General features: G+C 41.1%; 4 protein-coding genes, 3 long non-coding RNA genes and 1 pseudogene across 26 annotated transcripts; 4 read left to right on the top strand and 4 right to left on the bottom strand.

Annotated features, from left to right (window-relative positions):
• Positions 1-18,027: 18,027 nt before the first annotated feature.
• On the bottom strand, positions 18,028-83,958 carry COLQ (collagen like tail subunit of asymmetric acetylcholinesterase). The gene is made up of 17 exons (XM_038388271.2): positions 83,563-83,958; positions 58,144-58,256; positions 56,051-56,155; positions 51,011-51,055; positions 50,037-50,063; positions 48,028-48,099; positions 44,577-44,639; positions 39,369-39,395; positions 38,671-38,715; positions 37,832-37,867; positions 36,722-36,802; positions 30,937-31,033; positions 28,161-28,300; positions 26,026-26,145; positions 24,385-24,505; positions 21,854-21,956; positions 18,028-19,958 (listed from the first exon to the last, which is right to left on the bottom strand). The coding sequence occupies exons 1-17, from the start codon at positions 83,666-83,668 to the stop codon at positions 19,889-19,891; spliced, it is 1,371 nt and encodes a 456-aa protein (XP_038244199.1). The 5' UTR covers positions 83,669-83,958; the 3' UTR covers positions 18,028-19,888.
• Positions 83,959-86,492: 2,534 nt separating this feature from the next.
• HACL1 (2-hydroxyacyl-CoA lyase 1) lies at positions 86,493-134,339 on the bottom strand. 7 transcript variants are annotated; one of them, XR_005290828.2, is made up of 18 exons: positions 133,999-134,134; positions 130,797-130,901; positions 124,133-124,173; positions 120,214-120,294; positions 116,268-116,340; positions 115,707-115,784; positions 114,665-114,759; positions 113,449-113,561; positions 109,639-109,774; positions 108,157-108,262; positions 107,049-107,132; positions 106,686-106,787; positions 105,525-105,679; positions 103,820-103,978; positions 102,522-102,629; positions 101,995-102,181; positions 90,055-90,176; positions 86,493-87,706 (listed from the first exon to the last, which is right to left on the bottom strand). XR_005290828.2 is itself a non-coding variant. In XM_043509105.1 (17 exons), exons 2-17 carry the CDS (start codon positions 130,887-130,889, stop codon positions 101,544-101,546), a joined length of 1,644 nt encoding a protein of 547 aa, XP_043365040.1. In that variant the 5' UTR covers positions 130,890-130,901; positions 134,215-134,339; the 3' UTR covers positions 100,772-101,543. The 7 variants fall into 7 exon arrangements, 6 of the variants coding, with proteins under 6 accessions (XP_043365040.1, XP_038244176.1, XP_038244177.2 ...); XM_043509105.1 differs by lacking the exons at positions 86,493-87,706; positions 90,055-90,176; positions 133,999-134,134 and adding exons at positions 100,772-101,576; positions 134,215-134,339; XM_038388248.2 differs by lacking the exons at positions 86,493-87,706; positions 90,055-90,176 and adding an exon at positions 100,772-101,576.
• BTD (biotinidase) lies at positions 134,107-145,624 on the top strand. Of its 7 annotated transcripts, none has more exons than XM_038388263.2 (5): positions 134,254-134,390; positions 135,346-135,609; positions 137,855-138,090; positions 141,123-141,272; positions 143,857-145,624. In XM_038388263.2, exons 3-5 carry the CDS (start codon positions 137,872-137,874, stop codon positions 145,039-145,041), a joined length of 1,554 nt encoding a protein of 517 aa, XP_038244191.1. In that variant the 5' UTR covers positions 134,254-134,390; positions 135,346-135,609; positions 137,855-137,871; the 3' UTR covers positions 145,042-145,624. The 7 variants fall into 7 exon arrangements, with proteins under 7 accessions (XP_043365043.1, XP_038244191.1, XP_038244193.1 ...); XM_038388262.2 differs by lacking the exon at positions 134,254-134,390 and adding an exon at positions 134,596-134,848; XM_043509108.1 differs by lacking the exons at positions 134,254-134,390; positions 135,346-135,609 and adding an exon at positions 134,107-134,246.
• Positions 145,625-151,808: 6,184 nt separating this feature from the next.
• On the bottom strand, positions 151,809-390,746 carry ANKRD28 (ankyrin repeat domain 28). Of its 5 annotated transcripts, none has more exons than XM_043509102.1 (29): positions 390,503-390,728; positions 318,339-318,422; positions 275,773-275,851; positions 254,348-254,418; positions 249,310-249,510; positions 248,469-248,556; positions 240,112-240,254; positions 236,380-236,592; positions 230,448-230,526; positions 228,566-228,680; positions 228,016-228,098; positions 217,626-217,689; positions 214,560-214,628; positions 211,461-211,601; positions 207,171-207,282; positions 206,432-206,458; positions 205,194-205,268; positions 200,732-200,933; positions 198,735-198,822; positions 194,204-194,321; positions 193,356-193,575; positions 187,726-187,813; positions 187,546-187,629; positions 186,828-186,973; positions 186,526-186,608; positions 186,261-186,343; positions 176,505-176,596; positions 162,379-162,710; positions 159,205-159,828 (listed from the first exon to the last, which is right to left on the bottom strand). In XM_043509102.1, exons 1-28 carry the CDS (start codon positions 390,527-390,529, stop codon positions 162,424-162,426), a joined length of 3,162 nt encoding a protein of 1,053 aa, XP_043365037.1. In that variant the 5' UTR covers positions 390,530-390,728; the 3' UTR covers positions 159,205-159,828; positions 162,379-162,423. The 5 variants fall into 5 exon arrangements, with proteins under 5 accessions (XP_038244171.2, XP_043365037.1, XP_038244169.1 ...); XM_038388241.2 differs by lacking the exon at positions 390,503-390,728 and adding an exon at positions 319,582-321,050; XM_038388243.2 differs by lacking the exons at positions 159,205-159,828; positions 162,379-162,710; positions 390,503-390,728 and adding exons at positions 151,809-152,892; positions 319,582-321,053.
• Positions 335,967-336,916, top strand: LOC119852133 (annotated as a pseudogene).
• A 192-nt stretch (positions 390,747-390,938) lies between the features above and the next one.
• Positions 390,939-393,744, top strand: LOC122458960. The gene is made up of 2 exons (XR_006279335.1): positions 390,939-391,888; positions 391,997-393,744. It is a non-coding gene; the product is annotated as an uncharacterized LOC122458960 (long non-coding RNA).
• A 5,216-nt stretch (positions 393,745-398,960) lies between these two features.
• LOC119852142 lies at positions 398,961-435,902 on the bottom strand. 3 transcript variants are annotated; one of them, XR_006279336.1, is made up of 4 exons: positions 435,819-435,902; positions 413,473-413,567; positions 407,066-407,203; positions 398,961-399,194 (listed from the first exon to the last, which is right to left on the bottom strand). It is a non-coding gene; the product is annotated as an uncharacterized LOC119852142 (long non-coding RNA). The 3 variants fall into 3 exon arrangements; XR_006279337.1 differs by lacking the exon at positions 435,819-435,902 and adding an exon at positions 416,196-416,300; XR_006279338.1 differs by lacking the exon at positions 407,066-407,203.
• Positions 435,903-447,088: 11,186 nt separating this feature from the next.
• LOC122458959 lies at positions 447,089-462,266 on the top strand. 2 transcript variants are annotated; one of them, XR_006279334.1, is made up of 4 exons: positions 447,089-447,308; positions 456,320-456,618; positions 459,294-459,432; positions 461,864-462,266. It is a non-coding gene; the product is annotated as an uncharacterized LOC122458959 (long non-coding RNA). The 2 variants fall into 2 exon arrangements; XR_006279333.1 differs by having other exon boundaries at positions 459,294-459,446.
• The last annotated feature ends 25,863 nt before the right edge of the window (positions 462,267-488,129 follow it).

Raw genomic sequence — 488,129 nt, 5'->3', positions numbered from 1 at the left:
TTTCACTCCCTTGTACTGGATGCACATTTGTGTTTGGCAAATGGAAACTCTTCATTAGCTGCCTAGAAGAAAGTCAATTTGCTTTTGAGATGCAATCAGAAACAGTTTAATTGTAACGTAGAAAACTACATAGGAACCACTCCTTGCAGGTGCTTCCTAGCAAATTCTGTAAGACTGAAATGGATTCCACCAAACTTTAGAGAAATGCTGCATTATTCATGATTGTTTATCCTGTCACTGGAAAGCCATGACCAATCAGTCGACTGTTGCACAAGAGCTTTTCTACTGAGCCAGTGCACAACAGCTTCCTAAGCCTTTTAAGGATTCCTTATTCTTTATGGGTGGTTAACCCACGTGTCAAAATTAGTGACTTAGTATAATCTTTATATTCACTGCTATCTCTCTGTGCAGCTTATTCATTATCTGCAGCCTTGACTCTGCTGTATCACAAGATTCCAAACAGGCTATTAATGTAGGAAACACTGGAGATGTTTCTAACAAAATCACACTCAACTGATTGCCACCAGCAGCAAGAGCAGCTAAGTGTTTACTCCTCAATTGACATACTTCAGTGTTGCTTCATTGAAGACGGTGGCATTATGTCAGTTTTCATCTGCTGAGAATCTAGTCCTGCATGGTTTATCCAATAGATAGAATGAATCCATGTGATTTGGTTGTCTGATCCAGACTTTGCAGCCAATGCAATTATTGTTTGACATTAAGATAGGCCTATGATACTCTGTGCCCCAAAGCAACACTCTGGAACCCCCATATTCACCACTGTCATATAATTAGGATATGTTTGTACAAAGTATGCCATAGTATCATTCTGAAAGTCTTGATCTGCTAGACATTAATATCTCATTGGATTGTATGTGATATCATTGTATGTGAAGTTATGAAGTTTTGCTTCATATGTATGTGTTACTGAAAGATGTTGGAAACTCCCACAGCTAGCCTTTCAGATACAACAATGAAGAAGCTAGATTGCTAATGGCCCATCAGCAAAGACAATGGACCATGGAAAAGGTTTGTCCTCAACTGGGAACACTTCAGGCAGCCTATGCATAATAGCTGCTATGGGTATGTAACCAAACCACATGACACTGAACTCCATTTTGGTACCTGTATTTTTCCACAGACTGGGCTGGGAACTTAGCTTGGAACAAAGGGTTCCCGCCATATGGAAAAACTATATAATTTGGGGAGTGACATCATGATTTGTCTTCACTCCCCACAACTCACCATCTGAAAGAACCTATGGAAGGCGAAGGACTTGGAACAGGGGAGAGGAGCCCATGCCTCAAGGGATTTCTAGCCCATGCCTCAAGAATCGGCAAGCCTGCTTGTATCATCAGTCAGGGTGAGATATTGCTGATTCAAATCCTATCTAGTATATTAGGGTTAGTTTGCATTTTTGTTTCATTTCCTAGGTAATTTGCTTTTATCTGTTTATTATCACTTAGAACCACTTAGAATCTATCTTTCTGTGTTAATAAACTTGTTTTATGTTTTATCTTAACCAGTGTGTTTTGTGTGAAGTGGTTGGGAAAATCTCAGCTCAGCTAGCAAAGGCTTGGTACATATCTTTCCCACATTGAGGGGGAAACAAACTATATTAATGAGCTTGCATTGTACAGATCCCTATGCAGTGCAAGATGGTATAATACTGTGTTTATAATCCAGTATGGGTGCAAGGCTGGGGGCCTGGGAAATTGGCTGGTGCTTCCATTGTTGATCTATGAGTGGCTTAGCTAACTCAGTTGGGTGTGTGACACCACCTGCTGTCATGTTGAGTGATAGGGGTTGCAGAGGCTGGTCTGAGTCACCAGCAGAGCAGTGTGAGAGAGGTCAACCCAGCTGAATGGTTGGGGGGGGACAGCGGTTCCAACGGCTCCCAGACTGCACCCCGGGGGTACAATCTGTCACAAGGCTGTTAGTATTATATAGTCTCCAGCTATACAAAGTAGCTTGTACCATGACTACCATATGACAACAAACTTCTTCTCTCATTAGATTGCTTTTGTTAAGCCATGGATTTTTCAGTTAATTTTTCACCACTGCACTTTCAATGTTGGATTTTTTTCATTCAGTTTTTAAGATATTTTGGACTAAGAGAAGGCTAGTAATAAATTCAGTCAAACACATTCATGATGATAAAAAAGAAAGGAGATTCCACCACTTATGCCTGAATGGAACACAGCTAATTAGTGCCAAAAAAAAATCAAATAGTAAAGACTAATAAACGGTTACACATTGGCATTAGGTATCCAACTGTACAAGAATCATTTAAGCCATATTACCAATACAACCTGTCATCCTTTTTTAACCATATGTAGTGTGGGAAGAAGGGGGAATCTTAAAATTGTCACATATCTGTCTACTTCCTCATCCTAGAATAACATTACATTATGCTACATGATATCACCAACCTTTATGCCAGATCTAGTGGACACTGAAGTTAGTGATAAAACTTAGACATCGTTTGATTGGGTAAGTACATTATGCCCAACAATGTGTGTTTATTAGTGTGTTCATTAGTTCAGCAGCATATGTAACAATGTATCACTTAGTTTCAAGCACCCAAAATGTGCAAGGCGCTCATAAAGACAAATAAAAACAAAGGCCCAGATTTTTAAAGAGACAATATCTTTTATTGGACCAACTTCTGTTGGTGAACAAGACAAGCTTTCAAGTTTACACCAAGCTCAAAAGCTTGTCTCTTTCAACAACAAAATGTGGGCCAATAAAAGAGAGAAGCTCACCTACCTTGACATGCTAATATCCTGTGATCCAACATGGCTACAACACCCTTGCAAACAACATTTTTTTAAAGGAATTGCTTTGCTCAGTGTTGCAAAGCTATGGCCCAGATCAGCAGGGGTTCAGTGCCTAAATCCTTTGAGAATTTGGTCTTCATTGACTTAAATAGCTAAGGGCCATTCAGCATTGACCTATAGGGCAGGCAATCCGGCACCAACAACTTCCAACAAATCAGGGAGTTGGTTTTCTTTTTTTTTGGCTTGACTGTTCAGGGTCACCGAAAGTATTTTCCGCCTTGGGCAGCAAAGTAACTAGGGCCAGCCCTGGTTCCATTTAGGCACTTAGGAGCCAGTCTTACTGAAAGTCAATGTGTCATAGCATCCTAAGGCACTTTTGAAAACCACCTAAGTCACTTAGGCCTTGCAGCACTGAATGGAGCAACACCTTTGCCCACGAAAAATACATTATTTAAATTCAGCATGGCTAAGCAAGTCATGCAACAGCCAAAAGAGAGGGGAGAGGCAAAGGGTGGGAGAAGACAAAAGTTCAGGTCATCCCTGCACATGCCCCTTTTACTTGCTTTCCAAACATTCACGTGAATGGGATTTTATTCTTCAGATGTTAGAGGGATGAGTATTCTTTGCACAGATACCATAGTCACTGGCAAACAAAACATTCTTATGTGAACATAAGTATTCATAATTCATTGATTATGTTCCTGTTTAAAAACTTTCAATCCTCCAATCAGGGAGGCTAGAAATTAGGCTAGAAATATCTTGCAGGTATGGGGTACCAGAGCGTACCACCTTTCTTGCATTCCTGGAGATAGCATTCACTGACACTGATAAGGTGCTCAGCAGCCATTACAATAGGTACCATTGTAAACCCCATAGTACCACTTTCTCATAGCAGGTGAGAAGCAGTAGATCCTGAAAAATAAGAAGGGATACTGACATAAATGAGACCTAGAAATGCTCATTCCTTGATCCAATATTTGGTAGGCAGTTATTATTATTATGTGTAGAGTGGTAGAGCCTTGGTGCCCCAGTCATGGACCAGAGCCCCATTGTGCTAGGCACTATAGCAACACAGAACAAAACACCAGTCCCTGCCCCCAAGGGTTTGCAATCTAAGTACGTGTTAGTGCACTATGCTTTCAATTAAGAGGGTTTCCAGAAGAGGTCACCATTCCCACCCAGAGTCAGAAAAGTTCTTTCAAAAACCATTAATGCAAGTACATGGGGCCGTAGAGGTAACCAAGGCATGGATTTGTCTCTCAGCTTATTTGTCTCATCCAAACAATATTTCATTCCAACAGGTAAATGTTGAATAAATGAGGAACAAGTGTGTTATTTATGCACCCTGAGAGCCCAATTCCATGCTGGCCTACATTCAGAGCAAACTAATTGAAGTCTGTGGGTTTGCATGAAGTGGAAGTCATAGCAGAATGTGTCCCTAAGTGGTTATCTCTCTGAAAATCTATATGCAGGTAACTCCTTGTCAGACAATGTGGGGGTGTCTCATGGAACAGGGAAACAAAGAGCTTTTTGTGCCTTCTAAACCAGCACAGCACAGTGGTCTACAGATCTCAAATGGCTCAAACCAAACTCCACAAGGGATCATGAGACTCCTAGTCATGTGCAGAGCCAGGCGAGGTGCCTTTATCTTTATTTAGAAGCTACAAGGCTTTGCACCTTATGTTGTCCTACTAGAACAAAATCCTGGTGCATAAAGAGCATTTTTCCCCCCTTCACTACACTTGGGAAGAGAGAAGAGGGCAGTGGCAGCAGCAGCAGTAGCAGCAGATTTATCACACGGTTTGCAACCATGTTTTTAAAACTAATTGCTTGGAGCCAGTAGAACGGAAGTGAAACACTGACTATCATTGCTGCCAGCAGATGGTTCATGGTTCTTTAGTCTAATGCATTAATGCAATGCAGCTGAAGTCCAGCTTTTAATTATACTTCACATATTATAAATCAAAAAGCATAGAGAAGCTGGCTGTATTCTATTTACAGGAAATCTTCCCTGTGATGCTCATCTGCTCTGAACTACCTCTCTTCAACTCCAACTTATATTCCCCCTCCTTTTGATGTGCCTGAAAGCACCCCTGTATTCACAGCTCACACAGCATTGTAATAATCTTGATACAAAATGTGCCTTGTGAGGTATCATTTGAAAACTAATAACTTGCTGTTCAATAATAACATAGGGAAATGTATGTATCAGTATTGTATGTATAGTTATTAATGCCCCCGGTATGATATCATTAGCACATGTTCAAAGCCACACAGGCAAAAGTTATTAAGGAGGCCTATCCTAAACAGAGGAATGTGTGTTTATCTCTATTTACTTACAAGCAGTAAACAGGGTCCTTGAGGCAGCAAAAGGGGAAAATGGCAGGGGATGAGGTAAAGCTGCATTTCAGCACACTCAGGGGAAAAGGAAGAGCATGGAGCCACCTTCACCACCAGACTCCCCATTGCCTTTTTTACTCTTTGAATAAACTTTGCTTGGAGGGGTGATCCTCAGAAGAATCCACTTCAAAGGATGACTTGACTCTAAAAGGGGCATTTCTCCTGAGCGCTCCAGCTCACTCTCTTTCACGTAAGAAGACAAAAGAACCAGCCTTTTGACTCTGGGGAAGTCCCTGACCTGAGACTTTGGCCAGTAATGTTGTTGGGAACATGTGGTAAGGATTTTATCTTGAACCAAGTTTAGCTTGTTAAGTTTTAGCTGTTAGAAAGCGTTTTATCTTTCTTTCTCCTGTACTCACTTAAAATCTCTCTCTCTTTGTAGTTAAACAATCTTGTTCTATTTTTTAAATCAAAACTACTCCAGAGTTGTGTTGAAACTGAGCCATTGGGTAACTCCAGTGAGAGTAGCAAACTGTTGGATATTGACCCCTTACAGGGGCAATAGGCCTCTCAGACCTAACCTGCCTAGGAGAAGGCTGGACAGTGCAGAACCCACACTTTGGGGAAAATTCAGGACTGGGAGTGTGTGGGGGCCACACTGCAAGTAGTAACCCAGGCTGGTGGAAGCCAGAATGTGGCTGGAGAGTTGCTGACAGGATGGTGGGTCATAGCTGCAGGACACAGATACTCAGGGTGGTGCATGCTGGTAGGCTGTTTCTGAGATGCCCAGGTTGGGAGCACCAACACCAAAGCATTGTGAAGCACTCAGGGTTACAGGGCAGGTGGTGACAACCTCTCACTTGACTGGACTGCACCCTGAAATGTGACATTTGATAATAACTTCAAAATCTGAATAGTCCTAGAGACTTAAAATCCTCATTTGCAGGGGATTTCCTGCCCTGTATAGCAAATTCCATTGAATAACAATCAGTTGTTGTTTAAAAATATGTATATTCCCTTCTTCAGGACAGATAGAAATAAGCAAGGTTCCAGAATGCACTGGTGCCTGGGGTTGAGACTCAAAGCGGCAGTTGTATCAGGAGGCTGCTCCCTCCCCCGGCTTAGAGACATGCTGGCTGGGATGTAAAATTTATTCTGATTTATAGTATAGCTGCCTCTCTAAATCTTAAGGAAGAATCAGTTAGAGGTTAAATTAGAAATGTCATTGAGCTGGATCAGGCAGAAGCTGTCCAGAGGGAGAATTTATCATCTCATTGACTTATGGGGTGTCCTGCATATTCAGGAAAGGCTGGGGACCACAAAGCAAGAAAATTAAGCTGAGTAAAGACAAAGAATTCTGTTTTCATTGTTTTCAGAAGTCATTGTTAGTGGGGATCCTGTTCACTCTCTTCTACCAATTGTGTGATTTTTGTTCTTCTTTTCCAATTCCGCCCCATTCTCTTGTTTCTCGTTTAATTGCTCATGCATCTCTCTCCCTTCTGACTATCTTCCTCCCTTTCAGAACTCACGTCTGCCTATGGCAGGGTTCAGAGATGCTGACTTCCCCAGTTCCCAGGAGGTGCTTGACCCCCACTCCACCCCTTCCCACAAGACACCACCCCCACTCTGTCCTGCCTCTTCCCACCCTGCTTCTCTCCTTCCCCCTAGAGCCTCCTGAACACCGCTGAACAGGTGATCGCGGCGGGCAGGAGGCACTGGGGCGGGGGATGGGGAGGAGCTGATCCATGGGGCTGCCGGTGGGTGCTGAGCACCCACTATTTTTTTTCCATCAGTTCTCCAGCCCCAGAGCACCCACAGAGTCAGCAGGTATGGCAGGGTTTCTTACCCCTTCCTCTGTAGCATCAGGTACTGACCACCATTGCATTCAGGACACTGGCTTAAATGGACCTCAGATCTGATCCAGTATGGCAATTCTCATGTTCCTATGTTCATCCTTTTCTGCCCCTCTTTCCCCCACCCTCAATACTTCCACCCCTTAAAAATTATCTAATTTGGTGTACCTACCCCCTTCCATCCTTTACCGAAATCCCCAAGTGTCAGGGTCATTAACAGAGCGGGACCATCTCAGGCATAGACCTATGTTCAGGACACATGCCAATAGAATGGGCATCTCCTGCCATCGGTTTGTTTTCATTACTATAGTTGATTTGTTAAAAAGTGACATTGCATGCTTGTTTTAAAGGGAGACTGCCAATTGCTCCACTTTTACACTCAGCTGAATTCCCCATCAAAAAAACAAGTAAGGCTGACTCTGAGTCATAGAATCATAGAATCATAGAATATCAGGGTTGGAAGGGACCTCAGGAGGTCATCTAGTCCAACCCCCTGCCCAAAGCAGGACCAATCCCCAACTACATCATCCCAGCCAGGGCTTTGTCAATCCTGAGTTTAAAAACTTCAAAGGAAGGAGATTCCACCACCTCCCTAGGTAACGCGTTTCACTACCCTCCTAGTGAAAAAGCTTTTCCTAATATCCAACCTAAACCTCCTCCATTGCAACTTGAGACCATTACTCCTTGTTCTGTCATCTGCTACCACTGAGAACAGTCTAGATCCATCCTCTTTGGAACCCCCTTTTAGGTAGTTGAAAGCAGCTATCAAATCCCCCCTCATTCTTCTCTTCTGCAGACTAAACAATCCCAGTTCCCTCAGCCTCTCCTCATAAGCCATGTGTTCCAGTCCCCTAATCATTTTTGTTGCCCTCCGTGGGACGTTTTCCAGTTTTTCCACATCCTTCTTGTAGTGTGGGGCCCAAAACTGGACACAGTACTCCAGATGAGGTCTCCCCAATGTCGAATAGAGGGGAACAATCACATCCCTCGATCTGCAGGCAATGCCCCTACTTATACATCCAAAATGCCATTGGCCTTCTTGGCAACAACAGCACACTGTTGACTCATATCCAGCTTCTTGTCCACTGTAACCCCTAGGTCCTTTTCTGCAGAACTGCTGCCTAGCCATTCGGTCCCTAGTCTGTAGCGGTGCATGGGATTCTTCCGTCCTAAGTGCAGAACTCTGCACTTGTCCTTGCTGAACCTCATCAGATTTATTTGGCCCAATCCTCTAATTTGTCTAGGGCCTTCTGTATCCTATCCCTACCCTCCAGTGTATCTACCTCTCATCCCAGTTTACTGTAATCTGCAAACGTGCTGAGGGTACAATCCACACCATCCTCCAGATCATAAATGAAGATATTGAACAAAACCGGCCCGAGGACCGACTCTTGGGGCACTCCACTTGATACTGGCTGCCAACTAGACATGGAGCCATTGATCACTATAGTTGAGCCCAACAATCTAGCCAGCTTTCTATCCACCTTATCGTCCATTCATCCAGCCCATACTTCTTTAACTTACTGGCAAGAATTCTATGGGAGACCGTATCAAAAGCTTTGCTAAAGTCAAGGAACAACACATCCACTGCTTTCCCCTCATCCACTGAGCCAGTTATCTCATCATAGAAGGCAATTAGATTAGTCAGGCATGACTTGCCATTGGTGAATCCATGCTGACTGTTTCTGATCACTTTCCTCTCCTCTTAAGTGCTTCAGAATTGATTCCTTGAGGACCTGCTCCATGATTTTTCCAGGGACTGAGGTGAGGCTGACTGGCCTGTAGTTCCCAGGATCCTCCTTCTTCCCTTTTTTAAAGATGGGCACTACATTAGCCTTTTTCTAGTCGTCCAGGATCTCCCCCGATCGCCATGAGTTTTCAAAGATAATGGCCAATGGCTCTGCAATCGCATTCGCCAACTCCTTTAGCACTCTCGGATGCAGCACATCTGGCCCCATGGACTTGTGCTCATCCAGCTTTTCTAAATAGTTCTGAACCACTTCTTTCTCCACAGAGGGCTGGTCACCTCCTCCCCATGCTGTGCTGCCCAGTGCAGCAGTCTGGGAGCTGACCTTGTTTGTGAAGACAGAGGCAAAAAAAGCATTGAGTACATTAGCTTTTTCCACATCCTCTGTCACTAGGTTGCCTCCCTAATTCAGTAAGGGGCCCACACTTTCCTTGACTTTCTTCTTGTTGCTAACATACCTGAAGAAACCCTTCTTGTTACTCTTAACGTCTCTTGCTAGCTGCCTCCAGGTGTGATTTGGCCTTCCTGATTTCACTCCTGCATGCCCAAGCAATTTTTTATACTCTTCCCTGGTCATTTGTCCAATCTTCCAGTTCTTGTAAGCTTCTTTTTTGTGTTTAAGATCAGCAATGATTTCACTGTTAAGCCAAGCTGATCGCCTGCCATATTTACTATTCTTTCTACACATCGGGATGGTTTGTCCCTGTAACCTCAATAAGGATTCTTTAAAATCCTGAGTCTGTTGTTCTCAGGTCAATGGGCTTCCTGTTTTGTAACGTAATGCAGCAGCAGTGCAACAGGTGCCCTTTCACTCCCTTTGCCATCTGCCCTTTCACTCCCTTAGCATGATCAGTACTAGCAGCAGGAACACTCACAGCGCTACAGGGTGGGATTCTGTTCATTTAACTGGCATTGGAAGAACTGACAAAAATGACATACTTGGGAAGCCCTGGATGGGTGTTTTACCCAATGTCCTGAGCACTGCTTTACACACTGATCAAATGGATAATGGACTCCCTGACAAATAACAGGCCTATTTATGTGGGAAGGTTCTAAGGGATCTGATTTAGTGCAGTGTACTGGAGTGACTCTGAACCACTAATGCTCTAACTAGGTGACTATCCTCCTTGAGAGTATATAACCTTTCTCAGGGGACATGCAAGCAAACCCCCAAAAACGGGAGGGGGAAGGCCGGGAGAGCTTACATGCTTTTTCTTTCTTGCAGTATTATTTTCACCTAGAAACCCAGAACCATCTATTCTATGCTGAATAACCATTAGAGGCCTGCATCAAGCGATCTAGAGTGGCTCACTATCATGAGTGCCAACCTTCAGGCAGACTGTTAAGAACCAGGGCACAAATCCCAAAGTGGTTGTGGAGTTCGATACTTAGATTTCACCAACCATGTGTCATCTATGAACTCCTCAAGCACTGTAACAGCCTTAATATGGAGTCATACAGTCCCCTTGGGTACTCTGGTCTATCTTGCCTCTCCACACTAGTCTGCCTTTGTGATAGATGTTCTCTTACACTGAAAATCACAATAATATTCAGGTTACTCCCAGTCCCAAAGGCCCAGTCACTTACTCCAGGTCAATTGTACCTCAGAGCTCTCACCAAAGACAATGCTTGTAGCCATTCCTGTAATAAACTATCTAAAGATTTATTAACTAAGAAGCAAAACTAGAGTTATTTACAAGGTTAAAGCAGGTAAACATACACACACAAAGGAGTTACAGTCTTAGGTTTCAAGAAGTAATAGAAGCTGCTGTAATGTGCAAGCTCTATATGTCCATTAGGGCTAACCCAAGCTAAATAGCTGAGGCTCCCTTGCTCCTGCTTAGAAGTCTTGCCCTCTCTCTGAAGTCCAAACAGTGTAGGGATAACAATTTCTCTTGAATGGGATTTTTCCCTGTCTCCAAGAACTCAAGCTGAGGGGATGATTGATTGTGTGTGTCTCCTCATCATGCGGGGAGGGAGGATCAATCAACCAAATCTTATGTCCACTGATGTTCCACACTGGCTTGTCTGGTGTGCATGGACCTTCTTTTGTTGGAGAGCAGATGACACCTCTTGTGGTAAAATTGTATTTCACACTTGGTAATGCTTCTCTCCAGACTGTGAGGATTTATCGTTATAGAGCAAACAAATATTACTTGATAACATGGCGTATAGATGTTATAAATAAGATTGGTACGTGGTTAATCCTACAAACATTTCATAAACTCTAAATACATTCTTATAACTCTAATATCTGTGTTAACAATACTAACACACAGGCAACCCAGACTGGTTTCCAGATAAGCACCGGTCAGTGTTCCATGAGGCGTAGGGGCCATGACATAAGCTGGCACCTGGTCTGCCAGTGTCACAGACTGGTCTTGGCTTCAATAGGAGTAAGACCACATTCTAACCATCCTCTTGAATCCTAAAAACTCATCAGTATTTTAGTCTGTGTTTGTACAGTGCCCAGAACATTTGGGATCCTGGTCCATGATGGGGGCTCCCAGGTGCTATAGTACTATAAATAATACATGATAATATTTAAAACAAATAATTTTGTAACAAAAAATCCACAACACAGTTATAATTAGAACAGCCCATAATAACTGTGTCCATCACAATAACTCCATCTGAAACCCTTCAATATACTTCCCCTTCCACCTCACCAACCCTTCAGTCCATCTCCTCCGCAAATTTCCAAGAGACATTATGAGCTCTACTCAATGTGCAGAAAGCTAGCAAATCCAGTTTCTTGAAAAATGCAGCCTGACCCCAGTGAGGCTGTGGTAAAAGCTAACTGATGGAACCCCATTCTGCCTTTAACTAAATGAAAAAGAGACAGCTGTGTCAATGGGCACTTAAGTGAAAAGCATACTAAAAGACATCTTAACTGACCCTTACACAAAACATACAGGAGACTGGCAAATCAAAAGCACTAGAAGGAGCAGGGTATAACAACTCTTTCTTAGTCCAGATTCTTTGCCAGAAAAAAAATCCTAATGTAATTTCCAGCAGGAGTACATTCCTGTAATATAATTTGGATTGGCTGCCCCATTCAGACACATCTCCTATGCTGAACTGGCTTAGGTCCATTCTCTTAACTCTCTCAGTAATTACAAATGCAATCAAAATATACCACCAGACTTTCACTCTGGCCTATTAGAACCTGGAATGATGCCAACATTCATTATATAAATGAGAAGAGCTCTAGTTCACAGCATATAGCACAGCTCTGAAGGTATAAATGAATGAATTAATTAACCTTGGAAAGGGAAAGAACAAAAGCCACACAGAAAATGGCTTATTTGTGGAGAAGGGGGGAGATCCTTTTCCTGACTTTAAGCTATCTGGTCTGTCCGTGCTCAGTCTGTTTGTAAATTGTATAGTCCCTAATGGATTTAGTAGACAACAGCTCTTCGACACTGAATTATTGACACTAGATTTACATTCACCATTTTGTCTGATTCGCTTCAACTTCCTGCCAGCACCATACATTAACCATAGCAGAGTTCACTAACCGGTTACTCAGTATCTTCCACTTAACAGAATGGTTTCTAGGGACTGGACAATTGCTTTGCAATATATGATGGTTGAAGAAGGGAATGTCAAAGTTCACATGTTACAGAAGGAGCTTTGAATCAGTTAAAAATGTACTTCTACCTTTACTAACTAGAATGCCCTCTACTTGGAGTAACCTCTTCAAGACATGCACACCACATACAATTGAGAAATGTCTGTAGGTTAACAATACACATCTAAGTAATACCACAAAGTATAGGTCTCTGTCTCTCTCTCTCTCTCTCTCTTCATAGCATGTCCATCATCATAGTATCTGCATGTCTGTGGTACTGTGTGGCTATATGTAGTGAGGCGGAGTGGCCTCCCTCTGGACTTGAGAGCGAGGGACCACTACCCTCCGCCTGGTGTGGGGAGCCAGACCTGCCCTGCCCCCATCACTGGGGTAGCAAAGCAGGACAGGAAATATAAAGGGAGGGCCCTGCACAGTGAAGTAGGAGCCACGGGAAGGAGATAGACCTCTCCAGTCTGCTGCTGACCACTGCAGGCAAGCCCATGCTGCACCACACCCTGCCTCTGGAGAAGACCAGCCCTAGGAAGGAGTTGCCAGGACCACCGTCCGCAATATACCCTTAGGAAACAGAGGTCCCTTGGACTACAGACTCCTCTCTCCAGACTGTGGTAGGAAGTAGTCCAAGGAAACCAGATTTTAGTCCGGCTTTGTTGCCGGAGCAGGGGTTAGTGTGTTGTGGCTGGATTCCCCACTGACCCAGTGGCAGAACACTCCGCCACTGTTAGGGCCCTGGGCTGGGACCTGATGGAGTTGGGTGGGCCCGGGTCCTCCTGCCCTACCTGCCACCAATGCCACCCCTGGTGTGGTGACCTTTGCACCCAGAGGCCAGAAGTCTGTGCTTGGCTTGTGGCTCCCCCACCCTCACTCACCCCGTTAGGAAACAGTGAGCATGGAGAAAAGGAGTGCTTGTGGCACCTTAGAGACTAACAAATTTATTAGAGCATAAGCTTTCGTGAGCTACAGCTCACCACGAAAGCTTATGCTCTAATAAATTTGTTAGTCTCTAAGGTGCCACAAGTACTCCTTTTCTTTTTGCAAATACAGACTAACACGGCTGCTACTCTGAAAAGTGAGCATAGAGTGTGTGTTTGCTGGCTAAAGCCTGCACCCTGCTCTGTCCTGCCCAAAGGGCCAGAGCCCCAGACTGTGTTTGCAGGCTGCCTTAGCCAGGAGGCTTAGACTAAAGCCTGCTTTCTGCTTTGAGAGGGGGCGTGAGCACCAGGCTGTTACTGCTTGTTTGCCTCTGCTAGGCGGCTACAGAGCTGTAGAACTTTATGGCTCAGCGCTGCCAGAGAGACCTGAGCCCAAGTGCTATTGCCTGATACAGCGAGGCGACGTGTCCACCCTCCCCACTTGAGAGTGAGGGACCACTACAACATAATTACTGCTTTCCTCTTAGTAGGTGCTAAGGGACTTTCATCATTTGTATCATTATTAATTACTAATATAATAATTATTAATGTATTTATGGTAGCACCACTGAATGCTAGGTGCTCTCCAAATGCTCAAGAAAGACAATTCCTGCTGCCTCCCCACTCTAAGGACAGAGACATAGAAAGGGGTCAGAGGAAAACTGAATAGGAACAACATTAGGCAAACTATATACAATTTTTATACGTCAACTTAATTCTCTGTGAGCAGCAGAGCAGAAATGGGTCTTTAAACATGGGTACCGTAGAGGCTTTGCAGATGAGCTCACAGGTGTTCTTCTATACATATGGTACCATGTGGAAGAATGCACAAAGGTAATTGCATTGAGCGGCTGACAGGCAGATGAGTGGGGAGGCAGAGTTATATAGAGCTTTCAACGTGATGATAAGCTCAAATCTGATGCAAGGGTGGATGGGCGCATCTGAAAGTTGTCAAAGAGGGGAACTAGATGGTCAATTCAATGAGAAAAGAAGACTCTGGTAGTTGCATTTTGTATGGATTGAAGGGAGAGGTGAGGCAATGTGTGTGTTTGGGACGCCAGAGAGGCAGCTGTTGCAGTAGACATGATTCTAAAAAGTACCGGGAGCAGATATATTGGTGGAGAAGATATTGTTTATACAGCATCCATTTTATGATCAAAAGCACACTTGTTTTTCATCTGATGGCTGTCAGAGCAGTACAACAGGACTGTACCACTACTTTACTATGTTCCACTATAGCTGGGATGGCTAGGAGAATAGGTTTATTGTTCACTTTAGCCAATCAGAAACCATCTTATCAATAAGCACATTTCTAAAATCATTACAAGACCATCTTTTCAATTGTTTATAACTATGAAAAACAGTAACCATTTGGACTGAAATTTCCTGTGCTGGGTGTCTGCCTCAAGCTGATTTTTTTTTTTTTAAAGTTTCAGCTAAGGCAGTTCCACTCTTTCCGAGAATAATAGTCAAGAAAAATATATCGCTGGGCTCATGTTTAAAACATTTGCATGCCCATTTCTGTAAGAAGGTTCAGTGTCTCCATCCTTTGGCATAAGTGCTTGGCATTTGGCAGGGAGTTGTCCAGGTGTCAGGCATAAGTATTTTGCAGTCCCTGTGAAAATTCATCTAAATATGGCCAAGATACTATCTTCTGGAAAACCTCAGATTGCACATGTTTAGTAGTGATGTGTTACAGTTTGACAGAGCCAGAAGAGTACCCAGAAGTCACCTACTACAGGACAGGCCCAACAAAGAAAATAACAGAACGCCACTAGCCATCACCTTCAGCCCCCAACTAAAACCTCTCCAACGCATCATCAAGGATCTACAACCTATCCTGAAGGACGACCCATCATTCTCACAGATCTTGGGAGACAGGCCAGTCCTTGCTTACAGACAGCCCCCCAATCTGAAGCAAATACTCACCAGCAACCACACACCACACAACAGAACCACTAACCCAGGACCTATCCTTGCAACAAAGCCCGTTGCCAACTCTGTCCACATATCTATTCAGGGGACACCATCATAGGGCCTAATCACATCAGCCACACTATCAGAGGCTCGTTCACCTGCGCATCTACCAATGTGATATATGCCATCATGTGCCAGCAATGCCCCTCTGCCATGTACATTGGCCAGACTGGACAGTCTCTACATAAAAGAATGAATGGACACAAATCAGACGTCAAGAATTATAACATTCAAAAACCAGTTGGAGAATACTTCAATCTCTCTGGTCACTTGATTACAGACCTAAGAATGGCTATCCTTCAACAAAAAAGCTTCAAAAACAGACTCCAACGAGAGACTGCTGAATTGGAATTAATTTGCAAACTGGATACAATTAACGTAGGCTTGAATAGAGACTGGGAATGGATGAGTCATTACACAAAGTAAAACTATTTCCCCATGTTATTTCTCCCCCCTCTCCACCCCCCCCCACTGTTCCTCAGATATTGTTGTTAACTGCTGGAATTAGCTTACCTTGCTTGTCACCATGAAAGGTTTTCCTCCTTTCCCCCCCCCTGCTGCTGGTGATGGCTTATCTTAAGTGATCAGTCTCCTTACAGTGTGTATGATAAAACCCATTGTTTCATGTTCTCTGTTTGTGTATATCAATCTCCCCTCTGTATTTTCCACCAAATGCATCCGATGAAGTAAGCTGTAGCTCATGAAAACTTATGCTCAAATAAATGTGTTAGTCTCTAAGGTGCCACAAGTACTCCTTTTCTTTTTGCGAATACAGACTAACACGGCTGCTACTCTGAAACCAGTTTGACAGCTAGGTGCTCTGAAGATTCCATCTATACTGAGCATGCACAAACCCAGGGCTGTAGCAGTTGAACAAGACTTTCACTGCAAATGCTGCTCATGGCTGCTGCGATGCCAGGCCCAGGAAATGAGAAGGAGACTGGTTTTCCTGTGCGCTCAATGCTGGCACCCAAGTTTTGAGGTGGAAGTGGCCTGATTTGACAGGGACAGGGAGGAAAGGCAAGGAAAGAACTGGGACGTTGCAGGAGCCAATCAATGAAGGTGAGCTGTGGAAGAGAGTTATATAGGTGCAGACGGGCTGGGAGGCAGAAGCTGGGGTGAGGGTGGGATTGGTTACAGACAGGGGGAAGGAAAGCACTTTTCAAAGTGCCGGGGGGTGGGGCTTGACCCCTGGCTCCCTCCCAGGCCCTGCCCCCACTCCACCCCTTTCCCTAAGGCCCCACCCATGCCCCACCTCTTCCTGCCCATTTCCGCTCTCTCCCCCAAGTGTGCCGCATCCTCGCTGCTTCCCTTTTCCCCCAGAGCCTCCTGCATGCCGCGAAACAGCTGATTGCAGCGGGCAGGAGGCAGAGGGGGGGGAAGGAGGTGCTGACCTGTGGGGCCCACCGGTGGCTGGGGGTGGTGAGGAAGCGCCGATGGCTGCGGGGTGAATAGGAGCAGATAGAAGCAGAGGTGAAGGGGACAGGAGCTGGGTCAAAGGGAGGGGTTTGATCGGAGCTGAGGGGGAGGAGAGCTGTAGTGGAGGTTAGGAGTAGAGGAGTTGATAGGAGAGAGAGGGAGGAGGCAGGCTGAAGGGTCTATAACCATTACAGTACACATCCCTCTAGGACCTGGAATTGAACCCAGGAGTCCAGAATCTCTATGCAGTGCTCTGCTGTCAGCAACTATCTTCAAAACCCATTGGCAAAATGTGTGTCTCATCCCCTTTTAGTGACTGGTCCATATATAACAACCTGCTATTGCCACCAGTTACTAAAGTTGTAGAGGTCTGTGCTGTGGCACTAAGATCCAGACCCTGCTGATCACCTGAGTTGGGGTCATGAAAAAGTGAGTTTTTTTTAATTAGGAAATTATATATTTTTTTAAAACTACATTCCAATAACATTAAGTTTATGAAGTCAACCACTTAAAAATTAGAAAATGCCAGAATTAAGGCTGTGTAACCTTAATTTGGCCCTCTTGTGAGTATGCATTATGATACAGTCTTTAATTACACGATCACATACTACCTGATCACATCATGGGCAACCTTAATTCTGGTGTTGCTTAACTTTGGAGTGCTTGACTTTGCAACCATAACATTCTTTTAACATAGGGTTTTTTGTGTGTTATATATTGCAGAAAAACTAAAGGAGAAGAGCCATTGGGATTTATAGAATATCTCAGAGGTTGCAGCTGCATGGAGCAGTTAGAGATGAATTCATTGGAGAAAGCAAGGTGAGTGTGCAGGAGAAAAGAACATGACTGACGTATAAAGGAACGAGGAGTCCTTGTCGCAAAAGACTAACAAATTTATTTGGGCATAAACTTTTGTGGGCTAGAACTCACTTCATCAGATGCATGGAGTGGAAAATACAGGAGCAGGCATAAATACTCTCTGGTGCTCTCTGAGGAACAGAGAGAAGGTGGATGTCATACAATTGTTCAAAAGGCACAACAGGGCCAAAAACAAAAAGGCACAAACTTAGATAAAAGAAGGGCCTGCCATTATAGATGTTTAGAAGACGTCGCTTTAAGCAGAAGATAGTTAATATGGACCAAAGGCTGCTACAGATGTTTCAACTGTGAAATTCTATAAAGGAGTAGGTCCTATCAGAACCCCCAGTCCTGCGTTGGGGATAATGTCTAGCGCTGCACTCTTTCTGCAGCATGCCTCCCCATAGGAACATATGGCCAGCATTACTATGGCACTACTGAAGCTTACACCTTCAGCTTGTACCAACATAAAGCTTGCTTACATGAAGGTTAAATAGCTGTTCTTCCACAGGATATAAGATGTTAAGGAAATGTACACAAACCACACAAATCTAACTAAACAATGATAATTTATTAATACCTCTGCTTAAAAAAATTGAAAGAAGAAAAGAAAAGAAAGACTGATCATAAGATCAATGAGCTGGACCTCAAACAATATTGGCCTTGCCTCATAACAGCATAAATAATACAGGTAAGAGAGAGCCACAGAGAGTGAATTAACTGCCTTTATTTTTATACCAGTGAATTCCAATATTACTATGGGCATGCAGAATTAAAGCCAAGTCTTCTACACATGTGGTAAAAGATGTATATATTGGTTGGTTGTTTTAATGTATTATCATTGTAACCTAACATTCACCTTTAGTTAACCTTTACAGAAGTAACTGCATATATGACAATTGTTGCAGTGCTGTCACTGGTACATGTAACTCATGCATTTCAAACATTCACATACAGGATTTATCACAAAGCAGAAACAAATGGCCCATATAAAAATGAGACCTGAGTGTGAGGCTTATAACCTTAAATTCCTTTGATTGCAAACTTGTTACATTTGCATGTAGCATATTCAATATTCTTCCCACATAAAATTTGCTCTTTAAACACCTACTAATAAACAAATACATCAATTACCCTGAATGCTATTGGAGCTCACATACCATTTGACCAACTTTTCTGAAAAATAAAAACTATATATAATCTATACAGCATATAGACTGAAGGAGAATCCATTAACACACTATTATGATATTAGTCCTATAGAGATATGAAAATAAGGATATATATTTAATAGTACTGAATGCTAGACGAGAGTAGAAACAGACAGCAATGGATAGGACAGGAAATCTGGAGTGTAGAACTTGACCAAATAACTGATTAAGATCAGGTGGATGAGGAAAAGAAAGGGGAAAGTAATGACCTCTGGTGTAGAAACCAAAGTGAAAGTGAATGACTAAATGTCCACATTTTAATTTTCACAATAATTTTTATGCTATCCTGGAAAGATCTAAACTAAACCATCCTGGTCCCCGTGGGATCAGTAATAATGCAGAATACAGCTAGCTTGACAAAGGATAAGAAAATGAATAGTGTTAAATTTTTGCCTTCTTTTATAGTCTGATCTCCTAGAAGACCATATTCCCTGGCCATTCTACAGTTTGTCCATCCAGTTTGGCCTTTGTGTTCAACAGCTGTGGGCCCTGTATGAATCACTTGTATATGCATACATACACGCACACATACACACACACACATATCTACATATCTCAACTTCTTATCTACTGTATAAACTGTCAGTAAAGTCAATCAGTTCCTTTCCCTGATTTGCTGTCCTTAAAAACACTTACTGGACTGAATCCACCTGTAAGGGTTTTGGTTAATTTGTAGTCATTGAAACTATAATATATGCAGCTACAACGCATACAAAGTTCACATTGTAGTAAAAGAGTATATAGTCTCTATAAACACCGCATCCGGGATATGCCTTGTGTTTATGCTGAGAAAGTCTAAAAACAAAAACCCTGAAGAGTTTGTATTTAGGTCTAACAGTACTAAGTTGAGGTATTGTTGTCTTGTTACACAATATTCCTGTTTAGTGAAATTCAGTTTTCCAGTGGTTTAGTCTGGTGGTTCTGACAAAGAGCAGTTCCCATAAGCAGCCAGGTGAAACACAAGTCTTACTGGCAAACACTGTTTGACATTTTTCTGTTAAGACAGGATGCAGTGGTCCTATTTTCTTCCAGTCGGACTTATTAAAAAAAAACACATCTCAAAGAGCCATCAGCAGCATGATATTTGTTTTTTCCCCCACACAGAGGTTTTGTAGATTTCCCAGTCCTTCTCAGATTGATGATAGTGTAGCACCTGGTGTTTCTGTTACATGTGGGATGCTACCCACCTCCATTTTTCCTTCATGTGAAATACCGACACTGTGTAGAGTCAATATAACAATAAGAAGTACACCACAATTTTCCATAAGACCTAAGACAAAAAAGAATGTGCATCAGTTGCAATGTATGAAATATTTGACCATTAATGCATTTTTTCTCCTTTATAAATTACAAATATTGTATATAGATTGGCTGTGCCTAATTTGCTAGAACACTTTAGTATTCAAATTGCCAACACATTGTACATAGGCTCTGGCAGTAGCTTTCTGGAGGAATCAAGTCCATTCACATAAATATAAAGACAAGAAACACCAACTACCAATACATCTGACAGCAAAACAGTGGTACAATTTCCAGCTATACTCTATGTCATTCACCACTGCCAGTGAAGTTGATCCAGTAAAGTCCAATATACACTAGGGGTAAAATTCAGACCCTATTGAAGTCAATGGGAATTTTTCTAATCCTACTTCCTCCACAAATTCATTGTATAATCTTAGGTAAATCACATAGGGCCTAATCCAAAACCCAATGAGTCAATGAATGTCTTTCTGTTGATTTCAGTAGACATTAGATTGCGTCCATAAATTCCATGCCTCAATTGTCCATTTCTGTGAAATAGGGATAACGATACATACACATCATGATGAAGCACTTTGAGATACCTGGTGAAAAACACTATATAGGTGCCAATTTTGGTATCGTGTGTACGTGTGTAGGAGGCAGGAGAAATTGTCTTAGATTCATTGATTTCAATTGAGCTGAGATGATTTATGCAAGCTAAAGCTCTGACCCCAAGATTTTTATACAAATGCAATTTTGATGAGGGTTTTTAAAAAAGACGACTTAAATGATCTTTCACAATCTAGGAATAGTTGAGTTTTCTCATAAGTCACTAGTGGTTTTCAGTGTCTCCATTTTTATGGTACCCAGCTTAAGACAATGAAGGGGAGACTGATTTTTCAGAAGGGAGTTGCCCACCACATTCTGAAAGCCAGACCCCTGGAAGACATATCAAGTTGTCACCTAAAATTCAGACACCCCAATAACTAGACACTTTTGTAAATCTTGGCCTAAGCAATCGATCCTATCGAGCTGTGCAACCTCTTAGTCTGTGACTGTTCCAGCAATTGCACTATGAGGATTAACATAACAGGCAGTTTGCAGAAATGTCCTGTGGTTTCTTATCCCTGTCAATTAGCACATTATAGTTTCACAAACTATGAGCACTCTGCAGATAATTTCATTTACAAATTAAATGTTTCCTGCTAGATAGTAATGATACCTGACAGTGAGATAGAGGTATGACTATTGGAGGTAAAATGCTGACCAGAGGAAGCCACTTACACAAATGCAGACCAGCCAAATCAACAATAAGCAGATGTTGCAATGAAGGATGCTGCCAAGCAGAATTACAATTTTGCTTTTGTTTAATATTTTTTGCAGATAGTTCTGGTCTTTGAAAATGCCTGCACTAATTTACGACTGACTGGTTCAGAATCAAAGGAATTCCAGGTGGTAGACCCACAAGCTGGGCTCTTTCCCAGTAAAGGTGACATGCAAAGGATGAAATTGGCTTTGTGCCTTTTTTCCTTTCTTACCATGTAAATAACATGTCCTTATTTTTACAGCAGAAATTCTGGACTTGCCTACTCTTGAAAATGTTATGAAAACTAGTCTATTGAGAACATCAGAAAAGCAAGAAAGCTGAGATTCTCCAAGATATATTAACACATTAAGGGCAATTATGCCCATATATGCAACATGTGCGTACAATTCTCATTAACCACAATAGGAATCACATGCATGTAGCTGAGAGTTGAATTTAGCCCTAAAAGTCAATACAATACAGTTAGACTATATATGAACATCATTTCCAATTCATGCTTTAATAACCACACATGCTTTAGTGAAATACATTCTTGCAGTATTCTTTTATTTTTAGTGCTCAGCCAAAAAATAAAATGAAAATAGGTTTGTCCATACCCAGGGAGATATGTTTTACATGTCAAATATCCAAAATCTTTTCCATCACAATCTTCTACTCCCTCATGTCGGTAGCCATCTCCACAGTAAGCATGGTGGCATCCTAATGAATATGCAAGAAAAGGGCACCTTCACAACTGAGACAACCAAGTCAAGGATGCAGGAAAGACAAGCAGGACCATATTATTAAGGGCACAACATGAAACAGGGAACCAACTGGCATCACAGTAAGACTGCCCACTCAGAAATGGCTGGTTGCTCTTCATTATAAAGAATGTTCTTTGACTCAAATTGAAGTGATTAGGAAAAGGGAACGATTTAGGTTAGACAGAGCTCTAGGAATTAACCAAAGGAAGCATAAAATATGCTTAGGATAGACTTTGGGAGTTGGATTTTCAAAAGCACCTATGTGACTTAGGAGCACAAATTCCATTGAAAGCTGTGGGACTAGTGCTCCTAAATCATATAGGTGTTTTTGAAAATCCCAACCTGACTCTCTCCTTGGCATCCCATAATATCCAAGTATATCTACTGAAAGTAGGTTCCCCTACACAAGGATGTGTTATGTAGATCTATTGTTTCTCCATTAAAAAAAATCCCATGTATCTGTGTACAGTGACTGCCAATGCAATGTCAATAGGCATGCAAGGTTACCCCAGGATGGGAGAGCAGAATTATTTCCTGTTCCAAGCAGCAGGAAGTAAGCTATCCAAGTCAGTAGCAAAACTCCCATTGACTTAAGTGGGAATAGGCCTTGGCTAGATCCAAACTGTGGTATTCAGAGAGACTTTGGATTGGTAATCGTGAACCAACCTTGACTTTTTATAGCAATTGCTGTCTGTATCACTGTAATCATTTTTGGCTGGTCAATAACTGGCATTTGATTTTAAAGTCTGTGATTTTTCTAAGCATAACTTTAAAAGTTGACAGGTTTCAGAGTAGCAGCCGTGTTAGTCTGTATTCGCAAAAAGAAAAGGAGTACTTGTGGTACCTTAGAGACTAACAAATTTATTAGAGCATAAGCTTTCGTGAAGTGAGCTGTAGCTCACGAAAGCTTATGTTCTAATAAATTTGTTAGTCTCTAAGGTGCCACAAGTACTCCTTTTCTTTTTTTAAAAGTTGAGACCACTTTCATTTAGCTCTGAAGCAAAAGTTAAAGGGAATTTAATCATTGTTAAGCAAACTACATTGATTAAACAAGCATGCAGAAGGAGTGGGGGAGTTGAGGATAATTATGAAAATTTGGTAATTTACTAATTGTTTATTTGTTAGAAGGAAGGGTGGTCTCCCCTGGAAATAACTCACTTATTCACCAGCGATTTGTCAGAAATTGTTGCTTCTATATAAAGAACAATTAATCTGTTATACAATTAAATCAATCCAAAAGTTAGCTGTTTTCTTTTGATTCAGTCATAAGAGAATCACTGGCAGAAGTACATAGGTCCATGTATGAATGTTTGTTTAGTTTTTATGGATGCTTAGTTTTCAGCTTTTTTGTCACATCAGTGTCATAACTGCATAGCTCCCAAGGGTTCTAGTCACTGGAAACTATGCTCAGTTAATAGCACTCTATAGTAATGTGATGGGTTTTCTGGGACAGAGTGTGCTCACAAAGAAAGGGGGTGGATAGAAAAGGGACAAAAGAAGCTTTCATTTTTCAGAGTCAACAAACTCATTCTGCATTGTGAAAAAGGCTCATCTCTCCTATGTTCTTCTACTAAAAGTGACTAGAAAGTAGTGAAGAGCTGCTGTATGTCTGGGGAAGGGATGAGGTGATGAATGCCAGAGGTAGCTCTAAAGTTATTCTCCATGTTTTTATGCTATCATTTGGCCTCTGCTTTCAGTGACCAGCTAAATGAAAGCTAAGTTTACTTAGCATGAAGCAGTCTTGGGTAGACCTAGAAGTGCACATATTGAGTCAAAATCTGATTCCACTGAAGTCAATGGAAAAACTGCAGATAATCTCAATGGGACCAGGATCTGGCCCATTATTAATTCCTTCTAGCAGAAATAGGAACATTTGTGTCCCAATATCCTGGACAAATTCCTAGCTGGGAAATTAGATCTTGCCTACCTAAAATCCTCACCTGTAGCCTCAACTGGTTAGAGCAGTCATCTCCACTTCCTGTCCTAAATGTTTGTACGATGCACTAACAAGGCACAGTCTTGCACTCAAAATCCCAATGATTTCCATGGAAGTTCTGCATATAAATCAATTGCAGATCAGGCCCTTTAAAATACATTTGTCATGTTCTAACTCAGAGGGGATTCCTGTTTGTGAAGTGTGAAAAGCATATTTGGGATCCTTTGAGATAAAAGGCTACATACAAGTTATTATTTTGCCTAGAGTTTATAGCAACTTGCATGCCTGATCTACTCAAAATGCAGCTGTCGTACCTTCCTTTTCAACATCGGTGTTCAGTTTGCAAACAGTCGCCTAAAGGTCCCACATAAGACATCACGGACTGCACATGTGATTGACATTATGGTTTGTTTAAAGAAAGAAATAACACTTCCTACATGTGACTTACTTATACAGTCATCTGTCACAATAGTATTGCCATCATCACATTCTTCCCCATCCTGGATGATGCCATCTCCACAGGTGCTGCCATCCTCTACAGGGTAATCCACGGGATAGAAAGGGGTAAGCTATCCAAATAAACACATGACAATTACCAGAACTGAACTATCAGAGTGTTGTTATCATTAAAAAGGTAAAGTGGGTGACAGAGATGGGTACAAGCCACATAGTTTGGATCCAAATGAGATCTTTGCCAAAGTTTGGGGTTTTCCAGGATTTGGTGTGGCCTACTACTGAGCCAGTTGGGAACCTGGAATCTGGATCTAAACTTCTTCAGGGTTTAGTGAATGTCTGAAGGTTTGATTTGAGCCCGCTTCCAAAGAGACATTTTTCAGGAAGTGTCAGTACAGCGGAACCTCTGGGAACTGCTTTATATTGTAACCAGGTATTCAGATCATGTTATTTCAAGGTGTGTACTAAAAGGGTCTCACACAGGGCCTGATTCAAAGTCCACAGAAGTCAACTTCAGTGAGCTTTAGATCAAACCCTTACAGCTGTGTGTAACTCAGTGGTTTTGGTTTGCAGGCGTTTGTACAAAACTTGTTTTTTCCACAACTTCTCATGAGTTATGGTTTTGTACAGGGTCCAAATACTCTGGCAAACCTGTTACATTTTGTCTTATTAGTCAAATACCAAAGCCTCTCTGCTACTTGTAGCGGGGTAGTCACCTTTTCCGGCCTTAAAGGGCTTAAAACAGCCCAGGAGAGGGCTGTGACTAGGAGCAAGCAGTTCCCAGGCTGATTGGGTGAAGCAGGCTCAGCTGTGGCCATGCCCCAATCAGGGCTCAGCTGGCCCTTATAAGAGGGCAGTGGGCCAGGAGCACACACTCTCTCTGCCTTTAGAGGGAGAAAGACCTGGTTGCTGGGGAGCTTGAGATAGTACCTGGAGTAGAGCAGGGCTGGGCTGGGGAAGGCCAGAGGAGCTGGGAGGCTCCAAACTGGAAAAGCCTCAGGCTGCAGGCCTGGCAGATGGCCTAAAAAAGGGTACTGGCATTGCAGGGGGCAGCCAAAGACTGAGGCAAGGTGGGGATAGTGGGTGGGGGGTTCCCTGGGGAGGGGAGACCCAGATCTGTGTGGGGTACTGCCAGGGGGCAGCACCCCAGGGAAAGGGGCACTGGGGTCTGGGAGAGACATGGGGCAAATGGGACACCAGCCTGTAGAGGGCGCTCCAGAGGCTGGAAGAGCTAATTCCCTGAGAGACCAGCAGGAGGTGCTGCAGGGGTGAGTCCCACCCCGTGACACCACTCTAATACACAAAATTCAACCCCAGTTTGTTCACCAATTGAGCCAGCCTCACAGGGAGGTTTCCAAAATCTGAAACTATTAACAAGTTAATACTGCCAATAGCTAAGACTCCAGTAAACAAGAATTCCAGAATTTTAATCAGTTCTGGCAGTGCTTCACTTTTTTAGGAGAAATTTCCACAGAAAATAATTAGGTGCTCAAACACTGGGGAAAAATGAGCATTTTCTTTTATTTTAACTTTTCTTTATGCAATCCAAAGTTCAAAAGCACAAATCTTGTTTTTAAAATGGAACATAAATCTTCATGAAATCATCTGCCTTCTGAGAAATTCATCCTGTTTTTACCTGGATTGGAAGCCATCCGATGGTATCCTTGAAATACAGAGATCTCTGATCTCTTCGAAAGGCTAAAGCATTTTCAGTATTCAGCCGGTCCAACTCTTCCTGATTGTTCACCACAAAAATCTGGGACACAAAACAAAATCACTGAGGATCCTTTCAAACAGTTTTTCAGTCATGGGGTCTAGTTTGCAGGGTTGACAAACAGCTTATGTATGTTGATAATCAAACAAAAAAATTATTTAATAGATTGATTCCAAAAGCAGCACTATATTAATAATACCATGCTGAAATGTAAACCTGTGCGTTTCCAGGTTACCAAAGGACAACTAGTAATAGTTAAGAGAGATGAGTTTTAAAGAGCTAGTGTCTCAGTTTCCTAGGACCAAATTTTTTGAACTCAGCACAACAGCTATTCCCACAATAATGCTTGTGCCAGTCAATGCCCATGCAGAAGCTCCTATACAAATGAGTATTTGGAGGAGCAGTTACAAAACACATGCTTACAAAAGGGTTTTTGGGGATACATTGTGTGCCACCATTTCTTCGTGCACATTCACTGCAAAATAAACAATTAATTGCATTGCTAGAGCCCCTACTTAGCTTTTATTACTTTGTTCAGACTTCACTGGCATGGAAATTTGTACTTCTCTATATGTGTCTGTTTCTATCCAAAGCAAATTTTTTAATTGAATAGAAAAATTAGTTCAAAACTAGGAGAAATAGAATGAGCTTCTCCCTTCCCAAATTCTTTTATGTCTCAGCTATTGAAATTTGGTAGCAAGAGGCATTAAGCTGTAATCTCTTCCTTTAGCAGTTTAATCAAATTAATTTTAGCAGGATTCAAAACATTTTTAAATTAAGAAAAAGTAAATGGAACGCATCTGAAGAAAATGGATTTAGTAACATAATGTCTGAGCCTGATTTCCACTAAGATAAACAGAATTAGTTCTTTTTAAAAAATCAAGGGTAATTTATTTTTACATAGCATGACATTATCCCAGGGCCCCTAATAAAACTCAGCACCATTAAGAGCAGCATTGAATAAAAATGCCTTCAGTTCAAATGAAGGAAGACAGGGAAGACTAGAGTCTCCCTCCCCCACCAAAAGTTGAATCTGCAACTGTAAAGCATTCGTGGTTAAAAGAAGAAGGCCCAATACGGTAGCTCTAACTTCAGTTGAAATCAAATGGCAGTTTTGTCTTCTCAACTGCTACAGGTTTGAACTCTTTGTATCCTTAACATTACAAAAAATCTAAACATTAAAATGAGCCACAGTTACAGAGAACAAGACTAAACTGGGTTAATGACATGTAAACCTGAGCTGATACTTTACACAAAGCCAACAAAGAGCTCCCAGAATGGAGAAGGCACTGGGATTGTGACTTGCTGTGAAAGGAATGATGAGTTGTAAATGTGAGTAGGTGTCTACTGAATTATTCAGCTCTGGTTGGAATCCTGCTCATAATGAAACCTAGCAAGCCAGGCCAGGAGATATCTCTCCTGATCTTTTACGGGTGCATCTGTCTCAGCATGTCAATTTTCTTTAGGTGATATAAGGGGACTCCAATGCTGCACACAAAGATGGCTTTGAAGAGGAGACATATAAGTGCAAACTTAAATCCAAATTCTTAACACTCAAGCGAGTAAGGACAAATGGAGTAAGCCAGTAAAATTGTCAAGAAGGGAGCATTGCTCAGCAGGTGGTGGGATGCAACCAATGACAACTCAGTTTTATTAGGATATGGCTTCCAAGATTGCCTCCTTTATCCAGTACCCATTAACATATTCAAACTGAGTGTCAATAATAAAAGCAACCTCAAAATATACTGAGGTCAAAGCAAATGTCTGCAATCCCAAAATAGGGACTGCTAGAAATGGGCTAAACCACATATCCAAGACGGTGTCATTTCAAGACAGTCAATAGTATCAAAACACATCAAATCTTGGGGCATGTTATAGGATATAGGTCCCTCACCTAGACTGACTCTCAAGGTTTATATACTAGAAATAAAACTCTGAAGAACACTTATGATATTTAGACAAGTTCTCCCTTTGATCCAGAATTTTGGCCAACACAGTGCCTTTAAAATCAAAGCACTTAAAAATCATTTACTTAACCTCCTAACAAGCTGCCTTACCGCAGGGACTTTTGGATAGCTGTGTCCAATCACGGATTCCTCATATGGTGGGATATTCATATTTTGTGGGGGTTTGCAGAGACATCTCCCTGGAGGCCCTGGAAGCCCTCTTTCCCCTTTTGGTCCTATTGCTAATTGTCCTAGGAAGCAAAATACCAGGCTGCCATGTTATGTCATTACTGTACAGAACATAAACCCAGCCTCAGAGGAGAACAACTGAATGTGGACTACATAATACCATTAAGTTGAATTCATATCTGTCTAAGGTCTGGGCACTGTGAGGTGCTGAGTGCTGTTATCTCCCATAGACTTCACTGAGAGTTCATGGAACCCATTGCTATGTGGGAGCAGGTCTTAAGAGTGCCTATATTAACAATATGGGGAGGGACATCATCACAGGGTGGGGTTTTAGGATAATAACTCAAATTATTGGACCAAAAAGGTTTGGAATTAGCAAATCTGATATGTGCAGCTTTCTGTGGGTAGTGTGGAACCTTTAAAATTAAATCTCTAGATCTTGGTTGCCCTCCCAGCAGTATGGAGAAAACATTGCTTTGGAATTTTCCAGCTGATTTAGTCTATGTCTAGGTGTTTCTTATTGAGGGACATCATCTGTATGAAGATCCATTCCCAAGCAGCCACCAGCACCATAAGTGTACTGTTTCCAAGCCACTGCAGAGAAAGTAACTCTCACCCACTGAATAAGCCAAGAGGCAGCAAAAGAAAAGAGAAAACTGAGCAGATGAGCAGCAGCACAACCAGCTGGTGCCCATCTGAGACACACTTGGTTTCCAGCCATTTGTTTTAGTAAAAAAACAAACACCCTTTTTTATGCTTCATTATAAAATCATTAGGGAAAAAAACCTGACTGTTAATATCAACTATTGCTGCCTCAGTATCAGATTCTGTGTTGTCCCACATGTCTAGATTTTGTCATCTCCAAAGAGAGAGAAATCTGCCTAGGGTTTGAGTGAATTCATATGTTTGAATTTGTATATTTTTCAATAATATGGTTCTTCTTTCCTCCCTTCCTCCCTCCCCCACCCTCTGCCTTTATCTCTGCAATACACACAAAATGCAGAGACTGCAGGGGCATTTGCATCACACATGAGGAGAAAGAGACTCCTTTTCATCTCTCTCATTTTTCCTTCCCCCTTCCCCCCCCCCCCCCCCCGCTGCCTCTTCTCAGCTGTTATTGTGGCATCAGTTATATCTGACATGTTTCTCTTTTGCAGAGCAGTGCAGGGTGGGGCTGCACCAGGTGATTAGAAGGATCAATCTTGCTTTGTAAGCTGGAACATTTTGAGGAGGAAGGCTCCTGTCTCCCAGGATCTAATAATTTTATTAAGATAATGTTGAAGTAAAAAGAAAACGGTACAGGTATAGAAGTTTGTGGTTATCAGGGAATAAGGTACAGATTATCAAGGGGTGCGAAATTCAGTTTAGGACCGGGTGGCGTAAGGAATATATAATCTGCAATCTCCCTGATTGGGGGTAAAAGTTTAACGGGTCAAAGTACAGACATTGAGATATGGGGGTATGTTGTCCATATAATAGCTATGTTCAGGTGTGGAGTATAATGAGCGGGTACGATGATGAGGCTGGATCTACCCTCATTTGGTGGGATTTAATGTTCAGTGAGTTTATGGTTCCAGTTCATATGGTCCAATGAAAAAAAAAAAAGTCTCTCAGTCCCTTTCCCATGGTTGATGCACGATGTTGTACTGGCTCACACCTCCTGGTACTGTCGATGGCTGGTGATGTGTTCGATGTAGATGTCCCTGGACCATCGGATTGTGTCCGAGACCATGAGGCGCCGCATGAGCCGTGCGTACCATCGACCAATCCTGCAGGTCCGCGGCACACGCTCGTTGCAGGAGTCCAAAGCGCCCAGGGCTCCGACAATCAGGGCATCCATCTGCACCTCGTAGCCCTTTGCTCTCAGGGTATCGGCCAGGGGGGTGTATTTTTCCATCTTACAAGCTCAGGATTCGCGGAAGGCCAGGGTCCTGTTCTCAAAGACTGTGATGTCGATGAGGATGATCTTTTTCTGGTCCTCTTCGGTGACTACCATGTCAGGTCGCAACTGGCTGTCCGTCCCGGGGATGCTGGAGTTCATGGCGACCTCACCCAGGCACGGTGCGATGGCTTTCATCAGGCGATTCTGGATGGTGTTGTGGTGCAGCTGCCAGGCTCTGGAGTGGGGCTTGCACTAATCCTCCAAGGCTGCCATAGCTTTTCCTCTTCCTCAAGACCATCACCACAGAATGGGGTTTTAGGATAAGAACTTTCTCTCTCATGTGTGCTGCAAATGCCTCTGTGTTCGTGTATATGGCAGAGATTGGGGGAGGGAGGAAGAGTCTTATTACTGAACATTATACAAATTCACACAAATCCTAGGCAGTTTTGTTTCTCTTTGGAGATGAAGAAAGCTAGACATGTGCCACAACATAAAAGCTGATACCGAAGTTGAAATAGTTGATATTAACAGTTAAGGGTCTTTAGGGAATCTTATGGGCCAGATTATCTGTTTTTATTTAAATATTAGCAACCATAACTGATGCTTTAGAGGAAATAGAACCAGCATAATGGACAATCATGGAACAACCTGCCCACAGGGGAAGTCTCTTCCTCAACCCAGGCAGCTTGCGGCTGAACAACCAAAACGTCATGGAAGTTTCTGTACTGTTACCTGTTTAACAACATGATACAGGCTAGAAGAGGGGGTGAGGGAGGGAAGATGGGGAAGATGACTGCTAAGAGTGGCCTCTCTTACCTGATACTGAAGGTCCTGGTGGACCTGGTTGACCTAAAGGACCAGGCCTGCCAGGTGGACCCATAATTCCAGCAGGTCCAATATCTCCCTTTTGTCCCTAGCATATGAAAAACAGTCATTAATGACACAGCAAATTAGTGTCTACTACATTTAACATAAACAAAGCCGATTCACCAGTGGAAACACGTACATCGTACACTTCAGACCTGCCATGCATGGGGACACTGGAAGGGGAAACCTACCTTATTCTCATACATGAATGAGGAGGAAAGTCCTACTGTGATTCTGCTCTGAGATTAGACTATGTAAAAGTGGCGCCATCTTTCTAACTAGATCTGTTCTCTTTGTGTAGTCAAAGTCGTATCTGCTGATGTGAGCGATTGAAATTAGGGTTCACTCCTGCTAGCCATGCAGGAAGCAACACAGAGTGAACTACTGCTACTTGTGCATCATCTACAGAATTGTTTACCGAATTCCAATCTATACTTGGTGCAAACCCTTTGATGGTTGGACTTGTGCTGAGGTGACGGAGGAGGATATAATTTGCTGACATGACAGTGGTGTTGTCCTACAGAACTTTTACAACTGGTTATAATGCACAAGGAGGGAAGCTTGATTTTTGTTGCCTAGGCTGAGTTTTCAGGGCTGGCAGAAAAAAATTCTTTTCACCTGTAAATGGAGCAAATCTGATCTGGAATCAGTGAGACACAATAAACGTAGAACCCCAGGGTGCCATTTTTATTGTCACTTTTTGGGCTAGGGTTAATTTTTTCAAAAGCCACTTAGGAACCTAAGTCCTATTTATACAACTAATTTGGAGCTTGAGTCCTGCTGACTTTCACTTAGGTCCATTTGAAAATTTTGCCATAGGACCTCACAGCTTCTGCCAGTTCTTTGCCTGTCTCTAGCCAGTACTGTCTCTTTCATACGCTTTAAAAGCACCCATGCAGATGTTAATAAAAAAGAAATGCCAGTTAGAAAAATAGATCAAATCCAAATTGCTCAGAGACCCAGTTTCTTATTAGAAATATTTCTGAATTTAATATGATGGTACTTATTTAAGATAGTTATATTTATCTTATCTGTACAGTACCTGAGGTTTACGTTTCTCTCTCTCTCTTTTTTTTAAAAAATGGATCCAGAATTCTGTAGTGCATCACTTAGTCCATGGTTTACATAACTGGTATGACCTTGATACAACAAGACACACCATTTTGCATGGTAAAAACTATATATATTGTATTAACTTTCCTTTAATCCCAAAGGTAATGAATTCCAATGAGATGGTGTAATTTTAGGGTAACATGCGTTCAGAGAATAAAGACAGGCCACTGCACGTCTTGTTTCAGAGTAACAGAGAGTACACATAGCCATGTATACTAAAATAATTTTGTGTTATATAATACTCTGTATCCCAGGGATAACTTTAAATGTCATCTGCAGTATCTGTAGCCAGGGCCCATCCAGAATTAATGCAATATTTCACTGTGTTTTAAATAATCGCTTTTTCACCAATGAACCTTAGTGTCCATGTGAATATTCATGTTGATGGGCAATAATTGCTCACATTATGCAATGGGTGTACAAAACTCGCAGAGCACAAGAATAAAAAATTGAGTAGCAACCAAGAAACTTCCTAGGAAACCTCCCTTCCCCTCAAAATGAATATATGGTAGAGGAAATAAACTGTCATATACTGGGCTGTCTGAGAGGTGCTTGATTTCCATGTGCAATATACTGGATGAACAATCAACTAATGCTCCTTGCTCGATGCAGATAGAGCAAACCAGGACAATAATTTACACTTGAATGTCTTTTGCCTTGTTTCTTTTCACGAATCCCTACAGCACTCGGGAAAGCTCTTCTCAAAGACAAAATTTAATCTTCCCAGATGCAGGGAACTAGCCCTCTAGAAGGGCCTTTTTCCAAGTAATACTATTCGCTCATGACCGATATAAGACATTCTACCTTATCAACATTGAAATCCTGGACTGGCTACTTAGTGTCAATTTCCATGCTGTAAAACTGAGCGAATGATCCTTTTTATGTCAGTTTGTGCGCAGCAAGGCTGTGACTTCTGAGCTCCACAGTCTGCCTGTCTTTTCAGAATGGATATGCCCCTGAAGACTCAGCACACAACTGAAGAAGCCAATGAGATAATCAAGATGGATCTCAGAATGGAACTGGAAGTAACACTTTCTTAATTTAGCTGCTATGCAGACATTTATACAGGGATGTCAGCTGTTTCTGGAGACAGGAAACAGCTCTGTGTGGGCGAAAGCTATCTTCTCTGTTTAACAAATAGCCATTTAAATACAGATTTTCCATTTAACACAAGCAACACATGTAACAGGCCAGCAAAGCCTTAAAATAACATTGTAAAGTTTTTTTTAGAAAGAGAAAATAAAAATATCAGCTTAGTTGATCAACAGCAAAGAGGGAAACCCAATTTTCAACCTAAGCACAACTAAGGTTAGTGCTCAGATTGACATTTAGACACCCAGAGAGTACTCAGATGCTAATGTCCAAACATGGGATTTTGACTTCTAGTTTAGGACCAGATTAAAGTACCCTTAATCATGTGGAATGGTACTTTACACCACAAGTACTCCTATAAATCAATGGGATTACTTATTGAGTAAAATACTACTTAATGTGACAAAGCTCCCAAGCTCAAAAACTTGTAAGATCAAAAGTTACTGCAACTCCAAGTATTAAAGCAGAACTGTGAGCACTGTGCCTTCTCTCTATTTAGGCATCAGAGGCTGACATCTGTGCCCGTTCCTTCTGATGGGACAAATTAACACAGTATAAGAAAGATGTCAGAGGGTACATAGCAACTTTTAAAAATTCACATCTGAAAGGGCAAAATTCTTCTTTCCATATCATGCGACAGACCTATTTTGCATAGTCTACATTTAGTTTGTATTCTATTTTTAGGATTAACCCTGCAAAAAACTGGTATTTAAAAATTTCCCACATGGTAAGGCATTATCTCACATGGACTTATTCCTACTGACACTGCACCACCAGCAAATCAGACCAATGATTCAGATTTTCAGTGCTGGGTGTAACCATCTTGCAAATAAAATACCTTCAACTGGCCATTGAACATAAGCATCTACAAAGGAACTGCTGGAGCTCCTGCAGATGTATGCAAATATTATTGTTTAAAATTGGTACAGGCTGTAAAGGAAGCAATATGAGGAAACGTACTAAAAATGCAACTAATGATGCATATTAGCTCTTCTGAGTTCATAATTAATGTAATACTTCTAATTACTTGGAGAAATGTATGCAACTTGTATTGGAGAAGCTTGCATCAACTTCTATATACAATTATCAGCTTTTAGAATTTGAGGATGTTAGTTCTATACATATAATTATTTTGAACACCCTTCCCCCCAAAAAAGAACAAGTTACTATAATATTATTTCATCTGGTTAATCTTGTACCAGATTTCAATTATTTTTATTTTAAAAGTTGCTACGTGACCTCTGTCACCATTTTAAGAGTGCATGGATTTATTCTTTGTATGCAGTACTTTGATGATTGGTTCCATACATGTAACCAGGATGATTACTCAATGTGATCTCATGATCTACTCCCTAAAGGGGAAGAGACTGTAAGAATGTTTTGTAACAGCTTCCTTTCTTTACACTGAGGTGCGGTAACCCCAAAGGTCCCAGCAGTCTGATCTGTGTGGACAGAGACCCATGCAAAGACCATTTGAACTCAAGGGGGCCATGCCGAGGCACAGGGGGCTCTCTATGTGGATCCAATTGCAGGATTGGAATTTAAAATGGCACTGGAGGCATACTTAGTGCTTACACAGTAACATTACTGTGTTTTTGAAGTACAAACCAATGGTTCTTGTGAGTCCAGAATGTATTAATCTAGTCCATTAGAGTGCCAAGTGGCTCTTTTCCAATGCACACAAGCAGTTTCTCTCTGAGTCTGGTCACTGTTTAGCCAAGATGAATATATTTAATCTTCCCTCATAAATCAATTCCTCCGGGCTCTAATTGTTTTTCTTGCTCTTCGTTGAACTCCTCTAATTGATATATTTCTGGCATGTGGTGCCCAGGGCTGAACGCAGTATCGTAGGCATGGCGGTCTTGCCAGAACCATATGGAGATGGATTATAACCTGCTCCCTGATGTGACACCTTTGGATACACAACCCAGAGCCCCCATTTACTTCAGCATTACTGCCTTCCAGCTTTCTACCTCTTACTAATTATTTGTATTTTATATTTATTCATAGATTAGAAGGCCAGAAGGGACCACTGCAATCATCATCTATTCTGCCTTCAAAAACTGCAGTTTCCCATCAGGAAATAAAACTCTGGCTTCCAACATGACAGGCAGGGATACTCACCACTGGACTAACAAGGAAGGGTCTAGAAGTGCAATTCTGGTGGGATTCAAACCCACAATCTTTGAATGCCCTCCCAGCTCTAGAAGTCTAATGCACAACAGAGCCACTAAACGTGCATTTAAGTGCCACTGAGATTTGAACGCAGTTTGCTGGATTCAGAGTGTAGCGTGCCAATTATTACATTGTGGAACCACTAGCATTACCCCCTCGACGTATTTGTTTCAGGTTGAGAGTAACGTTACTATTTCCTACACATATTTCTAATTTTGCACCACTGGATAGTTTGTTTTCATCTCAGATGACACATTGTGGTGACTGCTGGTAAATGATGACAGTGGAATGTTTCTGATTCCAAACCAAACTTGGAAAGCAGACTATAAAGGCTTCCTCAAATTGGTTACTTCCAAAACCTTTCCTTAGAGTGGAAATGGGATACCGTGCAGTGTTTACACCAGGGCCAATGAACTCTGCCCCACTCTGCTGCTGAGGGCAGATGTTAGGGATGCTCTGATCATGTACAGTGGCTTCCCAACTCCATGTAGGTGAGAAAGTTAGTTGGGGAGACTAAGTACCAGATGCTGGCCTTCACTATAGCCTTGCCAGTGCCCCAACAGGTCCATAAAGCCAGCTTACCTGGCTGGCTAAGAATTCTCTTAGCCTGAAGAATCTAGTGCCACCCCTTCTCACAGCCCCCAATGGCAACAGCATGGCTGGAGTATCACTACATGCTGGGTATCCCTGGTTGCCATAACCATCCCTTGGGCTATTGACATCTGGGGGGAAATTAGAGCAGCCAGCCTCAGTACTGGGGAGCTACAAAGGTTTTGTGAAACCACTGTTGCTTCCAACACTTTGGGTCCTGTCCTGTGCTGACTGTACCTCAGTGGGACCAGAGAAACAGGCCCTCAATTGAGTCGAGAGTCAGAACGGGGATACCCTCGCTGCCAGCTCTGACAGGGAAATGTCAACAAGGGTAGGGGTGTGGAGCCTATCAGCTGTAAGAACTACAACCCTGCCATGCAGCTTGGCACTCAGAGAGAAGATCACAGCCCTGTCTGAAGTTACACTCAACCAAAATCTTATCAATCTAGGAAAAATTACATTTCAGATAACATACAGCCTGACCTTCGACTTTCAAATTCTGACTGTATGACTGGCCAGGCTTGAACTCCTACACAAGTAGAACACTTACATTATATACTGTATGCATGCACACACACATGTGCGTGCTCAATCACCCCCCCACACACCTATATATATTCAATATCATTCAGTTTCTATGCAGAAAAAGTGGAGAGAATCAATGTAACAAAATATTGGTGCATGAAATGATGGAGGATCTAGTCACTCATCACAACCACACAAATCCCAGAAAACTTGTAAAGAGTAAACGTAGGGTTCCTACTTGTTTGCCTCGTTTTCCTGGTCTTCCAATAGGTCCTCTGTGCCCAGGCACTCCAGGTTCTCCCTTTGGACCCATTTCTCCCTTTGGGAGTTGGAGGTGAGAGGGAAAAGAAGCAGGACTTAAGTATATAAATATGTATTAAATTGGTAATATGTGTCTTATACAACACAGCAGGTAATTCAGTACGTTCAATGTACACTATTACTCTATGTGCACAGTTTGGCCCAAGAGAATACCACTGTTGTTGTAAAATATTTTGCCAGTTTGTGGTTATAACTAAACACTTTAAAAAAAATACTTTAAAATTTTAACTTATTTTTTTACTCCAAATCCCTCAGAAACATCCCTCATCTAAAGAAGAAGCCAGCTGGTGAAATTAGAAACAGGTTAGCAGACATAGGGTTATCCAGGCAACTTGGCTAACAACCCTCTTTCTGACACATTTAGAAGTATCTAGGTTTGCTGCAAGGATCCATAAGTAATAAAATCACCCGTAAGAAAGGTGATTAGCTCTTTCCTCTACTATCCCTCTCAGAAATAGTCATTATTTTCTTAACCTTATTTCCCAGACAAAATGGGATTATGATTGTTACTTATAGACCTTCCTTTAAGGATTCTGCCCATAAAACAATCTTTAAATCTGAATTATAATTATTTGTCTAGTTCTTGATAAATGGAGGTACCAAAGCCAGTCAGGGTAAGCCCAGCTATTTAGAAGCAGGGCATTCTAAATCAGAATACTATTTAATAGAGATGTTTAATAACACCATGCAATTGGATTGGCTATGAAGTCACAAACAAGAGTTTGGAAACTTAAAGTGGGGCCAAGTTTCTGATCAAATAAATATTCTTGAAAAGAGAAATGAAAAAAAAAACTCACCTAAGCCAAAACCTGCAGTCTTCACCTAAAATAAAAAGACTGCAGGGTTTGGTTCAAGGGATGCAAAATACTGGTCAACTGATTAAAATGAAACTCTCAATTTTTTGACACCCTATGACCAAGATCCATGGTTCTGGAACTTAGATGCTGCTGAAACCACCCAATGAACCAAGTGTCTATGTGGATGCTTACACAAATTTCTAAGCAGACCCTATATCATGTTTACTTACTTTCTGTCCCAGCATTCCAGGGAAACCTATATACCCCTGTAAAGCAAAAGATGAGAGTAATCAAAAACATGCTGAGTGATCTTTGACAGCATAGCATCAGTTTTTGTTTTGATATACTCCAAAAGAGACAACATATTGGGATTTTGTAGCCAGACAATTTGTCCAGACACATTTTCATTATCAATGGGCAGTAGCCTCTTTATGCCACAGTAGCTTGAAGATGAAAAATCCCTGGTGGCCAGGGCTGTGTGTGGCTCTTTTAATTAGCCAGAATGGGCTACCAGAGATCTCAAGGGTCTTAACACAATGCAATATGCTCAACATGTCCCAGCACCCTAACATGGGAGAATATTCTTCATTCACTGGCTGAAATTTAAAGGTCCCTGAAACTCCTCCTCCTAGCTGACTGATGAAGGGGCCATATAACCCAAGAATTACTTTAGTGTCAGTGATGGAGGCATTTCTGTGAACTCTCCTTCTTAGCAGCAGTTCCACAAATGCCTGGCACAAGAAGGAGATGACTACTGTTAGGCCATGTATAGCTAACAAATATTTTTTGTGACTACTATGTAGAACCTCATTTACCCCAAAAGACCACTGATATTTTGATCTGGACAAGGCCCAAAGCATTAATCAGATTCCTGTACTTACATCAAGAGTGATCCACATTCTATGTGGTTGGGAATTTAATTTTATGGTAAAAAATCAACATCATCAAATCTCAGTTTATTTTCAGAACAATGTGATATTATCAGCTAAAACCATTTGAAAAGGATTTTTTGGCTGGCTTATGTTTGCTCAGGTTTAATTTAAAGCCACTGTGAAACCAAAATAGGTACCTTGTCTCCTTTGAGGCCTTTGTCACCCCTCTCTCCTCTGGCTCCCTGGGGAGGAAAATGGTAAAAATAAAGACAATTGTTACCATTTCATAGGGGATTTTTTTCTTGTCTGTGTGAAGCATTAAGCAGGCGAAGGCAGTTTAGTAACATATAGTAACATTCACAGTGTGTGGCAGACAGAAGATTACAAATTCACTTAAAAACTTTCCTTATTATTAATATTTATATTACAGCAGTATCTAGATTAGAACTCATTGGAAAAAAGGACACATTTGCTAAACTTGAATTTTTTCAACCGGCTCTAGTCTGGAGGCTGCAAACATTGTGCTATACACCATCTTCACACATGGTAAGGGATTTTCTCTGTCCCCCGGAGCCTATGATCTAAACAGATGATAGACAAAGGAGGGATTACTATGCTCATTTTACAGATGAGGAATAGAGAGAGAAAATGATTCACAAGTTCAAATAGGGAGTCTGAAGAAGAGCTAGGAATTGAATCCAGTGCTTTGGGAGCTCAGCCCAGTGCTTACACCACACGCCCATCTTTGTTCTCAGTACAAGTCTTAATACCGTTCTCCTTTCATAGGACCTTCTGATTTCGCATCCTCAGCATCTCAACCTGTTCATGGTGTATAGTATATTTCTACAATAGTTTCCATTATTGCTTTCAATTTTTAAGTTATTGCAACACTGACCTTTTCTCCTCTACTTCCAGGATAACCCTAAAAGGGAAAGAGAGACATTTTACTGCTTCACATTTTCTAGATCTTTCGAGAAGTGAATTCACATCTTGCAAATTTAAAAGCCGGGGGGGGGGAGGGAGGAGTTTAAATAATTAGTTGCCTCAACTTCTAAACCCAAATGTTTTCTTTGTAGATTGTAAGAGAGCAGAGAAAAAGTATAGCTATGAAGATACAAGACAAAGGCAAGATATTCCAGACCAAAAGACAGCATGAAAAAGCCAGCAGGTAAAGCAAGCATGCTAATCATGTTTGAAATTGCTTTAAAAACTAAAAGAGCAGAAAGCAAATGCAATTACTGGTTTAATTAAATCTTATTCAGTCTCTGCAATTAATAACCCCAAGCAATTTTAGAAATAATTTCCTAATCACCTTTTTTTTTCTTCTAAGTGGCAAATATATAAAGTGAAGTCCCTAAAATATGTTTTAGTTGGCTTCCAATGTGAAGATTACGATGACTTTTAGTTTTTCCTTCTTAAGAAATACCCAACAAATAGTGTGGGAGCATGTATAATTCCGTGCTAAGTTAGGGATAGAAAGATAAGGGAGGTCTCATTTTATTCATAAAAATCTACACAATCATAATTTCAATGGTGTCACCCTCTGCAACATGGCAGGGGGACTTGCCCTTTCTCATCCCCATCACCCAGCACCAGGTTCTTAGGTTCTGATAATACAGTATCATCAGAAATGGGTTGAATTGTGCATCATTTGAAACCGCTTTCTACTGTGAACACAATGGTACCACATATGGTCTGGAATAATTATGTAAATATGTATTTGAGAAAATATTTAAAAATTCATTTAAAAAAATTATACTTTAACACGGGTGTATCAAATATGAGGCCCTAACACAGTTAAATTGTGGCCCTTGACTGACAGTACTGTGCTATCAGTTGTTGCTCAGGACATGATACCTGATTTATTTATTTTTAATGTTGCAGGGTACTATAAAATGGAAGGCCAACCAAGCTGATTTGCCATGACTGGCAAAAAAAGAGGCAGTTCACAGTGATATTGACGATCAGCTTTGTTAATTATGCCAAAAAAGTTCTAATGAGACACTAGTTTGGACGTCAGCATTCAGCCAGACATTACTGGAATTCATCTGCAAATGGTTTGCATATAGTTTCACAACATACATTACATAACATAATGAATTACAATCCCAACATATTTTATTACACAACTCTTGTTTTTACCTTGGTCTTGCTCATTTTTAGGTATCAATGTGGAGATGAAGAGTAGTGACTAGTAGCTCAATCTTGGAGGAGCTGGTTAAACACAATGTTCAGTGGCACCTTACACACTAAAAGTGTATACGTACATTGAATTTGGCAAGGCAGGAGAGGAAATACATCGAGTACCAGGAAAAAGTTGAAGATGTTGGTACAAATACCAGCTGTGGGCAAATCTTTGCTGCTCTTTATTTGATCTGTCAGGACTGCTAATTGGAATTTGCACCTCGCAGCCTTGGAAGACTTTGCGAAATACTTTTTTGCTTTAGATTTAACCAGCTATTCTGCATTGATAGCACCTCAATATCATGACGAAAGCAGTCTTCAGTGATTAGCTAGCTAGAGATGTCAGTTGAAGGGACATTTTGGGTCATGTCTTGTCTGAAGCCTTCAAAACCCAACAGATTATCCAAGGCCCCATCAATCTAAGGGCTCCCGTCAAGAAGAACAGATTAAAGCTGTGGTTTAATGCAAAGAAGAAAGTCAGAGTGAAGGTGGCAGGGACTACTACAGAGCGAACCACAGACAAGTCATTGTTTGCTCATCTCCTGATCATGTCCAGATCTCTTCGGGATGTTGATCTACACGAGACTTTGGGAACGTACAAGTTTTCCATGGTATCACGATCCATGTTCAAATGAAATAGAATAATATATTTGTGTGAACAGCAAACTAATGCACATCGTGCATGCTCTTCCTAAGCCAGAACCTACTAACAGTGTGACTAGTACCTTATGCCAACAGAGGCCTTCAGCATAGCAATCATAGATGGCATGGCTGAGGTACAAGCTCTCATCAAACCAGAAACAGTTAATATCTGCCAAGATTTGGCTGAATACTTCATCAAGAGGCTACAAAGTAAATACTGGACTTTTGACAAAGTTCTCCTTGTGTTTGATGTGTATGCAGAGGATTCAATTAAAACTATGACCAAAAAGAAGAGACTTCATGGTATTGAACCTATCCAATACAAAATCACTGACTTCATGAACACCTCCTATGTCACAATGAAGAAGCTACTGTCTCATATTTGCATTAAGTACAAGTTAACCTCATACCTTGCAGGCAAAATGCTCCAGCATGTGAAGAATTGCTCAAAGAATTTCATCATCACATGGCATAATGAAGCTGCTGCCTTGCACTGTTCAGTGGAGTTTCTTCATAGTGCCATGAGGAGGCTGATGCTAAAATTATCTTGCATGTCGTCAATGCCACAGAGAGGAATGCTACTAAACTTTGGATTTTTGCACAAGACACAGATGTTCTAATGCTCTCTGTGAGACACTACCCCAGGCTTCAGCAAGATTCTGTTTTTGTGCCTGCTGGTGGAGAACAGAATCACTGTCTGCCCTCAGAGATGTGTCCCTATCACTCAGACCTTAAAAGCCACAGGATGTGACACTCCTGCAAGGTTAGCTGGAGTTCTCAAATTATTTTACTGGAATGCATTTGATTCAGCCTCCATAGACTCTCTCTTCACTGTGAAGGTGTTCAGCTGGGCTGAGACAGTTACTGATGAGGTCAAATGCACTTGGAATCATTTGCATGCTGAGTTTATCATTTGGTGGCCAACATAATGACACTTGCACAGCTAGGTTGGTGGATGTTTTCCAAGAAGCAATGGAGAAAAATTGCCACTGACAAGGGGTGTGTTTATACCTGCTATCAAGAGGGTAAAATATCAAGAAATGGAAGGACTCCAGGATGATCAAGCACATCCAAAACTGCCCTCCTCTGTTGGGATGGGTCTATAAGGATGTACTGATCACATCAGTTATGTGTGAAATACCATGCATTCCTGAATCAATCATTCAGCTAATCAAATGCTTGCGTGCAAAGACCAGATGCTCACCAGCCCGCAAATGTTTGGCCAGCAGCCTGCCTTGTACAATGATGTGTGAGTGCGGTGCAGATGAGGACAACTTATGTGATAATGTGTCTAGCAGAGGTGCCTTAGACAAAGACAACGCTGCTGACTTTGATGAATAAATGTTTCCAGTCCTACATGTCAAGGCTAATTTCCCTAGGATTACCAATGATCAATGTCTTTTTTAGGTAAGCAATGCAGCCCTGTGTTAAAGCATAATTTAAAAAAGTTGATTTTTAAATATTTTCTTCAATATACATCTACATACTTGTTCCAGGTTTGTCATTGTATTTGTCGTAGAAAGGGCATTCAAATAATACCCAACTTGACTCATTTCCAATGACATTGTACTATCAAAATTTCCATAACTTGAGGAACTGGTGCGGAAAGACCATGGGAAGGGGTGGGCAGAGGGCCTGCCATGCTGCAGAGGGTGACACCATTGAAATGATGCCTCTGTAGATTTTTACAGATCAAATGACACTCACCTTCCCTTTCTATCACTAACTTGTCCAGGTAATGAAATTTTACTATACTATGCTCCCAGACTAAAACGACTGCATCTATTTCTTCTTTCCTGCTCTGTTTTTGAGTAAGGTAGTGATGTAAAGAGCAGGATGAAATAACACACTCTCTGCATTGGTCAGCGTACAATTGACATTTGAGTTCAGGTCATATTTGGAAACCCTTGTTGGTTGCATGAGAGAGATTGTGCTATTCCTGTCATGTTATTAGTTCAACTCTAACATTGAACACAAGGCCTATCCTCGGTATGTACATGTCGTGGGAGGGCATGGGAGCATTTACGCAGTTTACTGCATTGCTTTCTTTGTTTTTTATTTCTTTAACTGTTGCAAATTTACACTCTACAAAAAATATAGATACTAAGGCCATATATTTGTTCTCCTGTCCCCTTCTCTCTTCAGAGCCAAGTGGGCAGCACAGTCTTCATATCCTGCACCACATGCTGAACAGTTTGCAGACTTGTACACAGAGGAAATGCCCTGAGAAGTATTACAGCACAAATGTTAACTGGCTGCTCTTGTACACAGTGTTCTATTTCCAACATGGTATCACAAATGTAAAGCAAATAAGTGACCCAAAGTTTTGCTCAGAAAGAAAGTTATGACTCTTCATATAATTAGCATCCCAGGCAAGTCTGAAAATTCCTGGAATCTAGGTACTGAGACTCCATAGTGAACAGAATAACTGTGACTGATTCACAAAAAGAAAAGGAGGACTTGTGGCACCTTAGAGACTAACACATTTATTAGAGCATAAGCTTTCTGAGCTACAGCTCTCTTCATAATTACTGGGGTATTCACACACCTGCCACTAAGCCCACATAGTCTTGATGGCAATCTACTCTTCGGTTGTTCCAACATCCAGTCCAGGAATCTGAACGAGCTAGCCTCAGAACATTGTACTGCATGTTCTGTGCAGCCACCAGGGTACCCCCATTAGAGCCTTCCTCTCCCACAAGAGAAACAGGTTTCAGCACCTTTGAGGGAAGGATTAAGTCATCAGAGAAGAGACCTCATATTTTACCTTTTCCCGTTCCCTCCTATTTTGTGTCATACACATATACATTCAGAAGCCATAATCTAATCTAATCTAATCTAATCTAATCTAATCTCCAGAGACACCATCATCTACATGGGCCAAATTCTTCCCACTATTAAACACAGCAACGAGAGTGCATGGTTATAACAGAGGATGAATTTGTCCACATAATCTTATGGGACTGGAGGGAAAATAATGGGATGGGTTACATGTGCTTTGCTCTTAAAACGAATCTCTTCCCAATTACACTGATTTACACCAAAACATTTCAGTAAGAAGCTAGGAAAGTAGCCACAGCATGCCATATTGCACAACCTTTTTTAGCTTCAAGAAGAAAATCTTGTGGTTTCAATTGTATTTAAAAGAAAACCCAAAAGCCCACTGTTATTTGAAACAGAACCAAAATCTCCACAAGTGCTTTCTAACCCGTTCATGAGGGAAGCAATACAGTGTTAGAAACCGATGTCTGAATATATAGCAGCTGCATTAACAAACCTTTGAGCCAATTGGTCCTCTTGTACCTGGCAATCCCATCACACCCAAATCCCCCTTTTCACCCTAAAGGAGTTAAAAAAAAAAAAAGAGAGAGAGAGAGTTAACAACTGTGGCTCTTGAAAGGTGTCTTATTGGAACAACTGATGATTCAGTTTTTGTGTCAAATGTATGATACATGCCTGACTTTAACAACTCACAGTGTAGTTTTATAGTGTAAATCCAAACTGTATACTGCCAACTGACTTAGCCTGAGTCATCAGGCATTTTCTCATTCCTTCCACTCTCAGCTCTTTGGGTATGATTTTCTTTCTACGTAACATATGCTTTAGTTTTCATAGACCCTGCACAAGGACATGTGGGCAAATTATCCCCGGTAGCATTTTCCCCTATGCCAAGGTGTATAAACTCAACCTGGTGTGCCTTAATGATACCACCTCCCTGGGTAATAGTGACCAAATGCTGTAGTCTGCTGGGATCCTCTTAGTATGGAGGGATACAACCTAGCTGATTTTATTCTAACAGTGATTTCATTTGGTATCAATCAAGGCCTCAGACATCTACCACTCTGCAGTGCTGCCTGGCAACCGTTGTGTCCACACATGGCTTTGCAGGTTCTTCTCTGGCTGTTGTCAGCCAATGTAATGACTGCCTGTCAGATGAGCACCTGAGAAGGGTCTGGAGTTACTGCAGAAGCAGAAGCCCTAGCAGGGAGGACAACTTGGACTCTTTGTGCTCCCTGCAGAAGGAAGTGCATTTGACTTTTCCAGCCTCAGTGGTGAGCAAGATCTTCATGTCAGATGCAGCCTAGGCAAGGGGAGAGTTAATGGAGCAGAAGAGAAGGCTTGGAGAAGCAATGTGGGAGAAAGGAGACCTGGAGGAAGGTTATGTCTAAGGGAGACTAGAAACCAGAAAGAGAACTAATGAAGAAGGAAAGAGAAAGGAGACCTGGAGATGGGGAAAGAGGGAGAAAACAGCCAATAGGAGGTTTGTAGAAAGAAAAAGGTCTGGAAGAATAACTAAGGGAAAGGAAGGCCTCTGGAGGCTGGAAAATGGGAGACAGAAAACCTGGATGTGGAAAAGGGAGAGAAAGAGGAATGTACTTTAGGGAAACAAGCACAGGCACCTATAGAAATCTATTTAGGCCAAGCCAACCTTACCATAGATTGGCGGGAAACAGAAATAAGTGAAGAGTAGAAGACACAAACAAAGGAAACAAGACACAAATCTAAAGAACAGAAGAAGCAGAAGAACAGAGGAGGTGGATAGAAGCAAAAGAACAAGAAATAAGGTAGGACTTGGAGCCAAGTTATGAGGAAGAGAGAAAGATGAGAAGGAGTGGAGTCTGTAAGGGGTACAGTAAAAGCTACACTAATAGATGAAACAGGAGAAAATTGTCTGAATACAGAAAGGTGCCCTTCACTAAAGGGTTAGATTCATGGATGGAAATGGCCAACTGAACCAGTTTTTCATTTTTAAAATACGGTTAATCTGCTCTCAGAGCTCAAAGTGTTGAGGTGCTAGATGGTTGTGCAATCCTCCCATTCTCATTGCTGACATTGGGGGAAAATACTGGTGCATATCGTGACTTTTGAGAGGGATCACTTCCCCACTCCCACCATAAATGGAGCACTGAGCCCTTTAATGCCAATGACCATTGTGCAGATTAAGTTCAAGAAAGCCTCAAAATTCAGATGCTACCATGTACAGTAGCAAGATATTCCTTACCTAACTTTTATCAGTAACCAATTGGAGGAAGCCTTTATAGTCTGCTTTCCAAGTTTGGTTTGGAATCAGAAACATTCCACTGTCATCATTTACCAACAGTCACCACAACGTGGCATCTGAGATGCTGCAGCATCTCCCTACACAAAAAGCAAGACATAACTGGAGACTCTGAGATGCTGGTTATACAGTTTGACTTTTTAATGGCAACCACTGTATGTGTTCCTTTTGCCTAATGGTTTATTGAACTGAAGAGATACAGGGTAATCTTGGAATGGAGAAGCCCAGTTACCAGCACATATATCTCAGCTATTTTGACAGCTGTGCATCTTGTATATAAGATGGTGTTCAGTGAAGGAGTATACTACAGCTTCTGTACAATGAGAACTCATCACTGACCACTCCATTAAAGCAAACACAAAGCTTGTCCCATGATTTTCTATGCAGTTTACTATGAACCGTCACTATAATTAACACCTTGTTGATACTGAACTGAAGTCATGGCCCCACCAGTAGTGCTAGCAAAAGTACAAAGACAATATAACAAGTGAAACTTTTATCATGACTGACTGAAAAAAACCATGAACCTGTATTTCAAATATCTGATCAGTGTACACCCAGAGCTTGGTCCCTTCCATTGATATCAGTTAAGTTTGTTACCTGGAGGTACCCAAATAAAAAGCTATGCAGTCAACAAGTGTATGCAGTATGTCCAAAGAAGGGGATAACTGAATAGCCATGGAGGAAAATGACCAATCTTGTGCATGCTAGAGGGACCTATAATTAATGCTGCATGTCTGTCACAGAGGTCACGGAAATCATGGATTCTGTGACTTTTTGTGATCTCGGTGACTTCTGCGGTGGCCAGTGCATCTGATCCAGGGGTTGCCCGAGCCAGGCAGCCCCTGGGCCAGCGGCAGCAGTTTGGATGTGTGGGAGGAGTCTCCGCGCCAAGCGTTTGGGGTGTAGGACAGTGCTTACCTGGGCGGGGGGGCTTCCCGGCTCCCACCAGCATGTCCCTGCAGCTCCTAGGCAGAGGGACCATGGGGCTCTGCGCCCGCAGGCACGGCTCCCGTAGCACCCAATGGCTGTAGTGTGGTGGGAGAAGTTGGCAGAGCCCCCCTGGCTGCCTCTCCTGTTAGGAGCTGCAGAGACATGCCAGTTGGAGCTGGGTAGGGAGCCTGCCAGCCCCACCCCTCAGCACCAGCAGGGGTCCCAGGTCACACACCGCCACCCACCCACCCCCTGCATGGGTCCTGGTCCACATGCCGCTGCCCACCTGCCCCCCCCAGCATCAGCAAGGATCCTGGGCCCCACCCCTCAGCACCCGCGGGCACCCCTGGACCACCCTCCGCCACCCCCAAGCACCGGCCCAAGTTTTAGTTGGGGTATATAGTAAAAGTTATGGACAGGTCAAGGGCCATACATTTTTTTTACTGCCCATGACCTGTCCATGACTTTTACTAAAAATATCCATGACTAAAACGTCGCTATCTCACCCCTGACTTGAAGTTGTTTCCATTATATAAAGAGTTTAAAGTTTGGTTCAATGGCTTTCAGGAATCCCACTGTACAAATTGTTCCAGCACCCCTGATTATTAGCAAGTCTCCGTTAGACTTGATTTGGCAATTTTCATTGGACATATTTTAATTCCTGAAGGGCAAGAAAAAAATACCCATTCTGCTCAATATATACAAATTCAATGTAGTAAAAGTGTTTAAATGTTACCTTAGGTCCCATTGGTCCAGGCCATCCAATTGGTCCTGGCATTCCCGGGACACCTGGAGGGCCTGGTCTACCCTTAAAAGGAAACAATCAAATATTATGAAAATGGGTTTAATATCATTACAGCACATGGGTTTCTATCACAGATGAGATGCAAATTAGAGAAGAAGTATTTTAATATCTTCAGTACAGTATCTTCAAGAAAAAAATTGCAACTGAGACATTATTTTGGCTTTTTTTTTTTAATCCCAAGGAATCCATAGTATGCTTTCTGTTGAGTCTAAGAAGGGAAGTTTGGGCTGTCAGAAACAAATATTTTCTAACGCATAGTATATATATCAGTGCTGGAAGTATATATAGATCAGTGATGGGAGAATCTACATTCAATTTAAGATATTCATCCTTAAAAACAGGATCAGTAAACCAAATTCTGCTCTCACGTATGTCAATTTAAATCAGGAGTAACCCCTTGTAGTTACACCAATGCAAACCAGATATACAGTAAGGGAGAACAGAACTAGACCACAGTTGCCAACTTTCACACGGTAAATAAGCACCCCAACTTTCACAATAATTCAAAAATCAAGCTAATTCCATTTCAAAATAAGGCCAAAACAAGCCAATCTCTAAGAACCCAACACTCTATGAGACTAGGTCCCCCCCGTCTTGCAGTCTGGGATTGTGGTGGGCCCACTGTGCACCCCTGACTCTCTCCCCTCCTTGCCCCTGCTCGTCCCCCCTTGCCCCTGCTTGCCAGGAGTTGATCAAAAAAAAGAAGCAACAAGCTACAAGAAGCAACAAGCTACAAGCCAAAAACAAGCCCAATATCTGCGTTTTTTTGAGGGTTTGGCATCTCTAAACTAGATCCATCGCATTTACTAACACTGCATTTCTATAGATTCATTTTACTTTCTTTTTCAAATGTTAATCAATAATATTGATATACTTTATTAATTATGACTATGTTACTCGTAAAACACCTCTAGGACCAGATCCTGGAGCTACATCTATTTACACCGGCTGTGGAGCTGGCCTTAGGACTCCAATCAAGACCACTAGGGCTAAAAGTATGCCTTAGAATAAGCCAGCCAGCTTTCACTCAGTAGTTGTGCTCACTTACTCTAGGACTGAATTTGGCCCCACTTCTCTTTAGTGATCTGTTGATTTTAATGAGAAAAGCAAGTATTCCAGTGTCTAAGATATGCCGTTTCATTACCATGTTTGATGACACTCTCCGAAATATTACTATTTGGGAAACTCAGAGTTATACAGGTCATTTATTTTTTTTCTATCTGGCATTTGAAATCTAAATAAATAAATACTATATACATAGTTCTTATATTTACATGCTTTGTATTAATTTGAATTAATTGATTTGTGCCTATTGTTAAAATATTCGGTGTATTATTTAAAAGAATGGCTCTTTTCTTGGTGGAATGACCTAATCTCTGCATATCTCTGATTTCATCCTGCAGAGGATTTTTTGGCTTCTTTTGAAAATTAATTACTTTAAAAGGAAGCACTTAGCCAGTGAGATGAAATATTTTGTGACATTTAGGGGCACATACTGTTGACAATCTAGCTTGGCTCATATGTCAGCAAATGCAAGGTTGTAGTCAGCATATTGTGCTGGTGCCAGAACCCCTCAAGTATAATCACTAACAGTTATTTGTCTTTTGGCACAAAGGTCATTTAATTGAATCCTATTTTCAATGGGTGTCCAACTTAGGCTTGTGTTTTTCTGTGGATCAGTTGGGATTTTAATTTTGACTTTTTTTTTTTTTTACAGCTTTTATAACTGTTCCCAAAGTCTACTCCCTTGGGCACAAATATCTAGCTCAGGTTATTCTCTACTCTCTTTTAATTGTGTGGTTAGGAACATATCTTGTCATCCATTTTCACACAGAATTCAAATAGACTCCAATTAGACATTGGGGTCAACCCCTAATAACTGCCACATGTCAACTATGAGGCTGGTGCATGACCCAGATTCTGTAAACCTTGATTCGTACCTTTCTTCCTGGTCTGCCAATTTCCCCCTGCCACAGGGGAAAAAAACGTATTAGTCATGGAGATACCAAGTGAAGAACAGCAGGTCATAAGTTAATGTACTTAAAAACGGAATTGGGAAGATCTGTGTATCTTGGACTTCACTCTATGACCTAAAGTGGACAGTACTCACGTAACAGAATAAATGGCATCTTCAGTTATATTTGGATCCCAATTCAGCAATCCCCCCCTATTCAGCAAAGCACTTAAACATATACTTAGCGTTCGGTATATGCTTAAAATTAAGCTTCTGCTTAAGTCCTTTGCTGAATGTGTGTGGACTTAAGCATGTGCTTAAATATTTGGCTGAATTGAAGTCAAAAGAATTAATGTGAAAACTATTGTATCTGCATGGACCCATATATTAGATATTGCATGGGATGGCGCTGCTTCCTGTTTCTTCAAATAGGGTACGATTTTCAAAAGTTACTATGCAACTTGGGACCATTGACTTCCAATGCAACTTGTGCTCCTTAAGTGCTTTTGGAAATCCCATCCATAGGGTATCAACAATCAGCCTTTCCTACAGCATTTTGTAGATATATAAGGTGTCATTATGAAAAGCTATACAATAGGCCAACAATGAGACTGAACAGTTATAGTTGAAGCTTTAAATTACAGCCTGAAACTGATCTACAGAATCCAGCTGGCATTAAAGCAAACTCCCACTAGGTGACCAGATAGCAAGTGTGAAAAATCGGGTCCAGGGGGGTGAGGGGGAATAGGTGCCTATATAAGACAAAGCCCCAAATATCGGGATTGTCCCTGTAAATTTGGGACATCCGGTCACTCTAACCCCCACCCACCCAAAGAACACACCACCACCAAAAAAAACCCAAAAACCTGAAAGCAAAACAAAATCCCAGCCACCTGCTCTCTCTCTCTTTCCCCTGCCCTACAAACAAACAAACAAAATGCCAAAAGAGTTGGTACTTACTTTTTCCCCTTTTGGTCCCATCACACCAGGAATTCCTTGTGGGCCCTATGAAGAAAAGTGAAGGAAATTGTAAACTTACTTTAAAAAAAATACCCATTCGTTGTTTTCCTTCCCCTGAACTCTGTCCACCTGTCTGTCCTGAGAACTGAGAGTTCCTCTGGGAAGTGACTGCCCCCAAGTTCACAGGTGTTTGTTGTGCCAGTCAGGCTCCTCTTTAATTGTAAGTGCTGTTGCATCACTGAATGGCAGGAAATGGAGAGGCCTGGTACGGTGAATGCAGAAAGGGCAGTTTTGAGGTGAGGCAGAAATAGAAAAAAAAAAAAGGGGCTGAAGCAGAGCAAAGGGGCCAAACATCAAGGAAGCTGATGGAACTCTGGAGAGCAAGAGATGGAAAGAATGCTGAAACTGGTGTGGAGTGCTAAAGGATCAAAAATTGAGGAGATCCGTTCAACCAAAGTGACTGTAAATGGAATAGTCTAAAATATCTTCATTATGCTTTGCAAAAAACCTCGTAATGGGAAGCTGTGACACTCTACAAACCTTTTTTCAGAATGAAACCACTGAAATAAGTTATTTTCCCTGCCATTGCAAGAGCCTTTTGCATGGGTGCACCTCAGTCCCTCTTATCTCTCTATGTGGGATAGAGGAATAGCCTATTCTTCTGTGGGCTGTAATACTTGGGTCTATTTTGGTTGTTGGCTTTAGTGAGTGGGTGCTGGCTGGTATTGGTGGCCTGTGATATGCACAAAGTCAGACAAGGTGATCTAGTGGTGTCTTCTGGCCTTAATCTTTATGACTCATTATCTTAGACAGGACTTCTTAGCCTTTTCAGGGCTGCAGCTCCCTTTTCTTTATGAAGATCTCTTCACCTCCTGCAACTTCCTTCCATGTAGCCAGGACCTTCCTTCCATTTAACAATAAGAGAAGGGAAAGATAGTTGCAAACTGTAGAGATCAAAACCTCCAGGTTGAAAACCCCTGATCATGGAAATTTTGCTGTGATTTTAAGAACTTCTTATTTTAGTGAACTGATATGATTTTTTGTTTGTTTTGTTTTTGCCCCCAAACAAAAAGGGCTTCCAACAGCAAAATCCACCTTTCTTTTTTTTAAAAAATAGCTGTGAAACAAATTATATTTACTTCCTCATAAATGTGACACAAAGGACAAATATTTGCTGGTTACATTTATAGGGTGAAATTTTTCACACCATTCACGTTGTGAAAATGAAATGCCATGCTCTGAAATATAATTTTCATAATTGCTGTTGTTATAGCATTTTTAAACAAAGAGGTCCAAAAGATCTTGAGTTTCTCAAAAAAATTCTAACTGTTTTAAATTAAATCTCAAACTAAGTTATAGGTCTCACTATCTCTGGTATAAATTTCTCTCATGCTGTCTGATGTCTAATTCAGTCTAAAGCTGTATTTTAGCTCATTGGGATCTGAGGGGACTCTTTTCAATGAGTTGAGCAATGGAGGGGACTCTACACCTCACTGGGGGTGCTGGCCCGACCTCTTCAAGTATCAGGCCATAAAACTGTATCAAACTATTTAATTTCTAATTTCCCTGAAGTGACACTTGAAATCATTACTGTGGCTTTGGTCAACAGGTCATAGGTCATGGGCAATGATGATACAATCCAGAAGTCATTATTCAGGAAGGCTCTGAAGAAGGCACTTTTGAAACTCCATTCCCTCAAACACTACAAGTCGGTTTAGTGTTTTAACAGAAGGAGGTGGAAGGATTTTGCCATTTCAGGTGAAGGAATCTCTACCATTAAACCAGGGGAGACTTTGAGCCTCAGCTCAGAAAGATTATGAAAAACAACTGTTTTGGTTTTAGAATGCACCAGAGGGCAGATATTTTTTAAAAATTGTCCAGGGGAGGATTTCCTCTGAGCCTTGATAGTGAGGGACTTTGACCCCACCACACAAATTACTTGGTTTAATTCTGAATACTGCCTGTTCGTCTCGTAGCAATTATACCATCCAAAATACAATGTAAACTAATCATCACACTGTATGAATAGGGCCAGATTCTATCCTCAGTTACACTCAACTATAGCTACTTGGAAGTCAGTGGAGTTGTTTTAGATTTACAGTGGTGTAACTCAGAGTAGAATTTGGCCTGCTATGTATATATATGAGGTAAAATGAAAACGTAAAATTCATCTCAGATTCTGTAGAGAATATTCAGTGTGACTCACATCAGGGACATTCAAGTTACAAAAAAAAGGAGTTTGGAGCTATTATTTTAGATTATTTGTTTATTTTAGTACCAATATTTCCATTCCATGTGCCAAGAGCTGAAATGATACTGTCCAGAGGATTTTCTGCTCTAAGCTTTGGAACCATGAATCCTTTATAAAGCACATTCCCACAGTTTATAATTAAAAATTCCCAGACATGCTACTCCATGATTGTAGTACGACCTGACAGCCAATTGTTTTCAAGTTGTCATAAATATAAAGGGAAGGGTAAATACCTTTAAATCCCTCCCGGCCAGAGGAAAAACCTTTTTACCTGTAAAGGGTTAAGAAGCTAGGATAACCTCGCTGGCACCTGACCAAAAGGACCAATGAGGAAACAAGATACTTTCAAAGCTGGGGCGGGGGGGGGGGAGGGGACACACAAAGGGCTCTCTGTCTGTGTTGTTGCTTTTGCTGGGACCAGAGCAGGAATGCAGGTCAGAACTCCTGTAAAGGGTTGATAAGCAACCCTTAGATTCTGTTAGATTCTGTTTTGTTTAAATGGCTGATAAAATAAGTTGTGCTGAATGGGATGTATATTCCTGTTTTTGTGTCTTTTTGTAACTTAAGGTTTTGCCTAGAGGGATTCTCTGTGTTTTGAATCTGACTACTCTGTAAGGTATTTACCCTCCTGATTTTACAGAGGTGATTCTTTTTTTTACAGAGGTCCCGGCAAAAGCATCACACAGACAGAGAAAGCCCTTTGTTCCCCCCCTCCCCAGCTTTGAAAGTATCTTGTTTCCTCATTGGTCCTTTTGGTCAGGTGCCAGTGAGTTTATCCTAGCTTCTTAACCCTTTACAGATGAAAGGGTTTTTCCTCTGGCCAGGAGGGATTTAAAGGTGTTTACCCTTCCCTTTATATTTATGACACAAGTGCTCTAAGAAAATAAATTTCATAAATTCTTTAGCCACTTTATTAATACTATTTGTGTCAATGGTCTTTGTAGACCATCACACTCAGCATTATTGCTCTTTTAGTTAAAGGAAGAATTGATGTATTCAGTTTTTCAGTTCTATTTTTAGACTCAAATAACTATTGTCATCTTTCCCACATATCGTAGTTTCATAAATCCTTTGGAACATCACTGAGTACATTGTGGGACTGTATAATAATATACATAAGACACTGTTCAATATAGTACAAGAGATTCATGATCATATGAACGTCACTAATCTACACACACCCCATATGCAAAATAGTCTGCCTCACCCCATGTTTCAGCAAAGATATAATGACAAGGCGCTATAATGAGATTTCCGAAAATAAGACATTATTATTTTTACAAAATACACTACAGAATAGTTACTAGTCTACTATGAAGTATTATTGTGTAAATAATTAAAACTAAATTCCATTTGAACAAAGCCCATTAGCGTTACTTTTTAAAATTGTGTTTGTGCACTTATTAATTTGTAAAATACAGTGATTCCAAAAAGATCTCCTAGTCATAAACATGCATTAGTGAGATTCTACTGTAGCATAGTACATATTTTTGGTATTATTTGTATTGCAGCAGTGTCTAGAGGCCCCAACCTAGATCAAGGCCCCATTGTGCTAGGCACTGTACATTTCATAATACGGGACAGTCCCTGACCCAAAGAGCTTACAATTAGAGCTGAGTGGAAACTAGAATTTCTCACCCATGACAAACTCCCACATTTAGAACAAAATGCCATTCTGAATTGCAATGAAAAATTGAAAATTTCCCTGGGAGGAACATTTTAAAGTAATTTCATTTCAAAAGGACCAAAACGTTCTGGCATAAAATTCCTGATCCTCTTCTTTACAAGCTAATTTGACAAAGAATGGGAGGGGAAACAGTGGCACAGATAGATAAAGTTACTTGTCTAAGGTTGCAGAGCAGGTCAGTAGCAGAGTTGGAAATAGAAACCAGGTCTCCCGAGTCCCAGCCCAGTACCCTAGCCACTGCACCATATTGCCTTTAATGTATAGACATGTATGCATTTAATTTATGACACAGGTATTTCACTAAGATAAAACTGCACAGGTTTTAATCAGTGCTGTGGACCTTTCCTCATAATATGGCATTTATCGGTGTCTGTGTAAAATCCACCTTTGCAAATCATACCATTTTGTGAGGGCTCTGAGGCTTTATGGTCTTCTGAGCTGACATGTGTGAAACACTGTTCAACTCTTGGATCCAGCCTTTCATTTTCTGGTCTTCAACAGCCCACCTTGCAGAAATGTTGCACTCAGCATTGAGGGAGAGCTTTGTGCCACTCACCAGTCAATACTGGATCTGCACTGTAGTGCTCTGGCAAGAGTCTTATCCAATCCTCCATGCCTAGAAAGATGGACTCCCTAGTGGAAATTCCTGCAGAAAATTTTCAGCTGGTTCCTACTGTTTCCAGTTGGCAAGTAGGTTTCTAAACAGAGCAATGGATATTCTGCTAGTAGAGTACTCATTTCTAGAGCTCTTGATTCTCCAGTAGAAAACAACAGAGACCAATATTAAAAGAAAACTAGTAGAGACTAGTTGAAGGCTTGAAATGATGGTTCCTGAAATTTCCATGGAGGTTAAATGATTCAAGACTTTAGGCTGGTTTAAAGTAGATGAAAATGAAGTGCAACCTCAAGTCTTTGCCTGGAAGGCATTAGGCAGAGAGAAGAAATAGACAAATATATTATTTATGCCAACTTTTTAAAAAGTCCAACCTTAGTTTAAAATATTGTGAAAAATTAAATACCATTTTCAAAACTGCAGCAGCTTTGTAAGGAGCTTAGAACAGATCAGAACATGGAAGGGTATTGTCTAAGATACAGTACTAACCTGGGGGCCAGGAGGCCCTGAAGGGCAATTGAATTCTGGTTCACGTGAAGCTTGTGTTATCTGAAGCTCTTGACATAAATGTTTCATATCAAGGGTAAGCAGCTTCTAAACAAAAAGAAATGTGTATATATATATATATATATATATATATATATATATATATATACATACACACACGTACAAACACATCAAAACACATAATACAGGGAGGCATGAACAATCAATCAGCAACAGTACAGATCTGTAGGGCATTTAATTCCACCCACTTACAAGGGTCCAGTGCAGGCTTGTGGTTTATCATGCATTTCTCTTAATGGAAATTTAATTATCATCACATCAGTTATCATCTTAATTATCATCACCCATCCCACGTTTCATCCTCCCTTCTAACAGCACTATTATAACAGTGTGCCAGCACCATAGCATGCCCTCTCAGCTAATGTGGGGCCCAAATCTATTCTTAAACTTGACTCTGCTCCTTACAGGCACAATTTATGAGTAACAGCACAGCCCAGAAATAGCCTCTTTGCTCTAATAATACAAACTACATTAACCTGTGCTCTGGACTGAGTAAACTTCACTCTAGTGATATTTAACTGGGTGGATATTCATTCATTACAGGCCAGATCCAACTCCTTTGAAAGTCAGGGGAAAATCTCCCATTGACTCCCAATCTCCCACTGGATAAAGCCCTACATGAGCATAGATTGTAATCAGGTTACAGCATGGACCAGGGCCCAGCATAGTGTCTTATTGTTAAGACAGAGAGAGGAAACCTAGAGTCAGTCAGTCAAAAAATCTTAAACACAGTACTAGAGCTGGTTCCCTCAACCACAGTACTTGACTATCAGTAACTGGCTTGCATTAGCAAACCACCTTGCTTATGCCTGATAGCATAAGAATACTAATACTGAAATAAATAAGAATAATGATATGGAGTAACTGGGATTAACAAAACTTGTCTTCACTCGCAAAAGCAAAGATCCATTCCTCAAGCAAGAGTTTAGAACTAAAGCAACATGCTGCTGCTGAAAAACCCCTCAGCAGAGAATATTGGGCCTCAGTTCGTGAGGATCCTAGAGACACAGAGATTAATTTGTTTTATATACATTTTTAATAAGAAGATAACAATAAGGTACGCTTTCAGGAAAAATGTCTCTACTTGTGATTATACAGTTGGATTTAAACAGTAGCTTTTAAGTACTGTAGCTGACTAAGAGATTAAACAAAAAACAAGGTACTCATTCTAAACACTAGCCAGAACTTCAGAATATTAGAAAGTTCTGGTTTCTTCAGTTTGGTGGGAGTAGTGCTATAAACCTAATCCAAAACCCATTGAAGTTAATGGGCATTTTAGCATTGACTTCAAAGGGTTTAGATCACACCCTCTATACATTCTTGACAAAATGTCCAAGGTATACTTAATCCTGCTTCAATGTAAGGGGATGGACTAGATGATCTCTTGAAGGCCTACATTTCTATGATTCTAAAATATTAGTATAATATGATAACTTATGTAGTATTGGAAATCATCAGAGTCATGGATCTCAAAGAAAAATATCTCACAATAGTTGTGGGACATTAACAAAGAGAAATTAACAAGAGACCAATGAGAAAATTCTCCCTCCTGGGGAGAAAATGTGTGGGAGCCAGTGTAGGCTGGTGACACATATAAGTGAGCAGACCACACTGCTATGATAAGATAGGCAAAGAGCCAATTCATAGCACTGAGTAATAATCATAGCTATACAGATCTGACTAAAGCAGGGATTCCATACACAGTGAGTACACAGACTGGATGCTGAGGAAAAGCTGATGGAAATGCAGTAGGGAGTCTGTTTTGTTGGCTGACCTATTTGTCCAAAGCAAACAAAGATGGAGGTGTTGAGTCAATATCAGATTACTTAAAGACGGGCGCCGGCCCACAAATAATTGGAGACTGAAAACAATAAAGTGTTTCCTGTTGCTGCACTGTATGGCGAGATGGGATTGCTGGAATACAACAACCAGAAAGTGCTAAGAAAGGATACACGCGTGTATTTAAAAAAACAAAAATAGGAGAGGCAAGAAAAATGCTCCCAGGCAATACTTACAGAATCCCAGCCCTGTTTGAAATACGGTGGTGGAAATAACGGCGGTGGAGGAGGGGCAAGGAGACAGCATGCTCTGTTATTAATTCGTTTCTTCTGTTCCAAGCAAGGGAGGTCTGTGCAAAAGAAACACTCAGCGATTACTAAGGGGCAAACGCTGCTAGATTCAAATGGCTTGAAAAATGTAGGTGCATTAATCTCTCTTATGACATCTGTAGCCCATATTGTAAAGTAATGTTTGAGTAGTTGTAAAGTGAGCCTCTGTGACTGCGTAAATCACCAGACAGAAGAGCAATATTAATTAGTGTGAAGGGCAGATCTTCAACAGAAGGTGCTAAGCCCTTCGCAGAAGGAAAGGTCCATTGATATTGTTGGTCGTCGTAACTGGAATTTCCCTACATACCATCTACTGGAGGACAAAAGACTTTTGTTGTTCTGCTCTCCTCCCCGTGAAGATGAGTCATTCAAGTGGATTCCTCCCATCAGCTGAGTTTTCAGCTCAAAGCACATTGCAGGAAGGGGATAAAAACCCCACACAAAAGGAACTAGGTATCTCTATGCCTCTAGAGGAAGGCATAAGCAAGAGATCCCCAGCTGCTTAGCCTGGGTTAGCCCTAAAGGACATAGAGTTTGCTGATTATAGAAATTTTTCAAACTTAAGATTGTAACTCATTTGTGTATCTATATTTAGCAGCTTTAAACTTGTACATAACTCGCTTTTTCCTTTTCCTTTTTAATAGATCTTCACATAGCTTATTATAGGATTGGCTATAAGTGTGGTCTTTGGTATGAGATCTAAGGTACAACTGACCTGGGGTAAGTAACTGGTCCTTTGGGATTGGGAGTAACCTGGATATTGCTGTGATACTTGGTGTAAGGGACCATCGATCACAAAAGTAGGCTCACCTGGGTGGCGAGATAGATCAGAGTACCTAACGGGACTGTCTCTGACTCCATGTTAAGGAAGTGATAGTGCCTGAGGCGTTTCCACTTGATAGTTGGTTGATGCAATCTACATATAAAACTCACAGCAATTTGGAGTTTGTGTCCTGGTTCCTAACCATTGGCCCTGAGGTTGGTATTCACGCTCTTGAGTCACTGTAGGCAGCATTACAATAGTTATGGCCATGAATTATAGAATTAAGAGTTTTTCCTTTAACATTTCCAAGTAACATTCTAAAGTGGTTATGAAGTGAAAGGGGCGGGGAAAAAAACCTTATCAATTTGCCACCTAAGATGAATAATTTTCACTCAGCTGAGGTGCAACCAATCATAACCTATTACTTGCATATATCATTTCATTGGTGGCCATTACTCCTGTTCTCAGTGTTGTTCAATTCTGAGGAAACAAAACCTAGTGACTTGCCATGTAGCTGTTTTCAGCCAGAATACTATACTAGACAATACTAAATGCTGGGACACTGTACAGCTGGAGTTTCTGTCTTTTGTATGAGACTTAGAACTGAGAACTTGACCTCTCAAAGTCCTTTAAAATACCAAAGCACTATTGGCAAGAGTCCAGGGTCCCAGCGCAGGCACTGTGGCTGTTAGGTCATGACAGAGGCTGCATTGGTGCAGAAAGTAACATGCACCTGAAGGCCTTCAGTATACTGTTGATGCAGTAGTTCATCTCACAGTCTCTCTGAGTGCTTTCAGATATATATGCTGAAGAGAAAGGATGACAACGCTGAGCCCAACAGGACTCCATCTGGAGGAGGAGCATCATGACGTTCTGCAAGGAATGATTAGAGCCCACAGATGGCTGTTCCACCCATTCCTGCTATGTGCTGTGTATACGTCAGAGGTATCGTCGCTTTCAGAGGAAACATGCAGAATAAGTATGGAGGCCTGGTTTCTGCAAGGTCAGGAACTGTTTTCCCATCTGAGCCAGGCTACTGTTGCTATCACCTTTGCGCTCACTTTGCTCAGGAAGGAGCGTCTGGTAATGGGGGCAGCAGTGAATACTTTGCAAGGTCATTGACGTCAAGCGTAAGGTTTTGTCAGAACTGGCAGGAGTATTGCATTGCCTTGGATGGCTGATGGAATACTTTCTTTGAAGAAGTCAGTGATGATTTCAGATATTCTTTAATTGCTTTCACCAGCCATAAAGCAGGACAGCCAGCCATGCCCGGGTGCTCCCAGGGTTATATTGTCTGAAGTCCAGAATCCCCAAAGCACTGAGCTCTACAAGCTTGATCCCTCAGGCCCCATTCCAACCCCATCCCCACGGCCAGGGAAGGCAGCATAATGCCACTTACATCAACCCTACACTCCTCCTTTGCTTGGGGAATTCTCCTCTGACCCACCTTAGCCTCTTTATCAGCCCCGCAGGCCAGTGTTGAGTGGCATATAGGAGCTAGAGTAGGGGCCAGAATCTATCCCTAGATTTCTATGGCTGCCAAATTAACTCTAATTTTTAGTGGTTAAATTAATCGTGGCTGAAAGTGTCTCCCCGGATTCTTCTGTAACAGTGAGTGCCATGTGCAGATATGCTCACATTAGATTCTATTCCATACCTTTTGCATTTTAGTGTTAGTTCAAGCACTGCATTTGCCATGGACAAGGAGACAGATTATTTAAATAAATCGTAATAAAATTGAACAGCAATATACTAACCCAGGACAGGAGTATTAAACCAGGTTTGAAAGAATAACAACATACAAAGAAATTATTAAAAGAACTAACATCTAAAAAAAATACCAAATTAAAATTAATTGGACTTAGTAAACATAGCCCTGTCTAAAAACATTACCTTGGTTCTCATACACTCAGTCTCTCTCTTAGAGAACTGAACAACCTTCAGCCACCCATTAGAGGGACAACCACACCTTTTGTTAAAGCACCTAGGGCCAAATCCCCGAAGGTGCTTAGGCACCTAACTCCCATTGATTTCAGTGGGGGTTAGGCACACAATGCCTTTGAGAAGTTCGGCCCTAGCCCTTAGATCCACTCACCGAATACTCAAGGTTTTCTACATGGAAAGTTTAGTGAACAGCAAACTATGTTGTGAATGTAAAATGCACTACCTACTCCGTACTAATACCCTGTGTGGATACCCTTACTGCACATCCAGTGCCCTTGGGTGGTTTAGCTTAATGCACTCCCTTAATGCACAAAGGCACTCTTAGGGTGCAGTAAACGCATTAACATGGGGAGTTTTAGTGGAGTAGCTAGTTCAGAGTACTTAGTGCACACTAGCTACTGCAACCTTTTTCCCCATGTAGCCAGGCCCTGAGACTTTGCTTTCATTCTAAGGAAAGGTACCACCCAGGTTACTTCAAATGACATTTCTTCTCTTCCAGGAAAACTTCTTGAATCTGCATCTTACCAGTTCCCTTTGCCACTGGCATTCAGACAGGAAACATTTTTTGCCACTCGTCCACTAAACTTCTCAAAGTTTACAGTCCGGTCAGGGAAGCTGTATGCCTTTCCTCAATGGCTTCCAGATCACATGTGCTCAGATTAACCTAAATCAGCCTTGGAACTGAAAATCAAGTTGTGTTATTTCTGATTCATACATCATCACTAGTAACAAGAAGCTCCATGGAAACTTTAAAAAAAAGCATCATAAGAGAGACACAAACTATATATATATATATATATATATATATATATATATATATATATATATATATATATACACATTTTTTTCTTAAAAAAAAAAAAAGGTCAAAAATGCCACCATGGCTAAACAACAGAGTAAAAGAGGCAACAAAAAGAAATCATTTAAAAATTAGAGAGACAAGGTGGATGAGGTAATATCTTGTATTGGGCCAACGTCTGTTATCTCACCCAGCTTATGTCTCTAATATCCTGGGACTGACACAGCTACAACTACACTGCATATCATTTAGAAATTGGAAGTCAAATCCCACTGAGGAAAATAGAAAGGTACATAAGTTCTAGCAAGTCAAGTATAATTAGGCAGGCCAAAAAAGAATTTGAAGAGCAACCAGCAAAAGACCCAAAAATCAACAGCAATTTTTTTTTAATTACATCAGAAGCAGAAAGCCTGTCAAACAATCAGAATGGCCACTGGACGATCGAGGTGCTAAAGGATCACTCAAGAAAGACAAGGCCATTGCAGAGGAGCAAAAGGAATTCTTTGCATCGGTCTTCACTACAAAGAGAGATTCCCATACCTGAGCCATTCTTTTTAGGTGACAAATCTGAGGAACTGTCCCAGATTGAGGTGTCAATAGAGGAGTTGTTGGAGCAAATTGACAAGCAGTAAAAAGTCACCAGGATCAGTTGCTATGCACCCAATTGTTCTAAAGGAACTCAAATATGAACTTGCAGAACTACTAACTGTGGTATGTAACCATCACTTCCATCAGCCTCTGCACCAGAAGTCTGAAGAATAGCTAATGTAATCTGATTTTTTAAAGAGGCTCTGGAGTTGATCCTAACTTCAAACTATAGTAAAGAATATATGAATATTTTGGGGAAGAGTCAATACAGCTTTTGTAAAGGGAAATCATGACTCACCAATCTATTAGAATTCTTTCAGAGTGTCAACAAACATGTGGACAAGGGAGATCCAGTGGATACTGTATACTTGGACTTTCAGAAAGCCTTTGTAAGGTCCCTCATCAAAAGCTCTTAAGCAAAGTAGGCAGTCATGGGATAAGAGGGAAGGTCCTCTCATGGATCAGTCATGGGTTAAAAGACAAGAAACAAAGGGTAGGACTAAATGGTCCATTTTCACATTGGAGAGAGGTAACTCGGAGGGTACCTCAAGAATCTGTACTGGGACCAGTGCCATTCAACATATTCGTAAATGATCTGGAAAAGGGGGGAAACAGTGAGGCAGAAAAGTTTGCAGACAACACAAAATTACTGAAGAGAGTTAAGTCCAAAGCTGACTGTGAAGAGTTACAAAGGGATCTCACAAAACTGGGTGACTGGGCAACAAAATAGCCCATGAAAGTCAATGTTGATAATGCAACGTAATGCACATTGGAAAATGTAATCCCAACGATACATACAAAATGACAGGATCTAAATTAGCTGTTGCCATTCAAGAAAGAGATCTTGGAGTCATCATGGATCATTCTCTGAAAACATCTGCTCAATGTGCAGTGTCAGTCAAAAAAAGCTAACAGAATGCTAGGAACCATTAGCAAAAAGAAAAGGAGTACTTGTGGAACCTTAGAGACTAACAAATTTATTTGAGCATAAGCTTTCGTGAGTTACAGCTCACTTCATCGCTTCATTCATTGTGAATACAGACTAACACGGCTGCTACTCTAAGGAACCATTAGGAAAGGAATAGATAATAAGATGGAAAATATTATAATGCCACTATATAAACCCAGTGTATTCCCCACAACTTGAATACTACATACAGTTCTGATAGCCCCATCTCAAAAAAAGATATATTACAATTGGAAAAAGTACAGAGAAGGGCAACAAAAATGATTAAGGTCATGGAACAGTTTCCATATGAGGCGAGATTCAAAAGACAGGGACTATTCAGCTTAGAAAAGAGACAACTAAGGGGGGACAAGACAGAGATCTGTAATATCATGACTGGTGAGGAGAAAGTGAATAAGGAACTGTTATTTATTCCTTCATATAACACATCCAATGAAATGAATAGGCAGCAGATTTAAAACTAACATAAAGAAGTATTTATTCACACAATGCACAGTCAACCTGTGGAACTCATTACCAGGGGGTGTTGTGAGGGCCAAAAGTACAAGTGGGCTCAAAAAAGCATTGGGTAAGTCCATGGGGGATAGGTCTATTAATGGTTATTAGCCAAGATGGTCAGGGATGCAACAGAATGCTCTGGGTGTCCCTAAACTTCTGGCTGCCAGAAGCTGGACCTAGATAACACGGAATGGATCACTTGATAAATTGCCCTGTTTCATTCATTCTCATTGAAGCATCTGGCACCATCCAATATTAGAAGAGAGGGATTAATATAAAATTTCCAAATTAAATTCCTATGAAAACAAATCTGACGGAAGTGTTGTAGATTAATTGCACCCCTAGCTGATGCAAATAGCTGAGGCGTTACATTCTAGTACGTATTCACTGGATTGGGGACTGTGTCTGTCTCTTTATTCACATAACATACCATTTAATGCAATTCCATACTCTTCACAAGGACTGGAATTTCATCATAACATCACAACACACAAAAATTACATTTAAGAGTATGTCTTAAATCAATCAAAATCAGGACATTTTGATTCCAGATTGAAACTTGTTACATAATTCAGCTAAAAGCTGTTCCTAAAATAGCATGTAACTCACCTGGCACAGAAGAATTTGGAAAGCCTCTAATACTTACTGGGATAATATTAATAATTTGATTATTTAAATCTAAAGGGCTCGATTCTTCATTCGGATTGAGCTATGCAATGCACCTCACACATATTTTGAGGCTGTTTGGGGGCCTGACACAAGCTATGGCTGCTTTAATTTATGTCCAACTGCCCATGTCTCTTAATGGTTGTTTCAGCAGCCATGAAGAGCCAGAATACAACTGGGTTACAGGCATGCCACTTTTCTTTGGCTACACCCTTGGCACACCCCCCACATTGAGGGCTGTGACGGGTTGGGGAGCACGGCCTAGAGTCAGTATATAGTAGAATTCCCCGGTGGGTATATCTACTGCCTTTACATCCCTTTTTCACCACCAGAGTAGTGTTGTCTTTGGGCAATGGCGAATGAGATCCTATATCTAAATTACCATGGATATCTTTGTTTTTGTCATTTAAATCTAGGCTTTTACTTACTGTGCCATTTTCAAAGCTTTGCACAGGATTTTCGCCACATGACTCCTATTCAGAATCAGTTTGCTAATTCTTAAGGACCATTATTTAAGAAAACATGCACAAATTTCCTTCATCTTTATTTATTTAACCTTAGCTTTACAGGCAAATTAGAAAAGGTCTCCCCATAAAAAGTGTTAGTGCAAATAATTAAGAATGATAGGCAGGAAAGTATTCTAGTACAGTTCTATAGCACTTCTACTAGCAACTCCATTTACATTGTAACCTCTGGGTTCCATAGAGAGTCATCGACTTAAGGATTTGTCTGCACTGGGTTTTCCTGTATCTGTATAGCTACACCAATGTAGCTGCACTGGTGCAAACCACTAGACTATGTACATGCTGCATTGGTATAAAAAGTGATTTTCCCCAGTGGGTCTTAGTCAGATTTATAATGCTGTAGCATGTCTATACTGGGAATTTCCACCAGTGTAAAAAACACTTAAAGAGGCAATGTGGTTCAGTGGATTGTGCTCTGGGCTTGGAACCAGGGGACCTGAGTTCTATTCCTGACTTAGCCCCTACCCTGCAGAGAGATCTTGTGCAAGTCACTGCCCTACCTTGAGCGGGTGTCTGCATGCCATATTTGGGGGTCAGGAAGGAAATTTTTCTCTGCATCAGACTGGCAGAGACCTTGCGGGGTTTTCACCTTCCTCTGCAGCATGGGGCACTTGCAGGTTTAAACTAGTGTAAATGGTGGATTCTCTGTAACTTGAAGTCTTTAAACAATGATTTTAGGACTTTAATAACTCAGCCAGAGGTTTGGGGTCTGTTACAGGAGTGGGATGGGTGGGTGAGGTTCTGTGGCCTGCAATGTGCAGTCTGACTAGATGATCATGATGGTCCCTTCTGACCTATGAGTCTGTCTTGCCTATTTAGACTGTAAGCTCTTTGGTGCAGGAACTGCCCCCTGACTCTAGCTACATCTATACTTGGCACAGCAGGTGTGATTCCCAGCTTACGTAGGCATGCTCAAACTAGGTCCCACAATGTCAGCATGCTAACACTAGTAGTGTAGCATGGGTAGCAGAGATCAGTCATATTGAGTACATACTCATGGAGTTCAGGCGGGTTCATAGCTAGCCCACATCACCTTGTATGGAAAAGCAGTTGAACATACAAGCACAGTCAAAACCTGCAGTTTTCAAAACCAGCACCTCTAGGAAATAGCTTGAGCTGGAAGTGCATTCTGGGTACTGCCATGTAAATAATACTGAGTATTCTACTTTGCAGCAGGTGTGGAAATATGAGAAAAATATCCTACATATTGAGAAGTGTAGAATAAAAAGAACATTAAACTGCCTCCACACAGCCCAATCTCCTCAAATTGGGTTTCTTTTTTAGATTCTTTCCAAGACTATTTGTTACACTAAAATATTGTAAATCAAGCTATTTGTACTCGGCATGCCAAGTGTACTGAATAATAAATAAAACCACAGTGTTGCTACACCCAGCTCTGTGCATGCCACAAGTACTAAACTTGACACAAATGTGTCAACAAAAGCCTTTATTTCCCATGAAGCAGAAGCACCCCAGTTGCTTACAGCCAACAATGGCCGCAGTGGCTTGATTTGCAGATTCAAGGTTGAATTTAAGTTGCTGGCAGTTGGAAATATTGCTTTTTTACTTTCAAATGGAGCAATTTTGAATAGGAGTTTATTGGGGGGGGGGAACATATGAGCAAAGCAATTTAGCACATGCTGAAGTTTAAGCTTGTGTGTATAATCCCATTGACTTTGTTTCTCCCCTCCTCCACACCAACCCATCGGAGCAGGACCTCATGAAAGGGTATAACAGATGCGTATTCCCCTGTGGTCCAGGAGAGCTCTCAGTGATTCTCCTGTGGTGGGATGGCAGCACTGTGCTGTCCCCAACAGCACACTCTAGCCCATATTGTTTTGTTATCACAGAAGGATTCTTCTGCTCATAATTTATTTATCCTAGTACTTTAGAACTATAGTATGGATTTTTGCAATTTGGAAATACTCTACAAATGGACAAGCCCTGAACCATTTGAAGCTGATAGTGAAATTCCCATTGGTTTCAAATCCTGGCAGCCTGGGCACTTTTTTTCACCCAGTCAAAATACATCATCCAGATTTTCCTCTCTCTGCTGTTTTTCATCCTACCAGTTTAGGACCTGATCCAATTCCCACTGACATTAATGGGATTGGATCAGTCCCTTAGCCTCACTACTGCAATGCACAAAGAGGTTGTCTGCAGCAATGTGATTCCGAAAATGTTTTCAGTAGCTACCCAACAAGCGAGTCAGCAGGTGTTTTACTTATTCCACTTCGTTTCAATCACAGGTCTGGATTTGTCAGTTAAGCTAGAGAATATAGTTATCCAAGGATGGAATCCAGTTACTGTTTGACTCGACTGATGCCAGATTATATCCCACACTTAGGCTGTAAAGACACTCTGGGCACAAGATCCAAAATAAAACCCACTTTTCACTAATCTTGCTTCCAAACACTTTTCTTAACAAGGCTATTTTTACCAGGTGGGACCTGTTCACTTTCACCAGCAAGAGCTGCAGAAGGTTTTTATTTACTTAAGAGATTTGAATATTTATTACATTGCACCTGTAGATAAATAGAGTTAATTTATGTTATTCAGAGTTCCTACCAAAACATTGTTTCAGCTGAGTTTAGAGACGGGTAATTTAACCTCAGAAAGAATCCGTCATTAAGAATCTTTTTGAATTTCTTAGGTTTTGGTATTTGAATCTCAGCAGAAGATTTTATTCTATTGGGAGAAGGAAAAATATTTTTATCTTTGAGCAAAAGAAACAAAAAACAGCGTTGTATTAAAAAGTTTGAAGTGCTTCTTGTAGACTTTAGATCTCAAAGTACTAAAGGCTTGGTGGTTCTGTACATTCTTCTGAATTCTCCTGTCTCTAGCTTAGTCACGACACAACAAAATATAAACATATTCTGTCATAGGTTACTCTGAATACAGCCTATCTTGCATATGTTTCAGAGTAGCAGCCGTGTTAGTCTGTATTCGCAAAAAGAAAAGGAGTACTTGTGGCACCTTAGAGATTAGTCTCTAAGGTGCCACAAGTACTCCTTTTCTTATCTTGCATATGTGTAACAAATGGTAGAATCTGGATCTTTAATATTTCATACTGTCAGAGTGTCCCTAATTCCAGGATTGTGGCACATCTGGTATAAGTATGCAAAAGCATCACTAATATTACTCCTGAATAAAGAGTTCCCATTGACTTGTCTTCAGTGACAGTTGGATCAGGCTTTAAGGCCATATACCGTATTGCTGCACAAGAGGCTGATTCAAAGCTCCTTGAAATCAGCAAAATAGAGCAAATTGCATAATACTACAGGCACCTTATAACCATACATAATAAGGTCGTAATGCTAAATATCATTATAGGCTACATTCTGACCCCGTTATTCTTGCTTAATAGTAACTTGTTCCATGATTGATCCCACGGATTTCAGTGGGACTGCTCATGTTATATAATACCTTTTAGACTTTGCCTGTGTAGATAGGTACAGCATGTGCTGGTCAGCCAAACAGTGTTATAAACACAGGTTACTGTGAAGCACTTTGGGAAAGCTTTGATTTGATTGTGCAAAAACACCATGCACTGCCGAGTTCAGTCGAAAAACTCCCACTGGTTTGTTTCAGTGGAACAGGATCAGTCTTGAATTAGAAAGCGTTTATCATTTTTCACCTAAATTGTTGCTAGGGTCTGGGTTATTCTTATATCCAAATCAAGGACATGAACACTATTTAGTCCTATGCATGTATTTTGTGTCTAGTAGTTGCTTCAAAATAAAAAATATGCTAAAACTAAACTGCTGCAGCATTTAATTTTCTTTTGGCATGTTGCTTATTTCAGCTAGGGGTTGGAAAATCCCCATCTGAGACAGGGTCCAAACTATAGCCTGAGTTCTGCCCATATGCCCACACAGAGTCCCTCTGAAGTAGGATCATTTTGCAGGCTCACGATCCATATGGACCTACACATGGATAACTATTGAAAATCCACTGAAGTCAATGGAGCTACATTAGCATAACACTGGTTTGAGATCAGAATCAGGCTCTCAGTTTTTCACTGCTCAAAATTATCTGATTTATAAAAAACAATTATAGTCTACGTTAAAAAAAGGGTAGGCTAGCTTGTTTAACCAGATTTCCAGACAAAGAGATACCATGGAAAAAATATTTAACATGTTTCTCTTCCACTACGTGCAACCACTGTTCTCACCTTCATCCCGGACTAGAATCACAGCAGCTGTCTAAAGGCTAGTCTTCCCAATATCTTACTTGATGGCTTGCCCAAATTCTGACTGACAGACTCTGCCAAGCGGAGAGAGGCCTCTAGTCACTGACACTCCATCACAGGTGCGTTTCCCACTTGGCTGTTGATCAAAACTAACCATAAACAACAAGCTGGGCAGGCCAGTTTCTTAATGATTATGTGCTCACTCTCCAGAAAGTGAAACTTTCACCTGCTTTGCTTTCATTCATTCAGCCTCCTCTGACTCTCCGCACAAGGACACCACCACTCTGAATGTAAACAGCCTTCAGGTATATATTTATGATTTTTCGAGTGAAAACATCTGTGGCCAAGACACTAGCCCCTTTTTAAATGATGATTTAATGCTCATGAAGGGGGCCTTTTGATAGCTCTAGCAACAGCTCTATTGACAGAACATTCACAAGATTTAACTGAAGAACCATGCGGTCTTGTTGCTAGAGTCCCAGTCCCCTCCCAACCATTTTATTGCTCTCTGCATTGCATCACATCTGAAATTAAACTGTAAATTCTCTAGAGCTGGTTGGAAATTGATTTTTTTTCAGCCCAGACTGGAAAGTTTTCAGCCAAATTTTCTTCAGTGATCATTTGAAATTTTCCACGGGAAACAGGCATTTTCTATATAAACATTTAGTTTTGTCGAAAACCCAATTTGCCATCAAAAACAGTTTTGACAAAAAATAATTCAGTCAGCCCTAGCAGAAACATTGGGTTTTCTCTGTCCTGTAATGCAGCAAAAACACTTTCAGAAACTATAAGAAAACTAAAAGAAATAAAATATTTATAACTAATAAAAGTTCAGCAGTCAGTAGCAGCATGGGCTTCCTCATGGTGCCCAGTCAATGAACCTCAGTCCCCTTCATTTGGAGGATGAGAATTTGTCTCTGTAGTCCAGTGGTTCTCAATCCACAGACCATTTGCAGCCCAATCAGCGCACAGCTGCAGCCCATCTGACATCCTCAGGGAAGGGCCATACAGGTAGTATTTATATATTGTGTAGATGTGGCCCACTAACACATAGAGAGCTGCATATGTGGCCCGCACTGATAAATAGGTTGAGAACCACTGTTCTAGTCCCATTCAATACTTGGCTCAGAACTGCCAAAAGAGTTCCAAGGTCTGCCAATTGTGTAGGTAGGTCACTTGATGTGGACTTGCATTCGCTGGGAACTGGTGGTTAACCAAGAATGTGTTTGCATAGACTATCAAACAACCATCAGATGGAAATGATTTTGGGGCTATTTCTTTTAGCCCTATAGCGTAAAAGGTGGGCAAACACTCCCTACAACAACGCCCCAGTCCTAACCTTAGGGAGACTGGAAATGGAAGGAGAAACTGTCTGCCTGCTAAATTTCTCAGGGAAGGAAAGATCATCTACACTCAAAGGCAACAGAGCTGTATGTCAGAGAGAGAAGTGTTGTTTACTGTCCCCTCAAATTCCATGTATAAGGAAGGCTCTGAGATGAGGGACCAAAGGAAGAGAGTATTTGCATGGATTGACTCAGAGTTCATGTGAACATGAAACTCCAAGCAAAGTTGAAGGCATGGAACAACTCTGACCATGGATGTGCAGCACCCATCTTTTTAGGTTCACAAAACATGAAAACCAAAACAGGTCAGTCATGCACAATTTTGCTTCTATAGCACCTTTCATCTGAAGAGCAGTAGGCACTTAACAGACATTGACGAATTAAGTCACACAGGTGGTAACTATTATCCCCAGTTTACCGAATGGGAAACTGAGGTACAAAGAGGCTAAACAATTTGCCCCCAAATCACAAAATGAATCAGTTACAAAATCAGGACTAGAACCAGGCCTCCTGAGTCACCATCCCCTGCTTTAATAGCTTTATAAAGCAGGCTCTAAAATTCAGCAGCTTGACATCACAATACAAAGTTATAGAGAGTGTGATTGTTAAAACCAATATTCAACACAATCCCTGCTACAACCTGCAGTCCTAAATGCATTAAGGCTGCTGTATCAGCCCCAAAAGAGCTCGGTATGCAATGCTGTATTATACAATCCCATAGTATTTTATCTGTGAGGTTAGTAACAATAACACAGTGGAACACCAGCACTGCACTTCTGCAATTGCAAGAGCAAGATGAGTCAAAATGTACCTGACTTTCATGTTATTCCCCCAGTATGTTCAAACAATCCCAAGCAATCTCCATGTGAATCCAGGTGCTCCTGTACTCTCAAAAAGCTTTCTGAGACTAATTTGAATTCCAGTTTCATTCCTGGTGTGTCTCCACTGACTTCAATAGAATCACAGCAGGGATAATTTTGTCCCCCTGGCTCTAACAGAAAATAAAACCCATATCAATGTAGTGCATAAACCTGTATTTCTGAAATTTCTGGAACTTTATCATTAGAAATCCGGTCCTCTATTTGAAGAAAACTGAAACTGAATCCATGGCTTCTTTAGGTCAATCAGCCCTCTCTGCATATGGGGATACCCTCCCATATGCATGTGCATGCACACACACACACACTGGATATGTCTATACTTCACATTCCTTTCAGCAGCATATAGAATATGTACACTACTTACCCCTCAGTAAGGGTATAAATAGCAGTGCAGACACTGCTTAGGTGAGTAAAGACACACCTAAACCCTTTGGGTGTGTGCTTGGGAATGTACCCTACGCAGTGCTCTACTTGCCCAAACGGTGCCTCCCATGTCTAAACTGATATTTTAAGAGGTCTAGTGGCCTGCTGCCTCCCCATGGCTGGAGTCTTTCCTCTGTGGCAGTGGAGAGTCTTCCCCCACCACAGGGAAAGGCTCCACCAGGTAGGGAACAGAGGGAAGGGCTCCAACAGCTCCTTGCTGCCAAATCTTTCTTCACTGCTCTCCATGCCAGAGCCTTTCACTGACACAGGTAGCTATACACTAAGTGTGGATGCAGCCTGCTTTTCACTGTGGCATGTAGCAACACATAAGCTACATGCCACCACAAGAGGTGTGCAGTGTAAATGTAGCCACCATATGCATGCAGTTTTTCACATGCTTGTTGCCCACTCCATTTCTCTCCTGCTAGCCTCCAGGTTGAGGAAAATAATAAGCAGGCCCCCCCTCCCCCTCCCACTCATCAGGAATGCCAGAAGCACCCTAAAAGTGTGGGGGGCCACCACAGGCCTCCAAATTAGGGCTCTGCCCCACCGTGCCATGCAGCGCCCGTGAGGCTCTGCCCTCTCACCGCTCATTCCACCGATATTCGCACTCCCCCACTGCCCTTTCCCCCAAGACTCCACCCCACGCCGCTCCTTCCCCCAAGACTTGCCCTCAGACCTGCCCCTTCCCCCACCTCTTCCCCCCAAGACCCCGCCCCCTCGCTTACTCTTCTTCACCCCCACATCGCTCACCCTCACGGCCAGTAAAAAGCGAAAGGGCTATGGCCTCTCCTGTTCTGGCACCCCTGCTACTCATCTCTTTCTCCATCTTCTCAGCCCCTTTTCATGTCCTTCTGACCATTATGCTCTCATTCACCCAAAGTTCATCTGTTTTGGCCTCTTTTGGGTGAGGGAAGATGATCCCTGGGAGGTGGGGGAAGAGTGGTGATATCTCCCTCAAGAAAAAGAGAAGTGGGGTTCTAGCTCGAGTTTGTTTTCTTTCCCTCCCCAACACCATGATTAAAGCTCTTCCCCACTCCTCTCCTGCCCACAGAGAGAGGTCTTAGTGGGTTAGTAAAATAGCTCATGTTACAACACTGTAAAATGCTGCAAGTTGGCACTGGTGCCTCTACATATTTCTCTCTCTTCCAAGTTTGATCCCATGGGGCTCACTCACATGTAGGGGGTAGCTCCTGGTTAGTAGGGAGCAGCATAAGAGAAGGTGTACTCATCTGGAGTACTGTGTCCAGTTTTGGGCCCCACACTACAAAAAGGATGTGGAAAAATTGGAAAATGTCCCGCGGAGGGCAACAAAAATGATTAGGGGATTGGAACACATGACTTATAAAGAGAGGCTGAGGGAACTGGGATTGTTTAGTCTGCGGAAGAGAAGAATAAGGGGGGATTTGATAGCTGCTTTCAACTACCTGAAAGGGGGTTCTAAAAAGGATGGACTAGATTGTTCTCAGTGGTAGTGGATGACAGAACAAGGAGTAATGGTCTCAAGTTGCAGTGGGGGATGTTTAGGTTGGATGTTAGGAAAAACTTTTTCACTAGGAGGGTGACGAAGCACTGGATTGCGTTACCTAGGGAGGTGGTGGAATCTCCTTCCTTTGAAGTTTTTAAGGTCAGGCTTGACAAAGCCCTGGCTGGGATGATTTAGTTGGGGATTGGTCCTGCTTTGAGCAGGGGGTTGGACTAGATGACCTCCCGAGGTCCCTTCCAACCCTGATATTCTATGATTCTATGATTCAAAGCAGCATTAATGCCAGCAGGGAATTGTGTGCTCCCTGCTTAACTCAAGCCTGGGATAACATCACCATCTGCACCCCAGCAGCGGCCCAGGCTCTCACAATTTGTTGTAGTACTGCTACAAAGAGAGATCATTGCCTTCTCTGTGCCTGTGACCTGCTAGACAAACAAAATTACCTTTAGATTCCTCTTCTGAGGCCAGAGTTCAGTTCCTGCCGAGCGCACCTGCCAGGAGCTGCCCCAGATAACAGTCAGCCACCAGTTCAGTTTGACTAAAATCAAAGGAGTTTGCATTTGAAACCTTACAAAAAGGGAGCAGAAGTCCTAAAATACACATCATGCTAAATTCAGAGGTGACCTTCATGGGGGTGTAAATTAGACTGCACTAGGTGGAGTTAAGTGGCTGCAAATTGGTCTATGTTGGTGCTAAGGAGCTAGAAGACGGCACAAGAAGGGAGTGACCTACTTTAACTTAAACCTTCTTACATCCTCCTGGTAGCTGCTTTTCCTGATGCTCCCTTCTTTTCCAGCTCATTCACATGGAATTACACGTTAGGCTCCCTAAGACTAATGGGCCAAAACCACAGTGATGTGTATGAGGGTGCACATTGGTAAGTGTTGGGAGTCTAAGGCTTAGTTTGTCTGCACTACAAAGTTTTGCTGGCATAGCTATGTCAGTTAGGAGAGTGGGGGGAAAATTACACACCTGAAATTTATACAGCAATGTTGGCAAAACCCCTCATGTGCAAAACCTCTGTCGGCATCTGCTGCATCTGCACTGAAGGTTCTGCCAGCACAGCTATACTAGTATTAGCTAGGATGACAGAGCATTTGTAGTGTAGATAAGCCCTAAGATGACACAACATACTTGCTGAAGAACCCCCACCTGCTTAGACTGACCTGTACTGACCTGAGAATTGGGCCTTTCCATACTACATGAATACTACACAGTGCATTGCTAGCACTAGCTTGCAAGAGCTCTTTAGAAACCATGTCAGGCATTTAATAATATTTGTATTTTCTGTTTTCACTGTTACAATTCCCAGTGCACATTGTTGGGTGTTTTGTTTTGCTTTTAATCCAAGATGGACCGGATCCATTTGTTGCTAGAGACTGAGTTGGTAGGTGACTAATAGCTGGGACTTTTGAAGGGAAGATTCTCTCTGTCCTCTCAAGAGTAGCAGGAAAAATACACCCAACAGACTACAGTAAGTACTGGTTGATAGTGGTTCCAACTCAAAAAATTCCAGTCCTCCACCCTCCCAGCAGGGACCCTGGGTCTCCTTTGGCCAGGGAGTCTCCCCTCTCTCTTACCCAAAGTGTGCATGAGATGGTGCCGCCAGATGTCGAGTTCTTGGCAGACTCCCCTGCACGTTACCATACAGGAACAGACTTCCCATGCTCAGGTTGTGACCCACTTGGTCTGGCCACCCCTCTGTCTGGATAGACAGGTCAAATTTGAGTGCCACTGAGCCCCGGCGTGCTTGTTTGCAATGCTTGAATGCCATTCACTGAAATTTGGTTCAATCCCCCTCCATCTATACAGGTATGTGTGTCAAATTTCAGTGATGTTGGGACCACTCCCCAGACCCACAGCTATGGAACTTACAACCAGTACAAAAAACTGTGGGTGGCTGTGGGCATTTGTGCCCCCTCACCCCCAAATGGGGATACCACATTACAAATACCCTTGGAGAATGATGTGTCTCTATCTCCTAATCAGAGAGCTGGACCCAGTGGCACTAAGAAAGGAAAGGGGCTCTCACAACCTTCAGTACTGATAGCTCTGTGATTGTTATTTAGGCATTGCTCTATATCACAATTGTGTGTTTTGTATTCCTGTGTATCTAATCTAGAGACAAAAGGGGAGGAGTCTGTATTTGGTACTGCTAATAAAGTTTTGGATTATGCCAACATTATTTCACATCCATGCCTGGGTGTAAATTGTGTGGAATTAAGTCTGACCTAAAGGAAAGCATTATTCAGAGAACTGTAGAAGTTAGAGATGGAAAAGATTTATTTAGTCATCTAAACAACCCTCTTGCCAGGATGGATAGACAGATACTGCATACTTCAGTGTTCTGACCAAGCTGGTTTTACCCTTTGAGACAAAGGACAAAACCTATGTCCTCAAGGCTTGGTCCCAATTTTCATGTTAAAAAAAGAAGAAGTGAATAACTGAGAAAAGTTCAGTATAGCATTAGCACAAGAAATATACACCATTGGCAACAATCTTGCATTGGTAAAGGTCGCATGCGGGGCAGGAGGGGCGGAGACCCACAATGCCTTTTTTAATATAGTAATTCTATGATTACTTCATATACCTAAATATTTCCATCTGAGGAAAGAGTGCCTTGTCACTGAAGTTGTGGCCCAGAGACATGGGTTCCATTCCTGCTTTGTCACAAGCTTCCTGTCTGACCATTGGCAAGTCAATTTGCCTATTTAGGCCCCAGTTGTAAACTGGGGATAAGAATACTTCCTTACCTTACAAGGATGTTGTGAGGTTAAATGCATTAAAGGTTATGAGGTGTTTAGATGTTATGGCGATGAAGATAGATAGACAAGGGAACTTTCCCTCCCTGCAGGTTGAATAATATTAAACAACACTGAGTTTCTGTAAAAAACAAAACAAAAACAAAAACACAAAAAAACTCCCAAAACCCATCCCCTTTCTACAAGGGAGATGGCATTTTAAAGCCCATAGAAAGGAAACATTTATATAAATGCAGCTCACTTGGCCATTAGGATCCATGACTATTACTTTCATGAGGTGTTTGAACAGGAGCTTTCTCCCTCATCTTCTATTCCTTTATTTGCGATGTCAGAAATTGTTACTGTGTGATTACTGTGGAAATTCAGAATGATGTCTTCACTGTTTCATCCAGCAAGAGAAGAGATGCTGGGAGGGGAAATTCCTTATTTAAATAAAATATCTCTGCTAATCAGCAAATATGGCATGAATTTATGAAACACAACGGGAATTGAGTTCATGCCTTAACTCTCTCCTATCATGGATGTACCTCTTTAAATATTTTCCCTTTTGTGTTCAGTAGTCTTTAGCAAACTGATTTTTATCGACAGAAAAAAATACTTTGTAGTCTAAAGAATAAAGCGAAGGTAAGGGGGCAGAGGATGTTACCCCTTTTGACCTGAGTGGTTAGCCAATATTCTTACAGGTTGTTTCCAGTTGGAAGAAGAAACTGAGATAGAGTCAGCTATTTCTTTGATGCAATCCCATTAATTTCTAAAGAATGTACACAGTGCTGTTTCCCTGAACAATCAAACAGCAGGAGGCAGTTTCTTTGCTCAGAGCTCCAAGCCTTTTTCTAGACAGAATGCTGCCCAAAAGCGCGCTCTCTCTCTCTCTCTCTCTCAAGCGTTTCTCTGGTTGTTTCTGGTGCTTCTGTGCCACCTTCTGTGGTGTTTCTGCTGCCTCTTTCAACACATATGCAATTCCCTCAAACAATGCCCAGCCCCCTACATTTACACTGAACCTCTAGTAAAACCTTTCTGCCTACATAGCTCAGTTTCAGACCAACCTTGCATGTGGTCTGTGTTTTGGGTGGTGGCTCCTATTGTTTAGCTATCTAGTCCATAAAGAAGCTTAATTGCTTTTTACATTTGTCCTGAATTAAGGGCAACTGTTACACTCACCAGTTTCAATGAGGTTTCACCCAACCCCTAGCATAACACTTTGTTCCTTTTCATTGAAAAATACATCATCTGAAAGCATTCATTTGTCATTACTGTAATTCGGAGCAAGCAAAAATAATGGTAGCAATAACATCAATAATGCTGCATTTTATAATCTTTTTGTATCCTTTTAAATCAGCATAATCTGCCATGTTCATTTTACAGGACTGGGCATCAATATTCTTAGAAGCCCACAGAAGAAAATTAAATCATACTACAAATTTGTGTTGGGCATAAAGGGAGGTTTTGGTTAGATTAACTATCCAAATATTTTGTCTCCACCTCTTTTCCCCCCACTTTGTGACTCTCCAGTATTCTATGTGGCTTCCCTTCTTGCGATACAATCCTTGGGAACCTTCAGGCTGGGTCCCTAGGAGAGGGAGGGAGGGAGGACTTAGTGTGTAAGTTCCTTGGAGCAGGAACTGTCTTTTTGTTTTGTGTGTGTACAATGCATAGCACAATGGGGTTCTTTTCCATGACTGGGGCTTCTAGTGACTTTGGTAACACAAATAATAAACAACCAATAATAATAAGGATCTTTAATTGATCTGAACCTGGAAAGAGGTTTGCTTCACTGCGGTTCTTACAACACTTAACCCTACTAAAAATGAGTGTAAAATTTGTTCTTAGAATTCATTAATAGATTTATTTCATTCCTCTATTATACAGCAGAGTCACTCAGATGCCATGGTGATGGGCACAGTGCAAGGACCTAAACAGAATAAAACTTTGAAAAAAAATGATAAAACAACTCAGCCAAACTATATATTTAGAAGGTGATGCTACAGGACCCTCTGACAATATTAAATAGCCCTGCTGCCTCCAGTAGGGTTTAATTACCTGCCCTTCTCCCCCATGGTTTTATTGCCATGTTGCTACACTGACACGTGGAACCATGGTCTCATGTCTGAGCATGCTGTAATATTATTCTCTGAAGCATTTCCTCTAGAAATGATGTTTGAGCACCAGGAAAACAGACTGGCTGGTATTGACATGACATTTCCAGTACTTCTAGGAACTGCGATGCACTGTTGTGCCAGATTGTTGGGGATCTGTGGGGCAGCAGAGTGGAAAGGGGAGAGGATTTTCCTTTTTAATCTCCATCTTTTTAAAAAAATTGATCCAAGTTGTCATTCCTTCCCAAAATATTTTGCATAATCAAGAATGTTTTTTCCTATGTTGTTTATTTCTGCTTCCTAGTTACCACCTCGTGACCTGATAACCTCTTTATTTGTGACCTGTTGCCATGGAAAGATATGTGAGGACATAAATAAAAGACCACAAGTTTTCAAACATATCTGGAAAATAGCCAGATGTATTTTTACAACTATAGGAAAGACTCATCACTCAAGAATGGGCTCACTATTAAATGATTAGTTTTATCCTTTGCAAGGCTGGTATTGAAGCCTGTTCTTTAAACAAGAAGTCACCTCTTGTTGTCAGATACAGATAACTAGCTTGGGATGAAGGTAGGGTGACCAGATGTCCCTATATTATAGGGACAGCCTTGATATTCAGAGATTTTTCTTATATAGGTGCCTATTATCTTCCACTCTCTGTCCCGATTTTTCATACTTGCTTTCTGGTCTCCCTAGATGCAGGCTTATAGTGACTGAATGCAATGGCAAGTGCAAGACCATTACAATATTTGGGAATTCAAATTGTGAAATGTTCGGTTTCCACTTTCTCCTCAGCTGTGAGATTTCTACTGTCAAATACAGAACTTTGCTTTCCCTTTGAAGATTATTGTCTCAAATGCAGATATAGTCAGAGCATCTCTTCTTGTTATTTCATTTCCTATTGATAAACTTTTTCCTACTGTTGGACCCCTTAGTAAGCAATTACCAACACATGGGTAAACAACTGCTCACCAGTTGACATGACAATCTGATCCTATATTAGGGAACAGGAGAACAATTTCCTCCATTAAGGCCCCAGTCTTACACTGAGCTTTGTGTGAATGAGCCCCTGCCCCTTGCACAGGGTTATTTTGACTTCAAGGGTATCTGCCAATACAGAGCTCCTTGCAAGATCAGGGCCTACAATAGCACCTCACTTGAAAATGGTAACTTGTAGATTTAGAACAGAATTTGAAAATGCTTAACTTAAAGTTACATTTGACTTTGGGAAAATGTGAGTTCTGCTCCAATGCATAAATGCATTTGTATATATATTTTTCCAATTAAGCCTAGATGCAGGAGTAGAATTACTTCCAATAACGAACATGTAATGACTGGGAGATACAAACATCCATCTAATTGGAAACATATTTTAAATTAATTTAAATCACTGTTTTTTCCAAAGGAAAATTAACTAGAGTAAGGTCATCACCAGGATCTTTTAGCTGAACTTTCCCCACTGAATTTTTAGATTAAAAGGAAACTCAGATCTGAACCACCTCTCAGTTAAGTTTTCTAAAACCAAACCCCAGCCTACATGGGCCACCTTTAGTTTAAAATAAGGATAGAAATTATATGACATCCAAAACAAGCTTGTGAAACCCAAACCACCACTGTGTTCCCCACCCTTACTCCTAGATGTTCATTTTCCTTTAAGGCTGTGGATCAGCCTCTTTGTTTTCAGTATACAATTCACTGACTTTATAGATAATTTAAAAAAAAAAAAAATTAAGGATGAAATCCTGACCCTATTGAAGTCAATGCGAGTTTTGCCAATGACTTCAGTAAGGCAGGATTTCACCCAAAGAGCTTTTAAACAATTATTTGGAGGAATTCTGACATCATCATCCATTAGGAGCTTTTTTCTACACAGTATCAAACAAGTATTTGTAGTTATGGCAACAACTTAGTGAAAGAGGGCCTGGTGAGGTTTATATGAAATATTTCATATCCAGTAAAGTAGTTGTGAGGGTTGCCATGGAGAGTTCACATTTTCAATATATTACAGTGGGATTATTTTTGTAATCCCTCTGGGCTAGGAACTGTCTTGTCATTATTTAGGTGTACAGTGCCTAACACAGTGGCATCTGGATCCTTGATTGGGACCTTCACATTCTATCATAATAATGTCAGTTTTTAAAAACAGACCAACTTCATTCACCCTGAGCAGAGGTTCACTGGAGCTAGCATTGCAATTTGGTACCTTGCAATCATGGACATTAGAGATTGGCCCAAGATGTGACATTTGGATCTGTTGTGATGGGCTATTCCACCTATCACTCCCTTTGTGGGTCCTTAAAGAAAGACTTAGGGGTGAAAAAATGGCTACTGGAGTGAGCTTCACCATCATGATTGCCATGCCCACCACCACCTGCGACACCAGGTCTGCTCCTGAGAAATGTCCTGACCAGACCTTGCCAGAAAGAGGCCCCAGATGACATTGCTACTTCTGCCAGCTCCAGCTGAATCCCAAACACCAACTGGGATGAAATGGGATTGGACTTTTAACTACAGCAACAGCTCCAGCCCATCTCAGCTAACTGCTTCTCTTTTCCCCAGATTTACTACCAGCTTTGGTACCATCTCAGAGACTGTCAAACAAGGGATCTTTCTTTCAAAAACTCTTTCCAGCTAAAGGGAAAGGGAACAAGGGCTGTGGTTAAAAATCTTATTTAATACTTTACATTTCAAATGCTTTAACTGTTTCTCCTTCTTTTCTGTATCTTTAATGAAAGGTTGAAAGGATGTTTAATGATGTGTTTGCCATGGCACTAAGCAGGTTGAGGTTGCTGTATGCCAAACCCCGAACCTTGTTTAATGCTGTTTGATGCTGGACAGTGACTAAGTTATCACTGGGCCCCTATATTCCATTTAAATGTATGCAGCAGAACATACCCTTTTCTGAGATTTTTACTAGAAGACCCAGGCTGGATGGTGCAGGGAAGGGGAGCACTGCCTGATATAGCCTCTGCTTTGGGAATCCTGTTGGCCAGGATTCCTCGTAGGCAAGCCAGAGGGGATGCACCATGGAAAATATTTTGCTGCTCCTCTGAACTCCTAGGAGCAAAGCTTGTCTCCACCTGTGAACAGCCAGTACTCTCTGTTGACAGCTAGCCCAGTTTCAGAGCTACAGGGGGCTTCTCTTAGGACATGATGTTAGGGCCGGCAGATTAGTCTGTCACTCTCAAGCGCTATATGCTATCCCCATAGCCATATGCTCCATGGGCAGGGCTCAGCCCTATATGTGTGGCAATGTTTACGTAAAACAGGTGAATAGCACTTATGACTGAATTTTCTTGTGAATGCTGATTTTCCATCTCAGACTTCACGCTGTTGCAGTTTTACAAACTCAGCAGTTTCAGTGTCCCCATTGTTGGCACAAACTCACCCCTCCTGCACCAAAGGAACAATGTGAGATTTTAAGCATTTAGGTTAACAAAATAATTTCTCAGGGCTAATAACATGTATACTATATAACAGTCCAATATGATTTGGCCTACATAAGATATAAATACGGGGCTTTATGATATAAAAAGTAGCTCAACATTAACATTTCCCTTATGGAAAAATCAATTGAATAGAAATAACATTTCTATAGGTTTATAAACCATCCCATAGAATTCAATGGAAAATTATTTGCCTCCCTACAGAATTCTATAGGATGGTTTTTAAAAAAAAAAACAAAAACAAAAACAAAAAAAACACACTACACAAAGGATATAAATTCTCTTTTAAGAGTAATTCACCATAGAAGCCGGTTACATTTCTATAGAAGCTTATTGGTTCTATCCCTGTCAAGTGCTACAGGACTTTCCCAAAGGATTCCCTCCATTATATTTGTTGCCAGCAAAATATTAATACATGAATGATGATATGATTTTATGAATGAGGAGTTCAAATCATAGGAGCTAAATGGGTGCTGTGGACTGACAGGATAGTTCTGCATTTAAATCTGGCTGACAAAGAAAGAAAGAAAGAAATTGGATCCCAAGTGAAAAAATGAATGTGGTGGTTTTAGTCTGATCCCTAAAGGGACATTTATTCAAATCTCAGCACCTCCCACCTCTGAGCAGCAGTTCCTGCCAAAGGAGAGATTTCCATGTGGAATATCCAAACAGATCAAGACTTAAGTGCACGGATATTGACAGAGCTATGAGAAGAAGCTTGTACAGTGCCTGCCTCAAGCAAATGCAATTAGTTTCTCATTGAAACTAACAGCAGATTTTTAAAGAATAAAAAAACCTAAAGGAAATCTCCCAGGCAGTTAATATTGTATGGCTAAGAAGTCTATCACCATGCACTTCCTTCTTAGTAACTTTTCCCTCTTAAATGTTTTGACTATAATCTATATGTTCTTTTATTTCACCAGTGAGATTTAAATAAATAGGAGACAGTACATCTTCAAAAGTGATTTTATCTGCAGGTTTTAAATTTGCACCTTTTGGGTAACTTACATTGTGTTAGGAACAGAGATGGAATCTTGGGATCCAGCCAAGCTCAAGCTGCAAAACCGGGATCCAGTTTTAAACAGACCCAAATGTAGGCTGGCTGAATCCAAGCTTTTAGTGTGTGGGGGGGTCATCTCTGTTTACACATTCATAAGAGCGGAAAAGAGAGAAAAAAAGATAGACACTTGCCATATAAAGATGAAGCTAAAGTAACTCAAAGAAGAGCCATAATCATAGTTCTCCTCAACTTTCCTCTCACCTTCTAATGGGCAAAGGAAAGCCTAGCTGATTATAACTGTAAAACCGATTAAATGGGATTTCCAGTGACCTGACTCAGCTGACAATTAATCTGTTTTGCCTTTTGCCTGTCAGGGTTTTTCCATGTAGTGGGCTCTTGTTTGCTATGAAAGTCATCTGAGTATTTATTAGGGTCATAGCCAGAGCCAGATGATGTTTATTCTGCTAACATCCAGTTGGAGTCCAGCAGCATTGGACGAGGTCAGGGATATATTTATAGAAGCGGCTATACATCAGGACTCATTTTCTTTCCCTTGCACTAAACTACCTAAGCTCATCCAAAATAGAAAGAAACATGCAGACATGCAACTAATATATTCATTGGGTTGGATCCTCATGTGGTGTAAATTGGTGTAACACTGTAGAAGTCAATGGAGCCACATTGATTTATACCAGCTGAGGTGCTGGTCTGTTATTATGAACAGGGAAAGCAATAATAACAATTTAAAAACAAATCACAGTGTGTAGCAAAACAAGTTTTCAGTGAAAAAGTACCAGCCACCTATTCTGGGAACTGCTAAATGCGCAATCAAGTACTGTTCCTCCCACCCCCTCAATTGCTAGAACATGTGAAAGTTGGGCTGGATAGGAAAGATCCAGTCAATAAAAGTAACAAAAAAAGAGTTAAAGCAACATCATCATTTACCTGAGGAAACGGGGAAGACGCTGTCGATGAACGAAGTGTGAGATAAAACAAAGCAGAAAAAAAGCTGAAGATAAAATCCCAAAGCTATTAAACTGAGGACGACCATGCTGGCTGCACTCTGTAAAATTCCAACTTAGAGATGCAGGTCTGCTCTGGGGATCTCTCTCTCTACACTGTCTTCTCTATATCTGTCTTGCTTGCTCTCTCTTCCCCTTTCTCTGGGTGTGTGAGAGTGTGTGTTTGTATGTCTCTCTCTCGCTCGCTCTCCTTCTGTCTCTCTGTGCCTTTAGGAAGAAAGAATGCCAACCATTTCCCATTAAATCTTCTCCTTACACTAGACAGGGTTATATTTAACTCAAGCAGTGGATCAGTTCCCCCTACCATGCATATTAGCTATTAAAACCATGGTGTTGGGGATTCTGTTTTTGTTAGCAGAAACCAAAAGGCATTTTAGATGATGACAACACGGAGGAGGAAAGGGAGAAATTGTAAACTGAACCATAAACAGCATCCCTCATTACTGACAACCAGACACGGCCATCAAGATAGGGAAACTCCCAGTCTAGTTTACTTATCACCATTTTGCAGTTCAGTTTTTGCATTACACTAATTTTGGACTGGGCCATTTCACCTTTGGCTGATATGATTATGTGGTTAGTTAATTATTGTTAACTTTCTCAGCACCGTGCAAGTCACAGAGAAAGACATGGTTCATGCCAGAAGGGATACGTCTACACAGCAAAGGGAAGGTGTGACTGTAGCACAGGCAGGCATACCCAGGTTAGCTTTATTCTAACATGGGTAACAATAGCAGTGTAGCACAGTCTTCAGCATGGGCTAACAACCAGAGTACAAGCCCCTAACTGGTCCTGGTTATTTACTATAGTACTAGCCAGTGCTGAAGCCCCCGCCACCACATCTACGCTGCTATTGCTACCCATAGATTAAAGCTAACATGGGCATGACTATCCATGCTACAATTGTACCTTCATTTTGCAGTGTAGACATACCCAAGGAGTTTATCATTTAAGATCCTGATTCTGCAGAAGAATCCTTGTACTAGGACTCCTGATGAGCATAAGGGTCTGCAGTGGCAGATCCCTTTATAAGATCAGGGTCCAAATTAGGTAGCTGGTCGAAAGCCACCGTGGGAGTTTCCCACGCCGCAGAGGAAATGTTTAAAGAATAATACACTTTTTAAAAAAAAAAAAAAAAAACCCTTGCAAACATTTTTATTAATAGGCCATATCATGTCATCTGACCCACTGCGATATAGGTGGAACCGGGAGCACATGGTGCCAACAGCGGCAATTACTTTATTGAAGATAGCATAGCTCAGAAGTAATACAGCAAGTGAGGCTATAGCTGTGCCACTGTAGCGCCATAGCGTAGATGCTTCCTACATTGATGGAAGGGGGTTTTCCATCTATGGAGTTAAGCCACCTCTCCAAGAGGTAGTAATTAGGTCGAGGGGAAAAAATTCTGTTGACCTAGCTACATCTACCCTGGGGGTTAGGTTGACCTAACTACAGCGCTCCGAGTGTGAAATTTTTCACAGCCCTGAGCAACTGTAGCTATGTCAATATAATTTTTAAGTGTAGACCAGGCCTCGGTGCAACCTACAGTTAACTCTTTCAATGCCTCCCATCAGTTTTCTCCCAATTTCTTTTAATGGGGAATTCTGCTTAAAAATTAATGTTACAATATGACCCCACACCTCAAGATAGTTTTGTGAACAACCCCCTTCCCTTTTATGGAGCAATCAGTTTGAGCCTATCCTGCCTGAGCTAGGTAAACTATTCCTGAGCTAAACCTGGTGCCAAAGGGACATTCTAATGTGTCAAAGAGAGCAAAAACGAATCAGGCAAAATACTGCTACAGAAAACATGTCCACCCCCATAAATAAGGTGAAAACAGGAGATGTTTGCATTTAAACTCAAAGGGGCCTTTTCATTACTACATGGCTTAGGTGGATTTAGTTCATCATCATCACTAGTTATTACTGAAGTGGTCACTGGAAACTCAAAGGTAACGTCTGACCTTCAGCCTGCCTAACAGCTCCCAGCCAAAGTCAGCCAGGCCCCGTCAAGGCACAAGTGGTGAGATTTTGCTTTATTTTCATTAATGGCCCAGTCCTACTGAAATTCATGGCAAAACTCCCCCTAGTTACAGTGGGAGAAGGATCAGGCCTTATGAAAATGAAATGGTGAAGTTATTTGAGTGGTTAATAAAAAAACAGCACTAGGTTTGCCTAAAGTCTTTCCCCAGCTCTTGCATTACATTCAGTGAAGCTCCTCAGTCAAATGGTTTACTTCCCCAGCCACTCTGTTTGGGCTTGATCCAAACCCTGCAGAAGTCAATGGAAAGCTTCCAATCATGCTTAATGGGCTTTAGATCAGCCCCTTGATACAGTGCTTTGGCAAGGTTTGGGGGTTTCATACAGTTAAGCCCCCTATCTATCACCCAAAGGGCAATGAATGCTAAACAGAGATCTTTCCCCTTTATCTTATTGCATCTGCTGTTCACTGGTATGGCTAAAATGCATATTAAAAGTGATTCATAGACCCAGCCACCACAGTTATCCCATAACCTTTTTCACAAGCCAGTTTTTTCCATGCAATGATGTTACAGAAGAGACTGAACTGGATGTGTTTTACATGATCCATATTTATATCTTGCCTGACATTTCTGTTCCAACAGCAGAACTGCTGTGCATAGACTAGAAAGTATATTTATTTTAGGGGTATTTCTATTTTTAATTCCATTAGCTTCAGGCAAACACAACAGAACCCCCAATCTTGCAGACCCTTACTTATGTGAGGTACCCCAGTGGGACTAGAAGATTTGCAGGATCTGGCCCAAATAAATTGTTCCACAACCATGACCCTGAACACCACTGCAAGTTTCAGTCTTTTGATACGTTATGGTGGGGTATATCAGTATTTTTATTTCAGGGAATAAACTGGCACTTCAAAAAAATCCACATTTGATGCTATATTAATTAAGTAAATGTCAAAAATCCAACTAATCATTACAGGCAAAAAACAACACAGCCACTACGTTACCTGCTCCAATAGCTGTCTATTGCCTTTTTCAGCCCAGAGTTGAACTCTTGAAGGGAGAGGATGGTGGAGCCCTATCGATCAGTCCTCCCATGTAAACTGAATTTATGAACCTGTCCTTTCTGTGCAAGAATTAATGACAATTCAATTAAAGAGAAGGCTTCTTCCCAGTCCCATCTACTTTCAGCTGGCAGTTCCTTCATCTGTGGCCAAAGGAGAATGAATGCATCTAAAATAAACCATCAGTAATCTCAAAGCCCTGTGCAATCACAAGTTTAATTAAAGAACAAAGCCAATCAAGCCTTTTCAGTTCAGACAAATGAAAGATCTTCAACGGTGTGACTGGGTAAAATGAGAACAAGGCAGAGTGTTAATGCAATAATTTAATATGCCTTTATGTCTGCAAAGTAAGCAGTACAGAAAAAACCTATTCATTTAATTAGAGGAGAGCTGGAAAAGATAATTTATAATTATGTTTTCTTTGCAAAATTTGCAGAATATTCACATAGCATTAATTTAATGCTAGCCATTTTTAACAACAAGAACCCGGTTTTTGTTTGTGTGCACGCACAAATCAGGTTCATTTACCAACATGGGTGCTCACAGTTCTATGATGAAGTCAAAATTTCCTTGGGAAGATATTACCTGCAGGTACAGCCCATCAAAACCAGCTTCTGAAGTAAACAAGGTAACAAATGTGAAAAGCAAAGAATGGTCTCAACACTTCCCTGCTGTTGTGTTTGGAATTAAGGTCTCTGGAGACAAGGCAGAAAAAACAGCTAACTTTGTGATGAGCTAAATCCAACTATATTGACAAGAAAGTTCTGGTTTATTCTACATCTCTATCCACACTGTTCATCAACTGACAATACAGTCAGCCAATTAAATACGAGATAGCACTATTAAGTCTTCAGAATACTCATTGGGTGAACACAACTTGAGGGCAGGGCACTGTTGCCTAATAACTTCTGAAAGCCACAAGCTTTAAAAATTAACTGCTTCATGGGCGTCACATACTTCAGAGCAGCCATGTCCTCAGGTGTAGATGTTGCCAACCTCTCTCTTCTCAGCTCTCAACTGTCCTAAAACAAAACAGTAAACATTGGTAGAAAAAAAGATATTTTATTGTCAAGCTTTCCTGGGGTTATCTGACTACAGATGGGCACACCTAGCCCTCTCGCATCCAGACTTCCCTAGCCTGTGAGGAAGTTCAGATCTAGACCTAGAGGTTGCAGCTCCAATCAATCTCTAGGGCCCAATCCTGCAACTCTTTTACCCATGAGAAATCCTTATGCACACATGTTGTGGGTATTTTTTTTCCAGCTTCTTCAGCTGTTGCTTTATTACTGAAAAGGGGATTCAGGGTCTCCTCCCACTATCCTGGTTCTGGCTGCCTGTTTAGTCCCTATTTTTATTTATTAATTTATGTTTAACATTTATAATTTTACTTTAAAAAAATGTTAAACTTTGTAAAAGCACTGAGACATTCAAAGCGTTATCTAACACAGTTAAGACTACCAGGAGACGTTGGCTGAGCCTAAGGAGCATCTGTGTCAGTTCTGCAACCTTGAATGAAAGATTTGGATGGATTTTCAGTGGATTTTTTTAAAAGCCAATATATTTTACACATTTTTTACAGTTTTTAAAATAGCTTTTTTAAATGTTGCAGTCCCTTCCTATGCTGTAAATAGGTTATTAAAAGAGACCAAATAAAAATTATAAACTTCTTTGGTTTAGACATGCCAGCTGAACCTTTGAACTTATTTTGAAATGGTTTTATACTTTAGAAACTTTTTTTTTTGCAATAATGAGCCAATGACATATTTAAGCTGCCTACTTTTTAAATTACAATTTGTATTTTTTTTATACTTAAGCTTTGAAAAAGGTTTTTACAGGCAATATCATTTTTTTTGGCCTGGGCTTTGATAATTGTTTTTTTTTTTTTAAAGCAATGTTTTGTTTTACTGCCATTTTTTTTTTTGTATTTTAGTGATTTGAGACTTCAGTAGGCTTATTCTTATACTTAACTTTTTTGACAGGCAATGTTAGCTGCTGTTTTATTTATTTATCACTATAATTTATATAATATAATAGGTTACTATGATAGGTCACGTTTTACTAGTGCATTTGGAAGCAGTTAAGCCATACAGAAACTATTTTTTGGTCAGTGATTTTAATTAAATTATTCATAGTCAAACCATTTAAATGAGATTGTCGCTGTACTTGCAGCAGCCAGCACAATTGATTATTTACAAACACATGTATTAGGAATGGCACATTTCCTTCAGAATGGCTGTCAAGGCATCTCAGGGAAAAGAGCAGAGTGGTAGTAGATGTCACCATCTGATCTCTCCTTTGCATAGTTTGTTTGATTATTAAGGATTTTACCAGGTATGTTATACTGCCATAACTGGGTTTGATATTAAACCAAGAATTCTTTATAAAAAAACCTACACTTTTATATACTTTTTAACACTTTATTACTTCCACTGCCCCAGTCCATACAGTCCCCTCCAAGCTCTGCTGTGTTAATTTGTGCAAAAGCTCCTTTTAACTACACATACCTTTTCCTAAATATTCACTTAGGTTTTTCATTCTTTCAGAAGACACTTCCAAAGACCTCACACAAGCTACTAAATTTTGGGGCCATAACTCTGACTCCCGAAGTATCTCAACTGATTTTTTTCTTGGTGGTCCTAAGCTTATCTTTGATGGGTTTTGCAATTATTTCTTAACTTAGTTCACTTTGCCTGCAAAGCTGTAGTCTCTAAATACAGTCCTTGAAGGACAGCTGGTTTTTACTTTGGATTTAAGAAGATAGGCAACAGACATTGTGCTCTACCTGCCCTTTCGGGAAACTCTTCTATTTAGTGTCTTTCCCCCTCTACAACTTTGATTTGCTCTTCATGCTTTTTGCATCCATCCCTCAAGGTGGCATGTTTTGTTTGTAAAGTTTTAGCCACCAGAAATAATCCTGGTGAAACTGCTGCCTTGATTTGGGCTTTCTTTGCCTTTGGATTAAAAAAAACCTCAATACTATTTTTTCCATGGCTGCCAATGGGTCCTATTTTTTGAGAATTTCAGTCACATTCAACAGATGTTGCTGAGCTCTGCTAATCATTTATGCATTCAACAGATCTCTGCTGTGCGCCGCAAGCATTCTTTTCTTTTTTAAATCTAATACACTCTCTGGAGTTCCTTTTACACTCAGTCTCGGTCTCCCCCCAATACTTCTCAGAGGGGCCGCCCTCAGATTTAACCCATTTCTCCAGGACAGTACTAACTTCCTCATATTTAAACCCTTAAACCCTTCCAATGCTATTTCCCTTATTCTTAGGTAGCAACCCTCAGACTAAGGGGTGTATACTTAACCTCCTCCAGACAGGTGAAACCTTGGTTTGCTCTGGGCTCATCACTGAAGTTACTTTACCTGCTCCAGACAAATGGCAGCCGAGTCATGGCACCACTATTTTGGCGTTTCCTTGAGACTTCTTCCACTCGGTTCTTCAGGAATTCAGTCTGAGTCCAGTTTCCTCACTCGGGTTCCTTTATCTGGCATACAGCAAAGTTGTGCTGAGTTGATCAGACTCAAATACAGGGGGTGGCTATAGGGCATACCACACACCTAATGTCACACAGCAACTTCTTTTCTATACATTTACACATTACATTATTTTTACTATATATTGCATTATACATTTTGGGATTGGCTTTCTTACTTTGTAGGAACCAATCCCTGCACAGCATCCATTGTCCATGCATGACATACTCTCTATCTCATTTAATGTTCTAGGCTTATCTTATCCATTGGGATCTTGTTCATTATAAATGGTTCCCTGGGTGTTCCCTCTTATCCGAGCTAGTACAGACAGTCTGTTTCCAGCCTGCTGATCCATTTACCTCCCTAATCCTGTCTCCCAAGAAACAAGGCCTCACCCATGACCAGTTACTCATGTCAAGCCTGGCCTACAAATACCAGGTGCTGAAATGAAGAATAATTTTACAGTCATACGTCAAACACTGAAACTCCCTATTATTGTTGTTCCCCCTCCTCCCCACACCTGCTTGTTTGTCTCATCGACTTGCTACTGTGCCTCTTTCCCACTCCAAGCTCTGTACCATTTACAGGTTTGTACAGTACTTAGTGCAACATGACCCCCAAGCTTAGCTGAGGTCTCTAGGTGCTACCACACAAAAACGATAAATCATTGTTTTCAGAGGAAGGGGAATGTAAATAAATCTCAGCTATGAGCTGGGCTCTTGTTGATATTTACAGCCACTCCGGGCAATATACTGTCAGAGGAGAGGGTCTCTGGTAACGTTTTCATCTCCTTTTCATTTAGAGCTTACTCTAAATCGCTTCTGCACTGCTGCCCAGTGCAAAACTTACCAGCTATCCTAATATCACTGCAGTGCTGCTGTAGGTACGAGGCCAAAGAATATCTGCCTGGAGCTGGCTGTGATGGCTGCTAATTTAAATGATTTACAGTTTACCCCTGCCAAGAAGTACCAGCAATTAAATACCTCAAAGCACAAAACTCTTCTACATGAGCATTCCTGTTGAAAAAGTATTAATGACATTGCTTTCACATTTATTCCAGCCTCATGTTGTCTGCACCAAAGGATATTATGGAGGATGGCAATACAGCTGCACTAGGCCTGATTCTCCCATTGCTCAATGGCCTCTTTACCATGTACAGGGCTCATAAAGGCAGTGCATCTGTGCAGTGGAGGATACCGTAGTGCTGCTTGCTGTTTGTCACCCTCCTTTACATCCCCCAGCATATGCATGTGTTGGAGGAGTGGCCAGAACACCACTAATTCAGCAAAGGACTAAAGCAAGTGTCAGCAAAGTTCTTAACCATCTGCTTAACTTTACATGAATACTTCCAGTGATGATTGCTTAAGTGTCGTACTGAATCAGAGCCTAAAATCTGTATTAATGCTATCTTTTTTTAAAATTGCTATACCATTTTCAGTTTACTCTGACTCTCTCAACCATCTTTCCAAGGGTTCCTCCTGCTTTTGGATTACACAAGAGCTATCCACAGAGCTGAAAAGCACGTGTGATCTGTGGCGGTGACGCAGTTTATCAAAGAGCAGGATTGATCCTGAAACAGGGAGCAGAGCTATGTGTTTGAGTCAAATGTCCCTCCATACCTGCCAGACTGGAGGAATGGAACAGGGGGGAAGTGGAAAGGGTGTTGCGACTGGTTGTTAACTTCACAGATGTTCTAGTAAATGAAAGCATTGAGATATGAGAGAAAAATGACAGTGAGCATAAGTCTCACTGGAGCTTGGTTTGGGCTTTTCTGGCACAGTGAATTTTCCACTGTCTTTTCCTTGTTAACTATGCATCCCACACTTGGCCTTTAAGGCTTCACACTACTCCCATTAAAGTCGATGGCAAATTTTTCACTGACTTCAAAGAGTGCAGGATCAGGACATTAGTAGATTGAGAGGTACTGAATATTTATTTTTTGTTAGGAATTAAGAAACCCAGCAGCACCCTGCAACTATTGTGGCCAGACACTTACCATTGTCTAATCATTCTGGTATGCCAGTGTTGTTGTCTTCTAAATAGAGGACAACAGCTGTACCTAATCAAACTAGACAAATGCATTTTCCAAGCTCCTCTTGCAGAATTATGGAGCTATAATTAAGGCTGTGTCAGTATTTCCATTATTAACCCCTATTTTTGAGGGTTCAGTAACTTGGCTTTCAAATGTCCCTCTGAATAGCAACTTGACACACAGGGACTTAACCTTAGAGCTAATTTATTGTGGCAAACTGAAGAAGGAAAAACAACAGTGCAGCACTTTCCCGATTATACAATGAAGAAAAGGTTTAAAAACCCCTAAATTGATCTGTTTCAGATATATTTTTGGAGTTTATATATAAAAGCAATGTGCTGGGTAACAAGTGGGATCAAATAAAACATGAGCAAAGGGACAGATCTTGCTCACGCTGATATCAATGGTAAAATTTCTATTGATTTCAATGGTGCAGGATTGGGCCTGATATGATCAATTACTTGTAGTATTTTAAACATCTTGTAAATGCCCAAAATATTAATCTTTAAAACATGTTTAGCAGCTCACAGGATGTGGAGTAACGATCCTCACATCCTACTTAACTCAGGGTGAGCATAGAGTACTCAGCACCCTGCTGTGTCAAGCCCTACTGAGCATAATAATACTTTTTTACATAAACTACAGCAGTGCCTTAATGCAGTAGCAAAGAGGGGCTAGAATTCATATAACTGGAGGTTACCAGTAGCATCACCTCAATCACCACCTCTCCGAGTCATGGCCTATAAAATGCTGGGAGCATGTGCACATTATCTTAATGACACTGTCAAGGACCCTGATGACAAATCTGTCAAAAATCAGAAATGCCCAACTTTTGGTTTTAGTTTAGATGTGCGGATTCCTGCAAAGAGAGAATTTTCTGCAACCACTGTGGGGCTTAGTTGGATGAGAGCCTGAAGCAGAACACAGATGGAAAGCAATGGCTACCAAATATGTGTTTTTGTGCCTCATTAGCATATTAGAAATGCGTGGCTGTCTTTTCCATTTCTCTCAGCCTATGACTGCACAAGTGACACTCATAACCACAGGCAAAGCTCCTGTAAATACAGATGAACACATTAGAAACTTCCCTTGACTTTTTCATGGCTCTTTTTACTTACAAAACACTGTGGGGGCTACTCAACACATTACTTTAGGCCAAAAACTGGATGGGGGCAAATTCTGCCTTCAATTGCATCCCTGCAACTCAGACTTCATTGCATCCATTTTGACGGGGCAGAACTTGACCCAAAATATTGTATAGTTGTTTTGCTGTTTTTAAATAGTGGGACAGACACATATGGAAAGCACTAAAACACTGGATCAAACTGCTGGCTTTTTGTGGCTTTTTTAAGAGCACATTTCTATATAGTGCTTCCACCTTGCAGGCGAGACCATGATAAGACAGGAAAACTTCTTGGATTATTGACTCAAGCAAGCAGATTGCCTTCTAAATTAATTCCCCTCATTTCTTTCTGCACTATTTCAGTCAGCCTACTAGATTCCTGGAAAGAACAGACACTGAAAGCATTTTCATCTATATTAGTACGTGCCATAAATAGCTGAAATGGTCTGCTTTACTCAGGATATCTCTCAGCCCTGTCCATCTGGCTTGAGTCATGCCATCAAAAGAAACAGCAAACGTCTGCTTTAGAATAGCTATTACTTGCTAATCATAATATTCTGTTACTAATAAATGTGTAGGAAAATACTGATACTAGATGGTGTATTACTGAAAGGTGCTAATAGCTGGTTGGTCTTGGATTCAGAGATAATCACAGACCTCATTACACCCAATGGGTAACAAGCACTCTCTTTCAGGATCAACAAAATGAGCAGTCAAGCCCCTTTATATAGTAAAAGCAGCTGCAGACATTGGGGGTTATGACCTAAGGCACTAGGCCACATGACCAGGGCAGCGATAAACCACGTTGGGTTAACTGGGGTTTCCCTAATTGCAAATGCTAGGATATTTGTTGTAGGCTGTGCGTACTGGAGTTGTGAGTGTGACTAGAACAAGGTTGCTTGGATGAAGTTTTATTTGAACAGCCTAAGAGGGGAAACTGAGGCAGGCTACCTGCATAGCGATCCCAGGCCATGAGGAGGAGGAGGGGAAGCTATTGGCCCAGTGACAGTGACTGTAAGAGAAAGCAGAAGGACAGAACTTCTCGGGCATAGAGTGCGCTGGAGCAGCAGACTTCGGGATTTCAGTGCAAGGAAACTGCCTGCTGTTTTTTTCTACTATGTTCAGGGAAACAGGATTTTCTGTAGGTTTTCCCTAAACACAATAAGGCCAAGAATATACCTCACTTTTACCTTCCAATTTTCATCCAAATGGAAACAAGCCTGCAAGGTCCTTAACCTAGGCTAACAGCTTGGACCAACAATGTATTCTACACACACACAACCATTTATACAGCAAACAGTTTGCTTGCAAAATCCTTTACAACAAACAGTAAAGCAAACTCTTATGAAATACCACCACCACCACCACCACGCAGCCAGCAAGCTGAGAATGCCAACAGGAACAAAGGTGCCTGTATGCATAGATGCACACTGGACTAACCTCTGCACGGTGCTTAAAACTCTATGATGATTGAGCAGAAATATTACAGCATATGTTTTGTTGGACTGATTTAAGAACTGTGCATTACTGGGCCCCCAGCACAGGTACTTTATATCTTCTGACCGGGTTGAACAATGAAAGCCAAATCTTAACAGCCCTCTGGAAGCAGAATACAAAAGCAGCAGAAATGCCACCTTCTTCCTCTTCCTGAGGGTGATGATTTGTATAACCCTTTCCTGGCTAGAGGGTTAGATGATTGGCCTATTTACCATTTTATTTCCTAATTTGGCCATTTTCTGGACAAGATACCTATACGATTCAAACCCTTTTGAATCGGATGATACTGTTGCTTATTTGCTCTCTCTGGTTATTCCACAATTGGATGATCAAGGTGCTACAAGGGCACCCAAGGAAGGCAATGGTGTTGCGGAGAACCTAAATGAATTCTTTGTATTGGTCTTCACTGTAGACAATGTGAGGGAAATTGCCATATGTGAGCCTTTCTTTTTAGGTGACAAATATGAGGAACTGTCCCACATTGGGAGGGCAGTAGAGGAGGATTTGGAACAAATTGATAAATTAAACATTAATAAGTCACCAGGACCAGATGGTAAACAGTGAGGTGGCAAAATCTGCAGAGCATACAAAATTACTAAAGACAGATAAGTCCAGATTTGACTGCACAGGGATCTCACAAAACTGGGTGACTGGGCAACAAAATGGAAGATGAAATTCAATGTTGATAAATGCAAAGTAAGGCACATTGCTAAACATAATCCCAGCTGTACATATAAAATGATGGGATCTAGCTATTACCACTCAAGAAAGATCTTGGAGTCATCATGGACAGTTGTCTGAAAACATCTGCTCAACGTGTAGGGCCCTTTGTTTTCATTTTTTATTTTATTTAATTTTTCCTAGGAATTTATCAGTGTTTATTACCACCACAACAAAAACAGGTGAAAAATCAGTACAACAACTTAACTTTTTTGGTAAATATTGGAGTTTATTGTGGTGGACGGGAAGACGGGGGGAAAAAGTATTCTGTAGATTAATACTTTGAATTCCATTCATCCATGTGGCTTGCTGCAGAACTAAAACAGAACTCAAAACACAATGCCACCCCTGAGTTTTAGAGAACAATATATCTCTAATCCCCAAATAAAACTTTTCATTTGAATAAAGAGTTTACTGTTGTAGACTTAGAACTATTAGCCTAAATACTTACATTTAATAATTACACCATTGCATACACTCAACTTCATCCTTTTCTTCAAAAGTTTTTAAAAAAACAAAAACCGAATACTTCCTTGTGTTTTGAAATGTATTTTGATACAGATTTTCATTTTCCTCCCATTTTAGTGTGTCAAATCTTTAAACCGTGATCTAACAGCTTGAAATGTGCACGTGGTAGACTTGAGATTCATCAGTATGTTCAGATGTGCATGCACTTCAGAGCTTGTGTGCATGCCTGTTTGTTTATTGAGTGTATCTTCTAGACTAATACATAGTCTGACTTCAACAGGCAACTTTGCAATATACACACAGACTAATGTATTATCATAATACATATAGCTCATGCAATGTATTATATTTTCCAAATACACATTACTTTTTATACATTTGAATGATACAAAAATAGGGTGAAAAAAATCAGAAAAAAATAATACTTTTTGTAAAACCCAGGAATTTTTCAGTAAAAATGAGGGGGCTGATCTATGTGCAGTGGCAATCAAAAAAGCACTGAGAGGAACCATTAGGAAAGGGATAGATAATAAAGAAAATATCATAATGCCACTATATAAATCCACGGTATGCCCACACCTTGAACACTGTGTACCGTTCTGGTTTCTCCCAGCTGAAAAAAGATACATTAGAATTGGAGGAAATACATAGAAGGGCAATCAAAATGATTAGGGGAATGGAACAGCTTCCACCTGTGGGGATATTAAAAAGACGGGGACTAGTCATCTTAGAAAAGAGACAACTAAGGGGTATATGAAAGAGGGCTACAAAATCATGACTGGTGTGGAGAAAGTGAAAGTGTTATTTACTCGTTCCCATAACACAAGAACCAATAAAATTAATAGGCAGTAGATTTGAAACAAACATAAGGAAGTACTTCACACGGTGCATAATCAACCTGTGAAACTCATGCCCGGGGATGCTATGAAAGCCCAAAATATAACAGGGTTCAAAAAAGAATTAGACAAGTTTACAGGGTATAGGTCCATCAATGGCTATTAGCCAAAATGGTCAGGGACACAACTCCTTGCTGGATGGATCACTTGATAATTGCCCTGGTTCTGTCTAGCATTGGCCACTGTCTGCAGACAGGACACTGGGCTAGACTGACCATTGGTCTGACCCAGTATGGTCATTCTTATGTTCTAACTTTATTTTTCATAGTATACAGAACCAGAACTTTGGCTGGCCCCATCCTTCACCCTCGCCCTGGGCCATCTGTTGGCCCCATCCCCAACCCTCAACTGGGGACCTTGGTTGCCCCGAGACGAACCCTAGCTTGGTGCCCCATCCCTAACACTTGCATGCAGTTCCCATGCCAGCCACATCCCTAACCCCAACCGGCTTTAAACATCATCCTAGCCTAGGGCCTCCAGCCATAATATTAAACCTAATCTAGGGCCCCATGCCAGCCCTGGGCCCCGCAGTTGGCCCCATCCCCAATGAATGGTCTCAGAAGGCCCCAAACCTAACCCAACCCAGGGCCCTATGCTGGCCCCACCCCTGACCAAGGGACCCCACTCTGACACTTGTCCCCAGCCAGCCCCAAACCTAACCCTACCAGTCACTAGGCCTCCTGGTGACTGCTAATTTACCCTAATTGTGAATTTGAATGTAAAAAGTCAATGCAAGTTCATAAGATGTTCACAATAACCTAGAACAACCAATGTTGATGGGAAAAGTACAAAAGGGAGACTAAACTAGTCCAAACAAAAAGGCCCTATGGCCATAGCTCAAGGCATGCGTTAAGATCATGCTGGTAAACAACAGAAATGTGGAACCAGAAATTAGTGAACCAAAATTGGTGTGCTGGAAACTAGCCCTAACTGGTGGACAAAATACTGAGGGGATGGGCTATTCCACACATCACTTCCTTTTGGGGGTCCTTAAAGACTTTGGGGAAAAACACTGGCTACTGGAGTGAGCTTCACCATCATGACTGCTATCCACGCCATCTCCTGGGACCCCAGGCCTTTGCCATCCTGATCCTGACAGATGTCCTGACCAGGCTGGGCCAGGGAGGGACCCAGATGATATCACCATCTCCACCAGCTCTGGCTGAATCCCAAACACAATCTGGGATGTGAGGTTTTGTCTCTCTCCCTGCTGTGACTAGGAAGAGACAACCAAAAGCAAGGCCCTAAACAGCCCAGTGGTGGTACAAGTTTGCCAGGACTCAGCGTGGCTGATAAGATTGTACGCTATCCCTGTGTTTCTCCAGCTGTGAGGTAGCAAGTGAGAGTCAACACCAGAAACAGAAGCTGCATTTTCTATCTTTGCTGTTCTTTTCTCTCCCTGTTTGTGCGGATTTGTTTTATACTGCCTTCTAAGAAGCTGGATTGGACTTTAACAACAGCTCCAGATCATCTCAACTAACTTCGTCCCTTTTCCGCTAAAGGACAGTTATTAACATCTCTACTGCCATCTAAGATTGTCAAACAATGGGATTTTTCCTTCTAAAAACTCTCTCCAGATATAAGGAAAGGGAACAAGAAATGCTGTTAAAATGAAAACCTTATTCAGTACTTTATATTTCAAAAGCTTTAATTAGTTTTCCTTCTTTCCTGTATCTTTAATAAGAGTTACAAGGACTTTTAATGGTGTTTGCCATGGTAATAAGCAGGCTGAGGTCTTTATGACAAACCCCAAACCTTGTTTAACACTGTTTAATGTTGAACAACTGAGTTACATTAACACTTTTGTCCCATTTATTCAATCTAAATTAATACAACATGACCCAAACCCCAACCCTTGTTTGGGGACCCCAGTTGGCCCTAATCCTCAAGCTAGCCAAGAGACCCTGCTCAGCTCCATCCCTCACCTGGCTGACCTAGCCACCCTCAACCCTCATCTTAACCAGGTCCCCATTCCAGCCTCTACCCTCATCTTAGCCCAGGTATTCCTTACCCTATCTCAGGGACCCCTGCCAACCCCATCCTATCAATAACCCAAGACCCTCAGTCATTCCCACTCCTAACCCTAGCCCTCTGAGAGCCCCAATCCTAAACTTATACTGAGGCCCTGGCCATTCCCAACCTTCACCCTAACCCTACTGGTCCAAATCCCCACTGTAGCTTTGGACCCCCATCCTAGCCCCAACACTCATCCTTGCCCAGGTGCCCCTGCTGGCTCCTACTTTGAGGAAGGCCCTAGGAGACCCCAAATTTACCCTGGGTCAAGACCCCCAGCCAGCCCAAATCTAGTCCTAAGTGCCTTGCTGGCGCTAACCCTGGGTCCCCTACTGGTTCTGACCCCAAATCTAGCCTGGGGCTGATGGTAATGTGGGAATTTTTAAAACGATTTTTATGACTATATGTGTGTGTCTGTATCTGTGTACTATTTATCCATATCCAATATGGCATGAAAAGTTTATTTTCTCCCTGATATAAGGAAGAGGTCTGCATTATGAATGTTCCCTGGATTAGAACCAGACAGTTTAGCAAGAATCTGCTGGAATCTACACACATGTATGCAAAACCCTGCAGCCATAATGGAAAAGCCACAGACCCGGCTATTAACGCTCCTATTCTGTGCAAGGAAGGAAAGCAAAAAGACCACAGCTGGAAACAAAGAAAGTTCAGATGTGAACTTCTGTCTGAAGCTGATCTTTTGCCAGACTAACCTAGGAACTCTTCCATGCGGCATGCCAGATGATTAATAAATGCTACTTTGTTTTGACAAGGCTGTCCTGCATCTGCCCCAAATACTTACTGGATTACTCCCCAAGAAGGAAAAGTCTCAGCAAAAGTCTGAACTAAGGGTATGTCTACAGCAGCACTGCTACATTTGTGCCACTTTAGCGCTTTAGTGTAGACACTCACTACCATGGCAGGAGGAGTTCTCCCATTGCTGTAGTTAATCCACCTCACCGAGAGGCAGTAACTGGGTCGATGGAAGAATTCCAGCACTGTCAACAGTGGAGAGTTTACACCTAAGTTACATCTCTCAGGGTGTGGATTTTTCACCCAAGAGATGAAGCTATGCCGATATAAGTTTTCAGCATACACCAGCCCTGAGTTGGACTCACAGTAGGAGCTCATGATGAGAAATAGGGGTTCTGGAGCCCAAAGGCCCAGTCCAGCAGTTGTTGAGGCCATGTAGCCTGTCTTTGTGGAAAAGTGTGGGCTCTTGGGGTCAGCCACTGGCTCTTGGGAGTCATACACTTACTCCCAGGAGATCATTTAAAGGCCGGGGCATAGCACAGACCTCTGTGGAACCATGAGGGCTCAGAGAGCCAGTTCACCCTGTTGATCCTGGCCCAACCCTAGCCCAGGTCACCCGTAGATGACTTCTACTCTAACCCTGCCTTGATTTCAGGGGCCCACTCAGCCAACCCCTACCCTGACATTAGTTTTGGGCAGTCTCAGCTGGCCACAAACATAACCGAACCCAAATCAGGGGGCAACCCTCAGCCAGCTGGCGCTGGCCCCATCTCTAGCCCAGAGGCTCCCCTCGGCTGGGCCCAACCCTAACCCCAGCCATAGCCTGTGCATCCCCTCAGCTGGCTGGCACTGGCCCAGTTTTAACCCAGGTGACCCCCATAGCCAACCCCAAGCTCACGGGTCCCCTCAACTGGTCCCAACTTTGAACACTTTGCAATTTCTTGATCCTGGAATGTTTATTTCTGAATTCTTGTGCACTACTGATTTCAGCGTGATAGGTGTGTGGGGGAACAAGTGAATAAGGCAGGAATTTAAGATTTTTTCTGCAAGTACAACAGGTTCCAGTTAACAGGCTGTAGAAATTAATCCAACAAACAAATTCAGTATTGCAGTGAAATCTGGCATTTTTTTAATACACTTTAGAAGTTTCTGAAGTGATTCTAGGATACAAAACTGTCAGTTCAAAGCCTGCATCTCTGTACAGAAAAATACAGTGCAAGAAATTACGGGCTTAGTCCTTTTCTGACAAGACTCCCATTGAAATTAGTGGATATTTTGCTGGAATAGAGGCTGAGCACCAACCCTGAAAGGGGCTGAGGACTGTCAACCCCAATGGACTGTGGGAATGGAAAGTGACGATATTCAGCACCTCTAGCAGATGATTGAACCACGAGTAAGGAACTCAAATTTGGGCTCTATAAAACAAGCTCTCTATTAAGCAGCATGTTGGTCAAGAGGGGGAAAAAAAAACAACCCAAAAAACAAAAGGACAGAAAGACTATGTTTGCAAAGATTTTTCCATAAACAAAATTCCCTTTCCCCTCCCAGGCCCCCCAAGGACTAAGGATTTAATTGACAAGTCTGATCTGTTACATTTGTAAAAAGAAAAAAATGATTATTAAAGTGTTTCTATATGATCTGGTTCATAGCCATAAAAGGAAGATTTCCACTGAGTGGACACTGATGTACATTTAGGTGTCTCTTGTGCAATTATGATTTTTTTTTTTTTTTTAAAAAAGAAGTGAAACAAAACTAGGATTTTACACACTTATGTAAATAATTATAAAATATAGCTTTAGCGGTTTTACTCCTGGAAAATGATTTAGTTTGGCTGAAGCAGATGTATTGGCTAGGACATTGCGCTCTGTATCTCTTGTTACATATTCGAACGAGTCAGCCAGTGAAAATCCTGGAAGCAAAAAAAAAAAAAAACAAAAACAAAAACAAAAAAAACAGACAGGTGGAGTAGAATGCAAATATGTATTTACTAACATACAGTCCTGCCCTTGTGGAATTGTGTAAGACTGCTTATGAAAATATCATTTTATTCTCAATTTCTTTGGTAGGAGCACAGAGAAAGGATTTTTGATACTGTGACAACAGTCATAACAAAATTGTCAATAAATAAGGACAATTAGGAAAATGTAAGTAAGGAAGATGGTGAAGTCAAAGGCCCTGATACAGGAAAGAGCTGAGCATGTGGGGATCTCTGCATCTCCATAGAACCTCACTGCTGACCAGCAACCCCCCCCCAGGTCTCAACAGAGGTTCAGGAGGATACAGGGGGTCTCTGTCCAGCAGACCGTGAGAAAAATGAAAACACATACCTGCTGTTTTCTGTCAGATTGTGGGTTGATCATTATATTGATAAGGGAAGACACTTGCTTCTCTGCCAGGCTTGCTTTCAGGGCATTTTGCAGTTCCTCTGGTGTTTTTACAAAGTATCCTTTACCCCCAAATGCAGACATAATTTGCTCATAGTGAGAATTTGGCAGGAGACAAACAGGCGGTGCACTGAAAGAAGCAAAGAGGTTTATGGTACATAGAGTTAAAATTGCAAGAATGACCAACTAGGATTATGCCAATTTTAGTACTTTTAAATGGTCGTTATGCTGGCCAGCCAAGTTTCTCCTATGCTTGTGGACACGTAATTCAGTTCCTATGAACTTAGTTGCATGTAACTGGGCATGGTGATTGTGTAAAGGTAGACTTGTTGCCATTTAGTTACTGATCTGACACCACAAAGCTTTTCACTTCCGCTTTTAGACTAGAACAGAAAATACTAGCCATGAATAAAAAGACCCTCTTGGTTGCTTCTCAGTTAATTAAAAGCACATAGGTTAGAGGTACTCACCACGCAGTTGGTTCTCCAGACTTTAACATCTCCTTCCAGGTATCTGCATCCAAACCACTGTATATCCCATTGTTGTTTACTACGATAATTACAACTGACAAGTTATACCTGCAACCATTCATTTATAAAATAATGATTGTGTGAAAAATTCTAAAGAATTGCATCTTTTTGTGAAGCGATAAAGAGACACTCTACCAAATGCATCCGATGAAGTGAACTGTAGCTCACGAAAGCTTATGCTCAAATAAATTTGTTAGTCTCTAAAGTGTCACAAGTACTCCTTTTCTTTTTGCGAATAAAGAGTAACATGGCTGCTACTCTGAAATCTACCAAAAAGAATCACTTCTGTATGGAAGTTCTTATACCTACAATTGTTAAAAGTGTCATAGATTCACAGGGTCTGGTCTATGCTCTGGCCTCTAACCAGTATCCTGGGAATGACCCCTTTCGCGTGCTGGACCCAGAGTGATCCTCAGGGTCAGGCCTGTGGCCACCATAACTCGCAAACTAGCCCTTTGGGCTCCAACAATCCCCCCCCTCCCCCTCCATGGCTCTCTATGGTGAGTTCAGATGAACTACACGTCTGAGAGAGACAGTCACCTCACTCCCATTCGGGGCGCAATGCTTTTCATTAATTATCTACAGCCTACACCAGGCAGCCTTTGGATAACAAGGGGATCTTTATTATCACCTGGAATCTGTAAATCTTTAGGTTAGCATGACAATGGTAGGCTTAGTACAGAGTTCATATTGGTGGAAGCCATGGCTTTGCCATGCCCTCCTTCTCTCACTCCATCTTCGCTTGCCCCATTGTCCGTCTACCTCCTCTCCCTTTGCTTTCCTGCTAGGGCTTTTGCCCTGCTTCCCTGCGGTGATGGTGCTGGGAAATAACTTGCTCTAAAGAGTTAATGTTCAGTCATTAAGGCTTCCATTCAAATGTGTTGATCCCAGCCCAGACAATCCTAGTGGCTATACTTCTCAAATACCTAGGCTGATCTCCCATGTCCCAGGGAGAAAATAAGTTCTCTCCCCTTCCGTTCACAAGAGGAAGCAATGCCAAAGGGATAGACACAGAGTCAGACAGATCGTTTATAAACATATTACAAAAATTCCCCCATTTGTCACAACAAGTAGCACCTAATAGTAGGACAAAATATTTTTCTGTATTTTTTCAGTTTGTTTTCTTTGTGCATTTAACTGCACTTTGTGTACAGTGAGTTTCCCTGATCTGGATAGTCTGTCATTTAGACAGGGATAATAAATTAAAATGGTTTACTTAATCAAATACTATTTTTTACCTGCAAATAGTTTCCACTTCCATGCCAGAAAATCCAAAAGCACTGTCTCCTTCTATACAGACCACTCGACGTTTGGGTGTCTGATCTTTAGCCACCATTGCAGCTGCTATAGCAAATCCTAGCCCAACTCCCATTGCTCCAAATGTACCAGCATCGAGTCTACAGATAGAAAGTAGAATTATTGCCTCTTTCTTCACTGCATTATTTTTCCTGTCCATGACAGTTTGTTCTTGGTTTGTAGTAATTTTGATACAACACAACTACTTACAAAACAATATCTGGATAGTAAAAAAGCATTTGACACTTGTATTGCTATATTACACAACAACATGTGTCTAAATAGGCATGGTTTTCATATAAGAATCTGATCAAGATTTCATAATACTCTAATGAACACACATATAATGAAACTTTTAAAAAAATTAATTGACTGGAATAAGAGATGCTTACATACTACCAATTACAATGTACTATATTCCTGATTGCCTTCAGTCTGCATTGTACTGGTATTTCAAGACATCTAATTAATATGTGATCAGATGTTTCAAGTGGTAGTAAAATAATTATTCTATTGAGTCTTGCATCCCAAAGGTCAAATTAATAGGGTACATGAAATCTTTTCTACATTTAACTCCCTGGAAATCCAACTAGAAGCTTGAAAAATTTCAGGCAAATAATGCTATTCAAATTCCAGTCTTCAGGTTCAACTTCTGAAATCAAATTGCAAGCTGTAATTAAATAAGACCATTTCAACCAGGCAAATGCAAAATACATTTTTAAAAAAAAAAGCACAATTATAGGCCTAACTTTTCAGATTTGCCCTCTTATGTGCATAAGGCTATGTGCAAAGAAAAAAAGCGTCAGTTACCGTGCCAGCCTTTTAAAAATAAATAAATATACTCCCACAGTTAATTTTAAATTAACTTTATTTCATCTCAAATATGTTAGGTTCATTTGTGACATATTGTACTGTTTTCAAAAGGAGATTCTAGACTCCACAATCAGATCTGAAGGGTCACCTCAGCAAAGATTGTCCAGTTCTCTCTCATACAATCTAATAAATACAGACTAGCTCTAATTTACAGTCATTCTGTAATAGCTGGCTTTAATAGAGTCACAAATCAGAACTTCAGAATTTGTATGTCTACATTTAGGCACCTGAACTCCTATGTAGAGGCCCAATATATGGTCTGTTTTCCAAATATGCTGAACGTGTGTGGCTCCCATTGATTTTAAGGGGATTCTGCATTACAGCAACTTTGCGTGTGTGAATCTGCTTGCAGGATAGGACCCTAGCCTATTTACTTTAAAAAATTTAAATAAGTCCTAACATTTTTAGGTACAGATTCACACACCAAGTATGGGACTCAATATACTTCCATCCCAAAAAGAACTGAGATCTCTGCTAAACAACTTTCACCTGTTTGAAATATGACCATTTATTACCATTGTACTATGTGCTGAAGTCACACACAAATCAACGTGTATTTGGTATAAAAATCAATGACCGGGTATGACCAAAAGGGATAAAGATAAGTTGCCTTAACAACAAACAACCCATCCCAAAGAAACATTATACATTTACTTTACTTAAATAACTTTTTTATTTAAAAAAGACACAGCACCAGTGACTTATAACCCAACTATGTGGAAACAAACATATGCACATAATTGTTGCATCATGGCAACATAGAAAATACTTTACCTGTGGCGAGGATAATAGTTTGGAAGCATAGTACGTCCAATGTCCATAGTATTAGCTCCCTCACTAACCAGAATGCAGTCCCTGGGTAACAGTTCTCTGACATGATGGAATACTGTATAATAATTCATAGGCAGGGATTTTTTAAATGCCAATGCCTTTAAAAAAATAAGATACTATAAATCATTTCTATACGTACTGCTTAGCATAAGGACAATGTGCAATGCCATGTGTGAATATTACCACTGAAGTCAGGGACTATTCTCCTGAGAAAGGGTTGCAGAACTAGACTTCCTCCCAATGGCTGAGATCATCAGAGTCACTTTTGCTGACAGTGCCTTTGTAATTCTGAAGAGAGGCCATTTTCAGCAGAGGTTCCCTCAGGTGTGCAACCTGCTCCCTCTGGTGGTGTGCCATCATCAACAGTTTATTGACATTCAGAGCAACGAGTAAGGCACCTCAGTTCACCATTATTATTACTATTTATTATCTGTATTGCCATGCACCTACTCATGGGCCAGAACCCCATCATGCTAGCTGCTGTTCAAACAGAGTAAAAATGTTTGACTATTTCCAATCGCAGGTGAGCTGTGTCCTTTGCGTATTGGGATGGTTCAGGAACAGCCCCTATTTGTGCTGTCACTGAGAGGAGTCTAATTTAGGCTCCAATCCTGCAGACACATATGGGTTTAACCTTCCAGACCTGAACAGTCCAATTCATATGCAGAAATTTAAGCACATCCATAAGTATTTGTAAGATAAGGGCCTTAATGTGTTACAATAACTGGCACATACAAATCCATAAAATAAAATAATAAAGGATCTACCTTAGCAAAACTGAGCTGTCATATACTAAGAGTACCACCACATCATCTGCTACACAAGGGCTTCCCTCTGGCACTATGGTCCTGATCCAAAGCCCAATGACTTCTATGGGGTTTGGATGACAATTAGCTCTTAAACCCAGTTTGTCCATACAGTAGATAAATCTGAACACAGTAAGTCTACAGGAGTCTTCTGAAACATTTTGATACCATTCAGAATTTAGCAACCTGAAAGTTCCGATTAGTAAGGGAGACTTAACTACAATACTGACAGGGATATGATTGATACTCTGTGTCCAGAAAAGGATCAAAAGCAACTTTTACTGAGCCATAGTATTACCTGGGATGTTTCTTCATTGATCTTCATTTTCTCTCTTAATCCCTTCCACCACTCTGAATAAGAAGGATATTTCCATTCCATTAGAACAAGTTGTTCTAAAAGCTAAAAAACACACACAGACAAAATTTATCCTCTTTCAAAACATAAACCTCAGAATAATTTCTTCAAGAAAATCTAACAATCATAAACCAAGATCCCAGCACAATACAACATCTACTTTTAAATTTTAATTTTGGATTAGATACTGAATGCATAGCATAAATATACTGCATGAAAAAAATGCTTTTCCTAGAACTATTTTTTTTAGAATTTACTCTCTTTCTACAAGTCAAAGAAAGTTATAAACACCTTGCATTACATTACCTGCTCAGTCACAGCATTTATGTCACCTAATAAATTTGCAGCAGGTCTCACATTATTCCCCAGCTCTTCTGCACAAATATCAACCTATTTTAAAAAAAAATAGTTTTTAGACAAAAGAACACTGAATCAACCAGGAATATTTTTAAGTCAATACGACTTACACTGTAAAATAGAAGAGTATTTTCTAACAACCTCATTAGTCCTCACTTTGGCTTTAAGAGTAATTTCCTCTAATCTTCCTGGAAGTGCTATTCAAAAGTTGATTTACTCCAAGTAAAAACCTATTGTACATACCCATTTTGAGACATTCATTTGTACCCTTAGCACCGACTTACTGCTTCTGTTATACCTCAGACACACAGTACTATATATAACTGTTATTACTATGTGAAGAGCCCAAGCTGGACACCTTTGGAGGAGACCAGATGAGGACTAATTATGTTTCAGACTACTGAAAGCCTGCAATCAGAGAGCAGAACTGACTGTTGCCCTTGGACACATGGTTTACAATATTTTGAAATGGGGGATGGGTAAAATTGTGTTTATATCCTACCCTTCCTAATACAGACAGCTTGCCAGAAGTATTCATTTGTTAAGTAGCCTTTCCTCCTCTACTTTCATTGTTTCTAAGTGGTCAGGCTCTGATAGTGAGCAGCAAGATCTTGCTTGCTTTCACTGTAAATACAAGATAATGTTTTTAAAAGGATCCGGCTGAGAGAGGGATCCGTTATTATGAACAATTCCACAAGTTCAAAAAACTTTGTTTCTGATCAAGGAAACTATAGTCCTATACATAATACATGTGCATTATGGGCCCAATCCCTGTGCTATTGCACTTAATAGGAGCTTTGCCATTAATTCAGTGGGAGCAGCATCAAGTCCCATATGCTCGGAATAACATTATACTGATTTTGAAAATATCAAGGGAATTAAAAACAAATAAAAATAGTTATTTTGGAGAACTATAGTGATCACATGCATTGCACTGCACTGTCAATATGACAAAGATCATCACATGAAAGAGCAGGTTATTACAGAGAGAGAGAGAGAGAGAGAGCGCGCGCGCTAACCTACAGAGGGTGCGGTTCAAATTATTTTCCTAGATTACCTGGATAATCTTTACATCTGGTCGAAATCTTGGTGGAAGTCCAAAGTGCAAAATCCAGTTCAACCTGGCACCAAACAATATTATTACATCAGCATGTTGCAATGCCCTAATAATGGAAAACAAGAGAAAAACATGAAATGTAAATATTTTTTATATTTAATTGCTTTTCAAAAATGGCAATAGTTCCAGATGGCACAGCAGCCCTATCATTTAGGAGAATAAAATAACACCTCTTGCTTCCCTCCAGTCTATATTTGTTTAACTCAGCAAGCTAAAAATCTTTTATACTGACAACTGTCTCTTCAGTTTATATAAGCAGAAGATTTTCTGAATTTCTAAATAAAGCACTAAGTTCTTTCTAAAACAGCGTTCATTTTGTGAAAGTAAATATTATTAGAGCAAAAAACAAATGAACAAAAACCTTATTTTAAAAGAACGTTGAGGTAGCAAAGTCAAGCACTCAAAAATTAGAAAATACCAGAATGAAGGTTGACCATGCAACTAGGGTGACCAGATGTCCCGATTTTATAGGGACAGTCCTGATATTTGAGGCTGTGTCTTATATAGGCGCCTATTACCGCCCACCCTCTGTCCTGATTTTTCATACTTGCTGTCTTGTCAGCCTACACACAACCTTAATTCAGCCCTCAGGTGTGTATAACCAAGGTGTCCCAGCTGCTGAGCAAAATACCTAAGGTGTAGTTTTTAAGTTCTCAGATTTATTAACAACATACTCCATAATGATGAAGGTATTTTGCTCAACACACAACTTTGTTTACGTTTAAGTATATAGGAGTTTCTGCTGCAAAGTAAACCCACTGTACACACATACCTATAAGCGCTCTATAAGCAAGCTCACACTAATTTGTTGGTGACTACCATTATTTTTTTAAAACACAATCTTCAATATATGTCTCTTCAATCCAATTAAAGGATTTACAGAGACCCTAGTTCAATTAAACTGGAATGTACTACAAATGATATAAAAGCGAGGCTGCATAAAGCAAAATTTGAAATGTGATACTCCATTTTATATACACCTTTATAGCCTTAAAGGTCAGAACACTGAATATGCCAGTAGTTTTCTGCTACATGTAATGTAACTTGTTTACATACTTCATTTTGTGCTATAAACTACATGTTAAAAATACTACGTGGTCTGATATAGGCTTAATATTTATACAACAAAATGTAACTCAAAAGAATTCAGACTAGCTTTTGCCAAAAATTACTAGCGACTCCCAAGCTTTCACCCTGGATTCAGTTCTAAGCAGCATTTGACACAAGCTGTGTAAAGCTACTGGCTTTATCCACTGCCATAAAGCAGGGCACGAAATGCGGCTGCACTTAAACTTTTTTTTGCTTTTTGTGTTAGGCCTTCCACAGTATTTGTAACATTACAATTTGCTGCATCTTTAATGGTATGTTCCTATTAGTTTCCCAGAAGATAGGATTGGAAGCAAAGCCTTGGTTTATACTGACCTGGATCTGGCTGCAGCTACACAGTTTGGATGGTTGTCAGGAACAACTCCTTTTCCCATTGGGGTAGGCAAAAACGGCAGCCCGCACTGGTCCACCAACTTTCTAATGCTGTTTTCAGCACGTGAATAAGCAGCACCTACAGGAAACAAAGTATAAAGCAGGGTTTAATGTGATCTCTAATTATGTCTTTTCATGGCCTCATTTAAACAAGGTGCTTAAGTAAGGGCTTAACTTCAAGCATGTGAGTGAATAGTCCCTCTGACTTAGAAATACTCATATGCTTAAAATTACAAATATGCTTAAATGTTTCTCTAAAACAGGAGGAGAACAGTGTGATCTCTGAAACATGTACTCTTCAACTAACCTAAATAATCATATTATATAGATGGGGCTGGTAGCGCTGCCTATTATTAAGACAGCCTGACACTTCCCATTACAAAACCCTGTTTTCAGTTGCTTGTAACTTGCCAAACTTTGTTTGGCTGAGACTTTCCATGGCAGGTGTCTGCCACATGCAGAATGTGTTCAGAAAAATTTCTACCAAAATGGATTAGCTGTTTCTGAGAAAGAGGTTGGGGAAAAATACATTGTTTTGCTTATGGTATAAAATTCTGGCAATCCTTTCTCTGAGAAGTTCTAGCACCCCTGTGATTTGGCACAGGGAAGAGATAGGACTGGGACATGGTCACATTGTACGGAATGGGGCAGAAGGGGTCAAAAACTTGGGGTGTATAAGCAGAAGAATCTGTTCCCATTAGAGCACACTCCTCTCCAGAGCCTGGAATGGAACCTAAGATTCATGAGTCTCATCATTCCTCTGCTGCCAACAAGCATCTGTGAAATCCATTGCAAATTGTGTCTCTCATCTGGTCCACACAGAGAATGATAATCTACTACTGCTATATAGTTATCCCATTAGCTCAAGTGGAGGAAGTCTCTGCTGAAGATTTAAAGGTTTTAACCTGCTCATGAACCACATGCATGTCAACAGGATACCACATGATGGAATTTCTGTTTTTCAATTTGTTTTTTTAAATACTCAGGAAATTATGCACACAAAAACTATGTTAAAAGAAAATTACGGTTGCAAGGTCAAGCACTGGAAAGTTAGGAAATACCAGAATTAATGTCTGTACAGCCTTAATCCAGCCCCCCCCCGAATGTGTATGCATTACAATGAAGTATTTAACTATATGATCACATGCTATTTTTTCACCACACCGATCTCAGTCTGTGCACAAAATTAATAGTGCATAGTTGCTCATTAAGTGAGCACCATTTTATTTTCTCCTCACTGTTCAATATGTGGTCCTACTCCTTATTTACTGTACACTATTCAAACCAGGCTCTGAAAACAGATTACTTTCCCAATGGGTTTTTCTATGGTGCTTGTTTATCTGGTGTTTTACAAACACTACTTTATTTTCACAGTGAGATGAAAGGGTTTTATTTTCATTTTAAAGACTGGTATCTGAGATCACAGACATTAAAAGGTCAATAGAATCCACTAATTTTGGGTGCCCACTTTGAAGCACCTGGGACTTGATTTTTTCAGAGTATATAGCACTTCATACATTCAAAGCACAGCTCCCATTGACTTCAGTTGCAGCTGTAAATGCTCAGCACTTCTCAAATCAGATTTCAGAATCTGAAGGCAGGAGTCCAGAAAATGAGGGACACATAGTTATTGACCATCTGTGAAAAGTTTTCTTTAAGTGACCTGCATAGGATCATGTAGGAACTCTGTGGCAGAGGCAGGGATAGAATACAGTTCCCCAGGGTAGCATTCAACTGCCTTAATCATGAGACCATCCTTTCTCTTCCTGCAATCCCCTGCCTCAGTCACCACACACCTTCCAACTTCTGCAACAAAAGAGGCAGGGGTCCTATAGATAACGGCACTGTTCTTCACTCCACAACCCTGATTCATTCCCAGGTCTGTCCTATGCACTGAATGAGCGTTAAAAAAAAAAAAGTACACGATCATGTAATTAACAACTGTATCATAATACATACACACAAGGGGCCTGAATTAAGGATGCACAGGTAATCTTAATTCTGGCATATCTTTCAAGTACTTGATTTTTCAACCTTAATAATGGCCTTTTAACATTGTGTTTTTGTGGGTAACATAGTAATTTGTGTGTCATGCTTTACACTGAAGCAGCTAAAGACACCTTTACCTAACAGGAATTATGAGGTCTCCCAACGGCCGAAGCTTGGAAATTAGGGCGCTAGACATTTAGCATACGCAGTAGAAAGCACTGCAATTAAAATATTTGATAAGTGACTTTAGGGTCTCTCTTGGGTTTTAATCACCGACCATCTCCTAAGCACTTGAATGAACGTGCCAACAAAAGCACTCTGATTATTTAGTCATCTGCAAGATCTTGACTACTAGAAAACAAGTCCAATTTTAGAGGACTGGAGAACTCTGGTGTTTGGCAGGAAGAACATAAAAATTGTTCTAGTGGATCAGATTCGTGGTCCCTCTAGTCTAATACCTTGTTTCTAACAAAGGCGATCATCAGGTGCTTCAGAGAAAGGTGCAAGAAATCCCATAATAAGCAGATGTGGGATAATTTGACCTCAAAAAGGGTAACTGGTTTAAAACCTGAAGAATGAGGTTTTATAACCTTAGCAAAATTTTTTTCTAGCATTAAACTACAACTCTGGATATGTGCGTTATCCATACAAATGTCCAATTTCTCTTTGAATTTTGCTGTACTTTTGACTTCAGCAACATCCTGTGGCAATGAGTTCTGTGGTCTAATTACGCATTGTGTGGAAAAAAGTATTTCCTTACATCAGTTTCAAATGTCCCACTATTCAATTTCATTGAGTGTCCCTTTGGTCTTATTTATAGACCAGGGAGAAGAGATGCTCCTAATTTACCTTCTCTATACAATTCATTATTTTATATATACTCTTATGTCACATATTTGTCCCCATTCTATGAGTAAACAATCCAAAATTTTTCAATTTCTCTTTATGTGAGAATATAGAACCTCTCTCTCCGATATCAGAGCCTTCCATCTCTCATTCACCTGTTCATATTCAGCCAGCTCTCTAGTAACTGCCTAGGAATTCAGTGGCCTTTATGAAATAAATTGGTGGATTCAGTTCCAGGTGGATGTGTGTCTTCATCACAAAAAGCATCAGAACTGCCCCCCTTAGAAGAGAGGCAAAATGACTGAATGGGCATGGAGTCTGAACTACCCTCTGATCCATAGAGGGACCACCTCTAGATCAGAAATGAAATGCACTGGCAGAGTGTAGTGGAAAGTTTGTAATATAGCAATGACAGCAGCAGCTGTTGTATGGTTACAGAGTGGGCTTCATGATCCAGCTCTGGCACATTCAGTGAGTACAAATCAAATAATAAAGATCACTTTGGTTCGGTGTTCTGATTCTCACAGTAGAATGCAAGGGTATTAGACAGGTATATGTCAGAGAAGGGACTTTTACATTTTGACAAACAGGGTTTGTTTAAGCTTTGGTTGGAACAGGCTTTACACTTAGGACAATATTTACCCATTTGTTTTCCATATCAATTCAGTGTATTGTATTGACTTGACTTTCTCTAGAAGAAAAAAAATAAAGGGAAAATCTAGAGCAAGCCAGTGTATGTACAAGATAGAGGAAAAAAATATTCCAGTAGAAAAACAGATTTTTAGTTCCAAGTTTAAAGATGTTATTTTATAAACAGTGAAAGGAAAAAAAGATGCTTTAAATTTATGAGAAATATTACTTTGGTCACTATTTTTTCCAACACGTGGCAAAGTTCAAAGCTACATCAAATCATGTTACCTTTGCCAATGATTAGGAGAGGCTGTCTGGAATGTGCAAGGATAGATGCTGCTACAGATACAGCAGAGTGTTCTGCTGTGCAGACAGGAGGCGGCAAACAGCATTTAACATATCTGAAAGACAGACAGGCCAGCATCTTCAAAGGAAATGCAATGAAAAGCAAGCAATTCTCAAAAGGTAAAATCAGTCACTCGTAAAATAACAGTTTATTTTACACTTTCTATGGTATTTGTCAGAACAGCAACTTTATTTTACAAACAAAATTTAAATTGCTCATCATATTCAAACCAAATTTTTCTGAGAATAAGCCACTCCATAGAACAAACAAAATATTTAGCATGCTACAAAAATAACCCCCCTAATTTTAATATCTCCTTATTTTATATGTGCATCACACTGTGAACTAATAACCTATGCACATTTCTATTAACACATATATAGTCATTTTAAATCAAATTATTTGTCTTGGCAAAGTCTGGCATTCTGAACCTTTCCTTTCCTCTCTCTCATATGTGGGCAGCTACCTCCCTGTATAAACCCTCTCTTCTCATTATGGCAATAAAACAGCTGCAAAGGCTGCCCACTCTAGTTTCCTCCTCACCACTTTTGACGGTGTCCCCATAAAAGCCTGCAAAACCCACCACTTGATATCACAGGAGTACCTCAATTAACATACTACCTGCCATTCAAATGCCACCCCCTTAAGTCAATGGGACTTCAACATGTACTTAAGTGCTTTCCTGAATAGGAATGGGGCCAAGTACATGCTTAAGTGCTTTCCTCCCCAATGTAAACAGTCCTTGTATTCTCAATCTCTCATCATTATATATATTTTTTTTCAATGTCTCCTAGTAATTCATTGCCGATCATTGAACTCATCTCTTTCTCCTATATATTCCTAGTATTCTAGGTGAGAATGTACCACTGCTTTACATAATGGTATAACAATACTGTCATAATATTTCACTTCTTATAAATTCACCGCTGCATAACATAATAGAATACTACATCCATAAGCTGGACTGCAAGTAATATAATTTCAATGTGTTCAAGCCCCAATGGTAGGTTATGCAACCTTTCTTTAAAAAGAAAAAAATTATATATATATTACTTCAAATAGATTTTTTTGCTAAATGCAATGACCAATGGATTAAAAGATTATGTAGGTAAAACTCAGTATCTAACAACATCACCCATCCAAGTAACTTGTACTCACTTGACAGAGCTCTTGTTCACCTGTAGATTTACAAAGTCTCCTGGCATGTCAACATAACAGGCACCTGGACGACCATAGGTACTGCACCTCACTGCCTAGATTTATTGAAAGAAGAGAAGAGCACCATTTTAATCACTGTTTAAGAGAATTTTTAAAAATCTTGATACTTTAAAAAAAAAAATCAGTGTAATGAAGGAAGTGCGCTGTTTTATTCCCTATGCACCTGCAGGAAAACCCTCCTGGACACAATTTATAATGGGCTATTTTAACCTAACTTTTTAAATTCCCTCCTACCCCATTTAAGCCAGTTGATGTGAGCCAGTGGACAGAAGCTCTAGGATTGTAAATGCTTTGCCTCATTTACACTGAGACAGCAACAGTATCAGCTGTTATATCTGCAGTTACTAAGTCAAAATTTCCTGCTGAATTTCTGTTTAAAGTAGCATGATCCTTGAAGCCGCCATCTTCTATTACTTAGGATACCAGTGCTCCTGTTCCATAGATGCTGTGCTGAACTGGCACTTCTGGAAACAGTATTGCTTGTGACAGGATTTAAGTTGACAGGGTTATTGTGGTGCTGAAGTAGTGGCATGAGACTTTTCAAACCCAATCCTGGAGAGCTAAAATAAGGATCTCTCTGTGGAAAACCTAAATCTCACAAAATGAGCATCTAGCAATACTCCTTCATGGCCAAAATTGAAGAGATGAAGCTGTACATACTGCAGTCTTAACTCCTGCACCTCTGTCACACAGAATGTTTTTTTTAAAAGGCTTTATCCAACTCCCATTGAAGTCAACTAAAAGATTCTTGTGGACTTCAGTGAGAGTCAGATTGAGCCCATATGCTGTTTGTAACCTTATTCCATGAACTAACATATGGGAAAGATCGCCCAAGTGTTTACAGCGACCTTACTACCGGCTTGTTGATTAGTTAATTTGTAGGATTAGGGAATTAAATGATAAACAATTATTTCCAAAACTTGAGGAATTAAAGAGAAGCTGTCTAAATGCTAAACATGTGTTGCTATGTACTGTTTTGTACCTTTTCAATAACAGCAGGAATAGCTTCTAGGCTGCTGGGTCTGACAGAAAATTTGCTGTATAGCCTACAAGCTTCAACCTGCAAAAGTAAAAGGAAACATTACAAGAATCACATACTTTTTTCTTTATAAAAGTGTTGTGGTGATTAATTCACATTTATTGTTTACAAAAGAAATAAATTCCACAGAATATCAAGGCCTACAACAGCTTGTAATGAAACATGCTACAAAGAAGCACTTGACATGACAAACTCTACCTTTCTTATCATAGAAAAAACAGAATCTTTATCATGAAAAGAAATTATTTTAGTCACCAAAACAGATTCAATGAAGCGTTTTGCCTCTTTCTATCTTATTCAGCATGAATGGGTGTTCTACGTGCTGTGATAAAAAAACAAAACAAACCCAGCCTTCCAGAAAGCAAAAAGTTACATATTCCCACAAACTCAGAAGGGCAGATCCACAGCTGATTTCAGTGGAGCAATGACAATTTACACTAGCGGCGGATCTGCCTCCATTTATTTACCTGAAGCCTTTATGCAGAAAGTTATATATCTGTGTACCTGTGGGAATTCTTGGAAAGCTCCCATGATTTCCTGATTCCTGTCAGAGGAGCCTCCAATAACAATCAAAGGCCTGAAACAAGCACACAAAATATTTTATTTTTAAAAGCAAATTTTAAAAAAGCCCCAAAACAACAAAAAACACATCAAAAATCTGATTCTTAAAATATATATTTTAGGACCCAATCCTGCCCATCACTTAATGCTTCTTACAGAGATACTATGCACCTTCAGTTTCCATTGACCTCAATAGGAGAAGAGGGTGATCAGCACTTTACATCAGACTCTAAACAGCATTCATTTGCTAAAGAGTAAACTTTTTAGTATCCTTTAAGATATTACAATTACATTTCTTCCACAGTGCACAGTCATTAGAATAAGGAATCTAGGTAAGCCTCTTTCTCAAAGAGAGGTTAGAGATCTGCACTGAGCGTAGAGCCCTCTTCTGCACTGCAGATAAGTCATGCAGCAACAATTGGCCATACATTCTTCAATGATGGCTATGCTTCTATCACATCAAATTTTTACAATGCACCTGAACAGAGAGATGAGCAACATTTTAACATGACCATAGATGCCTATGTTATTAGTTTAGTTCTATATAGAGTGAAAGAGAGACAGAGCGTGTACAAGAGAACGTTGATATGGCACATGGAATATATCTTCATGTGGGACAGACTCTTAAAACCAGCGCTGTAAGTTATAAATGCCTTCCTCCCAGGATGAACGAAAACTAGTTCATTCAACTTCTAGGTCAGTATGATACTTTATAAGCTGTGAAATGATGAGTCAATACGAGACGGCCACTTGATCTGCTTATTTGAGTAACGTTAACTCCAGCATAGCACTCCATTAGCTTTTCAGGATTTTTCTCCAAAAACATTTTCCTCTGTAAATCCTTTTTATTGATTAGAGTATGCATAATAGGAGTACTTTAAAAGGCAAAACTAGAGATCCCCCAGTACATAAATCCAATCCTGGACACCACTGGGGACATTTGGATCTAAACCTTAATTTCACAAGCAGGCCACTTCTCTATAGTGAGCCAAAATTAAAACTTCTGATCCAAAAGTTTTGGAATACTGAGATTGGAACACTGTAGCTTGGTCTCATCTTGAACAAAAATCCCCATGGAAAACACATCTGAAGCATAAAAAACACCCACTTTTACCATTCTGGATGTTTTATTTTGTTGGGTAGTGGTACTTTACTTTCCTCTGAGATGTTAGATATAGGCTGACATCAGAACCTAGTTACGTCCACTTCAGGATGACAAGTCCTATGCCAATTCCATTTAGCTTTTCCAAATTTCATCTATGAAGAGGACTTTTGCAAAACCAAACAGCTCTGAGAAACATTCCCCACGCCCCCGATAAATTCATTGTACATTACTACAGGCATAATCCCATAAATGTTACTAATAGTAGCACTTACTACTGTGAGCAGCCTAGCTGCAGTCAAGAGCAGGTTAGGTAGAGAGAATATTGAAGTTAATGGAACTATTCACATTATTGAGTATTTTGCTCAGCAGTAAGTGTCTGTAGGATGAGACCTTTAGCTAAGCTGAAGAAACACTGATGCAACCACAGGTTACAATAGCATTATAAAGTGCTGCTCTTATCTGTAGTTTAATCTTATAATTGTCATGAGCAATAATACAATCTTTCATGGCAGCTACACCATGATAAAACTATATGCACTCAAAATGATTCTGACAAAAGCAGGGAATACTGTAGATCATTTTTAATAATGGATTATATTTTTTCTGAATGGAAGAAGAATTAAAAGTTTTCCCTCTTACAAGCATAATTTACAAGAGCTTATTAAGTGTCTACTTTAATTGAGCTCACATAGCAATTAGTAACAGGGTAGCAGACTCTCAGAGGGTACATCTACACTGCAAAGAAACAAAAGCCCCATGGCAGCGAGTCTCAGTGCTTGGATCAACTGACTCAGGCTCGTACTACAGGACTAAAGACAGCAGGGTAAATGTTCCTGCTTTGGCTGGAGCCCAGGCTCCAAAACTCAGTGAGGGGCGGGGGGTTCTCAAAGCCTGGTCTCCAGCCTGAGAAAGAACATCTACACTTCTCTTTTTATCCTCTTAGCACAAGCCCAACTCAGTTGACCCATGTCCAAGACTGGCTGGCTTTTTTTTTTGGGCAGAGTAGACGTACCCAGAGTGAAATCCTGGCCCACTGAAGTCAATGGGATTTCAGTGGGGCCAGGATTTCACCTTCAGATGTTAAAACCTTGCAAGGTAAATACTGGCAAGTTGTGCTGGCAGATGGGTCCAGTTAATTCCAACCAGAGCATTAAAGGTATAGAAGAGTCACTGCTTGTTACAGGAAATTAGGACAGAGAGGACCCTGGAGAGAAACCATAGAAACAGCCAAGCTCAATGAGAAAAGCTTAGGCTGAGGTTTAAGGTGTGTTATTTCTGAGTTACTAACATTAAATAAATAAATAAATAAAATGGTGGGTGAGAGGCAGTTTGGACAATAATTCAGGGTCTGTATCTCTGCTGGAAAAGGGGATAGAGACTCAGGCCATGTCTACACGTTGGGCAATATAGTGCCATTGCTATGCTGCTATAATCCCATAGTGTGAACACAGACTACAGTGAAGGGTTTCCCCCCCATCTCTCTAAGAACTCCACCTCCCAAGTCGACAGTAGCTTTCTTCTATTGACCTACCTGTGTCTACATCAGGGGTTAGGTCGGCATAGCTAAGGCACTCAGGGATGTGGATTTTTCACCACTGAATGAATGCATCTATTTCCATGACACCTACTATATGTAAGGGACAAAAACATAAGCATCTTGGACTAATGGTTAGACAATTAGCGTGTAGATTGATCTGATTCTCACTATACTATCAAATCTTCTGTCAAGCTAGAGGATAATCCACTTTCCTCATCTTCTGCCAAGATTGGAGATTTGTGCAAGATTAAATCAGGCATGCACAACCAGTCTCAGCCAAATTGGATTTTCAGGGGGAAAGTGCAAACATCAGCCAAACATATCTTACAAATTAACCAAAGTGATATGAAAGCTTCTTCCTAGTGACCAAACTCATCAATTATTTAAAAACAAAAAGTCACACCAGGATTTCTTTTGGTCAGGCAGTTTCATACATAACCAAGTATTTGTAACCAATTCTTGTGTAAAAAGCAGTTTGGATCCTATCCGATAAACTACAGTTCTCTATCAAGTGATTCTGTCAGCATATGCAAACACTGCTTCCTACATATGGAAATCTTCTAAAACCATCACTTTTGCTCTTTGCTAGCCAACTGTTTATTAACCTTATGGTCTGATGCACGTGTACCTAGTGCTATGCAATCTTCTACCGAAAATGTTTCACGTAACTCACTCAGCAACTTTATTTTTATTCACAAGCCAATTAAAGTTGCCATATTGGTGTGAAGACTTGTGGGAGTAAACACTATTGCTACTGCACTTTCATCTTCATTTAATTCAACATTTAACTGTTAAACAACATGCACCAAAAACCAAACATTTCATTATTACATAGGCCAATAATGAGAGGCAGTCATTAACCCAAAAGCATTTGTAAGCTTCTTTTTGGATTCAGAGCTGCTTCTACCCACTGCACTCATCAACAGAATATTAGAAGACTGGTTACCACCTTGATTTTCACATGTATCCGGGTACATTACACAGTAAATAACTGGATTTTACAGAACATATGATGTAGCAAGGCAGGAGGATTTTTATCTCTGAAAATGAGAAAAATTAAACTAGATCAGTTGTACTGAAGAAAAATGAATTCACTTCTCATTTCCAATGACAAAACTTTTTATCAAATATCAAAAAGGTAGAAATATCTGCAATGAAGAGCAATAAACCAAAAAAATCCGAATACAAGTTTGGACAACGATTGTGCTAATACTTAGAATTAGTAAGAGGAAATGTAGCTACATTACCAGCAATTCATGTTCGCATTTGCCATTCCGCCCAGAGCATGTATGAGACCTGGACCAGAAACAACAAGACATACTCCTGGCCTAGAGGCAAAATAGATCAGAAGGAAAATGAAAAATACAGAACAACAAGAATTAGACAAATGCTCAACTTCAAGAATATTAAACTTTTAGAGAGCGACAGTCAAATTGCATCATATGGATGGATGCGCTTGGAGCCAGAGAGGCAGATTAGGAATCAAGGGCTATATCTACACTAGAAATGCTGCAGCTGTAGCGTAGACACTACAGCAACAGAAGGAGTTCTGTCGCAGTAGTAAATCCCCCTCCCCGAGAGGTGGTAGCTAGGAAGAATTCTTACATCGACCTTGCACTCTCTATACTGGAGCTTAGGTCAGGTTAACTACATCTCTCAGGGGTGTGAATTTTTCACACCCCCAAGTGATGTAGCTGTGTTGACATAACTTTCTTGTGTAGACCAGCCCTAGGATTACCCAGATCCTCTTTATGAAAAAACAAAACAAAACACGTGGACAAGGTATGAAAGTAGTTTTCTTCAGCTTTGCAACTTGTGAATGCTGCACTTGTAGTTAGCTCAGGACCGCATAACCTATGCCAGGGGTGGGCAAACTATGGCCCACGGGCCAAAACCGGCCCCTCAGGGCTTTGGATCCGGCCCGTGGGATTGCCCCGCCATGGTGTGGCAGGCTCCGCACCGCTCTCAGAAGCTGCCGGCACCACGTCCCTGCGGCCTGGGTGGGGGGCGGCAAAGGGCTTCGTGCATTGCCCTTGCCTTCAGGCACTACCCCCTGCAGCTCCCATTGGCCGGGAACGGGGAACTGCGGCCAATGGGAGCTTCAACCTGGAGGCATGGCAAGGGCAGTGCGTGGAGCCCTGTCCCCACCAGGGGCCGCACAGGGACGTGGTTCCAGCAGCTTCCTGGAGCTGTGTGGCGTGGGGCCAGGGCAGGCACGCAGTGAGCCTGCCCTGGCCCCGGTGTGCACTGCTGCCACCCCGGAGCCACTTTAGATAAGCGGCGCCAGGCTGGAGCCTGCACCCGAACCCCTCCTGAACCCCATCTCCCTGCATCTCGCACCCCTCCTGCACCCCAGCTCCACGCCCTGAGCCCCCTGCTGCACCCCAACTCCCTGCCCTAAGCCCTCGCTGCACCCCACACCCCTCCTGCACCCCAGCCCCCTGCCCTGCGCTCCCTCCCGCAGTCCGCACTCCTGCCCTGAGCCCCCTCCTGCAGTCTGCACCCCTCCTGCAGTCCACACCCCCCTGAACCCCAACCCCCTTCCCTGAGCCCTCTCATACACCCCACACCCCTCCTCTGCCCCAATCCCTTGCCCTAAGCCCGTTCCTGCACACTGCACCCTGCACTCCCACACCCTGCACTCCCTCCCACGCCCCAACCCCCTGACCCGGCCCTGCATACAATTTCCCCACCCAGATGTGGCCCTCAGCCCAAAAAGTTTGCCCACCTCTGACCTATGCCCTGGTGATCAAAAAGCTCCATTTCTGTAACTGCCTTTAACCACATCTACTCCATCACTGGCAGCCTATTATTTGGAAGACAGTGGGAAGTTTAGTCCCTGGCTTGAGCTACCATGATCATACTGTGCTCACCCAGGGTTTCCTGCATTGGTTGCCTCTAAAGGGTTGATTTAAACTGACATTGCTGATACTTAATGATGTAGATCCAGGGAGTATTCGAAACATCCCCTTGAATCTCAGCCTGATGGGTTTGTGTGTTCAAGCCACCCTCTTTTTAAGATTCTCCATCATAGAACACTGAAATGTAAGTGAAGGATCTTAGGGTGAGAAATTTGCTGTCCCTGAAATCTGTCTCATTTCTTTTCACTTTTAAAATCCTAAACATTTTGTATTCTAGAAGATGTTTTGTTTAATTTCACCACTACTATATATTCTCTCTCTCTCTCTAGAATGACTTTTCCCTCTCCATTTTGCCTTCTCTCCCCATCTCTGTCAGATGTCCATGATTAAATTATATTTATTTTAAGATTTTAGGAGTTTTAAATGCATTTTAAATTGTTTATTAAAATATACAGCACCCAAAGGACTTAATAGAGTGAGTAGGGTAGGATGTGTACAGAGTACTGGGCCCTTTATAGAATAATTCATAATACATAAAGCTACATGAAGACGGTATTAATACTGAACAGTTAAAGGGACAGCGTCAACCTAAAAACATTATTTTGTCTGATTTTTTTTTAAAGCCTACAGTTATTAAAAGTAACAGACACTATAACTGGAAAAAGGAGTGTGTTTAATTTCTGCATTTTACAGCACTGTCTAGTTGGTTTCACTTTTTCCCCTCTTATAATCAGTCCTCTAACTTTATACATGGGGGGGGGGGGGAATTGACAACAGGGGACAGATTTTTATTTTTTTTTTTACATAAGGAAACAATTATAAAAAAAACAGTGCAGAGGGATTCAGGAGCATCAACAGAACATGAAAGCTACTTTTAATTCATAGTTGACAGTGACCCCTTAAACACTTTGACCACATTTTCCATTCCATCCGAATCCTGCTCAACGAGGAGGGGCGGATCAAGGGAAAGTAGCATAAAGATATCTTTGTACTTCCCCTATTCTCAGCCCATCCTCAACATTAGTAAGAGCAGCCTCTAACTATAGTTGGCTAAAAGTTAACAGCCCTTAAGGGGCCATTCTTGTAGCACAGAATAGCTAGAGTATGGTAGCAATCTGGCCCTGCCCCCTACACCAGTGGCTATGGGGTTGTGGTGGGAAAGAGTCATCACAGAACCATTATGCTGGCATTATGCTAAATTGGAACACTTTTTATGGCAGCGGTAGAGTGGCCAGTTCCACTAGCTTTACAGACCCTTTACATGGAAAAACAGAAAACTGGGCTCTTTATTAAACATTTATTCAGAGAAGAAAAATCAAATTATCAATATTTTATGTCTTATGTCCAACTCTGAAATGGACAAAGGTGTAGCAGATCTCCCATCCTAGAACAAAGACATAGCACATCTCCCATACTGCAATAAACCGTGGTAGCTTTAGTTTTGACTATTTTTATATGAGTGTATTGGGCTTAAGGTGTTGCATTAGTATTTGGAGGTTAAAAAAAAGAAGAAGTAGTAAAACTGAAGAAAAAGTTTGAGAGGCGCAATGTTGTCCCTCTCCTAGTGAGACTTAACCACTCAATTTGTGCAGGTCACTGTTCCTGCGTTGTGAGTTACGTCGACAGCAAAGCTGATACAGCAGTGAAGTGCTACCTGTAACTCTAGATTTATGTTCCAACTATCACAACAGCATCTCCATGCAATAACGTGCAGCTTGTGTAAGTGCTAACCTTACACAGTTTTGGGTATAGAGCTTAATCATTCACTTAATATTTATTAATACAGCAGGGCTACGTGCCATACATGTTCTAAATACTAGTTATGTTATTGTGCCCCTCTCCCAAATGGAAAAAAAATTTATTTGGCCATTTTTAACTTAGATGCAAGTTTTAAGAAACAAAATTTTGGTGGGTTTCTGTACATGAAAATAGCTGATTTAGTTACCTCAAATAAGACTAACAGAGATGGTGCATTTTTGAGCATATGGTTCATTTATCTGAAAATGTAAACTAATCTCACTTCCATTCCTCAATGGATAATTCAACTTCCTGAAGTCACTAGTGGCTAAATCTCAACTTAGATTAAGGAAGTTAATAGATGCAGAATGATATACAGATATTTACACTCAATCTGTGTAAATATAGATATACCTATGCAGTTCTTGTGTCATTTCAAAGAGGCACCCTTTAGCTTTACAGTCTTACTCCATTTGCTTTAACTCATACATCATTTCCAAAAATGGAACTGACAGTGCTCTAGCTCAAACAATTCCCATGTTTTATATAAAATAAATATGCAGCTTACCTTCCCGTCAGGTACCCAACAGCAGAGGCAGCATAGCAAGCCTATTGAAGAGCACACAAGGTTACTTACACATATCCACATTTCAGCCTCTCCACATGCCAAAACTTTTAATCATAAAATTTAAACTAAATTAGCATCTTAAACATAAGAATTGTTCTGATTAATGGATCTTACGCTAAGGAGGTAACATTCCACAGCCATCCCTTCCAAAGGTTATGAGTAAGGGTGCGTTATATACACTATTAAACCGGACACTCCCAAGGACCTGCAAATATCCTTTAGCTAGGAGTCTGTAGGCAAAGGCTGAGTGACCACACACTTTTATGGAAACACAAAAACAAGCATCCTCCTTTTCCCTCCAGGCTCTTCTTCTGCATGCTCATTCATGTCATGAAGGTTGATGACATTTACTTTTTTCATCTTTTTTTTTTTGTGTGCGTTCCCGCTTGCTATTGCACAAGGATATTGCATCAATTGAATCTGTAAGATGGGTTTTAAAATAGGAGACTGAATGTGCTTCGGTCATTAAAATGATCACTTTTACCTAAAGGCTTAATCAGCTGAAAATGTGGGAAAACTGGTCTTCCCAACTAAACTTCTACTGTCTTAGAGGCTAAGTGGTTGGCAGTGGGATATAAATAGGAGGGTATGAGTCATACTAACTAGATATCCTTAGACTCAGTGAGCCAAATTCAGAAATTATGTGTAAGGAGATTTAAATTACACATTGTGTAATTTACACTCCCTTGGATTTGTATCTGCTTACCAGAGAGGGCTAGAAGAGGGTGTAGGTTTCACAACTTAGACTCTGATGAATTTGGCCCAGTCTTTTGTGTACAGCATTGCTTCCCTGGGACAAAGAGCCCAGAAAATTGTCAAACTGTCCCTCCTTACCCTCAGACTTTTTTTTGATGCCAGGATAAATCTGGGCTCCTTTTGTATTTTTTTAAGTTGCTTTTCTGGCCACCGATGACCTGGTCATATGGTAAACATCTGGGATCTACTATAACAGCAATAAGAAATTACATCTTGTTTTCCTCAATGAGTATTCGGGGAACTTGACAGAAAATAACTGTAGAATATGTTCTACTGTTTGTACACTTTCAAACATCTTTTACAAGGAGATGAGAAAAACATAACTGAACTGTCATCTATTTCTTGAGTATTAATGTGACAAATTTCTTCCCCCTCCTGCTGAAAACATGTCAATGTACAAATGTTTACAGATGACAGTTGGAGGGGGTGGTCGATTAACAAAGTTCTTTGTACCTCAGAAGCCAGGCGTCATGGCAACAACACATTTTCTAAGTGAGTGGCAAAATAAAACAGCATGTAAAATACCTCTTCAGATACAGCGATTGCCTTTAAAATCTTCACAGTTTTGCTTTTTCAAGTGGATAACGTTGCAGTGCTACCTGTACTAAGTACAGGGTAATACCGTGAACATCATTGTGATGGAAATTGTAAAGATTTTATGGTGAACGCTGTACCCAACTTAGTACAGGCCAAGGCACTTTCTCTTTCACAAAAACAACAACAAGAAAAAACAGTGCCTGCACTCCTGTTATATATTAACTTAAATATTAGAGCTGAACAAAATTTTTGCAACAAATAGTAAATTCGCAGAAAAATGCACTTTTGGGGTAACAAAACTATTCACAATTTGGGCCACATTCAGCAAATGGTTTCAGCTGAAAAAAATGGTCAAAAAAAAAAAACAAAACAAAAAAAATCCATGTTGAAACAAAACATTTTTGACATTTAGTTATTTTTTAAAAGTGAAAAATTCCCCAAAATGATGGAGAGGCAGCAGGGCCAAATTTGAGTGGAATTGTGACCCCATGTGGCAGCTCGCAACACCCAGAGCAGGGAGGCACTGATGCAGGTGAATGTGGGGTAGGGTCACTCTCCAACACCCCCTTCCCCACTACCGGGGCTACCCCTCTGCCTAGGCTCAGACAAGTTACTCCTGGGGGAGTTCTGTCTCACTGCACATGCGCAGAATTTATGTCCCCCGCAGATTTCCTTGTTTCCCCACAGAAAAATGACTTCTGCCAGGGAAGCCGCAAAAGCGGTCACATGCCCCTTCCTGGCAGCGTAGGCAGGTTGGTTCGGGTGCCCGGAGCAGCCAGTAGAGATGTAAATCATTGGGGGGGGGGGGGAGGGGAAGGGGGAGCTGGGCAGTCCTTTATGCGACACACACACACACACACACACACACACACACACTTCCTCTCGCTCGCTATTGCAGTACGTTTGGTGTGGAGGGGCAGGGCTTTGGGGTGTTTCTGAGGAGGTAGGTGTGGGACAGGTTCCATCCCCTCAGGCAGAGCAGAATATAGCAGCCTGCCTGCTTAGTGAATTATTCCCATTGTCTTTGTGAATTCCCCCAGGAGTATAAAACAGGTGTAAAAGTTTTACGGCTCCTTTACATTGTCAGAGTGCTGTAAGGACAGTATGGCCTTATAAATGCTTATGGTGCTTCAATGATTATAACTGGTTTAACTTTTTGAACTGAAAAAATTTCTTATCAAAGTGTGCTCCAGGAACTGTTTGCCAATTCCTTTTCTGGAGACGGTCAGTCGCCAATATAAATTGAGAGTTTGATTCCCTGGTCCTCACTTGCTCTTCAGTTGCCTGTGTTGTAACACTCAGCATACAGCTACATGTATTTGTTGACTAATAACTAGAAATAAAGGGTGAAACCTAGCTACGTTACTATTAGACACGGGGGGTTGGGGATTTCCTCCTATGCTCCCCACTTTCATTCTCCCACCATTGTATTGTAGTTTAAACAGATTACCAAATTAACTGGAACCAGAGTGATTACACTGCATTATTTGGATAAATAAAATATGCAGAATTTTAAAATAGTGTGTGCAGAATTTAATTTTTTGGTGCAGAATCCCCCAGGAGTAGAGAAGTGTCTGTTAGCCTAGGGCTCAATGATGGGTTAATCCAGTCCTGCTGATTGCTCTCTATAAACAGATTGTGGAGTAAACACAAGGCACAAGAACAAAAAGGTATAAACTGACCGTAAATAAATTCAGGCTTGAAATTAGAAAAAGGTTTCTAACCATCACAGAAGTGAGGTTTTGGAACAGCCTTGCAAGTAGAGTTGCTAGGGAAAACATCTTAATTAGTTTTAAGAGAAAGATGGATAATTAATTCCAATTAATAGTCTGGATTAATAGAGAATCCCTGAAATGGAAAAAAAAAAAAAAACAAAAAAAACAAAAAAAAAAACCATAAAAAGCCTCCAATAAGAAAAGGATCAAATAAATTTTATACACTGAGGCCATCTACAGAAACAGCAGAGAAACAGAAATCTGAGTGCCCATATGACAAGGGTCCGATAGAAATAAGAGGGTCAGCCCTCTTCAATAATTACTGAAAACAAGGTATAAAACTGAGGTCAGTGGGTGGGACCTCAGAGTTTTCTGAGCCCACCAGAGAAGGTGTTGAACCTATAAAGAGCTACCAGACACTTAGACCAGCCATGTGACCAGCTCTCCCCTATCCCAAGCATAACTAGGATTGAGCAGAAGTTGGGAGATTTCATTTTAGAGACCGTATGTCACTTCATGTTCTTTAATATATAAGTAACTGAAAAGTACCTTGTTGAATCTGCACTCTTTCTAATGAGATCTGAAGGAACCATATTTTGTATTTCAACTAAGTGAAACTATACAATTGTTATTCCTTTGCAAAACAAAGTAAATTGGCCTCAGAGTGCCTCAAACAATAACTTTAGTCCATTACTTTTGATGTATTCAACTAGTCTCTTTCAAATTAAATACCAGAAATAGCAGGGAGCATATTCATAAGAGTTCCTTAAATCAAGGTGCATCCTCATTCCCTGGAGAATCATTTAAACTGCAATAAATTTTAGAGATAAAGGACTGATAAGTGATGATTATAAGTAAATGTAATAAGAAATCTTGGTGATTTATGGTCTTCTATGATATAGCTGCTGGGCCCCAACACTGGTCTATATTAATCACTTGCAAGACTGCATGTATATTTTGTGTTCAGTAAATGATCGGAACATTTGGTGTATCTATAAAACTATGAATATACTTGTTGATTGGCTAAGAATAATTAAGTCCCCTGATTTGAGAAATACTGTCCAAGTTTCAAGTTGACCTGAGAAGAACCCAGTTTTAAAATTAGTAAGTTATCACTCTGAGCTTAATAAAAAGCAGTTATCCTAATTAAATACTATTCACATGTTGGCTTTAATATTTATTAAATTGGCCATTTTTTTTTTTTTTTTTTTTTTAAGATTTTATCTTAAAATCTAACTGGCACCTCGGCAAAATCATTAAACTGACTCCCGCTTACATGATACAGTTGCAATAAGCAAACAGGAATGTTTTGATGTGCTCCATTAATGTGGCTGGTGCAGGTCACTGGGACAGAACAAATATGCTAGCAATGGAAAGAGAAAAGTGACCCACCACTTAGTCATTTTTCTTAATCACATTGAAAACAAGGCCAAACTTAACATAGGATCAGATGTTCATCTATCGCCACCTCTACTAGAAAGGTAGAGCAAGAGCTCAGAGAAGAGGACATTTGAAATGATGGACATAACACTTCACAAACATTTGAAACAATGAGGAATTAATGATAATGGGGTGGGGGCAGATAAAGAACAATGAATGAAGTTAAGAAAAAGGAACATTTAGGTAAGTGTGAGAATAAACTGACAGTGAAATATGTAAGACTGCGGAAAGGTCTCCCAAAGGAAGTGGCTGAAGTCATCACCTGGTATGTTTAAAACAGTGCACAGAACACTAGAAAATGTATTAGAGAGAGAACTGTGCACGTACAGGGAGATGGAGTAAATGACCTAATAAGTCTTTTCTATTTCTAATTTCTATTGATGGGACCCTGGAACACAAACTCCAGGAACACTCACCAATTTTATTGAAACTCCCAGTAAAACAAAGATCACTTATGACTAAGGCTAAGATTTTTAGTAAGAATCACGAACAGGGCACAGGCAATAATGAAAAATTCACGGAAGCCCATGACCGCTTGTGACATCCCCTCTAGTGTTATCTGGATTGGTGATCTGCTAGGTCACTTCAATCCTTGACTCTGGGAGCCAGCCTTACCCTACTCTGCTGTGAGAGCCCCCATTCCCGGGCTGTTCACGCACAGTCTCTGGCATGTAAGCTGCTCCTTGGATTGTGCAACCGAATGACACTAGCCAATATCTCTTGCTGGACCCTGCAAGCTTATACGAGTTCGTCAATTTAACAAAGAAATTGATATGTACCAGGCTTGTTATCCCAAGGGGAATCTCCGACACGCTTCAAACCAAACACACTGCTTCAGATGGAACAAACAGATTTATTAGCTACAAAGATAGATTTTTAAGTGCTATTAAGTGATATGCAGAAAGTCCGAGTGGTTACCGAAAAGAAAATACAAGTATGCAGTCTAAACTCTCAACCCTATTAGATTGGGCAACATCTAGATTAAGCATTTTTTTCTCACCCCACGAGATATTACAGTCCTTAATATACAGGTTTGTTCCTTAAACCAGGGCCAATCTCCTCTGTTGGAGTCTTGTCTTCTTCTTAGTGTCTTATTCGCATGTAGCGAAGGTGGAGGGCAGGAGAAGGGCCCAGTATGCATCCATTCTGTCTGTTTTATACCCTCAGTCCATGTGCTTGGGGAGCACAAGTCGAGGCATGTCTGGGGGACATAGTGTCTCTCCAGGCAAAGTTCAGCAATTTCACCTGCATGAGGCCACACCAGGGTATCATTGCATTGTAGCTCCCTTGCTGGACAATGGCAGTTGGTGGGTTGTTTGACACCCTGCCTTGGTGTTGGTTACTTTCCTTGCTGTTGCTTTTGGGGAGCCAATATCTGGATGATTTCCCAACTTACAGCATGTTTTAGTGACCACCATACAATACAATTCTCATAACTTCATATGCATTAATGATACACATATATGGATAGAGAAATGACTTTCAGCAGATCATAACCTTTCCCCCGATACCTTACAAGGCATGCTTTATATGCAAGATCACGACTATATGAAAATGAGGAATATGGAGGTTACAATATGCTCCTCCAAGGTATAGAATGTCATACCAGTCTCTGACTTTTACTAAAAATATCCATGACAAAATGGGGAGTCTGGGCATCCGCTGGTGGGCTGGGAGCTCCAGGGTCCCCCTCCGCTGGTGGCTCCAAGCTGTGGGGATCTCCCTGGCTGCCTGTGGTGGTGGGGGTTCCCCACAGCTCTCTGCCTCAGCAGGCGACCCTGCAGCTTCCAGCCAGTGCTGGCTTTGGAAGTCAGATTCCTTAACTTCTGTGACTAAATCACAGCCTTACTTATGACCCCTACCTTAGCACTGATTAAAACTGCTGCAGGAGTTGGGAACTCCAACAAGTACAGAGCCTCAGGTTCCAGTCCTGCAGAACTCCTGAGTTCCAAAAGCATGAAGCTAAGCTTCTGTGCTACTGCACTCCTGTTGAGTTTGGGTACTCTACCGCAAGCTCTTGATTACCAAAATCATAGATTTTATGAGCATTTCATGGACACCTGAAAGGCATTTATAAAGCAGAGATTCAACTGTAAAACATATAGCTAATATGAAAATAAAAGGAAGGATGACTAGTCCACAAGATATTTACTTACAGCTTGTTCATTTCTCATTCCTATATATTTTATTCCAATTGCTTGGGCTGCAATTGCAATTTCAGTCACTGGAATACCAACAATACCAAACATATATTCAATGTTCTGAAATGAGAATTAAAAAAAAAATCTGAATTATTTCCAAAATTGATGCACAATGATCAGATTTCTAATGTTTCTTCTGTGTAGTGTGCCTATCTTAAATCCTAATAAAGTACACAATCACATAAAAACAAAGCAGAAGTTGAAGTGCAATAATACCACATCAAGATCTCAAGAAAAAGATAGATATCACTTATGCATATTGCTTGTTCTCCAGTAGCATGTAATTACAATAGATCCTTACACTTTGGTCTCAAAAACCAAGGTTTCTATTATAAATAAATATTTTCCTTTTAAACAATTAACTTTTCCCCCCACCAAACTATATTTTAATTGGCATTTCAATAGTGATTCAAATATAAGATTACTAGCATGTTCTTAATAAATACAGAGGTCAATTGTGAATAAAAGAATAACAATAAAATTTATGGGGGAAAATCACCACCCCAGGCAAACAGTAATACACAATCCAACCCTTGTGTATCCATACAGTCTAGGGTGGGAGAACAGTTTCAAGAGATTCCAGGTCTTGTACCAAATTGGTTATGTGTTTCCTCGGTAATAGATAAGAAAGTTCTTCTATCCTGTTATGTTTAGTCTAAAATTTAAAATGATTGCGTAGTCAGGCACAGATTTCCTTACTATAGAACTGAAGCCAAACACTGTGTTCTGGTTGGTTGACAAAGTCTCTCCCCTCCCCTAAGTGGGAAAATGCATTTAGTAGGCTCTTAACAAAAAGGTATCCAAGACTCTTTTATCCAAGGGCCCAGGCCAAGTGCTTGTGTCGCAGTCAAACTACAGCAAGCAAAGGATTCATAACAAAATCAAAATTAAAAATTGTAAGTGAACTGAGAAGAGAGGAGGATGGGGGTGCTAAACTGATAAAGATTGAACAGATGGGGTGCGGGTAGCAGGGCTGAACTGATGGAGTGTTGCACTGATGGGGGATGAGGGCAGCTGAAATGATGGGGGGAGCAAAGGCTGTGTGGGGGTAAAATTAATTGCTGGTCAAGGGATGGGTAGGTGTGTGGTTGAGAGCTCCTTCAGAAGGGACCAAAATCAACTTACTCAATGAATCTGGGCGAGTAAATAACACTACTTGTTCAAAAACCAAAAGAAAGACCAACATTCCCCCCCGCCCCGAGCCTTTTTTTTTTTTTTAAAATAACCTCATGATTTTGCATCTCTTCAGAGGGTTTGACTCATTATTTTTGATCTCTTGCAGCTGGCAATACTGGCATCTCTCTGCTCCATCTCATTTGGGCTTCCAGTATGTTAGGGAAGTATGATGGCTTTGCTGCAGTTAGCAGGATACTTTACCTGGGATAAACTGATAACCAATGAACTAGGGGTATGCTCCTTTCCTGTAACCATTTATTTAATAATTAACTTAAGAGTGCCATAGTACAAATGACTCTAAAGATTTTTAGACAAACTGTCCCAACTTTGAGCTGTTTCAAATCAGGAAAGGATATGCAAGTTTGAAAACTATTATAAAATAATAGTTAGCATGATGACGAGGTAGGAGTTTAAACCAAGACCTGGTCTACACTACAGGGTGATGTGGTAACCTGCCTTGTTTCAACCTATCTGAGGAAGCATCTTCACTTAAATTTGGCTCCTGCTGATGTACATGCCTCACTAGTATGACTTAATAACGCCACCTTCTCCAGCAGCATGGTCATGATAGATGTAATTAAGTCGATGCAGAGTTAGCATGGACCCTGTGTTACTTATGTCAACTGTTACTGGCTTTTGGGAGCCATCCCACAATGCCCCACACGGAGAATGCAACTGATACAAGTGTTCCAGTGAGAACACGCCCCACTGACAAAAGGAGCCAAGTGTGCACATACAAGCGATTCAATAACAACAGTGACTGTATGTTGATGTAAGTTAGGTCAACATCATTTTGTACTGTAGACATGACCCAAGAGGCAAGGAGTGGGCAGGCCTATAATTCAGGAAAGCTGTATAACTGGCAGTAAAGGTCGCTCTGCATGAGAGCGAAAGAGCATTTCCAAGTTACATTAGTCTCTGGACAATGACCCAACCAGCTCAGATTATTTTAAACTGTGTATATACACAAACACTGAGAGGTTTCAGAGTAGCAGCCATGTTAGTTTGTATTCGCAAAAAGAAAAGGAGGACTTGTGGCACCTTAGAGACTAACAAATTTATCTGAGCATAAGCTTTTGTGAGCTACAGCTCACTTTATCGGATGCATTCAGTGGAAAATGCATCCGATGAAGTGAGCTGTAGCTCACGAAAGCTTATGCTCAGATAAATGTTAGACACTGAGAGGTTTTCAATCTAAAATAGATCAGAGGAAAGGAGCACGCCCCTAGTTTGCTGGTTATGAGTTTAGCACTGGGTAAAGTATCGGGCTAACAGCAGCAAAGGATGATACTTCCCTATTGTACTGTGAACTGGGAAGCCCAAATGAGACTGAGCAGAGCGATGCCAGTATTGCCAACTGCAAAAGATCTAAGCTGACCAACGCCACACAAAACCTGCCTACCTGAACAACTCGGTTAAGGCACCGGACTGCTGCAGCCCCAGGGCGAGTTGCTCAATCTTTTTGCACCTCCATTACCCCGAGTTCACCAATGGTAAAATTATTTCCCTCCCACCCTTTGCTCCTCTCTCTGGACTGTCTGACTGCACTGGCGATGCACACACTGCCTCACTGTAATGCTAACACAACCTAGCTCCCTTGGTTACCTTCCATGCGGCCCCCTGGATGTCTTCACGCCAGGACGACGCACCTAGGCGAGGGTCTCAGCACGTAACTGGCTCCCAGGAGCTGGGCTGCTGGGAACAGCTCTGCTACCGTTCAAGCTTTTAGAGCACAGGGGTCTTCCCCAGCATCTGCCACTGTCTGCTGCCTGGGAGGTAGGTGATGCACAACACATATCCCTCCCACAGGGCCACCCGCTTGGGAGCGGAGAGCCAGTGGCTGGTTTCGAACCCATATCAGCCAGGTACCAGCGCGAAGCGCTAATTATTACACCACGCGATATGACCCTTCCCACGTTCCGTAGGAGACTTATTTCCGGTTACTGTCGGGGGCTCGAGACTCAGCCTGGAGCACTCTTACTTGTGTCTTTAGGGCCTCGGCGATGAGCTGAGCCCCGCTGACATGTTCTTCCTCCGCAGCGCCGTGGAGAGCCATTGCCGTCATCCCGCTCGCTCAGAAGCGGTCGGTATTTAACACCAGCCAGCAAGCGCCCAGCAGCGCAAGGTCGCCCCCCGGGACGAAGGTGCTGTAGCTTCCAACCAATCAGCAAAGTCTTTCGTTCTGATTGACACTTACGTGCAGTCAAGTGTGCACCGCCCAATGTGACGGTAAAAGGAAGCGGGAGAACACCTGTTGGCTGGGGAGGATACGCTCCCGTGCACGAGGCGGAGGCTTGAACCAAAGGCTGTCGATTGGATCGCTGCTGTATCGGAGCTGGCCAATCAGAGGCAGGGAAATTCTTGCTGCTAGGTGTAAGCGAGGGTATGGGAAGGGACCCTCCCCTCCGCTCCCGTTCTGTCCCGTCCCACGTTGCTGCGCGCGGAGCGGCGGTGGAGGGCGCGTGAAGAATTAAAGGTCATAGGCGCGTGCGTGAGAACGTGGGCGGCTCGAGCTCCGTGAAGCCGACCAATGAGAGGCGCGGCGTGCCGCGCCAGAGCGGACGCCGTGAGGGGGCTGCTCCTGAGGCGGGCTGGAGGGGAGGGGGCTGCTCCTGAGGCGGAGGAGGGATTGGGCCGGGGTGAGTGCCCGGGACAGACCGGTCCTGAGCGACCGCCCGCCCCCGGCTCTCGCAGCGCCCAGGTCCGCGCTGCGGAGCCGAGTTTCCCGTGTGAAGAGGGCCCGGCCGACCCGCCCTACGTCACTGGTCGCAGCCGTGAGCGGGAAGCGATCTGGCCTGGGGCTGAGGGGCCGCGCTGAGAACCAGCCTGAGGTGAAGAGCTCCCTGCCCTCCTCCCCCGAGTGGTTCCCTGGAGGGAGTGTCCACACTGCAATAACTGAGGGGCCGTGGCTGGCTCCAGGGCTCTAATAGTGCCCTGTGAGGAAGGTCTCGGAGCACTGCACTTCTCGCGTTAGGCTCATGGGGCTCTACCGGCCCTGGCTCCACTTACAGATGTACAGCGCTGGGCGTTAAACCCGCCTTCGTGCAGCTGCGGAGGGGAAGCGCTGCAGTCTGTCCACACTGACAGCTGCCAGCACACTGTCCTGGCCCCATTTGCAGCCGCGTGGGGAGCGGTGCATTATGGGCAGCTATCCTAGCGTTCAAGTGGCTGCAACGTGCTTTTCAAGTGGGCGGGGGTGGAGCTTGAGGGGAGAGGGAGTGAGGTTTTTTTTGGGGGGGGTGAGGGTGTCAGCATGCTGTCTTGTAAGTACAGACCCCCTCTCTCACTCACTGAAAGCAAACGGCAGCTGTTTCTTTTTTTCTCATAGATGAGAGAAGCAGCTGCTTGCCAAAATGGATCCCAACCCCCTCTACCTCCCCGCCCCTGCACTGCCTCTCTCTTCAAGCAAACATTAGCTGTCGGCACTCCAAACAGAACCCCCTGCCTGTCTCTCACTCATTCAAAGCAAACAGTAGCTGTGTTTGTTGTTTTGATAAGCAGCCCCTGAAACAGAGCTTTGAATGGCATCCGCGGTTCACAACAAAACAAGAGAGGATGCTTCACTTAAAAGGATTATCGGGAGTTTCCTGAGGTCAGTCAGTGCATAATATACTCCCCATTTACATTGGAGCTGGAGCATCTCAGCCAATGCGCATCAGCTGTTAATCCTCTCAGAGTGGTGGAGTACCAGCAGCCCTGTAGCCGCGGAGACACAGCGCTGTGCGTGCCTTGCCAGTGTTGAGGGGGAGTGAGGTACAGTGCTCTGGGCTGCTTTATTGCGCTGTAACTTGCAAGTGTAGGGTTTTTTTTTTTTTTTATTGCAGTGTATACATACTCTTAGTGAGCAGGAATGGCTAGGCCAATGTCAAGCCCCAGAGCCATAGTCTAAGTTTGCACTGCCCACTAAGCCTGGTCTTTGATTCAGATTTGAACCCTAGCCCCTCTTCTGTCCACATACAAATCAATCTGGCTTGGGTTAGGAAGCACTCAGGACCCAGCACCCTGCTAGAGGGGAGGGTCAGAGCCCAGGTCCCAAGACCTGTCATTTTCAATCTGGATACAGCTGCAGGCGCAATTCAGGTCGAGTGGAGTATGCATGTGTTAGCATGACTGAGACCCCCTAGGGCCAGCAACTATAAACCCAGCTTTATAGTGCAATGTGGCTGCTTAAGCCTGGGCATGGAAACAAGCCTGAGTCCCACAGACCCAGGCTTAGTGTGAACCGTAGCCATATATACCCTTAGTGCCAGGATTCTGAAATTTCATAGCCCCACGCCCCCCTTCTGACAACAAAAATTGCTATACAACCCCAAAAGGGGTCACTGAAGCCTAAATGAGGGGGAGGGATAGCTCAGTGGTTTGAGTATTGGCATGGTAAACCCAGGGTTGTGAGTTCAATCCTTGAAGGGGCCATTTAGGGATCTGGGGCAGATATTGGGGAGCAGTCCTGCTTTGAGCAGGAGGTTGAACTAGATGATCTCCTGAGGTTCCTTCCACCCCTGATATTCTATGATCATAAGTCCACCCGAGCCCCATGGGCCTGTGGTAGGGGCCAAAACTGAGGCTCAAGGGCTCCAAGCCTAGGGAGGGGGCCTATAACCTAAGCCCTGCCTCACCGTCTGAAGCCCTCAGGTTTCAGCTGCAGGTGGTGGGGCTTGGACTTTGGGCTCAGCAAGTCTAAACTAGCCCTGGCAACTGCACTAAAATGGAGTCATGACCCACTTACTCATATACTGCTTCTCATGTTATTTACGCTCCTGCCTCACAGGGGTGCTGTAAAGATTAAGTATTTTCCTTACATTATAGATGAGAAGATAGCCAGAAAGGGGAAATGGCTTGCCCAAGGCCATCCAGCAAGTCAGTGCCAGATTCAAATTAGAACTCAGCTCTGCCAGAGTCCTAGTTCCTGTGTACATTTCTCCAGGCTATGGTGCCTGCCAGTCTTGGGGGCAGTAGGTGTGATAGACACACTGGACAACATATAGTACTGAGAGAACTCAGACTATAAGTATACGTGGGTTGCATTCCACTTCTACCAGAGGTTGCGATTGTAGGGATGGTGGAAGAGTTTGACAGGAAGAGAAAGATGTCATAAGAGAAAGATGTCATAAAAGAAAAGAAGGGGCTCATTGATTCACAGTCACAAGTTACTAATTTGGGTTTTACTTACCTTGCTGCAATACCTTCAAATTGCTACTAGCAAATATTCTAGCACCTAGAACATCAAAATTGTATTTTCCCCTTGGAGGAAGCAGGAGGAAGGATAATCTATTTGAGAATACCAAGTATAGAGAGAAAAAAAAATGTATAGTGTTTTTATGGGCAGCATATTTCTTTTTATGCCTAAAATAAGAAAGCAGAAATATCAGTCTGAGCTACAGTCAGCATTTTTCCTAGCAGTTTATGAAAGTTCACTAAATCAAATGAGATTTAGTCTACATATATGTAGTACTTTTAAAAAAAAATCATGCAGGGTGATTATACAAGTCCTCAGTCTGATTCTTCAGGAATTATCTGTTCCTTTGTTCATGAACCCAGCCCTGTAAATGCAATGATAGTTGCACTGAGAGTTGGGTTGGACACCAAGCAAGGAAATTACTGCAGACATAAATGCAGTGGAAATGAACACGGTACATTTGAACTGTCACCTGAAATAGATTAATGTGAATTTTAGAAGTAACACATTTATCTAGGAACATGGCAGGGGAAACCCGTTAGGTCCAGTATTGGTGAGTCTGAATTTAGCTGTCACTGTTAAATCGGAGCTAAGAGTGTGAAAGTTTTAAACTGGGATGATTTGTTATTCAAATGTTTTGGTCTTGTCTGTTTCACTCTAGCTTTATGGACAAAGGTCATGTTGGAAGCCTGCTGTACAGTTTTTCTTTTCCTTTTCTGCTATCAAGATGCCTCAGCAGAAGTTCACAGAGAAGGACGTTATGTTGCTGCTGTATACGAACATCAACCCATATTGAGTCCTAACCCAGCAACCCTAACTGATCGACGCTCTGCATTAGAGTTGATGAGCAGAAACCTATATGTATATGAAGAGCAAGTAATAGCTGCAGCCAAACAGGTCAGAAAATATGTCCACAGCTTAGTGGCCATTTTAAGTTCTAATTATTGAGAACAGTCTTTTCAAATTTGGATGCCTAAAGTTAGACAACTAAACCTATATTTAGGCACATAAACAAGTGGCCTGGTGTTTAGAGATCCTAAACAGCCAGCAACTCTTATTAACTTAAGCACCTCTGAAAATCAGGCCACTTATGAAGGTGCTTAACTTCAGGTACTCAAGTTTTGGGGAAAAAAAGACTAATTATTATAGAAAAAGTCTCTTCCTTTTTTATTTAAGAATCCAGCACCAACCTGATCCCTTAATCAAAGAATCTTCTTAATGGAGGAGTGTCATGACAACAACTCTTCTCTTTCCTAGATCTTCATTCAAACACCCCACAGAACATTACTTACTTTTGTGGGGCACTGCACCCCTATTTTTAGGTTTGATTGTATAAATTGTACAGCTATCCACAAATCCAGTACAAACTTTTAGTAAAATAGGAACAAGCACAGTGAACAGCATTGTGTATTGCTGGGTGAGATGCATTTGAGATTGGTTTTTTTGCTCCTAGGGGAGAGGAGGGAGTGATGGAGTAGGTCTACTGCTTGATGGGCAGGAACAAAATAAGCCAAGTGTCTTTCTGACAATGCTTCCTTTATATACTGCTACTTAGTTTTCAGAATGATCTGTAAAGCAGCATTGGACAGCAGCCTGAAGGAGAATCATCTGTACCTAGTATAGGACAGAAGGGGAAAGGGAAGGAAACCTTAGGTCACAGAAAAAACGGTTACTTACCTTTTGTAACTGTTGTTCTTTGAGAGGTTTTGCTCATGTCCATTCCATTCTAGTTGTGTGAGCGCCCAGGTGCACAGTTGTCGGAGATTTCTGCCTTAGCGGTATCCATAGGGTCGGCTGTGGTGCCCCCTTGAATGCTGCGCTCATGCGCCTGTACCCCTAAGCACTGGGGAACAGTGCGCTGCCCCTGCAACGGATTCGGCACCATGCTCCGACTGCGGTGCTGTGGCCAGTTTATCCAAGGTGGCCAGGGAAGGCTGGTGGGAGTAGGGGACCAGCGTCACAGGCACTCCCCATGGATTCCAGTCCAGCCACTGTGAGCGCCACTGCCCTTGCTGTGATGTAACCATGGCGGGTGCTGCACCGCTCTCCAGCACCAATCCTCCCTTCGAGGTGAAGGGCTGAACTCTTGGTCCGACCACTGTCCTTCCGGCGACTACGGTGGAGCCGTCAAGGTCCGAGTTTGCCTGCTGACTCTGGTCGGTGCCTGGAGAGGTGAGGCGAGGGTGAGTAATGATGCCTGCTGGAGGGACTGGGACCAGTACCATGATAGTGAATGGCCACTCCTGGTGGTATGGAGGCTCACACCTCGACTCTGGAGTCCCATGTCTAGTAGGCGGGGAGCGTGTCAAGGGCCTGGGTCTTCTAGCTGGAGAGCCAGGATATGGGGTCAAGGGCCTGGGGGTGCTGCGCCATCCTCTGAGGCTGTACCACAAACGGCATGCCCTTAGGTGCCGGGGTCTTAGCCAAGTCCGCCACCTGATGTGGCACCTATAGTACCAGTCGGCTCATTTGGTCTTTGGCTTCCCAGGGCCGCCTCAGGCACTGATAGCTCTAGGAGAGGCCTGGGAACTCTGCCGCTTCCTGGGGTTGGGGGCAGATCCCTGACTGGGCTGGGTGTTCTGACCTCTGCTGAACCACCTTGAAGCGGGCGCAAGGCCTGACATAGGTCCTTTGCCTGAAGTCACCTTGTCCTTTGGTGCCGAGGGGCTCCTCCTCTTTTGCTGCTTCTTCAGCACTGGCGAAAGAGAACTGTGCTGGGCAGAGCCCAGTGCCGGGGGTGTGCGCCGCACCAAAGCAGAAGTACTCTGCATGGGGTCTACAGCGGAGGGCTCCAACATGGGCGAAGTGCAGCCTCCATGAGGAGCACTCTCAAGCGGATATCCCGCACCTGCATTCGAAGTCAGAAGTTTTTACAAATCTGACAGTTGCCTTTTCTGTGGAATTCCCCCAGGCTCTTCAGGCAACTCTCATGGGGATCACTGATAGGCATTGGCTTGCTGCATGTCAAGCATAACTTGAAGCTGGGAGAGTGGGGCATGTCCCCGCTCAGGGACGAAGTTCCATCCGGGACTCTAAGTACAATAACCTAACTCTACTAAAGGCTAGCTCACTACTTACAAACTACATACAGATAAGAGAACAAAAGGCTATAAGGAATCCCTAATGCTCTTGCAATCTGCAAGACAAGGTGCTCCAACCAACAGTCACTAGTAGTAAAAAGGAACTGAGAGGATGTGGGGTCGGTGGCACCTAATATACCGACGCATGAGCATGGCACCCAAGGGGGCACCACAGCCAACCCTATGGAAACTGCTAAGGCAGAAATCTCTGACACGTGTGCACACACACAACTAGAATGGAATAGATATGAGCAAGCACTTGAAAAAGAATGGAAGTTACCAACAGTTTGTTTTGTTAGATAGAAACAGAGGCCCAGGCTCTTGTACTAAAAGGGGTATGTTCCTAGAAAGATTGCATAAAGGTCCTCTCTGGCACACCCTGTGGAGCCATGACACAACCATCCTGAGTGTAAGCCAAGTTCAAGGAGCCAAGAGAACATACACACAATCACCTTTTAATCACACAGTGCACTATCTACTGTGAATGGTGTCTTATTTTGGTAACTTATGGGTGGAGCATACTTTATGGGCAGAGTTTGAGTGAGTACTGCCTTTTTTCCCCCCCCACTTAATTTGACCTGTTTCCGCAGTGTAAGTTGGCTGCTGACGTATAGGTTAATGTGCATTTTAAAGTAAATAGTTTAAAATACTTTCTACAATGCTACCTAAAAAGGCAAGAAAGGCTCCCTCTATATTATGGGCAGCCCAACACACTCAAGCAACCCTTACTTTTGTTTGTATGGAACCTCATCACCAAAAGAGATCCCATTTTGCTTTCCTTGTTAGCACTGGAACATTTTTCCCACATGTAACTTTTGGCTACAAGGTATGTGTTTGTTTTGCTTACAGGGTGCACAGATCATTGTATTTCCTGAAGATGGAATCCATGGCTTCAACTTCACCAGAGAGACCATTTACCCTTATTTGGAGTTTGTTCCATGTCCCCAGTCTGTGAAATGGAATCCATGCAGAGAGCCACATCTGTTCAGCGATACAGAGGTATAGGTTTTAAAATTGCCTACTGTGGAAGTGTAGCGAACAACAGAGGATATAGGTTCCAGGTAGAGAACAAACAGCAGGAGCCAAGGAGCTCTTTAAAATGTAATTAGCCCTAGTTTAAAGAAGTAACCAAGAAAATATTTCATAAGGACCAGACTGTGTTCCCAGTCACTCTCCATTTACCCTGGAGTAGCTCTGTTACCTTAAAGAATTATTCTGAATTTATACCAGCATAACTGAGATCAATATCTGGCCTTAAGTAAGCAAAACGGATTCCACATAGACAGTTTGTGAAAATTGTTACTTGGCCTCTGGGTTTCTAAAGCAGCAAACTGTGAAACTTTGGTATCAATGTTTAATAGGATACATTGCTATTATTAATGGTTTGATTTTTATTCCGACTAAAACAATAGTCATATGTAAGAGATGCATCGAGAGTTTCCCTCTAGACATTTTCATTATTTATGGTTTTAATGAAGGCAATTAAGACACTAGATTAAACATTCCAATTCAGTGGTAGCATCAAGTGTTCCCTCACCCCTGTTTTTTAAAACTAAAGATCATCAGAATCACAAGAAATAGCTCAAATACTCAGATTTGTGTACAACAGATGGTTTGATTAACATGACTGGTTGCATAACCACATACGAAGTTGAAACCTGCTGATCATATTCACACAAGTAACCACAATGGGCCACAATCCTTGGTATAACGCCACTGAAATTAATGGGGTTAGACCAAAGATAAAACTGACCAGTGACTTCAGTGGGACTACTCTGTTGGTAAAGGGAGCAGGATTTGGCCCACAGTTTACATTGGTAAATGGATTTTTCTGACTCACAAGAATCTCAAATTGTTTTGAAACTGGTTCTATGAATAAACAAAGATCAATTTAAAACTAATATAAAAATAGTATCTTCCCACTCAAGTAGTCCATTTCTTGTATGAATACAGAGTTGTATCTGCCAACTTGAGTAACTCAAATATGTTTTAGCTGCTTTTGACTCCCATTAGCCCTGAAAGAATCAGCACTACAGAGCGAACGCATGTGCGCTGGATTCTATTCTGGCACGTGCAACAGAATTACTAATTATGCTCCAATTGCACTACCAAATTCTGCCTTCAGTTACGCTGTGCAACCACAGAGAACTAATGGGGTTGCACAGGTGTTAATGAGGCAGAATTTGAAGACATGGCAAATTACAGGTATAAGCGAGGACATAATTTGCCCCACAGAATCTATTACTGGTGATGCACGCAAGATGGAAAAGCATGATTTGAGGATTTCAATAGCTCAGACATAGGTGAGAGCAATATTTGTTGCTGGAGTGGGTGGGTGGGAGAGATTCTGTGGCCTGCATTATGCAGGAGGTCAGACTAGATGATCATAATGGTCCCTTCTGACCTTAATATCTATAAACCCAGCTTGACTTTCAGATCCCATGTAGAGTTTGCAGGGCTGGCAGCTAGAACACTCTTTTTTAAAACACACTTACAGACTTGGCAAACTTGAGATGAAGTCATTGAAATACACATACGAGAGCAAAAGATGTTTTTCTTTAAATATAAAATATTTAAAGATAATGCCTAATAGGGCCTATTGTCTTCGAGGAGAGGAACAAAGCAAGCCAAAAACCTAGCTCATTCTATTCACAGCCATTACGTTACTCATGTCATCCAACACAACTTTAGTGCAATAGATGAGCTTTTTACTGGTATTTTACTGAAGTTTAGTGTTCAGAAAAAATAATAATATAAATAATCCAAACATAACTAAGCTGTAAGGATACATCTACAGGTATTTACCCCCAAACCGCCAATAAAAGACTTACAGACGAGAAGGAAACCTTTTCCTACAAGCATCACTACCAAGTATTTCCTTGGAACAAACTGAATGAAATTAAGGGCATTTATTTAAAGCTTTTCATGGCTGAAATAAAAGTCTCAGTAATAGTTTGTCTTTATTGCTTTGTCATTTTCCCATAATTAAAAACTAAGAACTACCAGTTCATTCCACTGCTGCCCTAAGTTCAGATTTGTTTTCTTCAGTTGCTTACAGTATTCGGTTATTTTGGGCCTGATGAGCCACAACACAACCTCCAATTGTATCAGCAAGCAATTGCAGGCGCAGATCCTCATAATTATGCTTTTCATAGCTGAGTGTACCTGCAGATCAGTTAGACTGTCACGGAAGTGCTTTCATTTGGCCCTCATTATTTGCAGACATAATTGCACCCACAAAACTTGAGGCCATTTCTGAAAAATCAGGCCCTTAAAGTATAAGGGAATGTTTTTTTCTTTTCAATGACTAAAACACTATTTAAGTGTTTCTAAATTGTTTTGGACATCATGAGACATTCAAGTCAGAAATAATGTGCCTTTTGTATAGAAAGGACCTGCCCCAATCAATCAACAATTTCACCAAACACTTATATTTAATTTTTCCACAAACGCTGAAATTTTTAACGTTTCTGCAAATGCAGAGTGAATAATCTCGAGGTTTGAAATACACCATGTTTTGATAAAATAATAAATATCCACGCACATTATAAAATGCTTACGTATTCCTAAACTGTTTCTCCAGGTTCTTCAGCGACTGAGCTGCATGGCACTGAGCAGCAAAATGTTCCTAGTGGCAAACATAGGAGCTAAGCAGCCCTGCCAGTATAAGGATCCTCTCTGCCCACCTGATGGGAGATACCAGTTTAATACTGATGTGGTATTCAACGCCAATGGTACTCTGGTAGCCAGATACCGCAAACAAAACCTGTATTTTGAATCTGCTTTCAATACACCTCCAGAGGTTGATCATGTGCTTTTTGATACACCTTTTGCTGGCAAGTTTGGCATGTTCACTTGCTTTGATATACTCTTCTATGAGCCTGCTGTAAGCCTGGTCAAGGAATACAATGTGAAGCAGGTTGTGTATCCAACTGCATGGATGAACCAGCTCCCACTCTTGTCTGCTGTAGAATTTCAACAAGCTTTTGCAACTGCTTTTAATATAAATGTTTTGGCAGCTAATATCCACCACCCTGCACTGGGTATGACAGGTAGTGGCATATACACTCCATTAAAGTCTTTCATCTACCATGACATGGAAAGTCATGATGGGAAACTTATTGTAGCAGAGATCTCTGTGATGACACCAGAGCATGAATCCCATCTGGAGAGCAATGCAAAACCTGGAAAGAGAATTGAATACCCCCACAACAATTTTGCAAGCCTTCACATCGATGATCAGGTTTGCAAGAAGAAAGAACAAGAGGCCCACTGCTGGGTAGCAGAAAAAGACAAAGAAGCAACCCCTCTGATATTTTACAGGGAGATGATGTATGACAATTTCACTTTGGTTCCTGTAAGGGGAACTAAAGGGGAGCTCCAGGTTTGTGCTAATACCCTCTGTTGTTATTTAAGTTACCAGAGACCTACTATATCTGATGAATTGTACGCTTTGGGCGTCTTTGATGGGCTTCATACAGTCCATGGCACATACTATGTTCAGGTTTGTGCCTTAGTGAAGTGTGGTGGCCTCAGTTATAGCACCTGTGGGCAGGAGGTCATAGATGCCACTGCTTTGATAGATTTTCAGCTGGGGGGAAATTTTAGTACTTCCTATATCTTTCCTCTACTGCTGATGTCTGGTATTAACCTAGACATCATTGATCACTTGGGTTGGAAAAACAACTACTATTTCATGAGTAAAAGTGGACCATCCTCTGGTTTAGTGACAGCTGCTTTGTATGGACGATGGTACGAGAGAGACTAGTGCAGATTTGACCAGAAATCAAGCTAGGCTACTAAAATAAATGGCCTTCTTTTCAGAGGTGCTGAACACCCACACCTTTTAGGACTTCAATTATGTATGCTTAGAACATGACTATTATTAGACTTCCAAGTTTGAAAATATTGACCAAAATGCTTTATCCAACAAGTAGGTCACAATCCATGGTCTGTACCTTGCTAATATTTCAACTACCAGCAGCAATAAGACCACCTTATCCCTCAGGAAAAAAGAATTAGTGTAAAGTGTGACAAGATGTTTTATATTATAGTACTTAGTTGGACTCCATGCTCTATTTTTAATCTTAAAAGGTGATAGAGGCAACTGTAAGTACTTCTTTGGGTCCCCTTTTTGTGCATCTTAATCTGAATATTCAGTTATAAAATAGCTTCCCACTTAGACTTTTGCTTTTGTCATTAATATTGATCATTCTACCTCTGGATTAAAAAAAACTGCTATTCCTATTTTAACTTCTGCATAGATTATTGATGAGATCTATCTAGATGAAGATGACTAATAAAAATATGTCTTAAGCGTGATGCATACAAAGTAAACCCGGTTATAAAAAGCAACTGCTCTAGATTTCTTAATGTTTGCTGATGGATACTGCAGCATTTAAGTTGTATTGTCTATCAAATATAAAAAGTAATGGCTGTCACTCATATTCAAGTACGACTACGACTGAAAATCGGTTTCCACATGTAGGGTTCAGGAAACATACCAGGGCACTTAGTGTCTACGTTCCCTCCTATGTCGGCCGAGTTGGCACAACGATAGTCCGTTGTACGCTCTGCTTCCTTTATAGGTGACTGCCAAACTCGCCTGTTATGGGTCATATCCTCTCAGGTCATTAAGTTCAGTCTGGCAGACTATGTGCCACTTGATGCAATCCTTGTAGTGGAGTTTGGGACAGCCAACCTTCCTACTGCAATTTTAAATTCACAGTACAGAACTCTTTTAGGCAGTCAGTTTGCTTCCATGCTAGCGTAGTGCTTCATTGTTGGTGATTTTGTCAGACCATTTGATTCCCATTATGCTGCATAGGGGACATTGTTGCAGGCAGTTATGTTTTTGGATATGACGACGAGTCTCTAACTAGTATAGAAGACAAAGGAGCACAACAGCACTGTAAACTTGGCACTTTGTGGACACTTTGGACAAGATGGGGGCGGGAAGGGGGCGTGCGGGGCAGAAAGGGTCAAAGTCTTTTTTGTAGATGATTGAAAGCTGAGGCAGTTGATTTTAAGTGTGCTGAAAGTTCTTTATCAATGCTGGTGTCATTGGTAACTGTGCTACGTAGGTAGCTGAAGGACTTGATGTTGTTTAATTGGCAGCCATTCAATTTTATGTCTGTTAGTGATGGAAGTAATGGGGTTCTGCTAGGAGATGGTTGATACAGGATTTCTGTTTTCTTTACATTAATACAAAGGCCATAAAGGGATAAAACATGGGCAAAGGAATTCAGCAAATGTTGTAGGTCATTTTCAGAAAGGGCAACAAATGCTGAGTCATCTGCATACAGTAGATCTTTTATTTCACTTTGCTGGGATTTGCTTTTAGCCCTGATTCGGTGGAGGTTTAGAAGTCTGCCACTGAATCATGTTGTTAAAGTGACACCTGTAGTGGTAAGTACGTGCAGCAACTTCTAGTACTCCAACCAAGAACAAAGTAAATAATGTAGGGGAAAGATCACAGCCCTGTTTAACCCAGAAAGGGATCAGATTAGTCAGCACCCACTGATACATAGGCCAGCATATTGTCATGGAAGCAGCATATAAGGTTGATTAGTTTGTCCGGTCAGCCAAACTTTGTGAGAAGGCACCAGACAGCAGAGGTCGACAAAGGCAGCATACAGGGGCATTATTTGTTCAGCAGCTTTCTCCTGTAACTGGTGTAGGGTAAATATCACATTGGCAGTACTGCGTGATGAAGGAAAATCACACTGGGATTCAGGGAGTACATCATCTGCAAGAACCTGAAGCCTTTTCAGCAACAACTTATCGAGGATCTTACCAGCAATGGAGAGGAGTGAAGTGCCACAATAATTGCTGCAATGTCTGTCTGTCCCCTTTACGCTTGTAGATTGTAACTATTTTGGCATCTTAGAAATCCTGGGTTAAAACCACTTTTTCCCCAGCAGAAAGTAAATAAGTCTAGGAAAGCTTTGTGGAGTGTAGGACCAACTTGTTTCAGCATGCCAGCTGGGATTTCACCAGCTCCAACTGCCTTTGCTATTTCCATAAGTGCATTTTTAGTCTCCTCCAAAGTTGGTGGATATTCCAATTCAAATCAAACTGGTCTTTGCTTGATTTAGCATACTATTTGATCATTTGCACTCTACTCACAATTGGAGAGTCGCAAAATGTTCTTTACATCTTTTTAGTACCATACTGTGCCCAGTCAAGAGGGTACATTTTAAAAGCAAAAACTGTTAACTACAGCGTCCAGCACAAACCACTATGTCCTATTTTAGTTTAGACGCTCCAGGATTAGGGAGGAAGGAAAAAAGTAAAGCAGCTTGTGGGGAGAAAGATGTTACAGAAGAGAAAAACAGAGAAAACTGAATAGAGGAAAAACAGGAAAGATATATGTGAAGCAATAAAATTGTATATATGAGCCTGTGACTTTCATCAAGTGTCTGGTGACATTAGTTAAACCCTAGTTTCATATCAACAAGAACTCCCTTATTGGAATTATACCGTTATTTTGTAGTAAACTGGCAGTACATAATTCCAAATGGAATAATAATTCCCCTGCTGAATTCACACCTCATTTTCCCAGGTCTGCTGTGTCAAATAGCAGTTGCAACTGATCATTACACAGTTTCAACTGGCTAAAGCTCCTGCAGCATTATGAACATTTATAGAAGGATTTTAGTAGTTTAGAAATTAAAAAACATAAATCAAGAAACCAGTGTGAAAAAATTAGGCTACATTGTGAGACATTTGGTTTACATCCTATTATGCAAGCAATTGTGCTCAAAAGGCTTAAGTTAAATCTGCATTTGATATTAATAACTGCATTACACACATTACCCTGTCTCAGTTTGTTCCTATTTCAGGACATTTCTCCGAGAGGGTTGTGATATTTAGGCAATTTATATATAGTTCATAAAATCATTTAATGGGAGCTGTGAAAAGCACATAATTGATTGTGGGAGAAAGATTTTTTTACATAAAAATTGCATGCGCCAGATGGCAGAATCCTAGTGATTACTCTGAGTGTTAAATGATTAACAGAGTTTCTGGAGCAGTAGATATGATTAACTGCTATAATACCGTACCACACGGAAACTATTATACTGTAATGTAGTAAATGAAGGGTGATCAGGCTGAGGCCACAGGATCGTTAGGGGAGGAGATGATGGAGCACACCAGGGGTCTAAGTTTTAAAGCTTTATTGATAACAAAACAGCAGCAGAGAGCCCTGGGGGGTTCCCCACATCACTCAGAGGAAGGTAGAAAGCATTAGTGCCCCAAGCCCTAACCCACTTTCATACTCACACTACCCGAGGCTGGCCAAGCCTGGGTGTAACGCAAGAAGAAGAGGGGGAGGGATGGACAGGAGTTCTTTTCCCTTGCACGGGTTGTCCAGGGTCTGCTAGTGTTCTCTGATTTGCCTCAGCTCCCGGGAAGGTTTTTAAGTCCTGGGGTCTCTTGGGGGCAGTCCTTCAGGGACCTTTGTTCCCCGTGCTCTCTGTACCAGTACAAACCGGCCTTCTGAGGCTTCCTTGGTTTCCCCAAAACTCCTTGGCTTCAGGGTCACGAGACTGTTATGTTCCCATTTGCTGACCTTCGCATTCTGACTAATTTTGCACCTTCCCCCCCCCCCCCCTCCCTTCAGGTCTGTTTGGTTCAGTTCCTCTCCCACAGGCTTTTGACTGTTTAGCAGCAGGGAGTTTTTTTGTCTGCAGGTTGGTCTTGAGTGGCAGTTTCGCCCCTTATCTTCAAGCCTAGCTGAAGCCTAGAGATAACCCGTTCCTTTCTTTCTCCCTCCCTCCCTCTTCGGCCTTTTGCAACCTGCAAAGGAATCTTCCATTCCACACTCACCTTTCACGCTTCCCAAAATGCTTTGCGATGCCTGCAACAGCATTAGCAACATACAATGCTGATCTGCCTCCCCAGGGGACCCCCTGAGGAAGGGGGCCATTGCGTTGTGATAACTTCATTTCTGTTATAGTGAAATGGTTGACCTGCAGATTTGGTCTGATGGATGCTGGTGCAGTAGCGTGACAGTTGCTCACTTTATCTTTATTAAATAATTGCATACTGAGTGGCTAAGGAGATGGATGGCACACACAAGTCTAACAAGAGACTAGTGATTCCCAGACTTGAATTGGTCATATCAAGGAAGTACTGAGAGGTGTGTGCTCACTCGAGTTGAATACCTTGTGCCACTTGATTCTCATTTTATTAGCGAGCATAGGACAAGCCATCTGGATTTTGGCTAGATATATGCTAGCACGGCAAGTAAAGAGTGTACATGTATTGGAGGAATTAGAGAGGATGAATGAGGATCCTACACTTCGAAAGACTCCATGTCAGGGTTTCAAAAAAGGGTAATGGTCTCAAGAAAAATGTGAGTTTGCATCTCACTCTTTGCACATCTCTGTGGTAATTATGTGGAATCCTTTACTCCCCAATCTCTTGCAGTCTCCTTCAGGCTATACACATAGAGATCCAGTACAGTATAGATGACAGCTACACAACAGAATTGTAACTATTTATTTCCTGTAACGTCTATTTGTCATGAAAGTGTCTACCTCATTAGACATAACATGGGTTATTTAAAAAAAGCTCTTACACCAAGGATTTGTTTGACATGCTCAGAAATGAGAAATAAGATAAAAGCCACATCCTTTGTGCTTCCTAAACCATAGCCAGATGCTGAGTATGCACAGTTGTTTGTGTAGAACACAGGAACAGTTTGTGCTGTAAGGATGAAATCTAAAATGAGAATGAATGTTTGGAGAATCCCAGCCTTAAGGGCTAAAAAATGAGTTAATTTGAATCAAGTCTTCTTTTTGGCCTGAGATAAAGTGTTTCCTCAAATCACACATTTCATCTCTAATTTCATCTGATACAGTCAAGTATCAGCACAAACATACTACTGTTTTAGCTCAGTTAATAGTAGTGTTGCACACTTAGTGTCTTTCTAGCCAATAATTTCAGAACACTTTACAAACACTGAATTAAGTCTCAGCACCCATGTTAGGTAGGTAAGTAGCATTATACCCAATTGAGAAACTTGAGATAAGATATTACATAAGTTGTCTTAAGGCCTTGGCTTTGCTGCTTAAAAAGGGTACTTTTTTACCTCAGGATAACATACACACCTGAGGCATCCCAAGGTTAAAAAAAAATTACAGTGAAGACCAGGCACTTTTAGTTTCATTGGAAGATAAACAGCCCTATGCGCCCTACAGGCATTGACCTTTGTGAGTTTACCTCATAGTAAAATTCAAGTGCCTGGTCTTCACTGTGTTTTAAACTCAGGGTTACTTACATATGTTAGCTACCATGAGATAAAGAATGTACCTTTTTAGTAATGAAGACAAGGCAGAAGATCATACAGCATTGTAAGTGATAGACATGGGAAGAACCAGTAGTCCACTTGGAACTCTCCCAGTCCCAGTGTTCTAATCACTAAAAGATTCATCTCCCTCTCAGTAAGTTTCTATTGTCACCTAACCTGAACTGGGCAGACAATAGACACTAGTCCCAGCTGCATGCAGATGAGACACAGCTCTACTATCCTTTACCGCATATGAGAATACCACTACCATCAAGATGGCCCAGTGCTTGGACTGGATCAACTCACAGGATGAAGAACAGCCGGTTGAAGCTGAACCCAAGCATAACAGAGGCTATGCTGGTGGACACAGGAAAGTATTCTGAAGAGTCTGCAGCCTTGGTTTAATCTCCTTTGGTTGAAGATACACACTCATGATGGGGAATTCAATCCATAATTTAGGAGTGCTCCCAGATTCCTCCCTGATGTTAAGCTCTCACATATAGCAGCATCCTCAAACAACACTTTCTACGATCTCTGGTTGGCTGAGACACTCCATCCCATCCTGGCAGTTGATGACCTGGCTTCAGTTATTCATGCCTCTGTCACTTCTTGCTTTGATTACAGCAGTGCAATATATCTAGCCATGAAGCCTTCAGTGCTTAGGAAACACCAACTAGAATAGGAAGCTGCAGTGCATCCCCCCAGCAACATGGGTATAAACATATCAAATCTATCCTCCCCTCCGTATTCTGACTTCTTATATAATATTGCATCAAGTTCAATGTCTCGATCCTTCAAGTATCAGAGGAGTAGCCGTGTTGCATCCAACAAAGTGGATATTCACCCAGGAAAGCTTATGCTCCAATATGTTTGTTAGTCTATAAGGTGCCACAGGACTCTTTCCCGCTTTTATTGATCCTTCAGGGCAGACTATGTCCTGGGCCCAGGGTATCTAAAAGACAGACCAAATCCCTAGGATGAAGACCATGGTCAGCAGCTCTGTGCTTCTGGCTCAATGGAACTCTCTATGGTGCAGGTAAAGCTCAGTTGTACAGGAGATGGAACTTTCTCAGGGGTCAGCACAAGACTGTAATGAACTCCCCCAGGAACTAAGGACTATCAAAAATCTCACCACCTTCTGCTCCAAGTGGAAGTCCCATTTCTTTCGCCTTGCCTTCTCTAACAAACATATAGCAATTTGTGGGCATTTGTGTGTATTTTATATTAATTTATTACCATTATAAATTCCAAAATAAAACACTCCATCTATATGCACACAAATCCCCATGGGAGAGGATGAGACAGATGTTAGTCATGATGCTTCATATACTACAGTGATGAGCACAGCATAGGAACTTTTATAGAAAAGAACCAAATCTGTAACATTCCTTAGTATAATGGAAAATAAACTCTGATATGCTGTACAATGAACCATGCTAAAAGAAAAGTCTTCTTGTATTTTCTCAAACATGTGGGACTGTACCAACATCAATTTGGAAACATTTGCCAATTTTTCCAAGCTTCTCTGGGAATGTTCACTACTTTTTAAAAAAAAGATTTTATATTTAGGAATTAAACTAAACATTATTTATGAATATCTCAATCAGTTTTCATCACCTTTAACAGCGAGAAAAGCCACATTGTGTGTGTCAAGCCACTAAGAATACTGAGCAGTTTTAAAACGTAATAAAAAAATCTAATTGAAGTATCCCCAGTGAGCCTGCTCAGCCCTGCCAAATTTCCCAAGATAACTACACCTCTGGCCCCTTCATAGCCTCTTTGAGAGCACCCCACTCTTAGGTTTCAGGCCTTTAGCCATCATCTTTCTCAGAGCAAAACCCAGCAATGCTCTCCCTCCTGACCAGGGAGTCAGGCTGCAGACTCTTGCAATTCACTGTGATTAGCTCAATAAGTCTGACTAATTCAGCACCTGCACTCTTGTTCTCTCAGGGTCAATGTCAGGGTTAACCAGCGATCAGCCAACTTTCATAAAACAAGTCTTGTTTATTCAAAACAAAAGCACTAAGGAGAAACAAAAACAATAAGCAACTTGTATGCAGGTGTAGCTAATGAGGCAGTCATCAGGGTTTCCATGTGAAAGATGGATAGAATTGAATAGTCCAGGCCCTTTCCACTGGGCCTGTCTCTCCTGGTCACAGTTTCATGTCAATTCTTGGCTTGAATGCCAGTTACCTGTCTCCTTGGGTCAGGGTGTTTACTTTATACTTTCTCAAAAGTCCTTTATGTTCTTAGGCTTCTTGAACTAGGCCAAACCAGAGAATGTGATTTCCCCAGGGGATGAAACTGCCACAGACTTGTTACCTGCATTAGAGATGTGCATTAATTACCCTCAGTGGTTTTAGTCCCTGTCAGAAGAATCATTTAGCTTGCCTGCTGAGCCAGAAATTCAATAATTAGCCAGCCCATAAAGATTCACTTAACATTTATAAAACAAGTCTTTGAATAGTCCCAGTGTCCATAGCACATCAAATGCTCACGACAGGGACGCTTGTTAAAACCATTATGAAGATGTTGCCCTTCGGAGATTGATGTTTCAGAGCCCTAGCATATCTCGTTTGTTTGTTTAAACTGTTAATAGATATAAAAGGTAACTTCACTCTCAGACTTCACTCTGTCATGTTTGTTGTCCAGGAATAAATAAGATTTGCCTGTCTCTTGCACCTGACCAATAAGGGAAATTCACTTAGTTGTCCTTATTGGCTTGAATCTTGAGATAATTAGGAAATCTTGTTTAACTAATACAATTCATTCTCAGTTGCCTAGAGAATAAAACTCCACACACTTCACTATTTGAGAGCTGACTTCTGATTTTTTTTTTTTATTGCACTTGCTTAAATCTGCACAGCAACTCATTTGGTACTTTGATTCAAGCTTTAAGGGAGAAAAATGACTAGTTAATGACACTGCAGTGATACTAATATAGCGGGAAGAGCCCATGAGGCTGCATATTGTTAAGACTACTGTCTTTATAATGATATATCCAAATGCTTCAAGGATTTCTCTTTCAACTAGGGTTTGAAATTGCTAAGAAATAAAAGCAAGCTTAGACTGTCAGCAGCTCCCTTCTGCATCACATAAAATGAACCAGAAAACACAAAAAGCTTGAATCACTTCAATTTAGTCGATGTCAGACCCATAATGCTGGGTCTGCACTCTCATCCCAAGGTAGTTAATTCATATCTTCTTGAAGGTACAGTCTTTAATCTTCTTCCCTCTCACTCTACAGTAATATTTTAAAGGTAAATTCTGAAGCCAAAAATACCCCAGTGGAAGGATTTGTCCTTTACTACTCCTGTCACATACAGAAAGGCAGCTTCAAATTTGCTTTAAAAATTTGACTTTCTGAATTGTTTTCTAAATCATCATCAGCAACATCAGGCCCTTACATAAACTGCAAGGGAAGGGAATGCTCTTTCCTAGACTGAAATATTAAACTAGTAATTGTCATCTTCCTCTCCCACTCAGGCATGGAGAGAGCTGTAGTTCATTTGACCGGCCTGGGTGTTATTACTATTCAGTTCCTCCAGCCAAAGGAGAGAACCTGATAGTACCCCCAAGCAATGGAAAAAAACATTTGGTCCCATAGTAGAGTTCAAGATTAGGAAAGCCCATCTCATCATCATCATATTATTTACAGAGTTAAATTTAGAATAACTAACTTTTCAAAATAAATACGGTATCTTGTGTTTAAATGTTTGAATGTTGATTGCTCTTACAGTTGAGATCTGCTGTCAATTTGTTTAATAATTGGCTTTATATTTTTTATCTGAAAAAGAATTATTCCATGATATTTAAGACCTTTGTTGTAAAAGAGCTTGTAAAAGACAGCCCTGTTGAATGAATTCCTTTTCTATCTAATTTTGCACAAAATCATGGCTGTAGATTAACATTATTTTTGAATCCTGACTTGAGATCATTATTGCCCAACTGTAGCATGCATTTCTGAAACAACTTATGGGATCAGACAGTTAAAACATATCAGCAAGAGGAATACAAGAGAGGAAGTATCACCAGTTGGAATGGCTATGATTTAGGAATTTAAATGAATCATGTAAGGCAAACGTTTCAAAAACTAGAATAAAATAGATAGATAGCAGTTAGGCTTAGTGGTGCTTAGTCATTCAAAGGTGCAGAGTCATCCTCATTAATCAAGCAAGGCACAAGCATAGAAAAAATGTATCCAGTTTTGAACTCACTTTCTATTTTAATATTTATTAGCTTGTGTCTTTTGATATTAAAATAGATATTCCTCAACTTAAACCCAGACCTTTGGGACAGGGACAGAGTGGGATGACAGAAAGGTTGGATAGCTAATTAAATATATATGAGAGACTCTCTTCTGGGTTACTGGTTCAAATCCAGCCAAAACAGATAGCGGGTAAAAGTTGTTGCCATCCATGTCTGTGTGATGACAATATGTTAGACTTGTCCTTTAAATGTAATAATGGCAGATGTCCACATCACAAAAACCACTACACCACCATCACGCTTGTAGCCAGTGACAGCAGAGACCAATGGCAGAAAAAGTGGTTCTTACACGTAAGTACCTTCTCCGCTCTTAAATAAATAAAAGTAGTCCTGGTAGTTCAGGGTTAAGGCAGACTAGTGGGAATGCTTGCACAGCCATTCCCAGTATTGTACCAGTTCTACAGAGAAAAAGAGCACACAAGTCTCTAGGTCTGTCAGATTTTCATAGATCTAAGACTCACTTCATGCAGGATTGCAGGTTTAGACTAACGTAACTCACCAAGCCAACCAAGGAATCTGATAGTGTAGGAAACCATGACCTCCAGCATTGTCAAAAACTATCTATGCATAGAAAGTTAGACTTACCACAGCTGCACACACGAGCAATCTTTGTGCACTCTCCATTTCAACTACAATGTTATCCCCCTTCCACTTGCCCATTGATTGATAGGTCAAACCCAGGAAAAGAAATCCTCTCCCAGTAAAGAAACTCTGATAACAGAATGCTACCACTATTCTATCAAAAATGCTAGTTCTAAAGAACAGTTTCAATATAATTTTTTCTATGACTGGAACAAGAAATTTGTGTTTTGCTGGGTTATTGCATTATACATTCCATCCAAACTGCTAGAGTTTCTGGGATAAGACAAGCAGGGTATTTAAAACAATTGAATAATTGAAAACAATTATTGTTTATACACATTTTATATACATTTGAAAACAATGATGAATTTGAGAACAAGAGAACTATCTGAAAAGCTGGTATTTCGTTGTTTTTGACCAACTGCTTTTGCAACAGCTTCATGACTACTTTGGAAAGCAATATTTTCTCATTATTAACGTGATCAGAATATCAAAGTAATATGGCAACACTGTTCACCTTCTTCCCACAAGTTCACAGCTTCACCCTGCACAGCTACTTAGGAGCTGGCATAAAGGAAAAGACCACTGGGCCATTAAGATCCATAGCCAGCCTGACAGTATGGATTGGCCATTCTTTTGTGCCTACCTATGCAGTGCTATCCCATTACTTATATTACAGTAGCACCCAAAAATGTGTTTAGTGTTGTATGAACAAAAGGCAAGTCCCTATTCTGAAAAGCTTACAGGTTAACCCCTCCCTCCCCCATTCCACAGACAAAAGGGAACAATAAAAAGCAAAGTGGTCAAGGCTGTGTTTGGACATATTTTGATAGTTTCATGTCTATACCGATGTGTGTGTTTTATAAACTATTCCCAGTTACTTAGCCATTAATTGATTAATTTCTGAAGTTGATCTTGTAGAGGATTTGAAGGCAGGGAAGGTAATGAGCTTGATGGACCTGTTAAGGAAGAATCTTCCAGGCTACACATTAGGCACAGAACAAAGTGCAGAGGTAGTTATATGAGACAGAGACCGAGGGCATCCTGGGTGGCATCTGTGACAGAGCAGTGTTTGTATTTGTGTACTGGGGGCACAATAAGAGCCTAGAGTTCTGGTTGGGTAGACAGAGAGAAAAGGTTGGAACTTAGCAATGTTGTGGTGTAAGCAGCAGCAAGATTTGGAAACAGCCTAGTTGTGAAGAGGAAAGGAAAAGGAGTCTGCCAAGACACCATGTTACTTGGGTTTCTATACTGCCAAAGTCATTCATAAGTCTCCAATTTGGCCAGGCCATCGCTACCCATGACAAAGGACAAAAGTCAAAAGGAGGAGAGCCAAGATTTTTCAAAAGTGACTTGATTTTGGGTTCTGAACATGACACTTTGTAAGAGCCTAATTTTCAGAAAAAGCATCCATCCTCTGGAGATCAAGGCCTGATCTAAAATTGGGGACCCAAAAATGGTAGCATCTACCACATCAAGTCAGTCTTGAAAAGCTTAGACAGAATAAACTTCACCAAAAATCACAGTGTTTTGTATTTTGGGTGAAAATTCCACATATGGTGTAACAGCAAAGAGGCTTTGATCTTGGCAAACAAAGCTCAAGCCAGAGACAACTACTGTAAACCCATCCTGGTTCCCCACCTTTTATTTTTTATTTATTTTTTTACACAAGAAAAAAAGGAACCCTCATGACTTCTTGGGGAATGAAAACTCTCACCAAGAGTTCAGCCTCTGATCATTTATGTTGCTGCATTGTAGTTAAACTTTGTGATTCTTGGTAATTTTTGTTTAGCAGTTATCAGAGGTGGGTGTACAGTTGTAGGCAAAAGTCTCAAGTCATGAATTTTAAAAATGATGGTGCTTAAGACAAAAATCTAGCTTCATAATTTTAATGAAGGGATCATAAGAGTTAGGGAGATAATCTGCACAAGCGGAATTCTCAGAGGTACAACGTTACCAGGAAATAAATCTTTGTTACACGGTGTCAGAGTGTGAGAGAGAATTCCAATTCTATTTATACAATTCTGAGTTTTGAAGTAAAAACTTTTGGGTGGAGGGAAGCAGAAGACAGAGAAAAAGTAACAAATAAAGGGCCAGATCTTGCTAAGCCATACCTATGGGAACAGCTTTATTGATTTTAATGTGATTATGCATGTAAGGATTCCTTTGTACAGTCCACACACACCGGTCTGTGGGTGACAATTTCGTTTGTCAAATGCAGCATCACTCTAAAGTCAAAGTTCCCCTGAGCCAACAGCTCATTGGGCTCTGTGGTTAAGGCATGTCATTCAGTTCCTTCTTCTTAGCAAGGCAAATGTATTTGAGCAGCTGCAGTTTCCAATGGTCCACTGATAAAACAGAATGCAGACTAGCCTTGGTGATAATCCCAAAAGGCTTCTTGGATAAAGCGTGCTATAATAATCATGTACCAGTAATACGTACATTGAGAAATTATACTATCAAGACAGTTGCAATGTTCTCTTCTGGAAAGAATTGCTTAATTTGTGGCAGAGTGTGCCAGGGCTGAGCCCCATCACCTCTAGGCTTGGCAGTTCATAGCCCTGGCACCTCTGAGCTTGCCACATCAGTTATGAAGTAAAAAAATTGCTTAAACCCATGCACATCATTCATTACAAATTAAGCACTTAAAGTCTCCATTCAGACTATGAACTTTGGAAATAAGTTTGACCCAAACATAATTTAGTCTTGAGAAAAAGAGCACTGAGGCGGGGACCTGATAAAAAGAGTCTTCAAATATGTTAAGGGCTGTTAGAGAGAGGCCTGTGATCAACTGTCCACTGAAGGTAGGACAAGAAGTAATTATCTTAATCTGCAACTAAGGAGATTTAGGTTAGATATCAGGAAAAACTTTCCAACTATATGGGTAGTTAAGGGGTAGAGAATTCCCGCACCTGCCAGTGTGGGTCTAGGTTTACTTGGTCCTGCCTCATCACAGGTGGCTGGACTTGATGACTTCTCAAGGTCCCTTTCAGCCCTACATTTCTGTGATTCTAGAAGTTTGAAAAAGAGCATTCACAGGCAGGCTTGTTTAATCGGTTATATATAAATGTGGAACTTTCTATTTCATGCCATTTCAATGGCAACCTATTCTTTAAACACATTTGCATGCTTTATTTTTTTAAACAAACTTTTTGGAATAAGACCATATTCTTGTAAACAGTGGGCCTGATTTGATGCTCATGTATACTAATGTACCTGTAAAGCCCTTTTACATGATCAGAGTGGTGAAAAGGGTCCTTTATGAAAATGAGAATTAGACCAGATGGGTACACAACTCAAAAAAAAAATCTGTGGACACTAACAGCTGGCTACAGCAGTTCAAGATATACTGAGAGTTTGACATTGGAAAACATAATTGCAACTATACATACAAAATAATGGAGTCTAAATTAATTCTTACTATTCAAGAAAGTTTGGCATCATCATGGACAGTTCTCTGAAAATATCTGCTCAATGGGAAACAATTGTCAAAAAAGCTCACAGACTTAGGAGCCATTAGGAAAGGGATAGATAAGACAGAAAATATGACACTATATACATACACGGTATGTCCAAACCATGAATACTGCATATAGTTTTGATAGCTCCATCTCAAAACGATATATTAGAATTTTAAAAAGTACAGAGAAGTGTAACAGAAATTATTAGGGGGAATGGAACAGCTTTTATACGAGGAGAGATTTAAAAAACAGGGACTGTTCATCTTAGAAAAGGGACAGCTGAGGGGAGATATGGTAAAAGTGTATACAATTATGAAAGGTGTAGAGAAAGTGTATAAGGAAATTTTATTTACCCATCACATAACACAAGAAACAGGGGTCACCCACTGAAATTAATAGGCAGCAGGCTTAAAAACAAACAAAAGGAAATATTTCTTCACACAGTGCACAGTCAACCTGTGGGACTCATTGCCAAGGGATGTTGTGAAGGCCAAAAAATCACTGGATTCAAAAAAGAATTGGATAAGTTAATGGAGGATAAGTCCATCAATGGCTATTAGCCAAGATGGTCAGGGACACAACCCATGCGCTCTGGGTGTCCCAAAACCTCTGACTGCCAGAAGTGAGACTAGATGACACAGGATGGATCACTCGATAATTGCCCTAGCTGTTCGTTCCCACAAGCATCTGGGACCAGCCACTGTCAGAAAAACAGGATACTGGGCTAGGTGGACCTTTGGTCTGACCCCAGGATAGCCACTCTTATGTTCATATTGGTGGCTCACTGCAATTCTAAACTCAGATCATTTTTTTAAATCTTTATATAACAGCATTAAGGGCAGAGGCAGCTTAGACACAGAAATGGCAAGCTCACAAAGAACATTAATTAAAAAGAATACCATTCTAAGGAACAAAACAGACACAGGCTGCTTCCTTCAACTGTGAGCTGCAATGGAACAGGAGAAGAGGTTGGTGAGGGTTGTATTGATATTTTTTCCATTTCTCTTTAGTGCCTTTTTAAAAAGAGAACAAAGTTAGCAATGCATTTAAACCAGTAGGCTTCTTTGGGGGACCGATGACCTGCCCTAAGAGACCTAGTGTTCAACCTCGGAGCATTTCAAACTAGATAATTGTCAGCCATCCTATAAATTACTGTCCTTTTTATCTGGGGGGTGGGATGGAGGACCCACACAGGCCAAGGTGACAGACCATCTTGAGATAAAATTATCACATCTTGAAGAGTTAAGAGCAGAAACATTTGCTAGTACAGATTGCAGCTGCATTCAGTATGACCTCACTGTTCTTTTGGAGCAGCAAAAACTGAAAAGCACCAGTAACTAAATATCACAGACGTTAGCTTTTAGACAACAGGCATGTAATGTAAATCAATTCTCCTCTTTGCAGTGTGGGGAAAACCTTGTCCCAACTGGTTCAAATCATATCATCATAGAAATTACCAGGTTACTGATAAGATGTACTGAATCAAAAAGTATGGCTAAACAATAAAGAACTCCAAAGAAGATTCAGAGGACAGTGTGGTATAGAAAAAGCATGAACTCCCCAACTTTTTCTATAGTATGCTGTTTCAGCCATTAATCAATATTTATGAACTCCTAACAAGAAAGTGATGCTTACAAGACAATCTAGAGTCTAAACAGTAATTAAATATCACTTAAGTCTTCCTTGTAAAGTGATTGTAAATCTGAATTATTTACATGCACTTTGGAATTAAAAGGACAGCAAAGCCTTTGTAAAATAAATTTTATAAATTCTAATAGTTATTCAACAAAAGAATCTTTGTAATTGCTGCTTAAGTATGATACACAGATACAAATAAATTATTCATTAAATACAACTCACATCTGGGTTTTATTATACTCTGTAAAATATACAGGAATCTTGATGTACTGAAAGAGTGCAGGTAAATACAGTATTCAAGCAATCACTATTTCTATGTACATGCTCATTAATTCTTCAAAAAACCCACAAAATTATCAAATAGATCAAAATACTGTCTGTGTGTTTCCACACTTTATGTTCAGAAAACCAGCTGATAATTTACAATGGCATTAAGGTTTCCAGTTTCACAATACAAAAAAGGATAAAAGGTAAGTGGGATTCAGTTTATTTGTATTTTACCTGGCCATGCAAGAATCCCTTGCATGTACGCAAGCAATGTCACTTTAAAAGTAATAGTTATAGTTAAAGCAGAATCCAATAAACTAAATACTCATTTAACAGACAAACTTTGAAGTCTTCCATTTTTCAGGCACCTTTTTTTATTTATTTTTTTTAAACAGTAGTCTGTTATAAATAAAAAGACTGAGGGCAAGTTTGTAGCACTCTACAGGGGCCTGCATCTTCTATTGATTTTTTAAATGGAGAACACCACAGATATTTCTTCCTGAAGATCCAACATTCTACCTTTTGATAACAGGGAAACTTTCTTTTAAATTCATCTTCCTCCCACCCCCACTCAGAATTCCAAGTTTTAAAAGAAATACAATATGGAGGCACAGACTTCATCTCACTTACAAACTTTATGATGTAAATAAGTGGGTGAATTGTTGATAAATCCATTCCCTAAGAACTTTCAGCCACAATAGGGTGTCAGGAAATTCCATTTAAATTTTTATGTAGTTTCATTTTCTCAGTAAATTACCCTTCATGTATTTAAATAAAAATATCTCAATTTAAAACCCAGAAGTTAAAAATCTAAAACTGTGCAACAATTACTGTTTCCATCCCACTCCTCCCCTTGTTTATTACGCTGCACACGTTTCACCCTGACTGCACCTTGTTAGCTGTTTTTTTTTTTTAAGCTTTATAAAAGTATGACAAGTTCATTTTTGTTTAATCTCAAAGAAAAAACAAAACTGAAAGATACATCTCCTTTCTTTCGTGGTACATTTAATAGTGTCGGAAGGCTTTTAGATTATAAAAAACTCAATATTTAAAACCAAATCTAAGCTTCACTCTCAGAAATAATTAAGGTTTGGTTAAGACAACATCTCATTTAACCTATTCCAGTTTCCACAAAAGGTATTTAATTAAAAAAATCTTTAAGTTATTTGGTCCTTTGGCAATTTGCTGCACACACAATGCCTACTGTACCAAACTCATTTATTGCCTTCAAAATGGTTTTAGTTTTATTGATTATAGTTAAATCTAGTGTCCTTTTTGTTGTACAATAGTGTTGTTCACTTAGACTAGGGTGCAGAGTCTGGAGAAGTTACTCCTGGCACCACAAACAAAATGGTAATGTACAATTAAATAAAACAGTTTTGACATTCTTAATTTTTTTTTTGCTGTAGATTCCAAGTATTTTTAGAATTTATGCTTCTTTTGCAAAACCTGCTCTTTAAAATCCTCCTAGTGTCACACACAGATCTTTCATATGCACCCACAATTAAAAAAATACCCAAAATCTTCTCGTAGGTCTGTCCTCTTTTGTAATTGAAGACTGACTGCTTTTTTCCAAAAGCACAATTCTGACCTTCAGATGACTGGGTTCACTCTTCAGACCTCCAGATGAAGCTTCTTAATAGGTCTCAGAATCTGAGTCATTAAGCTCATCCTCTTCTGTATATGGGTAGCCATCTTCCCTGCCAATGTTGTTGAAACTACAGTAAGAGCTATGTTCACTCCTCATGATTGGCAAGGAGTCAAATGTGACAGTTTTTGAGGTGTTGGTGTAATGATTAATGGCATTGAATGTAAGGGAAGGTAAAGTGCTGCTTGCTGAAACAGGCATCATCGTGGCCAAAATGAGAGCTAGACAATCAGCCACATCCTTATTAGGAGCACAGGCCAAAGCTGGTGTGTAACCTAGAAATCAAAATAAAATCAAAACCTTTGTTTAAAAAATAGGAAGTGTACAAATTCTTCAAGATCATTCAATCAGACAGCTGTAAAAATGTTTAAATTGCTTAGTTCTGTTTAAAAAGGAACATAAAATTAAACAATTTAAAATTACAATATCATTTATTTTTGTAAATTTTGCTGTTACAAAAGTATTACAATGTTTATCTGCTGATTACAGTCTATATATACGCACCTTAGCTAAACAGGTTACAGTACACCATATAGGAGGTAGGGTTGAAGATCAGGAAGAAAGATAAAACCCTGGGGAATCAGAAGACTTGGGAGGGTAGGATTTGATCGTTTTATTAGGCAAAGTTAGGAATTTTTGGGTCAGGGAGAAAAACTGGGATTTCAAGCAGCCAGGAAGTTAACTGAATGAAGACAGGTAATTCCTGTTCCAGTTAACTAACTGCAACCAATAATTAATTTTGCAGGAAATCTATAGCCATTATAAAAACCAATTGAAAACATATAAAGCTCCAGAATAAGGAATATCTGCACAGCTGTTCATTGCAGAATAAGCAGTCTTACTTACTGAAATATTTGCCCCAAGGCAAGTTGGCAAAACATTAGCATGACCAGTGAAAGTGAGATGTTCAACAATTTTTGTACTGGTATAATTTAAGCAATCTAGGTTTTGTTACTAAATAGCAATATAAAATAAGGTGATATGAAGGAGATAAACTAAGAAATGTCAACTGCATTTGTGGGTTAGGACTTACATTCTCCTTGCTTTAACTCAGTTCTATTTCAAACAGCACTATGTTGCACACTCAACGTTCCCTAGAATGCTGTACCAGCAGGGTCTGCATGGACCAATTAATGCGCAACAAATTAGCATGCTGTAGAACTTAAACCCCATAATGTGCATTACCCCACCACGTAGATTATGACCTTAAGTGTGGAGCTCCAATTTTGGCCCCCAAGTCAGCACTATCTCAATGAATAGAACTGCGTGTGGATATAGCACCCACAAAGCACTTTGTTTTCAGTTTTTATTTTAAGATTTCCTAGAATTTATTGCTGCTTATTGAAAAAAATTAAATAAGTGAAAATTGATTCATGGAGGATAAGTCCATCAATGGCAGAGTGGATAAAAATCAATGGATTTAAAAAAAATTTAAATCAGATTTTTTTGATAAAATGCTTTTTGAGGAAAAAAACCTATCTAAAGATCCATAAGATATCTTTGAGCTATAATGTAATAGGGATTATAAATTCTAATGCTATAGTATGAGACAATATATTAATGTAATGTTTAAGAAAAGTTTTGTAAATGAGTTCCAATAGTTCATGGATTAGGGACCCATTCTTAGGGGGTTCCAGGCGCTTCTGCATAGATTATTTAGGTTAATCTTTCTATCTACCCAGTGGGACTCGGTATTTTATAGACTGAGCACTATCAGAGATGCTTAGTTTTGCAGTTCTCAAACTGTGGATTTGTGTCTCCCGAGATAACATGCTTGTTAACAGCAAAAATGTTTTTAAATAAATAATGCATACAGATGAGAAATAACAGATCTCAACCCTATTGTCCCTCTGCAAATTTGCATACACGGAGTCAATCCCTTACCTCTCTCTACAAGTACAAAGTTTCAAAAAGTTCAATGAATAGAAGATTGTTGGGGGTGGAATAGATCTGGACAAGGAGAAGAAGTCTGGAGATAAACTTGAGAAGGGAGGAACAGGCAGTAGACACAAAAGTGAAACTGTTTGAGCACAATATTCCAGAAATCTTTCTGAGTGTAGCCTTCATTGATTTGAGATCTACCATACCATTCTCTCACTAGAAAGGAAAACCTATAATGGCAGCAGGCCGTAAAAGAGACCCAGTTTGGGAATATTTTAACGAAGTTCCTCTACCTGTGGGTAAGACAGGCATGTGTGCAAAATGCAAAGTCCAACAAAGAAATGCAAGGCCTGATTGACCGAATGAAACATCATGAGAAGTGTTCCTTCTCTGGAGGAAGCTGCATTGAAGATGATTAAAGGAACATGTCTGAACATGCAGGATCTTCAGGTTGGTAAACTTTTTTTTATTTCATACTTAAGGACTGCCTGTCGTCCTTCTGGACTGTTCTTGAGCAAAAAATATAGTTGTTACTCTACGATACTGTCATTTTAGATGCAGCTGTGATAAAAAATAACTGAAATAGGCAGATCTTCCTTTTACAATTTCACCTTTAAAGTAGTACTGAGTGTCAGTGAATGCAATGAGTAATACTAAATGAGCAGTATGGTAATAATAATTAAACAACTGCATTGTCTTATTTTGTTTAGGAGAATCCATCCTCAACATACAGGATTCTAAAGACTATCCACCTTCAAGATCACCATCATTTTCTATCGTTTCAGAGTTATCTGCCAATGATAGCGTTTCAGTCACATCATGTATGTCACATTGCCACAGTATATCACCTGCAGCAAAAAGGAAAAGAAAAAAAAATCTCCATCATCCAGAAAGAACCATAGATAAGTGGTTACAGATTACAAAAAGAGGTAATTGATGAAAAAATTGCCCCGTTTGTTTATGCAACAAACTCTCCTTTCTGTATGATTGAGAACTCTCACTTTATTAACATGGTTCAGTCATTAAGATCGGGATACAGTCCACCCAACAGAGCAGATTTCACAGGCAAATTACTGGATAATGTGTATGAAAGAGAAATTGAGCAGTGTGTAAAAGGTCTAGAGGGTGAAATTGTTAACCTGAGTCTTGATGGGTGGAGCAATGTCCGCAATGATCCTGTTGTATGTGCTTGTGTGACAACATAAGAAGGGAATGTCTTCCCTACAGAAACAACTGATACATCAGGAAATGCACACACAGCAGAATACTTACAAGAAGTAGCAGTAAAAGCTATAACAAACTGTGAAAAAAATTCAAATGTCTAGTACACAGCTTGGTCACAGACAATGCTGCAAATAAATCCAAGATGAGAAGAAATTTAGAAGAGAGTCCCAAGCTAATAACATATGGTTGCAGTGCTCATTTGATGCACCTCCTAGCCAAAGACTGCAGTGTTTCAGAAATAAAGGCTAATGCTGTTGAAATTGCAAAATACTTCTGTAACAACCACTTTGCAGCAGCTGCTCTGAAAAAAGTGGGAGGAACAAGCTAAACCTCCCACAAGATGTGTAATAGAATTCAGTAGTGGACTGTTTTGAGCACTATATCAAGAACTGGCCTAATCTGATGACAGTTTGTGAACAAAATCATGAAAAAATAGATGCACTGTCACAACCAAAGTTCTCAACATTGGGCTTAAGAGAAATGTTGAAGTACCCTGAAGCCTATTTCTGTACCTTGAACAAAATGCAGGGAAATAGCTGTTTTGTTGCTGACGCTGTTGAAATCTGGAAGGAACTGAGTGAGATCTTAAAAAGAGAAATATGCAATGACAGAGTTAAATTACAAGCATTAAAAAAAGAATGGGACAAGCACCATCTCCAGCTCATTTTCTTGCAAATATTCTCAATACTCTGTACCAGGGTCTAACCTTAACTGCTGAAGAAGAGGAGTTGTCTATGACATGGACATCCAGCAATCATCCCTCCATAACGGCAACTATAATAAACTTCAGAGCTAAGGGTGAACCATTCAAGAAATAGATGTTTGCTGATGTTTTAAAGAAAGTCACACCAGTGAACTGGTGTAAGTCACTTAACCACTTGGATTCAGAGACTGTTGAAGTGATAATCTCACTTTTAAGAGCAGTAGCTTCTTCGGCCGGTGTAGAAAGAATATTTTCTTCCTTTGGACTAATTCATTCCAAATTGAGAAATCATTTGGAACCTGAAAAAGCAGGAAAGCTTGTTTTTCTTTTTCAGATTATGAACAAACAGGGAAATGAAGGTGAAGACTATCGAGTTAGCTGCATTAGCCAACATTTTAAGCTTCTCATGTTGACCTGGCTCACATAGTCTATTTAATTTTTGTTTTTTTAAAGAAAATATTTCATTTAACTATTTTAGTTAAAAACAATTTTAAAAAAACCCCAAACCTGATTTTAAAATACTTGAATGTTTAAATTCAAAAATTCATATGCTTGTTTTGTTAAAATATTATGTTTGCCGTTGAAGAAAAAAACCAGAATACATAACGTCGTTGTTTAATAAAATAAAAATTAAAATGTCCGGTGATGTTCTCCTCCTAATACAGCATGGCAAGAAAATCCTCCAAATATTGATGATTAACCTGTTGAATTGGGGAGAGTTCACCTCCCAGTGACTTCATAAATATCTGCTTCAATTACCTTTGGTAAATGAAATAACCAAACAATCATTCATTTTCTGATATAGCTGTAAAACTAATCTGAAAAGTTTTCAAAATAAATCACTTAAAAATGTACAGTGTGTACCTTCTAAAAATGAAACCTACATCTCTGAGTTGTGAAGAATATGTATTAAGGTTACAAAAACAACCAACAAGAATGCACTTTTATATAGAAATCCATGATTAAATCGAGTCTTCCTGACTAGTGATTTAAATCAAATCCACCCTGATCAATGGCAATTAGCCAGGATGGGCAGGGATGGTCCCTAGCCTCTGCTTGCCAGAAGCTAGGAATTGGCGATGAGGATGGATCACTTGATGATAGCCTGTTCTGTTCATTTCCTCTGGGGAACCTGGCATTGGCCACTGTTGGAAGACAGGATATTGGGCTAGATGGACCTTTGGTCTGATGGACCTTTGGTCAGCATGGCCATTCTTATTGTCTTAGGTGCAAAATATTAACTTCACAGTTTTCTGGGTAAATATTAGGATTAAAAGGGGGACGGGAGGGCAGAAAAGAACTAATAGAGAAAAGTAAGTAAAAGTGGTTTAATATTGTGGTTTCTTTCACAAACTGTACATTAACAGTACATACACACATGCATGTCTGCACATGCGCATCTTCCATTACATTGCTTTACTTTAACAGATAGCCTCACAATTCCCTTTAGACTAATTTATTAACAAACACACCTAACTATGTAACTTATTAGATTTTTCTTAACAAAATCAGTATTTTCAGGTACATGAATGGTCCAAAATTCTAGTGAACATCAGTAAAAACCAAACAGCAGCTTTTTTAAAACCTGGGAATATTTTGGTAAAAATTGTTAAAAACTGAACAAAGAGCCTTAACTATTAATTTAAAAAACACTGTAAATAAAACAAAACTTTAAAGGAAAGCCATTTGTTTGATTTGTATCCAACCAATTAAAGTGTCATCAAGGAGGTAATTTTTATTTTATCAGCATATCCTCTACGTGCTAAGGAATTGTTTTTGTTGTAAACGTAGATCCAGTTGCTCAAGGTTAAGGAAATCTCAACAATTGTTATTGTCTGTTCAACTGATGTTGTACATTAGGTAACTGCGCAGACAACTAACAACTTGTCACAAAATAATATTTACATGGGTCAATATTAAGGAAGAACAGCAAATGGGGGGAAGAAGAGCTTATATTAAAATTATTTATTTACTGAGTATAGACATTGTGCACGACACTGTACAGAACAGAGTAAGACACAGTTCCTGCCCCAAGGAGCATACAATCTAAGTCCTGGTCTACACTATGAGTTTAGGTCGAATTTAGCAGTGTTAGATCGATTTAACCCTGCACCTGTCCACACAACAAAGCCATTTTTGTCGACTTAATGGGCTCTTAAAATCTATTTCTGTACTCATCCCCGATGAGCGGATTAGCGCTGAAATCAACATGGCTGGGTCGAATTTGGGATAGTGTGGACGCAATTCGATGGTATTGGCCTCCGGGAACTATCCCGGAGTGCTCCATTGTGACTGCTCTGAACAGCGCTCTCAACTCGGATGCACTGGCCAGGTAGACAGGAAAAGCCCTGCAAACTTTTGAATTTCATTTCCTGTTTGGCCACCGTGGCAAGCTGATCAGCACAGGTGACTGTGCAGATCTCATCAGCAGAGGTGACCATGGAGTCCCAGAATCACAAAAGAGCTCCAGCATGACTGAATGGGAGGTACTGGATTTGATCGCTGTATGGGGAGACGAATCCCTGCTTTCAGAACTCTGTTCCAAAAGACGAAATGCCAAAATATTTGTAAAAATCTCCAAGGGCATGAAGGACAGAGGCTATAACAGAGACCCACAGCAGTGCCAGTTGAAACTTAAGGAGCTCAGGCAAGCCTACCAAAAAACCCAAGAGGCAAACGCCCGCTCGGGGTCAGAGACCCAGACATGCCGCTTCTATGATGAGCTGCCTGCAATTTTAGGAGGTGCCCCTACAACTATCCCACACCTGTACGTGGACTCCTGCAAGGGAGTCTCATGGAACAGAGATGAGGATTTTGGGGACGAGGAAGACTGGAAGACAAGGAGGGGGAGGTTGAAGATAGCGCACACCAGGCAAGCGGAGAAACCGTTCATCACCCTGGAGCCAATACCCTCCCAACCCGGGTTCCCAGACCTTGAAGGTGGAGAAGGCACCTCTGGTGCATGTATCTTTGTAAATATAATACACGGTTTAAAAGCAAGCGTATTTAATGATTAATTTGCTCTGAAGACTTGGGATGCATTTGCAGCCAGTACAGCTACTGGAAAAGTCCCCTCCAGGGACATCTCAATGAAGCTCTCCTGGAGGTACTCCCAAAGCCTTTGCAAAAGGTTTCTGGGGAGGGCAGCCTTATTGCATCCTCCACGGTAGGATGCTTTACCACTCCAAGCCAGTAGCACGTAGTCTGGAATCATTGCATAAGAAAGCATTGCCCGTGTGGTCCCGGTGTTTGCTGGCATTCAAGCAACATCCGTTCTTTCTCTCTCTGTGTTATCCTCAGGGGAGAGATATCATTCACGGTCACCTGGTTGAAATAGGGGAATTTTATCAAGGGGACATTCAGAGGTGGCCGTTCCTCTGGGCTGTTTGCCTGTGGCTGAAAAGAAATCATCCCTGCTGTTCGCCACGTGGTGAGGGAAGGGGTGAAGTGATCATCCCAGAGAATTGGGTGTGTGTGGGGGGGGGGTTTAGTTGGGTTTGTGCTGCATGTTAATCCAAAACCATCAGTCCCTCCTTTTAAATGGCCAATGTGTCTTTTTCAGTTTTACTCTCCCTTTTTCCTCCCGCAGCTGCAAATGTTTCAGCACCGCCACTAACATCTCCATCCTAGAGGCTAGCGCAGATAAGAAGGTCAAAAAACAACACGCACTCGCAATGAAACGTTCTCTGAGCTTATGCAGCTCTCCCACACTGAAAGAGCCCTGCAGAATGCATGGAGGCAAACAATGTCAGATTCCAGGTAAGCACAAAATGAACGCGAGGACAGGAGGGACACACGAGAGGATAGATAGCTGGAGCAACAGGAGAGGTAGTGGCAGCATGATGAGAAGAGGCAGGATGCAATGCTGAGGCTATTGGAGGATCAAACCGATATGTTCTGGCATAGGGTTGCGGTGCAGGAAAGGCACAGACCGCCACTGCAGCCCCTGTATAATCAACCGCCCTCCTCCCCAAGTTCCATAGCCTCCTCTCCCAGATGCCTAAGAATGCAGGGGGTGGTGGCTCCAGGCACCCAACCACTCCATCCCAGACGACTGCCCAAGCAACAGAAGGCTGACATTCAATAAGTTTTGAAGTGCAGTGTGGCCTTGTCCTTCCCTCCTCCCCGACCCAACCCGGTCTTCCCTCCTCCCGGGCTACCTTGGCAGTTATCCCCCTATTTGTGTGATGAATTAATAAAGAATGCATGAATTTGAAACAATGACTTTATTGTCTCTGCAAGCGGTGGTCGAAGGCGAAGGGGAGGGCGGTTGGCTTATAGGGAAGTTGAGTGACCAAGGGGACGGGTTTTCATTAAGGAGAAACAAACAGAATTGTCACACCGTAGCCTGGTCAGCCATTAAACTAGTTTTCAAAACTTCTCTGATGCGTAGCACGGCCTGCTGTGCTCCTCTAATCGCCCTGGTGTCTGGCTGCGCGTAATCAGCGGCCAGGCGATTTGCCTGAACTTCCCACCCCGCCATAAATGTCTCCCCTTTACTCTCACAGATATTATGGAGCGCACAGCAAGCAGTAATAACAATGGGAATATTGGTTTCGCTGAGGTCTAACAATCAGTAAACTGCGCCAGCATGCTTTTAAACGTCCAAATGCACATTCTACCACCATTCTGCACTTGCTCAGCCTACAGTTGAACAGCTCCCGACGACTGTCCAGGTTGTCTGTGTATGGCTTCATGAGCCATGGGTCCCCCAAGGATAATTATAGGCATTTCAACATCCCCAATGGTTATTTTCTGGTCTGGAAAATAAGTCCCTTGCAGCAGCTGTTCATACAGACCAGAGTTCCTAAAGATGTGAGCATCATGTACCTTTCCCAGCTATCCCACATTGATGTTGGTGAAATGTCCCTTGTGATCCACCAGTGCTTGCACCACCATTGAAAAGTACCCCTTTCAGGTTACGTACTGGCTGCCTTGGCGCTCCAGTCCCAAGATAGGGATACGCGTTCCGTCTATCATCCCACCACAGGTTAGGGAATCCCATTGCAGCAAAGCCATCCACTATGACCTGCACGTTTCCCAGAGTCACTACCCTTGATAGCAGTAGCTCAGTGATTGCGTTGGCTACTTGGATCTCAGCAGCCCCCACAGTAGATTTGCCCACTCCAAATTGATTCCCGACTGACCAGTAACTGTCTGGCGTTGCAAGCTTCCAGAGCACTATCGCTACTTGCTTCTCAGCTGTGAAGGCTGCTCTAATCTTGTTATTCTGGGGCTTCAGGGCAGGGGAAAGCAAGTCACAAAGTTCCATGAAAGTGCCCTTACATATTCCACTGGGAATCGTCCCAGACCTGCAACACTATGCAGTCCCACCAGTCTGTGCTTGTTTCCCGGGCCCAGAATCGGCATTCCATGGCATAAGCCTGTCCCATTGCCACCAGGATGGCCAAATTGCCGGGGCCCGTGCTTTGAGAGAAGTCTGTGTCTATGTCCTCATCACTCTCATCATCACCCTGCTATCGCCTCCTTGCCTGCTTTTGCAGGTTTTGCATATACTGCATGATATGCGCGACGTGTTTACAATGCTCATAACTACCACAGTGATCTGAGCGGGCTCCATGCTTGCCGTGGTATGGCTTCTGCAGAAGAGCAGAGTTGCAGGAAAAGCGGTGGTTGGATGACCAGTTTTGCACACTTACTGCACCGTCTGCTGCCAGGACACAACAGCTGAGCGGGCTGCATGCTTGCCGTGATATGGCGAGACAAGAGCAGCCAAAAAGAGTTGCAGTGGAAGCGGCAGATGATGATCGTCATATAGAGGACCTGCGAGACCACCAGGAGAGCAGAGTGGCAGCAGAAGCGGTAGTTCAATGATGGCAGTTAGCAGTCCTACCACACCGTCTGCTGAAAGCAGTATGGCGCCCGCACAGAAAAAAGGCACGAAACGATTGTCTGCCGTTGCTTTCGCAGAGGGAGGGGCGACTGACGACATGTACCTAAAACCACCAGTGACAATGTTTTTGCCCCATCAGGGAGCTCAACCCAGAATTCCAATGGGTGGCAGAGACTGTGGGAACTGTGGGATAGCTACCCACAGTGCAACATTCTGAAAGTCAACGCTAGCCTCAGTACTGTGGCCGCACTCTGCCAACTTAATGTGCTTAGTGGGGGACACACAACTGACAATTAAAATAGCTTCCTAAAAAATCGACTTCTATAAATTCAACCTAATTTCGTAGTGTAGACATACCCTAAGAAAAATGTTCTAAAAGCACCAGCTGACCATATGACAGGGATGTTCAACAGTGCATCAGATTTTGTTTTTAGTGTTAACAAATCATAGCACCTACAGGTTAAAGTGAACAATGACAGTCTTTACAGGAGATGTGCATTTTGAGGAGGATTCAAAGGAAAGGGCTTTTAGAGACTGCTGCACTGGGATGAAGAGGGCATTTCAGGCAGACAGGGCAGAACAGAAAATGGCTCACTATTAATACTCAATGCACAGAACTCCAGATAACATTTATCAATGCTGCAGATCTCTTGTGAAGGTGACAAGTAAAACAGATTTGTTTACACTGACCATGTGTGTCATTATTTCTACTATTTGTGTGCTATGGTGAAATTAATGCAAAGAAGGAAGAAATACAGAGTACTGATTGCTTTTTATTGTTGAAATTTTTAAGACATGCTACTTGTTAATGATCTGTTGACCAGTGTTATCTGGAACATGACATCCGATATGGGCATTAAATGCTGAAAAAATAAAACTAGTGGCCAGTCTGAAGATTAAACAAATTATTTACATTTAATAATTACTCTAAAAGTACCATTTATAATAATTGTACACTCTTCAGGCTTGAGTTTCTGTCTTTCACCAGCTAGGAGAGATCTCCAACACATTCTATGTTTAAATATACCTAAAAGATTAAGTGACTGCTTGCCTCAAGAAGGGACAATGGACATCTGTGCCCTCAACCATCAGTTCTAATATAGCACTTTTCATCCATAAATCTCTAAGTGCTTTACAAAGGTGGCAAATATTACCCACATTTTACAGATAGGGAAACTGAGGCACCGGGAGGTGACATCACCCAGCAAACCACCAGTGGCAGACAGAGGAATAGAACTCAGGTCTTGAGTCCCAGTCCAGTGCCTACCCTTAGAGATTTAAAAAGCTCCACTACTACAAGTGAAGACAGAGCTGAATACAATAAGCTCAATGAAATTTCATAAAAGTGAACCAAACAAGATTCCTTCCACTCTGAGGGGAAAAAGCAAGACACATTATTCATATTCTACTCACCAGTAAAAAGGATTATTGAGAGAGGATTGAGAGAGAGCTACAATGCCTCAAGCATACCCACAGAGGCATTCTAAACAAATTTAACAGAGCATGGGAAGAGCTGTGACATAACCAGATTTTGCAGCACTGACATGACAATCACTGTGGAAATACAGAGTCCAGAAAATGTTTAGCAGAAGTAGAGAACTCATGTAGATGTTCTGCACCCCTGAAGTCTGAAACTGGCTGTTCACTAGTATACTACAAAGGCACCTTTAATATGACAAGTTAAAGGCAGTTTAGCTAACGTTATGTAGTCTTGCAAACAATTTTTGAAGGTTTTCTTAGACCAGGGGTGGGCAAACTTTTTGGCCTGAGGGCCACATCGGGGTGCGAAACTGTATGGAGGGCCAGATAGGGAAGGTTGTGCCTCCCCAAACAGCCTGGCCCCTGCCCCTTATCCGCCCCCCTCAGAACCCCCCATGCATCCAACTCCTCCCCCCCCGCTCCTTGTCCCCTGACCACCCGCTCCCAGGGACCCCAGCCCTAACCGCCCTCCCGGGAATCCACCCCATTTAACCCCCCCCGCTCCCCATCCCCTGACTGCCCCCTACCCAGAACCTCTGCACTATCCAACCCCCCCATTCCCCCGCCCCTAACTGCCCCCCCCGGACCCTACCCCCTATCCAACCACCTCCTGCTTCCTGACTGCCCCCCAGGACCCCCTGCCCCTTATCCAACCTACCGGCCCCGGTCCCCTTTCCATGCCGCTCAGAGCAGCATGTCTGGGAGCTGCGCTGGAGCCAGACACGCTGCTGTGCTGCCCTGCATGAGCGTGCGGCGGCATAACTGCGGGGAAGGGGGGGACAGCAGGGGAGGGGCCGGGTGCTAGCCTCCCAGGCCAGAAGCTCAGGGGCTGGGTAGGACAGTCCTATATGGCCCGCGGGCCGTAGTTTGCCCAAACTTAGACCAATACTTACTTAATGTTATGGTGCCAAATGAAGGAAAAAACTCAAACTTATGGCTGGGTATCATTTGCCTGATCCAATAAAATTCAATAGAACTTTTCAAATTTACTTCGTGACAAAGAGCTTCACGAAGACTAACGTGGAAGCAGAGGAAAATTATTGAATGATTAAAGTGGTAACAGATGGAATTTAGGATTCCACCATGACTTTTACCTAAAATTTAGTACAATCAGTTATATCAAGTGAATTTCATCCTAAGAGATAAAGTTGAAGCTAGGAATAAAAGTTTAAAATTAAAACATGAGGTCACAAGAATCTAGAGGCTCAGAAAGAGGTTTTATCAGCTAAGGATATTAATTGCCTATGATACTGGAGGTTATTACCAAGCAGATTTTTAACAGAGTTTTAAATACAACAATTCTCTCATAAATTGGGATATGGAGGGCTAAACTGAAGTTGGTCTATCTTTTCCATATTCATAAAAAGCCAAATTTCTGTTAAATGAATACAGGGAAGATACCTGTAACCTAGACAAGCCAGCACAGAAGATATTCCAGCAGTTTTTGCATGAAGTCCATGTAATGATCCACTTACATTGATAAAACAATCACCATGCCAAGAATTATAGCTCTCATGCCTGCAAAGATTTTTGTTGTTCCGATGACACACCTTTTGTACCAAGGTAAAGAAAATGCTGCAGTAGTAATGAATCCTTTCTGTTTTCTCCTTCCCACCAAGCCTATCGTGACTTCTATAATCCTGAACTGGATTTATCAATCCCTTTAAAAAGGCCAAGACAGATATGAAATGTGTGCTCTGTCAACTAAAAGCATCATCATCTTGCTATCTCACATCCTAAGCTGACATGGCCATGCCAAAGACAAAGTCAGATTGTATTCATAATGGACATCCAGGGCAGCTGAAAACAAAGAAATCAAACTGTCGCTATAAAGAAAAACTAGAAACCCAAATGATAACTAAATTAGACAAAACCAACAGGTCCTTTCAATTTAAAATTAAAAGTTAAAAAAGTTCACATGCTACATTTACCTCTGAGTCCCTCTGATAATTGTGTGATTTTTACTAAAATGTTTCTCTCCCCCCTGTTGCAGTGTGAAAGATTCTCACCAACAGGGGGACTGATTGACTACATAGGGGAAACTGATCAGACAAATAGTCTGTCAAATTCACTAGCTACACAAACTAAACACCCCCCCCCCAAATATTTTACCCTTCTAATCTCTTTTCATTTTAGAGATCTACTGATGCAGCAACCACTACCTATGATAAATAATGTTTCAGATAGATTAAGCAGTGAAATATAGAAACATAATGGGAAGTTACGAGAGAGAGAGAAAGAAACGGCTTAAGAAGTGATTGGAACTATACATTTCACAGGCATTTCTGTTGAAAAAAGCAGCAACCATCAAAATCACTTTCCTTGCTGGGAAATAAAACAGCACAAGGACTACAGAGCTTTTCAGATGGGAGAAAAGAAAGTGACAGTCGATGGTGTTAAATTCCATTATGCCCCTACAAAGTGCACGATTTCACTTTTGAGATGAGACAGTTCTGTTTCCTTGCTTCTATGTACTGCAAAGCTCTTACAAGCCAGAGGCTCGAGACCCAAAAACTGGGATCGATGGTACATACTTACCTTTAGAAATTTATACTCAAAAGATTTTAATTAACTGCATGCCTATTAAACCCAAGTCACTAATGTCCAAAAGTAAGAGTATACTCTGATACTGTGTTCTTATGATTATTTCCAATATTGCTAAAATGATTGTATTTACACCTAATATAATCAGACTGCAATGTGAAATCAGTTATTTGCATTTGATAACCTACATTAATGTTCCAAACTTAATCAGGCTCTTCCATTTCCCCTGTTTTGCTAATCTGACCCAGCATCCACATGTCCCATTCTTAGAAGAAGGCATTCCATCATATAACCAATATAAAACTTAAGAAAGTTTACCACTTTACAAACCAGGAGCACAAACTACTGTGTCTTACTGGAAAAGAAGGTGAATTTTATTCTTACCATTTTCATCTACAGCAAGTACACTTGCTCCCTTGCCTAAAAGTTCTTGAACTACAACTGTTAATCCATTTCGAGCAGCAACATGCAGAGGTCTGTGAAGACAAACAAACCTGGTTATAGAAGAAGCCTCAAAACAAGATTCGAAATAATATTTTAGGGATCAGGTGCCCATCTATATTGACAACCACACTATTTATATCCTTTATTTGTTCTGTTCCTTAACTTCTTATACGATGTAAAAATTAAAAAAAAATTTTAAGTAAAAGAAAAAATGTAAAGCTGAACTCATTATTCCTCTTAACAGCAAAGAACATTTCTGCAATAAAAATTATGTACTAATAATACTTGTTCCTTTTTATGACATATGACATTGTGAGGGAATAACTTTTCATCTGGCATGCCTTATAACAAAAATATTAAAAAGCACTTGTTAAAAATGTAGCAACAAATGTTCCCCTTAAGTGTTATTATAGCAGCTAGTTGTGTCCATAATTAAAATAACTAATCTTTCACTGCAATCTGAAAGTAGATTGCAGCACATCTGGGGAATTATGCAGGTCAATGGCAATTGTCTTTTATTAGAATACCACTAACAGGATGCTAGTCATATTCTATTGTATAGAATAGTTAAAATCAATATTCCCCCAATTTTTTTTACATACATGTACGGAATTAATTTTGTGTGTGCACAAATATGGAGGTTAGGAGATATGGGGGTGAGACCAAGGAGCTCGGAGTGTGGGAAGAGGCTCAGGGCTGGGATAGAGGGTTGGGGTGCAGGCCCTACCATTTGAATTCAAGTGGTTTGCATGTGAGGTGCTGAGTTGGCATACCTTGGTTATGTAGAGTGCGATATTTTTCCAAAGCAGTCAACATTGGCTTAACTCTGCTCCCACTGAAGTTTTTCCATTGACTCCAGTGAAGGAGAGGTAAGCAAACACCAAGTGCTTCCAGAAACTTTAATCCTTACTTCCTCAAATGCAGGTTTACTAAACACAAATTGGAGTAATTATTTTAAAAGAACTCTGTCATACTTCCCACACTGAAGCTGATCATTAAGAAAAAGAAAAAAAAATAACCCAGACAACACTGGTGTTTGCTTTTTAAGTCTTTAAAGATATCTGTATAGAAGTTCATTATATTTGCCATTACTTTAAACTAGCTTATCCCTACCAAATCTTTCTTCTTCTATTTGAAAACAGCTGTGTGCTATCACCTGCTCCTCCTAATAAAGCTACATTTTATCAAAGGTTCTATGTTAACAGCTTGCTTGACTGGGCATTCATACTTTTGAGGTCAGGATGTACTCAGGGACAGAGCATTGCTGACATAAAACCAGCAGAGGGAGCTAAATTACTTTTCAGGGTAGAGTAAACCTGGTAATAGGTTTTTACAACAGCAGGTCAAAATTTTTCGCACAAAAATCTGAAAAGCCCTTTTTCTTGAAATTTTGACAAACATGAATAAAATTGTGCATAAATTCTCAGTTTTCCCCACCCCTGCCCCAAATGTTTTTTACTGCCTTGTTTTTATATGAGACTTGTGTGCATTTGGTCTGTGATGGTATATGGAATTTTGATTGATTACTTAATAGTAATCTTTAAGACAGAGTACATTCCCAACCAAATTTAAGGTAGCACAGATTTTTGTGCTCATACTAGTTTTGCATCAGAAGTAGTCATTTAAATTACACATACTCTCTGTGCGGTAAAAAGTGGAAACAGTTGTTTCAATTAAACTGGTTTCAGAGTAGCAGCCGTGTTAGTCTGTATTCGCAAAAAGAAAAGGAGTACTTGTGGCACCTTAGAGACTAACAAATTAATTTGAGCATAAGCTTTCGTGAGCTACAGCTCACTTCATCGGATACATCCGATGAAGTGAGCTGTAGCTCACGAAAGCTTATGCTCAAATAAACTTATTAGTCTCTAAGGTGCCACAAGAACTCCTTTTCTTTTTACAATTAAACTGCAGCTAATGGCACAAAACCATACAAACCTTGCTGTGTACACTCTTTTGCACTCCCAGTTCTGTTCTAGTAGATAGCAGAGATGATTCCCTTTGTAATTAGTGATCTTAAATAGGTTCTAATCTTTTAACCATTAGTAACCCCAGCACCCTTTCCCAGGAGCATGATAGTCTTAAGAGCCAAGTTTCATCTTGACTTAACTTACTGTGAAACTAGTTAAAGTGAATGCATTGCAGCCCGACCTGTTGCAGCAGGGGAAAGGTGCCTCTCCCCTGCTGCAGCAGCTCCAGGGCTGGAGCTGTGGGAGAGTTGCCTCTCCCCCGCTTCAGCCCTGCATACCCCAAGTAACTACCTCTGTGCGTCCCTTGGTACCCTGAGCTTAGAAGGAACTTCGGTTGAAATACTAATGCTTTTCTTTTAGACAGATTAACTTCTGGCTTTCAGAAACCAAAGATCTCCAACGGTCTCTGCAGATGGAGTAATTTTCTCACAATTCAAGGCACGAAGTGGCAAAAAGAACACAGAGCACAATGAATTCATTTTCTACTCAAAACCTTCAACTATTAAATGTAACTTTAAATTTTCAAGACACATGAATCCATCAGGCAAAGCAAACAGATTTACCTCAAACATTATAATTGCATCCTCTTTTAAAGCATCAGTTGAAGAGGAGTGGTAATCAAAATTTAACCAATTGATTTTAAAAAGAAACCACAACAGGGCACACAGTATACCCAATAACTTTGGTAGTTCACCTCAGTTCTATATTGACTTTCATTTATTATGAAGTTTGTGAAAATCCCCAAATTAATTTCACTACACTGCATATGAAACAAGTACATTATTGATAAATCTTAAACAGAAATAAAGCTCATGGTGTGGGGGCAGAGGGGAAAGAAGAGGTTACATACTTTGTGCAGTAACTGGTTCTTCATGTGTCCCCCGAGGGATGGCTCCACTTCAGATGCACATGCAGCTCTCAAGCCCTTGGTTGGAGATTTTCAGTTAGTGTCCATCTGGCCCACGCATATGCCTTAATGCTTCCTCATGTTTAATACCGAGGCTGTACAGGGATGCCCAGACAAAACTGCCCTCACAGCACCTTCTCCACCCAAATGTCCCCTAAGGAACAGTCTGAAGCAGAGGGGAAGGAGTGCAGGTAGTAGAGCACCCAAAGGGACACACATCTCGAAGAACTGCAATCACTGCACCAAGTGAGTAGTGTGTCTATGGGTGCTCCATTTCAGGCTCCTTCCCAAGCAGTATCCCCAGATGGAGGAGGGAGCTTTAGAACAGAGTCCAGAACCGAAGACAGTACTGCAGAACTAAGTGCTGCATTGGATCTGGCAGCACGGATCAGGGCATAATGTTTCAAAAATGTACATGTATTACATTATTACAGTAGCCCTACATATTTCAGATATTGCTACATTCTTCAGTAATGCTGTAGATGTTGCCTAAGTTCTAGCTGAACGTGTTATCACCCTTTCAGGGAAGGGGTGGTGGATGAATGCCTGCAACCTCATAACAACTGATAATACATCCACATATGCATCTTGATAATCTCTGAGTAGAGACTGAGGACCCTGTGGATCCATCCGTGAAGGAAATGAAGAGCTTAGATGGATTTCCTAAATTGCTTGGTCCTATCGAAGTAGAAAGCCAATGCCCTTCTAAACATCCAAGGTATGTGAACAAGATTCCTGTAGAGAAAGAACTGTGCGACTTTGGGGAAAACACTGGTAGATGAATGGACTGCTAAGGCGGAACTCCGACAGATGCTTAGGTAAGAATTTGAGGTGTGGACATAGATACCTTGTCCTTAAAGAACACTGTGAAATGGAGTGGGGAGGAATCTGCCATCAAGTCTCAATCTTCCTAACCTTACAGGCCAATGTGATGGATACTAACAAGGCCGTCTTCATACATAAATGCAACACAGAACAGATTACCATTAGTTCGAATGGAGGTCTCATAAGATAATTGAATATCAAGTTGAGGTCCCAAGTCAGGATAGGGTTTCTAATCTGAAAATCTCCAAAATCCTTAATAAATAGATACTGGATGAGCAAAAATTCTCCTTCTACTGGAGAATGAAAGGCTAATACTGTGGCCAGTGGATCTTAATCCAACTGATAACTTGATTTCTTTAGCTCCAAAAGATAATCAAAGAGGACTGAAAGCGGCACTGAATCAGGCAAGAGGCAACACCACCACCAATGGAAGACTCTCTTTCATTTCTGCAGGTAAGTAGTGCAGGTTGATCTTTCTTTACTATTCAGTAGTGCCTGTTGTACTTCTATAGAGCAGGAGGATTCTCTATGAACCATGAAGGAGCCATGCCCTCAGGCGGAGAAACGCTAGGTTGGGATGAAGCATACAACCTGTATCATGTGACAGTAGATGAGGAATGGCTGGGAGCCTGGACAACAGTTGGACACATACGTGAAGCAGGTAAGGGTACCAAGCTTTTCTTGGCCACGTTGGCACTATAAGGATAACTTTGGTTCTGCCCAGTCTGATCTTGTTCATCACCATCAGTAGTAGCAGCGTTTGAGGAAAAGCATATAGATCCTTCTTTCAAGATGGAAGAAAGGCTTTTCCCAATGGTCGTGGCCCAGACCCCCTCTTGAGCAGAAAACAGGACACTTCCTGTTCCTGGAGATGGCAAAGAGATCCACTTCTGACAGTCCCCATTTTAGGAATATACTGTGGAGAACTTGGGTATCTAGCTTCTATTCTTAATCCTGTGAGAAGTGTCTGCTGAGGACATCAGCTGTGATGTTCTGAATACCTGGGAGATAGACTGGTGAAATTTGGATCTGATGAGCTATGCTCCAATTCCACAGTTTCACAAATTTGCTGCATGGGGACGGGGATCAGGATGATTTCTTGAGTTGTTTATGTGCCCTGAGTTGTGAGGGTATTGAGGAAGGCTCCCCATCCCAACAGTGATGCATCTGTTGTTAAAGTCACTGATGGGGCTGGGCAACAGAAAGGAACACCTTCACAGACATTGAGTTGATCCTTCCACCAGTCTAAAGAGTCCCTCACTTGAAGAGGAACCATCAACTGTCTGTCCAAGATGTGTTCGATTGGAGAATATACTGCTTTTAGCCAACTCTGGAAGCAATGGAGAGGTAGCCTCGTGTGATTTGTCAAAAAGGTGCAAGTTGCCACATGTCCCAAGAGCTGAAGTCCATTCCTTATTGTGGTTCAAGGACTCCCCTGAGCTGCCCATCCAGAAATGACGAAGTTAAGAAACTGCTAAAGGAAGATAGGTTCTGGCTGTCAGTGAGTCCAAATATGTCCCTATAAACTGTATCTTCTGTACAGGGGTTAGATGTGGACTTTTTTTACATTCAGCTACAGACCCAACTCTGGACCACAGCAAGGACCATCTGGGTAGAAGACAGCACTGCTTCGTAGGAACGGCCCTGGAGTAGCCGGTTGTCAAGGTATAGGAAGAGTAGGATCACTTCTTGTCAGAGGTGTGCAACCACTACTGCCAGGACTTTTGAGAACAACCTTGGGGCCAAGGAAATACTGAAGGAAAGCACTCAGTATTGGAAATGATCCTAACCTATAGTGAAGTATAGGTATTTTCTGTGCAATCTGTCTAAAAGAAAAGCATTAGTATTTCAACCGAAGTTCCTTCTAAGCTCAGGGTACCAAGGGACGTACAGAGGTAGTTACTTGGGGTTACACAGAAATATGCATCTTGTATGCTGTGGGCTGAAAACCAAACCCCTCTCTCTAATGAAGAAATTATAGCTGCCAGTCACACATTCTGAACTTTTGAGACTTCACAAACTTGTTTAGAAGTCTTAGATCTAAGTAGGATCTTTGGCACAAGGAAATACTTAGAGTAAAATCACCTGCCCGTGAGGAGGAGGAACTGGCTCTATTGCTCCTAACAGAGAGTTCACTTCTTGTCTCAATAAAAGCTTGCAAGAGCGGTCCCTGAAGAGGGATTGGAGGGGGTCAAAGGGCGGGAGGGACATAAAATCAAAGTATACCATCCATTTTATGACCTCTATAACCCAGTTGTCTGTAGTGATCCATCTCCAAGCATGCTGGAACTAGGCAAGGTGGTCTCTAAAGGCAGGTCTCTAATGAGTGCAGCTGTAAAACCAGAGGTGCAGGAGGATGTGAACCCTTGACCAACCTATCAAACTTGTTGCTTTGAAGATGACTGGTTGATCTTGGACAACAGTTGGGAGGCCCTCTGTCTCCAAAATCTACGTCTCTTTCTGCGGGGGGGGGGGGGGGGAGGGAGAGTGGTTAGTGACCTATTGAACCCAGAAAACTGAATAGGATGCGATCAGTGGCAGTCTGTGACTCACTAAACCTTTTCTTATTTGTAGGTGTATTATACCCAGGGATAATAAAGTAGCACTAGACTCCTTTAGAGTATGCAAGGACTCATCTGTGGTTTCCAAGAACAACTTACAACCATCGAAGGGGAGGTCCCTCCACCGTGTTCTCTATTTCTCAGAAATCCCAAGGGATGGAGCCAAGATGCCCTGCACATTACTACCACCACTATGGAGATGGACCTGGCAACAGTGTCTGCAGAAACTCAGGATTCCTGAAAAGCAGTTCTGGACACCAGCTGACCCCGAGGCAGTAGATTGGAATTGCTCCCTATATTCTTGTGGCAGATGTTCAATAAAAGCTATGAATCTGTTATAATTTATAAAATTATATATGGCTTAGGGATGTAAATAGCGGTTAAAAAAGTAACTGTGTAACTGATTAAAATTTTATTGGTTACACAGTTAAATGTTTAACCACAGAACTAGAGATATGGGGGCCCAGGGGAGCGATAGCACTCCCACATTTTACGCAGGACTCCACTGCCCACTGGTTAGGGAGGAGAGGGCTGTACAACTCTGGCCTCCCTATGAGACAGTATCAGTAGTTTGGCAAATTACTGATAGGCAGCCCAGGGATCACAATATCGCTACTGGGGGGGCCCATATGGCATTGGGGGTGGCATGCAGGGTTGGTTCCACCACCCTTGATAATGAGCCCAATCTTCCTATGATTTGCAGAGAATGTGTTCCTGAAGGGATATGTTGGGGAACCCTAAAGAGAAACAGGTGACAAGCAGGGACTTCCCTTCATCCTCCCCTCCATTACATTGAATGGATGACTACCTGCAGAAAATAATGGAGAGTCCTCCAGTATTGGAGAACAGTAGCTCAGAGTCAGAGCACTCAGACATGCTCAGTACTCATGAGGAACTGAGACTCCGTTATAGAGCGGTCCTTAGTATTTCTGAACTCCTGTGGTACTGAGTAGGGGATTGGTACTGATGCGGTAGCTGAGCTCACAGTTGCTGTAGACAGTGGTACCGCTGATGGCGGGTGTACTAAAGTGGACGCCAATGGTGTCTGATGCTGTTGCTTGCTTGATGCCAAGGATTCTGCATGCATTGGTACCAACGGTTGGGCTAAACTCGACACTGCCAATACTGAGTGTCTCTGCTTGCCTTCCTTGCTAGTAGAAGGTACAAAGGGCCTATCGGAGTCATTTCTCTCCTTCATGCTACAGGACCTTACGACCCCCCCCAGTACTGGAGGAGGAGTCCTTCAATTCAACAGTATTGAGTCAAGAGGATAAGGCTTTGGAGACCGTAGATCTCACCAGGAAAGTGGGCCTATTTGGAGCTGGCTCCTTAAGGTGAGAGTCCACAATCCTCTTTTTGGAAGCCTTCCCTGAAGCCTCCCAAAAAGAGGGGGGAGAGGGGATGGGATGTCTCCTGACCGCACTCAGAAGCTGGCTGAGGGGAGCGTTCCTTCATTAAGTCTGAGTTTAAACTCCCTGTTTTTCCTTACCCTGAAGTTGAGGGCCAGGCAGAAGTTACCCTTCTGGGAAACACAGGACTCCCTCGAGCAAAAGACACACACAGAGTGGCTGTCATTCACAAGTATAGCCTCTCAGTATGAGAGGCAATATTTGAGATCTGGCAAACCAGGTATGCCCAGCCAGGAATAAGATACATCTCCCTTAAGGGAAAGAAGGGAGTAAAATAATCCTCTTGCTACTTACCTAACTGACTAATTATAAGTACACTAACAACTAACTATAAACACTATCTTAATCACTATAGGAATATTAGAAAAGCCGAGGCATGGTCAATGTAGACATGCTAGGGCTCTGTCATAGGCCAAGGCAGATGAGAAGGAACTGAGGGCGGTTTGCCAGCACATCCCTATACATCTTTGGTATCCAGAACAAGGAACCAAAGGCAACATGTAGGCTGAATGGTCACTGCTAACTGAAAGTCTCCAATCAAGGGCTCGAGAGGCATATGTGCACCTGAAGAGAAGCATCCACAGGGACACTACATGAAAAAGAATTGCACCCATTGTCTGTCGCTCAAAATATTAAAGTTCAAGAAGTAAGAAGCATTTAACACCATGAATAAACCATTGAAATCCATTTGAAAAAGTTATTTACAATTTGGGCCTACTGGATTGAGTTCCTAAACCAAGTGCATCACAAATTATGTAATTTTTTTTAGTAAGATGTGATGCACTTGGTTTAGGAACTCTAACTGATTGTAAAATAAGTTTCCATACCAGTAAAATATTTTCAACATTAAAATTACTCAAGTTTTGTGCAGCTAAGTGCATGACACTTCTTGCTAATGAGAACAAGGTCACTGATTTTCCCCTGGAGAGGCACATGAGCCATATGGTTGATTCAGGTTGTTTGGAAGAAGTTAGAAGAGACTGTCCCCATCCTCCTTAGTGTGCCCCCATTCTCTTTATCTTCTTTTGTTCCCCCTTTTGTCTCCCAGTTTGTTTTTTCTCCACCTCTTTCTGCCTCTCATTAGCCAAGCACCAGAGCAACCAGCCATCACCTCATCTGCACTCTTCTTCTTGCTTAGTGTGTTCCATGCTGCTTAAGATCTAACATGGTGAGCAGCAAGAGCAGCAGCCTAGCTGTCTAATTCCCAAATCAAAGCAGCCCCTAACTGACAGAAGGTGATACTGTAAGGAAATCTATTGAGCAACAATTGGATGAGAGAGATTCCAACAGGGGAGCAGGAACACATGACAGGGTTGCTAAATGCTAAAACACCCAAGAGTCGTTTAGCAACCCTGATAACAATCAGAAGAAAACAAATATTTAAGGTTTAATTAAAAGATTTTAGAAATCCATGTGGGTAGGTGTTCTAAGCTGCCAATATTCACCTTTTTTTTTTAAGAGAAAAAAACCAGAAGAATCAGTTACTAAAATCCTCCATCCCAGTTCCAAATACATTTCACAGTTTCAAACAACGAAATGATGCTTAAATTTTGACTTTCCCCATAACCAGGCTCAAAAAATAGAGTTCTGAGATAAAAGCTTTTAGATGTAATGTTAGCTAGAAAACACCACATTGTCACATTGTTTTAATAAAGGTAAACAAAAAGTATTCTCCAGCTAAGTATTTTCATAATTAGTTAAGTCACCCTCCTTTTTTTAAAACAGCAAATTAGATATTGTAACAATCATTGGAATTAACCACTATTTAATTTTTAATAGAAAAAGCTGAGTAGTGCTTATAAAGAACCAACACACAAGACTACTGTCCTCTAGATCATCTCATAAGACTATTGTCATTCCTAGTAGAATTCCTTGAGCCATGATAGCATAAGATTTTTCCAACATTGTCTCTCTTATTCAGATGGAAACCTGAACACTTAGAATTGTTTATATAATTATTAGTTTTACTAACAGCAGATATATATTGAAAATCCGACTGTAAAATATTGTTTGGTGGCCATACATACGTTTGCAAAGCTGCATTGGTGGCATTGATGAGGTTTCTATCCGTAATCTTCTCCAGTATTAACAAGGCACTAGTTTCATGACCCTAAATATACAGGAAACATGTTTGTCAGATAACACACTCATTGAAGAAATTGTTTTGTATATCTTTTTGAAGTAGTTTCTGGAGATTTTACAGAGTTTGACAAAGATCAGATCTTAAAAAATAGTTTTTTTTATTAACAACAAACATGCGAAAAAAAGGCTCAAATAGAAACTGACACACACCTTGCTGCAAGCCAAATGGAGTGCTGTGTTTTTACTGCTATCTTGCAAGGTCAGATCAGCCTTAGCACTGCTAACCAGCACCTCTGAAGGAAATAAAAGTTTGCATTAACTAAATAGTGTGTTCCCAAAGGAATTATCAATTTTCCACTTTATAAAATGAAGATTAAAACCTAAAATAATATACTTCTAATAAACGTGTGAATGCATAACATATGGTAATTTTAAAGCAACAATATCTATAGCATAATATTACAGTACATTATTAAAAGTTAAAGTAGAAGATATTTAAGCTCTCTCTTTACCAACGGTGTTAGTTTGCCCATTTTCTGCAGCCATCATTAGAGGAGTCTTTCCAGAAGAATCTACAGCATTTACTTGAGCATTATGACTGAGTAGAAGCTGTAAACACTCCACATGATCTGTAAAAGCTGCTGCATGAAGGGGGGTTCTAAAAGAAATCAAGAGGAAACGGGCTTACATCCAGGAAACATATATAATGTTTTATTCACAGGTGCAAACTTTGGCTGTGATACTGCAATTGTACCAGTGTGGGCAGTCACTACCATAAAAATACACTGATGTCATTATTGGTGGAGTGGTCACAGTTGCTATTATAAGATCATTTTTCCGTTTTTAAAAATAACTGGCCCCAAATTTAAAATGAATATTTAGCAACCAGTACGTCCATAATATGGACAAGGATGACTTAGAAAAATAAAATGGACAAAATACTAAAATATAGTTAATGGGTATAAAGATTTATATTGCACAAATGTTTATGCAATTATAAAAACGCCCAAGCTCTCTTACACAATAAAAAACAATTCAGCTCTAACAACACAATACATGGTTTTTAAAAATCCCCAACAACATTTTTAGTATATAACAAAAAAAAGTCTTTAAATAGAAAAGAAGACTAATATGCCAAATAAGTTTAAAAAAATTAAAGCTGTGACACAAAAGCAAGGCGATTACTGTTTGCAGTGCACTGTTTCCTAAGTGCAGTTGTTATATTCCTACCTTCCTTTTGCATCTGTTGAATTTACAATGCCAGCACCCAACGTATCAATTAACATTTCAGCAGCACCTTCATTGTCATTTATCCTATTAAAAAATTAAACAGGCTGTTACTTAGAGAATGATTGTGCTTTTATTAAATATTGTAATGAAATCAGTCACAGTAATCTTGGACTTCCTTACACAGCACAATGCAATGGGCTGAAAGAATTTCCTTCCATTTTCTGAAAAACTTCCTGTTCCAAAAGAAGCTCTACACAGCTGTCATGACCTAAAAGTTTTAAAATCAGATATTAAAAACAAAAACAAACAACACACACAGCTGAGGTAAATTAAATGACATTTCATTTGAAAGTCTTAAATGCACACTTGAATTACTTTAGATACGGCTGTATCTGGGGATTAAAAAAAAAAAACATGGTGCATGTTTAGGAATCTGGAAGCCACAAATACAATCAGAATACTAGGCCCAGTACTGAAGAAATTTATGAACTTTGAAGTCATAATGCATTGTCTGGGGCACAGGAAGAATGTTTAGCTAATTTAGCTCTTATAATATGGTAGCTTTACAGTTCATTCAATAGACCAACCACTTAGTCCAGTTGGAAGATTTTCTTCTGCTGTACTCCTTTCTCTAGTGGAAACAAATTTTTTGGGGGGTTTGCTATTTTCCCCACAGAACTGCTGAATAATGCGGAGTCACAAATTGAGTACATCCACAACATGGGCTGAAAGGAATCATGACCCAAACTTTAAAATAATTTAAACTCTAAAACTATAAAGCAAATATGTTCTTGTTTCTATATTATTCACTATAATTATCCCAGTATATATTCCTTCCATACACAGTGATATTTATTCTAACATTTACAGTCCTCTCTTAGGTGTAAGCTCCTTCTATATAAAGACAGCAAGAAAACATCTGCTTCTTGTTTGATTTTGATAATTTTCTTCTCTCCTGAACTGACTGTTCATACGTTGGAGGGACAAGGGTCTCTCCTGCATCCTTACCTAACTAAAAAAACTTTAGATTGCAGTGTTTCATCTCTCTCTGAAAGGAACATTGTCCTAGTGGAGTTTTTCCTGGAGTTTGGCCATAAATAATGCCACTGAAACCGATATGGATGACAATGCTGATAAGCCTCTGTGTGTCATACTGGAAATTCTCTCACTGATTCTTCAGATAAATACCAATTAGCCAAGGATAAATGACATCATGCATATTTAGAATACAGAGGTGAAATGTAAGTATAAATTAATGTTGTAACACAGCGCCTATAGCCTTAGGCTTGTAAAATATATACCTTAGCCAAACAAGACCTCAGGAGACTGGATAGTTACTCATGTCAGCCAATGACTGACCCTATATCATAAGATGAAACAGTCAGCTGCTGAAATTTAGGAAATATATATGGCAATGTATCAGTTAAAGCCGCTTTGAGTATTTGGGGGATTTTGCAAACAAAGCATCAGCAATGTCCTAACCACCAGTATGGTAACTGAGAGACGTACATGTTAACAAGTATAAGGGGAACTAACAAGTTAGCCTCAGAAAACTGGGTCACGCCAAAAGGTAGTGGGATGTGGAAGTTCAAATAAGGAAAAGGGATTGAAGCCTTCATCAATACATATGAATCAAGTGGGTGTCAGCGAAACATTATAAAAGATGTATCAGGCCCTGCGTGCCTGAGGAGATTCCACGATCGCCACCACTACTGCTGCTGAGAATGATGACAATGAGGATGATGACTGACGCTTTGGGTTTCTCCACAAGGGATGGTGTAAGTAAAGCAAACGCTGGATGTTTCGTATTGTTCTCTCTCTCCTTTACCGGACTGCTTTGTGTATATTGTTTGGTTGGCCAATAAAAAGTAAGTATTACAAAAAGAGACTTTGTTGTCCCTGTTGTGCACCATGGCCCCCCTTCTATTGATAACCTTTCCACTGTACTTGATTTTGGAGCTGAACCCTCACAGATTGGGTATAAACCCTCAGATTGGAGTGGATAATTATTTAAAATAACCTGTAACTACAGATAAGGCTACACTAAACAGCCTAGTTTTCTCCACTCAAGCACAACTGCAATGTTCATCTTCCTATTTACTGTTAATCAGAGCTTTCCAATCACATAACAAAAGCAAAGGAAAATATTAAATATTTAGAGGATCTGCCTCAATTTGTAGAAGGATATTTTGTTCCTTACTCGTTTCCTGCATCAAAGATATTTTAAACCGATGTTTGTCAATTACTGTACCATAAAAAACAAATTTTTAAAGATTCTAAATAAAGAAGCCAATCTTGGATGCCACAGCATTGTGTTTCTAGAGTTTAGTCCTGCACGTTCAAGGATCCTTTCCAGAATATCATTATCACTGGCAAAGACAAAAAGAAAGATACATAACATCTAGTCCACATTACTCATTGGCCAAAACAAAAAATATGCTTACACTTGTCCGCAAATCATCATCAGATCCATTACTTAACCACACATTAAAACAACCACCTTTGAAATCTTACAACCAAACATGTTTTATTTGCTTATTGTCTATCACATATTAGTACGTAGCAGGCTGCATATACTAAGAAAGCTATTGTGGTAAACTCTGCAATCTGTTTGAACAAGATCAAAGCTCACATTCTAACCCAAATGCCAACCCTGAAGAAGCAGGTTTAACTCAAACCATTTCATCTGTTTCCATTGTTGTTGTAACCTCTCTTTTTCAGGGACTAAGCTCCCACAGAAGTAAGAATATAGATACGTAGTAGTCAGTCAAAATTCAACTCCAATGCACCCTTGCAAAATACACCAAGGAAAATGAATTTATTACTTCTTGCTTCAACAGACTGACAAAAAACAGTCTCAGAGCTAGTAATTCTATTTAAACTTTTCCTCCTCCGCATAAAACTCCTTACATTTATTTTATTTGATTTTTTAGTAAAAGATTTTCCTAGTAACACAGATTTTAACTAATTTCTTAGAATTTCTTTTGTCGACCACCGTCTCTGCAATTTTGACAATTTTAAAGAAACTGCAGTTTAGAATGCTAAATGTTTTTATTTTTCAAGATACAGATAATGAGACTACATACATCATGAACAGATGTAAAACAGACTATGCAGAAATGGAAGGAAGTCTTCCTTCTCTCTAAAATTTAAGTGTTGACTAATTTGATTTTTTAAAATTAGACAAACTTATACACATGAAACCTAAACAATGCATATTACTTTAATTTTATTTTTTGCAGGAAGACGTTTTAGCTAGATTAGAGATTGCATACATGTTCACATCTCACAGTAGTCTGACATGAAACTAAAGGCTAGATGGTTATGGAATGAAAACATCCAATTTTTCTGTCGCACTGAGACACTGTGGTCAAATTCAGAGTGGATCACTCATCAATAAGGCTGTGAGTTTGTCACAGAGGTCACGGATTCCGTGACCTCCATGACTTCTGTAGCCTGCTGGTGTGCCTGGCCTGGGATCTGGACACACTTCTGCCTAGGAGCTGAGCGAGGGGGATGTCGCCACTTCTGGGGAGCGCTCCAGGTAAGCGCCTCCCAGAACCTGCCTCACCCCATCCTGTGCCCCAACCCCCTGCCCCCTCCCACACCCAAACTCTTCTGCTCCTGCTGGGGCGGGGGGCAGGCAGAGCAGGGGTCCCGGGCCGCACCCCCCAGCACCAATCCCAGGCCGCCCCCACCCAGCACCCCCAGGCAACCCTCCCTCCCCCAAGTTTCAGTGAGGGCTATATTGTAAAAGTCATGGACAGTTCACGGACCGTAACTTTTTGTTTACTGGTCGTGACTTTTACTAAAAACACCCATGACTAAAGCGTAGCCTTACTCATCAACCATTCATAATTTAGTTTTGCACAATGCAGTTTTGGAAATCTGGTAATTTTAGTTTATTCTTATTCTATTCAGTATAATTAGTCTTAGAGATATAGTCCGTAACTTTGCCTAGAAGTATAGGCTGTATCTCTATTCCCTTAACACTAATTAGAAAATGAGCTTTAAGCTCCTACTTCTCTAATTAATTTTGGAGAAAGGCAGAAAATGAAGTAAATGAGAACCTTAATTACCTGCGAAGATTATTAGGTTGTGGCTGTGTCATTAGGCAAAAGTCATTAGGTGAGTGAACCTCTCACCCTCCAGAATGTACTGAGGCAGCAAGCAAAAGGAAGGGGAAATGCTATGACCCTTCCTGATGCCTTTTGTTCTTCAAATATTTGTACATGTGGTTTGATCTGAGGCAGAAGGATCTCATGATATCAGTGAAATACTTCAAGATGAGTTAATGCAGAATTATTTTATTCTGATTAAAATACTTCCTAATTAAAATAATTTCTTGGGATAAGTGGGACCATTTCTGCTTCAACAGTGCTATCCTACCCAAATTTTCTCCTTTATTTTTCAACATTTTTACTACTTTTTAAAAAGTACATATTAAAACACAAATGAGCACAGAGACAGTATATCATATTAGAGTTAATAAACAAATACATTCAATTTAAAAATTATTCAATTAATGGCTTGACCCTGCTCCCATTAAATATTGGCTGAAGGGATCTGTTTCATAATATTTAGAAACAAAGACTCAAATATATCGCAATAGAATGTTATATATTCAATGATTCACAAGAATTGAGAGCCTTTCCTATAATGAAGATTTGTTACAGTTAGTACAATAGTATCTCAGAGTTACAAACACCAGAGTTACGAACTGACCAGTGAATCACACACCTCCTTCAGAACCAGAAGTTTGCAAACAGGCAGCAGCAGAGACAAAAAAACCAAACAAAAAAATGCAAATACAATACAGTACTGTGTTAAACGTAAACTACTAAAAATATAAAGGGAATATTTAAAAAAGGATTTGACAAGGTAAGGAAACTGTTTCTGTGCTTGTTTCATTTAAATTAAGATGGTTAAAGGCAGCATTTTCTTCTGCATAGTAAAGTTTCAATGCTGTAGTAAGTCTATGTTTAGTTGTAAACTTTTGAAAGAACCACCAAAATGTTTTGTTCAGTTATAAACAACCTCCATACCAGAGGCGTTTGTTACTCGGAGATTCTCCTGTGGATGGATGGTTGGATAGAAGTGATATAAATATTGAGAGATATACTTAGATCAAATTTTTTTGATCACACACAAATCATGTGTTTGTGTCCAGAGTTACCTATTTTGCACATCTGAAATCTGGGTATGTAATGATTTGTGTTTTTGTGAATGATGTATACCTTTCCCCACAAGATAATATGAATAAAAGAACAGGATACTGTATGATTACACATGCCCTGTATCTGCTTAACAGCTAGACAGATTCTAAATCTTATAAAGCCCAGCTTGTAAATTGGTTCTATTTTGTTTCTGAACTTTTCCCCTTGATCTGTTTGCTCCTCGGTTACCTTATATGTGCTAGCTTTGTAAGAGTTCTGTCTTCTTACTTCTAATTGTGCTTCTGTTTGCAAGACAGAGAATGTTTAGAGCACTAGAGAGAAAAAGTCCATCTCTCTTGCAAGAAAGTGCTAAGTACACTGCTTTGGAATGAATGGTAAAATAAATGCAACAAATCCGCCCAGAAAGCTTATTCACTTTTTAGAATTAATGACAATAAAAGATACCAGTCTCTTTAGTTTGCTTTATGAATAGTGCACCATCTGTTTCACACTTTTTATTATTAATATTTATATTATGGTATTGCTTAGATGCTCTTACCAATATTGGGGCTCCACTGAGCTAGGATCTACACCTACATACAGATTTCTGCCCCGAAAGCTTTGAATTTAAGACCACTTTACCATTGTACTTACCATTATAACAGGCCCAGTGCAGTGATGTATATCCATGATTGTCTGCTATGGCAGGCACTGCATCCACAGATGTTGCTGACTGGAAAAGAGCTCCTAGAACACCAATATGCCCACATGCAGCTGATAAGTGTATAGGTGTTCGCCCTCGGCAGTCTCGTAGCAAGGACTTAGCACCATGTTGAAGCAATGCTTCCACGCACTCCTCATGCCCAGTAACTGCCTGGAAAAGAAAAATACAATATGCATGTGCACACATACTTGTGCAACTAAAGAAAAAAAAATTCTGTTACTGCCTTAACATATAATATTAAGAGCAGGCAACTACAAAATAAGCCCAGTCATTCTTACTTCAGTAAGTGGGCATTGCGAAGAAAAATTCAGTAATTATTAGCTTAGTGAGAGGGTATGTTTTCCTTTTGCGATGGCCTAAAGTAAGATGCTAATCCCCAGGGCCTCCTTAATTGTAGTATCTGGCATGAAACATTTGGCATATTGTACATAGAAAACACAAAAAAAAGGAATTATTTTCTTCCTCCCTCCAATACTCTCCCTCACCCCACCCCCAACAAAAAAGATACCTTGGAATTTTCTAGCTAATGTGCTTCTGCAAGTGGAAGTGAATCAGAAAGTACAAAGAACACTGAAGGTGAAATGCAAAAAGGCAAAAATCTAACCACTCAAATGAAATAAAAGAGAAGACCAACCAAGCACAGCAGAACACTAATGTCAGTGGAATTAAAAAAAAAATAATAAATTCAGCAATGATACAAAACTGCAGACATTCTCAATTTGTATTTAAAATTAATGCACACTTTTTTGGAAATGACAAAAGGGAAATATTTTCTTACCCCTCTATGCAATGCAGTTCTTCCCCATTTATCTTTGGCATCTACGTTTGCTCCTTTGTTAAGCAATGAATAAACGCAGTCTGTGTGCCCATTGAGAACAGACAGCATCAGAGGAGTCCTGAACAGTGAGACAAAAGAGTTTCCATGCAGGTTACACTTTAATAGTCTAGTGGTCAGCTAAAATACTTAAAACTCCAGAAACAACTTTTGTTCTCCTAGAGAAAGCTCTTCAACAACTGATCCATTAGTGAATAGCACTTTGTAAACTAATCACAAAAGCAGTACTGATATTTTGTCTAGACATAAGAAGGTAAACTTATTTCTAAGGGCATGGATACACTTGCAGATGTAGAGCGCTTTGAGTTAAACCCGCCTTTGGAGAGCGCAGTAGGGAAAGCGCTGCAGTCTGTCCACAATGACAGGAACAAGTGCACTGGTATGGCCACATTTGTGGCACTTGCAGCAGCGCATTTGGGAAGCTATCCCACAGAGCACCTCTTCCCATTCTGGCACTGTGGCTTGTGGGAAGGGATGGGGGAGTGGGGCATTCTGGTCCTGTCCCAACACCCCATGATGCATCAGTTCACATCCCAGCAACCCCTGTGCTTCCATCCACACGTGGCGCCATCTTTCAATGTTTTTTGCACTGCGCGCGCTGTCTTCCCTTTCGGTCTGCGGGAATGGAGTCCGAAATGCTGAGGAGTATGCTGACGAGTCTCATCACATTTGGCAGTGGAATTATTCCTTATGATCCAAAGTGACAGTGAGGGCTCCGATGATATCCATTAGAGTAACACATATGACACGAGTTTGCTTGTGGCATTCACAGACATGCTCACCACCCCGGAATGCCGCTTTTGGGCTCGAGAAACAAGCACTGAGTGGTGGGATCACATCGTCGTGCAACTCTGGGATGATGAGCAGCAGCTGCAGAACTTTCGGATGAGAAAAGCCACTTTCATGGGACTGTGTGAGGAGCTCACCCCCACGCTGCAGCACAAGGAGACGAGATCGATAGGTGCCCTGACAGTGGAGAAGTGGTTAGCTATTGCATTCTGGAAGCTGACAACTCCAGGCAGCTACTGATCAGTCGTTCACCAATTTGGAGTGGGAAAGTCGACCGTTAGAATCATGTTGATGCAAGTTTGCAGGGCCATTAATCGCATCTTGCTCAGAAGAACCTTGACTCCGGGTAACGTGCATGACATTGTGGCTGGCTTTGCACAAATGGGTTTCCCTAACTGCGGAGGGGTGATAGATGGCACACACATTCTGGCACGAGCCCACCTAGCCTCCGAGTATGTTAATCAGAAGGGGCATTTCTCTACGGTTCTCCAGGCACTTGTGGATCACCATGGGCATTTCATTGACATAGGCTGGCCTGGGAAGGTGCATGACGCACGCATCTTTCGGAACACTGGCCTGTTGAGGAAGCTGCAAGCTGGGACTTTTTTCCCCAGACCAGAAGATCACTGTAGGGGAAGTTGAAAAGCTCATTGTGATCCTTGGAGACCCCGCTTACCCTTTAATGCCATGGCTCATGAAACCCTACACAGGGAGCCTTGACAGCAGCAAGGAGCAGTTCAACAACAGGCTGAGCCGGTGCAGAATGACCGTGGAGTGTGCTTTTGGCCGTTTAAAGGGCCACTAGCGCTCTCGGTATGGGAAGCTGGACCTTACAGCATCCCCACAGTTATAGCCGCGTGCTGTACCCTCCATAGCATTTGTGAAGGGAAGGGTGAACGATTCACTCAGGCATGGAACTCGGAGGTTCAACATCTGGAGTCTGAACTTGAACAGCCAGAGAGCAGGGCTATTAGAGGGGCCCAGCGCAGGGCTGCAAGGATTAGGGATTCCTTGAGGGAGCAATTCGAGGCTGAAAGCCACCAGTAATGTCTGGTGCCCTGCACAGGAGTGAAGTGCAGTGGTTCCAATGTTAGTAGGAATCGGTGTTCGCTATGCTGACTTGCAGTGCCTGTTTTTTTTTCCTGGGCTAAGGTATCTTTTACTCTATGCAATAAAAAAGAATGTTTTCAAAGCCAAAAAACCCAATTTATTGAAAAGAAACAACTGCTTGGGAAACAGAAAGGGCCAGGCGTTGGGGTGGGGAACAGTACAATCACAGATTTGCATATGTCCTGTTATCATACTCAGCCTTCCTGTCTGGAGTGCTGTGCAATGAGTGCTACACTTCAGGATGGCTATACGGCATGTGATGGGGGTTGAATGCAGTGGGTAAGGGTCATAGTTTTCAGGGCTGGGTGGTGAAGCTACAGGTGTTGGAGGCAGCTGTTGGCGGTAAGAACCCGGATGTTGGGAAAGGTAGGTTGGAAGTGACATGGGGGCACAAGGGAAAGAGTTTTGGGACAAGGGCTGCAGGGGGAGTCGGGCACAGTAGTGCTCTGCCTGCATGGCTACAAATGCCTGGATTGAGTCCTCTTGGCGCTCCATTATGCTTATCAGCCGATCCATGCTTTGCTGCCAGAGCACCATGCTTTTGTGCCAGCGCTCCTCATTCTGCTGGCGGATCCTCCTTTCACTGTCCTGCCACTCCTGCACTTTTCAATTTTCATTACTTGAATGCTGCATTACTTCATGCAACACGTCTTCCTTGCTTCTACGTGGCTTCTTTCTGATTCTTCGGAGTATTTCAACTGGTGATAACACGGACGGCTGAAATCTCAAGGTTGCATCTGTAAAGGCAAAATGCAACACTTAACAGAGGCACCATTGTTCACACTAGACAGAATAATGATTCCCCTATACTTAAGGGCAAGCACAGATACACAATAGCATAATTTGCCCATCCCAAAGCAAGTGCATATAACCCTTGGGAGCCCCAAAATGGCGAGTAAGCACACGGTCAAGCGTGACTGATTGTTTCATGGCTGTACTGTGCTCTGGATTTCTGTGCCTTGGGGAAAAGCCAACAGCAGCAGGGGGCCCCTATACTGAACGCTGTCCCCACATTTTCCACAGGAGTTCGTCCTGGAAGATACCTCGCTGCTGAGGGTGACCTGGGAAGCAAGAGAGGGTCTTCTACTGCAATTCGGATTCCACCCTGGCCCATATGCAGCTTGCCTGTGTGCAGCAATGGTCCCCTTGCCCCTCACGGCACAGTGGCGTGGACAAGTTAGCCTTACTGGGACAAGGAACACAGTGGCTCTCCTGAGAAACCTGTGCAAGAGCATTGCCCAAGTTCTGGATGAGACTTTTGAAGAGATTACTGAGGCCTATTACTGCGATGTGAGAGAGCACATCAACACCCTATTCTGCATCTAGGCGTGAATGCAGCCCTAACCCTCCTCACCCCAAGAGCCTGCAGCAAATAACTTTCTTCCCAAAATAAAAGCCGCCTACTGGGAACCTCCTCTAGTGTTTGTCCTTCCCCAAGCACCAGCTGCCGCGACTGGCTACCTTCCTCCTGGCTTGAGAGCAGCTCCTGGTTGCATGCATCTAGGGATTCCGGGGTGTCTTCCTCCACCTCGGCACCCTCGCTCCTGCTCTGCTGCTCCTCTTCCTCCCGCCTTGTTGAACCGGGCTCTGAAGTGTCCATGGTGGTACTTGGAGTGGAGCCCCCAAGTATCGTGTCCAGTTCTTGTGGAAACGGCAGGTCGCAGGGGCAACACCTGTTTGCCTTGCAGGCTTTGCAGTAGGCATTCCGCAGCTCCTTCACTTTAATCCTGCACTGCAGTGCATACCGGTCATGGCCCCTTTCCATCATGTCCCTTGATATCTGCCCGAAGATATCATAATTCCTGCAGCTAGGACTGGACAGCTTCCTCCCTCCAAACACTGATGAGATCCAGCACCTCGCCATTGCTCCATACTGGGGATTGCCTGGAGTGTGGAGGCATGGTCACCTGGAAAAATTAATTGAGAGCACTCCACCCCAGCTGAGCAAACAGGAAGGGGATTTTCAAAATTCCCAGAGAATTTAAAGGGCAGATCTGACGGGTTGGTCACCCCAGGGCAGGGCAGTAGAGTTCAAAGTGATGACCAGAGTGGCTAGAACAAGCATTGTGGGACACTTCTGGAGGCCGATCAGAGCACACTAACAGACCAGGGCGTCCACACTGGCGCCACGGTGCTCCAGCGGGGGTGCACAAAACTTTATTCCACTCACCAAGGTGGAGTAGCAGGAGCGCTCTAGCCACTGAGTCAGAGCGCTGTATGTGCCTTGCCAGCGTGCCTGGGGCTCCTTTAATGCGCTCTAACTTGCAAGTGTAGCCAAGCCCTAAGAGTGTAACATACAAAGCTAATTACGTCTCTAGGGCCTATTTTCTCAGTGTTTAGTGAACAGAGTAATCTTAATTTGTTTCCTGTGGAATGACTATCAAAATTCTGTGAAATTTACATCAGTGGCACTCCAAGACACTAACGACATTAATCCTAGTTGTCCCTCCATTTAAAAAAAAAAGTCACCAATGGAAAATGACTTTTTTTCCCCCTATGGGGTGCAGAAGCTATAATGTATATTATAGGATGCAATATCTTGTGAAAAATCAGAATATGGACTTCTTCAACTTACTGTCCATTTCCATCTTGAATGTCCACTGCATTCTGTGGTTCCGCATTGCCTATCAACAATCGCAAGCATTCTGAATGACCATTTGTAGCTGTAAAATGTTATAAAAACAAATCAGCATATCATGTTTGTTATCCTTGGGTATGAAAATATAAATAGTATTAACAAACTGAAGATGTCAGCTTCTACTAGAGCCATTAATATGAGCACTCCTCATTGGCCATAATGGGTCAGCATTTATAACTTAATTTGAAAACAGGAAATCTTTGACCTTATATCCAATACTCAAACATGTTTTTAACAGTTAAATATTCAAAATCCATAAAACTATATTACAACTGAACAGAATATGATGGTTTCAAGATAGGCATTAATAATTGAACTTATCTTCTTTTGTATGTATATAAGGATTAGAATATTAACCATAACTATAGGAACAATTCATGCCTATGTTAGTTTAACAAGAAATAGTGCTTCACTTTCATTCTTTATAAATACTCATTAACACAACTATTTATTTAAAGCAAGTGAGTCCTTGTCTAACCTACCACACATAGCTTTAAATGCTAATGTCTTGTGCGTGTATTTGTAAGGGATGGGACGTGAGATCATACTCAAGAGAGGGGTGGACGAATAGCTACACAATTAGTCGGAGGGATAAGCCAAGAAGAGGAAAGTTAGGGAAACTGTATTTAAAAGGAGTTCTTAAGAGGTAAAGTTTGCTTCCTGGGCTACTGTACTCAGCCCCTGAAAGTAGGATACACCTCATGTTGCTCAGCAACAACCTGTCTGGCAAATCTGAGAATGGTGCTAATGGAAGCTGAAAGAAGGGAGAACACAAATAGAAGAATAAAACTAGTGTTTAAGGAGATAAAAAGTGGATCTCTCTCTTATGGCCATCTAATATTGTTAATGGACTGCTCTTTTTACCAAGACATTTTAAATGACATTTACTACTATGCCATTGCCAACTTAAAAAAAAAAAAGTAAAGTTAACTTGCAAAAAGACAAAAGGAATGAATAATTAAGTACATCTTAATAAGGCATCTTTGGGGGAAACCACATGGAGAAGTGAGAGACAGAGAAAGGATTAAAAATCACTATCGACATTAATTTTTTTCAGAAACTCAGTAAGAGTTCAGTCACTTTAATCCTTGAAGCACTGAGTAAAAACTATCAAACTTCTCTCCTCACAAAACTGCCAGAGCTCTCCAAGATACAGATTAAAAGCAAACACTGTTTGATGCTATCCACAAATTATGACAGGTAAATTACACAACATATTTCAACACTACAATGTCCTACAAAAGGCAGGGCCACGACCATGTCATTCACCCACACATCCTGGACAGCACAGCTGTTTGGAATGGAGGGAAATGCACACTGCATCCATTTAATGCAGGGATGGGCAAACTTTTTGACCCAAGGGACACATCTAGGAATAGAAATTGTATGGCAGGCAATGAATTCTTACAAAATTGGGGTTGAGGTACGGGCTGAGGTAGGGGCTCCAGCTGGAGGTGCAGGCTCTGTGGTAGGGCTGGGGATGAGAGGTTTGGGGTGCAAGAGGATGCTCTGGGCTGGGATCGAGGAGTTTGGAGGGTGCGAGGGGGATCAGGGCTGGGGCAGGGGGTTGGGCACAGGGGGCGTGGGCTCCAGCTGGGGGTGCAGGCTCTGGGGGGGCACTTACCTCAAGCGGCTCCCGGAAGCAGCTGCAGCAGCAGCAGCATGTCCCTTCTCCAGCTCCTACGCGGAGGCGTGGCCAGGCGTAGTTTGCCCACCCGATTTTGTGGATGGCAGAGGTACTACTCTCCTCCAGAGCCCAAGGAAGACATCTAAGGCACTCTCTCTCTTACTAAGCTAAGGCACTCCCACTACCTCATGCTTTTCCTCATCCTCCACAGTGCAGAACATAATTTAAAATGTAATCTAGATAATCTCTGTTAATGCCACAGAAATATAAACCCCAAACCCATGCATTTGTGTTCAGCACAACATACCTGCAGCATGTATTGGAGTTCTCTTTACAACATAGTCTTTCACTAAGATTGATGCTCCCTGATTAATAAGTACATCCACACACTCCACATGTCCCTTAAAAGCTGCAAGATCCAATGGTGTCCTTCCATTATTGTTCCTCACATCAAGGTCCAACAAAGACTGCACCAGTACTTCCAGAGCTTGATGATGACCATGATAGGCCTAAGGGAATATTAATACAGTGCAGTAATGTTTCATTTACATTTACATCAGAAAAGGACACTATGAAAATAGTGTGTAACAGAAGCATTTAGAAGAATACCTGCTGTTTTAAGTAAAAATCAGTCATTTTGTAACCAATGTTAAAAACACACTTTCAACTGAACAATTTGTACCTATTTTTATTTAATTTATTTTTACCAGTAATTGGAAGAAATTAGAGAAATGTGTCATTTTTCCATCTTGTTCACTTTGTAATTTGATAACTCTTTAGGTGCAGTGAATTTCACTGCTTTAAGATCAGGTGCATGACTCTTATGCATTGCTCTAGTTGGGGGCTCACATGCAGACTCTTCATTACCCTCTGCAGAGGGCATTTATTTGTAATAGCAGCAGCAAAGCTGAAACCGAAGAGACAGATGTACTCATATACTTAAAAAGAAAGTGGAAAACAGGTGAGCCACAACCATGTTCAGTGTTGTTGTGCTCAGGATGCCCATAGGATCTTAAAGGCAGAAGGCATATAGGAAAAACTCATTTTAAAAAAATGATTTTTTTTAAAGGCAGGACAAATATGAAATGATGTAGCAAAAATTGCTCTTTTTAAAATTGATGTTGGCAGTGGCCCTTTAATAGGGCAAAATGTCCAACTTTCTAACACACAAATATGGTAGAGCAGTAAAAACAGAAGTTAAAAAGCATTTCTTCAAGTGCAGTGTATTAAATGGAATGAGGTCACTAGATACACAGATCAAATCTTTATCCTGTATTATGGTTTTTTCAGATTTTATATTTTCCAGACTTTATATACCATAGCCCTGTAAATCATCTTGTGCAAAAATTAAAGGACGATTAATACATAACCACTGCATTTAGTCTTTTATTCAAAAGAGAGAACATTTTCATGTGACAGAATAAGGATCCAATTCTACACGAAGTTTTGAGTGGATGAACTACTGCACCCATGGGGAGTTCCTGGCAGGATCATGGTCTAAGTGATTATATAAAGACAAAAAAAGTTAGTTTATTGTAATATAGAATCAACTTTTTCTTTTAAAAAAAACTTTGTAGATTTTATATTTATGTAATACTTTTTTTCCTTCAAAGAACATGCTAAAACTGGAATGACAGGAAATTCCCTGAGACAAGGTGGGTGAGGTAATAACTTTTATTGCAGAGGTTCCCAAACTTTTCTTATTTGTGTACCTCCTCCTTTCAGATCTACCAGCTGCCCATGTATCCCTGTCCAGATCTACCAGCTGCCCATAAACATTATCCTTCTCAACATTGATACTTTGTGTGTTCTTAACACTACCTTTCTTTAGCCATCTGTCCATATCTCACTGTTACGTACAGATATAGTTGTAGTACAACACATACAACTGAAAAAACCCCTGATTAAGTTCTAAGCTCAGTTAAACTGGACAGATGCTGTTAGTGGTTGGAGGCGAGGGCTCTGTACGTCAGCATCTCTGTTCTCACTGGTACATCTTGAAGTAAGTTAATTACTATATTTGACAAATTCTCAGTTTTAAAGCTTCAGCTTTAAAGCTGAACAGCCTATTATGAGAATGCAATAAATAAAATAAACTATTACATAATTTCTCCCGCAAATCTCCCAGAGATGTCTTGCATGCCCCTTTTGGGAACTCCTGTTTTACTGGACCAACTTCTGTTGATGAGAGACAAGCTTTAGAGTAGAGGTGGCTCCAGAGCCGCATGCGGCTCTTCAGAAGTTAATATGCATCTCCTTGTATAGGCAACGACTTCGGGTCTGGAGCTACAGGCACCAACTTTCCAGTGTGCTAGGGGGTGCTCACTACTCAACCCCTAGCTGTGCCACAGACCTTGCCCTCTTCCCCCCCCCCCCCCCAGCCTCCCTCATGCCCGAAACAGCTGATCAGAACGTGTGGGGAGGGAGAAGGAGGTGCTGATTGGCGGGTGGGAGGCGCTGGGAGCAGGGTGTGGAAGCTGCTGACATATTACCATGACTCTTTGGCAATGTACATTGTTAAATTCTGGCTCCTTCTCAGGCTCAGGTTGGCCACCCCTGGTTTAGAGCCACACAGAGGTTTCCTTCAGGTCTGGGACTGGTACTCCCAGCCTCACAGCTAAATGCAAGATGGAACAGATTGATCACCAGATGTAGTTAGCACATATTTAAAGGTTTCAGAGTAGCAGCCGTGTTAGTCTGTATTCGCAAAAAGAAAAGGAGTACTTGTGGCACCTTAGAGACTAACAAATTTATTAGAGCATAAGCTTTCGTGAGCTACAGCTCACAGTGAGCTGTAGCTCACGAAAGCTTATGCTCTAATAAATTTGTTAGTCTCTAAGGTGCCACAAGTACTCCTTTTCTTTTTACATATTTAAAGGGACCATTCAGGGTAGCGTGGCCCATAAACACCTACCATGACTTTTTTGTCCTATGACTGCAGAGGTGTTAATGGACCACTCTACCTTGAATGGTGCCTTACATTATGCTTGCTAAACAATCTGTTCCATCTTGCATTTAGCTGTGATGCTCACAGTACTTTTTCCAGACCTGAAGAAGAGCTCTGTGTGGCTCCAAAGCTTGTTTGTCTCACCAACAGAAGTTGGTCCAATAAAAAATATTACTTCACCCACTTTGTATCTCTGATATCCTGGGACCAACACAGCTACAACCACACTGCATACAGGAAATTCAAAGAAGGAAGGAAAGAAGGAAAGAAAGACCAGGTGGTTGAAGCTAGCATTGTTGGCAGAATGGAAAAGATTCGGAAAGTGATGCAATAAGACTAGAATGGATAATGTAGGAAATCTACTGTGTAGACCTGTCATGACAACGTGTTAAATGCCATGGTACAGCTCTGAGAACAATAAACAATTTCAAGTGCTAGTCCAAGCCATTACTCACTCACTCACATACATGTGTTTATTTAAGTTTCAGAGTAGCAGCCGTGTTAGTCTGTATCCACAAAAAGAAAAGGAGTACTTGTGGCATCTTAGAGACTAACAAATTTATTTGAGCATAAGCTTTCGTGAGCTACAGCTCACTTCATCGGATGCATCAAATAAATTTGTTAGTCTCTAATGTGCCACAAGTATTCTTTTTATTTAAATTGTCAGGGATCCTTCATACCCCCGTGGGTGTCTAGCCTATAACAGGGCAACACACTGTCCTCATTCTCAGTACTCCAGAAACTGCTCAGACCCATTTTCTTTTAGTGTTCAGGTTGTATTTTATTCTAAGCCTTCCACCCACACCAGTTCAGTTTAACACCACAGTTTTAAGCCTCTACATCCTTCAGCCCTTCTTTGCTAGGGCCCTAGGAGGAAAAGAGATCACCCCCTTGGAAGCACTTTCTTTCTATACTCAGCTAGCTCTGTCCTCATCCCCTTTGTAACACTTTCTTCCTGGCCTTTATCAGCTTTTATAACTAGCTGAGGGCTAATTAATTTCTGACCTCCCTAGCCAATCTTTCTGATTAGCTAATTGTTCAATTAGCCATCACTGGGGAAACTAATTGAGGTTACAGAGATCGGAGTGCTGACTCACCTGTCAGGTTTCAGCACTCTGTCACAAGCCAATGTCCTCATGCAATTCCAGGACTAGTTCCCTCTATTTTTTTTCCTATTGCTAATTTTAGCAGTCACCTTACTGATGCCACATCATTTCTTTTGATCCTGTGTATCAAAAACACATGTGTTCGTCATACCTATGCACCATCAATTTTTAATATTTGCTTTACACTTATTTAGAAGGGGACACTTTTTTATTATTTTAACCTATTCGTATTACAAGTAAAACAATGATTAGAGAAAAAAATACTAATTCAAGCTTGCTTACTTTGCATTTCATTGCACTTTTATATGATCAGTTTCATTGTTTTCCCTGTGTAGTCAGTTCCCTGATAATTTGTGTGTGTCTTTCATAAACAGGGGAGAGAAACATTTTTTAAAATAGGAAAAGGTGGCTCTAAATAATATAAAATTGGCATGGGAATTCAGCAGCAGGTTCAGTACTTGAAACCAGTTTTAACTTTTTTTTTATATTGAACGGATTTGATGTTGACAGTGTTTCTTCAAGAGCACATTTACAATTGATATACAAAATCTTATGCAACTCACATAAGAGAGCATGTATAATTGAAAACTACTGTTATTGACCTGCGAATAAACCTCTGGCATGAATCAAAACTATCTTGCATCAGTCAAAAAATTGTTGTGCATACATCTATATGATTCAGTAGACCAACAATTACTAGCGATAGAAATACTTACAGCTAAGTGCAATGGACTAATTGGTGCTCTGTTGTCGGAATCATTCAGCATGTCAGTACCTGATGTTTCCATTAGCTAGCAGAAATACAAATATAGATTAAATGCAAGAAAACTGTTTTAAAATACACTCTTCAACAATAGTAGGGGAATTGCTATCCCTTACCACTTCCAGATTAAAATGCACAAAATTCCACAGACATGGTATTTTTCCCCTGCAACTATTGTATAAATGACTATTTCAATCTTTTAAAGGCTTTGGGCTGTAAAGGCAACGCTCTTCCTGCGTCTCCCCTGCCCACAAGCAGGTGTTTCATTTGGCTTCACATTGAACTACTCAAATAAGAAATTCTTCCCAAATAAGACATTTTCTTTTTTAAATAAAAGCAAACAAACAGTTTATCCAATAAGGAACACTGGATAGGTGGGGAACATATGATAGGTAAGGGGAAGAGTAGAAGGAGAAGGAAAAGCAATGAAGAAAACAGACATGGAAAGCCTAATCAAAGTACTCCTCAGCAGCAAGGGAAAGGAGGAGAGAAAAAACACAAATTTACATGAAAAGGAAGAGATGAATCAAGGCACATAGTATTATAAAATGAGTTTAAAAATCCCTGTGTGTTTTCCTGTGATGGCCCATTCAAAATTTGCTTGGTGTATTAATGTAGATTATTTTTCAGGACTGCAGTTAATTAAATACAGCAGAATCCCAACTATTCAAAATGCTTGGACACCACCCACTACATATGGATAACTGAATTAAAAGACAGGGACCTATCAGTTTGTTTAGAAAGAATGATTCCAAGCACTGAAATTCCACTGTACTTGAAAAGCAATTGCAATTAGCAGGGCTAGGCAATTTCTAAATATGATCATATAACTGGTTAAACCAACTCAAACTTTTATATTATATTATATATTATATTATATATTATATTATATAAAATTTATTTTAGTTTTAATATTTTCTGAATTGCAAGTACTGAGATTGTAAGCCTCTTGAGGCAGGGACTGTCTTTTTTCCTGTTTGTATGGCACGTAGCATAACGGGTTCTTGGTCCATGACTAAGGTTCGTAGGTGCTATGATAATACAAGAAGTAGTATTAATATAAAATGTATGCCTGTTAACTGGAAAGCACACAGTTGGACACACTAGGATAAGCAATAGTATTCTGAGGCAGAATGCTCCATTACAGAATGCTATACAATACTTTAATAATGATAAAGTGTACACACTTACAACATCTAGAGGAGTTTCACTTGCAATCTAAAATTAAAAAAACTTTTTAGTTCAACAGGCTTGGCAAGCGTAATTTTCATATAAGTACTAACTGTAAACATGGAACAGATAAAACAAATGTCAAATTGTATACTTTTGTGCTAAGCGCTGATCAAAATCTACTGTGAAGCTGTTATTTAAATGTATAATGTAGCCATTAGTCACTGCAATATTATGATCAAAATATTTCAAAATTATATCCTTTGCTTTCAAATAAGTAAATCTTTCTCAGGCAAAACGTATTATGCTCTTGATTTTAATCCATAAGAGCTCATATTAAATCAGTTAACAGATCTCAGAGGGCTACTAGTGGTTTTAATACTTTAGCTAACAAAAGAAAAATGATAGTTTTTCAAAAAAAATATTCTCTGTGTTATCCCACTATCTAGAACAACAATCCTTTCAACCATTTGATTCTAAGTTATTTACATGTCCTCATTACCACAGTATGCAAGTGTGTCATAATCTTTAATGTTTTTATCTTCAAAACACTCCTGTGACGTAAAGAAGTACTTTCATCCCCACTTCACAGTTGGGGAACAGAGAGAGACTCTTGTGCAACGTGTGGAAGGTTGCACAGAGTAGGGAATTAAACCTGGATTTTAAATTCCAGGCCAGCAGCCTAACCTAGAAAAACTCTACAGGTAGATAGTAACTATTTCACAGTAAGTCGGGGGGTTTTTTTGTTTTGCTTTTTTACCAGTTCAAGACACAAGCGATGACCATAGGCAGCAGAATAATGAACTGCATTGTATCCTTGTTTGTCTCGGATCCCTGGATTTGCATCATTTCTTAGTAAGTATTCCAGGCACCTGTGTGAAGTGACAAATGACAACCATATTAATAATGTTAAAATTCAACTTTTCACTAATTGGTAAAACTAGTACTTGCCTTGAAAATACAAGAAGTCCAATTTTATTTTATGCAACAAATAGGATCATCAAATTGCCATGTCTTACTACATCAAACAGTGGTCCGTGTATCCCAGTATTCAGACGGACAAAGAGCAGTACCAGAAGATGTAGAGGAGCATGTAAGACCATCACAACAGACATTTACATATATAATATGCCTAGGGAGACAGCGTCTTCCTAACCCGAGACAGTCAATGGTTGGCTTATGCCTTGTTGCATGAAGGTTGATACATCTCAAGTAAAATTTCTTCTTCAGGTCTGGGAAAGATAAGGTCACAGCAAAATGCAAGGAGGAGCAGATTGTTTAGCAAAAGTAGGTTTCAGAGTAGCAGCCGTGTTAGTCTGTATTCGCAAAAAGAAAAGGAGTACTTGTGGCACCTTAGAGACTAACAAATTTATTAGAGCATAAGCTTTCGTGAGCTACAGCTCACTTCATCGGATGCATTTACGATGCATCCGATGAAGTGAGCTGTAGCTCACGAAAGCTTATGCTTTAGCAAAAGTAGTTAGTACCGATTGTAAGGGACCATTCAAGGCAGAATGATCTGTTAATACCTCAGCAGTCATAAGATAAAAAGAGGAGGTTAGTGGGTTACAGATTGTGTAATAAGCCATAAATCCAACGTGTCTGTTCAGTCCATGACTTTTTTTTAGTGTCTAGCAGAGTAATGAATTTAAGCTCCCAGGTTTATCTTTTGAAAGTGTTGTGCAGGTTTCCTTTGAGGATGAGGGCTGATAGGTCAGATAGAGAGTGATTGCTTTGTGAAAAGTGTCCACTCAGAGGTGATAGGGTGTTTTTGTCTTTTATCATTTTCCTGTGAGAGTTTATTTGAAAGCATAGTGATTGTCTGGGTTTACCCACATAGTAGTAGTTGGGGCATTTAGTGCACTAACACACCTTTCAAGACCCATGGATCCTACATATGCCTATCACAACATGTGCTATACCTCATGTGGTATACAGCACTAAGTCCATATTAAATTATGTCTACCTCTCATTTATTTGCTAGCTTGATGACTGTCAAATATTTCTAAAAAGGTTGAAGCACGACTTTCCTCTACAAAAACTTAACCCTATTGTTTTATAACTATTTTTTTCAACTAATTTATCTGATACAGACTTAAGGCTTGCTAGTTTGATTCCCAGGAATACAAGTATTTGTTAAACATACTCTGGAGACTACATCTATGCTACAGCACTTACAGCAGCGCAGCTACACTGATGCAGCTGTGCTGCTGTAGCGCTTGTGGTGGAGACGCTCTAAGCTGATGGGAGAGAAATCTTCCGTCACTTAAATACTCCACTTCCGACAAGAGGCAGTAGTTATGTTGGCAGGAGAACCTCTCCCACTGACACAGCACTGTGTACACTGGCACTTCCGTTGGTATAACTTATGTTGCTCACGGGTGTGGATTATTCACACTACTGAGCGACATAACTTACACCAAAGTAATTTCTAGTTTGGACAAGGTAGACTCAGACTTTAAGGTCTGAAGGGACCATGATGGTCATTTAGTCTCACCTCTTGCATGTTGCTGGTCACAGAACCTCACCCATCCACTACTGTAATAGACTCCTAACCTATGGATGAGTTACTGAAGACTAAAGTCTTCAAGTTAGAGAATCCACCATTTACACTAGTTTCAACCTGCAAGTCACCCGTACCCCATGGTGCAGAGGAAAACAAAAAACCCCAGAGTCTCTGCCAACTGGACCCAGGAGAAAATTCCTTCTCAACCCCAATTATGGTGATCATTTACACCCTGAGCATGTGGGCAAGACCCACCAGTCAGACACCTGGAAAAGAATTCTCTGTAGTAACTCAGAGCCCTCCCCATCTAGTGTCCCATCACCAGCTGTTGGAGATGTTTGCTGCTAGCAGTCGTAGATCAGCTACATGCCATTGTAGGCAACATCATCATACCATCTCCTCCATAAACTTATCAAGCTCAGTCTTGAAGCCAGTTAGATTTTTTTGCCCCCACTGCTCCCCTTGGAAAGCTGTTCCAGAAATTCACTCCTCTGATGGTTAGAAACCTTTGTATAATTTCAAACCTGAACATGTTGATGGCCAGTTTATATCCATTTGTTCTTGGGTCAACATTGGCATTTAACTTAAATAACTCCTCTTCCTCCCTGGTATTTATTCCTCTTATGTATTTAGAGAGCGCAATCATATCTCTTCTCAGCCTTCTTTCGGTTAGGCTAAACAAGCCAAGCTCTTTGACTCTCCTCTGATAAGGTATGTTTTCCATTCCTCAGATCATCCTAGTAACTCTTCTCTGCACTTGTTCCAGTTTGAATTCATCTTTCTTAAAAATGGGAGACCAAAACTGCATATATATTCCAGATGAGGTCTCACCAGTGCCTTGTAAAATGGTACTAACACTTCCCTGTCTGTAGTAGAAATACCTTACCAGATGCATCCTAGTCTTTTTCATGGCTGCATCACATGACATTTTCATGGCAGCTCACAGTCATCCTGTGATCAATCAATTCTTTTTATAAATGGGGAGAAGGTAGGAAGAGTGCCATTGTTTCAGAAAATCACCTCTGGGAACATCTGCACAAACTTTATGAAAAAGCACACAAATGTTCCAGAGATTCCATATAGATTACTTACCTCACATTGTCTCCAGCACTTATATTCCAGCCCAATACTAATTTCTAGTTTTATTTTTTTTATTATTACTATTATTATTATTAATCTCCTTCTGAATGTGAGCTGGACAGAACTTGTTTTCCAACTGGTCTTAAGCATGTTGCTGCATCCACTCAAAAAGCTGCTTCTCAGGTTATACTACTTGGCAGTCTGTCTTCCAAAGAGCAAACTGTTCATCAGAACATTAATATTTCAGGGATTTTGGAGATCATTCTTTGAGTTATTTCCCAAAGCAGTGAAATATTACTATCATAATTCATCCTCTAGCCTCTGCAAGACAGCTGGCAAAACAATGTAACCCGAAGACTCACTCTGGTGCTGAGGCACTGAGGTCTTTGAGAACAACTGTGAAACTTGGAATCCTGGAATGATTTAAGTGATGATTAAAGTAAGTACCCCTCAACAAATGCCAGCAGGAAGAGGGATTACATACTTAACAGAGAAGTAGCAGGTAAACATTAAAAAAACCTAGACTTTAAATGGAAGGGGTATATATACTTTAATGCCTACTCAAATGGCCAGTAGTGATTACTGGTATCTCTACTCTTTATTTACACTTTAAAAGGCCCAACAAGTTATGCACAGCTATTCTGTATCACATCACCCTCTCTCTTTTTGTTTGTTACTTCTACATGTTGGGTCTTGAGATTGCAAGCTTTATGCAGAACATCTCTGCTTGTACAGTCCCAGAACAATGACCATCTTTTTAGTTTTGATGTAATACAAAAAGCTTCTGAGCACATTTCGTTAATTAAAAAAAACAACAAATTTGACCAAACTTGGCATCTATAACAAGATGCCATAATGAAGACAAAAGTCATAAAGCAATCTTCGCCTATAAATATTAAAATGTTTATGTATTTAAATAAATATTTTACATTCACCTTACCTCAGGATAAGGATAACTCAGACTGGTTTTTACAGCATTAAGTCTGATTATCCAGCAAGGGAAACAAATGGCAGAGTCAAGGACTTATCACCTAAAACATATTGCCTCCAATCCTCTAGAGCTTAAATATCAGAATTTTTAGAAAAAATGCCTCCTCTAGTATAGCTACCAGGAAATCTCATAAGCAGCCAAGACCCAGACCACATTTACTTTGTGCAGAACAGGAATTTAATCCAGTGTATAGCCAATTAAGACTTCAACATTAAAATCCAGAAGATTACAATACACCTAGCTGTAATGGGGAGGGGAAAAAAAACAAAACAAACAAACCAAAAAACCTCAACATGTTTAAACCAAAGTATCTCTTATATTATGAACAGACCAAACACACACATTCCATTTAGCCATCTTCAAAGAAATATAAAAATTACATTTGGCATATATGATTACAGAAAGTAGGCAAACAAAGTACAGCAGCTCTGAAGTCTTTAAATATTCACCCTTTTGTATGACATGACACTTACTTGCCATCTGTGTCCGATGCAGCTGCATAGTGCAATGGTGTACAACCCCTCTCGTCAAGGTCATTCACACTAGCTCCAGATCCCACAAGGGCAAACAGGCACTGGTAATTACAATTGGCAGCAGCATAATGAAGTGGAGTTCTTTAGTACACATTCAAATACAAGAGAAAGACATACAACAGATTAATGACAAAAATGCAAAATAAAATGAAATGTTAAAAACATGTTTATATTCTATTTTATTATTGGCTGAATTATTCAGTTCTAATATATGTAAATATTACACTTTTTTAAATGATTTTTACGGAACCATGTAATAGCAGTTCAGGGTACATATTTGTCAGCCAGTCATGGACAGTTTGTGGGTGTTGAGAGGTGTGCACAGGAAAATGAAAAATTATTGAAAGATCCATTTGTTCAAACAATTTAATTGCAGGCCATTCACTGACAAAACATGAGCAAATCTGATCATCCATAGTGCAAAACCGCCAAGACAGACTGGAACAAAATGCAACTGTTTATTTAGGGTGAAATTTAACCCTTCCTGCAGAACATCTAAAGTAGTTTTGTGTGGAGTGCTCAGTAGGGTTTTGAGGACAAAACTGAGGTGTAATGTGGAGTCCTACGGCGTGTCTATTTGTTTCATCTTAATGTACCAAAAATATATGCTTGTACAGAAAATAAAACAAATGATGATTTTTTTAAAATATGCATTTGATTTTAAAGAAACTTGACATTTGAATTTCACATGAAAATATAATATTGATGAATAACTCAGCCTTGGGGGAAAACTATTACAAAGCATAATATAATATATAAACAAATTTTCAGAAGTTAATGACCTAGGTGCTTTTGAAAATTTTACACAAGTGACCTAGGGATCTAAGGGCATGTTTATACTATACTTGGACTTGGGGACTGGGACTTTATACTTGGACACGGATTGGGAATAGCTGTGCGCACCACAGTTCCCTACGTGGACACGAATTTAAAGGTTTGAAGTTTACACTAATGTAGACTTGACAGCAAGTTAAAGTATGGGCTGGATGAATGGACTATAAGGTGGACAGAAAGCTGACTATATTGTCGGGCTCAACGGGTAGTGATCAATGGCTCCATGTTTAGTTGGCAGCCGGTATCAAGTGGAGTGCCCCAAGGGTCGGTCCTGGGGCCGGTTTTGTTCAATATCTTCATTAATGATCTGGAGGATGGTGGGGATTGTACCCTCAGCAAGTTTGCAGATGACACTAAACTGGGAGGAGATATGCTGGAGGGTAGGGATAGGATACAAAGGGACCTTGACAAATTAGAGGATTGGGCCATAAGAAATCTGATGAGGTTCAACAAGGACAAGTGCAAGTGCAGAGTCCTGCACTTGGGACAGAAGAATACCACACACCACTACAGACTAGGGACCGAATGACTAGGCAGCAGTTCTGCAGAAAAGGACCTAGGGGTTACAGTGGATGAGAAGCTGGATATGAGTCAACAGTGTGCTGTTGTTACCAAGAAGGCCAATGGCATTTGGGGATATATAAGTAGGGGCATTGCCAGCAGATCGAGGGACGTGATTGTTACCCTCTATTAGACATTGGGGAGGCCTCAGCTGGAGTACTGTGTCCAGTTTTGGGCCCCACACAACAGAAGGATGTGGAAAAATGGGAAAGAGTCCAGCGGAGGGCAACAAAAATGATTAGGGGACTGGAACATATGACTTATGAGGAGAGGCTGAAGGAACTGGGATTGTTTAGTCTGCAGAAGAGAAGAATGAGGGGAGATTTGATAGCTGCTTTCAGCTACCTGAAAGGGGGTTCCAAAGAGGATGGATCTAGACTGTTCTCAGTGGTAGCAGATGACAGAACAAGGTGTAATGGTCTCAAGTTGCAATGGGGGAGGTTTAGGTTGGATATTAGGAAAAGCTTTTTCACTAGGAGGGTGGTGAAGCACTGGATTGCGTTACCTAGGGAGGTGGTGGAATCTTCTTCCTTTGAAGTTTTTAAGGTCAGGCTTGACAAAGTCCTGGCTGGGATGATTTAATTGGGGATTGGTCCTGCTTTGAGCAGGGGGTTGGACTAGATGACCTCCTGAGGTCCCTTCCAACCCTGATATTTTATGGTTCTATGAAATATAATCAGCAGACCAACAAAAATTTAAGTGCAACTTCCACAGGGAAAACTATTACAATTAACCCCTCTATATTCAGCCAAGGGTGCAAGTAGGACTTCAAAGGGAGACATGATTCATAGTCAGTACTTCTGCTGGAGTCCTACTCCTGTCACTCAACCAAGGACTGAGGGACCATTTCCACTAAACCATTGATGCTATGAAGAATATTTTTAAATTATGATAAATTCTTGCCTCTGGTTCTTCCAGAGCATCTCTTTTTAGTTGTCTATCTTTCTGATTGTAAGCTCTTTGGCTCTCTTTAATTAGTGTCTTGCACAACCATTAACCTCACTGTCTGCACTTAAATAACAATCTGAGGCTAGCAATAGCAGTGGTTATTTGAAGAAAGTCCAGAGTGAGAGAAAGTGAGAGAAAGCTATATGAAGAAGGGATGGATGGAGGTAAAAAGGAAAGTTATTTTATTAAAAGAATTTAGATTTTACTTTAAAAAAATATAGAAGATTGCAAAATGTTCAGAAGTGGCAAAGTGAACAGGTTGATGAAGAGCATTTATAGCCTTGAAAGGTGGGCTAATGAGGAGAAATCAGTAAATCTACAGGTTGAGAGCCACTTAAATCCATCAGGATGCATTTTACACCAAAAACATCTTTATTAAAGCTACAGTAACATACGAGATCAAGTGGACAATTTGAAAGAAGAAATAAATACATACTAAAATACACAAAACTATATAACAGAATGTAACAAATCAAACACCTTGCAACTTTTTTATAATCATAAACTTTAAAGATGCTTAGACTAAATTGGTTGTAGTGCTTGACTGGGGACCCAACAATTTATTATGAATACAATCACTCCAAAAGCAATGTATTGTGATGGAATACAGACTCCTTCACACAGAACTATTGTGCTACTTATGTGCATGTTTTAATAAAGTTCTAAAATCCACGAACTTAGAACGTTGTGTCCTACCTCCCAAATTTGTCCTTTTTGTTGAAGTCTGCACCAGTGTTGAGCAGAAGGTTTAGGCACTCCAAATTCCTATTAAATTAATGCAACATTGATTGCAAATTAAATTTTCAAGAACACAGTGCCCTTTACAAACTATCAGAATTGCTGCAAAGTTATTTATCACACAACAATATTTTTACTGATAATGAATTAAACTATATTTTACATACAAAACACCACCAAAAACAGACTTTAAAGTTGTAGAAGAAAATATTAAGGACCATAAACTGTCCTTGGTCCAAATGTGGGAATTTTGATGTTTATGTAGCGTGCCTTTTGAAATCAACAAGAGCATTGTCCTAAAGTAGTAAATACACTTCTAATTTGATGGAAACTTAATAGAAAAAATTAATGCATGCTAAGAGCTTTTTGCCAAGATTCAGCACATGGCAAGTTTTTACTTATAAATTTTTGTTTCTTTTAAAGCCAATTAATAAGTGCAGGAAAAACAAAGTTTGCAATGCATATGCTATCTTTGATATTGCATTATGAAGAACACTATATTAAAAATATTTATGGCAAAAGCTGTGAATATTGTTCAGAGACAGGAAAATTACGATATGAAGCCTAAAAGTGAGGATAGGAGTGAGGTAACATCACAAGTAAGTAATTTTTATTCCAAGGATAATATTTTATAACAGTAAATAGAGCCCTACGCAGATAAAAAAATTTGTATTTCACATCTGATCTGCAAAAATGATCCACGGATATCTGCAGATTTGCTGGACTTTAGATATAAAATGTGTATCCTCATCCACTCACGATCGCAAAATGGTCTGTGGATATCTACCAATTTGCAGGGCTCTATCAGTAAACAACCACCCCAAAATCCCCAAACATATAAAAATTACACTTGGTTTTATTATATTACTTTAAAATTATATACGCATGCAGCATTGGCCATTTGATTTCCTGAAAGCTGTGTGCACTTGAGCATGTACAACAATCTACTGCCCAATTTTTCTAGGCAATACTGAATAGCTACTTTGTACTCTAATAATTTTATAGTGACTAATATACTGCGCTCCTCCCAATACCTGTGCACATGCTTGGCTTTATTAATGGGTGGCCAAAGTTAATGGGACTAATATTGTGGTTTAGTCACAAGCATGAAGTGTCTGCAGAATCAAGGCCCATATGTTTACATGAACTCCTTAAGATGCCTACCTAGAGAAACAATGCTAGTCAAATACTAGTTCTTCTATGGTTTGAATTCTTCAGATCACAATCCATCCTTGAGCACTACTGATCAAAATTTCTTTGCTTCTAGTTAACTGAACTCCAGAACTTTGTTACTGCATGCAAAACTTAGCTTGACAAATCTATGTGCAGGTATATGCTAAACATACAGGTTTTCCAGGCTCTTACTGTGTGTGAGCACATTCATCCTATCCTCAGCTTCCCTCACATGCTGGTAAAAACATTTAAAACATGTTTTCTTAGTGAATAATCAAAAATAAGTTAGCACCCTGCATTTGCTGAAAGACGTAATCTAATATCCAGATGTTTATAAATATAACAAACAGCATATACTATAAAGATATACACACAGAGGGTAAAGTTGTAGCTAGCTCATACATAAATGTGCATGGGGAAAGGCAGTACAGAGCCCTCCCCCAACTCTGCACAGCATATTTCAAAAGGCTGCCCAGAATTACAGCTCCTATGTCAAGCAACTGAGTGGAAAGGGGATAAGTGAAGCAAGCAGGCATGCTGATGGTACCATACCCCTTCACCATGCATCTCCGAAGTGCTCCTAACACAGGGTTCTGGTAAACGTTAGCCCTAAATAACATGGTCTGTACTTTCTATACATAGTAAAACATACAAGTAAAATTAATCCATTTTGAGACAATCCTGAAACTGAAATAATACTGATTACTCCTGGGGGAATTCTGCACCACAAAATTAAAATTTCTGCATACAATATTTTAAAATTCTGCATATTTTATTTATCAAAATAATGCAACATAATCACTTTGGTTTAAATTATTTCAGTAATTTATTGAAACAATATAATGGATGGAGAATGGAAGTGGGGAACATTGGAGGAAATCCCCAACCCCCCGTGCCTAATAGTAATGTAGATAGGTTTCACCCTTTATTTCTAGTTATTAGGCAACATATATATGCAGCCATTTGCTCAGCATTACATCAAACAACTGAAGAGAAAGTGAGGACTGGGGAAATCAAACTCACAATTTATATTAGCTACTGACCATCTCCAGAAAAGGAATTAAGAAACAGTTCATGGAGTACATTCTGATAGGAAATTTTTTCAGTCCAAGAAGTTAGATCCATTCTAACCACAAAAGCAACATAAGCATTTATAAGGCCATACTGTCCTTTACAGCATTCTGGAAATGTAAAGGAGCCTTAAAACTTTTACACCTATATTATACTCCTGAGGGAATTCACAAAGACAAGGGGAATAATTCACTAAGCAGGCAGGCTGCTGAATTCTGCTCTGCCTGAGGGAACAGAGCCTGTCCCACACCTACCTCCTCAGAAACACCCCAAAGCCCTGCCCCTCCATGCCGAACATGCTGCAATAGCGAGCGAAAGGGACAGTGTCTTTCTCTCTCTCTCTCTCTCACACACACACACACACCCCTGCCCATCCCCCAGGTGATTTACATCTCTACTAGATGCTCCAGACACCCAAACCAACCTGCCTACACTGCCTGGGAGGGGCTTGTGACCGCTCTTGCAGCTTCCCTTTGCTTCCCCATCATAAATCATTTTTCTGCGGGGAAGCAAAGAAATCTGCGGGGGACATAAATTCTACGCTCACGCACTGATGCGGAATTCCCCCAGGAGTAACTGATTCTGTTGGTCATTACAATAAAAGATTGATGGCCAAGTAGAAATTGCAGTTTATGCCTTTTTAAAGCTTGCAGAAAGACACCGTCTTGAAATTATATACATACCTACAAAGCTCCTTGGGGGAAAAAGAGGAGGAAAACACTGTCAGGATCAACAATTTAAGAAAAAAAAAATTAAAGTGAAGGCAGAGCTGTTACCTACCCTCCAGCTGCAGCTGCATGAAGGCAAGTCCTGCCAAAATCATCTGGGGTGTCTATGTCAAAGCCTACAAAAATAAGTTAGTACATCGTGAAACCATGTATGTAATTCAAACCTTTCACCAAATTGCCCTTCAGTAATTAGCTGTAGTGCCATGAAGGTAAGTTTATGTTATTTACAACAGTATATGTTGAAACACAAAAATATACTCCATCTGAAATAAAACCATGTTGTTTGCAATATTTCAAGAAATGTGTATTCCGTTAAAAATGACAAAGGTAACAATGGAAACTTATCTTTAATGACATTAGGGCTAAAAGCAATTTCTGATAGGAGTGTCTTTGTTTATCCCTTCTGTTAAAAATACCAACATTTTTATATCTGATACGGAAACATTTATTTATGGAAAAACGCAATAGCAACTTTAAGTATAAGCTAGTACTACTCACCTTAAAATTCAGCGTTCTGCATATCAATCTTTTAAAGGGAGGGAATGTCAGCATTACTAAATCCAGAAGCTAATCACATTATTTCACCCTTCAGCTTAATTCTCCATTCCCAGACAAAGAACTTGGTTAAAATGGAGTGATGATTATAAACACCACTTACCGAAGGAAAAAGGCATTTAGAAAATGGTGTAGTTTTCTCAAAAAATGTTATAGGAACCCTGGAAATTCAAATTTAAGATCAAACTTAAATCCAAATATTTGAAAGTAGGGAGATGGCACAACTAAGGTCAGCAACGGAGCCTTAACTTTGCTCCTGTATCACTGCTCTCAGAAACAACAGCTAGGAGACTATCCAATCCTTAAGACGAGAGCAGTCCCTTGGGTTCAGCGAATTGGGGTGACTGCCTCGCACAGGAGGTGGGTGGGGAGGTGAGGCAGGAGGGCAAGCGGGGTGAGGAGGCTAAAGGGAGGCGAGCGGCAGGTGGGAGGGAGGAGGAGCCCCTGAACCAGAACCTTCCCTCAGCCCCAGCGCCTCCTGCCCGCCAACGGGCCCTGCCGATCAGCATATTCCTCTCCCTCTCAGCGCCTACCGTGGATCAGATGTTTCACAGTGTCAGGAGGTGCTGGGGTGGAGGGGCAAGAAGTGAAGGCACAGCCCGCTTGAGGGAGGGGGCGGAACTGGGCGGAGAAGAGGCAGTGCATGGGCGAAGCGGGGGTAGGAAGAGGCGGGACAAGGGTGGGGACTTGGGGAGCACCCCCAGTAGATTAGAAACTCATTGCCTATGTCCTCGGCCCCGTACACCCCTAAGGACAGCATGCTTAAGACATACAACATCATTACACTAGTGACTCTGAAAACTGAACAATGATCATCTAACTGGATTACCTTACTTGTGTTGATAGGTTGGTTTTACCTCACTATAGCAAACACCTCTTGTTTTCTTTAAGTCCCTATGTAGTTCATGAAAAGAAAAAAGAAAAAAAAGAGAAAGAAAAAAAGAGAAAAAGCCCGCATCTCTGCTAAATGCTTCCACACTCAGGACAATCCGCCATAGGAGTCTGGATATCAAAAGCACGGTTATCTGATTAGCATACACACACACATGCACAGTCAAAAGAACAGTGCTTTCTACATGATTCTAAGCATGCTATGCTGAGGGGGAACATGGGATTTAAAGAAGTTGTTCAAGGATATTAATAGTAGGGGAACAGAGTGAGGTAAAAAAAGAAGATATGCTTATGTATAACTTTGTTTAAAAAAAAAAAAGGTTCCATTTCTCTGTTCTGGTAGCTCTCAAGTGGAATAAAGTGGCAGAACTCCCCCGACCCGCACCCCACAGGGCTCACCTGAGGTACTCCAACTCACAACTGGGAAAGGTCCACAGTCATCTAGCATATGCTAGAACAATTCAGGGACTTTTCTAATTTAAGCTAAAGAACTGGGACTAGCTCCATGAAAATCAGGAAAGGGTAACTTTTTGCCCAGTATCACACCCAAACTAATCTCAGTGCAGGAGAGAATATGGCCCCAAAAGTATGTTAATTCCAAATTAGACTTCCTAAGAAAATAGTGGATTTAGCAAGTATAAGAAAGAATGTGACTGAAGTGAAATGAAACAAATGGCATGGAGAAAGTACAATGAAACTGAAAGGCAACAAATTGAGAACCAAGAAAAGAAGACAGTTACCTTTTCCGTAAGAGGTGTTCTTTGAGATGTGTTGCTCATGTCTATTCCACAATAGGTGTACATGCTCGCCATGTGCACCGGTGCCACAAGTTTTTCCCCGACAGGGGGTAGTGCCCCCCGCAACCCCTGGAGTGGCACCTGCCTGGCGCGGTATAAGGGGAGCTGCACACTCCCCCCACCCTCAGTTCCTTCTTGCAAGACAACTCTGACAGAGGGGAAGGAGGGTGGGATGTGGAATAGAGCAACACATCTCAAAGAACACCAGTTACAGAAAAGGTAACTGTCTTTTCTTCTTCAAGTAATTGCTCATGAGTATTCCACAATAGGTGATTCCAAGCTATATCTGTTGGAGGTGGGTAGGAGTTCACAAGATCCCAGGATGGATGACAGCCCTGCCGAACCTGGCGTCATCCCTGGTTTGGGGGACGTTCACATAGTGCGAGGTGAACTTGTGAACTGAAGACCACGTTGTGGCCCTACAAATGTCCTGGATGGGGACATGGGCCATGAAGGCAACCAATGAGGCCTGCGCCCGAGTCAAGTGTGCCCTCACAATGGGTGGCGGGGGGACACCTGCCAGCTCATAACAGGAACGGATTCACAAAGTGATCTGATTGGAAAGCTGCTGAGCAGAAATTATCTGGTCCCTCGCGCACTCAGCCGAGGTGACGAACAGTTGTGAGGACTTTCTGAATGGCTTGGTCCGCTCGAGGTAGAAAGCCAGAGCCCACCGCACATTGAGCGTGTGGAGACAGCGTTCCTCACTGGATGCGTGAGGCTTGGGGCAGAGGACCAGTAGAAAAATGTCCTGACCCATCTGGTAGGTGGAGACCACCTTCAGGAGGAACGCGGGGTGTGGGCAGAGCTGGACCTTGTTTTTATGAAAGACTGTTCAAAGGGGCTTGGATGTCAGGGCCCTGTGCTCTGAGACTCGCATGGCCGACATGATTGCAACCAGGAAGGCCACCTTCCACGAGAGGTGAGCCCAGGAGCACATGGCCACTGGTTCAGACTGGCGCCCTATGAGACGAGCCAACAACAGGTTTAGGTCCCACTGCGAGACCGGGTGTCTAGAATACGGAAAAAGACGATCCAAACCTTAAGGAACCTGCCAGTCAGCATGGGAAAATACTGTGTACCCTTGCACCGGCGGATGGAAAGCCGATATGGCTGCCAGGTGAACCTTGACTGACGAGGGCACCAGGCCCTGGGTCCTCAGGTATAGGAGGTAATCAAGGATAAGCTGGATCGGGGCGGTCACCGGGAAGACACCCTGGTCCACCGCACACCTAGAAAACTGGGACCACTTCACCAAATAAGCCCAGCGAGTGGAGGGCCATCTACTTTCGAGGACACGCTGCACCTGCTCTGAGTTCGTTCTTTCCTCTGCACCTAACCACTGAGCAGCCATGCCGCGAGGTGAAGAGCTGCCAGGTTGGGGTGGAGGAGGCAGCCCTGGTCCTGAGAAGCAGGTCCAGGCGGAGCAGAAACAGTCACTGCGGAACTACTGCCAGGCCCGTGAGGGTCCCGTACCAATGCTGCCTGGGCCACGCCAGGGCAATCAGGAGGACCCGGGCCTTGTCTGTCTATCTTCTCCAGAACCCTGCTGATTAGAGGGAACGGGGGAAAAGGTGTAGAGAAGCTGGCCTGACCAGGACAGGAGAGAGGCATTGGAGATAGCGCCCCTCCCCAGGCCCCCCGGAGCAGAACCGGAGGCATCGCTGGTTCTGCCGAGTCGTGAACAAGTCCACCTGGGGATTTCCCCACCTTCGGAAGAGCCGGTGGGCCACTTCCAGGTACAGGGACACTCGTGTTGCGAGGAAAAGTCCTTGCACAAGCGATCCCCCCTCTCGTTCCGGGCGCCCAGTAGGAGGAAGGCTTTCAAGTGGATGTCGTGGGCTATACAGAAGTCCCATAGCCTTAAGGCTTTGCAGCAGATGATTGAGCCCCGCCTTGCCTGTTGGTATAGAACATTGAGTCTGTGAGGACCCTGACTATCTTGCCGTCCAGGTTTGAGCAGAAGGCAATACACGCCAGGCACACCGCCCTAAGCTCCTTGATGTTTATATGTAAGGTCCGATCTTGAGCTGACCACAGGCCTTGGGTCTGAAAGTTCCCCACATGGGTCCCCCAACCCAGGTCGGACGCATCAGACACCAGCTCCAAGGACCAAGCCCTGTCCCTTAACGGAACCCTTTGGAGCATGCTGTTTGGAGTGGACCACCACCGTAGGGAGGTGATCACAGAGTCCAGCACAGAGAGGACCTTGTCCATCCTGTCTATGGCCTGGGAGAACTTCGAGGCCAACCAGAGCTGGAGGGGCCTCTTCCTGAGCCTGGCATAATGGACCACATACATGCACGCCAAAATGAGACCCAAGAGTTGTAGGCAAACCCTGGCTGTTACTGGGAACCTTGTGACCAAATCAATGAGAGTTTTCAGGGTTTCGAATCTGCCTGGCAGGAGAGAGGCCCTGGCCAACACTGCATCCAGGAGCACCCTGATAAACTATGCGTTGGAATGGGACTAATGTGGACTTGGTGGTGTTTATCAACAGGCCCAAGGCAGTGCACATGGACAGGAGGAGCGCCATGTGTTCCCTCACCTGTGACCGAGGTGCCCTTGACAAGCCAATCATCCAGATGGCAAGGGGTCCAGATATTTCCCTATCTGAGGTAGGCCACTACCACTGACATACATTTTGTAAACACCCTGGGGGCCGTGGATAGACCAAACAAGAGGACTGTGAATTGGTAATGATTCTGTCCCACCACGAAACAGAGGAAGCGCCTGTGCTCCTCAAATATGTGGTTGTGGAAGTATGCGTCCTGTAGATCGAGGGCAGCGTACCAGTCCCTGGGATCCAGGGAGGGGATGAGGGAGGCCAGAGAGACCATGCAGAACTTGAGCTTCACCATGTACTGGTTCAGACCTCGGAGGTCCAGGATAGGCCTGAGCCCCCTTTTGACCTTCGGGATAAGGAAATAACGGGAGTAATACCCCTTGCCCATGAACTCCTCTGGCACCGCCTCTATCGCTCCTAGACCTAGGAGCCGCCCCACCTGCTACTCAAGCAGAGCTTCGTGCAAGGGGTCCCCGAAGGGGATGGGGGCGGGGAGGAAGTAAACTGGAGGGCGTAACCCCAGGAGATGGTGTTGAGGACCCATCAGTCCGAGGTTAACCACGACCATTCCGGGAGGGAAGCACACAACTGGTTGGAGAAGAGAAGCTTCATTTGGGGTGGATCCCCGATGAGGAGTGGTGGGGTGCCCCCAAGTGTTCCCTCAACTGAGACTGGTACTGGGCCGGAGGCGACTGCGGAGATCCCAGTGGCGGCTTGCCTCTGGAGCACGGGGCTGACATCGGTGGCACTCCGAGCACCGGCATGGACATAACGTCCCGGGCCGCCTGGAGGGCTTCAGGCATGGATGGCATCTGGACATCCGGAGAGGCCTGTTCCGAAGGGGCTGGGCTACTCTGCTCAACATGAATCGGAGGCCTGGGGCCCGGGGGGGATCGAGGACTGCCCGACATGGGCCTAGCCTCTGTCCCAGACTTCCCTCGATACTGGACTAGATGGACCACTGGTCTGATCCAGTATGGCAATTCCCATGTTCCCAAGTGACCTATCAAGACTTCTTTCACTAAAATGCCACTGTTTTAGGCACAATGTATTACAGGCATGCAGGATGGAATATCAGTAAAGAACTAGGAGAATTACAGTTGTCTGAGTGACTTTAACAGTGCAAGTCCATACTTAATCATTATTTAAAATTAAAGTTATAGTTCAAAACAATTTCCAAGCTATATTTATAGTTGTAGTTTTCTCAAATATTCTCTTAAGAACTTCCCTTTCAAATAACTGATAGATGTTCGCAACGATAACTCCAATTTCAATTTTTTTTGTTTTGTTTTTTCATTAATTTAAGAATTTCTTAGTGACCGGAATTAGTGCCCCTATTTGGCACTCTCCCTCCCATTAACTCCCTAGGAGGCCTCACCCAAAGTACAAAATATTTCTCAATTCTGCTCACTGAACAATCTATCTCATCATACCAATACCTGGCCTGACACCACTGTCTCCATAATGGTCATCCACATAGGGACAAGCAGACTTTGCAAGGTTTGCATCACTGGAGTGGATGAACTCAGATTCCAGAGGGGTTCTTAATGTATGAATCAACTAATTTCACCCTCCTCCCTGCAAAAAATACACTAGTCAAAGATACCAATCTTCAATAACATCAACTTATTAAAAAGGAGTTTCTAGGCTCCTGGTGTCCAATCTTTTCAGACTGAGTGCTGCAAATATAATTTTTAAATGGTCAAGCAACCATGACTGATGCTTTAGATCAGTGGTTCTTAACCTTGACTGCAGCCTGCATCCCTTTGGTTTTCAAAATATGTTCTTGCACCCCTTATCAAAAAATCAAAATATGTTCTCACACCTCTTATCAAAAATCATTGAAGTAGGTCAGTTCTTTAAACCTAGATATATTTTTTATTTGTATATTACAGTAATCGTTAAATAAATACATAGGTTTGATGAAACAAAGTAGTTGTACTTACGTTCCTGTGCTTAATTTGTGTTTTTGATGGCTTATCTTCTAAAAAAATCTGGCATGTCTCGCACCCCCAGAAAGGGCATCTCGCACCCCCAGGGAATGCATGCACCCCAGGTTAAGAAACACTGCTTTAGATTGTGTGTGCTGGTCCACATCCCTTTGTGCAACTAACACACAGAATGGAAATCATCTGCAAGTCCTCTGATGGAGATTACCTTGACATAGGGAAGTCTCCTGTAGGTATACATCTAGTATAACTTTGCACTGTGACAGAAAGGGGAAGTGGCTGGAGCATGCTAAGCTTTGCCTATCCTACAGCTGCCACATGGTACCTAATGGACAGTTGTCAGCTGGTGCAAATTACAGCAAGACGCTGAAGAAGAGAATCAACACGCCTATATTTTGGTTCCTCAGCTTCTCTTCCTTTTCCCCTTCTCCTAGGCTTCCCTACTTCCCTGTGGTGTGGAAGGGAGTCCTTTTGCTAATCACTCTCCTAGGCTCAAGACAGTCAAGCTTCCCTTTTGAGCCCCCTGGAGTTTCCATATCTCATCAGGGAAGCAGACTATGAAGCTGCCAAAATTAGTCCATCTTCCCTTCCTTGCCATGCAGTAGGTATTCAGCTGAAAGGGGACTGACACCTTTCAGCATAATCCCAGCTCACAGAGCTGATCCTGGGGTCACAGGGGAAGCAACACGGTGCATAGACAATCCAGGAAGTTTTTGGAAAGCGTAGGGGACAATTTCCTGGTGCAAGTGCTAGGGGAACCAACTAGGGGGAGCGCTTTTCTTGACCTGCTGCTCACAAACCCGGTAGAATTAGTGGGGGAAGCAAAAGTGGATGGGAATCTGGGAGGCAGTGACCATGAGTTGGTTGAGTTCAGGATCCTGACGCAGGGAAGAAAGGTAAGCAGCAGGATACGGACCCTGGACTTCAGGAAAGCAGACTTTGACTCCCTCAGGGAACAGATGGCCAGGATCCCCTGGGGGACTAACATGAAAGGGAAAGGAGTCCAGGAGAGCTGGCTGTATTTCAAGGAATCCCTGTTGAGGTTACAGGGACAAACCATCCCGATGACTCGAAAGAATAGTAAATATGGCAGGCGACTAGCTTGGCTTAATGGTGAAATCCTAGCGGATCTTAAACATAAAAAAGAAGCTTACAAGAAGTGGAAGGTTGGACATATGACCAGGGAAGAGTATAAAAATATTGCTCGGGCATGTAGGAAAGATATCAGGAGGGCCAAATCGCACCTGGAGCTGCAGCTAGCAAGAGATGTCAAGAGTAACAAGAAGGGTTCTTCAGGTATGTTGGCAACAAGAAGAAAGCCAAGGAAAGTGTGGGCCCCTTACTGAATGAGGGAGGCAAGCTAGTGACAGAGGATGTGGAAAAAGCTAATGTACTCAATGCTTTTTTTGCCTCTGTTTTCACTAACAAGGTCAGCTCCCAGACTGCTGTGCTGGGCATCACTAATGGGGAAGAGATGGCCAGCCCTCTGTAGAGATAGAGGTGGTTAGGGACTATTTAGAAAAGCTGGACGTGCACAAGTCCATGGGGCCGGACGAATTGCATCCGAGAGTGCTGAAGGAATTGGCGGCTGTGATTGCAGAGCCCTTGGCCATTATCTTTGAAAACTCGTGGCGAACGGGGGAAGTCCCGGATGACTGGAAAAAGGCTAATGTAGTGCCCATCTTTAAAAAAGGGAAGAAGGAGGATCCTGGGAACTACAGGCCAGTCAGCCTCACCTCAGTCCCTGGAAAAATCATGGAGCAGGTCCTCAAAGAATCAATCCTGAAGCACTTAGAGGAGAGGAAAGTGATCAGGAACAGTCAGCATGGATTCACCAAGGGAAGGTCATGCCTGACTAATCTAATCGCCTTTTATGATGAGATTACTGGTTCTGTGGATGAAGGGACAGCAGTGGATGTATTGTTTCTTGACTTTAGCAAAGCTTTTGACACGGTCTCCCACAGCATTCTTGTCAGCAAGTTAAGGAAGTATGGGCTGGATGAATGCACTATAAGGTGGGTAGAAAGCTGGCTAGATTGTCGGGCTCAACGGGTAGTGATCAATGGCTCCATGTCTAGTTGGCAGCCGGTGTCAAGTGGAGTGCCCCAGGGGTCGGTCCTGGGGCCCGTTTTGTTCAACATCTTCATAAATGATCTGGAGGATGGTGTGGATTGCACTCTCAGCAAATTTGCGGATGATACTAAACTGGGAGGAGTGGTAGATACGCTGGAGGGGAGGGATAGGATACAGAAGGACCTAGACAAATTGGAGGATTGGGCCAAAAGAAATCTAATGAGGTTCAATAAGGATAAGTGCAGGGTCCTGCACTTAGGATGGAAGAATCCAATGCACCGCTACAGACTAGGGACCGAATGGCTCGGCAGCAGTTCTGCGGAAAAGGACCTAGGGGTGACAGTGGACGAGAAGCTGGATATGAGTCAGCAGTGTGCCCTTGTTGCCAAGAAGGCCAATGGCATTTTGGGATGTATAAGTAGGGGCATAGCGAGCAGATCGAGGGACGTGATCGTTCCCCTCTATTCGACACTGGTGAGGCCTCATCTGGAGTACTGTGTCCAGTTTTGGGCCCCACACTACAAGAAGGATGTGGATAAATTGGAAAGAGTACAGCGAAGGGCAACAAAAATGATTGGGGGTCTAGAGCACATGACTTATGAGGAGAGGCTGAGGGAGCTGGGATTGTTTAGTCTGCAGAAGAGAAGAATGAGGGGGGATTTGATAGCTGCTTTCAACTACCTGAAAGGGGGTTTCAAAGAGGATGGCTCTAGACTGTTCTCAATGGTAGCAGATGACAGAACGAGGAGTAATGGTCTCAAGTTGCAATGGGGGAGGTTTAGATTGGATATTAGGAAAAACTTTTTCACTAAGAGGGTGGTGAAACACTGGAATGCGTTACCTAGGGAGGTGGTAGAATCTCCTTCCTTAGAGGTTTTTAAGGTCAGGCTTGACAAAGCCCTGGCTAGGATGATTTAACTGGGACTTGGTCCTGCTTTGAGCAGGGGGTTGGACTAGATGACCTTCTGGGGTCCCTTCCAACCCTGATATTCTATGATTCTATATTCTAACACCCTGTACAGTTTCTTCATAGTAAGGGGATTGATTAAACACTTCAGTTTGAAAGTCGCAGAGTGCTGCTCAGGGAACATGTTTTTAATTCATAATCAAATACCAACATTGTTCTTAATGCAGTTTCCCTCAAGGCCTACATGTTAGAGCCTGGAGAGTCACAGGGTGAACAGCACTGTTCTAGGCAAAGTTGTACTGGAATCATGACAATTTGGAGTTCGAGGAGCAAGTCAAGAAGATGTTAAAGTGAAATCACCACATGTTTTGAACCACTATAGTTCCTAAACTACTTGTCTAGTTTGTCTCAATCCCGTCAGAAAATATGTGCATAAGATCATACTTGAAATTTCAGGCATATTGCTTCAGTTCTGGCTAAGTTTTACAAGTTTTGAAATTTAGGTTTACCACAGAAATCTTGCTTCATCTTTAACTATGCAAATTAGCTCAGACTAGCTAGCACAATCCTCAGCTATAAATAAGCTAACTGATTATTTCTATGTACTACTGAAAAAGGGCTTAAATATTGTGAAATATAACTGAAAATACTAAAAGGTTAATGTATATGTAGTAACACAACACATTTTAAAAAGAGTATCCTACCTGATGAAAGGAGCTTTCTGCAACAGTCTGAAAATCCACTTAATGCTGCCAAATGGAGAGGAAACATCCCATGTACACCCCTCCTAAGATACAGCATAATCAGACATCATAGTCTCATTACAATAAAAGAATCAAGATCGTATGCCAAACTGCACATGTATAGGGTTTCCCCAATAAAATCTAATTAGAATGATTAGATCTAAGGAAATCTCTTAATATGTTAAGAAGCTTACTTTCAATCTAAAAATAATGCATTTATTCATGACAGTCAGTAAAAATGCATGAGGTTTTGGCTTGCATATTTCAACTGTTACACTGAAGTACAAGTTGGCAACACAGTCTACTATTTCTTTTCTGATTGTTTAAACTACAGTGAGATGTGACATTATAACAAGATACAGTATCCGCAAAGAATATGACTGAATGCATTTCTAATCTCATGTTGAGCATGTAAAGAGCTAAGAAAGAAATGTGAAACAATACATTACTCTGGCTTTCTAATTAATGCATTTCTGAACTATTTTAGCCTATATCCAAGTTAATAACTTACTTTGCAGTGTCAGCACCACTTGTAATTAGAGTGTTGATTAGTAGCTCATGACCATATCTAGCTGCGATGTGCAAAGGAGTATTTCCATTCTTATCTTCACAGTCTATTTCAGCTCCTACAATATAAAAGGTTTCAGAGTAGCAGCCGTGTTAGTCTGTATTCGCAAAAAGAAAAGGAGTACTTGTGGCACCTTAGAGACTAACAAATTTATTAGAGCATAAGCTTTCGTGAGCTACAGCTCACTTCATCGGATACATTTGGTGGAAAAAAAAAGCTTTTTTTAAATTTGTTAGTCTCTAAGGTGCCACAAGTACTCCTTTTCTTTTTACAATATAAAAGTTAGTGTGAATGCATAAAATGGTACATGTACATATGTTTGTTAGCAAAATGGTGTTAAAGTACAAATAATGTGATGGAATGATTTTTTGTGGTTTAAACATTTAAAATGTTTTAGTGGTACTGAGTACTAATTTTTTTTTGACAGATTCCTTACTAGGCATATTAATACAAAACTTGAGGTATTTTTATTGGCAGTTATCTTGTTTCTGTGAAATTAAATACAACAGAACCTAGTTTAACCAAGCCTCCATTATCTTGCTCTCCTTATTAACCAAACCACCAGCCGCTAGGGGCTGACACCTAGAGCACCTACCACTAGGTTTGCCACCCTTTTACCTGTTGGTGAGCAGACCCCCGAGCCCTTCCCCCGTCGCTCACACCTCCTCTCCCGAAAGCCCCACCCCTGTTGCTCATGGGATCATCTCAAGGAGCCTGCCTGCAGGTAAGAGGCAGCCCCAACGGAGCAGGGACTGGCATGGGTTAATAATCTGGAGTCTCCGCCCAGACCACGATAACCAGACTTTTGGTTAGGGTGTCTAATTGCTAGTAACTGGACTCTTGAAACCCCACCTCCCCAAGGCCCTGCCACTGCTACACTTCTTCTCTTGAGGCCCTATCCCCAGCACTTGCTCAGCACTTCCCCCCTCACTCCCCCGCAATAACCGGACTTTTTGTTTGGGTGCCCTAGGGTTGCCAGGTACCCTTTTAGACTGGACTTTCTGGTTGAAAACCAGGCACCTGGCAACCCTAAATGGCACTCTGACAGAGAAGCCAAAAACTGGTCTGTCTGGGTAAAACCTGGATGGGTGGCAACCCTGCCCACTCCCCAGTTTATGTGGATTTTTGGTCATCCGATCTGGCTCTGGTCCCAATTAGACGGGATACTTGTGGTTCCATTGTAATACATTTGAAACATAAAACTGGAAAAAGGAAACATTTTGGTCGAAATCACAAATTCTACATGAAAAAATAAAATTCTGCAAGGAACATTAATTCTGTGCAAATTCTGCATTCTGCAGTGGTGCAGAATTCCATCAGGAGTATAATGGACAGCGAAGTAAACGCAGGTCTCGTCATGTATCTATAGAGCAGGGGTTCTCAAACTGGGGTTGTGACCTCTCAGGGGGTCACAAGGTTTTTGTTTGTGGGGGGGGGGTCGCAAGCTGTCAGCCTCCACCCCCAAGCCCTGCTATGCCTCCAGCATTTATAATAGTGTTAAATATTTAAAAAGTATTTTAATTTATGGGGGAGGGAGGTGGCATACAGAGGCTTACTGTATGAAAGGGGTCACCAGTACAATAGTTTGAGAACCACTACTGTAGAGGGCAAACTGTTTCTGTAACTCCATGCTGTAGAAAAGAGAATGATACAAATACTCTTGCTTTTCCATCTTTAAAGTGAAGCTATAGATGGGTAGGGTCTATATGCATCTTATCAGGGTATAAAAACCTCACTAACTGAAATACTGGCCATAGCAAAATAAGAATGTGAAAATGTCATTAACATTTCAATATATGTACATAAATACTTTTTTTCTTTTTACCATTCTGGATGATGGTTTGTGATCTTGAAAATCTACCATGGATTGCTGTCATATGCAATGGCGTTTTCCCATCTTTACTCTGGAAATAAAACAAACAAAAATAAACCATCAACACATAGCCAGCTACATCTATCTACCAAACTTAGCAAGGAGAAATGATCCTTTCCCACCAACACCGTCAATTCCCTCTCCACACTATTATAAAACAGTTGCTGGTAGTAACAAACCCAGGAGACATTACAGGCTATTGAACACTGCTGTTACCTTGTTCTTGTTAATCCCTTCTCCAGCTCTATCTGACAACTCAATGATGCACACTCACTCAGAATTATGCCTTTAGGACAATCAAGAGGATAGTGGCAGCAGACAATCTTAGCACCAAGAACTACATTTACTTCCTCCCTAAATCTAAAGCCAAAAAAATAAAGCTTCTTTTAAAGAACTGACTTGTATTCAGTCTGAATACGAGAACATGATTATAGAACATTACAAAGTGTTAGAAGACTGACATTAAAATATTAGTCTGTTTCTTTGATGTTACTTTAAAATGAAACTCATAACAAATTCATCACAAACCAACAAGTAATCCTTAAGGCGAACTATTCAACCATAGAGGGTACTGCACATTTGACACACATATGAAAAGTACAATCAACCATTCACCCAGAAAAGGTACTCTGAAATTAGGTCAACTTTAACACAGGAGGGGATTCTACTTTTTAAAAGCACTATCTAAATGCATTCATAAAATGCATCTCTCCTATGAAAGTTAGTCCATAGTTAGCTCGTTATAGGTTAATGGAAAACCTAAATGCACACAAACAAAGTTACACACACACACACACACACACACACACACACACACACACACAAAATACTACGCAATGTGACACTAATTTGCAACCATCATATTACCATATAATACCATTATACCATTTTCTATTCCCATAGGTGCAAATGCACAATGTGTTCATTCTACTGTACGCAGTAAATTAACACAAAATTCCCTGTTGCAAGGGGACAAAGTTAAACTTGCTGTGGGAACTTCCCCACTAAATATCTTGATGGTGTGCAATTAAATTCAGAACCAGAACATACAGGTAAGATTTTAGGAATCTTATACTTCCTCCAAGAGTGTTGGGTTTTTTTTTATATATAAAGTATTCTAAAATAAATAAGTTGGGAAGAAGTTTACACAGAACTACAAGAACAGATTCCTTAGACAATGAACAGCAGCTTCACTCCACTGCACCAAAAATATGAGCCTTTCAAATATTTCCTTTCTTCCTTGGAAGTCTTCCATCTAAGTTCTGATCAAGCCTACCCTCGCTAAGCTTATGACATCGAGCAGCGAGCAGATCGAGGGACGTGATCGTTCCCCTCTATTCGACACTGGTGAGGCCTCATCTGGAGTACTGTGTCCAGTTTTGGGCCCCACACTACAGGAAGGATGTGGATAAATTGGAAAGAGTACAACGAAGGGCAACGAAAATGATTAGGGGTCTAGAGCACATGACTTATGAGGAGAGGCTGAGGGAGCTGGGATTGTTTAGTCTGCAGAAGAGAAGAATGAGGGGGGATTTGATAGCTGCTTTCAACTACCTGAAAGGGGGTTTCAAAGAGGATGGCTCTAGACTGTTCTCAATGGTAGCAGATGACAGAACGAGGAGTAATGGTCTCAAGTTGCAATGGGGGAGGTTTAGATTGGATATTAGGAAAAACTTTTTCACTAAGAGGGTGGTGAAACACTGGAATGCGTTACCTAGGGAGGTGGTAGAATCTCCTTCCTTAGAGGTTTTTAAGGTCAGGCTTGACAAAGCCCTGGCTGGGATGATTTAACTGGGACTTGGTCCTGCTTTGAGCAGGGGGTTGGACTAGATGACCTTCTGGGGTCCCTTCCAACCCTGATATTCTATGATTCTATGATTCTATGATCTGACATGATCATAGCCCATGATAAAATAGCTGTAGGCTAATTGTTATTTGTTTGCATTCACTGAAGCTCAATGAAGTGAGATAATAGAAGATTAAAACACAAGTCTCTTGTATAATGTACTATCAGGCAATATATGTCTATAAAATATTTTTTTTTTCCTTCCAAAACACAAAAATCTCTAGGAGAAGCCACTGTTATTACACAGCAACAACAAGCCCAGAACGCCAGGTATTCTCAAGCTGTCAACCATCCATGCCTAAACATGGCTTCACTTAAAATTAGATATATCAAGTCTACTCAGACTACTGAAACCATTTCTTTTCAAGAATCCAGCTGATACTAATTCAAATACAATTTATAGTTTCCCATATACATCCCATAATATACTTCTAAAATCGTTATTTGAGTTTGCTATACTCTTTTTAGACTGAATGTTGCAGGAAAGGAATAGTGTTGAGCAGTAGTTGCTCGGATTTAAAGATCTAAATTATTGTATGGATAGTGACAATTTTGTACCTGCCAAAACAGCCTATATTTTCCCCCTCCTATGGAAAACAGATGAAGGGGGAAACATCAGAAAGTCCAAACTTTCTGCTAGCTCACTAATCTGTTGTAAGCTTTCCTCCCAGAGGTGAAGCCAACAAGAATGGAGTGAACATTTCAGAGTCTCCAGAACACCCAGTGATCAAGCATATGCACACATGCATCCTCCACCTATCCCAGATGCCCACCTATGCCCCCTCTATATCTCTAAAAATCATGGAAGTAGGTGAAAGTGGAGAGAATTATAGTAGAATCTAAACTTACAAAGTAATATATTTGTGATTATAAATAGAATATTGTATTTTTATGACAGTTGCCAAAAACTGTCCAAATATTTTGAACTTTAGCATTAAAAGCCAAAAATCAAGATATTTAAAAATAAAAAATTGAGCACAGTTGAAATCCTCTATACATATTGCTGAAAAGTTTTACAATAAACTCTACTGAATAAAAGTAGTCTAAAGAAACAAAAACCACAACAATATAAAATCCTACTGTTTTAACTAAAGGAATAATCCTTCGCAAAAGCAAGAAATATAAAGTGGGTATTTGTCCCTAAACCAGGGAACAGCCATCCTACTCAATACCTGAAAACCAGAATTGACTGAGCAGAGCTGGAATACTCTATTACTGAAGAGTTAACACTACTACAACCACCTCTGCAAAGTAAAGCTACTACAAAGTCAATCTCCCTCCTTCCCTGAAAAAATGTATCTAAAAAAAAAGAGAATTCCCATTTTAATTAAATAACCATCGGCAAAGCAGAAGAGAAATATCAATCTTAGCTACATCAGTATAAACACATAGTATTTCCATTAATTTTAATGCAATTACACTGCATTTATACCAGTGTAAAGAGATTAGGTCCTTAAACTTCTCTTGTAAACTCGTATATACCCTTCCCTGCAAATGGATCCAGCAAAGCAACAATGTTCTGGGATGCAGACAAGGATCTGGATCTCCTTGGTGTGAGGGGCACGCTCTCTTTTCAGGTCATCAGTACCAGTGCTGCGGTCCTTCCCCGGCACAGAAGAGTCTTGTGTTTTTGGAGTGCTGGAGATGGCAGTACCAACTGTTCATTGCTTGGAACTGCTGGATCCCATTGTTAATGGATCATCTTCTTGTACCTGTGGGACTTGGAATGCATTCCACTGTCTTGGGCCGAACTGGTGGAAGGAATCTTGATTTCCTTTGATTTTCAGGAAGATTTAATCCCATGTTTATGGGATTGCATCCTAATCTCCCAATTAAGCCATGCTATTGGGTCAGCGGGGGTGGTTCTGCTGGCATTGGAGTCGGACATAGTCGTGGGAGGCACACTCCTCGCTGAATTAGCCGTGATGGGAGCTTCTCCCAGGCAGCAGAGGCAGTGTTGGAGGTCATCACTGATCGACAAAGATCGCATGCAGGAATGATCGCATGCAGAGTTTGTAGCCTGGAGCTCTGGATATAATCCAGTATCTGCACAGGGTATGGAGCAGTGGAGAAGTCTACTCTAACATTAAAACTAAATAAAACTAGTAAAACTACAGTTAAAACTGCTAAAACTATTTACAACTTTGCTTTTTACAACTGCTTCACGCGAGGACGATGAAGGTTCCGATCTGGACCTTGCAGTGGTGAGAAGGAACTAGAGACGCATTCGGTCCTTCCCGCCATTTATTGCCTTGGACGAAAGCACAAGACAAATGCACAGACTAACAGACACAACTTTCAAACTCCCCAACTCTGGATGCATGGTGCACATGAGTAAACCCCCAGTGGAATACAATAGGGACCATCATTCAAAAATGAACCCTATGTTTAGGAGGGTGGAGAGAAAGAGATATTGGGCATCAGAATAGTAGTTTAGATATTGGTTTTCAACCTGGGAATGATCTGACTCTTCCAATATCCCCATTTGGCTGAAATATAAATATCAGTTGACTTTGAGATTGAGCGTACCAGGTTATTCTTGGGGTTGATAGCTGACCAGAATCTGCTAGCTTCCCAAATTTTAATATAATTTGCTCATACATTTATTTTTATGGCTTTTGTTAACCTAATTTATTTAAAATATATCTGGAAACTTGTGTGGATCAGACGTCCTCCAGCCAGACATCAGGTCCTGTAGCTAACTGAGAAGACCTCTGGTGTATCTATCAATAAGCCACTTCTTGCTGCTCCATAGAACCTGCTCCCCTTAGTCCTCATGCTAGGCATTTTGGTAGCAAGGAATGGGACCAACTAGCGCTTTCGGCATCTGGAAAGGCATGGGAGGCAGCACAGGATTTTGGCGGGATGCATCTCTCTAGTTCCTCCCATTTGTGGGCCAGAGCAAAGATAACCAGATTTTTTTTGCGGGGGGGGGGAGGAGGGGGAAGTGTTTACAACATTTGGACTCTGTTCCATAAAAAAAAAAAATACAACACAATTTCCCCTTGTCTCTACCTTAATAGGCATCCACACACCAACAACAATGGACAGGCATGTTACCCGAGTGTTTATGAGGACAACTGTCATCATCAGACTTGAGTGCGCCTCATACTAAAATAGTTAGGGCAGTTCCCACCTCTCTCTGATAGCTGTTTCAGGCTCTTAGTTTGCAAACTTAGGAATACCTCACAGCATTCTTCTATATTCAAACTTATTTTTGCAACCATAAGGGTTAGAAATTTAAATCGTACAAGTCAAAGGAAATATTTGCCACAGAGGTGGATTCTACGGCAAGTCCTACAGCCATGGAACTATGGCCATGAGTACTTTTTTTCTCTCAGTCCATTTGGGACCACTAATATTCTGACCATGTCAGCCAGCAATCTAAGTCCTTCGACTGGCTAGGTCTGCACTGCATCAATGTTCCTTACCTTTAAGGCCCTTCACAACTCAACCCCTCCCTATTTATTGACTCTAGAATCTTCTGTTGCCCTTCACCGCTCTACTAACGATGCCAGCCTCGTTTGCCTGTGTATATTTCTCCCACAAACAGTTGTGTGATTTCTTCCACACTGGTTCTTATTTACGGAGCACTCTCAAAAACATTCTGTAAAATTACTGACCTCTTTCAAATTTCTTCTCAAAACCCGCTTTTATTGTTATGCATATGGGACACTTCTAACAGATAATGGCCAATACGGACTTCTGACATTTATCTTATTTAGTGGGTCCATTTAAATGCATTTTCTTTCATTGTCTCCCTCATCTTTTCCCCCCCTTATTCCTTCCGATTGTATACCCACTATTTGCATTTCATCTTAAATTAGACTGTTAGGTCTTTGGGGGCAAGGACTGTCATTTACTTGTTGTCTGTAGAACTCCTAGCACAACAAGGTTCCACAATCCTGACAGGGGATACAAGTATTATTATAATCAAAATATATTAAACCTTGTAATTTAAATTATAATGTCTGATATAAACACAGATGTATTGTATGTTACAATTTATTGAATCCACCTTTAGATTAATTTCCTTACCTTCATATTTACATCTGCTCCATTACAGACCAAAAGTTCTAAACACAATGCTCCATGCGTTGATGCAGCAGCAAAGTGCAAAGGTGTAAAACCTCTCTCATTCATCTGATTTACATTAGCACCACAGTCTATAAGTTCATTTACTACAACATCTTGTCCATTGTAGCAAGCTACGTGAAGCGGAGTATTTCCGAAGGCATTTGGTTCATTCATCTAATGGGGAAAAAAACAAGACAAATAGTTAAGATACTGTGAAATTCTACCACACTTTTTATGCCACCATGCAACAGTATTTAAGTACAAAAGAACATCTTTTGTTGTTGTGCAGGATGTCTTCATTGCATTCTAGAATACCACAAAACAGTACATTAAATGTATTCTGGACTGGATTTCCTTGACCAAAAAACTTTAGAATGGAATACTTTTCAACCTCTCTGAGAGGAGATAATTAAAGTGTTTGGTAGCGGTTGTGTGAAAGGAAGGTATTCTGCCACTTGTAAATAGAATTCTCTAAGTTTATTACCACAAGTCCACATTGTTGGGATCACATACCTTGATTGTATGAGCCCCCAAAGCTCCTATAATGCAGAGACATTGGTGGCAAGTAGATACTCTTCCCTTGATCTAATCATCAAGATTATACAATAGAGGCTGCACACTTTCTTGCTTTTGTAGGCACACCCCACGGCACGCAAGAGAGGCTCCTCGCATTCCTTAGACCCTCCTCAAGATGCCTGTGTGCCATACTCCCATCACCTTCTATTTCAGAGGCTCTCTGCAACCTACCTTTCATGCCAGAGGCGGTGTGCCCTCAGCGTTTCTTCTCCCCATACCAGGGTCTCACAATACCAACCCCAAGCAAGGACCCCTGTGCTCTTCTCGCCCCATTCACTCTTCTGCCACATGCCAGGGTCTCTATGTGTATCTCTATCCATCCCTTTCTCCCATACCAACGTCCCTCATTCCCTCCACTGCCAGGGTCATCCCTTCTCCCCCAACCCCGCCAAGGGTTGTACATGTCACCAATTCATCCCCCATGTCACGGCTCCGTGAATACCCCTAGTCCATACATTATGCTGGAACATGTTAATGGCTACCATCAATCGGTTCTTTAATATACAGACAATTAGAGAAGTGGCTGAACTGCTGGGTGTGCCAGATGAATGCAAAAGGCTCCAGGTGCCCCCATTTCGCTCTTTTGTTTTTTCCAATTTTCACCCAAATCAATAGGGTTTGTTCATTGATGCCTAAAACATTCCCTGAAATTTTGGAATTGAGTGGATGTAGTGCTCAAAAATTATCACATTACTGACAGACAAGTGCCAATGACTCCACCTCCCTCAATTCCTTACTGCCAGTTCCAAATAGTAATAATCTAGGTATCAGAGTAGCAGCCGTGTTAGTCTGTATTCGTAAAAAGAAAAGGAGTACTTGTGGCACCTTAGAGACTAACAAATGTATTTGAGCATAAGCTTTCGTGAGCTACAGCTCACTTCATCGGATGCATTCGGTGGAAAATACAATGGGGAGATTTATATACACACACAGAGAACATGAAACAATGGGTTTTATCATACACACTGTAAGGAGAGTGATCACTTAAGATGAGCTATTACCAGCAGGAAGTGGGGGGGGGGAGGAGGAAAACCTTTTATGGTGATAATCAAGGTGGGCCATTTCCAGCAGTTAACAAGAACATCTGAGGAACGGTGTGGGGTGGGGAGAAATAACACGGGGAAATAGTTTTACTTTGTGTAACGACCCATCCACTCCCAGTCTCTATTCAAGCCTAAGTTAATTGTATCCAGTTTGCAAATTAATTCCAATTCAGCAGTCTCTCGTTGGAGTCTGTTTTTGAAGCTTTTTTGTTGAAGGATAGCCACTCTTAGGTCTGTGATCGAGTGACCAGAGAGATTGAAGTGTTCTCCAACTGGTTTTTGGATGTTATAATTCTTGACGTCTGATTTGTGCCCATTCATTCTTTTACGTAGAGACTGTCCAGTTTGACCAATGTACATGGCAGAGGGGCATTGCTGGCAAATGATGGCATACATCACATTGGTAGATGTGCAGGTGAATGAGCCTCTGATAGTGTGGCTGATGTGATTAGGCCCTATGATGGTGTTCCCTGAATAGGTATGTGGACAGATATCCCCTCCCTTCCTGCTGGTAATAGCTCATCTTAAGTGATCACTCTCCTTACAGCGTGTATGATAAAACCCATTGTTTCATGTTCTCTGCATGTGTATATAAATCTCCCCACTGTATTTTCCACCAAATGCATCCGATGAAGTGAGCTGTAACTCACGAAAGCTTATGCTCATAGTAATAATCTAGAAAAACAAAGCAGAAAAGTAGGTGAGTGTTGGTCTGCAGGGGCAACATGCTCTGACAACTCCAGTTACAAGTGAAAAATGTTCTTTTATCTTTTGCAAATTATTTTTGTAGATTCCTTTTAATGGATAAGAAACTCACAGAGGAGGGTTGAGTATTTAAACAGCAGAGCTGCTCTCCCAAAATGAACATTAGGGACTTAAAACTAAAATTTTACTCCTGATGGATTTCTGCACCATTGCACAATGCAGAATTTGTACAGAATTAATGTTCTGTGCAGAATTTTATTTTTTCACGCAGAATTTGAGACAGCCGGAGCCCAGCTGCCCAGGGCCAACAGCGGTAGCCCCGGTATTTCAAAAATACTATTTTGAAATAAATTATTAAAAACAACAAACTGATGCAATATTGTTATTTTGACAAATAAAATACGCAGAATTTTAAAATATTGTATGCAGAATTTTTAATTTTGAGATGCAGAATCCCCCCTGGAGTAATTAAATGTAGAGACTTGGGTGCCTACATCTAGTCATCTAAATAAATGGTCTGTTGTTCCATGAAACTGAATGCCTCTGGGGCTGACCGAATTTAGTAGGAATTTTGGGAGCCAAATACTTCTGAAACTCAGGCCACATATTAAGGTGCCTAAATATGGATTTAGGTGCTCAATTTTAGGCACCCAAGTTTGGAAATATTTGTTTTAGCTCCTAAGATATGTGCAAATTGAGCTCCATATTACATTATACAAAGAAACATCCTAGTTTTCTAACTACAACTTCAGAAGCAATGGTCACTCTGTGCAAGATTGCACGATGATTCAAAAGGTGGAACTCCAATAGGCTTACAATTCATTTTAATAAATTTATTTTTATCATCTCAAAAATACTAACTGTATTTTGTTTATATATTTTTATAACTAGGTACTTATATGAGCATCATCAGTGTAGTATAAGAGTACCTCACAATCACTAATGATTTACCCTCAAAACTCCTGTGAGCTAGGGAAGTTTTATCCCCGCTTTACAGATGGGGAACTGAAACAAGAGATTAAGTGACTTCCTCAAGGTCACAGAAAAAGTGTATGTCAGAGCTTGCAACAGAGCTCTAATCTCCTGAGTCCCAGTCCAGTGCCTTAAACATAGGATCACTTCCCTCCTGGAAGATAATGAAACCATTTACAGACAAGTTTACCTTTAAGTGAAAATCTATAGAAGAAACTTGAGCCTAGGGAGTGAAGTTCTGTAACCAATAAATAAATGAGTGAAAACCTTGTGAAGTACTCTACTACCATTATTCTTGATCATGAAGAAAGGAGCATTCTCTGCACCACTATATTCCTGATCAGTAATAGTTTAGATTTTTCCTACGTCATTTGCCTTTGGCTACATGTTTACTTACATCAACTCCAAGGTCTAGAAGATATTTGACTACACTGATCATTCCACTAGATGCTGCAGCATGTAGGGGTGTATATGATTTCTTGTCTTTGCATGTCACTTCAGCTCCATGGGTCACAAGTAATTTCACAACTTCAATGTGACCTGGGCAAATAAAAGAATAAATAAATAATATTAAGACATAACTTGATTTATCAATTGTGCTCTGACTCTTGGAGAAATAATATCAATTTATTATTAGCTGCACTTGATCAACTTTTAAAGGTGAAAAATGCACTATAGACTCTCCTCATTTAAAAGAAGCAGAGAACCATATTCTTTCCCCATCTCATTTCCTTATGATTTATAAAGGCAATCTGAAATATTTTCTCCACGTATTTCCTCCTACTCCAAACAATCTCTCTAGCCTTGATTTTTGTTTTATATAAAAAATATCAGATCTTGTCTTCTGTTTTTGCTGAAAGATTTTTTGGAGGACTTAAAATCTTACGTCAGCCCATTAGCTCTCAAATCCAACTGAGAGGGGAAGGGATTTTTAGTAAGTTATTTAAAACTGTTTGCTTATCTGATTTAATACCTATCTAACTCAAACTTCTGTCAAAGTTTTGAAAGAAAAGCTCAGAATCTTGCCCTGTCAAACTGAAGCCTGAGAAAATTTCCATTTAATTTCTTAAGGCCTCCTGAACGAATCGTGAAAAGACTTCATATTCCTGAAGTTTCTAAAGTAGAAACAAGCAGAAAGATAAGTCTCTTTTTTAAGAAAACTTTTCTAGATTTTGTAATATGAAAAAATTTCATTATTTTTCATATACTGATATGTTATTTTTTGAAAACTTTACCCAAAGGGATTGAGAAACGCCAGATCCATTTTGAAAAGTAAATTAAGAATTCATAAGCCCAAGTCTCACTGAAAATCAACGGGACATACGCTCCTAATTCCCCAAGTCATTTTTTAAAATAAAGGCTTGTCTATGATTAAACAGCTACAGCAGCACAGCTGCACCAATGCATCTGCGCTGCTGTAGGGCTTCAGTGAAGACGCTATCTATGCTGATGGAAAGGCTTCTCCCATTGGCATAGGACGGTAATCCACCTCCCTGAGAGGCAGTAGCTATGTTGATGAGAGACGCCCTCCTGTTGACATTCCTCTGTCTACACTGGGAGTTAGGCTGTTATAACTGCATTTATGTCAGTGTAACAATGTTGCTTAGGAGGGTGTTTTATTCATCCCCTTGAGCAACATAAATTATGCCAATATAAGTTATAGTATAGATATAGCTTAAGTGAGAATCAGGTCCACTGTATATGAACATACACACAGAAATTTCTTTAAAAAAACCTAAGAAGTTAATTTTATCCCTCCCTCTCTGTTGTCTCCAAATCTATTTAAAAAAATGGAAATTAGACAAGTGATATGCTCCAGGTATAAAATATCCTATTACAAGTAGCATGTGCTAAAATTGGTAGATAGAATTTAGCTTAGCTGAACAAGAGAAAGCATTTGTTTTTCCAGCTGGGTGAGCATACACCAGAAAATGTACCTCATTGCAACCCCGATAATGCTTGTCCATACATAGCTGTGGCGCCTCAAGCACTGAATTTCATTCCCTCAAACTACTTCTGCAGACAGGATAAATCAGATCTTAAATATTAGTTTTAACTCCAAGAACACTAGATCAAGAACAGTCACACACAACCACCTCTTGGCTGAAGTGATTATCAATATTGAAGTCTGATGTCAGCATGGCTTCAAACTATGAGTAATGGTATTAACACTGCTTAATTCACTGGTAAGCGTCAGCAACTTTTAGCTACCATAAGCCTCGCCCCTACAGAAGGAAGTCTGTGATCTTGTTCTGTTTTACTCTTTGGCACTAGGCGTATGGATTTCCCAGCATGATGTACATATTTTACACTAGTTCTGGATGGCTCCAATACCAATTTCATTGATGAAAGACTAATTTAAAAAAGGACTTCAAGCACAGATTTCTGCAATGTGGATTATTAATATTCTTACTTGTATTGGTGAAGCAATTTCTAGGACAAGAAATCCAGATATTCGTGACTAGATCACTTTTACAACCATTCTGATCTATCAGGCGACCAATTATTTAAGTATTTTTTTTTCAAATATGCATTTTCTACTTTGTAAACTACAAAAGACTTTCCAGACCTCAGCACAAAGCATACTTGCAGTGCTTTATAAAGTTATTTAACAACTTTTCCTCAATCCACCCATACAAATTTAGGAGTTTCATTTATTGGGTATATACCTATTCTGACTTCTTTATATTTTAACAAAAACATACGTACCATGAAACCCCCCAAGTATTATTATTAATAGTTTGAGCAAACAATTTGAAAATTGTATTTTCTCTGTTTCCAGCTCCTGCCTCCACTTTGTTTCAAGTCAGGATTTGGGAATACTGTCCTGACAAAACACTCTGCAAATAAAAGCAACACTGAAAGAGCAAACAGTACCTTAGCACAGGCCTGGGCTGACAATGCTTCTGCAGTAACAGACACTCTACAGTAACAGTAACTCCTCTAAGGCCTTATCTAGAGTAGTAAAGGGGGTGGGGGATAAAATCAATTTTTAACCCCATTCAAAACATTACTTAGCATTTATCATATATGCAGTTTAATATCTTTAAAATCATATTAGACTTTGATCAGCAAATAAAATTTTAGAGATGTTAGCACCTAGCATAGATGCAGTTTAAGTGATGTTTCCAATGGAGTTAACTAACTCAAGGAACCTAACTTAATTAAAAACAAACAAAAAACACCCCAAAATATTAAACACTTTCTAGTCTACACAAGGCTTAAGAAACTAGACTGAAGATGGCAGGCTGATACCATAATTCTAGCTTCACTGGGAAGAAGAAAACTGAGGTACAAAGAGTGGAGTTGGGAATGATACAGGGAGTGGTCACTTGTTTCCATAGCCATGACTGGCAAGCAAGGGACTAGAGCCAGTGCAGTCCCCATCTAGGAACAGGGCCAAGAATCAGTTCCTTTCCCTGCTGACAGCAGCATGATCATCTAACCTTTCTGCAGAAGCAGTCAAAGGCTCTGTTTTCTCTATGCCAGCAGTTCTTAAACTGTGGGTTGGGACCCCAAAATGGGTCATGACCCCATTTTAATGGGGTTGCCAGGGCTGACTTAGAGTTGCTGGGGCCTAAGGCCGAAGCCCGAGGGCTTTCTCCCTAGGCAGCGGGGCTCAGGTTACAGGCCCCCTGCCTGGGGCTGAAGTCCTTGGGCTTTGGCCCCTCAACCCAGGGCGGTGTGGCTCTGACTTTGGTTCCCCCACCTGGGGCAGCTGGTCTTGGGCAGGTTCAGGCTTCAGTTCCCTCTCCTTAGGTCGTGTAGTAATTTTTGTTGTCAGAAGGGAGTCACGGTGCATAAAGTTTGAGAACCCCTGCTCTATGCAAATTACTCCTAGGGTTTTGGTTTTTTTTAAAAGGTATACATAACACATTAATCCTTTAAATGAAAGCCTTTTTGAATCACAGCTGAAAAAGTATGCTAAACTGCACTGCTCAGTAAAAATCAATAAGCACAACTTTGCTCTTCCTCTACAGCTTCTCTCGGGGCTCGTTACGTTACTTGTTTTTGAATAGAAGTAGTTCCTAAGGTTACTACTTCAATATAAGAGCATAAGCTCACGAAAGCTTATGCTCTAATAAATTTGTTAGTCTCTAAGGTGCCACAAGTACTCCTTTTCTTTTTACTTCAATATAATCTTTGCTATACCAGCACAAGCTTGATCTAAGGCAAAAAACGAACACCTACTCAGACACTATGTTAAATGTCTGTCCTACTGATACACATGATGGACATCTGTCTAAGCAGCAATCTCTCCTGGTACATATGTAGTAAGTACTAAGACTGAAAATGGGGCAAATTATCTAGATCTATGCTATTATTCCTACTACATAACAAATTGATATGAATAAAGACCAAAGAGTTAAAATGTTTGACGTGTCTATGGCATAATGCATATGATTCATCAATAATCCACTAATCTTCAAGTTAGTCAGGCACCAGCACAGTTCTAAACCTCACTGTTTTACTCGGTGAAGTTACCATATCAAAGTTTTATGCTTTGTGCAATAACTTTAAGGTAAACTTGTTCACCAGTCATACAGCTTCCCATTATTAACTGCAATTCAAAGTTTCTGTTGGGATAATGATATTGAAGAATATTTCTTTATGAAAGCTGTAAAAATGATGCAAAAGGCAAGTTGGAAAGAGTAGGAGCATATTCTTGTATTAAACGTAGTGGCACAAGATGGGATAAAATCAGCTCCACGATCTAAGCATCAGTGCACTACAGAGGCACTGACCAACAATGATTTTGCCCTTCACCTCCACCCCCCCTTTGCTTTTATTTCTTTGTTCTCCTGAGACTTTTAATTCCCCCACATCAGAAAGTATTTAGTTCCTCTCCCACCACAAAAAAGTTAATATGAATTGTTAAAAATAAAAACACATTAAGGTTGTGTTTAAATAATTTTGAAAAACAGAAATCTTAATAATTAAACAATATAAGTCATTATAGAATATATTGCTTAATACACTTAATTCTGTATTAAGATATAGAATCATAGGACTGAAAGGGATCTCAAGAGGTCATCTAGTCCTGTCCCTTGCACTCATGGCAGGACTAAGTATTATCTAGACTATTCCTGACAGGTATTTGTCTAACCTGCTCTTAAAAATCTCCAATGATGGAGATTCCACAACCAATTTATTCCAATGTTTAACCACCCTGACAGCTAGGAAGTTTTTTCTAATGTTCAACCTAAACCTCCCCTGCTGCAATTTAAGCCCATTGCTTCTTGTCCTATCCTCAGAGGTTAACAATTCCTCTCCCTCCATCTTTTATATACTTGAAAACTGCTACCATGTCCCCTCTCAGTCATCTTTTTTCCAGACTAAACTAACCCAATTTTTTCAACCTTCCCTCATAGGTCATGTTTTCTAGACCTTTAATCATTTTTGTTGCTCTTCTCTGGACCTTCTCCAATTTGTCCACATCTTTCCTGAAATGTGGCGCCCAGAACTGCACACAATACTCTTGCTGAGGCCTAATGTGCACAGAGTAGAGAAAGAATTACTTCTTGTGTCTTGCTGACAACGCTCCTGCTAATACATCCCAGAATGATGATTTTTTTTTTTTTTTGTGCAACAGTAAGTACTAAGTATGTAACACTAACAGTGTTACACTGTTGACTCATTTAGCTTGTGGTTCACTATGACCCCCAGATCCCTTTCCGCAATACTCCTTCCTAGGCAGTCATTTCCCATTTTGTATGCGTGCAACTGATTGTTCCTTCCTAAATGGACTACTTTGCATTTCTCTTTATTGAATTTCATCCTATTTACTTCAGACCATTTCTCCAGTTTGTCCAGATCATTGTACCAAGACAATGTAATTGTAATGTCTCATTGCAAATGTTCCAAAATAATTGAGTAAGATTTTCCTTCTCCCCACGCAAACCTCTCCCCCAAAACCCTCCACAAATCCTGTCCTGAAGAGATTTCAGTCTATTTTTTAAAAAGGTGCTATATAAATGCACAATCTAAACTGATTTCACAGCATTTTCAATAGTTTTTAGATTCACTATAAAGAAATGTACAGCATGCAATAATCATTTATATCTATGAAGAAGAGCAACTGCCATTAACAGCGCTATAGAACACTACACAAATGTTTAGGAATAACTGGGAGTAGGGAAACAGACAAAATGTAAACTAGCCAGAATAGAATTTGTTCAGCACAATAATGCAAAACTACTACTCTAGAGTGCTATGGGATCGCTAATGATTACAAATGGATCTTGGTTTTATAGCTCATCTGATGAATTTCTGTGCTTGCAGAGAACATAATATAAATTTTTCTATTTTCATTCTTCTCTCCTGTGTTGGATAAACTATTATTTTTGAAAGTCAAACTGCACCACTGAATAGTCAAGACTATGGAATGGCATCAATTACATTTTTCCTGCAATTGATAATTAGACTCAGATTGATCTATGCTGACTTAATATGTTTATCACAATTTACATTTTGAAGTGACACCTGCTTCTAGCCAATTTCCTGGAAATAGATATCTGTTACTGTTTCAGAGCTGTGGCCACTACCATAAATTCTTCAGTGAGAAGCAATACAGCCCTGCTGAGATAAAAGGAGAACTGAAAGCAATTATAGCTGGTGTCAAGTCCTAAGAAATTACAACTTTTTGTAATGTCAAGAGAAAGGATTTTGTGAGCACACAGATGCCACAGGTAGAAGAGACATCTGAAAAAAAAATGTTGCATCTGCTCAGAAGTCAAAGAAAACTGGTTGTTACTGAAAAATACATCAGTAGCTGCTTATGACTTATTTAGAAGTACAACTGAGTTATTTAGCCACGGCTAAGAGGCTTATGTCAGAGTATTGGAACTAAAAGCCCTTATCTGCTTTTCTTTTAACCTTTGCACTTCTTGAATGAAGCTGGAGGTGAGGAACCATGACTACAGACAAGCTGAAGAAAATAATTCCCATACATATTATAAACAGCAAAGTTCTACATAAAAGACTAATGGAAGGAAGTCTACATAAAGGAAGCCTGTATCATTCAGACGTGATAACCAACCCATTGTGGACAACTTCATCGTCAGAAGCAAGACAATGATTGGGAAAAAGAGGCTGAAATTCTGGAAGTGCAATAATTTGAAGTCTTATTCTTGGTCCATTTCCCTATTAAACAAAACAAAACAAAACCCAAGCAGGGGGAGAATCAACCAGAAATATAGCTATCTTAAAGTCTATTATTTCTCCTTTTTGAGTCAGCATCTGATACTTTACTAGAAAACTTCATATTTTTAGTAAGGCTTTTGACATAGTCCCACATGACATTCTCATAAGCAAACTAGGAAAATGTGGCCTAGATTAAATTACTATAAAGGTGGGTACACAACATATTTAAAGAGTAGTTATCAATGGTTATCTGTCAAATTGGAGGTCCCACAGAAGTCAGCTGCAGGTCCAGTACTATCAATTTTTCATTAATGATTTGGATAATGGACTGGAGAACATGCTTATAAAATTTGTGGATGTTGCCAAGCTGGGAGGGAATGCAAGCACTTGGAGAACAGGATTAAAATGCAAAATGGTCTTGACAAAATAGAGAATTGGTCGGAAAGCAACAGAATGAAATTCAATAAAGAGAAGTGTAAACTGTTACACTTAAGGAAAAAATTAAATGTACATACACAAAATGGAAAATAACTGACTATGCACTGGAATTGCTGAAAAGGATCTGGGCATTACAGCACATCACAAATTGAATGAGACAATGTGATGCAGTTGCAAAAAAAGCCAATCTCTTTCTGGGGTGTATTAACAGGAGTGTCATATGTAAGACACGGGAGGCAACTCTCCTGCTCTACTTGGCACAGGTGAGGCCTCAGATGGATTAATGTGTCCAATTGAGGGTGGCACACTTTTGTAAAGATGTGGATAAACTGGAGAGAGCTCAGTGGAGAGCAACAAAAATGGTAAAAGGTTTAGAAAACCTGATCTATGAGGAAAGGTTAAAAACTGGGCATGTTTACTCTTGAGAAAAAAACCTGAGGGGCAACCTGTCACAGTCTTCAAATATGTTAAGGGCTGTTCTAAAGAGGACAGTAATCAATCTTTCTCCATGTCCATTGAAGGGAGAAGTAGTAGTAATGGGCCTAATCTGCAGAAGGGAGATTTAGGATATTAGGAAAAAGGTTTTTTTTAACTATAAAGGTAGTGAAATTCTGGAATAGGCATCCAAGGGAGGTTGTATTTTTAAGAACAGGTTGGACAAGACCTGTCAGGTAAAGTCTAGGTTCACTTGATTCTGCCTCAGTACAATGGGCTGGACCTGATGACTTCTCAAGGTCCCTTCCAGTCACATTTCTATGACTCTATAACCACCACCTATAAGTAATGGAGAATTATATTTATCTCTATTCAGTTTCCTTGTACACCGATCTTTCCTCTTAGTAGCTATGTGGCATTAGTGGACCAATTTTCAGTCAGAAATCCACGTTAAAAAAAAAGTGTTAGTGTTTAGGGGAAAAACTGTTTTCCTTTCATTTCTTAAAATAAATTAGCATGTCAGTTTTTCTGCCACAGAAGCATTCTTAAAAAAAAACATTTTGCTGTATCCTATTACAAATTGTTATACGAGATGTATAGATACCTTCCTCGTAATCACCTACTAAGTAACCTTGACTAAACGCTTTTGTCTAGAAATTAAAGTATATAAATTCAATAAAATGAAGTGACTGACTTTCTCCCTAATGCACAGAGAATCAGTTGCAAAAGAGTACATACCCATATATGCTCCCCAATGTATAGCTCGTCTGTCTTTCTTGTCAAATGCATTAATATTGGCACCTCTAGACAACAACAAACTCACCATCTAGGGTGAAGAAAGAAAAATAAGTAAAATACCTCTGCTCGTAATATAAAACTATGCACAGAATGTGGCATAATAATGAAAGTGAAGAATAAATCTTGGGTGAAATGAAACCAAAGTTTTTAAATCCTTTAAAACCACCATTCCATTTACATCGCTTCTGATATTTTGTGCATTTCAGCATGCTGACTGCCCACACTGTTGTGATCATAGGATCCTCTAAATTATATATCAAGTGAAAACCAAAATATTTTAGATTACCTATTTTATGCAACTGTTTAACAACCATGGCATACTAATGTACTGTATAATACTACATACTGTTTATTAAAACTAAAAAAGTTAGTTAAAAATCTATGCATTTAATCACCCTATAAATTTACATATTAAAACACTTTCATTTCTATACAAACTGCTGAAAGTGGTTCAATTATACTATGGCTTCAATCACTTGAAATTAATTTACAATTTAAGTTTATACATCTTAGCAGAACCCAGAGTATAAATAAAAGTTGTCGATTTTTTCTGGGGGAATGCAGAAACTAAAAAAAGCATTCCTAAAGGCTACTAAGAAGGCCGTACCTCACCACTGGAACAGTATTCTTCAAAGCTTTAGTATGGAGATGTTAATGCTGTAAATGTACTTTAGTGTACATTTTACCATTACCAGATAATGTACAAGTATGCAAATAAATAATCAGAGCTTTGATGGGAGGCAAGAGGGCTAAGAAACAAGATCTGGAAAATAATCCATACCTCAACATGTCCACTGAAGGCTGCATGATGTAATGCTGTTCTACCTGCTCGATCTGACACATTTACATTACTTAGAAGAGGCACCAAAGCTTCAGCACATTTAACAGCTTTATTTGCAGCTGCTATATGTAGGGGTGTCTGCCAGTTTTTGTCACGGGCATTGACATCTGCTGAATGCTTTAACAACACCTGAACAGCATCCTGAAAATATTTGCAATAAAATAAATTACATTACTAAAGAACTAAAAGAATATACTTAGCAACTTCATGTAAAGTACAACAGAATCTCACTAATTCACACTTTGATAAACTGCATTCACATGTATTTTCAGGTTATGAGTTTATTCTCAAGCCCAGCAAGATTCTGAGATGGTTATAGATCCCCCAAATACAGCTAAGGAACTTACAATTGGCATTTGACACTGGTGGAATTCCCCATCACAAGATCAAGAATGCTCAGGACTCCCTCTATTAGTGTGCATTAGTGAGGCGCTACTGTACTTAAAATATATTACTACCAATTGTTAGACAACTTTTTTCAAAGAATAAAAATAGCTGCAAATGGTATATTATAGATATGGAGAGTTTAATAACCATACTTTTTACAGATGTTCCTGTTTATAATACTATCAATTTAAACAGATATCGGCGGCAAAAGGAATATAATTTTTAATGGTGCCAAAGTGACAATCCTGTTTTAGAGTTCTATATCACAGTAATTTGGTAAGTAAGAAGTTTAATTCCTCTTTATAAAAATTAAATTTCAACTGCAAAGTTTTATACCATTCGTTTTACATTCCGACAGAAAATAAAACCAAAAACAATCCTGTTAATAACATATGCACACAATTACACAAAAAAGAAAACAGCTTGTCAATACAAATATTAAGATGTAGGTGCAATACTTCATTTTTTCATTAAGTCCACAAAATTTTCTACAATTCATTAATTGTTCTGATGGTTTCTTCAGTGAAATGCAAAAAGAGTACAAAAATAAGAAGGTTACTACTCTGAACTTAAAACATTCTACTGAGGTTAAATATTGCAGGCATCTCAAATTACAGAGCAATGTTACGCATACACATCTGTGCTGCAATATCTAGACATCGCTGTGGAATCATGAGTGGAGTGGAAATATTAACACTACATTCCATATATTTATTCCATTAGTAGAACCTGTCAAAAGTTATCCTAAAACTATAAATTTAATTTCCTCTTCTCTTAAACAAAAAGTATAAGATGTGACAAAGCTTTGTCCTTGCCTCCGTGGGTCCCGCGTTTCCTAGCAGATTTCGCTAGCTTCTGAGGCTCACTGTGACCCTCCACGTAACCCTTCTTTCTCTAGAGACAAGTCACAGTCTACTGAGCCATTTTCATCATAAGCCAGCGACGGAGGTGAGGAGAAGTTATCCTTCCTTGCACAGTCACTGTTGTCTCCCAGTCTCAGTGATTAAACAGGGGGCAAAGGTGGGGGGGGCAGCGGAAGCCTGGGCCCACTCTCTACTCCGGGCTCCAGCCCAGGGACCCTAATAGTATCAGCTATGGTAGCTGACCTTTTAGAAACATGACATGTACAATTCCCTGGGCTACTTCCCCCACAGCAGCCCTCACTTCCTCAAGCTCCACTTCGCCCTTACCTCAGGGCCTCCTTCCTTGTGCCTGACATGGTCTCAGCTCTCCAACCACGCAACTTCTTCCCACAGCTCCTGATATGCACACCCACCTGAGTGACTGGGAGGCTTTTAATTAGTTTCAGCCAGCCCCTGATTGGCTTCAGGTGTCCCAATCAACATAGTATTCTCCCTGCCTTCTGGGAAGTTCTTAATTGGCCCCAGGTGTCTTAATTGACCTGGAGCAGCTGCCATTTCACTTAACCTGGTACCAGGGATTTTTTTTAGCCTTGAGCTAATATCCATCTCCCACTACTTTTCTATATTCCCGGATCCCAATAAGACTACTTTTCTATAGCCATCTGGCCTTGCCCCGTCACAAAGAGCAACCTAGAAAATACTTGTGCCTTGCTTTATAACTGTAAATTGAATGAATAGTGAAATGGATATGGGCCCAAAATGTATTTAATAGTTTACTAGGAAAAAGCTGATTACACTAAGTCTTTGGCTCCTTTGAGCCTAACATCCATGAAACCACTACAAGAATCAGGAAATAAATACTAGAAGAGCTCTGGTATTGGTTGGGCACAAACTGTCAAAGGAAATACTAATTTTACTGTAAAAAAATTACTCTGGTCTCAGTATACAGTTAGTATGTGTATGTGCAGTGATGTATTTTCAAATTATATGAATCTTAACTTTTTTTGCACAAAACACACCAGCACACAAAAGGAGTGCAAATTCACATTCTGAAGACTAACAGTCTAAGCTGAAATATTCAAGAAAAAAAGTTTGAAAACAAAATCCCCAAATATATTCAAGATATTTAGGGCGACCAGATGTTCTTGTTTAATTGGGTCTGCCCTCATTTGGGGGGAGGGGGAGTAGTCCTGCTGGATTATACCAAAACCAGGATTTAATCACAGAGCTTCCTAGCTACTATACACAAGAGCTTGAACAGCGACACTCTGCCCCAGAAACAAGTCAGTAACCAGCTCAAGAGGGAGCATCTCTGTGCTGCTCCCAGCTGCACGGTGTGCTAGTATGGGTTCCCATCCATCTATTGATAAGGTCTTCCATCTTCTTAATATTTAAGAGCCCCCCCAAATATGTAAAAGTAGAAACAACACTAACAAGCTCTCTTTCTTCCATTCCAACCTCTATGATAAATAAATTTGATTAGTGTATAAGATTTGTTTCATTGCATGTTGTGAGTGTGTGTAGAAACTTTAGGGAAAATGAAGAATAAATACATTTTTCATTTAAAAGTAATTAGTTCTGTGGTCACTTATCACTTGCAGGAGCAAATTCCATAGTTTAGATCCAGTCACTGTCTCCCACACACCCTCCCAGAGTTGGCTGACAGATTCATTGTTTTGATACAATGTTGTGGTTATAGGAGGTCATGGTCACAGAGGGAGGGTTCTCTCTTAAATAGCTAAGACAAGTCCATGTAAAGCTTTGAATATCAGGACAGAGGACTTAAGTTGGACTATATTCAATGAGGAGCCACTGCAAAGAAATGAGCGCCAGGTGACCCGTGTTGCTATAAAAACAGACTGCTTCACAGTGTATTAGTTGAAGTTTTTTGCGTATCTAAGGCACATGGAGGTTGGGTCAAAATGAAGTCCTACTGGCGTCCAGTTCTTTGTGGGGAGAAGGGGCGGGGGGGGGGGGGGTGGAAGAGTAGTTGTAGAAGTTAAAAAGGTCCTACGGGGTTGGTCCATTTTGTGGGAGAGAAGTGGTGCCCTTTGAAGGTTGGGGAACGATATGTCCCAATCTCCAGATTTATATACAGTTTTCCACAATAAAACCAGTTCACTGCAAGTTCTTATATGCTAAGGTTATGTTAATGCTATGCTAATGTGATTTACAGTTTTCATTTTATTATACTTATAGCCCTAGAAGCAAGGCAAGACTTATACAAATGAGAAAATAATATTCTTATTTTAGGAGTGATAACTGAGCAGAGGAAACTTTTTAAAAGTAAAATGTTCCATAGATCCAAAAAATCATTAGCCAAATTGTGACAGATCCTAGTGAGGGTATTCACAGAAGAGGAGGAAAGGAAGGAGAAAGCACGCAAAAAGCATCCCATCCCCCCTACACAAGGCGCAGAAACAACTATAGTCCCAAATCTCAGGAGAGTGCAGGGACTGCTGCTTCAGTGATGCTCCGTCAGGGGAGCATATTGCATTACCCTAAAGGACAGTTTAGCCTATGCACCAAGCCATTCATAGAATAATTGTGCCCAAATTCCTTATGGGACAAGACCTCCACATTATTACCTACTTAGGCCAGTGGCTAAATGCTACTATTTGGCCCAAAAGCAAAATCTAAAATGGACGGTTCTAGATCCAAAGTCTGATGCCTGAGACTCTGCAAAACCAAAACCATCTCATTTCATCTCCCCTCCCCCAATAAAAATAAAACAATAATAGTACTGATATGACTCAGGTACAGTACTCTGCATAGGCAGGTTCTGTGAAATTCTCCCACATGACTCTAGCAACAATACATGTCAATCCTAACCTTCAGCATTTTTACTGAGCTAATTTTATGACACTTCATAGAATTAAAATTCCAGTTTGAAACTCAGAGAATACGATACCTGAACAATGAGATAAATGCACCTCTTAATTGTTCTTCCTACGATATTTCTATATTTAGCAACATATTGATACATGCTTCAAAAACCTTGATTTTCTATGATGAAACAAAATGTCAGATATAATTTTCTTGGCAGCTTGCTCTGCTCTACTCTGTACATTTGAATGTTTCAGATGAAACTTAAACCTACAAGCCCAAACTAAATACTTTATGTATGTTAAAATGCTTACAGCTGATTACTGAAAACATTGAAGCTAAGAAACTGTAGACATGCTTGCCAATTACAAATGAAAAAAATACAAAATTGTGCTGTATAGGTGAAAACAAACCCTATTTCATTTCTAGAGTATTCTTCCCTTATACTGAACCACTTTGGTTATCTCACCCCAAAGGAATCGTGGATTTTATGTTCTGAATTCAGAAATATTCCCCTGCCATAGGAATGGCATTCATGATTTATTATTTCCAAGTACAAGAATTTCTGGTTTCCTTTTCTATTAAAATAATAAAAACAAACTACCTGTACTTATTCTAGATTCTTTTAATGAACATTTCTAAGAGCATGTTATTTTTGCAATTTTTTTTTCCTGTTCAGAACCTCTCTATTCTACAATTGCAATTATGAAGTTATGCCTCCCCGCCACTTTTTTTTTCCTGTTAAAAATTTAAAAAAAAATTGTTGCAAACATCCTAGGCTCTCTAAGTATTTTCAGCAGTTTCACTCTAAGAAAACTGAATAAGAAATAGAAGGTTGTCTGAGACGCTGTATTTTATTTTACATAAACTCTTCTTTAAAAGAAAAAAAGTGTATTTCATACCTCACTACATGATGCAACAGCTCTGTGTAAGGGAGTCAACCACTTGCTGTCTTTGGCATTAACTCTAGCTCCTGTAACAAAAAATAAATAAAATTAACTGACAGTGTATTCATACAAAATCTAAGTGTTTCAATAAACAAATTACTGTACAAAGTTACTACAACTTTATATGCTAGACTAGTTAATGCAGGAGGATGCTAAGAAAAATAATACTTTTTTCCATGGGCTTTGGGTTATAGGATTCTCCCTTTGATGCACAGATGGAATTCTGCAATTCCTTGTTCATGAATAGTGAAGTGTATGTAATCAGTTATCTATACTAGTGAAATCTATTTTCCCCATGGTACTTCAAAGGGCTGCTGTGGCAGGAAAAAAAGAGAAGCACTGGGTATCCTTGTCTTCATGCAACACAATGCCAAGCACCCACAACACACAACTTAATGGTATTCTGAGAGCAGATGAGGGGAAGAAGATTGATGATTCCCATTCTCTCATACTCCTTAGTAGTTGGACATATTTGTCTGCTTTCCTGCTGTCGACAGATAGGGGTAGTGCTCGCTGTCCCCCTTGGGAACTGGAGTGCATGAGGGAAAGAAGAGCAATATTTGAAGCTGCTTACTCCTGCCTGACAACTACTTCTCTTCAGCAGCTGGATTTGCAATGATCCTGCCTCCTCAGCCAGAAAGGATATTCCCTCCTATCAGCTAAGCAATACCAGGGAAGCTCCTCCTTTTGTGGTGGCCTATGTTGTTTACACCTGGGGGAACCAAGAATTTGAGCAACTGAAAAGGAAGAACTCTGCTGACTTTGAAAATGATGAGTAATACAGCTAATATGGAGATCTCAGTATATTAATGTCAGTGCCCCTTGTTTCTAAACTTGTTCACATACACACAAAAGGATATTTATCATAGCAGGCTGCGAAAGCTTGTTCAATAAATCTTAGTTCCTTTAAAAAAAACCAACAAAAAAACCACTCCCTAGAAAGCCCTAATTGCACGTGCTTTTTTTTTTTTTTTTAAAGGCCCATTTTGGGCTTGACCTTTGGTTTTTAACAAGTAAAACAAAATGATAGAGTAATCTATTAGAGTAAATTGGGAAATCATTCCCTCCCCCATCAATAGTTTCAATGAAATAAAAAGTATGTTTTTATCAAAGGGTCTTCACTTATAAACTGAATTTTTTATGAAAATTTCCATTTAACTCAACCACCATTTTTTGCCAAAAAGTGTTTTGACAATTTTCTTGACCAGCTCTGGAATCCAAATGTTAATGATACATCTCTATATACTAAGATGAGCGTACACCTCTTAAATTATCAAGAAAGGCAAACCATTTATTGAGAAATTGATGTTTGGGGAAAGGATAATTGGGACCCAATAATCTAGTATAACAATGTTTGGCCAACTCAGGAGAAAATTACATCTTGTTGATATGCAATATCTCTTCTTTCAACAATTTAAAGACCAACACTGCTTTCTGATAAACAGACATGTAAATCATGTGCCTCATTAAAAAAAATCAGCTACAGTGTGCACCATACTCTTTAGTGCACATGAATTTTAATTTTAAACTTGCATAATATTAGACAGTTGGTTTAAACAAACCACTATCACAGAGCAGCCTAGAAATCAATCACTTATTAAAACAACCAGCAGTGGATTTCTTAAATTTAACTTTTCTATTTATTTATAACTGCATTCAATTGCTTAACCCCCCAACTCCACTACTCATTAACAACTATGGAAGCAACTGAAAATACAATTCACACTATTTTCTACATGGGCTTATGAACAGTCTTTGCTGTCAGTTTCCTCCATTAAGTGAACACGAACTCCTTTGAGTAATATATTTCCTGAATGTATTTTTTAACAATGTGTTTTCCTGTTTCCTGATATAGCAATATTTCTAATTGCAAAATTGTTTTGTGCAATATGCTGTACTGCAAAAACAATATTTTTACAACTGGAAGACAGTTCAGTAAAGACCAGCTAACCTAATTAATTGTAACTAACTGTACTTCTGTTATCATAGAAAAATCAGCAAACTATACTACTTTAATACTAAATACTTGGTGCTCAGAGTTAAACATAACCAATCCTAGAAAATAATTCATTTGTTTTATATCACATGTATCAAAGAATGCACAAGCATGAAAGGTCTGTAGTGGGGTAAAACGTCACCCTGCAAGGGATTTTTAATTGGTTTTATAATAGCTTCCTTCTAACAGTGATGTGTGTCTGAAGAGAGAGGGGTGATGTTGTGGGGAGGGTGGAGGCGGCGAGAAGGAACAGTCACAGCTATGCAATAGTCCAACCAACGGACTGAAGAAAACCACCCTGGACAGCTATCTTCTAACACCCACAGTCAAACCTCCCATTCCTGAGCAAACTCAGAGAAGCTAGCACCAAGCCAGCTACAAACTCATCTTACTGAGCTTACATTCTAGATCCAGCACAACCTAGATTCAGGCCAAGACACAGAACTGGCACTGATGAATGATCCCCTCCTATCAATGGACAGAAGACAGACATCCACTGTTAACTATGAGATATGGCTGTCTCGCTTGAGAAGTGTGGCAGGAATCCCGAATAATGTGCTAAAATGGTTTGAGTCCTTCCCTGGAAGTATGCACCCAAAGAGTAGAGATGGAAAACTGCACTTCCACTGCTAGAACCCTCACTTGTGGAGTTCTACAAGTATCAATTCGCTTTCCAGTCCTCTCATGCAATCACTAGGTGAACTTGTCAGATGACATGGATTCCAGTGCCAGCAACATGCAGATAACACAGCTCTACCGATCCTTCATCACACGTGACCACACCACTACAATCCAGATGGCCCAGTGCTTGGATGAGATCAGCTCAGGGATGACGAACAGCTGGCTGAAGCTCAGCAAAACAAAGGTAATGCTGGTGGTCCGAGGAAAGTATTTTGAAGAGTTTGCAGCCACAATGTAGTCTCCTTTGAGTGAAGGTTCACATCCACAATTGGTCAAATTCAGTCCGTAATCTAGGAGTACTCCTTGATTCCTCATTGATGCTGAGCTGTCACATTGCAATGCCAGCAAGTAATGCCTTCTACCATCTCTGACTGGCTGGGAGACTCCATCCCATCCTGTTGGACAAAGACCTGACCTCAATTATTCATGCCTTTGCCACCTGTCAGCTGGACTACAGCAAAGAGATATACCTGAGCATGAAACCTTTACCATTTAGGAAACTCCAACTAGTAGCTTACCTCCTTAGCAACATAGACTACCATGAGCACATCAATACATATCCTCTGTTCTCTATACTCATTTGCCATAGAATTTTGAATCAAGTTCAAGGTCTCGTTCCTTAATTTCAAAGTGCTCCCATGGCCTGGGCCCTGGATACCTAAAAGATTGTCTAAAGCTGCAGGACAAAACCCTTGGTCAACAACTTTACTCCTCTGTCACAATGGAACTGTCAACCTTTATAGTAAAGCTTGGCCAGACGTGAGACAGAACCTTCTCCGGGGTGGTTCAAAACTGCAATGAACTCCCCCCAGAACCAGGGACCATCACAAACCTCACCACTTTGCGCTCCAAGTGCAAGGCTCATTTCTTTGACCATGCCTTCTTAATATAAAATATATAGCAACAGATATTTAAGAAATAAAAAACCCTACAAAACATTGCACTCCACTGAACAAGTTTCTCCAACTGGGAAGAGGAGAAAAACACATGATAGGTATGAAGTCACACTGCTTAACACACTACTGGGAGGTACTCACATACTAGGGGCATAAGTGTGGTATAAAAACCTATATAGAACAGATTCATCCATTAAAATAATTCTTGAAAACCTTGTGCAAGAGAATGGGTGGTAGTTAGAAAGATTTTTTTTCCCTTGAGAGGGAGAAATTTCTAACACATCTAAAGAATCAGCACGTAAATCTTGCTTTTGTCTACCACCATGAAATCACCCAAACACCATCAGCCCAGACTAACAGTCTCCATACTATCCTATACCCAGAGCTAAAGTCAAATACATCTGACTCCATGTGTTGCTGGAATTGTCTTACAACAGCCTTCCCAGTAATTGTCTCCCAAAAAAGGAAGATTTGAGACTGAACAATAATTAAGACCATAAATTGTCTGCGTCCTACCAGGCATAAGCATACCCGTCATGTTTCCAGTTGCCCTCCAACCCCTGCCCGGGCCACCCATTGTGACTGGCAGACAGTAAGATACAAGCAAGAGCCTAAAATACAGAAGAGCTACTATCCTGTTAGTAATTTTCCCCCTCCAGCAATTCCATGCACAGTGTACTACTGACTCTCCAAACAGCAAAAGAAAGACAGCACAGTAAATGAACAAAGGGAATTTAAAAAAAAAAAATGAAGCAAGAAAATGGAAGGAAAAATGAAAGAAGGAAAGAAACGCAGGTTGAAGAGAAAATGGAAGAGATTTTATCCCTGTCTGCACTAAGAACATGACCCTTTTCCATCAGCAGTCAAAGTAACTGGTCCACCAAATGAGCTGAAAAACTCTTTGCCTTTTAGTGGAAGGACAATGAAAAAAACTGAGTTACCATTGACTGGATCCTTGGATATCAGCTCAATGCATGAGATAGGCCAGAACTCCCCTAGCTCTTAAAGAGTTCAAGTGCTTTGGAGACATGGGCTGCCCAATCTTATTCTCGGACCAATTGCCATGGTGTCTCAGGCCACTGCCATTCCTTTCTGTCCATGCTTAGCTATAAAGCACTGTCAGTTGGCAATGCAGTTATTTAGTCATGCAGTTTCAGAGTTCAATGAAGCTACAGACTTCTGCTTCAGTTTGAAAATGGAACACTTTCTAACATTTCTATGTCCTTTGACTGATTTCTCCTCATTCCCATGGTTTCCTTGGGGTTCTGGAGTGGTTCCTCATAGAACTAGTTTTCTTTGATGATTTTAGCCGCATAGCTGAAATTGTCCAAGTTGTTGGTGCCGCTATGGCTTCAGTCATGGAGACTGATTTCAATGCATTGTGGGTCATTAGCCTCATAAGCGCTGATATTCCTTTAGCACTTGGTGCACTGACAGCTTCAATACTTTGTTGACAGCATCACTGTCTTGGCATTTGTTCTTCTACAGTCTCTATTTGCTATCATTAATCATTGTGGCAGCACCTACAGGCCTTCTTCAGGGCCCAGGACCTCATTATGCTAGGCACTGGAAACACATGAAGAGATGGTCCCTACCCCCAAAAGCTTAAAATCTAAGTATAAGACAGGAAACAATGAGCAGCTACTAAAGATAAGAGAACACACGGAGACAATTATAAATGTAATAAGTAATGGGTATAGCACACAATTGCCTAGCTTATCTTGGAGTGCTGAATTCCTCATCTTACTCAATAACTTGATGCATTCTTAGTACCTGGGGATAGTTAATCTATGTTCTTTTCTCGTCTTCATTTTAGAGCTGGTTGAATCAACACTCAGATTAAAAGCTTTTAATGGATATATTGGAATCTTTTGTCTTTGGAAGCATTACACAAAGCTCCTGAAGACTGGAGAACCTCAGCCCTCCTTAGACCTCTCACTTTATTTCTGCATGCTGGAAACACTCTTGGCCTCGAGTACTTCAGAATTATTTGCCTCAAAGTAGGTGCCTGATCTAGCTTTTAAAGTGCAGCCTCGCGTCGTCGTCCCCCGCCACAATTACTAAATATACTTATACCTGTTGGACAAAGACCTGACCTCAATTATTCATGCCTTTGCCACCTGTCAGCTGGACTACACTGAATCATAGAACTGGAATGGACCTCAAGAGATCATCTAGTCCAGTCCCTGCACTCAAGGCACAACTAAGTATTATCTATACCATCCCAGACAGGTATTTGTCCAACCTGCTCTTAAAAATTTCCAATGATGGAAATTCCACAACCTCTCTAGGTAATTTATTCCAGTGCTTAACCACTCTGACAGTTAGGAAGTTTTTCCTGATGTCCAACCTAAACCGCCCTGGCTGCAATTTAAGCCCATTGCTTCTTGTCCTATCCTCAGAGGTTAAGAACAATTTTTCCTCCTTCCTCCTTGTAACATCCTTTTATGTACTTGAAAACTGTTAACATGTCCCCTCTCAGTGAGGAAAAGTTATTCTGTATTGGGTTATAAGACTTTCCTGTGTGAATACACTGATCCACATGTTAGTGGATGTTTAGTATATGCCTATAATGTTTGAATTCAATGTGAATTATACAGAAAGGCAACTAAATAGCTTCCCAGATAAGAATACCTAGTTACACACTAGGAAGACAATGGGGACCAGATGTTAGCTTCGAAGATCCTGCATCTTGTCTCCAACGCACTGTAAAACTAGGCTAGGAATTAGAGATCGAATGAAGACTGAACAGTTAGAAGACCTCTGGGAAGTTGAAAAGGGGGCCAGGGTTTATTTGTGAGCAAGTATAGGCAGGCAGGCAGGTAAAGAAAATGCTCTGTGGAGGAGTCGGGCCTCCCAGGGAATGGTAAGCCTTGAAGAACTAGATATGCAGTTCTAGATATGCATAGATACAGTATATTTTACTGTTTTTGAGATATATTTTTTCTGAAATAGTTTTAAATAAATGATGCTTTGCTTTAAGGAAGCTTTTTGGTCATTAATTACCACAGTCATTGCCCCAGAGGAAGTAGAAATACAGGTTCTGAGCTCAAGTCAGACCTAAAATGGTCAAGACTGAGACACAGGTGATTACCACACAGCACCCTATATGAGTGAGAGTGAAATACACAAGAAAGGGGTGCTGGCTTGAAGCCTAGAGGAAGTGCATCAGAGGGACCAGGAGATGTTAATAGTGCCTGATAATGGTAAGTGGTAATGAGAGTGGCCCATTTCAGACAGTTGACAAGAAGGTCGGAGTGAGTAACAGTTGGGGAAATTAGGTTTAGGTTGTAAAATGACCCAACCACTCCCAGTCTTTATTCAGGCTTGGTGTCCAGTTTGCAAATTCATTCCAGTTCCACAGTTTCACATTGGAGTCTGTTTTTGAAGGTGTGTGGGGTTTTTTTTTTTTTTTTTTTTTTTTAAAAGAATTGCCACTTTTAGGTCTTTTATTGAGTGACCAGGGAGACTGAAGTGTTCTCCTACTAGTTTTTGAATGTTATGATTCCTGATGTCAGATTTGTGTCCATTTATTCTTTTGCATAGAGACAGTCCGGTCTGGCCAATGTACATGGCAGAGGGGCATTGCTAGCTCATGATGGCATACATCACATTGGTTGATGTGCAGGTGAACGAGTCCCTGATGGTGTGGCTGATGTGGTTAGGTCCTATGAGGGTGTCCCTTGAATAGATTGGTTGGCACCGCTGTTTGTTGCAGGGTTTGGTTCCTGGGTTGGTGTTTTTGTTGTGTAGTTGCTGGTGAGTATTTGCTTCAGGTTGGGGGGCTGTCTGTAAGTGTGGTCTGGCCTGTCCCCCAAGGTCTGTGAGAGTGATGGATCGTCCCTCAAGATAGATTGTAGATCCTTGATGATGCACTGGAGAGGATTTAGTTGGGGGCTGTAGGTGACGGCTAGTGGTGTTGCTACTTTCTTTGTTGGGCCTGTCTTGTAGTAGGTGACTTCTAGGTACCCTTCTGGCTCTGTCAATCTGTTTCACTTCACTTCACCTAAGCTTAATTTCCCCAATACTAATTTCCCCCTACTATTACTCGCACCTTCTTGTCAACTGTCTGAAATGGGCCACTCATTACCACTTCAAAGTTATTTTTCCTCCCTTGGTGTCCTGCTGTCAATTGAATTGTCTCATTAGACTAACCTCACACTTGGTAAGGCAATTCACATCTTTTCATGTACTTATATCTGCTCCTGTATTTTCCACTCCATGCATCTGATGAAGTGGGTTCTAGCCCACGAACTCTTATGCCCAAATAAATTAGTCTCTAAGGTGCCACAAGGACTCCTTGTTGTTTTTGTCCAAAGAACAAACATCTAAAAAAATCCTGTTAAGTACTGCTTAAAGCAACAGGGCACTATGAAAGACAGTTTTAATGTAGTGGGGGAAAACTGCTACATTTTTTCACATGACAAAGGGAAAACGAAAAATGTAATACCAATTAGACACAGCCCAGATAGCTGTTCCTTTCAAGTAAACAACAAAAAATGTTGTAGATACTCTGACAAAAGAATATCAAAGCCTGTTTCTCAGAAGGGGACCTAAATATCAGATTGATTTGTATAAGGAAGAATAGATAAGATTGCCTTTTCATTTAGGCAACTGCCAGCTCTTAAATGAAATTCTCACTGAAGCTAGTTGATAATTATACTACTACTATAATACCGCATTTCATGGTAAGCATTAAACTCATTTCTTCAAACTCTGAATTGGCTTGGCTGTGCATCATGCTTCAGTTTGCATACTGAAGGCAAAATGCAGCACAAACCACATCCCAGTATGTTTTATTAGTTAAATGGATGCTAATCCATCCTTTGTTATAGTTCTCACTGGAGATGGGCCAACTCTTCTACAAAGTGTACTTAAATAACTGGCCGGTACTACTAGTAATAAATGCTGAGAGAATGTATTATTTTATTTCCTTTATCACTAATAAACTAAGGAAGCCATCAGTATCGGCTTCATTGAACATCAACGCGTTCATTTAAGCTGTTTTTATACTCATGATAAAATTTCTTCAATTTAAATACCACTGATATAACACTAATTCTTATACAGTACAAAAGAGTTTCAGACCAAAGGACTGAAGACCTTGCATGGAATACAGGGCCCAAACAGCCACTTTCTTAGTGTGGCAGAGCTCCGACCTTGTCCCCATGGGTCCCGCGCTTCCAGGCGGTTTATGCTAGCTTCAGAGGCTCACTACAACCCTCCACGTAGCCCTTCTCTCTCTAGGGCCAGGGATACAGCCTACTGAGCCCTTTTCATCATAAGCCAACAATGGAGGTTGGTGAGAGAATTCCCACAGTCTCTGTTGCTCCTACGGCCTCATGCCAAAACAGTTTAGCCTCCTGTCCTGACAGAGGTCCGTTTTCCCCTCCCAGGAGGTGTTTCTGTAGTGGTGAGTTGGGGGGAACCTGGGCCCGCCCTCTACTCCCGTTTCCGGCCCAGGGACCTTAATGGTAGCAGCTGTTGGCAGCCAACCTTTCACTGCCAGAGTTGCTACATTTCCCTGGGCCACTTCCCCACAGCTCCCCTGATTCTCCCTTCTTCACCCTTACCTTAGGGCTCCCTTACTAGTGACTTGAGGTGTTTTCATTAGCCAGCCCTCCAGCCACACTTCCTCTCCTCTGGCTCCTCTCTGCATGACTGGAGTGAGCCCTTTTATATTATCAGAGGGGCCTTAATTAGAGTCAGGTGGTCACATTAGCTTAATGGCCTCACCTGACTCTTTGCAGGTTAATTGGAGTCAGGCATTCTCATTAGCCTGGAGCAGCCCCTGCTCTGGTCAGTCAGGGAACAGAAAACTTAATTCAGTGGCCAGTATGTCTGCTTTCTGCTACTCTGCTGTACCCAACTGGCCTGGGTCTATCACATTAGCTTGGACTTAAAATATGGTCCTATACTGAAGATTGACGACATAAAAATGGCACTTTTATATTGAACAGAGCTGTTCCCTATGTGCATTCAGTCATATCTATTTACTATACTGACAATTTTATACTGCTTTTGTTCCTATTGACACTGCAAGACTACACTCCAGTGGTGGAACGAGCTGAATTCCACCCTGGTATTCTATCCAGGGTACCCTGATCAGAACTGCCAATCAGGTTCCTCCCTTGAAGCAAATTTGCCCACAGTTACACCTGTTAAATTCACTGAACAGGCATAACTGAGACCAGAATTTGTTTGTCCTTCAGAATCTTTGTTAAAGGCGATGCACAAATCAGAAAATCTTAAAGTTGAATTTACAGGACTGGTAGTTAGAAAGCTATTTTTTACTTGGAAATTTAGCAAGTCTAGCACAGTTGAGACAAATATAAACCCAACTAGGCTATTTTTACAGTCATTATTTTGAGAAGAGCCACATTTTAATACTAGTCATATGTAAACAGAGTTCTCAGAATATGCCATCTGCAAAGTTTCATATTGAAGGAATAGTACACTGATCTCTTTAGTCCTGGAATCTTTAATAAAATTAGTCTACACAGCCAGTGACCATATGCATAATGCTTAAAAGTATGCATTAGGCTATGCTGACACTTGGAGCCAAATGTAATGCTGGTGTAGCTAGGTGTAACTCCATTAAGTGAGTTACCCCATAGCTGAATCTGGCCCCATGTTTATAAAGGAGGTGCACAGAACCCATAAAACTTAATTTAGGACTGTCTGCCCAGAGATGAACTCTAAAAAGACAAGCAAGGATGGAGGGATTGACGCAATACATTATGATTACATTTAGAAGTGTGTGCAACAAGAGTGATGTCATGGTGGGAGTCTGCTATAGACCACCGGACCAGGGGGATGAGGTGGATGAGGCTTTCTTCCGGCAACTCACGGAAGCTACTAGATCGCATGCCCTGATTCTCATGGGTGACTTTAATTTTCCTGATATCTGCTGGGAGAGCAATACAGCGGTGCATAGACAATCCAGGAAGTTTTTGGAAAGCGTAGGGGACAATTTCCTGGTGCAAGTGCTAGGGGAGCCAACTAGGGGGAGCGCTTTTCTTGACCTGCTGCTCACAAACCGGGTAGAATTAGTGGGGGAAGCAAAAGTGGATGGGAATCTGGGAGGCAGTGACCATGAGTTGGTTGAGTTCAGGATCCTGACGCAGGGAAGAAAGGTAAGCAGCAGGATACGGACCCTGGACTTCAGGAAAGCAGACTTTGACTCCCTCAGGGAACAGATGGCCAGGATCCCCTGGGGGACTAACATGAAAGGGAAGGGAGTCCAGGAGAGCTGGCTGTATTTCAAGGAATCCCTGTTGAGGTTACTGGGACAAACCATCCCGATGAGTCGAAAGAATAGTAAATATGGCAGGCGACCAGCTTGGCTTAATGGTGAAATCCTAGCGGATCTTAAACATAAAAAAGAAGCTTACAAGAAGTGGAAGGTTGGACATATGACCAGGGAAGAGTATAAAAATATTGCTCGGGCATGTAGGAAAGATATCAGGAGGGCCAAATCGCACCTGGAGCTGCAGCTAGCAAGAGATGTCAAGAGTAACAAGAAGGGTTTCTTCAGGTATGTTGGCAACAAGAAGAAAGCCAAGGAAGGTGTGGGCCCCTTACTGAATGAGGGAGGCAAGCTAGTGACAGAGGATGTGGAAAAAGCTAATGTACTCAATGCTTTTTTTGCCTCTGTTTTCACTAACAAGGTCAGCTCCCAGACTGCTGTGCTGGGCAACACAAAATGGGGAAGAGATGGCCAGCCCTCTGTAGAGATAGAGGTGGTTAGGGACTATTTAGAAAAGCTGGACGTGCACAAGTCCATGGGGCCGGACGAATTGCATCCGAGAGTGCTGAAGGAATTGGCGGCTGTGATTGCAGAGCCCTTGGCCATTATCTTTGAAAACTCGTGGCGAACGGGGGAAGTCCCGGATGACTGGAAAAAGGCTAATGTAGTGCCCATCTTTAAAAAAGGGAAGAAGGAGGATCCTGGGAACTACAGGCCGGTCAGCCTCACCTCAGTCCCTGGAAAAATCATGGAGCAGGTCCTCAAAGAATCAATCCTGAAGCACTTAGAGGAGAGGAAAGTGATCAGGAACAGTCAGCATGGATTCACCAAGGGAAGGTCATGCCTGACTAATCTAATCGCCTTTTATGATGAGATTACTGGTTCTGTGGATGAAGGGAAAGCAGTGGATGTATTGTTTCTTGACTTTAGCAAAGCTTTTGACACGGTCTCCCACAGCATTCTTGTCAGCAAGTTAAGGAAGTGTGGGCTGGATGAATGCACTATAAGGTGGGTAGAAAGCTGGCTAGATTGTCGGGCTCAACGGGTAGTGATCAATGGCTCCATGTCTAGTTGGCAGCCGGTGTCAAGTGGAGTGCCCCAGGGGTCGGTCCTGGGGCCCGTTTTGTTCAATATCTTCATAAATGATCTGGAGGATGGTGTGGATTGCACTCTCAGCAAATTTGCGGATGATACTAAACTGGGAGGAGTGGTAGATACGCTGGAGGGGAGGGATAGGATACAGAAGGACCTAGACAAATTGGAGGATTGGGCCAAAAGAAATCTAATGAGGTTCAATAAGGATAAATGCAGGGTCCTGCACTTAGGATGGAAGAATCCAATGCACCGCTACAGACTAGGGACCGAATGGCTCGGCAGCAGTTCTGCGGAAAAGGACCTAGGGGTGACAGTGGACGAGAAGCTGGATATGAGTCAGCAGTGTGCCCTTGTTGCCAAGAAGGCCAATGGCATTTTGGGTTGTATAAGTAGGGGCATAGCGAGCAGATCGAGGGACGTGATCGTTCCCCTCTATTCGACACTGGTGAGGCCTCATCTGGAGTACTGTGTCCAGTTTTGGGCCCCACACTACAGGAAGGATGTGGATAAATTGGAAAGAGTACAACGAAGGGCAACAAAAATGATTAGGGGTCTAGAGCACATGACTTATGAGGAGAGGCTGAGGGAGCTGGGATTGTTTAGTCTGCAGAAGAGAAGAATGAGGGGGGATTTGATAGCTGCTTTCAACTACCTGAAAGGGGGTTTCAAAGAGGATGGCTCTAGACTGTTCTCAATGGTAGCAGATGACAGAACGAGGAGTAATGGTCTCAAGTTGCAATGGGGGAGGTTTAGATTGGATATTAGGAAAAACTTTTTCACTAAGAGGGTGGTGAAACACTGGAATGCGTTACCTAGGGAGGTGGTAGAATCTCCTTCCTTAGAGGTTTTTAAGGTCAGGCTTGACAAAGCCCTGGCTGGGATGATTTAACTGGGACTTGGTCCTGCTTTGAGCAGGGGGTTGGACTAGATGACCTTCTGGGGTCCCTTCCAACCCTGATATTCTATGATTCTATGATTCTATGAAAGTTCCAGTTGCCAGTGAATAAGTAGCCTGTGTGACAGATTTTTTTCCTGCAAAAAAGGCTAACTCTGCACACAGGGCTAATAGTTCCATTGTTCTTCCTCCTTCTCAAAATGTAGGCGTAATGACTTTTCTTCAGTTATCAGCTTCCTTGGCTGACTCTCATGACTTATTCAAGATTATTCTGAAAAGTTCTGAAATGTCTTCCCTCTACTAGTTCTTTTTTAAATTAATTGTTTATATAGCACATATAAAATATGTCTGCTATAGCAGGAACATATATTTTCAAAAATATTGCCATGAGACTTACTCAAAGCCATTCTGCAAAAACTTCAGAAACTAAAAAATGCCTGAACATCTGGGTAACTATCTTTACAGTGTTTACTTTTGGCCAAACAGATGTGTATTGTATTGCATGATTGCATGAAACTTAATTGGAGTAAATATTCCAGAAGATACTGAGTTGGTGTCAGGTTAGTCATGCATCCACTTAAATCAATTCACTTGAAGTCAAAGCATTTTCTAGTCAACTGTTATCTGGAGTTAAGTAATACCTGTTGAACCTCTAAAGAACAAGTTTTTTCCAAGGCCCACTTAAGTCCTATAAATGGCTGCAGTTGACAGAAGGTCTGGAAACCACCGTAGGCTGACGATGTCACCTATCACCACTTTCTTTATTGACCATTCATGCAGGGTGGAAAAGAAGATTATGAAACATGCTAGTGCCAAAATGCAGAAGCAGACTTTCCTAACGAAGACCCTGAACTTCCTTAGGTTTCATATCAGATCAAACCTTCCTCCTTTCTTTGGTATGAAGAAACATCTGGAGTATAAGCCCTGATCTCTAAATTCCCTTGGAACCTTCTTTATTGCTCCCACTTATCAGAAGGATTAAATCCCTAATCTTAACATGCTCTCATGAGAGGGACCCCTGAACACAGAAGAAGGGAGAGGGTAGGGTAGGGTAGGGTCTCAACAGAACATGTTAATACAACTCAATTTATCTCCAGAATCCTTTTGTCTGATGTTATAGACTTCCATTCGTTGACAAGGCAAAATAGTCTGTTCTCAAAGATAGGGTCAGTGCAGGTTAATTTGAAGATCCTGGTCCTGGTGTCAAATTTGGGTCCTGCCATTTTTACCTGGAGTTGAAACTGAAGGCTGTTTTCACTTCATTCATGGCTTTAAGATTTTTTTCTGGTGCATTTGCACTGGTCTGGGTTGTTGCTGCTGCTGAAAGTGATGTCCCTGAGAATAAAGACAAAAGATGATAGTGGATAAATGGTCTATGGTACCAGAATATAGGACCAGAGGTGGTTGTCCTCACAGCTGGAAAGGCACCTAAAGAGCATGCCACAGACCATGTGTCCAATATTTCATCTTACTAAATAACTAATTTCCTTCCAAAGGAATATCTTCCAATCTTCAACAGAGTTTCTGGAGGGAAAGAAAAAGACCATATGACTCTTAAGCAAAGCAGTAGATGCTACCGCCCTGGATTTGAGGGCTTTGATGAATTTGAGAGCTTCTTTTGATGTTGAGGACACGGTTCATTATCGTCCGACTTTCAGTTATTAACATGTTAGTCAATTTACATTGAGTAATTGATTTTCCAGAAGCAAACGCAGAAATCTTTTCCCATAAGTGATAATGATACTGCAACATCATTGCCTTGTAATCGGTTACTCTTTTCCCATGTGAAGCAAGAGAACTCTTCCTTACCAACCACACTGACTACTCCAGCCTGCAGTAGTTAATCTAATATTAGAAGACTAACCTCCAATGGGGCAACCAGAATGCCAAATAATGGCTAGATTTCCTCCGGTATTACAGATGGGAGTTCCAAAGTCATCACCATCCTGTCTGCAAGCTTGTGAAACTGTAAAGAATCCTCAGAGAGAGGAAGCTGAAGCTACTCCAACACTTTCATGTGGTGAAAAACCAGTTTCTACATTTGGCTCTAATTACTGGTATTCCATCTGAAGAACAGGCTCCCCATCTTCCTCCAACAGAGGGTCAGGCACAATGGTGGGAGAACGTGAAGCTCCGATTTGATGGGCAAGCTTTTTCCTGACCTCAAAAGAGAAGGGAGTTCCTATGCCAATGATGCTATGAAGTCTCTCTACAGTGTTTAGATGGCTGCCATATGGCCACACCACCTATGGTGGAATTTGCAGGTTGCTGCAATACTCTTATTCCAATACCATATCATAACCTGGAGAATAAAGAGGTCTACATGCTCCTTATCCTGAAATACTCTCTTGAGAGGATGAAATCTAGGAAGGACCTCTGGAAATTTAGCCCAATCCTGTTCATTTCTGGACTGCAGATCTGACTTTGGATCTGCTACCGAGAAACCAGAGAACCTGGCAAATGCAACACAGTGAAAGACAGACCACTTTTCTGGCTGGGCTTGAAGGTGTTTTGGGCAGAGGTATAGAAGTCTCTCAGGAAAACCAACACTTCATTCAACCTCTCATTTTCCAGGAGAGAGATCAGAGAAGGATAATTTGAGAGATGTTTTGTCTTTCCTCCTTTAGATATCAAACCTCACAGATACAGCAAGGGATTCATGTGACTTATTTCAGCTAACAGTGAAACTGATGGAGCTGCATAAATTAGCGATGAAGAAATTGTTGCTGGTTCCAAGTCTATCCTTGGATCAATGAGATAAGATTTATGTATGGTCAGCACTCCTAGCATTTGGTTCAGGACCTGATGCTGACTGATCAGACTAATTTCCTGACTGGGACTTGGCACTGCTAGCAGGAACCTTTTAGTTCTTTGCCTTCTTTTCCAGAACTGAAGCAGACTGATCCAATGGCTTTTCTCAGAACTTGGCCAACAGATCCTTTGGGGCTTTTAGTGTTGGATCTCATCTTGGAAAATGACTGAGGCAGTCATGGAATTTTATCTTAGAGCACAAACTGGACCTTTCATCATAGTATTCTTTTTCTGATCTTGGGCTTGGATCCCTTAAAGGTATGAGAGCTGAGTGGATTCGCTGCCAAAGCTTCTTATATCAGGAGTGCTCTCGGACCACATGCTCTTAGAATGAACATAATGCAGACAGAAACCTCGGACACCTCAAAGGACAGTAACCCTCATCAAGACATGCTAAGCAGCTGACATTTGTGTCTGATGTTGAAAAGACCATCTGACATGATTCACAGCTCTTAAAACCATGTCTCTTTGCCTTTGAATCCACCATGAAACTGAGACAGAACCAAGCCTAACAGCTACTTAACTAATCCAAGAAGAACTAGCCTAAACAAACTATTATTTTCCTAATTATACCAATTATACCAAGAGTAAAATACTATGTAAGGTACTAAAAATTTTTTGAGAGAAGGGGCCAGATCTGAAGGATCCAAAGAAGTTCATGTCCATTTGCTGGTGAGGTTGCTAGGAACTGAGACAACAGAGGGCACCATGCATGCTTTTACAGCCTCATCCCTCAGAATATTCAGGAACTCTGAGGGGAGCAGTCAGAGGGGCATGCAAGCACTTCAATGTCACAAGAAGGTTCCACTGTCTGATTTGGTGATCCCTTCCAACTTTAAATTCTATGACTGAGTTGCACCAGCCAGTGTAGTCCATGAGTGGGAATATGCAGAGGATTCTTAAGGAATTCTTATTAAGATTATTCACAATAGATCTCTTCACCTACCCATTCATTTCATTTATTAACTCTTCTTTTCATAGAGAACACAGTGGATACTTACAATCAATTATTTCCAGAGAGCCCAGTCTCCTGCCAATGTTCTAGCCTAATCTGTGTTAAGGCTGAAATGTATGAAGTTGGAAGCCCGACATCCCTCCAGCCTGCATAAGGCTGTCTGCGAAGTCTTCTCCAAACAGCTTTTGTTGGAGCAAATATATAAAGCATGCAGGCTGGTATGGACTCTGGCACACAGCACAGTGTTGAGTCAGTTGGGAAGACCCTGGAGGCTGGCTGGTCCAACACCTGACATTCTTGGTTGTAATGTGATGAAACCATCAGGTGCCTTTAATGTTTTGTTGCTGTTTCATATTTCATCATTGCTATTTCACCTACCCAGCCCCTCTGCAAATTTACAGATGTTTGCTAGAGATGTTAGTTAAATTCTATTTGGTCTAAAAAAATTGGATGATTATGACACGCTGGCTATTCATCAGCAGGTAGGCAGACATCATTTGATGACAAAATGGGTGAATCCTTTAGGGAGTAGCTTACTTTCAAGAGTTCTGAGAGATATTGTTTCAGAAGGAAAAGGAAGTGAGCTGGAAGTCATGGGAGGAATATCCTTCCTCTGCCGGAAATTTGTATCAGACATTGTCAATTTCAGGCTCCTCCTGTCTTACAGGCTTGGAAACCAAGACAAGCCACAGCAGCAACAAAGACTGCAGGCAGAGGTTTACTCAGAACAAGTGTCCTAGTGTTCAACACCCAAATGCAGAATGCTCAAGACATTTATACTAATGCTAAAAGCATGAAACTTTGAGCTAAGGGAAGTCTCAGTTATGCACTGAGAATGAATATGGATCTTGTAACATACTTACACTGAGAAATTTGGCACAGAAAAAAATCTCAAATTATACCAACAAGTGAGGGGGGAAAAAAAAAAAAATCACACTTTCCAAAACCAATTGTTTTCTAAAAAAGTTTTTTTATGCCAAGGATTTTTTTTTAAAAAAGACATTTTAGTGTTTTTGTGGTGTATGTGGTGCGTTTGTTTTTGATTTTTTTTGGGGGGGGGGGGAAGTAAAGGAATTTAATAATACCACCATACTTTTTCAGCATCTAACACATAATGTGACAGTGTAGCAATATAATTTACACTAAGAACTAGAAAACTCATTTAATTAAAAAATGTTATGGGTTAGGCTTCAATCCAAAAAACAGTTACGGAAGTGTATAGTCCCACTGAACTTAATAGAACTACTTCTATGTAGTTACATGTATGCTTTAACTGATGGCAGGACTGGGAAACCAACAAGTAAGGATCTGATCCAATGCCCACTGATATCAGTTGAAAGACTCTCTGACTTAAATGGGCTTTAGACTAGGCTTGAAGAGAAACAGCAGCAAAGCAAGGAAAATTCCTTGCAATTTAGTTTGTTCATATAGTATAATTGTAGATTGGTTTTTAATTTATAGAACTTCAAAATGTATTACAGTATATTTATTACACATCAATAAATACTAAGGTTACAAAGTAAAGGAATCAAAAGTTAGAAAATGCAAGAATTAAGGTTGTGTATAGAATCTTTATTCAGCCCCCTTGTGCATATGTATTATTATACAGTCTTTAATTACATCATTACATAGTATTTTTTCCACAGGACTCCTTCATTCAGAATAGACATTGCTCACTTAATGAGCAGCTATTCAATATTTTGTTTTCTCCTCACTGTTGAATCTACCACTCTAGGCCTTATTTCCTGCACACTACTCAAACCATGCTCTAAAGACAGAATTAATACTTTCCTCATGGGCTTTTCTATGGCGCTCATCAGTATATTATGTGAGTGTTTCACAAACATTAATTTACTTTCACAATTCCCCCATACAGTGGAAGTTAATAATCCCTATTTTACAGGCCGAGAACTGAGGCACAGACATATTAAGGTCTAAATGATTTTGGGTGCCCAATTTGACACCTACAACATGGTTTTTCAGAGTCTTATTATACTATATAGCACTCAGTGATTTCAGTTGCAGCTGAGAGTCCTCAGCATTTCTGCAAGTCAAACTGCAGGTTCTTAAGACAGACACCCATGAAATGAGGAATTACTGACATCTTGTGAAAAAATTAGATTTTTAAGCAACTTCCCTATCATCACACAGACACAGAGATAGGCTTCATTTCCCCAGGACAGCATTCAACTGCCTTAACCAGACCCTCCTATCTCTTCCTGCAATCCCCACCTCATTCACTATTAAACCTTCCAACTTCTGCAAAAAAAAAAAAAAAAAAAAAAAAAGGGGGGGGGGGTTCTGTAGACTACAGTATCCTTCACTACACAACCCTGGTCAATCCTCAGAGCAGGTCCATCCTGGGAACTGAAGGAAGCACAGGTCCAGTGGGAAAGAACAGTATGTGGCATGTAATTAAAGAGTGAATCATAATACAGATGCACAATGGGGCCAAATTACAGATGCCAGAATTAAGGTTGCCTATGCATTTCCTATCTTTCAAGTGCTTGACTCTGCAAGCCTAATAATGTTCTTTTACCATAATTTGTGCACGTAATTTCCTGGGTTTTAAAAAAGTAAACTGAAAAAAATAGAAAATCCATCATGTGTCATCATATTGACACCCACATGGATCATTAGCAAGGTTGGAAGTAACTTTAGCAGAGTAACTGGTAACAATAGTAAATTGTCATCCTCTACATGGACCAACATTAGAGTCAGATGAGATACTTTACCAAGAGTTTCATAGATATTTGCTGACAGCAGAGGAATGGCGAGACTCAGGAACCTTGGGCTCCAGGCCAGCCTCTGGAGGGCAACAGGCACTAGAGGACCCAGACTTTTCTTCCCATTCCCACAAGATTGACCCCTTCTGCTCCATCCCCTCCAATCTGTCTCTGCCTCAGTTCTGTGTCTCTCTCAACTGTCTCCTCATCCAATCCTATTCTCCACTCAGGCATTTCATCCTACTACCAATTTCCTTACCTAGCCATTCCCAGTTCCCCCTCACCTCCTCCTTTGATTTGTCTTCCCTCTGGTCTCCAATTGTAGCCCCATCACCCCCTAGTTTCCATCTCCTTCTCAGAGCTCTCCATCTAATCTTGATGTCCCATGTCACTCCCTTAGCTCTTTTCCCAGCCAGTCCCAGTTGTCCCTTTCACCTCCTCATCCAGTCTCAGTCTTCCCTCCATCTACTGGCTCTCAGTCTGCTCCCCACCCACCCACCTCCCTGTTTCCCACCGTCTCCCAGTACAAATCTCCTTATCAAGCCAGGCTGAGATAGACCCTGGCACCAGGCTCCCTGTCCCATCTACTCCCCATGTCCAGCCCTCCAGGTCAGGTTCTTTTTCCTTTTGCATTCAAATCATGCAGCTTCCTCCTTCATGCTACTTGCACTCAGCAGGAGAGCACAGAGAGCTGAGAAATAGGCTGGCTGCTCTCAGTTCTGGTGCCTGGACCTGGCATGGCCCCGAACAGCTGGAAACTGCAAGGAAAGTCCTACTGAGCCCTGGCAGCCCTGGGCTGGAACATACCCATTTTGGATGGAATCTTCAGGGAACTGCGAAGCTCTACCAAGTCTCTGCTGAGTATGTGTGAACTCTGGTTTCTGAAAGGCTTATAACTTGGCCAAATTTTTCACGGGGATGGCAAAAGGCACATCCCTGACAGACAAATGTACTAGGGACCGGGGTGCATTCAAGCTTCTCAAAGAAAAAGTCACCAATTTTTAACATGGGCAAAACAACATACTTTTCTCTAATCTTGGTCTCAAATGGCTAAACCATTTTGGCTGAAAGTTTCCTAAAAAAAATCAGCCTCAGGCAGACATTTAGCATGGAAGTTTTCAATCAAAATGACTGAAGTTCTGCAAAATTATAAGCAACAGAAAATAGGATCTTAAAATGGGAAGTGCTACCAACTCTCCTATAACACACCTCACTAAAGTAAATTCTATTACTTTTAAAGCTGAGATGTGGGAACAGATCTGAAGTTTTTGAGCAGATAAGATATATTGTTTAGTGAAGTGCAGATTAAAGAAATTCTACTGTATTTTATAACTCTCCAATTTCTTCCACTGAGGGATCTCAGAGCACTTTACAATCATGAATAAAGCCTCAAAATCACCATGGTGAGGTGTAACACACACAGATTATTAAGCACCTGTTCAAGGTCACAGCGAATCAGTTACAGAGCTGGAATAATAACTCTGATCTCATCTTCTCTATCTTGTGTTTTAACCACTAGAACATACTGCCTCACTCCTTGCATTCTATATTGCAAGTGAAGTAAACATGAAAAATGATTTTTAAATTATTTCATTCTTATCAGGTCCTAAAAATCTTGTGTTTATACGAGTTAGTAAAAGATAACTAGAAAAATAATGTTCTGCTTAATCTGAAGAAATATCAGCACTTTTGAATGCCTTTTTCAATGTTAAAATCTAGTCATTTTTCTAAATTCACTATTGTAAAAAATATATGCTAACATTTAGATATTAAGTACACTCCTTTAAATACAGCTAAGTACAGACTTTTGAAGCAACTGAATTTGGTCATAAACTACTAATAAATAGCAAACATCACTGAGAAAGTTTAATACTGGTAGGTACTTTTTATAATAACTGAAAATTATTAAAAAAGTGGTTTGAATTAAGAAGTCTAAACAAAAGTTTAAGTACAAAAATCCCCAAATTTCAATTGAATTCTTAGCATATTAAATAGCCTGATAAAATTATGCAAACTAAAAGTACATTTAATTTATCTGTGCACAGATTTTTTTTCATTAACATGAACAGAACATACCAGATAAAATAAGTAGTTCAATAATTTCTGCATCTCCCAGATAGGCAGCAGCATGTAAAGGGGTCCTCTTTTCATTATCCTGTAGTAAGAAGGGGAAAAAAGGGTGTTTTTTTAAATAAAGACATCTGTTTTAGCATTCTGTATGATTCATGAAAAAGTTAAAGAATAAGATTCCATCTTCCAAATACTGTACATTTTATATTTTAGGAAGCAGAGATATTTAACCAAAGAATCACTAAATTATCACACTTATGTAGTCTGTAACAAACATGCTCTCACTAAGCAATTATGACAGCCCTGTACAGTCATTCAGGACATGATCCTGAAAGATGCCAATTCCCAGGTACTCGGGACACCTCAGGATGAGGCCATAAATTAAAGCAAAATCCATTTGTTTCTTTGGAAGGGGAAAAGTTGTGGGGGAATGTAAAAGTGAGGCTTTCCTAAGCAGCTCAGAGAATGTTAATACAATGAGTATCAACAGGTATGATCTATGTTTTATGTGACAAGTTGAAGGGTAACTCAAGAAACCAGGCTAATATTTTCATCATGGTCACAAATTTAATGGAAAATGTAAAACTTGGATGTTGGACATGAAAAAAATAAGATCAGCAGAAAACATGAAATTCAAATTTTACCAGCTTTTTGCTTACTGCATATATGCACAGAAAAGCCAGAGAGGTGGATGTAATTGGCAAATTGATCTCTCAGACATAGAAAAGAGTGCAAAAGGCAAGTGGGACTTAGATGCTTTTGGGTGGTCTCAGGCGAATATCCTTTTTAAGACACAGTTTAGAATCCACATATGAGAAATTAAAGAGGACAGCTGAGTTGGACTGAACTGAAGAAGATAACACTGACTTTCAGACGGCTAGCACAGAATATTTCCCAAATCTGGTAAATACTGGAATTAGTTTATGCGCACAAGTCCACAGTGAAATGGTGAAAGATCATTTTCTCATTATGTTGACTGTTAAAGGCTAACTGTAGGAAATTAAAACCTAATAAACTGCTTCTGTACAGCATGCTGTAGCAGAATTAGCTAAAAAACAAAAACAAAAACCCCTTCAGTACAGCAGTTAGGTTCATTTTCTTGAAATGTGTTGAGCTTTGGAACAAGTTACAAACAAATTACTTTTAGATTCTTGGAATTTTTCAGTGAAGCCCTAAACATGCTTTAAAAGCACGTGGAAATTTTGTTTTTCCCTCTAGGGGAACGTACCAAAACATTTCTAACAGATTGCAGAAAGAACATTGATTGATTATACTGGCCACTAAAATGTGTTTATTAAATTTAATGTTTCCATATTATCTATCATTTACCATTTTAAAAAACTACTTTTTTTTTTCCACTCGCGCAACAAAAGGCCACTTTACTCCTGGATTTCAGATTAATCAACAATGGCATACAGGCCTGCATTTTCAATTTTTTTTTTTTTTTTTTTTTTAAAGACCTACAACACATTTTTTTGCTTGCTTTCAAATACATTCTTTTTTCAAACATAAGTAAATCCCCAAAGCAATTTCAATTTCTCATCTCATCCCCCAAGGTACTGTCTTTATTGTTTTAAACTTTCAGAGCTGCAGTGCATGGGGGATGTGGAGGCACATTTTAGTGTTTATTACTCAAAGATAAAAGTCAGCATCTCAAAAATCCCTAAAGTAGCTGAAGTTACTTGGCAGTTAGCTTCAAATGCACTCAAATGTGGGATTATGGCAGTTCAGTAGAAATAATATAGTTACATGGCTAAGAAGACATCTATTCTAAAAGTGCCTTTTTTTTAAAAAAGGAAAATTAAAAAGTAAGTACTCTCTCATGCTTGATCTCCACCCAAAAGTGAAAATTTAGAAAGTTCCAGAATTTATCCAGCAGTTATGGCAATAGAAAAAGAAAGAAAGGTTTCTACTCTTGTTTTTTCTCCTCTTAGATAACTGAAAACTGACTGCTACTGAATTTCAAACTCAGCATTGACATAACCCTGAATGAGGAATCTATGCTTTGCCTTGTTTAAATATTTATTCTGAAATAAAGATAACATTTCAAAATAGGAACGCAAGTAATGTGACAGAACTGTCATATTAGGCTTATTGTTAGAGAGGTGAAACAAAAAAATGGATAACATTCATTACACATCAAGTTTATAAACCATCTATAAAGTAAGAAATTTAACTTAAAAGAGTGGATTAAACTATTTTAAAAACAGATGCTATTAGGGAGTGTCATATGTTGGAAATTCAAAACACATCAATTTGAATGATCACCTAATTCTATCAAAAAGTAACTAATGTCAAATTCTACCCACTTTAATTGCAGGACCAAACAGGACAAAGATGGGCCACTAGGAAACTGGCTCTTGATTATCTAAGCAATGGAACATTCTCTAGGAAACATTTACACTCTGCAGGAGATGATGCATAATAGCTAGTAGGGAAGCCTGGTTTGAACCCTACCTCGCTCTGGCTAATTGGACAAGTTCCTCTAGTTTCTTACTAAGAAGCTAAGCTAGAGGAGTGAAAACTCTGCATAGATGATATATTGAAAAACTATAGTGATGTCAACTCCCTTTAAAAACAAAACAAACACCAATTACAACACAACTTGTGTTTTCTTAAAGACCCAGCTCCTGGAGTCATGTTATTGAGTAAGAATCTTAGGTTCTATTAAGAAAAAAGTTTCTAGCCTTCAGAGTTGTGGAGAAAAGGTTGAAAATATGAACTGTAAAGGTTCAAAAGCCAGAAGGCAAATAAAAAGAACCCAAATTGTGTGTTTAAATGTGATTTTTAAGCCAAATCCACATTTTTAAACCTAACTCATGATTTTGAGTCTAATCAATTATTATTAAATCCATCCAAGCATTTAAATGTTTTTGCGTTTTAATGGGATTAAGTACTGCCATAAAAATTCATTTAAAACATGAGCTTAGATGAAAAACAGAAAGACTAACTGTTGTTCACTAATGTACAATTAGAACTGTGCATAGCAGATTACGGGAATTAACATTACATTAATCTTTTCAGCATTTGGTAGGCAAGACTCTGCAAGGACTTTTGTGCAGTATTCTATACCATCATGGCACTAAGGTCAATTCTGGCACAGTACTTAAGTTTTATAAAAGCATATCGATATAAAAAGCTAGATCAAGTGAAATTTTTCAAAACACTTTTTCTAAATTACAAGATAGATTTATAAACAAACATCCCCTGCACTAACTACAATCCAAGTACTGCCATATTCTGACTAGGACCCTACCAAATTCATGGTTGTGAAAAATGCATCATGGCCCATGAAATCTGATCTCCCCTGTGATATCTGGCTAGTGTAGGAGAGATGGGTCTGATCTCCCCTGTGTTGCTGGGGGCATCCCAGCCAGTGGCTCTTACTTTGTGCCAAACTCCAGCTTCTAGTCCTGGCCAGGCTGGGGGACTTCCTCTTCCACTGCAGGGGCCACTCCCAGGGCCAGATCAGACCTACCTTCGAGAACCTGCCCCAGCTGCATGAAGCTCTGCAACTGTGCTGCCTTTTTCTGCGCTGCCTTCAGAGCTGGGCAGTAAGGTGGCAATCCTTTGACTTCTTCTACAATAGCTTTGTGACCGCAATGAACCCCTTTTGGGTCAGGACTCCCATGGTTATAACACCATGAAATTTCAGATATAAACACCTGAAACCATGGAACTATTTTTAAAATCCTATGACTGAGAAATTGACCAAAATGGATCCTGAATTTGGTAGGGCTATAATTATGACAGTCTGTCAGGACATGAAAGTGAAACTGATTAGTTTACCTTTGCTGTCCAACCAAAATGAAAAGGAAATACATTGGACCCTCACTAGAACGCAGGGTTCAGGATCCATGTGCGGTGCCACGATAACGCAGGGACCGCATTATAGCAGGGGCCATGTTACCAAGGATCCCAATTTAAATATTTAAATTTGGGATCCTTCACCGAGACCATGCTAGATGCGAATGCGCGCTCTAGCGATGTGCGCTCTAGTGAGGATCCGCTGTAGAATAAGTAGTTTAAAATAAATTTCATTTTTAAAAATCTCTTAATTATCTAAAGCAGGGGTGGGCCAACATTTTGGCATGAGGGCCACATCGGCATATGGAAATTGTATGGCAAGCCATGAACGCTCACGAAATTGGGGTTAGAGGTGTAGGAGGGGGTGAGGGCTCCAGAGTGGTATCAGAAAAGAAGTTCAGGGTGCAGGAGGGGGCTCCAGGTTGGGGTATGGGTGCGAGTGTGGGCTCCAGGCTGGGACTGAGGGGTTCGGAGGGCAGGAGGGGGATCAGGGCTGTGGATGAGGGCTTTGGGATACAAGGGGGGCTCTGATCTGGGATCGAGGGGTTCAGAGGGTGGGAGGGGGATCAGGGCTGTGGCAGAGCACGGTGGGGGCTCAGGGAGTGCAGACTCTGGGCAGTGCTTACCACAAGCAGCTCCTGGAAGCATGTCCCCCCCTCCGGCTTCGAGGCGCAGCCAGGCGGCTCTGCATACTGCCCCATCTGCACGCACCACCCCTGCAGCTCCCATTGGCCAGGAACCACGGCCAATGGGAGCTGCAGGGGCAGTGCCTGGCCATACCTCCATGTACTACATACAAGCCAGCAGGGGGGAGATCATGCCAGCTGCTTCCTGGGAGCCGTGGGGAGCGGGAAAAGCCCTCGAACCCACTCCCAGGCTGAAGCAACAGAGCAGGGCAAACCCCTGACCCCGCTCTCTGGTGGGAGCTGAGGGCTGGATTAAATGGTCTGATGGGCCAGATGCGATCCACGGGCCGCAGTTTGCCCACGCCTGATCTAAAGTATTGTTAGTAATATAATTAAAGAAAACAGGTTTCTAAAAACCCTCAAAATATCCTATGATGTTTAATTGGCCTGTCCCTTAAATTGTTGTGGTAGACTGGATTTACAATGCTCATCCCATTCTTCTATTCAAATACGTGTGAAGAACTATATATTTAGTATGATGCTCAAAAACCAATTTGTGTATATTACCAATGTTTCCTGCATGAGCTAGGACTGATGAAAGGGTGTGAGGCAATAAGCCCAGGGGTAAATCTTCAAGACTTCAAGCTCCATGCCCTCCCGTCTCTTTTGCAGAAGCTTAAGGAGAGCTCTTCCCTTCATCATTGGCTGGTGCAGTGGGAGCTCCCTTGTCTGTTTCAACCTACCTTAAGTAGGGTGTTTTAACCATTTAGCTGACTTTGATAGGATCACCATCTTGACACCAGAAAACTCCAAAACTAATTATACATAGTGGTTTAAGAGAGTTAGGCAAGAGTTAAAACTCAGTTAGCAGCTGAAACAAAAACCTACATAACTAACAAGCAGGAACACCGGAAGCCCAAGGACACTGACAACCGTAAACACTTGATAAACTTGTATGGCCAAATGTCCGCCCAGTAACGCGGCTCTTAGAACAGAACAAATCCTCCCTTCACAGCCCTCCAGATATCTGTAACACTCATCCGCACCCCACCCCTTCGCCTTAAATTAGTCAGGAATAATTGATGTAATCAAAACAGTTTGATGTGTATGTTCTGTTCCTGTCTCTCATGTTAAATGCGTTCTGTCTCTGAAACATTTGTCTCTGTAAGAACATAAATGCAAATGAAGTGATAAAAGAAAGGTATATAGATTCATAGATACTAAGGTCAGAAGGGACCATTCTGATCATCTAGTCCGACCTCCTGCACAGCACAGGCCACAGAATCTCACCCACCCACTCCTATGAAAAACCTCACCTATGTCTGAGCTATTGAAGTCCTCAAATCATGGTTTAAAGACTTCAAGGAGCAGAGAAGCCTCCCTCAAGTCAACCATGCCCCATGCTACAGAGGAAAGCGAAAAACTTCCAGAGCCTCTCCAATCTGCCCTGGAGGAAAATTCCTTCCCGACCCCAAATATGGCAATCAGCTAAACCCTGAGCATATGGGCAAGATTCACCAGCCAGATACTACAGAAAATTCTTTCCTGGGTAACTCAGATCCCATCCATCTAATATCTCATCTCAGGGGATTAGTCCTATTTACCCTGAATATTTAAAGATCAATTACTTACCAAAATCCCATTATCCCATCATAACATCTCCTCCATAAACTTATCAAGTAGAATCTTAAAACCAGATAGATCTTTTGCCCCCACTGCTTCCCTTGGAAGGCTATTCCAAAACTTCACTCCTCTGATGGTTAAAAACCTTCATCTGATTTCAAGTCTAAACTTCCTGGTGGCCAGTTTATACTCATTTGTTCTTATGTCCACATTGGTGCTGAGCTTAAATAATTCCTCTCCCTCTCCTGTATTTATCCCTCTGATATATTTATAGAGAGCAATCATATCTCCCCTCAACCTTCTTTTAGTTAGGCTAAACAAGCCAAGCTCCTTAAGTCTCCTTTCATAAGGTATATAATTGGTCACTAACCCCACACCTTTGAAGCTGTTTACCAGTCTTCCTGGTGCAGTGAATAAATCCTTTTTCAGTATTTGCCTGTGCGGTCTGATTCTTGGGGAAAGAATCTTCTTGATTAACAAGAGTTTTATGTATTTTAAAGTACAAAGTGCCCTGTGAGTTTTACCCATTTGTCCCAATGCATTTTCAGAGAAGTAACATGCAACATAATAGCCATATTTATGACACGTCAAAGCTGACAGCTCCTCAGAAAAGGGACCCTGTCTTCCAACATGTTAATACAGTTCCTTAACACAATCCCCCAATTCTGACTGTGGCTTCTGAAAGTTACTGAAATATAACAATTACCTTCCATTCACCCTCTAAATGATCAAGCATCTACTGAATCTGAACCTTTTGAACTGCAACATTTGTTAAAGTATTAATCCAACCTTCTTCCCCCTAAACCTTTGTTCAAAAATTCCTTTTTATCCTATTTTAACTCAAAAAAAGAGGAATTACAAAAAAAAAAAAAAAAGAGGAAACTAGTTAAATTAAATTTAAAAAAACAGTCACTAGAGTGAAATGCCTGCAAACTGCCTGGAAGCTATTTAGAAACATAACAGAGGCTCAAACTACACATATGCCAGTCACATCAATGTAATTAAAGCTATATCGTTTCAGACCCAAAATAAAACTTTATTTGGAGGAGTGGAGTATCTGTTACAAGTATTCAGTCAGCTGGTAAATATTTTACTTTAATGTATATGGTAACTATATACAATTTTTCAATTTCTATAGAAATTGAACCTTAAGTGGAAAAAGTTTGTGCAAAGAACATTTGTGAGTAAATGAACTGTTCAAATTTTAGGAATTTTTTCTTCTTTATGTGAAGTAGGCCAAGCATCAGATGTTTGCCAATGCCTTTCTACCAGGCTCCTCATCATTAACATCTGTATAAATAAAACAGTTTCAAGCAGAAAAGGGGCAGAGAACTTTTACTATATGCTTTTCAGCTAACATATAGTATCCCAAACATCAATGGCTTTGATAACTACAGGAATTTTTTCTTGCAGGATTCAGAGTTCAGTGAGGTATGTGCTTTTGGCATTCAATTCTGAACTGATGTCATGAACTACGGTTTATCCAAATGTGACTGAGTCAAGTGGGTGTTCTGTTGGGAAACAGTAGTACCATCTAAGGTCCCATCCAGGATATAAATTTTGATAAGGATAGCATTACCATTTTATACAAGGCACTGGTGAGATCTCATGTGGAACACTGTGTACAAAGATGAATTCAAACTGGAACAGGTGCAGAGAAGGGCTACTAGGATGATCAGAGGAATGGAGAACCTACCTTATATGAGTAGACTTAAGGAACTTGGCCAGTTTAGCCTAACAAAACAAAGGATATGGGGAGATATGATTTCTCTCTCTCTTTGTGTATATCTATATCTATATAGATATAGATCACCCACCCACCCATCACAGGGATAAACACCAGGGAGGGAGAGGAGTTATTTAAGTTACAGACCGATGTTGGCACACAAACAAATGTATATAAACTGTCCTTGAGTTAATTTAGGCTTGAAATTAGACACATTTCTAACCATCAGAGGAGTGAAGTTCTGGAACTGCCTTCCAAGGGAAGTAGTGGGGCTAAAATCCTAACTGGTTTTAAGAGTGACCTTGATAAGTTTATGATGGGGACAATATGATGAGATTGTCATACAACCCATTTGCAACTGCTATTAGCAAATATCTCCAATGGTCAGAGATGGGACACTACTTGGGGAGGGCTCTCAGCTACTACAGGTGATTCTTTCCCAGATGTCTAGTTGATGGGACTTGCTCACATGCTCAGGACCTAACTGATCACCATATTTGGAGTTGGGAAGGTATCTTCCCCCAGATCAGATCAGCAGAGATTTCAGAGGGTTGCCTTCCTCTACAGCATGGGTCACTTACTGATTTGAACTAGACTCTAGAGCAACGGTTCTCAAACTTCACTGCACCGCAACCCCTTCCTGACAACAAAAATGTCTATACAACTTCAGGAGGGGGAACCAAAACCTGAGCCCACCCAAGCCTCAACATCTTGGGCAGGGGGGCCAAAGCCAAAACCTGAGCCCTGTAACCCAGGGCTGAAGTCCTTGGGCTTTGGCCCCAGGCCCCAGCAAGTCTAATGCCAGCCCTGGCGACCATTACAATGAGGTCGCGACCCACTTTGAGGTCCCGACCCACAGCTTGAGAACCACTGCTCTAGAGTGAATCTGTAACTTGAAGTCTTTCAATCAAGATTTGAGAACTTCAGTAACTGAGTCAGAAGTTACGGGCCTAACTACAGGAGTGGATGGGTGAGGTTCTGTGGCCTGCAATGTGTAGGCTGTCATGGTGATCAGGATGGTGGTCCCTTCTGGCTGTAAAGTCTATGAGCTTGGGATTCAGCCCAAAGAATAGTTATTACCTTATCATTAGGTATCACTTTCAAATTAAGAAAAGGCAAACACTCACTATTACCAAAGAGAAAGAGCCTATTTCCTTACATCTTTAAAAGCATACATCCAAAAGGTAAAACAGATTCATTTTAAAACTTTTTACTAATTTGACAGTTAGTGAAAATAGTGTAAAAATCATTTTAGATTCAGCCCACGTGGAGCCCTTGTTTTTCCTCTAAACTTGGTATCTCAGGAAAGATGACATTTTATTACATATACTTAATTTAGCAGGCTACAGAATTTCCACCCCCCACTCAGGTTATAGAGAAGATATTAGTCCTGTTTGCCCAGGATACAAATCACCCAATTCCAGAAAGTATAACTTCCTTTACAAGGAAAAAGACTTCAATTTTACACTTTGCTATAGAGCTTATAACACTCCTAAAGGCCAAGAACTATAAATAGACTCCACACAGTTTCTTGGCATCGCTACTGCATTGGTTCCTTATTTACTCATTCTTATAGGTCTGCACAGCAAGCAGAGTTTTGACATTTCTCTCTCTGTATTTTGGAATCCATCCTTCAAAGAGATAACAGCTCTGTGAACCCTTAGCTTCTGGAAGGATTAACCCTGAAAAATAATTCTCTTTAATTCAATTTTTTCAAAATTCCAAAGGAGTCAAGCCATTTTAAGAAAACTGTCTATGTTAACACTTTCTGCCAATGCATTTTCACCTCTATGCTCCCTGAACATTCTGTAATATTGCTATCATTTTGACAGTCCTATCTGATCAGGCTTTTGCTTAGTGCAAGTACAGTTCATCAAATATTCCCATTCTAGATGCCATCCTGAAAACAGGTTATGCACAAGTTTAACTTTGCCCACATGAACAGCACCATTGAATTGAATGGGATTTCTCAGGTGAGTGAAGTTAAGCACATGCCTGTAAATCTGCAGGATGGAAATCATTCCATAATGAGAATTTGGGCATTTTAGAAGGTTTTTGTTTCAATACATGAAATGGAGGAAGATAGCTGCCCTCCACATCTTTTGATCTTGATCTTACAAGTCCAAGATTCTTAAGCAAGATTCCCTTCTCCCCCCTGCCCAAGCATTTTAGGACTGTTATCCTGCATAGCATTAAATACAGTAATCCTGATGGCCCAGACTACATCTCGAAATACCAAACTGTCAGTGATATTTTATTCAACATCGTTTCAAATAGAACTCATATTTTCAAAACAGATGTGGAAAGCAGACATATTAACACCAAGAAACAAACTTCACTTTGGTCTTTTTTAAATAATACAATTAATGGTTTGAAATGCTTAGCTGCAACATATAGCAGAAAAAAAAATCAGGTTTAATAGAAAAAGAAACTGCTGACAAATAATACATTTATGAAATATGCCTCTAGTAAGAACACAAGTTTAAAAACACATTTCTGTTTTATAATTTGTGAATATAATACTCATGAAATTTTCATAATGAGAAGGCATGGATGTCAGAGACATTAAATTTCATAAAACTGCCTGCACTTGTTCAGAGACTAGAATAGAGGATCCTAAATGTGTCTTCTTACCCTGAAATCTATGTGGAATATATGCGGACACGAATAAAAGGAAAATATGAATACTGGAAAAACAGTACAATACAGTTACTGTTTCCATTCCATTAAGAGACCACACTACACTAGGTCAGGTATGTAGACCTCCATCCTAGTTTAAATCCACCACATTATATTCAGACCACTGACACCTTTGTCCAGAAAATCTGTTTTTGTTGTCAAGGGCCCAATTTTTTTTTTTATTTTATTTTATTGCACTGACTACTGCCAGAGCTGAAACTATTGTATGTCTACCCTTTATTAGACAATGGCATCTTACTAAAGGTAGATGGTGGGATGAGGGTTTTTGTTTTGCTGAAGTATCAAACTTCCTAAAGTGAAGCACACTTCTTGCTATGCATAAACTACAAAAATATTACAGTTCTTGTGTTTAAAATGAGTTCTACACCTGCATAAGTTCAGCAGACCTAGGTCATGTTCTTCTGGTAATGAGGAAGGTCATTCCAGTAGCAGTCCTTTGCACTAGTTCGATGTACCTTAAACATTGCAAAAACAAAAGATATAATTCTGGCTAGTATGGCTAATGAAAGTGAGAGAATATCAGATGAGAAAAGTTTTATGGTTGATATAAGAGCATACATTATAAGAGAGAATTAAAAAACCTTAAACATATGGCTAAACTCTCAACATAAGGCTATCCCACTGCATAGGAAAAACAAAGTATGACAAGAGACCACCTTGGCTTAACCAGGAGATCTTCAACAATCTGAAACTCAAGGTACAAAATGAGATTAAACTAGCTAGAGATAAAGGATAAAAAGAAAACATTCTACAAATACATTTGAAGCAAGAAGATGATCAAGAACAAGACAACAGAAAAAGTGTAAATGGATAGAAGGGCTAAATGTCTTTTTGTTTCAGTTTTCACCAAAAAGGTTAGTAGCCATCAGATGCCTACGATAGTGAATACCAGCGTAAATGGGGTAGATCTGAGGCTAAAATAGGAAAAGGACAAATTAAATATGACTAAGCCCTGGTCTACACTAGGAGTTGAGGTCGAATTTAACAGCGTTAAATCACTTTAACCCTACACCCGTCCACACGACGAAGCCCTTTTTCCGACTTAAAGGGCTTTTAAAATCGGTTTCTTTGCTCTACCCCCGACAAGGGGATCAGCGCTGAAATCGGCCTTGCCGGGTCGAATTTGGGGTAGCGTGGATGTAATTCGATGGTATTGGCCTCTGGCAGCTATCCCAGAGTGCTCCATTGTGACCGCTCTGGACAGCGCTCTCAACTCAGATGCACTGGCCAGGTAGAGAGGAAAAGGCCTGCAAACTTTTGAATCTCATTTCCTGTTTGGCCAGTGTGGCATGCTGCAGGAAAATGCAGAGTTCATCAGCAGAGGTAACCATGATGGAGTCCCAGAATCACAAAAGAGCTCTAGCATGGACCGAACGGGGGAGGGGGGGTTTACAGGATCGGATTGCTGTATGGGGAGAAGAATCAGTACTATCAGAACTTTGTTTCAGTTTTCGAAATGCCAAAACATTTGACAAAATCTCCCAGGTCATGAAGGACAGGGGCCATAACAGGGACCCGAAGCAGTGCCGCGTGAAACTTAAGGAGCTGAAGCAAGCCTACCAGAAAACCAGAGAGACAAACGGCCGCTCTGGGTCAGAGCCCCAAACATGCCGCTTCTGTGATAAGCTGCATGCCATTTTAGGGGGTTCAGCCACCACTATCCCAACCCTGTGCTTTGACTCCATCAATGGAGAGGGAGGCAACACGGAAGCAGGTTTTGGGGACGAGGAAGATGAGGAGGAAAAGGTTGTAGAAGCTGACAGCAAGCAAGTGGAGAAAACAGTTTTCCTGACAGCCAGGAACTGTTTCTCACCCTGGACCTGGAGCCAGTACCCCCGAACCCACCCAAGGCTGCCTCCGGGACCTGCCAGGCGGAGAAGGGACTTCTGATTAATGTACCTTTTTAAATAGTATACATGGTTTAAAAGCAAGCGTGTTTAATGATTAAATTTGCCCTGGCGTTCGCGGCCAGTACAGCTACTGGAAAAGTCTGTTAATGCGTCTGGGGATGGAGCGGAAATCCTCCAGGGACATCTCCATAAAGCTCTCCTGGATGTACTCCCAAAGCCTTTGCAAAAGGTTTCTGGGGAGGGCAGTCTTATTCCATCCACCATGGTTGGACACTTTACCACACCAGGCCAGTAGCACGTAGTCGGGAATCATTGCAGAACAAAGCATTGCAGCATATGTTTGCTGGCATTCGAACAACATCCGTTCTTTATCTCTTTGTGTTATCCTCAGGAGAGTGATATCATTCATGGTCACCTGGTTGAAATAGGGTGCTTTTCTTAAGGGGACATTCAGAGGTGCCCGTTCCTGCTGGGCTGTTTGCCTGTGGCTGAACAGAAATGTTCCCCGCTGTTAGCCACGCGGTGGGGGGAAGGATGAGGGGTTAGCCATGCAGAGGGGGGGAGACAAAATGCGACCTTGTAACAAAAGCACATGTGCTATGTATGTAATGTTAACAGCAAGGTTTACCATGAAAGAGTGTACCCATTGTTCTATAAAATGTGTCTTTAAATACCACAGTCCCTTTTTTTTCTGCACCAGCTGCATGTGTTTCAAGGATCACAGGATCTTCTCCTTCCCAGAGGCTAGCGAAGATTAGAAGGCGAAAAAAACGCACTCGCGATAAAATCTTCTCTGAGCTCATGCTGTCCTCCCACACCGACAGAGCACAGATAAATGCGTGGAGGCAGACAATGTCAGAGTGCAGGAAAGCACAACATGAACGCGAGGAGAGGTGGCGGGCTGAAGATGATAGGTGGCGGCAGCATCATCAGAGGAGGCAGGATTCAATGCTAAGGCTACTGGAGGATCAAACTAATATGCTCCAGCGCGTGGTTGAGCTGCAGGAAAGTCAGCTGGAGAACAGACTGTGGCTACAGCCCGTGTCACCAACTGCCCTCCTCCCCAAGTTCCATAGCCTCCTCACCCAGACGCCAAAGAACACGGGGGGGGGGGGCGCGCGCCACGCCTCCGGCCACCCAGCCACTCCACCCCAGAGGACTGCCCAAGCAACAGAACGCTGGCATTCAATAAGTTTTAAAGTGCTGTGTGGCCTTGTCCTTCCCTCCTCCACCACCCCACCCAGTCTTCCCTCCTCCACCACCCCTCCCAGGCTACCTTGGCAGTTATCCCCCTATTTGTGTAACGAATTAATAAAGAAAGCATGAATGTAAAGCAACAATGACTTTACTGCCTCTGCAAGCAGTGATTGAAGGGGGGAGGGGAGGGTGGTTAGCTTACAGGGAAATAGAGTGAATCAAGGGAAGGGGGTTTCATCAAGGAGAAACAAACAGAACTTTCACACTGTAGCCTGGCCAGTCATGAAACTGGTTTTCAAAGCTTCTCTGATGCGCATCGCGCCTTCCTGTGCTCTTCTAACCACCCTGGTGTCTGACTGCACATAACCAGCAGCCAGGCGATTTGCCTCAATCTCCCACCCCACCATAAACATCCCCCCTTACTCTCACAGATATTGTAGAGCGCACAGCAAGTAGTAATAACAATGGGAATACTGGTTTCGCCGAGGTCTAAGCAAGTCAGTAAACTGCGCCAGCGCACTTTTAAACATCCAAATGCACATTCTACAACCATTCTGCACTTGCTCAGCATATAGTTGAACAGTTCCTGACTACTGTCCAGGCTGCCCATGTATGGTTTCATGAGCCATGGCATTAAGGGATAGGCTGGGTCCCCAAGGATAACTATAGGCATTTCAACATCCACAACCATTATCTTCTGGTCTGGGAATAAAGTTCCTTCCTGCAGCTTTTGAAACAGACCAGAGTTCCTGAAGATGCGAGCGTCATGTACCTTTCCCAGCTATCCCACGTTGATGTTGGTGAAACGTCCCTTGTGATCCACCAGTGCTTGCAGCACCATTGAAAAGTACCCCTTGCAGTTTATGTACTCGCTGGCTTGGTGCTCCGGTGCCAAGATAGGGATATGCATTCCATCTATGGCCCCATCACAGTTAGGGAATCCCATTGCAGCAAAGCCATACACTATGACCTGCATGTTTCCCAGAGTCACTACCCTTGATAGCAGATCTTTGATTGCGTTGGCTACTTGGATCACAACAGCCTCCACAGTAGATTTGCCCATTCCAAATTGATTCCCGACTGACCGGTAGCTGTCTGGCGTTGCAAGCTTCCACAGGGCTATTCCCACTTGATTCTCAACTGTGAGGGCTGCTCTCATCTTGGTATTCTGGTACTTCAGGGCAGGAGAAAGCAAGTCACAAAGTTTCATGAAAGTGCCCTTACGCATGCGAAAATTTCACAGCCACTGGGAATCATCCCAGATGTGCAACACTATGCGGTCCCACCAGTATGTGCTTGTTTCCTGGGCCCAGAATCAGCATTCCATGGCATGAACCTGCCCCATTAGCACCATGATGCCCATATTGCCAGGGCCCGCGCTGAGAGAAGTCTGTCCGTGTCCTCATCACCGTGCTGACGTCGCCTACTCGCCCGGTTTCGCTTTGGCAGGTTCTGGTGCTGCACATACTGCTGGATAATGCGCATGGTGTTTAATGTGCTCCTAATTGCCAAAGGGATCGAAGTGGGCTCCATGCTTGCCGTGGTATGGCGTCTGCATGGAAAAAAGGTGCGGAACGATTGTCTGCCGTTGCTCTGACGGAGGGAGGGGTGACTGACTACATGGCTTACAGGGAATTAAAATCAACAAAGGGGGTAGCTTTACATCAAGGAGAAACAAAAACAACCATCACACAGAATGGCCCCCTCAAGGATTGAACTCAAAACCCTGGGTTTAGTAGGCCAATGCTCAACCCACTGATCTATTCCCTCCCCCCTGGTATTCCAAGTAGGACTGAATCTCCATTAAAAACTTTTCAAGGTGCCCCTGACAGACCTCACCGAAATGATTGTCAGCCGTTGATTTCACAGAGGGAGGGAGAGGGAACAAATTAATACAAAACAAATCTGGTCTATTTCTTGTTTTATAGATTCATAGATATTAAGGTCAAAAGGGACCATTATGATCTAGTCTGACCTCCTGCACAATGCAGACCACAGAATCTCACCCACCCACTCCTGCGATAAACCTGTCACCTATGTCTGAGCTACTGAAGTCCTCAAATCATGGTTTAAAGACTTCAAGGAGCAGAGAAGCCTCCAGCAAGTGACCCGTGCCCCATGCTATAGAGGAAGGTGAAAAACCTCCAGGGCCTCTTCCAATCTGCCCTGGAGGAAAATTCCTTCCCGACCCCAAATATGGCGATCAGCTGAACCCTGAGCACATGGGCAAGATTCACCAGCCAGATACCCAGGAAAAAATTCTCTGTAGTAACTCAGATCCCACCCCATCTAACATCCCATCACAGGCCATTGGGCCTACTTACCATGAATATTTACAGATCAGTTAATTGCCAAAACCATGTAATCCCATCATACCATCTCCTCCATAAACTTATCGAGTTTAATCTTAAAGCCAGATAGGTCTATTGCCCCCACTACTTCCCTTGGAAGGCTATTCCAAAACTTCACTCCTCTGATCGTTAGAAACCTTCATCTAATTTCAAGTCTAAACTTCCCAATGACCAGATGATCCATTTGTTCTTGTGTCCACATTGGTACAGAGCTTAAATAATTCCTCTCCCTCTCCGGTATTTATTCCTCTGATATATCTATCTTTTACATCTTTGGCTGGTAGCAGATGTTGCAGTAGGACTACTAGCCATCCTCATCTCCTGGCTGCTCGCCAGAAGATCGTTCAATACGACTGCCAGCAGGACTAAAGAGAATGACCTGGTCGAGTCACTCCTATTTATGTCCCTGTGCCCATATCTGCCCAGGAGCTCCTGACCAACCTTACTGAGGTGGCCAAGAGAACCTAGGACATGACGACGATGGTGATCAGGCCTATTGCAACGTCTGCTGCCACAAGGCAATGAGCTGCTGCTGTGTAGCAATGCAGTACTGCGTCTGCCAGCACCCAGGAGATGTATGGTGACAGTGAGCTGAGCAGGCTCCATGCTTGCCGTGGCATGGCGTCTGCACAGGTAACTCAGGAAAAAAGGCGCAAAACAATTGTCTACCATTGCTTTCACGGAGGGAGGGAGGGCCTGATGACATGTACCCAGAACCACCCGCAACAATATTTTTGCCCCATTAGGCACTGGGATCTCAACCCAAAATTCCAATGGGTGACGGAGATTGCGGGAACTGTGGGATAGCTACCCACAGTGCAACGCTCCAGAAGTCGACGCTAGCCTCGGTACCGTGGAAGCACTCTGCCGAATTAATGCACTTAGAGCGTTGTGTGTGGGGGGGCACACAATCGACTATATAAAAATGATTTCTAAAACGACTTCTATAAATTCGACCCAATTTCGTAGTGTAGACATACCCTAGAGAAGTTAGATATCTTCAAGTCAGCAGGGCCTGATTAAATACATCCTAGAATACTTTAGGAACTGACTCAGGAGATACCGGAGCCATTAACAATTAACTTCAAAAACTCATGGAAGACAGGAGAGATTCCAGAGGACTAAAAGAGGGCAAATATAGTGCCAATCTCTAAAAAGGGGAATAAGGACAACCCAGGGAATTACAGACCAGCCATCTTACCGGGAAAGATAATGAAGCAAATAATTAAGCAATCAATTTGCAAACATCTAGAAGATAATAAGGTGATACAGACAGAACAGACAAGAACAAATCATGTCAATTGAACCTAACAGCTTTTCTGACAAGGTAACAAGCCTTGTGGATAAGGGAGAAGCAACAGATGTTATATATCTTGATTATAGTAAGGCTTTTTAATATGGTTTCACATGACCTTCTCATAAACAAACTAGGGAAATATAACCTACTATAAGGTTGGTGCATAACTGGTTGGAAATTCATTCCAGAGAGTAGTTATTAATGGTCAGACTGGAAGGGCATATAGAGTGGAGTCCCACAGGGATCGGTCCTGGGTCCGGTTCTGTTCAATATGTTCATCAATTATTTAAATAATGGCATAAAGTTTACACAAAGTTTGCGGACAACACTAAGCTGGGAGAGGTTGCGAGTGCTTTGGAGGATAAGGTTACAATTCAAAATCATCAGGACAAACTGGAAAATTGTCTGAAGTAAACAGGATAAAATTCAAAAGGACAGACGCAAAGTACTCCACTTTGGAAGGAACAATCAATTGCACAAATACAAAATGGGAAATGATTGCCTGGGAAGGAGTATTGCAGAAAGGGATCTGCGGGTCATACTGGATCACAAGCTAAATATGAGTCAACAGTGTAACACTGTTGCTATAAAAGCAAATATTCTGGGATGTACCAGCTGGAATGTTGTAAACAATACATGGGAAGTAATTCTTCCACTCTACAATAAGGCCTCAACTGGAGTATTGTGTCCAGTTCTGGACGCTACATTTCAGGAAAGATGAGGACAAATTGGAGAAAGTCCAGAGGAAAGCAATAAAAATGATTAAAGGTCTAGAAAACATGACTTTTGAGGAAAGACTGAAAAAACTTGGGTTTGTTTTGTCTGGGGAAGAGAAATATAACTACAGCTTTCCATACCTGTAAAAGGTTGTTACAAGGAAGGGGGGGTGAAAAACTGTTCTCAATCTTTGAGGATTGGACTAGAAGCAATGGGTTCAAATTGCAGCAATGGAGGTTTAGGTTGGACATCAGGAAAAACTTCCTAATTGTCAGGGTAGTTAAGAACAAATTACCTGCTGGTAATAGCTCACCTTAACTGATCACTCTCGTTATAGTGTGCATGGTAACACCCATTGTTTCATGTTCTCTGTGTATGTAAAATCATCCTACTGTATTTTCCACTGCATGTATTCGAAGAAGTGGGCTGTAGCTGAAAGCTTATGCTCAAATAAATTTGTTAGTTTCTAAGGTGCCACAAGTACTCCGGCTCTTTTTTGCGGATACAGAATAACAAGGCTGCTACTCTGAAACCTAGGAAGGTTGTGGAATTTCCATAATTGGTGGCTTTTAAGAACAGATTAGACAAACACCTGTCAGAACCAGTCTAGTTATTATGTTGTCCTGCCTTCAGTGCAGGGGACTGGACTAGAACGAGATGACCTACTGAGGTCCCTTCCAGTCCTACACTTCTATGACTCCAATACAAAACTCAGCAAACAAGCTGTACCAAGCTAATGTTAAAACTCCCCCAAAAGTGCTTTTAATACTTCAGAAAGCATGTTCTTTTATCTGGAGTATTCCTTTGTAGCAGAAGAATCCAAAGATAGGAGAAAGTTGTCATTACCAAACACTTGTGAAAAAGAGGAGGGACTCATGATCAGGCACCCGCAGTATGTTGACATAAAATAAAGCACTTGTAAGCAGTTCCCCCCACATAAAGTCACAAGTGAATTAAAGGTCAGTATCACAGATAACTATATTTTATTCAGTAAAATGTTTTATCCAAACAAAACTGAAGAGGTAAAATTAGGGAGGAAATGGATATTATCTTGGGGATAAAGTGGAAGGGAAAGAATACAAAAAAAGGGGCAAGAATTCCAAAAACGTATAGAGTGTCTAATAGATACATGCTTTGTCACAGCCCTGGCCAAGTACCCCTAATGGACCATCACTAGACTATATTAAATCTGACCCACCCTTAGGATCCCATAAGCATCCAAGCCAGCTGGATCTGAGCAGAGTCCAGACATTATCTCTAGCTCTGAAGCTCTAGGGCACACTCTGGCTACAACTCCCTGTCTGAAACCCTTCCTTGGGATGTGGGACTTTGCAATTCAACCACCCTAAATCCTAATATCAGTGCCAAGACTTTCTAAATCACCCCAGTCACTGATGCACAGTCCTCCAAAATTTTCCATTCAATGGGCACTCTGGTTTACAGTAACTATTCAGGAAGGTAGACTTTGCAAAGGAACTTTGCCAAGGAACACCTGACTCTGTTTTGTCTAGATCTTTAATGATCCTGTACTATCTAACATCTGAACGCAATCTCCCCTTCCTCCCCTCCCCATGGCCATCCCACTCCTTAGTCCTTGGACAGTGTCTTTGTCCTCTCCTGCCCCATCTCTTCCAGCTTTGTCATCTGTTTCTGGTGTTAGAATGGTTCCCTTGCTTAAGAATGTCATTTACAAAAGCAGTCCAACACTTAAACAAAAGCAGATCAATAACTCTGTTTTTCCACTCAGGATGTTCCATGCTCCAAATCTCCCCCCTCCTCCAACTTGTGGGGCAGAGAGTTGTTAAAAGTCAGTAGCTCTGCTAGTAGGAACTCCACTGTCCCACCAGGATATAACCATTCATGGCTGATGTCCCTGCTTTCCAGACACAATCTGCTCCTCCTACAAAATGGATGTTCCAATCCACTCTGAAAGTTCCAATCATAAATGTTATTCACAAAGCAAAAAGGAATTCATGTACTGACAGACATATTCCCCAAACTGTCATAGCTGCTAGTAATGAATTCTAGTTTTAAAAACATACTAGGATGCTCAAGAACCAAATCTTCCAAAAATATTTTCAATAAAAAATTAAAATTTTAATACTATTTTTTTCATTGCTCCTTAAACCTCTGGCTCAGGTCATGGATGAAGAAGCAGTCTATTATACAGTTAGGCTGGGAACTGTTAAATTTTGTAGATTATGACCAAACCCTGGATTTGGTATCACAAAGAAATTGGGAGCCTTTGGAGAGCACACAGAACTGATGCCATGTGTCCTTAGCAGCTCATTCTGGTAAGGAGCAGACCACCATGTCCTGCAAAAGCTGGAGCTTTTGCTTCCATCTTCAACCCTAGACATAGTGAACAGTAGTAATGTAGCCTGGAGGTGATAAAAATATGCATCATTGTGGTTAAAGCCTTGTCAAAAAAAAGACAGCTTCCTAGCAAGCTGAAGGAGGAATAAAAGGAGAGATGCTTTTCCATGGAAGGGAAGGCCAATACCCACCAATATCACATCCATTTTACTTCAATAAAGTGGAGCTATACAAAATCCTAAAACAGAGATGATAAACTCTTATGGTTAACTTTAATACATCGGAGATAATCTATTCAGCATATCTGTGCAAGTACAAAAACTTTTTGCAATTAAATTAAAAGTCAATAAGCTGGCTACACAGTTCTGTATTTCAGTATCCTAAAAATTCTTCTGCCTAGAGACCGACACTATGCATTTATATTTTAGTGAGGCAAAAAGACAATTTATTTCCAGAATCACATAACGAAGGAAACAGGATATCTGATTATTCATTATAGAGGATACGCTTGAATAAGCAGCCCAAGCTATCCGATGAAAATAAGTAGCAAGTCCACAACTTTACTAACATGAGACTACTGTAATAACTAACTATACTATTAACCCAATTCTTTCTTCAGAAGCCAGTAGGTATTCTTTCCAGTTTAAAAACTTGTTGTGGGTTCCTAGTTCTCCCTTGAATAACTAATAGGGCTTCTAAGCCCTCAAAGTTCGTGTAATCAGATCTCAGACCCACAGGACTGAATCCTCCTAGTTCCTATATTGCATATTGCTCATTCTCTTACTGGATCAAACTAGCAGTCCATAATTGTCCAGTATCCTTCCTCCAATAGCAACCAATACCAGATGCTTCAGAAGCAAAAAGGTAAGAAACCATGCCATGGGGAATTAAACAATAGCCTGGCTCTATGCAAAGCTTCTTCCTAACCCCGCCAGTTATTAGTTATCTTATCTCCTGAAGCATGAAAATTGACATCCTCCAAAAAAATCCTCCTCTTTATTTTAATAGCTTACCAAGGCAACTCTGGATGTTCTCATAATCCAGTGAAGTGTTCAAACTCTTCTTTAAATCCTGCTAACGCTTAATAATATTTTGAGGTAACGAGTTTCATAACCTAATTTTGTGTTGTTTAAAAAAGTATTTACATACGCTATCCACCTATCCCCCATACTAAAGAATTGGACACTTTCAGTAAAGAAACTCTTCCACCAGCAGTGCCTGATGGTCAGGTTCAACTGTTAACTATACCGTCTAAAAAAATGAACGGTTCCCTTTTTCTAAGACATTATCTGAGTTATGACTGAATTAAAATGACACCCACTTTCAATGTGGCCTTCGTGGGCACATGAACAAATCATTTCTGCAAGGATTATCTGCCAGAAAAAAAAAGTTTTGCCTATAAAGCCAAAGTGGTGTTAGGATGCAGCAAAGTGAATAGAGTCCTTCTAGGCCAAAGCATGTGTAAGATTCCATCTAAGCTATTCACTTGGCTACGGTCACCCAGAATATAGCTCATCTGGAGTGGATGCCTATAAACCTTTAAAATGTGACTGCAGCAAGGAAGTATCTTCTTGCCAACACACTGAGCCAATAGAATTCTCCACAGACATTTCAGGACTGTACATAAGAATGGCCCTACTGCGTCAGAACGAAGGTCCATCTATACCCAGTATCCTGTCTTCTGACAGTGGCCGGTGCCAGGTGCCCCAGAGGGAATGAAAAGAACAGGTAATCATCAAGTGATCCATCCCATCGCTCATTCCCAGCTTCTGGCAAAAAGAGGTAGGGACACCATTCTTGCCCATCCTGGCTAATAGCTATTGATCGACCTATCCTCCATGAATTTACCTAGTTTTTTTTTTTTTGAACCTGTCATAGTCTTGGCCTTCACAACATCCTCTGGCAAGGAGTTCCTCCACAGGTTGACTGTGCGTTGTGTGAAGCAATACTTCCTTTTGTTTGTTTTAAACCTGCTACCTATTAATTTAATTTGGTGACGCCTAGTTCTGGTGTTATGGGAGTAGTAAACACTCCCTTATCTACTTTCTCTATACCAGTCATGATTTTATAGACCTCAATCATATCTCCCTTTAGCCATCTCTTTCCAAGATGAAAAGTCCCAATCTTATTAAACTCTCCTCCTACGGAAGTCGTTAAATACCCCTAAGCATTTTTGTTGCCCTTTTCTGAACCTTTCCAATTCCAATATATCTTTTTTGAGATGGGGCAACCACATCTGCACACAGTATTCAAGATGTGGGCATACCACGGATTTATATAGAGGCAACATGATATTTTTTGTCTATTATCTATTCGTTTCTTAAATATTCCCAGCATTCTGCTTGCTTTTTTGACTGCCACTGCACACTGAGTGGATGTTTTCAGAGAACTATCCACAATGACTCCAAGATCTCTTTCTTGAGTAGTAACAGCTAATTTAGACCCCATCATGTTATATATATAGTTGGGATTATACTTTCCAATGTGCATTACTTTGCATTTATCAACGTTAAATTTCATCTGCCATTTTGTTGCCCAGTCACTCAGTTTTGAGAGATCCTTTTATCACTCTTCGCAGTCTGCCTGGGTCTTAACTATCTTTTGTACTTTTTGTATCAGTAATAGAACTAAAAGAAACTTTATGTAACCGCACTTTATAGAAAAAAGTCTCAGTGCTCACCACTTTATCAGAATCTCCATGTGAGAAAGGAAATGAGTATTTGTGGTGGAAACTTTAAGCAAGTTGGTTATACAGAGTTTCTATATTTAGAATATTTTTTTTAAATGAAAGACTGGATTTCTGTTCCATGTACACTTTAAATAAAAGTTAACACTATACACAAACTTATCTTGTTCTTTCTTTATTGATACACTATAGCCAGCATAGAAGGTTAGTCAGGCTAGGTAAATTGAAATTCTCTGTTTAACGTGATTAAGCCTAAACATTTCATTTTTATAAAAAAGTTGATTACCACAATATTTAATTAACTCTGCCTAAACTTCTTAAAACTTAGAAAACCTATCTGAATTCTTATTGAGGAAGAAAATCTAGTTTTGATTAAAAGATTAAACAAAATACCTGACTTTTATATGGATAGCCAGTTGTCAATTAATGAACATAATTTTGGAAGGGATATTAAAAAAAACCTCGTTTCAGGGCTTAAGTCAAATCCTAAGTATTAGAGATCAGGATGAGACCTAATGTGGAGAGTACATTCCCTCATATCTGCTGAGTACAGGGTTGTTGCACCAGATCTCTGAAGCAACTGGTATTGGCCACTATTTAAGACAGGTTTCAGAGTAGCAGCCATGTTAGTCTGTATCCGCAAAAAGAACAGGAGTACTTGTGGCACCTTAGAGACTAACAAATTTATTAGAGCAGAAGCTTTCGTGGGCTACAGCCCACTTCATCAGATGCATAGAATGGAACATATAGTAAGAAGATATATACATATACACACACAGAGAGAAGATGGAAGTTGCCATGCAAACTCTAAGAGGCTAATTAATTACGATGAGCTATTATCAGGAGGAGAAAAAAAAACCTTTTGTAGTGACAATCAAGATGGCCCACTTAGACAGTTGACAAGAAGGTGTGAGGATACTTAACATGTGGAAATAGATTCAATATGTGTAATGACCCAGCCACTCCCAGTCTCTATTCAAACCCAAGTTAATGGTATCTAGTTTGCATATTAATTCAAGTTCAGCAGTTTCTTGTTGGAGTCTGTTTTTGAAGCTTTTCTGTTGCAAAATTGCCACCTTTAAGTCTGTTACTGAGTGACCACAGAGGTTGAAGTGTTCTCCTACCGGTTTTTGAATGTTATGATTCCTAATGTCAGATGTGTGTCCATTCATTCTTTTACGTAGAGACTGTCCAGTTTGGCCAATGTACATGGCAGAGGGGCATTGCTGGCACATGATGGCATCTCTCACATTGGTAGACAGACACATTTAAGACAAGATACTGATCTATACAGACCTGGGTTCTGATCCAGTATGGCAATTCCTCTGTGTGACAGTATATACTGTTATAGTCACCATTTTTACAAGACTATAATAAATTTGGTACAAAGTGAGCCTTGTGAGGTATCATTTGAAAACAAACAATCTGCTGCAGAGAAGGTTACTCACTGTGTACAGTAACTGAGGTTCTTCGAGATGGCTGTCCCTGTGGGCACTCCACTTTAGATGTCTTGGCGCCCTGCGCTTGTAATCAGAGATTTGTAGTTGTAGGTGTCCTGGTTGGCCACACATGTGACAGCCGTCTTGCACCACTCCGAGCGGCTACCTAGCGTGCACAGCCAACCGACGCCCAGTTCCTTTTCTACCCCAGAGGATCAGCGTGAAACTCCAAAGTAGAGAGGAGAAGGGAGAGAGTAGTGGAGCACCTACGGGACAACAATCTCGAAGAACCTCAGTTACTGCACAGGGTGGGTAACCTTCTCTTCAAGGAATGTCCATGGGTGCTCCACTTTAGATGACTATGGAGCAGTACCCCTCAATGGAGGGAGTGCTTCGTAGTTGGTTTATTGACGATGGCTAGGACCAAGAGTCCAAACTGTGCGTCTGCACCTAATTATTGCTTGAGAGTGTAGTGTTTAGTAAAAATGTGAGCAGAGGCCCAGGTAACGGCTTTGCAAATGTCCGTGATGGGTACGTCATTAAGAAACACTATTGATGCTGATAACACTCTAGTGGAGTGTGCGCAAACTCCTGGTGGAGAAGGGAGGTTGTTGTGCTGCTAACACAAATGGATACTGCCCAATAGCCGTTTAGAGATGGTCTGACCCTTCCAACGTTCCATTTTCTAAATGTTTTTGTTCTTTCTAGGTAAAAGGCTAGTGCTCTAAGGACATCAAGCCTATGAAGAGAAGCCTCCCTGCTGTTGACATGTGGTTTCAGGAAAAACACAGGTAAGTATATTGGTTGATTTTGATGAAAGGGCGAGCCTACCTTGGGTATGAACTTGGGGTGCAGCCACAGGATCCCTCTGTATTTACAGAATGTGGTATAAGGTGGGTGTGCCATTAAGGCACCTCGCTCTCCTACCCTTCTTGCCGACGTGATGGCGATGAGGAAGGCCACTTTCATCGACATATGTAGCAATGAACAAGTAACTAACTGTTCAAATGGTTTCCCCATGAGGCTATGAAGGACGAGGTTAAGATCCCACATTGGGGTAGGGTCTTTTAGCGTTGGGTAGAGGTGATTGTAGCGAGGTGTACTCTGATGAAATTAGGAGATAAACACGTCTGGGCTAAGACCTAGTACATATTGGAGGACTCTGGGCAGTGGAGCCGACTGTGGAGAAATATAGTTAGCCTCTCACCAGGAGCAAAATCATGTCCACTTCTGTGTATATGTTTTGCGTGTGCTTAGTCTGTGGCTGTTCAAGAGTATGTCTTTAACTTCATCGGAATATCTTTGTTCATACCAGTCAATCATGGAGAAATCGGGCCTTGAGATGGAGAAGAGCTAGATTGGGGTTACTGATGTGTCCTGAGTCCAAAGGTGAGGCGTTACAGGGAGGGTTCAAGGTGGTTTCACTGCCATCTATCGCAGGTATGGGAACCATGTTTGTATGGGCCATGTAGGCGCACTGAGAATGACCCTGGACTTGTCTTGCCTGATCTTGTGTATAACCTGACTCAGAAGTGGAATCAGGGGGAATGCATATATTAGTGGCACCTCCCATTTAATGAGAGCATCACCCAGGGAGTGGCGTCCCAGCCCCGCTCGGGAGCAGTATTGAGGGCACTTTGCATAGTGAGCTGTGGCAAACAGGTCTATAACAGGGAACCTGTGTAGGTTGAATATGGTGGTGAGGGTTGCATAGTCCATCTCCCACGCGTGGGTTTGTGAGAAGTCTCTGCTGAATTGGTCCGCCATGGTGTTCTGGTATCCCAATAGGTAGGATGCAGAGATCTCTACATTGTGGGAGATGCACCAATTCCAGAGGTGTATTGCCTCCATGCACACAGGGTATGATCGGGCTCCCCCTTGTCAGTTTACATAGAACATGCATGCTGTGTTGTCCATAAGGACTTTGATAGTAGTGTTATGGATCAGAGGAAGGAAATGCTCGCATGTGTTTCTGACTGCTCTTAGTTCTAGTAAGTTTATATGCCAGGTGGCTTCCGCTGAGGATCATTGACCCTGGATCATGTTGTCGCCCAGGTGAGCTTACCATCCCATGAGGGAGGCATCCGTGGTGATTGTTATTGTAGGAGCTTTCTGTTCAAAAGGGATGTCTGAGCAGACATTTGTGAGTGTGTCCACCACTCGAGGGAATCCTTTACCTTGTGGGGCATGGTGAACCTCCTGTCGAGGGAGTGCTTGTGTGGTATATAGCAAGTGTGAAGCCAGGCTTATAGGCATCTCATATGTAGTCTGGCATATTTGACGACACAAGTCGAAGTGGGCATGTGTCCCAAAAGTTGTGGGCATGTCCTGGCAGACATTTGTAGGCTGACTGTGACCATAGTAATCAGAGTGGTTAAGTTGAGGATGTGTTGTTGAGGTAACCTCGCTGTTACCCCTATAAATTCCAATTTCTGGACAGGAACCAAAGTGGACTTCTGTAGATTTATTTGGAGTCAGATTTGTAAAGAGGTCCATTGTGGTCTGTGTGGCTTCTAGTGCTGCCTGCTGCATTGGTTCTCTTAACAGGCAGTCACCTAGGTATGGAAAAATCATGACCTCTAGTCTGCGAAGGTGAGCTGCAGCAACAGCAAGGACCTTGGAAAAATAACCCTTGGGGCGGCTGACAGTCCGAAGGGTAGCACCTTGTATTGGTAATGTTGATGTCCTAGGATGAAGCACAAGAATCTTTTGTGTGCTGCATAAATGGTGACATGAAAGTAAGCCAAGAGCCAATCTCCTTTCCCTAATGCCAGAATTATCGTTGATAGGGTCACCATTTTGAATCACTGTGTTTTCACAAACTTGTTGAGTTTGCATAAATCCAGAATGGGTCTCCAGCCGCCTTTCTCTCTTTGAATGAGGAAATAATCCTCTTCCCCTCTGTTAAGGCGGTACTGGTTCTACAACCCCTAATTGCAGGAGGTGATTTATTTCTCCTTGTAATAGGGGCTCATGAGAGGGGTCCCTGAAGAGGAACAGGGAAGGTGGATGGGTAGGTGGGATAGAAATAAATGGGATGGAGTAACCCTGCTGGATAATTTCCAGGCCCCATCTGTCTGTGGCGATATTGTTCCAGAATGGGTAATATGATGTCAGGCAATCCCCAAAAAGGTGTTAAAGTGGGTTTGAGATCCAGAATTAGAGAATGTAGAGGTCTCGGGCCCTCAACCAGACCTTCAAAACGATTGCCTGGAAGTGAAGGGCTGGGACACAGAAGACTGGTTTTGATTCTGCCTTTGTCCGGTCTGCCTCTATTTGCAGCATTGGGTATAGTGTCTTTGAGGCTGGGAGTATGGTGCAGCCTGGAATTTTTGGTTATAAAACCTGCCCTGCTTTTTCTTGTTTACAGGGACATAGATGCCGAGTCTTTAAGGCAACGCGGGAGTCCTTTAGACTATGCAAGGATTTTGGCAGGGTCCATTATGACAGCGTTAATAAGCAGTGTTATTTTTGCCGATGGGGCGCCTCAAGAATGTCAGTGAGCTTATGTTGGGTCTCAGGGAGCTCAGACAAGGGAGTCTGCAACCCTCTTGAAAAGGTCCTTAAAAGGACTTGAAGTCATCCCCTGATGTGCAAGGGAGTGAGTGGCATGATTGTCTCCAGATGAAACTAAGATCAAACATGCATAGGTGGCAAAATGTCTCCTTCAGATGCGTTCTGTTGCTGATCAGGCTCCTCATCCTGGGCCTCTGAGGTACTGGGTCTGTTGGTGAGGGAGAGCAGGGTGTTCTGGAGACCAGTGGTTAGGTGGTCTAATGTTCTGGGCCCTATAAATGGCCCATGGGTCCCAATATGGCCAGTTGGGTGGGAGGGCCATAGGAGGTGGCAGCCAGGATTGGGGCTGCAGAGCTCATGTGTCTATCAGTGGCTGGTGATGCAAGGGGTGTACAGTTTTGGGTCGTTGTCCTAATCATCATCACTGGAGAGAGGTGGCGCTGAGGCCCCTGGGGTGATGATCTGGCTTGGTCTGGGCCTCACTGGCATACCATCTGTACCAAATAGGGGGGTCCCTGGCATAGAAAAAACTGCCAGGTCTGCCTGTCTAGTGAAAAGTTGCAGGGAAGCTCGGTGCTGTGGATGGCAGTGCAGTCTGAGAGAAGAGGATCAGAACTGTTGATGCTGAGGTCTTGCTGAGCTATGTGCACCAGGTGCCACCATTACCGTGGTAAGTGCCGAGACTTTCTTCGGCATGGTCGGTGCTGAGCTAGGGAGTTGGCTTTAAATCATGCACCTGAGGGCCTGCCAGTACCAGGTCCTTGGCTCTTTGGGAAGTCTCCTTACTGGACATTCCTGGTGCCTCTCGGTCCGAGACTCTCAGTACCATAGGTACCGCGGCAGTTTTTTTTGCCAGGAGACCATTTCCTTTTTGGTGGATCTCACAGTGGCGATGACCAAGACTGGTGTTTGGTCGCCTTTTTAGGGACAGGATCCTTGGAAGCGGTCTTGGTAGTGGAGGCCTTGTCTGAGGCTGCTTCTGGCAACCGTTTGTCAGGAGGCATCCTGGACTCTGGATTGGAGGCGGGCCTGAGGGACTTCATCATGAGTAATTTAAGCTGGCCTTTAGTGTCCTGGCAGTCAGATTTTTACAATGACACTTTTGAGGAATATGGGTCTCTCCGAGACAGCGGATGCACTGAGTGTGGCTGCCTGAAACAGGAATAGATAGCCAGCAGGTCAGGCAGCATTTAAATCCTGGGGAACCAGGCATCCCTGAGAAAGGTCCAGCTCTGGAGAAGCAGTCGTTGTTGGCAGAGGCCTGCCGGGGGAAAACTACCCTAAAAAAAATTTTTTTTTTTTTTTTAATATGGAAGAAATTAAAAGTAATGTTAACCAAAGTTAACTAGAATAGAGGGGATAAAAAGAGGAAGGAATATGAACTATCTACAGAGCTGAAGGGGCACTGCTGTCGCTCTGACTCAAGCCAAGCGCAGTAGAGAAGGAACTGGGGGTCAGTTGGCTGCACATGCTAGGTAGCTGCTCGGAGCAGCACGAGACGGCTGCCATGCATGTGTGGCCAATTGGGGCACTGCTACTACAAATCACTGATTACAATCGCAGGGCACCAAGACACCTGAAGTGGAGCAACCACAGGGACATGCCTTGAAGATCATCATTATTTTCCTGGTAAAATAGGTGTATTAATATTGCATGTAAAATTTAAAGGTTTCTGCTGCAAAACATTGCTGTAACATATTCCAGAGTTAGAAGGACAGGTCCAAACCACTTTTTCAGAGACAAAAGACACACTAGCACCCCAGACAGGTGTTAAAGAGTGATCACCAGCATAAGCGGCCATTCTTCAGCAACAGGCAGATGTAAGCAAAAAGTTTACATTGCATCAGAGGAACATTTCACACCTCACATCCACAACAGACTCAACAAGGATGTTTCTAGCACAAGAAACTGAGTTATAAAAGGCAGAGGAAAACATTTGACTTCAGCCTCTCCTCCTCCCATCTCTTTGCTCCTGACAACAACAACTCTCAAAGAACTGAACTAAGGGGGAGTGGTCCCAAGTTGAACAGAGACCCAGCCTTTGAAATTTACAACAGCATATGGCGAGACAAAACCCTTGCTTTTAAGGATACTTAGCTTGTGAAGTTAAGAGTAATATGCAAGCTAATACCCATTTCTTTTTTAACCAATCTTGACTTTTATGCATCATCATTTGTAATCAATTAAAATCTTATCTTTCTGAGGTTAATAAACTCATTGTTTTATCTTAACCAGTGTGTGTTTGGATTAAAGTGTCTAGGAAACTCCATGCAGAATAATAAAGTTGGTGCATTATCATTTTCCTTTGATGAAATGACGGACTTCCTATGACCTTGCATTGTTCAGTAGTGTGCTGGACAGTACAAGACACACATTTCTGAGGGAATATATAGGACTAGGAATTTGTAGCGTCTCTCTATGTAATTCATAAGTGACCAGAGTGCTCATATATTTAACTGGGAGTGAATCTATTTGCTGAAGGCTGCATGAGCAAGTCAGGTTTGGCCGTTTGTGCAGTAAAGCAATATAAAAAGCACACCCAGCTAGAGAGTTAAAGGGACACTACTGTTCAACAATTCAGTTTGTACCTTGGGGAATTCCCCATTGTGGCCCAGTCTTTTTCCTTTCCTCTCCTAGAATGACTTAAAAGCATAGTTTGTGTTATGAGGAGTGGGAACACTTTAGTATCATTGACATTAAAAAAAACCCATCACATACACATATCTCTACCTACCCAAAACTGGGTTTCGTTTTTTAAAAAAATATTTTAAAAGTCATATTTTACCTCATAGTGCTCTTCGTTTGCAGGATTCCATCAATTCATGGATGCAGACAGGGGTAGCAGGTTCACTTCAAGTTTGTCTAGCTGTATGAGGTATACGATCTGAGATATGACATTTCCTGGGAAGGGAGAGGGGAGCCCATGGAAGGTCTTTGGTAGAGAGTCAGGGTGACCCTGGCCCAGGAAAAGTTTGGGGAAAGCAAGTACCCGCCATGTTGCCTACAAAGCACTGCCACCTGATAAAGTCTAAGAAAGTGTTGAGCTAAAACTGTTTACTATGCGTAATGGTTCAGTGTATTAATATCTCATCCTTCCATCCACATTTTCCTTTTGTCCATGTCCGCCCTTTATGGTATCTTGTCATTATATAAGAATATGACTTCTTTGGAGTGGGGATTGTTATATTTATGTTTTTATAGCACCTGACAATTATTCTTAATTGTGGTTTCTAGGTGCTGCAACATTACAAATAAAGAAAAGGAGGACTTGTGGCACCTTAGAGACTAAAAATTTATTTGAGCATAAGCTTTCATGAGCTACAGCTCACTTCATCGGATGCATTCAGTGGAAAATACAGTGGGGAGATTTATATACACAGAGAACATGAAACAATGGGTGTTACCATACACTCTGTAATGAGAGTGATCAGGTAAGGTGAGCTATTACCAGCAGGAGAGCGGGTAAAAAAAAAAAAAACCATTTGTAGCGATAATCAAGGTGGGCCATTTCCAGCAGTTGACAAGAAAGTCTGAGGAACTGTGGGGGGGGGGGGCAGGAATAAACATGGGGAAATAGTTTTACTTTGTGTAATGACACATCCACTCCGAGTCTTTATTAAAGCCTAAGTTCATTGTATCCAGTTTGCAAATTAATTCCAATTCAGCAGTCTCTCATTGGAGTCTGTTTTTGAAGTTTTTTTTGTTGAAGAATTGCCACTTTTAGGTCTGTAATCGAGTGACCAAAGAGATTGAAGTGTTCTCTGACTGGTTTTTGAATGTTATCATTCTTGACATCTGATTTGTGTCCATTTATTCTTTTACGTAGAGACTGTCCAGTTTGGCAGATGACCCATCACTCTCACAGATCTTGGGAGACAGACCAGTCCTTGCTTACAGACAGCCCCCCAACCTGAAGCAAATATTCACCAGCAACCACACAACAAACACACTAACCCAGGAACCTATCCTTGCAACAAAGCCCGTTGCCAACTGTATCCACATATCTATTCAGGGGACGCCATCATAGGGCCTAATCACATCAGCCACACTATCAGAGGCTCGTTCACCTGCACATCTACCAATGTGATATATGCCATCATGTGCCAGCAATGCCCCTCTGCCATGTACATTTACCAAACTGGACAGTCTCTACGTAAAAGAATAAATGGACACAAATCAGATGTCAAGAATTATAACATTCAAAAACCAGTCGGAGAACACTTCAATCTCTCTGATATCTCACTGTATTTTCCACTGCATGCATCCGACGAAGTGAGCTGTAGCTCACGAAAGCTTATGCTCAAATACATTTGTTAGTCTCTAAGGTGCCACAAGTACTCCTTTTCTTTTTGCGGATACAGACTAACACAGCTGCTACTCTGAAACCTAACATTACAAATAGTAATCAGCACTATTAATACTATCAGACACAGGACAAGGAGAGAGAGAAAAAGAACCAAAGGAGGCAACAAGAATGGGGTAGAAACCACCCACAGTTATTCTCACATTCCAAGTATGAGCAGTTCTCTTCCCCCATTTCTTTTCTTGATGCCTCCTGCCAAGAAAATCCTCATCCCACCCAGCTACAGGCAGACTCCTTGAACTCTACATTCTTGGAAATTTCTCCTGACTCTCCTTCACCATTGCATTTGCAGAGCTAGGCAACCCTTGAAGTCTTCCATCCATTCTAGTGTCAACAGCAGAACCCCTGCCTGGAATCAGGAAGTGCTGGAAGACTACAAAAGAGAATGATCAATTTTAAATTTGCATTTAAATAAAACAGCGTGAGGTTTCAGTAACAACAACTTATATTAATATGAGAGATGTTATGCATGAAAGCCACACTTCAAAAAGGTGGGGTTTTGCTGCAGTTTTGGAGAATGTAATTAATGATATTCCTTCTGACAAACACACACCTCCAGCAGACAGCCATTTAAAAAAGAAAAAAAAATACTCACTTCTTTTCTCCAAATAAAATCATTTATGAGATCTCTGTGCATGCATGAACAGTACCTCTAGGAGGGTGAATAGCAAGTTTATTAAATTAAAACCAACGGCGGTAGATGGATGAAGTACTGTTTATGAAAAAAGATTCATCAGTATGTGTGTGACCATTTCATACACTTGACATTTCCATAGCACATTTCATGCCAGCCAACTTCAGGGGTACCTAGAAAAATGCAATTTGCCTTATCTACCGTATATTTTTCATTACATGTTATTCCAATTTCCATGTATTCACTAATATTGGATTATTTTGGTTTAAATAATGTTCTGGATAAATTCAAAATTTAAATACTGCATTAGCCCTAACCTACATGAAGGAATTTTCCTAATAACCATTACATTCATTTGTTTACAAGATTTCAGCATAGCTCCCTCACTCCTATTGCTGTAGAGAACATCTGGGTACAGTTTTGCCTATTTCTATTCCATGATTTGAATTAATGCAAGTAAAAATTTCTTCTCCCCAGTACGCTTTGTTGCAAGTGAACCTTCTATGCTTCCATTCATACTTAATATCCATTGTACTGTAGGTTACATATGGTGTAATAAGTAATGGGTACCTTGGAATAGCAACATGAAATTCCAATTAAATTCTTTTATATATAGCAAGCACATAGGTCTTTAAAAAGGCTGATCTGAGACTTTAATTGGTACCCTTTGTTACAATATGTTTGACTGCCAGCACTTAATTTTCATGATATTTCTTAGAAAACCCACGCACACAAAAGGTAACTACAGTACACAATCCAACAAAGGATGCAACTGTCTTCTTATAACTGGTACAAATTTTAAAAAGATAGATCAAGACTAACTCTCCTTAAGCAGAAGATATCCCAGTATTTTCAACCATGTAAATAAATACAAATAAATCCTTTCCCAAGCACAGTATCTGCTGCAAATCCACTCTTTTTCCAAAATTTGGAAAAGATAAATGGACTTTCAACTATGTAAGCATCTTTATACTGTATAAAACTTCTATGAATGAAGCAGTTTTACTAAAAATTTCTTTTGCAGGTTAGCCAGAAAGAGTTATCCATTAAGTTGACCATTATTCCCAAATAAAAACGAATCAAAAATAGTTTGAAAAATAATACCAACTGCATTTAATAAACACTATTAACATTTTATGCAAAAAGTGGTCCAGTACTTAAAATCTGTTTGGAGTTCTAAACATTTTTCTGTGCCAAAGTGAGCATACCCAGAGTCAGGTAAATATTTAGATGTTTACATAGAAACATGATTGGTAAATTACATAAAGATCACTTATTCAAAAACTTAATTTTTTTTTTTTTTTTTGCAAATACTGTTGATTTTTAAAAAGAAAAAGGACTTGTGGCACCTTAGAGACTAACAAATTTATTTGAGCACAAGTTTTCATGAGTGGCTCACGAAAGCTTATGCTCAAATAAATTTGTTAGTCTCTAAGGTGCCACAAGTCCTCCTTTTCTTTTTGCGGATACAGACCAACACGGCTGCTACTCTGAAACGTGTTGGTTTTTAGAATCAGAAATACTATTCACTTGTGGGTTTTTTGTTTTTGAGTTTTGTTTCTTACGATATTTGTTTTGTTTTTTCAGATATTTAAACAGTGGGCTATTCCAAAACAAAGTTGGGCCAAAGTTTTGCTTTTAGGTTATCAGCTTAGATATTTACATTTATAGTGATTACAGTGTATTTATGTATTAAAAGATCATCTGCCATTAAAACAGAATACTGGTCAATGGCTCAAAAGACAGGCTATTTTGCTCTTTAAAAAGAGAAATTAGGCCAGTTTTATACAGTGGCTATAACCACTTTAAGAAAGAAAGAATAGGGTATGTGCTCAACAGGATGACAGAATTCACAAGTTTTTTGGGTATTCTTAAGGATACAATTTCTGTTTACCAGTCTTTTTTTTTTTTTTTAAATGACTAGAGTCAGCAGAGCAGCAGCTGCATACAAAGTATTCCAGCTGAGGCCACATTTGGATGCTTCTTCTACAGCCCTGTCTACATTAGCACAACATACCAACCACAGTTGTCAGTAGCAGGTCCTTCTGATTGCTGTTAACTATTTACATGTGTATGTGAACAGGGCAAAACCATTTTCAGCACTGGGACTTAGACATTCTTGAGACAAGGTAGAACAGTTGCCAGCAACGGTCCAATTTGCTAGTATATTCTAAGCGGTAGGCATACTACCCCTCTGCTTCCCTTCCCGATGGAGTCAGCTTGACAGAAAATGAGTACGCACTTGGATCCAGAGACCTTTGGCACAGGCTCCATCTGGGTCAGATAAATAAGCTGGACAAATTCACAGCAGTGAAAAAAATGCCACGGACAACGAAATTTGGCCTCCCCCATGAAATCTGGCTATTATAGAAGGGTCGTGGTATTGACACCCCTTACTTCTGTGCTGCCTTCAGAGCTGCACCACTGGAGAGCAACGGCTGCTGGCCAGGCACCCAGCTCTGAAGGCAGCGCCACCGCCACCACCAGCGGCGCATAAGTGAGGGTGGCATGATATGGGGTGGGGGGGCATGTCCGCCTTTACGAGTGGGCGACACCCCAGTGCACCGTGATAACGAGTTGCTGTGGTCACAAATCGAGTCCTGGACCTGGAGGTTGGGAAGGGTTGGACTGGGGCACCCCAGCTGAGGGCTGCTGCCATGTACCGAGCTCTAGCTCCGAGTCCTGACCAGGTTGGGGAGGGATAAGACTTCCGCTTCCGCTGCACAGGCCGCCACTGGGACCGGGTCAGACTCACTTCCAGGAACATTCCCTGGCTGCAGGAAGCTCCGAAGGCAGCACCGCCACCAACAGTAGCGGTCTACAAAAATTTCTCATTGTTGCTAGAACCAGTTCAGCTCCACCAGCGTTAATGTAGCACACCCTATTGTAGACAGGCTGTTGTGTGCAAATACCATTTTAAAATTAATTAATTTATGTTAATTAAAACTGCTCTGACCGATCTAATTCATTTAAGACAGCAGCTGGCAAGCTCTCACAATAGAGCCTTTTGTAAACTACAAAAACTATTCATTGCTTACAATGAGCAACTCAGAAACCCAAATATTTCACTCAGCAACTGATATGCAAATTCAGTTAACTTTTTTGTTTTAAGCTATAATACAATTCTGTTTTACTGAAAAGAGAAAAACTTATGTGCATGGATCCATGCAGAACATCATGTGATTTATAGCCATTAGATATAAACAATAATTGGTTACAAAGCAAAAAAAGCTACTGAACATAAAATGATCAATTCTTAAAACCTTTTTTCTTGCATGACATGCTACACTATATTAAAAGTGAAAAATTAAGTTTACAATAAGGATATAGTACTACACAACTTATTAGACCTAAAGTGCAAGATTGCACCCCCACCACGTTAATGTAGCAGACATGCACTGAATTATCCAGCAACTGACTATCAAGTCATTCAATAATTGCCAACATATTACAATAATTCTAAAAATGCATCTCAAAGCAAAAATATTTAATATGCATATTTATCTATATGTTCAGAGGTCTCACATATACCAAAATGTTCTGCTTTTCTGGCTTGCCTAAACTCAGGCTTGCCTGTTCTATGTACAGGAACGTATGAGTACCATTCTGCAAGAAGGGGAGACACTCCCTATCCAAATCTCATATCCTAGTGCACTGAGATGGCAACCAGGTTACCCTGAGTTCAACTCATCTTTATTGCTGTTTTATCTATTTTAGGTTATGTACTGCCACCCATTACCATAGTATCTGAGCACTTTTTTTTAAATTGCTCTTTATTTCTGTCTTAGGTATTTACATACACACACACCCCCCCATTACTATAGCGTCTGAACATCTCACAACCTTTAACGTATTTAGCCTCACACCCCCAATCAGGTTGCTAACATTTTACAGATGGGGAAGTATGTCGCAGAGAGGCTAAGTGATTTTTCCCAGTGTCACAAGCAGGGATGGAACAAGGATTTGAACCTAAATCAACCAAATCCTAACCACTGACCAGCCCTTCCCTCCTTTAAAAAGGACGCTGAAATGCACAGAAACATATTTAGCAAGACAATACGCTACCCTAGAAGGCAGTCCAGTATCCACCATTTTATAAATAAGAGAACTGAGAGATTTCACAAATCCATTTTAGGCAGAGCTGGGAAGAGAATCCACATCTCTAATACAGCAGTCACTAGTCATATACACATCCACACTACCTCACAGAACAACTGTGCCAAATATGTGGGCCTAGATATCTTGTCTACACCCACAATTCTAGCCACTACTACATCACATCCATTCCCAGATCCAAGAACAGAATCAAAGATTTGGTATCTCCAACATCTTACTGTTGTCTAGCAAATAACTAATCGGCTGGTAAAGCACATGCCAATTTATCCAATAGCGTGTGTTCCATATAGAGAAAAATAGTTACTCCTTTACTCAAGTGGGAGAGGTCTTATAGTTCAGAGTTCAAACCCTACTGGCAACCTATGTATGCAGTCCTCATGGTGACACATGAAGTTATTTATTTTTCTAGTTTAAATAAAACTGGTTTAATTCACACAGTGAGAAAACATTTTTAGAAAGAGGTTTTTATAGTTTAAAACCACAATAAGCTGTCAAAGGCACAATGCACAACAATATACTGGTGTTCCACATTATAGTAATTTGTCATACATTTTAATGTGCCACACACAGGTAGGTTTGAACATTGGTATGCGCATGTCAACACAGGAATACTAAACAAGTAAATGGCATATTAAGACTGTAAACCTGTTCTGGAGGAGATTAGATGTTTATTCTTGGTCTGAGATCAAGTATGAAAAGTTCAGCCCTCCTAAGAGAACAAGTGTAATCAGGATTGTAATGGCACCCCTGGATGTAACCATAACTGTAGCAGCATTTGTTACCATGAACACCAATTAGATTGTGCATAATGAGATTATGAAAAATTCTACTTAGTTCAGCGACAATCTGCATAGCTCAAATTGCACTGTAATGCACTCTCCAAAGCTCCACTGAAAACCTTTATTGATCTTTTTGCAAGTCTCAGACCAGTTTGAGAAATTATAGTTACTCTTTCACTGCTACGTTGCAATTCTAGTACGGACAATACTACAAAGTTTGTTAGTCTAAGCTGATATTAGATAAGGCAGCCAATGTTAATTCATAACAGCTTTTTTCCAGAACATAACTAAAATTTGCTATCTTGTTATTAGCTCACTGTTATGCACAGCAGCTTAGGATATGAAAGACCACCTCTAACCTCAGAATTCTTCTAGCCTGACACCTTGACACAAGAGGATAAACTAAGAAAGAGTGATAGCCTTACAACAGAGTATTTATTTTGTTGTCAAAAGGCATTTGATGCTATCTTTGGACATTTTCTTTATATAACAGGTTTTACGCATGTTCAGGAATCAATTTTAAGTTTATTTCATACCCTACAACCAGATTTTCCATGTATTTATCTTAAGTACACTATCTAGTAGCATGAATGCTAAACATTACATTTTGACAGTTTAAAAAGAATTCACTCAATTTTTTGGGCTAGTCTGACTGGAAAACACACAATCAAGGGATTGCCTTTATTATGTTTGTCAAATGCACAATGGGGCCCAATCTGGTTGTGAGCTTTAGGCATTTAATACTGATATTGTGGTAACCAAAATCACCACTTAGTTTTAAGAAGTCAAACATTACATAGATATACCTCACTTTGCATCAATAAAATAAACAGATGCCACAAAAACATGGTCAGACTATTAGAATATGAAATATTTGATATAAACATCCATAATCTTAAAAGATACGTGAAATTGAGTGATCAGAGAAAATGTCCCCCAAGACACATCAAAAATGTTCATGCAACATCCTTCTTGACTTTGTCAGATGGCTCCATATGAGATCAGAAGTTAATTGGCTAAATTCAGCTCAGACACAGAACTACAACCCACAGAAAAATAAGTTGATAAATAACCCACCACGTCACCCACAAAAGGATACTATCCGCCACTGTAACAATACTGACTGCACAATAATAGGTTTCAGAGTAGCAGCTATGTTAGTCTGTATCCACAAAAAGAAAAAAAGGAAGACTTGTGGCACCTTAGAGACTAAAATTTATTTGAGCATAAGTTTTTGTGAGCCATTCCTGGATGCATCCGATGAAGTGAGCTGTAGCTCATGAAAGCTTATGCTCAAATATAATTGTTAGTCTCTAAGGTGCCACAAGTACTCCTGTTCTTTTTGCACAATAGTAGTTGTTCAGAAAAGCAGCAGGAAGCATTATGGAGAATGAATAAGGAATTCCCTAGACCACTGCTGAAGTTTCTGGATGGTGATGTGAAGAAACACACAGACTGTTTTGTCACACTGTTTCCCAATATAATTCTCAACAGTTAAATAGTCTAATGCAACTCTTTATCTTTGTTGTCAAATCATGAAAACTTCATTTTCTCCATCTTCTCTTTCCCTCTGCCAATGATGGCACATAATTAAGGTGGAAATTCAAGGTCTAGATTCAAGGTCAAGAACAGGAGTACTAGTGGCACTCTAGAGACTAAAATTTATTAGAACATAAGCTTTTCTGGGCTATAGCCCATTTCATCGGATTCACAGAATGGAACATATAGTAAGAAGATACATATAGATACACGCGCACACAGAGAGAGAGTTGCCATGCAAACTCTAAGAGGCTAATTAATTAAAATTAGCTATTATCAGCAGGAGAAAAAAGACCTTTTGTAGTGATAATCAAGATGGCCCATTTAGACAGATGACAAAGCATTCGGATACTTAACACAGGGAAATAGATTCAATATGTGTAACGTCCCAGCCACTCCCAGTCTATTCAAACCCAAGTTAATGATATCTAGTTTGTATATTAATTCAAGTTCAGCAGTTTCTCATTGGAATCTGTTTTTGAAGCTTTTCTGTTGCAAAATTGCCACTTTTAGGTCTGTAATTGAGTGACCAAAGAGACTGAAGTGTTCTCTGACTGGTTTTTGAATGTTATAATTCTTGACGTCTGATTTGTGTCCATTTATTCTTTTACATAGAGACTGTCCAGTTTGGTCAATGTACATGGCAGAGGGGCATTGCTGGCACATGATGGCATATATCACATTGATAGATGTGCAGATGAACGAGCCTCTGATAGTGTGGCTGATGTGATTAGGTCCTATGATGGTGCACTTGAATAAATATGTGGACAGAGTTGGCATCAGGCTTTGTTGCAAGGATAGGTTCTAGATTGTGAGGGGAAGCTTGGGACACTAAACATCATAGCAATCTCATAAATAGCCCGTGTCAGCCAGGTAAAAATAGAAAACAAAAAAACAAAAAAAAACTAAACTATTCACCAAACAGGCTTCCTCAGTTTCCTCAAAAAAGAAGGGAAGATGTGTCTGTCTGTCAGCAACTAGAAAACAGGCTATATAGTAAGGGCTGCATGTGAACATACTGTTAATAAAACTGTACTTCCCACCTCCCCAACTGCAGTTGGGCCAGCACTGAAGGAGGCACTGAGGGTGATAAGCGCCTGTCTACATGAGAGAGGGTGGCTGGGAAGCTGCTCTGGGGAGAAGAGCATGTCTGCCAAAACTTATGTTTCTAAGCACATCTTTGCACATGAATAAGCTGATATGCCTACGACATGTTTCCCTCTAAGATTGTTTTTGAGGCAATGAAATATTAAAATCTAAGGATTTAAACACAAGTTATGAGTATTTTGTTTTTTCCTGTTTTTTTCCAACATAAATGCTTATCAGTCAAAAGTATCTCTCTTTCAATAAGTTCTTTAACAATTCTATGAGCCCCTACCTAATTGGATTGTGCATCTGTTTATCCATGTTCATGAACTGATTCCATTTGACTGACAAGAGGCTGTGCTGGAAAGATATTGCACACATGCTGAAAACTAAAATAGAAGCTTTTGCTTCAAGTAAAATAAATGGAAAATAATTTAATTTAAAAAGCACTTCTACTAATAAAACGTTCTTTACAAGAACCAAATTTATAAAAATTAAGTTTTATTTATGTACTGAAAAGCATGAGTCAAGTGACTAACCTATTAAATACTAATCAGGTTTTTAAAATAATAAAGAATGCGCAAAATGTGGTCAAAGTGCACATATGAAAAGAATCAACTTAAAAAATTTAATAAGCATATTAAGTTATACATCACATCACATGATCCAAGCTTCCTTCTGAAACATATGAACTACTATGGTATCCATAAAAAAGCACCCTCTTTTAAAACTATCAGGTGCAACTTCTATAAAAGCGAGCATCACAGAAGAGTCTGAAATGATATCAGAGAGCTGAAGTACTGCAACAGGAAGGCTTACAAAGGTATCAATCACAGTGTGCAAAGTAAAAAACAAAAACAAAAGAAAAGTAGATAAACAACTGATCTCTCACCCAAAGTCAGTTTTGGGTTTTTTTGCAACCTCATATAGGAAGTTACTAAATCTCATTAAATGTAACCTTGTAAAACAAAACTTTCAAACCGACAAGAAGTCACACAGTATTTACTCACACAGGACACAATCTAAGGTCCATCAAGTCAATGGAGACACTCACATACTTTAATGAGCACTGAATCAGCCCGAGAATCTCACGCAAAATGCTTTCAAATGTCTAAATACATATTTTTGATTAAACTTTTGCTTTAGAGTCTATATATTCCCAATTTTGTAATTATAAACAGTAATTTTTTAGTGTTTCACTGGAACCAAACTATGCTGGATCTAGTGGTCAGCATTAACGCTTTAGGATAACTAATCACTTTAGGACCAATTTGGGAAGTTACAAATGGGAGGAAAGAAATTGCTGCATGAAGTCCTTATATGTGCAAATTTTAAGTGTTTTTTAAAAGCAAAGTGATATCAGCCGTTTACTATGGCTTATCTTTCTAATGGGACACTATCAAGTTAAAAAATTGTACGTTACATGAAATTCCTTACTGATGTCTTACACCTTAAATTATTAATAGTTGAAGATGTACTTGACCTTCCACCAGTTGTGGTTTTAACTTTTTGTATTTCACTCAAATAATGAAACTGGACAAGTCAACTTCATTTCAATATAACAAACAAAAAATCTGTTAGGGTTTGCAACACTGCAGGGTTATATAACAAAAGAAACAGGGCTTCCAGTTTTAAATGACTGCATAAACATATTTGTTTTTAGAATCTGTACTTTAAAAATCCTCCCAAGATCATGTTATCAGCCTAAATAAAGTTATGCCTACATTTTCTCAGTTGTCTACTGTACGTATATGTTGACTCTAAAACATTCCCATTTTCTAGTCAAACTTTAATGCTTCAATGTAAACAAGCTTTGTGGTTATTTTTGTACAATGAACCTGGAAATTGGAAGTCTAAAAGTTCACACAGTAAGATTTTGAATTTTTCTTCTTGAAATAAATTTAGTACAAAAATCCAGACAAAGTGAGTTTCATTTCCCTCTATCACACAGGCCCATTTTTACATTTAAACCCCTCATACTGCAGTGCTTCCCAAGCCAAAGATATTAATTTCAAGGTGAGATGGGTCTAAATAAGGAGATTAGAATCATGATCTATGTGGTTATACTTTATGTAACAGTCAAAATATTCATAAATATCTGCAAGTAAGCATACTTTTGAAGTGATAAGAACATTAAAGAATTGGAGCTGTACCCAAAATGAAATTAATTTATTCTCAAAGCTAAAGGGCACATTTATCTTTACCTGAAAGTTAACATCTTCTTTCTTAAATATTAATGCTCGAACTTCATCAGGGTCCCCATTAAATATAGCTTGAACCAGCGGTGGCTGAAACAAAAGAAAGTAGTAGTATTTAAAAAACAAACATTCCATTCCATGGATTACTTCTACATGCATTTTTTTAAATGACAACATAATGGTCATATACCAAATCAAGACTAAGGAAGGTGTTCCAGGTAGCAAAATGAAAAAACAAACAAACTATTGCAAATTTGGCCCGAGTCAGTTAACTGCCTTTCCCTCCTGCCCCACCCCCAATATATTTTACAAACTTGTACACAAACTAATGAACCACTAGATTTAAAAAAAAAAAAAAAGGTTTCTAGATTTTTCTAGGTTTTTAGCTAATGGTTAAAAAAAAGACTTCTAAAATAAATTCCTGTGGCAAAGTAAGATCAATTAGTCTAGGATACATCATATACTATTCAAAATATATGTAAAACTCATTTTACATTAGTAAAATTAAAAGTTCTCATGTGTTTGGATAAGAATATGGAAGCAGAGTATATATTTGAATGATATGGAAACAAATGCACACGTACACACAGGCATTACAAAATATAACTAGATTTCCTAATCAGCATCACAAACTTCTGTGATATGATATCATGATTTAAGTCAAACATCAAATTACATGACAAAGTAAAATAATTTTGTTTTCAAGAAAGCAAATTTCTTCAATGCTTCTGGTAAGCGTTAACATGAATGCACAACTATATTACATCTATAATCTGACTTTCGTAACTTTTTATTTTAGTGTGCAACTGATATTTTTGAGATACCCTGGATACGATACCAATTCTCAAAATACACACAGCTTATTGCATTATAAAGGTTACATCAGTTTCTAAAGTGGTACTGAACAGAAAAACCAACAACAAGCAGGAAAGCTAATGTTTACTGCAAATGTCATTTTGTCAAGCTCTCTGGAAAAATTGTGCTATCATAAAACTAACTACAAAGTTGAGATTTGTTCACTCTGCTTCAAAAATATCATTACATACAAAAAAGGGAGCCCTTACAAGTTTTAATTCCATCACTAAGTTTTAAATATCATGGTGCTTAATATGGATGATTTTGACTTCACTAAAGAAGTATTCATTCAACACAAAGTAACCCAGGTGCTACTTTGCTTAGTCATGTAAATCCTATGATAAGATAAGAATCACTAGACCTTTGCAGCATTACTATAGAGGACATATCTTACCAACACATTTCCAGAAGGTGAAGGACGTACAGATGCATTTTCCTGAGGTAGTTTGGAAAAAAATGTGGGAGAATCATCTTCAACCTCCTCCAAAACAACAATACACACTCGACTCATTCGATCCGTTTGAAAAAACTGTATTCAGAACAACACTGTAGTAACCACAGCTGAGACAGCACAGAAAGTACTTTCACCTCCCAAGTATACACGCACAAACATAACTTCTTAACACTATTGCTGGTGTTTTAAAATTTTAAAAAAAAAAAAAAAAACGACTTTTCACCACTATATTTCATTTAACACCCTGACATGTTCAAACAGTGCTATTTTTAAAAAATATATACTTTAAAAACAAGGTTTCATCCACCTGTACTACAACACTGAATTTGTGAAAAACGTATTAAAAATATTCTCCACTCTAACCAGATTAGAATAGAAATTTCAATATCGTAAATATCTAAAGTATGTCCTTTTACTAGAAAATCTGCCTTTGTTAATATTGCTATTTCTACAGAATAACTTTATCCACACAGTGAAATCATTGTTGTAGGTGACATGACACCATTCTGTATAGAATGAAACAAGGAACAATTGCTCTGACAGAGATGATCACAGCTCTAGCCTGTCTTGCAAGGTCAGTCTCCAATTTACTGTACTAGGCTTTCTGATGACTGAAAATAAACACCACTGCCCTAAATGTTTCAGGATCTTATTCTGCAATTTTGGAACTTCATTTGTTTTAATGTCAGGAATACTTCACACAATCTATTTTTCAGCAAGGATTCACAACATGACACTCCAAGGTTGACAATTCTTCCCTATGTAATAAAAATCTCTGCAATGTACAGCAGAGCTGCAGTACATTTACATGCAATGAGTCAGACCACAAGGGACAATGGGACTCTTGGAATAATAAAATTGCCTGTTTAATCCAGATTTCCCAAGTGACAGAAACGTAGGTAATTTTACTCCATCAATGATACCAGCAATGTAGAGCATTCATTTTTCCTCCATCAGGCAATTGATGTGCTGCTCCAACAGGGAACCCACTATGCAGAAATGCTGTTAAGGAAGAATGCTTCCGTAAAACAAGCAAGCTACTAAGGCACGAAGAGCTCAAATTACTGCCTTACACTTTTCCTGCATCAGCAGTTCATCACTCAAGTGTTTTTTTTGATCACCCTGTGAATATAGCTTCCGTTGTAGTGTTCATTCAGACTGTGGAAAAAAAACGAGACTCTGTGCATCTTCTTTGAGCCAACTTCTTTATGCAAACGGCTGTCTCTGTGCTAACCTGATTTTCCTCCACGGTTAAATACTATACATCAATTTTCTGTTGCTGATTTTTAGATTGTGTGTTCGTTCAATAGATGGTCTTGCAAAGCTTTGAAATCCTACTGCCTGAAGTGGTCATTATAGAACATATTAACGGAGCACAGTTTACATCCACAGCGGCATTCGAACTGAGCAATAGTCTAAAGAGCACAGACTGCAGACCCGCAGCATGAAATGCCTAGTAATGCTCACGTTACACTTACCAGAGAACTGAGCTACTGCTCTGGATGCAACTTCCTCTAGCAAAATAAATAAATAAATAAATAGTGCCTTTTGGGCAGCCATCACAGTTTGAATGTTTGTGCCAGTTTTGTGACTAATTCAGCTCACACGTAAAAAAAAAATCTATAATTGAAGAAAGAGCGAGTGTTTAACTTTTTCCACTAAAAGCCACAAAGAAATCTGGTGTACTGGCTCTGCTGACTGACAATTTAGGCAAGTAAACAATTCCAACATTCTAACTGCTTTCACATGTTACTGTACAGAACAACAGAGCAGTCGTCATTTAACTCTCTGAAGACAGAGTATTTTAAACAGAAATCCTATAAAAACTAAGATTTAAAACTAGCTTTTAATGTTCAGTTACTTTAAAAAGATAACTAACCATTATTTACCATAAACATTACTTTTGCTACTAGATGCATACATTCTCTCTCTCTCTCTCCAGAAGTTTGAAAAATGACTCCAAGCATAACTTAGCCTTCATTAATCTCACATTCCAACAAACTGAATTTATATTTTGACCTAAATTTGCTTAAAGTAACTGTGCTGGTCTGTGGGTATATTATACAACGGCATCATGTGCCATAAACTGTTGGAAATGCTTCAGTGTTAAGCAAAGTGTTTTTTTGTTCCTACTAGACAATATAAAGATTTTTTGATGGCTGTCAATCATTGATCAATTCACAATATATAAAAGGAGAACAGGTTGAATGATCTAGAAGACTGAGCATCAAAATGGCAGATGAAATTGGATGTTGAAAATGCAAAGCAATGCACAGTGGAAAACAAAATCCAAAATGATAGGGTCTAAGCTAGCTGTTAACACTCAAGAAAGATCTTGAAGTCATCATCAATAGTTCTCTGAAAACATCAGCTCAATGTGCAGCAGCAGTCAAAAAAGCTAAACAGAATATTAGGAACCATTAGGGAACAGAAAATATCATAATGCCACTATATAAATCCATGGTACACCCACATCTTGAATACCACATGTATTCAAGTTCTGATTGCCCTATCTCTGAAATGGAAAAAGTACAGAGAAGAGCAACAATCATGATTAAGGGTATGGAATAGCTTCCATATGAGGAGAGATTAAAAAGATTCAGATTATTCATCTTGGAAAAATGATGACTAAGGACAGATATGAAACATCTATAAAAATCAAAAATCGTATGGAGAAAGTGAATAAGGTAGTGTTATTTACCCCATTCACATAACACAAGAATCAGGGGTCACCCAATTAATTTAATAGGCATCAGGTTTAAAACAAACATAAGGGAGCACTTCACACAATGCAGTCAACCCATAGAACTCGCTGCTGGGGTCGATTTTGAAGGCCAAAAATATAACTGGGTTCAAAAAAAGAATTAGATAAGTTCCTGGAAGATAGGTCCATCAATGGCTATTAGCCCAGGTGATCAGGGATGAACCCACATGCTTTGGGTGTCTCTAAAGACTCTTAGATGCAGGGAATGGACGACAGGGGATGGATCACTTGGTGATTGTCCTCTTCTGTTCTTTCCCTTTGAAGCATCTGACATCGGTCACTGCCAGAAGCAAGATACTGGGCTAAATGGACCATTAGTCTGACACAGTACGGACATTCTTATGTTCTTATCTGATGCCTCTTAATTAAAGTATTCTTACTCTGAAGTCCTATGTACCAGTCCAGGACAAGAAAAAAATAAAAAACAAAACAAAAATAACAGTCTCAAGTGTTTTAACTGCTTTAGATATTAATAAATGTGATTTTTCAAAAAGGTTAAGAATCAAAGTTATTCCTACTATCAGCACTGTTATTCCAAACCACTGTAGATATTTTAAAATCATATGCCCACCCTTCAATAGTTTCACCTCACGATATCAAAATGTGTTAAACAATTGCTAACACTTCTTGGAAAAAAATCTGAGGTTGGGGAAGGAGAGAGAGGGAGCATATTTTAAAGTATTTTTGTAGATTATGAAGTCTATTGGTTAGAGGTCAGGACTGGCAGAACTTAACGCAGATGTCTTGTTCACTGTGTGACTGTGGCAATACATAAACTCTGTGCCTAAATTTTCTCATTTCTAGCATTTGAATAATAATGCTTTCCCACCTTTGTAAAGCCTTATTTTCTATATATATAGTTAGTTATAATTCCATACAAGATCTTTGGGAAAGTTACAACTAAGGACATTTGAATAAAAGGAAGGATTTTGTGTTCTGTCAAGCTTATCTATTTCACTAGTCTGTCTACATGGTGGTGGGAGGGGTCACAACTGTCCACAAAATGCAGGATGACAGAGGATTTAAAGAACAAGACTCAGGTACATTTCATACAGATGTTCTTTAAGAACCAGGGAAGAGACAGAAAATGTAAACAGTAAAATTATTTCTACATGTAAACAAAGATTTCCATTGATGTCAGCAGCTCTTCCAAGATATGATACCACTGAAATGTTTTCTGATACACTGCATATATGAAAAATATTTGCCCTCCATTTATGAATACTCTTCAGAAATTGACAATAGTTTGCATACGTGACCAAAAATTACCTTAGAAAAAAACAGACTACTACATACTGTAAAGTAGCTCCCCCACCCCACCAATGTACTGTTTTGGCAGATGGATACAGGGCAGAGGTTGGTAGCAGTCAGTATCCAGGAATATTTTTCTCCTTTCTTCCCACCTTCATTATGAGACTATAACTACCATTAGTTTACTGGGTCCATATGTTGTGTGGAAATAAGAAGCCTTCAAAGATATAAAAATATTTAAGGAGAAATATGAAGAAAAAAGTATTGTTTTATTGCAAATTACAATTATAATGCTAGCTAGATGGTTTCACTGTGATTTGGAAATTCCCTACTTATCTTTGCAATTCATGACCTATCTAGCTATGTCAAGAATCCAACAAAAAGAAAAGGAGTACTTGTGGCACCTTAGAGACTAACAAATTTATTAGAGCATAAGCTTTCGTGAGCTACAGCTCACTTCATCGGATGCTGTAGCTCACGAAAGCTTATGCTCTAATAAATTTGTTAGTCTCTAAGGTGCCACAAGTACTCCTTTTCTTTTTGCGAATACAGACTAACACGGCTGCTACTCTGAAAAGAATCCAACAAGAAGTCCAATGAATATATTTACTATGAGGAATATAACGCTTCATACTTGCAACAAAAAAGTGGAAGTGTTGAGATTGGGCACAGTGATTTAACTATAACTACAAAAGAGATTAATAAAAAAAATCTGGATAAGTTCTGACACTTATTTTGGAAATTTTGCCCATAAAATATTTATGTAAAGTTGGTATGGCAATTCACCATATTTTTTCTTGTACACATTTACTGTAACTTAATTTTTAGAATGGAAGTATTACCATGTTCAAACTGGAAAGAGTTAAAATGCAATTACATCACATCTAGCCACAACTTTGTTTAAATAAAAAAAATCAATATATTAATTTCAGTGGCTATTTAACCCATATACCTAAGGGGTCAAAAACACACCATAAGTTTGCCATTTAACAACTATACCACCACACATAGGGGACAATGAACTCCCCAAGAACATTCTGACTTTTTCTTATAATGAACCAGCAGCATAATTGTTGTTTTATATCCTTCTTAAGATATCTGATCTGGACTGAAAATACAAATGGATTGAGTGAATGCCTACTAAATTACCATATACCAGAGTGGATCAATCTGAATACTAAAACATAATAGTAATCTGTCTTGTTTTTTAAACAAAATTCTTATTTTTGATTCAAATAATTTCTTAAGTAATTTCAAATGTACTCTAAACCAATCTAAACCAACCATTTTGAAATTTAAAATGGGCTGCAGAGGGATCCCTTTGCTTTACAAATACCTAGGAAATACACTGTTACATTACAAAGTCTACTCTGAGTACTAGATGTATAAGTTTATATTCCTATAAAAAACAAACAAAAGATCAAGACTTTAACCCTTAGTCTCTCTGCATGTTTTCCAGGCCCGGTGGGAACTAACTGTCACAAATTCAAGGTTTTTTTTTCCCCTGTTAAAAAGCAGTAAAGTGTATTCTGGTGGTGCTGCAGTAACAGCAGATTGGGAGACTTCTCTATTTGGACTCTGAACTTTCTTCTCAAGAGGGAGAAGCAGCGCATTCCTGAACTGATTTAGGAAAGGAGCTACATCATTACAGTGCAACCACCACCTTCCTCTATTTCTCAGGCAATTATTAATTACCCTTTAAGAAAGCAGGGCTTTTCAACTTACCACTCAGAGTGAGTGCTGCAATGGTAGGATATCAATACTGAAGCACGTTGTATTTTAGGAGGATAAATGGCTACAGCAATGGTCTATGTGGTATCCTCCCGCTAACCAAATAAAAACAAGTAGATAGCTTAGTCGCAGTTTCTTCTGAATAGCTGTAGAGATTCAGTAATAGCCAACAGACTGAGAAATTAAGCATGTATGTTCAAGTAGATGGGAGACATTTTATTTTACATTGTATTTAACTGGCAGTCTATGAAACAGGTAGTGAAAACATTACTTTTATTTCATGTCTGGAGTACACTGCAGTTTCTCTATCAACGGTGGGAGTTGTATACTTAATATTAGAAAACAGTGTCACAGATATTCAAAGTACTTATACTAAAAGGTAGGTATCACTACACACCACACACTGCACCTCATGACACCCGCAACTCTACAAATTTTAAAGAGAAAAACGCTCAGAAACACCTTTCAAGTAGACTAAATACGAGAGAGAAGAGCCAGCAATCATTGAAAAGACAGGATAAAGATGCTTTTTACAATATTTTAGTCAGTCAATTACATTTCTGATGGTAAAAGTGAAGGCCCGCTGCCAAGAACACCTTACCACTGGCTCCCAAGTACCTCACCCTTTAGCTTACTTTTCTAACAGTTCCATGAGGTGTAGCAGGAGAAGGAAAGTCAGAGAAGGAAACAAAGGAAAAAAGGTGGTCACAGAGAGCTGGACCTTATCCACTTATACATAAAAGGTGGCTCCTAAGCCTAGATATCTCATACAACAGCTCAACTATTTCCATGCCACCATATCAAACTTTTGCCATTTTCAGTGTTCATTCAATCCATGTGTCATTTTCCAGGTTAGTCTGATTTTATGCTATTCCCCACCATCCTTATATCCTTTTAAATTTTATTTTATAACTCCAAGCATTTTATTCTTCTTGGTATGTTGATGTTAATGGAAGATGTGTGGCTAAATCCTCTACATTGCTTTGTAAACTCTCAATCTCTCTAAGCTAGTTCTATCCTGTATTGCTGCAGTATTCACCACTTAATGTAGTTAATTATTTCCAGCAAGTGATTTTAAAAAGGAGAAAATTCCACTGAATAAAGCTCAAGAATAGAAGCGTGAAGCCTGAAACAACAAACTAGGTCAACATCTAAAGAGAAGACTGTTAAAAAAAAAAAATACTAACCAATAGTTTTACAACCAATTGCCAGTACATAACACATACTTAGAGCTAGATCTTGAGTTCAGAGGTAGCTATGAGTTTAACCCACACCACCCCAGGAGGCATTGTGACTCAGACACTGAGTCACAGTTCCTCCCCTGCTTCCTCCTTGCTCCTGTGGGAATGAGGCAGAACAGGGAAGGGGCTTGTATAGGCCAAGAGTAAGTTACTAGACCCCTCCCTTCTGTTGCTACTCTGGCTTGTCTGTGTATCACAGTGGGGTGCAGGAAGAGATAAGGGGCTATTAAGGAGATGAGCCAAGCTTCCACCTGTTTTACCGAACTCCCTACCTGCCCACATTTTCAGTGGTGGGTCCTGTTTCACCTATCTCTGAACAAAGGGGCATTTAAGTGTTCCCTCATTTAGTCTGAGCAGAAGATGTGACATCCATCCGCATCAACACGGTTCCTCACAATCCCCAGCATAATATCATTATTAATAAAACAAAAATATAGTGGACTTTACTGCTGTGATTCACATAGCTGTTAGTGGATAAGCCTGTCTAACAAAATGATCCATGAACCATAATTCGCAAGAGCACTGTATGAAGGGAAGCAAAGAGAAAGCAAAGGGGTGGGGGGAGAAGTATGGTTTGCACGAGTCTCATACATATTCTGACATCTACAGCAAAGGCATGCCAGCACCATGATAGTTATTTGCAAGTACTACGCTTACCTGAAAGTTTCCTTTCTTCTATTAAGGTCTGTAGATCTGTTACACTGGGAATGTCAGCCTTTTGCAGCTTAGGGACAAACCCAGACACTAACAGGGAAACATTCAGATCCCTGAAGTTCCCTCCAGTTCAGACAACTTCCACAGTAATTTCTACTTTCCTAAATAATGGATTGTGTTAACTGTACTTTGAATTCCCACCCACCATGTGCTACCAATCTGGTATCTACCTCAGATAGAATTTGGATGAATGCACATTGAGGAACCTTCTGATTTTATTAAATGGAGACCAAGAGAGTCTAACTAGTAAGCGGGCTAAGAGGCTCCTTATTGCCTGCTTGTTCTTCCATGTAGGCTGCTGTCCCTCTCTGCACTCCATGCTGAGAAGGGGCGGTGGACAACCCAGGTCAACTGCAGCACACGCTGGGAACAGTATCATGGATGTTATGGTATGGCAAACAGCAGCAACAGCTGGTTCCCACAGCCAAATACTTTCCCAAGCTTTTAGGTGTGATGGGAAACCCCATCCCCTTATTACATCTTCCCAAGGAGCATGAGGAGGAATGTACAGATATAGCTTGTCTAGGACAGCTGCCGAGCTCCTAACATAACAGTGCTTAATACACTGCCTGAAAGAGGCTGATTTTTTTTCATGATTACATATGTATAAAACTGCATAACTCAGATTAGGACAGCTTGCCTTCCTTCCCTGAGGGGAAACAACTCCCTTTGTCCACATACATTCACACAAAGACGTCAGCACATGACTGTAGTCTGGTCTTTTCTGCATTGACCTGCTATGCTGTACTCTGAATATGAGCTTGGAAAACAGCTCTGATTTCATTTAGTTCCCTTTTGGAAGTCTGTCCCTATAACGCTGCTTCAGAGGAGAGAAGCAAAACTGGGTTCAAAGATTGCTCCGAAAGTACTTCCTGTTACCATCACCCACCACTTCCTAAAGTAATGTAGGTTTCCTGGCTCCCCTCCCTAACATGGGGTCCCTGTTGGGTGTCTCAGCATCCTGGCTTGAGGTTCAACAACAGACTCCAGAATCTGTCTCACTCTCTTCTGCATGGGATCCCCATGGGCCAGACAGATTTCTCCCTTGGAGATTAAGCAGCTCAACTTTGCAGTCAGGAGAGGGGCTATTGGCATGGGCTCTAGGGACTCAAGCATGTTCTTCTAACCGGTATTGTGCCTTTTTGCCTACTCTACTTGTGGAGATAGGGGAGGGGAAGAGGCTTGCCCCAGAGGCATTTTTTTCTGTCCTGCCTGTCTCCTTTGCTGCGGAGGGAAAACACTGCACTCTGCCCACAGAGCTGGCTGAGCTCCCCGTCAAGGTATTTGATGTCAGTGAAGCAGGAGTCACAGATCCTTTCCTTTGTCTTTTCTTAGCCTAGCTTTCTCCATGAAGCCTGTGAACACAATCAAAAGGGGAAGCAGATGTGAGCAGACAACCTCCCCAGAATGCAATCCTCCAACATGAATGGGAGTCAGAAAGACAACGCTACTGAACCGAAATGTTAGTCATCAATCTGAAAAGTTTGGTATTTTCCTCAGAAAAGCTCTCCAGCAAGGAGATCTACCTGAGCTGCTGGACACCATGAAAGGAGAAAAAAAATGGAGGAAACTTCCAGAGGCAGAACATTCCCTCTGCTGCCAATGATAGTAGTTCTGTTCCCACTCCCAAGCTGCAGAAAGACTGAAGTACCACTGCAGTGGATCTGTGACTCTTATGACCAAGAAAAACGTAATCTTTTCCTAGTTGTAACATATTTGCCCTTCCCAAGACATATCCCACATTTTCTTCTGGGAGTTTTTCAGGATATTTTTAGCTTGAGACAGAAGTAGTTAATTTTTATACAAATGTATGTAAGGCTTTGTCTACAGTACAGCTGGGATCCACGCTCCGAGATCGATCCACCGACGGTCGATTTAGCAGGTCTAGTGAAGACCCGCCAAAATTGACAGCAGATCCTTCTCCAGTAGACCCCTGTACTCTACCCCCGACGAGAAGAGTAAGCTAAGCCAACGTGAGTGTCTCTCCCGTCAACTCCCCGTGGTGTAGACCCCGTGGTAATTCGACCTAAGGTATGTCGACTTACCATGGTAGTGTAGACATAGCCTAAATCACCATACAACCAGGAGATAATGGGACTCTGGACTGACCAGAGGCTTTCAAGTTGGAGGGGCGGGGGGTTATTATTCAAATGTACTAAACAAAACTGCCTTCTAAAAAGATAGGAAAACAATTTATTAATATGCACACTTTCAGTATATTAGCCTTTATAAATTTATAACAATAAGTGATTCTTGCAACTGAACTTTAGGTAACGTGTAAAGAGTTATATTTAAAAAATTAAAATCAGCTGTGCCAATCAGTAACAGATTATTATAGGTTTGTCACATCAAAGAGCAGGAGGAAAAAGCTTCGTGGTTAAAATAAGTTGCTAGGGTTACAAAATGTTTGCCTTTACAACCCAAGTCTGTTTAAAATTCCTATGGAATTCTAATGTGTACAACAGCTTAAGTTAGGAATATACACCATTTCCATTTAAACTATTTGGGAAACAGTAAAATATGATTCATGACATTCTGGAAGGGTGGAGGACAAAAACTGCATTCAACTATTTAAATCTTCAGTGATGACTCATTAGCTATGGGTATTTCCAGAATCATCCACTTTTTCAAAGTAAAAGACAGCTGTTGATTATTCAAGAAATTATCAGCTAAGATTTGCTAAACAGTAGATCTAGCTTTCAGTGTACCCATTCAATTCCTACAATACTGTAAATAGATGGGAAAGTTTCCTCAAAATAAACAAGAGTGGACTGGGTGGAGTTGAAACTACCCCACTTCAAACGTTAGAGATATAGCTGTGAATCTCGTCTCAAGGCTGCATAAAAACTTTCAAATTCAAAATTACAGCTCTTTGATCCTCCTCAGTAACAAAAGAATACCCTCTTGCAATCGTTTTCCATGCCCGTGTAATCACAGAAATCCTTCCTTTTGGTCAAATTTTTAGAAGCCAACAGCAACCTCAAATTTTCCAATAAAAACAGTGTGAAATTCTAAATGGATGCAGAAATCCAAGTTACAGAAAGCAAAACCAAACTGCTGCCTACTTAGAGAGATTTTTGTGAAGAGAAAACCTGAAATAGATGTGCACTGCCAGGTTCTTCCCATGATCAGCAAGATTTTTTTTTTATTCATGGTCTCTGGAAAAATGTCAAGTCACTCTTCCTATTAATGTTTTGTGAACTACTGTTCTAATCAAACTCTTCCTTGGAGAAAGTGTAATGGGTTAAAGATAAATGCCATCCATACACTACATTAATACAATGCCATAATTTAAACTATATGCAGTCAGGAAAAACAAACTTATGGTATCCATAGTAACCTTAGGTCAGCTTTTACTCACATGGAGTATTTTCTGATCCTATACATATCAGTAACAGGAAATACCTCAAATTAGCAAGAGAACTAAATTACCATTGCTATGGATACCAACACTTTCCCCCCCCCCCCCTCTCTATCTAAATTCTCAACCTTGCTGCACATGCTCTACCCCAGCTCACTTTGCAAACGTAGTGAGAGCCAGGATTATTAATCACCCCACATGCATTCAAAGCAGGATTGGTTTTCGTCTCTGTTTTTGGGTATCCTAAGTTTCTTGGAGGATTTTAGGATCCCTCAGGAGCCCTCATTCCCATGACATCTGGGAAGGAGTTCCACTGGCTCCTTACTAGCAACAACAGGTGGACCCACGAGCAGGAAGCTCAGTCAATATAAGCTTCTATAGAATGAGGGAGCTTATCTGAAGCTGCAGGAGTGGAGGGCACCCTCCAAAAAATTAATGAATGGGATGGAAAAGCCAGCATCTTTTCTCTAGATACCTCAAACATCATAACAAGAGTCAATGTTTATTCCATATTTGGGAGAAGTGCACATTCCATCACCAAGATTTAAGGATAGCCCTTTCCAGCAAGTTATTAATGCCTGCCCTCCCTTTTTTGCATAGTAAGAATCAGAGAGGAAAATTTGTGTAACTGTTTCATGCAGTACATTTTATTTTCTTTAAAGAAAGGTTGGTGGTCAGACATTGAAATAAATTCAGTAGGTATGAGACATTCCAATAAATGGTCACAGAGTGCTGCCCAAAGCAAGAAAACTGGTCCCTTGTTAGCAAGCATTCCTATCAATTGGATACACTTACTTTGCTGCCAAGAAAAAACTATTTATTTTGCTTAGATCTTCCTTAAGGGCCCCTAAATAGCCCTCTCAACATCCTGGCAATTAACTTTTTTCCCCTACTCTTTTGTTGGATTGCACGAGCTATCCATTATCTTTCTCCAAGATTTCATAAATCCAAACAGCACCCTCCTTATCTGAAGATCCCATAAAGCTTTTCCTAAAGAAACTAACATCCCTAATTAGGAAATCTCTGTATGAAGAAAGCTTTCATTATCTTCTGGAGATTTGACTTTGTGGCAAGTGTGCTTCACCTACAATACTAGCTCACCTCAACAATAAAAAAAGCTCAAATATTTAAAGAAGATATGTTCATTTGACACTTGTATAAAGTCATTTCCATAGCTCCGCCCTCCTCAGAAATACTGTCTAGATAGAACTTCTAGGGAGATGGGGATCTAGGTAGTGTTGCATGTGTGGGCCTGAATATCCTCCCTCCTCAAAAAAGGCCATTTCTGTAGAAGATTTTTTCCAGCATGCTGAGTGAATATGAATGCAGACAAAGGAAATCTTTCAATTCCCAGCGGACCAGCCTTATAGTCCAAAAACTCCACCAACCCTCTCTTCCAAGTCAGCAAGAAACCTTCAAGAGAACATTTCCTGACAGAATGTAGAAGTGGATATGATTCACTTGGGAAGCAGGCGGGGGCGGGGGGGGAGGAGGATATTAGAAACATTTAATGGATACACGGAGCATGAGTACACAAACCATTTTAAAAAGCCAGTTAAAGGAGCATTACACAGCAGAAATTCTACTTACAACCTCTATGAATTAGCAACTTCATTATTTTATTTACTGCTGTTATGTATTTTGTCACTGTACTGTACTGAGAACAAAACTTTTAGAGCTTGATTTTCTAGAATGAACACAAGTATATATGCAATTATAGATACAGTAGCCCTGTGAAGAATCAGGATATTGTGTCGCAAAATGGTAGAGGCTCCCCACCACAATGTACTCAATTTGTATGTGCTACCACAATAATTTCATGTGTGTAACTGTAAAAAAAAACTAAGTGTCCTTTTAAAAATCAAACCAATTGGCAAAAAGGTTTTATTATTTTTAACTATAGTTGAGAAACAAAGGACATCAGGACATAAAAGACAAGAAAATAAAATCAATTTTGAAAGGATACATCCGTATCTCAATACTCTAAACTCTCCCTACAATTCCAGGTTTATATCCTCTGAGACTGTCAGAACAATGGCTTTCAATTCATCATCATCAGGATTTCGTGTTTCTTACATACGAGTACTTTTAATGGTTATTCAATATTTTAAGCCTTGTTTTACAAATTGGAGCAGGAGTTAATTTATTTCATATTACACTTATCCACTGGCTGACATGCACAGTTGTACCAAATAGGCAATGTGACAATTTTAATTGAGGCATTTCATTCAATTCAGTGGTTTCAAAAATATCTTTCATATACATTTGAATAAATATTAATCTGACATTTTATTTAGTAGGCTTCTTGGAGAACAACATTTTCAAAACACTGGCTAGCGCATAAAAGACTAAATATTTAAAACAAAGATTAATCAATATGAAAACAGAAATCCCTTAAATCATGGACTTCTAAATGTCTATATCCCAGATCCTACAGGCTTATGCACGAGTAATTTGCATTGAATTCAATGACTCGAGTGTAAAGTTAAGCACAGTGTTTGCAGAATGAAAGCCTAACTGAAGTATACATGGAGATTCTAGTTTCTCAACTAATTTTCAGTGTTGAGAAACCTTGAGAAAAAAGGTTTGACCTGGAGTTCATATTGTTTATCACCAGACTTCCTTCTCTGTCTGCTCCCTACTCCCCCAGATCATTCTCAGCCACATGTAGCAGTGGAGAGGGAAAGGTGCACTGGCAGCATCGCTGCCCCACAGGCAGGGTAGGTGAGGAGCTTTGGGGAAGGACAGGAACTAACAAAGAACTGAATGTGAGGACCTGACAGGGCCGAGGGCTAACAGGAGCAAAGGGAGCTAGTGCCATTCCCACATCCATGTTCCCTTCCAGAAACCAAACAGCCTCATTCTCAAACCATCCTGGTTACCAATACCAAGCTGACTCTGGCTACCCCCACAAGAAATTCATCCTGTCCCTTAGTCTTTGAGAGGTACAATGAATAAGGTCCTTCCTGCACATGCCTGCTTTCACTTCTCAGGGAAGCCTGCAAGGAATACCTGGTGTCAATCCAATGCCTTTCATCAATATTAAACATTTCTGGAAACATTGTATGCGTATTACACTCCAAGTAGTCACATCTGCAAAAAAAGTCACATGGAGCTGCACAAAATGTGACAGATGGGTTTATTCGTATCACATTCCCACCAGATATATAAAGTTGAATTGAGAAAAAAGTCATTAGGCCTCATCTTCCCACTCAGTGGGCAGATGGCCCTCTCAGTGGACAGATTTTTCCATCCCTAAAAGCTCTCAGCCCAGTGAAGAGAACTGCTTCTCGTCCTCTTCAGGTCTATCAACCTTATCCTTGAGTAAAGGAATACTACAATGGCTGGCGCAGATGAATGTACACGTGGCTGGCTAAGCTTGGCTGGATGAGAAAGAACAAATAAAAGAGGTAGTAGCTCAAAGGGATGGATAGATTAGAGAAATGAGAGTCAAGTGTGAAAAAGAAAATCAAGACTAGAGAGACCAAGAGGACGACAACGACCAAAGTTAAAAGGAGATAAATTCACTTAGTTTAAGTTAAATACGTTGGGCATGCAGAAAGTAGGTAAAAATTAAACAAAGGAGGTATAAAGGAACTGACATCTCTTCTCTACCCCTCCAGTTCCTAAATCCCTTCCATGTGCACTTCTGGCTTCACACCCAAAGCTCCTTTGCACCTTCTGGCATATATGATGGTTATATCTTGGTTTTTCATTTTGAAAATCTCATCACCTTCGGAAGAGTATGAGTCAGCAGTGAAACACAAAGGGGAAGTGACTCCCTCCTATGAAAGTGATGTACAGGGCTTCAGGGGATTATGCCAAGGCAACTGCAGCGCAAAGGACCTCTTGGCCGGGAGGGTTGGGGGGAAAATGGGACAGAGCATTGCTGGGCCCCTTATCCCAGATGCCATAAATCCTGTCTGCAGGTCTGTATTCAGCATGCTACAGAATATACTCAAAATGAAGTATAAGAAATGGAAAGTGTAGAGCAGCTGCAGTAAAACAGGCACAAAAATCAGAAAAGTGACCAGGGATACCTGAATGATTGTATGGAAATAACTTAAATATATGTCTGCTATATTATGGATCCCACATTGTTGTGAGCTAGTAAGCTATGTAATGAACATTTTGGCTGCTGCAAATTTCACCAGGCAGGACAAAAGAATGACATGGAACTCAGACAATCTACTGCCCCCTTGGGGAACTAAAACCAAACTCCATACAAGTAAACCTAGCAAATATTTTCAGACACTGAATGTAGTAGCAAACAGAAAAAGTTGGTAATTCCAGAATGATTTATTGCAAGTAGCTGAAGTATAAATACTATACTTTTAGTAAGTTACTGACAAAACTAAGTTTTAGAATCTGCAATTAGTTCAACTTGACTATATTTCTGGCGGCTTTTCATTCTAGTTTGCACTCGTATACCTTGAACAGAAAAATATTGAAGTAAAAATCCCTACTTATCCTTAATCTATCCTAATGGCTAATTATGGAAATTAAGTTATATTTCACACAATCAAAAAAATGTGATCCTACTGAATATTGCTCTCAGTGGGTATGCTTGTTTAATACAAAAACCAAATTTTCAAGCTGTGACCTCTGGCCTGATAGGTAATTAACAGATGAAGAAAACAAAGTACCACTACTACAGATCACAACATAATTTACATCCCCCATGCCTAATTCGCCATACAATTCTCTCTCTCTCCTCACACATGCTATTCACCTACACTTTAAATATCGCGATTTTTTTAACAGAAGAAAAAAGCCCCCATAAACACAAATTTAAACCATTCAACTGCACATCTAATAAAAAGTGTGGTTGCCAACAGGTGAATTATATGTCAGTGTAGCACACGAATCTGAACATCTTAAAGAAATTGCATTTGATTTATATTTTTATAAATATCATGAATCTAATGGGTTGAAGGAAAGTCCACTTCATTAATTTCAGCGTATTTCAGGTTTAAGAATAAATGTATGCAAGTTTTGAGATGGACAAAACAAAACCCAAAACCTTATTTCCAATATGAGCACAGGGGTTTAAAGCTTTCCCATCAGCCCAACCATACCTCACCCAAAAAAACCCCATCACCTATCCCAGAGACTATAGTAGCAGCTGCCACTAGCTTCTGAATCTTGGAACTTTCTTGGTGCTAAACTCCTTCTACAGAGTACCACTCAAGCACCTGATTCCACCAGGCATCTAGAGACTCCACCTAATTACTGATTAACTGCTGCTTCTATGTAGAATGCAATCAGTTATTTCTCCTGCCTCACATATCTGAGCACACCCCCTCCCACCTGGCCGTCCTGGAGAACGCCAACGTCCTGGCTCACTACACCAGCATCTGACAGCAGAACGGGATCATGCCCATTGTGGAGCCAGAAATTCTGACCGATGAGGACCATGACCTGAAACGCTGCCAGTACATCACCAAGAAGGTGCTGGCAGCCATGTACAAGGCTCTGAGCGACCGCCACGTCTACCTGGAGGGGACGCTGCTGAAACCCAACATGGTGACAGCCAGCCACGCCTGCACCAAGTAGTACAGCCAGGAGGAGATCGCCATGGCAACCGTCACCGCCCTGCGCCACACCATGCTGTGCCACCCACTGTGCCCAGCATCAGCTTTCTGTCAGGTGGGCAGAGCGAGGAGGCTTCGCTCAACCTCAATGCTATCAACAAGTCCCCCCTGCACAAGCCCTGCGTCCTCACCTTCTCCTACAGCCACGCCCAGCAGGCCTCTGCCCCCAAGGTCTGGGCCGGCAAGGAGGAGAACGCCAAGAACGCCCAGGAGGAGTACATCAAACGGGCCCTAGCTAACAGCCTCGCCTGCCAGGGGAAATACACCCCCAAGTGGCCAGGGCAGAGCTGCTACCAGCGAGTCCCTCTTCATCTCCAACCACGCCTACTAAATGTGGGGTTCTCCCCCCCTTCTGCCCCCGACCCCCCTGCTGCCTGCACCCATCCTGTGGAGTCTAGTGTGGCTGGCTCCAGGCCTGCAGAAGAGCTGAGCTCCCTCTGGAGGGGCGTAAAGAACCCACGAGTCCAGGCCCCCCTTCCCCTGTTGTTGTGGCTGTGTCTCAGCTTCCGCTCCCCACCCCCCTTTCTGGTGACAGACGACACTCCAGGCATGCATCCCATGACAGAGCTGCTGGGCCCCCCACCCCCCAGATCCAACAATAAAGAGGACACTATTTAAATTGGGGGGAGGGACAGGACGGGACACATACATCCTGTTTTAGTTCTTTGGGTCCTTACTAGTACCACACAATTTCACCTCTCTCCTTCCCCCACCCCATCTTCTTCCCTACCCCATCACTCACACCAATCTATTAGTTCATTTTCTTCCCCACTAATCAGAATTAGCATAAATCCCACAATTTTTTTTTTAGAAAATGATACTACTACCTAAGATACTACATGACCTAATTTTTGTAATCCTGGTATTCTCTTGCCACTGTTTGCTCACTCTTGTGTTTTGATTTTAGATAGTAAGGTCTTCAGGGCAATGGCCATGTCTCCTGTTTCATTAACCTCATTTCTGGATACTCAGTGAACACAAATTATAATTTTTGAAAATGAATATTTTAGTGGTGGGATGGGAAAGTGATCTAAAAGAATGAACAGGAAATGGGCATAAGCGGCGTTTTAATGAAGTAATTTTACATTTTGCTGACAGTAGCTCTGTATTCATACTTATGAATGCATATTTTCTTACATGTCAATTCCTTCTGCTCTATAAAACCTTCAGTTCATAAAGAGCACTAAAATGAACCAGCATGCTGATTTAACGGTAAAGTTCTGCACTCATGGACAAGAGATAAATTTGACTCAGTCTTAATTTGTTTTCCCAGACTAGCAGGAGAGAGGTGAACCAGCACACAGGGCTTGTTTACACAAGTTTAGTCTGTACTACTCACATTAATGCAGACTGAAAATGCTTGCATATGCATGATGCAAACCGGGGTGGGCAAACTTTTTCACCCGAGGGCCACATCTGGGTGGGGAAATTGTATGTGGGGCCATGAATGTAGGGCTGGGGCACAAAGCTGGGGTGTGGGAGGCACTGCGGGGTGTGGGAGTAAGTGCAGGAATGGGCTCAGGGCAAGGGGTGCAGGAGGGGGCTCAAGGCAGGGGTTTGGGGTGCAGGAGGGGGCTCAGGGCAGAGGGCTCAAGGCAGGGCTTAGGGGGCTCTGTGCAGGGGGTTGTGGTGCAGGAGGGGGTTGTGGTGCAGGAGGGGGTTGGGCTCTGGGCCGGCACCACTTACCTCGAGCAGCTCCGGGGTGGCAGCGGCACGCAGCGGGGCTAAGGCAGGCTCCCTGGCCTTGTGTCACTCACAGAAGTGGCCAGCATGTCCGGCAGTGGCTCCTGGGGGTGTGGTGGGGTGGTGTGGGGCGGGGCAGGCAGCTCCACCATATGCTGCCCTCGCCTTTGGGTACCACCCACGAAGCTCCCATTGGCCGCAGTTCCCCATTCCCATTGGCCGTAGCTTGCCCTCCCCGGATGTAAACCCTTAAAGCACGCTAAGTCACTGTTTGGTATGAATTCTGAGAGTGCTCTTCAAAAGTATACTAAATTCAGTGCAAAATGAGTTAGTGCAGACTGCTGTTCTTGTGCCCACAATGACGCTGTGCACTACTTGGGCAATCCTCCAACTGCTAACCCACACTGGTTAGCAGGTATCTATGACTGACCCTTCTGTATACCTGTATGCCCTCCACTGCTCCAGAATTGACTGGATAGCCCCATCACTGTTTAAAAACTGGCACAGAGCCAGGATAGACCCATTTGTTCCTGGGTTTTAATAAATCAGCGATTTGCAGCGATATTACTACTCTAGCCCTACAACATGCCTTGAGCAGCTGAATGGAGCAGCTCCTGAGGACAAGCACTACAATAAACCGTTTAAGGAGATCTCAAATAGCAGATGACCAAAAAGGAACACAACCTATAATGGACAGGAATGATTTTTTCAAGAGTCACCACTCTAAGCAGCAATGCCAACGGACTTCAGAGAAAGTACAGTGCCATTTCAAGCAGAGGGATGATGGCTATGAGGTGCAATGTTGAAGTTGGAGGTACAAAGCAAAGGCTCTTGGGAACTTCAGTGATGCAAGATATACAGTGAATCTTAACTCAAGACAGAAGGAACATATCCAAAAGAGACACAAGAAAAGTTAAAGTTCTAATAGTTTATAACTTGGATTTACATTAAACGAACGTCTCTTATTCTAACTGACACCCCATGATAACCTCTCAGTGGCCCAATACAGTGCAAAAAGTGTCAGTTCTATTTAATTATAGTACATCAGCCAGCTTTTTATTTAACTACATTAAAAACTGTTAGAACATTAAGGATGCAAAGTCAAGTTGCAGAAGCCAGAAGTTGGGACAGGACAACATCACTCAATAATTGTCCTGCTTTGTTGTCCTGAAGCATCTGGCACTGACCACTGTCAAAAGACAGAATATCAGGGCTAGATGGACCGTTGGTCTGACATAGTATGGCCATTATGTTTTTATGAAATGCAAAAATTCTGCTCCTTGTGTGTATTCATTATGACAATCTTTGGTTACATAATCACATACAATTTTCCGCCCACATGACACCTGCCTTATACAGTGTACAATCCAAATATTTCCTTTCCATCTTATGGACCTGCATCTTGACTCTGGATTGCATGCCATTAGGGAGAGGAGAGGAGAGGAGAGAAACAAGCAAGCAAACTGGCTGAAAGAAACTGCTAAAAAGCCAGAAAGCTCCTTGTTGTTTTCTTCATGTGTTCTCAGAGTGGGCACTACCTTGTGAATTCTCTCCAATACAGAAGCAAAATGATATATGAATGATAAAAGAACCCTTACCCTTTCTCCCCTTTACCCAGAAAAAAAAAATCAATTTTCTATGGGACCATGTAGTTAAACTGATTTCTCTGCCATTGCAGTGGCCTGGGGATTGGTGCATCCCCAATTGGTCCCTCCTGTTCTCCATGTGTGGCACACAATAGTTCAGCCAACTGAGAGCTTTAATACTTTATTACTTTGGTCTAATTCTGGTGGTGAGGCTTGGCTATATTATTATTTAGTGGTCTTTGATATACAGGAGATAAAATTAGAAGATCTGGTCCCTTCTGACCTTAAATTTTCTGCCCATGACTATGAAATTGCAGTGTTAAACTTATGTACTGGTAAGTTTAATTAAGCATGCGTATGTTTCAAATAGCAACAAGAAAACTGAGTACTGAGATCCACTAATGTTCAAGTTTGCCACCTGAAGAATGTAGTTAGCCAATTTTTGAAAGTTTAAAATAAGGGAGGGGAGAAAGACCCATGAAAGGTTGCAGACCCAGTGGTCTGAGGTTACCCTTTACCAGGCCAAACGGAAAAGTCAAAGGCGATCCAGGAAGGGGCAGAAAGGATCCGGGGAACTAACTGGGAAATCGCTCCCAGGCGCACCCTCAAAACAAACACTTCTGGCCCCCAAGGTGTTTAGAGGACCCAGGAGGCGCAGGCGAGCGGGAAGAAGAAGGGCGACACCTACTGTCCCTTCTTCTTACAGAACCCTGGTCGGGGCTGTTTAAGCCTTGGGGGCGGGGAAGGCCAGAAAGGCTTCTGAGCAGGCTGCAGCATAAGTATGCCCAACAAACAAAAGGCAGCCTTTGTATCCTTCTCCCCATGCAGCCTGGTGTCAGTCTGCATGAAGAGACCAATCCTGTCAAAGGGGAGGTCTGGGACTGAAGACCATCTCCTGCGAGAGGCTCTACTCATTTGTAGCCATGAGTTACGTCTCATCACCACTGGCGATGCGACTACCTGAGCCACAGAGTCTGACGTATCCCAGGCCATTTGTAGGAAGCACGTGGCTGCCGCTGTGCCTTCTTCAACCAGGGTGCCGAACTCCTGGGCTAATCCTTATGAGAGGGACTCCTGAAACTTGCAGAGGGTATCCTGCAAGTTAAAGTTGTACCTGCCCAGGAGGGCAATGGTTTGCCACCCAGAATTGTAGGCTGGAGGTCAAATAAATTTTTCTCCCACAGAGATCCAGTCTTTTGGCCTCTTTATTCTTGGGAGTAGAGGAGGACCGGAGTGGTTTGTCCTTTTCATTGGCGGCAGAGACAACCAACGACCCCGTGGAGTAGGTGGGTGTATAAATACTCCAACCCTTTAGCTGGGACAAAGTATTATTTCTCTACCCTCTTGGAAGTGGGAGGGATAGACTAGGGAGTTTGCCACAGGACCGTGGCAATGTTTAAGACCCCTTCGTGGACTGGCAAAGCGACGTAGGCTGGGTGGAAGCGGAGAAGACATTAAACTATGAGTTAGTCTGCTCAGCCATCTCCCCCACCTCCAAGCCCAGATTGTCTGCCACTCTCTAGAGCAGAGCCTGATGCTCCTTGAAGTCAGCGGGCAGACTAGCTCTTGGGTACCTCCTCCTCAAGCCTGGCCTCTCAGCGATTGGCATGCACTGAGCCCGTTGGTATCACCAGTTCCGCTGGCACAGCCGGTGCTGTCTGCTGTTGCTCCGAGTCGGCAGCTGAAGATCACTGGGAAGGGGACATAGCCATGACCATCATTCCCCATGAGTCCCAATAAGGCCCCTGAGCTGGCCACTGTCCTTGGTGCCATTGCTGCAATGTTGCGGCCGATGAGGTGTCAGGGCCACAATTACACCGATGGGATCTGGACGAGAGGCTAAACCAGGCCTCTGTGCTGGAGGAATCCCCTTCCAGCAACCATGGAGGAATTGTTGATGCCCGTGTGTGTCTGCTGACAGTCGCCGCCGGAGACTGGTGACGAGAGCGGGATGATTGGTGCGGTACCGGGGCTAACGGTAGCAATGTCTTAGAGACTGTAGCCTGGATGGGGATCGTTCCCATGTGGCAGGCGATAGGGAACGGCAATACGATGTAGACCGGTCAGAAGGCGAGCAGTGCAGGTAGTACAGAGACTGATGTTGATCTGTAGGTGAACCTTGCCTGGGTAGCTGTGACTGCGGTGCCAGCAACCATGGCGGTAAGCACCAGAGGCTCTGGGGTGCGGCTCTGGGGATTTTCGACACTGGGGTGGGGAGCGCTGTTTTGTCTCAGAAGATTGACGTTGCTCCGCTACCCCCCCTAAGGTCACAGCGGCTGTCTTGCCCTTCTGGGGAGCCTTCACCATCTGCGCAGCAGGAAGCAGTGATGGTGGAGGTCTCTGCTCTCTTTGCGCCAGGGAGGCCTGGGCACAGGTGCCAGTGCAGATGGTGGCACTTGGGTCCTAAATCGCTCCCCTGAGTCAGTGATGGACCTTTCAAGTGGCCAAGAGTTTCAGCCGGAAACGCATGCATTCACGGCTCTGGAATGGCCGGGCAGGCTGAACCAGGTCCCTTGCCCAAAGGCCCTTGGGCCTTTTTGCCTGGTGCCGGGGAGCTGTGCTTCTGGGCCTTCTTCTTAGGCTCTGGGGAAATTGATCAGTGCTGAGCAGAGCCCGGTGCCAGGTGTGCTCTACACACTGACACCAAAGTACTTGCCGATTCCTGGCAGGAGGGCTCAGACACTGGGCAAAGAGCAGACTCCATGAGAAGAGCTCGAAGTCTAATATCCAGCTCTTTCTGAGCTTGTGGCCAAAAGTTCTTACAGATACAGCACTTCTCCCTGATGTGCAATTCACCCTAGCACTTGAGACAGCTGCTGTGGGGATCGCTAACAGGCATAGGCCTGTTACAGTCCATTCAAGGTTTGAACCCAGAGGACTGAGGCATGCCCCGCCTGGGGTAAAGTCCCACTGGGGACTCTAACTATTAACTAACTACAACTAGAAAGAAACAATGAAAACTATTTACAAAGCCCAAAGAGCTCTTAACGAGGCAAGAACAATCGTTGAACCACTTGCGAAGCAATGGAGAGGCGCGCTCCAACTAACCACCATGTGCACTAAGAAGGAACTGAAAGGGCATAGGTAGGCAGCGCCCGATATACCACACCGAAAGCACCACAGCCATCCTTACGGATACCGTGAAGGCAAAAGTCTCCGACAACCACGTGGGAGCGTGCACACCTACAATGGAACGGACATGCGCAAGCACTTGAAGAGGAAATACAGGATTTTTTTAAAATATTCACACACTAATTTATCAGCGTATATAATTTTATCATTATTAAAAATGCAAACTCCATAGCCAACATTACAACTATGCTTCGATTATAATCCCCATTTTCACTCATTCAAATTCCTCAAGAATTTTCTTTTGAGCAGAGTATTTTTATGTTTGGTCTTAGCATAGGGTTTTTGTTGTTGTTTTTAAATAAGCTTGATCTAAACCCATACTGCCATATTTGAACATGATATGGATGGTAGGGACAGAGAATGTTCCCCACTTTGCCTTAAGAACTTTTGCACACTGGATTTCTATTGATATTATGTCTAAAGATTTTGAAACTTCTTACTCTCCAATTTCTTCACCATCACTATCTCTTTTTCCAGTATCAAGATTGGATAGGGTCGAGAGGTTATAAGCAGATTCCATCCACATCCATTTTGAGCCTGTTGTGTTGTTGCCTACCTAGATGGTTCTATATACCATGTTATACCACAGTTTCCTTGAACGCCCATGCCTCTTTCCATATACTCTTCCATACAGAACAATTTTAGGCAGTTGGGGGTCATTCTAGCAAAATGGCTAAATCATTGTAGTTCGCACCTTTAGATGGCTGTAGCCATCCACTGCACTTTCAGTCTACTACAGATGTCATTTCTATCCATCTAGTTTTTTTTCACATATACGATACCACACAGATACCTCACTTCAAGTGTTTACAGCTTTTGCTCCAGACATGGTCTGTACCCATATTTTACAACCATAAAGTAATGTGGGTACATTGAACATTGCATATAGTCTGGTTTTAGTTATCAGACACACTGATTTAAGATACCAAATATTTTTATTCAGGCACGCAAATATTCTGCTGGCAGTAGCGATCCACTTGTTGATGTCTTCTTTATAGCAGTTGTCATTTTATGATAGAACCAAGGTAGCAGAAACAGACAGCTGCAGCGGCACAGGAGCTAGCAAACAGAGCTCTAAACAGGGGAGTTTGAGTGGGAGTTCTGTTGGAGGAGAAGGTAGTTGTACTTGGTTTTGTATTTTTAGTATTTGTGTGTGTGTAGGGGCTTTGTGCTGGGAGAGCAGCTGAGCCCTGATTAGGGGGTGGGGCTTCTGACTGGGGTCCTATAAAGGTAGCCACCCAGTCAGGCAGCAGCACAGACAGCTGCAGTGGCACAGGCGCTAGCAAACACAGCTCTAAACAGGGGAGTTTGAGTGGGAGTTTGTATTGTGGTGCTTGTTTAGGGTTTGCTTTTGCTGGGGGGGGGTGGTCTTTTTGGTGTGGCTTGTGTTTCCCAGATTAACAGGATTTAGGTGGGAAGGAGATGACAGATACAGAGGCAGCTGTGGGAGTGACTCCTGCAGTGGAAGACACATTGAGGATGACTGGATGTGGAAGCTGTGGTATGTACATGATCCTGGAGGGGGGAACCAGTAAGAGTTTTTTCTGCATGAAATGTCGTCTCATAGAGCTGATGGAGGAAAAGATCCGAGGTTTTGAGATGCAGGTGGAAAGTCTCGTTGAGTTTAGGAAGGGGTTTGAGCAGATGATGGAGCAAAGATATGAGGTATCTGAAGGGAAAAGCTCAGACTCACGGATGGAAGCAGGGCTGGGGAATTTTGAGGGGAGACTGGGTGAGGAAAGTGGTCAGTGGAAACATGTGACTAAAAGAACCAGGCAGAGGAAAAGACGGGATAGTGAAGGAGAAACAGAGCTTAGGAATAGGTTTGCAGAGTTGGAAAATGAAGAAGGGGCTCAGCAGGTACTTGTTGAAGGTGGAAGGGTAAGGAAGAAGAGAGGCTAGTCCTATAGGAAAAGCAGAAGAGTCAAGGGAGACTACACCAAATATGAGCCCCAGGAGGATACAGGATGGGTTGAAGAAGATTATAAGGGAAAATAGGAATGGAAAGAACTTGCAGCCAGAGAGAACAGGGGAGAGACTGGAGAATAGCACAGTCACCAGGAAAAGGCAGGTCTATGTGATCGGGGACACTTTATTGAGAAGAATAGACAGGCCTGTAACTAGAGCTGATCCTGAGAATAGAAGGGTGTGCTGTCTTCCGGGTGCTAAGATACGGGATGTAGACCCGAGGTTGAAAAGGATCCTAAAGGGAGCGGGAAAGAATCCCCTAATTATCCTTCATGTGGGAACAAATGATACGGATAGATTCGCTGGAAAGTATTAAGGGAGACTATGCTAGGCTGGGGAAGACGCTTAAAGAAATTGAGGCTCAGGTGATCTTTAGCGGGATCCTTCCTGTTCCTAAAGAAGGGCAACAAAGGTGTGACAAGATTATGACTGTCAACAGATGGCTTAGGCAGTGGTGCTATAAGGAGGGCTTTGGGATGTATGGCCACTGGGAGGCATTCACGGACATAGGACAGTTCTCTCGGGATGAACTTCATCTGAGTAGGGAAGGAAATAGACTTCTAGGATCGAGGCTGGCACAACTAATAAAGAGAGCTTTAAACTAGGAATTAGGGGGAGATGGTTGGGAGATGTCCAGGAAATCTCCACACCAGATTTTAGCATTGAGAGGGAAGAAGACGAAGTAAGAAAGGATACAGCCGTGGGTAGGAGAATGTATATAAGGAGCGAGGACGGTGTGGATACTAGTCTAATGGTTATACTGGCTGTAGAATGACTGTGCCTAATAGGGTACAAAATGTGAGCGAGGCCAAAAAGCAAAAATTAAGATGTTTATACACCAATGCGAGGAGCCTAGGTAACAAAATGGAGGATCTAGAGCTACTGATCCAGGAAGTGAAACCAGATATTATAGGGATAACAGAAACATGGTGGAATAGTAGTCATGACTGGACTACAGGTATTGAAGGGTATGTGCTCTTTAGGAAAGACAAACAAAGGTAAAGGGGGTGGAGTAGCATTGTATATCAATGATGAGGTAGAATGTAAAGAAATAAGAAGCGATGCAATGGATAAGAGAGTCCGTCTGGGCAAAAATTACATTGGGGAAGATAACTAGTAAAGCCCCTCCTACGATAGTGCTTGGGGTGTGCTATAGATCTCCGGGATCTAATTTGGATATGGATAGAGCCCTTTTTAATGTCTTTAATAAAGTAAATACTAATGGAAACTGCGTGATCATGGGAGACTAACTTCTCAGATATAGACTGGAGGACCAGTGCCAGTAATAATAATAGGGCTCAGATTTTCCTAGATGCGATAGCTGATGGATTCATTCATCGAGTAGTTGCTGAACCGACTAGAGGGGATGCCATTTTAGATTTAATTTTGGTGAGTAGAGAGGACCTCATAGAAGAAATGGTTGTAAGGGACAATCTTGGCTCAAGTGATCATGAGCTAATTCAGTTCAAACTAAATGGAAGGATTAACAAAAATAAATCTGCAACTAGGGTTTTTGATTTCAAAAGGGCTGACTTTTCAAAAATTAAGGAAATTAGTTAGGGAAGTGGATTGGACTGAAGAACTTATGGATCTAAAGGTAGAGGAGGCCTGGGATTACTTTAAATCAAAACTGCAGAAGCTATCGGAAGCCTGTATCCCAAGAAAGGGGAAAAAATTCATAGGAAGGAGTTGTAGACCAAGCTAGATGAGCAAGCATCTCAGAGAGGTGATTAAGAAGAAGCAGAAAGCATACAGGGAGTGGAAGACGGGAGGGATCAGCAAGGAAAGCTACCTAATTGAGGTCAGAACATGTACGGATAAAGTGAGACAGGCTAAAAGTCGAGTAGAGTTGGACCTTGCAAAGGGAATTAAAACCAATAGTAAAAGGTTCTATAGCCATATAAATAAGAAGAAAACTAAGAAAGAAGAAGTGGGGCCGCTTAACACTGAGGATGGAGTGGAGGTTAAAGATAATCTAGGCATGGCCCAATATCTAAACAAATACTTTGCCTCAGTCTTTAATAAGGCTAAAGAGGATCTTGGGGATAATGGTAGCATGACAAATGGGAATGAGGATATAGAGGTAGATATTACCGTATCTGAGGTAGAAGCAAAACTGAAACAGCTTAATGGGACTAAATCGGGGGGCCCAGATAATCTTCATCCAAGAATATTAAAGGAATTGGCACCTGAAACTGCAAGCCCATTAGCAAGAATTTTTAATGAATCTGTAAACTCAGGAATAGTACCGAATGATTGGAGAATTGCTAATATAGTTCCTATTTTTAAGAAAGGAAAAAAAAGTGATCCGGGTAACTACAGGCCAGTTAGTTTGACATCTGTAGTATGCAAGGTCCTGGAAAAAATTTTGAAGGAGAAATTAGTTAAGGACATTGAAGTCAATGGTAAATGGGACAAAATACAACATGCTTTTACAAAAGGTAGATCGTGCCAAACCAACCTAATCTCCTTTTTTGAAAAAGTAACAGATTTTTTAGATAAAGGAAATGCAGTGGATCTAATTTACCTAGATTTCAGTAAGGCATTTGATACCGTGCCACATGGGGAATTATTAGTTAAATTGGAGAAGATGGGGATCAATATGAACATCAAAAGGTGGATAAGGAATTGGTTAAAGGGGAGACTGCAACGGATCCTACTGAAAGGCGAACTGTCAGGCTGGAGGGAGATTACCAGTGGAGTTCCTCAGGGATCAGTTTTGGGACCAATCTTTTTATTACTGACCTTGGCACAAAAAGTGGGAGTGTGCTAATAAAGTTTGCAGATGATACAAAGCTGGGAGGTATTGCCAATTCGGAGAAGGATCGGGATATTATACAGGAGGATCTGGATGACCTTGTAAACTGGAGTAATAGTAATAGGATGAAATTTAATAGTGAGAACTGTAAGGTTATCCATTTAGGGATTAATAATAAGAATTTTAGTTATAAGTTGGGGACGCATCAATTAGAAGTAACGGAGGAGGAGAAGGACCTTGGAGTATTGGTTGGTCACAGGATGACTATGAGCTGCCAACGTGATATGGCTGTGAAAAAAGCTAATGCGGTTTTGGGATGCATCAGGAGAGGCATTTCCAGTAGGGATAAGGAGGTTTTAGTACGGTTATACAAGGCACTGGTGAGACCTCACCTAGAATACTGTGTGCAGTTCTGGTCTCCCTTGTTTAAAAAGGATGAATTCAAACTGGAGCAGGTACAGAGAAGGGCTACTAGGATGATCCGAGGAATGGAAAACTTGTCTTATGAAAGGAGACTTAAGGAGCTTGGCTTGTTTAGCCTAACTAAAAGAAGGTTGAGGGGAGATATGATTGCTCTCTATAAATATATCAGAGGGATAAATACAGGAGAGGGAGAGGAATTATTTCAGCTCAGCACCAATGTGGACACAAGAACAAATGGGTATAAACTGGCCACCAGGAAGTTTAGACTTGAAATCAGACAAAGGTTTTTAACCATCAGAGGAGTGAAGTTTTGGAATAGCCTTCCAAGGGAAGCAGTGGGGGCAAAAGATCTATCTGGTTTTAAGATTCTACTCGATAAGTTTATGGAGGAGATGATATGATGGGATAATGGGATTTTGGTAAGTAATTGATCTTTAAATATTCAGGGTAAATAGGCCAAATCCCCTGAGATGGGATATTAGATGGATGGGATCTGAGTTACCCAGGAAAGAATTTTCTGTAGTATCTGGCTGGTGAATCTTGCCCATATGCTCAGGGTTTAGCTGATTGCCATATTTGGGGTCGAGAAGGAATTTTTCTCCAGGGCAGACTGGAGAGGCCCTGGAGGTTTTTTGCCTTCCTCTGTAGCATGGGGCATGGATGACTTGAGTGAGGCTTCTCTGCTCCTTGAAGTCTTTGAACCATGATTTAAGGACTTCAATAGCTCAAACATGGGTGAGGTTTTTCATAGGAGTGGGTGGGTGAGATTCTGTGGCCTGCGCTGTGCAGGAGGTCGGACTAGATGATCAGAATGGTCCCTTCTGACCTTAGTATCTATGAATCTGTGAAACAGTTTACTGGTTTGATGCCTCGGCAATAATTACTAGTATAGCCTGTTTCTTGATTTTTGATGTTTACTAGCAAAGAAGTCATCTGACTTTCTGAAAAAGACCTCTTGCTTTATTTTTTGTTGAAAGCATCATTCCAGCTCTTCACCATCTCTCTCAAGCCAGTCTTTCTTAGCCTTTGAAACTATTCTTTTTCATTCCTCACTGAGCTGTCCAGAATTTGTTCTTCCACTCAAAACAATCTTTAGCTTTCAAATGTTCTGGATAGTCTTCCTGTCTTCTTGATAGGTTTTCAATTTCTGGTGTCACGCAGTCTTTCCTTTTGCATATAACCTTATCCCTAAAACTTACTTGCTCCTGGCATGAATATCATCCTTCATTTGTGCCCAGAGTTGTTCTACTGTTGTGTCCTCTAGGTCCAAGAGGGGGGACAAAACAGCCAATGACATTCTGAACGGTCACCACAGTGTCTGTATTTTCAAAGCTTCAACTCTACACCCCACACATACAAATTTTAATGTATTAAGTCTGGATCTTCACTGCAGTGATCTCTGCCCAACTGTCGAGCCAGATCAAGCTTCTGTAGACCCTGCAGTCTAGTACACTTGTAGGACAATGTCGGAAAATAAGATAAAGTCAACCATGTTTTTTGGTAGTACCATCATTAGAAATCCATGCTTCTTTATTAACTCATCTGTGTTGAAATATTGTATTCATTATAAACAAATTACTGATAACACAGAATTGAAGCAATCTATAGCCTCAGTCATTTCTTAATCCTTCTCCTTCTGTCCCCATGATGTTCTCCCAGTCTGTATTAGCACTCCTACTATTGGTAGTAAAGTCTCCTATCTCTACAAGGGGTTCATGAAATCTCTGCTTGAATTCCATTTTAAAACTGGTTTATGATATTGTCTTTTGAATTGTTGCAAGTATATATATTTCTACAACGGCTACAAGCCATGTTTCCCCTTCTCTTTCCTTTGGTTTAATGTTCACTGTGTGTGACCTATATCTTTTCAAAGAACTGAACAGTTTTTTGACAGCATGAAGTCAATTCCTCCTCTGTGGGCACTCTGTCCTTCTAGCATAAATGCTTTTATGTTACTTCATGGAAAGTTTGCTCCAATTTAAAAAAAATATATTTTAAATAAAATGTTTACAATTATTTTCCTTGTAAGAAAGTAGGAGAGATGTAAACAATCCTTGTCTTGATAACTCCTTTATCCTGCAGATTTCCATGAATTTTAAAGGAGTGATTCCACAGATTTCTACTTCTACTTCTAATTTATCAGTGATATATTTTGCAATACAAGTGTACTGGGCACAAAGCCAGTATTGCGTCGTAACAGACATCATGTGCCATCACTTTGAAGAAAGTAAGTTTGGTCAAAATTGTGTATTGCTAATTAAAAGTAGCAGTACACACTTTTGTCACTTGGTGGCACCAAACCAAAGAAAACCAAATACTTGAGAAAGAAACCACAAAATCCATTTGTGAACATCCTGCATCCGATGAAGTGAGCTGTAGCTCTCGAAAGATTATGCTCAAATAAATTTGTTAGTCTCTAAGATGCCACAAGTACTCCTTATAATACAATATATAATTGGACATAACTCTTTCTAGACATTGCACAAATATCAACAGATAGATGCTTAAAGATTTAATGTTACTGAATTTCTGTAGGAAAAGATACATGAGATACAAGGGTCAAGTTTACTTACAGATCAACTCTGATCTTCCCTCATGTTGGCTTTCAGTTTCATCTGCCTCCAACATAAGCAGCACTCTAAGTAAAAACCTTTAAAATCACCTTTACAGATAAGGCAAATGACAAAAGAGAAAAGAGCAGCCTCTCATACCGATATATACAATATACTGAAACAGTCTTGTTTCTACCTTTAACACATTTATTTGTCTGAAAGGATTCCAAATAGATCAAAATAGTTGTGTACTCTAAAGTTTACAGATGGGGAACTGAGGCAGAGGCTAAGTGATTTGGCAATTAGGAAGATAACAGATCTTTATAAACAAAAACATTTTGTTTACTGTCTTGCTTCCCTCTTACTTCATTGCCTTTATGATTTTAAGACAGCTATCTCAAGAGCTGCTGGAGCTAGAAACCTGTGCTGTATGCCATTTGAAAGATTTCCAATAGTACAACAATCTCTAACTTTAGCTGTTCAAGAAATATCAGCGGATGAAACTGTGTTGGAATTGAAGTGTTTAATAAAAAAAACCAAGAAAAGCCAAAGGGTAATAAGGATAAGGATATTTCAAAATTAAATCTTTCATGATCTCAGAGGTCTAGAAACACTTTGGCAGAGCAGTACCAATACCTGAAATCCCAGTATGTTTTTCTAAACACTGGTCTTGTAAGAGTAAGATAGAGTTCCCCAAGCAGACAAAAATAAAACTGGAGCCCAGTTAATTATCTTCAGTTTTGTACTAAATGGAGTATATTCAGCAAACAGTCCCATAATTGAGAAGTATTATTGTTGATCCACATCATGTTCCTTTAACAATTCTGCCCAATTACATGATAATAAATATACCATTCCCAGTTCTGCAATGTATCTATTTCAACTTCTATTAAAGTATCTCTCTACAATCAAATGATTAGAATACATGGAATTGCATTTGATGGGTAATGCAGAGAACAATTCTAGGAAAATGGTAAACATAGTATTATAGTTAGTGACAATGAGAACTCCCAAACCTCCAGTAAATTATTTCTAGCTGTTAACTTTCCAAATAATCTAGTATTGAATTTCTTACACCTCTGTTCAATCATTACATCCATGAAATGTATGACAGTGTTACTAAAGCGGGAAGAAAATGTAATAGCAAAGTGCATTAAATGTGAACTGCAATTTATTTATTGTTTTAAATAAATTTGTTCTACTCTAGCTAGAAAAGATAACAGAATTGTTAGCCATATGACATACCTAAATATAATCCTATCTGCGTACACAGGCATCCTGTCATGCAATCCATGGAATAAAGTTTTATTTCTGTAACCATGTGATAAACGCCTTTATTTTGCATCACCACCTGTACTCTGTCCAATCTCTGCCAGAGCTACTTCTAACATTCTAAATTACCTGTTGAAATAAATTAAGAACTGTCAAATATTTTTCATCCCTCAAGTGTCAATTATATATTAAATCTTGACCCAGTGACACTTAAGGTTTGATATCACAAATTATAACAAGCTCTTCATCAAAGCTAGGCTAATAAAACCTTTACAGCACATCACATATGTACTGTTTATATATTATAATATTATGTACATGTCTTTAAACTCTAACATAAGGTGCCTTTTATCAGATTTGCTAACTATATACATGCTTTCAGAAGTCTGCAATTAATTTATGTAATATGAAGTAAACACTTTTGCATACAGGTTTTGAATGGGTATGGGGGAATAGCAAATTAGTTAAAAAGTGTGTTTATGCATATTTGTACAATTATGTCTTCAACACTAAATTAAAATTATTTTTTGGAAAATACTGACATATTATAGGCCAGTAGTTCTCAACTGGGGGTCCGAGGCCCCCTGAGGGTCTGCAAGCCCTTTCAGGGGGACTTCAGGGCCCCACAGCTGAAACCCATAGCCCAAACACCAGCGACCCGAGCGGGGAAAAAGCCAGGAGCCACAGTCCTGAAGCCCCGATCCCCAGCGCTCCCCGCAGGCTGAAGCCAGGAGCTGTGGGCTGAAACTCCCAGGGTCAGTGCCCCACGTGGGGCTGAAGTTGGGAGCGGCAGGGCTGAATCCCAAGCCCCAGTGCTCCGTGTAGGGCAGAAGCCCTGAGCCCATGGGCGGAGTTGGGGCATGGAGACATTGCCCCATTCAAACTGCAGTGCAAGAGCAGGTCAGTCCGGGGGCAGCTCCACCCACCCACCCTCAACACATACCCACACCCCTCCTTCTCTCCCCACTCCCTGGCCAGCTTGGAGATGGGAAGCCAGAGCTGGGAAGTACAGGGCAGCTACTGCTCTGGCTGGTGCCATGAAAGACAGCTGCTGCATTCCCTTGTCTCCTGCTGCTGCCTGAGATTGAAACTGCTCCTCAGCTCTCAGCCCCCTTTGCTTATGCAGCCACTAAGAGGTGCCTGGATGTGGGGACCCAGTTCATGGTTCGCAGAGCCCTCAGGGAACAGCAATCACAGGGGAGGCCTCCCAGCGCAGAGCCCCTAGCTACTCCTCACCCTGAGCTACGCCCTCCCTGCACCGTGAGTAGGGATGTAAATATTGTTTAAAAAGTTAAATGTTTAAACCAGGGGTGGGCAAACTATAGCCCCCCAACCATTTTAAGCCAGCCCCTGAACCCCCGCTGAGGAGTGGGGTCTGGGGCTTGCCCCGCTCTAGTGCTCCATATGAGGAGCAGGCTCGGGTGCCACTCCCAGAAGCAGGAGCATGGCCCAACTCCGGCTCCTATATGTAGGGGCAGCCAGGGGGCTCTCCTCTGCACACCACCCCCGCAGTTCCCATTGGCTGGAAAGCGTGGCCAATGGGAGCTGCATGGGCAGCCCCTATGGACCAGGCAGCACACAGAGCTGCCTGGACACAGCTCTGCATAGGATCTGGAGTGGGGATATGGCTGCTACTTCTGGGAGCCACTGAGGTAAGCGCCACCCAGAGCCTCTCCCCACGGCCCAACCTCTTGCCCCAGCCCTGATCCCCTTCCTGCCCTCCAAAATCCTCACCCCCTAGCCCCACCCCAGGGCCCGCACCCTCAGCCAGAGCCCTCACTCCGCCCCCTATTCCCTCGCCCCATCCCGGAGGCCCCTCCTGAACTCGTCCTTTCTGGCCCCAGATGTGGCCCTCGTGCCAAAAAGTTTGCCCACCCCAGTTTAAACAATTGAAAAATATTTCATTTAAACGATTAAACAGGTAACTTTGGCCAGCGCGGCTGGGGCCAGGGCCACTCTGACTGGCATGGGGTCGCTGGGGTCAGCAGGCTAGCTGGCGCCGGCCAGCCCGGGGTTTAACAATTAAGGCAGGTTAACCAGTAAGACTAATGCTTATCAGTTAAAATTCCTAGCCCTGAGCAACCTGCCTGTCCGCACACGGCCCCTAGCTACCCCTTTCCCTGCACCATGAACTGTTTTCAAATTTTTTGAGCTGAGCCCCCTTGAGTTATAGTTTTTGGTTGCACTTCATCCCCCTCAACCCAGACAGGCTGGGTGGCCTGTGAGGTGAGTCAGGGGGTAGAGATGGTGCTCTCTCCCCAGACCACACCATGGAGAGCTGGATCGAGCCCTACAGTCCCCTGCCCCCCAAAACAGAAGTCAAACTACACCGCAAGGCACATGCCCCCCATCCAGCCCGGAACCTCAAGTCCTCCTCCCCCGCTGGGCCTTGGATTTTTTTATAGCATGTTGTGGGGGGAGGACTCAAAGAAAAAGGTTGAGAACCCCCATTATAGGCTATACCATAGACCTGTATCAACTTCAGAAATAAGTGTTTTCATCAGGATACAGCAAAAAAGCCTAACTTGTTCTATTCAAACATTAAATTGATCATTACTCCAAACAGCATAGAAGGATTGGGAAAAAAAGGCTTGCCAAAGAAACGAGAATTTCAGCAACAGACTATCAGAGCTAATAAAAACCTCCGAAACCCAGCAAAGGATAGCACACGCATGTGATTTAAAACCAGATATACTACACAGATCACATGGCAATGATCTTTAGTAAAGGTGATCTTTGTGAAGAGAGAAAAAAAAGTATCAACCAGCTCCAGGAAGGTCTGCAGAGAAGACTGAGTTCAACTACTAGAGTATCAATATTCAGGATAATGAAAGAAAGGCACTACCAACTCTTGAGCATTAGGGAGGGGGAAAAAAAAATCTACAAGAAGCAGAAAAATTTATTTCTATACTTACAGCTTTTATTACTTATTAGGAGAACACAGATCATAAAATGTCCTACTCCTAACTGCTGGATAATCTGCTCTTGGTTGCTCAGACAGCTTTGTACCATCAGCCCCAGGACATATTTCCCAAGCTTAATTATACTAGAAGACAACTAGGAGTCAACAGCTTTTTAAGACAAATCCTAAGCAACAATTTTCATGGTACTAATTCTCACTGTATATCTAATAACCTCCATCCTCCAGACAGCTTCAGAATAGACCATCCATACCAGAACAATACTATTCCAAGAAAAAACTTACCAACAGGAAATAGTTTTTCTTTGTTTCATATGTGATCCATGAACTGAGATAGACTCCTCACTGCTCTGAAGAAGCGAGCAGTAATTACGTCAAGAAGGGACCATCAAGAAGTTCCACCAGTTATCCCAATTATAAACTTAATTTTTTTAAAGGTTATGTTCAGAATAGTTTGTAACCTCATGGCAAGACATGGCATCGACCAAGAAGAAAAAAAGTGCTTAGAAAACAAGTGCTCTGCCGATCTACATATGCAATGCTAGGGCAATTTTAATTTTATTTGAATCAAAATTCTGGGAAAAGGGTTCTTTATAGCATTCTTGATTGCCCATTGTTCCAAAAGATTTATACAAGATTAAGACTCCAAGACCTTATCTCATGATTTGACAGTCTTCCAATTTAGCATCTTCGGTAAAGCATACAGATAAAATACTTTTTCAAAAAGTCCAACATACCTGCTATTTTGGAACAGATTCAAAATCACTACAGTCTTACACTGTTGTACTAGAAAATCCAGTGTTTCAGAAGAATAGCCCAGAGTTCACCACACAAGGTCCACCCAGACTTCCACAGTATTATGTCAATAAAAGTACTGGAACAGTAAAACCTACTGAAATCAGATGTTGAGTGCACAAGTTACTATTTTTAGAAATCTGTCCGCTGTGGGAATTGCTATGTTCTAACATCAAAATGTGCAATATATATTGACTTGGAGGGGGGTTAGGAGGGGGGAAGAGAAGAGCTTCAACCTGCACAGAGAGGACTTTCATCACACAGTCTAAACAATAAATCTACACTCCCTGTTTTCTCAATTTGGAAACCATGAAAATCTATTAAGGTCTGCCTTGGGCCTGAGGGAGAGGGGGGAAGACTTGGCAAGCTACGGGATTAGCTCCCAGGGTCCCTGTGGCAAAGTCTGTTTGCTGGTCCCAAGGGACTTGTGAAGAGCCTGGCATCAGGGAAGAGAAATCCAAAAGGGAGAGGCATATATCAACTCTGACCTGGGGCAGAAAGACTATCCCCTACACAGAAACAAAAAAAAAAAAAAAAAAAAAAAAAAAAAAAAAAACAAACAAAAAAAAAAAAAAAAAAAAACTACACAGACAGGATAGTTTCCTCTGCTGGCACTCATTTTTCTGCCACCAGTCTTATGTTAAATAAAAGAAAACTTCGTGGACCAGATAGGCTGAATAAAGAGTTAACCACACTACTGCCTATATAAAAGTTAGTCAGAAAAGTGGCAAGATGGGTCTCACCATGACTCTTTGTAACCCCGTGGCATAGGGATATGAAGAGAGAATTCTCAAGAGTTGCAAACAGGTGTAAGCAGACTACTCTTGCACAGTACCAAAGATGGCCCAAAAAAGATGGCCAAAATCATTAGTATTCTTGAAATCATTAGTTTTGGAAGCTGGTTAATAGGGGAAAGATAATGAAAGGCTAACTAAGTGAGAGAAGTGGGGCAATACAGTGACTTGCCAGAAGAGGACATCTTGATATTACCAAAAGTATTTCCAAGTAAAGATACATCCTTCCACAGCTGAAAAAAAGAACAGGATTACTCCACAGTGAAGAGTCCATCCCAGGGTACGGACAAATCACTTTTTTGAAACTAGGAATTTTCTAATGTGGAGATTAGGCGGCCATTTAAATAGGTATAAGGGAAGCCTGGTGCTCACATACTACAGAATGTCCAGAAACTGGGGAGGGGCTTTAAAATTTATTTTTTAATATTTATATTGTAAAATAAAGGTTTCAAATATGCACTTCCAATATTTATTCTAACTAAACCTAAGGTAACTTTAGAGAATGAATTAATAGTTACAAAACCTAAAAACTCAGCAGCATTATACAATAATGTCCACATTTAACAAGACAAAAGGGTTATTACTGTAAACTTTTTTTTTCAGGATCCCTGATGTCTAGCAATTTGGACTTCATGTATTACAACCCACCAGCATACTACACTACATAGGTGACACTGCACCAATCAGAGAACGCTGCTGGAGCACAGAGCTGGCTTTTAGTATTATCAGTAAATGGCCTTTGACTCCACAGTGAAATATTGAGAAATTTCTATTTTAGAATCTGAGAATAACAGAAACTGATCAAAGCCATCAACAGTTTAGCAATCACGAGAATTTATGTTCCTTATATTCACCACTCCACTGCTCTACTGTAATGAATGCAAGCACATCACATTACAATAAAGGAGGCTACAGCAGAGATTCTCAACCAAGACAGGAATGGGGGTGGGGGGAGGGAACGGCGCAGAGAAGAACCCTAAAAAGTTGTCAGGGGTTATGAGCATCCTTTTCTTCCCATAGTGTTAAATGAAAGGAGGTGAGAGGGTCACGGCATGCGAAGTTTGAGACCCACTGACTTAGGCCCCAACCAAGACTGGAGCTCCACTGTGTCAGGCACAGTGTATAAAATGAGTCCCAAAAGAGTTTACAATATAAATAAAGGTTGAAAGGGGAAAGAAAGGCACAAAGATGCAGTGATTTGGCCAAGGTTGTACAGGTCAGCCACAGAGCCAGGAATAGAATCCAGGTCTCCTGATGCCCCAGTCTCATGCCCTATTCACCAGACCATTCCCAACACATTATGAAAACCAGTTTTCTCTCTGGCTGCAGATTAAGACCATTATTTCTTGTCCTATCTTTGGTGGACTTGGAAATAACTGATCACCATCCTTTTTATAACAGCCCTTAATATGTCTGAAGGCTTGTCCCATCTCAGCTTTCTTTTCCCTGAAATTAACATGCCCAATTCCTTCAACTTTTCATCATAGATCATGTTTTTCAAACCTCTCAATTTTGTTTCTCTCCTCTGGAATCTCTCTAATTTGTTCATATCTTTCTTCAAGTATGGTACCTAAAACTGGACAGAATAAAGCCAAGACCTCTTCAATGCCATGCAGAACGGAATAACGGCCTTCCAAGTCTTAGGTACAGCACCCCTGTTATTACATCCCAGAATTATATTTGCCTTTTTTGCAACCGCTATAACTCCCAGATTCTTTTCTGCAGTACTGCTGCTAGCCATTCTCCATTTTTATTTATGCATTTGATTTTTGTTGGGTTCCTCCTCTCCCTTTTGAAGGAAGTGCTGTAGGGTTTGAGGGTTGAATATCTTTACCCTTCAACATTTAGAACTGTATGTTTGAAAGATGTAGAATTTTTGCCAACTCTGGACAGGTCGCTTTTAGAGAGGAAAATACACAATACTGAAGAAAGCTGCCCTACAATTTATATTTAGAAAGTTAACAACTTGTCACGTTCTGTTGGAAAAGTCAAATACATGCACAATTTAAAATAAAGATCAGCTAAAAAGCACTTGAATTATTAAAGAAAATACATTTGCCTCTTTCTTTACTAAAACCAAGGGCTGCAGGCATGCACGTACAGTGTTAAATATCCAGTCTACAAAGGACAAGTATAAAAAAAGAGTCATTTACCATCTGCACCCACTTTCACAATACAGCCTGGCAGATAGTTGGAACTGAGAACAAAAAGCAACATGATATTCTCTTCGGAGCATTACAGAAGCATTAAAGGTGCGGGTGCAATTTAGAAATAACAATCATTTATATTAACAGACTGCTAAAGTCCTTCCTATACAAATGTACCCATTAGCTATAAAATACTACCAGCTAATCAACAGCACTACAAAGTTACCTGACATAATTAGGTTTAAAGCCACTGCAGACTGATTAATATTGCTATCATCTGCCATTATAGTTGCACACACGTAAGTGGTAATGCTGAGTGACCTAAACAGAAGTTATTTGAACTATAATTACTAATTAAATACCCAGTTATCTGCGAGACAGCACTTTAACTGAATATGCGAGGTAAGTAAAAGATCAAGTCACTGTACACGATAAGGTGCTCCCAAAGAAATACATCAAACGCTAACATGAGTGGAGAGTAGAGCATGAACGCAGGAAAGAACCACTTTAGAGCATCAGCTTTTGACATCAATATTTGAATAATTTCATTTTTCCAATACCTGTTAGGCATATCCAAGACAGAAAGAATACGTGGAAGTAATATCCAATAAATGACAAGAAAATGTCTACATCACATACGAGCCAGCTTAAAGACAGACAAGACAAAGCAAGTTCTAATTATTGAAGGAACTAGTTACAAAAGTTTGCCATTAAGATATATTTGTTTGCTTTAGGGGGGATTCATAATGTAATGACTGTTTTAAATCTTTACATCTGTGACAGAAATGACAACTTCCTGCCATATCCTTGGGACACCTTATTGAATTAAAAGTTTACCAATAAGTACTTTTGGGGTCCATTGTATTAAATGAATGGCTTATGTATGATTGTTGTACCCCAGAGAGAACATTAATTCAAACTGGATTCTTCAGAGACCAAGAGACAAAGGATAAATAGGCTGAGTTTTAAAATGACTCAGGACTCTTCTTCCTTATCCAGAAGATAGATAGGACTGTCCAGCCGGGGGAGAGGGGGGAAGGGGGCAATCTTTGTGGAAGGGTTGGAAAGACTTTGGCCTATTAAGGCCCCATAAGAGTCATGTAATCTTTTCCTCTTTATTGGTTTTATCTGAAGAATAAATGTGCTTGCTTAGAAAGAACTGTGTGGTACCTTGTAACTGCTGGCAATTATACTGCTTGTAGCTCTTACAGAGAAAGCAAAGTGCAGGTGCTGGCCTTTTTAGGCAGACTGGCTTACTGAGGATATCACAATGTGGATCAGGGATCAGTGCAGCCTTAAATCCCCTGGTCGGGGGTGAGGGGGGGAGGGACAGACATACAGACAGAGACAGATTCCACCTAGAAGAGATGATGGCTGGGAGCCAGAAACCTTTAAGTGGGTCGCCTCAAGGGAGCACAGGAGGAGGAATACATGTGTAGTTACCCTGAAACTGTGACATCTTCACCACCTTTCAGAGATTAAGGCCAGAAAGGATCATTGTGATCTAATATGACCTGTATAATACAGTTCACAGTACATCCCCTAAAATAATTCTTACTGCATATCTTTTAGAAAAACATCCAATCTGGATTTAAAAATTGCCAATCATGGAGAATCCACCATGACCTTTGGTAAATTGTACCAATGGCTAATTATTCTCACTGTTAAAAATGTATGCCTTATTTACAGCCTGAATTTGTCTAGTTTCAATGATTAGATTGTGTTGCATCTTTCTCTGTTAGACTGAAGAGCCCATCATCAAATTTTTGTTTCCCATATAGATACTAATAGACCAATCGAAGTCACACTTTATACTTCTTGTTGTTAAACCAAATAGACTCAAGGAACTCAATCTATCCCTATAAAGGCATGTTTACTAATACTTTAATCATTCTTGTGGCTCTTCACGGAACCCTCTCCAATTTATCAACATCCTTTTTGAACTAAAGACACCAGAACAGGACACAGTATTCCAGCAGCAGTCGCATTAGGGCAAAACGAAAAGATAATATAACCTGCTGACTCCTACTCAAAATTCCCCTATTCATGCATCCACAGGTCGCATTAGGACTTCTAGTGACAGCATCACACTGGTAGCTCACGTTCATTGGATTATGTACTATGACCCCCAAATCTTTTTTTGGAGTCACTGCTTCCCGGGATAGAGTCCCCCAACCTATAAATATGGCCAACATTCTTTGTCCTATATGTATACATTTAGTCATATTACAAAGCATATTGTTTGCTTATGGCCAGTTTACCAAGCAACCCAGATCACTTTATCAGTGACTTGTTCTCCATTATTTACCACTCTGTCAATTTTTGTGATGAAGTATAAACTTTATCAATGACGACTATGTTTTCTTCCAAGTCACTGATAAAAAATGTTAAATAGCTAACAACTGATCCCCGCAGGACCCCACTGGAATCACCTGCTTGATGATTCCCTGTTGACAATTACATTTTGAGACCTATCAGCCAGTTTTTAATCCATTTAACATGTGCTATGTTGTTGGGGTTTTGTTTGTTTTTTACTCAAAATGTAATAGAGTGATAGGTAGTTAGGCATTTATAAATAGAAAAAGCGTGATACAAACCAAAATCGGAGGAGGAGGAGCTTACCAAAATAAAGTGCTTCTCCTCTGGTGAAAGTTATATCTGAAATATTCCATAGAAAGATACATCTTAAGAGTTCAGCCTATGCAAGTCCAACCTTCTTGGTTGCTAGAAACCATGCCCTTCAAATCAGAGAGTTCCTGAGTTCTGAATCTACTACAGAATGCTACAAAATCTGCATCAGAATGACAAGAACCTGATTTTTCCTGATTGTTACACTGGAGGTACATCTAAACAGCAAATAAGCGTGAGATCTAAAACTTTAATCTAGCCAATGTGGATAACAGTAGTGAACAAGTGGTGGCATGAGACAACCTGAGTACAAGCCTGACAAGAACCATGGCCATGTACTTGGGTTGCTAGGCTATGTTGAATCCTATGGTGCCATCTCTTCACTACTATTACTAGCTAGCTATCCTCACTACAATCACACCTGTATTTACTGTGCAGATGTGTACTGTGTATCCTTTGACAGAGCACAGTACTTTGAGTTATACACCTTTGAGTTTAATCCTTGTTTTTCCACTAATTCCTGAATAGCCTTGGACAAGATCTCTCACTTCTGTATACTTCTGTTTCATCATAAACTAGGGAAATACAACCTACAACCTAGAAATATAATCTAGGTTGAGCTACTTTAAGGTGAGTGTGTAACTGGCTGGAAAATCATTCTCAGAGAGTAGTCATGAGTGGTTCACAGTCATGCTGGAAGGGCATAACGAGTGGCGTCCCGCAGGAATCGGTTTTGTTCAATATCTTCATCAATGATTTAGATAATGGCATAGAGAGTACACAAAGTTTGCAGACAATACCAAGCTGGGAGGGGTTGAAAGTATTTTGGAGGACAGAATTAAAATTCAAAATGATCTGGACAAACTGGAGAAATGGTATGAAGTAAATAGTATGAAATTCAATATGGACAAATGCAAAGTACTCCACTTAGAAAGGAACAATCAATCAATCAGTTGCACACATACAAAATGGGAAATGACTGCCTAGAAAGGAGTACCGCGGCAAGGTATGTGGGGGTCATAGTGGATCACAAGCTAAATATGAGTCAACATGAACACTGTGGCAAAAAAAAAAGCGCAAACATCATTCTGAAATGTATTAGCAGGAGTACTGTAAGTAAAACACAAGAAGCAATTCTTCCACTCTACTCCACGCTGATTAGGCCTCAACTGGAGTACTGTGTTCAGTTCTGGGCACCACATTTCAGGAAAGATGTGGACAAATTGGAGAAAGTCCAGAGAAGGCAAAAAAAATGATTAAAGGTCTAGAAAACATGACGTATGAGGGAAGACTGAAAAAACTGGGTTTGTTTAGTCTGGAGAAGAGAAGACAGAGGGGACAGGATAACAGTTTTCAAGTACATAAAAGGTTGTTAAAAGGAGGAGGAAGAAAAATGGTTGTTCTTAACTTCTGAGGATAGGACAAGAAGCAATGGGCTTAAATTGTAGCAAGGGTGGTTTAGGTTGGACATTAGGAAAAACTTCCTGTCAGAATGGTTAAGCACTGGAATAAATTGCCTTGGGAGGTTGTGAAATCTCTATCATTGGGGATTTTTAAGAGCAGGCTGGACCAACACCTGTCAGGAATGGTCTAGATAATACTTAGTTCTGCCTTGAGTGCAGGAGACTGGACTAGATGACCTCTCAAGGTCCCTTCCAGTTCTATGATTCTATGATCATCTGAAACTGAAGATATCTACCCACCTTACCAAGGATGTTGTGGGGATTATTTTACATTTGCACCCAGCTTTGAGCAAAGTGTTAGCAGTATAAATGATACCAATTTAAAATAAAAATCACTAAAGATTTTTTCCATGCAGTTTTCCTGCCCTAGTGTAGGTATATCAATATTGCATGAAATGATGTTACAAATGAGTTCTGATGAATAAATTGTGGTGCATTCATTTGACTGTTTAGATAAAAAGACAGCAAAAATTCTAATCATTCCACTGAACGTATTAATAGTGCTCAGATGCGGGGGGAATTCTGTGCCACTGCACATGCGCAGAATTTATGTCCCCCCCCCCCCAGATTTCTTTGTTTCCCCGCAGAAAAATGACTTTCTGGTGGGGAAGCAAAGGAAAGCCACAGGAGCAGACATGCACCCTCCCCAGCAGTATGTTTTGGGTGCCCAGGGCAGCCGGCAGAAAGGTAGATCACTGTGGGGCAGGAGGTGGGATTGGGGAAGACCTGGCTGGTGGTTCCTACCCTACACCAAGCTCAGCTACTAGTCCGGCTGGGGAGGACAGAACTTCCTCTTCCCCTGCATAGCATCCAAGGCTGGGTCAGACCCAACTCCAGATTTCTCCCCCTGCTGCAGGAAGATCTGCACACTCTTCCCCCGCCCCCCCCCCCCCCGCACTCCCTGTGCCCATCACTCCTCAGCTGCAGGGGGAGGGACCCCTTAGCAGGGAGCTGCTCCTCTATCTGCCCAACCCCATCCAGACCCCCCCCCCACACCCAGACTCTCCCACTAAGCCTCACCCCCTGCACTTAGAACCCCCCATGATAAGCCCCATTCCCCCTGCACCTGGACCACCCCTACAAGTCACCTGGACCCATATCCCCACCCCACCGAGCCCCAGCTGCACCTGGATCACCACCCCACTGTGCCCTACCCCAAGACCCCCTGCTGAGCTGTATCCCCCCACATGCTGAGCCCCAACCACCTTCACCTGAAGCCCCCTGCAGAGTCCCATACCATTGCACCCAGAATCCTCAAACAAGCCCCTGTGCATCCAGTTCTCCCCCATGCCCGGATCCCCTACTGCACCTGCACTCAGACTGCCCCACACAGAGTCCTCTCAATCCACACCTGGATCCCCCCCACACTAAGCCCTTCCACATTTGGACCCTGCCTTGCTGAGCCTACCTACCACACCTGTGATGTTTCTGGGGCAGACCCGGTCCTAGCATTGAGAAAAGAATGCAGCCTCACCACTGAGTCCATGTCCTGGGAGCTAGGGGAGCTCCACAGTGATTTCCCACCTCTGTGCAGCCAGTGGTCTGTGCTCCCCAATACCATGCTGGAGCCTCCACATTTAATTGACAAATAAAATTGGCAGAACTTTAAAATATTGCAGGCAGAATTTTAATGGTTTTTGGTACAGAATGCCCTCAAGAGTATATGGTGATGGGTACTCTGTAAGAAAACAGATTAGTGAGTGTTAAATTGCAGTAAGAGTATTTTTAAACAAAACAGATTTAAGGTCAAGATACACCATATTAGTTTGACATATATATTAGATAGGTTAAAAGGCTGTAAAAGTTACATTACCTTTTCACTTTGTATTCTATGTAAGAGAAAGCAATTCTTCCAAGTTAATCTTTCTCTTTTGAAGGAGCTGACTTAAAAGTACTGAATGTTCCTCCATTATGTCCTGTCTACTCCCAAGCCCCATGAAACAAAGTCCATTTTGTTTTTCAATAATTAAAATTTTGCCCTCAATTCCTCTCATCTCTTTCTTATATTTCCCTTGTTCATATTCCAGCTATGTTTATTCATGTCTATATTACTAGTAAATGTGAAAAAAGTAGTTAATGATAGTCCAGTGAAAGTCAGTGTCTAGAGAAAAGCATATGTATAAACAGATTTGAAAAGCAAACTATTTTTGGTTTCTTGATAATCACCACTCAGCTAGCACCATAAATTTGCACATCTTTAAAACTCATCTTTTAATTAAGTACTGTATATTACACCAGAAATCTAAGGAATTAATAGCAAATTAAACCCAAATATATGTAAAAGGCACATGTTCAACTTGAAAAAAGTATATCTGAAGATTTTGTACTCAGTATAGTTGAAAATAGCTAAAATATTACTACAAAACACACCAAAATCATTTCTCTAAATTTTTCAGTTTCACTGGTTTTTGCTTCATGCATTAAAAGGAAGACATCATGCATAAAATGTTCTGAGGGGTTGTCCATTCATGCTCTTTCCCATGTTCTGCAACAGGGCATTTACCATTGGCACAGAATCACAGTTGATGTTCAATTTGTGAGCCACAAGAGCCTCTCTCCACAGAATCAGGGGGAGACAGAAGCGGTGGAGGAGGGCCATAACTGAAGTAACCCCCTTAATCATCCAGACCTCTTCACAACAGAACCAAGTAACAGGAGCAAGAGGGGGATGAGAAGGGGAAGAACTGGAGCTCACTTCCTGGTGCCAGGAAGCAACTGAAAACAGAGAAAGATCCTTACGCAGGGCTAGGAAATAATGAGCTACCCAGTGAAGAGGTATTTCTATACCTTACCCAGTGCTTCTGAACAGCCTTGTAGGCAGAAATGTATAGGAGGAGGAAGGCAGAAGAGAACGAGCCAAAGTATGCTTCCTCTTTTTGCTCTAGGACCCGCCGACCCTTCCGTGCCTACGCTCAGAGGCTAGAAAGAGTAGGAACCATTGATCCCATTTCCCAAGTATGGTGATAGGCTCCAACTAACAGAGCCTTTCTAGACTTCAGAAGGGGGAGATTGCCCTATATGGCAAATCACAGTGAATAAGGGTCTTCCTCCCACATGTCAGCTCTATATACAGACTTTAAATGAATGACTCATGAGTCACTATACCAAGAGACAGGAGGTTGAGGAAGACACGTTCTCAACTTCTTCTCAAACTGCTCAAGTCAGCACCTCAGAGTTGTCACGACCAGAGGAACAATCTGAGGCAATCAAAATCACTGTTGCCCTTTCTGCTCACTTGAAGGAACATGGATAAAGGAAATGGAAGACGACATATACATTAGGGAGTTCCCCATAAAGAACAGAAAAGACAATGGTTCTCCAGGCTTCTTCTTAGCAACAAAGTCTGGAAAGCCTAATGAGTCTTGGCTGAGGCAAGCAGGTCTGTGATGGCGTCCTCCAATTTTTCAGACTCTCTGGAAGTCTTCTGGGGTAACAGGAGTTACACCCAAGATAAGAGATCTTCCCCTTAGCCAGCCTGCCTTCAGATTGAACATTCAGACCAAGTATGGATTGATTTGGATGGCATTCAGGTGGCATTCTGCCCAGACAGAATCACCGCTTCCATGACCAATCTCTAACAAATATAAAGATCACAACCACATTTTCCATTCTTATCAGCACCCCTGGTTTTCCTCTTATGTTTGGAATACCGGGGAGAGGGGCAGCTACACTGCTTAAAGCTCAGTGTCACCGAGGTTTAACACTGATTTCCTGCTGTCCATATGACAGAACGATCATCAGGTGATCCATCCACCCAGAGGCCTGCAGCAGTGGTGATGACTGGTACCTGCAACTCCTGTAGGGGCATCTCTGAAGAAAATCACTGGATTCCCCCCAACATCTGAGAGCGACTGGCAGCTGGCGTCAGGACAAATCTGGCTTATAAATCTCCACTGTGCTATGACTGAGCTAAAACAGGTGTTTCTCAACCTATGGGTCACAACCATGCTCTTTTTTCAAAACAAAAGGGTGAAAAAAGGAAGTTATATTTATAGCCTTTAGGCTACAAAAATAATCTTAAAAAACGTGAACTGTAGTATAAACCAATACAGTGATGCCTGCCTGATTCTGCAGTCAGTCCAAGACAAAAGGTGTAAGAAGTATGACTTGTCCCGTTCATCTCTCAGTCTGTTAACTTTGATTCTACAGCCATGAACAGAATTGTCCCAGTATGTTGAAGAGTTCAGTATATCTGCAAAAAATCTGTCATTTTACTGCATCTAGGCACCAAACATTTTGTTTTTCCTTCCTGCCCTGCAGGGACCAGTCTGCTTCCCCTCCCCTCCCCAAAGGAGAAATTAAACTATTACAGTGCATAAGATATTTTGTGAAGTCATGGAACAGAACACTCATGACCGCTCTTCCCTTCCTTTCCTCTCCTCTGAATCCACCTCTTGAGCCTGACTCTCCTCACTGGAAGACTCAAATCAAAATGCACACAGCTGAATGCTTTTCAGCTACTACAATATCTCAAACAAGTTGTTGCAGTAGCTGACAAAGGATTCAGGAACATATACGTGGCCACTAAAACGGAGAAATTTGGAGATCAATCCACCTTGGGGGGAAAAAAAAACAAAACACTGAGTTCTTCATGCAAAAGCTTATGAATTTAAAAATCAGAACCCTGTTTTAATAAATGGAAATACTGAAACATAAAAGCCCTCTAGCCATCATACTTGGCATTATTACAAGCATCAAAAGCTGCCAAACTTCGTAATTAGGGAAACACTGATTGCATTCCATATGTTGGATGGTGTTAATGTTGTGCTGGGAGCTGATGCTGCCTCCAGGTGAAGTTAAGGCAATTCCCCACTCCACTCACACAATCAGCTAAATGAATTCATACTATAGTGGCAGATGTTCAGGATCAATTGTTTATAAATAAAGCCAGTATTTCTCAGTACAAGCTGAACAAAACTACAGTTTAAAGTTTTGCAAAAAGTGAAACATTTGTCCAGAATGAGTGGAAAAAATCCATATTGACGACTTCCCATTTTGCTTTCCACTGAATCAGGAAAGTAAAAATAATCTTTCAGGCTCTCCAGCAATCAGTTCTTGTAACTGGGTTCGGCTGATAGTGTTGTATTAGCTTTGGGCCCCATTAGCGAAAAAAAACTATGACCAGAAAACAGAGTGGCCTCATGATTAAACTCTTTCACCCCTAAGCTATTTGGGCACATTGTTTAACTCACTAGGATGCTTTGGTGGTAAAGATATGGTGGAACTCAAAAAGTTACTTGATGGCACTTAAATTTGTGAACTTAATTAGAAATAAACCCACCAATACACATCTCTCCACTAACTAGTGAATAACTGGGCACTCAACAATACCGAAGTTGATTGGCTTTCACATGACAATTTTGTACCACTTGTTTTAACTCAGGGAAGACACAGGCTGTCCTTGCTGAATATTTCACTTACCAACACCAGTGTGAACCATGTCAGAGGGCACTGATGACAACTGGCAGAGGGTTTTCTCCAGGTTGGATATACACATAACAGTTCACTGAAGCATGTGAGGACTCTATCAAAAGCCAGTAGCCCACTAGTCATCAGAATCACTGTGAAATGTACATATGGATAATATTTAAGGAGTTATGTATTTATTTTATACTGAAAACTATATTGAAGTTAGGGCACACCTCAAAGATTCCTGTCAGCCAAGAGGTAACAGACACGTATCTCCCTGTGTGGTTGTTTATATATTGCATGCCTCAGTGTATACCTACTTAACTTGAGGAAAAAGGTTCCACAATCCTTCAAGAAACCTCAGTTGTGGGATGAGCAAAAACGGCAAGTCCCTGAATAGGGGAATGATAGGCTATAATAGCCACGAGGTGTACCCTGATACAACTCCTAGATAATCCTGTTCTTTTAAAAACCTCAAGAAGGTAGTCCAAAACTGTCAAAATGGATGAGTGAGCAGGTAGAAAACATCTCTGATCACACCAAATGCTGAACCTCTTCCATTTGTGAAGGAAAAGTAGATCTCATGAACTCTTTTCTGCTGTTCAATAATACTGTTGTACCTTCTCAGAACAGTAAATCTCTATTCCCATGAATGCGTGCCATAGGTTGACGACCTCTGGGTTAGGGTTACATTTTTACACACACACACACACACACACACACACACACACACACACACACACAATGTGTATATTTCAGAACATACACGGAAGAGGAAAAAGAAAAGGTTGGTTTTTTTTGGAGGAAAGAGGTGCACCCCCAAGACACAGGCAGAGGTAGAGATCAGGCTAGAATCCTGATATTTATGGGACAGTAGTACAGCAGTTGCTGGGCAAGGGATTGGAACCATTAACATGAACTGTAAGTCTGAAGTAGCATTTTTAAAATGTAAGCATTCAAACTTGTATTACTACATTTTTAACTGTTGCATCTTTGAATACAAGTTCAGTTTTATCAGCCACAGTTGCTTAAGGTGAGAAAGAAAGAGAATGCTAGTAAAGTTTCAGAGCACAGAATGAGTTTGATGAGACCGGCATGTAGGTTTACAGTAATCAGTCAGAATGACCAAAATATAAGTTACCTCCATTTCACAAATATTGTTTGTCCAAACAGAATGAAGTGCTAAGAGTAATGATAATGGCCTCTCAGTTATTTTCAGGTTCTCATGCACTACCAATATACAATATTAAAGTTACAAGCATTGTAGAATAAATGTTCAAATAAAAGAAAAGTGAAAATGCTAGTTAAAATCCATAAGAACATTCCTATTCATATTGTTTTACACTGATATATACTTATAAAAACAAAACAGTGTGGGACCAGGTTGCCTTATAGTGTCTTTAATGGAAAATAGTTGACAGATTAATCTTGTTCTAAAGCAACAGAAAGAATTAACAAAACTGATTTTTTCCTCGATGTTCCAGTAGAAACAGTAGTAAAATTTTCAATACTTCCTTCTGAATAATCCTAGTTTATTAGAACAATTATTGAGAATTAAACACACTGCAGTCATTTCTTTAATATTAAGGTAAGTAAATAAAACAGCGTTTATCTTCTTAATGCTCTTCTTTTATGGAAGAGGATGCCACCTACATTTTCCTATAATAAAAAGCTCTTTGAAGAGCACAATTAAAGATGGGGGGGAGCAAAAGTGTGCTCTCTCTCTGAACAGACTTGGAGAGCCTGAAAACGCTCACATGAACTGCAACATTGTGATTTAACACTCATTTTCTTTGTCTCATCAGCCTTCATACTGCTATTAAGAGACAAAGACATGCCTTTGAGAAAAAAAAAACTAGGAATCCAATTCCTCACTCCCACCAAAAAATACCAGTTTCAAGAGCAGTATCACTGATTAGGCATTAATTTAACTGTGTCATGATTTACAGGAATTATCCCTGCAAAAAAATGCAAGCTCTGAAAGACTGCCTGCCAGCAACTCTAGAGGCAGAAATCCTGAGCTATAGATGAAGCTGGATCCTCCTATAGGCTTAGCCAATGATTGCCAGCTCAAATATGAATGATAAGCATGATATGAATGCTTATTTAATTTGATGACCATCCTGGTATCAGAAGACAACTCTAGCATGTTCTCCTGGATATGTTTTTGATATGAAAAAAGCATTCTTTGCAGGACAAAACAAAAAGAAAAAAGTAATGAAAATACCTTAATGAAAGTTTACTAAGTTCTAAATAGCAGAACCTCACACATTCTTGGACCAAACACAAAGAGATCAATCAAATTTTATGACCAACTCTGCGTATACTGAGAATTAAGAAACCTTCAATAAATAAATAAATCACACAAGATAGCGAGGGCAGCAAGTGTTGATAGAGTACAGGTTTCTCAAAGACAAAATGTTCAACTTGTATATAAAACTAGGTTCAGCACTTTTTACAAAACTGATTCTACTCAGGTAGAAAATGGTAGAGTGAAAGAACAAATCGAGGCATGATTATGTCACATCAGCACTAAGCTCCATTTGCTTTCTTTGGTGACCAGAGAGCTTCAGTGCTGCAGATAACTATGGGAATTATTATAAAGAGATCGAGAGTAGTTGTAATGAGCAGGATCGAAATGAGCAGAAAAGCACCCAAATCCAGCTGAAATACTAGGCAAATAAGTGTGAGAGGGAAGACACTAAAGAACCTATAGAATAATAGTTTGTACTCATGTACACACACTTGTTCATCCCTTAGCAAATATTTTAAAAGTGGCCTCCAAACAGATAGATTTCTCTTAAAGTGTTCCAGACAACAAGGATAAAAGCAGGGTTTGACAAAAATAGACAATTTTTCTTGGCAAATGGAAGCTTAGATACCAATTTCTGCCAAATATAAGCTTTATTTAAAAATAAATAAATAAAGTGTATCGCCTTTGTTTAGGCTTGGAAGAATTAGATTTTTATCAATAAATGTCAGTAAACAATTTCACTGTACATACATAAACTGACAAATTATTTCCATCAATAATCTAAACTTATTTATAGGCAAAGAAAATAATGCTTGAAAACTTTAAACACAAAGAAAAATCTTAAATCAAACTGACATGATATTGACAGTGTGTTTTAACAGTTATAGAGCTTGTAACTTTTTCAATCTCAACATCTAGTCATTAAATTGTGACACCCCCCATAATTTCCCACAACTAAAAATTTAAATCCATAAAAATTAAAAAAAAATAAATATCTATGTCTATTTTTAAGCAACTGTCAAAATTATAAAAAATATAAAAATCCAGTTTGGCCAGCAAAGCCTACCTTTATTATAGATTGTTGATGACCTTCTAGATGTGAACTAAATGTGAATTAGCGCAGGACTGTCTTACTCAATCTGCAAACAAAGCTTGAAACAAGAAAAGTGTCAAGTACCTAATGCCCAAATCCTAGCCCCACCGCACAGCCCAAGCAGCCATGCTGTGCAGTGGGAAGTTCCTCTGGGGGTACAAGCCCACCCCACAGTAATGGCAATGTTCTGTAGCTTCCTCTCCAACCAGTGTTAAAGTACCCTCTGTGTCACTTAGTTTTCCCTCTCCCAAGTACAGAGGGCTGATGGATGTGTCTTCTGCTGCCAATGCCAAAGCCCTTAATTCGGACCTTAAACTTTGCTTTCCACGCTAAAGAAAATTTCCATTTCACCCTTCTTTTTCCAATAATGACAGTTTGTCATCATTAAAATAACAATGCTTCTTCTTAAATCCTTATTCTTGCCTTAGTCATCTCCCTTTCAACTACTGCAAATAACCTCTACCTTGATTCTCCATAATTTCAGGAAGTCTGCTATGAATAGACTTTTTTGGATAAGAAATAGGGGCTACAATCTCCATCATTCACCAAAATTGCAGTTCTAGTTTTGAAACTTCCCAAAAAACATATTATCATGGCCTGGTTTGCCAACTTGTTTAAAAAAAAGTAATGTATTTACTATCTTCTTTATATACTTTTCTTGTGCTACCCCATGTTGAACACTCCCACATGCACACAAACCACTAAACCCACCTGCTGAAAACGCACTTCAAAAATCTTGTTTATCTTAGAACTGACTTGACTTTTTTCCCCAACACTGTTAGAAACACCACAAAGCATACTGCATCTTGTATTAGAAATTAATACATTAGGAGTAGCATATCATTTATCACCATATGTATGTCACTGAATTCATGTTTCCTCAAACATGAATAGCCAAAATAGGTAGTCCATAGGTTCTCACTGTCATATACTTTTACAGACTATTTTTTCTACTCTTATCACTTTCTTCAGCCCAGCAGGCTACTCCAGATTTTGCTATCTTGTTAGATTTTCAAGTGTTCAGGATTATTTTCTTTTAATTAGATATTGTAGGCAAGTTTGCTTTTATGCAAAACCACCTTTTACAACTCACATTGCCCAAAGTAATTCCTTATGCAAAGTAAGCTGTCAACCCAGCTTTTCCTTCTCTATAGCGATAGAGAATTATCAGCGGCCATTTGTCAGCTTCTGTTTTACAGTATTAACAATCACACTATCACTGTGCCTTTCATATCTTCATTTTTGACTCTTCTTATTCTTTGTTCCTCACTTCAGCATACCTATAAGGAGAAGGCATTCTGAAAAGAGGGTAACTTTAATTGAATAGCAATGTTATGCCAATACTTGTACTGTAGAACCTCAGAGTTACGAACACCAGAGTTGTGAAGTAACCGGTCAATCACAGACTTCATTTGGAACTGGAAATATGCAATCAGGCAGCAGCAGACAGCAAAAAAAGGAAAATACTGTACATTACTGTGCTAAACAGAAACTACTTTTAAAAAAATGGAAAGTTTAAAAAAAGATTTGACAAGATAAGGAAAACTGTTTCTGTGCTTTTCATTTAAATTAAGATGGTTAAAACCAGCATTTTTCTTCTGCATAGTAAAGTTTCAAAACTGTATTAAGTCAATGTCCAGTTGTAAATTTTTGATAATGTTTTGTTCAGAGTTACAAACAACCTCCATTCCAGAGGTGTTCATAACTGTGAGGTTCTACTGTATTCACTGACAGACTGCCTAGCTGCAACTTTATCAAGCTGACTTTTCCAAGGGCAACAACTCTCAATGTGCATGGAGCTCTTTAAAGCAACATTCATCTTGAAATCTACTCACTGTAGTACACCAGCGGTCCCCAAACTTTTCAGGGTTGCACCCCAACCCCTTAACCCCACTCGCCTCCCGCGGGGCGGCTCCAGGGGGTGTGGGGAGGGAGAGACAGGAGTAAGGGGGCCAAGGCTGGGGCCACATCTGGGGGTATGGGCAGGGCCAGGAGTGGAGCTGGGTGGCACTCCCTCCCTGCCCCCCAGGGGGGCTGGCCTAGGCCTCAGCCATGCCCCCCAAAAACATTCCTCCATGCCCCCCAAGAGGGCCATGCCCCACAGTTTGGGGACTCTGTACTACACCTACCCTGCAATCCTCCAAAGATTTTTGTGGTTTGATCATCACATTCACATTTCCAAACATTTAAAAGTATCATCAGATGTTCAAAGGCCCTAAACCAAAATCCCTTTTAAAGACTAACGGATTGCAGTGGATTTTGGATCAAGTCAAAACTGGGTGGGTGGGGGGGGGATTTTCTGTCTACAAAAACCTCTAATTTATTGGAATTCAATGAATTACATGTTAAACAAATAAAACATTTTCATACAGGAGCAATTCAATTGCTGTCCCTTTAACAAAAATGGATGCTATATGGACTAGAATAGACTATATGATTTGATATTCCTGCTTCCTTTATAGCTGAGGTTAAATACATTCTCTGCAAATTACAGGAAACTGCCACCCACTCCTTAGAGACTGATGTCCAATTATCTTTGTTCCCCTACGGTATAGCAGAGAGACGGACAGCTACATCCAATTTTCATTTTGTATTACAGTTGAGAATGTGTTATTTTCTATAAATAACTTACTGGTGGGAACAGAAAGTTACTAAGTAAAGGTGTGCATAGGTAAAAATATACACGTTCAGCTACATAAAGATATCAGAATACAACAGGTATAACAGGCACAGCTTCTGGGTGTTACTGGATGATCCCCAAGAGTTATGACTATGTATCCACAACTACAAAGGGGAAGTCAAAGACAACAAGGCTTACTGTCCATACCTACTATGGACTGAGGAAGAAGATGTAGCAAGTCCAAATTATCTGGGGAAGATGGTATAGTACATAACTTGCACAGAGGAGCCTCTTGGGAAGCCTGTTGTCTCATTTTACATTAATATTTGGATTGTAAACGCTGTGGGGCAGGGATGATCTTTTCATGCGTGTAGTACACTGAAACTGGAGACTCCAGGCATTTACCTAAATATAAATTCACACAATGGTAATAGGAAAATAAAGCAACCTAGCTCTCCTAGAAGGCACAAAAATTCTCCTTGGGCCAGAGAGAATTGCTAGGACACACAGGCAGAAATGACAAGTTTTTGAACTGAGATTTGGACAGATTTTTCCTCCCATGCCATAGGTAATACTCTGACGGCTTGATCATATTAGTTTAAAAGTTTAACATTTTATAATTTTTACTTAAAAAAAGCTTTATTTCCATAAAGACAACCTGAACTCCATGTGATAACTTGTTTGGGCACTCTTAGGCCTCTTCAAACAGAAGGCAACTGTCTTCAGATCAGAAAGGAAGCCAAAAATGGGACTGAGATAATGGACATGAGTACCCAGTCCAAGGAAAGATTCCAAGCCCTTGCCCAGAAGGTGCTGAGAGGAAATTGGCTTTGAATGGTAGTATGGGGACAACAGGAAAAAAACAAAATAAACAAAAAACCTTGAAAGGTGGTAGGTGCGATTACAAGTGTGTTGCAAATGTAAAGTGCTATTATTGTTTTCATGTTTTCCTCCATTAGTTTAAAGCTAAATATTTAGATTGTAAACACAAACACACAAGAATCATCTTAGACACTAGGTGCCCTGACAATTGAAAACGATTCACAACCAAAACAAAAACCAGATTAGTACTACTAACTAGTAATAAATTAGCTACCAGGCAAAAAAGTTGAGAGACTTCCTTACTCAGCCTTGAACCCCATTCTAATTTAAACAGAAACAAAAACAAAAAAAATAATTTTAAAAGTAACATTCTAAAAACAAAAGTTGTACTTATGGCACCTTAGAGATTAACAAATTTTTTTTTTCTTGCTGTAGCTCACGAAAGCTTATGCTCAAATAAATTTGTTAGTCTCTAAGGTGACACAAGTACTCCTTTTCTTTTTTGCGAATACAGACTAACACGGCTGCTACTCTGAATTCTAAAAATAGGGCCACTACTAAAGTTTCAAACACATTTTCTGAAGAATTTTAAGAGCACTTGTGAAAAGCCATGTCTACCTTTCTCCTTTCAGAAAGGAAATGTTCTCACATGGCAAGGCAAGTTCCTTGTTCATGTGACAGTATACCTCTGAAGGCAGAGGTAAATGAATGTTTGTGTAAACTGTAACAGGAATTAGTAGTTTCTACCTAGGTTGGATACCTCTAGAGACCAGTATGCCTATTATAGCCAAGTACTTCACAAAAAATAAATAATTAAATTTGAGTAAAAGCAGTATGAGGGTAGCTGATAAGGAGCTATATCCTAGGTTCCCAGACATCTTCCTGCTAATGATTACTTCCCTCACCACACTATAAACTTTAGTATTTATGAAGGGCAAATTATTCTCTCTCTTGTCTCCTTCTACCACAACAGCTACTTTCTTGTACTAGAAGAGCACTAATCTGGTTGAACAGTCCTGGGATGTCCAAAGGCTGCATGCTTCCTCTTCCTATCCAGTAAGAAAGTGCCAGGAAATGAAAACTTTGGCCTACGTGCCAGGTAGTCTCTAAAAATCCTAATATGCAATTAAAATTTTCACTTCTCTCATGGAGTAACATGGCAAGTGGGAGGCATAACACTTAAAAAGTTAGAAACACCAGAGATTAAATGTTTCCCAATAAATTCAGCATAGTTTATTAGTAATTTAGTTGCACGGGAAAAGACAAGACACTAGATTCCAAGGAATTCTGAAACCTTTGGATTTCCTTAAATCTATAAACTCAAGTAGTTCTGAAATATAGGTAATCTAGACTTAAAAACCTTACACATAGAACAGAGACAAACAAATTAACACTCACTCAAATTAGTCCTCCATATATACACTGGCAGATTTATATTATTGCTGCATTAGGCAACCACTGATCAACATTTCCCTCAAAAAGCCTTTTAGAAGGATATAAAAAATATTTTGACATTATGGATTCTGACACCTTGACTGGACACAATGCACAATTGTATGCATTGAGATTAAAACAGAACTTCCTCCAGCTAATCTAGAAACATACAGTAACTCCTCACTTAAAGTCTTTCCAGTTAACGTTATTGTGTTGTTACGTTGCTGATCAATTAGGGAACATGCCCATTTAAAGTTGTGCAATGGTCCCTTAACATCCTTTGGCAGCCACCTGCTTTGTCCACTGCTTGCAGGAAGAGCTGCCCACTCCAGCTAAATGGGGGGGGGCTTGGAATGGCCTGGCAGCCCCCCCATCAGTCCCCCATTCCCCTAAGTTCCCTGGGCAGCAGCTGCCCAGCAGGCTATCAATTGCCCGCAGTTCAGCTGTCCCTCCCACCACTGCCATGTGCTGCTCCTGTCCTCTCTCTTGAAACTGCTCCCCGGAGCCTCCTGCTTGCTGTGGGGTCAGTGTACTTAAAGGAGCAATGCGCATCTCTCTCTTTCTCTCTCTCTCTCTCTCTCACACACACACACACACACACACACACACACACACAGTGTGTGTCTGTCTGTCATGCCGTCTCCCCTCCCTCCATTTGTCTCCCCTCCCTCCATTTACGCTGCCTTGTAGAATGTGAGATTACATTAACGAGTTAACCCTTGAAGGCTCAGCCAATTGCTAGTTCATCATGTAGCAGTAAGGCATTCCCTGGGAAATATCCCACCCTCTGACTTCACCACCTCAACCAAGCTTTACAATTTCCCTGGAACCTAACCCACACACTCCCATTTACATTAATTCTTATTGGCAAACTGGATTCCCTTAACATCGTTTCGCTTAGAGTCACAAACATAACTACAACGTTAAGCAAGAAGTTACTGTACTATAGACCAAATTCTGTCCTCTGTTACATCCATGAAATTCCATTTAAATCAAAAGTGATTTGCTTCAATTAAATCACATCTCTGAAACCTAGGTCAGAATTTGGCTCCCAGGTGTATGTGAGAGAGAGGGAGCTCTTACAGCCATATAAATAAAAAGAAAAAACAAATAAAAGGAGTGGAACCACTAAGCACTGAGGATGGAGTAGAGATTAAAGATATTCTAGGTTTGGCCCAACACCTAAATGAATACTTTGCCTCAGTTTTTAATAAGAGTAATGAGGAAATTGGGGGCACTGGCAGGGTGGCTAATGGAAACAAGGATATGGAAGTAAAAATTATAGAGTTGCCAACCCTCCAGGATTGGCCTGGAGTCTCCCAGAATCAGCATCCATCTCCCAGTGACTGAAAGCAATCCAGGAGATTTTAATAGGATACTTTAAGAAAATGACATGATGTCATGTTGGGGGGCGGGGGGAGAATCTCTCAGAATAGCTTCAGTCAGAGTTGGCAATCCAAATAAATTACCACATTCAACATGGAAACCAAAATCATGGGACCAAATCAGGTGCCCCAGATAATCATCTTCCAAGAATATTAAAGGAATTGGCACATGAAATTGCAAATCCAATAGCAAGATTTTTTAATGAATCCTCAGAGGTCACACCCTAAATAACTGAAAAATTGCTGAAGAAAGGAAAAAACCTGACCCAGGCAACTACAGGTCTGTTAGATTTACTTCAATTATACACAAAGTCTTACAGCAAATTTTGAAAGAGAAAGTAACTAAATACATGGAGGTAGAGAGTAACTGGGATAACATAAAACATGATTTACAAAAGGTAGATTTTGCCAGAACAACATGATCTTTAACTAGATAACCAATTTTTTAGATAAAGAAAATACAGTAGACCTAATCTTCCTTGATTTCTGTAAAGCGTCAAATATTGTTCCACCTAGGTCTTGAAATTACTAGTTAAATTGGAGAAGGGGATTAATCCAAAAGTGGGTAAGGAAATTATTAAAAGGGGAGACTACAATAGGTCATATCGAAAGGTGAACTGTGTGGCTGAAGGGTGGTTACTAGTGGAGTTCCTGGAGGATTGGTCTTGGGCCCAATCTTATTTAACATTTGCATTAATGATCTTGAACAAAAAGTGGGAGTATGCCAATAAAATTTGCAGATGACAGTTGGGAAGTACTGCCAATATAGAAGAGGACCAGAGTATCATACAAGATGATCTGGATGACCTTGAAAAGTGGAGTAATAGAAATTGAATGAAATTGCCAAGTCATGCGCTTAGGACTTACACAATTTTCTGCTAAAACTGGAGATGTACCAGTTGGAAGCAAGAGAGGAGAGGAAAGACCTGGGTGTACTGGTCAATCACAGGATGACTATGAGCCACCAGTGTAATGCTGTCATGAAAAAGGCTAATGCAATCCTAGGATGCATTAAGGGAGGCATTTCCAGTAGAGATAGGGAAGCACGGTGGATTTTATTTAAATACAATTGACTTAAATCATTAGTCAGGAAGACTCGATTTAATAATGGATTTCTACATAAAAATGTATTCTTGTTGGTTGTTATAACTTTAATGAATATTCTTCACAACTCAGAGATAGATGTAGGTTTCATTTTTAGAAGGGACACTATATTTTTTTAAGTGATTTATTTTGAAAACTATTCAAATTAGTTTTACAGCTATATCAGAAAATGAATTATTGCTTGGTTATTTCATTTACCAAAGGTAACTGAAGCAGATATTTATGAAGTCATTGGGAGGTGAACTATCTCCAATTCAACAGGTTAATCATTAATATTTGGAGGATTTTCTTGCCACGCTGTATTAGGATGTCACCAGATTGACATTTAAATAAAACAACATTCAGTATTCTGGATTTTTTTTTCCTTCAACAGAAAATAATATTTTAACAAAACAAGCATATGAATTTTTGTATTTAGTTAAACATGAACATTTTTTAAAATCAGGTTTTTGTTATAATTGTTTTTAACTAAATAAATGAAATTAAAAAAAAATTGACTGTCAGCCAGGTCAACATGAGAAACTTAAAATATTGGCTAATGCAGCTAACTCAGTTGTCTTCACCTTCACTTTCCTGTTTGTTCATAATCTGGAAAAGAAAAAAAACAAGCTTTCCTGCTTTTTCAGGTCCCAAACGATTTCTCAATTTGGAATGAATTAGTCCAAAGGAAGAAAATATTCTTTCTACACCGGCTGAAGAAGCTACTGCTGTTAAAAGTGAGATCATCACTTCAACAGTCTCTGAATCCAAGTGCTTAAGTGATTTCTACCAGTTCAATGGTGTGACTCTCTTCAGAACATCATCAGCAAACATCTATTTCTTGAATGGTTCACCCTTAGCTCTGAAGTTTATTATAGTTGCCGTTATGGAGGGATGATTGCTGGATGTCCATGTCATAGCCAACTCCTCTTCTTCAGCAGTTAAGGTTTGACCCTGGTACAGAGTATTGAGAATATTTGCAAGAAAATGAGCTGGAGATGGTGCTTGTCCCATTCTTTTTTTAATGCTTGTAATTTAACTCTGTCATTGCATATTTCTCTTTTTAAGATCTCACTCAGTTCTTTCCAAATTTCAACAGAGTCAGCAACAAAACAGATATTTCCCTGCATTTTGTTCAAAGCTACAGAAATAGGCTGCACAGTTACTCAGCATGTGTTCAACATTTCTCTTAAGCCCAACGTTGAGAACTTTTGTTGCAACAGTGCACCTATTTTTTCACGATTTTGTTCACAAACTCATCAAATTAGGCCAGTTCTCGATATAGTGCTCAAAACAGTCCATTACCGAGTTCCATCACACTTCTTGTGGGAGAGTTAGCTTGGTTCCTCCCACTTTTTTTTTTTTTTCAGAGCAGCTGCTGCAAAGTGGTTTTTACAGAAGTAGTTTACAATTTCAACATTAGCCTTTATTTCTGGAACACTGAAATCTTTGGCTGGGAGGTGCATCAAATGAGCACTGCAACTGTATGTTATTAGCTTGGGACTCTCTTCGCTCTCTCTATAATAATAAATAATTATTTATTCTAAATAATTTCTTCTCATCTTTGATACATTTGCAGCATTGTCTGTGACCAAGCTACGTATTAGAAAGTTAAATTTTTTTTCCCCACAGTTTGTTATAGCTTTTACTGCTACTTCTTAGAAGTATTCTGCAGTGTGTGCGTTTCCTGATGTATCAATTGTTTCTGTAGGGAAGACATTCCCTTCTGTTGTCACGCAAGCACATACAACAGGAATATTGTGGACATTGCTCCACCCATCAAGACTCAGGTTAACAATTTTACCCTCTAGACCTTTCACACACTGCTCACTTTCTCTTTCATACACTTTATCCAGCAATTTGCCTGCGACATCTGCTCTGTTCAGTGGACTGTATCCTGGTCTTAATGACTGAATCATGTTAATAAAGTGAGGGTTCTTGATCATACAGAAAGGAGAGTTTGTTTCATAAACAAACAGGGCAATTTTTTTCATCAATTACTCTTTTTGTAATCTGCTGGTTCTTATCACAAACTTATCTATGGTTGTTTCTGGATGATGGAGATTTTTTTTTTCCTTTTTGCTACAGGTGATATACTGTGGCAATGTGACATACATGATGTGACTGAAACACTATCATTGGCAGATAACTCTGAAACTATAGAAAATAATGGTGATCTTGAAGGTGGATAGTCTTTAGAATCCTGTATGTTGAGGATGGATTCTCCTAAACAAAATAAGTCAATGCAGTTATTTAATTATTATTACCATACTGCTCATTTAGTATTACTCATTGCATTCACTGACACTCAGTACTACTTTAAAGGTGAAATTGTAAAAGGAAGATCTGCCTATTTCAGCTATTTATTTTTTATCACAACTGCATCTAAAATGATAGTACCATACAGTAACAGCTATATTTTTTGCTCAAACATAAGAATCCAAGAACAGTCCAGAAGGACAAAAGGCAGTCCTTAAGAAAGAAGTATGAAATAAAAAAAGTTTACCAACCTGAGGATCCTGCATGTTCAGACATGTTCTTTTCATTATCTCCAATGCAGCTTCCTCCGGAGAAGGAACACCTCTCATGATGTTGTTTCATTCGGCCAACCAGGCCTTGCATTTCTTTGTTGCGTTTTGCTCGCATGTCTGTCTTACCCACAGGTAGAGGAACTTCATTAAAATATTCCCAAACTGGGGCTCTTTTACAGCCTGCTGACATTATAGGTTTTCCCTTCTCGTGAGAGAATCATATGGTAGATCTCAAATCAATGAAGGCTACACTCAGAAAGACCTTAAGGTTTGTGGAATATTGTGCTCAAACAGTCTCACTTTTGTGTCTACTGCCTGTCCCTCCCTTCTCACATTTGTCTCCAGACTTCTTCTCCTTGTCCAGATCTATTCCGCCCCCAACAATCTTCTATTCATTGAATTTTTTGAAACTTTGTACTTTTAGAGAGAGGTAAGGGATTGACTTGGTGTACACAAATTTGCAGAGGGACAATAGGGTTGAGGTCTGTTATCTCTCACCTCTATATATTATTTATTTATTTAAAAACATTTTTTCTGTTAACAAGCATGTTATCTCGGGAGACACAAATCCATAGTTTGAGAACTGCAAAACTAAGCATCTCTGATGGTATCTTCTAGACTGAGCACTGAGTCCCATTGGGTAGATAGAAAGATTAACCTAAATAATCTATATAGAAGCCCCTGGAACCCCATAAGATTGGGTCCCTAATACATGAACTATTGAAACTCATTTACAAAATTTTTCTTAAACATTACATGAATATATTGTCTCATACTATAGAATTAGAATTTATAATCCCTATTCCATGATGAGAGATCTTTGAGCTATAATGTATCTTAATTAAAACTATCTTCAGACAGGTTTTTTCCTCAAAAGCATTTTATCAAAAAAATCCAATTTAAATTAAAAAAAATCCAATTAAAAAAAATAAAAATCATTGATTTTTATCCACCCTGTAGGGAAGCGTTGTTCCCACTGTACAAGGCACCATATCAGGCACTCATCTGAAATACTATCTGCAATTCTGGTCTCTGTTGCTTAAGAAAGATGAATTCAAATTGGTACAGGTGCAGAGAAGAGCTACCAGATGATCAGAAGAATGGAGAACCTGCCTTACAAAAGGAGACTTAATGAGCTTTATTCAGCCTAACAAAATTAAAGCTATGGGGAGAGATGTGATGCTTTTTATAAGTACCTCAGAGGAACACACACCAGGGAGGAAGAGGAATTATTTAAGTTAAGGGTTAATCTTGGCACAAACACAAATGGATATAAACAGGCCATCAGCAAGTTTTGGCTTGAAATTAGACAAACATTTCTACCCATCAGAGGAGTGAAGTTCTGCAACAGCCTTCCAAAGGGAGTAATGGGGGCTAAAAACCTAACTGCTTTTAAGACTGAACTTGATAAGTTTATGGAGGGCCCCATATGATGAGGGTGCCTACAATGGCAAATAGCCCATCCACAACTGCTATTTGCAAATATCTACAAAACCGCCAGAGATGGGACACCAGATGCAGAGAGCTCTGAATTACTACAGGGGATTATTTCCCAGGTGTCTGGCTGGTAGGTCTCACCTACATAATCAGGGTCTAACTGATCACCATATTTGGAGTCAGGAAGGCATTTTCACCCAGGTCAAACTGGCAGAGTCTCTGGATGAATTATACTTTCCTCAGCCATGTGGGGCCTAGATCACTTGCTGGTTTGAACTAGAGTGAATGGTAAATTCTCTAGAACTTGAAGTCTTTTTAACAAGATTTGAGAACTCCAGTAAATCAGATAGAGGTTATGGACCTATTGCAGGAGTGGATGGATGAGATTCTGTAATCTGTGATGTGAAAGAAATTAGACTAGATAATCTTGATAGTCCCTTCTATCATAGGCCCTGAAGTCTATGAGTCCTACAATATATACAGTAGGATATCAGTTGCTCTCAAAGATGAGGAGCTGCTTTATTTAGATTTACTTGCAGTTTTAATATGTCAAATAATTTAGTAGTATGATTTGTATTATACTATAAATTATGTAAACACCATAAATAACTTTAAAAAGTGGTTAGCCGCTGTAACTAAGGCAGCTTCAGTCTCCCACTCAAGTTCCAGAAATAGGAAAGACAAGAATAAAAGCAAGAGGAAAATAAAAGAAATACGGCAGAAGAAGTTGGTAGGAACAAGAAAACAGATCATATCCAGTAGTAGTTTGGCTTCACAAAATTCCAGTGGATTAGAAAAAAGACTTTGGCCAAATGTTGAAAGACATGAGAAAGTGGAAGATATACAAGAAGTGCAGTAGAAGAGTAGATGTATTTCTTCCCCAGTCTGGTCAATGAACAGACTAAGAGTTTTGGGGATGTTAATATCTGTACAGGAAGGAGGGACTGTTTGCTAGTTCAAAGTTCACAGTGATTTGCAGACTCCAGCAGATATTGGCAATTTTTCTACACGCTTTTATGAAGTTAGCTCTTTATTAGCATGACAGGCACAGTTTGGTTCGCCTTATTTTGTTTCCAGATCTTTGGCTACTACTACCAACACCTGCAAACCTTCAATTGGATCTGCACAAATGAACCATTATGCCCTCACAGAGGCCTCACTGAGGTCAATAGGATCTGCTCTTCAGATCAGAGTGCAAGCCCCGGGCTTTTGTTTAGGGTTTTTGTTCTCATCTGAGGAAAAGGTCTTGTTACCAAGTCCGTGGCTCTCAAAATCCTCCCTCCCTCTTGTTGGGGTCCATTTACTCAAAGACAGTAAAGACCTGTGACACTAGGTACTCCTTAATAGCTTTATATGTAAGGACCATGGAGTGGAAGCAATCCTGAGCTCTATGTACTGAGATGGATCAGCTGTCTCTTCCATAAAGAGAAATGTTCTTTGAGCTACCTGAGCCCGGACATCATCTTGTCAATGCATATGGATTCTGAACCAAGGGCAACAATTACCAGAAAGTCTGAAGAAAATACTAAGAAAGGAAAATATTTTGATGTCTAATGTAGTTTAGATGCAAGTTTTAAGCGTGGGGGGTTGGGTTGGGTTGTTGTTTTTTAAAGCAACCAAAAAGAGTTCCTAAGAGATTGGAAGGGAGGTTGTTATTGGGCTCGTTTGTTTTTGTTGCTGCTTGGTATTTTAGATGATTTTTTTAACCCAACTGCAACCTCTTAAATCTAATAGGGAAGAGACATGAATTCTCCAAAATTTGATATTTGCACAGGGTTTAAAGAGTGAAAACAGGTATTTCCATGCTCCCCTCTCACCCCAGAACAACAGCTCCTTTTCTCCCCCTCCCCCATCCCAATGAGAAAATTTATCTTCCTAGTCCAATAAGAAACTAGTATGGATGTTAATCCTTTTTAGAATTCATGCCAAGAATAAAGTTTAACACTAGCAGTAATGAAAATAGCAACCATGTAAGCATTCAGTGTTCATGAGGACACTGCAAACATTTGTTTAACTGCCAAATGAATAAGATCCATCTTAGCTAAGAGAAACATAAATGAGCAATAAAAAAAAATCAGGACATGCACTTTTGAGGTAAGTGGTCAACCTAAAAGCCTCATGCAGCCACTTCTTATTCTCTGCCTTATTCCATTAAGCAGAGTCTGACTTCTGGGAAATAATGCATCCTAAACATAGCCTAATGAGTAGTCCAACAGAAAAGTAAAATATGTTGGCAGGTATGCCGTGCATAGATGGCCTTCAGTGGCCACTATCACAGGCCTTAACCTTCTCCCCTTTTCTAGGGAAGAAAAAAAACAGCATTTGAATCATTTAAATATTGATGTCTTAATGGGAGGAACCAGGTCTTTAATAGTTACAGTGAAGCAGTGTTCTATGAGATTTGCCACAAATCTGTTGCTAGCCTGTTGCTACAAAAGAATGCAATGAGTGGCTATAGATTTTGATGGAAGAGGTCTCCAAATTTCAGTGAAAAAAAGTGTACTGAAATTAAATGTACTAACAGGCATGTAACGGATTATTGTGGAAAGTATGGTCTTGCAGGTCTTCTGAAATTAAAAATCATTTATCTACCTGTTTAGAATAAGCAATACTTGACAAAACATTCTGGTGCATGCACATAATCTTAATGTTTAGAATTCTTTTAAAATTTAGTTCACAGGACAAGTAAACTCTTGCTTACTTGCTCAATGTATCAAGGGTTTATTAATACTTCTATGACTGAACTCAAAAGGAGACAAACACCATTTGGCTGTCAAGATACCAAATCAACAACTCAAAATATTCTCTCAGAGAACTAAAAAGCTATAAGGATTAACAAAGAGGAAGTTTTATTCATTAACTGAGGCATATCAGAATGCAGAGAAAACTGCAACTACAAGTAAACTGCTTTTATTTAAAAAGTTAAAACAAATTTCTACTCTGATCAGCCACTCTACAGATATCAAGCATTACTGTTTGCAGTGTGTAGTACTGTCACCTCCATTCCAAGTGAAGGGAAGGCAGATATGAATACCACGAAAATTGTTGGTAAGCCTTTCTGGAATAAGGTAGAACATGTGGCATCTGACACCAGGATGATGGGCACAGTACAGAACCGAAAAAAAACCCCAAACATTGGCTGGTGCCAGATGTGTTTAGGATGCCATCCAACAAGGTGCATGAAGTACCACATAAGTTTGTACAGTCAAGCAGTCTGGAACTAAAAAAGGACTCAATATACTGAAAGGAGCTACCTTCCACAATGATTAGCAGATACTCTGCTATGCAAGTTAAACATCATTTGCTTGGTTGTAATAGAAAAACATTTACACATTTCAAAAGTGCACTACATTCATCACATGCAGGATCTGAGCCTAAACTATTACATCTCTAAAACTGCTATGAACAACGCATTTTGTACCAAATTCTGGCCCAATGAGACTCCACAGCCGAGTCAGCTAGAACTCCACAGCCCAGTTTGACTCTGTGGGTGAAATCCCCGCCCCCCCACTGTAGTCCGTGGGAATCCCTCCACCAGGATAATGAGTTCAACAAATATCCTGGTGGAGGGATTTCTGACCACAAGTGTTGCCATACTACATACTGGATGACTTCACAACCCTTTCCTCCTCCAAATGTGTCCTCAAAACCCACTTCTGCTGTAACTAATGGTAGCTAGGACAGTGGCCCAGAAACCCAAACCTACATGTTAAAATGATAAGGAACCATAAAAATGTGTGTGCTGATCGTTTATGTAACCTTATTACTGTTCCCTTCATCCTGTCACCCCTTTCCTTTCTATTGTTTGATCTCCTGGACAATAGAGCAACAGTGACACAGTTAACATACATCCTTTCTAGACAGTCTGAAACCTTAACACAACTCAAGTTTGTCATATGTGAAACCTAAATTAACCCCAAAAGAAATCAACCTAAGAAGAGCATCAGAAGTGCTCTGCAACATTTACATAATAGGCTGATGTCCAAAGAACCAAGTCACATTTCCAGCTCCATTGCCTAGGGAAAGTTACCAATCTCTGTTGAACGAATGAGAATGACCTTGCATTTATCTAATATTTTATTAATTGGATTGTACAGCAATCCACGAATGACATGTAGCCGTCACTAGAATAAAACACAGTATCTGTAACAGCACACAAATAACTTCAATATAGTATTCACTGTCGTATCAGAACAGTCTTCTGTCAGAATAATGGAGAATTAACATCTCTTCTATTATGAAGAGAGGCAAGGTTAGGTTTTTTTGTTTTGTTTTGTTTTAAATGAGCAAAAGATTGGTGACCCCATTTTCACATCTCACTCAAGAGATACCATCTCCTCTAGCATAGTGCCCCTGGTCTGGGGCATTGGTTCAGTGCTGACCCAGCAAGAAGAGTTCCACATTAGGATTAATGAAGAAAAGTTTCAGCCCAAAAAAAGTTTTTTAGACAATTTTTTTTTTGTATTTGTAGGAGGTGCATATGTGATACTCTAGAAACTGAAATTCTCTATCCACAAAAGTTACAAGATTATCAACATTACAAACATTCTTTCCTTCTACTATAAATATACCTCAACCCCCTAAAGAATGATCACTGATGGAGAACAAACTACATTATTCCTTACTCTAAGTTTTTCAATCCTTAATTTCTGTTGAAGTTGACAAGGGTATTAATTTGCATTAACTAATCTAGACAGATGTCCAGTAGAAACTAGACTGAAATAAATGGGTTTCTCAAAGAACAAAGTACAGACAGATAGCAACTAAAGACTCAACCCAACACCCACTGAAGTTAACAGAATTGCCATTGATTTTAATGAATGCTAGAGCACACCTTTAGTTTGCTACTAACAGAACTAGTCAGGCTATTCAGTTCTTCACTTTAGGTACCTATTACCAGCACTATGATCTATGTAGTTCCACTAGCATAATATTAATTTGATAAAATAAAGCTAGTACTTTCACAAGGAAGAGTACTTACAAGAATCATAAAACTTATCACAGTAACTTCATACATAATAGATTTAACTATAACCACAATTTACAGTTACTGAATGCTGGAGTTTACAGCTTGGCAGCAAATAATAGAAATGATGCAGCATATGACACTTCTATTAATATGGTACCCTAGAATAACTGCTTCCTCCAAACACTATCCCCCCAAAAATATACATTAATTTTCAGGTGGGGATGGTCAATGCCAATTTAAAACAAAAAACCTAACATACTTTAATGAGGCATCTAACTGGTAGATCACCACAAATTCTAAATGAGGCATGTGAGATGCTATCACAGCAGATCACTGAAACCAATCCAAAAGATGGCTATTTGAGTAGCAAGGTGAGAGCAGCATGCCACCAGCTGGGAAGAGAGCAAGATCTTTCATCTCAAAAATCTTCATTTTGTTAAGTAGTAGTGCATCCAAAGGTTATTCTTACTATAAAAAGAAAAATAAATTTCCATTATTTAACAATTATACACGCAACTCACTAAATGGGCTTAAAAAATTACATGCCATAGCAACACGGAACATCTTCCAAGTTTTCACACACTGATTTCAATGACAGCTGGCATTCAATTATCAATAAACACTACACAACTCCAACTATTAATATATCTTTTTAATAACGTTTCTTCAAAAGATGCTTCCATCCCTCACTCTTTGGAAATGAAAGTATACTTTCATATCAAAATATCTATGCAAACTGACATTCCTATAAATGTTTAATTTCTCCAAATTAATTATTCTTTATATTGTGGTAGTACCCAGAGGCCAGGCTCCAACCACACTGCTATTTTTTCCTGCTGCACAGTAATGAAATTCAAAGAGATATTTACATGCTATTGCACTGATGTGATTATTACTCCAGAAATTATTTCATACTTAGGGCCCTACCAAATTCATGGTCCATTTTGGTCAATTTCATGATCAGAGGATTTTAAAAATGGTGAATTTCATTTCACCCATTTAAATCTGAAATTTCACAGTGTTGTAATTGTAGGGGTCCTGATGCAAAAAGGAGTTATGGGGGGTCACATGATTACTGGAGGGCAGGTGCAGTACTGCTACTCTTACTTCTGCGCTGCTACTGCTGGAGCTGTCTTCAGAGCTGAGCAGCTGGAGAGTGGCGGCTGCTGGACAGGAGCCCAACTCTGAAGGCAGAGCCACTGCCAGCAACAGCTTAGAAGTAAGGGTACCATGGTATGGTATGCCACCCAGCTCTGAAGTCAGCACAGAAGTAAGGGTGGCAATACCAAGACTCCTTAAAATAACCTTGTGTCCCTCCTGCAACTCCCTTTTGGGTCAGGACCCCCACTTTGAGAATCACTGGTTTCCCCCCGTGAAATCTGTATAGTATAGGATAAAAATCACAAAAGACCAGATTTCATGTTCCGTGAGGTGTTTTTCATGGCCAAGAATTTAGTAGGGCCCTATTCATACTGTACACCTGACAGCTTGGAATCTCTAGTATGAAGTGCTTATACGTCACATAAATGTGGACAGATCAGCCTCCTCTTCTCTGCTTAGTTAGAAGAAATCAATATAAAGTGATCATAAAATTAAAGCCCAAAATAACTATTGTGAATATTAAATGTATTTGTGGTCTTATTAGACTTACTAATCAAATTTCAGGTCTTCCATTAAATCTGAGTTTTTGTTAACTTACTGACAATAATCAAGACAATTATTTATAATTCAGTAGCCACAGCCCCATCTTGCTAGGCACTGTACAAGTAAACACACAGAGGGCCCCTGCCTGAAAGAGCTTACAAACTAAGTGTAAAACATTATGCACATGGATACAAATATACAGAGAGCGCAATGTAATGAGGAGATACTGGTTAGCATGATAAGCAGTGGTCCACAGCACATCAGCTAGGTCACCACTACCAACTATTTTTGTAGGCATCACAGCAAATTGTTTTAAGGCAGACAATATAATGGGCTTTGTGGATTTTTATTGAGATGGCTGATGCACAAAGGGCAGCACGGTAGAAAGCACAAACATCCTAAATCTGGCATTATTGGCAGAACATAGGTGGGAGATGAGCATCTTCCTACTGTATATAAAAAAAAAGAGAGGTAAGCCAGAGTGGGCCTTAGAAACGAAGACAAGTAGTTTGTGTTTGATGGGGTGGAGAACAGAGAGCCAGCGAACGGACACAAAGATCTGTAATGTGGTCAAAGCAACAAGCCAGGAAAGTTATCTTTGTAGCAGCATTTTAACTGGATACATGGAACACAATGAGATTTGTCAAGGCCAGCAAGGAGGAGTTTGCAGAAGTCAAGGCATGAAATGAAGGCCTGAACCAGGAGCTCTAGCTGTACAACTGGAGAAGACAGACCAAATCTTGGAAACGTTACATGGGAAGCAGGCAAGATTTAGACATAGAGCCAGCCCAATGTCAATGCTCACCACTAACATAGTACCTTCCTTCTCCAAAGGATTTTACAAAAACTGAATGGTTCGGATGATCAGGAATATAATCACGCCATTAAAGCAGGGCGGACTTCCAGCGCCAGGGACACTAGAACCGGAGAGAGCAAGGCGAGTATCTTTTTAAAGTGATCATGCTGAAAGGCAGTCACATGTCGGCGTGCTATTTAATCCCTCTAGTCACTCTCACGCCTCAGAGGGTGGCCAGCGGCCGTGTGGCCGGGAACGAGGGCGGCTGGGCATGTGGGCGGGCAGGGGAAGACACCGCGGTCACCTGCTCGGCCTGGGCCGGTTACCCGGGAGAAGCCGGGGGGCGGGGACAGGCAGCGCCGAGCCCACCCGCCTCCTCACAAACACGCCGCAGGGTAGCACAGATTCGCCCGCACCGAGTACATGGGCCCCCTGCCCAGCGCGGAGCGTCGGGCACTGAGCCCGCCCGCAGCCACGGGGCCCGGCAGCCCCTTCCCCGCCCGCAGCCACGGGGCCTCCCCCGGAGCCTGTCACACACGCAGGGGGCGCGCCCGGGCCGGGAATGGAGGAGGGAGACAGACGCCGCTTCACCGCCCTTCGCACCCACCTGCTCGCGGAGTTTAAGGAAAACCATGGCGAGGCCGCCGCACCGACCAGCCGCCGCCTCCGGCCGCCAACTGACTCCGGCTACCCCGCCTGCTCCCAGGGGCCGATCAGCCCGTGCGCAGGCCACGCTCCGCACCGGGCGCCGAGGGGGAAGCCGTGAGCCCTGAGGAAACGCGCGCGCGGGGATGAGGAGGGGGAAGTCCCCCTCCCGCCCCGCCCCGCCCCTTCTGCCCCGCCCCCGCGTCGTTCTCAGAGGCAGCTTCCGGAATTAGACTCAAAGCAGCTCCCCAGCCACCACCCCCGCCACTCGCCATCAAGGGCGGCGCTTATTGGGCCAGGAGCCGGGGTCGGGGCGGAGTAAGGGCAGCGCCGATTGGCCGGGCCGGGGGAGCTAACGTGTGATTGGCGAGGAGCAGCAGCGGGGGTGGGCGAGGCAGGTTCGGGGCAGAGGGCGGGAGGCGAAGATACGGAGGTGGGCAGGCGAGAGGGTGACGGGCGTGAGTGGGGGTGGGGCTGAGCCTGTATCAGGAACTGCAATTCCTCTCCCCCGCCTTCTGCCCCTCCCCCGCCTGGCGATAAAACCCCCAAGGCAGCGGGATGGTCGCTGCTGCCGCCAAATGCGGGTTCATCTCCGTCCCCCAAAGCAGCGACTCGAAAGGGAGCCAGGACCCAGCCTGCGGGTGCCCCAGTGACCTTGAGCTCCTGTACTCGCCCGTCTGGCACCTCGCAGGGGTGCGGGTTATCATTAGGGTGACCGTACGTCCCATTTGGGCCGACGGTCCCCTTTTTTAAACCCTGTCCCAGACGTCCTGACTTTTTTTTTTTTCTTTTTGGCAAGAGTGGCCATTTGTCCCCTTTGCTCTTGCCAGTCGCACGTTGCTCTGATCAGTCGCCAAGAGCAAACAGAACAAATGCCCAGTTTTGCCAAAAAAAAAAACGAGTTGTGACCCCTTGGGGGGGGGCAGCAAAACGTTTGGGGACGCCAGTGGTGACATGAAGTGCTGGGCAGGGGGCTCGAGCCGCCCACCCAGCGCAGTGCAGGGATCAGGTGGTCAGCCCCAATCCCTGTCGCATGGGGCTGGGGCAAGCAGCAACACCAGGTGGCTCGGGACAGCCCTGTGCGGAGGTACAGGTGAACGGTGACGTCATGCACCTCAGGCCAGCCCCCCACAGTGTCCCAGTTTTACTTTGGTAAATATGGGCACCTTACTTGTCATAGAGTGAGGTTTGGGGTGTGGAGGTGGCAACTAAGGTGCTGTCATGAGGCCAGCTGGAGCCTCCTCTATGTGGGCGGGTGGGGGGTTATTTATGTTGCCTGGATTTTAAGGCAAAGTTTCAGAAGATATGGAAGATATTTTTCCAGAAACTGTCAGAGAAGTTAAGTAATGTGAGAAGAAACCAGAACTACTTTGTGAAACTTTTATTGAAAACAACCAAATTCTAACTTGGGATTCATTTAGGGTCTGATACCAAGCTCTTTAGTTTTACTCAACAGCATCTCACTCCACCAGTGGCCCCATTGAGCCCAATACAACTGAGCTCCAAGTGGTCAATGAAGTGAGAAGGAGCTACTACATTGCACTCATCAACATTGTATCTCAGCATCTTGATTAACATCTGCCCTGTGTTACTTCTCTCATCCTCTCCCCCAACGGGAGAAACACCTGCAATGGAATGTCCTGATTTGGTAAGGTTTTAGGGGGAAGAGCCTCTAGGCAAAAGCATGAACAAATAGCTTTGTTATTAACTGAATACTCAGGGTCAGTCCTAGCTTTTGCAGAGTCCTATGTTAAGATATGTAGGGTCTCTGTTATGATTCTTATCTTCCGGGGCCACAGATGCACACATACCAAAAAGGGGAGGATCTGGGTATTTTTAATATATAGATGTTGCTATGTATTTATATTAAAGAAGGTCAAAGAAAGGAGTCTTGCACTTAGGAAGGAAGGTGAAAAAGTTTGTGATAGTCCTTAGTTCCCAGGGGAGTTCATTCCATGCTCTCAGACCAACTCCTGAGAAATTTTCTCTTTCTGTCACACACAGAAGAGCTATATTCTTATTATAGTGAGTTCTATTGTGCCAGATACGCATAGTTATCAACCAGAGTCTTCATCCCAGTACTTTAGGCAGTTAAGAGAGTACTGCTTGAAATAGGACTACTGTAGTGTACCCTAAGGAACTTTTAGTGCACATCAGCAAGGTCCACCCATGCCAGTTAGAGCATGACAAACTGGTGGGCAGTAGAATTTACATCCTTGAAGTTATACGCTAAGGCACCGGGTAGACGAGCCCTTAGATATCCTGAGCCGAAGCCACTGAGTGCCTTAAAGATAAGGGCAGAGACTTTGAACTTGATTTGAAATTCTATCGGAAGCCAGTATAGGGAATGGAGGACAGGTCTGATGTTTTTGCAATAGCCTGTGTTGCTGAGAAGACACACTACAACATTCTGTACTAGTTGGAGTTTTCTAAGAGCTGAAGGCATCATGACCAGGTATATTTCATTGTTGTAGCCAGCCAAGAAGTGATAAAGGTACAGTGGATAAGAACCAATAATTTCTAAAAATGATTTTAATGGATTTTTCTGTTTAAAGTTAAATTCATTTTTTAAAGTTGATCTAAAATTAAATTTGAAATTATGACAACCTAAAGGATAGCCCAAACTTACTATAATATATTAAAATAATTTAAATTAAATTAAAAAATCATAGTCAAGCAGTACATGTTTGCTGCCAAAGTTTTAGAGGCAGTCAAACCATGAAACTTGTGGAAATCTCTGGCTAAGCCCCTGGAATCAGAGTTTGTTGAAGTGCTAGACCAGCTTTTGAAAGCAGTAGCTGCTTCTGCAGGTGCAGAGAAAATGTTTTCTTCATTTCAATTTATTCAGTTAGTTCAGTTCAATTATTATTTTTTTCAAAGTTGATAAACCAGTCAGGAGTTGAAAAAGCAGTATAGCTTGTTTTCCTCTTGCCATCTATGAGTAAAATGAGGTGTGGAAAGATGAGATCTACTAGTACTAAACTTGAAGGACATCATCAACAGAAAAATCAATTCAATTCAGTAACTACAGTAACTGTTTAATAAAATAAGTTAATTTTAAATGCAGAACATATTTTGATAAGCTTTTTGATCTTATTTGTCCAGCACATTTAAAGTAGTCTTATTTAACTAATAAACAAACTTGAAAAGCTGTTTTTGTGCATTTTAAGCGATTACTAATGTCCATCCAACTGCAGCTTGACAAGTCATGAGTTAAAAATTATTCATCGTCTAGTAATTAAATATTTACCATTTTCTGACATAAAAATTTGTGTGAAGATTATAATTATTCGCAAATCAACATGCTTTAATGGTTACCAATCAATGACAATCCACCTTTCTTTAGGAAAATAACTACAAAACTAAACAAATGCAAAACAAGATTAAAATCAATTTAAATCAAGGTTTTCTACTTACTGATTTAAATCACTTTGAATTAAATCAACCTACCCTGGACAAAGGCATGAATAACAGAGGCCAGATCATCGTCCACCAGGAAGGGATGAAGTTTCCTAGCCAAGCATGACAGTGTCAATGAGGAATCCAAGAATATTCCTAAACTACAGACAGAGTAGTTGACCAGTTGTGGATGTGTACCTTCAACCAAAGGAGACTGCACTATTGCTGTAAACTCTTTAAAATGCTTTCCTCTTCCCACCAGCATCAGTTCTGTCTTACTTAGGTTCAGCTTCAGATACCTTTTCTTCATCCAGGAACTGATCTCATTCAGGCACTGGGCCATTATGGTGATATTGGTGTGGTTGTATGTGGTGAAGGATAGATAGAACTGTGTGGCACTTGAATCCTTATTGTCTGACTAGTTCACCTAGTGAATGCACTTAGGTTTTATGTAATGTAACTTATTAACCCATAGGAAAGTGGCACTAAAACGGGTATTAGGAAGCATTGCAAATCTCTCTGAATATGTCTAATAAAAGGGGAAAGAGAGAGAGAGGTTTTCAGGTACTAACAAAATACAAAAAGCCATATGAGGAAGATGGTTCTCTTCCTAAATGGAAAAAAGTTCTTTCACAATACATGAAATTCACCATTGGGCAGAGTCAGCACAGGTACTAAAATTATTGCATTTCTTTCATCAGAAACACAAACACAAAAGTCTTTAGAAAACTAAACATAAAAATTGCAAAACTGATCCTGGAAACACCTATGTGCTTAAATTTAAGTAAATGTGTAGTTAATGGGACATGCATAAGTGTTTGCAGGATTGTGGCATTATACATATTATATACACACATACATATTATATACACATATGCATACATAACACACATATATACACACAGACAAAATTCAAATTTACATGTAGATCAACTTCAAATCCAGGTCTATTACATATTTTTCATTAATTAATAATGTTACACACTTTTCTTATTACATACTATAAACAATAGTTTCAAGAAATAATTCTTAGTACTTTAACAAAAATATAGAATTTGATAAATACATTAATGTTTCCTTCTTGACAGTATCACTTTAAAATAAAATATTTTGATTCTCAAATTAAAAAAAAACCCTAGAAATAATGCATAGAAAATCTCAAAATCGCATAGATCAGAGTTAAGGTGGTTGTGAGGAAATAAGCGTTTCTTGTTTGTTATGCAGACATCATACAATTTAGGTCAGCCTAAACTATATATTATTTTTTATTTTTAAGTGCTTTGGTTTTGTAAATGATATGGTAGATAACTATACTGTTGTCTCTTAGCAACCTTAACAGGTTTTTGAAAGTGCTTTGAATTTGAAGTATATATAAAATAAGAAACAGTGGCACTGATAACATTAAGATTTTTGAATCCACAAAAGTTAGAAAATTCCACAACACCCAATTTTGTAAATAGCAATGCAGCACACCTAAGGGCACACTTTTAGCCATGATACTTATACCTGGCAAAAAACCTGCGAAATAGGTATTTATTATGTTTATACTTTTTAGATTACTAAACAAGCACAGAAAGTTTAAGTGACTTACACAAGGTGTATCACTGATAGAGCTAGGAATACAGTCTAATAAGACCTGATTTCTAGTGCCTTGTTCCAACCACTAGACTATCCCCCTTTATCTAAGCAGGACGGATTTCATTTTTGCACAGAGTGGAATGGATCTGAAATCAATTAAACTTTATAATCTCATATCACGGGTGCATACATTACTTCAATACTATATGGGCATTTGCAGGAATCTAATCTTCCAGTGTAAATCATTCTAATTTTATAACAGCATCATGACAAGGTTTTCATACAAGTGCTTTGAAATACTTTGCCAAAATCCAACACAAGTTTTGTAACTCTGGCTCTACCAATTTGTTTTTGAATCATTTGACCTTCATACTTTCTAGTTGTAATGGAACCGTAATGGATACCATAATAACGTCATCTATCTGACCTAGTCTATCATCTAAAGTGCCTATCAAAATAGAACATAGGTGCTCTTTGGTCCAGTTTCATTCCTACACTGGTGCAGGGACAGAAAGTGGTGGCTTATGCCTTCCTTATTCAAGGGGCCAGTTCAACACCTAGAGGAAGCTATGGCAACCATGAGGGCCCTTTGCACCACTTTAGCTGGTGCAAAGGGGCTGCCACACAGGCACGAGTTCCCTTGATAGTCTCTCCATAGTCTTGCATCATCTACAAGGAAATTCCTCTTTCCAATAAAGATGAGAGAAAAGTGAGAAGACAGAGAGAAATCAGCGATGAACAATGGCATCATCTGCATTTTGGTGCAGAAGATGGTGTTGGATGTTTGAAATACAAGCTGCACAAAGCAAATACTACCAGGCTACTGGCAGATCCAACAGTAAAAGGCATATGTGACAATAGGGCCAGATTGTTTTACAAGAGTAACTTTGTTCTAGTTTCAACTTTCTTGGTAGAAATTTTGTTTACTTTTCTGGTTTAAGTTACAGATAATGTTTTTTTTCCACAGTGTGAAATTCACTCTTGTTCAGAGGGCCAGCACAAGATCTCATTGGGTCTACAAGGGATACATAAACATTCTGCTGGACTTCATCACAAGGAGAATTTCCTCCATAATGCTTTGTGCTGTTTTTCAGCATTGAACAAATCTGGAAAGCTAGTGCAAACATTAACTAGAAAAAGTTGCAAATCCCATTTGGGACGCTGATAAAAAAAGGTTTTTTACACTACCATATATACTTACTACTAACTAGCTGTAAAATCAAAATTATTCCTAGGAATCCAATTAATAATTACCAGAGCAAAAACAAGCCATTGAGTTCACTGGGTGGCGGGGAGGACATCTAAGAGCTTGTCTACACTTAAAGTGCTAAAGCTGTGCTACAGTAGCGCTTCAGTGAAGACACTACCTATGCCCATAGGAGTACTTCTTCCCTCAGTGTAGGTTCTCCAGCTCCACAAGAAGCAGTAACTAGGTTGATGGAAAAATTCTCCTGGCTACACTGGAGGTTAGGTTGGTTTAACACATCACTTAGGGGTGTGGATTTTTCACATCCCCAAGTAACATAGGTATGCTACCTAATTTCCTAATGTAGACCAGGACTAAGACATAATAACTGTTAGAATTTGGCACCTTGTTTGCACCATTTCCCTCAAACGTATCTAACAACTTAGACATCATGAATATAATTACTGTATATATAAAGACCCAAACTTTCATATGAGTTTGCCTTTAATCTGTATTCATAGACTAAAGGCAAATATCTTGAAAATGGCTTTCTTGCCCTGCCCAATGTATCACATAATGGTCTCTTTACCAAACTAGCTGGAAAAAAAAAAAAAAGCAAACCTTGTGGGCTGTAATCTTGAAAACTAAATATTTTCAGGCTGGGTCAGTACTTGGAATGGAGGCACCAAAACAGGGTGCTACATTACATGGTTGTAGTGAATCAGCAGGTGACCTTCTTCCCGCTTAGGAAGAAATTCACCTCTGTGTGGAGTAGCAGTTCTCAACCGGGAGTCTGCGGCCCCCTGTGGTCTGTGAGCCCTTTCAGGGGGGCTGCAGAGCCCCACGGCTGAAACTGAGTGCCCCAAGCCCCGGTGCTGAAGCCGACGCCCCCTCTCCAGAGCCAGGAGCGGTGTGGGGCTGATGCCAGTGTAGCAGAGCACTTTGTGCCACTTTGTGCAGGGGGCTTAAGTCAGGATTGCCAGAGGGCTCCATCCCCCCGCTAAAGCTGGGATCCCCAGCGCCCCCGCTGAAGCTGGGAGTCACATTGGGAAGCCTCCACCACCCACACACAGCCCCTATCTATCTGCTGCTTCCACCCCAAGCTACTCTCCTCCGGCACAAAGCCACTAGCTATTCCCTCCCTACACCCTGAGCGATTTTCAAACTTTTTGAATTGAGTCCCCACTTTGAGTTATATTTTTTGGTTGCATCCCCCCACAGCCCAGACAGGCTGGGTGGCCTCCTGAGTGAGTCAGGGGGTGGAGATGGTGCTCCCTCTCTGGACCCCGCTGTGCGGAGCTGGCTCAAGCCCCACCAGCCCTTGCCCCCCACCCCCAAATAGAAGTAAAACTATGCCTATGCCCAAGGATTCCCCCCCCCACCCCAGAGCCAGCAGTATATTAACGCCTTGGCCAACAAGGCCTAGGCCTAGGGCGGCAAAATTGCAAGGGCAGCAAATTTATAATAGCAGCCAGAGGCTGCTTCCCCCAGCGCCGGTTCACACCCTCCGCCCCCGGCCCCGCCCCAACTCCACCCCTTCCCATCCCTACCCCTATTGGTCCCCTTCCCCGCCTCCTCTCCTGAACATGTTGCGTTCCCCCCTCTTTCCCCCTCCTTCGCGAACCTGATTCGCGCACAAGCACTGGCAGGGAGCGGGGAGAAGCAGGACCCAGCGGTGCGCTCAGGGGAGGAGGAGCAGAGGTGAGCTGGGGTGGGGAAGGGGAGCTGCTGTGGGGCGGCAATCATTTCAGGGCCTAGGGGCGGCAAAATCATTAATCCGCCACTGCCCGGAGCCCTGATTTTATCCCAACCTCCAGTGGGCCCTCTAGTTTTTATAGCCAGTTGAGGGGGGCCTCAGCAAGAAAAAGGTTAAGAGCCCCTGTTAGTACACTTTATGGCCAAGTAAATTGCACCTGCAGGTTCAGCTGCATATACACTATCGCGTACTTTTTGTATTTTCCTTTAGAGTTGGCTTGATTTCAGTTGTGGACAAAGTGATTCCTATTTATAGTTTGTAAATTAATTTATAAAGCACTTTGGGATCCTTTGGGATGATGAGCACTGTGAGCCTAATTTGTAGAGGGGGTGAGTACCCAGAACTCCAGTTGTGTACTGGAGCTGCAGGTGCTCAGCCCCACCCCCCAGAAAATTAGCCCCTATATGATTGTAATATAGTATTACTAACAGGAAGAAATGAAGGTCAATTTGTCACCGAGCTACTGTAGTAACAGATGCAATGGAAATGTGGACAGATATCTCATGTTGTAAAGGAATGGTGTAAAGATGAACAAAACCTTATGTTATACAAAATACACAGCTGAATGGGCTCATACTGAGAAATTTGGTTACAACTTATTTTTAAAAATACATTTACAGGTTGCTGAAATCGCTACTGTCGAGGTTCACTTCACTTCCCACACATGAATGCAAGCACCCAATGGACTGGTTCTGTAAGTATTTCTACACTTCAGTAGTGGAACTGGAAATCTACCTATGAGAAAAAGGTAAGTAAACTTTTTGTTTCCTCTTTCATATTTTACCTCCTAAAATGAGAACATTATCTAAGCACAGCTTAGAAACATATCTTGAAAAATGTAATTTACTCATTTTATGTTAATTTCTTGCTGCTGTTAACTGAAATACAATCTCATAAAGATAGGTTTCAGAGTAGCAGCCATGTTAGTCTGTATTCGCAATCTCATAAAGGAAACTCACCTTTTTAAAAATCTGACTTTTCTCGGATTAGAAATATTTATGAATACCTTTAATAATTTATGTATGCCTAGAGCTACATAGGTATATGTAAACTCTTCTCAGATAAATACTTCTATCATCTTAAGAGATAAAGAGCTTGAGGCAGAAGACAGGAATGTCTTGAATATATGTCTCTGTGGTGAATATATTTGTCAACTGAATGCTGTTATGTTGAATTTCAGGGAAGATGAAAAGCATTTCCATGACACTGAAAAATTTGTAACTCAAAGAAGCGAGAACGAAGCAAATAGTTTGTATTTATCTTTGCATCTTAATAGACAACCTTATTCCTGTTTTTAGCTTGTTTTCTTCATTCTCACACTAAGGTGTTTTCACTTGTATAAAATATTAACAAGAAGAGGAATTCAAGTAGAAAGGCTTGGCATCCTTGTCATTCACAGTTGGCTACAGAAACTTTAGTCGGATACATTTCACTTGTACTGATTTTACCCTTTGTTTTAACCAGAGAGCCAAGACATACAGGAAGAACTTATCTAAATATCAAAAATTTTACTATTAATTATGATTTAATAAATGATAATCTCACCTCTCCCCTAGTAACGCACTATCACAGTTGAGATCAGCAAACATCATTGACTTAATGGGCACAAGATCAAGCTCTAAATGAGAGGGAGTTGCTGGCAGTGTGTTCCCTGTGAAGGGTCCTCGATTTTGGAATTTGTATCCCACCTTGGTCTGCCAGAGCCTGGGTTGGTTCACTTACTGGGCATGCTACAAATCCCATATTTTCTTAAACTTTGAGGGGTTGGGCTGAGATATAATTATAGTGATGAGTGAGGTAAATGAAAATGTACTTTCAGAAAATAACTTATTAATCTGACAGCATAGGAATGAGAGTAATTAAAATAATTTACTGCAGATGTTAACACAAAATATTCCCTAAAGTACTGGATGTAGAGTTCTACATTGCCATAAGGTAACTTGGCTAAAATGAAACTTGCATATACTGAGAGAGCATAATGAAACTGAAAAGCTGGAACCAGTCCCTAGCACATATTTTGACAGTGGTTACTTACAAGCTATTTGCCTGTACAGCACAATATTGACTTATAGGAACACACACGCACACACACACACACACACACACGTAAATGAAGCAGAACAACATCCCTGCACCTTGAAAATGCTCTAAAATGCATTTGTTTTCCAAAAGTCCATACTTCTCAGGTTTGTACGAAATACCAAAATCTGAATGTGCAGGCTTTCAAGATTTAGGTGAATTTGTGATTTACGATTTTAATCATAGACGTTCTCTTGTAGTAATAGTAGGTTATAAAATCAACACACTATGAAAAATTAATCTGTGGAAAGACTTGATCACCATAAGCCCTGTTGTGTAAACAGTACTATATAGCCACCTCATCTTATCTGAAGTATGATTAAGGAAATGTAAAAAAAAAAAAAATCTTACTGCTATAATGTTTGGTATGGCATTGGATTGTGCATACAATTTTGATGTCTTTATTAATTATTATTGCTTGTATTAATGTAACCCCTTAGTCATGGACCAGAACTCCACTGTGCTAGGTGCTGTACAAACACAGAACAAAAAATCTGGTACCTGCCCGAGAGAGCTTACAATCTAAGCATAAGACTAGGGACAACTAGTGGATACAGACAGAAGTACAAGAAAACAATAAGACAATATTGGTCATGGTAATAGGCCATGGTCTATTGTCAATTTTTTTGTAGGCATCACAGCAAAGGAGAGTATTAAGAAGGGATTTGAAGGAGGATAATGAAGTGCCTTTGCAGATATTTATGTGGAGCATCTCCCAAGTGTGAGGGACAGCATGGGAGAAAGCATGAAGGTGCTTGTTTCAGATTTTTATAAGTGGGTGATGGAGACTCCATTGTCAATATAGTACTGCAAGGTTACACCTTTACCTAGTTGCTGAGGGGTATGTTGGGGATGTTGTCCAGCAGAGGGAGGTAATTAGATCTCAAAAACTCCCTGGCTGATGTAGTGCTGGACAGTGAGAAAGCCAGGATTAGACATTGCTGGACCATAAATGACTGAGACAGAAGGCTAAAAGATGTGATCAGGTTATTTTCTGATTTTTCCATTCTTACCTATAAGTTTGTACCTGTTCAGATGAAGGCTAGACATGCTTTGATTAGGGCTGTCGATTAATCACAGTTAACTCACATGATTAACTCAAAAAAATTAATTGCAATTAAAAAAATTAATCCCAATTGATTGCATTGTTAAACAATAGAATACCAATTGAAATTTATTAAATATTTTGGATGTTTTACTACATTTTCATATATATTGTATTCTGTGTTATAATTGAAATCAAAGTGTATATTTTTTTATTACAAATATTTGTACTGTAAAAGATAAACAAAATAAATAATATTTTTCAATTCACTTCATACAAGTACTATAGTACAATCTTTTTGTCCTGAAAATGCAACTTACAAATGTAGATTTTTTTTTTGTTACAAAACTTCACTCAAAACCAAAACAATGTAAAACTTCAGAGCCTACAAATCCACTCGGTCCTACTTCTTATTCAGCCAATCACTAAGACAAACAAGTTTGTTTACATTTACAGGAGATAATGCTGTCCTTTTCTTATTTACAATGTCACCAGAAAGTAAGAACTGTTATTTGCATGGCCCTTTTGTAGCTGGCATTGCTAGGTATTTACATGACAGATATGCTAAACATTCGTAATGCCCCTTCATGCTTCGGCCACCATTGCAGAGGACATGCTTCCATACAGATGACGCTCATTAAAAAAATAATGTGTTCATTAAATTTGTGACTGAACTCCTTGGGGGAGAATTGTATGTCCCCTGCTCTTCTGCCATATATTTCATGTTATAGCAGTCTCGACCCAGCACATGTTGTTCATTTTAACAACACTTTCACTGCAGATTTCACAAAATACAATGGTGGTACCAATGTGAGATTTCTAAAGATAGCGACGGCACTCGACCCAAGGTTTAAGAATCTGAAATACCTTCCAAAATCTGAGAGGGATGAGCTGTGGAACATGCTTTCAGAAGTCTTAAAAGAGTAACACTCCAATGCAGAAACTACAGAACCCGAACAACCAAAAAAGAAAATCAGCCTTCTGCTGGTGGCATCTGACTCAGATGAAGAAAGTGAACATGCGTTAGGGTGACCAGATGTCCCGATTTTATAGGGACAGTCCCGATATTTGGGACTTTTTCTTATATAGGCTCGTTACCCCCCCACACCCTCTGTCCCGATTTTTCACACTTCCTGTCTGGTCACCCTAACATGCGTCAGTCCGCACTGCTTTGATCATTATCTAGCAGAACCCATCCTCAGCATCTACGCATGTCCCCTGGAATGGTGGTTGAAGCATGAAGGAACATATGAATCTTGAGCACATCTGGCACGTAAATATCTTGTGACACTGGCTACAACAGTGCCATGTGAACACCTGTCCTCACTTTCAGGTGACATTGTAAACAAGAAGCGGGCAGCATTATCTCCCACAAATGTAAACAAACATGTTTGTCTGAGTGATTGGCTGAATATGAAGCAGGACTGAGTGGATTTGTAGGCTCTAAAATTTTACATTGTTTTATTTTTGAATGCAGGTTTTTTTTATATAATTCTACATTTATAAATTCAACTTTCACAATAAAGAGATTGCACTGCAGTATTTGTATTAGGTGAACTGAAAAATGCCATTTCTTTTGTTTTTTTACAGTGCAAATACTTGTAATCAATAATAAATGTAAAGGGAGCACTGTACACTTTGTATTCTGTGTTATAATTGAAATCAATATATTTGAAAATGTAGAAAACATCAAAAAATATTTAAATAAATGGCATTCTATTATTATTTAACACAGTGCAATTAATTACGATTAATTTTTTTAATCGCTTGACAGCTCTAGTTTTGATATGATTTTTCTCTCTCTGTTTCTAATAAAGTGTTCTTTAATAAGATTCAGACAGACAGTCTTACAGGATGAAATCCTGGTCCCATTGAAGTCAGTGGGAGTTTTTTGCCATTGACTTCAATGGGGCCAGGATTTCACCCAAATTGTTTTGTAAAGGAAATTCATGCACTCTGTCCCACAAGAGGGAAAGTAACCTTCAGCCTCCAAGGAAAAAGAATAAGATTAATTCTGCTCAGAATCCTAGGTCAGGGGGCATGATTGAAAAGGTTTATCCAATCACATGCAAATAGTATCAGAGCTGTGGTTGGCACAATGTACCAGGAATGCCTATAAACCACAGGAAAGAACTGACTTTAAAAGTTCCAAGATAACAAAAATATACAAACTCAAATTCCTTTTACAATATTTAAATATTTTATTAAAGCTAATGTTTAAAATCAAATTTACACAAGTTAAGAAGGAAGCTACTGTACATCTGCGGTCAGGCTTGAGTTATGAGAGGTTACAAGTATCGGTTACAAGGTTCACAAGATACATACATAGTACATAACCAGTAAAGACCCAGATTGGGGTGCAGGAGTTTTTAAAGCGCCAGTGAATAAGTGATCTCGGGTTTGCCACCCATAGAATGTAACATAATGCCACTATATAAATCCATGGCATGCCTACATCTTGAATGCATGCAGTTCTGCTTGCTCCACATCAAAAAAGATATATTAGAATTGGAAAAGGTACAGAGAAGGACAACAAAAATGATTAAAGGTGTGAAACAGTTTCCATATGAGGTGAGATTAAAAAGCCTGGGACTTTTCAACTTGGAAAAGAGACAACTAAGGGGGGGGATATGATAGAGGTCTATAAAATCATGACTGGTGTGGAGAAAGTGAATAAGGAAGTGTTATTTACTCCTTCACATAACACAAGATCCAGGGTCTCCCAATTAAATTAATAGGAGGCAGGTTTAAAAACAAACAAAAAAGAAGTATTTCTTCACATAATGCACAATCAACCTATGGAACTCATTGCCAGGGGATGTTGTGAAAGCCAAAACTATAATGGGGTTCAAAAAAGAATTTGATAAATTCATAAAAGGATAGTTCCATCAATGGCTATTAGCTAAGATGGTCAGGGATGCAACCCCATGCTCTAAGTGTCCCTAAACCTCTGACTGCCAGAAACTGGGAGTGGATGACAGGGGATGAATCACGTGATAATTCTCTGTGCTGTTCCTTCTCTCTGAAGCTCCTGGCATTGACCATTGTCGAAAGACAGGATACTGGGCTAGTTGTACCACTGGTCTGATGCAGTATGGCTGTTCTTATGTAAAACAAAATATGTTTCCTTGAAAGCGTGCAGGAAGGTTATATTAATCATATCACAAATTTCTTATGTATTTAGTCCTTATGACTTTACTCTGGAACTTGTCTGTTTCTGTTCTGTTCAGGATTTTTAAATTCCATACTGAAACTATGCAACAGAGATGAGAGAGCACTGAAGGTAGGAGACCCTGGAACAAAAGTGAAAATGATCACTATCAGAAGTAAATTGTAGCTTACTATTTTTATTCTTCATTTTGAAAAAAATACAAAGCAGAAGTAGGGATTTGTTATTTTAGTTTTATTTAAAGATGATGACTATTCTGTTTCTATTCACTTAGAACATGAACAGTGCCATTTTCAAGTATTCTTATTCATTCTAATCATTCTCCCACAAGAAGTATCAATATTCATTATTACTTTACAGCACCAAAAAGCTCGCTCTGCACCACACAAAACTCCATATCAGAAGACTTTGGGGCAGTTTCCCTTCTGTGCCCAGCTTCCTGGCAGCAACATATGGAAGGAAGCTTAGGGGACTCACCATTTCTCTGCCCCAGCCCAGATCCCAGTGTAAGTTGGAAAAGCCTTGGTGCTGCTGCTCTAAGATCTTATCTACACTGGAGTTTTAGCCACAAATGTAGCTGCACTTGTGAAAATATGCCTATTCTTCCAGATCAAGGATAAGTAGAAATAAAGGAAGTGAGAGAACTCATCAGCATGAGACAAATCCAGACCAGTGACCTGAGGAAGAGCTCTGTGTAAGCTCGAAAGCTTGTCTCCTTCACCAACACAGTTTGATACAATAAAAGATATTACCTCACCCACCTTGTCTTTCTAAAATCCAGCACCAATGTCACAGCTGAATGCCCCATTGCTTGAGGTTAGATGTGTGTATAAAGACATATAGTGGGGAACCCGTAACACAATCAAAATGTTCAATATTTCTGCTATTCCATGTCACATAAAACAAACTATTTAAAAGTCTCTTTAAGAAAAGAAAAGGGGATCAGATATTGCAGTCTCTTACAGCATCTTTGCTCTTGCCTCACAGCGCAAAGTTGCCCAATCATTGGAAAATTCTTCCTATATGAAGAAATCCACCAGTGATATGGAGTCCCCAATTTAAGGGGCATGTCCAGGGGAAAGGGAGTACAGCTGGGATATTCCCTTACCCCGCAATCACAAGCTGTGAGAACAACCCCCAGGAACTATTGGAAACATGCAATTTAAAGAGACTTTCAAGCTGCTGTGAATGATGAGACTGTCCTTGATGCTAAGCAACCCAAGGATCATACACCGTCACAGAGGTGGCCTAAGATCACCTTGATCCCTATACTCTAATCTCACACTGAGGGCATCTCGGCAGTAGTGGAGAATTTGGCAGTCTTGAAATTTATTGCAACACATTGGTGAGCAATGTTTTTTAAAATCCAAGAAAATGTCTGTTAAAATAGTCATTCAATTCACTGCAGTTAAAATGTTACCCCTCTATTTCAAAATCCACAGAATCAGAAACTACATTTTTTGTGAAAGCAGCAGAATAAACAAAATATACTGAAGTTCTCTTCATTTCCTTAGAAAGGAACAAACTTCTTAGAAGATGAAGGGAAACTACAGTAAAGAGCAGATACATTAATATGCTGGTTGTGCATAAATCGTATTTAAGATAACACAGGCCTTCCTCCTGTAGAAGCATCATCACAGCAATATATATTTTAAGGCTATTTCAGTTTTTTGTTCAAATCTGCCTATATCCTAGTGGGACCTCAGCCTGAAATACTGCTCCAAGGGACACAGCACATAATCAATCCCTTTGAAACAACTTTGGTCGTGGTAAATCCATAAACTGCTGATTACAATTACATTAATGACTGCATTTCTTGTAGTCCTAGAGAGGCTCTCTAACAATGCTGCAGTCATCATGCATAAGATCACATGGAGGCTGCACTCAAATTCACTGTACGATAGTGGTGTTCAATATTTTCACAGCCTGACCTAGCATATTATTTCAAAAAGGCCAAGAGGGGCACAGTCAATAATTTGGAGCAGATTCTTGGCCCTGGTCTGCTCCCTTTGCACTGCTGCAGTGGAGCAACGGAATGGAAAATTCCCCCAAGTTTCCTGCTGAGGAGTCCCTAATGTGGGAAAGGCTCCAGTAGGTTCAGAACCAAGATATCGAACTTCCACACCTTCCTGTCTACAGCCCCTAGTGCAGCAAGTGTGTCCAGAGTGGGAAGGGGGAGTGGCTGCAGTGTTCTGGTCTCCAACTACCTCCAGTTGGCATATGCGGGGGACCAATAGCCAGCTTGTGAAAGCTCTGCTCTGACCTGGGCTGTTGCAGAGAAACATGATGCCATAAGAGGATGCTGGTTCTCACCTTCTCTTCTTTATCCTCTCTCCTGGGCTGTCCAGATTAGCTTCATGCGGGAGAGGAGCCATTCTTTGCCAGGCACTCCCCAAGCCTCAAGCAGAACCAGTCAGGCTCCTAGTTTGCTCACCTTGGGGCTCTTACTGACTGGAAGGGAAGAAGGCTGATTCAAACATTTCTAATTAGAAATCAGAGGATGTGGCTGAGGGAACATTTTCTATTTGTAATCAGATGCAAATTTTCTTCATATAGTCACCCTCAAAGTGCTCAAGTAGCCTTTGAGTTACAGCTTAGATAGATGTTCTGTGCTTTGTCTACAAAGCGCATTAAGCATGGGCTCCGACTCAGGTTAGAAAGGGATTCTTGCCAACCAAACAGTGTTTGTGAAATATTACAAATATTTGGTATTAATGTTGCTGTTAATGGGTGGCAGTTCATCCACTGGTTAGAGTAGGGGACTGGAATCCAGCACACCTGGCTTCTGTTCTCAACTCTGCCACTGATTCACTGTGTGAATTTGGGAAAAAACACTTACAGTCTTTATACTTCAGTTTCCTCATCTTTAAAACTGGGCTAATGATTCTTCCTTATTTCACAGAAATGCTGTGATATTTAATATTTACAAAGCACTTTGAGCTCAGCTGAATGGGTACTATATAAACACAAAGTATTATTTAGTAATGAAGTTTCCATTTGGTGTGGGTATTGGTGATCTCTAAAAACAGGGTCAGTTTTCAGCAGGATGGGCAAGAAAAGTGGTCACCTATGCACCAATTTTCAGGGGGCATCACACAGCAGTGTCTGCTGCTCAGCTTTTGGATTTTGTTTGTTTATTTGTGTGTGCAAGGCTACTCCAGGGTAGTGCTGAAAATGTTTTCTGCCCTGGACAGCAAAATGCCTAGCATCAACCCCATCTAGAAAACTTTCTGATTTATTCTTCCCCAAATAATTCCATTATAAAACTTGAAATATAATTAAACATACTTTTGTTTAATTTGGTCTTTTAAATATCCTGGTGTATTTACAGTTATCGAGTTTTAACTTCATATATAAAACATTAAGAAGTAACAAATTGAGGTAAATAACAAATATTGAAATTATGAGGAAAATGGTTTAACTACTGATATTATTGGCTTATCACATTTGGATAATGCAAATATATGTATATATTTTAGCTCTTGCTTGAAAAGTTAAAAGTACAATTACATTTGGTTTCAGCTCCTTGCTATTAAATAGGATTTGTTTAGAAATATTCATTGGAGAGCTTCATTTTGATTCTGAGCCCATTACTCTGGCAGAGTTTGCATTGATTCCAGTGCAAGATATAGTCCCTTAAATGGCAGTTGCAAGGAGAGTGCTCATGCCTCAGCACAAGGAAATATTACTGGTAAGAGAAAAAATTCAGAAGCTATAGGTACATGTCTTTTTTTAAATGGGCAAGAATAAACCCAATAAATCTTTCCATATCAGAATTCTGGGGACATTCTAAATCACAATGGAAATGGCTGGTGTAACTGGAAATATTTCACTGCAGTTCAGCTGTTATTTTATTTACAGTCCTTCAATATATTGTATGATATTTTGAAATTAGATAAAAATGATTGTATAAAAACAAAATAAAGTTTAAACAGTCAAATGAATGGGCTTTTTCAGTTACTATCAAGCAGGTATAATAAATTGCAACACATCTTTCCAGAATATCTTATGTTCAAGAGGAAACCTCTGCCTTCTTATACCTACTCAAGCTCACAAACAAAATGTGTTATAGACACAGAGAACTACGTACACAGCTATTAAGAATTACCCATATGAAAAGTCGGAATACGTGCTTTGGAAATAATCTATCTACACAATAGATCTTGTTTTGTAAAATGTGAAAAGGATTTGGAAATAGATTATTAAAATGGGGGGGGGGACAAAGATATATAGGAAATTTCACTATGCATTTCTGTGCTATCTGCCAAAATCTTATTAAAATATTTAAAGGTACAGCTTGTTTATCTTCTTCATTGCCCCTTGCTCATTGCTCACTGCTGCCACCATGTGTTACCACTAATTCCTTCTGAAATAAGAATACCTCTTGAAACAGGTAGATACTGAATTTGGTAATGGAGGCCTGTCTGGAAATAGGCATGATGCCACCCAAAAAAAAATGTAATGTTACAAGCAGGAGGGCAAATCTTCCTTTAGAAAAAAAAAGTGGGCACTATTGGGAAGGGTATGATGACCTTCAGAAGCACCAATATGGCTAACAGCAGCCCTTGCAGCATTCTGTGTTGCAAGCCTATGTTGTCTGCTGGCATACAGCCAAAACACAAATCAAATCTGCTCTTCTTCTGTGCACACAAGGGTCATGAACATTAGTGGAACTTATGCACATGCATTAAGAGTTGTTAGTTTAAAACATTTCATATATATGCATATGTATGCAAACACAAATATCCTCAGTCTCCTTCACTGTATAATAACGGAGTGACAAGGGCATTTGACCTTCTTGAGCTAATGCATGGCCCAGAAGTTTCAAAGCCTCTTAAGGGCCTAAGTTGCCAGATAGATTCCTAATAATGGATACTTATGGAACAGACTTTCCATAGGAGAAATTTTCTCCTAACCTCAGGCAGTTAGAGGTTGGTTCATTCCCCAAAGTATGAAGGTCTATATCTCTTTTATTTTCTATCCTATCAAATGTAATTGTGGATGTTCTTATTATTCATATAAATGAATATTTTTTAAAATCCTAATAGCAGCCAGGCCTCAATGATAACTTGAGTCAATATGTTCCATATGGCAGTTATGCATTGTGTTAAAAAACTTAGTGTACTTAGGACATACTCGGATGAGATGTTTCAGAGTAGCAGCCGTGTTAGTCTGTATTCGCAAAAAAGAAAAGGAATACTTGTGGCACCTTAGAGACTAACACATTTATTTGAGCATAAGCTTTCGTGAGCTACAGCATCCGATGACGTGAGCTGTAGCTCACGAAAGCTTATGCTCAAATAAATGTGTTAGTCTCTAAGGTGCCACAAGTACTCCTTTTCTTTTTTAGGATGAGATGGCAATTTATTATACTGTACAAGCTAAACTTCCTTAGGACTGTTCGGTTCTTTGCTAAATTTACAGTTCTTTAAAGAACTCTTTTCAGATGAGATTAAGTGACAATTTGTTGATGGTTAATCATAATTAAGTTTACAGGATATAGTTTCAATTAATATATGAGCTCAGGTTTGTGTAGCCCCAATACAGCAAAGCACTTGAAATATATACTTAACTAAGGCCTCCATTTAGCAAGACACTTAAGCACATGCCTAACTTTAAGCCCTCAGTATTGCCAACTCTCGCAATATTTGGTGTTTTACTTTTTGCCCAGCTCTTGGGGACCAGTGATTCCATGACATGGCAATCTCACGCTTTCAGTTTGAAAATATGAACCCTAAAGACTCAAAAACCAGAAGGCAAAGAAATAGAATTGAAAACATTTTAAATCTAATAGTTATTAAGCCAATCTCCTGATTTTTTTAATGTTTGAGGTTGGTAGTCCTGTTGAAACCACATGCTTAAAGTCTGATCCTGCTTCTCCTAAAATCCTAATTAAAGGCTAATGCAGATCCACTCAAAAGGCAAAGCACTCTCCAAATACGATTGAAGACATAGTCCCTGCCTCTGAAAAGCAAACATCCTAAAATATACTGCAACAAGCTAATTACCTTAGTCTGTAGCTTCAGGAACTTTGTGTAGCTTCCCCCTCCCTATTGTCGCACCTCTAAGGAATTTTCCAGATAAATCCCTGGCATTAACACCACCACCACACAGTTGGAGGGAGCACTGCAAAACAGGTCTGGGTGCTCACACAGCTAATATGTCTTAAACATCCTATTCAATTATTACCCTGCTTGCCTCCCCACTCCCTTGTTTGTCTCATACACTGGTGATGGGTTGTCTTTTAAACTGTAAATACTTTGAGGCAGGGGCTGTCATTTTCTGTATGCCTATAGCACAAAGCCCAATGGAGTCCCAGCCTGGCTTAGGCTTATAGTTGCTGCTCTACTATAAAATGTTTAATAAAATAAAATAATAATTAATAATACTAGGAACATGGCAGCTATCATGTTGGCTAACACCTAGAGATTAAATTGTGTACCTTTAGAATTGTAAAATGCATGAGTCTCTATTGGAGCCTGAGAGCCAGACTCTCATGCTGAAAGCCACATCATTTTGCACACACAGAGAAATGAATGTACAATGGGTAAAATGGTGGAGAATCAGTCCCCCAGTTTCTGTGCCATGTTCCAGTTGCCTGTGATTTCCAGTTGTTTACACATAGTGTCCGCGGTGGCATTTGTTCTTCAGTGTCAGGGAGAGGGAAAGTACATAAAGTTCCTGTAACTTGCTTCAGAACTCAGAAATAGGTGCTGGTGCCCTGAATGCCCTATTGTCTGAAAACAATCAGCTTCACCATGTTGAAGCAGGTGCCACTGCATTCAAAGGAGGGGGGGAAGGGGGAGAAATGGAAGAAAAAAGTGTTTTGAAGGATGTGGAGGGATTTCAACCAAAGTGTACATGAATTATATTTAAATTACTAAAGTGATCCGTATGAGCCTCATATGAAGCACAAAAGGCTCTACATCAACTATCTCGGAGACAAATCTAAATGGAATATTGTAAATGAACTAGGCAGTCATTAAACGTGGCCTCTGTTCTTGACAACAGCATGGGAAAAGCTAGAAATAATTAAACAAGTGGTTTTTCAAATGGCTGCTGCCTGAATTTGTTTTCTGCCCCAGAATGTTGTTGCAGCTCATAATTTTACATTTCCATAATAAAAGTAAGACCCATTTCAGTGTAGTGTCTAAAAATCTACTTATGGTGCTCAGCATTATTCAGTTTGAATAGCTGCTTTTCATACATCCTGTGTTACTGTTCACACTTTTATATTTCTTATTTGGTTACAATATTTTCAGTGATTCTCATACAGCTGAGAAATAAGGATCAGTTTGGTTCCAAGTTTTAGGAAAGTTGCAGTGCTAATATACTGTGCTAAGCACATTGTCAGGGCTTAACAAAAACGAACAAACAATATACCCTGCTGTGTCCTGGTCTCAGTGAGGAGGACTGGAATGCTAACACTGTACAAAGGATAGCCTTTGACTTAGGCCCAGATGTATTTAGGCATCTAAAAATGCAGCTAGGTGATTAGTGGGATTTTCAAAAGCCTCTAACTCTCATGTAGGCACCTAGGCACCTTTGAAAATCCTTTTAAAAATCAGGCCTGAGTCTCATACCATAAACACTGTCAATGTGATCTAATACATCAGAATGAACTTTATTTTTCTGTGACAGAAATACTCTGAGGATTTAAAGGTGTGTTGTCTAATTAAAATAATTATAACTGGGATTAATATGTGCTGCTCACCTTTAATATGTACGTTCTCCCCCATTGTGTCTGTGTGTAATGCCCATGATTGTTAAGGGTGAATTACATGTGTGCATTGTAAGGAATGTGAATTCCAATATGTATACTTTTTAAAAATCTGTTACTACTAGATCAGATCCTGGGCCACCTCAATGGGAAGTCCTGCTCAAAAACCGATAACACAATCTAGCTCCTTATGAAATATTAAGCACTCGAAATTCCCATTAAGTCTGTGGAAGTTGGTACCTCTCTGGCATGTCTATACTGCAATGGACCCAGTGGAACTTGGGTTCAAACTCCATCACTTTGTTGTATGGACAGAGCTCAGGCCCAGATCCTCAGAGTCACATCCTGAGAGTCCGCTAACACTATCCCAAAATCCTATGGGCCAGTGTTTCTTGTCTTTTCTATCCCAAGGCTAGACAATCGACTCCCAGGAAATTATGGAAACCCTCCTGGTTCATATACAGCTGCTCCAAGTTTAACCCTTCCATTTTATTCTGAGTGCTGAAATACAAACAGGGTGAACCATCTCCTGTATTAGCTATAGCCACCAATAAGACAAAGTCCTTTGTCAAGCGTGCTGCTACTTGGTCATGGAACCACAGTCAGATTCTGGTAAATCTCTGGTGTGAGGCGAGCAAGACGTTTGACTGCAGTAAGAATACCAGAAATTACCTTGTATACCAAGGAATAGAGGGCAAGTTGGCAGAGTTGGGGATTCAGTGGATTGGTCACCAGTGCAGGGAATGGATGAAGCAGCTCAAGAGCAACTACTGGTAAGCTAGAGATGAGAACTGCACTTCTGGGAATTTCCTGTCATCCTGCCTCTTTTACAAGGACTTTGACTGAGTGCTAGATACTATGCTGAGCACTAAGTAACCAGCAGTTCACAATAGCCTGACAAGCCAGAATGCTTCTGATCCTGAATCTAATATAGCACTGGAGAGGAGCAAGCAGCTGCCAGATCAGGCTAGCAAAGTGACTATGGTGCTCATGCCAGTACCTGAGGAGTCTTTGTCATTGGAGCTGCAGAATGTCCTGGGTCCATATTCAGAGGAGCTGTCTGATGACCTCCTGGAGGAGCAGTCCACCATAGAACTGGAGGAGAAACAGAAGAGGCAGAAGTAGCTTTAGAGCCTGGTAACTTTCTGTCTCTGTTGTTATCAATGTACAAATGGGAGTGATTTCTGGTTTACGACCCAATTCCACTTTTCATTACAAGCAGTGGATAGCAACATGTACCCACTAATAGCGGAATACACACCAATGCCTTGGTATCTACCCCACACTCCAACACCATGTGGAATTCAAAATGGAACCGGGAAGCACAAACAGTTAAACTACTATATACAATGACATTTTTACTAGATACTCGCACATTCTTATAAAGATTCTTCCAAAGGCTGCAAACTGAAGAAGAGGTAAAAAAAGCAACAAAGGTTGCAGGGTCCCACCAATATGTCACTCTTCAGTGCTCCAGAGAACTTTAGCTGTGATAGACCTTCAGAATGGCCAGACTGGAAGCAACATTTTTGCAAGAAAACTCCCTAAAGAAACTGGAGATACTCAGGTATCATCTTTAATTCATGCTGTGGGGAAGCTGGCAGAGCATATTTTTAAATCCCTTACCTTTACTGAAAACAGTCACAAAGATGACTGTGACAGGATTCTGGCTATGTACAATGCATACTTTATACCTCAGAGGAATGTGGTTTATGAAAGAGCATGTTTTCACCAGACAATTCAGGAACCAAGAGAAAATGTTGAATCTTTTTAAAAGAGCTTTGCATGCTTAGTCTGAAAACTGTGACGTTTTACTACAAAACACCAAGATATCAAAGGCAGGTTGATTATTGGGTCAACAGACAAGAAACCCTCACAGCAACTACAATTAAAGTAAGACTTAAGTCCACCCACACCTATACAGATGGCAAAGCATTCTGAACTAGTCAAACAGCAGAACAAGAGTCAGAACAACTTGAAAAACCTGAAACGAGCTTATAAGCTGTAAACAGATACAGCATGAGTACTAAAAGTTATTACCATAAAAGTCCTGAGGCTATTAGGCAGTCCTAGGCAAACAACAAAGCTTTTTAGACTAAATGTACAATATGTGAAAAAATTCATAAATGTAGGAGTATAAAGTGCACAAAATATGGACATTCTGCAACTGTTTGTTGAACCAACGCAGTCAGGGAGTTGACTGATATTGCAGACAATCAAGATACATTGAGTGGACATTTTCAGAGAACTGTCCACAATGACTCTAAGATCTCTTTCTTGAGTGGCACAGCTAATTTAGACCCCCATCATTTTGCATGTATAGTTGGGATTATGTTTTCCATTATGTTTGCAATTAACACTGAATTTCAGCTGCCATTTTGTTGCCCAGTTTTGTGAAATCCCTTTTTAACTCTTCACAGTCAACATTGGGTTGAGTGTTCTTGAGTAAGTTTGCACTGTCTGCAAACTTTTCCACTTTACTGTTTACCCCCTTTTCTAGATCATTTATGAATATGTTGAACACTACAGATCTGTACACCGCTATTTACCTCTCTCCATTGTGAAAACTGACCATTTATTCCTACCCTTTATTTTCTGTCTTTTAACAAGTTACTGAGCTGGGAGAGGACCTTCCCCCTTATCCCATGATTGCTTACTTTACAGAAGAACCTTCGGTGTAGAACCTTGTCAAAAGCTTCTGAAAGTCCAAGTATACTACATCAACTGAATCACCCTTACCCACTTGCTTGTTGACACCCTAAAGAATTCCAGTAGACTGGTGAGGCATGATTTCCCTTTACAAAAACCATTTTAATTCTTCCCAAACATATCTCATTCACCTATGTGTCTGATAGTTTCAACCAATTTGCCTGGTATTGAAGTTAAGCTTATTGGTCTGGGATTGCCAGGAGCACCTGTGGAAACTTTTTGTAAAATCAGCATTACATTAGCTATCCACCAGTCATCTAGTACAGAGGTTGATTTATGTGATAGGCTGCATACCAGAATATGTAGTTCTGCAATTTTGTTTTTGAGTTCCATCAGCACATCTGGTCTTGCTGATGTATTACTATTTAATTTATCAATTTGTTCCAAAATTTCCTCTTTTGATACCTCAATCTGGGACAGTTCCTCAGGATTTGTTACCTAAAAAGAATGGTTTAGACCAATGCAAAGGATTAATCTAGCTTCTCTGAAATGGCCTTTTCTTCCTTGACTGCCCCTTTAGCATCTTGATTGTCCAGTGGCCCTCCTGATTGTTTGCCAGACTTCCTTCTTTTGGTGTACTTAAAAGAAAATTTTCTGTTAGTTTTTGTGTCTTTTACTAGCTACTCTTCAAATTCATTTCTGGCCTTCCTAATTATACTTAGACATCCTGGACAGGGCCAACAAGCAGCTACAGTACCAAGCCACACAGTCAAGTGGATAAATCCCTTTCAGTGTAGCAAAGAGTTCAACACACTGTCTACCCTCACCAGGGTCTTCAGTCCCGTCTCTGGGCCCCATAAATCCTGCCCTTCACTTGGGCTTCTAAGCAAGCCTTCTCCCCTTCTCTGGGCTTAGGCCACTTTCCCAGTGGCTGGTGAGGGGACCCAGGCCTGCCCGCTACTCTGTGCCCCAACCCAGGGACATTGTAAACAGCAGCATTATACTGCTGCCTCCAGTTTGCTGCTGCTAGTCCCTGGGCATTTTCCTACATAGTTCCTCTCTCTTTGCTCATACCTCAGGTTGAAGTTCTCCAATCCTCCTCACTAAACACCATCTTCTGGTTCTCCCTCGAGCACCTGTGACCCGCACATAGCTCCCTTCCCTGCTCCTCTGGCCCAAACAGGAACTGACCTGCTTAGCCCCTGCAGCTCCTTTTATCTGATCCCACTGGGTTCTGATTGGCTGCTTCCAGGCAGCCTCTCTAGGCAGGCCTGTAGGACCCACTGTAGCTGCTCATTGCTGGGGCAGGCTGTTTTAGTACCACAGGGCCTCAAGCAGGGGGTCTTCAGGACAAGGTATACCCTGTCACTCCTCTGTACAGTGTGACATCACATTCACTGTAGGGGCCCCAGAATTAAGCCCTGAAGGGGGCCCCACACACAACAAACACTGCCATTGCTCCTCCATGTTGCTGACTCCAGTTACCAGGACCTAAAGGACGGCTCAGCAGGATGTGTTGATGAGCTGGCACAACTTCTGGTAAAGCTCCATGGGACGAACAGTCAAGTTTCCCCAGAATTCACCATAGAGGGCTAGGGTGGTGGCTACAGCTGGGGAGGGCACTAGAAAGCCTGCCAGATTGACTTGGGTCTGTGTTTTGCAATGTGGATGTGTGAGCATGGGTGTGAGACCCAGGTCCAGCAATTGTAAACCCAGGGTGACTACCTAGTGTGGATACTCAAGCTTACAAATATAGAGAACTGCAGGCTCACATCCCATAGATCCATGCTTATATTGCAATGTAGACATGCCCTCAAATGCTATTGGAGCATCTCCAAAATCTTTCAGTTTTAGTAGTATTATCTGGATAGATGATGGTGGCAGGTGGCTTCTACTTAAGAGAAAATAGCTCATACAAGAAAAGTTTCTTCTTTATCACCATTTTTATGTAGTTGTTCACCTGTGACAACCTCACTCCATTTACTGTAATCAGACCATGTATTATAGATTATGTATTATCCATAAGCTGTATTTCACAGTGCAGAAAGCCCTTTCTATAATTGTTTCTACCAGAACATTAGCCTCATAATCAGTAGCACTTACACGCATGGAATAGATGGACTGATTTGCATAGCCATCCTCTAAGGAGTGTAACATCAATCATATTACTAATTTGTTTCTGAGGCAGAAAATTAAAAGAAAATTCATTAGTTATCACGTTATTAGCTATTGGAGGAAGACATCTGCTTTATTTTAATGTCTCTAAGTTTAGAACTTAGCTGTTCTGTAGTAGCTTCATTTCTGTGGTTTTCTGTTGTCATTGGCAATGTAGCTGGTGCCAAAAATGTAGGTTTTATTAAGATGGTTCAGTGAAGCTTGGGCCAATCAGTCACATCGGGCTGGTTAAACTTATGCTGGGGTCCATGTTAGCTCCTGGATTGGTCCAGAATCCTGAAGGTGTAAAGGTGAAAGAAAGCCACATTTTCCCCTGCCCTGGGCTATGCATCTGATGAGGCACAGTGTAGAGTCTGGCCTAACTTTTCTAAGTAAATCTTCTCTTTCTCCGAGTTTGGCTACCATCTATCCCTCAGCACTTCCATCTATTCACTGTTAAGGTTTTGGATTCACTAGCTCCTGTCAGCTGTAGAGATAAGAATTTCTGTTTAGTCAGCTCCATATCTCAGGGGAACCTCTGTCTCTACAGCAATTTGTGAAGCTCAGCCTTTTCAGTAGCCTCTTTTGCAGCCAGTTACCCTGCAACAAGAATGCTGTATAGAAGCTGATAACTTTTCTTTCCTCTCATCATTCCATAAGAGCGTCTACCTTCAGGAAAAAGAAAAGGAGTACTTGTGGCACCTTAGAGACTAACAAATTTATTAGAGCATAAGCTTTCGTGAGCTACAGCTCACTTCATCGGATGCATTTGGTTTTTTTTTCCACCAAATGCATCCGATGAAGTGAGCTGTAGCTCACGAAAGCTTATGCTCTAATAAATTTGTTAGTCTCTAAGGTGCCACAAGTACTCCTTTTCTTTTTGCGAATACAGACTAACACGGCTGCTACTCTGATACCTTCAGGAAAGACATTAGCTTAAAAGAAAACCAAGAAAAGCTGACGCACTATCAAATCTGTTAGAATCCTACCATGTCTTCTGTGCTGTCATTATGTTGTTACTGCATTTCATGGTTGTTTTAAATCTCATCCTCTTTTAGAAGGCTTAGTTTAGAATGATTGTGTGTATATAGTTTGTGTGTGTGTTTTACAGCTTACTTCTAGTATTCTCACCTTTAATCTCATATCACTGTAATGCAAGGAAAGGTTACATGTTCCAAGTACCAGGCTAAGATATCAGAAGTCATTCACCTGTAGGTATTATAAGGGGAACATGAAACCATCCACCAATATTTTAAAAGTCTAAACATTTAGAACAAAGGAGTATAATTTAGATGTAATGGAAATTAAGAAGGGGAAAATTTAGGCTGAAGATTAGGAAAAATTCTGTGAGATCTACTAGACTGTGTCATAGTCTCCAGAAGGAAGTAATAGAAACCTGGTCACTTTTGACTTTTATAACTAGATTGGTAATGTACTAGATAGTATGCATTATTATTATGTATAGGGCTCTAGTGCTTAAAGGCCCAGCTTTGTGTTGGATGCTGTACAAACACCTAGTCAAAGACAGTCCCTGCTTGCAGGAGCTTATCATCTAAACAGACAAGGGTGGAGGGGAAAATCCTAGCTCATACAGCCCATTAATGGGAGAACTGGTATTAGAAATTTAGTTTCTTGATTCCCTCTTCACTATACCACACTGCTCCCCCAGAAGCAATAATCTTGCATTATCAGTGAGATAAACTAGATGACCTAAGAGAGCTAGTTTCTATGTTATAGTATAGTATTACAATTTCATATATTTAAAGTAACCCTCATTTAATTTCTATGAGACTTTAACATCTTTGCCTGGGTGCAATGTGTGTTATATTAATTGGAGAGCTCAATAATTATATTCTTGTGGCTAACCACAGTTTCATCCATTTTGAAAAATCAAAGCAAAAGATGATGAAAAAGGACAATTCAAGCTATTTTTTTAAATTCCTTATTACCCTAGCATCATTCCTTCCACTCTCTGTTTTAGTTTAAGTGACTTGACTTCCGAAGCCAAGCCTCCAGCTACAGTAATGCTCTAATTTTAGGCTTATCATACAGCAACAAGACATATTCTTTGTGTGAGATTGCAGTGTGGCTCTAAAACAGCTACTACATGTTGTGTATTGTTAGGATTCAGAAATAATTCAGAAACAATATTCTAAATCTTTTTCTAATTAATTTTCTATATTCTTATATGGGATTTTGTTCCAAGAGAACTCAGAATAATAAAATGCATGTCCTCACAATGTGCTACAAAGTGCTTATTATTTTGCTATTCTAATATACTCTTACTGTCTTTGCAAACAGATGCTCCAAATACTGTTCTTAATTAAATACTAAGAGCTAGATTTGCATGAGGGTCTATGGCAGCAGAAGACAGTATAAATCTTGGCACAGGGCCCCAAATCCACCAACGGAATGGTTGTGGATCTGCAAGATGCTTGCAACCTTCCCTCTGTTGTAGGATCTGCAAGCCGCCAAGCCACCCCCTCAAAATGGGTGTGTTAACTGGAGTTGGGACTTGGCCAACTAGGGGATGCACTGATGCAGAGCATTCTCATGGAGCCTTTGCTGGAAGAGATCCTGGAGCACCCAGCAGAAATGAAACCTTCTATCCACTGTTTGAACCCCCAGAGAAGGTGGAGATGATGGATACACTGCTTGCACACTAAGCTGGGGGGAGAGATAAATACGCTGGAGGGTAGGGATAGGGTCCAGAGTGACCTAGACAAATTGGAGGATTGGGTCAAAAGAAATCTGATGAGTTCACCAAATCTGATGAGGTTCTTCCATCCTAAGTGCAGGACAAGGACAAGTACAGAGTCCTGCACTTAGGATGGAAGAATTCCATGCACCGGGATTCCCACAATTGAGGGAAATGATTATTCCCTTCTATTCGGCACTGGTGAGGCCACATCTGGAGTACTGCATCCAGTTTTGGGCCCCCCACTACAGAAAGGATGGGGACAAATTGGAGAGAATCCTGCGGAGGGCAATGAAAATGATCAGGTGTTTGGGGCACATGACTTACGAGGATAGGCTGAGGGAACTGGGCTTGTTTAGTCTGCAAAAGAAAAGAGTGAGGATGGATTTGATAGCAGCCTTCAACCTGAAGGGGGGGGGGTCCAAAGAGTATGGAGCTCAGCTGTCTCAGTGGTGGCAGATGACAGAACAAGGAGAAATGGTCTCAAGTTGCTGTGCGGGAGGTCTAGGTTGGATATTAGAAAACACTATTTCACTATGAGGGTGATGAAGCACTGGAATGGGTTACCTAAAGAGGTGGTGGAATCTCCATCCTTAGAGGTTTTTAAGGCCCAGCTTGACAAAGCCCTGGCTGGGATGATTTAGTTGGTGTTGGTCCTGGTCCTGCTTTGAGCAGGGGGTTGGACTAGATGAGCTCCTGAGGTCCCTTCCAACCCTAATCTTCTTCTATGATTCTATGATTCCTCTGGGAGTGAATCTTTTCTGGGGTGCTGCAGTCCTCAATGAGAGGGGGAAGTGCAAACAGCATCTCCAGCACCAGTCAGGGTGAATCTGACCCTGGATCATCAAGAGAGCAATAGGAACAGATCCTCTTCAATGAAGCTGAGCAAATTATACCAGCTAATGCTTGGGCCCTTAAGGTATCAAGTCCTTACGGAAAAGTTTTCTAAAAGACTAATTTTATTTCATTAATAAAAATAAAATACACTAGTGATTGTGCTTCTCTGACTTTAGCCACAGCCAAAGAATATTAAATTGACTTCATTTTGTTGTTTGTAGATATGCCTGTAGGTGGCTTGAAACTTGTGACTATCACATGAAATGATGGTTTGGGTGCTTACACAGTCATTAATTTATTAATTATTATTATTATTGGAATAGTACCCTAGCATGATCAGGGTCCCATTGTGCTGGTTGCAGACACCTTCGAAGACTTGGGCTGTGTCCTGAGGGTCTTACAGTCTAAAATGGCTAGTCAGATATAAAGCGTAAAGTAAGTGCCCACTATCCACACATAAGGGCAGAATGAAGGAGTCATGGAGACACTTATGTGAGAAGCTGACGGACAAAGGGATGAGGCTGGAAGCACTGGCAGAATGGAGATGCGGAGCAACATGATAAGAGTGGGCAAGCAGAGGATAGGAGTTGTGAAGTGCCTTTAACATGAGGACGAGAAGCTTGAACTTGATGCAGGGTGGAGAGAGCCAGTGGAGAGATTCAAAGTAGGATAGGGGACATGGTCAGAGCAACAGGCAAGGAAGGTGATGTTAGCAGCTGCTTTTTATTCACTGAAAGACTGATGTGGGTGTTAAGGAGGCCAAAGAGGAGCATAGTATACTAATGTTTTCCTTTTGCCAAACAATAGCAAAATTTGGGGCCTTGCAGGTTATTTCCCCCAATGGAACAGGGTGCAAAGTCTTACCGCAATTTGTTTATTTATACAATGTGCTCAAATCCCATTTCCTTGAACAACGGTAGTCACAAATGACACACACGAACTTCTTCTGGGAGAAACTTTAGGCAAGGCACCTCTGTCCTGCTTCATAAATAGCTGTCTTGTGTGTGTCTCTCTCTCCCCAAGGTCTTCCACAAGTCTCAACAATTGAAACTATGACTCCTTTTCTTCTTCACCCCCTACATACCAAGACCACATAATCACACCAGGTGGACCTTGGCGTCTACCTTCCTTTGGTGCCACTGCTTTGCAACAGAAAGGAACTTCAGAGTTTTAAACACTAGACAAAGGAGAGTGTATTAACTAATGCAATCTCCGTAATGACTCTCTGGGTGCAGTTATTGCTGCATCTTAACTCTCTCGATTGGGAATGTTATTCTGGATGCTTTTCTAACAGTAATATCCAATGGGCAAGACATTAGCATCAAAAACCCCTAATGGGGAAACTATGACAATAGTCAAGATGGGAGATGATGAGGGCCTGGATGAGAGTTTTGGCTGTATAGATAGAAAGCAATGGATGCACTTTACAAATGGTTATGAAGGGAGCAGCAGCAAGATTTGGACACAGCCTGGATGTGCTGAGCAAGTGATAGGAAGGATTCAGAGATGCCCCCAAAATTATAGGTCCGAGTAACAGGGACAGTAGTCATGTTATCAACAGTGACAGATGATGTAGGAAGTAGAAGGGGTTTAATAAGTAGCTTCTAATTTTGTGTGACTCCATTTCTGGGTGCTCTACTTGAGGCATCTAGATTTTCAGGGATACTGAGCACCCACAGCTCCAACTGAAAATTAGAGTTAATACATGTACCCAAAATACAATGTTAATGGATTTTACAATTACTGTCCTGTAGTTTTGCAACATTCATAAGCCAATATACTTCCATGATAGATATAAATACAAGAAATGTATTTAATTAATAAATGGATTTGTGTGTGTTAGCATGATGGAAATAAGTATTCTGTTCAACATTAATTGAATAAAACACGATGGCAATGAGATGATTCCTTTGTTGGGAAGATCAGCCAAAGCATTTTGTAACAGCTTGACAGCCAGACTTGCACATATTTGCGGGCCTAATTAATACACTTATGCTTACAAGAAGGAGGGAACCTACACCATAATGCAGAGATAGAAAGATGCAGACCTACAGATTAGCTTTAAACATGCTGAAGTGCCATTAAGAAAGATGCTTTACCGGAGAACTACAATATAAGCTTCAGTATGCAAATTTCTGTTACACTTAAACGAACGCATAGGAGGAAGGGGCTAGTCTAATTTCCTGGTGCAGCATGGAATTTCACAGATTTGACAAAAACAACGAGGAGTCCTTGTGGCACCTTAGAGACTAACACATTTATTTCGGCAATAAATGTGTTAGTCTCTAAGGTGCCACAAGGACTCCTCGTTGTTTTTGTTGAAACAGACTAACATGGCTACTACTCTGAAACCTATCACAGACTTGACAGTCTCCCCTGTTACATCAGTTATAAGGTATTGGCACAAATGTTTTAAAATTCTCTTGTGTGCGTGTGCAAAACACCCAATGCATGTATGTGATTTGGCTTTGCCACACACAGATATGTGCATATGCAAATACCCCACTAACTCACGTGCACTCATCAGGTGTTGCCAGGACCCTGACTTCCTCAGTAATGTCAATACCTCCGAATCCACATTTTTGGGGGGGTTTTTTTAAGTATATTTTTACCGTGATGGTTCATTAGAAAAGTTTGGAAACAAATATGAATTGAGCATAATCTAATGCAGTGATGGTGGCTTGAGTCCTTAAAAGCCTCCCGCAGAGAGGAAGAGTAGCCTCTAGTGTCAGGGAGGAAATTACCTGGCCCCAGGAGCACCACCAGATCCAAAACCAGGCCCCTAGCTGAAATAAGAGCCCCTTCATGCTGCTCTGGGAAGCACCAACCTGGCACAGCTCTGGTGGTGTCCTCTTATCAGTATTCTGAGCAAGGGAGGCCTTGCTATTGCTCCTGCTGCTGTTGGGGGGAGCAGACTGCTGCCACTGGTTTACCTTCTGCTGGTATGGGACTGAAGGAGCAGGCCATTTGGGCCTGTGCTTGTCATTCTGGGTTGCCTTAATCTACCCATGGGTGTTTTGTGGTACAAAAGAGAATTTACAAACATTTGGAACACAGCATACTTTTCTTGTGTAACCAGGAATCTATTGTCACTGATTTTTTTTTAAAGTGGACGTTCAGTGTTTTAACTATATATAATACAGATATTCCCCAATGGAGTCCAAGAGTACTATGTAGTTGTCCATTTGGGTACTATGTAGCATATTCTTTTTAACAGACTCTCTTTGCCCTTCCCTTATAGCCGAGATCACATGCGTGTGGCCTGATATTTTGTTTGCAATTATGTTACAGTAGTGCTTAAAAGCCCATCCAAGATCAGGACCCTATTGTTCTAGACGCTGCAATAAATACAAAAGTGGGAGACAATTCCTGCCCCATAGAGCTTACAATCTAAGTAGACAAGACTGGCACAGGAGAAACAGACACAGCCATGGGAGGTGAATTGTCCATGGTCACCCAGCAGGTTGGTGGCTCAGCTGGGAATAGTTAGGTCTCCTAACTCCCACTTCAATGCCATACTTTTAGCCCACACTGACACATGATCCAAGAAAAGGCAGCTTTCAGCTGTGCTCTGCAAGGTAACGTGCATTGTCCTGTTGCTATATATCTAAGATTCATGTGTTAGCTCAAATGGCCATTTCACTGTCAGCCTGGTAATTAGTAGTTTATAGAGCATTGCCCTTCCCATATGAGTAGTGCCCTAGTTTGGCTGCATAGAGTGTAGTAGTATCAATACACTCAGGCAAACTCATTTAACTCCAGTAAGAGCTGATCTCCTGAATGCTGAAAGGCTGTCAGCACATGCTTAATATGAAAGGTAACGCAAAACAGACTAGGGCCTAACTTTAATTGAGTCTCGGGATCTAGCAGTAATTGCCAATACCCTTTGGGCAGGTTAATGGTAGCTAGGTACTGAGACCCATTTGCTTGACTAAAGTCTGTCCAAAATTTTATCTTTTCCTAGGCATGGGGTAAGCTTTGGATACTGTTAAGGTGTTAAGCCTCTGATAGTTTGTATGGAGGCCAATAGACCCATCTAGCTTGGGAGTTAGAACAATATGTGATCCCCAAGGATTGTGATAGGGTCTGTTTACATTCAGGGCCAGTGTATCTCCTTTTCCGGGTTTTGAAATTGCAGTTCCAATGGTTTGGGAGGCGAAGAGATTTCAGAGTCCTGATATTAACCTTGTGAACAGTGGGTGTGCTCAAGTCTTACTTTAAACGTTTTGCAATTCAAAGTTTAAGTCTAGTTGATGATCAGGAGCTGGGTTCTCTGCTGATACACAAAGCCTCCCAGGGCACTGCAGGTGCAGTGTGTGCACAAGGGGTTAAAGAACCTAGTGACTATTCTCATTTTTTAAAGCACCCACTTAAGTGCTTTGCTGGATCAAGGCATTTGGGCTAGTTTCTGCCACCTTTACTCACATTGAGCAGCACCTTATTCCATGTATAGCCCTGTTGGTTTGGACTGTAGGGCCTTTACTCACCCTGGCTGTGGTTAATCAGCTAATAGGTTGTTGAACAGGACATGTACCCATCTACACTGACTGCAGAGTTGTGGTCAGCATTGTGCTGGTTAATTCCTCAAAGTTGTGCTCTAACTTGACACAATTTTCTAGTGAAGACAAGTCCTTAGGGCAGAAAGTCCAGGGATACAAGAATGTGCACAGAGGAGGTAGTGGCGGTGGAGATGGAGGTGGCGGGGAATCTGAACTATAGCTGGTGCCTAAGCAATGGCTGCTCTTTGTCAGCCCTAAAGGATGAAGTTTCTTTTACTTTGTGTTTGATCATGGTTGAAAATAGAACACAACCATATCAGAGTCTTTAGTTTTGTCAGTTCTGCTCCTTTTTTGAGTCTTCCAAGGCTACTTTGCCACATGTAAGACCTCCTCCCCCACCTCAGCTTCTCAGATCACATTACTGCCAAGTTGTCCAAATGTCGCAGCATCTTCTCCAAATGGCAGGAGACCATAGTCTCACATGATACATAATGAACCTGTGTAACACGCTTCCATTTTGTAATTATTACCAAAAAGTGAGTTATGTGCCAAATAGCTGATTGCATTACAGGGCCAAAGTTTGTATTTTGTTTGCTTTAGTTTTTCCTGTTATCAAGCAAGCTTTGATACTTCTAGAGTCAGAGTAGCAGGCTCAACAGAAGGTGAGGGGAAATTTTACCATGCCATAAACTAGACAGATCCAAATGAAAACTGGGAATAATATTAAATGGGAACTTTAAATTACTTTGTGCAATACAAGTTTGATCATTCATTCCTAATACTGTTATCCTCAAACAAGCAGAGAGTGTCATTTTCTCCTATCTGTTTCCTTTGAGGGCCATTCTACTCACAGTTCTGTGTCACAGATGAAATTAAGGGTGCCAACTTTTTCATGTATACTAAGCAACTGAAGAGTCATAATTGATCAAAATGGGTTTTAATTGTTCATTTCAATAAAAACACATTTTAAAGTTCTACACTATTATTTATTGGCACTAAACTAATTGACAAAAGCTGTAATCAACAGTGATTATTACTAGCTGAACCATAATTCCTTGAGCTATTATTGTCAAGAAAAATATTTTCCTGGAAGCTGCCAAAAATACCATTCCTGTTCTTAGTCTAGCCTCTTAGTCATTCAGGTGAAAGATAAAGATCCCACTGTGGTTCTAGAGGATGGTAAGTGGACAACTAGTATAGCCTGGCCAACCCTTACTCTCCCATCCCAGATTCATTGGCATTAATGTTCCCAGCTCCGTGTAGTGAGTTCGACATAGATACCGATTTTGATGGTATATCATTACTTCTCCACCCATATGTCATTTATTGCTTTGAAATATCTTCTGCTAGGTGGCCAGAAGTAAAATCAAAGAGGTTTATATTAGTGCTCCATTCCTGCACGTTCTCGTTCTCTCTCTCTCACACACTCTCTCTCTCTCTCTCTCTCTCACTTATCGGACTTGAAACTTCAGCTTTATAGTTTTTTCATATAATAAATTCCACCAGCTAACCAACGGTGTACTTTAGCGTAATTGTCAGGACTGATCTGAATTCTAATTTGGAATAAATCAGCAGAATTGTAGTAATTTTATCATCATTCACATTATATGCAGAATGTGCTATAAGGCAGTGGTTCTCAACCGGGGGTCTGGGGCCCCCTGGGGGGCCGTGAGCAGGTCTCATGGGGTCCTCTAAGCATGGCCAGCATTAGACTTTCTGGGGCCCAGGGTAGAAAACTGAAGCCCCACTTCATGGGGCTGAAGCCTGGGACTCTGACCCCCGCACCAAGAGCTGCAGCTGAAGCCTGAGCAATTTAGCTTCACAGGGGCCCCTGTGATGTGGGGCCCTAGGCAATTGCCCTGCTTGCTACTCCCTAACGCCGGCCCTGGCTTTTTGAGGCAGAAAACCAGTTGTTGTGACACAGGTGGGCCATGGAGTTTTTAATAGCATGTTGGTGGGGGGGGGGAAGATGACATGAAGCAGAGGCTCAGAAAGAAAAGAGTTGAGAACCCCTGCTATAAGGCACTTAAAGAGTTAACATTGAATGTCTCACTACCCCTGGCAGTAGTGCTGACTGTCACTTCAAGGTTATCAGTTTCAAGGTGTCTACCCTGTGTAAAAATTGCATATATCTCCTTCCTGTGCAACAACATGACACATGACTATTCATTACATTTCCTCATAAAGGATCATCTTGCCTTCATCACATAAGCTTTCAGCCTCTTATGACAGTTCAGGTCTTAACAACAGAATGAAATAACACTGCCAGATGATTAACTCAAAGATGAACTCAGAGGAGTTTAGGGTCATAAATAGAAAATCAACTTATCAACACGCTCTGATCTTGTTTCACTCGCCTATCTCAGAGTTTCCCATCAGTTAGACACCCAACCATGTTATAGTTCTTATACAACAGGAAGCTTGGGAGCACTGGAGAGAATATTGGAACATCCAGAAACATAAAGGACTCTTCTCTGAAGTGGCTGAGTAAGACTCCCATAGTGCTCCCAGTTGCCCAATATTATACCACAGAGGGGAAATTTCTTCCTGACCTCAGCTTATTATCCACTATGGCCACAAAGCATGAGAAATGAGGGCCATTAGAACACCCAGAAAGACCTGTGAGCACTGGTGAGCACCAGTGGAACATGTGGGCAGGCCATTAATTAGCTGTAACAATGCATATTTTGGTTAGTGCTGGACAGTTTACACAATGTTATTATTATATATCTGAGGGCACAGGTGTCCATATGTCAAATGGATTATGGTAGGGAGAACACACGTCAATCTCATCTCTTTCTTTTGATGTGAAGCCAATAAACTATTCACTGTCAATGGAGTGAGGATTTTTACAGCAGCAGAGATCATGTGGTTCATGTCTGTTTCCTAACCCTAGGAAAATCAGAGGGGAGTCTAGTGGCTCTCTAGGGCTGAATGTCTTTGCTATATTGATCACTTCAGCAGTAGATGTAATAGTAAAAGCACCCAAAATTAAATAATCACAATTACCAAAGACCACCAGGTATTAACGAATTACACAGGTTTAACAATAACAGTGTTTTGACAGGTTTCAGAGTAGCAGCCGTGTTAGGCTGTATTCGCTAAAAGAAAAGGAGTACTTGTGGCACCTTAGAGACTAACAAATTTATTAGAGCATAAGCCTTCGTGAGCTACAGCTCACTTCATCGGATGCATCCGATGAAGTGAGCTGTAGCTCACGAAAGCTTATGCTCTAATAAATTTGTTAGTCTCTAAGGTGCCACAAGTACTCCTTTTCTTTTAGTGTTTTGACAGGTGCTTTCAACAATCTTTTTCTGACAATCCAGCATTGTTACATGTAGCAAGGGCAATATTAACCATGGCTGTACTTGATTAATGTGACTTATTCCAGTCACGCAGTATTCATACCCTTGGTGATAATTACCATAAGCTCAAGAGGTAGGGAGACTTTCCATTGCTGCTGGGTTAACAGCTTTAGTCATACTATACAGTACTGTGACATTTTCAGAAATTTACCCATAACTAATCATGTGTGTTTAGGGTGATTCACAGCCTTAGCTTCTTCATTCTTTATGGGGAATTCTTGCATCGTGAGGTTTCTCAAAATCCAACAGAACTGGCATTTGAAACAGGCTGTCATGAACATCAAGTTGAAACTGCTTTTCTTGTGTGAATGGATGATAAGAGCTTTATGAAGAAGAACAATGGATGCTACTCTGAGCAGATTATCCAAGCCTTAGAGAACATCACATGTTCTTTAATACTGTCAAATGGAAAATCATTGATCAAATCCTTAGCTAGTGTAAATTAGCACAGCTCCATTGACTTAACTGGAATCAATGAAGCTATGCCAATTTACAGCAGCTAAGGATCTGACCACATATAGCTAGAAAATATTAACATCCATGTTACTGCTAACACTTCAGATGATTAAAACAAATATTTTTAAGCATTTCAGTAACTTTTCACCAATTTTGCTGTTGATGTACTGTTTGCATTGCACTCATCTGGCACAATGGGGCTGGACGCATCAGATCTTTGTTTACAGTCAGATTCTCTTTGCTCATCCTGGAGTAGCTCAGTGCTGTTATAAAAGCTGAGTTTTACTGAAATTAAAAAGACAGCCACAAAACATTTTCTTAAATGTTTGGGCCTAAACTAAACTGAGGGTGGCATCCCCTTTGTGTTCAAGTCTGTTTTGTGTTCTTTAAAGCAAATAGAGCAGATACTCAAGAAACAACAGCAGTGCTTGCTTTAAATCTTGCTTTTAGTCTGCAGAAGAGAAGAATGAGGGGGGATTTGATAGCTGCTTTCAACTACCTGAAAGGGGGTTTCAAAGAGGATGGCTCTAGACTGTTCTCAATGGTAGCAGATGACAGAACGAGGAGTAATGGTCTCAAGTTGCAATGGGGGAGGTTTAGATTGGATATTAGGAAAAACTTTTTCACTAAGAGGGTGGTGAAACACTGGAATGCGTTACCTAGGGAGGTGGTAGAATCTCCTTCCTTAGAGGTTTTTAAGGTCAGGCTTGACAAAGCCCTGGCTGGGATGATTTAACTGGGACTTGGTCCTGCTTTGAGCAGGGGGTTGGACTAGATGACCTTCTGGGGTCCCTTCCAACCCTGATATTCTATGATTCTATGATTCTATGAAATGTGCATCTCCGGCATTAAATCTCAGCAAATTCTCCCAGCCCCTCTACAGCTACAGCAAAACCCCAAAACTGTAGTGGTTCTGCTGCATAGCGGGAGGAGTAGCAGAGACTGCATAGGGGAACTCTGTAGTCCCCTACATGCCACAAAGACAAGCTCCACATTGACTCTCTTTATGGCTATATCTACCCTTGTGCACTTTCCTGGGTACTTAGCCATGAACTGCTGCACATAGACCCTGTACTCATGCCGACTGGGCATGCCATTTTCAATATGCACAGGCATTTACCTATATCCACACTACCCCTTTTCAGTATGCAGTGGCAGTGCTAGTATTTCAGATTCAGTATCCCAGAGTCCTGTGTGTCACAGGAGATACTCCGGGCCCCACCTTGTTGCACGTCACTGGTACGGTGCACTGCCTTCACACATTTGGCGACAGCAGCTTGCCAAACTGCATTGAAGAAATGGTGCAAGTTCATGATGATGTGGTTCTGCTCCTGCTCGCAGGACAAATGTTCATGCGGCGCAGTACCAGGGACTGGATGGAATGGGACCAGAAGTATTTCAGATGCTCAAAGATGGAAGACCAACAGGACAAATAAAAATTCACTTGGATCCCATAGAACAGATGTGTTGAATGCTGGGATCACAATGGTATGCTCATGGCTGGACATGGAGAAGTGACATGGTGCGGTGGGACCACATTGTCTTGAGGTGATGACCAGTGGCTTCAGAATGAGGAAGCAGACCTTCATGGAGTTGTGCGAGTAGTTTGCACCAAACCTCTAGCACCAGACCACTTATTTTTTTGCAAATCCATACCAGCACAGAAGTGGGTGGCTATTTGTCTCTTGGTCAATTGCCAACCAGTTCAGTGTTGGGAAGGTGTTTGTACATCTTTGCCACACTAGCAGTACTGTAATGGGTGGTTGCCATAACCAAAAATCCCTGAAACGGCAGGATGATTTCAGAGGGTGGGGTTGCCAAACTGTGCAGAGGCCATTGATGGAACATGCATCACAATACCTTGGTCACTGAAAGGGACAAGTTGGTACATGAAATGAAAAGGTTACTATTCACTCATTCTCGAAGGCTTAGTGGACCAAAGAGGGTTAGCTCCTGAACACCAACCCTGGACATACGGAAAAGGTCCATGACGCTAGGGTGCAGAGATTGCACTGCCGGGGGAAGAAGGGACTTTATTCCCCACAGAAAGGATGTGATTTTGTATAATGTATTTGTGCTGACATATTTCAGGGGACCTCACCTATTCACTCCTAATGTGGCTCATGAAGCCATACCCCCAACATCACCAAAGCCAAGAAAAAGGGAATTCAGCTACTGCCTGAGTAGCTGCAGAATGATGGGGGAGTGTGCCTTTGCTATCTGAAAGCTCATTGGCTATGCCTGCGGACTCCTGTGGATACCAGTGTAGCTGTCACAGTTCACGTCACTGTGGTGTGCGGTGCCTTGCACAACCTAGGTGAGACTAATGGGGAAATACTTCCAGCGCAAGTGGACATAGGACAGATCTAGTTTTCAAGAGCCTGTTCAGGCAGCCACATCCCACCCATGTGCACACTGCTTTTAGTTCCTGGCAGGCAAGGGACATTCATGAAGCTATTTGCTCGCACACTGTGGATCAGCATGGACCAGAAGGTGACTTGGGACTGTACTGAGGGACACTATTGTGACACTAGGGTGCTGTTGAAAAAGTTCACTAGAGCATTGCCACATACTTGTGTTGCAAATTATCTCAGTGGGTCTCAATCCCCAGCAGCTGACACTAACGTACCAACCTAAAGCAGAGTATCGGGTGAGGGCCCTCAGTGTTAACACCTTTGGCTGTGGTTTTGTGCTGCAGAGAGCGTATATGCACTTTAATGCCATCATTGAACACTGGTTTTAATACAAGTAAACAGATCTGCTTGGGGTTGCTTTATGGAGATCACTTAGGCATTGTTGAAGTAATTTAAAACCAGTTCTGTGAAGTTTTGGGACGGACTTCACATGTTCCTTCTTCAAAATGTTTTCTGACTTTGTTCACAGCACTTACCAGATGGTGTACATGAGTATTGCCATGGTTACAAGTGGTGACTTTCTGACGGGGAAAGAGGAGTCTTAAATGCACGGTTCAGTGCCAGCGATCTTCACTGTTAATTTACTTTTGTTTCCTTTGTCTGTATTGTCACTTAAGTCCTTAACAGAGCCATAAAGACATTTCAGGTAACTTCTCTTCTGTTTTCTATTCTGGTCCTTCAGACAGCATCTTTTGTTTCACAACTTAGTTCACTGTTTATTTAAAAAAAAAAAGCCAAAACAAACAAACAAACAAAACAAAACACCCAGGATTCTTTACATTAGGAAATTGATGGCTGGAAAAGAAGAGGGTATGGGAGGGACAAAATTCATTGGATTTCTTTGGCCCCACATTGGTACAGAAATCACAGTCATGTGCTGTACTCCTGTTGACCCATCCCAAACATGCAGAAAATATCACATTGATCATACTCTGAAAGCAAGGTGCACATAGAAGTGAAGTGAACTGTAACTTCAGGCATGTATTACTGGCACAAGAGGGGATATTTCCAGGAAGCCGTGTGTAGTGGGAGGGTGTATGATAATTTACAAGCCTTTTATTCCAGTTTCTGTCATGGCTCAGGTTCCTCCTGGCTTCCTCAACCAGGTCTGCCGGGTGAAGGTCCAGAATCACATGGTCCTCTTTCTCTGGGTCTCCCAGGGCTTCCTCTGAGGTCCCCACTGCCTCCTCATCCTGCCCCTCATCACGTCCCGTCATACGATGAGGCCAGCAAGGTTGATGAGGGGCATGAATCACTTCAAGATCTGTATTCTCAGCCTTGGAGAGCACCCAGTCCTTAGGATGTGCAAGTGCTAGATCCATTTCTGGAATGAGTGTTGGAGTCCTTTATTCTCTGGTTTCAAACACTAAGGTACTTCATGTACTCCCAGCACTGGGATAGAGTCCGGTGAATGCCAGCCTCTTCCAGCCACCGTGAAATCTCCCAGAACAGATGAATCTTCCTGCTGTTCCAGGCAAAGTCATGGAGGATGGTGTACTCTGACCACACAATGATCAGAACCAAGGTGGGCTCTAGAGACCAGGGGACAGCTCTTGAAAGTTGATCTGTGATTGTCTGTGCTGATCAATAATGTTCACAGGAAAACTGACCTTAAGTCACTCAAGCATAGGTCACTAGTACCTCTGGCAAGTGAGCATCAGGGACCTTACCACCAGCAAAGGGATCAGTGCATTGTAGGAATAGCCCTGAAGAGCTATTGATGCCTTGGAGCTGGTACGTCTACAGTGCAGCATGGATGGGACAAGAACGGGTATGGGGCCGTGCCACAGCAGGGGTTTGCACAGTCCCACACCTCTCATGTGTGCTAACTTTCATGCTGTGCACTCTCCTTCAGGACCATGCTTCAGGTCTTCAGATGTGGACAAAGGGGGGGCTGTGGCACAACACCACACATGTACAGTGGCAAGTGTAGACATAGCCTATGGGAGCATGAAATGGATTTTGAGGGGCGATCAGTGGAGTAGCAGGGCAGTGCCAGTCTATTTACAAACTGCATTAATTAACTCACCAAACATGCCACATGGGGCAGAGGTCACAGAAGGTCACCACCGTTTGCCTACAGTAATGGCTGCTGTCCATTTGTGCAGGGGCCCCCCCTGCCTCCAGGTTACAGGAAGGATTTTGTACCACTCAATAGACAGGAGGTTATAACACCACCTCTCATATTCTCCCTCCCACAGCTTTCTGGTCACTCAAGCCTGAAGTAAAACAAAGTTCCACTGAGCTAGAGCCTGCTGTGTCAGGTGATGTTTCAGTCACTTGTTTTCTTGGTGCAGCTAAAACAGGATTTCTCTAGCTTTGACAGATTATGGCTAAAACCTCCACACAGTTTGTCCTTCAGAAGTCCCCAGATGCCTCAGCTGACACTTCCCTGGCATATACTTCATGGAAAAAATGGAAAAAAGCTGTCACTCATCTGCTTTAAAATTTCCTTGTTACTGTGCTGCCATAATAGCATCAATCAATATTTGGGAGATTGTCACTAGCTCCAAATTTCTCTTTGATGGCCAAGACTTGTCGATTTGATTCTTAGGGAACTTTCCCGTTTTTGTCTACAGCATTTTGCATAGTTGTTCTCTTCCTTTCATAAGTGATGGCACTCATATTACTTTTAGACCTCTAAAGGTTGTCTTAGAAAGTTCCTTTGCATTCATGACATTAGATAGAGCCACATATCAATAAACACATTTCAAACATTCCCCTCTGATTTACATTTTCTCTAACGTGATCTGATCACCTCTGTTGTTCATTTTATTAACTGTTTGAAATTCAACCCTGAGCAGTGGGCCAGCACAGTCGATGCACTACATAAGCCATGAAAATAGGGCTTAGTGGGATTTAAAAGTTGCATATATAACACACTGGCCACTGTGTCCCCTCATCTATGCCTGATCCACAGAGGAAACAAGTCTGTGACTTGTGTGATGGTCACCATCTTGACTGACACACCAGGGAATGAACTGGGGAAACCCCAGAGCTAAAAGCACGAGTCTTTACAGTATCATCTAAGAGCCTGGCTATCAAGGTGAGAGCTGTAATGGACCCATATCCATACCCATAAGGGGGTTCCTGAACACACATTGACTTGTGAGTTACATGTATGCTTTGTACTGGCTCTCTGCGCTGGGGTTTAGATTATTTCCCTATAGGTGTACTTTAGGATCTCTTTATTCATTCCTACTAATTCCACAGGGTCAGTTCTTGAAAAGGCCCTTTCAGCCCTTCATTTTTCTGAAGGTAGATAAAAGGCATTCTATGAAATTTACTGTGTGGGAGTCATTTGGATGAGACCTTTTGAAGCAAGATCCCAACTGCCTCTGTGCCCATTAGAGATCCTCTGGCACTTTTCATAGAAGTAGGGGTTTGCCCTAGTGTCTCTGGCCAAACATTTTGCTCCCTCTCCCTCTTGTGCAGTGCCCCATATACTGGTTAGAGTGTCACCTTTTTAGGGTGGGGACAATCTTTTTGTTCTGTGTTTATACAGCACCTAGCACAATGAGGACCTGCTCAATGACTGGGACTCCGAGACACTAGCACAAAACAAATAAGTAATAATAATGGTTGGTTGACACCCTCTACCCCAGAGGTGGCTGCATTTCCATACCGCTTTACATGTATAGCTGAAACCTTCATTTGAGATCATTTAGGAATAAATAAATGTGCTAGTAAACTAAGATTTTATTTATAGCCCAAATGGGGTGGAAGGGAGAGCATTTTGGCATGGAGACAGGTTGTAGTCTTAGCTATTTCCTGTTTTCTTTGTAAGTTTTCATTGTCTCAGACGCTTTTGGTCTCCGTTCCACTCATTTAACTTCAGTCTGTGTATAATTTCTCCTGGCATATGATCAACAGAAAATCCTTTGTGTTACTGTAATCATGCTGCTGTAGGGGGCCCCCCACCTCAAAAAGCTGGTGAGATTATCAATCATCATTTTCTTAAGTCTGCCTTGAGAAGTGTCACCTCTGCTATGAGCATTTTGATTTCAAGGTGAACTGTGGGCATGGCAAGCTCCTGGGATGGTTCTTAATAGCAGTATTTAGAAGCAATGTGAGAGGATGGAATATCTGGTAGAGCATAATTAATCAGAAAGCTTTTTGGTGATCACATTGTGCTCAGCAGCAAGATAAGGCCCTGATCCTGCACACTCTTATACTCATGAACTTTACTCACATGAGTACACTGAGCCTTTCATAAAAAATACCTCAGCCATCACAGGAGCTCCATCCCAGCCTAGGTCAGCAAGCAATCATACCTTTGCTTTGGTGATCCCTGGGATGTAAAAATCTCTTCTCCTTCACAGCCCCAAATTCTCTCTCCTCACCTTTCAGCAGCAGCACCTGAAGAAAGAAACCATTCTTTCGCAAAACTGCTTTTTATTATGACCCATTAGCCCTCATATGAAGTAACTCCTCCTCTGTATCATCCCTCTATGCAGCACACCTTCTCTGCATCGCCTACAGGGTTCTAGTTAATGATATGCATAAGGCTCCAATTCTGCAAACACTTGTGCACATGCTTAACTTTACACACCTGAATCCACTGGATCAAGTATGAACTGAAGCATGTGTTGAAGTGTTCCCAGAATCAGGCATGAAGTGAGCTGATCTACTTTGAGTGCTTGGTGTTCTTCAGAGAAGTTTGTAAAATAAGAAATCCATATCCCCGCTTAACCCAGGAATTAGGAGCCTCTGAAGGTTTATGGACAACTTTTTGATTTTAGACCTTTTGGTATCTAAATTTTATAAAGTTTTCAAGACTAGAGAATATAGGTGTGTGGGTGTTGAATGTGTTTGGGAAGCAGATCCAAAACCAGATTTATCACAAAGCAAAGTGGCACTATGGCTATAGTAATATAATATCAGGAAAATGTGAACAGTAATCAACCAGTCCATCTATTTTAATGTTGCATAGAAATACTTGGACCCATGTAACATTATCAAAAGCAAACCACAGAGATGGTGGTATGTGCCAGCTCTACCAAGATCAGGATTTTTTAAAAGTCTAATCTATTAAAAGTTTTGTAGCTAGGGTATCACAGAATTGAAACTCTCTCTTGATGAGTTAAAACTAAGCACTATTTGCCTAGAAGTCAAATATGAAAAGATTTCTGCAGGCATAAAAGAATGTATTTGAAAAGTGTGTAAAATGGTCCTACCTTTCTGAATAATTTTGAGTCTGGAATCTGATCCTAATGAAGATACGGGGAATCTTACCATTGATTTCTAAAGCGGCAAGATCATGTCATTTGAATCTCAATGTACAGCAAATAATAATCTAGAGTCTGAAGCAAAGCCCATTTAAAGCAATAGGAATCATTCCAGCCTCAGCTTACATTGAAACCGTTGTTAATCTACCCTGTTCAGATGCTCATTCCTAATAACCTTATAACTTTGATTCTTTAATCCTTGTCTTGTCTGTGTCATTTGATAAAAAATGTGAAGATACACATTTCAGACTTGATTTCCTAAAGTTAGGCACCCCATTCAATATTTAATCACCTAAATGAGAGACCTGATTTGCATATGTTCTGAGCCTTTGCAGCTCCATCAACTTCAATGGGAGTTGTGTGTACTTGGCATCTTTTGAAAATCAGATTTCTAGTGTTACATGTGTACATATGGGTTTAGGTGCCTACATTTGAAAATTTTGGAGTGTGGTGAGTGCACAGTAGCACTGGTCCTGCAGTCTTTACTCACATGAGTAAAGTCTCATTAAAGTCAATAGGACTTCACATGTAAGTAAGAGCTGCAGGCTACAGTTCTATTACATGTTTACTTAATAAAATAGATGAACATAAAAAGGAGATATCTGGATGTCATATTATTCTTCAAGTTTGTGGAAATAATTTCCAAAGAGCCTGCTTAATTTTTAAAATGAACAAATTCCTATTTTTAAATTGTTTCCCTCCTTCCATAGGTGCCGACTCCGTGGGTGCTCTGGGGCTGGAGCACCCATGGGGAAAAATTAGTGGGTGCTCTTCACCCACAAGCAGCCAAGCTCCCCTCCTTACCCCCCCCAACCTCACCTCCGCCTCCTCCCTGAGCGCGCCCCATCCCCGCTTCTCCGCCTACTTTCCAGCGCTTGCCGCCACAAAACGACTGTTTCGTGGCATAACAAGCTCCAGGAGGGAAGGGGGAGCAGCGGAAATGTGATGCACTCAGGGAAGGAGTCAGGGAAGAGGCAGGGCCGGGGTGGGGATTTGGACAAGGGGTTGGAAAAGGGACAGGGCGGAGTTGGGGTGGAGACTTTGGAGAAGGGGTTGGAATGCGGGTGGGGCAGCAGTGGAGTCGGGGTGGGGCCGGAGGGGAGGGTCGAAAACCCACCAGCACCAGCAGAAGTCAGCACCTATGCCTCCTTCCCAGGCACAAGAGTGTGAGCTGCTGCATGTAGTAGTGCTGGCTTGTCTATTGTAGTAAATGAGAGAGATTATTGGTAAATATACCAAAATGTCATTTGTTTCATAGTGAAAAGAACGAGGAGTACTTGTGGCACCTTAGAGATTAACAAATTTATTTGAGCATAAGCTTTTGTGGGCTAAAACCCACTTCATCGGATGCATGCAGTGGAAATACAGTAGGAAGATATATATAATCTACACAGAGAACATGAAAAAATGGGTATTGCCATACCCACTATAATGAGAGTGATCAGTTAAGGTGAGCTATTATCAGCAGGAGAAAAACAACCTTTTGTAGTAATCATCAGGATGGCCCATTTCCAACAGTTGACAAGAAGGTGTGAGTAGCAGTAGGGGAAAAAAATAAGCATGGGGAAATAGTTTTACTTTGTGTAATGATCCATCCACTCCCAGTCTTTATTCAAGCCTAATTTAATAGAGTCTAGTTTGCAAATTAATTACAATTGAGCAGTTTCTCGTTGGAGTCTGTTATTGAAGTTTTTTTGTTGTAGTATTGCGACTTTTAGGTCTGTAAGCAAGTGACCAGGGAGATTGAAGTGTTCTCCAACTGGTATTTGAATGTTATAATTCTTGACATCTGATTTGTGTCCATTTATTCTTTTACGCAGAGCCTGTCCAGTTTGGCCAATGTACATGGCAGAGGGGTGTTGCTGGCACCCATCACTTTGGTAGATGTGCAGGTGAATGAGCCTCTGATAGTGTGGCTGATGTGATTAGGTCCTATGATGGTGTCCCCTGAATAGATATGTGGACAGAGTTGGCAACAGGCTTTGTTGCAAGGATAGGTTCCTAGGTTAGTGTTTTTGTTGTGTGTGGTCCTGGTGAGTATTTGCTTCAGGTTGGGAGGCTGGTCTGTAAGCAAGGATTGGCCTGTCTCCCAAGATCTGTGAGAGTGAAGGATCGTCCTTCAGGATAGGTTATAGATCCTTGATGATGCGCTGGAGAAGTTTTAGTTGGGGGCTGAAGATGGGCCCAACAAAGAAAGTAACAGAATGCCACTAGCCATCCTCTTCAGCCCCCAACGAAAACCTCTCAAACCCCAACTAAAATGTGATATGTGCCATCATGTGCAAGCAATGCTCACCTTAACTCATCACTCTCGTTATCGTGGGTATGGCAACACCATTTTTTCATGTTTTCTGTGTATATATTTATCTTCCTACTGTATTTTCCACTGCATGCATCCAGTGAAGTGGGTTTTAGCCCTGGAAAGCTTATGCTCAAATAAATTTGTTAGTCTCTAAGATGCCACAAGTCCTCCTCATTCTTTTTGCTGATACAGACTAACACGGCTACCACTCTGAAACTTAGTGCTAGTTCAAACATTTCGATATGTCTGCCCGCACTGTCTTGTAGCAAAGAGAGCATTATCTGGAGCAATTATAGTGCCATCGTTCTTCACTATCTGCCAAAGCGAAGAGACTCACATATACTGTACGATACAGCCATGCAGTATGTTCCTTGTGATACAAACCAGGCCTGGTGCTTTATGGAAGAAAAGAACGTTAACACAGTGTCAATTATGGTGCTATTAAGACACTTTCACATAAGTCTCTGAATTAGTCTGCTCAATTGCTACAAATTCTGAATAACTCTGACAATGTAATCCATGTATAATTTATTCCCGTTCTTTCCCCTTAGCTAGTTTTGTGATTTTCTTTAATGTTTAAATACTGCGTAATTTTTCTCCATTCTGCTCTTCTAGACTTCCCTGTCTTAATTACATTCTTCATAATGCTACACTATAGAGGAGTAATTATTTTTAATCTTTGCCCTTATTTCCACTAAGTAAAAATGCAGGGGAAAAAAAAGTAAATTTTCATGAAGTTTTTGTATACATTCAGATCTGACAAAGTCATCAAAGTGAAATGGCTCCAAGGTCACCTCAGATAAGAAAGACACATGAAACAGCTGTTAATTTGTACTATTAGCCTAAATGTAAAAAAGTGAAAAAAAATAAAATTCACACAAGGCTGACACCCTCTTTTTTTTTTTCCTCCTTTCTCTACTTCTGGGACTAGGTGGTGTAGAAAATATGGGGCCAAATTCTGTTCTCATTCATACCAGCTGAATCTCATAGAATTCAATGAAAGCAGAGTTTGCATTATAGATGTGCTGAATGGAATGTATATTCCTGTTTTTGTGCAGCGGTGGGATGGATTTATACCTTCTCCAGGAACTAACATTCTGGATTTTGTAACCAACCTACAAAACACTCTGAACCTCTCTAGCCCTTGCTAAAGAAAACCTACAGGATGCTCAAAAAGAACAAAAAGCCTGGTATGATAAACATGCCAGAGAGCGTTCCTTCAAAGTAGGGGACCAGGTCATGGTCTTAAAGGTGCTCCAGGCCCATAAAATGAAAGTGTCGTGGGAAGGGCCATTCATGGTCCAGGAGCACCTGGGAGCTGTTAATTATCTCGTAGCACTCCCCACTTCAAACCGAAAGCCTAAGGTGTACCATATTAATTCTCTAAAGCCCTTTTATTCCAGAGAATTAAAGGTTTGTCAGTTTACAGCCCAGGGAGGAGATGACGCTGAGTGGCCTGAAGGTGTCTACTATGAAGGGAAGAGTGCTGGTGGCGTGGAAGAGGTGAACCTCTCCATGACCCTTAGGCATATGCAGCGACAGCAGATCAAGGAGCTTTGCACTAGCTACACGCCGACGTTCTCAGCCACCTCAGGACTGACTGAACGGGCATACCACTCCATTGACACAGGTAATGCTCACCCAATTAAAGTCCAACCTTACCGGGTGTCTCCTCAAGCTAAAACTGCTAAAGAACGGGAGATCCAGGATATGTTACAGATGCGTCTAATCCGCCCCTCTGGCAGTGCATGGGCATCTCCAGTGGTTCTAGTTCCCAGAGCAGTTTTTGCATGGACTACCGTAAGCTAAATGCTGTAACTTGCCCAGACAACTATCCAATGCCATGCACAGATGAACTATTAGAGAAACTGGGATGGTCCCAGTTCATCTCTACCTTGGACTTAACCAAGGGGTACTGGCAGGTTCCACTAGATGAATCCGCAAAGGAAAGGTCAGCCTTCACCACACGTCGGGTTGTATCAATTTTACGTACTCCCTTTCGGGCTGCGGAATGCACCCGCCACCTTCCAAAGACTTGTAGATGGTCTCCTAGCGGGATTAGGAGAATATGCAGTCGCCTACCTTGATGATGTGGCCATATTTTTGCATTCCTGGGCAGAACACCTGGAACATCTAGAAAAAGTCTTAGAGCGCATAAGGGAGGCAGGACTCACTGTTAAGGCTAAGAAGTGTCAAATAGGCCTAAACAGAGTGACTTACCTTAGACACCAGGTGGGTCAAGGAACTACAGTCCAAAATGGATGCTATCCAAAAGTGGCCTGTCCAAAGTCAAAGAAACAGGTCCAACCCTTCTTAGGCTTGGCCAGTTATTACAGGCGATTTGTACCACAATACAGCCAAATCGCCGCCCCACTGACTGACCTAACCAAAAAGAAAAAGCCAAATGCCGTTCAGTGGACCGAAGAGTGTCAGAAGACCTTTAACCAGCTTAAAGCGACACTCATGTCTGACCCCGTACTAAGGGCCCCAGACTTTGACAAACTATTCCTAGTAACCACAGATGCGTCTGAGCGTGGTGTGGGAGCAGTTTTAATGTAGGAAGGACCAGATCAAGAATTCCACCCTGTAGTGTTTCTCAGCAAGAAGATGTCTGAGAGGGAAAGCAACTGGTCTTTGTTTGAAAAAGAATGTTATGCTATCGTCTACACTCTGGAAAAGCTATGCCCATATGTTTGGGGACGGCGTTTCCACCTGCAAACTGACCATGCTGCGCTACATGGCTTCATATCGCCATGGGAAATAACAAAAAACTTATTCGGTGGAGTTTAGCTCTCCAAGATTTTGATTTCGACATCCAACACATCTCAGGAGCTTCTAACAAAGAGGCTGATGCACTCTCCCGTGAAAGTTTCCCAGAATCAACTGGTTCAAATCGTCCTTGAGATGTGGAAAATATTGTTAGTCTTTATATACTTGGTAGTACATTTAGAGGTACATGTGTCTTATTAACTCTGTTTTCTCCTAGAGCTCCAGGAAGAAATCACAGCTAGCGTTTCACCCTATCTGTGATTTGGGGGGCATGTCAAACATAAAGGGAAGTGTAAACAACTTTAAAATCCCTCCTGGCCAGAGAAAAAACCCTTTCACCTGTAAAGGGTTAAGAAGCTAGGATAACCTCGCTGGCACCTGACCAAAATGACCAATGAGGAGACAAGATATTTTCAAAGCTGGAGTGGGGGAGAAACAAAGGCTCTCTCTGTCTGTGTGATGCTTTTGCCAGGAACAGAAAAGGAATGGAGTCTTAGAACTTAGTAAGTAATCTAGCTAGATATGCATTAGATTCTGTTTTGTTTAAATGGCTGATAAAATAGCTGTGCTGAATGGAATGTATATTCCTGTTTTTGTGTCTTTTTGTAACTTAAGGTTTTGCCTAGAGGGATTCTCTATGTTTTGAATCTGATTACCCTATAAGGTATTTACCATCCTGATTTTACAGAGGTGATTCTTTTACTTTTTTTCTTCAATTAAAATTCTTCTTTTAAGAACCCGATTGCTTTTTCATTGTTCTTAAGATCCAAGGGTTTGGGTCTGTGTTCACCTATGCAAATTGGTGAGGATTTTTATCAAGCCTTCCCCAGGAAAGGGGGTGTAGGGTTTGGGGAGGATTTTGGGGGGAAGACCTTTCCAAGCTCTTTCCTGGTTATATATCTGTTAGATGCTTGGCGGTGGCAGCAATAGGGTCCAAAGGCAAAAGGTAAAATAGTTTGTACCTTGGGGAAGTTTTAACCTAAGCTGGTAAAAATAAGCTTAGGGGGTTTTTATGCAGGTCCCCACATCTGTACCCTAGAGTTCAGAGTGGGGAAGGAACCTTGACATGGTGGCAGAGCAGTGGGATTAACTTGAAATAATTTTGAGATCAATTTGAGATTTTTTTGAACCAGAAGCACAGATTTTAAAAGGAAATATTTTTTTTCCTTTGGGCTGCTGGAAAGCAGGTTTTAAGCTGAAAGCAGTTAGAGGTTTTTTTTGTCTCTGCTTGGGGGCCAGAGCAAAGACAAAAGGGAATTGTCTTTTGTGAGCTGGAGTTTTCTCTACCTAAAGGCAGGGTAGTTAACCTCCTGGAGGGAAATTCACAAGTCTTCACAGACCTGAAGTTGTTTTTTTTTGTTTTTTTTTTTAACCTAAGAGCAACTAGAGGGGTTTTCTGTCTATTTGCATGGAGACAAAGGTGTTAGGTTAGTTTTTTTTTTTAAAAAGGATTTTTCTGTAGGCTGACAATCACTATCAGAGAATAGGTATATTACAGCACAGCAAAATTTGACAAGCCGAGGTTTTTTTTGTTTGTTTGTTTGATTTCTAACTCTCAGGTGTAAAGTTAGTTAAAAACAGAGAGGCAAACATGACACAGCCCAAAACAGAAACAGCCAAAGAGGCTGCACATAGTAGAGCTATGGAGACAAAGGAAAAAGAACGGAAGCATGCTGAGGAGGAAAGGGAGGTTGCCCAAAGGAGAGCTATGGAGGCAAGGGAAAAAGAAATGGAGGCAAGGGACAAAGAACTGGAGGAGAAGGAAAAAGAGAGGAAGCATGCACTGGAGATGGAGAAGGCAAAGGCTCAGCAGAATATACCAAGAAACCCTAGCAATCCTTCTCCAGGTACCACTTCCCATCCCAGAAAGTTCCCCACCTACAAGGCAGGCGATGATACCGAGGCCTTCTTAGAAAACTTTGAAAGGGCCTGCCTTGGGTACAGCATCTCTACAGACCAATACATGGTAGAGCTAAGGCCGCAGCTCAGCGGACCCTTAGCTGAGGTGGCGGCTGAAATGCCTAAGTAACACATGAACAAGTATGAACTGTTTAAAACCAAGGTGAGAGTCAGAATGGGGCTAACACCCAAGCATTCATGTCAGCAGTTCAGAGCCCTAAGGTGGAAACCAGATGTGTAATTTACCTGACATGCCTACCACATTGTGAAACATTGGGATGCCTGGATATCAGGAGCAAGTGTTAAATCTCCAGAAGATTTGCCCTTCCTAATGCAAATGGAGCAGTTCTTAGAGGGTGTTCCTGAGGAATTAGAAAGATACATCATAGATGGGAAGCCCAAAACTATAATCAAGGCGGGGGAGATTGGAGCCAAATGGGTGGAGGTGACAGAAAAGAAAAAAACTGGTGGCAGTTGGAGCGGATACCAGAAGGGACAACCTCAGACCACACCCTACTACCGGGGGCAGCCCAAGGCCCCAACTACCCACCAAGGAACTCTCCAGACACTTTATCGTCCTGCCACACCATTCTCCAGCAACTCACCTCGCCCCAGTGACCCGTCAGCTGGACGATGTTTTAAATGTAACGAGCCAGGGCATGTAAAGGCCAACTGCCCCAAGAACCCCAATAGATTACAGTTCATTGCACTGGAATCACACCAGAGGTCCTTAGGCCCAGATACCTCCCAGATACCCTCGAAGTGGAGGGAAACTGTGAGTGTGGGCAGGAAGAAGGTCACCGCGTGGAGGGACACTGGAGCACAAGCGTCGGCTATCCATGCTTCCTTAGTGGACCCCAATTTAATCAACCCAGAGACCCAAGTGACAATTCAACCCTTCAAGTCCAACTCTTTCAATTTGCCTACAGCCAAGTTGACTGTCCAGTACAAGGGCTGGTCAGAAACATGGACGTTTGTAGTCTATGATGATTATCCCATTCCCACACTCTTGGGGGAAGACTTGGCCAATCAAGCTAGCCAAGAGGGTGGGAATGGTCAACTTCAGCCAGGCTAAACAAGCCATCATGCCTAGCTCTGTTCCGGAAACTTCTACCAGGACCCGGTCCTAGGTAATGGACCCGGACCTCAGGCCAACATCTGCAACAGCAGTAGTGGATCCAGTCCCAGAGACCCAGACAGAGCTAGTTCCAGAACCAGAACCGGCAGCAGCTGATAACCTTACACAAGAGGCTCAGCCGGAGCCTGAACCCCAACATAGTGCACCAGTGGAGAGCGGTTCACAGTCAACGGAAACAGCCCCATCTCCTACATCGCTTCCAGAGGGACCAAGTATAGGTTCCCCAACCAATGAGGAACTGATGTCTCCAGCATCAAGGGCACAGTTTGACACCGAACAGGAAGCAGATGAAAGCCTCCAGAGAGCTTGGATGGCAGCACGGAGCAACCCACCGCCTTTCAGCTCTTCTAATCGATCCAGGTTTGTTGTAGAAAAAGGATTTTTATACAAGGAAACTCTTTCTGGTGGACACCAGGAAGACTGGCATCCTCAGAAACAGTTGGTAGTTCCAACTAAGTACCGGGTCAAGCTCTTGAGCTTAGCCCACGATCATCCTAGTGGCCATGCTGGGGTGAACAGGACCAAAGACTGTTTGAGGCGGTCATTCCACTGGGAGGGAATGGGCAAGGATATTTCTACCTATGTCCAGTCTTGTGAGGTATGCCAAAAAGTGGGGAAACCTCAAGACCAGGTCAAAGCCCCTCTCCAGCCACTCCCCATCATTGAAGTTCCATTTCAGCGAGTAGCTGTGGATATTCTGGGTCCTTTTCTGAAAGACACCCAGAGGAAAGCAGTACATACTGACTTTCATGGATTTTGCCATCAGATGGCTGGAAGCAGTAGCTCTAAGCAACACCAGGGCTAAAAGTGTGTGCCAGGCACTAGCAGACATTTTTGCCAGGGTAGGTTGGCCCTCCCACATCCTCACAGATGCAGGAACTAATTTCCTGGCAGGAACTATGGAAAGTCTTTGGGAAGTAAAATCACTTGGTTGCCACTCCTTACCACCGTCAAACAAATGGCATGGTGGAGAAGTTTAATGGAACTTTGGGGGCCATGATACGTACATTCGTAAATGAGCACTTCAATGATTGGGACCTAGTGTTGCAGCAGTTGCTCTTTGCCTACAGAGCTGTACCACACCTCAGTTTAGGTTTTTCACCATTTGAACTTGTATATGGCCATGAGGTTAAGGGGCCATTACAGTTGGTGAAGCAGCAATAGGAGGGATTTACACCTTCTCCAGGAACTAACGTTCTGGACTTTGTAGCCAACCTACAAAACACCCTCTGAACCTCTCTAGCCCTTGCTAAAGAAAACCTACAGGATGCTCAAAAGAGCAAAAAGCCTGGTATGATAAACATGCCAGAGAGCGTTCCTTCAAAGTAGGGAACCAGGTCATGGTCTTAAAGGTGCTCCAGGCCCATAAAATGGAAGCATCGTGGGAAGGGCCATTCATGGTCCAGGAGCGCCTGGGAGCTGTTAATTATCTCATAGCACTCCCCGCCTCAAACCAAAAGCCTAAGGTGTACCATATTAATTCTCTAAAGCCCTTTTATTCCAGAGAATTAAAGGTTTGTCAGTTTACAGCCCAGGGAGGAGATAACGCTCACGTAGCTCACGAAAGTTTATGCTCAAATAAATTTGTTAGTCTCTAAGGTGCCACAAGTACTCCTTTTCTTTTAGCCTGTAATTTGTTTCACAATGTGAGTTCTGAATGCTTCTGTTATAGTCTCTTTCAGTAAAGCGAAATTTGGTACAATTTCAGCCCTCCATTGCAGGCTTTCCCACACATCTGCCTAGCAGGCACTCAAATCGCTTACTTGCTGATGACATCAACAGCCAGGGGTTCTTGAATTCCACTTTCATGCAGTTACAAGGCAAGGAGCCACATTCAAGTGTGTTATTTTACATAGGGCAGGGCCTGAGCCTGTGAAGGACTGAATGCTTGCTGAGATGCAATAAGAACCCTAAACTTCAATAGGAGCAGAGTTGTCAGCACCTCTCAGCATATGCTCAGTGCCTAACAGAATTGAGTACATGGTTAAATCACTTCCTGAAGGTCACTGAGGGACTCAACAGCAGAGCCAAGAATTTGACTCAGCTCCCTGAATCCCAGTCCTCTGCCAACCATGAACACAAACCATGCTCTGTTTACATGGAAAGCAAATGTTAACAGAGGCTGTATCTGCCATGTGATTAGAGCCCTTTCATTCACTTCCCCTATTTAAGTTTTGTTTCCCCTAGAACCACTAAGGGGAAAATTGTCTGCCCCCTCCTGCATACGAGGAGGGCTCAGCCTACCAGTAGTCCTCTCCACCCTTCTGCTAGACCCTGTGGAAACTGCCCTGGTGGCCATGCAAGGGGAGAGGGTGGAGTCTATACACAGCTGAGTTTATAATGATCCTTTCCTTATCTTTTCCACAGAGACCCCTCTGCAGTGAGGAACTCCCTTCAAGAAAGGCTCAACCGAGCAGCCATGACCAAGGTGCTGTCCTTATTTAGGGCCAACCCCTCTCTTAAAGGACAAAACAAGGAGGGCAAAATCCACAAACTTTCTGTTGCATGATCCGCTTCAGGGGGAAGTCCAATAAATTGGTTTAAAATCACACCATTAGTTATAGCACTGCAACTCTGCATGTAGACAAATCCTAGAATGATGGCAAAATAGAAAGGAACCTCTAGAATCCAGTCATGTTATTCCGTAATTTGCCATAGGGGATGCAGATGGGGAACATGAGACCTTCCTCCACAACAGAGGCTAAATACAGAGTGGGAGGTAGGAATTCAAAGATACTGACTGATCTGTTGTACCCCCTTCTGCACCCAATAAAACCATAATTTTCCAAGGTAGAAGTGACATTACATACACACTGATCTTTAAATACAGAGGGAGATCTTGCCATGTGTTCTAAAGGGACTGATGAACCAAAACCAAATGGCAGACCAAACTCCATAGACAGTCCCCCTCCTTCACCTGCAAGGAAGCCGAAATAGCTTACCCTGTACACCACTGTTTCATCGGAAGCAGACATACTGCAACATACCCACGGCTTACTCTGAAGCTTGCATAGCAGCCCACTCTTGCTAGTTTGAGAATCGATTGCTGAGGATTGCATCAGGATTTTCTCCATGGCAATGCAAACTGCTTCTGCTCAGCCATCTGTCTAATCTATTGCCTTTTAAATTTCACTGTGTTTCTTGTCCTTGCATTTTGTATGCTGGTAAGTTGCATACATGTTCCCATTGCCGGATTTCTCAGTGACATACTCGGAGGTTTTCAGAAAGCTTCCTTGAAACCAAAGAATTTTTTTTCATACATCATTGTAGCAATAAAGAATATTGTTGTTTTAAAAAAAAAAAATCAACTAAACCCTGGCAAATTTTATTTTAGATTACTTGTGATCAAAAACGACAAGCTTATTGACATGTGCTCTGATTTTTTTTTTGTAGTCGCCATTCAAGCTGCTAATTCTGCTAATGGATTCTAGAGGGAGGTACAGAATAATGAATAATAATAATTAATAATTCACTTGCATTTGTATTGCATCTTTCATGTCAAAGGATCCAAGAGTGCTTTACAAGTTATATATGAAAATAATTGAAATGCAGCCACCTCTAAGGATGGGGTAGTATGTAGCAGTTGTTTACAGTTATCAACAGAACTACACTACACAATCTAGATAGGGTACAACGTTCATCTCAAGTGAAATGCTTTGTTCAGCTTGAACCAGAATCCAGGCAGATGTAGAGAATGCAGCATTACCCACTTATGTGATTTCATCATGGATCACAATATATTTGGTGTTTTTCTTAAAGCCCCAGCTTTTGGAGTCATGTGATTATGTGAGAATGTCAGGTTTCATTTTTAAAAGTAAGTTTCTAGCCCTTATAGTTGTAGAGAAAATCTTGAAAAGGTTAAACCTTTCTGGCTCAAAAAGCCAGAAAGAAAATTAAAGTAACCCAACTGTATTTTTAAGCCAATTTAATGATTTTGAGGGGCCTGCCTCATGGTTTTTGAAGGCTTGCAGTTGGCAATGCTGAGTATGTGCAGAACCGATATTTAAAATAAAAGCAGGAGCACATTCCATTGCTTTGGACATTATGTATGTATAACTTCCCACATGGAAAACATGCAAGATGCAGTCCCCACAAAAATAGTCTTGGAGCAATACTAGTCCTTCTGGTCTTTTCCACTATCACAAGTAAGCGGATGGATCCATGTAGTCACATCTCCAAGTGAGGGGGGCTGTGAAGACAGCAAGATAGAAAATACTTGAACACAAAATGTGGGTAGCTCGTTTGCATGCAGTTCATCTCAGGTGACTTCCCAAATTACAGCCATGAAGGAGAGCTTTGTTTTGAACTTACTTATTTAGCACTTGCGTGTTTGAGGCAGGGAAATCTTTCCTTTGAATAAATCAAGCTGCTACAGAAATAGAATCTCATACTTTCTAGGCCTTTTGCAACACCAAAAGCCATGGATATGTTCAAATGGATAGCGCCCTAATTCTGTAACTTCTTCCAAACTCTATTTCAACGGCCTGATTCAGATCTCACATTGGCTTTAGACTGCTGTATCTCCCCTGACTTTACTCAAATTACTTCTAAATAACTCCTGGTTGAAATGAAAGCACAGCCAGACCCTAAATGTAGGCAGGATTTAAGGCAACTCTTGTCCCATGGGCTTAACTCCAAATAGTAATCAAGCATTAAAAAAAAAAAAAAAATTTACTGCTACTTTACCATAAAGAGAAAAAGCGAAGGTGATGGAACTGTGTAAGCTCTGGGGACTCTTTCTCCTTCCTCCATGTTGGTGTAATAGCACAAATGTTCTGTTTATTCTGGCCAGGTACACAAAGCAAATTGAGGGTTTTGTTGTTTTTTTTAAAAAAAACATTAGAAGAATGACATTGCAACAGAGATTGGTTTAAGGACAACAATACAAATCATTCCAATTAGAATCTTGAAAGCTAAAACCTTCTATATAAACCAGGGTCACAGATCATTAACTGTTAGGCTTAAAAATTCTGATGGTATCCTTTTATCATCTGTTACTATCAGGAGTTGTAATTCCTCCTCCTTTGTGTATAATTAGAGGTGTACCAACATAGGAACTTCAAACCAAAATCATCTGAATATTGCAGGGGACGGGGGCTGCTGGATTTGAATTTCTGAATTGAAAATTGTTGTTTTGGCTTTGGGCAGACTCCAAACCAAAAGGCGCTCATTCTTTGGTTCCAGTTTGGATGAAGCTGATAGCTTTTAAGAGCAGATTATGAAGTGCGGATGCCTTAGCTGGATCTTAGCCTTGAAAATGAATCTTTAAAAATTCCTTCCTTCAGCCTATCTCGGCATATTGCATGATTCATTTTTTTTTAAAAGAACCAAATTTCTCATGCTGCCACAAGGCTGTTTGTGTCACACACATTTCTGTCATTTTCCCTGAAAAAGGTCAAAAAGAAGAGTTACTGAGCATATGAGATCACTGTTATTTCCCTTTGCAATTGGCTCAGGCTGCCAAGGGCAACAACCGCATTCAGCTATAGTGATCTTGCCTTTTTAGAGAACTATTCAAGGAAAGAGGAGGCGATAGTTCAAGAAAAAACATGAACCTCTTAGCTGTGCTGTTTGATAGGATGAACACTAGAGGGGGTCAGCAGAATGGTGTCTGTCCAACTGCACAAAAGAAAAGGAGTACTTCATCGGCATCCGATGAAGTGAGCTGTAGCTCACGAAAGCTTATGCTCATATAAATTTGTTAGTCTCTAAGGTGCCACAAGTACTCCTTTTCTTTTTTGAGAATACAGACTAACACGGCTGCTACTCTGAAACCTGTTCAACTGCTCAAAGAAAGCATCAGTGCAACCAGATTAGACGGCTCGAACACTAACATGCTGAATCTGACTATTAAAAATATCTTTCACATGCTGCATTTGTAGAGCACTGGGGTATGCAGCCCCTCAAAAGAATAAGCCAAACATGATCAGAGCCAGAACACAGATATTGTATCAGACTGACCTGTATCATTATTTATTATTTGTATTACTGGAGTGCCTAGGAGCCTTAGACATGGACGAAGATCCTATTATGGTGGGATCTGTGCAAACAGAACAAATGCAGAAGAAATAGATTGTTAACACTGTATTCTGTTTATAAAACACTTTTGGTCTGGACAGTGTTTTGCAATGTATATTGGCCAAGTTTGCAAACTGGTCTCTAAAACTTGGACCTGCATATTTTGCACATGAAACTGTTTTCACTTGTGAAAGATAGTTGTGTGAAAATCATCTATCCAGTGATATCAAAGACATTTCTATGGTGGATAGATTCAGCTCTGCTAACATATGCGAAAACACTGTAATAGACAATTTTAGAAGTTAATGCATATTGCTTATATTGAGTAATAATTTCTTATGGTGTTTGAACTAGGGTTGCCAGATGTCTGGTTTTCAACTGGAATGCCTGGTCAAAAAGGGACCCTGGTGGCTCCCGTCAACACTGCTGACCAGGCCATTAAAAGTCCAGTTGGTGGCACAGCAGGGCTAAGGCAGATTCCCTGGCTCTCCGCGGCTCCCAGAAGCGGTAAGCATTTCCCTCCAGCATTTCCCCAGGTGAAAGCACAGCCACAGGTGCTCTGTGCGCTGCCCCTGCCCCGAATGACAGCTCCGCAGCTCCCATTGGCCAGAAACCACAGCCAATGGGAGCTGCAGGGGCGGTGCCTGTGGCCAGGGGCAGCACACAGAGCCCCTGTGACCACGCCTCTACCTCGGAGCCAGAGAGACATGTTGCCACTTCTGGGGAGCCGCCCCGAGGTAAGCGCCGCTCTGAGCCCATATCCTGAACCCCCTCCTGTACCTCAACGCCCTGCCCCAGCCCCGAGACCTCTCTCACATTCAAATTCCCTCCCGGAGCCCACTCCCGTGCCCCAGACCTGAGACCCCTCCCACACCCAAACTCCCTCCCAGAGTCCGCACCCCACTCCCCCTCCTACACCCCAACACCCCACCCCAGCCCTGAGCTCCCTCCCATACCCCAAACTCCTCATTCCCATCCCCACACCAGAGCCCACACCCTCAGCCCCTCACACCCCAACCTCCTGCCCTAGCCCGGAGCCCCATCAAACCCCTTTGTATCCACCCCTCAGCTCAGAGCCTGCTCCTGCACCCCAAACCCCTCATCATCAGCCCTACCCCAGAGCCTGCACCCCGAGGCAATGCCCTCGCCCCGCTCCTGTACCCCACCCCAGTGAAAATGAGCGAGTGAGCGAGGATGGGGGAGAGTGAGTGACTGAAGGAGGGAGGATGGAGTGAGCGGGGGGGGCAAGACCTCGGAGAAGGGGCAGGGTGGCGCAGGCAAGGGTATTCAGTTTTCTGCAATCAGAAAGTTGGCAATCCTAGTTCGAACATGTTTGTTGTTTTATTTGTATTGTAGGGATATAAGATAATGAGAGCAGGAACTGCCCCCTTAAAATAGAGAATAGGCCCTGGGGGCAGTATGTGCTGCTGTGTTAGAAAGTCAGCACATAGCCTGGGAATGGAAGGACTTGGTCTGCAGGAAACTTATAGGGAAAGTTAGAATTCAAAGAACAAGTAAAGGAGTTGGGCTTAACCCCCCTCCTGTGAATAAAAAGCTGCCTCCCAGCTGATGTTGTGAGGCTAGGTGTCAGGTAATAGCTTGAAGCTCACCTAATCTTCATCAAAGTCAACAAGTTACTCAGGCAGGCACCCGCAAAAGTCCCTGGGTCAGGGGAAAGAGCACTGTTTAGATAGGACTCTCAGGTGAACGTTCTGCACAGTGTAACAAATGGGGCAGGCTGAGATAGAGAAGGGAGCAGAGAGGTTTGCCTGGACTCCTAAGCAGATAGTCTGTGGAGTTAAGAATTGCAGGGAGTAGATAGAAGACCCTGGGTCAGGGGAGAGGGACATGACTGAGATGCTGAACTTGTGTTAAATAATTTTGTTTTGAAGAAATAAAAGTGAAACCCTGAAGAAAAGGAATTAAAACCTTGTGGCTGGAAAGTGTTCTTTGGTGATAGTGAGTTAGCCCACTGGTTTACAGTTCTTCTTCATAAGCCAAATTGTGTCATTGAAGGGGCAGCAAATTTGGAGGTTCCACTGAGATAAATTGTTCTGGGACTTTTTAAAAGGAGTGTTGATGAACAGGACACAAAATCATAGAACCATAGGGTTAGAAGGGACCGCAAGGCTCATCTAGTCTAACCCCTAGCCAAGATGCAGAATTTGTTGTGTCTAAACCATCCATAGCTATCCAGCCTCCTTTAGAAAACCTACAGTGAAGAAGCTTCCACAACCTCCCTAGGCAGTCTGTTCCATTGTCCTACTGTTTTTACAGTTAGGAAGTTTTTCTGAGATTTAATCTAAATCTGCAATACTGTAGTTTGAACCCATTGCCTCTTGTACTGGCCTCTGTGGCAAAACAGAACAACTTTTCTCCATCTTTTTTATGGCAGCCTTTCAAGTATCTGAAGATTGCTATCATATCCTCCCTTAATCTCCTCTTTTCCAAACTAAACATATCCAGTTCCTTCAGCTTTTGCTCATATCGCTTGCATTCCATCCATCTTTGTCACTCACCTTTGGATCCTTTCCAGTTTCTTTATATCCTTTCTATACATTGGTGACCAAAATTGGACACAGTACTCCAGCTGAGGCCTAACCAGCGCTGAATAGAGTGGTACTATCACCTCCCTTGACTTGCATGCTATGCCTCTGTTCATACAACCTAAAATTGCATTTGCTTTTTTTTGCAACAGAATTGCATTGCTGACTCATGTTGTAGTTAAGAACCACAACTCCCAGATCCTTCTCAGCAGTGCTACTGCCAAGCCAGTTATCCCTGACTTTGTATTTGTACATTTGTTTTTCTTCCCTAAGTGTAGCACCTTACATTTGTCTTTGTTGAATTTCATTTTGTTGTCTATAGCTCAGTTCTCCAATTTATCAAGATCCCTCTGAATTTTAGCTGTATCCTCCAAAGTATTGGCAAACCCCCCTTCCTTCACGTCATCTGGAAACTTGATCAGTATGTTCTCTATAACTACATCCAGCTCACTAATAAAGATGTTAAACAACATCCCTGTGAAACCCCACTTGAGACCTCCCTCCAATCCAACATCATTCTATTAAATCACCACAAACAAAGAGTAACTATTAAAAAATTAAGTATCCACTTAATGGTAATTCTGTCAAGCCTTCCTTTCTCCATCTTATTTATCAGAATGTCATGTGGGACTATGTCAAAAGCCTTGCTGATGTCCCGGTATATTATATCCACCACATTCCACAAATCAATTACCAAATCAGTTACCCTTTCAAAGAAGGAAATCAAGCTAGTCTGGCATAGAATCATAGAAACATAGAACTGGAAGGGACCTCGAGAGGTCATCTAGTCCAGTCCCCTGCACTCATGGCAGGACTAAGTATTATCTAGACCATCTCTGACAGGTGTTTGTCCAACCTGCTCTTAAAAATCCCCAGTGATGGAGATTCCACAACCTTGCTAGGCAACTTATTCTAGTGCTTAACCACTCTGACAGTTAGGAAATTTTTCCTAATGTCCCACCTAAACTGCCCTTGCTGCCATTTAAACTCATTGTTTCTTGTCCTATCCTCAGAAGTTAAGAACAATTTTTCTCCCTCCTCCTTGCAACAACCTTTTATGTACTTGAAAACTGTTATGTCCCCTCTCAGTCTTCTCTTCTCCAGACTAAACAAACCCAATTTTTTTAATCTTCCTTCAGGTCATATTTTCTAGACCTTTAAATCATTTTTGTTGCTCTTCTCTGGACTTTCTCCAATTTGTCCACATCTTTCCTGAAATGTGGCACCCAGAACTGGACACAATACTCCAGATGGGGCCTAATCAGCACGGAGTAGAGCAGAAGAATTACTTCTTGTGTCTTGCTTACAACTCTCCTGCTAATACATCTCAGAATGATGTTTGCTTTTTTTGCAACAGCGTTACACTGTTGACACACATTTAGCTTGTGATCCACTATGATCCCCAGATCCCTTTCTTCAGTACTCCTTCCTAGGCAGTCATTTCCCATTTTGCATGTGTGCAACTGATTGTTCCTTCCTAAGTGGAGTACTTTGCATTTGTCCTTATTGAATTTCATCCTATTTACTTCAGACCATTTCTCCAGTTTGTCCAGATCATTTTGAATTTTAATCCTATCCTCCAAAGCACTTGCAACCCCTCCCAGCTTGGTATCATCCTCAAACTTCATAAATGTACTCTCTATGCCATTATCTAAATCATTGATGAAGATATTGAACAGAACTAGACCCAGAACCGATCCCTGCAGGACACCACTCATTATTTGTTCTTGATAAATCCAAGCTGGCTGCTAATGATTACCCCCCTTCATCATCCAGGTATTCGCAAATTCAATGTTTTATACATTGCTGTAGTAGTTTCCCAGGTATTGAAATCAGGCTAGTCTATACTTCCCTGGCTTCTCCTTTTTCCCCTTTTTTAATGATGGGCACTACATTAGCCCGTCTCTAGTTTCCAGGACCTTTCTTGTCATCCATGGGTTTGTAAATATTATTGCCAGTGGTGCCAAGGTTCCTTCAGCTAATTCTGTCAGTACCCTCGGGTGAACAGCATCTGGCCCTGCTGATTTTAATTCATTCCAATTGGTAAGAAGATCTGACGTGTTCTTTACTTATCCCAATCTGCATCCCTTCCCCTTTGTCATCTATGGTAACTTTGCTAGTCGTCTGGTCACGTTATTTTTTTGTGAGAAGACTGAAGCAAAATAGGTATCGAGCAGCTTTGACTTCCTATCTTCCATTACTAGCTCACCTTCTCCACTAAGCAGCCAACTCACACCATCCTTGTGCTTTCTTTATTGTCGGACATATTTGAAGAGACAGATTGAAATCTTGCTGCTTGAGATAGGGAATAGAAACAGCTTTCAAACAGAGCTGGGCAATTTTTTTTTATACAAGTAGCGTATTTGCAAAAAAGAAAAGAAAAAGACATGCAGATCCAGTCAGCCCAAAACTATTCATGAATTCGACAATTTCAAATAGTTTCAGCCAGATTTTTTTATGCTCCATTCACAAGATTGGAGGGGAGGTGGTGTTGACTTTATAACTTTTAGCCCAGCGGCTAGGGACACTCATCTGGGATGTGGGAAACATGGATTCAATTCCCCCCTCTGTGTGATGTGGAGAAGGGATTTGAACTTGGGGCTCCTATATTACAGGGCAGTACCCTAGTCATTGGACTATAGGAAAGTCTGGGCAGGGGTCCCTTAATCTAGCCTGTTGAAACTGTTCCACTTTGTATAAATAATTATTAGTCACTGGTGAAGGGACTAAAACTTGGGTGTCCTCACTCCCAGGCGAGTGCCCTAATCACTAGTCTATAGAGTCATATATATAGAAATACACACACATTATATATTATATATATATATATATATACACACACACACACACACACACACTCCCCCCCAAAAAAAAGGACAAAAGAAAAGGCTATCAGAGATGCTGTCAAAATGGGGCATATTTGGGACAAACGTGAATGGGGCAACACAAATCAAGGATGTGATCACTGCTGTATGAAGCAAGAGGATGCCATGTGCAACATCAACCACAGCAACTGGGAAACAGGAGGCTCACACAACAATCTAAAGGAAAAGTCCCAAGATACTTATTCCTGCTGCCAGAGGAAAGAAGAAATCATTGGACAGGTTATGCTTTATTCAGGATATCAGCAAGAACTGTAGATAAACTGTCAGATGCTGCACTGTAGAAAACACAGTATGTCACATCCTGCAGGGAGCCATGGAGAATAATAGCAATGAATTGCCCAATTCTGGGGTTCACCAGCGTTTTATCATAAGTGCTTCCACACAGCAAGGAAGAGTGGCCAAGTTAACTGGAAAAAATGTTTGCTCTGTTATCCCCACAAGAAAGTAATGGCATTATGGGACACAGGTGCTTCAGGAATCAATGATAATAAATGGAAAGAGAACCATTTCCTGGAGCTAGACATAAGACCCATTGAAGAACTGTTAGATATTGAAGAGAAATTAGATGTAAAAGCAGTGAATGGCAATGAACTTCTTTTAGAAGGCTGGATCAAAGCAGAGTTGTGTGCATTCTGAGGGGCATTAGCATTTCCTTGGATCTCCCTAATAACTGTTTCAATTATACTGAAGCCCTATCTCCCTCTAATTCACCTGCATAGGAACATGTATCTTGTTAATATGATTCCTCGCAGAGATAGGATGACCAGATGTTCCAATTTTATAGGGATAGTCCCAATATTCAGGGCTTTGTCTTATTGTCAGTATTATTCCCTACCCCAATCCTGATTTTTCATACTTGCTATCTGGTCACCCTAGGCAGAGACTCTGAGTGAATCAAGTCCAACATTTTAGTCCTAAAAGATCCCAAAATACTTCATGCACTGGATAAACAGGAATCATATAATCTGCCACTGAAGCACAGATACTTCTTTTAATATCCCATATTTACAATCTGTAACAACTTAGAACAGAATTCCAGGAAAATAGTATTTCAAATCCAGATGAAAGACCAGACAGACAATAATTGGAATTTGGCCAGAATATTGGCTGAACGTCCCTGTTGTGGCAAAAAATGCTTTAGGCTGGCTCTTTAATGATCATCAAAGGCCAGAAGCTCTGTTTTAAATCTTATCCAAAAGATTCTAATGAAACCAAACATCCTGTGATTGTTCCTTGCTTCAGATCTTTCACACACACACACACACACACACACACACACACACACACACACACACAATACCTAACAAACAGCAGTGTCCTATTTCTCACGTAGCTTCTCCCATTCAGGCCTAGCTTCTCCCATTCAGGCCTAGCAGGAACAGAGTCCCAGAACCCTTCATTACTATAAAACAAAAAGGTTTCTCCTCTCCTTCATTTGACTAGAGAACAAAAGTACACAAGTGTTGAAAGAGAAAGGCAGCTAAAGGGAAAGGGAATGTGAAAGAAACAAGAAGCTTAGGATGGACGGGGATGGGGAAAGAAAATGATGATTGAGTAACGTTCATCCGGCTTATTGCTATTTTGTGTTATGGGCCAACTCAGTCCTAGGTTGCAGGATTACACAAAGCCCCTGATTTTTTTTCTTCCCACAAGGAGCACCGTCTAGAGGGAGTACAGACTTGTGCCAAAAGAGGCTTATGTCTCTATTTTGAATTTTGTACTTAACTATGGAGCATAGTTGTTTTTCTCCCAGCAGATCATTTGCAGGATGGGTGTGTGTTGGCTTCACTGTCAGCAAAATGAACATCCAAAATCCATAACCACATAATAACATCTGGGTGAAGTTTAGCCAGCCGCAGATTTGGGAGCAGATTTCAAATAAAGGCAGCAGGTTTTCCCTCATAACTTCTTTATTTGTTGTTTTCACACTTTCAATTCTCAGAAACTGTTGGTCAGACACTCATACAAATACAGCATAACAAACAAAGACCACTGTATAGTAAAAACAGGGGATTCACTAGAATTTATAATATAATGTAAAACTTAGTGATCTTGTTTACTGATCTGCATATAGTGGCTGTCTCTATCAGAGCGAAATTCACCCAGCTATGGAGGGCCTTTACTTAAGCCATACATTGGATTGCATGGCAGGAAAGGCATTGATTGAGGGCTCCACAGGAGACTACTGCACCCCCAGAAAACTGTGAAGGAGAGCTCAGCCCTGGTGCAGAAGAGCCCCCTACAGGGTTTGCTGGAGAAAGGTGTAAGGGATCTATGTTTACTGATGTGGTGACCCCAAATTTCTGCACAGCAGACACAGGGGGCAGTGACAACTGAAAGTACCCCTGGGCTCCACACACACTGGTGGTCAAGGAGTGCCTGTCCTTTGTGGCACTTGCTTAGATTATTCCCAAAGTCACGTCACATTGTAGATTCAACATGGCTAATGTGAAGCTTACCAACAGGTTGCTCCTGATTATCTGAATGCCAAAGGGGCCATGAATAATTTAGCTACTGCACTGTGTTGTACGTTTCAGAGTTCTCCTCTTAGTGGAAAAATCTTAGAAGGTGGACCCCTCTGTCCCATCCAGGCATTGGATTTCGATTTCTAGCACCACAAACACTATATAAATCTCTGTCAAGCATAAGGAGAAATACAGACATATAGGACTGTAAAGAAAGCCTATGAATAGCACACTAAAGTCCTTTGTATATAGTTTACTGTGCTTTGCAGCCGATACAAAACTAAGAACGCATACTTAGGAATGGCAGCGTCCAGTGAATGTCCATACTGCTACAGACAAAGCTACAGCTTTTCAGTTGCAGAACAATGACCTGACATATATACCAAGGAAGCTGTATTTGTCTGCTGAGGCCTACGAATTTTCCAAGACACATCCTAGTCAATCTTTTTGAAAGCCAAAGTTGGTTGGAATTTGAAAATGTTTCCTCTTTGGCTTCCAGGCAAAAAAGACATCACATTTTGTTCATGCTAGAAGTACATAGGAAATCCACTCCACATCTGGACAACCAAATTGACTGGAGATACTCAAGCTTTGATGAAAATGTTAAATTAAAATTAAAATGTTGAAAGAAAACACTGGTAAGGCCAAAAAGGTGAGATGGTGGCTTATATCAAATCAAAGTCTTTCATAAATTCAGAACAGTGCAAATGTGTATTTTTATTTGCAGCATTCAGTTTTTGCTTTGAGTCACATCAATTTGAAACATTTGTACTGTTCCATGCACTTACACTGAGAATCATCATCTTTTAATTAACAGGATTTCAAACTGTTGAGATAATTTTCAAAGATAATGGTTGGCACATATGTCTATACAGCATTCCATCACTTGGACTCTGAAATGCTTTCATAGATAGCAAACATTTCACTGCTTTCTTTCCTATGGGAAATGATGTCTCCCCGCCCCCCTTAAATTTCTCTTTTGGCTTTTCATATTTTGCTGGAGGGCTTGTAACCTAGTTGCAAGTGCTTGCTATGGTAAATATGTTTTCCAACTCTTTCTGGTGTGAAATTCCAGGTACAGTATTATGTCAGATCAGATATTTGTGAAAAAAATGTATGTTGGCTCCAAAAGAAAAGAACAGAAAAATCATTCTAAACCTGCCAGGAAAATATTTTCCCCCTTCAGCATGAAAACAAAATGTAGAGTCAGCCAAGAGATCTGTTGATTAAAGAAAAAGTAATGCTCTGGGTTTGTTTTTTTTAAAAACAAAAAAACAAAAAGATATTTAAAAGCTCTTTGGGAGCTATAAACAAAAAGAAGCTAGTTGGTTTATTTCAGTGAAATCAAGTCAGATTTTACTGGCATGTCATACTGCTACTAATATTAAGGACACTTTTACCATCAGTGCTATTTTTGGCAATGGAGCTAGACAAAAACTAAGTTAGAAAAATAACTTGACAAGAATATAATACAAAACTATTTTATTGGCTTAGAAGTTACTCCCTCTTATCTTTCTTGCAGGCAGGCACAGTTTCTATGCTAAGTGGAAAGGAAAGTATTAAGGCATAGGCAAGCTTGGCTGTTTATTGTCATTACATTTTATTAAACTGGCTACCTTGCAATAAGCTTGACAAAGGCCAAATACATACAAAAAGAAAAGAAGAAAAAGAAAAAAAGAAAACCCTTTGTTGGGTATCAAAGCAATGACAGAATTTCATATACGTGTAGCATAAGTATACAGGGAGAATGGTGCATTTTTACAGCTACTGTAGGATACCCCAGGTCTCATTAAGGGCCCAATCCTGTTAATATTGAAGTAACTAGTAAAATTCGCACTGACTTCAATATGAGCAGGGTGGTACCGTAGGCTGCTGTTGCCTTATATAGACAGCCAACATAGCTACTTAGAACATCCTGATTTGGGGAGGAAAGACTACACTGAAAACATACATTGGCCTATCTACCTCTCTCAGGAGTGAAAAAAAATCTACAACCCTTAGTGATGCAGAAATGAAGACCTAACCCCCGGTGTAGACAGTGCTAAGTCAGTGGAAGAATTCTATCACCTCGCAAGGAGGTGGATTAACTACAGTGTCAGGAGAACCCCTCCCATCATTGTAGCAAGTGTCTACACTGAAGCACCCCAGTGGTGCAGCTGCAGCTGTGCCGCCATAGCATTGTAAACTTAGACAAATCGAGAGTGCTGACTTCACATTTACCCTGTGCATCGGCGCTGCCGCACTCAGGTTAGGGAGAAGGGTGACCAGATGTCCCCACTTGAAGGGAAAATTCTGACAGTCAAGAAGAGTTCTTTCCAACTTGTACATCACCACTGGTAGTAAAGGTTCTGCAGAGCAAATTCTGCCCTTGGTTACACATGTACAGTCAATTACCTACAATCTACTCAGGAATAAGAAAGGGAAAAGTAGGGGGAAAGTAAAACAGGAATTAAGAATTCTTACCAGTTAGGAGACAGGGCAATGCAACAAGGAGCAGTTGGATATCAGATGACCATTTCAGGACTAGAGCAGGCTGTATCTGCCAAATTTAAAGGGCTAATGACCCCCAACCCTTCCCCAAAAGACATGCTGAGGAAAAAAAAAATCAGGAGAGTGTGTAGGGATCCAATGGCCATATAGAACAGTGCACTTGGGAAAAGTGGAGGTGGTGTACTTAATCACTACAACATCACATTGTGATAGTCTTCAGTGGCTATGCAAAGGGGGTAACTGATTAGCTACATGTAACAACTGAATTTCACCCTATGTGCTTTAAGGAATAATTTTGTGTCTTTCATTGTTGTGCATCGGACAATACACTAATTATAAATCAAACATTTGTTCAATAATAAATCCAATGTTATAGCTTCCTGATATTACAAACTAGAAGACTTTGCCAGGGGTCTGTAGACATCATTTCTTTTTCAGAGGATAGTACTAGAAGATCATGGCATTAGCACCGACAATTTTCTCTTCATCAAATTCTTCCAGCTACTTTTCAAAACATTTATGTTGCCTTCATTTGTTTAGAGCTTTCTTCTTCCTTATCTGGTTTTGTCCAAACCTCAGAACAAGAAAAGAGCCATTCAAACAGTCATGGAGAAATTCAGGCAACTGGTAGGGTTCATTACTACAGATCAGCACCATATGCAACTTTTTGTTATGGACACATTAAGGGAGAATCATACCACTGATTGGATGGAAATAAAGGTTAGTGTGATTTCTCCACTGTTACTACTGCAATAGAATTGCTAAAGAAATATCCCCTTCCTCTATGTAATTGGCTGACTCTAGTAATGTCTATGCAATAGGTTTGTTAGGCTAGTCACCAGTAGCTCTGCAAGTACAAAACCAACTTCTACATCCTAACAAAAGCTATTTGGTAGCTTGGTAAACTTACAAAACATTTCTGTAAAGTCAAAAGAAAACACCACTTTGGGACTATTAAGCTTTCTTCTGAGATCCTGAATTTCAGTGCAAACTTCTTCAAGCACACACTCCCATAAAGTTATATTTGAAAGGGATACTGGTAAAACATATCAATTCATATGCTATTATATATATGTTGCAAAGATTATTCACTACAACACCAGAAGGTTAAGAGCTGTAACATTTTAAAGCAACAATAGCAATCAAGGGGCCAGATGTTAACATTCTCTGTAATGTGTAGAGGACTTTTTTTCATATGGATCTTTACCCACAACACTCTTCCATGCAGGAGAGGATTTAGCCATCTCCAGTCCCCATTTCCCACCCTTTCTGTGTAGTCCTGGGTCTGCAATGAGGGAAGGGAGGAGACTGAGCAGGCAAGAGGCAGAGGTGATGCATATTTTCCCTGCTCTATTCTCTAGCCGTACCGACCTTACCTGAAAAAGGTAATTCAGTCTTAAGCTGTATTACCTTTACTACACAGCCCCCCAGCTGGGTGTCCTGGAGGCTGCTGCAAGCAAGGGAATACATCTAGTAGTGTGGCTCCAAGGAGGCATGCTAAAGGGGGATGGGAGGGAGGGCCTTTGGAGACAGAGCTAGTGTGGGGGTACAGGGCTTCCATGTGGTTAGCCCTGGCCTCTGTGTGGATTCCTAGTGATCCAGTAGGTTAGGAGGAAGGCTCTGCACCTTGGTGGTGGGGGGGGGAGGGAAAGTTTTAGCCCCCCGGTGAGGCAGTGTGGGAAAATCTTTGCAAGAGATTCCTTGAAGAGATTTTGGCTCAGAAAAACAGTCATGGGATTTTAACAGGGGAAGGGACAATCTGGTCGAGGTTGGTTCTTCTAAATCTCTTGGAATTTAGTTTTCCTTTCTGTTTTGATACTTCTATTTATGATAGCTTGAGTGGCAGCAATATCTATTATTAAGATGGCCTAATCCTTTCCTCTATAATCCTCTGTTTCCAGTTGCTTGTAACTTTGCCAAACTTTAACCTTTAAGGTTGAAGTTTTCCATACTTTGTCTCTGCCTACAGTTGATTTTTTTTTTTAAAGTTTGATGCAAAATGGGTCAGCTGCAGTACATTGACGTTCAAACTCTATGAATCAAGAAAAACAACATTTTCCCTTCCACTGGGTTATTTTACATGAACCAAATCTATTTCTGGGTCTGTTCAGTGGAAGATCAAGAGAGCCCTCCACTTTCAAACTATCCCATTTTTTTGTTACTTTCAAGTAACTTTTTAAATAGACATGGGCAGCAGTCATAAAATGTCCTGTACACAGTGGGGCAAGTGTTAATATCTTTTCTCACTCAGGCAAAGTTCCCACTGTCTCTTCCAATGGACTATACCTGACAAAAGACTTCCCTTTTGTAAGTGAATAGAGCCAAAATGATCAAAAGTATGTGAGTTTGGAGACAATTGTAAGCAAATTTGTTCTATACAACTCAATTGTGGAAGCATCCTAATATCAGAAAGCCCCGTTAGGTAATTTCACACTGTTCTCTTAGCCCTTAGCTCCCAGAAAAGCTGTTCCTATAGGAGACTAATCATGCAAAGTGCTGCGCCTCCAGAATTCCTGCTCACATCAGTGACAGTTGAGGGCACTCAGCACTTTGTACAATCAGGCCCTAGATGAGGAATCTACTTCATCTCTGGCAGAATATTATTAGTGGCTAAAAATCCCGGGGCTAGTTCTTTGCATACTTTTTGTCATTCAGCAGTTCCTTGCTATTATGTGCAACTGTGTAACACTGAGTGTAAATCATCAGTAGGCAACATGTAAGTATAAGGAAAACTAAGGTCTCCAGCTTCACAACCAAAAGCACCCAAATAATTGTCACTAGAAAAAAAAAAAGTTATATCTCCAGAAATGAAGACAATGACTGGATGAGCATAACTGAAATGAAGCTAGCCAGAGCTTTCCCTCTTCTCAATACCTGTGGTCATTTAGTCTTAGGACTTAAAAATATGATATTGCAATTCACCAAAGTAAGATTTCTGTGATAACCAGGGTATAATAACCTAATTACTGGGCTAAACAACTCTCAGAAGTTATATCCAGATTATGCATTGTTACTATACCTGCTTAGAGCTAAATTCTTGGTTCCAACAAAATTATGGCTGTTTGCTCAGAAAGCTTGGTCTCTGTTTCAGGGTCATGGACACCAAGGTCCAGATCCTCAATGGTATTTAGGCTCCTAACCTCCATTGAAACCAGTGGGAGTTAGAGAATCTGGGCCTAAGGTCCTGAATAAAAAAATAGGACTCTGCTGTTTAGATTCATAGATACTAAGGTCAGAAGGGACCATTCTGATCATCTAGTCCGACCTCCTGCACAGCGCAGGCCACAGAATCTCACCCACCCACTCCTATGAAAAACCTCACCCATGTCTGAGCTATTGAAGTCCTTAAATCATGGTTCAAAGACTTCAAGGAGCAGAGAAGCCTCCTTCAAGTAAACCATGCCCCATGCTACAGAAGAAGGCGAAAAACCTCCAGGGCCTCTCCAATCTGCCCTGGAGGAAAATTCCTTCCCGACCCCAAATATGGCAATCAGCTAAACCCTGAGCATATGGGCAAGATTCACCAGCCAGATATCCAGGAAAGAATTTATATAGTAACTCAGACCCCATCCATCTAATATCCCATCTCAGGGGATTTGGCCTATTTACCCTGAATATTTAAAGATCAATTACTTACCAAAATCCCATTATCCCATCATACCATCTCCTCCATAAACTTATCGAGTAGAATCTTAAAGCCAGATAGATCTTTTGCCCCCACTGCTTCCCTTGGAAGGCTATTCCAAAACTTCACTCCTCTGATGGTTAAAAACCTTTGTCTGATTTCAAGTCTAAACTTCCTGGTGGCCAGTTTATACCCATTTGTTCTTGTGTCCACATTGGTGCTGAGCTGAAATAATTCCTCTCCCTCTCCTGTATTTATCCCTCTGATATATTTATAGAGAGCAATCATATCTCCCCTCAACCTTCTTTTAGTTAGGCTAAACAAGCCAAGCTCCTTAAGTCTCCTTTCATAAGACAAGTTTTCCATTCCTCGGATCATCCTAGTAGCCCTTCTCTGTACCTGCTCCAGTTTGAATTCATCCTTTTTAAACATGGGAGACCAGAACTGCACACAGTATTCTAGGTGAGGTCTCACCAGTGCCTTGTATAACCGTACTAAAACCTCCTTATCCCTACTGGAAATGCCTCTCCTGATGCATCCCAAAACCGCATTAGCTTTTTTCACAGCCATATCACATTGGCAGCTCATAGTCATCCTATGATCAACCAATACTCCAAGGTCCTTCTCCTCTTCCATTACTTCTAATTGATGCGTCCCCAACTTATAGCTAAAATTCTTGTTATTAATCCCTAAATGCATAACCTTACACTTCTCACTATTAAATTTCATCCTATTACTATTACTCCAGTTTACAAGGTCATCCAGATCCTCCTGTATAATATCCCGATCCTTCTCCAAATTGGCAATACCTCCCAGCTTTGTATCATCTGCAAACTTTATTAGCACACTCCCACTTTTTGTGCCAAGGTCAGTAATAAAAAGATTAAATAAGATTGGTCCCAAAACCGATCCCTGAGGAACTCCACTGGTAACCTCCCTCCAACCTGACAGTTCGCCTTTCAGTAGGACCCGTTGCAGTCTCCCCTTTAACCAATTCCTTATCCACCTTTTGATGTTCATATTGATCCCCATCTTCTCCAATTTAACTAATAATTCCCCATGTGGCACGGTATCAAATGCCTTACTGAAATCTAGGTAAATTAGATCCACTGCATTTCCTTTATCTAAAAAAATCTGTTACTTTTTCAAAAAAGGAGATTAGGTTGGTTTGGCACGATCTACCTTTTGTAAAACCATGTTGTATTTTGTCCCATTTACCATTGACTTCAATGTCCTTAACTAATTTCTCCTTCAAAATTTTTTCCAGGACCTTGCATACTACAGATGTCAAACTAACTGGCTGTTAGGTCACACTAACATGTGGGATGTATTAATTGAAACCAAGACATAAGAGGGATTGGAACATCCCCTTTAAAACAGGGAGAACTAGGTACTGAGAGGGTTCTGCACACAAAACAATAGAAATAGCTGAGCTTGGGGAGAAAGTTTAGGTCACATTGATGTAAGTCTTCTAGCAAGAGAACTAGCTTTCTCTGCTGTTGTATAAATGAACCCTTTTCTTTCCAGAGCCTTGTTTTTGATTAAATGTCTTGTTGAACTTCAAAACACACAAGACAAAATTTTTCATTGTGGCTGTGAGCTGTGGTTTCACGAGGAAAGTTTAGTGTGAGCAGAAAAACAAGCATGAAGTCAGCATCTAAATCTCTAGGTATCACAGAAAGAGGACTATAGGGAAATAGGAAGAGGGGCCTTGGACCTGTGAATCCTTGACCATACATCTATTACCTTATTACAAAGAATACAAATTTCCCATGATAAAAAGTCAAAGTCAGATGGGATCCAGGGAGAAACAACATTCCACTGACAACAGGAGCATGTACTAATTTCAAAGGAAATTCCACAGTTACCAGTTAAGCAGGCAGTATAGACCAAAGGAGTAAAATGTAAGTCTTAAAATCCGTGGTGGGGCTTGAGTGGTTGAAGATGAAACTAAAAAATAAAATATTGAAAGATAGTGAACTCATTGTACTTGCTTGTTTGCTGATGGATGCCAAATTAACACAAATAACACTGCCTCTGTATTTGATGTTTAATTCATATATGGAAAGGGAAGGAGAAATAAGTTCCTCAGAACTAGAACAAATAATTCACAACAAATCATTTACTCATTTAATTTGGCCTTTTTCACTGCTCATGGAACATCCATAACTGGATTGATATTTCCTTGAATTTATTCGTTAGTTAGCAAATATGAACACTCACCAAAAATGTGTGTTGCTAGAGCATTCAAGAATTAAACAGCATCAAGGAATCCCACTTGGAATGTTGAGAAGAAAGTGACTGGGAACTGATTTAGCTACATTCTCCTTCTCTTGTTTGCACCCAGAGAATGAAACTCCCATTTTGGTAGGCAGGAACTCCTTTTCCCTTTTGCAAACCCTCTTGGTTTGCTTTCTTCCCCAGAGTCTTTCAGGGCAGATTACATATAAGGATGGAGGAAAAATTTGTAGGAAGCAAGACCACATAAAGCTATCAAAGCATCTATTCCTATAAACATTCCCAGTCACATGCTAGAGTACAGGCAGCCTCCAGCAATGTCTTTCTGCCCTCTGCAGTTCACACGTTCGATGTTGGCACAGAGTGAGTGTTAACCACATAAGCCATCCCTGTCCCACAAAAGGGGCTTTCTGCAGTGTTAGACTGTCTGTCTTGGGCTGCCCCCACTCTCTAGTTAAATAGGCATAACACTGTGGCAGTGCCCACCATATTATCTCAATGGATGGACATGAGTATAATTATTCAAGCAGTCAAATGGACCAGCTGGAGGTGGAAGGGTCTGGTCATCCTGAGTTTTTGTACTTGTGGTTAAGACGGGGTTCTTAAACTGGGAATTGTGACCCTTCAGGGGGTTGCGAGGTTATTATATGGGGAGGGGAGTCCCCACAAGGTGTCAGCCTCCACCCCAAACCCCACTTCACCTCCATCATTTATAATAGTGTTAAATATAAAAATAGTGTTTTAATTTATAAGAGGGTGTCATGCTCAGAGGCTTGCTGTTTGAAAGGGGTCACCTTTCAAACCTGATCCTGAATTCCTCCTTCAGGCAAAACCATCACTGAAGTCAAGTGCTGCAGAGTTGAGCTCTAATGGTCTGACAACTTTTGGCTCTTTCTTAGGCTTTCACCCAGCTGATTAAAATAAGCCACACTGGATGACCACATTTCTGCTTAATATAGTTTCAAAGAGTGAAAAAGGTCTACTATAAACATGACGTTTGCCCCTCAGAGTGTGAGATGTTTTGCAGATCACTCAGACCAGTAATGAGTTTGGCATCTGGGGTGTTTTAATACTATACCACTGTGGCTCAGAGCCTTGATTCCAGTACCCATCCCTCAAGCATAAAAGGTCTCACCCTGGCTTCCACCAGCCTAGTTAATCCTTCCAGGGTGACTCCAACAGCTCTACTATCCTGAGCCTACCCAAATCCATCTACCTAGAGTTCTTAACTACCAGACACTTCAGCTTTCCCCCAGGGTTCACCACCTCTGAAGGAGTGAAACCCTCTCCCAGTTACCTGTTCACTTTAGCACATACACTCCCCAAAGGGTTTGGGCAATAGAGACCTGCTTGGGGTCAAAATATGCAAAAATGTTTAATAGAAAAATCACAGATTCAAAACTCAAACTAGTAAGGGAAAGCAAACACATACATGTTATACAGAAAATAAACAAAGATGCAACTTCAGGCTCTTCACATCTATATTAGTGAATTTTCCTTTTCTAATACAAGTTACAGATTGCCTGTGAATAGTTTCCCAGCATGCCTCATAGCCCTAAAGGGGGATCCAGCATTCACAGACAGCCTCTCCGCCTTGAAAACTATCTCAGAGTTCAGGATGGCCTTCACTTCAAACCTCTTCCCTTTCAACAGGATTTTCCGGTTTTATTCCATCTCTCTCAGACTATGGTAATTCATGGTTATTCAGAGCAGAAGGGGATGGGGAAAGAATTCCCTCTTGACTTGATAGCTGGGCATCTCAGCGTCTTCCCGTTAGCTGTAATGATCCATCATTTACCTTTTTCTGGGTTGTGCCATGGATCATTACTTGCTGGTTTTGTGTAAACACCTGGTTTGGGAGGAACCCCTGCCTGCTGTGAGGTGTATTGGAAATTGTAGTTCAGGGCATGAGCATAGTATTCTATATATATAAATACACAGATTCACAGCCACACCTGTATATACATATCTCATAATGACCATCAAGTTTGGAACATTACAAGCTTTCATAAAATACCTTACTCAACGTATTTTTATGCACAATAACATTGTATACAACAATCAATCGCTTACTCTTTGGGGCTCAGATCCCCTGTTTTCCCTTTGGGGTCTGGACCCTGATTATCAGAGATCCTGGTGGCTCAGCTCAGTGAGGTAGTAAGCTTCTCCTTAGGTCAGCCACATTGTCACAGACTATACTGCCATCTTGGCACTATGATTGTTTAATGTGCATCTCTGCAATACAGATGTTTGTATTTTGTGGTCTTTGATAATAAAGACATAGGCCCATTGACTTCAGGGAGTTGTGCTCGTGTATCTCAGAAAAGAATTGGGTCCAGCATTCTGTAGATTATTCAGATGCTTGTGGCAGTTTTTTTATTTGCTTTTGGGCAAAAACATGCTCTCCAGAAACATTTGTTGGCTAAATCAGAACACCTGTTTTGACCTTAAACCCTTAGAATTCCTTCATGGCTTGCTGAAACAAATAGGTTTTTCCTTTGGGGGTGGAGTGGGGGAATTAATAGAGGCAGTTAACATCAGCCACATGTATCTATATAACTGATGTATTTTTACTACATTATTGAAATCTGGTGCATTAGAAAGCCGGCCGCATGATTTGTAGTTCTTTGCCAGAGGCTCGCAGGAAGACCTAATTTTAACTAAATCATTCAATCTCATTCTTATTAGCTGTACTAATTTTCAAGGAATAAACTCACTGTAGTACTCTTGGGTATTTTTAAAAACCAAGTTTAAGTAACTACATAGTGCAGAAACACTTTTGACTCATTATTATTAAAAAGCAAATAAAATCTCAAGTTTAATGTACCAAGAGCTGTGGGGGAGTGGAGGAGGTGAGAGGAAACTGAAGCAAAAAGCCCTTTGGGGTTTGGAGCATGACTTTAAAGCCATGAGAAATTATTCCTCATGTAACAGATACCTGCTGCCATCTAACATAATGGAAACAGGCACAGGTGCCCGTGGATTTGGGATCCAGTGAGCAGGACTAGCCAGAAAAACCACAACAGAAAGAGTCTCCGAAAACTTCTGGGGTCAACAAACTGTACAGTTGCTGGAGATTTGTTTTAATCCAATTAAATGTTGTGAATTATTGTCTTGCTGGATACTGGTGTTTAAAAACATAATAAAACCAAAAGGTACACAACAAAGTAATCTCCTAAAAAAAAAAAAAAAAAAATAGATTTACACTACCCTGCATGGGATGTTTCTCTTTCTCTTAATATAGAACAGTTACTTACCTGACAGTAACAGTGGTTCTTTGATACTTTTGTCTGAGTGAATCCCATTCACGATGGGCAAATACCTAATGTGTGTGACTCCTGCACAAGAGACACATGCCTACTATGAAGGGGATCCAATCAGACAATAAAGAAAAATGCCTGGTGCTACCATTTTTACACTAGCTCCAGTATGTCAGATCGATCTGTAGCAACATTATTCTATCTCCATGTTAAATGTATTCATTTACAGATTATTTTTAGGGATATGAAAGAGCTCACAAGAAGTGTGTTTTAAACAGGTGAAGTCCTCTCCCAGTTCACGACAATGAAAAATCAGCTACAAGAGGCTGAGAGCCTCTTCGGACAGCTACAAGTATTTTCAGGAGGTCTTCAAAGTCAGGTAGAGCTAGCATGGCTTTGGATGGTCCAAAACAATATAGCTGTGGCCTGGTAGTAGGTCTGAAATGCAAACTGTGTGCGACTTAGAAATCATGTACTTGATGAGTGAATGAACAGTATATCAACTTGCAAGGAGAGGTTAGCACTAGACTTGGTTGGGAGTTCGCCATCAAAATGTTTTTGCAGCAGAAAAATTTTGATTTTTATCAAAAAAATTTCTGTTTCTATTGGAATAACAAACAAATTATTTCATTTGGGATTGGTTGACCCAAACCAGCTTGTTGAACCAAATTGAAGTGTTTAGTTTTGAGTTAATTTGACATTAAGCTTTGTCCATCTCTGATTTGTCATAGGAGCTATAGTTCAGAAGTCTCATTACCTATTCTTCTTTGTGGGCCAGGCTCCATGGCTGGACTACATCTCTCAGGATGCACCAGAGTCTGCTCTCTGGGTGAACCGACACTATGCATCACGGGAATTGTGATTATGGGGCATCATAGGATACGGAGTCCAGATATGGAGCTTGGCCCATAGAGGAGAATAGGGGCATGAGGCACTTAGAAATAAAACTCCCATAAGGCACCACAGCAGCACAGAGGGTATAGATTAATGTTGAACTGAGCTGAAACAACAAGTTTCAATTCAACAAACCAAAATGAAATATTTTGACTGGAAATGTCTAAATTAAATGTTTTAAAAAAAAATTTCTCAACTTTCCATTCCATGAAATATTTTCATTTTTGTTCTGATTTGGGATAAAAACAAATTTCAAAATATTGGAATTTTCCATGGGAGAGAAATTCCAATTTTCTATCAGCTCCCAGTTAGCATAATCCATCCCTGCCATTTTAAGGAAAAGTGCTATGAGGGCAGACTCTGAGTGTGACTAGGGACGTACCATTGGCAAGCTGCAATTCTCTATGAAAGCTGAGGGGTGACCACAATTTATTATTATAATATATTTTGTCTAGTGCCAAGAGTTAATCCTTTATAATTGTGCTCTGTAGAGAAATCAGTGATGAAAATGTTCTTAACACTAGTGAGTACAACACAACACATGTTGCTGTTTTGTTCAGATAGCTCTGGTATATGCAGTATATAGCAGTGGAAGGACTAAAGTATAAGTAAATGAGGGAAGGGCCTAATCTAGAAGGAATACAACAGCCATAAAATAGCTGTAGCCAAACCATATCAACAGAAAGTTGAATCCCTGCCCCTGTGAAAACTAAAGTGCTTTATATTTTACTTTGTATCTTCTTTTGGATTAAAAACAAACTAAATTGCCAACGGCTGCACTGAGAAGGAGCTGAGATTTCATGGAAAGTTACAGCTTGCAGATTTCAACTCTCTAATGGCCACCAGGGAGCTTTTGCTTGGTTGACTCCATAACCTCCTTCCTTGCTCCTTTTGTGCAAGGAAAACACTTGCACAAAAAGATGACTCTTGCAATAATCCCTAAGGAAAGTAAGGCTTGGGCTCAGTAGAGGGAGTAATTTCTGCAGTCAAGGGCCCTCTACTGAGTAAGTCATGGCGTGGATCTGCAAGTTCCACCCGGGAACTGTTCTTGGTAAATTTGTTATTCTCTGGGACCACTTTATCTCTAGGATTGCTCTTCTCTCTGAGGGATCCTTGTTTTCAGCACCTTTTCCCTGGGAGTACCTATCTTATCTGAGCTTGGGTACCTTTTTATTAGGTCCAGGCACTCATTATAATATAATATAAGGGTAATATAATTAATGCAAATCAACATGGGCTTATGAAAAATACTATCTTGATATCTTTTTGATAAGATTATATGTTTGGTAGATAAAAGTAATAGTGTTGGCATAATATACTTAAACTTCTGTAAGGCATTTGACTTGGTACTACATATTTTGGTTAAAACACTAGAATGATATAAAATTAACATGGCACACATTAAATGGATTAAACACTGTCTAACTGATAGGTCTCAAAATGTAACAATAAATGGGGAATCATCATTTAGCTGATGAGTTTCTGGTGGGGTCCTGCAGGGATTGCTTCTTGGCCCTACACTATTTAACTTTTTAAAAAAAAATCAACGACCTGGAAATAATTCCTGATAAAGTTTGTAGATGGCATAAAAATTGGGGGAGGGGGAAATAATGAAGAGGACAGATAATTGATTCAAAGCAATCTGGATCACTTGGTAAACTGGGTACAAGCAATCAATATGTGTTTTAATATGGCTAAATACATCTAGGAACAAAGAACATAGGCCGTACTTACAGGATGAAGGACTCTATCCTGAGAAGCAGTGACTTTGAAAAAAGATTTGGGGTTGAGGTGCATAATCAGCTGAATGTGAACTCCCAGTGGCTACTAGAGCTAATACCATTCTGAGATGCATTCACAGGAGAATCTCAAGTAGGAGTAGTGAGGATATTTTACCTTTTCATTTGGCAGTGGTCTGACTGTTGCTGGAGCACTGTGTCCAGTTCTGGTCCACACAATTCAAGAAGGATGTTGATAAATTGGAGAGGGTTCAGAGAAGAGCCACAAGAATGAAAACAAGCCTGATAGTGATAGACTCAAGGAGCTCAATCTATTTATCTTAACAAAGAGAAGATTAAAGGGTGACTTGATTCCAGCCTATAAATAACTACATGGGAAACAAATATTTAATAATGGGTTCTTCAATCTAGCAAAAAAGGTATAAATGATACCGTGGCTAGAAGCTGAAGCTATACAAATTTAGACTGGAAATAAGGCATACATTTTTAACAGTTGGAGTAATTAACCATTGGAAAAATTTACCAAGGTTGGATGCTTATGATGTTTTTCTAAAAGACATGCTCTAAGAATTATTTTGGGTAAATTCTACGGCTTGTATTATATAGGAGACTCTGACTCCCCTCAATTGCTATGAGACAATATGCCACTAGCCATGCAAGGCCTGATCCTCAACTCCCATTAAAGTCCCTATTGGATGTGAGCACTGTGCAGAAGGCACTATACATGTTGTAGGACCATGGCCTTAGATATACAAATTCACTTCAGCTTTCAGCTTGTGGAGAAGGGTTTATTTAAAACAGTATACAGGATTATGTAAACATGGAGAATAAAGTGACTATCTCTGAAGCACTCTAGAGACCCAGGGAGATAACCCTTTGCCCTTGCAAAGTGGAAGCACTCAAAATAAGGGTAACTGGCCACAACAAAAAAAACTCTCATTAATTTTGCCTTGTTAAAAGATCCAGCAAACTGCATTGTGTGGTTGGCTGACTGATTAGAGGTAGTCACAATATCCATCTTCTACCTATTGGAATCAAAGATATACATATACTCTATTTTGTTTTCTTCTCTACAGTGATTTTCCTCAATGAAAATGTTCAGCTATTCACATATTTTAAAACAAATTATAAAGGATTTTTAAGAGAATTAAACATAGAAAGAACAAAGAACTGAGGCATTCATCAATATTTTGAGGAAAAGAAAACGTGAGTCAAAGTGATTCAAGAATAGCAGGAAACATACTTCCAAACTTTTCTCCTCTGATTTGCTCAGTATAGACAAACAAATATTGCCTCCATCCTAAGAAGGATTAAAACCTTTCCCCCTGACAATTGGGTTTTCACATGGATTAGAAGCCCTATTTTAGACTCCTAGGTTAGAAAACCAATTCTATCTCACAGAAAAAAAGGGCTTCAAACTTTAGGAGGTTTTTTTTCCCCTGTTATTAACTTGGAGTGACCGAGATCCCTGACAGGAGTTCAATGTGTAATAGTTTCCATTGCTTATGGTTCCCTTCTGAACTTCCATTTTGTGGGAATATGCTTGGATCATTGCATATAATACTGACCTGTCTCTAGAAAAGTCTCACTATATTTTGGCCTGGCTCCTTTCCATTTCTAGTCCCCTAAATCTGTTCCCCATTTCAACATTGCTGATTGCTACATTCCCAAACACGTTACACAAGCTTAGAGGAGCAATTTATAAGAATATTAGTAATTTGGCTGTGACCAAACAAGCCTTTTTCTCGTATAACAAATCATTCTGCCATGGAAACCAGCATTTTGTGGTTATTTGCTCACTTGTTTACAGCATTTCATTGAATGTGATATTTAAACAGCAGGCAAATGATTCAACCCAATATAAATCCATGAAAACCATGCAGGTCTCTGCAGCAATTTTCAAATCTAAATCCGGCTGGAAATATACTCTGAAGACTCTTCCAAAAGTGCCTGGAAGAATGTAATATATGAATGTGTAATCTTTCCACAGACAGCCAAATTGCGCCAAATGTGTATATGTAGTGAGCTTACTTTGATTTTTGTAGCCCGAGGCAGCACCACAGTCTAATAACACTGCAGTAAAATAACCTGGCATATTGTCTGAAGAGATGTTTTTCTATAACTGAAAAAAGGGGGGGGGAGAATATAAAGGCTGCACAACTCAACCTCAAGAGGGAAATTATCCATAATCACACTTAGCTCAAATGCAGTATCATTGAATGTAGTAAAACTCACCGTCTGGGTTAGATCCTGCAACCCTTACTCGCATGAGCAGGCTTTATCCCACTGACTCCAACAGGACTGCTTGTGTAGGTAGACTTGCAGGATCAAAGCCCTCATTTTGCGATGTTTTGTCAGAGAGATGTGTCAAGTTAAATGGCATAGTTAGAAAAAGAAATGACCCATTTCATGGGATTTCAGAATCCGAAACACAACCAGTATGTCTCTTCAGTTTTTTCATCCACCCTATGAAACAATGGCAGCATACTGTTATTATGCTCAACTTTAACTATGAAGCTAGTGCCTCCATAATAATCTGAAACTAGAGTAGGGGTGAAAATCTTCACCAAAGGGGTGACAGCCTCTCACAGAATTGAAGGAGTGGGTTTAGACAGGATCTTCAAGGCCTGGACATATGGAGAAGGCCAGGGGGAGCAGTGAATCAGAGCAGGGGTGGAAGCACAGCTGGTTGTCTAAGCCAACACACAAAACTCCACCTAGTAAAAACAAACAGGCAGGCAGGCACTGCAGATCACAGAACGTAGATGGTTTATGCTAATGGCCAGAAAGGCCCCTTAACAAATAAGCCATCACAGTCTTCACTAGCTTTAGTTTCCAAGAGGATTAAAGGTATTGCCCTATGTACACATTGCAGTCATCATGTTAATAAAGGCATAGGTCACTGTAGCAAAGTCCTCATCTGAAAGAAATAGTCACAACCCCCTGAGAAGATGTACAGTAGAACCTCAGAGTTTCAAACTGACTAGTCAACCACACATCTCATTTGGAACTGGAATTACACAATTAGGCAGCAGCAGAGAAAAAAATAAGCAAATACAGTACAGTACTATGGTAAATATAAACTACTAAAAAAAAGGAAAGTTTAAAAAAAAGATTTGACAAGGTAAGGAAATTGTTTCTGTGCTTGCTTCATTTAAATTAGGATGGTTAAAAGCAGCATTTTTCTTCTACATAGTAAAGTTTCAAAGCTGCATTCAGTCAATATTCAGTTGTAAACTTTTGAAAGAACAACCACAACGTTTTGTTTGGAGTTACGAACATTTCAGAGTTACAAACAACTTCCATTCCCAAGGTGTTCATAACTTTGAGGTTCTACTGTAGATTGAAAATACCCATCCTGATCACTGTTGCCATATGATCTAACAATAGCTGGGGATCCCACAATATCCCCAGATTGTGAACTTAAGTACCACATGATGGACACTTCCTCACCATATCCAGTTACAAAGTCCCACCCTACCAGCATCACTTATGTCTTATCTGGAGTGATCTTCATCCAGCTAGCTCCCATCCATACCTAACCTTTAGAGCAGGGGTTCTCAACCTTTTTTTTTTTTTTTTTTTTTTAAAAACACACACACACCAACAATGGAACCCAGTCCTCCCCGGTCTTTATTGGCCAAGGAAGACATTTAATCCAAAGCAGAGGTTGAGGCACAATATATTGCTGACACTTCTAGTACTTAGTGAATGTATCAATGGAGTTACCAGGGATCAATTTGTCCACATTTGCCAAAGTGTCCTCTGTCCTGCTTCAGTGTAGACACTACCTATGGATAGGAGGGGTTCTGGCGTAAGTATAGGTAATCCACCTCCATCAGAGGCAGTAGCTGGGTCAATGAAAGAATTCGTCCGTTGACCTTGCGCTGTCTACAGCAGGGTTTAGATCAGTATAGCTACATCTTTCAGGGACATGGATTTTTCACACCCCTGACAGATGTAGCTATGCCAACATAAGTTCCTACTGTAGACCAGGTGTCAGTGTCTCTAAAGCAGATTGATGATGAAAAGGTAAGTCACTGTCCTAAAATATGGCCTCAGATTTGTTCCCATGTTGCAGTATGTAGTGATCTGCATATAAATTGCACTGGGCAACTACGTTCCCTCTAAGATGTGCGGCCATGCAGCAGGCTATCAAGGGCTGCGCAGGCGCATAGCGGGAAGGGGCGCCTCTCCCCATGGCCCCGGGCTGCTGCGGCAAGAGAGGGCTGAGGGGAGTCCTCTCTCCCTGCTGCAGCCCCAGCGCAGACTTTACCCCAAACCCCTCATTCCCAGTCCCACCCCAGAGCCCACACCCCCAGCCAGAGCCCTCACCCCCACACCCCAACCCTCTTCCCTAGCCGAGTCCACTCCCACACCCCAAACCCCTCTTCCCTGGCCCCACCCCAGAGCCCGCCCCCCCCCAGCCAGAGCCCTCACCGCCCCCACACACCAACCCTTTGCCCCAGCCCTGAGCATGTTATTTTTGGTGAAACATGACTGGGGGGGTTTCAGTGCTTAAAGGATGCAAACTCCATGCCTGCTTATCATCACTGGATCCAGGCTCACCATCTACATCAGGCTGATGCTCCACTGATATTTCCCAGTAACACCACAGAAAAAGTCTCTCTTCACTGCAGATATCACTGTGAGATTACTCACTGCCAGAATCCTTTGATTCACATAAGAATTAATGCCAGAGTCTAATTTTACAAATTTCAGAGTAGCAGCCATGTTAGTCTGTATCCAGGGGACACTAAGGAAGGAAACTGGAATCTTGCTTGCTGGAAGTTCACCCCAATAAACATTGAATTGTTTGTACCTTTGGACTTCAGGTATTGTTGCTCTCTGTTCATACGAGAAGGACCAGGGAAGTAAGAGGGTGAAGGAATAAGCCCTCTAACATCTTGGTGCCGTGACTCGGATGCATCGCATCAGATAGGTGAGTGGCAGCTTGTAAGTCCCCCTCCCCAACAGTCCACGCAGCTGCTTGGAGGGGGTATAGCGAACTCTTGCGATGGTAGTTGCGGGTTTTGGCAAGCCAGGGTAAAGGTTTTTTTGGATAAATGGATAAGGAAGAACCAGGGCCCATTCCAGGTGCAGGTGTCAACCTGGGATGAGATTAAAAAGGAAATGGAGGAAATGTTAGGGGACCCAGGGGGATGGGGGGCGGCTGAGGAGCCAACCCTCCTTTGGCATATGGGCAGTGGAAGAAGGTCCCTGACCATTGGGATTGAATGCTTTCCAGGGAAAGGAGGCACTTCAGTCTGCTTGTGAGAGGTTTGAAGTAAGGGCAGCATTATGGGAAGCTGCCAGTAATCTTTCAAGTTTGGTGCCGCTTCAGCAAGGGCTGCGGAAGGGTTGTAAATTAGTTAGGGGTGGTTAAAGATGATTTGGCACAACAGGGTTTAGAGTCAAAAACAGAGTTAACAGACCACCTTTAGAGACTGGAGCTGGGACTTGGTCCTGGAAGAGTGGAGTGAAAAAAAAAAAAAAAAAAAAAAGGTTTCAAAGTGCAAAATGGCAGGGTTTGCAGGAGCAAGTAACAACCCCCACGCTTCTCCCAGAGCCAGAATGAGAACCTGGGGATAAGAGTTCCCTGCTGTTTCAACCCAGGGAGCCTACTCTTGGCTCAGAGCTAACTAGATTCTTTTCTTCTTTTCCTTCTTCTTTTTCTCTGTTTACTTAATTTGCTGTTGATAGCCTATACTTTAACTGATCTGACAAGCTTAATTGGTTTCCTTCCACCTCTTCCTCCTCCTCTCCCCCAGCCTTTCAACACTTTTGTTTTTCTGAAGTTTTAAGGCAAGGTACTTTGGATATGTATGTGAAATGTTTTTGGTTATTTTGGACAAAGTATGACAGAGGTCTGCTGTATTCCACTGGAATTTTTGGAGTAAAAGATCCATGGGCATCAATGGAGACAAATGTTTTACTGCCTTTTTGAACAGTCTCAAGTCTAAAGACAGCACAGGTTAAGGCAGCTGTGTGGCAATAATTGTACTTGGTGGCTAAGTTGTTACAGACAAATTGCACTACCTAAATAACTAAATGTAGGAGTAAGTGATTTAAAAAAGTGAGTGAAAAGTAAGGTCTGCAATAGCTGCAAAAGTGAGATGGCTGTGAGCCCTTCTAACAGAGGGACAATGACACTGTTGGCCTCTCTGCTGTTTAAAATTTATCTCAGTTTTTGCATAACATACAGTGTAGGGCCAAACTGTGTCCTCGAGGATGTGTGCGCAACTCCCATTGTGTTGAATGTGCTTTATGTGAGTGTCCAAAAGCAGACAGACCCACAGTGAAAGATTGTTTTGGCTTCCTGATCTTTATTATTCTTCACCTCCCACTCCAGTCAACCAGCTGCTCTCCTCAACCCAAAGTAAAAACAACTCCTGTCCTTTAGACTTGTCTTCTTAAAGAAAGTGTTACTAATCCAAACTCTGTGGAATTCATAAAATGCTGGCAAATTTCAAATTCCATTTGCCATTGACTTCAGTGAGAGCGGGATTGAGATTTTAAACAATGTTTTGCAGCATTTTGGGCTATTCCAGCATTGGAGTTGAGTGTGCTCAGCACTTCTGAAAAATCAGGTCATCATTGTCTTAAGTTAAGCAACCAAAATTAATGGACACTTTTGAAAATTGTAACCTGTCTAATTTGCCCAAAGATATACAGTGAGTCTTTGACAGAGCAGAGGATACAAACAAGGTGTCCTGACACCAAGTTTTTGGCTATGAATGCTGGACCTCACTGGTAAATATTATCTATGTGTACCTATTTTCTTATGCCGCTTACGCATATTTCTTAGTTTTTCAAGCACAGAGAAAAATAAACACTTAATTTTTAAAAAATCATGCAGAGAAACAGACAGAATTTAATCTTTGTAGGGTGAGATGCCTCAAAATCTAGCACGGCTTTCTTGTTCTGCCTCTGAGACACTTCCATGCAATTAGTCCTCTTACCACTGTGAATATATTAAGTGTATCCCTCCCCTACTGAGAATTCACCATTTACCATACCAGTCAAGTAGAAAATGACACTTAGACTCTCATGCTAGTATTTTCTGTCTTTGGCAGAACAAATATTTTACTTCCACTCAAATCTCCAATCTCCTACACCCCAGTGACATATGTAAACAATTATCTCTAGCATCTTTTCATGTTGTCAACTATTTTCTTAGAGACAATAGAGGACATGATATCTTTTATTGAACCAATTTCTGTTGGTAGAAGGGACAGACTTTCGAGCATCAGGGCTTTTCCTTAGGTGTGGAGAAAGTAGTCAGTGTGTCTGAGCTAAATACAAGCTGGGACAGATTCTTAAGCATCAGGGTTACACACATTCACCCTACCTTCTTCTCCACACACCACTTAAAATAAAGAAAAAAAGCCTCCACTGACTGCATGCTCCTAGTTGTCACCTACACACCACACTAGATTAATAGATTCTATGAATCTATGGGCAGAAGGGACCACTATGATCATCTAGTCCAGGGGTAGGCAAACTATGGCCCGCGTCAGACCTTTTAATGCAGCCCTTGAGCTCCTGCCAGGGAGTGGAGTCAGGGACGTGCCCCTCTCCGCCTGCCTGGCGCTCCTGCTGGGGAATGGGGTCGGGGGCTTGCCCCGCTTCAGCAATCCCACCAGGGAGTGGGGTTGGGGGCTTGCACTGCTCCATCCACCCGGTGCTCCCCAGCCCTCAACTTGATAAGCAGGTGCGACAAGCACTGCTTATGCAGACTTCGCCACACTGTTTCCAGGATTGGAACCCCCACTCCTACATGCCCAATCCCTGAAGCGCCAGCCTCCACCCAAACTAGCCAATGATCAAGGCCAGCAGCATCGCAGGATACTGCCCCTAATCGAGTCCAATTAGCAACTGCAAGCTCCTTCATTACCAATCCGAGGCTCCTCTGAGAGACTCGCCTCATTCCTTATCAGCTAATCACCATGGCCCAGACCCTTATGGTATCCTATGGCCCCACCCTTGAAACTGCCCAGGGGCCGTACTCATCCCAGCTAGGGTGCCTCCGCCTATGGCGATGCCTGGTACGGCCGCTTTGGTGTCACTGCCGGCAGGGTCCCTCGGCGTCCCTGGTACTGCCCCTGTAGAGGATGTCATTTTAAAATATCAGCGTTAAGATTTTTATATGTTAAACTCTCATAATATGCTAAATAAATGTCTTTTTATTTTGTGTATCCTCTGTTACCATTGCTGACTAACTATAGCAACAATGTGAGAACACACAACCATTTAGAAGTAAATATATTGCTTTGAAAAAGTGATAATCAAGCATAAGAATTAGTAACACTATTTTTCGCATCTACCAATGTGATATATGCCATCATGTGCCACCAATGTCCCTCTGCCATGTACATTGGTCAAACTGGACAGTCTCTACGTAAAAGAATAAATGGACACAAATCAGATGTCAAGAATTCTAACATTCAAAAACCAGTTGGAGAACACTTCAATCTCTCCGGTCACTCGATTACAGACCTGAGGGTGGCTATCCTTCAACAAAAAAGCTTCAAAAACAGACTCCAACGAGAGACTGCTGAATTGGAATTAATTTGCATACTGGATACAATTAACTTAGGCTTGAATAGAGCCTGGGAATGGATGAGTCATTACACAAAGTAAAACTATTTCCCCATGTTATTTCTCCCCCCCACCTCACCCCCCACTGTTCCTCAGATGTTCTTGTTAACTGCTGGAAATAGCCTACCTTGCTTGTCACCAAGAAAGGTTTTCCTCCTTTCTCCCCCTGCTGCGGGTGATGGCTCATCTTAAGTGATCACTCTCCTTACAGCGTGTATGATAAAACCCATTGTTTTATGTTCTCTGTGTGTGTGTATATAAATCTCCCTTCTGTATTTTCCACCAAATGCATCCAATGAAGTGAGTTGTAGCTCACGAAAGCTTATGCTCAAATACATTTGTTAATCTCTAAGGTGCCACAAGTACTCCCTTTATTTTTCACTCATACCTCGCACCCAAGGTTCTCAAACAACAAATTAATTTAGCTTCTCAGTACACCTGTTGTGTAACCTGTTTTACATAAAGGGAAACAGAGGCACCATTTGGGCTCGATTCACCTACATGAGTGCAGCGGGTTGCAGTTCCTACTAATTACACTCATGGGGGAAGCTGTGCCAGACACACTTCCCCCTTAGGGAGGTAGGTTCACCTAGAACAGGGGTGGGCAAACTTTTTGGCTCAAGGGCCACATTGGGGTTGTGAAACTGTATGGAAGGCTGTGCCTCCCCAAACAGCCTGGCCCCTGCCCCCTATCTGCCCCCTCCCACATCCCACCCGTGACTGCCCCCCTCAGAACCTCCGACCTATCCAACCCTCCCTCTTCCTTGTCCCCTGACCATCCCCTTCCGGGACCCCCCCCGCCCCTAACTGCCCCCCCAGGACTCCACCTCCTATCCAACCCCTGCCTGCTCCCAGACTGCCCTGACCCCTAGCCCCCCCCGACAGGCCTCTTGGGACTCCCACACCTATCCAACCCCCCCATTCCTCATCCCCTGACCACCCCCGAACCCTCGACCCAACCAATCCCCCCCGATACTTGTCCTCTGACCGTCCCCTCCCGGGACCTCCCCCAGCTAACTCCCCCCCTTGCCCCCTTACCATGCTGCTCAGAGCATCAGGAACTCACAGCAAGGCTGCGGGGGAGAGGGGACAGCAGGGGGAGGGCCGGGAGCTGGCCTTCCCAGCCAGGAGCTCAGGGGCCAGGCAGGATGGTCCTGCGGGCTGGATATGGCCCACGGGCCACAGTTTGCCCACCTCTGACCTAGAAGGACATACTTTCAAGTTATAGTTGGGCTTATATAGGAGTCTAGCTAGCAATTACCTTGGGGAGTGAACTGAATTTTCACATTTCTCAAGTGCCCTAGCTCCACTTCCTCCTTGACCAGTCACACACACATTGGCTGCCCCTGAACCCCTGGGGAGAGATGGGGTTGTGGGTAACTTGCAGTGCTGTGCCCTCACTTTAGGCAGGTTTTCCAGTGGTAGGGATCCACAGTCTGAGTTCTGCCAGGCAGGGAATTTGGCCCATTGAATGACTTGCCCAAGGAAGCAGGTAGCAGAACTAGGAATAGAATCCAAGTGTCTTGATTCATGGTCCTGTATCTTAACAACAGGAACCTCTTCCTTCCTTGCTGCTGGCCTGACAACTTAGGAGATTGAAGACATCTTTTTACAATCAAATCAGGCTAAGTTACAGGCTTACAATACAGGGCTTCCTTACAATGCTGCACCCATGCCATGGTGGGGTGTCTATAAGGTTGAGAGGGCAGTCTCCACAGCTATTTAGACCTTGGCCTCTGTATTGAAACCACCTATCAAAAAGGGCCAATTGTGGTAGTGTGAGATGTGGACCCCATGTCCGCTGGGAACTGGCCTAAAACCACTACATTTATTTAACAGAATGGATGCTGTTACTTTCTTTTTATTGGCAGATAAGATATTGGCAGTTTTAGCTGTATCCCTCATAGGGCAAAAGTTCCCAAAAGGTGGTTAGTAACCAGAGGTAGTTCATGGCACTCTTTCTGGTGGTCCACAGACAGCAGACTGTCAAGTGGTACTGCTCTTCTCCTTGTTTTGAGCTGCTGATTATAATAAACTACAGCTAAATATTTCTTTTCAACGTAAATAGTTTGTAGTTGATACAGGAATGTTATGAGAGCATGTATGGGAAGGGAGGAGGTCTTCACAATCATGGAAGAGTTTGGAAATTGAGCACAAAACAACCTCTCTATTAAGATATAGTCCCCGTTCTGAGAAAAAAATCCCGGGAACAGGGACTGGCTGGTTGCACCAGAAATGCCTAACCCATGGGTAAAAAGTTAAACAATGACTTTGTGACTGCATCCACATAACCACCATTAGGCAGTAATAGCTTCCAATCATTGCCATCATCATGGGGTGAGAGTCTTTGCCGCGCCTCCAGAAGGCATAGCAAAGAACTTGCAGTCTAGGGGGAGAGGGGGCAATGGTGACTTTAAGCCACCTTTGTACCTTGCCAATCCTGGGCTTCTCAGCAGTGACTGGAATCTCCATAGCACTGTGGCCCTGCCTCCAACCTGCCCCCTGACCTCCAGCCCTGCCCTAGCAATATGCCAGGGCTTCCTTGGAGGACAGCATCACTCACATGGCTGTCTTCCACTGTGCCTGCACCAGGGGAATGCTCCCCTGGCTGGATGTGGAACTTTTAGACCCCATTTACTTAGCATAAGGGGTCCAAAGCAAGGTCTGAACCTTGCCCCTAGATTTTAATTGCTGCCCTAGAAGAGAAATGCTCTGAGAGTGCCTTAACAAATCCCTAAGCTATCCTTTTCCTTAAAGTCATACCTTCCTGTGGGTTCAAAATACAAAGAAATGTTCAGATGCACCAAGCAAATTTTGGGAACAGTGTATTCTTTTTTAAATTAAAGGTAACACATTGTGAATAACTGTGTCATGTAAAGTTGCTTTAAAGGAAGCATTGCTGTTGTCCAAGGGTTTCAGAGTAGCAGCCGTGTTAGTCTGTATTCGCAAAAAGAAAAGGAGTACTTGTGGCACCTTAGAGACTAACAAATTTATTAGAGCATAAGCTTTCGTGAGCTACAGCTCACTTCATCCGATGCATTTGGTGGAAAAAACAGAGGAGAGATTTATATACACACACAGAAGAGTACCCAGAAGTCACCTACTACAGGACAGGCCCAACAAAGAAAACAACAGAACGCCACTAGCCATCACCTTCAGCCCCCAACTAAAACCTCTCCAACGCATCATCAAGGATCTACAACCTATCCTGAAGGACGAGCCATTGCTCTCTCAGATCTTGGGAGACAGACCAGTCCTTGCTTACAGACAGCCCCCCAATCTGAAGCAAATACTCACCAGCAACCACACACCACACAACAGAACCACTAACCCAGGAACCTATCCTTGCAACAAAGCCCGTTGCCAACTCTGTCCACATATCTATTCAGGGGATACCATCATAGGGCCTAATCACATCAGCCACACTATCAGAGGCTCGTTCACCTGCGCATCTACCAATGTGATATATGCCATCATGTGCCAGCAATGCCCCTCTGCCATGTACATTGGCCAAACTGGACAGTCTCTACGTAAAAGAATGAATGGACACAAATCAGACGTCAAGAATTATAACATTCAAAAACCAGTTGGAGAACACTTCAATCTCTCTGGTCACTCGATCACAGACCTAAGAGTGGCTATCCTTCAACAAAAAAGCTTCAAAAACAGACTCCAACGAGAGACTGCTGAATTGGAATTAATTTGCAAACTGGATACAATTAACTTAGGCTTGAATAGAGACTGGGAATGGATGAGTCATTACACGAAGTAAAACTATTTCCCCATGGTATTTCTCCCCCCCACCCCACCCCCCACTGTTCCTCTGATATTCTTGTTAACTGCTGGAATTAGCCTACCTTGCTTGTCACCATGAAAGGTTTTCCTCCTTTCCCCCCCCCTGCTGCTGGTGATGGCTTATCTTAAGTGATCACTCTCCTTACAGTGTGTATGATAAACCCATTGTTTCATGTTCTCTGTGTGTGTGTGTATATATAAATCTCTCCTCTGTTTTTTCCACCAAATGCATCCGATGAAGTGAGCTGTAGCTCACGAAAGCTTATGCTCTAATAAATTTGTTAGTCTCTAAGGTGCCACAAGTACTCCTTTTCTTGTTGTCCAAGGGGGAATCCATGTTCAGGCGCAATTGGCTTGTTTTTCCTCTAACATCAGATGCAGAATGCCTCCATTCTCCTTTACAGAAGAGATTTATATGCTGCCACTCTTTTGGTAAAATACTTGAATAATGTAGTACTATTTAGACAAGATCAATTTCTGGCTAAACTTAGTGTGTCACTGCAGATTATTCCTATCCTTAGCCAGTATCATATCACACAAATGCATTAGGACATTTTTCTGGATCATGATGTCTTTATACTTACTGGAACAATTACACAATCAACAAACGGAAAGGCACTCACTGAGGCTGACCTGTGATTCAGACAGTTGCCTCTTAATTTCTTGAACTTTCTTTTCAGTGTACAAAAATATATTCCCCAAAAATCAATAATACTGATGTCATTTCCTCTATTATTCATCTATTTTTCTTAAAGTGACACAATATAGAACATAACATCTACACAAACACACATAGATAAGTATGCCCACAGTCTCATTTCTATACTTGTGGCAACATTGGCTAGGTAAACCTTGTGTCTAATGTTAGATTTTCAGATTCCAACTTGGAAATCTATTACCAACAAGATAAAACGTAAGCCATATTGACCATTCAGTTGGTCTCCAAGGTTCTGGTCAACCATGACCAAGACTCAGCTATTGTTGCTAGATTTAAACTCTTGCTCCCTGGAGCAGCATGATCTGAATCATGGCCACAGACTCAGATGGCAATACTGGCATTATGCATGGTTTATTTAATGCAACTCACTATTTTGTGCCTTCAAGCGTCCCCTACTGCTGGTAGTTATGCTCTGTCTCTCCTGCATTTTATCTGTTGCAGTATATGAGCACCAGAGAGGTTGGGAAGGTTAATATAGGGAAGTCCTAAATGACTACTTAAGTGGAGAATCAGACCCATAAAGGAAAGACTGACAGCCCTTTATAGGTGGGAAGCATGCAAAGAGTTTCTACACTCTTGGTCCATAGACTGGTCGCTTAGCACATTCTTAGGGACATGCAGAAGGGGTATAGAGGAAGCAGGACCATTGTCTGTGGAACAGGCTAGCCACACTGGGGTGAGCGGATTTCATCTTCCTAAAGGATGATATAGCCCACACAGTCCCTCTAGGTACCATTGAAGAACATGGTGCAGATTGGGTGATTGTGGTTGTACACAGCCCTTATTTGAGCCAGTGGATAAATACCACAATTTGGACAGGGGATGCATGGGAACAAATGGTACATTCTCCATGTTGGTTGCACAAAATTCCTTACCCAACACACATTGTTTCAGATCCTCAACCACAACTAGGAAAGGAATTCTTTACCCTTTACCCCCACTTGCCTTGGAACTGTTAGATAAATACAGGGTTAAAACTGAGTGAATAAAGCAGCAATTTAAGAAATAGAATCAGAGCTATATATGAGAACAGATATGGAGATCATTACTAAAAAAATAATCTGTTCAAAGTGCTGAAGAGTTTACTATTGGTGGAGGCAACTGCAGTTGGGTGAATGCTTTAGCCTACATTTCAAGGGCAAAACTGCAAATACTTTATAGCTAGCTTCAAGCTCACAGAGCTCCAATTAAAATCCTGTGTAACAGATGACAAATTCTGAGTCATAAAACAGTATTTGACTTTAGCAAAGCTTTTGACACGGTCTCCCACAGCATTCTTGTCAGCAAGTTAAGGAAGTATGGGCTGGATGAATGCACTATAAGGTGGGTAGAAAGCTGGCTAGATTGTCGGGCTCAACGGGTAGTGATCAATGGCTCCATGTCTAGTTGGCAGCCGGTGTCAAGTGGAGTGCCCCAGGGGTCGGTCCTGGGGCCCGTTTTGTTCAATATCTTCATAAATGATCTGGAGGATGGTGTGGATTGCACTCTCAGCAAATTTGCGGATGATACTAAACTGGGAGGAGTGGTAGATACGCTGGAGGGGAGGGATAGGATACAGAAGGACCTAGACAAATTGGAAGATTGGGCCAAAAGAAATCTAATGAGGTTCAATAAGGATAAGTGCAGGGTCCTGCACTTAGGATGGAAGAATCCAATGCACCGCTACAGACTAGGGACCGAATGGCTCGGCAGCAGTTCTGCGGAAAAGGACCTAGGGGTGACAGTGGACGAGAAGCTGGATATGAGTCAGCAGTGTGCCCTTGTTGCCAAGAAGGCCAATGGCATTTTGGGATGTATAAGTAGGGGCATAGCGAGCAGATCGAGGGACGTGATCGTTCCCCGCTATTCGACACTGGTGAGGCCTCATCTGGAGTACTGTGTCCAGTTTTGGGCCCCACACTACAAGAAGGATGTGGATAAATTGGAAAGAGTACAGCGAAGGGCAACAAAAATGATTAGGGGTCTAGAGCACATG

The sequence above is a fragment of the Dermochelys coriacea genome, chromosome 2, assembly GCF_009764565.3.
Source record: "Dermochelys coriacea isolate rDerCor1 chromosome 2, rDerCor1.pri.v4, whole genome shotgun sequence".
In the NCBI taxonomy this organism is placed as follows: Eukaryota; Metazoa; Chordata; order Testudines; family Dermochelyidae; genus Dermochelys; species Dermochelys coriacea.
Note: the sequence above shows the minus strand (reverse complement) of the source record. Positions and strands in the feature narration are given on the sequence as shown.

Bases quoted from the DNA above. Each gene is read 5' to 3' on its own strand.
- COLQ (XM_038388271.2), bottom strand. From the start codon at position 83,668: ATGGTCGTCCTCAGTTTAATAGCTTTGGGATTTTATCTTCAGCTTTTT. The intron at 38,716-39,368 runs GTCAGTGTTGCA...TTTCCTCCCCAG, and splicing joins CTGGAAGTAGAGGAGAAAAG to GGAGCCAGAGGAGAGAGGGG. The intron at 21,957-24,384 runs GTAAGTCACATG...CATATTCATTAG, and splicing joins TGTGACAGATGACTGTATAA to GATGCCACCATGCTTACTGT.
- HACL1 (XM_038388248.2), bottom strand. From the start codon at position 134,082: ATGACGGCAATGGCTCTCCACGGCGCTGCGGAGGAAGAACATGTCAGC. The intron at 115,785-116,267 runs GTACACAGATAT...TTACTTTTGCAG, and splicing joins CTTTCCAAGAATTCCCACAG to GTTGAAGCTTGTAGGCTATA. The intron at 103,979-105,524 runs GTAAAGTATTTT...TTCTATCTGTAG, and splicing joins AACTATTATCCTCGCCACAG to ACTCGATGCTGGTACATTTG.
- BTD (XM_043509108.1), top strand. From the start codon at position 137,872: ATGTTGGAAGCCTGCTGTACAGTTTTTCTTTTCCTTTTCTGCTATCAA. The intron at 138,091-141,122 runs GTCAGAAAATAT...TTTTGCTTACAG, and splicing joins TAATAGCTGCAGCCAAACAG to GGTGCACAGATCATTGTATT. The intron at 141,273-143,856 runs GTATAGGTTTTA...CTGTTTCTCCAG, and splicing joins ATCTGTTCAGCGATACAGAG to GTTCTTCAGCGACTGAGCTG.
- ANKRD28 (XM_038388241.2), bottom strand. From the start codon at position 319,698: ATGAGTCGAGTGTGTATTGTTGTTTTGGAGGAGGTTGAAGATGATTCT. The intron at 230,527-236,379 runs GTAAGGAAATTA...TTTTATTTCCAG, and splicing joins GAGCAGATGTAAATATGAAG to AGTAAAGATGGGAAAACGCC. The intron at 176,597-186,260 runs GTATGTATGGCC...TTGTCTTCACAG, and splicing joins ACCAATGCAGCTTTGCAAAC to ACCTCTGCATGTTGCTGCTC.